At 38.6% G+C, this 526,902-nt stretch overlaps 6 protein-coding genes, 1 long non-coding RNA gene and 1 other non-coding gene across 17 annotated transcripts; 7 read left to right on the top strand and 1 right to left on the bottom strand.

Annotated features, from left to right (window-relative positions):
* Positions 1-4,425: 4,425 nt before the first annotated feature.
* On the top strand, positions 4,426-12,454 carry LOC134514308 (uncharacterized). The gene is made up of 3 exons (XR_010070688.1): positions 4,426-4,990; positions 7,726-7,945; positions 9,296-12,454. It is a non-coding gene; the product is annotated as an uncharacterized LOC134514308 (long non-coding RNA).
* Positions 12,455-19,457: 7,003 nt separating this feature from the next.
* On the top strand, positions 19,458-60,332 carry IPO7 (importin 7). Its single transcript, XM_063332142.1, has 25 exons — positions 19,458-19,721; positions 28,904-28,985; positions 30,634-30,787; positions 31,745-31,903; positions 34,623-34,779; positions 35,412-35,501; positions 35,932-36,026; positions 36,125-36,209; positions 41,771-41,905; positions 42,436-42,535; positions 43,629-43,705; positions 44,063-44,179; positions 44,989-45,078; positions 45,605-45,770; positions 46,466-46,626; positions 47,470-47,598; positions 49,205-49,271; positions 49,350-49,475; positions 49,794-49,891; positions 51,584-51,679; positions 52,708-52,928; positions 53,035-53,240; positions 54,543-54,749; positions 55,110-55,226; positions 57,370-60,332. The coding sequence occupies exons 1-25, from the start codon at positions 19,638-19,640 to the stop codon at positions 57,465-57,467; spliced, it is 3,117 nt and encodes a 1,038-aa protein (XP_063188212.1). The 5' UTR covers positions 19,458-19,637; the 3' UTR covers positions 57,468-60,332.
* On the top strand, positions 45,275-45,456 carry LOC134515736 (small nucleolar RNA SNORA23). Its single transcript, XR_010071103.1, has one exon. It is a non-coding gene; the product is annotated as a small nucleolar RNA SNORA23 (small nucleolar RNA).
* A 2,561-nt stretch (positions 60,333-62,893) lies between the features above and the next one.
* On the top strand, positions 62,894-105,228 carry ZNF143 (zinc finger protein 143). Of its 4 annotated transcripts, none has more exons than XM_063332358.1 (17): positions 62,944-63,037; positions 65,478-65,525; positions 76,660-76,790; positions 77,598-77,690; positions 78,143-78,226; positions 78,454-78,534; positions 79,650-79,846; positions 83,635-83,709; positions 88,214-88,333; positions 89,445-89,520; positions 91,414-91,539; positions 94,559-94,738; positions 95,861-96,088; positions 97,311-97,459; positions 99,179-99,340; positions 100,159-100,305; positions 103,216-105,228. In XM_063332358.1, exons 3-17 carry the CDS (start codon positions 76,667-76,669, stop codon positions 103,297-103,299), a joined length of 1,926 nt encoding a protein of 641 aa, XP_063188428.1. In that variant the 5' UTR covers positions 62,944-63,037; positions 65,478-65,525; positions 76,660-76,666; the 3' UTR covers positions 103,300-105,228. The 4 variants fall into 4 exon arrangements, with proteins under 4 accessions (XP_063188430.1, XP_063188427.1, XP_063188428.1 ...); XM_063332359.1 differs by lacking the exon at positions 65,478-65,525 and adding an exon at positions 72,341-72,477 and having other exon boundaries at positions 62,945-63,037; XM_063332360.1 differs by lacking the exon at positions 65,478-65,525 and having other exon boundaries at positions 62,894-63,037; positions 76,660-76,778.
* Positions 105,229-113,173: 7,945 nt separating this feature from the next.
* On the top strand, positions 113,174-124,069 carry WEE1 (WEE1 G2 checkpoint kinase). Of its 2 annotated transcripts, none has more exons than XM_063333897.1 (11): positions 113,174-113,874; positions 116,058-116,266; positions 116,755-116,821; positions 116,905-117,077; positions 117,943-118,064; positions 118,728-118,874; positions 119,273-119,368; positions 119,458-119,543; positions 119,783-119,953; positions 120,044-120,189; positions 122,651-124,069. In XM_063333897.1, the coding sequence occupies exons 1-11, from the start codon at positions 113,320-113,322 to the stop codon at positions 122,799-122,801; spliced, it is 1,923 nt and encodes a 640-aa protein (XP_063189967.1). In that variant the 5' UTR covers positions 113,174-113,319; the 3' UTR covers positions 122,802-124,069. The 2 variants fall into 2 exon arrangements, with proteins under 2 accessions (XP_063189967.1, XP_063189968.1); XM_063333898.1 differs by having other exon boundaries at positions 122,641-122,823.
* Positions 124,070-133,761: 9,692 nt separating this feature from the next.
* On the top strand, positions 133,762-176,136 carry SWAP70 (switching B cell complex subunit SWAP70). The gene is made up of 12 exons (XM_063332675.1): positions 133,762-133,959; positions 142,001-142,141; positions 148,453-148,626; positions 159,304-159,531; positions 162,963-163,109; positions 163,391-163,499; positions 164,823-165,004; positions 168,801-168,908; positions 170,462-170,628; positions 171,423-171,621; positions 173,190-173,286; positions 174,047-176,136. Exons 1-12 carry the CDS (start codon positions 133,861-133,863, stop codon positions 174,154-174,156), a joined length of 1,761 nt encoding a protein of 586 aa, XP_063188745.1. The 5' UTR covers positions 133,762-133,860; the 3' UTR covers positions 174,157-176,136.
* A 59,999-nt stretch (positions 176,137-236,135) lies between these two features.
* SBF2 (SET binding factor 2) lies at positions 236,136-506,009 on the bottom strand. 5 transcript variants are annotated; one of them, XM_063332267.1, is made up of 42 exons: positions 505,828-506,009; positions 454,484-454,572; positions 393,304-393,441; positions 379,946-380,059; positions 378,164-378,274; positions 375,819-375,924; positions 354,373-354,505; positions 352,680-352,788; positions 351,873-351,986; positions 350,970-351,047; positions 348,546-348,659; positions 347,893-348,021; positions 347,053-347,151; positions 341,817-342,021; positions 339,455-339,564; positions 337,811-337,960; positions 312,779-312,847; positions 296,154-296,324; positions 294,440-294,702; positions 292,978-293,150; positions 292,646-292,719; positions 292,060-292,255; positions 291,125-291,252; positions 288,657-288,832; positions 287,629-287,774; positions 283,695-283,893; positions 281,448-281,644; positions 276,137-276,274; positions 274,904-274,999; positions 271,299-271,370; positions 268,429-268,613; positions 263,963-264,139; positions 260,831-260,932; positions 259,420-259,605; positions 253,812-253,938; positions 252,347-252,474; positions 250,155-250,388; positions 243,605-243,709; positions 241,995-242,188; positions 241,472-241,559; positions 239,010-239,141; positions 236,136-238,714 (listed from the first exon to the last, which is right to left on the bottom strand). In XM_063332267.1, the coding sequence occupies exons 1-42, from the start codon at positions 505,880-505,882 to the stop codon at positions 238,616-238,618; spliced, it is 5,709 nt and encodes a 1,902-aa protein (XP_063188337.1). In that variant the 5' UTR covers positions 505,883-506,009; the 3' UTR covers positions 236,136-238,615. The 5 variants fall into 5 exon arrangements, with proteins under 5 accessions (XP_063188337.1, XP_063188338.1, XP_063188340.1 ...); XM_063332268.1 differs by lacking the exon at positions 271,299-271,370; XM_063332270.1 differs by lacking the exon at positions 274,904-274,999.
* Positions 506,010-512,061: 6,052 nt separating this feature from the next.
* On the top strand, positions 512,062-514,108 carry ADM (adrenomedullin). Of its 2 annotated transcripts, none has more exons than XM_063334198.1 (4): positions 512,062-512,174; positions 512,761-512,871; positions 513,159-513,299; positions 513,818-514,108. In XM_063334198.1, the coding sequence occupies exons 2-4, from the start codon at positions 512,774-512,776 to the stop codon at positions 514,104-514,106; spliced, it is 528 nt and encodes a 175-aa protein (XP_063190268.1). In that variant the 5' UTR covers positions 512,062-512,174; positions 512,761-512,773; the 3' UTR covers positions 514,107-514,108. The 2 variants fall into 2 exon arrangements, with proteins under 2 accessions (XP_063190268.1, XP_063190267.1); XM_063334197.1 differs by having other exon boundaries at positions 513,815-514,108.
* The last annotated feature ends 12,794 nt before the right edge of the window (positions 514,109-526,902 follow it).

Here is a 526,902-nt window from a genome sequence, read left to right as displayed (position 1 = left end):
TCCCTCAGAAAAGCTAGTGCGTCATGTCCCAATGTTCACAGATTCCTTGGCATTCAAGCCGAATCTGACCTCGAAGCACCTATTTCCTCATGCAGTCTTTTAGCAATGAGACACCCCTTAACCTTTCAACTCTCCCCGCCTGCAAGAAGTATTTCAGTGAAGTATTCTCCAGAGAGAACACTCTGAAACTGTGCAGACAACATGCATTGCATAAGCTTTTGGGCCTGCTTGTTGGCTGAGGGAGATAGTGTGTCACCCTCTCTCCCCTTTTCCAGCTGTATCTACTAAAAAATCTTTAGCCCTTCCTCAGGGTCTTTTTGCTAGAAAGGAAGGTCTCATGAGAGAGCTGGGCACTGTTTCTAAGATTTAACTTCAGCCTCGTTTATCTGAATACTCTGGCTGCAACTAACTTTAAATGCGTGTTTAGTCATGGTATAAAATTGCTTGTACAGGATATAACAGATAAGTAATTTTATAGCAGTAGAATTTTAGAGCTTGTATTTCCTGAGATCATAGATCTTTATAAAACAGTGAGGAAGATGCAGTTCAGCACACAACAGGCTTAAAAGCTTTTGCTTTATTGCTACACTGCACAAAAAACACTTGTGTTACAGTGTAAGTGTCTACAGGAAGTTGATGATTCATTTAAGATCTAAATAGTCTAATATGCTATTACACAAATACAGTCCCTGCCAAATCCAGTGGGAGGAAATAATCCAAACTATAAATTATGATCAGATTCCAAATAAAGCTTCGACTCGTGAGCAGATTCTACATGAAGCTTTAATTTGCTTGGAATTTCTTATGTTTAGAATCGGATAATTTCAAATTATTAAACCATGTAATTCACTATTATAATATTTTTAATTGTATTTCAGAAATGCTAGTGCTGTGAGGAGTCAGTCAGGTCTATGAACTTGTTGCTGTGGGCACTGGTGCCAGATGACAGAATCCTTTGTTTTTTCAAACCCTTTCAGTAGAAAATTGTACATACTAGCAAGATGGGAATTGCTGACACCGTACCAGATAGCATTTTTTTTTTCACCTATTGTAAATGCATATCATGTTTGTCATCTCTCTTTGATTATCCCATTGTTTCTGGTACTCCAGGTAAAACGATTCAAATAGTGGGACTTCTTTCTTGTCTGGATAACTCTGACAAAACATCAAATAGATACTAAACTGAAGAATGTTGGAAGCAAAGTTATAAATCAGATTATCACACAGAAGAACATTTACCAAATAATCCTGAAACCGAGGAGGAAAAGCGCATACTGAAAGATGTAAATAAAGTATGCACCACAATTCAAAAGGTGCAGAGTAGATGTTAAGTGTTGGAAGGGCTATCTCTTACTTTGGTGTAGTGGTTTGTACAGTGAGGAATGAATCACAGTTTGGTACGTTTGTTGTTCACTAATCACTCAGAGCCAAGGGGTCAGGCAGAGCCTGCTTCAGTGAATGTCTGACTTCAAATTAACCTGCTTTGCATTGTGTAGCCTCTCTGTGTTACCCCAATGCACGTAACTTGACAACACAGGTTAGGCTGATGTCTGACTCTTGCTAAATTCTCCACAGTTCCCACTGTAAGATGTACAACAGACAATTACAACAAAACAAACTTGCTCCATGTTTCGCATTCTGTTAGTACAAGCGCCTGGCCGGCAGATTGTTCCCAGGACGCTGATTCTGCAGTAAGCTCCCTGTGTTAGTATATATCTCATTAAAAATAGAAAAGATAACTCTAATCAACTCAGTGTTATGGAGCTTTCTGAATTTCTGCCAGAGTGAAATTTAAGGATTCATTAACTAGATCACTTTGAAGTTGAAATATACTGCGTAAGTGATATTTGTTAGACTAGACTATCAGAAGACTTTTAGACTGTTTTATGCTGTTCTTGGTTCCCCTCGGGGGGGATAATGCTGTTGTGAATGTATTGGCTATTTTACTAAACTTTGAAACTGTCAGTGGTGTTTAGTATCTGCTGACAATTTAAATAGTCACCTCCAAAGATGTCTACACCTAACAGATATAAGCAGAACCTCTGCATTCACTCAAGAAAAAAAAAAGGGACATGTCTGGGGAATGTTCCTTAAGACTCACTCTGTGAATAAAATAACGCAAGAACCTCTCTTGAAAACATTAAATTAGATTCATTTACTGGAAAGAAAGCAAAGAATGGAAAATACCACCATAAGCCACATCCCTTATGTGTTTAGAGGAGAAAGAGTTTTGGTAACTGGAACTCCGTGAGTGATCATGGAAACTTTCAAAACATGGTTAAGATCAGCACTGCTGGAAGCAGCTTCGCTCCACAGCGTACTGAGAATGATAGCTGTGGACTGAAAATAGATTTACTCTCTAAATGGATAATGTATCCCCTATATCTGATGTATAACTTCATAAACAACATAGAATCTCCTCTGTTTTTGGAGTGTCTTTCTAAGCTCTTCCTGATACGGAACACGTGCTGCACAGTACTTCATTCAGGAGAGAAAGAATGACAGAAGTGCTGTGGTTTCCAGTTGGAGTTTGCTCAGTGGCTTTGCCAGTGGGAACAGCGTTCTGTACTTAAAGGCTATAGACTGAATGAGGCAAGTAGCCACAAGCTTTATATGAGTCAGGTTTTCAAAAATATACCTTAAACTCAGAATATGAGTTCTTTCAAGTTGTATGTGAACCAAAAGGAAAAATACTTTTTTGACCTGCTGGAAAGAAACAAAATATATTGACAATTACTAGGGCGGCAGCTAAGTGGTCAGCTTTGTGAAGTCACTTCCTTCTGTGGGTGGTTGGATGGAACATTTTATTTTTATACAACTGAAAGATGTCTTCCCAAAGCACAAAAAAAATGTATTTGCTTCTTTTTTAAATAATGCCTAGATGGACTGATGGAGCACGTGTCACATGGCTGAGTCATTAATACTGCCAATGCTTTGTAGACTGAGTCATGCTAATTGTTGGCAAGAGGAAGGAGGAAGAGAGACTGAGAGTGATCCTACTCCTGAGAGCTTCTAGCTGAAAATTATCAAAAACGAGAGCATTAACAAGTAAATTGTAGGTGTAATTTCTTGAGGAGAAGTGCAGATTTAGAACCCTTTTCTCCTGCTTTCCCCTATTACTGTCTTCTTTCTGACCACCACAAAGGAAACTGCATTGTTTTAACATTTTTATTATGTGTAAATATGGCAAGAAATTACTCTATTCCAACTAACAGTTTAAACTTCACAATAAAGGAGCTAATTTTGCTCTACACAGAACAGGAAGGTACTTTGCTGGCATCTCAAGAGAGGCAGTGGCTTGCAAAAAAGAAGTAAAAACCTGAAAGGCAGGTGACGCCAGAGATGACCTCCCTGCCTGAGACCATTCCCAGGAGAGCCCAGCTGTAACATTAGCTGGACAATCTACCAGGTTCAGAGTGCCTGCTCTTGCCCGTGCCCCCGATGTGTTTTGATGAGCTCATACTTCATATTTTCATTAGTTATGATAAAGAGTTTGAGGATATAACTAGTGAATTAGCATCTGCACAGAGTACAAGTTAGGATGGAATGCACTGATTAAAATGAACAGAAAAATGTCATCAAGAAGTGAGATAAATAGAAATAAGCACATACTTGTAGCTGTATATCTCTGTTTGTGTGAATGAAGGATTAGAAATATCTTGGGGCCAGAAGGAGAGGTAATGAGAGACTTTATAAAAGTCGGTGCTCAAGGACAGAAGCTGAAAACTGAATTAAACACCAAGCGAGAGCAAAACTTGTAAGCATTAAAATGAGTTGAATCTGAACTCCAGAATCATAAATGTTCAGATTAGTTTCTCTCCTTATATTTTTTTTATTAGAAGGTATGTCTTTTAACTCCTATTGTCAATTTTATGTACAATTGTACATTTTATGTACATACTGTACATGTGTGCATACGGTATGTATATACTGTGCATATGTACATATAGCATGCTGTACACAGATTTATGTACAAATGTACAAAATGCACATTTTTAATAGTATGTACCTGTTTTCATTACTGCTTAATTAGAAACACAGTAAAATAGATAGCTATGATGTTTCTATCCCAAGAGGTAAAAATACAAGCTGCATTCTCAGTTCTGATGTAGCTCTTGTTCATAATTAATAGTTCATAGATCACCTTAAACAGCCAGCTACATTTTTTTTCTATTGCATGTGCCAGTGGTGTGCATGAAATGGGGAAAGAAACTTTTCTGGTTAGTCTGCTCATATCCTATATTTGAATGCAAGAAGACAGGAATTAAAGGTTATTTTGTCTTGCTGCAAATTAAGGGTGAAACATACCCTGTAATAAGCTTATGCCATCCCAACTAAGGGTCGTGAAGCTCTGTCAGGTTCCTTAAATGTAGTACCAACTTTCAGAGGCCTTACTTCTCATTCTTTTTGTTTTTTTTTTCCAGACTCGGAAAGAACTTTCTCTAAGAAGTCAAAGCTCTTATTAAAAACACCAGGAAAAGAGGGAATTGTCATCACAGTGCAGGGAATCTCAAGTGTCCTCCTGACAGAAATAACTAGCTTACTGTTTGTAACAGGAAGAGGCTGAACAGCTCCACCTCACTCTGTCAATTACCTCATCCCAACCCTTAGTCTAGCCTACAGCATCTCAGTTCTGGGAACGGGCTCAGGCAGAAAATATGTTAAAGAGTTCAGCCAGTGTCAGCTTTTTAAGATAGGTAGCAAGGGAAATACAAATATTTCCAAAGCGAGAAAATCTTCCTGGCACCTTATTCGTGCTCCATGTCTCCTTCTTCAAAGTTCTCTGCAGACACCTGTGAACCAGGGCACAACCCACACATAATGGAGCACAGCGCTGTAGTGGGGGGGCAACATGAGCCATATCCAAATCGTGGGCAGAGAAAAGGGAGGCAGCGCAAGAGGAGAGTCAGTATGTGGAGCTGCAAGGCGAGTCCTTGCTTGACTCAAAAACAGCTGTGCAAGACTTCAGCCATGCAGCGCTTGTCCGCAGGTGAGGTATTTATAATCTGGCATTTATTACTTGTGATAACTAGAGAATGTATATGCCCTTATTCGGGAATACACCCATTAGTTGCGATTCATATTTAATACTAGGTTAGGATCAAATGTAATGATTGAATTTATATCCTGTCTGCATCTGAGTTTATACTGACATACCTGAAAATTCAGATACTGCGTCTAAGGAGGGATATGTGCCTTCAAGGATTCCTTCTTATTTATAGCAATAAGGTAGCTGGACATAGCTGTATGCAGGGCAAAAGTTCCCAAATCTAAGTTACTCCATGGTAAAAACACTGTCTTTAATCTGATCAAAGACTCATTTTAATTTCTCTTTAAATGCCATTACTGATTTTTTCAGACTGTTTTTACAGATTCTGCTTCCAGAAATGTGCAATTGGGAGTTTCAGCTCAGTTAAACTGAGGCTTAGGATATATATATTGGGGTGTTGGCAGAAGCTTCTGTCTTTTGATTCTTGTTCTTGGGCACATAAGAGGGAGGGGGTGAATAGTGAACCTGAGCAGGGACCTTTGATCTCACTAAATAATAGTCTGTGTTTCTTTTTGCTGGTTTATTCTTTGTTGGACTAGTCCTGAACTGCCTCACTGTACGGCCACAGAGTTGTTCAAAAGGAATGATGTATTGGCAGAAAAAAAAAGTCAAAAGTGGAGATTTCCAGTGCCCATTTAAACAGCCCGAGTCTGTGGCTTGTTCTCTCCAGTCTAAACCCATCATTTACTGTCACCTTTCTGTGGGCCAGGTCACCAATCCTGATGTAACCGCATTGCACTGCCCAGCCATACAGGCCCAAAACATGCCTTATCTGGAAAGCCTGGGGTTCATGTGAAGGTAACACACAAAGATCATTAGTCTGGACAGCCAGCTTCAGGACACCTCCCAGTATTGAGCACATACTGGGGTGTGTAGCTTTGACAGTGTCTAAACTGCTGGAGTAATGACAGAAATTAATGCTGCAGAGTACAGTCAGGTGTTTTTAAGCTGCTTTTTCCACTGTCCTCACAAAGGCCCAAGTGGAACCACCCGCTGGAACTCACCAGGACCTGAGTGTCTCCTTTTACTGCCATGTTCTTAAAAGGTAGACAAAGAGTCAGATAATTGTAACTATCTATTGACATGTCCTTTCTGCATTTTGCTTTCTCACTGTAAGTAGGCTAAGCAGATTACACTATCATAAAGCAAGCTTCATTTTACTCTAATTTGCCCTGAATTGAAGTCCAAGCTCTGTCCCCTAATGCTAAGAAAGAAGCTAGAGCAGAAAATGTGTTTATTAAAAAAAGAAATGAAAATAGTAAGATACAAAGCAGAGAGTAAACACTGTGAAAGATGAAAAATGAGAACTTGTTGAGATCTGAAGAGAAACCAGTTCAGCTTCCTCATTTATTCTACAGCTCTCTTAGAATGCGGTCTTTAAACAACATGCCACTTGGTTACCTGAACTGGGGTTACCAGCAGAAAGGGCATGTCAACAGCCAATTGCCTAATGGCATTGCAGAGTCAAATGGTTAAATTATTAGCGATCATCTTCCACGTTGTGCTCTGAGTGCAGTTTTAATCATCCTTTGGTGTTAAGTGATAAACGCATTTGGCTTGGAACAGAAGGAGAAAATCAGGAGTACAGGCACATAGTTTTGAAAAGTAAACCAATAAAGCATAAAATTAACATTTGCCTCAGTGTTAGGAAAGATTTGCATGTCTTCTCATTAATTACCTAAATAACAGAATGACCTTAAGCAATGGCACCCAGATTATGGTAAGCACGCCTGGCAAAGGAGAAATTAAAAAGAGGAGAGCTTTTAAAAAATGCTGAGGATCTGACTTCTGACCTCAGCTTCTCTGAAATTCAGGCTCAGAATGTCTCAATGTAGCCCTGTGTCATATGACACTATGTTCCCAGGGTTTTACGTTCTGGGAATACATTTCTCTCTTACCTACATAACTTGGTAAACAATGTTATATCACACAGGGGGAACACGGTTCTGGTCTGATGGCAGAAGCAGCCTGTTCTATGTGACACAAGGCCTTACACGCCATTCTGGGTCGTGCTATGGGTGACAGGGGCAGTAGCTTACTCATCCATCTTGCAACCCTCATGAAACCATCAGCTTGAAGATCTGCTGCTGTAGTGTTGCTCCTGAATCTATTGTCATCACCACTGTACCCACAAGTCATAGCACGTTGGATGATCAAAGCCATTCACTGCTCCTGCTCGGAGAGAGAGTTGTTTTCATTGCTGAAGAGGATCGTTGCAGAGACATTAACCTGGAAAGTAAGCATGTACCTGTGTGGAGTAAGAAGGGAAGAGAATATGTAGTTCATCACACAGTCATACAAATGCAGAGGCTTTTCCTCCTGCTCACAACGGGCCATTTCTCACAGCATTGATGCACAACATACAGAGTGATCAAAAATGGCTGAAACTAGAGGCAGTGCCCCTGCTCCTGAGAGAACGCGGGTGATCTCAGTGTCTGTCAGAAAGCACCTGCTGTACAGAAATACTGCAGGAGAACAGTATGGTCAGGTAGCTGAAGGTTCATTTCTGCAGTTTTTCCCAATTTGCACTGGAAACCTGAATGAAGATTTTAAAAATTAAATGCACCTTACTTTTCAGAATTAGTAATTTTCAGATTTAAATAGCCTGACCAGCAGTTATTTACAGTCATCAGTGAACTGTTGGCTCATTGGTTGATCCTTTGCTTTATTTCCAGGTGTTGCTGAAGTGTCTCTGAAGATCTGAAGAGAAAGGTCAGAGTTTCTACTTTGATTGGAAATTTCTTCTATCTTAGAGGAGGAAGAGAGGAAAAATCAGGGATCTTTGGAAGTGGAGACCAGACAGGCAAAGATTTGGAAAAAAATGACATGGTGGTTAGACACATGATTCAGGAAGAATATGTGGAACAACAATTCTGATGGGGAAGGTGTGTTCAGGTAATATGGGAGTGTAAAACACATTGTAGAAGAAAGAAGGATAAGAAAAAAGGAAAAGCAGGAAAAGGCAGTATTACCTTTTCCACAAAAAAGCAAAACTTCTGGTGAAGTAGTTTAGAACTTCTAAGTGTTTCCCATATTGTAAGGAGTCCCTGCAACCTTCAGATAAATTGATGAATTGCATTTGAGATAAGGAGGGGAAAAGTTAATAGGATGGGTTTTTTTCCTGTAACTGTGTTTCACAATTCACAATTTAAGAATGCATGGTCTAATCAGAATATGTGCAAATGTCATGCCAGATTTTCTTCTGTTTTCCTTTTTCTGTGACATAAAAAATGTCTGCAGTGAGAGCACCCAATATTTCTCCTGATCTGGCCTTTAAGGTCTAAGTTTTTCCAGAAACTAGCCATAATTCATAATGAGTGGGACGATAACCAATCCACAAAGAACAAACCTTTCACCCTTGCTATATGCAACCACACACGCAGTTAGTTTTTAAGAAATGTATTCAGGTCATCATTAAACCAGTATTCTGCAATGGAAGATAATTAAAATTCAGAGCAACATCAAAGGGGTCAGAACGTGTTTAATTGAAACATTTTAGAAAAGCTGCCAACATTCTGAGAAATTAATTGCTGTATGTGTATTCCTATGGGAAATTATTAAATTAATGGAAAAAGCTATAATATGACTGATAGCACTTACTATCGTAATAAATGAGCATCACGGAGTCAGTTGTTAATCAGGATTAGAGATTAAATGGGGATGGTGTGATAAGTGTAGACTGTTTTCATCTAAGGCAGTTCTATGAAGAAAAACTGTTCATTTCAATCTTCAACATTATGTTCCTAGTTCTAGACAAGTTTCCTGTGGAACAGCTTCGCTGAATGCAGAAATGCAGATCTACAAATATCTGTGATAAGCAAATTCACATACTTTTTCTACTGCACGCAACACTAGTTCCTTTTTGCCTGTGGACAGATTACAGGATCAGCTTTTGGCTTGCTTCTTGCAACAAAATAGGCTACAGCCAATGACTGCAGAAAAGAAACGTCAGATTCTTGTATAAAACATTATTAATTAATATGATGTAATAATTTCTGAATAGGCAAGGCTAGTACAGAAAAAATAAAAGGAATCCACAGGAAGACTGGTAAATGGTTTTATAAGAACTAAAAAAAGCTGGTATCCCATTATTCAGTAGAAATCCTTATTGTAGCTGAACCAGCATGTTTGCTTTTCTATGCGGAACTACTTGCTGTACTGGTGATACAATTTCATGCAAATACTTTACTAAACTTTCAGCTTGATTTAACTGTAGCAATTCATTTTTTTATCTTGTCAATCCAGCAGAAACATGAATGAAAATTCATTTCACATGCTGAAGCGAGGAATCCTGCTCAGGAAAGGCCAGGAGTAGAACAGCAGAACGCTGGCAAGCAGGAACCAACGTGTTCAAGAAGCACACAGGGAGGAAGCTGACGCAGCTCTTTGTTACCCTGAGAACACGATGTTGCCCTGCATGCATCACTGAAGTGCCTTCAAAAGGTGAAATGAGGGGCAAGTGTTTTCCACTTTGTTACTTCACAAAACACATGGAAAAGTCAGAGAGTCCTGTTCAGCCAAAGACATGGGCCTTGGCGATATGATTCTTGTGTTTCCATACACATTCCCTGCTTTGCTGTTGCAGCTACTGGAATTAGCATGCAGCAATCGTGAGGTGTGTTTATCCCACAGGCCAGGCTAACGGAGCTAATTTTAATGTAGCTGTTGGCTACCAAGAGCCTGGGAGCCACAGGAGTATGAGTGTCTGGGCCAGCTCTGTACTAACTCAGCTAGCCTCAGTCAAAGATAACCTTAATACCTCTGGGCTGCTGCTCATGCAGAAGCTAAGATAAAGCTATGTGTCCTCTATGCTTTTATGTCCCAGGCAGATACCCAGCACGTACACACCCCAGCTCACCCACCTCTTATTCCACAGAAATAGTGGTGCACAGAAATAGTGGTGCACCAACGGTCATCACGAAACCCACACGTGTGCTCACAAGTAGTGTGTAATGTTGAATAATAACAATTTCATCACTTATTTTAATATCTGTATTTCTTTAGCAGTTTACATACAGGTCAGAATGGGTCTTATGTTTACCGTTCCTCAGCATTATAACCCCTTTTGTTAAATAAGAAAACGCTCGTATTTAAAACAATATAACCCAATAGAAAACATACTCATCCCATTTGGACAGCAATACTGAGTTGTAAAAACTTGCAAAGAATAAACAGTATGAGACACCTAATAAAAGTGCTAATCAGATAACATCTAAAATGTAAGTAAAAGAAGAAAATTAAAAGAATGTGGTCTTATAACAAAAAATCTATTTTTAATACACTGAAATTCTGATATTTATCTGTATCTATGAAATACAGATCTCTACGCTTTTCAGCTCTAATTTTGTTATTTTTGACTCTCTTAACATAAGCAGCTAACTAAGGTTTATGATTGATAGAGCTATTACTAATAGAAAAGTAATTTGGTGAAGGAGTTAAGGTACCTTTATGAAATCCTGTTTATTTAGAAAATACGTATGAAAAGTTGTGCTTCAATTAGCATAGCAGGAATCGAACAGAAAGGGGTCATATGTTTCTTTCAGTACTCATAAGTAAACTTTCCAGCTTATTTTCTGCTCATAAACTCTGTATCTAATCTTAGATTTTCTCCCAGTCAGCTGTAAGCAATTCCCTGCCTGCCTCTGGGTATTTCTTTGATGCCTTTATTATGCTTCCTCTCAGGCAGACAGAGAGTTCACCAAGCAACACGCAGTCCCCTTCCTTTGCAGTAAGACCCAAAGAAACAGACCTGGCCACGTAGGTCCGATCCGTCAGCTGCCCTGGGTGGGGCCTCTGCTTTTAACACAGTTCTGATTATTTCAGCTCTATATTCCATAAAGGAACAGAAGTGGTTTTACATTTTTCCTGCATAAAAGGCTTCTTTTCTATCTACCTGCTTCCCCTGTATCACACAGAAATGTGGTAACTGTACTCTCCATTTACTTTACTTTTCTAAAAGAAAAAATGTTTACATATCAAATGGGGAAGGGAATAGAGAGAATATACCTACTTGTCTGGCATAAATTTTAATCTTGAAATTTTGGCATAGAATGGATTTTAAGGGTATGTTTGGCATTGGACTACTGTCATCTTGAACTTGCTATTTATGAAAATTAAACAGGAAAGCTTTAAAAGGTTCAATTTAGTCTTTTATTTAAAGATAAACTATTATTCATTATATTGACTTAGCAGTATGCATAATTGTCTCCTCAAGTTTAGAAAGGACAGAGGGACGTCTGACAAGCTGGAAAAGTAAGAAAAAAGAATATTGTACCATGCCAGCAAAAACAAAATATGTTTTCATTTTTATAATAAATATATAATAAATCCCAAATGTGCAATTAAGACTGCAGTCATCACTAGAGGTCAGTCATATTTACTGATTTCTCTTCCTTGGATGAATGTTTCCATAGTATTTTGATGTCATTCATATTGCACAATAGTCATAAAACTTAATCCCTTTCACCTCTGCCTCTTTTCTTATACCTTCTTTCCCTGTATCACTCACTTTTTTTCCACCTCTGACATTCTTTCCCTCTCTTTTCTTTTTGCTGCCTCCATATTATTCTGCTCTCTCATATACGTACTCCTTGCTACCGATGACATCCATGCTGCTTAGCAGCTGTTAAAAACTGCATAGTCTAAATACCCACAGGCAAATTAAGGTGTTTGAAGGAAACCGAGCTTCCCAACGTACTGCCTTGTGGTGTCACCTCACAGTAGCATTAGGAATTGATGGCCAAGCGTGTGGGCAGCCCTGAGCACACCAGAGGCTCCTCACCACGGCCCTGTCCATCCCTGTCTGCCTCGCAGCCTTCCTGGTTGCCGGGACTCTAGAAACGCTTCATAGGCAGTTACATCTGCTGCCGAGGAGCCACGCTGGTACGCCTTCTAAACACAGATGTGTTACGGGGAGAAATGCGTAGAATTGTACAGACTGGAATGAGTTAATAAACTGAATACTATGTTACTAGATTACTGAAATTCTTAATGCATGTATGTAGTGCCTTGCAAATGAAAAGCTTTTCCTAAGTGATGAAAATTTATTCTAGTGAATTTTTAATATAATAAAACCCTAGTCCTGTCCTACTGTACTCATTGTTATTTAATCAATTTAAATGGAATCAGGATATGATTATAAAGACTAAAATTATTCTAAACAGAACTAACTTGAACTCTCTGTCTTATTAAACAGAAAGAAATATTATACTTCGATAAATGTACATATAGCTTACATAAGCCTTGCATAGCCTCACTTGAACACATATTTAATAATACGGCTAAAGTTATAGCTTAAATAGCGTTTTTACTCCTATGAAGTTTCAGAAATTTTTGCTTGGTCCCCAGCTTGAACATTTTCACAGCTATTTCTGAACAGTTTCAGTTTATTGCTGTGTCTTGCCTGTAAAAACTGCATTAGAAAGCTTGTGTTTAAAAATAAGCATCCACTCGAACACTAATAAATCATAGATGCACATCCCTTATACTTAGATTTTCTATAAATTTGCTTCCTCAATATTTAAAGTATGCATTACATTTGATCCACAGGTGGCCATTTTAGGAACAATCATAAAAAATAAGATGCCCTTGGGGTCCTACTTAAGGAATGGTAAGGAAAGGACATACTTGTTTTCTTGCAAAAATAAAATAAACCCATGCCCATAATGCATGTAAAGAGAAAACATTCTTGGAGAACACAGTGGTAACAGTCATTATTCTGAAGACATGCTGTCTTGGATATGCTGCTGACATGCTGTATTCACTTGCAGCAATTCTGTGATCTTCAGCATGAGTTTTCATTTCACAATAACACAACAGATTCTCATCAATGCATTTTTTAACTTATGTGGTTGTGCAACTGAATTAAAAACATGAAAAGCGCATAAACTCTTAGTGCCATCTTAGTGCCGCAAGTACTGGTTACTGTCTCCTGCTTGGCTCTCCAGGGTGTCGCAGATCCACCGTTCTGCGGCTTTATAAGTTTGGCGTTTTCCTTTCCCTAAGGGCCATGAATACAATGTTTTTGCACACAGAACTCACCATTTTCTAGTGTCCGACATTGATTGTGTCTATGTGCCACTGAGGCTAATTTGAAACTGTCTTTTTCTGTTTCATTTTCCCTGCGTGAAGTATATTTTTTGCACAGTTTGGCAGGGGGTAGAGTTACAGAGCTGGAGAGGACTCCGTATTGTGATAAGGGAAAGCTAAAAGCATAGATGCATCTGCAAATACAAGTATACAGGCTGGAAAAACAGTGCATGAGGTAGGAGGAGACAAGACTGCTGTAGCCACAGACACTCTTGCTCCGCTGCATCTCACGGAACCTGATGCAGGTTCTGGGCTGGATTAGTTGGACTTCCACATTGTGGGAACAGCCTTCAGGAGCAGATACATCTGACTTGAAAGCAAACAGCAGAACCCAAACCATTGTGCAGTTTATGATCACATCATCTTGTCCAACATCCTGTATAGTACCAGCAATTCAAGTTTTATGCACATATTTTTTATTAAAGCCCTAATCTTGTTGGTTTGACTGAAGCACAGCTTGTGTTTTTACTAAAACATACCTTCCAGAACAGCATCCAGTCTCAGTCAGAAGACATTGAGAAATAGAGCACTCACTACAGCCACTGGGAATTTGTTTCAGTGATTCTTCAGTTTCATCTGTTAGATATTTGGTCCTGTTACATCTTTCTTCACTAAAGAGCTTTTCAGTACCCAGTAATTTCTTCTTGAGGAGATACTGTCACCCTTTTTTCTCAGCTTGCTGCCAGCGTTAACTGCTAAAAGTAAGAATTGATGAGGGAGTCCCGTACCTTTGAAGAGATGTTTATTTTACAAAAAATCACAAGTTCTTCTGAACTCAGAATTACCATGCACGGGAGCTTTTTCTTTTTTTTCACACTGCTCAAGGTGGGTTTTTTTGTGTTTTTTTTTTTAAATAAGCCATTGGTCTAAAAGCTCTATAAAAGCTCTATCTCCTTGGCATTTACTCAGGACCTTAATATCACTGGCTGTAGTACAGAGATGGTTTCTTTACTGCTTCCTCTCAGCATTTCTACTCCTGCTGTTCCACTTGCATATGCTCCCACCAGCTAATGGCCGAATCTTGTTTTCAGCCTCTGTCCCCTGGGAAACCTGGTTGAATATGGGGTTTAGCATCTGCTCAAGCCCTGCCATCTGGCTGGAGGGGGTGGGGGTGACTTGTGCTTTTTTTTGGTGGGGTGGAGCGACTATTGAGCTCATGGCTATATAAAGGACCTTAGCAGCTTCTTTACATCCATCCTGAACAAAATTTCAGCAAAGTTTACCGGAGAAGTGAAGGCAACTCCCAGCTGCCTGGGGGGGATTAAGGGGAGCTGTGCAACCACAGGATGGGCACGCTGTGGCATCCTGCTCTCCCAGCTGGAGCCAGCCTCAGAGCAGGGACTCTGTAAGGAACCTCCCTTACGCTGCCCGCTAAATTTATGCTTTATCTCATCATTATAGTAGTGACATACAGTAATCAAGACTCCTCACAACTTTTGTCTTAAACCTAAGTTGGACATTTCAAATAGGTCTCACACAGATGAAGAGAATAAACTCTTCAAATAATTATTGTGGCTATTTTATACAATCCTGTTTGTAAATACTTAAAAAACCATAAATGCTAGAGCTATTTTCTGGCAGTGTAGCATCTGTCCCTCCAGCACCAGAGGAAGAGACAAATGACTTCCCCACACCCCCTTTTCACATCTCTGTTTTCAACTCGAAGATTGTGCTAAGTCTTTTGCCACCCCGTCCTGCTGGGAGCTCATGTCAGCCTGCATGCCCACGGTGTCCCTGCAGTCTACAGAAACCTGCCTGCACTTTTCCGTTCTTAAATGTCTAGCTTTACATTTGGCTGCACTGAAATGCATTTCTGCTTGTTGTTCAGGTCACCAGCTTGTCCCATCCATATAGGATTGTTTTGCTAATCTTATGTCATCCTCACAGTGATCTACAGCGATTTTTATATTTATTTCAAAACTGCTTACAGTATCAAATAGCAAACAGTTAGCCAGTGGTATCAGCAGAAATCCAACAGAAACCAGTCCCTTAAATAAACGCTTTTATCAACTTTTTATCAAGAACTGTAATTTAGCCAGTTCTCAATCCCTTCAATGTGTGCTCAGGTTTATAGCCTACTATGATATTTTAAAGCAAAGAAATCTATTTATACTGTACCATTTTCCCAGTCAAACAAGAGAACTCCTAAAACAATCACCTTTGTTTCATGATTTTGCACCAGATCATGTTGACTATCATCAGTTTAGTTTTATGGCTTCATACCTGAATCCTATTTGAGCTTTTTCTTTTAAGACTAATCTAAATAGTTATTTGCAAACTTTGCATATTGGCACAATATTTCTGTGCATCCTTTTCCCTTCCTATTGCCCTCTCTGATTTAGCACAAGTAGCTCCAGAATAGCTTTGGGTGTTGGTGATTCATCCACTCACTCCATGTCCAAACTCCCTTTGAATTTGTAGGATTGGCAGGTACCTTCACAGGCAAGTATTTTTTTCCAAATCCTGGGTTGATACTTTGAATGCAGCTGATGCAGGAATACACTGCCTTCACATAGCTGGAGTCAATTTGGCTGCTGTCAAATATGTTCCGGCACAGAACAGCTGATAGCAGCATTTATCAGTTACTAACTTTTTGGGAATATGTAGATGGCGTAAAAATTTCTGCAAAATTTTTTGGAGAGATGTGGTGAAAGCACCCAAACCTGACAAGGCTCAAGAAAGATCTTGATAGCTGTGCTCCCCTTACAGGCAATTTCTGGCTTCTAGCTTTTCATTTACTGTAAAGAGAATGGTACCCCAGAAAGGCATACATGCTAAGCAGTGCTCTGCAGTCAGCTCCAAGGGAGTATACTGCTTTATTAAAGCTGACAAATACTGTCTTTGTTATTGTTCCAACTTTCCAGGGAAAATACACATGACTGCTAAACCCAAGACAGTCTAGGAGAGTATGTTTTTTATCTTCGGGAGTAATTGCGACTGATTTGTATCCAATGTTTGAGGCCTGCACAATACCACATCTGCCTTTTATGAGATAATTTGAGAAGCTCAGTTCTCCCACAGTGGCCTGAGGTTGTCTAGAACAGTTCATGCACAACAGAGAACATTATCGGGCAGCTAATCTCTGCAGCACATACACACTTTTTTCTGTTCTGAGACCAAGAATTTGATGAGGCTTTTCTGGCTAAGGGACACATTTCTCTCCAACGTTAACTCTCGTGATTTGAAATTTGGCTTAAAAATTAAATTGTTATATCAACTCATCTCTTGCATCTAGCAAGATACTTATTTATGCTTTGGTAGGATATTTTCCCCCTCTTTTATTTGCTAAACAGCTTTGGCACAAGTCCTTGCCAATTGCTGTGCTGCAATGGCTAGGCTTAAAGTCTCTTTTGTCCTGCTAATACTGTTGAAAGAAAGTATCTGACAGAAGCAGGTACATTTATTTAATCCTGACAAAATTTCAGTGTTCAAGATGCCACAGCTCACCAGTCCCTTGTACTGCGGTGTACTGCTAGTATGTCTGCTTTCTTTGATCTTTACTATTTCATCTCCCTCTTCAACACTGAACCACCTGTGGCAAATGGAATCCATCAACAAATTGTTCAGATTTGTGATAAATTCTTTTTAAACCTTATGGATGTTTCTTCTTAAAGCTCGTGTGCAGTCTGCATGAAACGTCCATCTTGACTGAATCTTGCATTTATTAATTTCTGTGAATCATTTATGCAGTTAATCCTGCTGTCAGGTTAGTTGTTACTACTTCTGAGCAAGCAAAGATGTGAATGCAAACATCCTCATGAATGCAAACATTCCTTGACATAGAATGTCTTCTGTTTCAGAGTACTCAGACTCTGGACAATTGCTTACACATTCTTTTGCATATTTTTTTTTTGTCCTCCTCACTTTTGTATACAAATGGTAACAGGTCTGGCGATAAGCTTCTCCAGCCACAGCACCTCTGCTGACAATGGTTTACACCCCATTGTGCTTTGGTCTGCACCCCATTGTGCTTTTCTTTGCAGCATTTCGCATGTGTGGATCTGACAAAGAGTAAGAGGTATAACCAGCACATCATGAGCCCTTTGTCCTTTGAAGTACTTACTTCTCTTTTTAAAGAAGATATATTCTGTTTCATAAGTTGTTGATCAGCTTAGCTTCTGCGTTCTCTCTGGTTAGAGGCATTATTGCTTACTCCTTTGATACAAAGAGCATTGAGATTTCATCTTGCATCTGCTGTGACACAAAAGCACGGAAAATACTTTGTTGTAGCATTTTTTAATGGTATTGAATCTACAGTATTTCATCTTTCTTTACATTTTGGGCAACATCTAGAATTGGAGTGTGACTGCAGATCTGGGCAACTTATAGAAGAACATCCTATGACATCGTGTCCTGAAATTATGCTGCATTGCCACATGGGTCTTCTGGGTCCATATGTCTCCTGGGCTTATTTAGAAAGCCAGCCATTCATTGCTGCTTTGCCATTTAGTTTTATGAGGCATTCATTTTCATACTTGCAATAAAACAAAAAAACACCACCTGTGTAGTGTAAATCATAGGTTTTAGCATGTAAAAAAAAAACCAACAAACCACCAAAAAAACCCACCAAAAAAACAGTATCAAGAGAAACTGAGAAATCCAGTTTTTAGTCCAGCAACAATCATGGACAAGTTACTCAATTGGAAAATGTATATACAGAAGCAAGTCTGTTAAGCTGTTTCATGTATGAAATGACACTCTAGATAAACCTGACTAGCGCAGATTTTGCCAGCTGAGACAGTACTGGTTAGCCAGCCTTAGGCCATTCTCTGGGATGGTGGCCAACTGAGAGAGGATGGCCTTCAAAACCAAGCTGGCTCCATCCAGGCTATGTGATGGGACTGGCCTGTGGCCCACGCTAAGTCCATGTATGGGAAACGTTTGCAAGGCCACCAGCACAGTAGGGTGGTAAAGGGAATCAAATTTTAATGTGGTATTTCCTGAAACTGTTTGATTGATATGCAGCTTCTTTGGTAATGTGCCTTCATTTCAGAGTTGTTCCAGGGTGGGCTGTTCTTTATTGTATTAGATATCTGAGTGTTCAATAAACTCCTTCCACAAATATAACTCAAAATTCCAAGTATATCCCCCATGTCATCCTCCAAACAGAGACATGATAGTGAATGACTCTGTATACTAATGATTACATTTTACAAATCACTATGCTCCTAACTTATAAATAGCGTTGCTTATTTTGTTGTGACTACTCATGTAAGTGAAATTACTTCAGTGCCCAAATGCGTAGGATAAAGCCTGCAGAAGTGACTTACAGAGGACCAACTCGAGCAGCCCAATCCTGATTTTGTGGCTGAGTCAACCCCTCCAGGAATCATCGAATCATAGAATTGCTGAGGTTGGAAGGGACCTTTAAGATCATCAAGTCCAACCTTTAGCCTACCCTGACAAAAGCCACTTCTAAACCATGTCCCTAAGTGCCCCATCTACCCTTTTTTTAAACACCTCCAGGGATGGTGAATCCACCACCTCCCTGGGCAGCCTATTCCAATGTTTAATAACCCTTTCAGTGAAAAAATGTTTCCTAATATCCAATCTAAACCTCCCCTGACATAACTTGAACCCGTTTCCCCTTGTCCTATCACTTGTCACCAGGGAGAAGAGGTCAGTCCCCATCTCGCTACAACCTCCAATGAGACAGCTCCGCTTATATTGATTTTCTGACAAATTTCTGATACATCTTTGAGGATTTTTTTTTCCTTTTTTTGGGGGGAAAACTAGCAGAACAAAACGCTGGATTTTCCCAAATGCTTAAGAACCGTTTGCGCCCTGTGCCCATCATAAAGCAAGCGCTTTTAAAGGAACCCCATGCCTCCATGCATCCCTCCTTCCTCACCAGCCATCAGAGCCGCTCTGAAAAGGGAAGGCGTACGTGATAAAACGAGGGACTTTCGATAAAACAACGGATTCTACTTAAATCTTCACGCGGCCTACGAGTTCTGGGCAGGCCGTGTGCCTGCCTTCCCCTCAGAGGCGGGCACCCCACCACAGCAACCCCCCCGAGCCTACCGCAAGGCCGAGGTCGCCTTCAGGCTCTCTCCACTGGCCCCCGCCGCTCCCCGGGCTGCCCCGCACACAACCCGCCCCCCCGAACCCTCACACCGAGAGGGGAAACCAGGCGGCGGACCCTTCTCCGTCCGTCCCTCCCCTCCCCTCAGCGTGCGGGGGCGGCGGCGCTGCCTCCCTACAAGCGCGCCCACCGCCCGCCGCCTCGGTTTGGCGGTTAGGCGCGCGGCGGCGGCGGTTGGGGCCGGCCCTTAGACTACAGGTCCCGTGGCGCCCCGCGGCGCGGAGGCGGGACGCGGGCGGCGGAAGGGGCGCCGCTCCCTGGCGGCGGCGGGGGGCAGCTCTATCCGGGCCTTTGGCGCTCTCCCTTCCTTTCGCGCCGGCGGCCGCTGCGAGGCGGCGGGTCCATGTGCGTACGGCGCGGCGCGGCCCCGGCCCCTGCCCTCCGCCTCCTCCTCTTCCCCCCGCCGCCGCCGCCATGGACCCCAACACCATCATCGAGGCCCTGCGGGGTACCATGGATCCGGCGTTGCGGGAAGCCGCCGAGAGGCAGCTTAACGAGGTGAGGGAGACGACGGGGCCTGGGCCGGGGCTGCGGCCGCCGCGATACTGGAAGGCGGAGCGGGGGGGGACACACAGCGGGGCGGGCGGCGGGGTCGGGGCAGGCCTGTGTGAGGGGGAAGCGGGGCAAGGGCGGCGGGAAGGGGGCCGGGGGCGCGGGGAGACGGGGCTGAGGGAGCGGGAGGGGGGGGGGGGGGGGCGGCTCCCTCAGCCCCATCTCCCCGCGCCCCCGGCCCCCTTCCCGCCGCCGAGCCCCGCCTGGTGTCACGGCGGCTGCAGGCCGGGCCCGACCGCCCGACTCGCATTGTCCCCGGCACATGGCAGCAGGGCCTCCGGCCGGGGCCAGGCCAGGCCATGCCGTACCGGGCGGGGCTGCTCAAGGAGGGAGATTTAGCGGCCAGAAAGCGGTCCGGCGTTGAGGGAGGAGGCCCCCGTTGGCTTTCCTGCCGGTAGCAAATTACCTCCATTGTCTTCTTGCTCAACCCGGGGAAGGATCATCTGTAAGGAGGGGTGTTTAAAATCGTCGGTGGCGCAGGCCCCCGGTGGCTCAGAGGCTGGAGCCAGTCCTGCCTAGGACTGTCTAAGGGCAATCTTTGGATGTGGAAGGGAGTAATCTGTGAACGGGAAAAGGGGTATCAAGATCCCCATCACTTTATAACTAGTGCAGCCTGTTAGTGTAAGAGTGACCTGGTCTGAGTTCAGAAATAAATCTGGTAGCCTGGCGTTGTGTGGTGTTCGTACAAATCCTTTGGACTCCGGGTTCAGCGGCACTCTGGAGGTAGGTGTGCTTTCTGGGTGTAGTATCGACACGTGCCCAAGAGACGGGGGAAGACAGAGTTCCCAACCCAGGTATGTCATCCACTTAGACTACATTTGTATGTCATATTGGGATAGAGCAAAACCAGCAGGTCCTAGTTCCACAGGTTTCAATTTTAGAAGAAGGTTGTATTTTTGTTCCACTTAACTACACCCGGTAGCTGAAAACTTTTCTTTATTGATGAGACACAGCCGCAGGACTTTTAGACATTCTGAAAAACAGGTGTTCTAGTGTTTGACTCAGAGAAAAGGTGATAGCTTGATGGAGTAGGTAAAGGATAAGCCTGTGTGGCAGCTCTTGTGGTGCCTTTAGTTGGCCTTTTCCACAAACGTTTTTCTTTGTTGCTCTTAAGCAGACTTTAGACCTGAGAAAATACATTTAATGCAACAGCTGTTCAGCAGAGCTTAGATAAAGGTGGGCCAAATGCTCTGTTGGCGGTAGAGAAACTTTCAAAAACTAAAGGTACAGCTGCTCATATTATAAAAAAGTGTAATTAGGCTGAATTCCTGCATGTCTTTTAATAAATGAATGGCAAATAAGTATTAGGTACATTTGAAATAGATAGCTGTAAAATTACTCAATGTTTAATTGAGGTTTGTGTAAAGTAATTGGCTATCTTTTCTATATACTTCAGTAAAAAGTATTTTAGTCTTTCTTATTTAAACCAAAAGTGAAAATAATGTAATTGCCTGTAAAGACAGTAATATGTATGAAGTCTTAAGCTGGCTCCAAAATGCAATTTTTTTGTGTTCTATGCATGTCAATATCTATATATAGTAACTTGCTTGAAATCTATTTTAGCTGTTTCTGCAGGTGTTGAGTTGCTGAACATGCAGGAAATGACGTTCTCTGCCAGTCGGGGTCTTCAGCAAATGGCTAACTCTTGCATGAAGGATCATGCTCACTGGCAACTGCCTTTTGTTCACACTTTTGAATCAAAACATGATAGTCTATCATGTACTATACAAGTATTAAATTGGTATAAAATCAAAATATCTGTTCCCCTTTAAAAACACCGGATATTATTGAACCTGTGCGTAAGCATTCTTTATGATTGGAAATGTAGCCTCACTGATCTTTCACAGATCTTCTGTGATAAAAATACTTGCTAAACCCTAAATCTGCAGGCACTCGTACATTTATGTAGTTTTAGTCACATGCATGGTCTTGGTGTTGCGCAGGTTTATTGAAGTCAGTTATGCATTTGCTTGCAGGATATAGGTCTAAATCTGTTAACTGTTAGGGCAATTGTGTTACCAGTTGATATTTTATGGGGTCTCTTTCTCTGAAAAAGATGAAATCATCCAGCAGTGAATGCTGTTCTTGCACGTGGCCAGGCACACAGAAGTGTTCTTATAATTTAAGTTTAATAGTTGTCCTTGGTTAACCTTTTAGTTTACCTTTAATTTGTCTGAAGTGTCTCTATTGAGCTGATGAGTCTGGTTTTCAGTAGAATGGTCATTTTACTGTATCAGAAAAGAACGTGCCTCAGTCAGTAATTGATATTCCTAATTAATGGAAGAGTTAAGTGTCTTATCTGTCTTCATCATAATCAAGAAAGTTTCCACTGACTGGAGAAGGGAACCGGGATGGGTGTATGATTCTTGGTTTGTCCAGGCTTTGTTATTTTTCATCTGACCTTGGCTAAGTCGTGAATTGTTCTGTGCTTTATTTCTTCTTTCAGTAAGTCTTATCAGGTTATATTGCCTGCACATAAAATCCTGTGAGAACTTTTAGAGTTGAGATACCTGCATTTTTTTTTTTTTAGTGTATTTCAGTCTCTTTGGCTTTACTTTCCTCACTGTGAAAATAAGTTGTAGGGAATGATACCACTAACTCTTGTGTGTGACAGTGTCTCACGTAATTTCCAGCTGATGGTGTAACGCTGAGGTGTTTGCCCATCTCTGTCCCCGTCTTACAGGGGAAGGCTGTGTTTTACAAGGACTTAGAACCAGACTCTTCAAGTAAGCTACTGGAAAGCAGCAAGAAGATGCTGTTGCCTTTTGAAACAGTCTTTGTACTGCGTGTACAAAGTGTTTCCCAGAAATGGTGATGAAAATAGATATTTTTAACTATGCAGCTATGGAATGACACTCTGAAAGTAATACACAGTGTTTCATCTTTTAATATCAACGTATTTATAAAGACAAAGTGCTAGATAATACTTTTCTTACAGGTTTCTTATTTGTAATTCTGGATAATTTATAACTTAACTGTTATGTACGTCTTGTAAATATCTGAGCTTAACCTAAGTATGTATGAGCTATTAAATATCTTTTTAGACTAACAACCCAATTTTTGTGTCCAAGAATGTTGTGTTTTGTTTTGTTTTTTTTTTAAAAAGGAGACCAATCACCAATAACTCATTTTTTTAAGTCAAAGCTTAACAGAGTTTGTTTAGGAAAGTGTTATGCTGTTGCTCTACTGAAAAAGTGCCTTTCAGAAGTTATGTTTAAGCTGTTTCACATTCTAATATAAGCAACAGGGGAAGGAAAAATGCTTTAGCTTGTTGACTAGTCACTGTAGCATGCCATCAGTTTAACAGGATACAGTAGGGCCTAGTTCAGTGTCTTGCATTGCCTGCTTAATAGATACAAATGTCAGAACGATGTAATGATTAAATTAAATGATTGGACCGTAACTACTGGGAGCTTTGGAGTGAAAGGTTGTCAAAAGGGAAGAAGCAAGCTGGTTATTATGTGGTGCCTTTCACACAGGTATTTCCAAATGCTGAAATGCTATGTTTTGGATACTTTGGGGTAGGTATTTATAGTGTTACCCCGATCTTCAATTTTTTTTTAACCTTTTCTAGCATGGTCTGTATGTATAATACCTACGGCTATATATTGTAGTGTGAGGAAGAACAAGAACAGAGCATGAGGTTCCTGGCTCTGATTATCAGATCATGGGCTCTCTTTTAAAGTTGTTAGTATGACACTTCACCAAAAGTACTTGATCGTTTTCACTTCCCTTCTGTCTATGTATTTTGGTGTGTGCTAGATGAGAGGTGCTTTGGGAAAGGATGATTTTAAATTGTACGTATGAAGGCTGGTCCAACGCCAGAAATCCCCTTGGGGGCAGTAAGGAACCAAGGGAGCTTTGTGTTCCTTCGGAAGAAGTTACATTCTTCATGCACATTAACCCAGTACAAGTTAAAATCTTAGTATACAGGGTGCCTTGCTACTTTCTCATGACTTAGCAAATAGTTACTGTGTGTGCTTAGCCAGCCTTTGCTAAGAGCACATTCCTTTTTTCTCTGCGAACATAAGAGCAAATAGGCTTCAGAACTTGCAGACAGTATTGCGATGAAATGAGCCTCAAGGATGTTTGCAAGATCTGATGAGCATGTATGTATTTTTTGTGGACCTTCAACTGGATTTACATGTACGTTGTAGCTGCATAAGAGGTGGCAGAACTAGCTTGCAAAAACCTGAGGTCAGAATGACTTCCACACCTGCTGAGTTCTTAAAAAAGAATTGAAAGAGTGCTACAGGGCAGTTTGCTGATTCAGCATGGCCTTACAGTTCCTGGCCTTACCTTTCTATAAAAAAAACCCCAAACTGTTTTCATCTCAGTGTAATAGTTGTGTTCAACTAGTTCTGTTATGGTCTAGATAAAAAATTGCATGCACATTTTTTCAAAATTGGGACAGCAGAGATGCATTGAATTTGTATTTTTTCAACTCCTTTATAAAGAAATCGTAGCTTTTACTTAAATGTGTGCTACTTTGAATAACTATTTAAATAACCTAGGGTTGTAGTTGAGCAACATATAGTAAATACCACCCTTCTGATTTGATTTTTTGGTAATGGTAAAGGAGGTGCTTATTGTAGTGTGTCTGTTATGGTATTTTAAATTCTCAATGTCTAAGCAGAACGCACGGAGGTCTTTTTGCCTGAGCTGAAGCCTCTTGTTTTTATCATTTAGTGGCATGCAGGTTTTGTGTAAGATATGAATAATTCTAGTATTAAAGGTGAATGTAACTGACTTCAGAGGTTATTATTACTGGGGAAAAAGTGTTTTTCCGTATCATGATTAACTGTTGATAGTTTATATGTGATGAACTGGTTTCTTTAATGTTAACTTCAAACTTCATTTATATTTCAGATTATGGAGCTGGCATGACACTTTTCTCAAAAGTGTGTTTTAGTACATGGCCAGCAAGCCAACCCTGCCAGGAAAAACTGCAATGAAATATGCAAAAAAGATTGTATGTTCTGAAACTGATTGATATTAACAGACAGTGGTGCAACGTTTGTGGTCTGATAGAATACATTCCTTAGCTCGCGAGGCTGCATAGCAAAGACTGCTCTTGGGAAAAGTCCCTGAATTCTTTGGCTCTTAGACAACGAAGTCATACCAGTGACATGGCATGTTGGAACATTTGTAAGGGGGAAGGACTAGAGATGGGTTTTGGTTTTGTTTTTTAAAAATACTGAGTTGATGTTGGAAAACAGACTTTGACTGTGACAGAAACATTTTTTTTTCAGTTATCGTTGTAGTTTTCTAAATTAATATGTATTTTTAAAGGATATTTATAGACAAGGAGCCAAGAGAATAAAAGACAAAATTTTACCAATGTCAAAACTTAAGTCATATAAATTGTTCCTATTCTCCACACAGTTTAGATTATACGATAGCAACCATTGTGAAATCTTGATTTTAATTCTTGCATGCTGGAGCCATGGCACTCCTGTGTAGAATGACGCTGCTTCCCAGTAGCTTTCACTGAAGTGGCATCAGTGCACCCAATTCTTCTGGAGACTGGGGCGCGCATGGGCCAGCAGAGTCCTCTACATTCAGATAGTTCCTGATAGACTTTAATGAATCTTCATTTGTAGCTCATCAATTGTGGAAGTATTCCGGCTAATTGCCTGCACTAAAACCAAAAGCTAGTACTTGTATAAAATTTTTACCTAAAATAGGTGTGTTTTTTTGTTTGGTTGGGTTTTTTTTAGCAGTGCTGTCAGTGAAGAGGAACTTGATGTCCTCAGAGGCAGCCATCTTTGGAGAGTAAAAATACTAAAGATTAAAGTAGCTGAAATGGATGTGTGTTCTGTATTTTTTTAATGCTGTAGGCACAAAATCAGCATCTATGTGGTGTCTTAAGTTCAGTTGTTTTTCCATGTGCCAATAAAACGTTGGATGTTCTTTTTAATACTCGAGCAAAGCAAGGGAGGAAGTCACAAGTTATTGTAGTATCTGGGGTTTTATTTGATCCTTCAGTACACATATACCTGTCCATACTCCTCCCCACATTTCAGTTTCTGTGGAATCACCTTCCCTTCAGTGTCATGGGAAGAGCTTCATTATAAAGAGTTTGGAAGTACTTTATATTCTGTATAGAATGCATAGAAGTGTTAATGTAGCTCTGTGAATTCAGTTGTGAACTGAATGGATTGAGAGGAGGCTTTGTTTGGAAAGTACAAGGTATTTTACTTATGCTACTTTGTATTAAAAGCACACAAATTATTTCTAGTCTGAATTTCTGCTTTGAACCACTAAAGGTGATGAAGTAGCTCATCCTCGTGGTTGGTGAGTGTCTGATGCTTGAGACGTTAATAAGGATGATACTTGTAAGACTTTAAAAAAACGAGATAATGGTGTAGATGTTTTGGTCCCATCCTGTAAAACTTGTTATAGTTCAAAGAATCCAGTGAAAATATATTAATCCTACATACTAATATAATTGACATTTCTAGGGAGCTTCTATAGCTTGCTACAGTCCTGATTTTTCTAATGAAGAAAAGATTATTCTTTGGTATTTTATTAAATTTCAACGTGTGGCAGTTTTGTACACTGCTATTTCTTTGTCGCTTTTTGCTTTTAAGACACATCATTTTTGTATTCAATTTCTTTTGTTATTCCCATTAGTCCCTTGATAGTTCTTAGGCAATTTCTCTATTTTTTATTGAAATGTCCCTGTTACAGTTGCTTTACTTAAAAGGGTAGTTGTCATTTATCATGAAAGAAGGGAAAGTAATCCTTCATTTTTAAAATTCTAGGATTAAATGTGTTTCAATTTCCAAACATGAAATGCATTGCAAATTTTCACTATTGAAAAGGTAACTAATAAGTTTATCATAGTCGCTGCGGAAAGACATGGGTTTGCACTTCTAAGTCCATTTTATGCAGACAGTAATCTGACTTTATGCGTAGGTGAGTTAAAGGTTATTGAAACTGAAAGCTTTCTTCGTAATAACACACTTAAGTATAGGAGCGCTTCCGTTGACATTAATGTTAGGCATATAATTGAATACTGTGCAGAATTAGGGTCTAATGTCATTTGGTATGTGTTGCAGGAAAAGTGTGTCTTACTAATGTTACTTAAGAAAAGAAGGAACTTAACAGACCTGTAGCTGTAGTAGAAATTAATACCAACACGTAATTTTTATTTTAAATGTATTTGTTCAACCATTACCTGACAGTTGAAAACAAATACTTTTTTTCCATTTGAAAGTGTATTTGCTTCTTCAGGACTTTGAGGATATCAGAGGGACCCGGGTCAGAAAGTTGCGTGCTCATATTGCACTGTCAGTTACTCACAATTCATCAAAACACACTCTACAAATAAACATTTCAGTTGGACCAGATGCGAGTGTTGCTTCTGTGCATTTTCTGTGGCCTGTAGATTTTTAGTGCATAGAATGAATACGTACAACAATGTTTTAACATTTTGGGGAGATTATTAAGTCAAGTTAATTTTTCATTTAAAATCAGTTTTAAATAACAGGAGATAGAAAACAAGCTACAGTAATCAAATCTTAGTACAAATGCATGAAAATGTCATGTCTTAGGCTATCCCTTTTGTTTATACTAGAGCATATAGGAGATATTTGCTAGGGAAAGTTAAGTTTGGAGAGAAGAACCTGGTGCTGTAAGAGTGAGCTGGGCAGCCTTACACTCTTGTACTGTCAAAAGAGCTTTTGGTGCTACTAAAAGAATAGAAAGATAATTTCTGATTGTTTTTCTTTATGATGTTAATTTGCTCTGCTGCAGTAACTGAGACAATAGTTTATTTTTTATGAATGTATAGTGTAATTTAAATTGTTTTCAAAGTATTAATTTATTTGCTTTATGTAGGGAGTAAGAAACTGAGTAACAAGTAACTAAGAGGTGTTTTCCTGTGAGTTTAACAGGTTGAGTTATGTAGCTCTGTGCAGTTGTCTTTGGTAGAAGTGCTGCAAAGAACATAGGAAATTATTGACATGTAAGTGAAGATAAAGCAGCAATATATCTTGGCAATTTGAATCATGGATTAATGAGGTTAGAAGGGACCTCTGCGGATCATCTCATCCAGCCCCCTGATGCAAAGTTGTTTTGAAGATAGATGAGGTAGATCAGGACTTGTCCAATTGAGTTCTGAGTATCTCAAAGGATGAGGTCCCACAGCTTCTGCGGACAGACTGTTCTAGACCTTGGCTGCCTTTGTGATTTATTTTTTTTTCCTTTTATAAAATAGGAATTTCCCCCACTGCAGCTCATGTCCATTGACTCTTGACCTTGAGGAGAATTATGCTGTTTTCCAGTTATAAAAAGTAGAGTTAGTTTTTAAGGATTACAGTTCACTTTTCCCAGCAAAATTAATTTAATTTTTCGAGTTTTTGATGCTTAGGAAAGGTGGGTAAAGGATGCTGTAATAATGTTAAGGTTAGTTTCCTTGTACTGAAAATGTAATACAGCATTTAGTGTTATCAATGACATTTCTCATTATTGTAAGAAAAAATATGTTTTGTTTTCTTTGCAAGTAAACTCTTGCAAACCCTTGCGAAGTTGTTAGTCTGCGGATATCACCACATTTAGGTCTCCGTACTGCTGGTTTGCTGTTGTATGGGTATGCTGAGAGTTGCTGCAGTAATGCATAAGTGGTCACCTGAAGCTGTTTTTTCCGAAAGATGAGCTATGAGTTGGGCAGGCTTGCCTAAGGCTGGACTTAGTTTTGTAACATAGTTGCTGTCTGTTTCTTAGATTACTACATACTGAATTCATACCTTGTTAAAAGGTCACTGTAAACTTGCTGCACTTGGGTTTTTCTGGCTATTTAGATATTCTTCTTTCAAGTAAGTATTTGTTATGAATGAAGAACATGTTCGGTGACTGTAAAAGGCTGATTCCTGAAGACTGTTTAATGATTTCAACTCTATTACCTTAAACGGTAGGGTTTTTCCTCCCCCATGCTGTCTTCAGAATACAGTGAGCATGAAACTTTGGAATGCTTTGGTTGATTAGCCGAGTACTGTGAAACTGTCTGAATTGCTGGTATTCTATTGATTGCATTACATCATTACAAAGATATTGTAAAACCTAATGGGAGTATTCTAAAACTTAACTGTGACTAAATAATACTTACTTTTTTTCCTCTGCAGGCTCATAAGTCAGTGAACTTTGTTTCAACTCTGCTTCAGATCACTATGTCCGAGCAACTGGATTTACCAGTGAGACAGGCAGGCAAGTTTTCAAATCTTTTTTTCATTGTATCTACTTTAATGGTGCATACACACAAGTACATATGCAGATACTGTTAAAGAATTCTAATCAATTTAATCTCAAATACTCAAAAGGTGAGAGTCGCTTAAATTACAGTTGTCATGAACTATATCTGGCACCATACACTGAATAGGGAAAACAGAAAGAAAAAGCAGCTGGCTCTTCAGTGATTGCTACCCTTTATTTCTAGTGAATAATGGTCTTTGGGGAAACAGAATGGTTTATGATGCTAGTACACTTGGTTCGAGGAAGTAATTTAACCTTGTCCTACTAATGCTAATGTTTCTAAACATTTTAAATGCAAGAAAACAAATTATGTCTTTTAGAACCCTGTTGGTTTGCACATGAGCCATCAGTAAAATTGGTTATCGAATACTAGCAACTCCATACATCATCTTAAAGCTGCTATGATTACTTGATAGAGGTTTCCAACACGATACTTTAATGGTTTTTCTGACAGTTCAGGAAGTGTGATCTTAATCACTTTATGTGGCTCTTACATGTAGTAGACTATTCTCAGTTGTAGCATAAGCCTAACTTGCATTTTATCTTATTGATTGGAGGTACCATTCAGATGTTGACTCAAAAAAGTTACTGCTTCACATGTATAACATGCAAAAAAAGGGGGTGCTTTGAAAACAACCTCTGAATATTCGCCCTCAGTGTAAGCCAATTAAAAACCAAAGCAGTTTGTAGAGAATGGAGACAAGTCATACATTGCATAGCTTGCAAACAGTGCATGTTTTGCAAACAAATTGATGGCATGATAAATCCCTCAGAGGACAGATTGAAGTCTGCATCACTTCAGTTTTGTAATAGCTCCTATCTACTGAGTGTTGCTTACCTTTGCAGACCCTTTCAGAAACCCTTTGGTTTCAGAACCTTCAGAAGGTGCATATGGAATTTGGGAAGAGAAGTTGCCTTGTGGATTTGTACATAGAATTAGATTAATAGCAACTTTGTTGTTTGTTTGTAATTTGAGATTTCCTGTTGCATTTTATAAGTCCTTTTCTTTCCAACTGCTGTAATCTATATTCTGCCACATAAGCAGTTTGGATTTGATTGTCAAATCATAAATGCAGGCGTTTGTGCCAGCAGCCTGATGGCTGCAAACTGCTGTGGGTCATAACTTTGGTATAAAGGAGCTCTGTTTCTCTTTAGCATTCACTCCTGTTTCACAAATTTAATTAGATTTTTTTTTTGCTTACAAGGGATGTTTTAGATAGTCATTAGTATTGATTAGCTTTATTTTAATGAAAATACTAAGAAAATAATTATAAAGTATTTTTCAGAAGTGTGTTGCTAAAATATTCCACAACTATTTATCTGTAGCATGGGTAAAGGCAATACGTTTAGTATTTTTATATGAAAACACATTCTTTACATAACTGAAATACAGACATCACAATAAATGGTTAAAGTGTATCAACTTAGTAAATTATTAGGCTAATAATTTGCATGGTTTATGTATTTTGATTCTCCTATTCAGAAATGGTCAATGGATTAGTCATTTCATTCACTTTCTTTCTAAAATAGATTTCTTCGCAAAATGCGTTTTTGTTTTGTATTTTGAATGACTGTCAGCTGATTTTCCACTTCTGTTTCACAGGAGTTATCTACTTGAAAAATATGATAACCCAGTATTGGCCAGATCGTGAAGCTGCACCAGGAGAGATTCCACCTTACTCCATCCCAGAAGAAGACAGACACTGTATTCGTGAAAATATTGTAGAAGCCATTATTCACTCTCCTGAGCTCATTAGGTAAGCAGTTTTGATTTGCTTATGAATTGGCTGTGGTTGTTATGGGTTTATGAATTGGGGTTGTTATGGGGTTTTTGCACAACAAAGATCACCTGCATGCTAAGATCATTGTCATATGCTGTGTATCCTAAGCATAGAATTAATGTAGATGGAAAAACAGTTTTCAGCTTGTGCAGCATGTAGAAATTTAAAATTCCTCACATAGAATCATAGAATTGTTAGGGTTGGAAGGGACCTTAAAGATCATCTAGTTCCAACCCCCCTGCCATGGGCAGGGACATCTCCCACTAGATCAGGTTGCTCAGAGCTCCGTGCAGCCTCGCCTTAAAAACTTCCAGGGATGGGGCTTCCACCACCTCTCTGGGCAACCTGTTCCAGTGTCTCACCACCCTCATGACGAAGATGCTAAACAAGACCGGTCCCAGTACTGATCCTTGAGGGACTCCACTTGTCACTGGCCTCCACTTGGACATGGACCCATTGACAGCCACTCTTTGGGTGCAGCTGTCAATCCAGTTCTTTATCCACTGAATTGTCAGTCCATCAAACCCATATTTTATCAGCTTGGAGACCAGGATGTCACGCGGGACAGTGTCAAAGGCTTTGCTCAGGTCCAGGTAAATGACATCAGTTGCTCTCCCCTTGTCTATTGATGTTGTGACCTTCTCATAGAAGGCCACCAGGTTTGTCAGGCACAATTTGCCCTTGGTGAAGCCGTGTTGATTGTGCCCGATCACCTCTTTGTTATTCTTCTGTCTCAGCAGCGCCTCCAGGAGGATCTGCTCCATAATCTTACCAGGCATGGAGAATATTAAGCAGAAAGTACAGGACCTAAGCTTTCTAAACAAAACTTGAAATAAGTCTAAGTTTGGGCAATATTATCTGTTTTCAACACCACAAGAATATTTTTAAAATAATGGCAGTACCTTATTTAATCATTGTGTATTTGATTTCTAGGGTACAGCTTACTACTTGCATTCACCATATTATTAAGCATGATTATCCTAGTCGCTGGACTGCAGTTGTGGAGAAAATTGGATTTTATCTTCAGTCTGACAACAGTGCTTGTTGGCTTGGAATTCTTCTTTGTCTTTATCAACTTGTGAAAAACTATGAGTAAGTTTTTTCTACCATCTAAACCAACAGAATTAATAGATTTGTGTTTATTTTTTGTATCCTATATGTATGCTGTAACCATGTAGAATTGGGTGTGGGATTGCGCAAAGACGATAGAAATCTAATTTTAGAAAATATTCTTGAATACTTACTATGCAGATGTTGGCTCGTGTATCTTCTCCACTAAGAAATTACAGGAAAAGTGCCTTCATTAAAGATTTGAGATCAGAAAAAAGAGGGTGGTTTAAAGCCTTAATTTGGTAGTTGTTTTTTAAGGATTGATAGCAGTAAGAAAGTCTGCTCAAAATCATGACTTTTGCAGAAAATGATTATTTATTTAAACCAGGTTTAGGCTCTTATACAATTTGTACTATAGGTAGCAGTGACACTAAACATATAAAGGTTTCAAAATGTGAAATCTTGAATGTTAGAAAGTTCAGAATTAGTTGACTGACTTTGGTATGTTCCTTTTGAAAATTTTGATAGCCTCATCCAACCCATCATAGGAAATCTTCATCAAAGCCCGCCATTCTCCTATATGCAAGGCATTGGGCTAGGATACATACGGATGAATGTTCTTTGCTCTGTGTCTGGTATTATGCTCAGAGCTTTAAAGCTGAGGTTGTACTTTAGGAAGTTATGTGGAGCTTAGCTGCTGCTGCTGGCATGTAGGAAGCTCATTTGAGCACAGACAAGTGCAATCCTGGAGTCAGGGAATTGTAGTAGTGGAACTGATGGAATCCACAGTTAACTCTTTCAAAGCACTGTCATGCGTAACTCTTGTTTCGTGTACTTGATTTAAAATGTTGCATTGAAAAATTTCACTGTCTAATTCCACAAATTTTTTGTAAATTAGTGTAAAACAGGTGAATATCAGTTTCTTAAAAATCCTTTTTTTACAAAAAAAGATAAAATCCTTTTATAAAGACTTTTTTAATCTCATGTTGTTTTTTTTTCTATGGCTGAAAATTGCAGGTCCTGCTAGGAAAGGAAAATAAACTAATTTCTCACTTGATTTTCAAATTAAACATCTTTAACCAAATATAGAGGAGAGATCTGAGACACATAAAACATGAAGTGTTCACTGGTAGTGTATTATGATTAAAGCAATCCTTGTTTAGGGAAGAATTTTGATATGAGCCACAGTCATTGTGTGATTAGTGTAGGTAACAGGTGTGTTCATAATCTTAGTTGATCAAACACTAGCTCAGGCCAGCCACTGCTCATACTTGTTTAGCTTTCTGGGTGAAGTCAACAAGGGTCTGTTTCACAAATCATGTAGGATTTTGCATATTGCATTGCGTAACAATTCGTCTGGAAGCAGGTTTCTGTAAAATTTGTTAAATTACTTACGTCAGTTCTGGGGGGATTTTATTTTTTTCATAATATGGAAGGTAAATATCTTAGGCTTTTCAACTTTATTTCTTTTTCTCCAAAATCAGCCAGAAAGATCAAATGGCTGCTTTTTGCGTAGTAATTTTTTCTGGTCTTTTTCTATTGTGTCTTTTGTGGAAATTAGAAACTGAATTTTCCTGATCAACATTTCTATTCCTGAGCAAGATTTCTATTTCAGAAAATACATGGAAACTATATTATTGAATAGGATTTTGGAGCTCTGTGTTCTGTAGTAGTTTTTACAGAACATGCCATCTGGCAGCAGATGGAGTAGACTTTATCTTGTATTTCTAGAAATTGGCACAGTTTAAGAGTCTGAGCATTGATATTTAATATTAGTGAAAAGTCTACCAAAAATGTATTTAAAAAACCAAAATCTAATTCCCCAACCTAAAAATCTCCCATAAGAGTCCAAGAGTATTATAGTATTAATCGGTTAATCAAAATATAAAACTGTACAGTCTTACGGTGATATTTTACTTTGTTCTTACTGTCATCACCAGTATGGACAAGATCCTATTCTGCTGTGATAACTCTTGAGTCAATAAGGACTTTCTTCTTCAGAAGTTAAAAGTTGGGGGGAAAATTTCAAAATGTGGCTTCATTTCCTTTCAGGAATTTTGAAATGTTTTAAGAAAGGAAATGGAGCCTTGTTTTCAGCATAGGCAAGCTTCCCATGTCACCAGCATGGGAAGGTCTGAGACACAATTTCAAGGTGGGGTTGCAATCAAAGCCTGCTTAGTGTCCACCATGTAGCCTTGAATTGTTAGATTTGGGCAAATTATATGGTAAGATGAGAGATACATCAATGGTAAACTGTGAGAGATCTCAATTTACTTTCTTCAATGTCCGTGAAGTAATCCAGCTTCTGGAAATATTTTGATAAATTGTGAACTCTGATAAATGTCTTTCTGTGGTTTTACTGACTAGCCTGGCATCTGCCATTCTTGGCAATAAACGCGTACCTTTTGCTTGCAGTTTTTGTAGTGCTCTGGTTGCTTTTCACTATAGTAATGGTGTGGCTGAACATGATGTAGTATTCAAAGCGAGTGAGTTGGCAGGAGTGCATTACCAGCAGAAAACTAATGTGAATATATAGTGGAATAATGGATACTCAGCAGCTTTCTAACTTGCCTTTTAACTGTAATGTTGTCTGGCTATAGCTTTATTTCAAATTCTGTAACAAATGATTAGGTTTTTTTAGAATTGGATGCTGTTATGAACTGTAATATAACCTACTTGTGTCTACATCGTGGAAAGATGGACTTTTAAAACTCAAAAGCTACCTGAAAGATCCGCAAAACCAGTTTGTTCTTATCTAAAGGTACAAGAAACCAGAGGAGCGGAGTCCTTTGATAGCTGCAATGCAGCATTTTCTACCAGTTCTGAAGGATAGTTTCATTCAGCTCTTGAGTGATCCATCTGATCAGTCTGTCCTCATCCAGAAACAGATCTTCAAAATATTTTATGCCCTTGTCCAGGTAAAAAATAAACTTTGTATATACTTGATTGGTAATTTAGTTTAAAGCATTATGCTTTTCCTTAAAATAGTAAATGACAGAAATATTAACAATATTAGATTACATCTGAATCATTTCCCCTACTACTCAAACTGTGGTATGAATCATAGGTTTTTGCTATGCTTGATTGTGGTGTACTTTTACTTTTGTACAGTGCTATTCCTGGTTGGCATTAGATAGAATTTAGGCACAAGGTAGAGTGTTTGCTAGAAAACTGATCAGAAAATTGGTTTTCGAATAACAGATTGTAGAGCTCAGCCTACATAGAATAACCAGTGTAAATGCAGCAGTTTGGAATGAGTCTTTTCATATGCTGTCAATGGCTTCAGAAGTTAGTGTAACATCCATTTAAGTAGTGTCTTACTTAGCATTGCATAAGCATAATGAATTGGAGTAGAGACCTCTAACACCTTTGAGGATATTGAGAATATGATTAGATTGTGTTAAGTTCTTCAACCTGGTTTTTAGCATCATTTGCTAATCTAGTTAAGTGTAGACAAAGATTTGAAAGAGCTAACATTCATACTGTGAAAGTAACATTTATTTTCAAATTGCTTTACAATGAATTTATTTTGGCTTTTTTTTTTTATAAGTATACGTTACCTTTGGAGTTGATAAATCAGCAAAACTTGACTGAATGGATAGAAATCCTGAAGACTGTTGTCGATAGGGATGTACCAGCTGTAAGTGGCTTTTGGCTATTTATGTCTTTAAGCTTAAATATTTTTCATTCATTAGAATGTTAAAAAAAATATTTCTTTTATTTCTGCATTCTTTTTTCTCAATAGACGCCCAGAAAATAAATTTTTAAACTAAAGAGGGTGTTTTAAGCAGACTAGACAAATTTTGGAAATATGTAGCTTTTATGGGAATTCTGTCATTTTCAAATTATAGCAAAACTTACTTTGGCTTCTTGTTTCAAGAATTTGTTGACCATTTATGCAGTATATATAATGGGATGTATTTTTAGATAATGCTTTGCTTTGTAATTCTATTAAGCTAGAAGTGCAAAGAGCAGGCTAAAAACAAAATATGCTATGTAGTTGTTCAAAATACATCTAACTCTTTCTAAATAGGTGGTAAATAATATTTCCTGACCCCCCCCTCCTTTAGGAAACCCTTCAAGTTGATGAAGATGATAGACCTGAGTTGCCTTGGTGGAAATGCAAGAAGTGGGCTTTGCATATCTTAGCTAGGCTTTTTGAGAGGTATTTTCTCTTCCATTATATTTTTTAAAAAACAAACAAATATTCAAATCAGTAATATTGCTGCACTCTTGAATTTGCATACTTGCTTCTAATTCTAGGTATGGAAGCCCTGGTAATGTTTCAAAGGAGTACAATGAGTTTGCTGAAGTGTTCCTGAAGGCGTTCGCTGTTGGTGTTCAGCAAGTAAGAAAAATGAACGTGGGGGATATTAGGATGAGTTTGGTAGTGATTTACTGTTTTCTGAAAAGGCTTCTTGCTCTTCTTCACAATTGTTGTGGGTTTCTTTAAGCACATTGGTATGGAAAGCACTGATATCTGTGGGTTAAAAGAAAAGAATGATTTAAAAAATTTTGAATTTGCCACATAGGACAATCCACTGAAAATAGCCTATGCAGCACTGATAATCTGTAAATAGAGTAAATGCTCTCATATAACAGGCCTTCAGATGTGCTTCAGGTAAATGCTATCATTTTTTCTCTTTCTGGAAGAGATAGGTATAATGTTTATGTTGTGTAGTTGACCATTTCACCTACCCTTTTAACTCTGATAGTATAGTTCTTTTTTGACTCAAAGTCAGTAAATACTAAGCTTCCTAGCCTTTTGCAAAACCCTGATAAAGCAGAGGCTAGCTTACAAACAGGTAAGTCTGATGGTCACTTTCTACTCAGCTCCCTGTCTGGTGATCGCCACTTCTACAGGGTTGTTATACACAAAGCATCTTCTGGACTATAGCAATTTCTAACCTGATGTATTAATGTTATGCCAAGCTATCCTTGACTAACCTTTATTGGGAGTAACTTTCCAATTCAGATAGCAATCTACAGGTTTTCCTGAAGGGACAGAATGGATTGGTGGGGCAGGAATTGTCATCTGCCACTCTTATAGTGTATGTGTTTAAAGTCAGTAATTTGAGCATTTTGAACTAGCAAGAAAACTCCCATGAATATTGGGAATTTTCTTGGTTCTGATTCTCAGTGCCTGGCTGTACTGCTGACTTCCATTCTTTTGAAACAAGTTTATTTATAAAAAAAACTTAAGAGTAGTTTTTGTAAAATTTCCTTGTATCGGCTCATAAATCTGTTTATATTAAGGTGATTAGGTTGTAAACGTAAATAGACTATTAATTTGTAAAAATCTCAGGGAGCGCATTGTCTTCTTCAAAGCTTTTATTTTAATCAGGCTCAGACAATTACCCGTTACTGCTCTTCCATGTGGGTGGCGATGAAGTTGCAATGTGTAGTCCAGGGGCAATCAAAAGAGACTTTCAGGGCCTTGGGACAGTTGGTAAGGGAATCTGGAGTACAGGTTTTCTTTTCCTCTCTCCTTCCAGTTGGAGGCAGCAACATTTCAAGAAATAGACGGGCCCAGTCTATTAATACATAGCTCCATGACTGGTGTCATTGCCACAATTTTGAGTTTTTCGATAATGGGATGGCCTACACAGCACCACGCATGCTGGCATCAGATGGGGTTCACCTTTCTCAAAGTGGGCAGGAGGATCTTTGCTCACAAGCTAGTGGGGCTCATTGACAGAGCTTTAAACTAGGCTTGAAGGGGGAGGGGGATAATATCAGACTTGTCCATGACAAGCTGTGGGATGACATGCCAAGGTTAGAGGGACAGGATGCTAGTGAGGGCCCTCAGACTGTTACTCTGAGACTGCAGCACACTGGAAGTCCTACAGAGATGAGCCAGGGGCTCCTGAGGTAACAGCAGCCAACAGGGAAACACCAGTGAAATGCCTCAAAGGAGCCAGCATGGCTTCACCAAGGGCAAGTCCTGCCTGATCTAGTGGCCTTCTAAGATGGAATGACTACAGCAGTGGACAAGGGAAGAGCTATGGATGTTGTCTATCTGGACTTCTGTAAGGCCTTTGACATGGTCCCCCACGGCATCCTTCTCTCTAAATTGGCGAGAGATGGATTTGATGGGTGGACTGTTCAGTGGATGAGGAATTGGTTGGCTGGTTGCATCCAGAGGATAGTGGTCAACAACTCAATGTCCAGATGGAGTTCGCTGATAAGTGGTGTCCCTCAGGGGTCCTTACTGGGACCAGTACTGTTCAATATCTTCATCAGTGACATAGACAGTGGGATCGAGTGCACCCTCAGCAAGTTTGTGGATGACACCAAGTTAAGTGGTGTGGTTGACATGCCTGAGGGATGGGATGCCATCCAGAGGGACGTGAACAAGCTTGAGAGGTGGTCCCATGTGAACCTCAGGATGTTCAACAAGGCAAAGTGGTGTCGTGCATCTGGCTTGGGGCAGTCCCCGGCTAGGGGATGAAGGGATTGAGAACAGCCCTGCCGAGAAGGACTTAAGGGTACTGGAGGATGAAAAGCTGGACATGAGCCAACAATGTGTGCTCAGAGCCCAGAAAGCCAACCATATGCTGGGCAGTATCAAAAGAGGCATGGCCAGCAGGTCAAGGGAGGTCATTCTCCCTCTCTGCTCTGCTCTGCTCTGGTGAGACCCCACCTGGAGTACTACATCAAGCTCTGGAGCCCTCAGCACAGGAAGGACATGGACCTGTTGGAGCAGGCCCAGAGGAGGGCCACGAAAATGATGAGAAGGCTGGAACACCTGTCCTGTGATGACAGGGTGAGAGAGTTGGGGTTATTTAGCCTGGAGAAGAGAAGGCTCTGGGAGACTTTATTGAGGCCTATTGCAACTTAAAGATGGCTTATGAGAAAGATGGGGACAAACTTTTTAGCAGGGCCTGTTGTGATAGGACAGTTTAAAACGATGGTTTTAAACTAAAAGAGGTTTGATTTAGACTAGATACAAGGGAGAAAATTTTTACAATGAGAGTGGTGAAACACTGGCACAGGTTGCCCCGAGAGGTGGTAGGTGGAAACATTCAAGTTCAGGTTGGACGGGGCTCTGAGCAACCAGATCTAGCTGTAGATGTGCCTGCTTATTGCAGGGGGGTTGGACAAGATGCCTTTAAAGTTCCGTTCCAACCCAATCTATTCCACGATTCTATGAATTGGGAGAAGAACAGTTCTTAGTTCAGTTTTCATTCCTAAGGAAATTATAATGAATTACAGGACTTTAAAAGAGGAAAACTAGGGAAAGCATCTCCTAAATACATGTTTTTTGAAGGTCATCCAAAGTATTGAAAGGGTAGAGAACATTTGTTACGTTGAGCGTTAAAAAATATATCTCAACATATTCTACTCAGACAAGTGGGGTCAACATCACGTTCTGAGGTGCTTATACCTGTAGATGGCATCAGGCAGATAACTATTACACGTTCTTTAAGACCTTACTGGTTGCTTTGTACTTCAAAGGTAAAATGAAGTTCTGACTGAAGACTGTATGGGCAAAAGAAGTCTTTGAAAAGATAAATTTAAACAGTTCAACAAAATACTTCTTGTTTTTTCTTTTTTCTTTGAATCAAATTTGTTCCTTTTATTGCATCTAGGAAACACCGAGAATTCAGGTCTTTAAAGAAAATTGCTAAAGGGCAAGACTTTAAAATGCTTACAGTTTCTTCCTATACAATAATGTAGTTTGTATAGAAATACAGATTATTTTTAAGACGCTGTCCACTGTTTCTATGCAGAAGATAAATCTTGTATGTATGCTCAAGAAATTTGAACTCTTCAGATAAATGTTATAGAAGATTTTTAAATGGGATGGATCATCCTTACAAAAATTGGAAATCTGTACCAAAGAATACAAATGCTGATAATATGCTTGACTTGAGTTCTCTTGACTCTCCAAAGTGTACGCACCCTTTTACTAAAGGAGTAATAGATAAATATGCGGTATGGGATTACAAGTTGTTCAAGTGTAAACTTGAAACATACTGCTAATATTTTTCTGATAGTTACTTCTCATTGATTATTCTTTTTATGTAGTCTAAATTTTTGTCATGTGCATGTCACCAACCAAAAAAAAAAAAAAAAAAAAAAAAAAGAAAAACCAGTACATTCAGCATTAGTTTTAGCTAAACTTTCTTAACCTTGTCCAAAACAGTCTGAGCTGTCTGGCTGGAACACCTTGATTCTTACCCCTTGTTTTAGCAGCTGTTTTGCTCAAGACATTTCTCATTTTGAAGGACCTGATGAGCCAGAGCTAAGCCCTGGTCAAACACTGCTGCCTGGTTGTTCCTTGACACAGTTGCAGAATTTTATTTGCCCTGAAGCCTCAGTCCGACATCCTGCTTTTACTGGCTGCAATTCTTAAACATTTTCCTAATCTTTTCAATTTCTTTCCGTATTGCATCTGAATCCTAGGAGGTAGCTGTTTAGATCTGTGAAAAGAAAGGACCAAACCACTTGTTCTAAGTAATGTGGCTGCACAGACCATTTGTTAGGCCTCAGTTTTGTCCTCATTTCTGGATAGTATTCCCCATCTTTTCACTGACTGTTGATGAATTAAGGCTTTTCTGTGTGCTATCCTGGTGCGTTGGAGAATATCTCTCTCTCTCAAAACAAAAACAAAAAAGAAACTTCAGATCCTTGTAAAATTCAAATACACCAGCAAACTGGACCTTCTTGTATAAGCTTTTCCACAGAGAAGATTGTATTCCTATATGTTAAGTTCTAGTTTGCTCAAGACCCAGGATTACTACTTTTGCCTAGAACAAAGAACCCCCAATTTGTATCTTTTTAATCTCTCCTGAGCTGCCACCATGGTGAGACTTAGGCCGTGCAGCCTGTCTCAGATCCGTGCGTTATGAAGGTTCAGTATATGATGTTAATAGTGATGGTCATTTCTTTGTTGCTTGTGTTGAAATTTATAAAGGAAGAGAATCTTGTACTCTGTAAAATGGCGTGAAATCCCAGTCTTTGTTAGTTTCCCAATTACTGCTGGAAAGACTGTGTTAAAGGTATACCATCAAGGAAGTAAAATATGTTACAGAGTTGTTTACGTGTTTAATTAATTTTGTCACTAGCTTTTTAGACTCTTTTTAATGATTAACATTCTTGATTGTTCTAAATTCAAGTTAGAAGCCTTTCCAGTTCCTTCAGTTTTGGATTTTTTTAAACGTTGTTATATGTGAAGAATTAAATTAAACCCTGGAAATGGAATTTATCATTTCCCTCCCATTGGTGCTGCTGCTCTTAAAGGTGCAGTGTTGCCACTGACCCGGACTGGGCTACAAGGAAACCCCCTTGCATTACCAGTACCAAACTTTCTAGTGAGCTGGAATTTAAGTACTAGTAACGGACCCATGTCCATTTCATGTCCTTATTTGTGGAGAGCCGTGGACTTTAACAAGAGTAAATCCCTGTGAATACTTCTGAACACCACCTCAGGAGAAGAATTGAGGCCAGGAAGCAAAGGGGAGAGGCTAGTTCATCATTCTTCATACACAGACATTGGTCATACAGCGTCATTGCTGTAAGGCTGCACATAGGCAAGAATCAGTAGACTGCCCAAGTGTAGAGTGTTTTACCAATCCAGTGATTAGGCATGAATTTCCACCCCCAAAGAGCGGCAAGATGGAATAATAAACCTCAGAGGGAAGAGTCCCCTGGGCTATGTTGGTGATGAATTAGCATGTATGTTTTGTCTTATTAAAGGATTGTATTTTTAAAAGATAAGCAGCACCTGATATGAGCTGCAAATTGCCTTACAAAATTAACAATGACATTTAGTAGAAGGATTAGTCAGTACTTGTTGCATTTAGAGGGGCTCTTATGTAGGATTGTGAGAGAGGGTGGAATTCTTCAGGTTAAAATGGTCTGTGCTCAGTATAAGCTATTGATGAGATCTGATTTTTTTTCTAGGTGTTGCTGAAGGTGTTGTATCAATACAAAGAAAAGCAGTACATGGCTCCTAGAGTTCTGCAGCAAACACTGAATTACATCAATCAAGGAGTGTCACACGCAGTCACCTGGAAGAACCTGAAGCCTCATATTCAAGTAAACCATTTTCGGGGTTTAATACTTACATGACTCAATAGTACATTAGTCGGTCTGTTGTGCAGTGTTTCTAGCCTTGCTAGAATTCAAGTTTTAGGGACCTCTGTTATAAATTGGTGGTGGAAATGGTTTAAGCCTGTTTGGTGAAGGTTACCTCGATACATGAGCAAAGCTAGCTAATTGCTTTTTTTCCTGTCACTCTTTCGTGCCTTAATAAGGATTACAGTGTAACAGAGCAACACAACAAATTTGGAGATGATGTTAACTACTGAATTTATGGCATTGAATCATCTCCACATACCATTATCCAAAGCATATCTAATAGCTTGCACTGTATTGTGGCTCTACCTTAAGTTAAAAGATCTCTTCTTTGTAAGGTACCACATAAAATCCACCACGTCCAAGTAGTTTTAGAATGTTACCGTTTTGTATGAGAAGTGACAGGATGGACAAAATCCATGAAATACGGGGCAGAATATAGAGATTGATTTAGTAGTGCTAGCCTGTTTTCAACTTTTTTTTTCTTTCAGGGAATTATCCAAGATGTTATTTTTCCATTGATGTGCTATACAGATGCTGATGAAGAGCTTTGGCAAGAAGATCCATATGAATATATTCGCATGAAATTTGGTGAGAATTTTAAAATCTATTCATACTAAAATATGAATTCACACAAAGATGGAATTTTTGTAGGCTTTTTTTGAAAATAGAGATGGCTTTAGTCTTTAAAAGAAGAAAAATAAAAAGAGAAAAAACAGTCTGTGTTATCCAAATAATATAACTTCATATAGTTAATTTTTGGATATAGTGGTGGAAATGACAGGTAACGTGTGACAGTCAACGACACAGGTGTTTTTTGCACTTGAAAAAAGTAGCTAATTTTGACAGTTACAAAGTTTTTGTTAAGTCAAACAGTCCATGTCTTGGTGGCAATAATTACATTGTTTAATGTTATTAAAAGTTTATGCTTTACAACAGCTGCTATTTCAGGCCTTGGACTTTGTATGATCTTAAGGAATTTCACATGTGGCATTGTTCAGAACAGATTTACTGTAGTGGTAAATGAAACATTATGAAGTTAACCTAGCATTCCAGACTTGTCTAATTTCACCTCCTGTGGCTTGCTACTTTGTTGTTGGGGTTTACTGTAAGTCTATGCAGCCCTTTCGAGCTGGGGAAGAAAGAAGATACATTAGACTTCCTGAACAAATTCTTCCTTCCACTAGGACTTTTATATGGCTAGAACAAGTAATCTTGATGGGATTGGGAGTTTCTTATCCCTCAAGTCAGAGGCAGACCTATAAACGGTACAGGTATTATACAAGGGTCTGATAATCTTATGCAGAGAAATAAGAAACTAAGCATTTTTAACTCAATTACGTGTGCTTGCCTGTACAGCAAATAACATATATGTCAAAAATAGACATCTGTGTGTGCTTCTACTGTTACAAAAATTTTATCTTAAAAATAAGGAAGACGTACAATTTCAAATTAGACATGTAGAGCTGGTGATCATGAAAAAGGTGAAACATGTATCGGCATCCTCCAACCATTTGTTACTGTTATTTGGTCTTGGAATATTTGTAGTAAGAAAGCATGATTAACCACCTGAAAAGAAGGACGATTGTTGGTCTCCTGTTTCATATTAAATAATAAGATTACATTAGGATCATGAATGTAGTAAAGGAACAAAATCTACAGCTGATGTATGTTTACTTAATAGATGTATTTGAAGACTTCATTTCTCCAACAACTGCTGCTCAGACGTTATTGTTTACATCATGTAGTAAAAGAAAAGAGGTAAGCTATTCAAGGATTTTAATTAAATATGTTAGCTAGATTTACCTTATAGTCTCCATTTGCTGAAATAATTACTAATAAAAGTTTTACTTTTCTGTTCTCTGTTGTATTGTAGTACAGTAAAATTTATCATTCCTCTCAAATTTACGTTGTACTGGTCTACTTGTGATTTTTGTATCTGCCAATTCCCTAAGACCTCTATATCATAAATGTTGTGTGTTTATAACAAAGACAAAAAACACTATTCAAATTCCAGATGTAGAGAAGATTATTAGAGATTTAAGCATTTCAGAGCACTGAGAATGGTACCTGAGATGATTGACTGAAATACTTTGACTAACCCTACATGTAATCTAGGTCTTGCAGAAGACAATGGGCTTTTGCTATCAGATCCTTACGGAGCCAAATGCTGACCCTCGTAAGAAAGATGGTGCTTTACATATGATCGGGTCTTTGGCTGAAATTCTCCTAAAAGTAAGCATAACAAATCTGGTGGTTCTTTTATGTATTTTTTTTCCTCCTTTCCTTTCTTTCACATATGGTGTCTTAGAAGAAAAGAGAAAATAGCTCTTTGAGTTTACAAGTTTTGGAATCATTGCCAGATTTTTTAAAGCTGTTGAACTTAAATTGTTTTGGTTTTGTTTTCAGCTTGCTTACACAAGTTTTATTAGGTCGCGTTCAATTTCAGATGATTGTTTTAAGTTCCTTTAAGTTCTCTGCTTCTACTAAGAATTGCTACACCTACACCATTTCCTGTGCTACACTTAACTACATTCCTTTTTTTTTTTTTTTTTTTTTGGAAGCAAGGAAAAAAAATCCATTCAGTGAGAGGCCATTGATTATTTAATGAGGTCTTTTCTGTGTATAGAAGAGAAGAAATAAAGTGAAATTAGCAACCTTGTTCAATTAGAATGGTAGCAAAAAAGATGCAGGGCATGGACTTGGTAATTGGATCATGTCTCTGCAAAGTTTCCCTGACCACTTTTTCTTTTGGTACCAGACTAATGTACTGCCAAGTAAAAGGTGTCTCTAGGAGTCAAAAAATGACAGAAAGAAAGTGTCACTGTTTTGACCGAAAATTATAAAAGTCCATGTTGGATCCAAGTTTAATTACTAATATGGGATTTCATTGTTGCTTAACGGACTTTAATAAAGGGGGAAGTTAAAAGTCTGAGGGCTTTGTTATGCTGTTCACACTTCTGTATGTGACATTTTTTACTGGGTTAGAAATGCATTTTTACATGAAGTTTTAAACTAGTGTGTTTCTGTTCATATTCTGACAGAAAAAGATTTATAAAGATCAGATGGAATATATGCTGCAGAATCATGTGTTCCCTCTCTTCAGCAGTGAGCTGGGTTACATGAGGGCACGGGTAAGAAATTGTGAGATTTACTGTTAAGATACACTGTCTGTTCGACTGAAGACTTCAGGAATATTCTTTAAATTTTTCCCTCTAACAAATGCACACCTCTTTGCACCTGTTCTGCAATAAATTGTATGCTTATTTCAGAGACTAGTATCAATCTTTGTGTGACTGTAGATAGTTACTGTGTAGTTTTAAAATGGCTGCAGAATTGTGTGCATAGTTTTCCATCTGTGTCTGGTGGTACCGTCTATTTGTGTTCTGCATTTAGACTGTACTGCTCACACAAAACCTGTGGCCAAAGATGAACCTGAGATCATAGTACTGGTCTAGTGATGTCTGAAAGACAAACGTCCCACTGGCCAGCCTCCACACTCTCAGACATCTTCATCTGTTAAAAAGTTTTACGGTATCTTTATTCAACAGTAGTTATACTTCAGATTTCCTAATTTGTGTAGGTTAGGGGTATGCGAGTAGTCGATAATCCTGTTTGCAGGTTTTGTAACTCTGAATTTGTTCAATGTCTTTTTTTCAGGCTTGTTGGGTTCTTCATTATTTTTGTGAAGTCAAATTTAAGAGTGACCAGAATCTCCAGACAGCCTTAGAACTCACAAGACGGTGTCTGATAGATGATAGGGAAATGCCTGTAAAAGTGGAAGCTGCAATAGCACTTCAAGTTCTGATCAGTAATCAAGAGAAAGGTAGCCTTCTTTTCTTAAAGCTACAGCAAGCTTTAATGGAATAGGCATTAATATTGCAGTGTTCAGGGAGACTTGTTCTCTTCTTTCCTGATGTTAATTTACTTCTTGGCAATTTTAATTTGTAGTCACTTATTGTAAATTTTTTTAATAATATTTTAATTTTTATATTGTAAATTTTTTTAGATAAAAAACATCACAATTTCATGATACTATAAATCCAGTTTTACAACACCTCATCATCAAATCAAAAATACGGTGGCAATATAAGCATATCTGTCTCAGCATACATTCATTCATGTTCAAATGTATCTTTTTAAAAAAGTTGTCTTTATCCTGGCAGGCTTTACATTTCTTAGTAAAGCAAACAAATTCTGTATCAACTACTTTGGCTAATTTGACAAAAATATATATGTACCCGTTCCTGTTCAACTAAAATTTGCATTGATAAGTAATTTTGCATTCCATAAAGACTGTAGAGCTCTGGTTTTCATACTTCAGTTGTGATCCCTCTTGGTATACATTTTTACAAAAAAATTGTTCAGAATGTTAGTGTTGTTATAATGATTTATACTACCCATGGTTTTGGCATGTTAATGCCAAAGCACTAAATACTAATAAAGTATGTATTGATTTTCTTATGCTGATACTGTAGTTTTGTAAATATGTCAATGCAAATATTTCCACTTGTTTTACAGCTAAAGAATATATTACTCCATTCATTAGACCTGTCATGCAAGCTTTACTTCATATTATAAGAGAAACTGAAAATGATGATCTTACTAATGTGATTCAGAAGATGATCTGTGAATATAGTGAAGAAGTTACCCCAATTGCAGTAGAAATGACACAGCATTTGGTAAGACTTTCTGGTGACTTAAAAAGATGTTTAATATGTGAAAGATGGGTATTTAAAATGAAGATAGTTGTCCGTAAGTCAATAGCTGTTGGTACTCCAGTCTGCTTAAGTGCACTCATACAGGTAATTTTCTTCTATATTTAGTTTTTTTTTCTCAAAAGTGGCTTTGTAGCTTGAACTAAATGGAAATTTCTAAGAACAAATGTAGAAATGTTTGCGAAATCTTGATACTTAGTTTCTCCTGATACTGTTCATAATGAATTTTCTGTTTAAAAATGGAAACTTAAAGAGCAGATTTTTAATAAAAAGTTTGGTGTGAAAATGTTACATTGTATGTAATGTGAAAATGAAACTGAATCTGCAGGAGAAATTCAGACCTTGAATGGCCGTATCTAGCAAGTTGTTATAATGGCTTCAAAAGCAGAGGTCAGCTCAGTGCTTCCCTATTAAAGGCTCTTGCCTTGGATTTAAAACTAAATTGTTTTCATGTCCTCTGTGGGAATGCCTGCAAAGTGGCCCAGTCTAGTGCAGCTACCAGTTAAACCTTATGTCAGAAAAACTTACTCATAGAAAATGTGTTCTTTTGCAAGGAAAGTAATGTAATTTGTATCTTATTCATGAATGGATAAAGGATGACAGCTCAAATGGCTTAACGTTTAAATTTTATCAATCTTGAATACAAACTCTGGAATAGAGCAGTCACTCTCTAGTATTCATACACATTTTCTTAGCAGAAGTCTTCCTTAAATTGTGTATAATACCAGACTTGCACAATTGCTCTTCATCTCCGAACATGTTCTCATTAAATGACATATTTATGGGTTGTTTTGCTGTTACTTGCAGGCAATGACATTTAACCAGGTGATCCAGACTGGCCCAGATGAAGAGGGCAGTGATGACAAAGCAGTGACAGCAATGGGAATCTTGAATACTATTGATACACTTCTCAGTGTAGTTGAAGATCACAAGGAAGTAAGTAAAAATTACTTTAAAGCTAATACGTATTGTCTCTAGACATTGAAAGTCTTTTTGTACTTCCCGTATTCCTGACGTTATCTGAAAAACTGTCCTTTCAGGCAAAAATATCTTAAAACAGAAAGCAGTGAAATACTTACCATGCAACAAAGTTGTAACAGTGGGTCACATTTATGACACAACATGTGTAGTAATAGAGCATAAATGTTACCACAGTATTTCCCATAAGAATCCAGATTCTTGTTCAAATAGGTGAAAGAAACTTGTCTCTAACTAATGGAACTCTGTCGGCTCAGCTGGAAAAACCCATTTGATTTGATGAGGTCTGCCCTTCGGAGAAAACAGATAAAACTTCAGTTAGCTTTGAACATTGACTCTGCTGACTTAGTTTGCTCTCTGCAACAGAATCAATGTCTGTAAATACAGCTGTTGTGGCTATGCCAAGTGATAGCTTTGTTTACCTGCCTAATCTGCACTGTAGAATTCTCCAATGTGATGAAAACTTTTGTTAGTTAGCTTTGTTCGACTGAATGGACTAACTTTGGTCCAGAGTACAGCTTGTTCAAAAGATGCTGTTGCTGATTGAAATCCTTCTTGACAAAGTCAGCTACTGTTGTTTGATAAATACATTATAGTTTTTTAGTGACTAAACAATTCAGTAATAAATTGTACTCTCAGGGCTCTGAAGACTTTACTAAGGAAGCAACATAAACGAATTCTGAATGCCCATGGTCGGAATCCACTGCTGCCATGCAATAAGCCAAGGACCAGTTTGGCTCATTTACTTGTTGCTAAAGCTGCTCAGCAAGCTTTTCATGTACTTGTTTTTGTCAGCAAATTCTTGCTATCTAAATGAAAAGTTTGTGTAACAATATGCTAGTCCTGAGGAACTCAATTGTAAAACGTTGATCAGTAAACATTTATATTTAGAGACATCTCACAGAGGATGACCAGTGTTCCAAGAGATAAGGTATTTAGCTGGTTAGTTTCAAATCCTGTTCTGCATAGCTAAGACCAGAAACTCAACCCTTATTTGTCCCTATGTAAGGTAAGTGCCCTAAACAGGTTAATGACTGTTCTGTTAGCTGTTCTAGGGACTAATAAATACTAATTGGGAAGAGTGTCTGAATCTGTAGAGCAGCATTTATACTAATTGTCCACATAGCCTATGAACATCCTAAGCTAGGTTTGGGGGGCGGTTTGGTATTTGTTATGTTTTTCGAATTTACACTTTTCCAGAAAAGCAAATAGTTCCTGCAACTTCCATTGCTTACCCCTTTGATATATAAATACTTACTGTGTTTTGATGGGACTGAATGCTGCATAGGGTTACTGTCAGGCCTTTCTTTTTAAAGGATACCCTATAATGAGTTTCTTACAATATTCAAAGAATATCCCAAAGCCACCTCGTATTAAAAGCTCTTACAAATCCTTAGCTAAGAGTGCTGCTCTTACACATTTAGTGTTCTAAAATGTGAGACATTTTGAATTTTTTTAGAAGACTATATGGTCTAAATAGAAACTGTTTAGAGTACTTTTATTTAAAATGTGTTTAATTTAAACTCCAAAGTATTGAAAACAGTCATAAATTTCCTTTTTCCAGATTACCCAGCAGCTGGAAGGGATCTGTTTACAAGTTATTGGAACAGTTTTGCAGCAGCATGTATTAGGTATCTGTACTTTTGTTGGCTTATTTTTTTAACTGTATGCAATTGGCATTAAATTTACCTAGATTCCCTTTGTTTTAGAGTTCTATGAGGAGATCTTTTCCTTGGCTCATAGTCTGACCTGTCAACAAGTTTCTGCACAAATGTGGCAGCTTCTTCCTCTTGTATTTGAAGTCTTTCAGCAGGATGGCTTTGACTATTTTACTGGTAAGTAATAAAAATAAATCAGAAAGCCAAACGGTTTCATACATGTAATTTCAGCCATACAATGAACTGCATCTTGATTGAAGTGTTAGGAGAACGCTGACTGAAGTGAGATTATGCTTGAAGTATTTTATTCTGCTGTTGCTGCAACCAGCCTTGTTTTGCCAAGGCATCTATGACTAGATGCACGCTTATCCGGACAAACATTAAGCAAGAACTGTAATTAATTTATTAATACATAGATTTCAAACTGATTTTAACAGCTTGTCTAATAAAATGTGCAAACAATATCTAACTGTGATCATTCTTCTTTTAATGCAGACATGATGCCTCTCTTGCATAATTATGTTACTGTTGATACAGATACGCTTCTGTCAGACACAAAATATCTTGAAATGATCTACAGTATGTGCAAGAAGGTAAGTAGATTCCTCTGCGATAACAAAACCTGTGATCTCTGAAGTAATACGCTGTTAAACTGGGTACTTTTTTCCACAACAGCAGACTGTAAAACTGAAGAATTTTGATGTCTGCTCTTAAGGCATTATGCTATTTAACATTCCCTGGGATTCCACAAATCAGTGAGCTACTGCAGAGAAATTTAAAGAGGTTGCATCAAGTTTCAGATACATGCTTTTGCTAAAAGGGAAAAATAAATTGTGCACAACAAAAGCAGATAAAACAAACCATGGTTTTGTGCGTGTGTGTTTTGAGTAATATACTTTGTGCATGTGGGTATGCAAAACACACGTATGCATATTGCAAAAGGTAGGTGGTTTCTTTTATCTGCGATTTGTAGCCTCACTGTGGCTGGGATACCGCATACCATATGTATGCTAGAGGTCTTAAATCTATTAGCTAAAACAAGTGGAGCAGGGATGGAAAATAGATGGATAGGAATAGGAAGTTATTTTCCCAAGTTCATGCCAAGTCAGTGATAAAAGCTGGGAGCAGAATACAATTGTTCTGACTCAGACCAGTGACTTTTGGGGCAGTGTTTCTGTATTTAACTTAGCTTCTCAGCTCCTGCGTATTGTAGGTGGCTATCAATTGGGCTTTCGTTATCCAATGCATGTGTAGAATACAAAGCTTTCCAGAATGTTAGCCCTATGTGAGGAAATTAATACTTTTTTATAAAATGGTGTTAATATTTTATAATCTCTAATAGTAACCTGTGCAGATTGCAGTTTCCCATTTCTGGATATCATATGTTTTGTCTATATAAGAACTATGGTGAACTGTCAGCTGCCCTGACCATGGTGTTTCCTGAGTAATTCTTTTGAAGATGTTTAAATATTATAATGAATAATTCTTGTCAGCCTTTATTTGAAAACAAGTTGCAACCAGGCTGACTGTAAATATTTGAACATTTTATATATATAAAAAAGAAAATTAGCCTGTTAATTCTTAGATATGAGGAAGAATTACTTTACTGAAAGAGTGGTCAGGCACTGGAACAGCCTGCCCAGGGAGGGGGTTGAGTCACCATCCCTAGAGGTAGTTAAGAAATGTCTAGATGTGGCACTTAAGGGCATGCTCTAGTGGCAGAGATTGTAGGTTGGTTGGGTTTTTTTTGTGTGTGTGGTGTACGGTTGGACTTGACGATCTCAAAGGTCCGTTCCAACCATGAAGATTCTATTGATTCTATGATTCTACTGTGCCTCTTCGTGATTAGTTTTATTAGCTGAGCACAGTGAATCTTTAACACTGAAGTTTTAGGTATTGTGTGGTCTCCCACTAGATATCTCAAATTTGTAAATATAATTTTTACAAAATTCAGTACATGAATGCATAAGAAAAATTTTTGGTTTGTGTATGAAATAAACCTTTGCAAAGTGGCAGCTGATGCTTATCCAGTTACTGTTGTAAGCTCTGTGTCCATAGAGTTACTGAATACTTGTACGTGTAGCTCAGTTTTACCCACTTTGAGCAATGTTTCAGTCTCTAGTTCTAATACTGAACCATTGCTGTAGACTTGGCTGCTTCACTAATGGATATTTACGCTAGCATTATAATAGAGTGTGTAAATTCTTATCAGCTTTCCAAAGCAAAGCAGTACATAGAAAATACTTCTTGAAGGGATATCATCAACAGTAATTGTTATTTTTCAGGTCCTTACAGGAGTTGCCGGAGAAGATGCAGAATGTCATGCAGCAAAGTTGTTAGAAGTAATTATTCTTCAGTGTAAAGGGCGTGGCATTGATCAGGTTAGTAACAACTTTGGTTTCTGTAACTAATATTTTAAAAATATTTTTATTCTCAAATATTAATTGCTTATGTATTAACATGAGTTCTGTACCAAGAAGTTTGTGTAGCATCACTAATAATCCTGTCTTCTACTTCAATGTCACATGTCCTTCTGCTCAGTTAACAGCACTACAGAGAGAGTTATTGCGCACTTTGTCTCTAGAACTTAAGACGCTACAAAACTCAATGTTAAGTGTTTTCATGAATCTGGAAGAGGGCTGGTTTAGGAGCATCTTGGTTCTAAAAGTCGATTAATTATATTCTAAGTTAATTCTAGTGAATATTTCATGAACGTTATTCAGTCTGTCAAGTTAATAGCCTTGAAATAAATAAGAATGGAAGTGGAGTTCTTAGAATCCAAATTAATGTCCTAGAGGAACCAGGGACTTCATTATGCACATAGGAAAGTTGGAATTTGAGAGATGAGTCTTGTGTGCTTCTGCGCTGTACGTAACAAGCACTGTATAATAGCTGTTTAAACATTTTTTGCATGCTTTTTAATACTTGTGAATATGGTCCCTGGAAACTTTAACTTTTAATTTATTTGAAGGATAATCTTCTATAGGGATTTTTTTTTTCAGTGTGGCATCTCTGACAAGACTGCTCCTTTGAATAGCTGTTTTCTTGGAATGTTACTAATATCTCTTGACTCTGTTGTGGATGTTAAAAAAGACTGAGTTGATTTTACTGTACTTCCTAGTGTACGCATTTCCTCTATTTTTCATTTTTAAAACACAAGATTATAGAACCAGGAGTTGCATCTACTGTGCATGATGTCACAAAATCCATGTGCTTGGAGTAGATTAAATCTTCTCATATTTTCATTTCATCTTTATACATGAATTCTGCTGGCAATTAAAAATTACTCCCATTTGATGCCCTCTATATTTACACACTAGACTGGTTTTATGCTATTTCTGAACTTTTGTGTAAAATACAGAAATACAAAATTTAATTTTTATCATAAATTTGTAATGCTTCTCTTCAGTGCATACCCTTATTTGTGGAAGCTGCATTAGAGAGATTAACCAGAGAAGTGAAAACAAGTGAACTGCGAACAATGTGCCTCCAGGTTGCCATAGCTGCTTTGTATTACAATCCTCATTTACTATTAAATACATTGGAAAATCTTCGTTTTCCCAATAATGTGGAGCCTGTCACTAATCACTTCATAACACAGTGGCTTAATGATGTGGACTGTTTCTTGGGGTAAGCGTTTCTAATTTTGAAGCTTATTCTCTGTGATACACCTCTATATTACCTGCTTGTAAATCATAACAGGATTTGTAACTTATTTTACTCTTATATTTTGTAGACTTCATGATAGAAAGATGTGTGTGCTTGGCTTGTGTGCTCTCATTGATCTGGAGCAAATACCACAGGTTTTAAATCAAGTTGCAGGCCAGATCCTGCCAGCTTTTATCCTTTTATTTAATGGATTGAAAAGAGCATATGCCTGTCATGCAGAGCATGAAAATGACAGTGATGATGATGATGAAGCTGAAGAAGATGAGGAAACAGGTATGGAAACTGAAACATTGCTGTTACTTTGTATTTTTCATTTCTTCTGTTGGAGATGCCGAGTTCCTTTGTGGAATTCTTCAGAGTTCCGTAATTGCAAAAATGAAATGCTGACATAGAACACTGCACATTTTTAACTACTTCCACGTACATCTGACTTACTTTCCAGTCCCTCTTAAAGACTAACTTCCTAGGCAGAGTCTCCTCAGAGTCACATCAAGTTAGCTTTTGTGTGGGGATGCTGTCACTACTGAAAAGAATTATTACTGGGGCATGTTTCCCATTTGAGTGAGGGGCAAGAGTCAGTAGAAGAGTTTCCAGGAATCCTTCTAATCCATTGTACAGTTCAACCTGTATATTACAAACTGTCCCGTGAGCTGCTGGTGTTGTAGTTGTGTGTTGAAAATGACAGTTCTTGTGATACTTTTTTTTTTTCCCCTGAACTAAAGTGATCTCAACTGTATCAGCTTTTATAGACATTCTTCTTCATACAGTCATTTCACGAACTTTCACATCTTTTACCGTCATCTTTATGTGAAGTTCAAAATTGCCTGCAGCTTCCCCGTACTTCTTTCTTCCATCGTTCCCTATACTCTGCTTAAGCTTTCAGTTCTTGTTCCCTATTTTTATCTTCCCATCATTAGCCTGGTGTCTTTGTGAGTAATTGTTTGGAACAGTTGAACACACTCAAAGGAGTATCTGTTGGTTTCCGTCTATCTACTTAGAGCCCAGGTTTTTTTTGGTACCTGCTGTTGAATTCTGGACTCTCCAGACTGTTGTCATTATACATCATTCACACTATTACATTTTGTATTTTTCAAGCATTCTTTCCAATAGCCCTTTTGAATGTGCCTTTAAAAGTGTTTTCATCAAATTATTTCAAACTTTTTTTGGAGCACGAATACTACTTTGCCTAAAGTTTTATCGAGTGCTGTTCCAAACTATCTGTATATACATTTTTCTGTATATGTTTTTGTGACAGTAAAATTTTAGTTTCCCACTTACACAGTTGGTGCAAGTCATTTAACCCCTCTCCTAGCACCATGGTCTTCCCCAACCCCGACGCACTTTCCTCGCTTACACCAACTGTGTAACTGGGCACAGTTGGTGTAAGCGAGGAAAGTGTGTCAGGGTAGGGGAAGACCATGGTGCTAGGAGAGGAGTTAAATGAGCTTCCTGCTCTCTAGTCTGCGTTGTACTGTTAGCAGTTCTATTGACTGTTTTGTACAATGGGCCATCTTCCTAAACAGTTGTTCTTGCTATTCCTGAGATAAACTTCTTTGTGTGTGATATTTAACTCAGAGGAATTGGGGAGTGATGAAGATGACATTGATGAAGATGGTCAAGAATATCTAGAAATCCTAGCAAAACAGGCAGGTGAAGATGGAGATGATGAAGATTGGGAAGAAGATGATGCTGAAGAGACTGCTTTGGAAGGGTATTCCACAATTATTGATGATGAAGACAACCCTATTGATGAATATCAGATATTTAAAACAATTTTTCAGAGTAAGTAACTTTATTCCCTTTCCTGGCCAACAAGTTATATTTTAACTTAATTTTAGTGCATACCATTTGTAAACTAGAACCTGTTTAAAGCTTCCAAACAGGCTTTCCAATATGTGCTCTGAACAAGCTCTTTGGAAAGGGGAAGCCATCATTAAACTTTCAGAGCAGGGGGAGATGCTTGAATGAATTTATGGTGAGAGGGAAGAGGTCAGAGTTTGTGTTAGTGTTTTTAAATATCTTGAATTATGTAACCATAACAGAATATTATTCTGATGGAAATGGCAGCGAGTTAGCAAGCTTTGAGTTACAGAACATTTTAATGAACACTTTCCTCTTGCTTATGTTTTCTTTCTCTTGCAGCAATTCAGAATCGTAACCCTGTGTGGTACCAAGCTTTGACACAGGGTCTTAATGAAGAACAAAGAAAACAATTGCAGGACATAGCAACTCTGGCAGATCAGAGGCGGGCAGCACACGGTATTTTCCCCCCTTTATACTATTAATTGCTTCTTTTGCTGTTTGAATGCTGTTTATGTGCTCAAGAAGCATAACACAGAAAATGCCTATAATTCAAGGCTGGTAATGTCTCTATCAAAGCAGGGTTGTTTTACACTCCAAAGATGTTTGAAATCTCTTAAGATTGTCAGGTCACAAAGCCTCAATGCATGAATTGTATGGCATACCACAGGTGTAAGGGATGATAGAAACATTTTAATGAAGTGGACAAGTAAATAAAAGCTTATTTGTCATAATAGCTTGGATTTGAAAACAATTGATTTGATTATCTGAAGTAGATGAACTCTAGATATGGTAACAAACACATTAAGTGGCTGATAAATTATTTCCTGATGTGACCTAGTCCAGCTGGGATAGACGGATTCTATGGGTGGGAAAATACTAAATTAAGGAAGTCGTATCCCTCTGTAAAGCTACATCATTAAGCCTATTAAATATTGAAGATTGTTATTCTTCAATACAGATTTTAAAATATAGGAAGTGGGGAGATCTTCGGTTGGTTGGGTTTTTTTCTTTGCAAGTTTTCCCAGGTGTTTGGGAGTAAGCCAATACAGATCACTCTCTAAAGTCAAGGCTGAATTTTGAGTTATCAGTCCAGTCTCATATCCTGCATCTTATTGAGCAATTACTACAAGATGTTTCAAAATAGAAGTTCAGAAATCTTTCAATAAAAAGATCGGTAGTAAGAATGCACGTTTTATAAGTAATTTTTGACAGAAAACAGCCCAAATTACCTCACAAAGCTTGTTAAGTGTCCAGAATGATCCACTTTTAATGGTTATAACATACAGTTTCAATGTGACCCTTGTCAAGCACTAGATAGAATACTGATGAGATTACATACTACTTGTGCATTTTATGAAAAAAAAATGTTCCTGTGTTTTTTTTCAGCTGTCTATTCATAGAGCAAGTTAGGTTCAGATTGTCAAGTTTAACTTAAGCAACTAGATCCTTACAGGAGATTCTTGCCTACTATCAGAAAATACTGACAGTCCATTTAGGCTGCCTACCGCACGTGGGGACATCCTGTTAGAAGGATTTGTAATATAATTGTGTCATTAATGTAGTTAAGCAGAATTTCCATAAGCTAAGAGATTTGTCTTCTGTGCACTATGGAGCCAGGAGGGAACAGAGTGATGCTCCCCAGGTCATGTTCTCCCCCGTCCTTCATCAGCCATGGCAAGATTTTTATGGCCTGTTTCCAAAGAAACAGAGACAAAATACAGATCCTCTAGATAACACGAGCTGTCCTGTATTCCCAGAGAGAGAGAGATTGCAACTATTGAGGTAGGAGAAAGCTCTTAGACTGGAAATAAGACATTAATAAGCATTCTCTTGAGCTGGAAATAACATAAACCTTCTGCACTATCTAGATTCTAGAAAAGGTAGATAGAAATACACATTTCTATATAAATGTGTAGATAGAAACGTATAGGTAAAAATACACATTTCTATCTGCTCTTCACCAACCTAATTTTCAGATGTGCCTGTATTAGAGCTTGTAAAAAGTAGTCTTACAGTAATCTTCGAAGGACAGAATATGCAGCTATTAAAACCAGACAGCTTAACCATCACTGTTAGTTACAGTGATGGATATGTGGACCTCAGATGCCTAAAGATCTTAAGGTTTGGTTGAAAACGAAAAGTGATAAACTTGGTAGTTTTCTCTCAGAATTATGTTATATGGCCTAGTAACCTAAACTCCAAATTATCTGCTTGGGTATGGGGGGGAAACGCAGGTATACTAAAAAGTCTGTTTCTGGTATTTCAGTGGCTATTTCTACTTACGTTGTTGAATTGAGATACAAAACCTGAAAATGTAGCTAATATCTGTGTACTGCTTTTTTTGTGCTCTGTTATTGATTTGACTGAAAAGTCTATAAATGTTAATCAGAAAGAACTGGGCGCCTGTAGCAAGTTCAGAAGTCCAACATTCATTCAGGTCCTGTTTCTGAAATGTGAAAATTACATACTTGTGTCCAAAAGCTGAAGTGTGGGGTTAAACCTGTATCTCTGAGAAAATCAAAATGGTCAGCGACAAAACCTTTATCTGTCTTCCCCCTACACTAAAATATCTTCCTTCTGTTTTTTTGCTTTGTTTTAGAATCCAAAATGATTGAAAAGCATGGAGGATACAAATTCAATGCTCCAGTTGTGCCAACTTCATTTAATTTTGGAGGCCCTGCCCCAGGAATGAATTGAATTATCACTTTTCCTGCTACTGTGTGATTGTAGTGAAGAGCTTGTGTTCCTCCCAATAGTGGTTCCAGAACTGGTTCATGTTATCTACAACTCACTCTTAAACTAATTGATAAATAGATTGGACAAAAGCCCCAGAAGTGGGACCTGATCATGCAACCTAATACTGGAAAGCAAACCAGAGGTTTTTTTGAAGATAGGAAGAATCTGAATTTGAAGCTTCAAACGACACACTTTGGAAATCAGAAATCAAGAGGGGATGTCATGAAGGCAGCTTTTCTTTTTCTGAGGAAAAAAATAAGCATGGGCTGCAGGACTATTTAAAATGTCTCATTTACAGTACAAGCTAGAAGGCAGACTTAATTTTTACACCTGTGGCGGTATGAGTATTTGCCCAGTTTATTTCCCTTTTCTCCCTTCCTATTGGGTGTCTATTCTTTTAATGTAAATAAGATAAGGTAATCAGATAGCCTTACTTAATCTTCATCATTTCCATTTATCAAGATTGTTCATATGTAGAATATTGGACACTTAATGTAGCACTACATAACTGATAAATCTGTAAATGAATTAGCACTTTCATATTGAAACAAGCCTGCTAGCCTATGTACAAAAATAGCAAAATGTTTGCTGTTTATAAAAAATTAAAATAAATAAGGGATGTATTGGGGAAAATAATTTCAAGTTATTAATTTAAAATGAACTAGCAGTTTTGTACCTGGTGACTTTGTGGTGCAGTCACCTCTGGTTGTGACTTGAATTCGGTTATGTAAAAAAGGGGTTAGTGATACTTCATTGCTGCTAAAAAAAAAATAGCAACACCCTCCGTGTCCTTTGTTTTTCTTAAAGGTCTCACTGTACGAGGTGAAATTTGTATACAAATGTGTACTGTAAGCACTGAGGAAAAAGTTACCTTCTCTAAAGCAGGTAAATAAGATGTGAAGTTCTGCTCTTAAAAGTCAATTAAAGTGTGTGGATGAAACATCTATATATGCAATCTATTAAAACCACAACAATTTAATTTGGCTAATGTGGGCTATGATCTATGAATGCAGTTGTTGCCCCTGATTTTGCAAAATATTCTTTCCAGCACGTGGTAGTGCAGGTGCACTACTCTTGCATTTCATCGCCCCTCTTTTTGCACTCCCGGAATTAGTGCGTGCTGTTGTCTGCCTGATCCAGACAGTGTATTTGAAGTTTTGCCAATCTTTCATTTTTGAAGCCACAATTTTCTTCCTTCAAAGTTGCTATAGTAACTAGTATTTTAGCTAGAGAGGCAGAATACAGTTCCCTCTGGGACCACTATCAAAACCACTGTATGAAGAAGCCAGCAGGGAGATGCTGTGAATGGGTTGGCTTAAATGCCCCCTTTTTCTTTTCTAAAAGCAAAAATCGATAGGTTTTTGATCTTGCCTTGAGATCATTGATGTCAGGTCTTTTAAATCAAATGTTTGGGGTTTTTTTTTCTTTTGGCTGTTTTTATATAAAAATGTCACCTGCTGTTACAATTGATATTAAACAAGCTACCTTAATTTAATGTAAGCCTCCAAAATTTAAATACAGGTTAAAAATAAACTGAGTTTATATCTGTAAAAATGAAATGCACATATATATATTATGATACTCAAAATGCAGTCTTCAGAAAATTGGTTCGTGTGGTGTGTTTTTTTGCATCAGCAGAGTAGCAGGAATTCGTGGTTTGGGGTTTCCTTGGCAAGCTGAGCAGCACCATGCTCTGCCTTCCATTTGTTGCACAACCGCTAGCGCTTCTCTGGGCAGCTCTAATGGGTTTTTCCAGTCACTCCTCTCTGGTCTGCCTTTCTTCGGCAAACACAGTTCCCTGCGCACAGAGTGCTAATGTGAGAGACTGAGCCAGGACTATAATGCCACGTTGCCCTAGCCGAATACCAAAGGGATACTTTAAAAGCAAATTGTGGACTTAAACGGATGGATATTGCACCTGGTGTGAAAAAGCCTAAAAAACTAAGCCTTGAATCAGAGTATCCGTTATAGTAGTGGTATGAGAACCACGGTAGTACTTGTGAATCTTTAGCTGACTGGCCAAGTACACATAGCAGAACTGTTTTTTTGTAAATGTGTAACTCATGAGCGCGTACAGGTGTACTCCGGCCTCAAGATAATATCTAGTCAAGGTTTTATTTTTGTAGAGAAAGGTGACAGAAGTAATTACAGCATGCCTTTTCCTGTGCATTCCTTGACTTTGAAAAACGCCCAGTTTGACATAAATCATTTCTGAACATCTGCTTGTTGGGTATCTGCTTATCAAGTTATGCATCCCAAAAAATGTAAGAGAACCTTCTAGGACAGATGAGAGAGACGCTTTTGCCTCAAGGCAGAAGATACAACAGAGCAGCAGTGAGAAGGCTCTAGATACAAAGCAGATGAAAAAATGAGGGGGAAATCACCAATTTAGTGCCACTGTCATTTCTGGAACAGTTATATTTTTCAAGTCACAAGTCAAGGGAAGAATTTTATCTTGGTGTGAGGAATACAGTCTTACTTCAAGGGTGCTTTTATGTGTCGCTAGACTGGTTAGCAAGGAGCATCTTTTTTAAGAATGGATCTAGAACTTTGCTTTCCTTTGCTCCAAGAAATGTATTTATATAAATTGCAAAACAATTTTGCATTGTTGTTGGTGGTGATAGTGCATTTTGTGATGCAATATATCAATTTCAGTGATACACTTATGTCAAATTTAAAATTAATCTTCCTTCTAGAACTTGCACTTATCCATTCCATTTTCAAGGATAATGCAACTCTAGAGGAAGAGCTGGGAAATTTAAAGCCTCTGTTTTTTCTATTATGGAAGATCTCCTTGGATTAATAAACATCTAAAGCAAATCCTTATCTTCACTTATTTCAGTGTGGTGTTTTGAATGCAGCTGTATTCTTGCAGTACTTTGGAGTCCTGTTCTAGTTGCATAGCTCTAAGGTTTATATTTTCCTCTCAAAAATAATTCTTCAAGCAAATGTTAGGCACAACCACAGTTTCTTAACTGTGTTAAATACAAAAGGCTTTTGTCATACACTCTTTACTGAAATGTTGACATATTGGGTAAATGTAATACCCTTTTTTCCTAAATCACTATCTTAAAACAATTATTAATAGCTGTCAGCATAGTGCAGCAAAGCTCTGTTCAAAAATCTATTGTAGCCTAGAAGTATTACTGCAAGATTCAAGAAGTCTGCAGTGGATTAGTTACAGAATACATGCAGATGGTCTTAATTGTGCCTAATAATTGATACCTGAGAGGTTTTAAGGGTTGACTTCTATTTTTTTTCTAAAGGAAATTTCTTCCTCTTGTACTATGAGTTCTTGAACTAAGAGTAGAAACGTCATGAAGCTTCTCAGCATGTTTTACCTTTGCACATCTCTGTCAAGTTCCCTTTCAGTCCTTCCTCATACGTACTTTCCCTTGCCAACCATTTTCACTTCCTGGGCCTGAATTTGTCCCCCTGTAACTCCCCTGAGATGCTGCTCAGAAACCATAAGCACTTTGTACTAAAGCAGTTCATGCTGGGGGCAGTCATACCCTCGGGGTATTCGACACCAAGATGCATCCTCCTCTGGAGTTTCAGCAAGGGGACTGGCACTCGCCAGTGGCTCTGAGCAGCACAGCGCAGCCAAGGGGACAGGGGACCGGGGCTCCCAGGGGGAAGTTCTGGAGTCAGTTATTAGACACAGCATTATCTACATATGGGTTTTGATTTAACAGACAACGCTGGTCTAAACTTTTTATGTTGATTAAGGCTTTACCAGTCTTCCATGACTTGGGCTACCAATTAAGTTTTTATCTTTGGTAGATGATCAAAAGCGGATGAGCATTGCTTTTGAAAACCTACGCAGAAGTGGGCATTTGGTTTCTTTTAAAAAATTTAAGGGGGGGGGCAGTTTATAAAAATTTGAGAAAAGCTTGGAAGGTCTAAAGTTGTCTATATTACACTGTTACAGACTGTGAAAGTAAGAGTCGAGTTCCATGAGCTGGGTTTTTCTCTTCTCTGTGTTCTGTGGGACCTTTCACATACCCAGAACCAGGAATTTGGAAAAGCTTCATTTGTCTGTTGGCGATTATCAGTTACTTTGCCATCAATATGGGGCTTCTTAAAATGGTGTGTCGGTTTGCCTATTTCTGCTTTTTATAACCATTCTCAGATGTTAATGCTAGAAACACAAAGCACTTCAAAATGGGAAATACCAAGCTGTAGGATTTGAGAGATCTAACAAGTAATGCATTTATAATATAAAGGCATTGATAAACCCAAAAATAAAATTCTGTCTTGGGTATTTCACTGCTACTGTACCTCAAATCAAACTGATGGCTGGAATTTGTATTTTGGGTGAAAGTTTCCATTTAAGATACAGGAAGGAAAACTCAAAACTAAAAGAGGAAAACACCTCTGAATTAGGCCTGTTTAGGAATAAGCTATTTTTGTCTGTTATGACTGCAGGAATTCACAACTATTGTTCTGGATTTTCAGGCAAAAAAATCTTAAATTTTTTCTAATTGTCATGTTCAACAAAGTTCCTGTAGAGCTGGGCATATCATCCTGTAAATTGCAACAGCTCACGTCAATTACACTGCTGGGTTTTCTTTAAAAACCATCTACTGAAATAATTTTAATACCTTTTTAATTGCCTATGGAGCAGTTGCTGGGACTATTAAACCGTTTCATACCTAAAAATCACGTAAGGGTAGATATTCTCACGCATAGCTTTAAAAACAGAGTCCTGATCCGCAAGAGCTCGGATGAAATGGCAACCGAAGATAACGCGCCCGGAGGCCGGGGAGGGGCAGGGTGGTGGCTCCCCTGAGCGGCCCCACCGCAAGCGCATCGCGCCCCGGCACCCTTCCAGCGGCCGGCCTCCCTCCGGCTCCCGCACCGCCAGAGCACGGAGCCCTGCCGGCCCGCCCGCCGCGGTCCCAGCAGGCCGCGCCGGGGCCGTCTGTGGGGGCTGTGACGCCGGGGCCGAAGCCCGCGGGTGGGTCGCGGCCGATCCAGGAGTCCCTCCCCGCCGGCGCCCGGCGACCCAGCTCCAGGCGCCCGCCTCCTCGGGCCGCACCGATCTGTCCCCACTGTGGGGGGCCGGCTGCGATGCCAGAGACAGCCGCCTCAGGGCCCCCCCTCGGCCCTCGCCGAGGGACCCGCGGCGTCCTGGGGCGCCGCTGCCGCCAGGCTCCCTCCGCGGGGAAGGAAATGGCGCCCAGGTCCCCCGCTCCCCTGCTGACGCACAGGCGCCTCACTCCCCGCGGCACAAAATGGCGGCGGCGGCAGCCCCGAACCCAGCATAACCGAGACGCCATGAAGCCGCGGGGCGGGGCCCCCGGGCGTCTAGCCAATGGGCATTGGCGCGGGGCCTGGAGGCGACCAATGGCGGGTGGGGGCCGTGACGCGCGGCGCGGCGTGCCCAATGGGAGTGGCGGGGGCGCGGGGCGCGGGGCCCGCCCGTGCTGCTCGGGGCGGTGCTGAGGCGGGCGGGCGCTGAGGCGGCCGTTTCCTGTCCTGGTGCATGGTGGTCGGACGGAGGAATTGTTGGAAAATTTCTCGGCGAGGTTAGTATATAAATGTGTTTTTACCCAGTGTGCCTTATTCTAACCACCGCCATCTCCGGCTGGGGCCGCCGCCGCTCCGGGCCGCTGGGCTGGGCCCTGCCCTCCGCGCCGCCCGCAGGGAGGCGGCGAGGGGCATCGAGCGGGGGCAGCGCCGGCACCGACCGACACGAATAAAGCCGCCGCCGCTCCGCCGCCCGCCCGCTCTGCGCTGCCCGGCCCCTCCTTCCTTCCTCCCTCCCTTCTCCCGCCGGGCCTGTCCGCGCTTGCCCGCCGGCATCCCGCACCGCGGGGCGCACTGGCCACCGGCCCGTGGGGGGCCCCGGGAGCCCCCCGCCGCCCCCCTCCCCCCCCCCCGCAAGCCGCCTCCTGACGGGCCCGGGCGCGGGGGCGCCCGTTAGCCGCTGCGTCACGGGCGGGGGCTGCTGGCGCGGGGGGGGCGCGGGGGCGGTGGCGGGTAGCGCGGACCCGCTGGGGGGGATCCCGGCCCGCTCCCGCCCTGGGGTGGCCGCCGCTTACTGCTGGCACTCGCTCTGCATAAATTTAGGATTTAATTTATTTTTACCTTTCCTTCCTTTTTTTTTTTTTTTTTTTAACGTGATGTTCGCATTTTGGCGGAGGGCAAACTTGCAAGGCGGCATTAAAACAATCGCGTTCAGAGCTGTCTCGGCCCTAACGCGCGTTAGGGAAGGAATAATTCGCTATTCTTGCACGAAGTTGCTTATTTTTAAGGTTGCGGTGCTGCGGCGCCGCGAGCGCGGCTCGGCCGCTGCCGTGCTGACACGGAGCTTGTGAAATCATCTATTTTGGTTCATCTCTTTCAACTCGCCAAAATACCGTGCAAAATTATTTTAAGCATTTTACGGCCTGCTCTCTCTTGGTTTCCTTCAGCTTTTCTTGTCTAGGCCTTCTAGTAGAACAGGATAACGAGAAGCTACTGGTCTAAAAAAATTACCTGCAGTAATGCAACGATTTTTTTTTTATTACTATTTATTTTCTAATAAGGTCTTACTTGTGCTGCTTGTTCATCAAGAAACAATGACATGACTTTTCGTGCAAGTTAAATTTTCTGTTAAGCCTAGTGTTGAGCAGCTCCAGTTATGTATAAAATCTCTCAAGGGTTTGTTTTGAACTATCAAAGAATTACACTTGACGTTATATGCAGAGTGATACCAGTACTTTTAAGGACAGTTATTCCTGTTTCCAGCGATACAGAAAATCCAGCCTTGCAGTTTTTCAAAGAAAATGTTTTCTCCTGTCATAGTTTTCTCAAGATTCTGCTTTAGGTGTTGTAAATCTGTTATACCTTAGAGAACTGTATACCAGATATTTCTGCTGTAGCTGCAAGGTGATCACACCTGAAAAAATGGAATTCGTTTGTTCTTCAACTTGTAGCTTTTTAAGAGAAATAGTATGGGCATAGTATATTTTAGCTTCTTTGTATAAGTGTATTTGCCATATAGCTTTAGAGTAGCAGAATACAACATGGAACCATGTTTTCATGGCTTGTTTCTTTGTATTTCATGCATTAAAGTCTTGAGCTTTCAAGCTGTATATATGTCAGAAGCTAATCATCTGCTTGAATCACTGCAGAAAATGAAACTTGGGAATACGTAGTGAAATAATATATGATTGTTTGGGTAGTAGATTGCAGCTTAAATGAGATGTAAAAACAAATGTTTTAAACAGTTTTGAGAAATGTATTTTAAATTGGTTGCACAATTTACATTCTCATTGTAATGAAATAGTATTTAATTTCTAGTATCCTATCTGAGAAAGAGTTATTTTTATTTTGCCTTATATTAAAGACTTAATTAAAGAAAATGCTTAAGCATTGTAGAAGTTTCTTTGGCTAGAAAGTCATATGGGCTTCACTCTGTCTTCATGCCTGTGTAGCATTTGATGTTTAAACATCAAAATACTTCTATCATGAGCTGGCAGTCCCTTTTCTCAGAGGAGATGGGCACAGCGGTGATAAAGCGATGAATATTCCTTCGTAATGGGTGCCAAAATTAGGCTGTAAATTTGGTTTTGTCTCTAGAATATCTCAAAGTATGTACTGCTTCAGCTCAGCAGACTGGTGCTGGCCTAAGTTCTGCTGTCCTGTGCTATCCAGGAGAAGGGAATCGGTGGGAGTTTGAGCGGTGAACAGGGTCTAAGCGTCAGGCGGCTGCTGGTGCTGTGCCTGCTCACGGCTGAGCTGCTGGGGCACCATCTGCCTTCTCGCTTACAGGTCTGCTGGGTGTGCTGAGGGTTCCTCAGCTTTCGTTTGGAGGTGGTAAGGGTCTCTCCCTGGACATCATCTTTTCTGGACGTTCCTTAAAACGCCATTTGTGTGTGTATTCTTGCGGACTTCTGTATTGACTTTAATGAAATGTATGGGTTTTGTTTAACAATAAAGCTGAAAATCTGACAATGTTGAACTGGGTTACTTCTCTTACAGTCTAACTGGGCTTCATTGGGAGTGCAGGATGTTGATCTTTCCTTGCACGTAAGTCTTGGCCTTAAGAGTTTTGGGTTAAAACATGCTCAGTGTAGGTGGAGTCTTTGAGAAACACTGTTATTAAATTCTGAGCAGTCTTTAGTTGGCCCATGTGAAACTATTTGTTTTCCAAAGCATAGGGCTCAGCTGAATTTGGATGAGTTTCCACACACAAAGCGAACAGCACATTCCTGATAATCAGGGCAATTCTTCCCATTTCCAGCATTGTAATGGACAGAATGCAAATACTCACGAGGAAGATCTAACTTGCCTCAATGCCTTCATTACTCTTCTCCTGTCCGCATTTTCACTTGTACCCTTGTCCTTGATCATCCCCGCGATTTCTGCTTCCCACACTATCTTTTGTAACTCCTGCTGCCTCTGACACGTGTATGTACATACCATAGCATCCCAGGCCAACCTTTGTTTGCCTTTCCTTGCCGCTGGCTTTTTTCCTGTATTGTCACATCTCTTGCAGTTTCTACAGCTCAACAGCATGCTTGCTCTTTGTCCATTAATAGGTGGGCAGTTTTTTTTTTCATCTCTTCTGTGCTGCAACAAAATTGATGCATCTGGTAAAGAGAGCGTGAATTGGGTAGCCTGTTCCTGTGCCTTGTGCCATAAAATATCCCAAATGGCTGAAGGAAGGTTTCTGCTTAGCTTATGGATCCTTAAGATGGATTGTGATCCTAACAGATGGATCCTTTCCTGGAATCTGAGAATTCAGCTCTGAAATGCAAGTTGCTGTAAATAGAGGTGTGCATAGGTACTGTTCTGAGGATGGAGGGATGAATCTGAGGGAAGTGCCTGTGCATGGACACCGCATTTCTGGGGGAGGAGGGGAAGGAACCCTTATGACCCATCATGGCTCAGTGGACATCGTGGGTTCTGCCTGTACCTTAAGTATGTAACTTGATCTGCTCTTATTTGTATTTATTTAAGGGACTATGGTTTTGGTCTTCTCACTCTGTGCACCAGCAATTGTTAATCAGTTACTCAAAAGTGGGATTGGACTAAATTAGTGAATGCTTCCAGTGACTTTGCTAAAATTTTCTGGGTTACACTGCTTTTTTTAATTGTATAGTGGGATTATAATTTGCTCCACCAAGATTAACACTTGTTAAATAAATGAAATTCTCAGTTTTGAAGGGAATTTACAGTTCCATCAAGTTCTGTGATATTCAAAGTTGACATAAAAGTTCCATTTACAACTACTTAGTGCTTCCCTCAGTCTGTATTTTATTGTCTGCTGAATGTTTTCCTCTATACATTTCTTGAGGGGAAAATTGTGTTATCTGCTTAATGCTCTTCATTTCTGATGACAGACTTCTCTAGAATTGGAAGATGGTCTGTATTTGCAAGTTAGTTAGTGTTGGTGTTGCCCATACCTTCAGTATATTCATACTCAGCTAATATGGTATTACATAGAGTTTCTTAGAATATATTTAGATATACTGTTTTTCAGTTTATGTTTGTGATGGTTTTTTGCAATTCAGGGTAAAGGCTGGCAATTCAGTAGGCTGTCCATTTAGTTCCTGAAATACAAGCGTAGACTAAAACACTGCTGTTAATTGTCATGGCTAATACTGATACATCTGTAATGTAGTTATCAGATTACTAATTAACTCATAACCACACAAAACAACCTACTCAAAATTCCCTGTTTCATTGACAGTGGATTTGCAGGATTTGAAGGGGCACAGCCAGGATTAACTGTTTTGGTGATGTAAATTAGACACTTTTGTGATTTCTTGACAAGTAAAAGAGTTAGAAGTCTGTTGGACACAAAAGCAAAGCATTGATAGAAATAGTTGGTCTCAATTTCATTCAGATTTTAGCCCTTAAGTATTCGCCTATTCACCAAATGTTCCTTGTTTTGTTGAAAACACTCACTGGTATAACCAGAGGTTTTATGATTTAAGGATTAAGTATCCTCTTGAAGTGCTTCAGAAGTTAACTGTATCTTTTTTTTTTTTAATGCAGATAGGCATTACTGCTCATTTCTAGGAGTAATTTGAATACAATTCTGACATGCATCATCTGGATGCCTTCTTTCTTTATCCAGTATTTTGTGTATACTTGGTGGTAAAAAACAAACCCCAAAAGCCAGTAGTTTTAAAAACACATAAGTTCATTCGTTAAGTGCTTCAAGTCTGTTTCTTGCTTTGTGACTTCCAGGGGATAAATCCACTTGGAATGAAATCTAGTGCTTTATCTCACTAATGTGTGCTGAAAAATTATTTAAAGGTGGTTTTTTTTCAGCTTTGTTAACCTTCTTCTAAGTTTTTCCAGTATAAAACAGAAAATGAGACGACCTACCATATGTTCAGCTCTTTTCTGATCTCAGTTTCTGAGCATGCACGTTATTATTATTTATCCCTTCTTTTTTGACTATTAAAAATAATTTATTACCAATCAGTCTGCAATAGAGGAATGTGGTGTGGGGGTTTTTTGGTGTTTTTTTTGGTTTGTTTTTGTTTGTTTGTTTTTTTTAAAAAGAAGGTATGCATGAGCATTGATAATACAAGTTTGGCCAGGAAAGAAGAAATGTGTCTTAACTTTGAGCAAGGAGGACCATCTGAGTTCAGAGAAATTTGCTGGCTTGTTTTGGTACATGAGTTTACATTATTCCTGTCACAGTATGCCTGCAAACCATTCCATGCACACTTACAAGTATTCCAAATGATGCATAGGTGTTTTCAGTCATATTTGAATTTGATGTTTTGGTACAGATTATATGGCCCTTTCTCATGCTAAATCTAGATAGAAGTGTACTAAGAACAGCTGTTTCATTAGTGTATTGATCATTGACCACATACATTAGTATACTTTTTTGTACTTCAGTAAAGCTTTCACAATTCCAGTCTCTGTAATTCTGCAAACGGTGCTGTATGGATCTCAATTACTTGTTACCTTTCATGCAGAATTGGATCTTTCAGAAGACTCACAAGTCTTCAGATCTCTGGTTTAAGAAGCAATGCTGGTCACTGGGGTAGTTAGAAGCAGTGCTGTTGTAATAGTGCCGCCCAAGGCAAATGTGATTGTTGAACTAAGCATTTGCTGCTGAGGTGCTTGTCCCACAGCTGCAGCATGAGTTTGTTTAGCTTTCTGTCAGCTCTGCTGGCCAGTTAATACACTGATGGAACTACTCTGACCTACATTGATTAACCAGTAATTTCTTCTCTAACATGAAGGACATGGACCTGTTGGAATGGGTCCAGAAGAGGGCCATGAAGATGATCAGAGGGCTGGAGCACCTCTCCTATGAAGACAGGCTGAGAGAGTTGGGGTTGTTCAGCCTGGAGAAGAGAAGGCTCTGGGGAGACCTTATAGCAGCCTTCCAGTACCTTAAAGGGGACCTACAGGAGCAATGGGAAGGGACTCTTTATCAGGGAAGCATAGAATCACAGAATCATTTAGGTTGGAAAAGACCCTTGGGATCATCAAGTCCAACCATCAACTCCACTCTACAAAGCTCTCCCTTACACCATATCCCTTAAGAAGGAATGTAGCAATAGGACAAGGGGTAACAGTTTTAAACTGAAAGAGGGGAGATTTAAATTAAAGAAATTCTTTACCATGAGGGTGGTGAGACACTGGCACAGGTTGCCCGGAGAAGTTGTGGATGCCCCATCCCTGGAAGTGTTCACGGCCAGGCTGGATGGGGCTTTGAGCAGCCTGGTCTAGTGGGAGGTGTCCCTGCCCATGGCAGCGGGGTTGGAGCCAGATGATCTTTAAGGTCCCTTCCAACCCAAACCATTCTGTGCTCAAGAAACACATGAAGTTAGCAGTCATATTTGGGATCAACCTGAGTCTTCTCCACATGTGTAGGACTTGTTGGTGGGTGGCTTTCTGATCTGCCTGTGTTGTCTTTTTTTTTTTTTTAAGTGGCATACATTTGAAAATTATAGCATTCTCAGCACTCCTGCAGTGTGAAATTAGATATGTGCATAATCTTTTAATATTAGAGTAAGGATTTGTAAACATTCTTTATTTACACTGGTTAATCCAATTGGGTTTTTATAAAATGCAAGCATTGATATCTGACAATACTTTTAATATTCCATAGATGGGATTCACAACGTAAACTGAATGTATGGTGATAACTTTAGGGGAAAAAGACTGTTGGTACCTAAAGTAATTATGTGAGGCTAAATGTGGTTCTCACTGCTCACACTAAAGTCATAACAGTTATGCTTGGTTATGGCAGTGATAAATTTGGTCTTGCATTTATAAATTATTTCTGAAGAGGTATCAAAGTCTGTGGCAGTGAATTAGACTTGAACTTCAATCTGGATGTATCTCTGGTGGAACAGAAAGGTTGAAACACTGCAAAAAGAATAAAAAGGAGCCTTGAGTTTGACTGTAAACCTCTGCTTTGGGCAACATGAGTCTCTGCAAGTTAGCTGTGCTGCCACTCAGAGTGTATGCATCATGCTTATGCAGTGGGCAGTGCTGTCAGTCTGGATTAGGTTCTTCTCCAGGGCCACGGTTAGAGCCCGTGGTTCATAATTTGCCATGCTTCTTTGCTATGTAGAAAATAATTGAGTAATTTGCCCTCAAATTGTGTATCTCACCCCTCTATCTGAATCCAACTATTGTTACTAGACTCTTAAGCGGAGGGTTTTGTTCTGTATTTCAGCCTTGATTCCATTTTATACAGTGGATGATTAATGTGGTGGAAGTTGCTGTTTAATTATGTTCTGCTTGCCTTTATCGGACACTGGAAAAATACAGTAAAAAAAGTTAAGATTACAGGAGAAAGTGTGTAGAAATTTAGAAATGCCTAACATAAAGTAGTTTGTCATGCTTATTCACTGGAAGTCAATCTGACAAATGATGGCATGAAATCAGTGTTCCGATGCAATGGTAAAATACTGAAAAAGGTAAGGGCTGTTGACAAAGAAAGAAATCCACATCTCATCTATTGAGGCATTTGATCAAAGCATCCAGAGGATCTAGGTTTCATTTCTGACCCTGCTACAGATTTCTGGTGTCATACTGGAAAAGATCATCGTACAGGTACATATGGTAACAGAAGTAAGATTTTAGAGAGCCTTTTTTCAACTGTGTTTTTATTTCTAAGCTTACAGCTGTCAAATGTCTTAATGTAATTAGTAAGCTATACACTTGGGTCCTCTAAAAAAATTTTGTCTGGACTAGTCAGTTTTTCAGTCTATGTCAGTCATTATTTGCACTGAGACGCAGGAGGCTGTGATGCATATTAGTTATCAGTTGAAGTGTATTTAACCAAAATATTAATTGTAGGTACCAATTTTGATTTTTCACAAATATTTGTTAATCAGACTAGTTTTGGGAAATTGGTGATATTTGCATTCATATCCAGTGGTTAAGGACCCTAATGCAGCCAGTATTTAATTCAGAAAAACCTTAATTTTGTTACCATGCTGACATACTTCAACTGATTTTGGGATCCAACTTTGTCAAATATGGGAATGCAGTTTCCTAAAATTCCTTAATGGAAGTTTCTGTATTGTGGGGTTATGTGTCATTTCCCATTTTACTTTTCTGGATTGATTTTTATTTGTTGTTTATATAAGTTTTATAAAATTACAAGTTTTGTATGTTATTTAGAAATGTATTAAAAATAAGTGATGTTTATTTTCAAATGAAATAAATGGGTATTATTTCAAACTTCTCAGTGCTGTCTCTGCAAGGAGGGTGGACAATTCCAAGATTGCTGAATGTCTGGAGTAGGGTTTTTTTCCTGTCTGCCTTTCTTCCTACACGTTCTAGATTGCATTTTATAACCCTAAGTTTTCTTCCATGACTGCTATTACAAACTTTATTCCATTTCCTGTTAATCATCCTCTAAGCATCATTTTTTTTTCTCTAAGGAGTTTCTGTTAATTTCACTGCAGGTTTTCTCCTTTGTCCAGCCATCCGGTGGTGTAGTCATTCTTTAAATGGCAAATTCTTGCTATTTTGCAGCTGTTATTTGCCACATTCTCCAATATATCGGCTCTCCTCGTGCTATCCTCTCAGCTGCCAGAGTTCCCTAGCGGCCCAAACCCACTTTCTGCTCCATGGCAGCATCCCCTCTACCAGCTCCTGCTTTTCTTTTCAGCTGCCTAAATCCTGCCTGTTGTCTCTTAGTTGTTCAATTTCTGGTTTTCAGCTGAGACTCCTGTTTCCAGTTGCTAGAGTGAGTTTACATAAAAACTTCTCTTTTAACGTTGCATCTTTTTTCCAAAACAAGTGACGGCACCCAAAAGGTTCTATTTGTTTGAGTATTAGTGGACAGAAAAATACAGGAGGTGCCTTCTAGATAAGCAATGTAATGAAGCCTTTATGAAAAATCCTTTCTTTTTTTTTTTTGTTTTTAAACAGTCTCCCCTCTGGTTTCTGAGTGTTGAGAATTTAAAGCATATATGAGTTCACAGTTCTTACTTTTCAGAGAATTTGGAGGAGGGGTGGTTTGTTGGTTTGGTTTTTTTTGGTTTGTTTTTTTTTTTTTCCATAAAAAATTGCACCTATGTACCCTGCTGGATGGCATATTTTATCTGTCAGTGTTCTGCGGGGGGGTTTACATTGATGGTGTAGCTTTTGTCAAAAAGCATAATGAAGTCAGCAACACGCATTACTAACTCACTGCTTTTGCTTTGTAACAGTGCAAGAACTTGCTTCAGCATCACTTCTTGCGGCTGGCTGTTGTTTCTATCAGATGCTGTTTTCAGTTCACTCTAATCATTTTCTGTCTCAGGCTGATTTTTTTTTGTGGGAAGTATTTTGACCATCTTAAGGAATGGCAGGTTTTCTCTGCACAAGTACCACAGGAGTATTTCGATGACTAATCGTTTCAGGAATGCAGTATGAGTTACTGTCCTTGTTGAAGTCTTCGCAAATATCATCATTAACATGCCTTTGAAAACTGCAACTTGTGTATGAACTGTGAAGACTTGCAAGAGTTCACAAAGTCAAGGCTCAAGTTTTCACTTCAGTGAGTACCTCGTGACTCAGCTACTACTTGGTGTCTTTTCTGTAGGACAGCTGTTGAAATCAAGCAGAATACACGTGCATCAACCTTGTCCAGCAGCCATGCGGGCCCCACCCCAGGGTTCATGTATATTCCTAAAAATGGATGCTTTTCAGCTGCTTTTTAACTAATGAGGTGCAATATTTGAAGTGAGTAGAGGAAATCCTTCTCTTCCAGGTTCTTGCTGACAAAATTGCTGGCAGACAGGAGGTTTAAAGAAAAAGCTTAGTGATGCAAATGGACAGAAATAAAAGCAATGAGGTAGATTAGGGAAAGAAGCTTGTGAGATTTGGATTGGAAAAAGGATGAAGACAAATTTGCTGGAAGCTGAGGAGAAGCAGCATATAAGCTGGTTAGCAGAAAAAGAGGTGGAAGAGAGTGACTAAAGCTGAGGTAAGGGAAGGGCCTTGAGTTTGATGAAAACAGACTGGTTTCAAAAAACTACAGCAAATTAATAAAAATATTGTAGGAGACTAGATATGCAGGGCAGATGATAGTATGGTGATAATGTATTAAATGTATGCAATATCAAAATGATTAGATATCATAGAAAGGAAGGGACCTCCAGAGGTTACCTAGTCCAGCCCTGATCAAGGCAGGTCTGATTAGACCGGGTTGCCCAAGGCTGTGTCAAGTTGAGTCTTGAATGCCTACAAGGATGGAGAGTCCATAACGCATCTTGGCAATCTGTTCTTGTATTTGACCACTCTTAGAGAAAGAAAAAGTAACGCTGTGGCAACAATATCTCTGTGATAGCCTGACCCATTTCTCTACAACACAGGCCAACTTTTTACATCATCTTTAGTTCTTTCCCCATCCTCTTCCTCAGAGCTCGTAGTGCTGTCTGGTTAGCCTGTCTTTTCCACTGGAGAGAAAGAAGGGTGGCTGAAAGTGAGCAGCATATCTGAGGGTGAGCGTTTGGCTGAGGGTAGTCCTCTGCGCACAGCAGAGTAACAGAGCAAAACTGCTGTGTGACCAAAGAGTGCATGAAAGCTGGGGTTTTGCTGTTTGGGAGGGTCCTCCGTTATAAGGGATGTGCTTCTGAGATGGGTCTGAACATGAACCATCTTGAGACAGAGGCAGGAAGGTGATAGACAATGGTGTGACAGACACATAGAGCAGACCAGCAGTAAGAGAAGACTACTTGCAGAACAAGTCGGTGTGGACATGGGAGTATTTTAGATTATTTTGATAAGAAGGATGTGATTATACTTGGGAAGAGGGATGTGCTGGAAATTTGGTACCATGATAGGACTGGCTGAAGAATGAAACTGGTACTTCAAGGAGAGGGATGGAGCTGGGGATAAGAAGCTAGTGGAAGGACAAAGGATTGGGAAGCATATATTGGAAGGAATGATTTTAAAGGAGTCGTAATTGGGACAAGACAGCAACGCAGTCTGTGTTAAGATCGTCTAGATCATCTGGAATAAAGTAGTGAGTGTTGTTCTGCTGTGTGCAGCAGTTCATTCTGGTGATTTTTCAGTGTGTGATAACTATTAATCAGCCACACTACAATAACAAACACTGTAAAATAATTTAAACCAAACTTTTGCTCCTGTGGCCCTTGAATCTACCTTACACTAGATTTCTTTTTCTTCCAGAGCAGCCATTGACCCTTTAATCACTTGGCTCTGCTCTGACTCTTTCAGGACTTTGCAGTTATCTGTGTTGACTAGCTGCCTCTCTACTTCCCCAAAGTTGAGAGAAGAGGCATAAGCTCAGGAGGAAGGGCATTATTCTGTTTTAAAGGCAGATAGTATCTTAAATATCCTGGAGGCTTCTTAAAATATATTTTGTCTAAAAGGGGGAATACTCTGAAGCCAGACCCAAGCTGAAAGGCCTTTGAAATGCAATCCCTGTGGAATTGTTTCAGAATATAGTTCTAGTCAAAACTGGTGGTTGTATAGCCTTTCTTCTCCTGTGTGCGAACTGGTGTTGCTGCTTTGCAGCCGATCTCCATGAGGTGTCCTGAAGATTGAGTGAACGCAAAGCACTGACAATACAGATGGAACACTGTTTGTAGTTAAGAAGACAGACAACCTCTGTGCACCACTAGCATTTCACACCATAATTACTTAATTTAACTTGCTACAAGCTGGCAGTGCCTCCAGAGAAGCAGTCCTGGCAAACTGGTCTGGAATGAAACTTTTTTTTGGTGGTAGTTTGTTTTTTTAACTGCATCAGCTTTCTGGTCTTACTTGTTGCACAGCACCTGAACATGGAGGGTAGGCCCACTTCAGTGCTTGTTTAAGCTGATCTCGTAGCTACAGCATGTTGTCACATTTTTTGTTTACAAGCAAAGTGCTTTTTAAGGGTTTTGACCCCATTTTGAGGTAGGAGGGATAAATGAGTAATAGGGAAAGAATTTACTATTCCAAAGTCACTACCTTGGAGATGCCAGAGGAGGGAGTTGAACTCAGGATCTCTATATCCTCATACAGTTCCTTGCCCGTTAGATTATAGTATCCAACCAAAACTTGCTGTTCAAAGTTCAAATTCTCTATTACAAGGTCCATATGGGCCCTGATCATAATATTCTCATACATGCCAAGGTGATTTAGACTCCAGGTCCAGTTTCAGGAGGTAATGTGGGCACTTGGTATCACATCACATTAGAAGCTAGCGGGCCTTGGACTATAGCAACACATTTGCTTTGTGCACAGGGCTCAGGTTAAAGCACTTCAGGTGGCAAAAACGGCAGAGCTGCAGCAGCTGGGTGTGGGTCAACTTTTTCTCTGCTGGGACTGAAGAAACTTAGGTAGCTGCCCGCCTCTCTATGAAATAGAGTCTGGTTCAAAGTCACTTGGATGTATTTAGAAAATATTGCTCACGTATAACTTTCAACTACTAAGTTAGTATACCAAACTTTTTAAATACTGCAGGCATGCTGGAGTACCTAAATGGTCTAATTTTGCTGTTATTATTCTTTAGTTTGGACTTAAGCATGAGTTCCTCAGTGGTCTTTGAGACCGTTGTTGAGTTGCTTGTTCAAGGACAGATTTCTGGATTGTAGAGGTAAAAATAGGTTAGTTATTTAGAAATATAATCATAAGTAAATTAAAAAAAACCCCTAGATTATTCTTCTCAGCCTTGTATTACAAAGCAGTGGGTCAGAGAACCATACTAAGATTAAAAGCTTTGATCACTTTTCTGTAACCGTTTTATGAGATTACTGAACTGCTTCTTACTGTAATAAAAACTCTTTGAGTATCAAGAGGTTGGGGTGGGGCGAAAGTTGCTTTAATGCCTTGGTTGCAGTTCCATGTGAATTATTTTTTTTTCCCATTCCATCCATGTCTAAGTGTATGTTATATTAACTAAAGGGCTTGCAGAACTCAGTGATGCTTTTCTGGGTTTGTTTTGGGTTTTCTTTGTCCTATGGTGAAAGCCAACATCTGAGTTAGTAGAATGCAATATTATGTATTTCCTTTATAGCTTCTTAATCTACTAATACTTAAAATTAGTAATAGCCTTTCAGATGCAGCAGACTTCTTAATCTCCCATATTGAAACATGCCTGGATAAAAAATTAGTATCTAAAGGGATGTCTGTATCTGGTTCTATGAGATACATGCAGAGTTTTGACTGTCACTCACCAATCACTGTCCTGTTGTCTTATTAATACAATTTTATCATGAGATACTTTATTATTATTATATTATTATCCCAATGCGTGATAGATTCTAAACCTCTTACTGGCACTGGAGAGATGTTTGATTTATATAGTTAAAGTCTTGCTGTTGTCATGGGTGACTGTGGGTGAATTGTCAGCTTTATTTTAATTCTGGGGACAAAAACATATCATTACTTATACTGTCATTACCACCATTATTCTTTATACATTTTTTGAATAATTGATATTTAACCCAAATCTAAACGTAATCGATGCCCTTCCATTTAGTAACTGCAACCTGAAGTTCTTATAGCTTAGTTAATTGTAGTAATAATATTTACCTATTTCAAATAACTTGTTTTCCTCAGAAGTATTTTCCAGGTAAGTCATTCATTGCATCTTCTTTATGTGGAAGGTAGCATAAAATATTTGTAGCAGCTGTATAAAAATCTAATTAAGTTTGGATTGGTTTTAACTAGTTCTGGTTCGCTATTTAAATATTCTGTCTATGTTTTGTGAATACTTTCTTTCTAGGTAGACAATGTTATTAGCTCAGATAAATCGAGACTCTCAGGGAATGACTGAATTTTCTGGAGGAGGAATGGAGGCGCAGCATGTGACCCTTTGTCTAACAGAAGCTGTAGCTGTGCAAGGTGAACCTTCAGGTTAAAATATCTCTACATTATTGTGTCTTTTCTGCTTGGAACTTAGATAAAACTAAAACTCGCTTAGTGTATTCTAAATGAAAAATCTAACCCAAATTATTTTTCATTAACTGAAATTGATTCATTGAACTGAGATTAAGTTCACTAATTTAACTCTATAAGGAAATGATCTCTTAATTAAGGTAATGTGAGTGTAAATGTGACAAAACAGGAAATGTAAAATCTGAATTTATTCTCACTGTAGTTCTACTGGTTTATAGTTTGTAACCACTTTATATGTAAGTATGTATAAAACAAGTTGAGTTTTAAATAGATGGTGATCAAGGATTGGTCTAAATTTGATGCTTCCTGACAGCTTCATTATGATTTTACAGGATTGAAAACTTTTTCCTAAATCGGTGTTTTACTCTAAATAGATTTGTGTATATTAATGACAGGTAGTAGTGTACAAAACAAAATCTTAAATACAAGTATGTATATTATTTCACTGTTGACAATCATGACCTCATTAATATTTCTCCTAAAACCTCAGCTTTGTTTGTAGTTATTTATTCAGTGACGTTGTAACTTTTTTAGTTGAGAAAAGTAACATTCTAGCTGTCCTATTTACAGAGCAAAATCTCGAATGTATGACACTAGTATATATTCAAGGTTCAAAAACGAGAAAGCAAGCCAGAATTATTTCCTATTATTATTTCTGAAATCATTACTCTTTAAGGGGATGTAATCATTTGTGGAGGTGGTGAAGTTGTGATTTTTAGGGTTTGATGCTGGTAATAATGAATACAAACTTTTTTTCCTTTCTAGATGGTGACAACTTAGAAAACATGGAAGGTGTAAGTTTGCAAGCAGTTACCCTTGCTGATGGCTCCACTGCTTACATACAGCACAATTCTAAAGGTAGGTAAATGACTAGAAGTTGACTGGTATTGAAATTGTATTCTTTTTAACCCTGTCTTTGAATTGTAAACCCCTTTGCATTGTAAAGTCAGGCAAAAATCTGTACAATGTTTATGAAGTTCCAGTTCCAGCTGGGAATTACAGATGTTACAATAATACTATAAATACGTCTGCTACTAATAAGATGCAGAACATAAGTCAAACAAAAGTGAGATGATCTTTACACTTTTAAACCCAAATATCAATATTCCACCTACTGGATCAGGCCTCTTCCATTTTTTTAATACCAGAATTTCAAAACCTTCGTATAGTCATACTATGCTTACTCTTTACCAAACATTATTTCTCTGTGATAATTTATTGACATTTTAATCCAGAAAGTATGAACTGTATAGTTAAATTGTGATTTGTCATATAGAATGTTTTTTAAGAATTCTAATTGTGTATTTCAGATGGTAAATTAATGGATGGCCAAGTGATTCAATTAGAAGATGGTTCTGCTGCTTATGTTCAACATGTACCCATGCCTAAAAGCAGTAAGTGTAATAATACAAGAAATATATTGTAAAATAATATCGTATTGATAAATATTAATACTAAGTAATTCACGGTTATTACAATAGCTTGATTTCTTATTTTAATGGAAAACAGTCATGAAGAGATCCTAGGTGTTTTGTAATCCTAGGTATTTAGTGTTTAATCTGTCCAACTAATGGATTTTTCAAACTATTGTTGAAGCATTGTAATTCTTTCTTCCAAACAGGGGACAGCTTGCGTTTGGAAGATGGACAAGCAGTTCAGCTGGAAGATGGAACTACGGCATTTATTCATCACACCTCGAAAGGTATTTTTTTTTTTAAGTGAGATTTATTACATTAGAGTTCAACAGAACTTCAGGAGTATAAAATATGGTATTCTTTTTAGACTACAACGTCATTTAGTATGATTCCCAATGTAGATTACTTGTTGCTTTTACTTTGTCACATCTGGAAAGTGTTGAAATGAGACTGGTTCAGTTCCTTATTTGAGCCTCGTATAATGGTTATAAACAGAAGCAAACGCAGCATATTTCACTTTTTTTAGCCCAGGATCACATTAAAGTAAGTATATGTCATGTTAGTAGAGAATGTAAGCCCTTATACAGATTTCAGCAATAATTGCGTGGGAAAAACAGAAGACAGGCAGGCAAGAATCAATCAATGGATTCCTCTTGAGCTAAAGAATGTAGAGATTGACTTAAAATTTTAAGATCGTGCTATTGATGATTTTGCCATTAGGTAGTAGGGCAGAAAATGTGACAGCTGACGGTCAAGAACGCAAATGTATTTATTTTAAATGATAACTTAGATTTCTGCAGAAGGTGGTTACACTAGTCCTGGGAATAGTACTACTTCTCCACAAAAAGTGAACAAGTAGGTATTTTAAGTCTGTTTAAATTAGCGTGACAAGAATTACATTCTACAATCATCAATACTAAGAGGAGAGAATATAATAAAGAATGTTTTCCTTAAAAGTCATCTTATATTTTATATGGTTTTTTTGCATATTTGCATGATTCTGTTCTTAAAATGATCAGACTTACGAATCTGAAGTATTGTCATCAGTACATGTGTTACATTATTTTCATTTTATTATGAGTGGATACGAAACGGAAAGCATATTTGAGTTTCTGGTTTCCTTTGTTAATAAAGCTAGACTAATATAAAATTGGTTGTGCACTTTTATAAGTGTGCAGAAATCAAGCTATGCGAAGTATTGCCTTGAAAAAAATTATCAGTGCTATTCATAGTAATATTTTAAGTGTTTATATTTCTCATAAAGTAGTGGTTATCTCTCTCATACATTTTGTACATATATATGACGTTAGGAGACATTTCCTAAACAGCAGTAGTTTCCCCTGTAACATGTAGGCATTGCTATTCCTTTTCTTTCATAACACTTTGTAATATTATTTCTCAGACAGTTACGACCAGAGTGCATTACAAGCAGTCCAGCTGGAGGATGGAACTACTGCCTACATTCACCACACAGTGCAAATGCCACAGTCCGATACCATTTTAGCCATTCAGGCTGATGGCACAGTGGCAGGTCTTCATACAGGAGATGCTGCCATTGACCCAGATACCATCAGCGCTTTGGAGCAATATGCAGCCAAGGTATACTGAAAAAAATTTTCTCTATCCATAACGTTTTAATGTAGCATCACAAGATAGTTGGCAGCAAAAGCCAATTGTGATCTAAGAATTAAAATGATAATTAAGAGAGTCTTCAGACTCTTAGAAGAGAGAATACCAAATTGTCATGACAGTGCTTCACTCTCATGAGGAGCTCCAGTGTGTAGTATTGCATAAAAAGAACAAAAGATTGAACACTGAAATGGTGTGGAGTCAGACTGATTTGGAAAACTATTTAGACAACTAAATAATAATTTTTTCTAAAATACGGCATTGGAAAGGAGCCTCTTGAGAAGGCACTGTTTGAAAAGAGGACAAAGTTAAATTATTATTGTTCAGGTGCTATTGCTGGGTATTTTTAACTTTTTTTTCCCTTGCATTGGGAAGAGGAGGACAACTTCCATGAGTTTATAGTTTAGCAGTGTCCCAGTTGCTGGATGATTACCATCAGTGCGTGCATTCCTCTGAAAAAAGAGTAGAAAAAATTTGAAAAGCTGTCCTCCAGTGTCACTAAGAGTTGTCAAATTTTGGGAGAAGGCCAGTTAGGATAATTAAATGGCTTATACACTGTTCTTTCCATTATGCTTCTGTCTGTTACAATTGAGGAGATCCTAAGAGAGCCAGTCAGATTGTGTTGTTTGGCTATGCCTTAACATTTCATAAAATAAAAGGTAATTCAAGGTTAGCTGAGCTGTAGTGACAAGCTTTTACACGTTCCCTAGCTACTATTTAATTTAGGTTTCAATCAATCATAACTTCGTCCTTCTTAACAAGATCTATATTAATCATAATTTGTAGTAAGTTTGTGTTTTGACAAGGTGAAGAAGAAACAGAAGAAATGCAAAGAAATTTGCGTTTTTGTCCTATTTATCTCAACATATGTGTTTTAGTTCTGTAATGTGAATTTGTTTTCTGTGGTACTTGTGTGTGTCTAGGAAAAAATCTATTTATTTTCTTTAAGCTTTCATCTCAACCTTATTCTGAAAGGTACTGCTAGAACCTCTCAGGGAAAGTCAGAAGTGAGTTTCCAAGTGTTGCACCTGTTTTACTTACAAAAGCAAATAATAGCTTAATCATCACAACACTGCCTTTCTCTTAAAAGGAGAAATGTGGTTTTGTGATTCTCCTTCATGTCTGTATATGCTTCATAGTGAGGCAATGTGTGCTTTTCATAGCAATTGGTATAGGAACATTGAAAAAGGTACAGAAGGGCCAACAATGATGACCAAACATGAAATACATGAGGTAAGTATATGATAGAATTTTATAAAATTTTAAGTGGCACAGAGAAGAATAGTGACTTGTCTTTCTCTTTACCAGCATAAGAACTGGGAAACATCAGATGAAACTCTCAGGTGACAGGTTCAAGAAATACAAGGGAAGAATATTTTTTCAAACAGCACAAAGTTAAGCCATGGCAGTGCTTGTAGGATATTGTGGACACTACTATGTCCCTGGCTTCAAAGAGTAATTAGATAAATTCGTAGAAGAAAAATGTATCCAGGGCTATTAGGTAGAAACATGTGACTTCTAGTTCAGGAAGCTCCTAAGCCACAGATTGCTAGGAGGTTGGGAGAATATTTCTGTGAATGTATTACTATATGCTTGGTCTGTTCCTTTAGTCTTCTCTAGCATCTGCTACTGGTTGCTGTTGGAAACAAAATGGTGCACTAGACTGACTCAGTATAGGTGTTCTTGTGTTCTTAGTTGCAGGCAGACTAAATCTTTCTTTAGAATCTAAGACAGTCTTTTAGGAGGAACTTAAAAATCTTCCTTGGAATCCTTCCAGAATTCTCCCCATACTGCTAAAAGAGGTTTAAAATTGTGTGTCTTGCTTTTTTCGTTAACTTTGAAGGTTTTCTCTTCAAAACTTGAAAGGGTGAAGAAAATTTTAAAGGCGGATTTGGAGAACGGTGGTTCTTTTCTGTTCCCCTATCCTACATAACAGGCAGAAATAGTAAAGATCAGTAGGCTGCCCAAGATCAGTGTAGAAACTGTAAGAGAGTTCATGCAAAAAGATCCAAGATGACTGCAAAGTAGTTCACTGGAAGTAGTGGAATGTGTACAGTTTTCATCGTCCCTTGCTTCTCCTTAGACATAGTACTACTTTCCCACACCTTGCAGAGCACATGCAAAGACTTAACTAGAGTCCCCTTAATTTTGGGCTAAGTCAAGGCCACCTTCCTCCCAAAGCAACCAAGGAAAAAAAGAGATCGTTGCTCTCAGTGATCATAAGGTCAGAAGATATGTAATGGAATTGTGAAGAGGTTACAACACATAATCTTCTTCCATAAGCTTGTTTTCCTGCAACATCCAAGCTGCTGGAAAAGTACAGTTCCTGGGATTTGTGTATATCTACACATGTGCACACACATTCTGGTTGGATCATTTGTTGCCAGTGGCATTGAAATCTTTAATTTCATGTCAGCAGTTCCTTTCTCACCAACAAGAAGACGTTCAGGATGAAGTGATTCAAGTCTCCTTTCTGTGCAGGTTCTCTCCCCTCCCTTCAAAAATTCTGAAGGAGAAGGTCCCAAAATGGCTGTTGTTTCCTTCAAAAAAAAAAACCAAAAACCAGAACCTGAGAATTAGCTGCTTGCAGACTCTCTTTGCAGTCTGTCTGTAATGCAAACTTGCCTCTGTTTCGGCACTTTCTCTTCACTGTTTTAGCTCAAAGTTTCCAAAAGTGTATTGCTCACAATCATCTAATTTAGAAAGGTAGTACAGTCTGAAAACCAATTATGGGACAAGTTCATCCTCAGTCTCCAAGCGAAATGTTGGTAGCTGATGCTTTAAGCAAGATACTTTACACAACCATTAACGTTCTCAGGAACCTGCTGTGACCTCCTTAGTGAAAGGGCATAAGCAGACCAGCTGAAGTAGGGTTCCTGCCAAACTATTTTAGAGAAGAATAAAATCACTTAGACTAGATTTAGGTGCATCAGTCTCAGCCTTGAGTGTAATGGATGCAGAGGGTATTGTGATTGCCTGTGCTTAATACAGAGGCAATTAAGGAATGGGAAACTGCGTAAAGTATACTTTAAAGTAGTTTTTTCTACAGTGACTAATAAGATGCTTTGAGTTGATGTTGTGAGAGAGTTTGTGTGGTGGCTGCTTTTTTTTTTTTTTTTTAAACCAGGCAATTATATTTTTATTTAAATACAAATTTCAAATTTACATCTAATACTCTTTCAGATATTTTCATGAGCTCCTTGGAAAGCAGCAATACCCTTCTCCTCCTGTAGACTGGTTTTAAAAATAAACCTATGGAACAATACACAAGTCTTTGCTTAGCTGTTGTAATTTGACTATTTCAAATTGAGATGTAACATTGTCTTAGGTATTTTGATTCCAAAGGAGTTGTGCTGTTCGAAACAAGTAAATTCTGCTTAACAGGGAGTGAGAGATATACCCTATTATAAAATAAGTAAAAGTTTAGGGGTTTGGTTTGGGTTTTTTTTTCTGTCAGAACTCACCATTTTAAAATGTATTAATTTACTTTAACACTTTTGTCAATCTATTAGTTTAACATACTTGGTCTTGTAGTTTTTCCTACCTTGTCTTAAAACAACTTGGAGATGCTCACTGTACCTGTTCTATAATGCAGGTTGATTTTCATGTAAGCTGATGTACCATAGAGCACCATGTTTCAAGGGGGAGCTAAAGAGCTATGAAATAAGAAGCCCTCAGGAACTGTCTGTAACCCTCTATTTTTCATATGAATAAAAATAACCTGTAAATGTTTTTCCCGTTTCAACTTTATTTTTCAGGTCTCTATTGATGGAAATGACAGTGTTAGTGGCACAGGAATGATAGGCGAAAATGAACAAGATAAAAAAATGCAGGTATGTAGCCCAATACAAAAGAATTAAATATATCTCTTTCTTCTGTCTTCTCTGCACAGCAACATGCATGATAGGTAGTCCTGTGTAGCCATGAACCAGGGTTTGCTACTACCCTGCAGAAATTTTAGATCTCAAACCTATACAGATAGGTCATATTTCTCACTTTGTACAAGATCCTTTCACAGGATTTTAAAGAGATCTTTCTTACTGTTTTCTGGGGTTTTTTTTGTCTAAAGGTAATTAAAAATTATGTTGGATTTCTAAGATTTTTCAAGTTGATCTGAGTATGTAATCAGTAAGGGTATAAGTATTTCAGTTCTTCTCCAGAGAATGAACTGGCTTTTATAGTCCTTAAAGCAGAAGGAATGCTGACTCAATTAATGAATTATTTTCTTCTCAAGAGAAACAATTGCAGGCTTATGTCTGGAACTGTTCTCTTTTTGGTGACTTATTTTGATTCCACTTGACCTCTTAAGAGTCCCTGACTTTTACTGCGGGTTTTGTAAGTGATCAGTATATGAGAGTGTTGCTCCTAGTGAATGCTTAAAGAAGCAGAAAAATACTTCCATTTCCTTTTCTGTATTCATGCTGTTAGTACGTAGAAATATAAAAACCTTTTTGATGTCAAAATACTAAAGTTCAAAGAGCAATGTATATTACAGGTGTGACTTACTAAACCTCAAGCTTTTTTTTACCTGGGATCTGTAAAATTATGTAAGGAGAGTGGTATTTGTCATCATAAGATATTTTATTAAAGGAAAAGACAAAGCAAAACATATTCTTGGCTTCAAGGAATTATGTCCAACAACAAAAATAATAATAAACCCCCTATACCCTCACATGTTTAAATAACAAAATCAAAAATGGAAAAATCATTGCATTGAGAAAGGTTTGGTTAGAGAAGCCCTGTTTTTTTCTTTTTGTTTAATTTAATATATAATGAACTAGACAAGGAGGAAAAACATTTTCCAAGGTAAGATACAGTGTCTGTGAAAGGAACAATTATAGGCTCACCTCTGACAGTTACCTAAGAATCTTCTATTCTTAATTTTTTTGAAAGCTAGGTCCCACGATATTTAAAGCCACAGACGCTCCACTCTTGCCTGTGCGGCGTGACTGTGAAAGGAGAGAATAGCTAATACATAGCTAATATTCCATAAAATGAAATCAAGAAATTTCAAGGTTTTGCACACTTGTAGGTGTGAATGTGATACAACTCCAATAAAATGCAAAATTCAGGGAAGAGTAAGATAAGATCTTGGTTGGTTTTACCTGGAGAGCCTATTAAGCAAAATGACCTGTAACCAGTATCCAGTTACATGTTGACTTCAGCCTTAGCTCCAAAACAATGTATGGCAACATATATGCCATATGGAAATGTGCCAGTCTTATGGGGCATTATATGTTCCAAACAAACAAACAAAAAAATCTGCTATTTCAAAAGGCATTGAGGTGTAGTCTCAAATTCTGACTCCTATAAGGTAACTTCAGTTGGCCAACTGAAGGGTCCCAAAGCTATCAATTATCTATGAAAATCTTAATCATGATTATATTTTGATGTAAGTAGTTACCTACTTGTAGCTTATTGTGAAATAATCTACTACTTGGGATAAAATAGTCTTATATTTAGATATAGTATTAAATAAGTGTATATTTATAAACTTTAAGTCCACAGGTAACACAAGATCAGAACAGATGTCATGCTGCTAAATAGTCATTCAAACTTGCATGTGGTTAGGTTTTTCACCAGAGAAAAAAGCATAAAACCTCTTTGTGATTTTACACGTGAAAACAAAAGACTGTGTGACCAAATGGATATCACACAGTATTTGCTTTCAAACCCATCTGTTCATAATAAAAGCAGAATCATATGACTGAAGTCTGTACGTATACAACATAAAAATCTTATCTGAGATCTTTACCTTTGTTGTTCTCCTGTGTTACCTGTCTGAACTCAGGATGCATTAGTGGGATTTTTTTAAATTAAGTGGGATTTTTATTTTGTCTATTTAAAAGTATTTCAAAAGACACAATTCCTCTCAACAAGTTTCACATTCTTATAAATGCACTTTATTTTCTATGCTCTTCTGATTTTGTGCCTCCTAACATCTGAATATTTTCATTTCTTTAGAGTGCATTAGCTATAACGATGAGCAGAAGGCTGAGGTATTTAATGCCTTCTTTGCCTCAGTCTTTAAGAGTAAGACCAGTTGTTCTCTGGGTTCCCAGCCCTCTGAGCTGGAAGACAGAAATGGGGAGCAAAATGAACCCCCCATAATCCAAGGAGAAATGGTTAGCCACCTGCTACATCACTTAGACGCACACACAAGCCTATGAGGCCACACGGGATCCACCCAAGGGTACTGAGGCATTGGTGGAAGTGCTCACCAAGCCACTTTCCATCTTTTATCAGCAGTCCTGGCTAACCGGGGAGGTCTCAGTTTACATGAGGCTAGCAAATGTGACGCCCATCTAGAAGAAGGGCCGGAAGGAGGATCTGGGGAACTACAGGCCTGTCAGTCTCACCTTGGTGCCCAGGAACGTTATGGAGCAGATCTTCTTGAGTGCCATCACACAGTACATACAGGACAAACAGGTGATCAGGCCCAGTCAGCATGGGTTTATGAAAGGCAGGTCCTGCTTGACTAACCTGATCTCCTTCTATGACAAGGTGACCCGTTTAGTGGATGTGGGAAAGGCTGTGGATGTTGTCTGCCTAGACTTTAGTAAAACTTTCGACATTGTTTCCTACATCATTCTCCTGGATAAACTTGCTGCTCGTGGCTTGGATGGGCATACTCTTCGCTGGGGAAAAAAAACTGGCCGGATGGCCGGACCCAAAGCGTTGTGGTGAATGGAGTTAAATCCAGTTGGCGGCCAGTCACAAGTGGTATTCCCCAGGGCTTAGTACTGGGACTGGTTCTGTTTAATATCTTTATCAACAACCTGGACGAGAGGATCAAATGCACCCTCAGTAAGTTTGCAGATGACACCAAGTTGTGCGGGATTATTGATCTGCTTGAGGGTAGGATGGCTTTGCAGAGGGATCTAGACAGGCTGGATCGATGGGCTAAGGTCAATGGTATGAGGTTCAACAAGGCCAAGTGCCAGGTCCTGCACTTGGGTCAACAAGCCCACACAGTGCTACAGGCTTGGGGAAGAGTGGCTGGAGAGCTGCCTGGCAGAAAAGGACCTGGGGGTGCTGTAGACAGCCGGCAGAATATGAGCTGGCAGGTGTCCAAGAAGGCCAATAGCATCCTGGCTTTATCAGAAATGGTGTGTCCAGCAGGACTAGGGAAGTGGTTGTTCCTTTGTACTTGGCACAGGTGAGGCCACGCCTCCAACACTGTGTTCAGTTTTGGGTCCCTTACTATGGAAAGACATCGAGGTGCTGGAGCATGTCCAGAAAAGGGCAACGAAGCTGGTGAAGGGTCTAGAGCACAAGTCTTATGAGAAGCAGCTGAGGGAACTGGCGTTGTTTAGCCTGGAGAAAAGGAGGTTGAGGGGAGACCTCATTGCTCTCTACAACCACCTGAAAGGAGGCTGGAGAGAGGTGGGGGTCAGTCTCTTCGCCCAAGTAACAAGTGATAGGACGAGAGGAAATGGCCTCAAATTACGCCGGGGAGGATGGATATTAGGAAAAATTTCTTCACCAAAAGGGTTGTCAAGGACTGGAACAGGCTACCCAGGGAAGTGGTTGAGTCACCATCCCTGGAGGTATTTAAAAGATGTGTAGATGTGGTGCTTAAGGACATGGTTTCATGGTAGACTTGGCAGTGCTAGGTTAACAGTTGGGCTCGATGATTTTAAGGGTCTCTTCCAAATTAAATGACTCTATGATCTTCGAAGAACAGTAATTTTAATACTATATCTGTCCTTGTTGAATGATAATACTAACTGAATTCTTAAAAATTCTCAAGTCATACCAAGAAAGTCATGCCAGAAAGGAGAGTAGAACCTAGCTCAAATTGCTCCACTTAGTTTGATCAAAACACACGCATCACTGACAAAGTACAAAATGCTTTCCTTCATGTTCAAACAGTGCTCATTATAAGTGCATTTAATTATTGTTTGGCCTTTGTGTGAACTTATCTTTGAAGGTGGTCTGATTTATGGCTAATTTCCCTTAGGAATGGATCCAGTGCCTTAGATGTAATCTAAGCCTTTTCTGTCTGCTCATTTGGTCAACTTACCACTGGACTTAGATTTCAAATTATTTTTGTCTGTCTTGTTATTTGGCTAATTAAAGCATCCTTTTAAATTTGCTAGCTACAAGTGAGTATGTTTTACAGTTTCTCTCTTTCCTTTCATCAGAACTTATGCGTTTTAGTTATTCATTTTTAGTTTGTTCATTGAGGACTAAGAAACACATGGCATAGCAAAGAGACACAAGAGAGACTTGTCAGAATCAGCTCTTGACTTGATGGCAAAATAAAGTGTGTGACTCTTCTGATCCATTGTGGGTTTTTTTTAATATTTTGGTTGTGTTTTTTTTCAATTTAAGATTGTCTTGCAAGGACACGGAACAAGAGTGACTGCAAAATCTCAGCAGAGTGGAGAGAAAGCTTTTCGCTGTGATTATGATGGCTGTGGAAAACTGTATACAACAGCTCACCATCTTAAGGTGATGAGATGTAAAATGACCATTGTTACTTTCCAGGCCTGACTTTTTTTGACAGATTATGTGGTTAAAAGCAACAGAAATTAACAGAGAGCTAGTTGCAATGGTGTTGGTTTGTCAAGTGTTTATTGGGTTGATTTTACAAAATTTGTTGTCCCAGGTGCTCAGCTGATTATGCAGTGTTCTGAGATGAGGCTCTCTTTGAAAACTGAACGTCTTGCAGACTGTAGTCACTGACTAGCAAAATATATTCTTTGTTTGTCACATAAAATGTGTGTTCTGTAACTTGAATGATCAAGAAAAAATACTGACTCTAAATGTTACTCATTTGCCTTTCGGATCAGGATAGATGCAGGTATGGGATCATGTTAGGCTCCTATATTTGCCAGCATGTAAGAAATCTCATGTTGAGATAGTTTCTACTAGCAATGTCACAGAAATTCTGAAATCCAGTGTTCTGGATTTCTTACATGTATGCATGATCATGCAAAAATTCCAATTTTTGAAAGTTTTTACCATCATAATACAACGTCTAAATCTTCAAATCAATCCAACATTCAAGGGGAAAAGCTGGAACATCTTTTCTTTACAGGTGGCAGCTCCTTAATTCTCTCTCTTTTTAAATTAAGTAAAGGAATTACTGAAACGGTTAAGGTATAGAGCAGTTCACATTCCAGCTTAGGCTGAGGTAATCATCAGTGAGGGAAACTCCTTGCAGTGCTGCCTTGTCTCTGACAAAACACTCTGGAGTCAGTGACTAATTGACTCTGTGGATCTTGTGTTAAAATGGTGTCCTTGCTGTAGAGGTTTCATGCAATATAAGAGGATCATTAGAAGCACTCAGTGGAGTCAAAAATCAGGTAGAGAGTAAGGTCTGAGGCATATTTGCATACTGTAGTGTAGTTGCATGATGGCAGCTCTGTGTGTATTTACAGAAACGTTTTTTTTTGCAAAACTGACTGAAAGGATCAAGTTAGACCTTTGAAAGAGACATCTTTAGTTTCAGGGAAAATATCGTTACCATATTTTTTTTATTATTTTTTTTTAATCACTGATTTAAAAAGAAGACTAATGTGAATCTTAGGAAGAGAAATAAAATATTTTGTCTTAACAGGTGCATGAAAGGTCACACACAGGAGACAGACCGTATCAGTGTGAACATCCTGGATGTGGCAAAGCTTTTGCAACAGGTAATCTTTTGTAGACTATCTCTTCCTGATTGTTAGTGTTTGTATAAAATAAGTTTTTAATATTGATATTTTTTAAATTGCTAAGTAAAGAACTTGGTTGGGAGAACTGCAAAAAAGTCATCATTTCAGCTAGCGTAGCATATAGAAAGAACAGAGGATTTAAGTCTTAGTTACTGAAGGAGGAATGAGGTGAAAGACTTGACACTTTCCCTTACTCTTCACTTGTAATGCTACAGTCAGATTTTATGTTGAAAAAATAGGCCTTTCCTAATATGAAACTAATAGTATAAGTTAAATGAGGTGATAATAAGAAGCTGAACCTGTTGGCTAGAGGTAAACACCTGATCTTCTGTTCCAAATTTTAAAAGAACTCGATGGAAGATGCTATTTTAAATGTTCTTTTTTGAATTTGTATCAGAGTGACATTTCTCATGAAGTGAACTCTACATTTTGTACAGACTACTCTGTTCTTAAATGATGCTTTTTCTGAGATTTGATTGTGCAAAATGCAATTATCAAGAATGAAACATGTAAGAAAATGAAAGAGCAAAACTTGTTTCAGATTCATTATTTTACTTTTAATGTAAATTAGTATGATGCTTAGAAAAGTTAGGTTCTATTTTTTTTAAAAAAGGTGGTTTTTAAAATAACTCAATGTGATCTTATACATTTAATACTGTTTCTTTGACTAGAAACAAGCAAAAGAAATGCTGGTGAGAAAGCTCAAAAGGGAGACAGCCACACTTAAGGGGTTGCACCGAAGTTTAATTGCATAATGTTTGTAAAGGGATTTCAAAACTACATAATGAAACATTCTCTTCCATTGCAACAGACTGATGTATGGCTATAAACAGCTGTTTGACTATTAATCCTATATTTTTGGTCAGAGACATCGTACCACTGTAGTTCAGCAATCCTAGCCTTTGATAAAGCTCATGTTAAGTACTGAATGCTCTTGGTTTAAATATTACAAACTCTCTTGGGTTCAATCATGACATTGAGTATATTTTAGATGTAAAGAATGAAATAATGCTCAGCTCGGTAGACGTGCTTTGTGTTTTTAAAAACATCAAAAATAGGAATTTTGGCTGTTTTACGGAGAACACACTGTGAAACTAAAGCAGGTGCTGTCTTCTTACAAACTGTTACTTTATTTTGTAGAAATATAATATCACTTGTGGACACAAGTGATATTCAAATTCATTTTCCAAAATGGCTGTTTCAGGCTTCTCTAGTTGTGATGTTTTCAGGGAAATGCAGAAAGGAAAATCTTGGTAAAATGCTCTTTGCAAAATAATTTAGAAGAGGACCTGGTCCAAAGTTCACTTTAGACTGGTAGTTTTTGATGAGTATGAGTTCCTAAAAGTAATTTTAAGAGAAATGAGCGTCCATGACTACTATCAGTTGACGTGTATATGTGATGATGTTAATAATATGATTTAAAATAATTTGAATAACTTAGAGACCACATAGCAGTAGGGCTTTTACTGCTGACTTCATTAATGGTTCTGATTTTTGCATGAGCTAATAATTAAATGTCATTTTGATGACAGTAGTGGTAAGAGATAAAAAGTAGATGGAATACAGAGCGTACAGCTTCCTCAGAAGACAAAATAAATATTTGTCCACATTAAAATCATTACAGTTTATCCTTTTGAAGGGAAGGAGAAACATTATGCAAGTGTACTTTCTTCATAAACAAAGGATGAACTGTATCTAGAGTTCTGCTGCTCTGTATATGGTAGCATGAAGTGCTTGTGAAGAGTGAAAGAGCAAATTTTACTCATTGGGGAGCTTCCTGATCAGAATGGCAAGCACAGCTTTTCATGGTGATGGTTTATGAGTATCCTAATTTTGTGTTTATACTATTATAACATCCTTTCTGATCCTCAGGATATGGGTTAAAAAGTCATGTCCGAACACACACTGGTGAAAAGCCTTATCGGTGCACAGAAGAAAATTGCACCAAATCATTCAAGACGTCAGGAGACCTGCAGAAACATATCCGAACTCACACAGGTACTATTATCACCCCCCCTTTTTTTTTTTGTTAATTCACTAAGGTGGATTTTTTTACCCTGTTTGATCATTCTGTGACTTTATACTTATGAAATCAGCCTGTGCATATTCTCTTTCTGAAGCCCAGTGAGCTCAACAACATTTCAGCATGGTAAGCATTTACTGCAAATCCAGCATGTTTTTCTTGGAAAAAGTGCTTAAGCATTCACACTGCTATTGCAAATGCACTAACTTTTACAATGCATCACTTACATTTTCATTGAGTCACTTTGTGCCTTTACAGTTTCATTTGCAGCTGTAACAGAAGAAGGAGCTTCTCCTCAATAACATGGCTTGCCTTTTAGAAATGGCATCAGTGTTCTTAAGTTTTGCTGCGTCAAGATAACTTGCATGCCAGCTTCACAAAGGTTGATAGTTCTGAGCTTGTTGTTATCCTGATTTCCCTTCTCTTCTTGCAATAGAAAAATGAACAAAAATATCATAGAAAACCAACTGTTATTAAAACTTCTAAATGCATAAAAAACAAAATCTTACATTTTGTCTAAAAAGATTCCTTTGAATGCCAAAACACAAATAAATTCTAGACAGCATACACTACACTTCACAAAACTCTATGGGTACGCACACATATAAACAAATTTGCAAAATGTCTCCTTTGCTTCTGAAATCTCCAGGAAAAAAAAAAAAGAAAAAGAAAAAACCACCCTTAAATGTAGGAAGAATAATCCATCACTTACTAAACTATTCCACTAAGTATATATACTTGCCTGCTAGAACACCAACAAGTTTTTCCACTGAACTTTCTGAATCTTAGACAGTAAAAAAGAAAAACTTTTTCTTAGGTTGAAAAGGACGGCGGGGGGGGATAAAAGCAGGCAATAAAAATTATAAAAATTCAAGATTACATTGACATAATTCTGCTTTCCTGGACTTCCATATTCAAAGACAGTCTAGTGCTCTTGATGTTAAATTAGTCATCAGGATGAAGGCATAAAAAGTGTCATCTGTTTTCAGTTCTAGAAGAGAATTGTTTGACGTTGTTATGTAGTACATCAAGTACAGGCTGTGAATTGAAAGACTTCTGTAGTATGGTCAACTTTATTAGCTGTAGACTGTTTTCTTTACTTCTTTATGACCACAGAAGTTGTATTGTAATTTAATTGCTGTAATCTAATTTAGTAGTTGAGACAAAAGACTTGAGCCAGCCCTTTGTAACCATGTATGCATTTGAAGAATATTAATAATACAATCGTAGACTCCCAGCAGTCCACGGACCAGAGTTCAGGGGTGCCTTTTTTTAGATTTATGAGTAGCTGCAGGAAGCCAAAGAATGAGAAGAAAATTGCAACAAGTCCTTTGTGCAGATGGATGGAGTAGTGTATGCTCATACCCTGCGCAAGCTGCAACAGTGCACCCAATGGAGGCAAGTCTGGGCTCTGCCTGATCTCTCCCATGGCTCTGAAACCTTTTCGTTCCTTTATCATGTAGAGCAGGGTTAGTGCTTTCTTTATTTTCTGCCTGCTTTAGCTAAAAGTGATTTTTCCCTCTCTTTCAGTGGCAGTCCAGTCTCACTTTCTGTTGCCATCAGTGCTTGCCTTGGGTTCCTCCAAGACTTGGCTAGACATACTGTTTTGGTATCAGAAAAGCTGGTGTGGATGGCTCCTCATAGCTGCTGTGGGGTAGAGCTTGAAGGCTTCTGACTTGCTTTGCATTTCTAGTGCTAGAAATCTCAGTCACCTGGAAACAGGTCGCTTTTCTAACAAGTACATTAGAAACTTAAAGGCTGGCTTCCCCAACTGGTCTGATGACATTCTTGTGGGCATTCTTTAAGAGCAATCTGTTTTGGTTCTAATGCAGGGTCTGTTGTTGGGCGGGGTTGACTCTGCAACCCTGCTCCTTTCAGGCAGGGTTTGAGGTCCTGTGCTGAAGCCAAGGATTAGGGGAGCCATGGTAACACAACACTGAGGCGTGTAAACTTAATACACACACACTGCCTTGGCAGGAAGCTGAAAAACCTTCCCGAAACAGCTGCCCTAAGGAGTGAATTATAGTCTCCTCAGCCAAGGAGCTAACTACTTTGGAGTTTCACGGTATTAATGTCTCTATCAGGACTTTGTTTTTTATTTCTGTCTCTAAGTACTTAATGTTTTATCTGTAGTGGTAATCTGCCCTCTCCTGCTCTCAGATTCTTCTCTTTGGTAAGCAGTACAGTGGGTGGAATGTACTTAGCTCTAGGAAGTGTGAAATTACAACAGGACAGCATGTCAGGTGGCTCGGACTTCTTCAAAGTTAACCCTCTTCACTCTCCCCCTCTGTGTGCTTTGATAGATCTGAAAGGCCAGGGGTATTTGGGTATTACAGAGGGGTTGGCCTTAATCTATTGTTCATGGTGAAATATTCTGGTGCAATGATGTAAGCTATTGTCCTTAAATTTATATTACATGAATGGAATTATTTTTGAAAAAGAACCTGCATTTGTGATTGCTTTGGTTTTGGGGGTTGAAACATGAGTTTCAGGGCTGTCTCTCTTTAAAAATGAGGTTCTTCTCATGTAAGGTTAAGTGCTTTCTATAATGAATTTTACTAATCCATTTGTATCTTGGTCATATGCTAAATCATGAAGGTATTTTTTCTGTTTTATGAATTACAATTGACAAATATACAAATGGTATGATACATTTGTTTTGGATAATGTATGTATGAACTGGGGGGGTGTTAAATACATGGTAGAATATGGACAATGTGGAAGCTAATCCAAGCAACTCAAGTCTGGTTTATACATCATAAAGTACTAATCTAAATGTTTCATAATTTATCTTACAGATTGTGTGATTTTCCTTAATTTTTCCAGTTTTGTCTAAACAGTAGAACACGGTGGCATATTCACGGCATTTCTGACTGAGGGTCTCAAAGACGGAATTAGGCAGCTTTAGATTCCTACATTCATTCTAAGCATAATTTAGGATTTTTGTTCTTTTATAACTTTTGCACGTGTACCTTTTCTTTTCTTTTTTTTCAGGTGAAAGGCCCTTTAAGTGTCCATTTGAAGGATGTGGCAGGTCATTCACAACGTCTAATATTAGAAAGGTTCACATCAGGACACATACAGGCGAAAGGCCTTACTACTGTACAGAGCCAGGATGTGGGAGAGCTTTTGCCAGTGCAACTAATTATAAGAATCATGTGAGAATACACACAGGTATATGAGTGATGTTTTGTGTTTTGAAGTAGAATCTGCTTGGGAGAGGCTGTGTTATTCTCCTTGTGAACACTCTTTTGGTGTATTGTAATTGGGTATAGTTATGTTTATATGACGTGGCTTCGTACTTTTGTTTGGGCATCATCTCTCCTCAGCTGATGCAAGTTAAGCAGTTAGGTTTCCCACCTTGCTGTCAAGGCAGAATAATTTTGGTTTGGATACAAAGTTCTTTAAAATGAATGCAAAACCTTGTCTTCAGTGGACACTGGGCTAAGTTCTTAATATGGTTCTGCGGCTTGCCTCTGTTGTGAGTTGTTTCTTAAATAAATAACAGTAAAGCACAAGTCTGAGCTTGACTTTGTCTCACTGTTGCGAGTCATCCTTTCATCCCAGCTGTATTTTCCTTGCTGCTGCAGCGGTGGTCGAAACCTTCTTTTTATAGACCAGAGGTTAAAATACTTACCCAACTTGATTGTCAGGGTTAGTCAGCAGAAATAATCGGCACGAATTTGAAGGTTCTAATATGCAAGAGCCTTACATATTTTACTGAAGCACAGACAAGTTTCATAGAGGTACATTTTGTATCTCAGGTTATCTTTTTAGTCTATAATGTAATTTGGACATTAGTTTCATTGATTTTTAACTGAAAGGTGTTTTTATATGAAACCATAATTGTTTAAACATACACTGCCTACAGATTTCTTCAGAGCCTAAAGACTCAAAAGTGAAATTGTACTAGTGTATCCACATACCTTATCATTGATGAAAAGTATGGGGCTTCCAGTGATAAAAGAAAATTCACAATACAATGCCAAACTGACATCACAGCTTTCAGCCTGTATCCTTCTGTCTTCACCAGAAGGATGTTTTAGATGAATTGATAGGGAGTAAATAGGGCCCAACTTTTACTGGCAGTAGTTTGTTTGTTTTTTTTTTTTAAAAAAAAATATAGTGAGAGACTGCATTGATAAACTTTATGAGCTTGAGCTTCACTGTTGCCTTCGAAGGCAAAATTGAAGTATGCTTGGTAATGAAGGTGTGTCGCTAAATATCATTTGTTGACCGTTTTTTCTGTTCATCCTGCATAAAGTTCTCTTTAATCCCTTTTGTTTTTCCATACAGGGGAGAAGCCCTATGTCTGTACAGTTCCTGGTTGTGATAAACGCTTTACAGAGTATTCCAGTTTATACAAACATCATGTTGTACATACTCATTCCAAACCATATAACTGTAATCACTGTGGGAAAACATACAAGCAGATTTCTACACTTGCTATGCACAAGCGGACAGCACATAATGACACAGAGCCCATTGAAGAAGAACAAGAGGCTTTTTTTGAGCCACCTCCAGGTTAGAGTTTCAATCTTTGAATCTCGTAAAAAAAAAAAAAAAAAAAAAAAAAGGGCTGGATAATATTTTGTTGTTTTTTTATAACCAAGGAAATAAAAGCATAGATAAAAATTTGAAGTATTTAATAAAGTTATTTAATTTCTTTGTAGGACCTTCTTACTGTGATAGGCAACTTGTAAACAGAAACTAAGAGAGTAATTGACCAGATCATAAAACTCACTTATAGTCATTTGCAGTCCCAGCAAACCTGCTATAAATGTGAATGTGGAAACAGACCTGTGAAAGTCTAAAATGTTTGTTTGCGACCTGCTGGATTTTTCGTAAGGATTTTTGTAAGAGTATGTATAACACCATGGTCGGTGACAGTCTTTTGTGCAGGAGCAAAGCGGATTGCCTTGAGAAAAGGAAAATCTCTTTGCAGGACTCTGATACAGTGCTGGTTTTGCTCTGGTTAATACCAGTTTCTGTGAACTGTCCTAGAGGCAAAGATGAAAATAAGCTCATGTGCTGCAGTACTCCTTAGAATATATTTTTCATGGTATCATGGGTTTTGAATCCTATGACTATAAAATATCAGACTGAAGGAAGTATTCTGATAGGACAAATATCACTTGTCAAGTTATGATTTTTAGATGTGACTGAAGATAGGAAATACATGCAAACTGTTTTGGTCAGAAAAGTTGTTTTACTACGTGTATGTGGGAAACTGCACTGAATGCCCAAAACATATTTACTATAGTCTAATTCCTTCTTTTAAGGGAATGATAAGATTCATTTGCTGAGGTTAAACATTTATTAAGATAATGAACTTACTTAAATCTTCACACAAAGACATTACTGTGTTCTTCTGTATGTTTGTTAATTAATAACTCTTAAAAAGCTGCCAGTTGTGTTTGCATGGAGCCTCTTGTATGGAGAGGTTAACATTTAATGAATGAATTAGAAATGTTTGTCACCATCTTAATATTTGCTTATAAACTATAAATTTATATTTTCTTTATGTGTAATACTTACGTGTGTTAAAACTCATTGCTAAAAGATCATACCCCACGTTCCCAAAACAACAGACTTTGTTACTTGCTTTCGATATCTTTCCACTAAAATTTTTGCATTGGAGTGTTTAAAACCTTCAAACCAGCCTGGCACTTAATCCTTGTCACTTGCTTTCCTGGCACTATTTAGAATATGTAAACTACCCTCTTGCATTCTTTGTATCAAATAGGTCAAGGTGAAGATGTTCTCAAAGGCTCACAGATAACCTATGTGACAGGTGTAGAGGGAGAAGATGTAATTTCTGCACAGGTTGCTACAGTTACCCAGTCTGGATTAGGTCAACAAGTAGCACTAATATCCCAGGATGGAACCCAACATGTAAGTAACCACATTGTTAAAGAGCTGACAAAAATATGTTGAGAATCGAGGGAAGTGTTTGCAGACACTCCATGTGCTTTCTAAAATCAGTTAGGATTCTTGATAAATACATACGTGGGTTTCTTAAGGAAAGAAGCTCCTTTGGAGCTAGGTCGGATATGTTTAGCGTTGGGCCTCCCCTGTAATACCTAAATTAAACCACATATTCTGACATCTGAAGCTGTATTAATCCAAAGCTAGGGTTTTTTTCTCTATCTTTGTCACTCTTAAAGTGACAAAGGCACAGGGTATTTTAACGATTGTTATATATACAACCTAGTTTCTGAGGTTTCTCAGAACTGCTTCATTATTCCACTAATATCTGATGGTCATCTTCACTGTTGTCTTGTGCACACGCTTTTGAGGGGGTAGAGGTGGGAAATCTTTCTAGTCCAGCTGTCTGCTTTACCAGCTGTTTGGTAGTGTTCAGTTCTTACCATTTCTAACATAAACAAGAGGATAAGGAATGCTTTGATACTATCTCCATTTGAAAATTCCTGTGGATATATTTTTTTAAGGGTTCCTGTGGATATATTTTTTAAGGATTTCATATGACATTTCATTGGGAGGGGATTTCAGCGCAACTCTTTTCTTTAGCTATGGCAATATATCGAAGGCATATGGGGAAAAGTTTCTAATTTCAGCTGGAAAGGTAGCTGAAATACCAGTAGCATATGAAAGATATCTTCTAAATTCAAATTGAAAATTAAATATTAAAGGGGGCTGTTGTATTGCCAGCCCTGAACATTGCAGCAATGCTAAGTAACTGGCATTTTTACCCTCTAAAATGAAGGCCTGCAGAAGCCTTGACATGGAGTTCTTGCATTTATTTAAATTATCCTTCAGCTTGACTTTAGTTCTGGGATGTTTTATTACCTTGTAAATCAGACATCAGGTCACGTATCTGATGCCCTAATGCATTTATGCTGGAGACATCAGTAATTTATATCATTAATTTTTTATGAATTGTTTATTAGTGGTTTAAATTCTAAGCCCTCATAGGCCTCTCTAGTATTTCCGTTAAGATAAAAGTATGTCAGGTGGTACTACCTTGAGTAACATTGTCCATTGTGTAAGACACATGCGTAGATAATCTATCACGCAGTTATTTGGGATATGATCTGATTAACATGGAGTTGTAGACTCTGGGGGCAAGTATGCATCCTTTTTCTTATTACTTAGAGCTGTAATTTTATTTCTGTAAACAGATAAGTGTGTCTGAAAGGTCATGGAATATTAGATCACAATCAGTAAGATGAATGCAGTGAGGGCTCTTGGTCTAAGATGGGGACTTGGCCACAGAGTGAGGGTGATTCTCAAGGAATGCATGAGAATGCTGGTCAGGAAGTGGAATAATGGCTATTAGGTCTTTCGGCCAGTATGTTACTTGTGAACATGGCTTCAAATATTTTTTCCTGCTATTATGAACAAGTTGCCTTTTTCTTCTGGACCGCTACACATTTTGTTTCAAATGAAGAAATTGAACTAACAGGAGTAGTCCCACTAAACCAACTAGCAGGAATTTGTTTGATAAATGCTGTTACACTTCAAATGCGTATAGTCGTTTTTTTCAAACCTTACTTAAAAACATATGTTATGTTCCAAAAGCTAAGACCCAGATATAACTTGAGCAGCAATCAAACCTTCTTTTTATACTTCAGGAATTATTTTGTATTTCAGGTCAACATATCCCAGGCAGATATGCAGGCCATTGGCAATACTATCACTATGGTAACACAAGATGGCACCACCATCACAGTCCCTGCCCACGACGCCGTCATCTCTTCTGCAGGAACACATTCTGTAGCGATGGTTACTGCAGAAGGCACCGAAGGACAGCAGGTAAGATGTCAGCCTGCGTACATGTGTAATGTTCCTTTATAAGATGATGTAAAATAGGCACCTAATCCATCACACTGTCATTCACACAGATTTATCTAAATAAAGCAGTTTTCAACACCTGGCCGTAGCATTCCCCTCATAAGAGTATGAAGCGTTCTACTCCAGTGCTATACACCAACATATGGCAGAATGTTTTAAAAACAACAATTGGGCACCAAGAAAAAATCCTGAGGTACCAGTCCAGTAATTCATTTAGGTGTACGTGAAGCAAGACTTAGAAATGCTAAGTGCTTTCCCCAAAGTCACAGAGTAAATGAGTGGCAGAGCTAAGAATATAATCCAGTATGAATTGTAATTTTATCACTTAGTATTATGGGACTGTAGTTTATTTGGCAGATAGGAAACATTTGTGTAAGTAGGTATTTGCAGTTTTGTTTTTAATATACAAATACAATAGCTAAATTTTTTAGTAGAAATATAGTGACATAATTTTTGAGTTAAAATGCACTGTTCTAAAAACGTGCCACGTGAAAATGAAGATCCCACTGTGCTCTGTATGTATAAATACTCACAGGCTTATAAGCACATTTATTGAACTTATGTGCAATTCTGAGGATATTTATATTTTGGGGGCTAATGATAACTTTGAGAACAAAGTGACGGCAGCCTTTTTTAAAAAAGTATCTTTTGCACAGTAAAATTATGCTCATGAGCAATCACAGCTCTGAATATAACTAATTTTGAAGATAACCGTTGTATGAGGTCAGTAACAGTAACAGATCTGTCATCCAGCTGATTCTCTTTCTTTGGTCTTGAAGGTTGCTATTGTGGCTCAAGACTTGGCAGCATTTCATAGTGCCTCATCAGAAATGGGACATCAGCAACATGGGCACCATTTAGTTACTACAGAAACTAGACCTGTTACATTGTTGGCTACATCCAATGGAACACAAATTGCAGTACAGGTAAGATGGCGATAAGTGTTTTTTGGAGTGTTCCTTACTTCTAGAGCTAGAAGCTCCTAGTCATGTAACAATAGGATTCGAATAAATAAGCTTGGCTCCCCTGAAAAAATAGTCCATAACCATATGATCTCATATTTTAAATAATATATAGGGATAGGAAGAAGAAGAGTAAGCACTTGATTTTCCAAATCTACTTGTAGAACTTGCAGAAAAGGAGGTTAGAGGAGGGCCAAACTTCAGGTCAACTGAGTCATTCATGGGGTCACAGGTTTTCAGTGGAAGAGAGCTTTCATTCATCCTTCAGCATTACATATAAAGCTGATACGTCTAAAGCCAAACTCTCAAGGGTGAATTGCTATCAACTTATAAAGATAAAATTACTGAATTTATGTTATTTGAACCATAAGATGCTAACAGTGAAAAAGTGTAACCAATTACGTAGAAAGATTAATAATCAGAAATCTCTGGAAATAGTAACTTTCTGTTTATGTGTCAAACCAGCACAGTACAAGCAGCAGTCTCTGTAAATAGTTCCTCATATTGTCCAAACGCTGTAATGAAAGAGTAATTTCTAGGTATGAAAAAGTTTAATTTAAATTGGGTTAATTTAAAAGAAGGTGGAAATGAAGCACAAATTAAGCTTTTGTCTAGAAAGTAACCGAAAACGAAACCTAGACAGCTATTTTCGTGAATAGTTTATTTAGTGGGAAGCTAAGCTTCCCTCTAAGGTTGAGCAAAACCTCTAGGGCGAACAATGGCCAGTATGCTACCTTACTCAAACATTAACTTAATTCTGTGTATATGTTATTTGTGTTATATATGATGGTAGGTTAACAGAAGCTTTTGGAAATTTTAAATCTGGAAGAGTAAGTATTTAAAAAATTAATCTCTTTTGATGACATTGCTGTCAAGGGTCAAATAAATGACTGAAGGAGCTTAGGGAAATTGCTACTCCAATGACAGAAGCCATGACTTTCTGTGTTTGATCCTATTGTTGTTTGGGTATCACCACAGACACGCATTTTACTTTAGAGAACATGGAAAATCAGAAGAACCATACATCCTGAAACAGTATACAATTAGGAGAAGGACGTGATACACCCTATAAATTTCAAAGGGAGTTGAGTATATGCAACTGTCTTGAGTATGGTTTGCATGATGGGCCTTAGCTCTGACAAATACCAATATAAAAGAACATCAGTGTGCCTTTGCAGAGAGGAGATGGTCAAAAGAGTTTCTAAACAAGTTGATACTAAGTAGTGTAAATTAATCTGTGTTCTTGGAAGGCTCTTGGAAATAGCTTCAAATAGAAAAAAGAAATGCAGGAAATGCACTCACAGTTTTTATTTCCAGGAGTAAAATATACTTTGCATGCGGAAGTAACAGCAACTTAAGTCTGGTTCCTTCAAACTGTTCACATTTGCTGAAACTAATATGACATCAGAACCTTTGAGCGTTCGATTCTCAGGATTAATGCTGCAGTCCAGGTGTATACATGCATGCTACTCTCAATAGCTCAGATTGAAAGGAATTGTGTTAATATCTTCAAGCAAAAATGAGAGATTGTTATTTTCTGCTTTGTTAAATGGAAAATTTAACAGCGAGTCAGATGCTGATTGAAAAGCAATGAAAGTCAAGAAGCTCTCAATTCTGAACTCCTGTCTTTTGAGCTAAGTTGGCAGCAGTCAATAATGCATGTAAGAGAAAGCATATCAGGAGGCAACTGTTTGCGTGAGAGGAAGGAAAAAAAAAAAGTAACTGGCACCCTCAGCAGTGTGTTCTTGAACAAAAGGAAAACATAGGCATTCATTAATTAAACTTAAAATATGCAATACAAATAGAAGAGAGAGAAATCAAAATTAAAATATTGATTATTCCTAAATTCTTGATTGTTTCTCTTTTGTACGTTCATACTAATAAATGAATTAATTTGGTTTCTAAATACTGATAAAGCCAGTAGCCTGATAGCTAGATTGAAGTCCTAAGGAGGTGGTAACAGCTCTTCCTAATCTGAGCTGCTCTAGAATGTGATATTCCATGACTGTAAAAACAAGTTACAAGCGATATTTAGAACTGTTCCATTAGCCTATCTGTCTGTCAAATAATCTGGTTTTGCCTTTCACACTCTCACAGATCTTTCTCCTGAGCCAATAAGTAATGGCCAGCTTTACGTTTTTGTTAGGTTGAGGTTGTCTTCAGTGTTCACATCACTGTATGTAGATGCATGGGGTACATATTATAAAATTCCATGGATTCTTTCCCAAAATTGTGTCCAGGTGTCTTTATTGAGGGTTTGTTGATGTTGCTTCTAATAGTGCCAGATACATTGATGGCCTTGTAGTTGCAACTACAAAATAACTTCATCGCTAAACTACTGTAGAATTGAACAGCGTCATCGTGACTGCTTTTTTAAACACTCAGGATTCTCCAATAAGTGTAGGTTTTTTTTAATATGTATTAATGCCATATGGTGTTCCAAAGAGCTGACTTTCTGCAAGAGAGTTAAGAAAAATGAAGATGTTTGTTTGCTTTACCAGTGTTAAAATGTAATTCAACAGCCGCCATTATTTCTGAAAGCCTTATCTTAGCTTTGTTATATTTGCCAAGTTGAAATATCATCTACTTTGTGTGTCATGAAATGTGTTTACCATGCAGCAGTTCTTTGAAGAAAATTTATTTGGTAGATACACAGAAACTCAGTTTAATCTGCTATCAGAAGCTATCTTAATTGTCATGCTGATTTAGATAGCTGCTAGTATATATTACCTAGAAGAGGTGTGACAATACTGATCACACTTATTTGTGCTAAAGTATTGATCCATAGCTAGATCTTTGGTTCCATCTTTATTTATTTATTTATGGTTTTTTTACAAATTTATATCCGTATATAACATTTTGGATTTGTTTCAGCTTGGAGAACAACAGTCTCTGGAAGAAGCCATTAGAATAGCCTCCAGAATACAACAGGGTGAAACACCAGGGATTGATGATTAACTTCTAAAACTGCTACCAGAACAATAGAGTGAAAGGTATTTTATTTTCAATCAACAAAGGTCCATGCCAGCAGCAACCCGTAAAAACTTTGAAGTTCCCCGCTCATTGATACTGTGTACACATTTTATGCAAGAGCGAAGAACGTTTTGTAAGTTTTGTGTACATAACCCTTGGAATGGACTGACATCATCTACTTCCAACCGTTGTATATTCAGGAATATGGAATTAGGATTATATAGTAAATTTCCTTGTTATCCTTTCATCAGATTTCAGACTGGTCTACAAGCAAGTGAAAAAATTAAATAGACGTATTGGAATTAATTTTTAATGTCATGTACAAATAATGAAGGCATTACTGAAGATTTCAAATGTCTAAAATACTATTAAAAATCATAATTTCAGGAACCCTTACAAGTAATAAAGATGGCAAAGCCTTTTAAATTGCATTCCATAAATGGAAAAGTCTTGGATTTTGAGCCTACTGTAAATCTTCGTATTTTGATTTGTTTCGTACAGATTTGAATACTCTTTAGATTACCTACCCCATCTCATTCATTGTAAATACAGACTGTTAATGCTGGAAGTGCTAATTATATTATCTTTAAATTGGATTATGTACAAAGGAGAAACTTTGGTTGTTCAATATTAAAAGAAGTAAATCTAATGATTTTGTTTCTTTACATATTTTACTTAAGATGTTACTCTCAAATTATTATGCAATAAAATATAGCGAGATTGTACTGTCTAGATAGGATGATATTGTCGTGTGACGTACTGTTTTACTTTTTAATGAGACTGAAGTTCAAATTATTTATTTACGGCCTTGTATAAATTTTTCCAAAGTTTATTTATCATAAACTTAATTTTTTGACATATTAATTTTGGTCATAATCCACTATAGTGTATTAAGTAATTAGTGTTAATAGTTATTTTAAACATTCTAAAACACTACAAGAATTATTAAAATAGTAATTAGTCAATAGATTTTGACTAAAAAGTAAACTACCTGTTTTCAAGAGGAGTATTTTCAAATGGTGCGTTTGCAGCATAAGTACAAGTACTAATAGTCTATTTTCAACAGTTCTGAGTGCCTGCTGCTACCATTCAGCACCGAGGATATGCTGATAATCAGTGCTTTTGAAAATCAGGACACAAGTTACTAGAAAAAAGGGATTAATTAATGGTGATGTAAGTACAATGCTCTTCTCCACCTATCATTCTGTAAAGGAAAAAAACCATTGTAGATATAATACATACAGTAAAATGTAACTTTAAACTTTTTTATATGAAAAAGTGTCTTTTGTCTTGTTAGTAAGCTTGTTAAGCAAGTTAAATTTTTTTGGCTTCATGTAAGATTCAGTGCTTATTTTAGATGAGTGTCAAGAGCACTTGTGAAACTGAAGCCTCACCTCTTAGCTTCTCAAGGGAAGGATTAAACATCTTCTGGATGAAGTGTTAATCAAATAATCATTTTATAAGTATTGTGAGGTACACGTTTTACATAAAATAAGTCCATAACTACGTACCTTGAGGTATTTACCTCAAAAAGGCCAAGTTTGACTAGAACAAAGCTAATTTATTGTGAATTACCGTATCAGCATGGGTTGCAGCCTTTTATGTTTTTCATACAGATGGCCAAATGAAAAACACAGTGAAAGAATACAGTACTATGGGATAGATGTGGACAAAGCAAAGACTATTCTCTGGATCCATTACAAAGTAAAACTTGGAAACATTGAGGTTGTCTGTAACTTTTGTATAGGACTGAGGCTGCTTGCTCACCTAGGTGCCAGTTTTCCTGAAATGCTGTAAGTAATTCTTGATATCCCATGGAGATAAATGTACTATGCAAGGATGATTAATTGCCTGTCAACTAGATCAGTTTCTTAGTACTTATCACCTTTTAGAAATTAAAGATGTATCATTTGACATGAACGTTCAAGGTTTTTTTTCTTAAATTTCATTGCTAATGGTTTCTGGAAACGGTGGCTGGAATGATGGCTTTGACTTAGCAAAGAAATAACTTCAATTCTTACTACTTCTTGTTTCCCAGTACAATTCATGATCGCTGTACAAATGTGAGTACACTTTCATACTAGTTGGTTTGCTGCTAGGCTTCAGAACTAACTCAGGAAAAGCTGCAGTATTTTTAAAATTGTTTCTCTTACTGGTATCTTAACTAGTTATTCTTGCAAAACTCCGAAGTCAAGGGCTGTGCTTCCATATTGTGCTAGCTGCCCCTATAAAGGAAAATATACTTACTAAATAAATAAGCCACACTGACTTGGACTGCTTAGTGTTTAAAGAGAATCTGAACTAATTATATGCATCTTAGCTGTGAGACCTGTATTCGTAATAGACCCGTTTTCAAAGTGGAGACACCTGTGTGACTTTCTGCCCTGCTTCCATTCAGACCAGAGTGGAAGGAGTGTTTCTGATAAACTGATGCTGTGTGTTAGTGTCAGAAGGACCTGAAGTGGAGATCAGACAAGATGAAATCGGGTCAGATAGGAATATTAGGGAAAAGGATTTCCAGGAGGAGGAAACAAAGAATATGACAAAAAGGACTAGATGTTTGGCAGTAGAAATCTCTATCCTTTCCCTATAGATTTTACTCGTCTTTTTGAAAGTTTTGTCTCAAAGGAAATGCTTTGGTACACTAGAAGGAAATCATTTGTAAAGAGGAATTCTATAAAGTAAAGCAACTCAGTACATCAATTCCTCTTACAAATTGGGTCCCACATTTCCGGCATTCTCAGTCACAATTTTTCTTTCAGATTTGAATTCCAGGCCTTCACCGACTCCTTCCTTAAACGAATAAAAACAAAATCGCAGTCAACTTTTCCCTTTTAAATGTTTCTACAGTTTTTCCAACACTGTGGGCTTTGCTTTTCTTTACTGTAGTTCAGTGCCTCTCCTGATGGTAAAAAGAGAGAGGCAATTATTTTGGGTGCTCCAGGCTGATGGCCTATTGTGCCAGACACACTATGCATAACAATAGGACAGTTTTTATCCTAAAGACCTAACGCCAATGCACACGTGAATAGGCTGACACTGGAAGAGTGTGTTTTTATAAGAATAAATCCTGAAGCCTGAAACAAAGTTGTAAACAGCCATAATCCCTGATGGTATAATTAATCTCAGCAACCGATCAGCTGACCGATACCAGCGATATTCAGGCACAGTGTGGGAGAAAAGGCACGTGGTGTCTGCTTAGCACACAAGAGAAGGACAGAGCTGATAGCCCAGACAAACAAAATGTCTGAGCTTGGAAGGCAGCTCTACCTAAACTTTACTCTAGTTCCTAACCCTTATAACCCCTCAAATGCTGCTGCGAGTAATCTGTTTGACTGGGTGTTCTGGTTTCTGCGATGATCAAGCTGTAGTAAAAAAACAGAAAAATCACTCTGCATGCTGTGTACTACTTAGAGTGCGGAGTCAGAGAGCCTTCCCCCAGGGACTTCAGCCACCAGGAAAAGATGGTATGGAGCAAGGATGTGATCACGAGTGTTTCTGAATCTGGCAACTTCAGCAGTCCAGCTGCTGAGGCATGTCAGATTGCACACGTTAGGTTGACCGTAGCTTCTACTTCCCAAGATGCAAAAGTACCCTATAGCAAACCTATTCCAGTCACTCTTAGTTTGTCATCGAATGAAAACAATTAAATGTTCTGTAAAATTTTCTGTGTAATTTTCAAATATGGCACAGATGATATTGCACTAATAGTGGGGTGAGAAGCAAACTGGTTTTCTTAAGCAGCAAAGCGTTAGGAGACTGTAAATGAAGGGTAACTTGTCCTGTTCAGCTATTACTTTACAGTTTGGAAGTTTAAAAATATATTTCTTTAGCTTGCATCATTTTTGTCTTGAAAAAGATAGAAATTAACACATACCTCGTCTTAACAGATACATAAATCCAAACTCCAGATGGCTGTTGATAATAAGGTACTTCTATTTTTTTGCAAAGCAGTATATATTTGAACACCAGATCCCCAAAAGTATTTTTTTTCTCCATTGATAAAAACCTTCCAAAGTCTGGACCCCTATGACAAGAAAGCAAAACATCAAGAGCCACTCTCAGTTCTTGTGTCATAAACTACATTCCAAATAAGGCATAGAAACAAGCATTTTTCCTTGTTGTGTTATGTGTATTTGTAGCTTAGGTATTGCCAGCAGTTTGACATTCCTTTGATGCTACTTTTCATTCTGCTAGCAAAGTTCACTTGGCCAAAGGAAAATCCAACAATCTAATTAGACCATCACCATTAGCAGTTAGCAGCTGACACCTAACCCTATCAGGAATGTGATACCAGACTTTTTCAACTGAGGGTTATATTCAGAGCAGACTTTAATTATCCCAATAAACATACAAGATTATATCAACAAGCAAGCATTTTGTGCTACGCAGTCTGTGTATTTACCTCTAATGAAATTGTGACCCCCTTAAATCCCATCTGTCTCAGGTTCTGAAGCAGGAAGAGATTTTATTTGGATTATTTTTGTTCTGTTTAGATTATTTGAAGCAATTTACTCGAAGGAATGGCAAAACATTTACACTTTTCAAGGCACAAGTGATTGTTCGCAATTTTTTCTATGACAAAAAAGTGTCTTATGTTACTGTTAAAACCCCAGTATTTTACCCTTTCTTTTGTTTAAACCCCTTACCAGCCTTTAGGTTGACTGGCTGCTGTATTTTACTTATTTTTCTGGGGAGTTTTAGATTCTCCACGCTGTTAGTGCTTGATTCTGTAGTATTTGACTGAGACGCTTCTGAGCAGGTATCTTAGTGAGGCAAGACAAGGAAAAGAGGCTGACTTCCTTACATCTGGCAGGTCTGCCTGCGTAACAGAAGCTACCACATGGCTGTAGAAAGCTCCTGGAGAAATGACAATGTTCTAAACCTGCATCTCCAGGGGATGTTTTGCTTTGTGTAGAGCTAATGCAGATTTGAATATAGGCTGTAATGACTGGAGAATCAGAAGGTACAAAAGTCTGTGTGACAGACAGGATTAGCTGCTTTTTGGTTTTAAACAGATACATTCAAGACAGTAAGAGACAGATTTTTGAACATATGTAGGTTCCTGAGGATGGTGTTAGTGGAAAGAAGCTGGCTGAGCTTCTTGAAACTCTTAGCAGGCTTTTATGTTTTTATCTGCATCCCTAAAAAAGGTTTGCAAAATGTCTTACTTGAATGAATAGTAGTAAATTTGAAAAAAGGCTGAGTACCTCTTTTATGGTTTTGCATGTTGCCTAACAGAGAAAAAGGAAGAAGGTTAGTGAAACTGGTAAACTAGTGACTATTTAGTTCCTGTGCATTAGATGTTTTGAGGTTTTTAATTGCAGATACAAAATCTTGACTTCTATTCTGATCGTTTTAACTTCACTTTAGCACAGGAATGGGGCATTCTAATTGTATCTGGTTTTAGTCACGGCAATCGTTCTGTCTCTTCAACTTTTAGGATGTTTTGGAAGAAACTTCTCATCTGAATACAACTCTTGGGAATAGATTCTTTTGCCATTTTCTTTGTAAGCGGAGATTTCAAGTGTTAAGAGGCAGGGATATAGGCAAAAAAATGGAGTCACTGAAAACTGTGTGTGATCTCATAGCCACAGAGAAATATTTAATTGTGCGTGTCTGCTTGGCAACACTTGTGCTTTTTTAATGTACCTTGTACATTATAACTTCTGAGTATCTTCAGATCTTCCCTTGAATTCCCAGATTTGGGGCCCAGAAGTTTCTCTTTACTTTGGGAGGCATCCTTCATGCTGTCAAATTCCCCATTCTATTCTCCACCTTATTCTCTTGCTCTTATTATTTACACTTCCTGGGTGAATACGTCCTTGAGAAATGCTCTATCTGCATGCAGACCGTAGGCTAAAAAGAATAAAAGGACTGGGAGCATCACCTACAGGCATGTCTTTGGACACAAAGTCCACCTTTGATGGAGAACCCATTCAACTCTGGACCTTGGAATGAAGAAAAAGAGGTTGCCAGCTAACAGCAGCTGTTAGCAGCACAACCCCAGATAAAATAATCTTTAAACTGTTCACCTTTAAGCCATCAGTGGCCCAGACACAACATCTCCCAGTTGGCACACGACCACTGAGACCTGTTAGCCCCATATATGCCAAGTCTTGTGTGCACACTGGCATGCCATTGCTGGCATCTGTGACAAACACACTTGAACCCAAGAGAAAAGCTGAGATCCGTCCCTGCTCTCCGTTCTCCAGCAATAGCCTTGGTGCAGGCGGCTGTAGTGTTTCAGTTTTTCATATAAGCAACTTGACCTTCCTCCTCTTCTGCTTTTTTACTCCATTTACTCTTCTCGTAATAAGATGAACTCCTCATAGTTTCACAGCTATGCTGGCTGATGTAGAATGGGTTTCATCCAGTTTTTGGCAAAACTCTTCCAGTTTGGTTTTGGGGGACTGCAGATGAACTGGTAAGTGCAGTAAATGCTGACAAGATGTCAGTGTACCCACCTCTGTGGCAGTTTCCTCTGACAGCTAGACAAATTGGCCACTGTTCCATTCTTTTCCCATTCATCATTATTTGGGTTCCCCTGCTACCCACCAAAGAGGGAACAACAGTTTCCTTTGAGCTTGAAAACTTCTAGTTAAAAGCAGCTGTTAGTCAGTGTGTGCTGCCCCAGATAAGTATTTCTGGTAGGAAAATCTTCAGTGCACCAGGCTGATATATTTATTTCTTAATTTAAAAGCAAGTATTTAAAAAAAAAACAAAAAAAAAAAACCAAAAAACAGAAACCAATTTTGCAAACTTATCCTGAAAACCCTTATACCACTCATATTTGTAGGAATATCAGTCAGGCACTGCCTGGACATCAGGTTATGTACTGTTACATCTATTTGGAGGATCAGGGCTTTAGTTTGCAAGATCTACAGAGGCTCAAAGATGCTATTTGATCAGCTACAGAGAATTTGGAATGAATGTGGCTTGTAAAGTATGGCGCAGTGGAAGCCTGCAGAGCTCTTCTGTGCTCACCTCTCTTCCCGCTGTGATGATGCCCGTTGCTAGCGTGCTCTCTAAGGGAATTGGCTGTGCGGTGCTTTTTAGTTCGGCTGTTTATAGGCCTCCTAATGCTAGTGATAGTGGTTGTCGTGGTGGACAGCATGGCGGAAGCTGCCGCACTCCGTCTGGGGTAAAATCATCTTCTCTTCAACACAACCATTTACGGTCCTGTCAAACTACAGCAAAAGAACAACTGATGCAAATTCAGAACAGCACGTATGTAGAGCCTATGAATGCACTCCTTATAGCAACTACACATTTTGTTATAGCTACATTCAGTACTGCCCTTTCTTGTTTGCTCTCACTTTGGAAATAAACTTTCTTTTAAAACAATTGTGCTACTGCCGTTTATTTCTCTATTCCTTTTTTCCTTTCCTCTTCTATCTTTGTCTTCTCTTCAGAAATACTCCCTTCTCTGTACAAACTCTGAATTGTTCCATTTGATGTTGTCCCACTTAAACTGTTCCAGTGATTAGCAGTTAATTAGTTAAAGGCTATCCAATTGGGCTTCTGAATGTCAATTTGCCCTCACTAATCACCCTCACCTCACTAAATACCTGTGTCTGTGGACTCCAGAAAGCAACTCAGCACCAGTTATATTTAGGTTCAGATTGGGAAGGAAACTGCAACTTTGACATTTCAGGGGGAGGGATTTATTGAAAGCTTTAATTCTTTAATTTTTAAAGAAACCGAAACTTCATATGTGAGTGAAGCAAGTCGCAGCTAGTAGATGGGATGTTTTGAGTTACTAGGAATTGCTTTGCATCTCCCTCTGTGGGCTATTAATTGGGAAAGAGATGGAGGTTGTATTTTTTAATGCCATCTGTTCTGAAACTCAAATGCTTCAGTTAGTATTTGCTATACAGTGCATTTCAGTTTTAAAAATGAGAGTATTTAATGGGACATCATTGTGATTCTAAATTATTGCACCCCAAACATGTTTACAGCACTTGGTTTGATGGAGCCATATCTCTGTAAATGCTGCCCAATCCCATTTTCATAGGTTATATTGGCTACTTTCCATTTTCTGAAATTAGTTTTCAGGAGGTTTCCATAACCTCAAAAATTGTGTTCCAATGGGCCATTGAAAGTGTGAGAAATATGCAGGGATGCAATATTTAAGCAGAAATGTTTCTGTGTATGCCTTACAAAATAAAAGGGAGGTGACCCACATGTCTTGAGGCGATGGAGCTCTGAGCAAAACCATTTCACTGCGCAGGCATGGGGAGTGTGTGTGAGTACAGAGTTGTATTGATGGCTGGTCCACTCAGCCAAATTAATTTAAAATGCTCTTACGTTGGTACAGTGCTGGTGGCACACGCTGCTGGTTCAGTCCCTGCAGGGGACCAGTGAGAGCTGTTGGGGACAGTTGTGCTGCCCTGCAGGGCAACTCTCTACAAAGACACGTGTACTTTCGGGCAAGAAGAGATGAAAAAAGGAAGAATCACTTGTGGGACTGGAGTATGGGACACTAGCATCCCTGTGGTGTTTCTTACATCCCAAAAGCACATGGGCTTGGAGAGCAGCAGTTGTGTGAAAAGGGGAGAAAAAAGTATCCCGGTATTTTTGGTTTGGGCCTCAATAGAACATCTGTTGAAAAATAATGACCCGTTGGACATACAGGTGTCCGTTTCAGCAGGCAGCAGCAAAGGGCCACCAAGCCCTGCTGCTGACCTTCAGCATTGGGAAGATCTGCACCCCAGCTGCAGTTGCAGGAGCTGGAACCACATCCAGAGTTGCTTCTGAGGCTTCTGCCCATGGACCTTGGGGACCAGCGGCAGGATATCAGCAAACAACGGAAGCATGGTTAAGTACAAACTTCTGTTTTCTACTGACTGGGCCTTAGGTGTTTTGGTTCATTATCTTTGAAGCTTTCAGGCCCACGGCCAGACCTCTCTGTAGAGGTGTACCATTTGCAGCAGATGAGGTCTTTGTCCTCCAGGCCAGGAGGGCTTTGGGGAGGTGGCTGGCCGGAACACAAGCTGGCAGAAGAGGGGCTGTGGCACAGGGTCTCCCTATCCCAGGTGCCCACAGCTCTTGGGGAAGTGACGTCCTGGTGCTACCTGCACGTCCAGGGGACGGTGTGTCCGCCTGGAGAGCCGGGGGAGCAGGGAGAGACTTAACACCTGGCTTCCTCCGGGTTGTCTGGGGCTCGTGTGCATGGAAAAAAATGGGTTTTTTTCAGGACCTTTGTTACCCAAGGGGCTCATTTTAATGTGATTTAGTACAGGAGAGAGAGTGGCAGGTCTGTTTTTTGGGTTACATTCAATCAATTGGGTTACATCAAGATGAAGCCGAGAGGGGAAGTTGTGGCATCTGTAGGGAGACACTCTGTCTGGTAATTAGCATCCACTGTAAATCACATTGAAGTTTCCTGCGGGAGTTAACACCATGGGGTGCTGTATGTGAGGCTCCTGTGTTTCTGACTGCGTTTTAAATCCCAAGAATAGAGTTATTTGGAACACGTTGCTTTTTCGGTTTTGCAAAAAGAAAAAAGCTGTCTTTAACCGGCCTGAAAGGAATTATTATTGTTTTCGGGCACGCGAAATGCAGATTTTTGCCCAACCAACCAGGAATGAAACACCCGCGCCCCGAGGCGGGGAGCCGGCCGGGCGGGACGGGCCCGGCCCCTGGGCCAAGATGGCGCCTGGCCCGCGCCTCACCGGCGGACACGTCTGTGTGCCCGACCTCGCCCCCGCCCCGCCCCCTCCGCTCGCGGCGTTCGCGCCAAAGCGCCCCGTGACGCGTCCGTGCGTAGTCCCGCCCCCGCCCTCCGTGTTTTCAAACCTAGGGGGCGGGCGTGATTGGCTGGCGTGCGCGCCACGTGACTAACGGTCGCGGGAAAGCCGCGGAGTCCGAACAGCGCGAGGCGAGCTGTGCCCGGGGGTAGCGCCGTGCGGAGCCGCCGCCGCACCCAGGGGTGCCGTGCAGGCACAGCGACAGCGGGCGCGGCCGGGCTCGGCCGTCAGCGGGGCTCGCAGCTGAGCCACCATGAGCTTTCTGAGTTTGCAGCAGGCGGCGCCGCCGCGGCGGGTCTCGGCCCGGCGGGCGGCCGCCCCGATCCGTCAGAAGCTGCTGTTCCTGAGCGGCCACAGTGACTGCGAGGAGGAGGAGGAGGACGAGGAGGAGGAAGGCGGCAGCAGCGGCAACAGCACCGGCGAGGACTCGGCCTTCCAGGAGGCGGACTCGCCGCTCTCGGCGGCTCGCACCCCGGCGCGGGGCGACCCACCCCTGCTGGAGGAAGAGGAGGAGGAGATGGAGCCAGCGGCGGCGCCGCTGCCGGACGAGGGGGACTCGTGGGAGGAGGAGGGGTTCGGCTCCTCTCCGGTGAAGTCGCCCGGAGCCTATTTCATGGCCGGCTCGCCTTCGCCGCCGCCCCCTCACAAGGGCCGCCGCTACTGCGGGCGCTCCCCGCCCCACCCGGCGGCTAGCGGTTACCGGGTGCGGAGCGAGGAGCCCAGCTCGCCGCTGCCCGACTACCCCGGCACCCCGCCTCACAAGACCTTCCGCAAGCTGCGCCTCTTCGACACGCCGCACACCCCCAAGGTGAGACACCCGCCCCGGGGCCCCCCTGACCGGGCTGAGGGCGGAGGGAGGGGGTATGCTGGGCCGGGCAGGGCTCGGCGGCCGGCCCGCCCCCGGCGGGCTGGGGTGGGGGTCCGCGCTTGGCGGTTGAAGCGTGGGGGTTGGGGGCCGGCGGCGGGGCCATCGCCCGCCCGTAACGGCAAGTTGGCGTCTGCCCCGGGGACCTGCCCACAGCCCGTCCGTTACGGTTATGTAACCCGCGGCACGGCCGGCCGCTCGCCCGCCGGTGGGCCCGGCGGGGCGGGTGCGGCGTTAAAGGGCGAGGGGGCGGCGCCTCGCCCTCAGCCCGGCCGCGGGGCCTCTCGGTTCGCCCCGCGGCCAGGGCTGCCGCTAACGGCGGAGCGGAAGGAGCACCGTCCGCCCCCGAAACCTCCCGATCGTGTGTCTTGTCCCGTAGCGTGACTGCGGGCGTGGAACAATCCCCTCGGACGTATACGCTTATCTATAAAAATCATAGATGTAAAAATGTATTTATAAATAAATATATGAGTACCCTGCTTTCTCTATGCTCTGTGGAAAAGATTTTAGAAAAGGGTAAAAGTGGAATATTAAAATAAAATATGTTGCTGTCGTGTGAGCGTTTGTACCTTTATAACCAGAAAGTTAAAGCTTGAACTGGAATCGGCTCCTGCGCGTCTGTTAGTGCACTGGGATGCCTGGAGTTCTACCATTGTACCACACGCCAGCGCAAGTGCGGGTCTGCACTGACTCCTGCGCCCAATGTAAAAGGTTGTTTGAGGGATAGGTGGCTCTTAAGTCTGTCAATAACAGACTTTTTGGAAGGCATTTCAAGTCTTGAACTCGACGTTTATGTAAAACACCACATAGTGAATTTAAGTCTAGTGATAATAGGCTTGTTTTCCTCATTACTTTTCATATTGCCCTTTAGAAGTAATCCAGGGATAATCCCCAGGGATAATCTCCCAGGGGTCTATAGACTATAGATTGAAAGCAACTGACTTAAAGGTGCGAGGAAGGCAACCTTGTTAATTGGTTTTTCTACACCCTCTGCCTCAAATGGGGTTTCATTGGTAGAACTCAGTGGTACCTGTTGGGAAATAATAAAATTGGTGATGATCTTGTGCTGAATCAGGAGCAGGTGCTTCAGAAATGGAAGAGGCTTGTGGATTGTGACACTAAAACAAGGTCTTAACACTGTGGTTTAGTGGGATTCTTAAATTAGGTGTCCAAATTCCACATGAATTATCTTGGAGAGGTTACCCTTGAAATCTGGAAGAATCAGTTATGGTATCCAGTGGAAGTACTGAAATGTGTGTTGAGATGCACAGCGATTTATAGGTCTTCATCTAGTCCAGATTTGGGGAGTGCAGTTGAGGTTCCCACATATCAGCCTTCTTCCCTATGGTGGTTTAGGCTTTAGGGATGTCAGTTCTTTATTTTGTAAGGTTTTGCGAGGGTAAGGCGATGCTCCTGCTTGTGATCCAGTAGGTCAGTGGTTGGCATCCTCACCAGGGTGTAGGAGACTTGGGTGTAAACTTCCCTACTTAAGTGAGAGAGGTTTCGTCATGTCCCTGGAAAATACCTGGCCTGGCAGATTGCCACCCAAAAGGTCTGGCTTGGATATTGAACTGACAGCGCGTTAGTGATGTCAATTCTTGAGCAATTCTTTGTAGGCTCATGAAGAGGCATCTGTGCATCAGTATTAAATCTTTTATTTACTTATCTTTTTTTAGTTTGTCACCTAAATTTGTAGTCACCAAAGGCCATTTCCTACATCTGATCTAACTTTCATATTTTGTACATGAACATCATGGTGATATAGAACAGGATGGTCCATGAGTTTCATCTGTGTTCATTTCAGGGACAAAGAATTGTCCAAGAAGGTTAGGTGATGACATGATAAGAGACAGAAAAACACTGCTCTCATAATCTTTCCTGTCTTCTAAAAATTATTTTAATAGTCAGTGTTTCCTTTAACACTTTTTGTGTGGCGTGTAAAGCCTAATAGCTTCTTCGGAATTCTTTTTGATGGAAATGCAGGTATTTAAACAACTCATGATAACTTTGATAAGACAGTATTGTAATGATGGCTTTGAAGCATGACCTGACATGCTTCTAAATCAAAAATCAACGTTGAGGCTATAAATGTCTGTCTTCTGTTTTGTTTTTTTTAATAAATGTAGAGTTTGCTTTCTAAAGCACAAGGAATAGGCTCCAGCTCAGTCAAACTTCGAGGGGGCTCTCTATTTATGAATGTTGGGAAATCGGAGAAGCAAGAAGAAGATATCAGACAAACACCTCATGTGAACATTAATCCTTTCACTCCTGATTCCATGTTCCTTCACAACTCTGAAGGAAGATGTCGTAGGAGGAAGAGAACGCACTGGAATGAGTGAGTAACTTCTGTCTTTGTTAAGCTTATCTTTAGAACTACTTCTAGCTGCAAAAGTTTTGTTACAAATTGCTTCTTTTAAAGTATTTCCTTGCAAATCTGTTAGCGATGCATAATATAGGTTTTAAAGTATCTGCTCTGAGATGCATGATATTATGAAATAACCATTTAGCACTAGATCTTTTGATCAATATACAGAGAGGATAGACTAGGCTGTGTCCTACAGTCTTTTTACCTGACTGAATGAGCTATGCACAGTCTCTTTTTGAGGAGGGAAAAACACATTAAATACTAGTATGAAACATGAAGAAAGAAACAGTGTCTTTATTTTATGAGTTTGTGCTTATAAATGTAGCTAACAATTAGTTAAACTAAACTTCAGTAGAATGGGAGAACTGAATCTCAGAAGAATCAACAACTGCTAGATTTCAGTTTTAAGTTTGTTTAAGCCGTATTACTTCTGCAAAAGTAACTGGTGTGAATTTCAGCTCTTGTGGAGAGGACATGGAAGCAAGTGATGGAGAGCCTGAAGATGAAACTATCAGACCTGCAAAGGTAATTAATCTTTGGAACTTGATTCTAAGTTTGGAAGCTTGTGTATCTGCAGATCTAAGGATTTTCCTTTCTAATCTTTGCAGAGGATAACAATAACAGAAAGTAATATGAAGTCACGGTATGCAACTGAATTTCATGAGTTGGAGAAGATTGGGTCTGGTGAATTTGGTTCTGTGTTTAAATGTGTGAAGAGGCTTGATGGCTGTATTTATGCAATAAAGCGATCCAAGAAACCTTTAGCTGGCTCAGTGGATGAGTGAGTATTTACTACTATTAAAAGTTAAAAGTCACCTCTTGATGCTTTTTCCTCCCCTGTATTGGTGTCTAGAAAAGGCATTTAAGAGAAAGGTAGAGTTATACATGAATTAAATGTGAAACAGATACAATTTTGAAGTCACTAGCAGACATTTGTCCCAATATTCTGTGTGGAAACAGATTGTTCTTATCTGGAAAGTAAGAATAATACTTGCGTTAATGGCAGGAGGGACTATATGAATAAACTGTGCAGCGATGATCCTTTGAGATATGAAAGGAAAGCAGTATTCCCAACTAGGTCCTTTTCCTTGTTAACTTGAGTGACATGCAGATTGGTTAACTTAGTTTTGAGGTATTTTTTGGCATTTGTGAATGAGCCTGTGATTCTTGACATTTTCCCCACTGTTTTAAAAGTTAAAATGTAAAACTCCACAGGTTTGAGTTGATCAAAATTGCATACCAGACTTACCCACAAGAAGTTAGGCATGTTGAGTTCGGTCATACTTCTGGCTTATCGTTATCTTCAGTTTTTTCCTAAAACTTCAGTGATGCTTCTCAAAGCTTGCTGCTGGTTGGAAAGTACGTAATGGAGGTGGCAGCTCCCTCAAGAATTATCTGCAATAAAGCCTTTTTTTTTTTTTTCAGGTTCCATATACTTAGTCTTTTAATACAATGTAAATTATTTTAGCTGTTTGGATGTAAGTACAAATACATCTTAAGGTGCCATAGAACTGAATATGAAGATTTTAGAAACCTGAGCTGTCAGAGGGGCACGATATTATAATAAGTGTTTATATCAAGCTGAAATAGGACTGATTTCATCTCATAATATTCTTCTGTGCACTTATTTTTTGTGACTGTAACAGGCAAAATGCTTTAAGAGAGGTATATGCGCATGCAGTTCTGGGACAGCATTCTCATGTAGTAAGATACTACTCTGCATGGGCAGAAGATGATCATATGCTTATACAGAATGAATATTGCAATGGTAAGTAAAGTTTATCGCTCGTTCTGAACTTGCTTTCAAAAAATCTAATTTTTGAAGATATACAGATATCTCTACAAATCCCTAGGACTAGTTAGGAATTGATTGCCCTAGACATAGCTCATACCATCACTGTCTCAAATGTCTGATGTTCTTTGCTGCTGCCAAAGGCATATTAGATATATGAAGCAAAAACTGTACAAAATTGCAAAGTCTTAAGTCTTCAAGAATATTGGAAGTACAGTGAAGCATGTGTGAGCAGCAAAACTGTTCTTTCTTCTGTACAATAGTACAAGCTGGAATAGAGACAATTACCAGAGAGTTTCCTTTAGAAAGGGAGGTGGACCTGATTTATGAAGCTTTTTGCTATGTCTGATACCCTGACAGAGATTTGGAAGAGGGAGAGAGGTCTTTTCCATTCTGTTGGTATCCTGTTAATTTGCATGGCAACTACAGGAGAAAAATAATTTTATTATATTACATGGCTATAAAGAGGGGGATACTACACTAGATTTTATGCTTCTTATGTATCATCAGCAAGTTCTTGGGGATATGTTCACTGTCAATTTTGGAAGCCAGTTGTACTTACTTTTGGAAGCAAGTTGTCATTACTTTATCAATTGTTTGGTGTAAAATAATTAGTTGTTTTCTTTAATGTTGCTTTAGGTGGCAGTTTAGCAGATGCCATAAGTGAAAATTACAGGAATATGCGTTATTTTACTGAACCAGAACTGAAGGACCTGTTACTTCAGGTGGCTCGAGGCTTAAAGTACATTCATTCAATGTCACTTGTACACATGGATATCAAACCTAGTAAGTTTGTAAACCGCTTTACTCTGTATTGACAACTTCCTCAGTTAATTTAATCTGCTGTAGAAAAATGAACAGTTAGCCACACCTTACTAACTGTAAATTCTTCACTGAAGTTCTAAATAGCTGTACAAAGATGTCAGTTATAAAATTGGCTAGCAGACTTAAACTGTTGAGTTTATCTTGGGTCCTTTTTGTGTAGTTGACTCTACTTGCATAACACTTGGCTCCCATCCCAGCAGAGGGGCCAGCGCAAGCAAGTTATAGTTTCTCGCTCAAGGAACTGGGTATGTGTACATCTAAAACTTCTGTGTGGCTAAAGCAAGCTGTAGTGAAACTAGAGGAAGTAGAAATTGGATATAAACTGGATTTTTTTTTTAGACATTCTGCTCCTTTTTCAGGTAATATTTTCATATCTAGGACATCAGTCCCAACTATAACTTCAGAAGAAGGTGATGATGATGACTGGTCATCTGATAGAGTCATATTTAAAATAGGTGAGAAGCAGCACACTTGTGCTCAAAAGAATTGTATTGTCTATTTGTCTTCTGAAAAAGACCAAAAAAAAATTCATTTCTTTTTGCAGGTGACCTTGGTCATGTAACTCGAGTATCAAGTCCACAAGTGGAGGAAGGGGATAGCCGTTTTCTTGCAAATGAAGTCCTACAAGAGGTAACTGTTCTGTTTAAGGAAAATAGTGATGTTGGGTCTGCATGCTGTTTTCTTTAGAGTAATGAGTTGCTGTCTGCCACCTCCTCGCTGGAGGAGAAGCTACCTAAATGGTATACCCTTGAACACTGGTAGTACTTAGAAGGGGAATGTAATATTCTGGATGTGTTCTGTGCTGAATAGTTTAGCTGTCTTAACACTGGGTGGTACGTGTAGTAAACTTATTTTTCTTTATTTTCAAGAACTACACTCATTTGCCAAAAGCAGATATTTTTGCTCTTGCTCTGACTGTTGTGTGTGCTGCTGGGGCTGAACCACTTCCAACTAATGGGGACCAATGGCATGAAATTCGACAAGGAAAACTACCTAGAATACCACAAGTGCTTTCTCAAGAATTACTAGACTTACTGAAAGTAAGAACTCTTGTACCAGTGGCTCACTGATTAGTGTAATTTGCTGTATTACTGGCCTTAACTAGAATGCCTTATTTTCTTTTTTCCAAGGTTATGATTAATCCTGATCCAGAGAAAAGGCCTTCAGCTGTGGCACTAGTCAAGCATTCAGTGCTTCTCTCTGCTGCAAAAAAGAGTGCAGAGCAGCTCCGGATAGAACTGAATGCTGAAAAATTCAAAAACTCTCTCTTGCAGAAGTAAGTAGTTCCTTGGGGTCCTTAAATATAACTTAATTTCTAATGGGTTTTCATATGATAGTAGAGTAATGGTAAAACAGGACCATCCTTGTTTCTGCATGAGATCCGCAAATCTGTATGCACATACATCCCTGAGAGTACAAAGTGGGTCATGTAACTTTAAAAGGAGCTTTCTCCATAGAAGGAACTTCTGGAACGCTCTAAGGGAATCTCAACTACACTGTTAGTATTCAAGGCATACAAACCATTACAGTTTTTAAGAAATGTTTCAAGCATAATGCATACTTTTGTGACATGTATAGTGTAACTTACATCTGTATTATTTGAACCTGTGTGTTCCTAGGTCATCTGTACATTGAAACACATTGGAAAACATGACTTAAATGAGCTGTTTTGAACTTAAATGAAATGGCACATCAGGAATGGTTCTGGACTAATTTGACTTGTACACAGTAGTGTTATTAGGTTACCAGAGAGTCATTTGTATTGTGAGGTCTTCTTGTCCTACCCCTTGCTCAAACACACAACTCCAAATTAACGCTTTGAAGAAGAGATTCCTTTTAGGGAAGTCTGATTTTTGCTTAAGTTTCAGAGAAAGAGTTAGTAAGTCAAGAAGCAATCATCTGAACCTTTCATTGCAGTTAACTTTGCACATATTATGTGTAATAGGCAGGCTTTTATAAGGGAATATAGAACAGCGATTACTTTGACTGGCTCATTTTGAATGGAGGCGTTAACTTCTCATTTGGATTTTCTCCATTGCTATCTGCTTATCTTACCATTGCTACAGTCTGAATGTAGCCAGACTTGCCATTTTAGATGGTTATCTTTATAATCTTCTTATGAATTACACTGATTGCAGAAAGAATAATTTGACAGTTTGTGCAGGTTATTCAAGGACAGATTTGCTGAGGTAACTTGCTTGCTTGTATAAAGACAACATTTTTTTGTATCATGTGAAAGGAGAAGTTGGCAAAGCTAATATTTTATGAAGACTAATTCTGGCCTGGCAACAAGTAGGGTACGTCTTTATAAAATAACTGTAAATTCAAGAATGATTTTAAAAGAACGTTTATCCACAGTAACTTTTAATGTTGTGTGGGATAGTGTTCCATAAAATAATTCAGGTAGGTATTTCTGGTTTATTTTGGTTTTTTAACACTCCTGCATTTGACTCATTTAAGATAGCATTTGTGTATATAAATTACCATCAGTGAAAGGAATCCTTGTAAGGGAACTCAGCTTTTCTACTGTGTCATCTTATTTAGAGGAAGGAAGAATTCAGGATTCAACTTCTAAGGAAGAATGGTAGTTTACTGTGGTGCGTGGGTGTGCACACGTGTGTGCATTTGTGACTGACGTTTAATCTTTAGGGAAGATAACTAAAAATTGATTGTGTTCTCTTGCAATGAACTGACACAGGGGTGACGTGGGGCAGATTAGACAGGGAATGGGTGTTCATGAATAATACTTTGGATAAAAGTGAGAAACGGGAGTAGCTTATTAAACTAAAATATGTAATTTAAAACTAAATAACAACTACACCAATATACAGCAAACTTGTAAAATTTGATCTCGTTTTGGAGTCCAAATGTGAAGTGAGATTACAAATACTAGTTCTTAGGGTAGAGAAAAATTTTTGAGTGATAGTTTCGGATAGGAGAAGGAAAAGAGTACGGAGGGAATCCTTACAGCTAGCCGTATGTCAACATTTAAGGAAAGGAGAAAAAGGGTGTGTGGGAAAACCCTTGATAAAGATAACTTTGCTCTTTAGTCAGACTATTTCATAGTTTTATCCTTAGTTTTATTTAACTTTGTCCTCAAACTGAGTATTGGTAATTCTCTGAAACAGAATAGTTGATGGAACGTTGCATGGGCACAATGGCCTGTGCTACCCTCAGTGTCTTAGCCTTGCAGTTTTGGGCTCAAATTTTCATGTTAGGCAAAAAAGATTTAGGTGGTGATAAGCTTTTGATGTGGGTATGCAAAAGGAAAAGGATGCTTCCCTAGTTGTATGTTGCCAGTTACGTTCATCTAAGTGTGTGTCTGTTTGTGTGAAACTTCACAGAAGTTCCGTTGTGGCTGAATGCTTCATTTGGGCAAACCTCAGTAAGTAGCTCTTCAGTGATTTATCATACAGCATCCTACTGTGTTCTAGTAATTGAAGTATTGATCTGCTTATAAAAGGCTGGATTTCAAATTCTGACTGAGTTGTGTGAATTTCTCATTTCCTGTCCTTGTTGTTCGAAAGAAAGAACATTTAGACAAGTAAGGAACATCCTACTTCTGTCCTCTGGGTTGTGAACAGGTGGATGCAAATGATAATGGTCTTAGTATGACCTAACCTGATGAAAGTCTTTAGTTCTGAACTGCTGTGATTCATTTGAAATGCTCCTGCTGTGATACGCCCATAAGTCGTTACCGATACCGTTGCACAAGTGTGACTCTCAGTGTCTTGCAGGGAGCTGAAGAAGGCACAGATGGCAAAGGCCGCAGCTGAGGAGCGAGCACTGTTCACTGACAGAATGACAACTAGATCTACAACACAAAATAGACCATCTCGACTCATTGGAAAGAAAATGAACCGCTCAGTTAGTCTTACTATATACTAACTGTGAAGTCTAAAAGAACTACTGAGGATGGCGATAGCATCTCTGCCGGATTGAAGCCTAAGGAGTTGAAGGAAGCACTCAGTTCCTGGTTTCTTGTCCTGTCTCCGATCAGTGTCACTAGTTTTACAGGAATCGCTTCTGGGTTTTTACTTCTACAATATGGCTGATTAGCTGTATTAACCATTTGAGTGAATGGACTCAGTTTCTATCTTGTCTATAGAGGATCCTGGATGCTAATCCATAAGCCTTTCAGTTACACTGTTAGATGTTACATCGTCCCAGGGTTAACCACTATAGTGGTGTGCTGCTTTGTAGTGTTATGGCATTTTAATAAGAAGTAATATCCCTAATGATCTTTAAGAGGGAGGGAGGGGGCCTTGCTTTCATAGTTACTGATTTTTTTGGAGCAGAGGGGAATACATTTTGAAAAACAGGCTTTAAGGCCACCTACACTCAATGTACCTGATGTCAGGTAGACTTTTATTGTGAATTTTATTTGTATATTCAACTGGGAGCACTTTGTAGGCATTGCATAAACCACAGCTTAGAAAACTGTGGAATTAAGTGCCATGTGGAACTGCTGCTATTTTTAGTTTGTTGTCCTCGCTGTAAAACTGTAGCATTAAAACAATCATTATTGTGTTAATAGGCTTCTTGTTAAAACAATTACGTGAAACGAATCTAAGCTGCATTTTAGTGAAGGCAGCATTTTTCTCTCAAAGCTAGTGCATTGTGAAATAATGCACCAATTTAATATTTGGACTCTGTATTAGTGTAGTGCAATTGTTAATGTCTTGGCTATTGATGTTTTGTAATTCTTTCTAATAAGGTTCTCTAAATGTTGATATTCTCTTCAGTTGTTCATTCTTGAGGCTATTGTATATTTTTTTTTTTATGTTGGAGTACTTGTAAATAATTGTTTAGTGTAACTGTTCAGGTTGTTTTTCATTGTTTATGTACATAAGTTTGATTGTGCTTATAGTATACTATACTGAAACTGCAGTCTGAGATGCCAACAGACAAAGCTTAACTATTCCATTTTAAGTTCCAAAATGAACAGAATTTGGCCATCAGAACCTCTACTGGTGTTGGACCTAGGCTGACAAATGTTGCTAAAAATAGAACTGTTTTAATTACTGGCTTGTCTCTTCATTAATTTTAGTTTAAACAATGTTTCTCATTTGTGCTCTGTTCTTACTAGTGTTGAATTTGAATATTAAAGTTAAAAGTTTTGTTTAATATCGTCTAACACTTATTTAATGCTATAGTTGTGGAAATAAAATATTGAGTCAGGAATATGCTGTGGCAAGTCCTGATTAGATCTGCTTACTGCTCCTGTGTAATGCTTGTGATTCCCTCTTGTGAGAGATGAGCTGATAAAACTACTCACTGATAGTTATGCTGGGAGAGAAGCACCACAGTCTGTGCGTTAGTACCTTTAGCAGTCTGTCTCTACAGCTTTAGAAATGGTACCGTGTGGTGGAAAGATGAAGCCCCTGGAAGATCTGAAGTGGAGCCACGACTGTGAAGATGGGGGACTAGGTGAAACTATGTGAAGAAAGACCTGGATCTAAGGTAAGGAGGAAAAAGCATGAATTGCTGAGAATGGGAAGAGAACTGCTTATTTAGAAATTAGGAAGAAAATAGTGGGAGGAACTAAGACAGTAACAGTGTGTTCTGTGGCTTGGATGCAAAATATTTATGCATATGCATTCTACCTCGTGTAAAGAAGACATACAGTAAAATTAATAAAGGCTTAATACATTAGTCTGTTGGGGAAGCTTTTACACTGCTAAGTATTTCTATTTGTCAGAAGTCTCAGTGCTGTTCGTTTATGACAAATTCAGAGGCTTGGTTTAGGTAACTGTTCTCTGAATATACGGTTCTCATCAGTAAAAACCGATAGGCTGGAATACCTTTTACGTTTTTACTTTGTATGATAGTCCTGTCTTGTTTGTGAGAGAACTTAGAATATCTCATCTGGTTTTGTTGTTCATCTACGCTAAATGAGACCTCTCTTAAAGTATACTTCTAAACAGTCATAAATATCAACTGATGATGGGGGATCAACAGACTTAAGGCTTTCTCCTATAGTGTAAATAAATTTGATCTACCTATGATAATTATCTGCTCTTGCATCACTCATTTTCAGAGGCTTGTAACATCAGTACAGGTATTCCTGTGTACAGCTTGTTTGTGCTGCAGCTTGTAGAAGTGTACTCTTCGCTGGCTAAAAAAACTGGCTGGATGGCTGGGCCCAAAGAGTGGTGGTGAACGGAGTTAAATCTGTTTGGTGGCCGGTCACACGTGGTGTTCCCTGGGGCTCAGTACTGTGACTGGTTCCGTTTAATATCAACAACCTGGACGAGGGGATCAAGTGCACCCTCAGTAGATGCCAAGATGTGCAGGAGTGTTGATCTGCTTGTGGGTAGGAAGGCTTTACAAGAGGGATAGGGACAGGCTGGATCGATGGGCTGAGGCCAATGGTATGAGGTTCAACAAGGCCAAGTGCCAGGTCCTGCACTTGGGGCACAACGAGCCCACGCAATGTTACAGGCTTGGGGAAGAGCTGGAAAGCTGCCTGTCGGAAAAGGACCTGGGACTGTTGGTCAACGGCCGGCTGAAAATGAGCTGGTAGTGTGCCCAGGTGGCCAAGAAGGCCAATAGCATCCTGGCTTGTATCAGAAATAGCATGTCCAGCAGGACTAGGGAAGTGGTTGTCCCTTTGTGCTTGGCACTGGTGAGGTCACACCTCAAATACTGTGTCCAGTTTTGGGCCCCCTACTTACAGGGAAGGCATTGAGGTGCTGGAGTGGGTCCAGAGAAGGGCAATGAAGGCTGCTGAGGGGTCTGAGGAGCAGCTGAGGGAAGTGGGATTGTTTAGCCTGGAGAAAAGGAGGCTGAGGGGAAACCTTATTGCTCTCTACAACTACCTGAATGGAGCTTGTAGTGAGGTGGGGGTCAGCTCCCAAGTAACAAGCGATAGGATGAGAGATAACAGCCTCAAATTGTACCAGGGGAGGTTTAGGATAGGTATTAGGAAAAATTTCTTCACCAGAAGGGTTGTCAAGCACCAGAACAGGCTGCCCAGGGAAGTGGTTGAGTCACCATCCCTGGAGGTATTTAAAAGATGTGTAGATGTGGTGCTTCGGGACGTGGTTTCATGGTAGACTTGGCAGTGCTAGGTTAATGGTTGGGCTCGATGATCTTAAGGGCCTTTTCTGACCTAATTGATTACATGATTCTATTGTGTTGCTGGTCACAGGTTTTGTATCTGCTATGGAAGGGATGCCTGGCCTAAACCATGCAACTGAAGTAGCTTTGGATGTTTTAACCTTCTGCCATGTGCCAAGGAGCTTCAGGGTTTTTAAGTACTTTATAGGAGCAGTAAGAGTGATGAAATTTCATCTCAAATTTTCCTAAGCTTTCCTGAGGCGAATGGCGAGGCTGAGAATCCTGGCCCCAACCGTGGCCAGGCCATTTGGAAAGTGTGCGTTAAATGCTTCTCATGAATGCTACAGCATTCAGTGAGTCACGACTCAGAATCTTGTTGACTGAGAAGTGGTATCTATTTTCACTGACATGGAAGGGTTTTCCTTCTTTTTTAATAGAAACAATCTTAAAATAACTTCAGTAGCTTACAAATTTATTGCAAAAACAATACTTGGGCAAAACTTGTGTGTAGTTAAGCAAGCCACTTTTTCAGGTGGAAGAAGAAGCTACTAGCCTCTTGCAAAATGTAGAGATGTCAGTTGAAGACATTCTACCAAGCATGGTGTAACACAAGGAGCTCCAGCACTTCAGGAAGAAAGCTTTATCTCAGTTTAAAAAGCAAGCTTTAGAGTTGGGTGGCAAACAATAGCTACATTTAATGTTTAACCATTTTTCTTGTGAATGCACCTAGCTTAATTTTCCAATACAGAATCCCTGACTTTTTGAAGAAATACATAGAAAGAGAACCTAAAAATAACTGAAAACAAGTATTTTATATCCCCACCTCCTCTAGATATTTGTCTGCTTCATTGTCCTCTGTCTTTGAATATAAATTCAGTGTCTGTAATCCATCTTCTAATGACAGGTTACTGGACAACACTACCTGCCTAGTCTTGCTGCCTCTCGTGCCCGAAGAGTGGGTGGCGTGGTGGCCTAAAGCTCTTACAGAGTTAGTTCCCTGTAAAGACATGACACCACTTAACACTGACAAATGCTGCTTTCCAAAAGAATATTCTGAAATTGTTCCATCTAAATGATTTCTTTGTGGATGCATTCTCTTCTCATGTGAATGTGAACTGCAGGTGTCAAGGATACCAAGGATTAACCACTCTTTGGATAATTCATCTTGTGAATTAAACCTTTCTGTATTCAACCTGTATTGATGGTCCTTAGTTTGTCATTGTTTTTCAGGCTAAACCATTATAATCAAATCATAAATGCTATATTTTTAAAAATATTTTGAGTCACATATGGTATTCAAATACTATATGAAATTCTATTTATGCCATTACTGTTGAACCAAAATTGGATTTACTGGGAGAATAATTTTTCCAGAAAACAATATGGTGATAGTCATGCATATACTACTGGTCGATTATAGCCGTGAAGGCCAAGAAATGGACAAGGAATATGTCTGTAAAGAGAAGTCAGCACCTCCTGGTTGGAAACTGGAGCATAACTAGAAATTGTTCTGCTTCCATAGATTGCATATCAAATGCCTAGCAATTTTTGGCATGAATTACTAATATCATGTTACTCTTTTTTTTGTGTGTTGTTAACGTTAAGCTATTGCTACACAGCATTTGTCTAGGGTTTGTTTTTTTTTTTTTCCCAAGTTCCATAGAATAGCTTGGGTTAAAAGGGACCTTTAAGGTCATCTAGTCCAACCCCCTGCAATAAGCAGGGACGTCTTCAACTAGATCAGGTTGCTCAGAGGCCTTGTCCTATCGGCTCACTGATTTCCTGCTTCCCCTGTCCCGAATCCAAGCTGTTGATTAACACAGACCTAATAACACATTTTATTTTAGTTGGGATGGATCTGAATTAGTACGACCTGAAACACTTACTGACTACTTGGCCTTTTTATGAAGTTATGGACAAGCTTTACCTCCACCTAGAAATGGAGGTAGGCACTACTTGTATGTTTGAAAATAGGATTTCAATTTCGTAGATTGCATTACTTTAGACATTTTAAAGCTTCATGAATAAAAGTATACTTCGTCACCCTATTCTTCTTGAACTGGGGGGGAAAAAGAATGTGCCATGCATTGTTTGACCCTTTACCAAAAGCTGACCAGCTTGACCTTGTCTTTAATGTGTTTTGTAGTCTCCAGCAACACCTGCTGGACAAAACAGTCAACTGTACACTAAATTTTTGTCTTTAAAGTGTTTGTGTGCTAGTATGACACTCGACCCTGATTGTTAGAAATCATTATCTCATTCTGCAGCATTGATTGAGCGTTCTTGCCGGCAGTAGCTCAGGTAAGTGTTGACTTGTATTTTCTCATCCACACCTCCCCCCTCGTTTCTGTAGGCTCGCAAAAGGCATCCTCCCGATTTCATCATATATGTGGTTTGGTATATAACATGTATGTGTGCTTAATAAATCTCTGCATGTGTGCTACCTATGAATATCACTGCTGTAGCTGTGCTTGGGGACTCAGGTCTAAAGGCACGGCCAGCAAGAGTACAAAGTAGGGCTCTTCCCTGCCCGAACCTTCCCCTCTTTCAGTGAACAGTGGAAACCATCGGAGACAAGCTGTGAACGAGCTCCCTTGGTTGGAGGCTGCTGAGCTGGTGTGTAGGTTCTCGTCTCAAGAAACACTGCAGAGAGAAAGGAGGAAGAAGCAGCGACTGGGCAGGACAGCACACAGGAAATTAAGGTCCCGCTCCTGTTTAAACAGTTGGAATCGGATGAAGATGCTATCTTCCCAGAGTATAATGGCATTGGGGGAGGGGAAAGGGAGGTGCCCCAAGGAGAGAAAATTGCTATGCCTAATTAAACAGGAAGCAATTTGTTACTGCTTAACATGTTGCTCAGGGAGCTGAGGTTGTACATGCTTAAAAGTTATCTGAGATTCTGGATAGTCTTGAAAAATCTGAAGACTTGATTTCAAAGATCTTCCTTTTGCCAGTCATTTGACTCCCTTCTAATATGCAGCATCAATATTTAGCATGACATCTGAATAATCATGCTGGTCTAAATGGATTTCTCCGACTCAAGATGAAAGCAGAATAACTGGCCTAATTCTAATTCATGATCTATATATCCCTAGGGTTACTGCTGGATAGGACATAAAAACTGCTGTTACTGAATTACCATTTATACCCAGGAAAAGATTCTGTGTTCAGCCTGCATCCTGATGGAGAAGATCTTGTTCTTCTATTGATTTACAGACAATAGAATGCACCGCTAATGGAAGTATTTTAGGCAAGGTGTTCTGTAGGAATAGGGATGGGGAGAAATACTTCCTATTCCTAACATTTAGTAGTCTCGTGTGCTGCTGATCTTGGGTGATCTTCCTACCTCTGCAGATGTTTCCTCCTGCCTCTTTTCACTCTCAGCTACTTAGGTGTTAAGATATTTAGGATAGAATCTCTCCATATGTTTGTTCCGTGCCTCAGCAGATAGGATTTTGATCTCCTTTTGGTTTTGTAGACACTGAGTCAATATTGATCGACAGTCTTCTACACTAACCCTGCTTACATGGCTTTTTCCATTGACCATGTCTCTCTCCAGTTTCCATCCCAAAAGACGGTATCAGGTGGTTACTGCAGTACACACCTGGGATTTAATTTCCCCTTCCTTTCTGCAAGTAAGGTATCTCTGTGGTATTCTGTTCTACAGTGAGTTCTGCAACTTGGTGAGAAAAACCTTATCAGCTGCAAGTGTAGAGTAAGATGTGTGTTACCAGGGGGGAACTGAAAGGTAACTTAGTGCTCCGTGTTTTACCGCTTCATTATGTTTCTTTTGTCACGTTTGAATAGAAATGCATGTGTTGTGCATACGTGTATAAGAAAAGAAAACTTTGCTGGCATCACTTTAAAGACTGCTTTAGAAGTCTTAGAAATGAATGGAAAATTAACTTATTTTTTTGTGGGAGTAACTGAGCTGCCATTCTGATGCTGCATCTAATGCTGCTTCCTGTTTCACCCAAAATAATTTTCATGCTTAATTTCTACGTAGTTTCATTGAGAATGTTTGAGGCATGGGTATAAGGCCAGAGATAAAACTTTTTTAAGTGGTTTGTTTTGGTTTGGTTTTTTAATAATAGAAAAACCAAATTCCTCAAATGGCTTGAGGACTGGGTTATAGTAAAATGTGAAATATACTCACTGTTTTTTACACTGTCCCCCAATCCTTCCTTAAGATGTTTTATGGTGGGACAAGTCTGTTCAGAAACTCTCACGCACCAATCATGAACGCTGGCATTTGCTTTAGTTTTATTTTTTGATGAAACTGCTGTGAAATGGCAGATACTGGAAACACAATTTGCTACAAAGTTGGCTTAATGGTTTTCAATTTCTGTTTGCTTCAGTTTAGTTTTCCTGTGGAGGATGAAAATGACTGATTTCGTTCATCCTGACAGTTCAGGACGATTTTTCTCTGGGCTAACAATGAGCAGAAGGCTGAGTTGCTCCTGTGTCTGAATTCTTTCCTTGATGGCAGTTTAACTGACTCAGTGGCATAAAACAAAATTAGTAACAGTTTAAGTGCGTAATCTTTCCTCTGGTTAGAGCCTTTCTGACAAATACTTATTATTTGGCTAACAAGGACTAATTAAGCTTCTGCAGGGAGGAGGAAGAGAAAAGTGATTGACCTCTTAAGGCTGAGCCTCAGCAGGGTCTAACTAAAGCTTCTTCCTGAAAGTGTGAGTCACTCTCGAGACTGTGAGCCAGTTCTCCCCTCCCGGATCTCCTCACCACCCTTCAGTCGTGTTTTTAACTGTGGTGAGCAAACAAGGTTAGAATAAGCGCAGATTTAAAGTAAAGTTGCTGAGATCTCTGACAACTGTCAAGAAAAGCAAAAGTGTAAGTTGCATCAGAACTTAGTTTTTTGTACCATGCAAGCAATTTAGAGGTTCTGTAGTGCTACCAAGGACTTAATGATTAACTGTGATCACTGTTAATTAATGTTCCATGGATTACATGTCAATCTTATCTTCAAAGGTTTAGAATGTAAAGTCTTTGATAAGCAAAGATTCAGACTAGCACATTAAAACAGAAGAGCTGCTTAAAATAACTCACACGTTGGGTGTGGATGCAGTTAGTCCTGTAACTTTGTGAAAGCTATTTTGGGTGAGTACAAAAAACAAAGGTGCTGTTCAACAGCAAGTTTATGTCTCCATACGAACTTCAGTTTAACTGTGTTTGCTCAATTAGTTCAATCCTGTAAAAACCATTTTAAATATGAGTATGCCTATATAAAATCATGTACTACTTTTATGTGTAACTTGTAAGTATCCTTTTGATTCCCTACCAAAAGCTGTAGCAGCAGAGGCTTATGTAAACTACTAATTTTAATGAAACATTTAAGCATGGACTGTTAACCTACTGACCTGAATGGAAATATTTATATTCTTAACGGAAAACAAATCCTGTTATGGCAAAGGATTTTAGTGTGTCATTTAAATCGGGAATAACAGAAGCCAGCAAAAAGAATGGAGAGAAGCACACAGGTGTTTTGTGCCCTTTTTTTCTTTTTTTTTTTTACTATTCCTTTGTGGGACATTTTGTTTTAATTTCATTTTTCCACTCTATCGTTTTTATAAAAATGAGATACCAAAAATCACTGAACCCTGTTCAAAACAGAAACTAAGTCCCTGCCATGAGGAGATTCATGTGTAAACTATATTAATTGCTTTTCTTCAGTGACATGTCACAGAACCTAACTGTATTTTAATGCACCTGAATAGGGATGTTCTGTATTTACTGGTGACCTTGTGGTTGCTCAGCTACCAAATAAAATAAAATAGTTTGTTAGGTTATCTGCATATACAAAAGTTGTCTCCTTAAGTGGAATAGTTGTGTTCAAATATATTTCAAGATAGTAGATGTTTCTGGTAATACTAACATATATAATGTTAGCAAATCAGGTTCATTGGGAAATTTAATCCAATTAATCTTTGATGTTAATTGCATAGTTCACACCATAAAGGAGCATAAATAATTGTTTGTGGATTCCAAAGTCCTGAATAAACAATGGAGAAAAAAGTTAAGAAAAATGAGGCGGGGGGGAAGGCTGCTAGGATATGCCTGGTGAATAAGGCAGGTTGTGTTGGGACTACTCACTGTGTTACTGAGAGATGACGACATCTCTGCACTGCTGGAGTATTTGTGTTGCTTCCTGTAAACTAGAGAAGACTCTAAAGAAATAAAAATTACCAGAAATCTGTGGATGATTCTAATCTCCCACTTGCCACATATAGAAAACTCATTTTCTGAATTATCACGTATGTGAATTAAAAGTACTTCCTACAGTGGACTTTGCTATCTGCTCATCTGTAGTGACCCTGACCAGAAGACCATTGTACGTCGAGGATTAGTGATCCACGTAAGGTAGGCCTGTGCCTGCTCGGCTTGTGCTGCACCATGCTGCCGGTCTAGCCTGGCCTCCAGGCCCACGTGGGGCTGCGTCCCACAGCCATGGGATGAATTTCCCATGTGATGGTACCAGAGGGGCCTGCACCAGCTCCTGCTTGGTGACCGTCATGACACCCCCTGTCTGGCCTGCCCTTTGTCTGGAAATGCAGCAAGAGGTTTTCATGTGAGCATCCTTTCTGGTTGGCAGTAGAATGATGTATAGAGTTGTTTCCTTGTAAGAAAATGCTGTAATAGCTTGGATGACCAAAATGGTGTCACTTTTCCATGGGCAGGATCTGCGTGACGTGCAGATCCTTGATCAGAGGACTGGCTGATGCCGCATGGCTCAGGGTCCTCGGCACCTGGAGGACTGTAAGATTATCTACACTGTTCTCTCTGTTATAGTGTTAGCTCTAATAAATGGCATTTTAAGTGTAATTTGGAGTCTGAGTGCCTTTCTTACTGGGATGGTAATGAACCAGCACCACCTGGTGCATACCAGTCATCTTGCTGCACCTGCCAGAACCATTGCACTTAGAGAGCTATTTTTGTTCTGATGATGCAGTTGAATGAAGACTAAAGTTGGATGAAAAGTTAAAATCTTTCTTTTTACCTTGTCTGTGATATGTCTTGAATTTGGGCTCTTAATGTTTGTGCTTAAAATCTGTGAAAATGAAAGCTTAACATGACTGTGAGCCGCATACTGTGAATTATCTCAGCTGAAGTACTCAAAGCATATATGCGGGGGCATTATCTTCTTGCCCCTTCTGGTCTAACGACAGCGTGAGCAGAGGAGTACCAGGGAGGGCCGGGCTGGGAAGCACAAGGAGCGCGGGGACATCCCACGTCCCCCCACCGCAGCTGCTCTCACCAGTGCTTGGTCTCAACCCACAGCACTTACGAGGACTCAACACAAAAAAAATCCCCAAAACAAACATAAAAACCCCATCCAACAAAGAAACTTCTTCCTTGTGATGGTATTTTGTACTGCTCCCGCTCTGGAAGTAGCGCTGAAGTTGTTTTCAGCCCTTCCCCCCCCCCTTATTTTTGATGGCCCTTCATCCACTCCCGCTGTGCGCAGCCCTTCTTGCAAGCTGCTTTTCCAAATTCTTGGGCCTGAAACAGTCCAGGGGGAAAGTTACTTTTCCCTGTGTGATGGCATCCTGCTGTGAAACCAGGCGCGGGGTGCCTCCTGCGGGGACGGCGCCACACGCGGGGGGCCGCCCCTGCCCTGCCCGGCGCGGGCTCGGCCGCCCCTCGGCCGGGCTCCCGCTCCCCTCAGCGCCTGGGGCCGCCCCGGCCCTCGCCTCCGAGGCGGGACGTGGCGGCTCTGGTTCCCGGGGCGGCGCCTGCGGAGCCGGGCAGGGCGGGCACCCGCCCCCGGGGCGGTGCGGGGCGGGCGCGGCGGCAGCGGCGGCGGGGCCCGGCCGGGCGAAGGCAGAGCGGCGGCGGGAGCGGGGCGGCAGCAGGCGGCGGGCCGGCCATGGTGGGCCTCAAGGAGGAGCTGCTGAAGTCCATCTGGCACGCCTTCACTGCCCTCGACCTCGACCGCAGCGGGAAGGTCTCCAAGTCCCAGCTCAAGGCAAGTGGGGCGGCCCGGCCCGGCCGGGGGCAGCGGGGAGAGAGTGGTGGCGGAGCCCGGGGGACGCGATGTGGGGCCGGGGCCCGATGTGGGTGTGAGGGGCCATGACACGGGCCTGGGCTGTCCCCACTGGCCACCTCCAGGTGGACATGGGGGTGCTCAGCCTGGGGCCTGTTGGAGGTGGTCACGCTCAGGCCCAGGTGAGGGAATGCAGCTGCCCCTCTTCGAAGCTCGCTTGAGGGCTGTGAATTGCGTGTCCTCCACTGAGGCCGTGGTTCCTGTGGCGCCTGGGTGCCTCCGTCCCACGGGTGCTCGCATGGGCCCTGCCTTGTGCCCGAGGAGGCTGATTTTCATTCTGCCCGGGCAAGCGCTTCATCCTCCCTGAGATGTCGATGCACAAACCCTTGTTGTGCTTCTGGTCCGCTTTCAACTGCGTGTCCTTGGTACCCTTTCTGGCCAAAATCTTTTGTGGGGTAGCCACAAGGTCCCATCTATAGGGGTTGGCTGCGTCCAAGTGAAATTCATAGCTTGCCAAGGGGAGAGCGAGGTTCCACAGTGCTCTCTTATTTGGATATAAACAGGAGAATTAGTCAAGAGGCTCCAACTGTGCCATTCTTTCCTTAGCTTATACGCTGAAGTAATGTTTGTGCTCTTAAAAGAGCTCTCAGGCAGCTTGCTGAATCCGATCCCATCTTGGCCCTGCTTTATGGGACCGTCTTGGCCTGGGACTAATAGCAGGAATCTGGCTAAATAAATATTTTGAATAGGAACGCAACACCTGTTGGCATTTGAGACTGTGGGTCCTTGTACCGAGTGCTGGAGTTGTGTGTCGGCCACAAGGATGAGCTGAGGTGTGCGCCCTTTGTGGCATTGACTCCATGAGCGAAAGGGACCGTGCTGCGGGTGGTATTATTTCCAAGTCTGGTCAGTAGCTAATGGACTTTGTTTTCAGCATTATGTAATAAGTGCTGCAAGCAGCCTCTTCCTCTTCTCCTTTTTCTTCGCTCGGGGTGATCAGGCTGTGAGATAGCAGCAGCCTAACAGAAGTGGCTGCGGGGCAGGAGTCAGGCGAGAGGCCAGACCTGCCTGTGAGCTCAAGCTGAAAACCTTTGTGGGGCCCCGGGTCTTGTACAGGTGGCGTCACGAAAGCGAGTATTAGTGTTGCAGGACTAGCTGAAGTAGGTTGCAGAGAAGCGTTTTTTTATTGTCCTGCTTTTTAAAGCAATCCTGTTCTCCTGTCACACTGCCACACCTTGTGTGCGCTGCTGCGATTTGCGTGCTCAGGGCAGTCACCCGGGAGGTGTGTCTGCAGCACGTGTTAGCATGCTGGCCGGTGAAGAAGCTGTCATGGTCACACAGCTGCTGGGGTGAGTTAAATGGCTAAAGAAGCAGCCAGGATGCTGGTGGGCTTGTACGGCTTGCTCTGATGAAGGTGTCGTCACTTCATCTCGAAGATCATGCACTGACGTAGGTGGATTAGAGCAGCAGTTGTATTTCCAGACTGAAGCACAGTTACTTGTTTTGTCACGGTCTGCTGTCTTATTAGAGTCCCATGTCTACAAATGCTTGTGTCTAAAAAAGGTAAAAAAATAAAAAGGAGAGAGGAAATTAAACTTGTCCCCCCGTTGGCTGTCAAACGTCTTCCTAAACAGTTTTGATGTTTCATTCTGTCTATCTGTGAGAGAGAAGGGATCAAAAAAAAGTGGGTCTTTGTGGGCCTGTGCAGTTCTGTCTGTGGTATAAAGGCTCCTGAGGAGGGAAGTATCAAGTGTGGGTCTGGGAATGCAGAAACAAGTCTGAAATGTGGCCGCTGTCTTCTCCTGTGGCCACCAAGAGTTAGTTTTCAGGAAACATGGGAAGAGGTAGAGAGGGTTCTTCCGTAGGCTTTTTGTGGCAAATGATGAATGTGGTGTCAAACCGATAGTCCTGCTGGGGAGACAAGGTGTACATTATGGCAGTAGCCCCACATTGATGCAGCAGAAAGGGGTGGGCAAGACAGCAAAACAGAAGTCCCTGTCTGATTGATTTAGGGCTATGTTGTACTAAGAAGGTATTTCACAATGAAGTATTTCTCATCCACATTACCATGAGGAAGATGCAGCACCCCTATAAAATGGAGAGATGAGGCTTGGAGATAAACAGGTTAGTAGAGATCTGTGGCATTAGAAAAATATGTTTAATAATTTTAATAATTTAGTGAAACCCTTGTTATAAAAAAATAAATGGTAAAACCCTATTTGTTTTCTGAGAATAGCATGTAGTGTTGTAACTTGCTGAACTCTTCTCAATAAGAAAGCTTACTGACAACGGATCTTTGAGTTGTATAATCTAGTATAAGGGATTGCCATTGTGTTGCACAGAACGTCCTAAGTATAACATTTTGGTTGTTAAAGAGAGTGATTTCTAGTTTCTCTACCTAGAATTGATCTGTGAACCTCCCATAAAAATAAATAATTTTCATTAAATACTGTGGGAAAAAGTAATGTGTGTTATGTAGCTGAGGCCCTACTATGAAGGGTTTGCATCACACATTGTTTTTAGTATATCTAGAGCAAAGGGATGGAGGTGAGTGAATTGGGTCTGTTTTGTAGTCTGGAGAAACAGCAAACGCTTGGAGGAAAAACTAGGACTTGCTTGGAATAGTAAGGATTTCATGAGATGTCTTTTATCCATTTGTATCTTTTTTATATGGTCTGAGCTGCTGAGAGAAGAGACGGTCAAATCAGTCCTCTGTGCAATTTTGAGTATTATCTTCTTCCAGTATGCACTGATTATTTTTTTTTTTGTCTAATTAGTAATCTTCAGAGATTCTACTGGCTGCAGATCTTTCCCTTTTTCTACATCAGCAGAAACATTTGTGTATTCTGTTCTTAAATTACACCTTTAAATATGAGCAGTCATTATTTTGTCAGTGTGTTTCAGCCCTTTCAAACACTGTTATAGAAAGACTAAAGTACAAGTTTTGTGTATGCAGTTATAGCTGGTGTTGTGGTTCGAGCACAAGCTACATGCAAGTACTTGCTTTCCTATATTTAAATCCAATTTCGTCTTTCTTGCAATCTGCAATTTTAAAATTGACTTATTTTAAAAGTTTCTGTAATGTGACAGCATTCAATCTGCTTTTCATCTGGATCTTGAAGCACTGTGGTTTTAAATGTAGTTACACTTAGCAACCAGCAATACTCCTTGTCCTATGTGTGTATGATTGGATCTTGGGAAGAATACATACCAATTAGTTTTTACACTCTGGAGGCTCTTCCTTACATTGCTTTGTGACTTGTCTCTGCTTAGGCAGTGGGGTTATTTGGCTGTTCTTGTTTTGTTTTGTGTGCTACCACTGGGGTGGATTTTCAAAGTCTTGGATTCCTGGCATGGTATCTGCAGGACACGGCTGGTGAGCACCTCATGAAAATACGGTCTCATTTGGGCCCATAACATGCGGGTGACCAAAGTTACTAGTCAGGCTTAGAAAATGTAAACCAGTCTTTAATAGTATCTGGGATGTTATAGTATTGTTATACCTCTTATCTTTGTTTTGCCCTTTTACTAAATGGGAAGTTAGTTGCTGGTGGGAAGAGGAAGAATGGTGTAATCAGGGGCAAGAGGGATGGTCCCAACAGAGAGGAAGACCTCGAACAATGCAGCAAGGCACTGGAAGGGTTGAGAGCCTGTGACGAGTGGGCAGGACCCCAGCCGGACAATTGACTTCGTACAACATTGAAGGATGGTAGGAAATTAGTCACGATGACTCACTATGAGAGAGTTGTGCTCTGACATTATTAACGGGGCTCAGAAGCGTTTGTATTAGGGTAGCCATGAGGAAAGGTGCGAGGGGAGGGATGCCCCTCTTCCAGAAGAGCTGGCAAACCAAGGCAGCTTGTAGACCAAAATGGGGGGGCATTAGGAAACGACAGGGCCATGATACTGCACCTGAGAGGAGCGGGTGCCAATGGATCAGCGGCCCGTTTAACCTTTCTCCTTGAGGTTTTGTCAGCTGGTTTCAAGGAAGATGCAGAAGAAAGGTGCAGTAGGTGGAGGGTGTTTACTGGAAGCTCTTCCTAAGGGTCAGGAGCCGCAGGGCAGAAAGGCAATTCCCTTGGACAGATGCAGGCTGGCACCAGTATGTGATCGGGAGCCAAAGGGGATGTGCTGATAATGAAGGCAAGAGGAAGGGTAGGAAGGGTGAGGTTGTCGATGATGGTGATAAGGGGTCTGTGAGCACCCAAGGGAGAAGGGAGCAAATGAAGGAAGAGAGAGGTGATGTGAGTGAAGGGCACTAGCGTCAGGAACCTGAGCTGGTGGAGGCTGGGCTTGAAGAAGAGGTTGCTGCACTAACCCCGATGTCAAATAATGAGACTCCGAATGGAGCTACCTGAGTGAATAAGGAAGCTGTACCTTGGAGATGCTGTGATGCAAGAAACCATACCCTTAAGATATACCCTGGTCGAAAAGACCTTGTGCCTGTGATGAGGGGCATATATGATGCTGGCTTCCACACTGATCAAAAAAAGAAATGGGAAAGTACTTGTGAGTAGCCTTATTTTGGCTGGCTAGCTGCTGACATGGATGTCAGAGAGAGATGAGCCAAGAATGTCTTGGAATGAATTCACACGAAGCCACTGAATGGAGCTGTCGGGATCTGCAATGCCAACATTTTAAAATCTTAAAAAGAGACGGGGGAGCGAGAAGACCCCCCTGAAAGATGGAAAAGAAGAAGAAAAAAGTACTGAAGAATCTGACAATAGCCGCTGTAGGATTAGTCTGCCCTGTTAATGCTCCTACTATCATCTGGGCCAAATTTTTGTTGCTGAGCAATAAGTAGTCTAGCAGATCTTCCTTTTCCCTTTAGAAATGCAGATCACTTTCATGGACAAGGTTAAATGGAACTACTCAGATGGTAACAATTCAACACGTGCTTAAAGTTTTGGAAGATCAATGTTTTGGAAGATGGGAGCTCCGGGGGGAGCAGCTGTGGCAGAGTAGAGCTGGGCTGGAGATCTGCACCCCAGGTGTAGCAGCATGAGATTGGCCGTAAAGAAAGTAAACGTGAAGTCTGTAACGACCTTTAGTGTTCAACTTGCTTGTTTTATCCGGTTATTTATATTTAGAGCAGAACACCTTCAGTATTCCCTGGGCACCACTAGACATCTTGCTTATGAAACTTTTCACTGAAAATGGAAAACTTGTGCCAGGAGTGCCCTGGTTTTGCGGCCCCTCTGCAGGCTGCGTGTACTGTCTTATGGACTACAGTCTGGGGACCACCGCTGTACCCGCTTGCTGCAGCGCAGAGATGAGCCTCCAGCCTGGGGTAGGAGTTGGCTCTGGCATGAAGGTGGATGGTTAAACGTGGCATCCAGAGCATAATAAGTGCTGAAAGAAAAAGCTGCCTAGCAACCCTGTGGGCACGGGGGGAATAATCCTTACTGGTGCAAAACTTCCTCATGGTTGATGGAGCTTCTGCAAGGCCAGGCTATTTTTTGTACCCCAATTAACCTAGTATTCAGCTAGATTTTTATTTTTATTTTTAAATTGATCATTAAAATAGAGTATATCATGGCCCAGATAATGTGATTTGAGAGAACAAAACAAAATGAGACCTCAGTGCAGAATCTTTCAGGCTTTCCCTGCAACTGAAGAATTCAGCTGGCGCTTGGCCGTGCTGGAGAGTGGCAGGCCTTGGCAGGCGCCGAGGAGTTTCCTGAGTTATGAAAAGAGAGCACTGGGCACAGGAGAGATTGCAGATAAGGCAGATCTTAGAAAATGATTGGAAGTGGAATTCTTTCCTGGTAAATTGGTTGCTTGGTGTGGAAACCACCTAGGTTTCTGACAGCCCGAGCACAGCAGGAAGGTTGAAAAATGGAGGAAAGAAACAAGTAGACAGGAGATGATGAGAAAGTGTTTTATTGAGACTTTTAAGTTATTTTGGTAATAAGCTTATATAAGTTATGCTGTTAGAATATTTTTATTAGCTGTGTATTTTTTTTAGTTATAGTATTAGCAACTACAGTCTGGTTGGAAAAATGAGATCATCTTTATCTCTCAGAAATTCAAGAATCCCTCAGTCTTCTATAAATAACAACAGAAGCCTTAAATAGAAGGGGAAGCACGCATGATAGAACGCTTTTTTCCCCCCATATGTAAATCACATGGACTGAAATACTTTATTCGATGTGGTGGTTAAAAATAAGGATAGATTGAAGGGAAATATACTGTTGATGGAGGGTAGTGTGAAACATGGTAACTTCTGAATACTCTTTTGCTATGTTGGGAAATAGAGCTTTTGTTGTAATATGGCGGATGCTATTGTTGTTCTGGTTTTAAACTTTTGCACTTGGTTAGCTCCAGTGGTTTAATGTTAGCATACGGCTGTGAAACTATGTATTCCTTGTGGAAATCTGTGCATTTCTAAAAGAAAGTGTACCTTTGAAGGTATGTAGAGAGGAATTCTCCTCTGAACTGAACTTGCATTTTGGGCTATCTTTGTGGGATTTTATGCTAACTAGCGCTTAGACTCAGCATGTCTCCTGATCATACATTAGAAGAGTAAACGTATGTATTTTTTTTGGAGGGGGGGAACATACCAGGCTTTTTAAGTGTGTGGCATAGGTTTGATTTCCTAGGCTTTGGTGACTTCAGACTTTCACTTCTTGTTTTGCAGCTACCCCATCTGGACTGCTTTATGTCTGCCCATCTAAGTAGACCCACTTATAAATTTTCTGCACAGTTTTTTACTGCTTTCTCTTTGCATCATTTGGGTGTGTGTTTTTTTAATTTTGTGCTACACAGTGAAAAAGTAAAACATATGCCAAAATTCAGTTGCAGTCTGTCCTGTCTAGTTGTTGATTTAAAAAAAGAAAATACCACAAGCAGCATGCATTTTCAAAAGATGCAGTCTGTTTTACTTCTGCCTGGTTTTGTTTTATCTGTATTTTCTTCTCTTTGGTTCTTAGTTACAGTTCTTCAACGCAGACCATTCCTGGGCATGTGAAGTTAAATCCTTAACCCAGTTCCTGTAGCTGATACGTGGTCTTCAGAGGCGTAACTCTGCATCATGCCAAGGGGAGAGGGCTCCCGAGTGATGGCATGTTTTAAGACACAGTGGGCAGCGTGTTACAGGACTGACCTGACTCGAAACAGTGTGGACAACAAAAGGCATGGTGCTTTGCCTTTCTTAGGATAAGTGCTGGTGGCACAGGAGTTGCTGCTACCCAGGCTCTGCCTTCCTCTTGTTGCTACCGAGGTGTTAGCTTGTGCGTGCAAAACTCGGCCTAAGTTGAAGAAGTTGAGATGCGTTGGGTACTGGTTAGTTTTCAATAATTCTACTTCCTTAAAACGAATGAAGCGTGTAACCTCTTCTTGAAGGTAATTTCTCAAGAACAGACACGAGTGCTGGTGGGTGTTAAGCTCTTGACATAATTCATGCAAATACCTTTTTAAAATAAAAATTTGAGAAGCACGCCTAGACCCTTCCCCTTTCTATAAACATTACTTTTCCTTTGCCAACTGAAACATGGGCTGAATGTTGAAAAGCAACCCAAAAGGAAGCAGATGAGAGAAATACGTAGTTAATACTTCGAGTGGTCAGTTCTTTGTAAAGTAAAGGTACATGTTGAGTTGTTTTCTTCTTTACTTGTTTTCACTAAGTAGTAAATATTTATAATTTCAAAGGCTAGGTGTTTGTGGTTGTTTTCCATAGCTATCTAATTGCACTCTGTAAATACTACTCTGGTGTTTCAGCATGCCTCTCTTGGTTTTCAAATGCGTAAATATATGTGTACAAAGGGAAGCCGCTGTGGCTGTGTTTGCACTTCTGTGATTGCATTGCTTCTGTAAATGGGCAGCTGCCTGAAGCTCTTGAATCCTTGGGGTCAACATTTTTAGTAATGTTTTGGTTTTTGACAAAAATCCACAGGGCAGAGCTTGTGGTGACATGAAGGTGTCACTTTCTGTGCATGGTTTTGCGAATCACAGGTCTGCTCTGGCGGGAATGCAGCATGGTTAAGGCCGACAGCAGTGTCACTGATTTCTCTTGTGTCCGTAGGTCCTTTCTCACAACTTGTGCACAGTGTTAAATGTTCCCCACGATCCAGTGGCCTTGGAGGAGCACTTTAGGGACGATGATGAAGGACCAGTTTCCAATCAGGGTTACATGCCTTATCTAAACAAATTCATCTTGGAAAAGGTAAGTTTTGAATTCTTGTGTTCTGTTTCTCCCTTTAGCAGGTTTTGTAATAGACTTCTGCTTGCACGAAGCATGCTGGTGTGAAGACGCTCTGGTTGTGAGTGTGCCTGTGTGGGGTTGTGATGGCAGAAGTACTCTGGAGAGCCTGTGCCTTAAAATCGAAGGGTGCACTGTGCTCTACTTCTTTTTTTCTCTCCTTGGTTTCTATTTCCTGTTACATCTGGTCATTGTCTAAGCTGTGTTCATGCAGAACCGTGTTCATATTAATAACGCATCTCAGCTTGAAAGTGTTTTGGAGCTATAGATTGTCCCACTGGATACGCTGGCTATAACAGAATATTGTCTTAGACTCCTTTGCAAACAGGAAGGGCAAAAATATCTTTAATATCTGTTCACAAGGTATTTTAATAAATAGATCCCTTCAAATTGTTACAGTGGGTGACAGCAGGGAATGTTGTTAAGTTCTGTCTTGCAAGTTCTTTCCTTTCGTGTCTGAGCACTCTTCAGTCTTCTGTCGTGCCTTGTTTTGGGGGAGCCTCTGGAAAGTTAGCAGGGTTTCCCCTACCCTCCTCTTCATCTTGTTCTAAGATGGGTATTCATTGGGTCACAGCTGGGCTCTGGGAGCTGTGCCTTTGAGATTTAGGTTGAAATTTTTGAAAGTAAAAACCTATCTTCCTGGCTTTTTTTCTGACAACTTGAGAGACTGGCCTAGATGGTAAAAACCAGGCCACGTGATAGTGCAAACATATCAGCTTCAATACCACTGATTTCTCAAACACTTGGGGGCCGACCCCAAAAACCCTCAAACTTTGATGTTGTGGCTGCAGATACGTAGATGTTTGCTTTCATTTATAGCGTTAAGAAGTCCTGAACTGACGTGCTGCTGAAAAGTCTGATGCAGCAATTGCAGATTACGCAGACTCCTTAGCCTGATTTGCTGATTTTTGCTGCTTCTTTAGTCTACATTTAATACTGGTGGGAAATGTGATATATATATATAATGCAGTCTGGCAGCTTGGAAACAGGGGAAGCTTCATATATCTAGCTAAGACTTATCAGCCCTTCTGCTTCTCTAGTTGGTGTTTCTCTCATATCCAGAAATAGTGTCCTGTTTTATGTGTAGTTGTTGGCCATTAATACACATAAAGGTACCCGCTTCATGTCTTGGTTGTTTGATGTTGGAGAATCTAGCTTTGTCCCTAAGAAGTTTGTGATCTTATTTCCACTTTGTGTTGGCTGTCTGAGCTCCCGTGAGACTCAACACAGACCGAGCAGTTTATATATAAATTTTGTGGAAAGAGAAAAGCCCTTACTTTATGTTGACCGAAGGATTACGTAGTAGAGTCTGAACCACAGTGGTTTTTACTAATACCATTTGTAGGCAGTAGCAAGCCATTAAGTATAAAAAAAAAAAAAAAAAAAAGATAGAGGTGGAAGACTTTTTAAAATATAAACATGCTTTATTGTTAAAGAAGAACAGTTACAGAAATGAGGAGCAATTGCATTTAAATAACACTTCATTTGAAAATGAAAGACATAAGTAAGTTGGTGTGAATTTACAGTGTTTAGGTACTCTGGGGTACCTTGTCACCCCATGATAAAAACAAGGGACAAGCTACCTTGCTTTCTCATGAAAAGAAAGAGCATGACTGCATATAGTTTCTTGTGTTGTTTTATTCGTATAATGATCTGGCTTCTGACAATTGCCTCATATACCCATCCCATTAGTTCATTTTAAAAGATGATGAAAGTGTTAAGGAACTGTCCTGGTTTGAGACCATGACAGGAACAGGATTAAATTACCTGTAACTTCACGTTATTTAATCCTAACGACATGCCTGTAAACCGTTCAGATATGTACTATTAAAAATGAGTGAAATGCTTTAGATAGAATGCTATCTTTGTGGACTGGAAAAAACATGATTGTGACATCTCATCTTTTAGAGATGACTTCACATCAGTGCCAAAAGACAACATGCAACAAGATGAAGTCACTGGTTCATAGCATGTCTCCTTTGTTTAAAACAAACAAGCAAAAAAAGCAAACAAGAAACCCCTTCTTTTTTCATTCTTCCAAGGGGTAATCTGTTCTTTTAGATGAGGTGATTGTAGAACAAATGCTATTAATTTATGCTAGTAAGCAGAGCTACTAAAGAAGTGCTTTGTAACCCCAAATACAGAGGAAGTTCTCTCAATTTCCAGTCATACATCTTCTGGTGAATTAATTGATTTGAGCAGGTGCAACCTGCTCAAGAGAGATTTTTTTGATCTCAAAATATTTTGGTTTAAAACACTAGTAAAACATTTAAAGAATGAATCCTTAGATTTCTTTAAAACATATATGTAAGTCTGATTTACAATTTTATTGAGAGGACTTTATCACCTTTTGAAATAACTTCTGTTGAACTCTTAAATGCAACTGTAGCTTTTTGTATTTTTTAGTGCTGTCTTACCCTGTGTTATCATGCAATAGAGCCTCTTTGTGCAGAACCAAGGAGTTATCAAGAAAGGCACAAGTCAGGAGTTTAATGAGGCAAATTGGTTGCAACTAATTTCCTTTATCCAAATAGGGAATTTGAATAAATAGTTTGAATAATTAGTATTGCCTTATTGATGATTTCTAGTATTGTACTGCTTGTTACTTAGCGGACAGATGTATCTAGTATTTTCCTGCACCTGAAATAAACTCTGTTCTGGTTCTGTAAGTCTCTCTCAGGAGAGAGTTGTCGCTGGCCAGTATAATATCTTCATAATCTATTTTACTTGGTTTCATAACCGTATTTTAGCATGTTCCATTATTTACAATGTATGTCTTTTAATACCAATTGAAAATGTTTCCATTTCAATGATGGTGATGGGGGTATTTTACAACATGCCTTTTTTACAGCAGGGAGGAGTCATAGTGGGGTGAGACAAAGAAGGGACTTCGTTCTACACCTCAGGTTATTTTATCGTCCAGGCAACTTAGTGAATGCTATTTACACCACCAATGCTTGTCTTATTTTTGGAACTGATCTGATCGCTGGTACTTAAGCCAGATATTTTGTGTATTTCCTTATGCTTTAGAGTTATTTGTTAGGATATTGATGCTAGTTATAATTTATTATACTTTGCATATTAGTAGAAATTAAAGATCTAGAAAATTGTAGGGGTTTTGCTGCATTTTTCTTTTGATTATTTTGTGAAGCTTCTTAGAAAGGGGAAGGTAGGTATCTTTTATATATCATGTTTTTATCTCTATGAGTTTAAGCAGTTTTAAGGTTGGAGGGGTCAGTTCATTTGCATATTTCATCATTTGGACAGATTCACAAATAGAAGTGGTAGCTGCTGTAGAGTTAATAGTGTGGAGTACTGTAGAAGTTTCCAAATGAAACAGTGACTTCAAATAATTTGGACAAATTAAGTACAGTTAAAAGCCTATACTAGTGCACAGGAAAAATCTCCTGTACAAGGATTTGTTCATTAATTAAGCAATAGAATTGTGTGATATTCACACAGGTTGCAAGCAGGATGAGTATTCTGGCCAAACACGATTGAAATTCTGGTTTCTCAGCAGAGTGCATAAATTTCTTATTTTCGTTTCACATCAAGTTGATTTCAGTGTAGGATTCATAGTAGAGTCTCACTGTAATTAAAGATGTTATGGGTAATCCTTTTAAAATTTAAATTCCAGGATAGTCTTTGACCCAATCTGGTTTTATAAATATGTGTTTTGCTAATGTCATGAAAAAGCAATGTATATATTTGTTTATGACTGTTTCTTTGACATCAGTACCTCCTCTTCAAAAAGTTTCTTTTACACTTTCTCAACTAAGTTAGAAGTACTTTTGCAAATAAGTTCAAGTATAACTTTAGAAACTGTTCAAATATTTTTAATTTTTGAAATGATGCTTAGAAATGGTCTCTCATAAATTCAGAGAGATTATTCATTCAGAGTGATTATTATGTAGTTACTTAGAGTGGAGTATTGCCAGTCAAGGAAGCCACAGTAACACAGCCAAAACTTTTATAGTATGGAGTTAGCTCTAAAGCAATTTGGGTTTAGTTGTGGGATTTTCACCTTCCTTCCCCTCACACCCAATGCAAATGTACTTGTAGAGCGTAGGTATGAGGAACAGTTGGTGTTGCTACATGAAATTGCTGAGGAAAATTTTTATTCTGTATTAGAGACAACTATTTAGTTTCATCCCTGACTCCCAATATCCCTAGAACAAGAACTTTGTGATTATATCCTTTATTTAATAGGCAGCCTGATCATTTAGGAAAAAAACCACAGATGCGAAATTAGAGTTATTTTGGAGAGCTGGGACTTGTGTGCTCATCTGATTATCATTCCTGAAAAATTCCTAAGCAGTGTCTCTGCTCCAGATACCTCGTGGGTCCCATGAAGTCCATTTCTGAACCAAGTCTGGACTCTGAAAAAAGAAATATCTAAAGTTGGACCTCTGGCACAGCGTGACCTCATCCCCTGTGGCAAAATGGTCCTGAAACCTCCTGCTTGGCTGCTGCCTAATCCTGGTGGCAGTAACGTGCTGTAGGTGACTCCCTTTAGCCCGGCCAGGACCCATGCCCTTCTCCATCTGAGTCCCTGTGGTCACTGATTGCTGCTGTGCTTTAAGACATGACCTGCTCATAGAGCAACCCGCCTTATTTATAGTGCTTAGAGCACTTGCCAGCTGGTGGCTGTAAGAAAGGAGATTTCCCACCCCATCGGCATCTTCCTTGGGAGGAGCATAACCACTAGGACATTTTCAAGGTGGAACTGCTCATCATCTGGGTGGGTGAAGTTGTTTTAGAAAAGAAGTCGAGCTTCATTGGGCAGGGTGGGGAGGACAGACAGGGAGAAGCACAGGCAAAAGTAGCCAAGGCATGAGGCACTGGCGAATTGAACGAAGGAGAGGGAAACCTGGCTTCTGGACCTTTTTCCAAAGGGCGTTCATTCGCTTAGCTGGTGTTTCATTTAACACCTGTGTTTCTTGTGCAAACAACCAGGGTGCTGAGCTTGTGGCTATAGCAGCTATAGCTCTTAAAGCTCACACTTTCTTCAAAGGACGGCTGTAGCCTGTAGCCAGCCTCTTGCATCGTCGCTTGCATGGGTGGCCTGCTCTGCAAGCATGCAAAGTCTATGGCTTTCTTTCATAGTCTCACTTTTAGTCCTGGAAACTGTACTGTAAAGTACTTCTTGGCATAGGTTTGGTTTCCTGTTTACTTCTGTCTTTTTTTTTTTTTTTTTCTTTTCTATTTTCCTCCAGCCACACCAGTTCATCCACTTCCGTAGTCTATCTTTGACTTAGCCACTGTGGCTCACCCTCCACTATATTTGACCACTTACCAGCCTGGATAGAAAATCATACAGTTTGCAATGGCCTCCTTGAAGCATCTAAGATGCATGGTTTGGCCTGTCATAAGAAAATGTTACTGAACATTACATTACTGGTGTTGTTACCACAAGAGGTACAAGAACCTATTTCTTAGGCATGTTTTCCAAAGTCTCAAGAGACTTCCATTACAGTGCAGAACATGCCTTGTGTCAGTTACATGCTGGCAAAGAAATAGCATTGCTAAGCTGTAGGGGAGATAAATAGATTTAATCTCTAACATAAATGAGGGTTTTAAAAGGAAATAGAGGAAATGAAAGCTTTTGCATATGTAAATAATTCACAGATGGGTATGTGCAGTTGCTAAGTATGATAAAGGATAACAAAAATGACTTTTTTATCAATAAGGAAAAGATCTGCAAGTCCAAGAAAAAGGGAAGGTTTTAAGTGGATTAGCGTTCAAGAAAAAAATTATTACATATTTATGAATATCCTAGAAGAGACACGTTTGAGTAACACAAAGTGGAAAAACATATTAAAGGTCCCTCCCGGCTATTGTTCCAATATCACTCTTAGCATATCCACATATAGTTTTGGCTATAATGGTTTCCAGATTTGCTATATCAAATCTCAGTAGCTCAGTGCAGTAGAGGGGCAGTTGGAACTAAGACAGTTACAATGATGGTTTGGAAGCTAAAGCGCTAGAGGAAACGCAGAATGCAGTGTAGCCTCCTTCACATGAAGTCAGGGTGTATTAACTCAACCAGAAATTGGAGGTTGGATGTAGATTTTGCTGGGAGACATACCTTAGTTGACCCCATGCAGGAAGTCAGACTAGGCTGCTACAGTGCTCTTTTTGGGCCTTGACATTTCTTGCAAACTAGAATTTTCTCAGTGCTTTTTGTGTGAGTTAGCCTGTTACACTTTGTCTGTCTGTTATTCTGTGCCATTTGTGCATCTTAATTTTTCTTTTTCTCAATTTCTTCATTTTAGGTTCAAGGAAACTTTGACAAAGTTGAATTCAACAGGATGTGCTGGACTCTCTGTGCTAAAAAGAACCTCTCTAAAAGTCCTTTGCTGATTAGTGATGAAGATGCATTTAAAGTGTGGGTTATTTTTAACTTCTTATCAGAGGACAAATACCCTTTAATCATTGTACCAGAGGAGGTAAGAAGCAAAAACTTAAGCTGTTTAACTCCAGTTTGCTTAATGTCCGGTTGAACTACGTTTGCTACTCTCTAGAGATTTAAGAGAAAATAATTGTTTAATATAAAACTTTTATTCCCCTCTTTTAATAACATAAGGCTTTTGGTGCTTTTCTTTGTGTTTTCCTGGGTGCATATGCAGGGATTCCCACAGGATACTTTACATACTGATGGCTCTGTGTGTCCGTCATTTAAACAGCCTGGACTAAATGGGACATGCTGCCTGCTCCCCAGTAAATAGCTTATTTTGTTTTCTGCGTGGACTGACCAGTGCTGGGGACACTAGGTCCCATACCAGCACTCAGAGCTGTTGAGGTTCTTGCTTCACTCGTGAGTAGTGCATGTATGTGATCTTGAATCACTGCGCTTGCTTATACGTGCTTAAATTTTGCACAGTTAGTAGATTCTGAAAAAAAATTCTCCCCTCTTCTCTGTGTTACTGTGACTTGCAAGATGAGTCTTCAATCTCATGTCACCCTCCTGATGAAAAAGAGAAGTATGAACTTTTCTGATGATGTCTGTTTCTGATCAAAAACAGCCACCACCTGAACACTCGTGCTTGAAATGGTTGAAGGAATAATACCAGAGAGATCTCTTTAAGTTTACTTTAAGTTCATTAACAAGTATGGGCAACACTCAAATAGGTATTTTAACCCCAAAGCAAGATTTCAGTATCTCTACAATTCTCCCCTTGGGGAAGGGCGAGGAAAGAAGCAGAAAGATCAGAACCATGGGCATAATCTCTTGCAAAACTGTATATAGGAATCCCAGCACTGGAGTACTGATTAATTAATATTTGCAAATTGTTGAACAGTCAGTGATCAAACCAGTCTGATTTACATGCCACTACGACATAACTGTTGGACTCCAAGCTGTTGTGCCAAACCATAAAGTACAGATAACTCCCCTTCCCTATCAAAATGAACTGCTCAGTTTTGCCTTTTCACTCACGTTTTAGCAGGAGACTTTCACGGAATCACGGAATTTCAGAGTTGGAAGGGACCTCTAGAGATCATCTAGTCCAACTCCCCTGCTAAAGCAGGATTGCCTAGAGCACTTTACTCAGGGCTGCATCCAGGCGGGTCTTGAAAGTCTCCAGAGAAGGGGACTCCACAACCTCCCCGGGCAGCCTGTTCCAGTGCTCTGTCACCCTCACCGTAAAGAAGTTTTTTCTCATATTTGATCGGAACTTCCTATGTTCCAGCTTGTGCCTGTTACCCCTCATCCTGTTACTGGGAACCACTGAAAAGAGTCTGGCTCCATCCTCCTTAAACCGACCCTTTAGATACTTGTAAACATTAATAAGGTCTCCCCTCAGCCTTCTCCAGGCTAAAGAGTCCCGGCTCTCTCAGCCTTTCCTCATAAGGGAGATGCTGCAATCCCTCGGTCACCTTTGTTGCCCTACGCTGGACTCTCTCCAGTAGTTCCCTGTCTCTCTTGAACCGGGAAGCCCAGAACTGGGCACAGTATTCCAGTTGTGGCCTCACCAGTGCAGAGTAGAGGGGCAGAATGACCTCTCTTGACCTGCTGGCCACACTCTTCCCTATGCAGTCCAGAATTCCGTTGGCCACTCTGTACAATGTTTGTGTTTTTGCCAGACTGGTGATGACAGGGCCCTACCTGGCATGCTTATTACCATGAGAAATGGGACAGTCTTTTTGCTTGCTTTCCTGTTTCTTCTGTCAGTTCTGGGAGATGCGCGATCAGGGTTATAAAAGCTAAGACAGCTCCTTTCTTAATGGTGCCCGATTTGGCTTTGGTAGAAGGTCAGAGTCACTAATTAATGTCAAAACTGGGACTCAAATCCACGACTCCGGCTTGTCATTGTGTTCCCCACTGCGCAGCCTGGCTTACCTGAGGGTAGGTACTTCACATCGCCTTATTTGTTGGCAGGGTTAAAAGCTTCAGACCTGCTAGCTCTGGGGTGTTGGCATTGCTCACTGCTCCCCCTCCACCAGCAAGCCCCCAGATTCCTGCTGCCTTCTGCTGATGATGCCAGGTGATGGCAATGTGTCCATTTGTTGGGAGATGGGCTGCAGAGTCGGCTCCAAGCCCAAAAGAGGTTTTTCAGATTTCACAGCTGCTGCTGTTTGCCTTCCTTCCCATCTTTAATGTCCAGGGTTAACCTGTATTGCTCTTCTACTTGGAGTATTTTTAAAATTCTTAGCGTGGATCTGTGTCTGCATCTCCTTGATTACAGCAAGTTTTAAATTGTGCAATACTGTTTAAAGAAAGCTTGGAGAGCCTGACAAAGAAAGGCTGCTCTGTTCTTATCGTATACAATGCCTGTATTCACTCTAACCTTTTGCCTTAGACCACACAGGTAATGTAATCAGTCAGTGGAGGAATTGCCGTTTGTTTGCCTTGTCCTCCTCGGGTTCTCTGTGCTTCTGGAAAATCACACATTTACTCATTTACCCTTTTACACAAAATTCCAGAAGTAAAGACGCAAAGTCTCAATTTCGGTCAGTTTTGTTTTTTCTCTGTTTGGCCTTTTATGTCTGCCTTTTAAGTTCTTATGTCTGGGTTTTTTTAATGTTCAATCTAAACTCCAGATTTGTAACGCATTTTTTGTACAAACTTGTAGTTGTTGTCTTAGTGCCAAGAATTTCTACCTGAAAATAACTCTTTCAACACTGTTCAAAATTGATATTGGTACCTAGTAAAGGTATTTTTCTTTCCATTTACTTTTTATGCCTCTTGAGGTCTTAATAAGGCTTGATTATATATTTAGTCTTCACCACTTTATATTGCATCATGTCATTTAATTACAAAATGGCTTGCACATCATATATTAAGTAAGGGGATTTTTGCAAAGTGAAGAAGAGAGGAGAGGGTGGTGGAAGCATTGCTGTTCTGTGATGTTTATGTTTTGGTGAGACCAATATTAACCTCTTATGGCCAGGGAGGAAGCTGTCCTTCCCTCCTGTCTGTTGCTCTTATCTATGGCTGAGAATATTACAACACACAATTTACTTGCAGTTTCTGGCTTGGATTCAGTCTTTTGTGCGTGATCCAGTTGTTTCCCCTCCCTCCTCCCTCCCTCCCAACTCACAGGCTTTTGGGTTTCAGAGATTTTTTTTTTCCCCTTTGTAAGTAACTAGGAAACTTGCCAACCCTTTCAGACTGGAAGGGTGATCCCTTGAAGATTTTTGCATACCATCTTGCAGATGGGAAGATTATAAAAGGTGGGACTTAGGTCCCAGTGTTGTTGATACAACTTCATGCGGTTATGAGGATGTCTTCTCTTCCTCCTGCTCCTTGGAGGAGTTGCTCTTTGGGACCTGGTTGGGAGTCTGATTTCTGTGGTTTTTGCACTCATTTGAACAATTTAATACCTGGAAAACTTACCTGCTTGGGTGCAGTTTCACCTTCTTTGCACTGTGCTGACTAAAGATTGAGGCTGCTGTCCTTCCTTGCCCCTGTTGCATACTTTGCACTAGTGCTGCTGTGCCAGGCCTTCCATATTAGACCGCTAATTGTGGTGGGACTGTTACCCCATCTGCAAAGTCTTAAGACTTGATTCCCTGCCCAGGTGTTGAACGGGCAGCAAATTGGGAACAGCTGCAGCTCAACCAGGGAAAGGAAAACAGGCTACTTTGGAAACGTGGAGGTGCAGGCTGAGGAAAGCTTTAGAAAGAGCGAAGTAAGGAAAGCAGTTACAACGAGGGAATTTGAAAGCAGTGGAGAGCTGACAAAAAGGTCAGAAGTTGCTCATTTGGTAGAAGCCGGACTGAAAGCCAGAGGCAGCGTCTGGCCTGTACTCCTCACTTTCTGTGGAAGTTTGAGCTTGAGAGGATCCCTCTGTGTTATGGGGAGAAGTCAGGTCACAGAGAGGCAGGAGCTGGTGGCTCTGCAGGGCGCTGGGCTCAGCTGTAATGGCCTTGGCCTCCAGTGTTGCTTCTGCTGGCTACTGGTGGGCAGCTGAGAGCAGTTAGGAGAGTTGGAAAATAACCGAGTTCCATGAATGTCTGTTTTGCAAAGGTGCTCATGTCTTAGGGAAATGTGAAATGGTATCAAATCTAAAACCTCCCTCCCCTTTCAAGTGAGAAGCCTTGATGAGCATGAAGTAAAGCACTTCTGCGCACCAGGTGAATGTGGCATTTCAAAGAGATACTGATGGACTGGAGGAAAACAATGCTGTATTTTGTTTTCTCTACTTAAAATTAGTCCTGATGGACAGCTTTCAGAACCAGTACAGTTCTCAGCTACAGCAGAACTGCCTCCTGGTGCAGTGGGCAGAGCTCTACCAAGGAGCTATACCGCAAATGCGCCTGGAAAGCAGGGGCCGAGGGGGCTTCCTGCCCTCCCTGCAGCCGGTCTTTTCCACTAGATCATCTGAGACGTAGACATCCAAGTTTGTGTTTCCTTCAGCTCTCACAGGCATTATCTCTTCCACGACAAGGATAAAATGAAGGGAAGAAAGGTGGAGAGAACTGTAGCTTAAGAGGAGAAATATTTCTAGTCTGTCATGAGCTCACTTCTTAGTTGTTACAGACTCATTTGTGTGCCTTGGTATTGTGTAACCAGACGTTTTCTGTTTTATAAAAAGGTTTCCAAACACTTCCCCTTTCTGATATCTGGACGTGTGACTGCAGCCTTGGGAATGCTTTATACTGTGTACTTTATGCTGTATATTCCTTGTGTGTTGTAATCTAGTGTTCAAATAACTTGCTTTAAATAAACCAAACGTATTTGCTGTGTTTGCTTTTTAAGCCTGACTTCTTGAGGAAAGATTTGTACAGTCATTTTTCACTTGTCCTCTAGCCTTCAACTGTCTTAACATGTGGCATTTCTAATCTCCTAGTTATGACAAAGAAGGTCCAAACCTTGTGTGGCTTTCTGTGTATTTGAAAATGATGTCTTTTTAGACTGAGGAGGGGAAAGTCTGAAGCTGTCCAGTGGTGATTCTTCTGGGGGCATTTCCTGCAGAAAAAGTTTTTTTGTGACCATGTTTGCTTTCTTGTTCTTCATTCTAGTATCAGGAACTGATATGATGAATGAAATACTGGGAATTGAACCTTGGCCATTCAGAAAAAAAATCAAAACTGTTGCAACTAGAATGAAAGCTGCTTATGTGGGGTTTTAATTGACCCATGACCTCTACAAGTTGATGGTGATGGTTAGAAAGATTTTTAGTGACTTAGCAGCTTGTATCAGTTCTTCCTATTTCACTACTTTTTTCCTTGATTGATGCAAAAAATAAGACAGTTTTTAGCTTATGCAGCAGGTTGTCCTTAGGATTTACAAGTTTACATGTTACAGTGTTTTTTGAGTTGACCTTTATTATACTATTTAACGCTAACTTAATTAAAAAAAAAGAAAGAAGACAATGGTTTACACTGGATAATGAACACAGTTTTGGTGGAAAGGAAGAAACAAATATTTGACTTAAAAGTATGTGATGTTCTGATGGGATGAAAAAATGGAATTGATGATAACTGTGAAAGGGGATATGATTGCTTTCATGTCTCTTGCCCAGTAACATATGCTTCCACAGAATTTTGTACAGTATTAATATGTTGTTCCTAAGAATAGGGGTTCATCACCCGGTGTGCACAAGCCAATCAACACACTGAGTCGAGATATTTGTCTTTATTTCAGTTCTGCAGAATCGGGTGCTAGGCATCTAAGGCGGCCAGCACACCTCTTAGGAAACACATAGGGCCTTTTATACAAAAAGGGAATGAGGAAAAAATCACATTAAAAGAGCTGATTAGTCACTTGTAATCATATAACAAAAACTCATTTGCACACGTCCTAATTGCTGTCTGGCTCGTACTAGGGTGGTCTTACATGTACATACAAAATCTCATCCCAGAGGTGTGATTTTTAGTATTAAAATTATCTAAGGTAACTAGAGGCTATACCTTCATCCTATCAGCTACCACTAGGTATTCTGTTGGGGTTCCAGTTGAAGTAATGAGTAACTTCAGGATTGGATTATTTATGTTTATGGGCTTTTTGTTTTAGAAACTTCCTATTCCCATTGCCATGGTTTCAGAGCAGGCCAGCATGGTCACTCAGTTTTGTGGATTTTTAGCTCTTTTTGACATCAAATAGACCTGTTATATCTGCTCTGTTAATATCACAAACCTTATTTGAATAGTATGAACCAGAATAGCCTTGTCTGCTGTGCTCTGCTGGGCATGAAGGCCTCCTTGACATTATTTTTCATCTTCTAAGAGACCCACTTGTATATCAGAAAAATATGTGAAACATCTATGATACTTCATTCCCCATGGAGGATAGTGCCAGGAATACCCAGGAAAGAAAAACAAATAGGTGTTGAAATGTGGGAAAAGAAAGTGCCCTCTGAAAGAAGGTACCAAACAGGCTGTATAGCTCATGTTAAAGAGCCTCTGTTCTTTGTATTATTTTTTGCTTTCTCTTGGCAAAATTCTGGCTGAAAAGTTTCTCTGGGTTTGAGGTGGAAGCTGGTTTTCGTACTCTGGAGCTAGTTGGTCCGTACTGGAGTGTTAGCAACCCCCACTGTGTTTTTATGTCCATATCCAAAAGTAAGGTCCAGTCAGAATAGCAGCAAACATTGCTGCACATTTGCTTTTCGACACTCTACTCTTTAACCACAAGAGTAGATTATGTTTGAGCCAGTGGGCTTAATTTGTCAGTTATTTGCTGAGTTGACATGTCTCTTTGTGGAGGAGGGGAAATGTCGTTTTCTCTCAGAGGTTCCTCATTTGAGCACATAATGAATGGTCTCTTCTTTGCTTCCACACCGATTCAACTTATGTCTTTATATTTACCCACACTGTTCCATATTTATACCCCACCGCAACATTCACTGTTGCTGTTGAACAGATATGTTAGATAAAATTTTTCTCCATATTTTGGCTAGCCATGTACTTATGTGAATGCAAGACGAAGCTTGATTTTTTTAATTTTTTTTTATTTTAGAAATTAAACTGTCATATGCAGAGGCCCTTTTTCAGTTAAGAAGAGTTAATGTATTTTAAAATAATGAGATATTTTATGTACTTTAATGGGATTATAGGATATTTGTGGTCATGTTGGTGACTTGTAGTTGGGGGGTTTGCAGACTTAAATGTTTAAATCTGTTGTAATAATCAAAATAAGGTAAAATGTGTGCAGGTGACATTAAGGGAAAAGAGATGTTGACTTATTTTTAGTGCCTTACGTGAGAACGTGTACTAGCAAAGAGTTTTGCATTGCTTCTTTTCCAGACCATTAGTTTGATATGCATTTTGTTCATGTGACTTGAGCAAAAAAGTGAAAAAATCTGGTCAGGTATGATTTTTTTGTGTGTGCCCCTTTGTCTGCAAGTGAGTCCTGGTACTTTGAGATAATTAACCAAAGGAATTTGAGAGCTGCATGCCTCAAGCAGTGTAATAGGTTGTGAAATTTTGGAACAATACATTTTAAAGTTAAAGTTCGTTAAGTTTTAATGATTTTTTTTTTTTTTTTAAATATTGTCTAGCATTTTGGCAGGTATATTACCTACCTCCTTAAGCCTCAGTTATTTTAGCTTTCCTTTCAGCTGAAGTACAAGTCTGTAGTTCAGAGGTGCTGCTGCTCAGAGGGACTGAGCTGAGTGGCAGGTTGTGTTTTCAACGGGGGGGAAAAAGTTACTCCTGCATTGATGCCAGAGCTCATTTCAGCTCCTCAAATGCAGGTTTTAGGAGGTTTGTTTTGAAACAGCTTCGTGGTGCTACTGTTCTTGCATGCTGTGAAGGGCTTTTTTGAGTTGGTTTTTTTTTTTTTTTTTTTCCTATAAAACTTGTCTGGGGTAGGAAGTAAGCTACTTCCTGCCTTTAACTGCATGCTGAGGATTTATGGTAGTTGATGCTCAAAAGCCTTGGATTAGTTTTTTAACTTCAGGATTTTGGAGAGTGAAAATCACCAAAGTATATTTTAAAGATTTTTAAAGGAATTAGTTACTGAATTTTACAGAAATCTAGTAAAAGTTATATGTTGGCTGCTTGGGAGGGCATGCTAAAATCTCCTTGCTGTCGTGTGACTGTGTTAACTCCAGCGATCCAGAGCTGTGTGTGGAACCACCTCAGAGCACAGTTTTATGGCCTGTTCTGGTGACCCGTCTGAACGTGAGCAGCGGTGCAGATGGCACAGCAGAGCCCTGGCTCTGCCACAGCAGGGGACCTGTGCCACCCTCTCTGTCCTGGGCACGCAGCCTGCGTGGAGGGGTGAGCGGCTGTGCCGAGGTGCCCTCCCCGGGGATGCTTTACTCAAACGGCAGAGGGGCACAGCACAGGGCCCAAAGCGTCTTTGCTGATTACCTTGCACCCTGTGTTGGATGTGCTTGTCTACAGTGTGAATGCCACTTTTCCAGAGGCCTTTGTTCAGATCATGTCTTTGCTAGTAGGCATTGCATGAGGAGCTAAAAATACTTAAATGCTGTACTTGGTGAAGCTGAAATGAAAAGCAGTGCTCTCTACAACTTCTGAACTCACCCTGGAGGCACATTCTGTGACTGGCTAGCCTGTCTTCTCTTCACACAGTCTTTATGAGGAGGATATGACAGCCACATCTTGGAGGGGTATGTGCTTCCTGCTCATTCAACAGAGTGGGAACTTTCCTCCAGACGGTGCAGCAGCTTCTGCATTTTGCTGTAGCATCAATCCACGTGCTACTAGAGTAGGGGCTGTGAGACTAAGAACAGTCACTGAGCTGAAATAGTAAGAGAAGCTCACCCATCTATAGGGTGAATTGGTAACTTACTGCTTTGTCAGATGAGCGTGTTCTGGTACATGCTTGTGTGTTTCTTGATCACGGATGCGAGGGAAAGGAAGGGATTTGCTGGCACCAGTTGCAAGAGAGAGAAGCAGCAGCCGCAAAATTAGCATGTGTGCTGCATCTAAACCTTGTGGCCTGCGAGTCCATGAGGTGAAATGTGTGTGGGGAAAACACACTTCTTTATTTCTTTGTACTCCCATATCTCTTACATAGAGGCTGCTGGGTGCTCTGAAGCCTATTAGACCAGCTGAAATGTGACTGAGCTGTAGCTGGAAAGATAATTTATTCTGTGGTGAAACATCCTCTGGCTCTCTCAGTCGCCGTTTTTCTTACCTGTAGCAGAAATTATATTGTGCTTTCAAGCAGGGCTGAGGAGCAGAGGCGAGCCATCATTGTTGATCAGAAAAATGACGTCCTGAAAATCATTGTTTCCACCACTTTTCAATGAGGCATGTTCATGCTGTAAGCCGTAGTCATTTTTGTTAATGGGATCCAAGCTCCTGAGTCACTTACTGTTTCCAAAATCACACCTAAAATAGGTAAATGGAAAGTGGAGCAGACCGTCCTGAAGGACTAACTTTCAGAAAAGCAGCACTTGAGGAAATCCGTGTTGTTTCCATGTGCACAGAGAGAACCTGAAAGGATCGCGGTGCTTTCCCTCCCCACCTCCACCAGCCATCGTGCGCTCCCCACCCGGTCGCATCCCTCCTGCCTGTAGAGAAGCAGGGCAGCGGGGATGAGCCCTGGTCTGCAGCTTTGTGGGCCGACCTACCAGGAAGAGGTTGTGTGCTGGCCTTGTGGCAGCTGGAGAGAAAGACCAGCCCTTGGAGGAGCTGGTGCTGCACTGTCCCTGCTGTGGGACAGGTGGCTTTACTGTCTGCCTTGGCTGGTTGCCGAAGGCAGTTGAGTTCCCGAAGCTGGTGAGGACACGCAGTGAGCCATTGCCCAAAATAGCAGAAGACCACATTAGCTTGGTCTGTCTTCAAAACTGGTGTCCTGTGACTTCAGTCATAGAAAGTTAGAAGCCTGGCATTTACTTTGTTGTGTAGAGGTCTTTGTAGGATGGCTCTCCTACAATTATTTTGTTGAGAGAGACATTAAAAGCATTTTACATGTGCTCAAAGCTGTAGATGGGCTTAGTTTAAAATACTGCAAACTAGTTTAAAGAGCAAATAGTGCTGAGTTTAAAAACAACATAAAAAACAGACAAAAGAAGAAACCCAGCCTTCTTTCCCTCTTTTTTCATTCTTGTGTTTGTTTTGACTAGTAGCATTAGTGTTATTACCCTGTGTAAGGTAATGCATACAGAATGATGAAAGATTAGAAGAAAAGGAGTTTATTTTGGAAACAATAAAAGTGGACGTGAAAAATTTGTTCTTTTACTTCTCTTGATACATCTCCCAAGATTGTGCCTAGTGATGGAGTGCTTGAGATCTAGAGAAGAGGGGTCAAGTGAAGACTTAGATATGTAACCATACCTTGGTAGTTTTTCATTTCACTTCTTATCCAAACTGCCATCTGCTTTTTTTTTTTTTCTAATATGTTTGCTTTTCATCTGACATTGATACTTTTTGAAACTTCTCACGCTTCAGTCATCATGGTTTGGAAGCTGTTGCAGGGAAGGCCCCGTGTGTTCTGTAGGAGTCTGAAATATTAAAAGAGGCTGTCAGGTTCAATTCTTTGTTTTTTTACTATGAAGAGAGTAGCTGCAGGATGGCTTTGGCAGTCAGAAGTTAACAGAGGCAGCAGCCTAAAATCTTTGCTAATTAAACCACTTATGTTTAGGGGCCTGCATGTGAATGTAGGAATCTAGCTGTAGTGATAGTCTCCAGAGAAGCTTAGCTTACAGCTCTGAAACTCTTGATTTCTGTGCCCGCTGAAGATTATTAATTTCTGTATTTCTTTACAGATTGAATATTTACTTAAAAAACTCACCGAAGCAATGGGAGCAGGCTGGCAGCAAGAGCAGTTTGACCATTATAAGATTGCTCTCAACACCAGTCGAGAAGGTCTTTCTGCGTGGGAGCTGATTGATCTCATTGGAAGCGGGCAGTTTAGTAAAGGGATGGACCGACAGACGGTGTCCATGGCAATCAATGAGGTCTTTAATGAGCTCATATTAGATGTACTCAAACAGGTAAGAACCACAGAGAACTAGTGTTTTAAAGTAGAAAAATTTATTCTGTAATTAGGAAATGTTCGATTTGTACTGAAATTTCTTTACCTGATGGATAATGAGCAGGGGGAAATAAGGTAAAGTACTTAAAAAAGGTTCTTTAATATGAGCTTATTTTTATAAAAGAGAAATTGTACTGCTGTTCAGATTGTTGTAATTGTTGCAGTATTATGAATGAGTTACTTTTGGGGAAAGTTTGTTTTTTAGAAAGTAAAAGAAGCATGCTCTGACTTGAAATACAGCCTTTTATATACTCGTGTCAACTGCTTGTTAACTGACATGATAGCTGCAACAGCTGTCAGTGCTTCAACTGTGACAACTCTTCAGTCTTGGTGTTTTCCTAGGTGCAGTTACGTTGTAGCAAATATAAATCCTGCTGATGATCACTGCTGTATTCAGGCAAAGGGGGTCTGGACAAAGGTATTGCTCCAGCTGAAAGGTCTGCTTCTAAGTTGCCCCACTTCAACATGGCGAAGACGTGTAGAAGAGCTGCAGAGCTCTCCCTTCTTCTTCTGCTTAGCAGGCTACGTGACCAACAGCTTCCTTACCTGTACTCAAACACGGAAGTCCTGCTGGCTTTTATATTCTTAGCAAACTTCTGTCAATCTTCAGTTTCTTCAGATTCCCAGTGGCTGGATGATCAGTTTAGGAATGGCTTTAAAAACCGCATTTCTTTCATGGGAAGTATAAATATCACAGGGACCTGAGGGGTCACAGCAGAGCTTACGTAGAGAGCTATTTAAAATTGACTTTTACCTGGCAGAGAATTTTTTCCATCTTTGATTTCTTGGTGAGGGGAGAAACAAAGGCTTTCTTGGCAGGCTTTCCTAAGCTGTTCTGAAGAAATCATCAGAAGGTCTTGGCACAGGAAATTCTTTCAGAATATCCACAGAACAATGCAAAAGTCTATTTTTGTTAACTGCCGTTTGCCTGTTGGAGGTGAGGGCTGGGGACACACACGAAGTCATAGTCTTTTGAGGGCAAAATGAAGTCATTCTGCTGTTTAATACCATGAAAATAAAATAACCAGTGTCGGGTCAGTCCTTCCACTTGAAATTTGTGAGGAAATAGGATTTCTTTTCAGTTTTGATACTGCATTGTGTCTCCCCCCTCCTTTTTTTTTTTTTTTTTTTTTTTCTCTGTCTCCTTTCTTTCCTCTCTCGGTGGCTGGGCCTCTTTCTCAAGGATGTCTGAGTGCCTTTGAATGGTTCCTTGACACTTAAAAATAGTCTGTGTCAAGATTTGACCCATCACCTCCTGGGCAGTCACTGGTCTAATGGAGAATGGAGTTCCCTGGGTGTCTTACAGACGTCTGGTTCTTGTGTCCTGATACCTGTTCATTTTTTTGTCTTGTTTATTGCGGTATATGATTACTTTAAGGTATCAGTTAATGACATATGGTATCATAGCCAAGGGTCATACTGCCCTTTTTATTGTACACTTATCTTGGATCTCTGAGGCTTATGGTGGGTAGCAGTGATAATTAATTTTGTGATATTTAGTTTTCTGGAAGACATGTCCTTCTTGGTGGTGTGAAAAGTTCCCCAGGAGCTGCCAGTGGGCTCTGGGAAGATGAGAAGGAGCTGAAGCACTGAAATAATAGATAAAGACTTTGCAGAAATTTGAGGGGAAAAGATCAGTCTGACTTGCCTTTGAAAGCAAATTCAGTATTTCAGGAAGGGGAAGAACACCTGGTTATGACTTAGACTGTGCAAGGCATGAGAGAGTGAAGCTGCGGGAGTCCTTCACACGCACTTGCAACCACCCAGACCTCAGACTGAGTATGGAGGCGGCAAGCAAAGCTGCTTCTCTGCACATTCCTGTTCTGGAGCAAGGGGGTGGGATGGCACAGGGGAATAGGCACGGCCTTGGCTCTGGCCACGTTTATCTGGCTAGAAAAGCTGAGCACAGAGAAGCTGTATGTGTAGGGGGGTTGTTTCTTTTTTGTTTGGTTTCTTTTGTTTTTTTTTTTAACAAAAGAGCTTCTCCAACAGTCCTGAATTTTTCTTCCCCTCACACCTGTACACCACAGCACATTTATTTGTTTCCTTTTGCCCAAAATTGCTATAGCTAAAAGCCAGTACAGGAAAAACGTTCATTGGTCTCCTTTCTACATTTTTCATCCTCTTAGTCTGGAATACTTTGGAGTACAGTGCTTTCTGTGTGGCTTGTTCATAGCTATATTGATGTAGGTGTTTCAGTTTCATCTGTGATTTGACTTTTTTCTGAAGTTAGACAAAAGTATGTAAGTAATTAGGGAATACGGTTTCAGAAATGGCAGGTATAGCTGAAATACTGGCAGACTTTGAAACTCTGGATTAAAAACTGACTAGGTCACAGCAGTGCCCCTGATAAGATCAATAAAAATCCAACACCTGAAAGAGTGACCAATTATTATATCATTCTCTGTGCACCCTTTTCCATGAGATGTTTTTTGAGTTGCCACAGCCTATAACAGGGTTACTAGTATAACTGCACTTAGTATTGGTGCTTATATTTTATATATGTTAATATTCAATAGAGGCAAACTTGGATGATTTTCTCATGATACCAGTCATTACAGAAGATTATAATTTTTATTCTTTTATTTGTATAAAGCTCAGTGGCAAAGTATTGTCTTCTCTTCCTTCTTTTGAAATAGTCTTGTTAAGGCTTGCAAGTGTTTTCTTATATAGGAAGTTGAGTGGATCATCTTTCGAGGAAAACAAAATACTGTGAGTGAAATCGTGGCATTGTTTAAATCAAGGTACAACTCTGTTCCTTTAAGGGAAAATCCAGGCTTCGCCAGCATTCTCGTTTCCCATCCAATAAAGATGACAGAAGTATGGTTCTGTTATCAGTTTCTCATTGAAGCATCCTGTATGGGATCGCTTCTTCAATGGGGTGCAGCTAAATGAGTATGTCGGCAGGGCAGAGACACTCCCAGGACAAGAGGTGCTTCTGCTTTGTCCCTGGGAATATCCCGTAACAGGCTGGATTTACAGTGCGTGGGTGCAGGCATCCACACAGGACTGACTTTTAATAATGGCTGTCAGTAAAGTATTACAGGTGAGTTTTAGCAATGGCAAATGTCTCTGCTAGACTGAAGAACATTAAATAGTAAAGGTCATCAAAGAGGACCAAAGAGTCATAATAATGGCTTGATAATGATGTAATAATAATAAATTTTCAGTTCTTCAGGTAACACAGTTACTTAAAAACCGGACACGAGCAGAGAGTAATTTCTCATGGGCTAAACAATTAGCAGTGTGCTGGTATTGGGAACAGAAGTGTGTAGGTGAAGTATTTGGGGCCTTGAGCTCACTTCTCTGTGTGCTCTATTGAACACACAACAAAAAGACCAGGTGGTTCAACAGAGGCCGGGCATTTCAGCTATTTGTTGGTTTTTACAGGGCTATATGTTGAAAAAAGGTCACAAAAGGAAAAATTGGACGGAGCGATGGTTTGTGCTAAAACCCAATATTATTTCCTACTATGTAAGTGAAGATTTAAAGGACAAGAAGGGAGACATCATACTGGATGGCAACTGTTGTGTAGAGGTAAAAAAGAAAAAACACAAAACCAAACCAAACACCAAAACATATGAATGTCTCTAAAGATAACAATTAATTCTTTTTTTGTGTGCAGGATGGACTACTGGTATCTTTCATTAATGGAGCTCTTTTTACTTTATATAAAACCAGTTTATAAACACCCTTTTAATAAAGGTTCTTAGTGCTAGTATTTGTAGCTCAGTTACAGATAACTGCATACGTGGGGCTTGACAATATAACTTGTGTTTCAGTGTTTGCAAGGCTAATCCTTTTGTTACCCATTCTAGGCCTTGCCTGACAAAGATGGAAAGAAATGCCTTTTTCTCATAAAATGTCTTGATAAAAGCTTTGAGATCAGTGCCTCTGATAAAAAGAAGAAGCAGGAGTGGATTCAAGGTGAGGTTTCAAAAAATCTTAGTTATGTGAAAGTTAAGGCAAGCTGAAGTCTTACAGCTATGCTTTACTCAAATTTGAAATTTTTGGTCTTGTGATTTCTGATGTCTCTGTTTTGGTCACATGCAAAGGATGTTTTAAGGAGCCTGAGACTCAGAAAGAACTAATGATCCATCTAAGGGGAATCGATTTCTGTCATTTAGGTGGCTCAATTTAGGCAACCATAACCAAAATGAAATGGATATTATTGTTGTTTTCTTTTTCTGTGTTGGCTGTACTTCTAGGAATGGGGAAGGGAAGGGGGGAATACATTGTAAATTGTTGCTTTCAGGGAGAAAGGTGAAGCTTGTTCATGTCAGCATTATGAAATACTGGCTTTGCTTTTACAGTTTTGCTTGAGGTAGTGTGGTTTGGTGAGCTGAGCGCAAGGCTGGGAATTGGGGCTTCCTCTTCTGTTCCCACAGTGAAGGTACTTCTGTGAGACCTTCCCAGATAGGAGCTGAGCGATAGTTACGTGCATCTTTTGTGGAGTGAGGTAAAGCCCTTGCAAAGCCACTGTTGGCAATGCTATTGAAGTATGTACAGCATTTGAATATTTGGGGCTATGTGCTTTCATTTGCGCTTTCCTCTTTATCTGAAACATGTGTGTAATTGCACCAAAGTCAGATGTATGATGAATGATTACTTAGTTCCAAAAGGAGATTTTTTTTTTTCACAGTTGTAGTAGGTGAATAAAATATAAAAATCATCTGCCGCTCCTGAGATTTGCTCTCTGAATATTTCCTTGTTGAATGTGAGTGAATGAGAGCTGCTGTCTTACTGGGAGAAAGCTTTCCCTTGGAGTATCAGTAAGAGTAAAGGATTTAAGGTTGCTTCTAGGGAAGTAAATGAATGTATTTGTTAGATAACATGTTACTGCTTGAGTCACTGAATCTAGGTAATAAGAAATCTTGAAGTGTTGGAGTTGGGTTGTTTGTTTTTTTTTTTTTTTTTCAGCCAGGCATACAAGTGACTTGTATGTGCACAGCCTGTTAGAAGTCAATATTGAAATTGCCATAAGGCATTGGAATTGCCAGCCCTTGTCCTTGTGGCACACAGTCAATACTAAAAGCCAAACGTCTTTCACTTTTGCTTTGTTGACAGCTAGCCTGAGGAGAATTAGGAGAACTGACAACAGTTATTTCTGATTGAAAAATATGTTTAAAAAGACCTCAACAAACAACACACCACCACTAGTATTTATTCACGGAGGCTATCCAGAAAGTTTAGCATTTCCCTCCATTGGTGTTCTCTTCCTCTCCCTTTGTCTTGCACGCTCCTTTCCAGCCATACAGACCACTGTAAACCTGCTGAGAGCAGGGAGCCCTCCACCCCACAAAGAAGCGCGCCAGAAGCGAAAAGAATTGCGGCAGAAGCTGTTAGCTGAGCAAGAAGAGCTGGAGCGGCAGATGAAAGAACTGCAAACGGCCAACGAGAACAAGCAGAAGGAACTGGAGACCGTGCGAAAGGTGGGAGTGGGAGCTGCTGACCTTCAAGCTTAAAGCTCAGTCTCTGTGGTCTTGATGTATAATTAGGCATCTATTTCCTGTTCAGGTGTTCAGACACATTGAACAAACTCCTCCAGAGGAGGTGAGCTTGTGTCAGGAGCAGTAGATGTGCTGGTTGAGTCTCCAGTGTAAAGCCTTCAGCACTGACTGCAGCAGTTTCTGAGGACTGTTCAGCAGGCTCAGGGTAACTCACGTGGCCCAGCCCTGTCCCCTGTACTTATGAGGGTATTGTGAAGCTAGTGTAGAAGAAAGCCCCAGCTGTGTGGATGGTGCTAGGGGACTGGAAAGTCTACTATTTTCAGTCACTTATGAGGCTTTTGTTTTTCTTTTCTGTCAGACATGTCTGTCAAACTTGGGGCTTTCCATTAAGATTTTCTTATATAGTTTTCCAAAGTTATTTTACGTGTGGGGGAACTCTTCTATTCATACAGAGGTAGTTTCCAGAGATACAAATTTAATTTACAAAGATTCCAAAGATGCAAAGTGATTTTTGTGAGTATGTATAGGCATAATTTTATTAGAGTGGTTTGGGGGAGGTTTATAGAGTTGAGACACTTAGCAACCATTTATAAACTGTTTAATGCACGCTCCTTGTAAATGCTGGATTGATTTCTAACAGCTTGAGAAGTGGACTAGAAATCTCTTGAGTATTAGCAGAAGACTTGCTGAATACATTATTTTCCTTGTAGACAGCTTTTTAGTCTAACGGCTGGTAGGAGACACCAAGGTGCCTTTGCTGTGGCTGCACACTCTGACAGTAGATTGAACACGCTGATGGATCTTTGTACTTAGGAACAACTGGTGCCTCTGTAATAATTCTCCACAGAGACTTGGTTATTATCCAGATGTACTTTCTATCTTTCTTTTTAAAGACTTGCAAGAAGACTTACTATGGCTTTTATTGCTGTGATGATACCTTTTAATGAGGAGCGTGCCTTGGAAATAGCTTAGAACGCCGTTAGATGCCTCCCACCCCGCTGCTACCTAACATTTTGGCTGCTGAATCCCTGCTGCTAGAGCAGGCCGGATCTTTCCCCTGTGCTTAGTCTGAAGAGTCTTTTGTTCAGTGACTTCCTAAATTAATTTGATTTTTTTGCATTCCCAGTTAGGACAAGTCTGCATCGTTGCTTGAGTTTTTCATAAATAAAAACCACTAACTAATTTTAGCTTTCAGTTAGAAAAAAAACTTTAATGATCTTTGTGGCAGGGGAGAAGCTATAAATATCACGAGAGCATGTTAAAGGTGCTGAGTCTAGAAAGCAAATAAAATAATCCATAATGTATCTTTTTTTTAAAAGTCTTGTCATTAAGTCACAATTTGTGGCAAGGAGAAATTTGTCTTTTTTTTAACCAACCTTGCACTGCCTTAAATGGAGTCTGACAGTGGAAAACCGTTTTTAAATTGAATTTTAGCACCTATATTCTAGCATGTGTTTAAGATTCAGAATCAAAAATATGCTTTAAAGGATAGCCTGTGTTACCTGCAAGTTACTGGTAAGTAATATACCTGTTAACAGAAATGATTGGACTGGATAGCTGTGTTGGGTTTATGGAGAAAAAGTGAAGGGGGTAAGGTAACATGAGAGCAACTCCAGAGGAGCAGGAGGATGTTGACAGGCTCCAGGGGGTTTTGTAGAAATCATAATGGGTTAAACTAAAGAGAGTTGTGGCAAGAAGCATCTTTTGAAGTGGACTGGATTAAAATGACTTCTTGAGGAAAGTAGTTTAGTCTCTGACATGAACTACTGCACTTTGACTAAGTGGAATGAGTGGGGAGGTACTGTGTTGGAGGAACTTAAAGGGTTTGAGTAGTTAGAAAACTGTTCTTCAAGGAAAAGGCTTTGTAAATGGTTCAGGAAACTGAATTCTTCTGGAAAGCTTAGAGTTAGATTTGCTCCTGCTGGCAGCGAGCCACCACTTACGCAGCATCTGCCAAAGTGCACTGTGAGACTGGTTTGTATTTTGATAACTCTTGCAGTAGAAAATTTCAGAAGAATAAGAGTCTTTGTCTAAAATAGATTTTTTTTCATATTTTTAATGGAATTTTGAGATACAGACATTGAACAGACTGAAAGGTAAGTTTTCTCACCAAGAGAGCGAGCACAAGACTTGTGCACCTTTTCTGTTTCAGTTAGGGGTCTTGCATGGGATTCAGAGACTCTGTGCTGGCTAACCCCTGCTGGAGTGGGATGTTCCTGTTGATTCCCCCTCCTTCCCCGCCCCAAACATTTGGGACTTTTCCCTAAACTGCACAGTTGTTGCCAGTAACCTTACCTGCCAGGAATGGATGTCCTCTGACATGAATTAAGCAGGAAGTTGCTGATAGAGAGTGGACAAACAATGTATTTTCTTGTTGAGCTCTCTGGCAAAAGCCTAACACCCACCCTTGCCTGTGACTCTGCACGTTCGCCCTCTCAGCTCAGTATTGGCAATGTTTGTTTAATTTCAAAGTGGGAAAGGAAATCAAAAGAAAATTTCACTTAAATAGGCATCTTGGATTTGACTACAATTACATGCTTTCAAATGTTCTGGCAGAGGAGGAATACTGCTTCTGAAAGAGTGGCGTCATTTAAGCCTTTCAAAGGAGAGCAATTCTGTACTATCTTGTACAGCTTAAAACCAGAAACTAGGAGCCTTCTCCTTCCCTTCTTCCCATCTATTTCAGATTAGAGTGGTATCACAAGCACTTAAAGGAATGAAAGTTTTAGCTTGGCATTTTTAATCGTTTAGGTGTCTCATTGGTTCGTCTAGGTTGTGTGAGGGAAGATGGTTTAAATGTGGTAACTTCCAAAAATCCTAAGGAAGATGGGTGTCCCACTCTTCTTGAAGGCCTGTGGAAGCAGTTTCACCAGCCTAGCACGTTACAAAAGAAGGGTGCTCGCTTTATGTTTCCTCTGAAGCATCAGATAAGTTTCTTATGAAAATTCTGTGAAAGAATTATTTTGTTTTCAGTATTGGTAAAGTTTTGGCTGGTACCTGTACATTTCTGACCTGCCATGCATTCTAAAAATATATGCTATTGAAATCCTGATGAAAGAACAAACTGTGACGACTATCTTTATTTGTAAAATCAAGATGCCAAAAAAAAAGTTAAATAAGTTGCACAAAGGCGTGAAGGTACCAGCAGCTGTTTCCTAGGCCTTAGCTCTGACTAGGCTAATTTTTCCCCTAATTTCAAGTGATGATTATCAACTAGAATTTTATTTGCCTTACATGGCAATTTAGGAGATGTTAAAGGGATGTGATTCACAATAGCACAATCACTTATTATAGTCAAAGTTTGTGGCACTTCTGCTTTCCCATGGCAATTTTAGTGCTTCTCACTTCTGTTTCTGTATGAACTCTATGTGTGCTGGCAAGTTTTCACTGTTGGAACTCCTGTACAGTCCTGCCTGGGATGTGCTTTTCCATAATAGTTTTCTATCCCATATGAGATAGAGAAGGAAATAAAGTGATTTCTATCAGGTGTGTAAAGCAGGACTCAAAGGAAACTTGGAGGATATCTGATAATTGACTTTTCATTGGTAAATTTAAAGTTGTCTTGCAACTGACAAGATTAAAAATCACATTTAGAGATTAAGAATAGCCTCAGACATTAAAAAAAAAAAGCTGGTGCCTTAATGCTTTTGAAGGTTTCTTCCAATTTTGTTAAAAACAAAAATTGTTAAATAAAATTCCATTTCCTCCAAATGTTGTCATTTTGACAAATTGTTTTTCTTTCTTTTTCCCCCCCCAACACCTCACTCTTCTCTTGCAGCAACTGGAAGCAGCAGCTGCTCGTGCTGCTGAGGAAGAGAAGAAAAGACTTCAGACTCAAGTTGAATTACAAGATCGCTTCAGTTTGGAGCTGGAGAGAGAAAAAATGGTGAGTAGTGCATGTGGGTTTTTGCTACAATTACAGAGAGTGAACAATGCGTTCAGCAATGGCTTCCCTCACAGGCAGTCACTGAAAAGATTCTGCAGATTTTGCAGGAGGCCGGAGAATACAACCTGAGTTGTATTTATTAGAGATGTAGGAATAAAATATTTTTATGAGTGAATTCAAATACTAGAACAGCTTGCCTACAATTGGTATACCATTCAAAGTTTAAATATTATTGGAAAATTGGGAAAACATTGACTGTTTGAAAGATAAATGCAGACTGAAGTTATCCTTGCAGTTTTGAAAGATGGAGAACCTAAGGCCAGTACATACTATATGAATATACAAAATGAACACAGGCATAATCAAAATGCATTTTAAGAATTTTCTGACTTGAGTATATCCCTGCTTTTTTATACTGTGTGTTCTTGTACATTTACACACACACGAACATAAAAAATAAATAAATATTGTAGCTTTACAATGCTGTTACTATAATCCACACTGAGAATTTCCAGAAGAACTAATTTTCAATCTTCAAGGGCTTTGTGAACCGTAACGAGCTTTTCTGTTAGCTGGAGAAAAGAAGTAGAAATAGTCCAGTCGATGTGATGGAACGTCTCAGGACATAAATGCACACAGTGCTGCTTTATGGGCTGCGTGTGAATTCCTGAATACGATCACTTTCTGGGTCAGTGGGATTTAGGTTAGCTGAGGGAACGAGGCTGCAGAGCAGTGGAGCAGGACATGCCATCCTATCACACTTGACAGAAAGCCTTTCTTGCTGACTTTGGGAGCTGTGCTTACCTTCTGCGGAGTACACATTATGTGCTGCTAAATGCTGAGGTTTTGGTGCTTTATCCCAACTGCGTTCAAAGCCAGCTGGCTGCTGTTGTCCCCAGCACAGTGATGGGCTGAGTGGGAGGACGGTTCTGGTGCAGCAGCCCCTGGTTTCCCGCTTTGGTCAGTGAAAGGCGGGGGATGTGCATCAGAGACTGGGCGACTGTGGGTGTGCAGCATCCCCCTCACCTTCGTTTATCCCTTGCCATTGTTTTTTGGTATAGCTGCTCGTCTGTTAGCAAAGCCAACCTCCTTAGCCAGTTTCCAGCCCTTTACCCATCCTGTGCCGTTGCGGTGCCATCATCCAGATAAAAGTGTTTGAAATACACTGCTGCCAAGGGAGGACTGCCTGAGGAAAGGAGTGGAAACAGTGTAATTAAACCAGCCTGGCCTTTGTGTCTGCAAGCTTTCTCTTCCTTCCCTTTCTGTATCTGTAAACTAAGTGACAAGTTCAAACTGATTGAAGTTATGTTTAAACCCCTGTGAAAATCCTATGCTGCATGAAGTAGGGCAATGTAAGTAACCTGTATTATTACTTGTTTTTTTAAATGCTTTTAGTTACAAATCTACACTCAGTTTTATCAGTTCTGCTCTGCAGGCAGCAGGAAAAAGTTTGTCTCTGAAAACATTATCTGAGGGAAACCTGGCAATTCCTTTAAAAATTGGAAACCTGAGTTGCATGGTAGCTCATATGTATCCTCAATTTATGCTGCTAGGTAAGACAAAAAATGGAAGAGCAGGTTGCTCAGAAATCATCTGAACTGGAACAGTATTTACAGAGAGTACGTGAACTGGAAGAAATGTATAAACAGCTACAGGAAGCTTTGGAGGATGAGAAGCAGGCACGGCAAGATGAGGAGACTGTAAGGAAACTTCAGGCCAGGTATGGCTTTGACCTAGTAGAAATCTATTTCAATGCCCGACTCCCCCTTGCAATAATAAGTAACTGTGCCGTACTATTAAAGGTTGTTTGCATCTTGGACACGCTGCTGGAAAGGGGGACTGGCTGAAGTCCAAACACAGGATAGATTATTTTTTTTCCTTAAGCTATGAAGGCTAAAGCTGGTTTTTTTGATTTTTTTTTTTAATATGTTTGATTAGCCCTTAGTGGTGGGAGTGCTCAGCAATTTCAGAGAAGCAGGTGCATTTATTTTTCCATCAGATGTTGTGCGTGTCAACACTGGAAAAACTGAGACCACTCTGTGCAGACTTTTCAGTTGTGTATTTTATAAAGCAGTAACTGTAAATATTACTTTCTGCTGTATTTTATCACAGGTTTAAATTGTAATTGATAAAGGGTTAAGTCTCCTCTTACTCATATAGCCTTTGTTTAGTGTGGTTTGTTTCTTCATATATTCAGTCCTCCTAAGACAATTAAGATAACTTATGGATGCTTGTTTCTTCTGTCGTTTTTCATCGTTGCGTATTTGCATTATTGACTAAATTTTCTGAATAGCCCTTTGTAGCAGTCAGACTGCTTGCACTGCTGGCATGATTTTCAGCTTTACACTGAAGAGAAGCCAACAGGCAATAACTTTTTCCCTGCTTCCCAAGCTTGCTTTTTTTTTTTTAATAAAAAAAGGAAAGAAAATAGTTAGCTTGGCTTGCCTATGTGTACGCTACATAATGGATACAGCTTACTTTAAAGTGCAGTTAACGTCGCAATCCCCATTGCAGATTACTGGAAGAGGAGTCAGCAAAGAGAGCTGAACTGGAAAAATGGCACTTGCAGCAGCAACAGACCATTCAGATGACAGAAGCAGAGAAGCAAGAGTTAGAAAACCAGAGAATGATAAAGGAACGGGCTCTGCAAGTTGCTATGCAGCAACTGGAACAACTTGAACTGGAAAGGAAAGAGGCCCTTGAGCAATATGAGGTGAGCTGTCCTGTTCATCAGCCTCTCATACTTAGCCAGGTATTCAGTAATTTAACTGAATCTGAAGTTCATCAATATCATGCCTCTTGAAGGATTAGTATGGCACAAAAATTACAGTAACAGACCGGATAGTTATGTGTTGGGTTTTTTGGCCTAAACCAGTAGATATGTTTGAAGAAGAGGACGTGTTTCAGACACACCACCTCCTTTCTTCTTTTGTCCCAATTCACGTGCAAGCCAGCTCAGTCGTATCCTGAAATACTCCTTGTCTTCTATTGTAGGCTAACTGCTTCGGCAGTCCCATTGCTGTCATAACCAAATGCCCTATACTTTTGAATTAATACTCTTTTAATGGTTTGATGATGTCATGGGGCAATATTGTCTTCTACAGATGAAAAATCGATGTGCTATGGTAGGCCGTTACTCCTCTAAAAGGTATTTAAGCACTGAACTGATGTCAAGGAGAGCTAGGAATTAGCTCAATGTGTAGCCGTGCCTCGTGTCCCAAATATCAGGCCTGTTCTCTGCTCTGCTGAGTGTTTTTGGTGAAGGCCAGTAGCTGTATTCATGGAAGAAATACGAGTCAGAATCCAGCGAGTACAGAGTCTGAAGTGCTGCATACTTTCTAGGGCTAGGGAGGTGTTGATCCTGTGTGTATTTAGGTCAGGAAACAAAACATGACTGGATTTCTGTTTAACTAGGGAGTGTGTTTATGCTGTCTCTGCGCGGTTGAGGTTAGCTCTGTGAAGGACAAGCTAGTGAGCTGTCTCAACTGGCACAGAATACAAATGCTGCAGTGACTGCAAGCAAGGGCCCAGGTGGGGTAGTTCTGGCCACTTTACAACTTATGTGTTGGTGTTACATCTAACACCATCGTTAGATTGCTTTTGGCTAATACTTGACTTTTTTTTAGATGACATCTCAGAATTTTTGTATATGAAACAACATTTACTACTACAAAAGAATTGCTGAATCCAACAGACATTAAAAAAACCCAAACATCTCCCCCCCCACCCAGAGCGAAACCCCAACCAAACAAAAAAAATTCCACAAAACAAATGATGGAGTACGTCACTGCAATAGTTGACTCGTTATTTTAGAAATAATCACTCAATTTGGAACTGACCAAAAGACCATTTTAGACCAAAGAATACCGCTTTCTTGCTTGGGTGCAACAACAGCAGTTCTTTTCATAGCTTACATTTTATGATTTCTGATAGTGAGAGAGAACCACTAGCCAGTGTTAGTTTGGAACACAAAATGCATCCTTCTGTTTTGAAACTACAGTTTATGCTTTCAGTCCTCATGAAAACTAGCCCAACTTACACAGCTACAGAATCTTGTAAAACTTAGTTATTTTTGGATTCTGGTTTGACAACTTACTTTTTTTAGTTTGCGATGATTAAATTACTTAAGGTGGTTAGAAATGAGGTTCTTCTGTCTACACCAAATAGATTGCTGGCTGAATTAGTGTGGTTCTGTCTTTAGATTTAAAAGCATGTTTTTTCTTTTTATATGAACAGAGTAAAGTTGTTCTTGTTTTTCAAGTGGGTTGTATCTTATTTCAGGAGGTTAAGAAAAAATTGGAAACGGCGGCTAATAACACCAAGAGTTGGAAAGATAAAGTAGCTCATCATGAGGGATTAATTCGACTAATAGAGCCAGGTAAGTTATTAACAGAGAAGTTACAAAAAATAAGTATTCATTCTGTCTTACATACTTCATATAAATGACCTAGTGATCTACTGAAGTCTGCCTTTTCCTGTAGCTTATTGGTTTCATGTCAGCCTATAAATATCACATTTGTGAGAACTGCTGATGGTAATTTTCAAGTCTTTGCCTCTACTGGCCCTACTGTAATAATTAATTTTTTATTATTTGTTTATTTATTTATTTATTTAAAACAAATCAAGGATCAACCTGAACATTGCGTGATTTGGGTCTTTAAGGCAGTTCGCATAAATGCAAATTGCCAAAAAGATGAAGTAAAGATGGCTAAAATATTGTATTTTTGGGGATAAATTTAATTTCTTAGCTTAATTAATAGCATGCCAGCCCAGAGGAAAGTGGCTTTGTAATGCAGCGCTGGAGAGATTGCTTTCCTTCAATGCTGGAGAGATCGCTTTCCTTCAAGGACATCTCTAAAGGCAAGAAGGAGAGGGGTTTACTAAGATACAGCTATTTGGGGTGCCGGGGGAAGTTGGGAGATAAGGATGCAAAAGACAGCAGCCATCAACAACTTCTCACATTAAGCACCTTCACTGACGGGGTTCCTCTTTGGTCAGCTAGTCATCAGGTCACCTTAGAGTAGGTGACAGCACTTACCAAAGCATCCTGTGGCGACACTTGGCCTGTCCCACTGACACTGGGTGAGCAATGTCCCTGTCAGAAACGCCTGTTTCAAGTATTGCGCTCTGTCTTCCAGGCTCCAAGAATCCTCACTTAATCACAAACTGGGGCCCGGCCGCCTTCACTGAAGCTGAACTTGAGCAAAGACAAAAGAGCTGGAAAGGGAAAAAAGCCACTTCTGAGTAATGACGGTAGCTGACGTATCGTTTGTGAATAGACGCCCACCTTCATTCATTCTGCTTTGCACAGAGCAGCTTCCCGCTTATAAAGATCTTAGTTTGCTCAGCAGGTCGGGCCTTTCTATGAAGGAAATACTGTTGACCCCATAGGAGTGTCTACTCAGAGCGCATTAATTACAATATGTGGTGTCTGACAGTACTTGCTGTTTTCCCTCATTTTTCCAGAAATTCTGTTCTTTTATACAAAGCTTATCAACTGAAGATTTTTATTTAAATGCAGCTTGTGACAGAATTGTTTCCGTACTAGCCTGTAACAATCTGACAGCATGTAACCAATCAAGCAGCATCACTTTCATTCCAAAAAGTGAGGGAAGAAGTTGTTTTGTTGGTTCAGTTATTATAATTTAAACCCAGGATAAATCGATCCTGGAGGTTCTGTCCGACTTTGAGATAGAGCATTACCTTTCCTTCCATTGACTCGTCTTTTGTTTTTGCTCTGTCCGTCTGTTGCTCTTTGCATGGTGCTTCTTCCTTAGCGAGGGTAGACCGGCATCACTGGGTACCTGCTGGCTGGTTGGATTTTGTGTCCTGTTTTCCACTGTTTGCAGGAATCCAAACAAAAGAACTGGAAATAGGCACGTACAAAATACTGCTGTAAAACATTTGGAAAAAGTAGTCATGCGAGATTGTTCTTGTACTGTCTCATGCTTTAGAAGCGCTAACAAAAAACTTGAGAGTTCTCTTCATAGTTGTAAAGATGCACAGTTTTGACTTACAGCATTGTGGAGCAGATGAATGGAAGACGATAGCACATACAGGCCAAATGTCATCTGCATCAAGGCTATGCTTGTGCAAGAAATTTCATCATAATGTTCCACTGCTTTAGATACAACACTTTTGTCTTAATTGGAGGCCAGATTAAAAAAAAAAGCAAGAAGAAAACTAAGTTTGACCTTTTTATTTTAGATAAAAATTATAAATGTGTAGCAATACTGCTTTAGAAAAAATTAATTCCCGTCAGCAAAATAATTTCAGAATTTCTAGTAACAAGGCTTCCCAAAGAGCCTACTGCTCTGCCTCAAAATTCTCTCCAGGGACAAAGCCAGTTATTTCTGTTTCTGAAGGGAAAAGGAATATGTCTGTGATTTTGCTTTGTAGATCTCCCACACCAGACAAGAAGTCAGTCTATTGCTAAGTAAAGTAGTATTTTTCGTAATTGTACAGATATTTTGAGAACTGAGCCCCCCCTCCTGAAGAGCAGGTGCCCATTGGTGTGGCTTGTTAGTCAGCTTTGACCTTTGTATGTACACCGAACACGGACATCCATCTCTTAGAACCTGCTTTTTAGTTCAGCTAAATGTTAAATTATTTTTAGTAAATAAGAAGTGGATGTTTTAGACGGATAACCAGAGCGTTTGTGTACTGCATTGTGATACTTGGATCCCAGAAGAGCAGAAGCTGTACAGAAGTGATCTTCAGATTCAGAAGTCAACAGCATTTTTTTATTTGCCTATTAACCAAGACTCATTCAGATACTGAATCTTCCCATACATTTATTCTCTGGTTATATTTTTATACTAATTGAAATCTTTAATGTTTCAGTAAATGGAGTGTTGATTAGAATGGCAGGAAAATCCAGGATCTTCCTATTTGTATTTACTGTACAGGAAAGCAGTAGTTCCTTAAGCTTGCTAACAAGGCATTTTTAAAATTGATTATGTTTACAGAAGAAATGTGAAAAAAACTGTAATAGAAATACTAATGTATACATTGTTAAACTTTGCTGTAGGCGATGGAACAGTATTTATAACTATCAAACATCTTTTATGTGGAGAGCAGAAGGTCTATTGGGGCTAAACTTGTTTAATTTTTCTAACAGTCTTTATTTTGGACAAATGTTTTTTAAGAACACCAAATGATGCATGTTTTCATATTTTTTACTGTTCTTTAGAATTGGCTATTTAATAAAGTAATACAAAGTCATTTACATTTCTGAATTAATTGACGTCTTTTGGCGGTTTCTTTTGGGTTAGTGGTGTTCAGAATTCAGTAGCCATTGTGTGGAAGTATTAATGTGATGGAAGAAATATATTCTTAGTGGTCTGATCAACGGGATTTGGATTAAAGCCATAGTAAAGGCAGTGGTCACACAGATAATACAATATAATTTGTCTTAACAGCACCACTTCTCTTACATGTTTGTATTCAGTACACCTCGATACAGTATGATGATGGTGAGCGATTACAAACAGCATTGCTCGCTAACACAAAGCGTACCAGGTGGGAAATGAATTGATACAACAGCTACATCTACAGCAGCACATCAAGGCTTAGAGCGCCAGCCTGGGACGAGGGCAGACCTGCTCTTATCAGCGAGCTAATGGGGGAACACGGCTGTGGAGTGTGGGTACCTTGGCACATAGAAATGTGTGCTTCTGCAGGAAAAACAGCCCTTCATTAAAATGTCATCTGCATGCATCTGTCTTGAGTTATTTATTTCTTAGTCACTATTAGAAGAGGAAATGAGACAAGTCTCCTTTTAGCTTTGTTGTCCCTGCTTGCTCTGACTAAGAAAGCTTTGTGTGAAGCGCTGTACGGTAAAAGTGGGGGAAGAGGTTGGTTTAAAAATGAACCAATCACATTTTGAGCAAAAAATAGTATTTTACAGTAAGTCCATTAAAGCTACGCTAAACACAGCATGAGTCAGAGTCACCACATCTCATGAAACTCCAGCATGGAAAACTGCACTCCTGGTGCAGTAGCATTTCCAGTGAGCCCCCAGGTTACAGCACTCTTATTCCAAGAAACTTAATGGTGAGGATATCCTCAATGAACTGTGGTGCTATGGTTGTCTCTTTTCCGCCCCAAGAAGCCTTGCGACGTCATAGTGCCTTACATACATGCCAGGCTACCTACGCAGAGGCCAGTGGAAAGCTGCATCTGCTGTTCTTGAACCCTCAGTAGAATGCACTGGAAGGCTTAGTCTGATTCAGATTTACCTGCTGCTTATGGTGGAACAGTCCTGCAAACCAATAGCACAGTGCCATGTTATTTTCGCTTAAAACAGGAGTGGGTTTTTTTTAGCCCTGTGACCATTTTATGAAGCTGATTTATGAGACTTGCACGCTTACTCACACATTCCCAAACTGTAACAGGCCAGTTTCCAGCAACTCATATTACTTCTGTTTAACTGTCCCGCACGAACAGCCACAAAAGTGAAGCCTATACAGGGAAGCACAGTGTGTTAGGATAAGATCTGTATCCTGGGGTGAGGTGAGGGGGCAACAGCAGGCACACCATCCGTTTCAGTAAAAGTGAACTGAAAATAACTGCTCTGATTTTTTTTTTTTTTTTTTTTTTTTTTAATCTCAAATATGTGAAGCAGTTAAGTAAACAATTTTTGAGCAAACCAGTGCATGGCCAGGAAAGGGGATCTCCATAAGGTCTTTTAGCTGCTTTGAGGACAGAGGTCGTTATTTGTTCACAAAGTAAAGGGCACAGAAGTGAGGAATTATGACGTGCCATAACGTTGTCATCTCTAACAGAATGAAAATCTCCTGCAACACCCGCAAGATTTTAGTTCCCCCACTCATCAATTAGGGACTTTCCACCTTTGCCGCCCTGTGCTGGTTATTTGGCGATTGTGGCGTTCTTTGGCAATTGTGGCGGTCTTTTTTTTTTTTTTTTTTTTTTAATTTATTTTACTTTTATCTTTCCGCGTCACGGTGGGAGCGCCCCGCCCGGCCGCACCCGCTGGGACCTTGGCCCGGGGCTGGGACCTTGGCCCGGGGCTGGGACCTTGGGCGGCAGAGGCAGGACCCAAAGCCGGGGGCTGGGCCCGTCTCATACCTGGGCTCCAGCTGCCACCTGGTGGCGGCTCAGGCCTTCAGCGCCCCAGCTGGCGTTATTAACGCGTTCTACTGACCTGGTGAACGTGGCCCGAGAGAACGAACACCGCCCTTCAGCTTCATTCCCCTTCAACAACTGCAGCAGCCGCTTACAAGAGAGAAGTACAATGATGCACAACGGCTGGAATTAAAAAAATGTTGAAAGTGAACCAGGTGTCCTGCTGTACTACGATTACGCCACTGCTGTCATTGTAGCACATTGTCATCCTTGAGTTCAGAAGCCAGTTCGGTTCTTCTGTTGTCTCAGCTGAGTATATCTGGTCCCAGAGATGTCCCATGAGCCTAGGAAAAAGGAATTACAACATGAGTGTTACCACTGGCCTAGTATAAATTTATGCTCAGAGCCTTGAAGCTAACTAACTCAGACATACTTAAAAAAAAAACCCCACCAACCCAGTGCACCATGAAGGACAACATGTACAGTTGGATACGCCATCCACCCAGCTCAGCTACAGCGCAAAGCTTGGGCTGCCATACAGCTTTCCTAATGGGAGTAAAGCAGGGCAAGGAAAAAATGTATGTGTAAGGAAGGTTACTCACCTGTAAATAGTGTTTTCCCAGGTGTCTCGTGTACATGCCTCATTTATCCTTCACCCCCATCCTGTTCTCAGTTCTTTCTCCTCCTACTGAAAGGCGCTCATTGACTTGCAGGATAAAAAAGCCCCGAGGCTGCAGGCGTGGGGCTGGGCGTAGGATGTGCAATGTGCCAGCTCACACGTAGTCCCCTTTTGGGAGCAGGACTCAGGATCATCCCTTCAAGTTACAAGTGAGGGGGGAAAAGAAAAAAAGGAAAAAAAAAAAAAAGAAAAGAGACCAGCCTGTGGTTTGAAACACTTTAGGGCTCCCCACCTGGCAGGATGAGCAGCCACACAGGCATCATGTCTCCTCTTACAGCTAATGTGGCTGTGAATTCCAAAATGAAACACAAACAGAAAGCTTGTGACACTACATGAATTTAGAGACTGTCACGACTTTCATACATTGAGTCTCAACTGTGAACTTCAACTACTTGGAAACGCCAGGGAAGTGAAAATGCAGAAAAGCACCATTTTATGAACTGGCTTTCTGTGTATGTCCAAAGAACACTTGCTTCAGAAAGGGGCAAGGCCAGTGGTTGTTTTGACACTCATGATGAAAAGAAAAGGTTTGGAGCAAGGCAGCTGCTTCTCACCTCAAAAAGAAATTGAAATTGGAACAGTATGGTGCAAAACAAAAGATAAAAACATTCTGAAAAGTCTTGAGGGGGAGATTTAATGAGGCAGTTTAACATCTACCACCACAATCCCAGAAAGATCATTTGATGAGAACCCCTCTCCTCCCTTCTTTCTGATATTTTAGCCTAATTGACAGAGGTAATGTAAAAAGATATGAGCAGCTGGCCAGTGGAAAGCCCATGACAGAGTGAGCAGAATGTCGACAAAAAGTAAAAAAAAAATTAAAAAAAATCACCTCAGAACACGTGCACTCACTTTTCCCCATTGGCCATTGTTTTAAATTCCTCAATAAATAAAACACACACACACAAAGTAACACCTTCTACCTTAGTCAGCATGCTCATTGCTCACGTTGCTCTTCTGTCAACCAAAGGAGCTTGCTCTAGCACTAGCTTTACACACAGTTGTTAATATAATTGATAATTAATAGAGCGGCTTGTCACAGCTACAGCACACAAACAGCTTTTACAGGATCCGGGCCTAACATCTTCCTGCAAATGCTCACCTGCTGTTATTCCTGTTGTCACCTATTCTCTGAGCACATGGCAGTGATTTGCTCAGGCAGTGCAGATTTCACCACAGGGAACCTTCCAGGGTGCTTGTGAGGATGGCTGCTCTTGCCCACGGTTGCCCAAGGCGCCCGTGTCCTTTCACCTAACTTGACCAACAAGTCTAATTTGAACATGTTAGTATCTCAGATGGGATTAAAAACTCAAGCATTGACATGAGACAGTTGCAAAAGCCGCCTGGGCTTCCTCGGTGTTGACACTTACTAGCTGTTTCAATGCTTACCAGAGCATGGGGATTTCTCTTTCCACTCCAAAGAGGCTTGTGCAGCTCAGCCCTGACACTGCTGGGGAACTCCAGGTCCTCTGGGGTGTTGGTTCCTCGGTCTTGACTAAAAAAGGAAAAAAACACTTAAAAAACTATTTAAGGTCAGACTCTGCTTAGACACCTTTAGAAACTCCATCTCAGGGCATAGCTGGGACTGAAATTTTGCATGTGGAGCAGCCTGAAGTTGTGTTTTCCCAACTGCTTCCTTTGCCAGTGATGCATTGGGCCATTTTGCCCTTTCCACCACATCTGCCTGCGAGGGAGGAGCACGCCCCATTTCACAGCCAGGCTTTCTCCCCCTGCCAGAAAGCTCCTCTTGGCCCTAGGATGTTTTTCCCCAGAGAGAAGGTGGGAAACGATGCGGGGGCATACCCTGCTCACACACAGGTCCCCCCCCTTAAGCTGAGCGCTGTGCTGGCACCAGGCACTCAGTGTGGGGCGGCTCCCTTGGTGGGAACAGAGGTGGCATCTTCTGCATTTGCTGTGGCCATTGCCTCCCTGTGAGGGTTGCACAATGCCCAAGGGGGTCGCTGCTGGCCCATGGAGCATCCTGGGGAGATGGCTGGCCAGAAACAAGCATCACCCCAAGCCTGGTCTTGCAGTGTAGCTGTACATGGCCCTGCTTGCAAAATAAACTTGCCTGCCTGTGCTCCCACATGCTCCCTTCACTGTCACCATTACAGATGGCAAGAGCCAAACCCACAATTGCTCTCAGGCCACCTCCATCCAGCAAATCCTCCCTGCCAGCAGGAGAAAATCCAGAGCATATATTCCTTGAAATCATATTTCCAAGGGACGGGCAGCCAAAGGCTGGGTGCAGGCATGGAGTGTGGTGGTACAAGAACCAGCTTGGCAGAACAGCACACCAAAGGGAAAGGGAAAAAGAAAACCACACTGGGTGCCAAACACCCTTGCCGGGCTGGGCTGCTCCCTGGCATTTCTGATGTCTCTGCAAGGTGTGGACCAGTCCTGCACAGTTTCAAAGACAGCTATGTCTCTGCCTCCCCTCCTCACCCTACTCTGACCAGTCACTCACTCCTACTGGTGTCCCCACGACCCATCTGACAGAGTACCAGTTACAGGCATTAACTGCCCAGAAAATCAGACGTTGCTCAGACTCATGCAGCTATTTTAGCAGAAAGCTCCTGGGTGAGTGCTGGGCCCAGGGCAGGGTGCGCAGAGTCCACACCACCTCCGGGCGAGTGGTGCTGCACAACCACTCACTGCTTGTCAAGTTTTCTGTTCTTCTCTCATTTTCATCTTGCCCCTCCTGATGAGCCCCAACTCCCTACATGCCGACGCAGGGCGAGAAGACTGACACGATTTTTCCAAAGCCCCCGGCTAGTTCTGGGACCCGCAGCACAGGACTCTGCCAGCTCCTGCCCCGGCAGGCTGGCCAGGCAGCAGAAGCTGCTCCCCAAGAGACGGGGAGAACAATAAGAAATACCAGATCTTCCGCAGGAATGCGGGAGATACCGTGGCGGGGGGCCCTAGTGAGTCTGGGCAGGATTTGCTCACGGCTTGGATGTAGACCAGAGGTTGCCACTTCAACCGCCCTGTCGCCGGTCCAGGGTGACTTGGGGGGTGCATCGCGGGGCCCTGTCCTGCCGTGGCCCCTGACACCAGATGGCAGCCGGACACCACCGCACGGCCCTCCGAAACCGCTCACGGGAGCAAAGCTGCTCCTCAGCAGGCTTGTAATTAATCACATCTGCGGATCCTGTTTTGAAAGGCAGATTCACGCAGATGCGGTGCTACAGGGGTTTTTTACAGCTGAGTTGGTAGCACGCTTGGAGCTGCGTCACTTGTGTACGTGCAGCAACACACTGCTACTGCAGGAGGAAAAACCCACTCTTCCTTTGCAAGGAAAGCACACGTAACACCAAACCAAAATCTTTTGTTAGGTTTTGGATGACTTATCTCCCTAAAGAAAAGCAAAAAGAGCCAGGACCAGGCAGATTTCGAATGACCAGGCTGCCAGCATACCCAGTCATCACAGCTCGGTGGGCTTCCACCCGAGTGCAAAGGCTGAGCAGCAGCAATGCAGCTCAACCCCTCGTGTGCTCGGGGCACATTGGTTACCCCGATTTGTTCAGGTGACTGAAACCAGGGTCTGCACCCACAGCTGCAAAGGCCTGACACTAACTTGAGAGTCATACAGTTCCTCTGTTGGGTAACATTTTCCCTCAACGACTTACGAACTTTAATCCAATTTTGAAATGTAGGGGAGGCTAAGTTGGATTACATTAGCTTAACTGCTCATGTCATAAACTCTTCAGAAGTGGGACTGGAGGTTTTTTCCTCCAGAAACCTTTTGTTGGCCCACAAAATCCTTGGTTTTTTTCTTAGCTCAGACACCAAAAGGGGGAGTTTTCAGCTTCCAAAAATAAATCAAAGACACCATGATGCCTGCAGGGTATTTGTTTCTCCATAGGAACGTGAACCTGGTGGTTTAGTTTAAGAGAGACTAAGCTAACTCTCACATTTTCTACATTCCTCTTTTTCCTGGATATATCAAGATCGACAGGTTTGAACTGTTGTTTTAATGAAAACCTACTACTCCTGAGAGGGTTTCCTGTTTTAGAAAGATGATATTTCAGAGCTACAAAATTCCAAACAATTTGACTTGCTATCACCTTCGTCAGGTCCCTTAACCTCCTTACGCCTCAGTTGCCCATTGATGAAATGTGAATGATATTTATCCATTAAAAAAGCGTGCAGACATCTGCAAAATACTCAGCTGTGCCTAAAAAGAGAGCTCTTTAAGCAACACCATGATAAACTGAAATTGTGTCCACAAGGTGCAAATCAGAGGTTGCTGCATGAGGCCTTGGAAAACACCATGTGTACTGGGGCAACCCCTGCACAACCAGAGCTCCCATGGCACCATCCCCTGCCAGCCCCTTGCAGGGACACCTCCAGCTCCTCTACCTTTATGCATGATCCCTGGTGGCCAGAAAACCTCCTCTGAGCTCTTGGGTAACAACCGCAAATTGAAGCAGCCTTCAGCTCTCTAATTAACTGGAGCTAAATCACCACATAGCTACCCCCAAAGTGTCAGGAAAATTAAACCAGTAGTCATAAAGTCATGCTGCGTTCCAGCCAAGCCCTCTTTCATCATCTCTAATTCAGGCTGCTGAATACATCCCAGGTAGGTTTTCCCCTCCCTTGTGCATGAGGAGCTCCAGAATCATCCTGGGGTAAATATAAACATGACTGACCTGGACATTGCATCTGTGGACAGTTTTCAGAGCTTAAGCTCTGCAACTCAGAGCAACAATTTTGCAGATAGATGCAAATCACTTGTTGAAACTCAAGTATTTGTATTAAACTTGCAAGCACAACATGACTCCCTGAATATGTTTTTGGTCTTGGAAACTGATCTTCAGCTCCCAGTTTTGTTAATTCTGCAATCCAAAATGTTTTTTTTTATTGTCTACTAAAGGCAATTAGGATTTTCCAACTGTTCTAACAATTTAGAAGCTCTAACATGTAAAAACACTTTCTTGTGTTACAAAAGCTTCTCTGAATTGTAAAATGCATTACAAAGCGGAGGGAGTCAGTCCCTTATACACTGCTTGGGCTGCTCTCCTGGCAGAAAATGACCACTGGCAGCTTGCAAGGCATGGAAAAAAGACTTATCGCCCAGATCCTGGAAACAAGAGTCAAAGCTGCGTTAGCTGGGCAAATCGGCACTGACTTCTCAGCACTAGTCCCTGGAGGTAGGGACGTCTACTGACGTCAAGGCTGTCCTTGTTATTGCAGGGCTCAGAGCCCTTGAAACATTTTATCTGTAAGCCCTAGTCCAGCCCACTGCACAGAAAAGTTCTTCAAATGCCTCTGATGGGGACGGCTGGAACATGAGAATGTGGAGTGCTTTCGACGCCTCCCCACTCACCTGCTCCAACTGTGCAGCAGCATGTCTTAGGGATCTCTGAAATATGCACTTTGAGAAGCCACTTGCTCTCCTGTTTCACTCAGAAACCCTCCTGGAACATTGCTGCTTCCTCTCTGAACGCCTCTTTTAAAGCCAGGTTTTCTTCCTGCTATGCCAAAGGAGCCTATAAAAAAGGAAAAAGACAGGGATGTTAAGGAAAGCACTTACCTGATATGCAAAAGCTCACAGGTACAACATGAAGGAATGCACAATGCTCAGGATTACATGCCCATTAGGAAAATGGGAAAGCCACTAATGGTTTTCAAAGGTAGACTCTGATTTGTTATTTCTATCGGGCTATTATTTTTGGGAGACTTGAAGATTCCTTTTATTGGAGAATGTTTCCTGATAATTTCTTACGGAAAGAGCATTGCTCTTATCCCTTTGCATTTCAGGTAGATGAAGCACTTTATAAGCTGCCCTTACCACTGCTCAAGGGCAGGAGTAACTGTTTTTTTTGGGGCTGGGGGGAGGCTGAGACATCAACTTGCTGGAAGGGCTGGAGCAGAGCCAGCAGCCATGCTGACCAGCCCTGCACTGGTCAATGCTGGTGGTGGGATGGCATATCACTGCCCCAGAGCGTTGCAGATAAGTCGCTTCACCTTGTGGTGCAGCAGTGCAAAGCTGCATGTGGGCTCATTTTCTGTTTCCCCGTGTTCTGCAATGCAGACACCCCCAGGGTCCCAAAGTCACAGGATGAAAAACTCATCCTTCCTTTTGGCCCGGATCCTGAACAGACATATGCACACGCTTAGCGTTGAGCATGTGAGTAGCAACACTGATCTCCATGGGGCAATCCACATGCTTGAGCCTCTGCACATTTGGGAGCGGGGGAGAGAAGGACACTTGGTTCTTTGGTCGCCTATTTTACATGCCACTGGTGGAGATCCCACCCAAGAGAGAACTGTGAAGCAGGATGGCGCTGAACTATACAGCTATTTTTCTTTCCATCACTTGTGGCCTTGCTGAGACCTGCTACGAATTATCTGGGATATTACACCCCAGACGAGTCGAAACAACAGGTCTTGCTGCAGACTGTCTGTGTTTAGTGGGATGATTTAGTTACTGCTTTCCCCCCACCCCGTCGTCTTCCTTATTCCCATTAGTGACACGTTGGCTGCAGAGAAAAGTTATTCATGCTCTAGAAATGTAATATTTACTCAAAACAATTTTTATTTGGCTTGGCTTCTTCCCAGTGCCATAAAGTGATAGCCAACCCCAAGTGCTTACATAGACAACATGTGCATCTGAGTCATATTTATGATCCTAGTTATAAAAAGCACACAATCTTGTTGTTTGGTGCAATAGGATGGGACTGAAGGCATCAGCACGTCTTGAGCATAGCCTGTCTCTGGAATCTGCAGAAATTTGCCATGCTCCAAATTTAGAACTTGTGGGTGGAAGCTCAGGCAGGAGCCAACTTTTTATACCATTACATCACAGGAATTGAGGGCTTCGTGCCAAGGGATCCAAGGAAATTAATAAAGAGCAGAGGCTGTCCAGCTGTTTGAATTTAAAGTCACGGCAGAGAGGTAATTATTAATAAAAGTGGCTTTATTCAGAGCATAGTAATCTCATTGCTTAAATTGAACATATCCCCTCTTTACTGCAGCTTACTATTCTGTTGGAACTTGTAAAGATAATAGTAAGGAATTAACATCTGTAAGAGATAGGCCCAGTGAAGCCGAGATCATTTTTGATAGAGGACACGCTTCAGCGGTAACTTTCCAGCTCAGTAATGCTCTGTGAGCGCACACGTTTGCCAGTGGCACCACCGCTCCCCTGGCTGGAGGAGGTGGCTGGAACGTGGCGCGCATTTTTCCAGCTAAAACACACAAGGTCTCACATGGACAGCGATCAAAGCTGTATCCAGCTAATTTGAAGAGTAATTCAATTTGTTTGACCTCCCTGTGCTGGGGCAGCCAGCGTAAGCTCAAATGTCACAGCCTCCCAGGAGCCGATGGTAAAGCATCAGGGCCTGTTACCAAGAGGCACAGGGTGACCTGACTGACCTTCCAGCTGGTTTGGGAGACACTATGCATGCCCACAGCCCCAGGGGTGAAAGGTCCTGTGTGCAGAGTGTGGCTGTGCCTTGCGTAAGGGCAGTGCCAATGCTGGGGGGAGCCACAGACCGTGGAGTCCAGATCTGCTAGATGCTGCTTTCTGCACCTCAAAAGCACGGTGCACACAATAGGTACCTACCTAGCTCCAACAGTGAACCTATAGCCCCCAGCAGGAGAGGCTCCACAGAGAAAAAATACTGGGCCTGTATACAGAAAGGAGTCGTGGGGTCTAGGTACTGAGACTCTGCATGCCAAAGGCTGAACACAGGCTTGCCACAAAACATATAGCCAGGAGAATACAGCAGTGTCTTGGAAAAGGGGCTCCCCTGATGCTTAAACCACAGAAATGTTGGTATGCAGCTTCGGAGATTTGCAGCTTATACTCTCCTCAAGGGTATGCAAAAGCTATGAATAATTAAAAAATTAGCTCGGGGTTCTCTAGGAAGTTCCCTATTCCCATTTTACAGATAAACAAACTGAGGAGGGAAGCAACTAAAACCCTCTTCACTGGAGCGATACTGTCAGCAAACCAAATATCAGAGTTCCCAAAGAGTTGCTCCTGCACCCACAGAGATCACGTCATGCTTGCACATGTCTTTCTTGCAGCAGCACATACCAAACGGCTTTACACATCCATGCCTCACCAGGAGCCAGCACAGCAAAGACTGGGGCCTGCAGCTCCCAACAACCCCTGTTTTGGCCTAAGCACCCAAACATGTACAGTATATCCCTTTCTCCAGGGAGAGCAGATAAATAATATAAACATAAATCACTTCAACCATGTGCTCACAGGGTGACAATTTCCATGATGGGAAGAAGACTGTTATTGGTAGGGAAAAGTAAGGGATAAATAGCAAAAATCAAGTCATTCTCCATTTCTTAAATGTGGTCTTCCCACTCACAATGCAGGCATGTGCGTGCAGGGGGTGTTACAAGACTTTAGGCAGCCCTGAATTCAACGAGCTCTATTACTAGATAAACTTCTTATATTTTACCTAGAAAAATATGATGCCAACCATTCAGTTCCTGCCAGAGAACCCACTGAGAGATACTAGCCCTGCTCAAGTACAACATTTCATTGCTATGTATTTTGTTTCCCAGCGTATAGCTGATCATGCTGGACTGTATTGCATTTTTTGTGAATAGCCATGAACATCTAAAGATTAAAATCCCTCAGGTTTATTAAACGTCCCATTTGTGGTTAAGAGATGCCCTCCCGTGATGCATGACTCACAGGGTAAGCTGAGGCTCTGCAATGGGTGAGGACAGCTTTCGGCTGCTGCTTCGCTGTGTGATGGGAGACATCTTGCTGGGTGGGAACCTGGAGTTGGACTGGCTCCTGGGGCCGGCTCGTCCACGCGGCTGCATGCCGAAAGCATCTGACGTGACTCTGAAGCATTTCTCCACTTCAGCAAAGAATGGCATGAGGAGACTTTGAGGAGGGACAATACAGGGTTTTCCTTGGCTGCTAAGAATACCTGCAACATAGGACTTAAAAAGAGAAATGGATAGTAAGTAAATTGGAGTAATTGGATACCTTGAAGAGGAATTTATTTTAAAAAATTATTAGGGACAGAAAGCACCCCAAAAACTATCACCAGATATTTGCCATAATAAAAGGACAAAGGACTCCTTATTTCCTAATTGAGTGGCCCAAGGTAGGTTCAGTTTGAGGAGTGAAGTAGCCATTTTACCCGCAGTCTCATGCTGTTATTCCACACTTTTCAGTGCATGCTCCACCTTGCGCTAGAGAGAGCCTGCAACTACCTGCCACTGCCCCTCTGACACATGCATAGAAGGGGAAAGAAAAAAGTCATCAAAATGAGCAGTCTTAAGGATACTGTCATGCACCCCAGAAGCTGGGAATGCCTACCTGTCAGAGCCAGACAGTGGATACTCATTGTCCTCAGCCCTTTCTTTCAGACATTGCAGGATAGTAACTCGCTTCCTAGAGTACTGCACTAGAAAAATAACTCTAATAAGCAAGTGATTCTATGGAAATAGATGAAACACTTCAAGCTATAACCCAACGAGCTTCTAACCCGTGGCTGATCTCCAACTCTGTTCCCACTGAAGTCCCTCCCACCCCATCTACGGTCAGTAGAAAAGCAGCAAGCATTTAAAAATTTGGAGACCTTGCCCATTCTTACAACTGGGTAAGAGTCAAGTTTCCAAAATGCTATTTATGCTGCGTAGAAACTTCTTTCCCAGAAGTCCCTTTGTCTCCAGCAGACAATCCCTTATTGCACTACTAGTTCTAGATGCAGCCAACCATCATCCTATTTAAAAGTCATTCCCTGGGCCACCATCTTCCAACAATGGTAGCAATAAATACGTTTGATCAGCTAATTTACCTTCTGCAAACACAAAACTAGACTAACAACGGGTTTTATCTTCTGGCATGTAGCTTGTAAAACCAGCTCAAACTAGTAGCACAGGAATTCATACTAATATATAAAATATGGAAAAGGGGTTTATGAGAAGGTGGGTTTGTGGCTTCTTGTTTTGAGTTTTTTCCATGAGATTCTTAAAAGTCTCAAACCCTGAAATTAAGAAACCCTGGTGATGCCTTAGTTCCTAGCAGTTTCTTTAAAAGATGAGTCATTTGTAAAGCATGGAAAGTATTAGAGTCATTGCTTTGATGTCTTTAATAGAAATTTGGGATGGATTTGAAAGAAATGAGGAAAGTGCTGTTATTTCCTTTTGGAATGGCAATCTGACATGATTGGTGCTGTTATACAACAGAGCGACCAAACGGCAGTGCACACGCTAACCCAGCGCGGGCCGAGGAACTCGTTCTCCTAATCAAGTTTATAGCTGGATGCTAATGGGCTCAGCAAACAAACACTCATGTTTATTATAACAGAATGAACAGAATGTACCACAGAGAATATGACTCACTTTTCCATAGGACGCCTGTCTATTCTCTGGGTTTGAATAATGAAATATTGCACCTCTCGCTAGCAGTTTGTTTTACAAAGTTTTAATGAGTTCATCCCAACGAGCTGTAGCCCTGCCACATAAAAACTGATTCATTTGCCTTGTGAAAATAAGCGTGCCTTTTGACAGGACACTCTGCACTAGGCCCTACTAAATCAGCCGGAGAGGCTAGACTCACTCACAGGTGGTTTTAGTCTTGAGTGCTTTTTGAAAATGAAAATATGCAGTCAGCTTCAGCAGCATGTCGGCTGTTTTCCCTTGGGTGACAGGCTGTCCTGCTGCATCCAAAGTTCCCCTTCTCCGCTGTACATAATTTGCCTTTTAAACTGGGGCTTTAAAACCATTACTTTCTGTAAGAAAAAGGTTTGTTTTAAAGCAGAGTTTGGGAAAGGGGCATTTAAGAAATGATTACATTTTTATTTCAAAATATGCAAAACCAAAAAAAAGCTGCCTATTAACTCATAGGAAATTCTGATTAAAGTAGATGTCCTTATAAGACCCTCCTGTAAGAAATTCAAATGAAGGGCAGGGGAGGGAAAGAGATTTTTAAGTAAACAAGTGAGAAGAGCCAGGGAAAACAAGAGCAATGAGCAGAGTCTCAGGTGGCCGACTTGGCAGAGCAGGGCGTGAAGGAAGGAAGAGGCTGTGGGACAACGAACTGCTGGTGTTTACAGTAGTCAAGGAGTCTCCAGAGTTTGTGACTTTAACCACAAGTTGCTTAACAATACTGTACACTCCTTTTCTTTCACATCCAGCCCTGGTCATGTGGGTAAATCCCCTTCCGAGTCAAGAGGGTGGACACAGGTGCATGGGTGATGGTGTGGACCATGCTGTTTGAGAGAAAAGGACCGGCAGAGGGGGTGTTTCACTGCACCTTGAAATTACGGGAGTCATGATGACAAAAGACAGCTCCTGACTCAAGTCTCAGTTCCTGGACTGGAGAGGGCTGCTGCGTAACAAGCTAGGAACTGAGGGACAGTCCTGCGGTGTAGACAGGGCCAGTTGCAGATAGATTTTTATTTTTTTTTCCCCTTGAAACCAACGGAGCCCTTCAAGTGCTAGAAGAGAATGATGAGGTGGAAGAAGTGGTGTGTTTGTCACTTCCCAGCGGCAGATGCAGGAGAGCTGCAGATCCACTTGCAAAGAGGTGGATGTAAGCTGGCACTTCGGAGATTGACTTGTTGCTGTGGCTTTCTACCAAGCATTGGTAGTTACTGCGAAAGACACACTTGATTCATATTTGCGGTGGAGATTAACCTTGGCTAAGACTTTGCAAGTTAGAAAACCATTTCAAGTGAAGAAATGAAATATTCCTCAGGTTAAAGATTGCTCAGGTTATCTCTCATCCCTGTGGGAATTTTTAGCGTGGATCTGCAAATGCATTGTTTGAAAGTTTTTTAAGTACCCTTTTGCAGCCTGAAACACTAGCTGCAATAATGGAGAAACTAACTGAATGACAGAAAAGCAAACCCTAAAATAGTTACCACCATTAACACCAGGAAGGCTGGGGGTGTGTTGTCCTGTGGTTTTCTGTGCTCAGTAGCAATGTGTCATCATAAAGAGCGTACATTTAACGGCTGAACAATGCTGTGCGTGGTGTCACCTTCCCAAGGGCTAACTGTGCAACAGCTTCTCCAAACTGCTGAATTTCCACTGCTGAAGCAGTTCATTAAAAAAATCCTTATACAGCTGGGAATTATAAAACTCTGCAAGAGCCTGTGATGCCAAGGAACTTCATTTGGAGGCACACCTACGTTTCTATTGCTTTGGAAGCTGGTCTTTTCCAAAAATTTTTCTATAGACGCTAAAGCAAGGATGAATCTGGCCACAGTCCATTCACCATGAGTGATTATAACTTAAAGGGACATTCCCTCTCTTTAAAAATTCTAATTCTTCACATGTTTCTGGTTAAAAAAAACACAAAAGAACCAATCCTTGTGCCTATGTCAGTGTCTTAGCTGTATAAATTTAAACATTCCATTGTAAGCTAAGATTATCTTGCCTCTTGCCCATTGAGACATGTGGGTTTGGCTTTATAAGACTCCATAACTGGCCTGCTTGAACCCTGTCCAGCAAGTTTTCATCTAAATTGATTAGGACTTGGAACGTATTTTCTTGGACAAATTGTGTTCTAATGAATAGAACACTCCCTCACAGCTGTCCTGCCAGAAAGCCAAGATTTTTTCTGTCTAGAAATCATCCCAAAGTGACCCTTAGATAAAGTTCAGAATCCATTTTTATTTTTTAATTAAGAAAAGGTTTGCTTAATTCCATTCCATACATTTCAGTGCTAGGCAGCTGACACGATTCCCCCTAAACATTTTATTTTAAAGAATTTGTTTGTGATGTCAGATCTGCCATAGACAATACATTTCTAAACACGCTGTTTACATTAACTGTAAAGCACAGAGACGGCTTCAGCAGAAGGAGAAGTCTCTCTCATCCGAATTCCTGTAGATGGCACATACAGCAAACTCAAGGTTGGCTCTATTCTCCACACAATAAATTTAAACATTAATTAAGACAAACAGGGGACACCGCTCTAAAGCCTCACCCGGGCACCAGGGATTTCCATGATGCCCTTCCCCAGGGACATGGCTCCTCAACAGAACTCTCCTCCCACCCAATAGGTAGCTTCAAGAGCTCACCTTCGAGTCCAGGAGTGGACTGGCTGAGAAATCCTGTCATTAATTAATGCTGGCCAAATGAAGAGGGCAGTTTCCCTCAATAAGGGGCCCTGGTCACTCTGAGGTAAGAGCTTTCCCCAGTCAGGATGAACACACCTTTTCTTTTTAGCATTTTGCTCCTTCCTTGTTCTCCCAGATGTTCCAGCTCGGTAAATGTTTCTGTTATGATTAGCCCATCTGGAATTTTTATCCTATGACCATTCTCATGGTACACAAGGAGGATTTCATTCAATCCAGAATATCCAGTGGACATCCATGATTACATCATTTTGCTTATCTTTTAGCAAGAGTATTTCTAGGAACCAGGAGCACAATTTGAGGCAAGATCAGATCCTTTCTAGTCTTGGAAAAGATGGTTCTGACCCATGGAACTGTGTGGCAATAACATGCCTTCAGCATGGTTTCAGGATTTTGCTGACATGTGGCACTCAGAAATTAAAGATATTTGTTTACAGGAATTCAAAGGAACAGGTCTTTCAAGCAACATGACTTCCCAGCTCTTTAAACATCAGCTATATCTTTAAGAAGACAGGAAACTGAGGAATGGACAGGAAACTTGAATGGAATTTGACTCCTTCTATGCTTATAGAAAAAATAAGTAAATCACGACAAGTTGTTCTGCTACAGAAGTAATTAGCATTGTGGTATTGCTTGTGGAAAACAGGTCATAAGAAGACAATAAGAATGGGAAACTTCCTCTGCTCTCAACAGACTCTGCTTGCTCATACTTGCAAGACACACTGAGCTGCAGAAATTTACCTGAAATCCCACAGAGAAAGATGATAGCTGCTGCGGTTATTCTCCAATGCCTTTATTGTAAGCTGGTCCAGTCAAATCGACGTGATTAGTCAATCTGCATGATTAGATAAAAAAGGTCTTACTTAATCTTATGCCGCTTTGGCAGACAGACTCAGATGGAAAAATACCACGTATCTCGGCTAGAGGCCATGTCGTCTTTGCTTGTGGACTAAGAAAACTGGTGACATTTGCAGCCATTGCTTTGAGCTCATGTTTTGTTTTGTGTTTTTTTCCTGTGTGCTCTTAAACCAACTCATCGGAACCTAAATATAATGACAGGGAATGAACATGAACAAGATTTGCTAACACTGTATTGCACTGTATTCTGCAGCCTGCTATTGTCTGGAAATGTGGTTATAATGGGCTGATTATACAACATTAAACCCTCCTGAAAACATACACAGAAACTGTGATATAATCATGCTTGGAGCAGTTATCTTTAAACACAAGCATGGGTTCAGCACCCATTGGAGAGCGGCAAGCAAAGCTATGGGCCCAAGGCAAAACAATGACCAACTGCCAAGAAACATCCTCGTTAGTCTTTGTTAGAGTTTGTATTTTTAAAGTCATTGTGCAGTTTAATTAAGTTGGTAACATGCAGATGAGAAAGTGGAAAAAAATGTGAAGACATAGGGAGATGAAATGCTAAGGCACTGAAAGATGTCACCTCCTCTGTGAAATGCTTACATTGTGAAATAAAAAGAGAAGAAAGAACGAGTCATTTCAGGATATGTCTGGAATGAGAGATAAGACCAGAAGATTACAATCTTCTAGTAGTCTTCCACAAAAGCTCTTTATTTGCATTCTGTATCATGCGGTCTGATTCTGAACACAAATCAAATGGAGAACAGACAAGAAGATGAACTACAGTCTAAGAAATGGGATTTCAGGACATGATGGCACTTTCAAGACCCTGAGAACTTGATCCACATTTTCCCTGAAGATGCTAACATTTACTCACAAGAGCTGAAGGTTTGATCAAGCCTAAGTCATCACAGAATGAGTAGCTCAGAGACCAAGGATGTAAATGGGATAAGAAGGCAGAAGACAGAGAGAAGAGAACTCAAGTCAAACCTTGTGACCACCCCTGGTGGTCCTTGTGTGCTACCAAGTTGATCACAGGTTTTAAGTATTTTTTGGTTGTATTCCAGCTTGTTATACACCCTCAGCTCCTCTCCCTGTTTATCTGTTTTGCAGTGCTGGATGTGTGAGTAGTTTTGTGAAATTATATAAAGCTTTTAACCAGACACAGCCAAAAATGTCTAGAGAGAGACAGGCAAAACTATTTCTTAAGTTGAAGAGGAGACTTCAGGCCAGATCGCAGCTATCATGTCCAGGTTAAGTTCCCCTTGCAACATTTCCAGAAAAAGAGAGGATTTCAAGCTGTCCTTGGGAACAGCTGGGAATTTCCTTTTCCTGGAGGGACCCATGGGCCAGATGAAGCCAGATTCCTGCTGTCCAATCCCTGCTGACAAAGCGGGTGCTCCCCAGTCATCTGACATCAGGAGGGGACAACCAGCATTCAGTGTTGTGCTCCCTGGGGAGGAGCCCAGCAGGCTGAAGTTGCAAAAATCCCTTGAGCATTTCCTGCCCTCACCTCAGGTAACGGCTGCTTTGGTGGGTATTGAAACCAGAGAAAGAACTGAGCTACTACCAGGGGGCCTGCCAGGATTTTTGCCCCTCATCTGTAAAGAAACTAGAGGACCTTGCCCTAGCTTCTGCTCTTTCACACCTGTGGCTGCCCTTGTCTTGCTGCATGAGTCAAAGGCTGGCATGCAAGCGGTCCCCCTTGTGCATGGGTAGACAGGTAGGAGGCTCTAACAGCAAGACCAGATGTTACATTACCTTTAACTCTTACATACCCAGTAATTAATCGGCACCCATTTCACAGAAGTCACATGGATTGCCAACGTCCCAGAGCGGCCCTGGCTCAGCAATCTGCTTGCATGCTGAATTTCCACTGCGCTTAAATGACAGTTTTGCCTAGGGACTCCGTCTCCAAAAAAACATAAGTGCTGAACACCAAATACAAGCTCTGGGTAGTTAGTGTTTTGCAAGATCCATCCTTGTTGAGGGTCTGCAGGTTTGTACCCTCTGCCATTACATGGAGGGACAGAAGGGTTACAGGAAAGGCACACTTGAACTCTTTGTGGACAGTATATAGCATTGTAGGGAATGAGCCAAAACGTCAACGCTAAGGAAGCAAAACAGAGAACCAAAGAGAGATGGGAGTGGAGTGGAAAGCTCAGAATTATGGACACAAATTAATGAACCAGCAGGACTGGAAACGGGAACAAGCTGTCAGAACTTCATCTCTTACAAGGGACAAAGAAAAAAAAATTGTAATTTCTGATGCTTTTGATGGAAACAGAGTTGTGCAAGACTGATATTGTTCACACTGATTTAATTAAGACTCTGTCAGCACTGTCAAGCTTAATTGACCTGGTATTTAACATTTATAGAAGTCAGTTATAAAGACGTGCTCTGCACTAAAAATCAGCATTCTATAAATGGTCCCAGTCCTAGAAGGGTCGCCTTTTTGGCACAGCAGACTCTTGAGAGCATCCCACTTATGTGCTAAGATATCTCTATCTAGCTGAAAAGATTACAAGCTCATGTCGCATTCCTTGCCCACACAGTCCTCTCCTCGCAGTTTGTGGGAATCTGGGGTGTCCAAGGAATGCAGAGTCAAGCTTCCTGGCAGCATCCCATCACGGAAATTATTTCACAGAGAATTAATCCCCGATTCTGACACTTCTTGTCATGTTAGATTCAAATCTCTGCATTTGCTGAGCTTTAATGAGCATGGAAAGGCAAGGAGTAGACAATGGACTTGCACCACTTGTGAACATTTTGGTTGGGCTGGTTAGTGACAGAAGCAGTTCTCTATGTAGAGAAACGAGCTTGTCTGGATGTCAGCAACAGCCCATGGGTAGAGTATGCCACAAACCTCCGCTACTGTCATGTACAGTCCTATTTGTCAGGGCCTTGGAACCTCTAGCACTAACTCCTGCAGCTGTGGGACATGCCTTTCTTCTCGCCTTAGTGGGCAGCAAGTACACACCAGCCTGGAGTCACCAGTGAAATCAGTTAGGTCTCTAGTGGGCTGCCTCAGGGAGTGCTATAGATAAGATTCAAATAGAGGCAGCAAAATTAATATCAATGAGAACAAACAAACAACACTCCCAGAAAATCCCATGTTCTGTAATTGTTATTGCTTCATCAGTGACAGGAAAGAGCAGTGTTTTAAAATAGAAGTTCACTTAATTGAATTTCCCTTAAGGCACAGAAAATAAGCGTCCGTGAAATGGTATCAATTGTTCAACAATAACATGCTCTCCTGACTAAAAACTGGGTTAGGAATTTGTATTGTATTTTCACAAAACATAATTCCTAGCCCAGTTTCCTCCTCCTCCTCCTCCTTGAGATAATCAGGCAGATTCCACCTCAGTGATTACTGAGTTAGACTATGGGGTTCAGTCAACGTGTAACCAATGTCCAACTTCTCCACATACGTACTTGGTGGAGGCTGCTTGATCCACTACAAAGCTTTAGGCGCACAAAGGGATTAAAGGAGTTGGTTACTTAAATACCATTGAAGATATGCATCCTTATCCTCTGTGCTGGGGCTCAAGGTTCAAAACTCGCTGTCTGCCAAGGCAAGGCCAGCTGCACACAGGACCCACATCCTTGTCCCCCGTGGGTTACAGGGCATGCAGAAATATAAATCTCAGGATACTAAAAAAAGGGAAAGAAAGGAATACTCAAAAACCACAAGACAATGAGGACCCATACCTCTTTCTGATAATACGGAAAGTGTTAAGAACCAATAGTCATGTATTTACGTGTGAAATATTATCGTTCCAAAAGCTTGTCATAAATGTGGCTCACACTGCAGGGATGGCCATGCTTTCCAAGTTTGTACAGCAGGAAGAATATTTCCTAGGGAATAAGGTCAAAATATTAGTATTCAACTGATTCAGTATGGGCCAAATTAATGAAGTTACTACTCCATCATAGATTTCCATACATGAAATTTGAGAAAGCGATTGTATCAACAGCACATCAATCCATGACACTGGTCAGAGGAACAAAAAACCTAACCTTTAGTTCCCAAGTTTCATTCAGCTTTGGCACAGAAAGGTTAACTTTTGTTTAAACAATGCTTCTGAACAGATAACGTTAATTAAATGTTTGCATTCAAATCTTATTACACAGTGCAATAAGTTTGCTTTCTATACAAACATTGCGCGTCTGGTACAGAACAGAAAGCTGGAGCGGCAGACGCTAATGAGTAATAGTTCAATCCCATGGACCTTTTTAAAACTAAAAGCAAGGAGGGGGGAATGTTTGCCATCTCCAGACTCTATGTGCGTCTGCCTCTAAGTTTCTTCTAATTCTCCAGGGATTTGCAAAATTATGTGTTTAAATATTCATTTTCCTTCTGTTCTAATGCTGCTTAAAACTCCTTCTTCAAGCCCAAGAATGACATAGGCAGTGGATGCAAATTATGCTCAGTAAAAACAGAAAGCTTGTAGCAGCATTGAGTAAGTCAAATGCCAAGTTAGCCCTGATGTGAAGCAAAGCAGCTAAATCATCCATCCAGATGGGAAATGTTGATAGTCCCTTAACTGTAGCAGTTCTAGTTGCAATATAGAGGTGCGCAATTTGGCTTTGGTAAGCAGACATCATGGAACTATTTATTCTGTCCACAAGTCGAACGGGAATTTTATTAAACTTGCATATTGCTGGACGTATCACCTAGCTGCTGTGTTTCATATCGGAATGCAAAATTGGACAGTCTATTTCTGTATTGACGTAATGTACTGCCATGCGGAGGATTTCTCTTCGAGCCTAAGACCTATTTCTCTGACCCCAAGAGCGCACTGGATGTTGTGCATCCAATTCCTGACAGGAATGCTTCATTTTGCTCTTGAGCAACCACTTCTGAGCAAGCCAGGAGCAGAATCCAGCTCTTCTTGGCTGGAAAAATTGGGATGTCCCAAAATGGGGCTTTTTAACAGATGAGTGAAAAAGCAGAGAGCCCAAAGGACCAACCCTCTCCAAAGAAAATCATACAAATCAACAAGGAAAAATTCCTCTCTGTGAGTTAGACTTTCTACGACGGTAAAACAGCTGCGTGCTGTTGGGCTTAGCTCTGCTCCAGCATACCCCTGTTTGACCGTCTCAACAAGGCCCCAGGGGACAGAACGAGGCCCCTGGGTCTGTCTTTGGCAGATGTTGAACCAAGGCAACTTTAAATGTGCCCTAGATTTCTTGTGGGACACCATCTTGTTTGGAAAATTCCTCCTTGCAGTGGACCTTCCTGGCACCACAGCACACCATTGCTCTCCCTCCCTGCGGGCTGGACGCTTCCCTTCCATTGGGCTTGGCTGGGCTGTGGCTTTCTCCCCTGACAAAGTCATGGGTTGCAGCCAGCACGTCTGCTGAGAACATGCTTGCTGCTGCCACCAGTGCGCTCTCTGTGGCAGGCTGGAAAGCTGCAAATACAGTGCTGCTTCCCACACATGAGAGCTCTTACATCCCCCAGGGCGGGGAGCCCAGTGGAGTGCAGGACAATGGTTGGGATCACAGCATTATATCCACCTGAAGGTCCCATATGGAAGAAAATGGGGGAGATGACCAAGCTTTTCAGACTTCACTTGCTGAACCACCAAGTCCCCCTGCAAATGCATCAGAGAGAACAAGGGAGTCCCGAGTAATTTTTGTAGTTTCTCTTCTCTGTGCAGCTGGGCATGACCATTCCCTACTTACCAATATAAATTATGGGGCAGAATTTTTCCACAATTTGTTTGCCCTCCAGAAATAATTAACAGTTCAATATCAAGCCCAAATAATTTCTCTTCAACCCGATGTAAGTTTTCTCTTAACAGCAAATAGTGTTGTTTTCAGACTTCTCTTAACACCCCCAGAACGTGCACTTAAAATTTAGTTGAATTTAGCCAGTGAACATTCTTTCAAAGTGGACAGTTCAAAAGATCGCTTGTGTTCAGCTAAAACTGTACAAAATATACTAGGTGTTTTGTCCAAAGAATCCTTCCTAGATTTACAGCAAGCCAACTGGATTAATAAACTGTTCACAGAGAGAGTAATCGGGCAGATTTAAAATAGGAAACATTTTCTCCTCTGTTGTACTAATTTTTTTCAAAATCAGATGACAAATACAACATCAGCATGATGTATCATTTTACAAATGTATAAAGGCCCTTTCCTGACACTACACTCTTCATAGCAGCCTGTAGAAGGTAATTTAAGATGTAAGCATTTTTTGAAATATGAATAGACACACACTCATCCAAAGCACACCGATCTTTTTGGCCTGTTCTGAACAGAGAAACTTTAACTGCTATAAATATTTCAAGCAGGCTAGATCTCTCTTGGGAAGAAGAATTACATTTTTTCACTTCTAGCTTAATACAGTAGGAGTAGGCAAACCCCAGCATATGTACAGGCATGTGAACCCAACTACCATCCCTCAACACCCCTCTGTGGCCTAATGCTATTCTAATTATTAATTCTGTTTCTGCACCTTGCTTGTTTGCTTGGCTTTGCATGTTACTGAACCTCAGCATCACCTTCATGAACTACCACAAAGCACCACAAAACATGGGTCGGCAGGGACCCCTGGATGTTACTCAGCACAACCTCCTGCTTGAAGCAGGTCTATTACCAATGCCAGACCAGCAGGTTCAGCTGCTGTCCCACTTACCAGGAAGTTTCAGCATAAAAACCACAGCAATATTCAAATTGCAACCCTGCCTGAATCGGTGACCGCTCCAGGGACCACTCGAGTCTTTACAGTGGTCAGGAATTGCCTCCTGTGAAGAATACAGTGGGGAATTAAGGTCCTCAGCTAGTGTCCTACTACACAGAAGTTTGTATTGCTTCACCGAGCCTGACAACATTATGAATTTTTATGAACTGTAAAGATGACCAGATTCCAAGCTTTGAGGTGGGGAGAAAAGCTAACTGTATACTATAATTACATCATCTTCCTATGACAAGATGATCTGAGGGCTGGAGCACCTCTCCTATGAAGACAGGCTGAGAGAGTTGGGGTTGTTCAGCCTGGAGAAGAGAAGGTTCTGGGGAGACCTTATAGCGGCCTTACAGTACCTGAAGGGGGCCTATAAGAAAGCTGGGGAGGGGCTGTTTGCAAGGGCATGTAGCAATAGGACGAGGGGTAATGGCTTTAAACTAGAGCAGGGTAGGTTTAGATTAGACATTAGGAAGAAGTTCTTTACAACGAGGGTGGTGAGACACTGGCCCAGGTTGCCCAGAGAGGTGGCGGAGGCCCCACCCCTGGAGACATTCAAGCCCAGGCTTGATAAGGCTCTGAGCAATCTGATCTAGTTGAAGATGTCCCTGCTTACTGCAGGGGGGTTGGACTAGATGACCTTTAAAGGTCCCTTCCAACCCAACACATAGATTCTATGATTCTATGATTTTTTTTGGACTTACCTATCTGTACGTGAGAGCTGGGGTTGAAAACACTTAGTACAAAGCAGGGAGGAACTTAAAGCACGCTTACTTATTTAAACCAGCTTCCAGCATTCTTGTTCAAAGTAAATGCACAACAGATATAAATTCTATTCTAACAGGAATTCTCTTTTTTTCTACAATGCTTTTTAAATTGCTATCCTGTCTGTTCCCTTTCCAGAGTATTAACATTCATCTGTATGTAACCTATGCTTAAAGGACAGGTACTAGTAGGGTAAGACTGCATGGGACACTCCTGATGTGTTCACCCAGCCATTGAGATTCCCCATTGAACAGCAAGCAGAACTGGTATCTATTATATTAACGCTTCTCAACATGTTCCTCATGCAGCTGCAAGAGGCCAACCGGAGAGGATGCCCGCTGAGCAGCCTCCTGGGCAGGCCAGGTGCTAAGGAACAGACTTTGACTTTATGACACCCTCATTTTGCTCTAAAGTATTTGCCGTTAGTCATAAAGCCCTACACATTCTGTTCACTTGCATGGTGAAGAGGTTTTTACAGTAAAAATTCAGATAATTTCTGCAAGTTCATTGAAGTTCAGTAAGCTGTTTTTTCTCATTGCTAGGAACATATCTGCTTGAGCTGGAAAACTTCCTGGCAAAACGCAAGTCTTTAAAGGAGTCACTACTTGTCAGACCATGCAGAAAGCTTGAGAGCTCCCTTCTCAGCAAGCCTTACACCTTCCTCACAACTCCTGTGGCTTTGCACATGCCTGCAACTACATGCCCCAGAACCATACTATAGTTTAAAAAGGCAAAAGATTTTTTTTTCCCTGAATTTGAACTTTGGCTTTGTTTTGAAACCTTCCCCTTTTTTCCTGACTAATGCAGCTCATGAAGGAACACCTCCCTCAGGCCAAAAGCATGGAAGATGCCTGTGATGATCTACCAAGATTTTAACAAGGGCGTCCTCAGCACCTCGAAGTTGCACATCAGTGGAATGTGGCCCATATTAATAACACTTTAACTTCTCTCAACATGCTCAGAGACAGCCTTGATGCCAACCCGCAGGGTCCTGAGGGCAGAATGACAGCATCCAAACAGGCTATTAACCTGAAAGACAAACGTTTGCATTTTTTGCTAATCCCCTCAACTACTTAGTATTTCAGAATCTCTTTCTCATAGTTGCACTCACAAGATCGTGGAATTACTTATTCTAGTCTGAAAGAGGCTAGTCATGTACTGGCATTAATTGTGAAAAATGTCACTTGTTTATTACCATATTCATATACAGCAAACGCATCAGATTTACAAATAAAGGGCTTTGTTCAGGAAATTGCTCAGACACATGAAAAACATCTCTAAGAGAGAACATTTTGGGGATGTAGATGTGAATCATTCACAATATGCCCAGTGAGCATTTTTGTGCACATGCAGGAGTTAGCCCGGTAGGTATGGACCCTGCCCCTCCACCCCAATCCCTGTCCTGGGGCAAGCCAAGGAGTGGAGTACCGCTGCAGTACTTCACCCGGTGTCACAAAGGTGTCAGCCTCTTTCAAAATATTGCACTAACGTCCAAGCTGCAGGAGCGCAGACTGACCATTGCAGAAAGCCGGCCAAGTTTTACAGTCTTTTCTATGGTAGAAGCCACTATGGCAACAAGATCAAGAACATCTTGATTTAGATTAATACCTTTGAATTACTTAATCAGAAAGAATATTATGGGCAATGGGGATTTAAAACAATCACATAACCAAGCCAATTTTATACAGGTCTTATTGGAAGATGTTGCAACAAGGCACTTTGTGCAGTGTTTACTTTTCCAAAATGACAAAACCAGAGGACAGAATAAATGAAACTAAAACCACAGGCTGCTTCTTGTAGTTTCTACACCTTAGCAAATCAAAGTCAAAACAAAACCCTAAAACTTCCCCACATCATCTTCTCCCCTCTCACAAGGGGGAAAGAAGGATTCTTAAGTGCTGTTAGAAGACTAACTTTCAGCATTACTTCCTCATCTCAAGTTTGTTAAGAGGACACAGTGGTGACCCTCCTTGTGCCTGGAGAAGAAAGCTGACATAGGAAGGTAAAGAAAATACCAGCAATACTTAGAGAAAGAACAGCAAGAAAGCAAGTTTAGTATTATGGACTTGTTGCCAAGTGGAGGCAGATCTTTCCTTGCTGACACGACACAGACTTTACTTTTGGGCTAGGTGTGCTGGACAGGAAAGAGTTGGGATCCCCCCCAGCTGCTCCACTGGTCTTGGTCTGGTTAATCTCTACCAGAAACACACTTGCCAGGTCTCTCCCTTTTCCAGCCATTGTAAGTATCAAGGTTAAAGATCAAAATCTGAAAACAAAACATGTTGAAAGACTTGTCTTCTCTGAAAGTGAGAAGAAAGCATGTCTAACTATTCAGACTGCATGCTTTTCAGTATGGGCATGCTGGATTATCAGAGTTTACATGATAGCTTTCATCAGGGGATCACACAGCACAGTGCAAACGAGCCAAATGTTAACCCTGTAAGGCAGGGGTAAATCAAGATTTTCTATATTTCACTGAGCAGAACACTGAGGAACTGAGAAGTTTTGGGATTCATGCAGGGTCACATAGAAGCAGCAGAGCTGTGAAGGGAGTCTCTGACCAAAATAACATGGATGCATAGGAAAAAGTCCAAACTCCACTTCACACTTTGTCTAATTCTCATGGGATCACAAGCCCTAAGATTTCACCAGGTCAAGTAAGCCACGGCCTGCTCAAGGATATACATTCCTTTTTTATCATGTAACCACCACGTGACCCTGACAAAAAGTTCAGGGGTTTCTTTTCTCTAATATAGGCTCTTACTGCTTGTTTAAGGGGAAGAAAAATAGGAAATGAGACCCAGGTGAGCATGCAACAACAAAACAACCACTCCAGCCTCGTTTCGTTTCACTTGCAAACAGTATCAGTACTTTTCTATAACGTATGCCCTGGGCACAGCCCAAGCAGTAATGTCACATTAGAAGGTAATTATCTTGCTACAGTCACACATCGAGAAGCAGCTACTCTAGCGTAGACTGGGAGTATCCCATCTAGGAAAAGGAAAGCAGAGCTTGGACCTGAAGATGCCAAGGAGCAGGTAGCCGGTCACAGAAGGGCCTTTAGTCACGACCACCATGCACCCCCATGAATGCAGCAGCATTACACTTTCCTTTCTAGGCCATAAAGGAGGAGTGAGGGAGATGCAAGAGCAGGTCTTGTTGTTGGTTCTAGGAATATAGCAAGATAAAAAGCATGTCTGTGTAGCAGTGCAGAACAAAAATAAGCTAGGCATCTCACAAAGTCATCCAACATGTCTCTTAACACTCCGAGTAAGTGACAGCTTCTACCTTTTGCAGCCACTGGCATCAGTAAATGTTATGAATTTAGTGATTCAACATTTCAGTGAAGCGTAAACAAATTATACTCTCTGCAAGGAACAAATGGTCAAGAAATCTGAACTCAACCGAGATACTTTCCATAACTCAGAACTTGACAGGGTGTGTGTGCAGACCTAGCAGGGAACTTCCATCAAGCTTTGGAGATGCTTATGGGAACTGCAGTCCTCTCATTTGCAGCAGACATACTTCTTGGGAGATTCACTCTTCTTAAACAGAAAGTGTTTTAACCATTTAAGAAAAATGTAAGTTTAAAACTAGCAGGCATTCCGACACTGTGCAGAAGACTGGATTCTCACTCATTTCCCAGTAGGCTTGAAGACTGCAGCCAAGAGCATATGGATGCCAAAGAGATGCCTCCCACAGACTTTTAAGAACCTTTCATGCTTTTTTAAACCTGAGAAGACCTTTGGTCCAAAGTTTTGCAGTGTGGAGTTCCCAGAAATGTGACCATACAAAGAAAAGAAATAATCCCTGGAGAGCTAACCTTATTAATAACCTGCTTCTCTCCACTTAAAGTTGGTTCAGATAGAAACACTGAATCTCAACCCCAGGAAATTATGAGTATGAAATTGTAACGCCCAAATAGGCATGGCAGAGCTCCCAGTGATTTCACACAGTCAGTTCTCAAGTTACAGAAGTTGGAGCTGGATTTACAAGTGGCATCAACCAAACCTCCAAATCCAAATACTGAGGTATCTTCAAAGTCTAGACCCAAATCTTATGACTTATCCTATTTGCATGGACACGTGAACATTTAAAGGATGAAATGTTGCTCTCAGTCCATTTGGGTGACAAAACGCACACAACACAACGGAAAGGTCAGAGACTGAGAGTTCATTCTGCGGAGAGATCATACTTTAGGAGACATGGGTGGATGGAGGACTAACTGCTGCCAATAGAAACATTGTTTCTTATTCACAGGGACATGCAGCAGCAAAACCAAAATTACTCAAAACAAATAGTACTGAAATTACTCAGGTCAAGGACAGTGGAGCCAAGAACACCCAAGAAGGGTGGGACACAGGTACCTTACATCATCTTGACACTTTAAAGGGACTTTTTAGGGTTTAACTCTCCTGGTCTCATGAAAAGAGTCATCAGTGTGAGAAAATGCTCTCCTTCCTTTCCTGTTCTTGAATTCTTTGAAAGGGACCGTCAATGTCTGATTACAGACAGGGAGGCTTTTCCTGCTGAGGAGGGCTCCAGAAAACAGCCTGCTGGCAAAGTGTGCGAGGAGAGCTGCTGACAGCAGTTGCAAACGCAACCACCGCAGCAAAATAGTGGGTTTCATCCACCCATCAAAGCACTAAAATAATTGGACTCTCTGGTTTTGCAGTAGCTGTTAACTGTGTGAGCCGTGGATGTTGAACCAAGCCACGGCAGACTTCTGAATTTGCCTAAGCATAGCTTTGTCTGTTTTATCGACAGTGCAGCTCAAACGATGTAAATGCGATGTGTGGAGGGACACACAGGCAAGTTTCAAACTACCATCCCAAGCAATGACACAGAAACAATCCCAGTCAAGGTCTCCAAAATTCACTCTCATTTCTGGACAGGTTTTACAGGTTGCAGTGAACCTCTGGCTGCTAGCACGGGTACAGGAAGCAGCGTTACAGACTCCCCCTTGGGGGTTAACAGGTTATGTCTCCTGCTCTGGCAGTAAATAGTTTGCCAGACTACATAACTGCATCTGAATCCACCTCTGCTAAACCCATTCATGGGGTTATGCACCTGGTCCCACACTCCTCTCCCCCTGAGCCCCATGGCACGGTGTTTTTGCCCCCGCTGCCCCCAGGCAGGGATCATCCAGAGCTCCAAGGAGGAGTAACTGGTACCCCCTTGCTCCATCCCCATGGCATCGCCCCTGCCCTTTGCTGGGGCACTGGCAAAACAGTTTCCAGGGTGGTATTGGCACAAATAATTTTGTGTGACAACTGGCTGGGGGCCGCTAGCCCCTCTCCAGCGCTGATGTTTTGTACCCTGGTGGGCCTCCAGCCTGGCGAGTGCAGCTACCCCTCTGCTCCTGACAGTTTGCTGCAAAGCAAAGCATACACAAAGCCAGCTAGTTCACAATCCCAGATTAGAAAGTGTCACCAGTTAGTATCACCTGATGGTATTGTTTAGCTAAGGATTTTTTTTTTAAAGACATGTTTATAGCAGTCGTTTTGATAGAATAATCACAGCACTTAGCGTTGGCTTTCATCTCCCTCATGTGACTCACTTCTTCCATTTTCCAGCGCTCAGCCGTGATTGCTGTAGTGGTTCAGCTATCTGCACTAGTGCTAGACAGGCTTGTGCCACCAAGCTCAGATCTGGATCAGAAGTGCTGGGATTCTGCGGGAGTTCAGATCGGGAGGTTTTAATCACTCTGCTGCAGGGAGGCTGACTCTTTATCTCTGCAGCTGGCTTTGCTGCGTGTCTGCTGGCTGAAAAGGGACAGGGGCAATCGGGGCTTAAAAGGTAGATTTGGCTTTAGTCTCATCTCTAAATACGTATGTGTAGAGATATCTTTATTTTACAGATACATATAGCTCTAAACATACATATCAAGATATGTCTTTATTTTATATAACCACATAAGGTTTTGAAAGCTTCCCCTCTCAATCAATGGGGGAAAAAAACCACCTTGTTTTGGAAATACTAAAAACTCCCACAGGACTCCGAAAGAAACATCTCAGCCTCCCCGACCCAAAAACATTGACAGAGCTGTTGAGGAGGTATTTCCCAGGCACCAGGGGCTGGTGGCGCAGACCAGAAGCAATCACAGCCCCGCTGACCGCAGTACCCCTGTCCCAGTCCTGGCATGGAGGAACCCAGGGGTGCTGACAAAGCGGCCGTGCCTCCTGGCCCCCATACAGGGTGGCTGGCACGGCAGCTGCATTGAGCAACGTAAAGGTGGTGGGGAAATAATTTCAGTTTCCTGTAACGTTTCATCATTTTACATGTTTTTTGTATAAGCCAGCATAAAACCCCCTGGATTTTTCCAGCAGCATTAGAAGTATAGCTAAACATACAGGTTTCCAGCAACACTCCTTCAGTTCACTTTCTTGCCAGTTTTCAGGAAAAACTGCCCATACATCATTTGCCAATTTTTATGGAATTTTGGCTCAAATAATTTTTAACTACTTAATACAGATCACATTTATTATCATCATCAGTGGAAAAGATTATCTTCTCAGATTTCCTTGTATTGTAAGCAGTGGGAATATAATTAATTCATTCTGCAGTTACACAAATATGTAAATCCATTACAAATACAGTACTGAATGCATTTTCTCAAATTCCTCTGCTGTTTGCAGCTTTGTTTCTGGCAGCACCGATATCCTTCTGCTGATGATCAGATTGCCCTTTAGCCCTAGAATAATTCCTGGAATAAACCTATTGATTAATGCTCTTGTGATATACTAACTCATATGGCAATAGGGAACTATTTTTATTGCTGGAGGCTATTTGTCCTTCATATATGCATACATTTTGACTTCACATTTGATGCATCTCACAAGCTGTCCTACAGTTTGATGCTATCCATCATACCATTGCAGCTCCAACACTCGTGTTACAAAAAATTCCATTAAGCACTAGGGGTCAGTCAACTGTATTAGAAACAAAGTAATTTACTAAAATATACATTTAATGAGGCTTCAGGGAGGGAAGAGATCACATGCACAAATTACAGTTTTAGAATCAGACCTAAACCTACAGTGGATAAAGTCTAAACTGTGATCAGTCTGTGACAAATCCTCAATATAACCCAATGCCTGGCTTCTATCAGCAGACTGTATGACCTACACTATATCAGCTTTTAGAACTTATCTGTAGCTGTAATTTACCATGCATTGATCAGAAAAACGTTCCATTTAAACAACAACAAAACAAATATAACCAACAGCCCAAATCCCCAAAAGTTGCTTGTGAATTCAAATTTTGTTGCTGCTACTTGTGAGTTGTGCATGGGGGAGACAGGAGTTCAATTTTCTTCCAGAGAAGCGGGAGACTGGTCCCACTCCACATCCCCCTGGTTCTCCCAGCAGCCTGTGTAATTTTTGCCAGGCATGTCACAGTGCCACCATCATCCCGACCAGAGCTCACCTCACAGACAGTGTCAATGGGCAGCTGGGACCTTTTATTGCAGATCCAGTTATGAGGATCTCCTGATTGCTATGTTGCGTTCCCTATCCTGCCAGGACAAGCAGTCATGGCTCGTGCCCCTGCCCAGTGCAGCGCCTAGGCCTTTGGTTTCCCTGCTCTGGGGAGAGGTGAGCAGCAGCATACATCTGAGCTGCAGCCACTGTGAGGAACAAATGCACAAAAGCAGTTATCCAGATAATAGTGCCAAAAGCGGCCAACAGGATGGAACAGAGCCTGAGCTGACCCGAGTGTTCATAGAAACTCAGACCTTACTGCTCCCTGAACTGGGATATACTTCCAATAAAACACATCACAGCATTTTGTGGGTGTCATAGAAGAAAACTGTCCCTGATGCAGGTGACTGGGGAGCCAAACAGAACCAACCTAACACTGAAACCCTCAACCTCAGTATGTTCAGCCAGAGAAGAGATGGTCTGAAGACCATGGTGCTGATGAGCGAAACAAGACGCACAGCAGAGCTGGAGTTGGGAATGTTTCTGCTATGTCAGAGCTCCTCTTGTCCTTCCAGTGGTATCATTAAGGCAGCTTGGTTCTAGGTAGCCTACAGGTGTTGCTGTATTTATCGACACTATCCCCATATTCTTTTTTAACAAAAAGCAGTATCTCTCACTCAGTCCAAGTAGAGGCCATGCTGGAAGAAGTACAGGCTCTCTGGATTCCCCTTTAATGATGAACGAGAATGACCACTTTACTTGCTCAGTCCTGCCATGTACCATCTGGCTGCTTACACCACCTTCCTTTTAACACTCTCTCTTCCCCTCCACCCTACATGGCCACCTAACTGAAGTCTGCAGCACTGCACCAATTAACAGAACAGGAATACAAGCTCTAACTCTAGTGGCAAAGAAGCAGCTGAGGATTAAAAAAAAGCAGCCAGAGATTGCAAAAATACAAATGATTCAAAGCACTACTAGGGTTTCACATATGTCTTTCTGAACTGTTTGGTCACTTAAGTGTTGTGCAATTCATGCTGACTGCAGTTGTTGGGAAAGGTATGAGAACCAAAAAATAAGAGCAACCTTAAGGAAATCTAATTTAGGGACAGAACTGCACAGCAGTGCAGTTCTCTCAAAGTGACTCATAATGGATGGTACCATTCAGAGCCACTGATGTCCTTCCACTCCAGTGCAACAGCTCCGTTTGTCCAATGCCTTTTGGAAAAGGGATACCTGCTTAAGTAAGGACAGCCAGTACCAATGTGCAAACAAACACCACCTTGCCTCTGCGTGCACCATTGTTTTCCCCTTGCCACAACATGCTCTTTAAGAAGAGATGCAGACATTAGTCTGATTTGGACTGAATTTCTCTAAACTCCTCTCCTCAAGGTAGACTGATGCTCCCCATTCTTCACAGGCAAAAGATTTTGAAAAAGTCTCCAAGACTGGGAAGAACCAGAAAGCTAAAACAAAGGGGGAAGGGGGAGAAACCCAAGCTCTTTGTTCCAGTTGGCATGAAAGCACCATTCTTACAATAGCTCATTTTCTCCTTCCCCCCAACAGCTGACAACTCATGGCAACTAAGGACAGGGCTGCTATTGTCATTAAGCAAATACTTGTCCAATCTACGTAGGAAAAAGAAGAGCTCCAGAGATGACGACATGTACAAAATGCTCGCAAGGGCATCCCAGGAGGCAAATAAAGAGACAGAGCAGTGGAGGAAAGGGTTCCTGAAGCAAAAACAGGGGACAGAGAAGTGGCCTTGCTGACGCAGCTGCTGCAGAGGTCAAAGAGTCAGCCTGCTTCACCCAGCTAGGGTCTCAGACTCTAAGAGTCCTCCACAGATTGCAAACTGCAGCCTGGGCATCCTCTGCAAGCCCCTGCTTCTGCAGCCATCCTCCTCTGGGGCACACTGCCACCAGGCTCACACTGTCATGCATTGCTGCATGAAGTGATGGCAAAGAGAAATCTGGGCACTTAACTCTGACTCCTACCAGTGGGACAGTTTATCTCTAGCATTCAATGACCAGCCTGCACTGAGGACACATACTTATGATCTTTCACAAATAATTTCTTTAGGAAAAACATGAACAACCAAGCAAACAAACAACTCACCACACACCCACACAAAATGTGTTTATTATTAGAAATCTTCTCTTTCTGTACAAAGGATGAACCCTCCCCCATATAAAGCATTTCTGCATGTTCACCACTCCAGCCACACACTTAAGGGGAGGATGGAGGCTATACATCACAACATTAACATGCGGGATGAGTGCCAAACAAAGCACAACGCACATTTTTCCATGAGCAGTCCTAAGCCTCAAAGCAGGAGTGACTATAGTCCGGTTGTGGCAGCATTTGTTTAGTGTTTTGAATTGCTATAGGATAAGTCTGCCTTCAGGGTCTGCCAGCCTCCTCCCCTATCTGTTGCATAAGACTGCAGCCCTTTTTCTTCCATGAAAAGTTCTGCAGAAGAGCTCATGCAGTCACTGTAAAGTTTGGTGGTGACGTGCCTGACATGGACACAACGGGCAAAAAACCTAGTCTTTCCTCTGCAGTAGCAGTGAGGGACACAGCCAAAGGTCACAAGGCCAAGAATCACCAGCATGGTTGTGGGAAGCCTAGCAGAAGGGGCTTCTCAAGATCGCTATACCTTAACACAGGTGAACCTGCAATTGCAGGCTTTGTGGGCCCTTCTCTATGGAATTATTCCAGGGGCTCCAAGTGTAAGCAACAGAGTCATCCAAAGCAAACAAGTGCACAGACTTGTAAGTACCTATTATGGATTGTTCAGCCTCACACATCTTCATGACAGCAGCACATGGCTTCTATGCAATAGTCAGTCAGCTGCTCTTCCTGGCACAGATAGTCAGCAGCTAGCTCATGGTATGCTTAAGGATGGAGAAGAATGAGTCAAGGGGAGAACTGTATTTACATAACAAATCCCCCACTACCCCTCCAGAGGGCTTTGGTCACAGGGGATTTTACCCATTTGTAGTCCCAGATCTACAAAACTAACCTGCTAGTAGTCATCACTGGCTGCCCAGGACAGACCACGCTCCATGGAGCAAGGCCCCGATAAGGGGTAGGGGTAGTGTTCTGTGTGCTTGGTGTCTTTGTTGCCCTGGTCCTGAAAACTTTGCATGTCTTCAGACATGTTTGCAACAGCCTGTTTACATTCATCACCATGAACATCTCAGTGCTTGCCAATGTTTTTAAACTGGTGCTGGCTGGGTTGCAAAAAACAAGATGGATGTGAGATAAGAAGAATCATGGGAATTTAAATTTCACTCCAAGCTTCAAAATTCCATCATCTTGCAGTTGGATGCCACAATGCACAGTGTGTAAAGTCCCAGGATCTTACACAGCAGTGGCAACACATCTCAGGAAGCCTGGGTAAAGAGCCCAACACTTGTTTGGAAACACTGCAACACTGGACAGTTGTAGTGATACATAGCTAAAAGCACTTTGGCTGCAGAATGACAGTATTCACTGCACAATGTTTGTGGATATACAATGCAACTATATAAAACCACTGTGTGTATCTTGTTACTGGCCTCATGCAAACCCTTAAGCAAACCATTTGCTGCACATTTCTGCTTTGCCAGCAATGAAGTGGGGCATGTAGCACTGCAAGACGGCACAGCCACAGAAAATTGCTATTATTATGCTGGCCCTCAGCAAAAGGAGAAAAAAACCCTAGCTTTTTCAGTCTGATAGATTCCTTCCCAGGACATTGTGGTTCAGTTCTCTTATCACTTTGAAAACTCTACTAAGGAGTTTTGAGCTTCTTAGATTGTGAAATGGCTAAGAAGCCACAACAGACAGGCACTATGCGATAAACAATCTCAGTACAACAGCAGCTGCAGAATGGCAGTAAACATGCATTTTGGCCTTCTGCAGCTAAACATTGTAAGACAAAAACAAGAAAGCATCCATGATTAGGGCGATTTATAGCCTAAAATAAACCCGAAGATTGATGAAGAACACGAGACCAAGAGAAACTATTCCTTCCATTTCACCAGTTTTGTAATCGTTTTGGAACGAGAGAGGAGAAGAATTTAAGAGATTAGGGGAAAGTCATTCTTCATTCCCCATGGGTCTGATCCAGAGCTTATTGAAGTCAATGAAATGAATCCCACTGCAGCTCCACTGGATTTTTTCGATCGGGCCACAAGAGATGATTACCAAAGTGGCTGTGCAAGAAGAATCAAGTTTGTTTCAGAAAAATATATTTAATCATCATTTTCCTTTAAGGTAATCACAGACCCCATGAGGTAGTAAAAACTCAATGCATCTCAGCACTCAAGGGTAAATTGCTGTGAATACCATCAATTTAAGAAAACAACATTTGTTCTCAACATTTTTTTTCCACCCATTTACTGTTAGCATACCCAGCATGACTAGAGGCGACAATAGAAAATAGCGTTCTGCTCCTTCTCTCCGCCCCAGTGATACTGCACATTTGATAACACTTTGTGTACAGTCAAAGTCATTGTTTCCTCTGATTTTTGTGTAGCTCTTTTAAAACAGTGAAGAGAACCTTTAAATGTGAAAAGCTCACAGCATATGACAAAACCAGGAGAATCCACATGCAGAATTGACTTAAACTGCTCTTAGTTCATCATTTACAGTTGTTTGGCTTGCAAGTCAAGGATGACTCTAAGTTGGAGTTTCCCCTGAAATTCTGCCTTTACAAGCAAGTTTTTTCAGGCCTCTGTCCAGAAGGGGAAAATTAACGATTCTTGGAATCATTATTATCTTTTGGGTCACCTTTTTTTTTTTTCCTGATACGAACTTTCTGAAACAAAGGCCCAGTCAAGAACAGTACTGGTTTCTCAGCTTCCATTGCGGTAAAATGGAATGTTCTTTAAGAAAGCAAAACCACAAAAACATAAGCAAAAGAATCCCCAAAGCCATACCGTACGCAGTGAAGCAATATTCAGCGGTTCCATCCAGGTGACTTCACTGGGTCAGTAGTTGTCTGTGCTCTGAAGCTCCTCTACAAACATGCCTGTCTAACTTTTTGAAGACTGAACTTCCTTTTTGATTTTGTTTTATCAGAGTACTTTGCTAATCTACCTAAAAATTTAAAGAAAAAGTCAGACAGCAGAGAGGAAGTTAGAAGTTGCAGTTCTTAGCTCTTTACCATGCAGAGGAACAACTGAATGATCAAAAGAATTAGCTAATTATGTTCACAGGGCTGACACGCATCCAGAGCTGTGCCTACAGGAACACACCACCACACCAGTGCTGTGCTGAGACAGTGATTAGAGTAAAGCTGTAAGCAGAATTGCACCCCCTGCAACAGGGAGATAAGGCCTCTGGAGAGGTATTGCTTTCTCCTTTCTGTGAGCTACTTTTGGAGGCTATCTGTTCTCTGGTTTTGGATACACAGATGTAAAAATGAAGCATGTCCTGTGGCCCCTGCCACACAGATATTTTGGTAAACTGGTCAGGAAGGATGGCCACCCTTTCACTAAGGAGTTAGAGTCTTTGGATTCTCACTTCTTAACCCCAAGTTTATGAAGGCCCTCAGCAAAGTCATGGCCAATTTACAATGGTTTAAAGGAACAGTGGTATTGCATCCTTGTCTCGGCAGGTCACCATTAACAAAGAACCAGGTTATTGTAGCTTTTGCCACTACATGCTGGATGTAAATCAAATTACTGAGATGAGTTTTTGCCCTCTTCCCATCTCTTTCTCTAGCATTGAATTCATAGAATCATAGAATGGTTTGGGTTGGAAGGGACCTTAAAGATCATCTGGCTCCAACCCCCCTGCCATGGGCAGGGACACCTCCCATAAGACCAGGCTGCTCAAAGCCCCATCCAGCCTGGCCTTGAACACTTCCAGGGATGGGGCATCCACAACTTCTCTGGGCAACCTGTTCCAGTGCCTCACCACCCTCACAGTAAAGAATTTCTTCCTAATATCCAATCTAAATCTACCCTCTTTCAGTTTGAAACTGTTACCCCTCATCTATCACTACACTCCCTGATAAAGAGTCCCTCCCCATCCTTCCTGTAAGCCCCCTTTAGGTACTGGAAGGCTACTATAAGGTCTCCCCTCCAATTGTGTCATTCTCATTTCAGTATGCTCTAAGCCAAACTTCAGCCTCATTGTTGTCTCCATCATACTTCACATAGGAGTCTACCTACAGATGAATACAAGTCAACTTTTCCATTTCCTTAATGAGGAGGATATGATATTCTCTAGGAACTAGGCAGAAGCACTTTATTAATTTAGATAATTTTGGCGATTTTGTTATTTTGGAGAATAAATATTTATCCTTATTGGATGGCTGGAACAGATGCTCTTCCAGATACATCCAGCCTTACTACAGAGGTATGTTACAACTTTATTATTGCTGTACTAACAGGCACGTTCATTTCTTTATAACCTAAACTGTTCATAGGAAATATGGAACATAAATCGCCTCCCATGTCTGTACTCAAAACAGGTCTTAGAAATAGTGATGTTTATGGAAGGAAATCTTTTAATTAGGCCTATCTCAACAAGGCATCCTTCAGCTATTTAAGAAAAAAAATAATTACATGTTTTTTTCTGATTCTAAAGCTAGTAGTGACTCCTGCTGCTAAGGTTGTTCCCATGTTTCCTTTCATCTAGAAAAAGAATTAACATAGCTGCTTTCCTTATGTCCATACTTACTCCAGTGTGCCTAATCCCTATCCATGCTGCCCCAAAGTTTCTCTCTTGCACATGCTGAACGCTTCTCTCCCGATATACAGAGAGCATCCAAAACTACTGTTGCACCACAGAAAAGGATAGCAGTTCATAAGTATCTAAAAGCCAGTGATTCTTAGTGCCCAAACATTCTCTACTCTGAAGACTCAGTTGTGGCACCAAAGTGAGTGCTTGGATCCCATGTGAATTTGAGCTGCCACTTTATACTGCTGGAAGTCTGGCTTTTGTTGTTGCTTTTCTGTGGTGGGTTTCTCCCCCGCTGCCTTTCCAGCTCTTACATGGGAAAAACCTGTCTGTATCCTATGGGAAGGAGGTCCTGAGTGGGCAGTAAGCTTCAACTTCTTAAACTGGCTTTGGCATTATCTGTGCCATTCATGGCCTATTCTACTTACCCATACTCACAGCAGTCATTGCACTAAAAAGTAATATCATAGTTTTGGTACATTTCCACTCTTCTTTTATTTAAATGTGAGCTCCTGTTATGATAGAAGTAGCTTCTTTCAAATAGTGCAGCTAAGGGCAGGCAGGAGGACTTTTAAGAACCCCTAAGGAGGACAAGGAGACCAGAAACGTGTCAAGTCAGAATCCTACTTTTTATTAATTCCTGGCTTTTCTATTCTATAGAGTGTTGTACATCGTAGTGCTGAAGCAAAAGGTACATCTTATTTGTGCTCAGTGCTATCAAGTCTGGTAATCATACTGTTGAATCAGAGGGTTACTATTCAGTTCTGCATTAATAGTAGACTGGTCTGCACAGTAATTTTTAAACTGGGGCAGGAACCACAAATGATTAGGGCTGAAGTAGTTGTTATCCATGAATGATAGGTCTTTTGAGCTTGCAAGCCCATTTCAGTTGTTCAAGATTTCTGGAAGACTTTTCATCAGTTAAACTTAGAATTCAAAATAATGTACATTTATGTGTTCCATGTGTCTGTTTTTTGTCAGTCAATTTGCATGCATTTTGTTTTCCAGCACACACTGATTCTGGAGAGGCGGGACATTTAAGAAGGCTGAGCTGCAGTGCAAACTGACCAACGTATTAAAGCAGCAGAAGCTGCAGATGAGCCAAATTCCTACAGAAGTGAAGACATGAGAGAGAAATAAAAAGACAAAGACACTAAAAACCGCAGTGATGTAGCCAGTCAGTCTCACATATTTTGTGTTATTTTAATTTCATCTCCCTAATTATTTTTGCAAGAACACCTAAACTTCTTGGGCAGGAGGAAGAAGAGGAGAAAAGCAAGCATCCTGGCTTCAAAGTAGAGGCTCTGTGCAAGGATTATTCTCTGGACATGTCCCTGTACAGGATAACACACAAAGCTACTCAACTGTCCTCTTGGGAAGATGTAGCATTCTCAAAGCAGGTGATCAAGGGTGCTTCTGCTACAGATTTTATTTGCAATATTCCAGCCAGCATAGCTCCATCACTGGGCTTCCACACTGTCCCAATCTGGTCTGCCCTGCTCTGATATTTTTTACTTTGGAAAGCAATTTCTAAATCAGATATACAGTGAAGAAATAGGGACATGCCATCAGTCTCCATGGCCTATTTGAACTTTGCACTAGTCTGAGCAACACTGACTTGCCAATAGGATTCCAAGAAAGTATGGAGGCTGCTTTATTTTTAAAATTGCTTGGGAATATACTTCTCAGCTGCTACACAGGAAACAGTCAGCCCATCCATTAAAATTACTTTCTCGAGACCAGATTTGAGGTATTTTATGAAGTCTAACATTAATTATGCAAGATCAGGAAAGTATCTGTTTCTTTTTTTTTTTTGAGATCCCACAGATGGGCATTTAAAGGACAAACAAAATAAGTGCTGCAAAAGACAAACATAAACATGCCTGCAAACACAATTGTTCACTCTGCCTTGAATTACAAAACAGCATTTTTCACATGGCTGGAGCCTTAGGTCATAACAAGTGTCAGTGGAGAAGAATTCAGAGAGGCGAGGATGCAATATGCTAGCAATACGTCTGGTAGGACCTGGCTTTGGAAGTAACTTTTCTCAGAGAAAAGGCTTTAATAATAAGCAAGTGTATCAGATTTCTGCAAACACACTGCTAAGGTCGGCAGAGCAGCTGGCAGCAAGGCAAGTTCTGTGACCTGCTCCTGAACCCTTCAAACTCATTTCCTGTCAAACATCAGACCCAAGAGGACAAGCAAAAAGCTGTTAAGCTCTTTTCTAGAAGAGTCTGAGATTAGAATTCCAGTAATGGCTCAAATTCCTTTCCAGTTGTCCTGAACTGGCCACTTCCAGCGCTGAGGATTGCTATGCCGTATGGCAGCGCTGTCCTCCTCTGGGGAAAGGAGGAGAGAACGGGGGTGGAAGGAGGAGTGAGGCCATGGAAAACAGGATCCAGCTTTTCAGACAGCAAACAGGAGAGTCAGCTATGCTATTCATTTAAATAAATTAGAGCTACTTCCGGTAGATCAGAACAGTTGGTGAGAATTGCTTAGCTTGTCCTGGAGAGCAAAGGTAAGCCTGGATGGAATTTGCCTCTGCAGTCCTCTTCTGGAAGCACCCGTCAGGAGGCCAAGTGGAGGCTGGTCCCCTCCGACAGACAGCCGAGAGGCAGGAGCTGGTGCACGCAGCCAGAGCCAGCCACCCCTTCCCAGCACGCAGCAAGGGAGCGGGAGAAAGGAAGCGTCACTCTGCTCATTTCAGATCGTTGGAAGAGAGCTGCTCATTTGACATCAGCTGCTGGGAAAGCGCTAACAGCGGGCAGATCAAAAAAGATGTTAAGGGCCAGGCATTTTTCCAAAGGGAAGCACCCAACAGTCAACATGTTTATTCTGGTATATGAAACATACAACTGCACAAGTTTCGTGGAAACAAGTCATAAGATCTCAAGTAATACCGCTTTAGATTTTCCTCAGTGTCTACCCCAAACTGGATCCAACAGTTCAGAACACTTAAATAAACAAAAAAGCCTAGCAAGGAGTATCTATCTGTTTGCTTGTGCACGGAGGCTTCCTAGTTTTCCCACACCAGCTCTGCAAGAGAGTCCAAGTTCACAAGGAGTTACAGCATCAGACCAAACTTCTCAAATCTCCCCTTGGTTTATTTGGCAAGATCATTCTGGAGCCAAATGCTTCCATTGTGTACCATATCTATGGATAAAAAGGTATAGCACAACACTTGGAGAGATCCCCTTCCATTGCATTTTAGAGAAATCACAAGTATTTCTCTCTTTCCTTTTTTTTTTTTTTTTTTAAAGTTTACTCTGCCATCATCAACTTTTCTGTCAGCACCACCATCTCTACAACACGGAAAACATTATGATGAAATTTTGGGTTTCTATCTTTCATAGTTAAGAGGCACTAGTGACCTGAAAACAAAATTGATAAACCTTAATTTATTGTATCTCAGTAGCTATCTTCAACTTCATCTCTCTTTCTAATTGTATTGTTATAAGTGAAACAATGTATCTAGATATATATAGCAGACTATTTGTATTAAGATGTAAATCTAATAATAAAGAAAAATGTTAAGGAAAACAAGAGAAAAACTTGCGGCAAATTAATCAAAACATTTGCTTTCGATGTGGATGAAAATGCGAATAAATCATTATGGACAGATGCTTGTGATTTTGTTTTTGTTTCTCCCTATTATTCTATCTATTATTGGCCAGAGGCTTATATTCACCTCTGGAAATGAGTCAGCTTTTGATAAAGAGCACTTCTACAGCAGGTGTATAAACTGAACAAATTCTACCATCAACAAAAAGTTAATATTTGGCAGGATTTTTGGATTTTGGGTCTGTTTCCTCTAGTCAGTTCATTAATATAAAGTTTAACTGCCTTCCTTCCCTAATCCAGAAATAGCAAACAAACTCTCCCCTTTCCCCCCAAATCACACAGCTCCTAATCACTGGTTTGTGTCCCAGAGACTCTACTGCTGCACACAAATCACAATGGCCACCACACGATCCTTCATGTCAAAAAAGCTGGTGAATGCTTCAGTGGGATTAGATGTATTTTCCAGATTTACTGCTGGAAATCCTGGGAAGCCTAGGGATGAACAGACAAACTAACATTTTAGTTCATCTTAGTGACTCTCTGAATTGGCCAGTACAGCTGCTGGCTGAGCAATGACTGACCTGCAGCCAGCACGTAAAAATGCAGGGCTAAACACAGAACAAATAAATAAGAAAAATGCCACCCCCAGAGTACAAGGCTTGAGCTCTTCTAGACAAACCACAGCGTAACAAGATCAGCTCCCTCATCAAGGGCACAGCCAGACTATGCTTTCTGCTCACCGTGACTTGGGCCTGTTACTGCAGAAAGGCTGCACCCCATGTGCCAGAATACCCATGAGTATCAAAGGATATATAGAAAAACAGGGCTGCTTTCCCCCTGACAAGCTTCCTTTCCTGAAAGCAAATAGTCTGTTTCAAGAATAAAGGTGCGATTCATACATATTACTGCAGTCTGATGAACAACTACAGCCATTAACAGTGAACTTCAAGAGGATCCAACTGGATACCTCTCCTTTTCCATAGTATTTGTTACAGGGTTTACAACTTATGTCTGCTCTTTCCAAATATTTGGGTTTGAATTCAAACTTCACAGTTCCTTCCCCTTGAAGCCCCAGATATGTTCAGGAGTATTCCTGAACTTTGAAAAAGCTTGGATTCAACTGAAGCACATTTCTAACATTATTTGAATGAAATCAGGTAAATGCAGTTTGCATTTATCTGATTCAGGTAAATACAGTATTCAGAGAATTCAGTAAATTCTCTCTTGAATACAGAAAACATCTATAAGCAGAAGTTTTTACGTATCAGGCTAGTTTGAAAAAGTGTACAAGGACAGAGATTTACAACTAAATCCTTTAGAATATATTGAGAACTATGCTCTCAAGATACTAATCATAATACATTGAGAGACCTAGGACTCAAAACAAAAACCAAGTTTTTCTTTCACCTATATAAATCATTTTGTAGCAACCAAGTCAAAAACTATCTTGACAGTGCCAGGTCTTACTGACCTCAGTTCAGAACAGCAGTAAATACACGTCTACCATAATTAAGTTCCATTTGAGTTAACAAGTTAAGAACATACTTACTGCTGTTTTGAACAAGAACATTTGCATTTCCATCTATTCATATAATTTGGGCCCTGTGGAGAGCTATAAACAATTCCAAATTCATTATCAAAGTATAAATAACTCGGAGCAGAAAAACACACACTTCCCTCTGCTGATATGGTCAAGGCATTTATGTTCAATAAACTGCAGGATGCTATCTGAGGCTTACCCTTGAGGAAAGATACTGGAATAAAACTAAAAGCAAACTCTGTACTACAGCTGCATTTCAGGTTGCAGTGGTGAATGTTCTTGAAAATCACCACGTGAGTCATTCAGGACTTTCTGAAAGGAAGTTTGCAGGTAGCTAATATAAGTTTCTGTCCTACAAATTAAAGGCCATTTCTGCATTTGAGAAATACAACAAAATACAGGTTTCATTATGCAGCAGAGTCCCCTGGTCAGGAAAAAAGGTCGATAGTAACTTACTGCTATGCTGTTGAAAGCACAAGGAGTGAAACAGGATTGTTCCCTCTGATGACACCAGTGCTACCTGAAGAACATTAAGTCCTGCCACCGCCCTTTGCCTTTTGAAGCGTCTTCTGAGGAAGGAATAAAATGCTGCAGTCTATTGACAGTCTTTTCTTAGAGTTTTCCCATCTGAGTCATCACTTTCTAGTATTAAGGAAACCTTTAGCAATTCAACACCTCCACACTGCAGAATGAGTATAATTATCTCCTCTTTGTGACTAAGTGAGAAAACAGAGCTCTTAAGCCACGTATTTTCTTCCTCAGGATGTCTCTGTGCTTCCTTATGTGGCTCTAGATTCTCATGTTTTCATTTACAGGAGGATTAAGTATACGTGACTTTAAAATGCTCATATTGAAAATTACCTGCTATATTAGGTAAGCAGTCCTTTTCAGACTTAGCGGTGCCTATACAAGTGAGAACCAAATGAGCGGTGCAGATGAGGACAGGGGCACAAATGGCTCAGGAGATCAGGATGGAACTGTGCACTGACCAAAAGGAACCAAGATAGTACCTGAAGACTTCACACAGCTCTCCCTCTAATGCCTAGGTAGTCCTGTACCAGTGTGATTAATTTGACATCCTTTTTTTCCACTTCTTAGTAGCCTTCAGAAGTAACACTTCAGGAGGCGCAGCCAGGCATGTAAAGCTGGGTTTAATAGCAAGTGCCAGAGTATCACGCAGGAACAGTTTTGTAACTTCCTGGATGACTCTGGAAACCTCTTCTGGAATAAAGATAGATTTATTTAAAGAAACATGGTACATATTAAGGTTTTGCTTGTTCTCCCCTACAGCCATAGGAAAGAACTATACAAAGCTAAATAAAAATACGAACATATGCAGGGTGACTGGACTTTAAGCGTTTTCTCACTGCCAACTGTAGTAGAAAGTAAGTGAAGCATGGCTGTACTACTGTCCTTTCTGCTTTTGAGCACAGTAGGTGACAGCTGCCCATAGAGCTGAGAGAGGAAGCTGGGCTGCAGGTAGAGGCTGTGAACTAAGACTGTCTCTGTCATGAACACTAAGGGAGTCAGTGTGGATAACCACTGAAGAAAGGGGAAGCCACAGCTAATAACGTACCCCAGCAAGCAACATTTTTCATTAAATGATGTTACGAAAAGAGGCAAAAAGAGGGCAAGGTTAGAACACCTTAAAAGCCAATGACTATTTCCACATTGAAGAGCTTATAATAATAGTTCCTGAACAAACTGAAAACAAGAAACTGAATTAGGTTCAGAAGGCCTGCTCCCAAATAAACCACACTGTGGAAGATTTCACAAGGCACTGCTGAAGCCTAAATATCCATACCCAGCATAGCAACACATTTAACCTTTGGGGGTGGGGGATGGAGTAAGTTTCTAGGGGGAGAAAAAACCCCACATGTCTAGATCAGCATTATTTAGTACCAGTAAGAGCTAAATTCAATTTATTACCAAAGGCTGATGAAACATGGCCTCAGGTATGTCCCAGACCACATGAGTGTGTGAAGTCCTTTGAAAACAAACTAGGTTCTTGTAGTCACTCCTTCCCTCCCTCCCCCCTGCCCCAAATTTGATGGATACTCTATAATGGCACTGACATTTTGGAATCCAATTTTACAGATACCTCAAAGTTTGGCATAAAAACAAATAAGGAATTTGGAAACATTTGGAACAAGATATTTGGGAAACTTGAGCAAGTTAAAAAGGAATTGTTTTGAGTCCTCATAAAACATATTTTTTTAGGAATTATAAAGTTAGAAATTAAGATTATTTGTTTCTATGAAACAGCATGTGGTGAATTTCACTCGCTAGTTGTGTTTGAATATTTTGCAAAAATTTCTGAAGGACATTGTCTAACAATCTGAAGTGATACCTAAGAATACTCTTAAAAGCATTAAGAAACATGCTGTATAGTCCTAGGATTCATTTAGGAAGACATTCCAAAACGTTTTCAACTTTCCATCTAAACAGTGTTTGTTACACTCAAGGACAAGGTAGCAAACTAAAAACTTCCATCAGTATTAAAACAAAACAGTTCATCTTCCAAACAGTAACAGTTTGGTTGCAAACCAAATATTGCAGCACTTTCATAAATGCTCTACAGCAGAGATATTATTAACAGCAAAAGGAATTTTTAAGCCAAGACTGTCCCTCAAATAAGATTCCTAAAGACAACAGCAAAAAAAAAGATCAATGAAAACAAGCAAAAATGACACCCAAACCCCCCTCATCCAAACACTCATCTCCTACAATGAGGAGTCTATTTGCAGTCTAGAAACTGTTTCATATTAAGAAGGCAAAAAAGCATTAAAAAAGAAAATAAATCACAAATTCAAAGTGGCAGCTACTTTCATTGTAAATAAGGAGATCTCTTCTATATTTTGAAATACAGAATACAAAAAGATAACAGTGCATAGAGATGTACCTGAAAAAAAAATATACTGTGTTGTCTGATGTCTTGATTCTACTGTGCAAAGGACTAGAAGATCTAGAACAAAGGTACATAAATTATTTTGAAATACAATTTTTTTTTGGGAAATACCCACCCAGAAAAACTATACAGAGAGTAGTTTTGCTTTATTCATCTTTTATGAGCCAAGAACTTCCCTAGATAATGATGACAAGATGAGAAATTCAGGATAATCAGAATAAGTAGAATATTTGGATAACAAAGAAAAATAATTTAGGAGTAAACTATAGCATCGCAAGACTGAAAGCCTGACTATGGTGCAGCAAGATATTTTGTAGGACATTAGAGACAGCAAATGCTCTTGGGTATGACCAACAACAGTATTTTGTTATGGAATAGGCAGTTTAGGAAGATAGTGTATTTGCCCATATTGCCAAGCACCAGGCTTAGAACACTTTCTGTTGAGATTTCTCTGCATCAATGAACAACTACAGGCCTTCATGTAACGTTCCTCATTTACAAGCATTCCTCATTTACAGCTTCTTCAAATCTGATGTTGGGATATAGATGTGGTTGGTTTCAGTTTCTGAGAAAACTGACCGTTAAGATAAAAAGCAAAGGATACTCAAGTACGATTCTCTGCTGCTTGTGCCTCTTGATTCACAAGGTCTTGCCTTTGTTCCACTACAGAACACCGATTTTAGTTAGGACCTCCGGATTTAGTTCCATTTTCTATGGGTTAAATATACAAATACTTCATATTCAGCTTGAGGCTGTGTGGGCCTGAGCAAATTCCTTATAGAATTCTAACGCTGTATTATTTTGCTATGGTCTATGCTTCATTTTGGTGTTTATTTGTTTGTTTTGTTTTAAATCATGAAGGTGACCTCACCATGCCTCTGAATTTTTGTTTTTGGGAAAATGAAAGAAACTTCAAAAGCACCCGGTCTATTTCTTCTGATGTAAATGTAGCAACTTCTTACCAATTTATCTTTTTTAAAAATTTCAGCACCCAAGAAAGTATGTAATTTTTTTCTGGAAGAAGAAAGGAAAGAAAAGGTCTTTCAGATGTTAGTGACAGAAGATGATTGAACTTCATCATGCCATCTATAAAATGCACTTAAGAGCTTGCTGCTTTAACACACACTATGGTACCAATTCAGGTGTTAACTAGTAGGGCTCATATCCACTAGGAATATCCTTTTTGCTTTTTATGTCAGCAAAGGGGACATAGCTGGGCGAGAAAAAAAGACAGTCCACAACAAAACCCAAACTATCAATAATGCCACCACCCTACTCCCCCAACGTATTTGTACACCTTGTGGATCTTTGCTACCACATCACCCTTCACAGAGATGACAGCAGCTGACATAAGTCTAGCTCTTACAGTATTTATAACAAACAAGGCTTTTTTTCCTATATAAGAATTAGCTGCTCTGTGCACAAAAAAAAAATGGCAATTTTTTTTCCAATGAACAGAGGCTCAGCCCCTTCAGAAGCAATGTTTATAACTTTATCAAAGCCAGAGTTAAAAGGAGGATGTGCTACTGTTTCTACATTCTAAATAATGGATATTCAAAAGGAAAAAATGTAAATTAAATAAATAGTTCTGGCATGCAGAGCGCAGATGCCAAAGACACAGAAGCATTTTTGTGGTGTCTTGAAACAGCAGTTTTATCTGTGACACATTGTAAGGACAGACTAGAAAAATTAAGTGGGACCCTAGGACCAATACAAAGCCATGCCCAAATACAGAGCAATGCACGATATGCATTGCAAACCATATGAAACGCAATGCAAACTATTTTTCAATGCAAATCGTATGAAAAATCTCCATCTGAAGGGTCTGAGGTAGAGAAATAATGGCAAAACTGCATTTGAAAGTATTGCGTGTCTTGCTCCCATAGTAAAAATGTCATTGGCAAACCACATTGGCAACCAAGCTAGAACAGGACATATGTCACATTGCATAGCATGTCAAACTTACGTAAACACTAACTAGCTTCCTAAAATATTTGGAATGATTAATTTCTTTGCCATAAAATGGTGTAAGTTACATCACATGGCTTCACTAGAGTTTGTCTTGAACCAGAACAACCGATCTGAATTTCTCCGTGCTTTTAAAGAATTTCTTGGAATCAAACTGCTCAGCTGGTCTGTAAGTTGACTGGAGGGATCCATCAAGTCCAGTCCTGCATTGAATCATGACACAAGGGAATCCTTCTCAGTTGCATTACTTATCCAGGTGGATATCTCAGAGCACGGGAGTTCAGGAGAGCAAATATAGCCCTACTTAAGTTTGTCTTAGCTGTAAATAATTATGGTCACTCTAAGAGACTGTACTGGAAGCAAAAAATCCACCCTGTACTGAACACCACTTCAGGAACATATTCCTATCCTATGCGCTGGGCCAGCCTCCATTTTGTAATACTAGAGCTGTCTATCTTAAAATGTTCAGTGACACTGAGAGCAATATGAACACACTATGTTACATTTTCTGGGAAATCAACACACCTGGATGCCTCCTTGAAGTGCCTGTGCACTCACATACAGCTTGAGAAGCAAAGAGGAAGGGTTAGAGGCCGGCAGGCAGTTGCAGGGTTACAATCTCATTGGCGTCAGGGAGACATGGTGGGATAGATCACTGAGCTGAAGCACCATGATGGACGGACACCGGCTCTTTAAGGATGACAGGCCAGGAAGGTGAAGAGGGGGAGTTGCCCTTCATGTGAGACAGCAGCAGGAATGCATGGAGCTCTGCCTCAAACCTACAATGAGCCAGCTGACCACCTATGAGTCAGAATCAGCAGGCAGACCAACAGGGGCAACATTGTGGTGGGTGTTTGCTACAGACCATATGATCAGGCACAAGTAGATAAGGCCTTCTTCAGACAACTTGGGCCCCATGCGTCCCCACAGCCCCAGGTCTACAGACCTGCGTCCTCCCTTGGCATCTTGGCCTCAGTCAAGGCCTCTGCTGACCCAGGGGAAATTGCTCATTATACCTCATGCCATTAAATATTGACCCGACACGTAGGAATATATGTTTTACTTAAAAATAGTTGCAGAGATAACTATGAAAAATTCTGTAGGCTATATTATAAATTATGACTCTACACGAGTTTATTTTGAGCCACGACTCTGTAAGTAAGTGTTGAAGGACTGAGTCCCATTTAACGCAATAAACATAACCCACCTGAGGAAGATCTTGGGGTCACTCCTTTGGCTGTGCGCTCAGACTGCTGAATGCTTTGACGTAAAAGCTTCGTACGTATTTTTCAGATAACCAGACCATGCTGCATGTGAAGCATAAACTAGTTTCTATAGTTGCTGCATTAGTGAAGAGCTACAATCAAACTAGCTGACTCTGCAAGAAAATAATTCCTGCATCATATATTCATCTTGATTACTACTTGTAACAAACACTATCTCGTAATTTCTTTTGTGAAATCATAAATCCACAGAATTAAAAGAAATTTATGGTGTCACTTTCAAACCTAGCTGAAGTTTTCCTTCATCCCATGGTTATTAACATGTATTATTTTTGTTCTTTTTCCAAAACGCAGTCTTTTGGAAATTATGATGGTAAACCCAGAGAGGACAGAAACATGGTTCCAAAGTACACTGCTAAAAGGAAAGCAACTTTAATAATAACAGCAAGTATTGGTTTCCATGTGACCAAAGCTCAAACTCAATTTAACAGATATGATAACCTTCATGAGGGATGAAATCTCTGCTTTGCTGAACTGAGCGTGAGCTTTGCCAAAGAGTTAAGCAGGCCATAATTTCACTCACACACCCCCCCACCCCACTCCCCACCCCCACCCCCAAAAAGAAAGAAAAAAAGAAAAATTCAGGAACAAGAGTAAAAAACCAAAGGAACTAAAAATAGCCCTTTGCCTGCTCCCACATATATGACAGCTGTTCAGCTGCATGTTTTCCTGGATTTTGCTACCTATGACAGCAAAGAAACAGACCTGTCAAACAACATGCCAAGAAAATGGAGAACTCCAGATACTTTTATTGTTGACAATACTATTCAGGAAGTTAGTTACAAGTCAAACTAAGTACTGTAATATCCAATATATGCTGTTTATATTAATGTAATCACAGAGAAATGCACTGGTTGGCTACAACATCTCTTAAAAGCAGAGCAATTGATCCCTTCTGAGAGTCAGCTACATCCAAGAGTACTGTGGCAAAGCAAAGAAAGATCCATCTCATTTAAGGTGGTATGCTTCTGTCAACTTACTGCTACAACCATTAAAATACAGTAGCTGAGGGATCTTTAAAATGTGGTTTAAGATGATGTACTCATACTATTGCACAGAGAAAGAGGGCTAACTGTAGGTTTCATCCTACTTCGTGTCTCCTGAAACAGCCATCTATAGCATTCACCTGCAACCTATAGGGAATTTCTTCAGTTAGCCACATACTCAGTCATGGTTTCTAGTATGAGCTGTTTGCATGGGCAGCAACACGTAAAAAGATTCTGCCTCGATTGGCATGTCATACACATGTCAATGGCATATGTAATGCACGAAATACAAAGTATGCAAGTATACTACTCCCATGATCAGAATAGAGAGGAACATCTTATCCCTTCTGAGCACAGGAGATTTCTTGTTTGTAATGGTACCAGAATTAAAAAAAAAAAAAATAATAAAAAAAAATCTTTTCTAAGGTGACAGAAGCATAAAAATTTTCCAGATAAAACATAAGACATAGTTAACAGCAGGAAAAAGCTGAATACTTAACAGTGCTTTATAACACACTGCAATGCAAAATGAATCAGGAATCTTTGGTTGGGAGATGGAAATGTTTGCATCTGTGAACAGTCAGTCTGACTTCAGTGCCTCATGCAGCAATTACTCACACATGCTTTTTAAGCAAATTACAACATCAAAATATTCTTCCCATCACATTAACACAATGTCCAAACCTCCTTTTATTCTACACTACTTCAACACGTTCAGCATATGTGCAGATTTGGTATTTTATTTTTCTGTGAAAGAACTCCACTGACATGATTAGGCTCAGAGGTATTTCTGATCTACACTAAATCCTTTGGGGAGCTGGGATTGGATACAGAAAAGCTCTGTTGTAATGTAGAAATTAGATGCCGAAGGTGGGTTAGCTGTATGTATTTTCTCCAATTCATGTAATTTTTATCTGCTTATTCTGAAGCACTTCTTTTCCACAGAGGCACATATGGAATCAAAATGTGTAAGGTAGTAAACAACAGCTGCAGCCACCTTTTGGCTTGCTTCTATTTCTATAGCATATTAGCCCTTTTGGTAGGACTTTGCAAAGCTCTAGGTGTTATCCTTAAAGGAAGGGAAAACACCATTGAATCTACCTCAAAGTTGATAGAGATCAGCTCAAGCATGATGCGGTATCCACATGCTTCTTTAACAACTCTGCATAAAAAGTACCATGAGAGCGCAGCGCAACACATCTCAAACACTAACTGCCCAGTCTTGAAACTGGTCTTGGAACAACTATTAGAATAGTAAGTAGAAACTTCCCTTCTCAGGGCTGAGTTCATCACCTGAATCATAGCATTTGAGTCTCACACCACATACTTCAGAGCTCCGTATGAAGCAAGACGAAGGTGACATGCTAAACGGAACACAAAAAAATCACCAGGGAATTCCTCCATTTCAGGTTGTAGGTACTTTAACACAAAAGACATCTCTGAATATCTTCGCAGCACAGGCTGCAGACAAACTATCCAGAACAGAACATACCCTCAAGCACACCATATTCCCAAAACACCACGCTAAAAGACTGCTGCATACTGAACTATTACTGTCCAAAAGCCCTCCATGTTTTAGCAGTTTCTAGAGGACAATAATTATTGGAATTACACCATCATATCAAAACTTCCAACACTATCCGCCAAACTCTGTATGCCCCTCACTTACCTTCTGGAACTTCCTTGGGCAAAATCCCATTTCGAGCACCGGGTTACACCCCACACGCTCTGGCAGCTTCTGCTTTCTCCTCAGTCAAGGTGCAGAAGAGTCCTGCTGCACCCGGGGAGCTCCTGCAAGTGGAAGCCCTCCTCTGACCAACCTTAGCTCCCAGCCAACGCAGACCCTTGCTGCTGCCCATTCGGTGGCTCCTAACACCATCCATTGCCAGTCGGTGTTCAGTCACCCTCGAGGGTCGCAGTCCCCACACAGGTTTTCAGCCTCACACCCCAGCTGAGGAGATCCTGAGGACTCATTTCTCTCCTTTCTTTTTTCTCTCCCCTAATAAAACGTTCTCCTGGCCACTGAGCTCTGCCCCACTGCCTCACCTTTTCTGCAGGCACTGAGGACTGCTCATTGCCAGATTCCATCACCTTTCACCGGCCCTGGTAGGAGCAAAGGCAGAGTCATGGGCACGGCCATGGCTGCCGTTCCTCCTCTGCCCAGCACAGCCCTGCCCAGACACAGGCACAGGTGCCCCTCGTCAGGGCCTGAGGCCCATGTGGGAGGCACACCTGGGCCCAGGACCCCATGCTGGTCTGAGAGGGCACCCAGGACGAGAAGCAGTAAACCCCACCTGGCATGAGGAGTACGTTTCAGGATGCATTAGGCATGTTTCTCTTCAGTTTAAGGCCTGTCCTTTTTTAAGGACTTCAGTTTAAGACCTTTCTTTGGGGAGACTTGCGGCCCCCCTCCTCCCCCGCTGTTGCCAGGCCCATTGAGCAGCCAGCCCCTGCCCTCAGATGACCAGAGCCATTTACAGCTGCAGCCACTTTCATGCTGATTAACCATTTCCAAGCATTTGTACTGTGTTGCATGTTTTCAGTTGTACTGGGCCACCATGCCAGGGCAACTCCTCTGGTGCGCAAGCTGTCATTTCACCCATCCAGAATGTTTCTGGCCAGGGCTTTAATAACCTCTTGTCCTCATGACAATCCTCTCTTCCCTTTCAGAGTAACGAAGTATTAATTTAAATAACAGCTACTAAAATGGTAAGATGAATGCACACTACACGTTTTTCCACCTCCGAGTTCGTTCTCAGTCTTTTCCTTCAGAAGAAGAGGTTGCCATGCTGCTGCAACACAGTTCAAACACATCAACCCTAGATAAAAATGCAGTCTGCCATTTCTGTCCATCTCGGGCTTGAGATTTTTAGTCTTTCATTCTTCTAAGCTCTCTGCTAGCCTGTGCAGTACCAAGCAACATGGCGGCCTTTTTCAAGTTTTGAATGTAAAAAACAATTTCCTGTTTTCTCCATTTGCCTGGCTGCTGTCCTGTCAACTCGATCAGCCCACTCCTGTCTCCCTCTGCTCCTCATCTAATGCTACTCCGTGTAACAAGGCAAGGGATAGCACTTTCAGGATCTACTTTATAATTTCTTATTATGTATGTGTTGTATTTGTACATGCCCTCTCATAAAGAATTGGATTTTGTATTTTACATAGAAATTCAGGATAACACTCCTAATTTAAGATAAAAAGTATTTTGTACCTTATTAGCATTTATTTTTTTTAATCCAACAGTGCATAATTCAGATGTTGGCCAATATGAGGATTTGTTTCCACACGTCTCCCTTTGTAACTACTATCCATGTTTGCTCTCAAAAAAGGACTACAGGTTTCTCTTTCCTCTCCCATTCTGTTCAAGCCTTGCAAACCAGAGTTTGATAATGATCACTTCTGATTTTGCAAGAAATCCTGCATAGCGTCATCGTTTTCAAGAGCTCTATGTCTCTTTCTTCTTACGGTGTCTAGTGCACAGTGTCACTGTGCTTGTGTCTTTAAAAAGAACAGTTTTACTTAATGCAGCAAAAGCTCAGATTTGTTTTAACCATGTATTAGCAGTCTACCGAAAATTAAGTGGTTATGTTACCTACCAAGTTCCTTTAAGAGGTGCAAAGGTAATAGTTCTAAGTAGCATTACTTTCCTCAGGCATTTATTAGCACCAATGAGCGGTATTTGGGACCACTTTTACTGGTGTATCACTTCTATGTTTTTCTTCCACCCTATGCACATAAAAATGGAACAGGCATGTTTGCTGTGTGATTTCTGGTTGAAAAACATTCAGTATGTGCATCAAAGGAGATTTTGTTTTAGGTGTGCTGGTTGTGTTTCAAACCACTAGGAATTCTCTCATTACAGGAAATAACAATAATAATTACTTAATAGCTCAAAATAATATTAGCAATAATTACCCTAATAATAGGACACAGCATTGCATTAGCAATTTTTGGTCAGCCCACTGGTCATTTTGCCTTCTGTGTTGTCTCTGACAGTAGTTCATGCTCACCTACACTGAAGAAAGCGACTGAATTATTTTGGTTAAAGCAACAAACATTAAGCAAAGGCATCCATATTCTACTATGTTGATAAAATTCTATATTATTAATTATGCCACATTATAGAATATCCATATAACAGATAAGTATGTTACATCATGGAAAGAATGGCCCAAATTTGGAAATTAAAGTAGAGACTTGACAGTGCATCCTTTGTATCCATCTCCAGCAGCTGATAATAATTTGGCTAAGTCTGCATTTGATAAACAAAGCTGTGATGTTCTACTGGAAATACACTTATAGTAATATTAGCAATGGTATTTTCAATGACCAGAGTTCAGCATACTTGATGTTGGCTTCACATTAACCTCTTTCCTCAGTGCAGTTAAATCTAATTCCAAAGAGCGATAATCGCATGTCAAGTGCTGAGAGTGTTTGAAATCCAGGCTCAGATCCAGTTTTATGAACTGGCCTCTTATCCCTTACAGCAGACCAAACTGAATGACCCACCCTGTTCCCCTACCCCCCAAAATTCCAAAACAGAGATGCACAAAACTTGAATTAGCCACTATTTTCAGAGCACTTTGAAAAACAAAGACTCTTTCCCTTTTGGTTTTAATTATATCACAGCACCTGCAAGTATTCTAGGCATCTCTAGGGAACAAATTAACATTGATCACCTCTACTTCTTAAAAATTTCTCATCTAAATTTAGACATGATCAGACAAGTAAAGGTCAAAAACACAAAACAGGGAGTGAGACAAGTATAAAGGGGGATTTTGGTGAATAGATAACGCAACTGCTCAGAGGAAAGCAAAGGAGATCAGAAGTCTTCCTTTGCTGCTGGAGATGTGGGTGTGTGGGATCCAGTTCCATGGCCTCCTTACCTGCAATTCTTCCCATTTGCAGTATCAGCTTTCCTACCGCTCTATGATACCTGCTTTTTCCTTTCTAGTTCTTTGATCATCTGTCCAATAGCTAAATATGCACTAAGCTGCTTGCAAGTGCTATTTTGATCTCTGCTTTACACTGACATCAACTTATTGCTGCGTCAGGCACTAAATACCAGCCAGGGCTTGCTTTTCCTCTGCATCTCTCTGCTTTTTGATGTCCATAGCCTTCATAACCTCTGTTCATCCTGGCTTGGTGAGAAGAAAATATATACAAAGGTTAATCTAAAATCCTAACTTCTAAAATACACCAATGAGAGCAGTAATACTTGTAATTTCAAGTGTCACTGAAGGCCTCATTACACTTCCATGTACTCAGACTGATAATAAAAATTAATAGAAATCAACGGGCTGGAATCCCAAGATAAACTGAAGGATCTCTGTTTTGGTTGCATATATTCATTTTTCAAATAAAGTTATCAAGTTTTCTTGAGATACCATCATCAGATAAGGAAAGCTGTCCTTATCTCAAGTGCTATATTAATTTAATTTAAAACAATTTAAATATGAATAATGTTTCACTGTGAAATGGTGAACAGGTCTGGGAAAAGAAAAAGTGGAAAAGTTACACAAAACTCTGTTTTCAGGAAGTATTTGAGTATCATAAGGCAACATGCATGCAGTGACCTAGGACAGGGGAGAAATGTTTTTAAAGTGAGGCCCTTTCTGACAACAGCTAAAAAAATTTGTGGTAGTCCATAGCAAGTTGCTAGGGTACACATGACCTTATTGACAGCAATATTTAGTTTTGATAGCAAAAATGGAAAATCTGCTCACATGACAAAGATCTGTGTGCAGTATTCTTTGAACTAAAACATTTGGTATCACAGGAAATAGCTACATGTTTGGTTTTTATTCCTAGGCTGAGAAACGTGTCACAGATGCCACTGTGTGGTCAGCTGTTTGGTTTTAGCATCTGAAATAATAATTGATAAAAATGAGTTTATCTTAAAAATTATTTTCTCTACAGAAATTCGTGTCACTAAAGAGACAGAGTCTCAGAAAACTATTTCTGCAGGAAGAAGAGGATACAAAGCTTAGATATTTCAGGGTTAAAAACAGATGTCTGATTGCCGTAGCAACAGTATGATACTTTCTGAGATTGTGATAAGACCTATAGCCCGTCCTGGCACTGCTAATGTACAGAATATGCACAATGGTCAATGACACGATTCTACATACCATAACTAATGCTTCAATTTATTCCTGGCTCTGGTTCATTATCACTTGATGGGATATTTTCCAGGTTTTCAGGCATTGCTACATACTCATACCAGAACAGAAGACTTACTGCAAGCTTTCCTTCAGTCAGGAGCCTGAAGTGAAAGAAGCCAAGTTAACTTTGACTTGAATTTTGACTTTTGAGTTGTTTTAAGTCAAGTAAGGAAAGCAGAAGAGAGTTTTGAACTTAATTTCATTTCACTTTAAAGCAAATACATAAATTACTAACAGAAGGTGCCAGGAGCAAGCTGGATATTTTAAATACGAGTTCCTTGAAGATTTAAAAAGAATATCCTAAAGAAAAGTATCCTACAGGCATCTCAGAGAAAGAGGCTGTCCAACTTCATCAAAATTCAATGGTAATCGTATCACCAGCTTTCCAATTTTTATTTTTTTTAAATTCCAATCCTAAATCATTTGCCTGCATGAAACACTACAAAGATTTGAATGCTTTATACTAAACAATGTAAGTATTTTTGATTTAAAAATGTGAGTATAAGCATTTGCTTAAACTATTGCATTAAGATATTTGCCACCAATAATCTGAGCACAGCAGAAATAAAAATCAAAGTCTTAACTCTTGTGGTGGCACAAAACCAATCCAACATATACAAAACCTCACTATTTAAACCAGAGTGATTTTACCTGTACTATAGCTTACTATATTGAGCTTAATTCATAATTATACACAATTTTGTGAAGTTATCATTTTGAACTTACTGGAGGTCTTAATGTGAACAGAAATTTGAAGTCACTGGCACTACTAACAAAGATGGCCCGTAGCCAGCGTAACCTGGCTTTCAGTGCTGTCAGTGCGATGCTCATTTCTTGAGCTACCCGATAATTTCTCTGTATTGAGAAAGCATTTGTCCATAACACTCTTCCTGGGTGTTAAATTCAAAGCAGTCTCATCTGTCCGTCATTAAACAGGGATGCTGTACTTAGTATAAACCTTGGACAATTAATGGAGACTTTGAACACAAAGGGACACAAGTTTTGGAGGTTCTTTTTGCTGAATGGGTTTGAAATATAAGAATCCTTACAAGTTGAACAGTGAGAGCAATTCATTAAACAAGAATGTATATGCTGATATTTTGCCAATATGCATAAATAAATAAGTCATCAATAAATAAATCTTAAAATAAACCAAGACTATGCCTCAGGTTCTTCTAGGTGAGTACGAGGGGCAGAAAGATGCACCATTCAATACTTGAAACAACTGCTACCTTTGCATCTCCTTCCAGGATAATATTGTGGTCCTGTTAGCCTAACTGTTTCCGTCTGCAATTATTGCCTATTTTACAGATAAAAATATAGGCTCTCTATGAGCCTATATATAAAAGTATAGGCTCTCTTAGAGAACACATAAACAAAACATCTTTACCAAAGAGCAGGCAATGGAAAACAGCAACAGTAAACTTGCTACAATCAAGCAACATTTCATATCCATAACTGTGCTAATTCTGTCACGTAAGCAAAATTTGAAGAGAAAGGAACAATCTGGGACTATAAAGTGCAACCTGAAACTGGACAAAATGTAATTTCCCATTGGATGTTGACAACAAGCAATATTTTAGAGCAGTAGAGATTAATCAGATTAGGCCACCGTGAAAAAGCTAAGACAGACAGTATTTTGGCTAGATATGACTAGCAACGTGGAATTGTAATTCATCTGCCACTAGCACATCTCCTGGTTTGTAGGGTCTGCATAGAGATCAAGGTATACATAAATACATTATTTTTGAGAGTCTGCCTTTAAAACACAGCATTTACCTTTTATTCCAAGACTGGGTTTTGAGAACTTTCTAGGAGTAACATATGGGGTCCACATATGAAATCAAATATCTCAAGACAGACTGTCTTCTCAGGATTGACTCAGGTGAGCATTATGACAATCTCAACTCATTAAAAGCTGTATTTATTTCTCAGTTGCTCGCTCAACCAGGAATGACATCAGTGTTCAGTCCCTTCAGCTCCTGTTGGGCAGGCTTGTGATGAAGGAGAAACTTCCATAACTGTCAGTGGTAAGAAGGGAAGTTAGTATCTGGGTTTTAATAACTCAAATGTGATTGTGGATTAAGATGGTAGCCATAGTTATTACACTTAATTTATTTGCTCTTACAATCTTAAAGAGTAGTAAATTAAAGATAAGGATTGAAGAGTCCCTTTAGGTGAAAAGTCGTATCTGCTTAGACTGGAAAGGTCTACAGCAGAGAAATGAAACAACAACAACAAAAAAAGGTAAAATTAGTCTATAGAGATTTTGTATTATGCAAACAGAAACACAAAAACAATTCTTATCAATAGTATTTGTATTAGTAATCCGTTCCTTTGACAGACTAGCTGGACTAGTAAGTAAAGAGAGGAAACAACAGTGAATTTGCAGCATCCTCAATTTGACAGTCAATTAAGAAAAAGTTGTATGTGAAAAAACTCAAAGATGAAAATTTCCTAAATGAGAACATGGATGCTAATCCTGCCCTTGGCTTGCAGGGTAGCCAAAATTTGGGAAGAAACTGATCGAATACAGACAAAACCCCAGAAAGTAGGTGCAGCAGTGATACTCAGCATGAACTTTAGCATAACTGGGGAACTGGTAGATTAATTTCAGTTTTCTGACTCCCCAAAGCAACCACAGGATAATCATGAACAGACAAAATATTTGGACGATCACAAATATGAAAAATGAGAAATGCGGTGCAGCCACTTAGCCATACTCCAAGAATATTACAGGATGAAAAGGCAAAATGACAGTATTTGGACAAGATCACCACATTTTTGTTATGTCTGCTATTCACAAAATATCAGATACAAATAATGTGTGTGGGATATGATAGAAAATTTTGAACATTTGTTCCTGTGTCTGTTAGCTGTTTGTGTATTATTACATAACCAGTGACCCACACATGTGGCATGCTAAGTATTTTATTATTTAGTATACTAATTTTAAAGTTCCACCAAAAGTAAGGACTTTTATAGAAAATAATAGTACATTAGATAGGAAAGAGAAATTACTAATAGAATATACCAGTAACAACTCTTCAAAACTCAAACACAGTTCATCCCGTCACCTATTATGCAGGCATTTTCTTACTCAACACAGAGAAGGGCAAGTGATCTTCTTCCCTTATGTAAAGCCCCTGATAACGCTCTCTTCTTTTCTACAGTAAGAATGTCATGATACACAGTATGGGAACAGCAATACGACACACCCGAGGGAGTACATGCTTACCTCATGCCCAACGCCTGGATGGGTTCCTTCTTCTGGAAGATTTTTGTAGAATATGAAGATGGATCCCTTTGTACCTAGAATTTTTCCCAAGCAAATTCTCTGTTCCTAATGCTCTACTTCTGCTGCCACAACTCAAACACACTGACAAACCCTGTAGCTTACGCGATGCTAACTTCTCCACATTTTCTCTAAGTACCTGTTTGAATCTCCATTTTGTATAGAAGAGACCTTCAGGGACACTGCAAACTTTGTGTCTTCATTACCAAGAACCTATGCCTACCATTCATTTGTATATTCCTTATATAAACACCACAAATATCATATATCTCATTTCAGCTTTTATTTGGATATTTTTAAGTTAAGTTGCTCAAGTCCATTTTCCATCAATACAGACACTAAAAATTGAGATCAACATTTAAGGCAACATTAGCATCCATACCAAGCTCAATATGCAAATCTTATCATCTAAGCACCACAGCATCCAAGAATTGTCACAGGTCCCCGACCTCCATCACACATTCCCTTTCCATTTTAACTCTGCTATCCCACACTATGCTCAGTAATTCAATTTAGATGCACATTCCCAAGTAAGACCTTGTCATTGTTTCCATTTTATTTCTTATGAACTAGATAATTTTGGCATAAGATGATATAAATGAGTGAGATATGTTTCAGGGTGAAATTATGCAGTTGGTTTATGTTGTGATACCATATAAGATTTTTTTTTTTAATAAAAATTTAACATAATTATTCAACTACTTAGTATGAACATTATATGTATTTAGCCTTTTAGTAAAGGCTATACATTGAGACTTGTTAGAATGATAATTTTGCTTTAAATTCTGATTCCTTTAGTCTTTAGTGTTACTGTTGACACGTGTTTGAGTTAAGGATGCTCAAGTGCAACTTTTATGTAAGAATATTTACAAGTATACAAAAGAACACGTAGTTTTTAATACACCCACTATTCTTAATACAGAGTAAATAAGGATTTGTCTTGTGCCCGTGGAAATATTTCAACATGTGGGTCTCGCTTTTTTCTCTTTTACAGTAAAAGGAAAGGTTTTACTTTTCCTTAAGAAGTGTATTTATTACAAGATGGTTAGCATACATATATCACATAACATACAAGAGTTAAAATTAACTAGTTACAAAATAAGCAGTGGTATGTATATTTTCATATAACCTAAGAACAGGATCAGTATTTTACAAAGTACATATAAAAGTACTTCATATACAAAGAAAAATACAAATGTGCAAACACCATTGTCACAGGTGGAAATTTGTCAATTGAAAAATGCTAGAAAAATCCTTCATATTTTGTTTTGAAACTGCAAATGCATTAAAAACAGCTGTATTTCCTATTGTGTGTGGTGAGAAATTTATGTTCCTTTCTGACAAAATACATTAGTTATAAAAAAAACCACAAACAATTTAATAACTGAAAAATCTTATAAGTATAGTCAGTTTGGTTAGGCTGACATTAAATTACAAGCAGAACGTCTGGAAAAATGAGAAAATAGTGAATCATATATACAAACCTTTTGTAATATTAGTGTGCTATTTAACATATTAACATTTCAAAATAAAAACAATGGCTTAATTACCTACATATTCTACTCATGTCATCACTATTTGTAGACTGTAGAATTTCTACTAATTTGGGGCTATTAAAAATGTTTCACCGGGATTTTAAGCTGAACAAACACAATTTTATCAAATGTAAAAATCTATAAACAGTCTTCCAATTCATGTGCAAAAAATGTTTAAAAAGTATCAAATCACGACACATCAAACCTGATTATGTACATATTTAATAGATGTAAATGTTGTTAACTAGCTAGTATTGTTCTGCTATAAATAACTTACCTCTGTCCTGCAAAATGTCTGTATTTTAAAGATTTCAGTGCAAGTGCTTGCTTCATTGTTTAGTGCATTATCATGTTTGTTATCTTTTATTTTACAGTGAGCAGAACAGCATATAAATTAACATATACAACTCACACATAAGAGATCTTTCTTCTACTGAATTCCTAGTTTGTTGTTTTCTGTTTCTCCTGGGTAGTGTCGGCCACTTTTCTTTCATTTATCCCATTGTAACTGCAAACAGCATCTAAAAATAAAAGTGCTATGATCTTCAGATAATCCTTAGAATTTGAAATTCCACAACAACATTGCAGAAGCACTCAGTAGAGCACAAAGATTAGAGAATGACCTGCACACTAAGAAGACACTTCAACGTCTGGTATGGGGGAATTTCGCTTTTTGGTCTTTAAAAATATCAACTGTCTATAAACATCGGCAACCTGATATATAAGTCACTAGACTCACAAGATTCATTTATTTATTTATTTTTAGGAATTGTAGACATGTTCCCTCTTATTCATGACTAGCTCGGAAATAAGAACATTCTGCTTAAAAATATAAATAAAGTGAAAATACACTTCCTGTCAGAGGGAAAATTTCTACAGTTTCCTTTGGACAGGTTTCCTAACAGAATGAGAAAACCAGAATTATATGGTAGTGCAAATACAGCCCACTTTTATAGCTAGGAATTGTACTGAAGAAAGTATAAATTCAGGATAAATGGATTATTATTTTTCAAAGTCCTCCCTGCAGAAAAAAATAGCAGTTATAGTGGTTATAAACATTAAACAGAAAAGGAACTTTAGCATGTTATGAACTTTTATGGCTGAAACGTAAGGAAGGCTGGTTGTCTGTCAGCAACACTTCAGAACTTAGCTTCTTGCAGGAAGAGGTGCTTTAAATGTGTCTTTATTATGGAACACTTCTCCTTTCTAAGCATCTGAAATGCAGCTCTGGATCCTATCCATCCATTGTTGAGCACTCTGTGCATCTTGCGCACAAAAATTATATACACGTTTATTTGTCTTCAACTGCAAAGGAAAAATAAGAACATGAAGACAGACAAACCAACACACAAAACAGAAAAACTTGCAAACTTTAAACTGTAATACCCAATTTACTAATTGTTCCTGAATGTAACATTTTTTGAACTTCTGCTGTTGAGAGTGAGGGTCAGATGCTAGCTATGTAAAAACTTTTTGTTTTGAGTTGGCATGACAGCTCCTTCCTACCTCACGCTTTCCAGCAGGACTGAAAATAGTAGGTTAAACACACCAAGAAACGAAAGTTTCACATAAAGGTCAAGTAAAGACCAGATATACTTACATCAAAAAATGCTTTTTCACTTGCATGTTTTGGGGCTCCAATTGTTGGAGAAGCAGGAATCACAGTTTCGACTTCTGCAAGGTCTATGTGTCCCTTACAGCTTGTATCCTCACCAGAATCGTAGTATCGCAGCTTGAACACAAGAGAAAAAAAAAGATCCAAATATGCTTTTCAGATGGACCTTTCACTTCTTCCCTTTTCCTGGATACAACTTGGAGGCATGGAGGGGTAAAGGTGGGAGGGACAAATAGTATTAGGAACCATGGACATCAGACATGGGACGTTTCTAAGACACAGCTGACAGAAACCATAGGTTTGGTATATACAAAATGCTGGGACTGGTGACAGCCTTTAACTGACCAGTCCTCTATTTGACATCTCTGGGTAATAGCAAAGTCCCCACCATCCACTCCTGTGCAGAAACGGAGTTGGGGGAGGAGCATTTTGTCGTCAGAGTTTCAGAGCAGAGAAGCTTCAAATAGTCATGCATTGCCTCTGGGCAGAGGACGTGTGAAGGATGAAAGCAGAACCTGGTCTTTAGGGTTCAGCATTCCCTATCAGTTTTTGTAACAGACACGACCTCTTTATTGTTCGTTACATTGAAACTAACACAAAACCTTTACTTCACCAAGGAGTTAACAGAGCACTTATTCTCTATATTTCCAGAATTTAAAATGATCAGCAAAAATTTAAGTATAATTTTAGATAATTATAAACTACACAGAAGACTTACATTTTTCCTATACTGCACTTAGTGGTTGAATGAAGCTTGCTTTTTTTTTGCCTCCTTGCAAAGATACTTTGATATGAACGTTAACCACTCTGTAAACTGAGTTTCAATATGCAAACAAGTTCCAGAAGAGAAAATCTGATACTTGCTTTTTAAAAAAAATAATAAAAAAATCCCATAAACCAATGCAAAATAGTAAAGCAAACCTTCATAGTAAAGGTCAAACAACAGAATTCCAGCTAAGATTGACCTGTATTACTCCTACATCTATGACACTCAGGAGGATAACTGGTTATACAGAAAATGTAAAAGTATTCATTTCTTCTGCAAAATTAAACTTTGCTCCTGTATATCAGGAAGAATAATTATAATCAGCACATTTGTTGGTATTTTACCACACTAATCTAGAAATCCTCAATTAGCATTTTAAAAGATGACTGTCTTTATCTATATTACATATTTTTAAGTGTATTGATTACAATAAATTAATATTTTTAAACAAAAGCATACGTGAGTCTCAGACCCACACTGTGTGGAATATTTGGCTCAATGAAGATTACCGCCTGATGACCCAACATTATTTAAAGCACATGAGACCACAAATTCCACTGCAGAATTCCAGCATACAATGTAAATTGGGTAAAATGTTTAGACCAACAGATCTCCTCTGGTTTTAGTACTCCTTGCTGTACAATGATTTATCAGAATATTTATGAATAATTTTGCTACTAAATATACGTTACTATGACTAATCTAAAATATTCCTATATATAGCACCTGAAATTATTGTTCAATCAGGAACTTGGCATTTCAGGACTTTTAGAAATAAAGATCTGAGATGAGATTTTAACTCATTTTAAGTCATTTACAAAATTCAAACTCATTTCAGAGCGATCCGTGATCCTGTTCTCCATATTTGAAAAGACTTTAATACAGAGATTCCAGGTCAGCTTTCTCAAATACAGGTTACAGAAAAGCACTAAAAAGTCAAGTGAGGTAAATCGATTTTTCTGCTGAAGCAATTCAGATTGTGATTTTCCAGACTATATAATGCCCTTTCATTTGCAAAGAAAAATGCTCATGGCAAAGTGCTGGGGGACAAAAAGGCTGTAAAAAAACACTGAGCATACAATGGCTGCTACAGTTTCAACAGGAATGCCTGAATTAAACTTGCTATCAGTTACCATATTAGCTCTCAGCATCCCAAATTCACTCTAGGAAATACCTTCTAAGTTTTTCACACTCTAGTTCAGAAAGAATTTTCAGTTCTTTTGGAAACTAAAGAGGTCATATTAAAGGGCAAATTATGCTCACCACTTAATTGCTTAATGACATTCTAGAGTTAGCAGTGCTTTAAAAAATTGCTTGTGTTGCTTTTATACCACAATGCCCAGAAAATGTCCTCAGGCGCTACCTGGCTTTTATTCTGAGGCCCAAACAATAATGCATGACTTCCAGTCCAAGAAGTCTTTTACAATTATATGCTAGACAGTTATCACTCTTTAAAAAAACCACCCAAAACTGAAAAACCTCTGTCCATTCAGAATGCTGTATCAACTACAAGACACAGAAGATGAACATAGATATATGGTTAATAATGATGTAACACACACATTGTATCTGAAAATAATCATTATTAGTCTTATTTGTAAAATCAATCTATACAAACGCAGTAAATAAAAAAGCAGCAAACTAGTCATAAAAAAAAATCCATTATCTGAAAAGATTTTACCTGGTGTTTTGTCACATCCAGCACAAACCAGCGAGGTTTCCAACCTTTTAGTAAAGCTCCTCTTTTGTATAGCGTACCTTCAAAAGATCTGAAAGGTACAGAAAATACAAATGGGATGTGACCCCATAATATGAATACTGGTGATATATGAAAGCCCCAAATGACTACATACATATTCAAACACTTTTACTGTAGCTAAACAAATCGGTTTTAAACCAATAGTATAGTTATTGGTAACTGTGATACATTGATAAACACCATTTCAGTACTTTGGATGCATTAAATGTGCAGCTACGACTTCCTTGTGCATATAAAGGGGAAGATTGAAAGATACTGTTAGGAGATAGAGGCCCACCCATCAAGACAACTAAATATAATCAAAACCACAAAGAAGGAATAAAGTAGTAATAAAGCATTCTATGCATCTGAAAATGTCCTTTTTTTTCTCTTTTTTTTTCCTAAGGCAGAGACTTGTACCAATCTAATACACGGTTCATAAATACTCTATGACTACTCAGTTTACCTATTTTCATCATTCTTTGATGTGAAATGATTGTATAGTGTAGTGGTTCTTCTGTCTACTCCATTAGCGGGAGGGATGCTTGCACTCTGTTCCTCACCCAGCCCACTGTCAGGTATTTCCAACAAAGACCTCTTTTGATAGGAATGTAGATTAGCTGACATCATCCCTGAGGAGCCAGAAGGATGTCTCCGGAGCTAAAAAAGATGAAAATAAAAGAAAAAAGCTAACGCAATATGTCTTGCATTGTGAGACTGTCTCAACATTATACTGATAATACGTGGTACAACACATAAGTTGTGAATTATCAGCCAAAAAAAATCTTCACAATGCAAGTCAGTGCTGCCTCAGAAAAGAAGTCAGAAGGATCGCAATTCAATGTATTTCTTAAGCAGAAGGGTTCACATGGTGTGAGAAATCAGTGTTTCAGAAAAGCCTTGTATATTCCAGTGACATAATCTCGAACAATGCCTTCCTTGCTTTCTCAGAAGCATCTAGAACTAGTCAGACATTTGGATACACTAAATTTCCCTAATTTCATATGGAAAGAAGGGAAGAGAAGGAAGGGAGGGAAGGAAAAAGAGCTGCTTTTCAAGAGCTGCTTTATAGATCCAGATCATTTTAGGAGAATCTCAATAACCTGGAATAAGAGGGATCCTGAATTTGGTCTTAATCTAAATGACAGCATTCTAGAGACAGAGCTTTTGGGCTTGACCCTTAGCTATTGCATTTATCTGAGAATCCTTAAATAACAGCTCGGACAGGAGACTGCTATCAGGTATATTTATACTTGCATTTTCTTTTCTGCTTCCAATTCAACAAAAAAATCTCTGCTTTGCTAGGATAAAACTTTTTTCATCTTGAATTCGTCCAGGGTATAAAGTGAACTTGAATGACTCTGACAGACATAAAACGTATTGTTTTCTGAGAGCAAAGGACAAATAGCAAAGTAGTGCTGTGGACTAACAGTTGCATGGTGGCTGGCAAATTTCAACAAGCACATGAAGCTGACGAGTCAGGGTACAGTCTTGAGCTGGTAACTCACCATGCCAAGTTTATAGTGAAAACTCACAAAAACTACTATCTGACCTTCTTCCTAATGCATGTAGATAGCAAAGAGGCAGCCTTTGACTTAGAAAAGATATATATCGTCAGCTATTCTTTTTACTGCAGTCAAGAACTGGAAACACAAGCAAAATCTTTACTAGAATCTACAATTCCAAAATTCCATTTAGACATGGAAATATCTTTACTCATCTCTGAAACTCTGTGATATGTCCTTTTGGCTACTTTCAGGAACTGAGTTTTTTCATACTTCAAGAATCATTTAAATATGTATAGTCATATATTTGTAAATATATGTAAAATACTCATGCTCATTTTGTCTGTATGCCTTAATCCACTCTGGAAAAGCAATTAGATAAATAGCACAAGTGTAAATATATTTTTCTACATGCAGGAAGACAGAGCCAGTATCATGGGTTAGAACAACATATTCAATTTTTCAAAAGCAGTATTTTACTCCAAGAAACACAGTGATTTTGTCAGCGTCCCGGGTAGCCTATATAGCAGGAAAAGAATTATTCCATTGGATGAGCTCTTTTACTACTTACATTGTCTTGTTTGGTGTCATCCTTTAGATTCATTTTGACCCTTTCCCACAAAAGCTGCCACCTTTCTGGGCTCTGATTTAATTTACTTTCCAACCTTTCGATTTCCTGAAACAAATAACAGGGGTTTTCTTAAGGATAAACACTTCTAACTGGTCACCTTCTGACAATCATTTTTATACAACCATTTTCTAGTCAATATTTTTACACAGGGAGCATTTAGGCCACGTTGCCCAGTAAAGTACAAAACCCTCTGTCAAATCAGCTATAAACTGAAATCAACCAGACTCAGGAGTCAAAGGCAACCAAGTGCAGCATCAGCCACATCATTCTTCTTGCATGTCACAGGCCTCAGGGGCCATTGTGCTTTCAATTCTCTGCCAGTTCTCCTGAACACACAAAATTCAACACCAACTGCCATAACAGAAACACCACAACGATAAGGGTAGGCTATATTTTATAAAAATATTTGCAAAGAACAAATTCTGTGCTGTGACACCAACATTGTACATTGCCAATATTAACATTTACCCTCGTTTATAAAATGTGATACAAAGCTGTAATAAAAGAAGGAAACGAAGCAGAAAGATTTATTCAATTTGGATGCCAAACTGTAACAACATGTTCTTGTGGACCTTGGGAATATGACCTATGTTGATAACCTCCAGTTAGGGTTATTTCCCGTTAAGAAGACAGTGCATGCAAAATTAAGTAAAAAGAGGCAATTGCATTAGTTTATGTTTACTTGTGAACACTCGTTGATACATTTGTCTCTACTTTGATGTGTGGTCCATATTCCTTGCCATGCTTCCTTTCTATATTTTTACTTTCAATAACTACTTTGTTACAAAAATCTGATTCTTAATGAAATCAAATTAAAACCTAAATTTTGCAAATGCAATTAAGAATTCATGATGGAACAAAAAATTGCCATAGGACAGAGAACTCCCATAATATATAAAAGCCAACTAAACCCCAAGACATTTATTTTCGAAGTAGAGACAGTAAGTCTCTGTCTTTCTTTACTTCTACTATACCAAATGATTAAAGTAGATTTCATAATATTCTCCAACTCCTATTGGTCTTTTAGAACAACAATTTATTCAGGAAATTGTTATTGATTGAAAGACTTCAAGAAAATTACTATATTTTTAAGGTAAGAAAACATTTTGACCAGGAAATTCACTCCTGAACTAAATTTTGAACTCAGAAGTGAAAATAAAAAAGCCAGTATTTGACAGAGTAACAGGAACAATATGTTTCTACAAACTCATCCTTGCTGAAGATAAATTAGAAAACTCAAAAGTAAAACTAAATGTAAGAATCTGGCTTAACAGCAAGAATCAAAGAGGAAGTTTTAAATACTGAAGGTAGTTGAAAGTCACATATACATTAAATATTACGGGAATCTCTTCCTGCCACAAAATAAAACCAGAGTAGTTTTGTTTGGAGTATCTTCATAGGTAGATAGAAAAATAAGGAACGGTGAACACAAGCGAGACTAAAGGCTTCTCTAGATTACTTGTTCTTCTTTCGAAGTGCTGAGTGTAAAATGCTTCCTGATGGGATACATACGACTGAATCAATTTACCACAGACATTTTATGTAAAAGGCTTTCCAAATTGATGCAAAAGGATACAAACTCTTTAGTGCTAAAAGTTAGTCAGGTTTTAATCTGATCATTTTCTTTCTGCCCCAGTCTTGACTTCTGCATACGAGTTTTTCTCTGCAGAATCTGGAAGTAACTGAAACTTGTTGCTTAGCAACTGGGTCACATTCCTTCTTTTTTGGCTCCACAATGAGTAGTGCTTCCAGAACTTAAAATGAAAAACTTTCAGCAATCTTCTATATATAACTTGAAAAGTTAGGAATAAATTCTCCTTTAATAAACCCCATGTAAAAAACATACATGTCAATAAATCACTAAGATTTACTCTTGCCCCTTAAGTTTTAAATTTTACTAAAAACGTCAGATTGTTTTCCTTCCACGTGTGGAATGAACTATGAAAAGCTGCATTTCCTTGAAAGAAAAAGTCCTCAAATTTATCTTTCTGGTTCATCTCCTGTTGCCTAGGCTTATGGGAGAAGAAGTCAATATGTATAAAAAGAAAGGTTATAACAAGTACAATTGTACAAATATCCATTTTCTGAAATTAGTAATTACAAGCAATTAGCACGGCTGTGCCTTTCAAAAGATGTATCTGCTAAGTAATGTGCTTTGTAATATTTGAAGGGTACAGACAGGAGTGAACTCTGCAGGCACTCCAGAACTGTAGAGACTGATCACCTACTTTGTATCCACAATTTGTTTGTGCACACACAAAACAATGTGGACAAAGTCCTACACTAGTGAACTCTCTGGACTGTGACAGAGCATCCTGTTTTGGACGTCCTTCCTTGTCAGTATTTTCTCTTTGACTCCTGGGCTAGAAGGCTTCTGAGACTTTCACTACAAATAGAAAGATGCTGAATATGTATCCAGTGATTGAATTGCTACCTCTGGCAAGTGTTCAGACTTGTGTGTTCAGCAAGTTGTACATGATTAGTTGTTCAACATTTGGAATAAACTTTTTGGTTCACTTTGACGGATCAGTCTTTTTGGCATATAACTGAAAGTTATAAAACAGCTCACAATCAGAAGTGCTGTTTTTACTGTTTTGCTGGTTATTCATTGACCCCTTATACAGCTTTAGTTCTTTGTGGCGTGTATTTACAGCAGAGTAATTTGTGTGACTGGCATTCTGAAGTGGCATCTTTGAAGTTTGCCAACCTCTCTCTGAGCAATCACCATCAAATGTTAAGTGATGCAATTGCTTATCTGTAAGACACGTAAGTTCATCTCTCACAATTCTTAAAAATACTGGAATCTGAGCCACTCCCAGTGAATTATCGGGCCTGAATACCTTTTTAGGAACGTTGGCAAATTAGTGGGAAACACTGCAGATGTGTCTGCCCTCAAGGATTTGACTTGCATTTTCACTGCAATATTGGTAAATTACTACCTATAATACAGCCAGCAACCAGGCATGTATCACGGAACGGCTGAGGTTGGAAGTGACCTCTCGAGGTCATCTGGTCCAACCTGCTGAAGCAGGGCCATCTAGAGCCGGTTGCCCAGGACTGTCTCCAGATGGCTTTTGAGTACCTCTAAGGCTGGAGACTCCACAACTTCCCTGGGCAACCTGTGCCAGTGCTCAGTCACCCTCACAGTGAAAAAGTGTTTCCTGATGTTCAGATGGAACCTCCTGTGTTTCAGTTTGTGCCCATTACTTCTGGTCCTGCCACTGGGCACCACTGAAAAGAGTTTGTCTCCATCTTCTTTACACCTTCTCTTTAGATATCTATATACATTGATAGAATTCGCCCCTGAGCCTTCTTGTCTGCAGAACAAACAGTCCCAACTCTCTCAACCTTTTCTCATATGAGAGACGACTTAGTCCCTTAATCATCTTTGTGTCCATTTGTTAGACTCTCTCCAGTAGCCCCATTTCTCTCTTGTACCAGGGAGCCCAGAACTGGGCATAGTACTCCAGGGTTTGTCCTTAGCAGGGCTGAGAAGAGGGAAAGGATCACCTCTCTCAAGCTGCAGACAGCACTCCTAATCCAAACCAGGATACCAGTAGTCATTATTGCTGCAAGGGCACGTTGTTGGATCGCAGTGAGCTTGCTGTTCCCCAGGGACAGCCAGGGACTTTGCACTTCGCTTGTTGAATGTCACTCAGATAAGTCAGCTCGTTTATAATATATCACAACATACTCATGTCAAAGGATCATTTGAAGACACAGTCTTTATGGGAAACATTTAACCCAGAACATTAGCCTGTACTGAAGACATGACTCTTGGTATAATCTTGCTGAATTTTACAAGCAAGGAAAGCAAGTGCTTATAAATAAAAAAAATAAAATAAAAAAAAGGCAGCAGGAACGTCAAAGTTCCTGTCAAATGAGCTGGTTTTGAGTTTTGTGGAGAAATCTATTTTTTTTGAAACGGAGAAATTATTTTGAAACTATTTGCATCTAATACCTGAAAGAGAAAACAGAGACATAGGTGTGCTGTTTCACAATTACCTTTCATTTTTGTTAAAAAATGGATGGTTAGCTACTCTTACTATTGGTACGTTGTTTCTGATTTCTATCACGCAGAAAGGCCATCAGAAAATGGTCTTAAAGAGAAGCACCTCCAAAGCACCTCCATTTATGTCTCCAAAGTACACTTTTAAGAATTTAAGATTTGAACAACCTAGCTCATATTTGTTGGCTGCCTTTGATATGGTAGAAATGAACTGAGAAGCTTTATGCAGAAATCTGTATTTTAAAATGCATTTTATTATCTGCAATCTTTAAAAGGCTTCATTTAGGACTAAATGAATGAAACGTGCAGATTGGTTAGTTTTCTAAAACTCATAAACATAAGGATTTATGGAAACCATAGAGCCATCACACGCATCTGGTTAAAGATGGATTGTTATGTACCCAAATCACATTAGAATATTTACTGCTAAAAATTTACACCTTTTGCTCTGAATAGGAGAGCACCACATTCTACCAAGGAAAATTCTTAATTAAGACACTCAATAATTTCTCTGTTTCAGCTTTACATCCTGAAGAGCACTATCTAGTTTTCAATTGAAACATATCTTCAGAACAAACAAATTTGGGCTTATCATTATAAACTAAGGGAGAATCAATCCTCCTTCATAATTTACCATTGCTAAATATGGTCTCAGTTCAAACATTTTTTGGATACCAACACATTCTCAATGGATTTATGATTAAAGAGAGGTCTTTCTCCTACATCAGCAATAGCCCTAAATTAACAACTTGTTTTAAAAGAAAGTTCACTTTGCTTTTTAAACTTAGAAGAATATTTTTGTAACCTTTATACAACCTCTTCAAAGTTTTCCAAATGTTCCTCTCCATTGCTATATTTTATTACTATAATCTAATTCACAAATAACATTTAAACTCTATAAAACCTGACCCACATATCTTTGGAATATAATATGGCTAATTTCCCTGTTATATGGCAGTTTCTCACAGTTGTGGATATGGATAGTTTGGCATCTACCCCAGGAAGAAACGCAGAACAACATTGTTGCTGTATTTCTGATGTACTTCTGGCCTCTAATTACCTGATACGAAAGCTCTCTGTTTTTTTGCTAAAGAATCCCTGATATGACCCCTGCTGAGAGACTGCTCTTTCTTTGCATTTGTGAAATTAAAAGGTCTGAGAAGTTCTGGCTATCTTATTTTGAATCAAGGGGAGCTTTACAAGTGATTATTTTATTCCTTTTTTTTTTTTTTTTAACCAGTCATTGTTCCTGTGTTTGATCAATTATGATTGGAAGGAATGGACCAAAAGAAATTTGAGGAATGTGCCAGAATAAAGCTAACACTCTAGCAAAAGCAAGTCTATCCTCAAGGACTCAAATCCATTCAGAAACTTCCTGCCTTAAGACTTTGCTAAAAATCATCTTTGATTCGGGGGAGTTTGGGGACACACAGCATATCCCAATTTTCCAAGCATTACAATATTAGGCTGCAAACCCCCAGCTTTAACATAAGGTAAAGTCTGCAAATAGTTTTCAAAATAAAAAAATGTACATAGTGATATGTATCTGAATATGCATGTGGCTTGAAATAATAGCTCCAGGAAGTGAAAAATGTCCTTGTCATTTTCCTGTGCTATCAATTAACATTATAATCGAAATATTAGGACTGTTAATTAACTATAATCAAACAACAAACATTTAAGAAAATACAGATGTTAAATCATTCAAAATAACCACAGCAACTATCATGATAATGGGATCCTTTTTCATCTTCTAAGGAAGAAAGAACACAGGCTAAGCAGCCTACATGAGCCCAAAGAAGAAAAAGCCAAAATCAAGCATCTATTTCAAGTATCAAAATATTCTGAAGCATCTAAGGTTGTGAGTTTGGTCCTAGTAAACATGAATAAACTAAGAGCTATCATGGAAAGCTTTTTTGAGAAATACGGGCCAAGATGCTCAGTTTCTGTTTGTGTATCTACCTCCCACGTGTTAAAATCAACAAGTCTCTGATTCTGTTTTCTGATCTGTCTGGAAATTTGGGTCTTTGTCATTTTACCACACACCTACTTTAAACTGAGTAGAAAGAGGACGTGAAATCTAGATTCAACATTTGCCCAAATTAAAACAACAGTTCCTGCATTTCTTAGAACAGGCAACCTAAAAATTTATTATGCTATCTACCTTACTATTTAAAAAAGACTGTGAAAAAAATGAATCCATCAATAGGTTTCTCATAGTTATTAACTGCTGTTAAAGTGTACTCCCAGAAAAGCGTTTATTCAGAATAACATAAGCTTTGCAGGAAGCCTGACTGATTCCCAGACCAACCATTGCTTCTTCAAGATCAACCAGTCACTTTTACTAAATACCTGTTTTGACATCTATCATGATGCTTTTAATAGCCATACATCTATAAGACAATAAATTAAATAAAAAGTAAATATGAATTCCATGAGCATAAAAGAGAACTTACTGTTCTGTGTAACACATGTACTTACATTTAAAAGGCTGCTGATGGCATCAGGTTGTATTTTTTTAACATCATCGTAACACGGCCATACTATTTTCCTCTTGGTCTGAGAGAGTGAACCATCTGTTTGTTCAGTTTCCTCTGAAACACTGCATTTTGCAGTTACCATGGTCCAATCATAGGAAGGACCTGTAGCCAAAATCTCTTCTACATAATAATCCCACTTTTTGAGGCTGGACATATTTACATTTGGTTTCAGTGCCTATTTGAAACAAAGTTTTATTATAATAGACAGAAAGGAAGTCTTTGAGTTTCAGACTTACAATACAATACTTATATTTTCTAGATTATTCTAAATTGAACAGTATATTGCACTGGGAGAGTACTGCTGCAGCTTGATAATTTCCACAGCAAGATCTTGGCTCAGTCAGATCAAAACCTAAAACTAATACTAGCTGTGGGAATATACTGCTCATTTGTGTCCTTCTACTAAACCAGGTGCCTCAAGAACTCTAATTCAGCATATGCAGTTGGTACCCTCATGGTCTTTGTGCCTCCTGTTAAAGATACAAAAGGCACTCGATAGCAATCACCCTTCAATTTTTCTCAGCAGAAAATCCAAGACTCTCTACCATCTGAGAAAGGAGACAGGCTGTATAACATAGGTGGACGTGCCACTTGGAAAAACCCCAGTAATATGAGGTAGACAGGCAGGGATTGTGGATCTTTTAGAGTAGTTTAAAACAGATCACTTGTATTAAAAAAGTTTGGGTTTTTTTTTTTTCTTTTGAAAAATAAGGTAAGATTTTCAGTTTGCATGCACCTTACTTGAAGGGAATTACTTGAAAGCCTGAGGTGAACAGGCAATTTTAAAGTCTGAAGAGTCATAATGACTAGTTCTGCTATTATGATTAATTCTGCTACTATGACATCATTTCATATGAGGAAAAATAGTTTCTGCCAAAAAGAGAAAGAAAACACTATCGAAATATTGAAAACTACTCCCGATTGCTTACTAATCAGGCCACTGTTTACAGCTGAATGGATAAACCCTACAGTGATCAAGCAGCTTGTCAAGCTCCAAATTCATCACAGTGACGGTTCTGGAGAGAAAACAGACATTTCTCTAAAACAAAGACAGCTGAAGTACTTCCTGTCCACTGAATGTCACTCTCTCGGTTTTCTTCCTCCTCCCCCTTGCGCCACTGCTTTATTAGGTGAGTGTAAGTATGTGTGCGTGGTGCACGCGTGTGGGTTGAAGGGGGCTGCACTGTTGATTGCAATAGTGATCTGATGCAGACTCAAAATACCATAAAGAAAATAATTTTCTTTTTTTTTTTTTTAAATGAGGTCAGTTTATATAGCAGATTTGAGTGCAAGCTGCTATTGCAGCTTGTATATACAATGTGCTGAAATGACTTGAGCAAAAAAGAAAAACAAGAAACACCAAAAAAATACGAGTGGTACCATGGCCTCCAAGACAAGGGAGACTGTCCCGTCACTATCTTTTCTGGTCACCAGCAGTGGACAGACATGCAAACAAATGATTGATCAGGGTGAAGGTCACTGACAAAACAGGAAAGTGCAGCACAGGAATTAACATCTGTGGGGCAGTGGATGGCAGGAACCTCTTAAAACAGCCTTGTCTCCATGACTACAGTAAGAACAGCACCCTTTTCTTGCAGTCCCTGAGATAGCTCGACTGCTTTGTCCCCAGCTACTGCAATTCTATAATGGCGAATGTATCGTGAATTTTATATAATTATTAAAGACACAGTCCAATCTAGTGGATGTACATTATCATATAAGACAGTGATACAGATACTGTGATTCAATCAGATTGTTATGACTCTTAAGCTCATTTCCCCATAATTATGGTTTGCAGGCTGTAATATTTTTTTTAAACAATCTATATGCAAACTTTAAGATCATTTTTATAATCATTCATATAATGAAATGAAATCAAACAAAGATCTTCATTTACCTCAGTGGGATGCATAAATACATGTTCCAGAATTTGGTGCTTTAAATGATATTTCTGTAACTAAGATGATTGAGAACATAGCCTGTGAAGACACTACTCCAACCAATCAAGGTGGGTCAACTTTGTACCCCAAATGCTTAATTCAGTTGAGAACAATTAAGATATCAAAATGTACCCAAGGAATCACTCAGAATAACAAACCACCTTTTTAAAAAAAAAAAAAAAATAAATCATACCTCAATTTCAGCAGGGGCATAGAGGTAATTGAAGAAAATAGGGCTCCTTTTGTGCATCTTTTCAATACATTCCCAAATACAAATTCCTTTTTTGGCATGTTTATCTCCTTTATCTTCAAACAATGTCCCTAGGGAAAATAACAGCAGCAAAAAGATAGCTTTATGATAATACCTAACAAACACTAAAGCATAGCCAAAAGGAATTTCACAGACCAAATGTATAATAAAAATCTACTATCAAATGCCATCGCAACAAGAGACTGCATCTGATGAAACAACTGCTGTGCTTTGCAACTGCCACTCTGCCATAAATTGGTAGAATAGCAATTTTGTATGAAAAAATATTCAGTAGTGTTACATTTATAAACCTGTTCTGAAATTTACTGAAATACTTGAGTGTATTTATGAATGTCCCTTTCTGCCTGCAGCTATGCTGACTCAGCAGATCACCAAGCCCTGGTAACTGGTTCTGCCCCGCACCACCCGAGGACACCGGCCCTTCCAGTCTGCTGGACCAGCTGCACCTGAAACTACTTGCTAACTCACTTCAGGGAAAACAGATCAGGCTACTGTAAAGAAGTTACCCATGGATTTGTACTATCTGAAATGACTTTGGAAGGACGTATAGTTTATCCAAAGACTACTGGAAACAGGATTTTATGTTGCATTAAATGGTATTTGAAAGCAAACTAGCCTAAATAGACAAACACCCTTTCCCCCCCCCTATTTTAGAACCATGTAACAATCCAGGTTGGAAGGTACCACAGGTCATTGACTCCAACTCCTTGCTTTTGTTCAAATTAAGTTAAATAATGGAAATTAACCTTATTCATTGAAATAAAATGGTTGCTCAGTTCCACAGTTACTAAAGTTTTGAAGAAAAGCATTAAAATTGATTATATGCCATGAGAAACACCCCACACAAAGCAGTGAAATTCAGAGCACTTAAGTGTTTTTCTTAGAGAACAAGCTCCAAGAACAGCCTCAACTGTGGTTGTGAAGTTTATTAAGAGGGTTCCGAAGGCCTTGGAACCAGTAAAGTTGCACATGCTATATAAATATAAAAGAAGAGAAATGCTGAAGAGAATGGAAGAGAAAGAAGTGAGAGATAATAGACAGAAAGGCTTTCCTTTCCTGAAACTTCATGCACTCTCTGAAGGACTCCCAAGGACTCTGTTTCTGTTCAAATAAGATATTTAGTAGGGGGAACTTAACCATGTGGCATGGCACTAATTTCTTCCACTTTCTCTTAATCAGTGGCATGGCTCAGGAATTATTAATTCAGAAAATCCTGCATGTTCTTCACCTCCATTTTCCTGTATATTCCTGAAATGTAATTCATTACATCAACATGATGCAATTACTGGACAATCTCAAATTAGCCAAATTTTTGTAGACCAAATATTGATGAGAAAAATACTGTCAACTACAAAACCAACATGCAATAAACAAACATCACACATACCATGTTCTAGTCTTTCGTAATCTGAATCCAGAAGAAATGTTTTAAATCGATTTGATATGTGATGAAAAGCCAGAAACTTCAGATAATATTGATTGAACTCAAACTCTGTTGGGTATTGGTTATGAATCTAAAACAAAACACAACAAAAGAAGAAGGGGTATTAAGGTATAATACAAATAGATATGTAATAAATAAAAATTTGAAATATGACAGCAAAATAATTCCCCTGTGAATGCTGACAACAAATACATCCATAGGCAGCTGTCTTCTCTGTACACACAAATCCTACATTTTGTCTAAAAATATTTTAAAGTTAATTAAACTAATGTATTGTCAATGCTGCAAAAATATTTCCAAGCAGATAGGGTGTACAATATAATAAGCAGTATTCTACTCTGTACAAAACCCAGCATTCTCCAAAGTAATCAAACTGGATATAAATCTTTTATGATTACTCATGAGAAACCATGTAACTTTATAGGCAAAGACGATACTCCTGGATGTAGCTGAAACTCAAACTTTAATTGGAAAGTTTTGCAGCAGACTCCTTACTATTGCTCAGAACTCAACGTAGCAGACATGTACAGAGATAATGCTGCAAATGATACTCCATCTACCATTACTGAAACAGATAATTTCTGAAGTACTTGCTAGTCTACACATATTTCTTCCTTTTCGAAATACGCACCGAAATATTACAGTATGAAAGAAAATGAAAAACATACTGAGGAGGTGTCTTACCATTATTCTTTTAAAACAGTAAAAACACTGTAATGTCTTAAATTGTTATCCTCAGTTATGCTTGGGATCCATCTAATTCAGTGAATGTCTCCAACACGAGTCAGGAGTAGACATTTAAGAGGACAATACAAGATTATCAGAGTACAGCAATGTGGGATAGTTGGCTCTTCACAATTGCTTCCTCTCGAACATTATCAGAAAGACCCCGGTGTAAGATATGAAGCATTAAATTTAATATTCATGGCAAAATTTTTTAGCGTTAATGATTGATGATATTTATACCTGATACCCATATAAAATTTAAGATTCTAAAGTTAATCTTGATGAGATATTGCTTGCAGAAATTTCACGCGTTCACTTCAAATTTAAAATTTACTCTTCAAATAAGATTATTTCCAGAATTAAGCATGGTAATTTAACTAAAAATTCCCAATTAAAATGGATAAACGTACAGTTTGCAATCAAAAAAGAAACTGCTGATTGAATTTCACATCTGAAATATGCCCCACTGTGCTTTGTCTAACTTCACATCAAACTTGGAAAATACCTTCAGTTCTGCAATCTTCCCATGTCTTGTCTTTTGCATTCCCACCACTCTGACTTTCCCATTCCATCTTTTCCCTTTATTTATCAGTTCCTCAAGACAGAATTTTTTTTTTTTTTTTGGTACTTATGGAAACTAGTATTAGACTACGTGAGGCTCCTTGATTTTTAGATTTTCATGTGCCAGTTGAAAAAAACCCCCAACCAGCTAAATAAAGAAAACAAATGCGTTTAGCAAGGAAAGGTTATCTACTGAACGTACAACAGTGACAGGAAAATCCCTTGAAAGGCCCTATAAACACATACACAGCATTCTAGTCAGAGAATTTGTTGTTATCATATCTCAATATTAGCTCGAGGCTAGGCATTTAAAATGCTAAGATAGGTTAAGATGTCTCAGTTCGATATACGCACGCTTACTTCATCCCCACTTCTCCCTGATACAAATAACTACATTCCTGCACTGCTTTCTAAGAATAAAGCTAAGCAAATTTTTTTCTATAATAAATTCAGGATTTCAACTTCATAGACAAAGTAATATTTTAGTTCTCTTTATTAAAAAGAAAATATTTTTTTCTGGCATATATTAGATTAAAATATAATCAGAGTACACCAATTCTATTAAAAAATGAGATAATGTACTTTTAAGCTGTAATCCAAAAAGCTTTGCATATGTGTGTGCAATTAGACACATATACAAGTAGTTTAGTACACATTTTCCACCTTGGGTTAGGAAAAGTTTCCTTTAATATATTGTAAGAAGGAAAGGCTACATTCTGCTATTTGACATAATTTATACAGGGTCCTAATTTGTACTTATGGTCCAATAATTATTCTAATACATTTGAAGAGTTACAACAATAAGCTGCTACTAAAATCCTGTCATGGATCTAGGTGTTGTGAGTGATCCCAATTCTGAGATTTCTGGAACTACAAGTAACTAGAAGTTATAATAATATAATTTACTTTTTAAGTGAAAACAACTATAATCTAAAACATTTTTTGATAAAGGTGAATATTGTAGCTATTGTTGTTGGCTGTGTTAATGGCTGTGGCTGATTTCAGCACACATGAAGATGGGAAAGATAGCACAGCTAGGTGAAATGACTACTGTTATTGCCGATTTGTTTAGCTGCAGTGCAGACTGCAAAATTTAAAACTGCTGAGCTATCAGGGGAAAAAAAGCTCTTGAAAAAATACAGCTCCAACACAAGAAGTGATAAATTAGAAATTTAACATAGGAGGAAATACTTGTATTAATTTAAGCAATTAAAAATAAACATAGAAGAGATTTTTATTACTGTAGGCAACATAATCACTTATGTTGAGGTTAAATATAGCTGGTTTCTCTCTGGTAACTCTTTGGTGCCATTTCAGGTAATTCATTAATTTTAAGGCATATACTCAAAATTTGCATGTAAATTAAAAGCAATGTTTTATACTTAGCAATTTCAACACGTACCGCCTAGAAAGATAAGTCTACAGGGACAGGGTATCTTTGAAAATAACAACTGCATCATCTTTTAAAATGCATAATCTCCATAATATGTGAACATTTAAAACCTGAGTAAACCAATAGATGTTTCTAATATTATGATTAGACAAACTCAGTATTTTAGAATTCTTTTTCAAATCACCATGCTCCCAATAAACTTAAATATCTCCTAAATGTATTTAATAATCTTATACGTCTATCAGCCCTCCTTAGTTTTGCAATAAATTTTGGTTTTGTAATCCCATTATATATCAATATTTACTTAGTTTAAATAAGAATTACAATACTCCAAAATGTTCTGTGCTAGTAATCACTAAGAGGCTACTCCTGCAAACACTGGAATAATTGAATACATCTACCATGGGAGTAGCACACTCACCTCCTCTTACACAGGGTGCCGTTAACAGAGCTCCTTATTGAGCTTAAAAGGAGTCAGTTCTAGAAAATCATTCTGTTTTAATATGTTTAAATTAATAATTTAATAATTTGTAATAAATTACCAAATAGACACAGAAGAAAAATAAGAAAAGCTTCCTGCACTGACATCACTTTCATAACTCAGTCTTAGAAGCAGAGAATCTGCCAGATGCTGCTATTGTGAAAGAATGATTCCGCATTAATAATTCAGCTGACACCTGGAGATATTGGCATAAACAATGACTTTTTACAAGATGATACAGTTCTAATTTAGGAATCACTCCTTCATTTGTTTTCTCTGTATCTTCAGTTTAACCCATGACATTTAATGCACATACTGGCTTTATGGTGACTTTCCTACTGCACCTAGTATGTTGAGACTATAATGGTTAAAAATATTTTGAAAAGATCAAATGTTTATTTCCAGTGAACGGGCAATTTTTAAAAACTGATCACAATATATTACACCTCAGAGTCAAGCTGCAGTCTAATTGGATTCTCTAGTTGTCTAACAAGTTTCTCAGAAACCAACGAAGCAACATAAATGTTCAAATACAAATGTTCAGTAAATTTATTTTTCATAGTAAATTCCCATGAAACTTCAACCACTAATTTGACTTCAGAAGTCCCTAGAGGGGACTAGTCCCTAGAGTTCAAAACTTCTTAGTTTGCAAACTGCAACCATACTGTTAGAATTTGGTAAGTCGATACTATGCCATCATAAATTAGAAGATTAATCTTCGTAAGTCTCTTTCTAGAAAACTTACTCAGAGTTGCATTTGAATAGGATTGTAAGTCATTTATCCTAAAGATTTTTTCTAATAACAGACAAATCTATATTATCTATATTACACCGATTATGCAGTAAAGCTGTGTTCCCGTGTCCTTTCTTGGCTGAAGATAACACTGGCTGAAAAGATTATAACCACCAGACAGCCCCATATTTCCTCATGAGAAGTTACTGCCTCCCTCAGATTGACCTGCTGAACTGCTTCTAAACCCACACCCACCAAAATAAGATGGTCTTTTCTACCAATTTTTTTCTACCACTTTGGAAAACGCAGGCAGGTTCACATGAACCCCTTAGCTAACAGACTGGAAGGGTGCTATCTCCACCAGAGGAAAAGGGATGAATAGCTCCAGTAGGCCTGCAGGAGATAATTTTTCTGCCGATATAGCTGCAGCCAGGCATGTGGACACAGCTTAAGACCCAAAACCAGAAAACACAAACCTTCCTGTAAAACGTATCTATGAGTAACTTGTATACTTTATATTCCTTCTTAAAGATAGAGAAGAGTCAGATACCTAGTGACTTGCACCAAAGCTGCTATGTGAGATGAATTACAAAGGCAATGTTCTTCTATTTCCTTGACACGTTCATATGTATAGTAGAAATATTTCAGGCACCTTGAGGCAAAATCATACCTGACAGTTGTTAACACCAGGGATTTACCCCACTTTACATTTCACCCTAACTTTTAAAGCCAGATGATTATAATACATTATTCCATGTTCTTAGAACTGCAGATTGTGTTAAACTTAACTTAAAGAAAAACCAAGGATTTTGCCACGAAGAAAACACGGTACATTCTATTTTATGACGATAAACCCAAATCCTTGAATTTAATTTTTATATTTGTTCTGGATAACCCATTTTTTTCCAAAGTTTGTGTGATCTCTGCACTTGGGAAAAAAATACTGTACAGGTATGCGTGGATAATTTCCTTGCTTTTCTTTATGTCAACTTTCTAAGATTTATTACAGTACAAGAGGAACTATGCGAGCTCCTATCTTGTGTTTGTATACACTCTGCAAAGCATTGATACCTACTGGTTTGAGATGAGAAAAGGAAAGGCTTTAGAATTAACCTGAAATGAGTGTAATATTCTTAACCTAACTTCTTCCTACACGACATAACTGTTGGTGTTCATCTTCTTCTGAACATGCAGTGTATATAAAAATAAGAGCATTTCACATCCCCCTGGTTTATAGCTGCTGTTTCCAGAACTGATGGAGTACAAAGCCTCTCCAAATCTTGTAATCAACCGCAAGGAATTAAAAACTGTCTAGTCACTGTACTAACAATCAATCAATTTCTTATGAATAAAGGTACCCCAGACTGCCAAAAGCCAGTCTTAAGCTTAAGAAACTTCCATTTGAAATCTCTGCACAAATGACCTTAAAAGATCCATAATACCAACCACCCCGTCTGCTTCATATGGATGGGTCAGTCTCCTCTAGGCAACCATCCCACCTCTTGTTGAGGTGAAATCCACTCACCTTAATAAAACCTAGAGAAGGATGTTACTAGTCTTCTCGCAAACCATTATCTATAACATCTATAATAGTGGTATCTACGCACTTATTTATGAATTCTTCTTATAAACTAAAATCAGGTAGAGATTGACTTACCTGATGCACACAGTCTAGGAACTGTAAGAAAACAGGAGCAAATCCACTACCCTGACAATTGAGAGACAGATTACTACGCTGACTGAATTTATGACCAAAAGAAAGCCATTCTTTTTCCACCAGCATTCGGAAGCCTTCAAGCGTCCTATAGAAGGGATCACTGAGTAACTGCACCAGAGATACTACCTAGATCACAAGACAGGATATATAATGTTAGGAGAACACTTCAGTCAATGAATATAAACATTTCCTAATCTGTTTATAGTTCAAGGAAACAAAAGCCATCATATAAACACAATTACAAGCATTTTACCACATACATTAATTATTTTTATAAAACAAACTGAATAATATCTCACATGTAAAAGCTTCAATTACATTGAGACTGTATGATACCTGTAAAAGTCAAACCTAAGCAACTATAGCCTTTGGAAGTCATTATAATGCTTATCACATTTAAATTACATTTGAAATAAAACCACTTTTATTAATAAAAGAAGGATAATAAACATTTATAAAATAGTATCAGCTACTTCAGCAAAGAAAGCGTTAAAGAACTAGTCCTGAGGGTGATTTAGAGTTTCTGCAGTGTTGCCATGCTATGGTGCTCAGCAGCCAACTTCAGCCTGTTTTTTACAGACAGCATCTCGGGAGACTTTAAAATGCAGCACAGACTTCTTTCACTTACAGCTATGTATGTCCCCTTCTCAATTCTTCACCGTTTGACAATGATTCCAGTACTTACATAGCATTCTTTTGTGGATTTGTTTACCTGGTATCAGGATGGTGGCTGCACATGAAGTTTTTATTTACTAGAATTAATGATATCTGTGTTTATTTTCTGAATTATGAAGCAACTACATGGACACAATGCATCCATTAAATGAGGCAATGGGTCTTCATTCACATAATTTATACTTTGTTTCACAAATTTATCTGTTCTGGTGATCCGTCTTTGCAGCAGGTGTTACAGTCACTTTAGCACAAATTTAATTTTCTCCCTGTGTGTGGTCTCCTAAATTTATTTATGGGAAGTGAATGGCAAGAGAAAGAATTCCTCTCCTTCCCTCCTGTGTTTAAAAAGTGTGTTGTGTTTACAAAGATAAATGATCTGTTGTGGCAACTGTCAACTTTCATTCTTACATATGGCCACATGTAGGAATGCAGATTTTATATCTGAGCTTTAGAACTGTAAGTCCATCGGGACCTTTGGAACGAATTAACTCTAAGGAACTCTTTCATGGTGTAAATTGCAAATGAATGCAAGGATTCATGCATTTTAGTTTCTTCTCTGCTGCCACAGGACAAACTTATTAATATTATACCAAATTATCAGTCACTTGTGTAAGAAAGTATTGCTGGGTGTTTTTTCTTAATATTTAACTGTTTTGAGGTTTTAATAGCAGCTTACTTGCGCGGTAATATCCCAGCCATCTTCCAAACAAACCATGACAGAAGAACCATTTTCCAGGAGCTCAGAGATGATCACACCCAATTGCATTATCCTGTGAAGCTAGAAAGTATTACAAATAAGTAACATACTCAAGTATAATATACATTTCTAGACAGTATCAATATAGAATCTTTTCATACTTAAAATATGAATTCTGAAATCTACATGTAGCACAGAGAAATGCATTGATGCAACAGATCAGAAAGCTATCAAATATAACAGTCTCAGGATTTTCATCCGAACTACAACAAAACTAAGCAAAGATTTGAAGATAGGAACTTAAACTATTAAAACCAATGAGTACTGTAAAAAATAGCTGTCATAAAAAGGAGAATGAGAACAACACAGCTGACAGATTTATTGTAGAGAAATCCCATCCTTGGCTTAACACTAAAATAGTTTCCTGTGAAATGTTAAGGTTGCATAAATTTACTAAGTACTTTGATGGGAGAACCCATGTAAGATATTCACAAGATAACATTTCTAATGCTCGATCTCACGGAAGGCGGAAATTAATGAACTGAATAATAATGAAAAAAAACAAATAACAAACCTAAAAGCAAACACAGAAAAACCCTATTTCTAAAATCTGGAAGTAGTTTAGATAGATTAAACAGTGTTTCTTATACTTTGCTTTTGGGCAAACTGGCTAAAACATATGGGAAGAGGACATCAGTTATTTGCCTTCTAACATTCATTACGCAGTGATACTAAAATTCCTTGAGCAGGCAGGTTAGTTAATTTCCAAGGGTTATTGGCTTGAACGGGATTGATTCAAACATGATAGATATAACCAGGTTAAAAAACGTAGGTGAATTTGAGCAATTTTATCTTACTATGAGACTTCACATTATTATTACTAAAAGGAAAATCTATATGATGTTCTGTATCATACTAAAAGGAAAATCTATATGATGTCACATTTTTGTCATACTATGACAGCATTCTTGGTAAACAACATAACAGATAATATGTAAGCAATGCAGTTTTTTACAGTAGAATAAAACTGCTCTTTGCAGAGCACCGAGTACAATCCAACCAATAGCAGCAGTAGGAAAGGGGAAAGACAGAAAGAAGGGAGAAATGAATATAGGAAACAAATAAACAAAAGAAGTCAAGAGACACCTAAGATCATGTATGCAAGGAAAAGTTCAGAAAGTACAGAAGGCACAGGGAAGTGACTCAGGGAGAACAAAATTAAATTGGAGAAAATAAGAGGAAAAAAATCAACCAAACAACAGTTAAACCCTCGAAAATTCATCCTTGTTTAGGGCAGTCTGATTTTTTTTCTCTTAAAAAAACCCCCAATCCTATGAATATTACCATGGAAATTGTGATAGAAAACACTTAAGTCCTCCGAACATTCACATAGTTATAACTTAGAAAATAGAAAAAACTAATTTTCCTGCAATTTTTAATAGAAAAAGATTGAGAAGAGCACCACTTTTAAAACTAAGCTGTTTGTTTATTGTTCTTTACTTTCTTAGGCAGTAGAATAGAAGAAAGACCATTTTCTGTCACCCTTAATGAAGAAACTGATGTGCAATCTGGTTATACATATTCAATAAAAAAATGCAAAATATTATTTTTACTATTTGTATTCAGAAGGTAGGGCAGCACTTCAAATTTTTTCTTACGTATTCACATGAGAACTATTTAGCCCATACAGTGTTAAGATCAATACTGTGTAACTTCCATTACCCAGGAGAGGAAAGCTTACTACAATGAAAACACATTTCCAAGATGACAGATCTATGTCCTTTCACAGGAATAGTAGAAAATGTGTCCAATCAGTCATAAATTAACTACCACATAAGTCAGATATGACATGATTTAAACCACAGAAATGTGGTTTAAATGTCACACAGCTATTGTATGACATTATGATCTAGTCCTGAGCAGAGTCATACGTGATTACTTTTCCTTTCAAATGTGCCAAAAGAGAGTAACTCCAATGTTATAATCTCGCCTTGATCTCTGTGCTGCTGTACGGACATGTTTACTTCATCAAAGTGACATTCAGTTCATTTATCTACACTTACCAACATGCTCAACTACTCTGTAATGGGAAGTGTTCAAATGATGAGGGAGACGAGTCCTTGTGCTCTTTCCACATCTCCCCTTCTTGAACACTGTGGTGGCCTGACACAGCAATGACCAGGTCCTATGCTCTCTAAGGAGTGATCAAGTGATCACACCTCAAGGGAAGAAGTGAAACCACTCCTTGCACCGTAGCACATTTCAACCAGGAGTACATTTTCTGGTGGGTAATTACTCAAATGACTGTGTTACTCACATGTATTTCCTCCTTAAGAAATCAGCGTAAGAGCCTATTCTGTTTACTATGATTAATTGCAGTTGAGAAGAATTTATTCAGCAGAGGATTCCAAACATAACATGCAACTGTTAAAAAACATTCCCTATAATTAAAATGGTTTTAGATTTACAGAGGGCTGATTTTCCCACATCCTTCTTAATCTGAATCTTGCAAAGTTACTTCCAGTCTTGCCTTCAGTTGGTTCATCTTGATATAAGTGAATACAAAATAGGGTAGTAAAGGAACAGATTGAGAGAGAACAGATTAACACACACACACAGAGACCCCTCTCCCCTGCAAACACTTCCCCATATCCCAGAACAGTAGGCAGATGCTAGCTTATTTGTTACTTACGCATATGGAAATTCAGGGTGGGAACACATACGAAGAGTTTTAAAATCAGTTTTAAAATCAAAAGCCTCATTTATTGTTCTATACTTATTTTTGATTTTTAAAATATATAAAGTAAGAAGAAGCAGTTCAAACCAAACCCATAAATTTATATAGGCAGAAAAAACAGTCATCTCTACTCGTGTATGTGTTCCATGTTATAAACCATAAATTATAATGTCCCCCCATTTGTAAATATTATGATTGCATTAAAATAATAGCGCCTATGTAATGACAGAATTGATAGTATGCAAAATAATTACAATGAAAAAAGAAGAACAGCTGGTTAGAAAACAATAGCTCTCTGTCAGAAGAGCCTGAATTTTATTTTGTGCAAGCAGTACTGCATATAGATTACTAGAAGTACCTGTCATATAAATTACCTGTGGGAACCACTCTGACTCCCCAAGTGCTTTCAGGAATGTTGCCTCGGAATCAGTAGGAATAGTGCTGGGAACACAAGCTCTCATCAGCTTTTTAAAGCTTGCCTTTGTCTGTCGAATGTCACTGAATTCAACAGGAACAAATTCACAATTCAAAGCAAAATCAAGTTTGAATCCCTGTTTGAAAAGGACAACAGTAGATGTAATTTAAAAGGGAAGCATATTTTTCACTGACAGTCTCATCAAATCTCAAAGTCCTGCCTTCTTTATTGCTAAATATTTCAATTCCTAATTTAAAAAATCTGTTTAGTTAAACACCTCCCAAGAATAACAAAAATCCTTACTACACTTGAAAAATGTATGATAATAAAGTACCCATCTACTACTCACAACAGCAAAGTGTATTGCACAGCAGTCACATTATTATTATTATTATTATTAATTATATATTATTATATAATATTGATATTAACATTATTATTAACAGTAAAAAACCAAAGTTGAGCGATAAATCTGTTGAGTTCTTTGTACACAACATAATGTGCTTCCCTTTGGATTTTTAGAGCAAATTAACAATAAATAAATAAAAATTAAAATAACTGTATGGATGACATACCAACAGTACAGGACAGATTCTAGTAGTTCAATAATGCAGAAAAAAGTAACCCTTGAATCCAAAAAAGAACCCCCAAAACTGCAAAGTAGCTGACTTATCTAAGCAGTCACTGCACATTGAGACAGTTGTTTGCCTAAAGCACCTACTTCAACACAAAACAGCAGCCAGGGAATACCTGACATAATTTCCAGGAGGTTTTCCTAGCAGAATTCTTACGTGTTTTGTTTTACTTACTGCATTTAGAAAATGAGCAATAAGAGAGGAGGACTGAATTAAGAGCTGCCTTCCAGTACCTAAAGGGGGCCTGCAGGAACGATGGGACGGGACTCTATCAGGGTGTGGAGCGATAGGACGAGGGGTAATGGTTTTACACTGAAGGAGTGTAGATTTAGATTAGGTATTAGGAAGAAATTTTTACTGTGGGGGTGGTGAGACACTGGCACAGGTTGCCCAGAGAAGCTGTGGATGCCCCATCCCTGGAAGTGTTCAAGGCCAGGCTGGATGGGGCTTTGAGCAGCCTGGTCTAGTGGGAGGTGTCCCTGCCCATGGCAGGGGGGTTGGAGCTAGATGATCTTTAAGGTCCCTTCCAACCCAAACCATTCTATGATCAAGTTAGTTAACTGAAAAAAAAGAACTATAATGAAAACAGTAATATGGAGACCATTATTAGGAAAAAACAATTTTCACATATGAAGCATCACTGAAGATCATCACAGCAAACTTTATCAGTTTTCTTCAGAAATTGCACTTCCATGGAATTAAAATTGGACTGCAAATAATCTTCATTAAGCTGATTCATAGGATGGCCAAGTGAAAAGGTAGGAAAGTGAAAGCCCAGATTTAATTATGTTTATATTTTGGCACAGTTCAAAAATAAATTCAATACCTCTAACTACCAAACTTGGTTTTAGAATGCTAAGTTTTAAGAATGTATGATAAAAGCAATTGAGAAAAGTAGCACAATTTCCTTAAAATATTATATATTTCTGTTTGTACCATCAATTTATGTGACATGAGATTTAGCAGAATTAAGCAGGTCCTTATAGCAATTAACATCCGTAATACCTGCTCTGCCAAGCCTTTTATAAAGCCAGCAAATTCCAAGTTAGCAGTATGCTAACAAAAGCTAGGAAAATACTTCACAATCAAAAACCAACAAGATTCCTTTATACAACAACAAAAGTTCAATTGATCTTATGGACTAGATACAGATCAAGGAGAGCAGGCTCAAAAGAATCACTTAATCACTATGTGATTTTATTCTTACGTTTGCTAACACAATACACTTTTCCTCAGAAATGCCCAGAGATGACTCATCTTCTGCAAAATCGTATTATTAAACAAAGCCAAAAAAAAAGTGAAAAATCTGTAAACTCTAAACCAGAAAGGAAATCACCCAGCATAATGCAGGGATCCTCAAAGCATTGATTTTTAAACAATTTCCAAATTACATAAATTCTACTGAAATTCAGACTATTTTGTGTCGATTTTGTCCAATGCTTGTTGTTTGTACATCCAATGTAGTCTTTTCATATTCTGCATAATAATACACACCTGTATTGTAACACATTAAAAATGCTTTAAGCTATACCAAGCACTAACATATTATCCCTACCTAGTTTGTGACTAGCCGATACACTAAACTTCCATTTTTTCCCAAGTGGTCTAAAGGGTCACTTCAAAGTAGCAGACTAAAGATGTTTCTACTACATATCTTTAGACGCACGGTTGAACTCTTCACTTACCATTCATTAAGAAAACAAATAAATAAAAATGCAAACAATTGTTACTATTGGATTATTGCAATTTAATTCTATGTAATTGTTTCTCTTGCATTACTCTGCCTACATTCCTTCTCATCAAAGTGTCCCCTTTGCCAGAGCCTTCTGGGACTTACAGTTATAAAAGAAAACTTAACAAAATTAAAAAAATTGATGTAAATGGAGCTGTTTGAAAACTTTTGGAAGAACATTTTCTAGAAATGCAAATGAAAACACCAACTCAATAAAACTGAAAAATTTTTGGAAAATAAACAGTTTTCTTACTGTTCAAAAGACCAGTTTGTTCTAATAGTGATAAATAAAGTTTACTTTTGAAATGTCTTTTTAGTCTTTTATGTTATATTATTATGCTTTATTATATTAAATCAGAACACTGATTATAGACTTAACAGTAATTTCCATCAATTACTGTTATGCTACTTATATTAGAAAGTGATAGAATGTCAAATGAAATCTAACTAATTAAAAATTACTACTTTGTGCACTAATGTGTAATGAAGAAACCAAAAGGAAAATGAATTTGTAAACCAATTATAAAAGACAAAGTAAAAATTGATTAAGAAATAATACCTGATACACAACCATCATTTAAAAACACAACTGAAAATACAAATAAGGTATAAAAGAACATTTGAAATTACAAAGAAAAGCCAAAACAGAAACAAAATTTGTAAAGAATTTTGATTCATCATTCTGATACAGCATGATTGTTTCATCTCCTCAAATAACATAATTTATTAAAGAATTGAATAGTGATGTATTTTCCTACTACGAATAAATGCCTTTGGAAGTTATATATTTCAAAAAATACATAGTATTTCATGTATGGTCACATTTGGAATAAAAAAAAAAAAAAAAAAATCAGAAAACACCTGATTTTTCAATCTTTGAATGCAGAGATTAAAAAAAAAGTTTTCTGAAAAAAAGTAAAGCTACCAAGAATTAATGCAGAGAATACCTGTTTCTTAAACAACTGCATCTAAAATACTACAGTCTATCCACAAAGGTGTATGAAACTGTAGACATAATGGTCCTTTTCATGTAATCAAATCAGGAAGGACAGACATCTGGGTTAGCCTTATTCACATCAGTTTGCCTTCATGGGAGTTTAAGCATTGCCCATGGTAATGAAGGTTTTCCTCTCTGGTAATCACTTTCCTGACTAACAACATTCCATTTGCTTCAAAACATATTTCAACACATCAGGAAAAATAAAATTGCACTCTAAATTGACAAATAAGTCTGTTTCATGTTTCCCGAACTAGAAATCACTGAGATGACAACTCAGATGAACATCAGATGAGTCGTCAGCAGAATCAGAGTACAGCAGCGTGTACTTAGGTGCAATTAGTGTGATTCTGAAAGCATGAATTTACAGATACAGACCTCCCGCACTTCCCTTGGAATAGCTCTGAACAGCCTCTACAAGGGGCAGCAAGCTCCACCGCTGCTACACCAGCCCCACTCCCCACTACAGTCCCATCATTCATCGTTATCTCAGCAGCCAAACTCTGCCACCTGTGCTCCCTGCAAAGCCAATGCAGGGAGACAGCTGAGACAGTGAAGACATGGCAACTTCCAAATATGAAGGCTTTGTTGAATGCTCTGTTGCCTGGCAATGTATTTTGTCTTAGTCAGGTCTTTCCCAATTTGAATGCTCTTACCTTGTATAAAAGCTATTCCATTTCTTCGGCCATCTGTTACCCATCTTTGTATGCCTTAGCTCTACTACACATCAGCACTTGACCAAAACTGACAAACAGGGCTCTCTACTCACAGAACTCCTGTGAGTTTGAGCCTGATCTTTAACATAATTTTGTATGTTTTTATTTATATTAACTTTATTGTATTATATAGCCACAGAGTTTGATTTTCACCTCTCCACCCCCCACTGAGTTATACCGCATTGTTATTCTGCATATAGGAATAATCCTCATAAAAGTTTACACTTTTAGGAGAGCTATCCGCCCACCTTATATAGAATATTATTTAATGTTTTGTAAAAACAATAGGGTTATTAAACTCAAGCCAAACAAAACTTATGTTAACAAAAAAAAAATTGCCATTACCCGTAACTGAGATTTTTCTCCAAATATGTAGAGGGCTGCTTGCCGTCTCAAAAGCTGACTTTGCAGAAAAGGGCTGCTACTGTAGGAAGTGGTGTTATCTTTCCCTGCAAGTCTTGCACCAACATCAATGAATGGAGTCTGAGTGTTGATAAATCGGTTGCTTGAACGAAGACTCGCCCATACACCTTCATAAAGATGAAAAACATTTAAAAACCTCTTTGCATGAGGCAATGGAGATCATAATTATTAAGGCATAGGCTAAAACATAATTTGTAAAGTAGAGGGTTTAAACATTTGCATCGCTCATAGGACAGAATTAACAGCACGTACTGGAAAGAAATATTTTCGTAACAAAAATTGTCAGAAGCATCCTGCTGCACTGTCATTTAACCTAAGATACTAATCAAGCGCTTTCTATTGTAGAGAAAGTGGTTGCTATGATATCAGTAATAGAATGATAAAATGAATCACAACTTGCAAGCAATTAACATCCATTTAAGTATATAGAAATACAATTGCTAGTCTTGTTTTTTTCAGAAGTAGGGACAAAAATTTGATGTATTTCATTGTCAAAGGCATATTATTTTGGAAGTCTAACTAGTAAGAATATTATATAATTACCTTCTTCAAAAACAGAAACGGTATCACTTAAAATTCTCTATTACCTAGAATTCTTGTGTTCCTTTACCCCACACAATCAATAGTATCAACCATATTGTATTATAATGAAAATGTATGTAAGGATGATCAATTCAAATATCACACTTCAGGATAAAGTATTTTCCATGTTTACTCTTCAAATGCCATGATTAAAATGCAGAATGCCATGAATTTTAGGTTTTAATTGTTCATTTCTAATGGACAATTAGAAACAAAAATGAATTTAAGGAAGTTCTTTTTTAATTGTGTGTTTCATGACTCTATTCTAGCAGCTGTGACTACTGTACAGATGTATGAGTAGAGAGAAGAATGGCTAGAAGACCACAGCCTTACAGTTTTAGTCTGGCAGTTAGATTGCCATACCTCTGGCAGCAGGGCATGGTACAGAAATCCCAAAGCTAGCAACAACATGAGTTTGAATCAGTACAGTGTGATGTGGAACCACGGATTTGCCTCTGAAAGCAGCACAGCAATATTTGAATGGCATTGTACCAACCTAATATCCTCTGCCTCTCAACAGCATTTTTAGTTTGCATGTTGTACCTTGCTGATGCAGCTATATTGTCATTTCCAGAGGAGGAAATTCCTACAGCATGCAGACGTGCTGTGATCTGATCACGCTTAAGTAAGTTTTTTGATTTCAAAATACGCAAAGTAGTGATAAACTAGATTGCCAAGGTCTGTTTAGCCAGCAAAAGAAAAGACAAGCAGTAAATATTTTTCTGTTTCTTGTGCCTTAGTTAATAACAATGATGTTGTGGGAGACTGCTCCTGTGTGTCCAATGTGAGGTATGTGAAAGGTACTTGATTTTCAGAATATAAATAGCACTACTTGAAAATCAAATCCCTTAAAGTATACTAAATTTGGAGTTCAAATGGCAGTGTGAAATTCTTTAACCCAATGTGCAGTAAATCGCATTATCAGAAGAGACTGTTGTCCATAAATCTGTGAAGCAAGATATCCAAAAGAGGCACCAGAAATACCTCATAGTAGTAGAAATTTATAGATACAGTACCAAAAAGCCCTCCAGCAAAATCCAATAATATGCATAGTTAACATTTCTTGCATAGAAGAAAAAAGCTGCAGATAACAGTAAAATTCCACTGAGATAGCTCAGCGAGCAAAATAAGTTTCATTCTATTTTTTAGAAGCAGGATTATGTTTCTATTAAAGAATAGTTCTGTACAGTAATCCTCAACAGGGACTCGTCTGTACAGTTTAGCTTGTCTGCCTGTCTGGCTGCTTGCCTTAGATGTGAGCAAACGAATAGGATTAACTGAGAATGGCTGGCTAGGAACTTATGAATTGTAACTGTTTGCAACAGTCTCCACTTCAAAGGCAGCCAGTTTTGTAAAATATCTCACATAGTAAAGTAGTATGTTTAGTGTAAACTTTTGTTCCACATCTGAACTACTACAGATGAAATAATAGACTTTAGCAAGCAGAAATCACAGCAAGCATTTAATAATTCCTTTTACATTTGTTATGAAAAAATGCTAGATCCAACACAGACATCTGTCCCCAAAGACAATGTATACAAAAATACACAGTCACACCTTCTAAGATTTTACAAATGCAGGCCACCATTAGTGCCTCTAGGATGTCAAAACCAACAAAACTGGTTACAAATACATGCAGATGAACGTGTTTACCAGTGACGGATAACAGTGATTAAAAGACACTATTCTATTTCTATTCTAATTTGCCTAGTATTTTTTGCCATATTTTTTGTTAGCAGTATCTAGCCTTTATTATTTGGCATAGATCATATTATTGTGCTTTCTAATTTGGCAGATGTAAATTTTTCCCTGTTTGCTAACGTTAACAAAAATTTTGGAAAGAAAGTTCATTGACTATGTAACAGTATTTCTTAGCTATTTTACTAAAGCAGTAGGAATACTAAATGCTCTTTTGCAGAATAAATTTTCTGCTGTTTAAAATTTTCACACAGAAAATTTTCTACACATCGCTCTGTGTTAAATCATAACATTATTAAAGAACAACACGGTGAAGCGTGTGACTGTCACTGCATCATACAATCAATGGCCAAAAAACCCCAAAATGAAACAACACAACGCTGAACTAAGAAACAAAAAATTTGTTAATGAAGAATTGAGGCTGTCAGTATCACTTTAGCATGTATTAAGATATTGCAGTAGTTATGGAGATGGTAGAAAAGAATGTGCTTTCAGGACACAGAATACAGTACCTTGATGGACTCTTCCCTTAGTTGCTGATTTGGAATTTGAATGAGTGAAACATTTATCTCTGTACCCAAGCACTGGTAGATAACAGTTAAGACAGAAGGAGGAGGAATGGAATGCACATTGCAGCGAGACACATTGCAGGAGAAAAGAAAAGGGTTATTTATTAATTTCCAAAGATCTAGTATATATCGAATTTCTTTATAGTACATGATTTATCAGACAGCACAAATCTTAGTCATCACAGGACAAAACATCAATCAAGCCAGAAAACCAATATAAAATGGGAAGGAAGCATCCATTTATCAAGGAAGTATCCATTTATCAAAAGAGAGTAATTTTCATTGTCATTGCAATAGTTTCAAACATGTAGCACAGCCATCATGTATTTTTCGATAATTATAATACCAAAGGAAATGTAACGATTAAATAATTCTGCTCAAAACTTTATTGAAAGCTTTTATCCAGCAGAAAGCTAGCTTAACTAAAAATCCCAAACCTCAGTGCTTTTTTAACAAACTATTTTAGTCTATTTTGGGTACATAATTTGATGGACCTCAGAATCAAATCAGAGTGCAAGACAGATGTTACTTCTATACACCTACAAACATTTTTAAAGGACTGTGTAAAAGTATATAATTTAGAAAACATGTAATATCTATCACACAGATTTCCTCCTCTCATGCAAAAATTCTCATTTTCAGCGGGAGCCTTATATGCTTATCTGAGGGTGTATTTTTTGCTCAAAATCCACATCAACACAAGCAACATTTTAAAAACCAAATATTCTATTAAGACATACTCAAAAGCATTAATGTCTCCTGCTTTTAAAAATAAGTGTCTGAGCTGAGTCTGTATTTATTAATTATAAATATCCTAGTATTTTTCCAACAGCAGCAAATCATACTGAGAAAACATTTTATTCTACTAAATTACACAACAATGCCAGGTAAGAAGTGCTGTTCTGTAAACACTATATTTATAAAGTAATGTAGGAAGAAAAGGTATGTATTTTTAGTGCACTTACAATTCTTACGAATGATATCAACCAAAGTATTGCCAAAAAAAAAGGGTCCAAGAATGAAAATATGTTATAAAATATAAGTATTTGGCCAAATATTTCACATCAGAAAAAACTTAACTGGGCTTTAGGCAACTACTTTGTTACAATGTTCAAGATAAAGTAAAAAACTGTATCTGACACAGACACAAATATTTAGGACAATTGAGAAGTATTAAGAATTAAAACCACAAAAATACTGCTATTGTATGATACATGTATATGTATACATGCTTACTATGATAAAGTAACTAGCTAACCTCATTGGTTTTTTTTCTTCCTTTTGAATTATTCTTAGGAATATGAAGGAGAGAGAAATCACCATTTTTAGACTGCCTGCATAAAATAAATCTGTTTTTTCACCTGACCACAACCCTGTATTTTTGGTCCTGCATAGTCTTGTGACACTACTTCACATATGAAATATAACTAGCTGTGAAAAAGTAGGAAAAAAGTTTGCAAAAATAAATCACGTGAATCAATTTATTTGAGAACAAGAATTTCAGAGATTCTATACACTTTGTGTATTTTTAGAGTTTCTTCTCAAAGAATTCTGTTAGCTAATCTAAGAACCCTAGTGTTTACTTCTCTACAGGGAGATATGCCCTTTCCCTGTTCTCTCTTACCCTGTCAATTTCTCGCCTTCACTAGGGCTCCCATTGTACTTGTCAAACATTCTTATGTTTCAGCAAAGTCCTCGTGCGTCCTGCTGAACCGTGAATAGACTGCAGATACTGGGCTGTAATTACACCTTTCAGATATCTAGAGCAGGTGTGGCATCAATCCAGCAAGACGCAAGATAACTTCTCTGCCCTCTTCCTGATTACTGCTGAAATTTAGCCAAGAGACTTCAACGTCCAGCAAAACAACATGCCTGTGACCTAATACTGCCTAGAGACTCCTCTTTTCTTCACTAAGTAGCAACAAATTCATCCCATCACACTTACCACAAACTCTAACCCCAGAAACCAGCAATAGTTATTTCAGTAATCCTTTTATCTTCAAAAGACAACTTCCACACAGTCAACCAGCAAGCTTTCCCTTACTTATCTGGAGCACCTTCACTGCCCCTCAGCACCACTTTGCTGTTGGCACTTTTGTCCCAACACGAAAGGATGGAATACAACCAAGCGTCTGCTGTCAGCTATCCAGCATTTTCGCTATTTCAGTACGAAGTCAAGCTGAGCACAGCCACCAATTTATCTACCAATTTCAGACACTATTAACTCCTGTTCTCTTACATGCCTAGCCATTTTACCCATCCAATTAAAATCACTATGTTTTTTCGTCTCCATGCACTATAAACAACAAGACAGTGAGCAGAGAGCACATACAGAACATTTAGATATGAAATATGCATATACTATGATTAGTGAAAATGCACAGAATTTTCCATCCTTCCGTGATGACCATTTAACTGCCCTTCTTCTCTTCCCTTCTGCTACAATTCTGACATAACTTCTCTATACAGGTCTGAGTATTTTCCTTTCTTCTTTCCTTTCTCCCTCCCTCCTGCCTTCTTCATTCCTCCAATCTCTTTTGAAAGCTTTTCTCTACAAAATTGCTTTATTCTTCCCCACATGAAGCTACAGTTTTTCTGTCACACAACAATTTAGGTTGGAATGGACCTCAGCAGGTCAAAGTAGGTCTAACTAATTTTAGATGAGGTATTTTACAGCCTTTCTCACCCTCACCTCTGAAAATCTGAGCTGCATTTGCTGTAAGATGGTTAATGCACTGCTCACAAAGCTCGAAGGAGTCAAAAAGGAAGAAAAGCAACTTTTAGATGCTTAGAAATAATTGTAAGAGCAGCCTTTGGGGCTAAAAAGTTATAAACAAAACATAAAATGTTCCCTTTTGGAAAATAATCCCTATCCTAACAAATACATATTTAAGGAATTTGATACACTAATTTATGCACGAATTGTACAAAAATCATAACAATTTCATCAGACTAGAAGAGTAAAAGTAGTTGGAATCCACTTCACAGAATGAAAGCTTCTTGTAGAAATGACACTGATGAGCCCTTGTACCTAAGAATAACTATTTCCAAAGACCACACTTTATCTCCCTACTTATTACAGCTTGGTCACAGAACTCCCTCCTTTACCTAGAGTAAAATTATTCAGAAAGATTATCTGTAACTTTATGAAGCACCAGCTAATCTTCAGCCAAATGCCAGAATGATCTGTAATTGGAGATTCTAAAGTGCATTCAATCCTGACATAAAATACGCATTTTCAGGCCATACATTTTAGACAAACTGAAAAAAGGGATGAATCAAAAAGTATTTAGAAACGTAATTCCTAAATGAGTGCTTAATTTTCCACTAATTTCCAACAAGAAACAAGCTTTATTTCAATGGTAAGTAAGGGTCTTAGACAGAAATTAGATACTTAGATGCTGTTATGGACTGAGGCTAATCTGTAATTTCTGTTTTGTTGTTTCACAGAGTAATGAATGGGTAAGCAGTGCAATTATTTTTATTTCACTAAAATTTTGTTAGCATTTATTATTTCAAATAATAGACTTTGAACTAGTCTTACTAACCTCCTCGAGCAAAGCTATTGGACAGATTTACATCCAAATGTCCTGGCACTACCTGCTTAAACACTGTAGACATTCTTGAAGCCCTCCTTTCAGTGCCTAAAGTCAGCCAAAAAAAGAATAGAAGATTAAAAAACTACAGTGTCACTCAGACTATCACTTAATATAACTGATAAAAATGCCCTTTGTCACACAATACAGCTAATTCTTGCCAATTTTGTACTTCAGATTTATTTTTTTTAAGACACACGTATACATTGGCAACAGCATGGAGATGTTAGATACAGCTAAGCAATCAACATATTTTACAATAAATGAAGCAAAGCACGAGCACTTTGGAAAGGGTGTTAATTTACAAGAAAAGCCACTGTTTGGCTATATTAGGCCAATTACCACCAACAACACAAGACAGACACAATTTCAAGTCACATACTCCTCTTTCTAAGACATTGGAGTTACCTTCACACCTTACCAGTTTTCATCACAAAATAACTGAAATAAAGCATGGATTCATTTCTTCATGGTTCCACATATGCGTAACTCAAATAGTGTATTTTGGAAGAGTGTTCACTGCAAGTAAAGCTCTACTTGGAACTGACATTAACAGTCCTTTATGAGTATGTAACACCCATGAAAATGCCTATATACCTTCCATTGCTATTGTAGCTAAATAGTGCATCTGTTCATATAGAATCTGAGCTTGCAATCTAATATTTCATTATATGAAATAGAGTAGTATTTCGCATTCTCTTCACTTTGGCAGTGTCTTATTCAAGATACAGTTTTCAATATGCTTAATTTGTTATAAAAGACCTTAAAGTGCATCTTTGCTTTTGATTCTGTTATATTACGTTGCATTTGATATTAGAAAAGCCCTGGAAAGATTTAGCATCTTGATATTGTGGAGAACTTTATTTTATTTGTTCCAGAATTGTAATAAATTACTAATGCCTCAAGATTGGCTCATCATACTGAAGAGAATTTAATCAAAAACTATGACCACAGGGGGATAATAATTTCTGTCAGATTAAGAATACTGAAAAATACCTTGGGAAAGATTATAAACATCCTTTACATACAGAAAACACACCCACTGAAACTAAGAGCGAATAAACTATCTGGAAAGGGCAACAACAAACAACAGAATTCATATGGGACAAATTGAACTAACACCAATGCAGAGAAAACTCACTTTTCACCTTAGCCATAGAAAAACACTGTATAAACCAATTTTACCTGGAGACAGAGCAATTGTTGGTCTAACAGTGAGGGTATTACTGCCATTCATTTTGCAGTGGACGGATATCACATTCAGTAAGGCTTGTAGGTATTTTTCCTGTTCTATACTGCTTGAAGATTCTAAAGAAGCAGGAGCTAGAGTCATAAAAAGAATGGAATACATTAAAATATAAGTACATTTATAAATACAAATAATAGCAAAATAAAAAGCTTATTATGTAAAGCAGAGCATTGAAAGTGTCATGGTTTGTCTATGAAAAGTTCAAAAAGCCATTCCTTTGATGACAAAAAATGCTCAGATGTTCATTACCAGAGCAGCACTCAGCAATGTTCTCTTATGTTCCACTCCACAAAGCCGAACTTCTGAAAGAGTCTGTTACCCCATGGTTACTACTTACATTCATCACTAGGCAGAGATCAATACAAACAGAATGGAGATGATGATGTTTTCCCTTCACTCAGAACAAGAAGTAACATTTCTAAATTTGTGCTACTTGTTGGCAAATTTCAGCCTTTTTAAAAAAAGTGTAGAGAACAGATAGAACTGTTTCTTTAACAAAAGTAAGTTAAAAACCATACTCAGCCAGCTCTTCCTCATTCCAGTAAGGGAAGGTTACTTACACATAACTGGAGGTTCCTCGAGATATACTGCCCATTTACTGAAAGCATATGTATATCAAAAGACGCAAACGTTCATGCACTTTGCTGCATTTACAGACATCAATGGACACAATCTACATGTCCTTCATGTACCCAATGCCCAGAATATGACCTTTTTAATGGCATAAAGAAAAGAGGAAAGAGACTGGACAAGTGCCCGCACACCCGGATAAGACACGTCAAGGGATCTCCACTTATGAAAAGTAACGTTCCTGTTCCCTAGTGAAAGTCTACCTGCTCCTTCATCAGTAGGTAACTTCAGGAAGTGTCTTCCCACATGCTTAAGTAACTTGTAGGAGGGGGGGCTGCTCTGTTGTGGGAACCACAATTCCTTCTCTGAAAACCTCCGAATAATCCTTTACACACCTGTAGTTCAGATGACTGACTACTCTACAGATCTCAGAAACACAATAATTTTCAAGTTGTTACTGATGCTGCTTAAGTTGCTGGAGACACGGAGAAGGGCCGTATTTCAGAGAGAGAGAAGCAGCTGCAAAAGACTGGATGAAAGCAAAGCCAGAGAGGAAACAGACAGTTTAAAAACAGAGGGTGGTGAAAAAGAAACCAAGATGAGGAGGTATGATGCTCTGAGAAACTACTGCAGTTACACAGACAGTCCACTTAAGATTGTCTTAAGACTTAAAAAAGTTAAACAACCAATAACAAAAAACAGAACTCAGGAAAAAATAACCCGAAAATGAGAAAAATAAAAAAATAAAACTTAACCAGAAAAACTCAACCCATTTGTGTCCAGGTGCCTTAAAGGAAGGAGATAGGTCAGGTCCTGGGCCATACTATGATGGCAAGAAAGTGTCCAGTCTCAATGAGTCAGATATTTTTCAAATGCCAAACAATTTTTTTTGAGTTCTAGTTTATTGCAGCCACCTTTGGACTCACTATAGGACAAAAATGTCATAGCTGCTTAAAACAGGATTTGGTATCTTGACCACAAGACCCAAGATCTGGAATAGGAGAGAGAGTCAAAGAATTCAATGGAGCACATTTTGACAAACCACAATGCTAATTTGTAAGTAGTTTTCCATAGTGACAGCCCAATAAGATTCTATGCTGGAAACTAATAGACAGTAACCTAATTAGCTGGAGGTAGCAAAAGAAATTTCAAGATAGCCCTGTTAAAATTAGTATCTAAATAGCGTTGTTAAAATTAGTGCCTGAATTGGAAGTACAATTAAGAAGTGATTAGAAAATATACACACAGGAAACAACATGCTGTTTCTGTCTGACGAAGTGGAACAAGCCTGAAGAAAACCATTATTTTTTCTTCAGCTCTTTATAGCAGGGTCTACACATCCTGAAATCCACTTGAATGATCTCCTGGTCTCCTAGTCCTTGAACCAATGCCACAAAAAGTCAATTTGGGTCTTAGCAATTTAGTTAAATGAAAGGAAATGAAATGTTTAAATGAAAGGATAATGTCCTTACCATTTGCACAAAGTTTTATTTTGTAAAGAATATTGTGTGTGTTTTAGGAAAGAGACTCAGGAGACAAACAGCTTGACTTATATGAAAGTCACTTATTGAACTGGGCAGTTACCTGAATTAAAGACTGAGACTGATGTCCCTGTGAAAGATTATAAATGGAAAATTTGCCCTTCATCCTTTCCACCAATCATCCCCTCACACAGTGCGTGACAGCAGTATAAAGGGATGAAAGACTACTGGTGACTCAAAGCATGAACCTGTTACAGGTAAACAGGGATTTCTACAAAATGACCGATCTTTTAAGTGCTGTATCATACATGAAGGCCACTGCAACAGCATAGATTTACACGGAAGATAGATATGGAGATCCCAGTAGCAATTTTATAAATACTAGGAAAGAAATGCATTGCTTAGTAATGCAGTAAGGTTGCCTCAGCTGCTAATATGTGCTCTATATGTCTGGTTGCACCTTCATCTTAAAACAGGTCCTACTACAGTCAATAATCCCTGTATCAAGATAACTGTTCTCTTGGATAGTGTTACTATACACAAGAAACACAAATGGTCTTCCTACACAGCAGTTGACCAATACTTGGTAATTCAGGAGCAGAATGTCATTTTTAGAACTACGATGCTCCGCAAAAAAATTCCTAGAAAGGGTGAAGTTCTGAAATTCAGAAACCAACTTTCATTTTTCAAAGGAACTTTTGAAAAGACCTGTATATTCTCCATCTCATGTTCAAACATCTGTTCATAGTTCTTTGTAGACAGACGCTAGAAAAATACAATTCTGTTGCACATGAAGTTTGGTTCCATATAGCAATTTACTACTGGGCATAATATCTCTAAAATCTATGTTCTGTGTTTCTTATAGAACATATTGATCTCAACTATGCTTTGAAAACTTGCTTAACATATGATGTAACAGGAAATCACAAAAATGTTCATTAAGTTCCAGCAGGTCCTCTTTGATTTCGCGTATCAATCCAGAACTGCCTAATAAAAATCTACTCCTATAAACTGTCTGCTTAGGAAGGTATGCATCTGTCAACTTGAATTTAACTGAAGATTATCTTTGTCCTCTTAGTTTGCATCACAATGTGTTTTTCAATATAGACTTTCCTCCATTGTACAGAACTCCTACTGAGGCAAATACATGCACCTGTGCATAACTATCTTTATTGATCAGTTTCTTCAGAAGTTTTGTTTCACCAAGCTTCAACTTCATTATGAATAAAATAAATATCCTATAAATATTTTTAATTTTCCTTGCAGTACCTTCAAGAGTGTCCATTTTCTTCAGTTTTTAAAAGAAACAGTAACTCCAGAAGCTAGTGTCAGTTACAGCTACAGTCAATCAGATTTTCTACTGCCTAATATACTGCTGGAAGTATGACAATGGCAATATAGAAGACTGTATAAAATTAAAAAAAGAAACTACCTACAAAATCAATGGGATTACACACAGGAAACGTGCTTTAATGGGTCAGGCTTTGCAGATCTTGTTTTGGAAGGCTCTCATACTCCCACGCACATAGAAATGATAGCTACTACAGAAAACATGGAAGCGCTTGTCTTTATATTATTTGCAGACTATTCCTGCAGGATTTTTTTCAGTTTATTCCATTTATACCAGGTTAAAGATGCCTAGCCAGTATTTCGGGTAAGACAATCGATATTAAATCAGTTTATAAGATTAACATTTGAATTACCACGCTTACGATTCACACCATTAACCTGTGGAGCAACTAATGCAGCTCATAGCTTTGGCATCTGCTGTGTTAACTATTCTGTACTTCACTGATTCATTTTATGAATCTTTTCAACAAAAACGCATTATGTAAAATGCAATTCATTACCTTGCTCCTCACTCCAACTAAAAAACGCCCCCACAAAACAGTGAAAAGACACACTGAATCAGTGCTACAGCAATGAATATTCAGCAGATAATTAGTGACTCACAGATTAGTGTTAACAGCCAGTCCAGACACTGTCTGATATAAAAAATGTTTTTCTAATATCTCTGAAACGTTGAGATTTTAAAGGTGAATTTGATATACACAAAATCTCATATAGCTAAATATTATGTCTGATATAAACTGTTCTTTACAATGAAGAAATCTGTGGTTTTCATAAAGATACTCTGTGAAGGAAAAATTCAGGAGGACTACGCAGAAAATATTTCCATCATGTAATTGTTAAACTACTTTTATATGGGTCACACGTATTTATACAGTATGCTTGTCACAGGTTTTGAAAAATTCTATTCAGCAGAGTCAAACCTTTTAATTGTGTTTTAGTCATTAATGCGGTGAAACGCAAACATAAACAGGACTGAGGAATTTCTTTGCTACCTTAATGAGTTCCTTGTGTTCCAATTCTACCTTGCATTTCCTTTTTCTCAAAAAACAAAAATTATGGATTAATTCTAGAATAACCTCTAAAAAACTACCAGTTTGATTAAAGAGAATACTGACTTTTCTTTCAGCAATGTGCCAAATTCACTCTTGACATGAAATTAACTCAAAAGAAACTACCAGCATAGGAGTTGGAAATCCAGGCAGTCACAATAAGTACCCTAAACACTGCCAGTGAATAACGGAAGTCAAATTCTTTCCAAAAATCAGTATTGCCCTAATGTTACATTCGTCTGAAAAATTCACTATTCTGACAAATCTTTTGCTGGTCCAATCTTGATCAGACAAATGAAGAGATTTACTTAATGCAAAGACCCCAACTAGAATCTTTCAGGTCTGTGCTTTATAAAAGAAAGATAAAATTTAAACTAGTATTACAGTGAAAAACACGAAAAAATCCAATGGATAATGGTGTCTCTGATATTTTATATAATTCCCTATTAAAAGGGACAACATTACTCATTACGTAAAACAGTGCAAAGGAAAAAGATAATTTAAGGGAAACAGGGAAATTATGCATTGCATTTGGCAGATACCAGCTTTTACTCAAGACTTTTGGTACGTACATAATCTCCATTCAAATTATTCATTGTCAATTTTTGAACAACTTTCAAATCATTCAGGATCTGCTTCTTGACATACAGTAATTAAACTGAACTAATATAATATCACATAACCATTCATATCCAGAGACTTTGAATTAAATCGCATCAGTGATTTCCTCTAGAAAAATAAGTACATTTCTACATTTGATTACTTATATAGAAAGTCTAGCTGCATCAACTCACCTGTAGTATGGGTGTTTTGGGATTTGAAGAGGCCAACAACACCTTTTCCATGAAAGCCCCCAGATCTAAGTAGAAGAGTACTGTTTTTAGTGTTCTTCCAACAGACAACTGGTAGGCGATTGTGACGGTAACAGCGAGCAACTCTCTGTAGACTGCTGTCTTGAACAGACTGAGGTACTACCAGAAGCCCAGGATAACTGCATTGACAAAAAGGTGAAAAAAACTGAACAGTTAAAATTGCTTTCAAAATTTTAAACAAAGAAAAAAAAAAAAATCCTAAAATTACAAGCTGAATACACATTTTAATGAAAATACACCTCAACTGTTAGAATTATTTTTTATTTGGTAACTCTAATTTTTAGTCCGATCCTAGCAAATACATTAATTTGGAAAGAAAACTGCATTTTAAAAACAACTTTAATTATGAAAAAATTGTGAGACTTTCACTACTAGTCTTTTTCCATTTAAGGTTATATTTCATTTGGTAGTATTTTTCTTCTTAGTATTTCTCTTCTCTGTCACTATAATGAAGTCATATTTTTGAGCATGATAGAAAAGAGAATTTTGAGGCATGCAAATGATGCAGTAGTTTTGTTTTGACACTTGCATATGAAATATGAGAATTGAAAGGAAAGAATGTTAGATTGCCTAAAGTATCACAACTAAAACAATAGTTTCTGGTTTATGTCAAAATAGATTTAAATTTTACAGTAAGATTCCTTGGAACATTGTATTTGAAACTGCGTTTTTGTGTACTTTTTAAAACACTACAATACATTGAGGGATTAGGAAATTCACTGATACAATACCTTTAAAAATAGAAAACCCAGCAAGATGGTAGTGGTGTTCATGTTAGTGAAAAAAGGATTCAAGCAATATGAAAGATTATATCTCCTAAAAAAAAAAATTCAATTTAAATGCCAATTTCCTATGCTAAGAAGAAACTAAGAAACGGAGCAGGGAAAAGTTACTGCTTACTAAACAACTTTGTTCCCCTACAATACACACTGTTCCTGTAAATTCACTTCTTTGACACTTATTGGACTGCCTGCATACAAAATGAATGTACATAATATTTACGGTCTACCTCTTAAAACACAGTAACCAAACTAATATGGCACTAGATAAATATTTATATCCTGAGATTTGTAATCCACTCATATATTAATTATCTTTTAAAAAAAATCCTGTAGAATATTAAAAACTGGTGGGTTTAGTGGAGGAAAGACTTGTCTGCATAATGTTCAAAGCATAACAAAAATGTACAGATTTAGTGCCTTCATCTGCATTGTACTCAATGGTGACTGAAAAAAAACCAGTTAGTCTGTTATTCTAGGTAAGTCAGAAGACAAGAAAGGATCTAACATTTCTCCTGTGTGCCCTTCTTCCATGGAGAACTGGGGATTTCATTATCCACAATGAAAGCAATGACTTGCCAAAACTGGCTTCAGTGAATGCAAATACTCTCCTGGTATGACTCATGCAGATATGCTTTTGTATTAATAAGAATTTTTGTGGTTAGTGAACTACATTAGCTTTCACAACAAAAAGGGAGTTAGAAACATTCATGTGTTAAAAGACAGCACGGGACTTTCAGCACATGACAAATTTTTCAAGTAGTGTAGATACCTTCATGAATTCAACTATAAAACATTTTTTATTTGAAGAAGATAGTTATGTATAATTGTTTCTGAGGCTCAATTTTTTATTTAGGAACAGAATAGATATTATATGCAAATATATTACATAAATAATTTCCAGTACCAACACAGCAAGTTACAGAAACCATACCAAGAGAGTGAGTTCTACCAGCTAACTTTATTGGCTAAGTCAGAAAGCTGAAAAATAGCCTAATGATTTAGACATCAGTGTAGAAAGCCAAGAGAGAGAGAAACTCCTTCAAAAGGCAGTTCAGCGTATCTAGTTTAGTCTCCTCCAAAAGCCCCATGGGCCACAGGAAGAACCTAGGAAGGAAGACTTGTGTTGTCTGACAGAGCTTCTGGGGTGGTTCTGAAAGCTCACTTCCAGCTACCACTGCTGGCAGTCTTTCTGAATCTGATGAATACAGATGCAGCCACCACAAGACGAATCCCCAAGTGCAATACGAATAGCTTCATGGTCACTGCTTGAACACTCCTACTGTAGACAAAAATTTTCTCAGGGTAAGTTGCTTAAACGGATACATCATGTGGTACGTGTGCTACGTCACCTTTATTTTCAACCACTTGACTGAATTAGTAAACTCACCTCCTGCAAAGTGAATACATCCTGTTCAGCGCAGTTATTCTTAAGTATTCTGTTTTTGAGCGAGAAGAGTTACTACTGATGGTCCCCAGTCCCAAACGTTGATAGTCTCTGAAACAGGCTCTTTCTACTAATTGCTCCATTGTTGATTTTTCTGATGCTTTTAGAGTACCACTTGTGTGCAGCTCGCTGTCATCTGAAACTAAAGTTAAAAATCTGTAAGAGTTTGCTCTTGGGGAGGCCAGCCGTTATACAGAAAATGAAACACTAGTTTGTCTTACTGTCCGTGACGAATGACAAGAACTAATACATACAAATCACAGTTTATAGAAATTATAAGCAATAAAATAATATTTCAGTCAGGAAACCTGAATATATTGCATAGTTACCTACTGCCCTTGTGACTGGCACGGCTGACACATGCTAACTTGCTAAAATTGTGCAAAAGGTTCTCATATATTCATTTGAACTGAAACAAAGGCAGATAATCTTTCTTTCAACAATTTATGAAAAAATGTTAAACTCACAGCTGCTACACAAAGACGTACACAAGACAGAATAATGAAAAATGTGCACATAATTTCACTAAACATCCAAGATAAAGTGGACCTCACAATTCTTTTAAACTATCTTCAAAAGATGTAACAATCTTTTTAAGGCTCGGCTCAATTAAAAAAATATTTCTGTGTTAATAATTTCACAACTGTGAAACTGTTGATTTCTTAACGCCTCAATGTCGAACACCAGCCTTCAGCCGTGCATGTCAGCTGCATTTTCCAAAGCAGAGAAACCTTTAACCATGAGAGATAAAACCCACGTCACAAGTTCAAACTACACTGAAATTCAAGTCAAGCAAGGCCTTTGTACAAAACCTGCCACCTGCCTGTTATTGACACTTCCAACTATTTCCAAATACTGAAAGCAGATTTACTGTTCACAGAATGCATCAGTTACTTGCACCACTGAAATACGTGTGTAAGAAGGGAACTATTTCTTCATGAATGAGGCACTGAAAAGCATGTAAGGCGGGATTTCAATTCAAAACATGACTTTATAAAACTGGAAATTAAACTTGTTTTTAAAAATAAAAATTATGATACAATTAAGATTTTACTGGCAGTAGACAACATTCAGAACCCATATACCTTTTTCTTTTGTGTATCTTAGCATAAAAGCTAAATGAGTAATTTTATTGCCCCTGCAGCTCATCAAACAAACCCAAAAATTCTCTATTTGACCTAAAAATTAACTCTGTGGATATCTCCTCTTTTTTCTGTGTTTTTGAATTTGTCATGGTAAGCAAGAAGTTACAAAAAATTTGCAAGTATAAAGTGCACTAATGAGAAACAAATTAAATGAGTTTTAGAAATTATTTTATTTTTAGGCACACAGAAACTTGATATTTAACAGTTTTGAATGGAAAGCTCTAACTTACTCAGATGAGGGTGCATGTTTTGAAATATTTTTTTCTAAATGCATTTTTCTCTCGTGAAAGCAGGTATATTGGTGATCAGAATTTGCAAAACATTTTCCTCTGCATAAAAAGCTGGAGATTATAAGAGCTCATATCAATGGGCTTAACCTGAAGAGGGAGATGAAGATGTTTTGCTGTCTCAAGTTTAAAATGGATTCATTTTGATTTTGAAAATAAGAGGACTAATTCCTCTATTTTACTGTTCTAGATATGACTTTTTTAAAAGTGGGCTTTACAGTCTCCTATTTTATGAAACACACCAGTATGATCGCCAATAGGAAACAGAATTTAGTAGTGACGTGATTCTAAACTCTAAGGGAAATTAGACGTTCATCAGCAACAACTAACAACTAGAGCCCAGTTTCGGGCTCCACTGCAACTGGACCAGCTAAATAGGACTGAGAAAAGAGCAATGAAGATGATCAGAAGTCTACCGAGACTAAATTGAAGAGAAATATTACAATAGTCCATAAATACATTAAGCACTGCAATCAGAATGAAGGAAATAATCTTTTCTATATGTACATGGTGGCAGAATAAGAAGTGAAGGCTTAAAATTGCGGCAAGGAAATGTTTAGGCCTGAACATCAGAAAGTTGCTTGTTTTTCCACCAGCATTAAGGATGGTTAAAACATTAGTACAAATTGCCGAGAGTTGTGGAACCTTCATCTTTGAAAGCTTCTAAGAAAAAGTTAGGTAAACGTCTATGAGGAACAGATTAAATATGTTGATCTTGCCTTGGGGCAGAGAGATGGAGTAGATATCTCTTGAAGTTCCTTCCAACCCTATCTTTAACATTCTTTTTTAAGACAATGCATCACCTGCTGCAGATAGTTCCCATTTGCTTCATTGTTGGTATAGCTGCACAGTTTCCTATGCTTCAGTTTTTGAGACTTGCAAACAAAAAATCATTCACAGCAGTCAATATAAAAGAAATGGCAGTATTTAAAAACCAAATTTCTTATGGCTCTTTGTACTCTGTCTGAAGCTAAGAGTCACTACTGTTGTCAGCTGCCTATACGTGAGGTGCAGTCCAGTGCGGAGAGAAAAGCAAACTGTCAGACTTTGATCACCTTACACATTCCCAGTCAAAACATCTGGAAAGCAGCAGGTAGGAAGCCTCACGTTTTATATCTTTATATTTTGTTAGGGGAGGAAAAAAGTGACTGTCAGTAATGTTCATGTAACACCTGTGTTCACGGAAGAATGTAGTAGTTTCGTACATCAGCAATGTAAAAACTCTTTCTTCGTTGTCAAGAGAAGTACATCACACAGGTATGATTGTGCTTGGTGTCTCTGGGTGAAGGACACAAAGTCACCCAAAGATCACACAGGTACAGCCTGCAGAATTGCTTCTGACCTCAAAAATCTGCAACATCAGAACACATACTAACTCAGCACTAAAGGAAGATGCTGGAAATTCAATTAAGAATGTAATTTTTCAGCACTGTAAAGACATTCTATATTTTGTTATCCTTTATTTTTGCCTTTTTTCCACCATTTTATCTGCCATCAGAGAAGAGAATCAGTATTTTTTAGCTTTCCTAGAATGGCTTTCTTCCATTTCAGAGAGAACAGAGACAGTGCAGTAATACAGTCCTGCTTCAGACGACTTTTATATATCTGCTTGTAAGTCCCATAAGTTGCTTTGCTTACTGACCAACTACTCAAAAGGAAAATTTGGCTTTTTTGATGTTTTTGGAGAAATTATTAGTGTTTGATAAACACTTTGTTATCTGAAATGATTATTTTTTTTTTTAAAAAAAAGAAAGAATGGTATGACAAAACAATACCTGTTTATGTACAGGAGAATCTGGTTCCCTCTAGTGGTTTATTATAAATTAGCACTGGTCCAGATAAGGATATAGTGACAGCAGCACATGGTAGAAAAAGAAGTATTTGGAAGAAAGTCAAACTCCACACCATCACATGAACTATATAAAGTGCCCAAATCACTTTCTACTTTCTGTCCCCAAATCCTTTCAACCAAAATTCGTATTTTCAGTAATAACGACTTCTGCTGCTTTCAGAAATCATTTGTCACTTCCACATCCGCAGAAGTCTCCCATAGTATTTACTCTTTTTTGAATCTCACCAATTACTGCATTGTCATCATAGACTAATTGCAGATGTCATGATGTCTAAGGATAAATGAAAGCTACAGCATGCTTCTGTGCTGTTCTGCCTACACCATCATGGTGTAAAAAATGATAAAAAGATACTATATGTAAATAGTTTGATAATTAAAAAATAGTAATCTAGAATTTTGCTTTATCACTGAATGAAGTCAACTTCCTCTTTTGCCTTGTCATGACAAAAGAAAACACTTACTAAATGTACGTATTTGAAACCTTTCTCTTTCCTGTCTAGGAAGATTCTGCAATTTCTTCTTGAAGGCATTTCTTATTCAATACATAGGAATGAAAGCATCAACTGACATGGAAAAAAATGTTTTACTATTACCAGAGATATCATCATCTTCATTCCAGCCTGGGCGATTTCCTCTTTCTTCCACTATTGTGCCTGTCTTCTTCTTCAATAAATATTGGCGTCCAATTGTCATCTTCCCAGCACGTTTCGCTCCTTTTACAATGCTTTTTGAGAAGGTACTGCAAATTCATAGCAATAAAAAATATTTAGACGGATGCATGTGACTCTCCTCGATAGCACATACAGATTTTTATGATGAACCCACTTACCCAAATAAAATGTATTTCATAATTTTTAATTTAATATAAAAAAATTATAACCTCCAGAAAAATTACTTCCTCTATTAATTTTTAAAAAGCAATTTTATTATTTTGAGATAAATTTGTGTCTATTATGTCTACTGGTAATGAATAAGGTTTTTGTATTTTGCTGGCAATGTGATAAATCTACAAAATTGACAAAGTAAAGATAGGAAAAATAGAAATTACCTTAAAGTTTTAGGATTCCATGACTAGCTTGTGATTCTACTTTCCTGTGTCAACAATGCAATAATCAACAGAGAATCACAGGAACTACCACTCTGGAACAGACTAATGATCCATCTAGTCTAGTAAAAATTAATGTATACCATAAACTTCAAAAGAACTTCAAAAGACCCAAAGCTCAAACTCTATATTAAAAAACCGTACACACTGTACTAAGGGTAAAATTAATTCTAACACACATTAGGTTATTAACCTATAACGTAATACACAATATATCTGTTTTTTATGTTGTCATAGCTGAAGATGCTACTTGCATCGTGTATGTTTCAAAACGCGATGAGATGCTTGTTCACATTTACTGCAGCCAGCAATTTGGATAAGTAATTTATTCCTACACCAAATTAAGATGTGTATCATACTAGTCTACCTTTTATTTAGTAAATATAAAAAGATGCAGAATAGCACTCAATTACTTTGGCTTTGAATGATCTGCATTTCTGCAAAGCCGTCAGATTGTTCAATGGATTTGACTAATACTAAATACAAACATCAGTAACAAAAGAAGAATGACTATACCGGAAAGAAGTGTTCTTTTCTTTTTGTTTTGGTAAAATTATCTGTGGTGCCGTTTGCCCAGCTGCAAATGCAAAAGTGCTGAAGATAGACTGAGGATAACGGAACTTCATTAACTGTTTCTTAAATATTTCCACCACTTCGGGACTTACTTCTTCATCAAATGCTACTTTAATTAACTGCATATTAAAGACACGACATGTTAGAAACCAAAAAAAGTATTATAAAATTAAAGAAATTAAAAGATCCTAAAATACATTAGTAAAATTCCCATACTTATACAGTACTATGCCCATCAGAAAATACAAATATATGTACACATATCTTATTGATTTTGAGAGATATTACACAGCTTATTTTTTTATTTATTTAATTTTTACATTTACGTCCTAATACTAAGGTATTTTCACTAAGAAGTATCTGGAATTCTCGTAATATCGAACACTAAATATTTTGGTAAACCCAAGTAGAAGTGCTGGCACTAAGATGTCTACAACAGTTCAAATACTAGTCACATGGGACAGCTTAGCTTGCAAATATTCTGTGAGCTCTGCCCATATACTGGGAATTAAGGTTGGCAATGCACTTCCAAGACTCTCATCAAACCAACAATTTCAGCATTCATACGTCACAACCATTATACTTCCACTACTTAGTCATTCCAATTGTTGCTTCACCTTGCAGAGTATAGAAAACTGCTAATAATAAAACCATAACGGAAATCTGATCCTTAAAAAGCAACTAACCTTGTGCTATTCAACCCTGATCCATTCACCCCACTAAAACATTTTTGAAAGGTTTTGAAAAAGAAAAAATCCCATCCTGTCATCCTCAGCCAAATGGATGACCGTCAGCAATTCAGGGTGGGGGGGGAAGGAAAGAAAAAAAATTAGAGGGAAAAACAAGGACTCTATAAAAGGACTCTATAAAAGGGCCCAAGAGAACTTTAAGAATGTGCAAAAAGCAAACAAAGAAATATCCTAGAGCTTTATTTCTAAGCGCATACCTATACACCTTTTGAATGTCTTTTGTTTGCCATCTAGAAGGGGGATGTAATCATTGCTTTTTAAATTTCACTTGTTTTGTAAATACTTTCCAAATGACTAACTCTGTTGTTCTAGGACCTCCTTGAAAGGAGCTCTTGAATCTTTAGGGGTTACACAGATCTGAAGTTTTAAAGACATTAAATAGCATAACTGCAGCCAAAACATTCTGAAAGTCATAATTAATAAACAACGAGGAGGGGCTATTCCATACTGTATTGAACTCTAGCTGTTACAAAGGGAACAGAAAGTAAACTGTTTGCTGATTGTTTTTGTTCTCATAACCTAATACAAAACTATGCTAAACAAAAGCAAAGATGATGTTTGACCAGGATCCAGCATTAAAAACACTGCGCGGTGTCTGTATTTAGCACATCATTGAAGCATGCTAACTATTCTGGTAAAAAGATTTCTGGAAAATAAAAGTCCTCATGAAGTCCTCTCAAAAGTCCACAAGAAAACTTTCTTTTGGTTGTTTTACTCACTTGCGTTCCTAATCTTATACTTTTGAATATGATATTGAAGGACAATTAGCTAAATAATGTCCATTATTGTAAGGAACTAGTAAAACACTGATGATCTATTTTATTATGTTTTCAAATGTTGGAGTTATTGTTCTCAATGAAAATATACTTCTGCAGTCAGCCAACCCAACAAAATACTTCACGTATTAAGTACTGCAGTCTACTTCCAGGCCATGATATAAAATTCTTTGCCTTCAGCTTTCCCTCTCTCACAGTTTGTCCACAGTTAAGATCACTGCCACAAAGAAACATTTAGGGAAGACTTCAGAGACTTCATAATTCCTAATTCTTAGAAGTCCATCTCGGTCAATCACCCTGCAGTGCATGCTTCTGCTGAACACACTGAGGCGGATCCTACAGACAGGAAACTACCAGGATCTGTGCAGAAGTCAGGAAACTACGCGGATCTGTGCAAGTCACACGCAGGGCTCACTGGTTCTGGACAGTGGCAGCTACCCTAAAGATTCCACATGAGCCATACGGTGACTGTCTGCCATAGGTTTTTACACAAAGCTGGTAAAGTGACAAGTCTTGAGAAGAAAGCAGTATTTATAGCTTTTCCATGTTCATTCCATGTAGCTGGAGAAGAGCGAAAGCATGTTTCCACTGGCCTGCCTCGGCCTCTACTTACTCACGTTAAGAGATTTTAGACCCAAAACAGCCCTTTACTGGATCCAAAATAGAAAGGTGAGGAAAGGAGTGAAAGAGATCAAATATGAAAATGCTAACCCTCTGTAAATATCAACTAGGCCAAGAAATGCCAGGGTTTCTATGAGAGGACTGTATTCTCTATTGACTCTACAGGGCAGAAAACTGAATTCACAAATATCAGGACAAAGTGCTGCTCATAAGTATTTTGAAATGACTGTTCTGTCACACAATTTTTTACAAAACTTCCTTTTACCTGAAAGGTAGCTGAAGTTATCTGCAGTCCTTCCTGCATACTCTGCTGCAGCTGGTTCTGTATAGTGATCTTCTTCTCCTTCGTAACAGATGCAATAGGAAAGCTCCGGATTACTGTCTGCTCTCCAACTGAGGACCATAAAATTGTATTTACAATACTTGTTAGATGACAGAATCAGATCCCGTTCGGTCACATGGTACTTTGAATGAGTACAGGAAGGAGTACAGGAACGAGTAAGTACAAAGCAACATGAAAACAACGGTACAGAATTCATTCCAGGCAAAATGAAACAAATTTTTTTTTAAAATGCAAACTGCCTGAAAATGCAAAATGCCTGAAAAGTTGGTAAATTTCTAAAGTAGTATTATTATTATATAGTGTGTGTGTATGTATATATATAGAGAGAGACAGGTATCTATAGATAGATAGAGATATATAATAAATAATAATATATAATAATAATTATTATATATTATAAAGATACTAAGCATTTTGTCAATTTGAAAGTCTACGGTCTGTCTCCAACTTTAGGTAGTCCATAAAAGACCATAATACCATGTGACAGTCTAATGAAGTTTCCTCTAAGACAAGTACGTATTATGATTTTATATTAGATAAATTACTGAAGACAGCACTCTAAATATCTACCAATATGCAGGAATAAACAAACATTTAGCATCATCATCTTCAGCATCAACATTTATCGCCTCATCTGGAGAAATAAGTTCTAGTTAAGTTAAATGCAAACCAAATTCAATCATTATCTTATCTAGTGATAAAAACATATATGAAGAGATTATTCTTATCAGATAAACATAAAAAATTATACTGTAAGGTACATACATTTTGATGTTGATGCTTGAATAGGTGGATAGGTCAGCTCAAAGTCCTGCCTATCTGAAGGATCACAAGTATCACTGTTTAATTTTTCTTACCCAGTTGATCATGAGGAGTGCCTTTAAATATAATTCTGTAAGTGGTAAGGAACAAAGCTCCTTCAGCAGGGAGGATGTGAGGACCTCCAAGCAGTCCTCCTGTAGCTTCCTCTCTGCCATCAGGATCCAGTAGCACACGGAGACCTTCACAAACAAATTCTTCTCCTGGCAGTAAAGTTGGTCGTAGAATTTTGGGCTGATGCAAATAAATTAAAGTTTAAGTGTAATGGTGATACCAGTGTTATACCTCAGTCTAGTTATCATACTTGGCTTAAAAAGTTTCAAAACAAAATTGTTATGAGACTGAGTCCAGAGAAGGGAGATGAAGTTTGGACTCAACTAAGAGAATCGGGTCTCAAAAAACAGTGGGCAAGCATCAGCTTGTTTATGATCAGGAGTTTGGCTCTACTAGTTTCCTAAGTTCGTATTTCATCAGACCAAAATCAAGCACTTTATTTATCACTGGTGGAAATTTTCTTTTAATGTTTTGATGTTTTCTTCTAACATTATGAGGGGGAAAAAAAGATGACTAAATTGCATGATTCTAATACTTGTAAAGAATACAAGTATGTTTCATAATACTTGCCTTCTGTATTGGTGGAAGCCGCCTACTCTCACGATGGACAGCCTCCAGGGTCTCTATGTGCATTGCTACAATGCCTGGAAAGCAGTAATACCACAAATGAAGTCTCACATAATATGAAAGTTGCAATCTAATTAAAAGTCTGATATTCTGAAAATCTCGAATTTAAACATCAAGGTAGTAATTATTTGAAATTCAACAGCAATTATAGTCTAGAAAAGAAATCTAAGCTTCTAACTTCACTGAAAGTAACCAAAACTAAAAAGTGCATTTCTCTCACTAGAAAAAAAAGAAAAAAGAAAGACTACAAACCACTTTTTTGTCACAATTTTTACCTGGTATCATGCAATGAAGACCCTTGATGTGATCCTGTGTAACTCCGCTCTCTGTGCAAACCTTGTCAATAAATCTGGTGATGAAGCGTACAACCGCGTTTGCAACATCATTGTTCTCAGAGTCCTCAAATCCACTTTCAGTGTCATAACTCTCTGCAACGCTGCCTGCAATACTATAGACATAAATAAAAGAAATTTCAAGTGTGAAAAATTCAGTAGTGATGCACATATGAAACCTGGCAAGTCTTGTGTGTTTTTTCCTAGGTACAATACGTAAATCTTGCTAAAAGCATACGGTGGTACCACAATTACATCGTATTTTCACCGTCATTAACACCATCAGACCTGCATGGATGACGACATAGGAGAACTTTCCCTCCATGAGTCCAGCACAGACAGGCCCACAAGAGAAAAAAAACTGCTTGGAAGTGAACTCTATGTCTTCTCTTCATAGAGTCAAGTATATTATTTGCAACCCGTGGTAAACAAATACCCGGTTACATAGAGAAAGATACATTAAATGAATATTTTGGTTGCAGAGCAAAGCATTCAAAAGCTAAACAGACCATTAAGAAAAGTTTTTTGTGCATCAGATAGAAAGCCCAAGTAAGTCAGTGGGAGATGTACTTTGAATGTCTGAAAATGGCTCCCATAGTAACCTTAAGGGCCACATTCATACACTGCAACGTATACCACAACCTGTCCACGGAGCAAGTCCTAACGCCTGAGTTTAGAAGTGTTTAGTCAGCAGAAATGAGTAGCCATGAGGAGTTTGATACTGATAGCCTGCCTATCTTTTACTTGATGTCAGTGTTCTCACATAATGTTGTACGATTTTATCAGGTGGGAATTTTGATGGATCATGCATGATAATGAAGACAATAAACAGAGAGGGAGGAAAGCCGTTATGAAATGTCCTGGATTTACGTGCTAGGGAATGTAAATGGTGTTATACTCCTCCTGCCTCCTTAGTAATTTAACCTTTGCCACATTGGTTTATCCCTCTTGTTTTTTGTGACCTCAGTGCCTTTCTTCCTTGCAGCTGTTGCACAGAAATTATGATTTTATGGATGCTGCTGTACAAATGCTTTCTTCAGTTCATAGACTTTTTAAGTTCATAGACTGTTTTTTAAAGTTATATAAAAACTAACAGAGTAGTTTTTTGGGTGGCTGTTTTCTTTCTCATCACACCCTATCTTTGTCTTCAACATTTGCATTACTAGATTAAAAATTCTCACTGTGACAATAAAATTTTTATGTTCCTTTAAATGGTGGTAATGACTCCAGATTAAGTTCTGTTATTTAAGGGGAATCATGTTAGACTTCCGCTCTCCTTAATTAATGAACTTGAAGAGAAGATACTGAAATAGTCTGATGTTTAGAATAAGTCCTGAAAACTAAGAAGCTTTTGAGAACTGTAGCCCACCCTGACTGATTACCACTGCACTTGTTGTGTTCCCACCTGTTTGTGACAATGCTGTTGCTTCCACTCTCCCAGTCACCAGTAGCCGATGTTCTCAGTAACTTGTTCTTACTTGTATCCAGTGGTACTAGCAGGTAAACCATGAGGTTAGCAAAATGAATTGCCTGACTGAAAACTGTACTTTCCTCATTCTGGACTAGCTCCTGCTGCGTTTGTTTATTAAGAGTTGGCCATAGTCGCAGCTGCTCAGCAGCCAGGTCCATTGCTGTCTTATCCTGGTCTGGACCTACAGAATTCTTCTCCTAGAAGACATACAGAAAGAAATATAAAGACATAAAGCTGTAACTTAAAAAACAACGTTTAGTAAAAACTATTTATTAAATGATCTATTAAACTTCTTCAGTTATTTAAGTTGTATATTAATTTAAAAAGACAAAGCAAATAACTGCACTCAATACAGTTTAAGGAGAGTTACGATTACAGTAATTGAGCTTCGAAGGCAGTTTACTGAAATATGCAAGGAGCGCAACATGGACAGATCTAAATAACATAACTTCTTTCTAGATCTTTTTTATGCTATATGATCTTCCATGTTTCTTCAGAGTGGTTTTCTGATTTTAATATAGCTGCTCTCCTTAGCTTATCTACTTACCTCGCATGAGAACAAGCACAAATCAGATTAAGAAATAACATGCAGCTCATTGATTGATGAAGGTGATATTCTCCAAATTCTTAGGATGTTCAGGTGAAGCAAGCTTTTATATAAATACTTTCCAGACCAGCTGAAACATTCATGTTTTTACATGTTGGAGTCCAATTCTAGCATTTGCTTGAAGCAAACTAGGTAGATGGTACACAGCCAAATCATATTACATATAGCCTGAGGAAATTAGAATGAAGGAATCTGGCAGCCGATATTAGCGACCTAACGCCTGATGTTAAATTATTAAAGGACTAGGTATCTCATAAATGTTTTTTCCATACTAAGTTAAAGTTGAATTAGTTTTCCATATAAGCACATGTGAGGGTTTAAAGTAGATGCTTCCTTGTAAGTTCTACTATTCTTCACATTTTTCTTTACGTAATGTCAGATTGGAAGGGGCTCCCCATACACAGCCCCACAGTCCTTTTCTCTCTATCCCCGATATGTCTGATATGCCTTTCCAGTTCTTCATTCTGACTACATTTCTGGGAATATCCCTCTCTATTTTACTTCCTCTCTTTACAGTGCTGTATGACTTTGCGTAGCATACACTTTTTCAGTCACAGAGTTGATAATAATATTTTCATACAGGAAGAGAGATTACAAATGGCTCTTTACCGTTTGTTCTTTAAAAAAAAATATCTTACTTTAGCATGCTGCAAGGCTTCCCATTGTATTTTTATTTGTGCATTAAAGATGTACTTTGTACTGTACAGATGTACCTCCTACTGAGACAAACAATTTGTGTTCTGGAAGATCTGTCCAATTTTAATAAAGCCGACTGAGTGCCATTCAACAGAAACCACACTATGGTTTGGTAATAATCTAACACTGGACACTAGAACTGCTGCTGGCTTAGGTCGTTCATATGAAAGAACTGTTGGTAGTTTATAACATCGCTTTATGATAAGTAACTACTCAGGAAAAACACATAAAGGAAAGAAAAATACGTAACATTGCAGAAGCCGTAACTTCACTCTCTAACTTAAGCAACAATTAAAATGTGAATAGAAATATTACCTTGATATTTACTTTAATATATTCTCCTACCTTTTGTCTCAACTGTACTGCATGGTTGTCCTCTTTGGCTGTAAGGTAGAGGGAGCGAACTTGGTTTTGCACATTGCTATAAAAGGTTGTTTCCCAAAATTGTTGGTTAGTCCAGATAGGATGGTCTTGTACACAGGTGTAGGCAAACTGACTAACTCCAGGTGCTAATTTCTGAAAGCAAAAACCATGCAAAATTGAGAAATCAATCCTATTATTTCATTTCCTTTAGAGACTATGGCTTGAGTACTGAAAAATATATATATGTATAAAATCAGTTGTACAGGCTGAAATATGCAATATGTACCATCTTCTGTACTGCAATATAGGAAACGGAAATAATCTCCAGTTTTGTGCCATTAAAGAAATTAACACACAGGAAGCTTGTATATAAGTCTAACGCCAGTGCAAGGCATGGCCTTCTGGATTCACAGTAGAAAAATGAGACTCGAGAAGACTTCTGTGATGATCATACAGAACACATTTCTAATACAAAATGTTTTCCTGGACAACAAAATATAGTATTTTAATAAACTAGTTCTACAACATAGAAATCAGTATTCAAACAGATGAAAATTATTTCTTACTTTACCTAAAAGTCAGAAATACAGCAAGGAAATTTGAAATGATCGTAAGTGGCAACTGAGTCCTTCCAATAAGCTGCATTTGTTGCAACAGCAGAAGATTAGATAAACTGTTCTTTTATTGTTATCTACTGCACTGCGTGACCCAAATCAAGCTCCTGAAAGAGTACTAAATTGTGTACGTTCTTTGAAGTTACAAGGGTCTGGATCCCTGTAAGGTGGCAAAGCAAGCCAGCATTACTCACTATGAATACACCTTTTTATTCCAATTAGGTCTATTTAGGTAGTGCTAATCTCCAAGTGAGTTGTTTTAATATTCTTGATAACCATATACAATGAACGGAAATTTATTTCAATTACCTGAATCATGAAGAATTAAATCTTATATCATACGTTTTTACTTTTTGAAAAAAAGAAGGCCACAAAAAAATTGGTATTGTATACTGCATATAGCAAAGCAGCAGGTAATCTAAATACCAGCTTATGATTATTTCTGCAGTAGAACTGAAGAATGAAGTACATTACAGAGTGCCTCATTAATGACTTTCACTCAGAATACTACCCATACCTGAAATATATGCTATTTCTAGAAGTTAAATTTTACTTTAATAATTATGTTGTAAATCACTTTCTTGTAGAGCATGAATACTACTCGATTTAATATTTATAATTGTACAATTGCACATGACAACCAGTACTTATAATACTTCCTTAGTAGGCACCCGGGCATTTAAGTGGAAGGCTAGAAAATTACAACTGAAAATTTTAAAGTCTGGTTTACAGATTTATGGTTTTGCAATTCTTCGAACTATGTTTTCCACACTATGCTCTTCCAAGTACATCATGAACTAAAAGTTCTGATCATGTGCCACGCTACTAAAATTTACCCAACTGAAATACCTCCTTATGATTAACCATCAAAAAGTGAGAAATACAATTTTTATTTAATCATGCAGAATTTCATCAAAATTTCTTGGCAACCTGTTTAAGAAATCTAAATGTGTAGAAGATTCAAATTACATTAAATGTGACTTTGTTTATTCAATGCAGATTGAAACAGAAGATAGCTGGTTTAACAGATTCTCAGGTTTCAGTTGTGATGCAGTTTACGGTAGCTCACAGGAAATGATAACTGATCGCACAGTAATGGCTCCCATGCTTGATCTAGCTGTTAAATCACAGAACAGGACAGCTCAAATAGTGGCCTACTGATCTTTGTATTGACTGCTGGGCATCTCTTGAAAATATCTCAGGCATACAAAACATACACTAACTCATGACTACGTCAAACCTGTTAACTAGCAGGGCAGCTAACTGTACATGAAATGGAGTCTTTTAATTGTAAAAACACGAGAAAATGTTAAAACAAAAAATATGCAGAAGGACTACCTCTATCTTCCTGTAAAGCTACCTCCTTTACAGTAATCTGTATTCTTTAAGAGCTGGAGACATTTCATGTTTTTCACCATTGGTAGCTGTGTATACAGCTAGCTTAAAATGGCTTAATTTCCTCAGCTGTGGTAATTAAACACAGGGCCCACAGAAGGGATCTGGCCCAATCATTTCACCTAACTCAAAATTCAGATGCACAAAACTTGTGTTACAGGGGAATGGGGATGACAGGTAAATCTTGGAATATAAAAATGGACAACACATCTTGAAAGCAATAGTTACTGCTAAAGCCATGCCAGGACTTGTACTTTGATTTAGTCTTTATTTTTTTCACTGTCAGTAATTCCCAGTCACAACACAGCTGCAAAAAGGGAGTATGATGTCAGAAGGGGCAAAAGGGGGGCAAAAAGGGGGGAAAAAGGAAAAGGTAAATGTTTGTTCAAGCCTAGCTAGTTGGTATAATTAACTCATGCCAACTTGTGTAGTGAATGCCACATAAAAGAGTGATTTCACTATCATCCTGTCCAGCTGCCTTTGATGCCTGCCCCCAAATCAGGTTAATTTTGTAGACTAGGTAAAGAGGGGGTGATTGGCACAAACCCAAAAGGAAGTTTAAACTCATAACCCTGGGACCATAGTAATAGTGTTACAGAAATAAAAATGAAACAAACGATTTTCACATGGGGATAAACATGACAGTAAAGCTGGGAGGCTTTTAGATGCTCTTCCTGTGCTCATAATTTAAAACCATTAACAGCCACGTACAAAACAGAATTTTTAAATGATGGAGATTTATGTTCAAATATAACAACATAAATCAACTCTGACAGTCACTCATAAGCAAAGTAAAAATAGTTTGTTTACAAACGGATGACAGAAAAATCCATCAAAAAGCTAAGCGATCATAAACATTATCCTTCTCATCACCTGCATGTGTTGAAACAAATGGCAAAATCTGATAGTGGCCAGAGCACAGAATCAAAGTCAGGACTTGTAGTTCCAGGCTCAGCTCTGCCAGTTATTTTGAGCAAAATAATTTTGGATTCTCAGCTTGTTTTGGCTAGACTGTTTGTGGAAAAGCAATAGGAATACCAACCTTAAGAAGCACACAACTGCTCCTATGCAATCAAAATCCATGGAATAAAAATTTGGTACAAATATAAGCATTCCATGAAGCTTGCAGTGTCTTTGTTTTCTACCCTGGGAATGCTTAGTCAACCCGTTTGACTAGAATGGAAACTAACCTAATACATCAAAAGGGCCCCATTGTTTACTGTTGTATTCAAGAATTTGCTTGGGATTTCTCCAATTTAATTAAAAAAGTAGTTCAGGGTTTTTTATTAAATACTACATATATAAAACAAACCTTCACGTATCTTTCCATAGGACAGCTAAACTATACTTATATTTATGCTTTTTCTTCTTGTCCTGATAATTCATTTTTGCCAGACAGAATGAACATAGGACAGTGAAAGGATTTCGTACTTATAAGGGAGGATTTAAGGACTGATAGCTTCAAAAAAAAAAACAAAACCCTGAAGAAAGCAATAAAAATAGTTCTGAACTGATAAAGTCCTTACTCTAAAGCTGTCTGTATGATAGCTTAAATGAGCACTGAGGTGTAAGTTGTAATAACCAACACAAAATGAATTAAGTTCTGCAAAGGACACCGAGTTCTTTCAATGGACTAATGGCACTTAAAAAATCCAAACACTCTCCTCCCAAATTACATATGAAACAGACATTACCCAAGCAAAATAATGAAATACATTCTACAGTTTGTGAAAACACAAGGTAGATTTGGGACTTGCTACGTGTGACTATATGCAACTTCCTGAATTCAGGAATTATCTCTCCATTATTTCCACCTTACTGAGTGGCACTGGATAATACCCGCCTAAAACTTTTTCTCCGTTTCCCAACACTGGATACTTCTGATTCTTAAAATAATACTTGCTCAGTAAAAAATGTGCACCAACTGCAAGACCCCCAAACTTACTGTGAGGTGCATATCCCCAAAGAGCTTCTCTATGACATATTATTTAGACTGCTTGTTTATGGAAAAGAAAAGCATGCTTTGTGCTGATCACTCATCAGTCATTATCCTTTACACCACAAAAGCTTAAAGAAGAAAGTAAGTTTATCTCAGCAAAGATCTTTTCTCACAGGATTTTGGCTGCATGTCTCTTGGCTATGGAAATGAAGGGGCAAACTCAACAGTACTCTATTTTTTTGAGAAATCCAGTTTACTTCAGAAGTAAAAGGGATTTCTGTCTCCAACTTGTATCCTGGGTTATTGGTTTGGATATTTTTGGTGAGAACAGGAAGGAAAAGAGGTGAAAAGGAGGTTGCTGCTGAATGCAAAGAATAGGTTCCTCCTCATCTGCTCAAGGAGTCACTGTGCTATGGGTTATCTGCTTGACCTCTGGGAGAAAGCTATTGCAACACCTGTGAAATTACCACCGATCTTCTTTGCATACCGAAGGAGATCACAGCACTTCTGTATTGATTAAGGTTCTCCCTGGAAGTCTGCAAGAGTAAGCTTATAGATCATCCAGGACATAGTGACACTGCTACTTAAAAGGGCTACATCCCATCTAGAAGCTGTTTATAGAGACGTTCAGTCAACTACCATCTATTCCATATCATGAACACGTACCACTTGCTGTAGGTAACGCGCTGACCCTCCCCAAGGTGATGGAAACTAAGTTCTGCATATGAACATATTCTATGAGCCAGTCCTGCATTCAGATCTATGTTGTGCCCACACAGATACCTGATAAATTCAAAAAAACTTCAAAGTCCCACAGGATTAACCTACATAGATTGACCTGCAGGAGTGAGGCTTATCTATGTGTTACTTGCAGACAACACTGCATAACAACATCTATATACATCAATATTTATCACAGCACGCACATACTCAAAAGTGTAAGTGTATATGAATATGTTTTCAAGTCTGACTGAGCACTACATGGATTACCTACCACTAGTCAAAAAATTCAATTTAATAAATGTTTTTCCCATTTGGTCTAAAATATGAAATTATACCCACATGTGGGGAAAGTTCATAAAAGTATAAAGTAAGAACTATGAAGCTTCCGTTATTTTTCTTTAAATTTTGATTTTTAGTAATTTAGAAAAAAAAAGACAAAATACTAAATAAAGCTTCTTCCCCAACTTGAAAAACTCACCAACAAACAAGAAAACAATTTGCCACCTCTCTTACCTTCAGCAAGCCACCAAACAAGATTGGACTCAAGGTTGAGTTATATTTTAAAATACTTCAAAGTGTGAGTATCAGAGTGGTTCATTAGACTGTTTATCTACTATTATTTCACCATGAAAAAGAAAAGAAAGGCTAATTCACTTGCAATTCAGCGCTACCAAATCAGACAGGTACACTAAACCAGCAGAGGGCAATAGAATTCCAGAATTTTGCAAAATTGGGATGTAATTCTGGATGGAGCTTTATTTATTGTATACATTTTCTGGCAAAAGTGACTTAAACATCTAACTACTCATGATCTTTAATCCCAGATTCCTGAAGATAGTGTATAATTTACTATACATTACTTAAAGCCATACACAAAATCTCAGATTTCTATGCAGAAGTAACAAGACAGATATATGCTAATATGAAGTTGCACGTAACATTAAATAATGCAGAATAACATACTTCTCCTTTCTCCAATGAGATAACAACACGATTTACAAAGTTCTGTTATGCATGGAATAGACTAAGGAAACCAAAATCATCTAGAACGAAGGATGTTCAGAACCCACAAAAAAGAAAGAGAGAAGACATTTTCATACCAGAACTTCTCAGTTCTAAGAACAAGTTCCAAGAAGTGGATAAGGAATATGCTGATTTTTTTTCCCCCGTCTATTGTATATTAAAGTATTTTTTTAAAAAGCTAATTTCATTATAGAGATTACCACAAGTCTATTGACCAAGGTTTAAATCCATTAGTTAAGTTACAGATTTCACAAATTCTCGGTTGCAGTGTTGAATCCATCTGAAGACTTTCTAAAACTGTGACACAGCTATTTTGAAAATCCTGTAAAATGCCACTGTATTGCTTTGGCATTAGGTGGCTCAGCAGTGAGCGTGCACCTGTGTCACTGCATGGGAACGGTGGTATTGACTCTACCCCCAGCAACAAAGCTGTTAACCAGGTCTACACTCAGAAACAAATAAACTCTGTAAATCTCAAAAGTTTATGTTTTTATTTATACCCAGATAGTGGTTCGTAGAATTATTGATGACCTGATAAGAAACTTAAAGCCCAATTAATACAGCATCTAAGTAATCCCCTAAAGGGTAATAAACTAATTATTTTAAAGTTCTTTTGTGACTTCATTTTACTATTTAATTACTTTTCCTTCTCCTATGGCAGCTTTCTCTGTCTTCAGTGGTAGAATTCTCTCTGAAGATCTCTCAATATACAGTGCTCCCTTATCTGAAGAAACTATTAAAACAATAGTCTTCAAGTTGTCCTCAAGAACAGGATGAGCAAAATAGTCAGAAAGATGCAAGGGTACAATACAGAATATAAATTGCAAATTAATAAAAAAATTTATAACAGTAGTAGATCTCACCTTGGCAATACAAATTTTCTATACTACATGGTTCAGAAGATGAAAGAAAGGATGGGCAAAACCAGGAAGAGCAATATCATGAAGAATTCCGAAAGTAAGGACAAGAAACCTGAACTTATTGCACTCTGAGATAAGTCATTCAAGAGATTAAACCAAGATCCAGTCTGACCAACAGGCAAAAAAAAGGATTGTGCAGGGGCCGGATACAAGTGTATTACAGAGCAGGATATTGCGAGGAACTCTTCAGCCAAATGATAAGATCCAGATAGGGTATGAGCAGTGCACGAGGAAGAGGAGAACTACAACATCTGACTAGAAAATTCTTACTGGCAGGAGCGTTTTGAACTAACAACACAGAGCTGATGTGGTATTCACAAGTTCAGAAACCCAGTGATGAATCAGAGGAAGTGAAGAAGAGGATCCTAACAAGAATTTTAACTGTAGGAACTATTATGAAGAATAAAGAAGCAGCAAGTGAATAAAATGCAGGGATGTGGATGAAAACAATGATGTTGTCAAACATTTCTGACACACCAATTCTTTGGCAACATCCAGTTTAAAATGTTGATGAGGTATGCAGGATGGCAACATAGAAATTCCCACAAAAGCATGCAATACACACAAATATATCAGCAACTTATCTCCCTTACCATCTGTTAGCATTTGCTCTGTTCTGGAAATATAAAATAATGCTGCACGAATCACAACAGATAATAATGCTCCAATGACACTGAATTCAATAAAATGATTTGTATTTTCATGCAGAAAATTAAGTTCCATTCTACTGGAAGAAGGATGTAGTGATCAGGAGGTGAAGTTGATCTTACAGATATGGAAAGTGCATGGGACTCTTACTTCAGATTTACATTCCTTCACTTTAAGGTCCGAAGCTTTACCAGAAATTTTAATTAAACCACTAGAAATTCTTTCATGGTGAAAATTCTCAATGAAGCTGTATTTCTGTAACACTGTAATCCTTCCTAGAAATAACAACAATGTAAAGAGATGGGCTATAACTAAACTAAAATTGTTACGGTCAAACCAGAGTTCTGTATCATTGCTAGAAAATGACTTCAAGTGGAATCAGGCATAGTTACAAATTATGTAATCCAACGCTTGTGGAAATAGAATGGAAAGGTTTCTGTTTATTCTGGGAGATAGTGGATCAGTTCCTCAGTCACAGAACTAAACATTTACTACAACATTTATCTTTACTTCTTATTTTAACTGGGGGGGCCCGGGGGGTTGTCCTTTTTTTTTTTTCCTGACCAAGTACTTCCTCCCACAAACCACTAAGGAAAGGAATTGCAGATTGCAAAGTTCTCTTCAATGTTACTCATGATGTTATCATTCTGGGAAAGCAAGCTTCTTCAACAGAGCAAGTTACTGCAGTAATTCATGTCCAAAATTCCTTGTAAAGACACATGTTAAAAAATCTTCTAGTTAGTCTTTCCCACTGATGTGCTAAACTGTCATATTATACTTTGCTGGTTTATTTCTTCCAGATTTATTTTTTTCACCTAAAAATAGTTTTGGAAGTGAGACATGCTCTACCTGCAAAGACATAAAATCTTTTCTACAGACATGCATTATGTATCCATTCAAAACCAAAGTACGCTAATTAAAATCTTAAGGATCAAAGATGACATTTTGGCATCTGTCTTTGCAAGTGATACTGCAAACCCACTCAATCATTGCTAACAAGAATCTCCAGATTCCTGTTTTAACTTAAAAAGTATGTTTGTTTTTACAAAAATAATTTACTGAACTATAATCTTTATATGAAGGGAACTTTTAATGGATGCAATAAAAACCCTTGACTGGGAGAGTGTTTGGAAATACTGACAGAACTTTGACCCTCACCTTACTATTCTCTTCCATGACCCCACTCATATTCATAAGCACCTGCCAAGTAACCACATCATCCTCTCTCAAAATTCAATAAAATACTGCTTTTATGTTGTGCCTATAAAAGCTTCAGCCATAGTTAACCTACTGGTGGAGAGAATCACCAGCAATAATGATGACTAATACTGCTCCACAGCTTCCTTGCAGTGCCTCAAACTGTCTGGCTTCAACTACTATTACTTATTTCAAATTCATATTGTAAGCTCTTGAGGATAAGGATCTTCATCTTTATGTTCTTTTGTATGAAAGCAAGACCAGCAGTCCTGATACATAATTAGGGCTCCTGGATTTTCCAGTAATGCAAGTAATGCTAATAAACACACTTTACAGTATTGTAAAACACCCTTAATCAATCTTTTGCCTGTCGGCTTGTGCAAAATGCGTAAGATCTTTGAACCAAGAACTATCGAACAAGACGATGTATGGAAATGCAATTTATATATTAAATTAAGATTTAAAAATCTATCTATATTGTAAACATAATGCATGATGTTGTTTTACATTACACTAGTGTCAGAAGTCTAGGAACTGACCTCAACCTAAAGGATAAACATGTATTTTTTTCCTTACAAAATATGAATCACCTGAAAGGATCAACATCTAACCCTACCCCGGCAAAAGAGGGCTTGTCTATCATGCCCTTTTACGCTTCTTATCAACATTACCATGCACTTTTTCCTAACAAGCCAGACTGATATCTGGAGTTGAAACATTACAATCTCTGCTGATATAAAGAAGCATTAGGGCTCTCATAGTTAAAGAACAGCAAAATCCAACGATGAAAGCTAACATCTGTTCTTTTGATACTTATTACTTCATTTGAAGTACTGCAGAAAAAGCTTTCTTCTCTCCTGTGTGATGTCCTCAAATTCACTGCTGTTTGTTTTAGAATAGTTATGTAAAAAAATAGGAATCGCTTAAATTCTGCCTACATCCATTTTCTTTTGTGGTTCTGCTTCTTCCATAGTAGCCACTATATGATACAGGCATGTTCTTGCTGTTTTTTAAGGAGGCAACTTAATGAATTCCTACATTAAAGGGTTCACCATTCTGAGAATGGATAATAAAATAGCATAATAATGTTATTTAATACAATTTCAGTCACAAAAACATTTCCATAGACTAAGATAGTATCAAAACTGACAGAATAGAGATAGAAGAAGAAAATTAATGGAAGCAGACAAAACTGCTTGCCAAGACAATAAAAGAAGTCTTTCAGGATGCGAGTTTCCTAAATTAAAGCCAGCAATTCAAGAGTGGAGAATGTTAAAGTAGAAGTGATTTCATCCCAAGTACCTCAGAGTAAAACAGAAACATTTAGAAGGAAATACAGTAACTGGATGTAAGAATGAAAATAATTCAGTCTAGAAAGCTAATGCATTACAGAAAGTCTTTCTAGCTTTATAGAAGGTTAACAGCATGCTAACGTTTATAAGAATTACTCAGGCCTATTGCAGTGTGCAGAAATACTCAGGTTAAATGGAAAAAACCCACTAATTTTGCTTTTCAAAATTAATTGTATCATTCAATAACTTTATGCAACTCCCTGGTGTTTACACACATTCTAAAATAAAGACTAACATATATTATTTATCAAGTAACAGAGATAATGTTAGTACCAAATTTTCCACTGTTTTCCACAGTACGGTAGGACCAATATTCCAATTATTCCAGCTGATATTAGATGTAAAATTTGCCTGATAAAGACAAAAAATGGAATCAACTCTTCACCCATCGTCATAGATTTCTACATCAGCCTTTCATTAGGTAGCTTCTCTGTGACGCTGTAGCAGATGCTGTACAACAGAGAGCACGTTTCAAATCATGACGCTTCTGTTACATGATTAACCTTGAAATGGGCCTCTCTTGGAAAAACATTTGATGGTAATAGTTAAATTCGACAAACTACTCTGGATTTCTCTAGCATTTCCTCTTTAATCTTCAGAGAAAGCCCTTATAACTGGGAATCCCTCCCACACCTAATGGAATCTGGAGTAAAGTGGGCATTTCAAGGACTAAAGGCTTTCTTCCACTGAACATCTCTCATAACTGTTACTGAAACTTGGTAATTCAGTTCAGCTAGGGACGCATACACTCGATTTCATTTTATTATTATGCTAAGCAAAAAAGCATATATATTTCACTGTGGAAAACATTAGAATTATTTATATTGGTGTCTTAACATGGAATACTTCCCGTTTCACATTTTATCATTAACTTCAATTTTTTTTTCTTAAGTCACAATTTTGTACTCATCTTGAAGATTATTAAAAAAACTTAAACAAACTTAAACAAAACCCTTTTCCAATAAATACAGACTAAGATCTTTTTAATCTCAAAAACGCTTCTAGGATAATTCCTAAAATGACTTGAATAAATGTTCTATACTATATGCAGAAGTTTTAAGTAAAATGACTACCAAATTTTCATAATCTTTTAAAAACACTTAATAAAACTGTTCTCCTATTTTATGTAATTCTTTTTCCTTCTCAATAGAGAAAGGTATAGACATACGGAGCACAAATGACAAATGGGCAGATATGCAGACGAACAGTTAACCAATAGCATACCGTAAGGATTTCAGTTAGCCCTAGTCTGTTTCTCTGATGTTTCTTTGCAAGTTCTAGAATAAAATTAGCATCAGTATCCAACTGAAATTTTATTCAAAATTTGGTGGCTTACAATCATTAAAATAAAAGAGAAATAAAAATCAATTCTTCCCTCCATCCTTCCCAAGAATTACCTAATTAATCACATAAAAATTATGAAGCAGTCTTCAGTACATCTCACTGCATTGTGCTAAATGACAAATGTCAATTTTAATGGGATCTGTGAGACAGTTTACGGCCTTTGGGATATTTTTGCTGAAACTAGATCAGCAATACGCAAGTGTACATCAGGCCATTACAAACAACAAATGACACAGGAATCTAAATGAAAGACTTGTAATTCTGAAAAATAATACTACTTTGGCTACTGCAATTTAAAGAAATGCTCATCTGTAAAATATGGAAGTCCATTCATAATTTCTACACAGAACAAACTTTATTTTCAGAATAGTATATTTTTATTATGCCACTTCCTTTATTCAAACACAGGTGATCAGAACTGTCACTCCTGAATGCCTAATAACAAAAATTTGCAAGTACATTACTATCTACTATGTAATGTGGTAGAATATCCTTAGAAAGGTGTGGGAACACAGATGATTATACAGAGTTTAAGCATAAAATTTTAATTATAAAATTTTAAAAAAGATCCCCTGAGAGTGAGAAAATTGTATAATCTGTGCATTCAGGTTCTGCAACGGTTGAGGGATACAAGAAAGAATGTTTGCTCAGAGTGCCAAACATCACCTTAGCTGAAAAGGGAGGGAAGATGGAGAAGTGGACTCCGATCGTCACTTGGCATGGAATAGCAGTGAGGAAGAGCTTTTGCTCCCCCCTGCCTGGTGGCCAGTGGACAGGCTGAAACTGGTGCCTGCCACTGATCATCATCTCCCTGCATACTAAACCTTCAAGAAACGTAGTGTAGTCTACAGGACATCTTGCCACCTTAGCAAAGAGACGTAATTCAAACAGGCTATCCAAATCCTGTGAATTTGACAACGCCAATTATATGATCATCAAATTGTCTCCCTAGATGAGTTAATAAAATGAAAATATGATTAAAATACGTCCTTTTCATCTTGCCCTTTCCTCCCACGTGTAGATCTTTTCCCCAGCACCAGGGAATACTACATTTCTATTTTACACACACAAAAAATGACCACATACCACATAAGCATGGGTCATCTGTAGCAAAAACCCATGGAAAAATTCTTTTATCTTCATGCATAAATACATTTTATTTATACTGTTTCAATTTTAAACAAAATTCCAACAGTATTACTAATGGTAAACTAAAACCTTTTCCTAACCCAGAAGCAAAAGATGTGTTTGGGTTTGTGACATTAACAGTACACACCAAAGTCCGCTGTCACTGGTGAGTCACATTTTGCTAACAGCTCGTGTCCAATATTTAAAATTTTTAAAAAGCATTGTGACTATTTTTTCCTAGAAAAATTCAATTATTTCTCCAGGCCACAAATATGCAACCAGTACTGACTTCCTGTCTATGGATTTAATCCCACCAGCTATGAGTTAGAGTGCGATCAAATCCTGCCTGATCAAGTTTCACAACAGATGACTTACCAGACTTCAGGAGCTGGAATTCTGAAATTTCACCAGACATCCCAGCATGCTGTACACAGGGTGATTGTTTCTTGTTATTTTAATTAGATATATGTAGAAATACCCTGGACTAATCTTTATGCAAGCAAAGACATTAAGACAAGATCCATTAGACCCATTACTGTTTCCCCAAGAATATTTTAAAACACATCAAGGCTAGAGCATTGACCGTAAGAAGACCATTACAGAATCTTACCACCGTCACCTCTATGAGTATGCTTCTCTGACTACTCAGTTTCTTGGTTTCATCTGCAGGATTCACATGAAAATACATCTTTCTAATTAATTATACACCTCAAACACTTGGTGTCTGCACTCTGTGGGGCCATGGACAGTAATGCTATTTAGCAACAACAGGTAATTGTTTCATTAGTCCTTTGCTCTGTGTTAGGTAAATAAAGTGAAACTTAACATTTCATATGTACAACAGTCCTTTCACAAAGAAACTGTGATGTTGCCTAACTTCTTTTTATTATTTCATTTGAAGCAACAGGAATTACATTAAACAATAAAATATTGTGACATGAAATCCCATCATAATTTCCCATCAAAATGCTATAGCAAGCATAGATGGTAAAATATAGATTTGACTGATATAACTACAACATTTTTAGATTTACTACAGGCTTTCTTACTGATAAGTCAATTTGGAATACCACTTGCACTGTAATACCAATGCAGATGCAAATGAAAACCTCTGTCACTATTAGATTCACGACTCCTGTCTATTCCTGGCCACCAAGAAAAGTGTGCAGTTTCAACAAGGCTAGGTGACAGAATATTTAATATCCTGCTGGCATTAGACACGGTAATCTGATAATGGAAACAATAAAAAAAAGTACATACTGCAAAGACTACTTCACCATTTTTTGGGAAGCATAAGCACAATCACACTTACAGCAGAGGTATTGGTATTGCACACTTAAGCAACAGTATTGGAATACTTGTGCTCTGCCTACAGAAAAATGAAATGCAGCTTGAAGTGTGTGCGTGTATGTGTGTGTAAACTACACTGTATATGGTAATTAAATAAAATTGACAAGCAACTCAGCAGAAAAGGCCATGACATAGTTTGACAGTGCAAACATACCAGTTTTCCTGAAGGTATTTTAATAAAAAACAAGTAATTCCCCAAATGACCTTAATTTTAGTTTGTACATTCCTCTGGACTTATCAGAGACAGAATTGCAATATGCTCTGTTAAGCAACAAAACTTTAATCATTCTATCAGAGATCACAGTAAAGGGAAACCCAGAGAAAAGAGAACTTACAAACTGATAATACATAAGAAAGCAGGAAGTTCAAAGGAGAAAAGTAAAGCAGCAGGATTTGATGTTATTTCTCCCCAAACCGGGGGAAGAGGAACATTAGTTTAGTGTAACTCTAGAGCAGGAATCCTTCCAAACGGTTATAGAGATGTTAATGGGGTGGGAAAATGACATACATTTTTCTTAATTTAAAAATACTGATAGATAACATTGTTCCTACACGGGTTCATGCCAGGTAGAACATACTCACTATAGTCTAGGACATAGTTTTGAAAACCTCTAGAGAAGCTGAAAAATGCTCCAAAAAGTTTAATTATTACTCAAATTCCAAACAGAACCCTGAAGTGTTAATCTTAATTTTAACTAATCATGGCAAAGTTTGTCTACTGATCTTATGTTCTGCACAACACATCAGTTTGCGTTTTGTATGAATAGTTTTATATCAAAATAAGTACTTTTGCCAAAGAATTGTATCTAATGGGACATACCAAAGGGGGCCATCACTGAACCTGAGGATTAGATCTGGGAAAAACAAAATTCTTTTTCTATTATGCATTAACAGCTGGTTTTTGCAAGTTAACAGTCAGGTTACTTTAATTTTTAATTCAGGTCCGGAACATTAAGAAAATCCTCACGCTGCTTAGATCCAGGGACTCACAGTTTCCTGAGTGTATAGCTTTAAATAGTAAGTATGGGACCAGGTTATTACAGAAAAGATTTCAGAAAAAAATTTGTGAGAGAAATGGTGTAAGATCTCAGTTTCTTCTATACAATTCTATGGAAGAAATTATTTAAAGATATTGTATATTCACTACAGCTTTTTGCTCTTCTTCACTGTGAAATAAAACTTCTTTAAGGTTATTTCAACACTCATGATACTCCATGCAAAAAAAAGTATTTTTTGACTGCCTTTTTTTTTTCCCCTCCTCCTACTTGATGAAACTTTACCAAATGAGGAATCTAACCAAACCGCCATAAATCCCCAAAATACTCTCTGTACCTCTGAAGGTAAAGAGCTATGTGGACTATCTTGGCCATTTTTATTAGAGGAAATAAAAACCAGATAATAAAACAAAAGTCAATCTTTCTTTGTAATATAGGATTAATGGAAAATCTCTCTAACTCATTAGCTCTTTCTCCAAATTAAGTATTAGTGGCAGCAGCAAACAGCTCATGATTCTGCTACTGGAGGACTCAAAACAAAAGGAATAGAAAAAGATGAACTTGTAATTGAAGATGGAGAAAGTTTATTTGATGGGATTTCATTTAATGTCTCACCACACTAGCTTACATAAGAGAATGGAAATACTCTGTAGACTCTTTCCAGAAAGCAGTCTTGGGGTATTATGTACAGCTCTAAAATAAAGTGCATTTAAATAAAACTATTTCACAGTTCAAACAATTAGAAGAGAGAAAATCCACCACTTTATGCTCTCTATATGCAGTAAATACTGGCTTAAATAGAAGATTTCAAGAAACTTCCTATGCATATGACTTTGTCAAAACTGCTGTCATCTTCAGATGACGATTCTACGTTCTATGACTGGTAAAGTTCCACATTTTTCATTCTAAAAACTACATTACAATTAGAATGTATAGTTTAAATTAAAAAACACTGACTGATTTCTCAGCTTATTATTGCGGAAACCTTAAGTCTCTACTTGGCTAAAATAGGAATATCTTTGTATTTTATTTATGGCAACTCATAAACGCCTCATACACCATTTGAAGGATGGAAGATTCTATTTTCCTTCATTTCTATCACATATTATTAATTTCTAGATAGACCACTACAGTACTACTATTATGCAGTATCATGACGTACAAATTATCAATGACTAAACACTTATTTCCCAAACTGGTTTGTATAACAATATTCACATTAAACAAAGAGTATTTATATTGTAAGCAAGTCCATGCTCTGAATTTCTCATCTCCTCAGATACGTACGTACATTCTAAAAAGCGTCACTTGAGCTAATGAGAACTGGGGAAAACGCCACTGTATTGGGATACTGAAATAACTGAAGTCATACTACAGAAGTTCTACTTTTGAAATAATTGTTTGCAGAATTTGCATTATTTCCATTTTCATATTTACTATCGTATTATATTTTATCACTATCAAACACTATGCAAAAATAGAAGAGGAAAAAAACAACAACACAAGAAATTGAAAACAAATATATAGTTAAAACAAGCCATTCATAATATTCTGCAAAGTAAACAATTACACAGACTACAAACTTAACATGTACTTTTTGGCGAATGCTTAACATGCCAAATTAAACAAAAAAGATTTCCAATAAGCAGTTTCTACATGATAACATCAGAAATTATTCTTTTCAATTATTTTAGTGACTAGTTATAATTCAATTATAGTTCTTCAACCCATCATATAAGCCTGCATTTAGTTCTGGGTAAATTTATCGTAATCATCATCACCCAGCGTCAATAAGTGTAATTCTGGAACAATGTCCATAATAGCCTACTAAAAGACTTCCACTGACATCAATCAATTTTAGAATGAACCTTCCTACCCATCATGTATCTGCTGTCATCACTTTCTTAATTTTAACCATGTATATAATGTAAAAAAAAAAAAAAAATACAAAATAGGAGTGGGTTTCAATAAAAACTTACCCTATAAAAAGCAGTCGTCAGGGGCAGCAACGCTGCAGCAATGCTATATTCTTCCGAAGAGGAACAATCCTTCAAGAAAAACATACAAAGAAAATAAGTGAAACCATTTTCATTTCTGCCGTGTGGAGTCCCTCTGATATCCTTCCTATACACAATGTAACTTTTAATCACCTGATATCATGTAAGAATAACATACATTTACGTGTGTGCAAGTGTGCGTGTATATACATATATTCCCTCAATTTCTGCTAGATAGGTATTGTTATGATTCTTCCCATTTAAGGAATTTATTAGCAGCTTTCTCACTCCAATGTCCAAAACGCAATTTCACCAACTTATTTTACATACAAAAAGGAAAGTACTCATTGTTTAGGAAACAATAAAAAGGTAGTTTGCTTCCATTTGGGTTGACAGCAAATCTGACTAAAATGGAAGTGATGTGATGACCAAAGAATGTACTTTCAAAAAGTTTACACAAAGAATTGGACATTTATTTAATATGAAATAATCACCTCTACAGCCTCTACAAAAGTTTGGCTCAAGGTTAACTTTAAAAGAAGATGAAAACCCATTTTCTTCACAGTCTCAGAATGCCTCATTCAACAGTCAAGTGTGTCATTCGTGTCTCTCCATGCTGAAAAGGGTATGCCAAAGTAAATCAACTAGTAATTGCACTGATGAAAATAGTGATTTTATTACGGAAGTCTTTTAAAAGAAACCAGAATTGGAATGTAACTTAATATTTAAAAAATAAACTACTTGAATTTTTAAGACTTTTTTTTAAAAACACAGAACAAAAAAATACTCAACAAGAGTTAAAAAAGATACTTTATTTTTAAAGTGACCAGGTTTTTTTTCAGTAGCTCTTTTTGCTAACACTGAAGAAAACAATAACGCACGCAGTTCTACTAGACAAACGTATCACCATTGTGCCCCTGGATGATGAATGGCAAAATATTTCCCTTTCAGCAATTCATTTCAATATTTTTAACATTCATTCTTACAACAGACACCCTCCAACTCAAACCACACTCCTATTAACGATCTATAACATCTGACCAAATTCCAAAATTGAAATCTTTTGAATGTTCCTCTGCCAGACTTTTCATTTATGCCTTCATCTCGTATCAGAGTTCTTGAAAATACAGCAACTGGCAAACACTTGGCACCAGCCAACTGTGATAGTGGAAATATAAAATCTGCATTACAGGAACAATCATGTTAAGGATCATTAGGATGTTATTTTTATTCATCTCACTCTTCTTTCTTAAATGGCTGCTGCGTGTTTATGGACTGCAAGTTTAGAACAATAGACCAAAAAACTCGTCACAAACCTATTTTGCTTCTCATTACTTTTAAAGTCCATTTCATCCTTTGTGATTTTCCAGCAACAAATACTTCATCTTCTATTACTTTAATCAAGCTCACCTAAAGAGAATACCAATGTCCATACACAGCTAAATATAGCGGCATTTAGAAAACCACCTGCATGAGTATTCTGAAAAGGTGTACAACAAGTTCAGAGATGTGAAGCTTTGTTTCTGCACAGAGTTACTGAAGGTCTTAACACGTCTAACTCTGCATGAATGCATGCATGTACGCTAACTGCGCGTGGAAAACAAAAGGTGTGCAAGTGCTCACACCTCATAACACTTTCCACTCTGGTAGAGGAAAACAGTAAGAAAAGTGGACACTCGATATATGTTTTAATGATGCCTTTCAGTATATTGTGACATGGATATAAAAAATGCAAAGAAGTTTGTAAGATGTCAGAACAGTAATACTAAAGGACATAGCCTCAGCTGCTTTTCATTTTCATTTTCTGCCTTATTTCCTATTGTTATCCATATCCTTAACCCCCATTTGGAATTTAGCACATGCATTTGTAGTTTAATATAAAGATATGATAAATATTTTTTCACTTAATCAGAAAACTTCCCATTTAAAATGAGACTTTACAACCCTTAGGAATGTTCAACAGTTTTCAAAGAAATACATATCTTATTTCTGCACGTGCTTATTTATAACCAGGTACAAAATGATCCATCCTCATTGTTTCAAGTTATCTACTTAATCCCTTAGCTCAAGTTATTTGTAAGAGTTTGGGCTTTTACCCAAAATATACATAAAAATATCTTTATAAAAACTGAGCAATGCATCTTCACCTAGAGAGCATTCAATATTCCAAGAGCTAACATATGTCTCAAAGATATATATCATCACCACATAAACAACACAGTAGATTATTTTTCCACTCCTTCTTGCAAGTATGAAATTCTCCACATATTCTATGTCAGCAGTACCCCCTGGACTTGTAGTATGGAAGTATTATCTCTCTATATTTTTTCTTCTCCAGCATATGACAAGAAATGTAAAATTATCTCAGTTAGGAATAAAGTATAATAATATAATACTGCTGTTTTAAGAATAGTGAAATTAATTAACTGCTTATCTGTTTTGTAGCTGCAAGACAGAATGACATAGTTAACAGAGATACTGCACTGAAATCTTAGCTTCTCAATTTTACAGGCAAACCACAGTCCTGAAATGTCATGTATCTATTGTATGCAATTTAAACTCCTGAAACAAAGCAATCCAGCTGTCTCAAATATATAATAATATCTTTATCAATTGTGAAAAATATCTCTTACTAGTGCTACAGAAGTAGACAAATCAAATACCATAAAATAATTAAAGTTGTTCCCCCTAATTTGCACAAAAGGAAGCTGAAACACATCTGGGGAACAAAAGTTATTCTCAGCACATTAATTTCCTAAAAACAATGTCTTATGACAGTGAAATATGGACTTCCACCATGCCATGTGCAGAGTACTGCTTTGAATCCACGCCTGAGTGAAGACCTGGCACATTATTCTGGACATACCGATCATATATTCAGAGAGTTTGCTGAACTCTGCAGCAGACTGGAAGTGTTACAGGAATTCATGTATTTTTAAAGTAGTTTTGCTATACTGAATTGACAAGTGAATAATAAAATGAGAACGTTTTTCCTTACATTACTTACTTTGATAATACATGCGATTTACTTTTATGTCCTGCTCAGTTTAAATATCCAGCAAAACTGGTGGTTAGATATTGTCATTACATTGCAGAACTGACAGCTAGGAAGTTACAGATTTAACTGCCTGTATAGACGCATGGGGCTGCTAACATCTGGTGAGGCATCGATGGCTTTTGGAATCTGGTAGGTGGCTTAGGCTTCTGGCACTGTAGTAAGAGAATTCAGCAGTCCAGTTTAGAAAAAATGCTTGGTTTGTTAAAAGGACTAAGGATTCACCATGTAGAACTGCAATGAAATTCAAAACTAGAACTGAATATTAATGAGCTGATTTGAGAAAAATCATTCATTTTCATTAGATAAGCTGAATAAAGTTTATGCATCCATATATAAATAAAATACTAATGCAACTGAACTATTAAAAATGTCAGTTTTTATCAAAGAAAACCTATTCCATGTTAATTGATGTTACAACCAATGTCCTTTATATTTAATCTCAGCAGCTAAAAATCCAAGTAAACAAACCGACAATTTCACAATGTAATATAATCATATGCTGCCTTGAAGAAAGGTGAAAAAAACATAGTTCCTATCTGAAATTTCCATGTAAGTTTTAAAAGTATTTAAACTACAAGTTTTAACTCCACAGTTAAAGCCATCATCTGCAGCAACAGTCAAAATGACATATTTTGTTGGAATAAGTGAACTACGACACTAATTACTTACATTACTTATTATTAACAGCACATAATTAACTTCAAAGGAAAGTCTGGATTCCTCTTATTGAAATTATAAACAAAATTGTTTTGGTTTTTTTTTAGTGAAAATTAACTTTCCAATATTCATATACAGTTTTGCCTGGCAAAGTTAACGTCACTGATAGCTGCTGCTCTGCTTTATAATGGGATCAAAGTTTTCTTTCTTCCTTGTAACCAAAGGTGAAATCAAACCTTATTGAGGCAGCTACAATTTTGTTAAATGCAACTCTTCTGGGACTTGAGAAACAGGATGGAAGAAACGCATACCTAGGAGGCCCATATAGCTGTGTACCTGTGGACTTAGCTATCAACAGAACTACAAGAACACACTCAAAACTTGGAAGATACTGCCTTAGGTAACTCTCATTACTTTTGAAACTTCTCATTTTGATAAGGATATATACAGTCTTTCAAAATTATTAACTCACAAGTCCCTTCTTAAATGACCTTAGCACATTTTATGTGTTACTCATTAATACAAACTTTTAATTTAACTTTCGTTCTACTTAAAACTGTTGCCGCGATTCTCAGGAAATAAAACCAAAAATGTATACTCTTATTTTCTATGGTCTCTAGGTTTAACATTGACCAGAATCCCACTTTGTGCTTTTGAGGAGCAACTTCTGAGATTGCTATCTGGTTACTATCTGACAGCATTAATTCAACACAAAGTCCGTATTAAACAGACTTCACCTGTGCTCTGCATGATGCCAGATATAATACTTTCTTCCGCTATGGCCGTTACATTCATACGAGTACAAATGCAGAAGACGAATGAACCGCACCCAACCCAGAAGAATCCTCACCTATTTGTTTTGACTTTGTGGTCTTTCTGCGTGACTAGAAGCCTTCATAATGACCATTTCATTAAGGAACCTATCATGTCAGCTATAGGATGCAAGATGCTGTAGGTCTGCCATTCCAGGTAGCAGGAGATCCAATTCCGTTTTAGAAGATTTTACTTCCTGAAGAGCTTCAGATTTGTCTTTACCTGGCCCTGAATTATCATAAACTTGTCTGTCCTTGAAACATAGTGGTATAGGGGACAGAATTGATGCAATTTAGATGGAATTACACAAGCACATAACGTTCATTGATTTTTAAGTTTCATTTTGCTTTACTCCGCATGTTCACAAGTTAAAAAACACAGTACACATTCTCTACGCAGCTCCATTGTAGTTCTGCTCTCACAGCAAGCCAAAGTAAGAAACAACGTTTTACTCAAAGAAGAGCTGTTGAGCCCCTCCCCTCCCTTCTTTCTCAATAAATACATTTCCGTCTAGGGTTGAGATTAGTCATTTCCTTCTTCTCATAACGAATTATGTTTAGGAAATCAGGAACCTCAATTTTTATGTGCATAAATTACACATTCTTCACTGAATTTTTACTGTACCCCAAAAGTGTAAAAACATCTAACTTTTTTTTGCAGGATACTGATAAACACAAGAATGCCATCCCTTGTGTCTAAGCACATCTGAGTTTCTTTAACAGAAATGCCATGCATGTTTCTGAATACTGTCATGAGGCCCATGGCAATAAAGTTCAACATACTCAGGCTGTAATCTTCTCCCAAGGAAATGGTTGGGATGCCAAGATGCCTTTTGACTTTTATTTCACAGCAGGGCTTCATTCACAGTGACTCTGTCCAAACCTTAAACTACACCAGCTGTGATACAAGGTCCTGCGCAGTAATTTGTAAAAAGTTTTTGACAACATTCAAATGATAGAATACATTGCAATTCATGACAAAACAGTGATCAATATCCATTAACTACTCAGTTGGAAAGGGGTGATTAATTCATATATCACATATCAATATATCTACAGACTACAGTGTACTCCTAAAGCCTGGGTAGACTAAAGCACTTATGCAGTGCTTGCAAAACATAAACACAGGATACTTTGTAAACCACTTTACTGACGGCCTGCTTAATTGAGTTAAGGAATGGAAAAATGCTTAAAATACTAGAAGAACTATTAAAATAGATGAAATATTCTAGTATAGTCCGGTTATCTATTAGTGAATCAGCTCCAAAGTACACAGAAGTCTTAGGCATTCTAGCACTCATGTGGTGCCCAGCAGCACCTCTTCTCCTAAATAAGCAGTCACAAACTTTCAAACATGTAAGAATACATTCATCTTGCTTAATTTAATTTTACCATTCTTCTCTAAGTTTAACGTGATTTTCTAATTTCACATAGTTCTAATAAAAATGCATCACATCATCAGAGCATGTTCTACACAATTTTTACAACTTAACAGGAATTAACACCTTTTTTAAAAAATATAAAATTTCTACAGGTGGGTAAAGTGATTCACTGAAAAATCAGTTTTTCACTTTAGAAAAATATTGTTTGGATAGAAGTGGAATTTTACATCTATTTTCTGAAATGCAAAGAGTCAACACTCAGCTCAAATCAATTACCAAAAGATTCTGGGTCTACTTGACTATGGAGAAATTGAACAAACAATGGCTGATGAAATGAACTTGGAAGTAGGGCTCACTGAAAATTTTCCATGGAAAACTGCCATGTGATGGCAAAATATTTTTTTTATTTATGCTAAAAACCCTCACTGACATCATCTTAGACAAGAGCACTTCCAACCCCCAAAGCTTTTCCCTTGGGAGACTTACAGGTACCTTGTCAATTATAACTGATTTTCTGGGAAAACAGAAATAAAACCTTGGGCAACACCTCAAAGGCGGCAAGGAACAGGTACAGGGGATCTACAGGCTGGACTGCAGGGAGCAAGTCCTCACACAAGGCATTTCCAGAAACAGGAAGAACAAGGCAGTGACTGAAAACAGAAAGTACAGGTTGACCAAAGGCAAATGGATCAACCTCTACGATGAAATAACAAGCTCTGTAGCTGAGGAAAGCGCAGCACGTCTTATTTACATTGGCTTTAGCAGGGCTTTTGACACAGGCTCCTTTGGTATCCTTGTAGGTAAGCTGAGGAGACACGGTCTAGATGAAAGAGTGGAAAACTCAAAAGACAGTGGTCAACAGTTCCAAGTGCAACAGGCAGGGGGTTATGAGTCACTTGTCAGGGGTTGATACTGTGGCAAATGCCACCTAATGTTTTCATTAACAACCTGTAAAGTAGCATGAAATGCATCTTCATCGTATTTCTGGATGACACCAAATTTGGGGGAATGGTAAATACGCTGCAGGGCAGGACTGCTACTGACTGGCATTACAGCCTGTCAGAAACAGACTGACAAGAACCTCAACAAAGACAAATGCAAAGTTCTGCACAGAGGACAGGGTAACTCCATGCAAAACATAAGCTGCATATGAAGAGCACCTGGAACCGCGTGCTGTGCTATACATGTCAAAAAAAGACCATGCCCTAAAATTCAGAAAAAGGTGCAAAATGAATTATCTTGTTTTGTTGCTGTTTGCAGACATCAGCAAACTCTGTACAGTACAGACACCTCCAAGGAATCGGTAAAATAAATAATATTGCAGTTGAGTTGACCAGGCCCTCAACATGAGTGGAAATGGAAATATTATGAAGTACCCTGATGTCAGAAAAAAAGCATCAAGAATAGCAATAGGCAGAACTAGTGAACAGATTTACAGTAGTGATATTAAGTTTCTCAAAGAAATACGTGAGGTAAAGGGTAAATAATCGGAAACAATGTGCAAGATGGGACATAGAAGGGGAAAGAATATCTTGTACCAAGTCAAAAATGTTAAAAACATTAGTCTCACCAAAAGGTATACTCATAGCAGGGGCAAAAGAACAAAACAATTAGAGAACTTAAGGATCTCATCCAAGAGTTGGAAACTGTCAGTGGAGTGCAAAATGAAAGGAGCCCAGGAGAACTAAATAAGCATACAGAAGGGAAAACACTCTGCTCAACCAGCACAGACAAAAATTATTGGAGAGAAAGCTAATGCCAATTTTTCATTATTATTTTTTAAAATACACATATATATACCAAATGCATCTGCAGGGTTCTGGCAGGTGCCGTTGGGAACTGAAATACATGTTTGTGTGGATGTAACACTGCCTCTGCGAGACACATTTTTCACAAACTGCCAAAAGTGCAGTCTCTTCTCAATACATATTTGACAACTTGTTGCCGGAAAGCTTCAGTTTTTCCTACGCCAACCTTGATAGTACTGAGCAGCTTTGCTACAGTTTTGGCAGAGGCACCAGTGCACTGTGTACAGCTGCACCAAAGGACAACAAGAACGACAATGACCAGCTGCTTCTGGAAGAGGTTTTCTTGGATCAGCTTTGTCGGTGCAGCTCCATTTCTGGATTCATGAAACAAGTGTCAGCTGCTGGAAGAGGATATTTCTGGGATGACCTGCAATGGCTGCAGAATTTCAAGGATGACAAAAGGGGGTTTTGTGGTTTCTTTGAGGTAATTCTGCTTATTATAAGGTTGTGAATCTTGAATGCAGCCAGCATGGGCTTTTCCATGCTTAGGCAACAAATGACGCATTGTATTAGTTGTGCTGGTGAATTTGATGGAACCTAAAATCTCTTGTTGCCAACCCTGCTGCCAGACCTCTCAGTTCCCTTAATAAACTGGAATGTAAATTTTCTGTTATGTTTCAAAGAGTAGCTGCAGTTTCAGCAACTTTTAATACAACTTGCTGCTTAATCCAAAAATCAACCTTGTAAGAACATGAGAATAGGCCCATTCCACATCATGAAAAAATGATGCTACTAAAGCCATTATAAATATCCCACTTTTCTGGAGAAAAAAACTCGCAGCAAATTTAAGGCATCATAACCCTGGCTGATAAAGTCTTTTAAAGGATAAATGGTTCATAGAAAACAATACCTAAAGAAAATTCAGGAAACTGAAGGACGTAGGTGGTGCATGATTAGGCAGCATGTTGGAGAGCAGTGTCCATCTTGATTAACACATCAAATCTGTGTGATCAAGGAAGAATGTTGTTGCAAAGCCTGGAAAGCCCAAGAGATTCAGAGTTTTCAAGAGCTGCCTGATTTAGTGAAGTGCTCCCTCCAAGATAACATTCATCAATGGAATATATACATTCTAATACAAATATTTAAACTATGGAGAAGAAAACTTAGAAAAATATAGTATTTTTATTTAACATAATGTGAAGTATTTTAAGTGTTCAGATTATACTTTCCAGTGCACAGACAGAAGCTTCTTCAATATGGATACAGATTTTATATGAAATTTTGCACATTTTGTGGTTCAGTAAGACAAGCGTGATAAGTGCATGCGAGATTGCACTGGCAATTTTAAAACTATCCCCTGAATCTTTCAGTCTTAGAATTGAAATCAACACAACGTGTGTTGATACTTTCCTCTGGGATTTTCAAATGGCTCCAGGAAATGCGAAGGTTAGAATTCCATGAAGTAACTCCTCCGGCTTTGGGCAGGGCAAACACTATTAGAGGAAAGAAGAAATACTTGAGCTTGCTGTGTGGACCAAAGAAGCAGTCTTCCAGCAAAACTGTTTCTTTGATACAAATTGTAAGAAATCTTGGTATGATCCTTTTCTGTTCCACAGCCTTCTAAATCATTGCTAGTAGCAACATCCAGCTATCTAACCACAGAGAAAGCCTTCTTTACCAGGTTTTGGGTTGCCAGTAACTCCATTTACAGCCCTGATCTTCTCCTAGGCTATCTCATGTTCCTTCCTGAGGGTTCCTGCTAATATTGTATTTTTATAACAATAAAGGGAAAATTACGTATTTGTCACTTACAATAGCTGATTCTAAACATTTATGTTTATTTTTGAAATAAGCAAAAAGTTGAGTGATAACTACCACAATTTTATATTATAAGGTAAAATATCTTCTAAGATTTACTGTATTAAATAAAGGTATATATCCAATACTTAGATACAGTTGCTTTCTCAAGAAATAGGTTAAACTTCATAAATTTTTTAAAATTAGAAGAATGCAAAGATAAAAAGGTCTTACTTTTTTGTGATAATTTAACAAGTACCTGGTATGCAACTACAAAAATATTCCCCAAGTTTTCGAAAGAATTCACCGTTGCCTTCAAAGTACATTATTTTTTTCTGACCTTAAATATGACAGCTAAGTGTCAGCCAAAAATCACCATTGCTGTAACAATAACATGGAGGTGCTGCACATCTGATTTTGATTAAAATGTCTAGAAAATAACTTGTCATTAAATGTTGGACCCAAATCCTTTATCTTCATCCTGAATGAGTTAAGTGCAGAGATATACTATGTGCTGCATTTTTATTTTGTTAGTTTTTAACAATGGCATTACTACAGCCAGTACACAACAAAATAAGGATTATCCTATCTTATTTTGTAACAGTAATGAACTTAGCAAGATCAAGACATGAATGGAAGCTTTTGTATACCTGAAATAATATGATTACTTCATCTGGGCGCACACAGAGTTACTGATAAATACATAAAAATTAAAGATACAGTATTCTGAAAAGCATGTTACCTGCCAACTCTTACTAGCATACCAGAAATCACTGAAGTGAGATAAAGGAAATCTATGTGGTAATACCGGTAATCATTAGATGATCATAGCAGTGTCTACAATACTGCAACAATTTCTGGAATATGTAAAAGTCCCAAAACCCAATAGCGTCTCAAATCAAGACATGAAGAAATCTTAAATTGAGGAAACACCGCTCAGTTGAATTGCAGAAAGTTTCAAAACATCAGGTTTCCCGATATGTCTTTTACTGACATACGATTTCCTCAACATAGTCAACAAATTCAACTCTTTTGTAATAATGATTAGTAAAGTTGGTTGTTTGTCATGAGGAAAAAAAAAGTTCGAGAAATCACTATGGAGTGATGATAAAAATGCAAGAGATTTAATATTAGCTAAAAAATTACTGACAAAGGATGACTACCAAACCAGTGAAAAGAATACAGAAAAGAATAAAAAGGAGACCAAGAAAGCACAGAGAACATTGTTTTAGCTGCTTCCAGGGGCACCTGTTCTGAACTGAAAGCTCCATGCTGACTAAGAAAAGAAATACATCAACATTTTTTTTGTTAATAACATGGATTTTAAATGCCGCTCTCCACTATAGCTCTTGTTTACATTGCCAACCAAAATTCATTTTTAAATAAGTACTTCAGCTTTTATTTCTACAACAGTTACATATTCATACAAAACTGTGATAGAACCAAGCTGTATGGTACAAGCTAAAGGTTTCTGTACTAGATATTGAAGTTCATGATCAAATGTTGTATTTAATGTTTTCAGTAAGTTTTTGGAAGTCTTTCTCCAGGAAAACTTTTATTGGAGAATTCTGAAAGTATTTAGGTTATGACTTAAAATGACTTCACTGAAAATGAATTTGCTCATTATTTCTTTCTTATTAGACTGTTGCCTGAGTAGCCAAAGATGTTTCATCGCTAACATGGAGATTACAAGCTCCATCAGAATTTCAACTACCCCCAAGGACCTCTAAGGTCAGCTTCTTTTCACTGACCAGAAAACTGAGTTACACACTTGTTCATTTTAATTGTTTAAGTAAATAATTATGTTTCAAATTTTGAAAATTAACAGGAATAGATATAGGAGATTTTAATTTTTAATTTGAAACATGGTCCCTTTACTAAGAGGTAACAGGGAACATATGTCATTCCCTGTAATATTCCCTCTCTCTCAGCAAGCATCTTTGTTTCTCTTTGCATTCCCAAGAGCACTTATTATCAGCAACTAAAACAAAAAAAGTTCAAACTGTCATGGAAATAACGCGCACCAAGACAATATGTTGACCCAAGTAAATTTGTAAACATTATTTGGTTCAAGCTGACTTGAAATAAAAAGTCATCCCCCCTCAAAAAAAAAAAAAAAAAAAAAAGCCTAATCCCCTTCTCCAAGAGATCAATAAAACCTGAATGGACAACATGTAACTTCAAAAACGTTTGTGGAGTATTCAGAAAAAGATTGTTTCTGCAGCCAGAAATTAACATGCTCTTGTGTAAGAACATATCCAAAAATCAGCAGTTGTCCCCACAGTTTTGATTACTCCTAGGTGATCTCAGATGAGATGAATTTCAAGTAGGCTACCGAAGAAAGTGAATGTTTTTATAAAAGAGATAATCGGAACGCTCACGTATTTTAGTATACATGTTCTTACTTTTAAGCACAGAGTGCCCCCAGATTTGAGGCCAGGAATGAACACCACCAATGGCACTCTCAGGAGACTTCAGGTAGGATCTTTCACCTTTCCGTAAGTTGATTTTTCATGAATAGATAATTATGGTTTGGAATAGTTAATTATGGTTTGCTAGATTGCTTTTAAGTTAATCAGTGCTGATGCCTCCTGTTTTCATATGCATGTTGTATTTTCAATTTGAAATTAGATAAGACCGATGGAATCCAAATCTTTGTTATATGTTACTTTTATACCAAATTATCCTGAAGCAGTTCTTTGCAATGAGCATGTGCAAAATGCATGTGGCAGTCTGAGTCTCTTTGTTAAAGTTTAGCTGAAATACGGATAATCAAAGACGTGATTCTCATAATACCTCTCAGCATCCTGGTTTGGATTTTCTCTGTACTTATGGTTTTCATATTTTGATCCATGCAACACTGCTGGCCTACTGACTGTGCCTGAGATGTTGTGAAAACTAACTGAAACCCCCCAAGCCTACCATCACTTAAGTTTTCTTCCCAGAAAATTTTTTACACGCTAACTAGCTCTGTAGGGGTGAAGGCTAAATGGACAGGGGATTGGGAAGATAACAGCCATCTATCATAATCAAGTTAGGATCAAAGTCTATGACTTTCTTACACATGCGATTCAGAGGCTGAGTAACAAATTGTGTTAATGTAACTGTAGTTGTGGCCTGTGGCTTTTAAACAGAACCACATATGGTTAGTATTTCAGCTATTCCCAGATGACAAAGGCAAGGCTCCAAAATAGTCCATTAAAATAAATATTTTCCTTTAAATTGTTTTTCACAAAAGCAATTATACCTTTTAACTTCATAAATATAACAGGCTAAATTCCAATGAAATCAATAGTCTCGAATCTTGAATTTGGCCTGAAAACAATAAATTAAAGGCCGTTTTAGTCCACTGGCTTTGCTTGCATTAACATTTTTTTCTCTTCTTAGGAAGAAAAAATGTCCAAAACTACAACCTGTTTTGCCTCTGTTCTAATAAAAAAAAAAAATCAGCAAAGACTTCACTCGGTTTAAGGGTGTGTATCCCAGCTCCTAATGGCATGTAGGTAAGACGCTGATCAAGAAACATATTGTGGGTAGCATCTTATTTTGTGCCATCTGTGAATCTAGATTGTACTAATCCTAATGTTCTTGTGCAAGTGGAAAGTATCAGAGCATGCATGATATTTACAGAAGCAAATATTCCAAGTATAGGAAAATATATAAAATGTTAGCAATTACATTAAGGTATTAAAAGTGAAGAAAAATGAAAGCTTGTTGAGAATTAAAATCAGGAGTACTGTTGAAGGTACGTACAATACATGAAACTCAGATGCCTATGGTTCAGAGGTAGACAGGATAACGTAACGCAGATAAGGAAAAAGATGATGCTTCTGAAGAAGTGCTGAAAATCATGGCATCCTTGTAATCTAGGTTAATTTTAAGTGTATTATTATTACTACAGTTAAAGTATGAGATGACCTAGTAAGATATTTCATTCCATACACTTGGAAGGGATAGAGAATATTATATGCCAATTGTATGCAACTTATTTAGGATATAACAAAGGATATGCAAAGGATATGCAAAGTTTAATCAATGAACATTGAAAGCAAAGGTTTTACAAGGTGTTCCTAATAACCAGAGGAATGAATTTCATCAAAACAAGTTGCATTTGTCCTCAAAAGTCAAATAATCTAGATAGAAAATTAATTGTACTTGTACACTCACAAATATCATGAGATTTTAGACTGTTAAATATGCAATTCAAATTTTAATTCCTAGCTCCCAACTGGAGTTCTGGAGTTTAGAATTGAAGCACTGGGGAGAGGCAGGGAAGGGGGCTGGTGGGGTGATTTGTTTGGGTTTTTTTTTCTATAGACATTAGGTGAAGTTATTTTTAAATACTTTGTTGCATCACTAGAAACCAATGCCTGCCCCCTAACTGTGTACTGGGAGGGGGGAATTACTAAAAGTAATGTTCACCATAGCATGCTTACAATGGCATTTTCCCATGCATTCTAAAAGACAATTCATGTAAGTCATAAATCTGGGCTATAATATTGAAAATGAATGTCAACAGCTACAAGTATTATTTACAACATATCTAGATCGTCAAACATTCTTTTATTTACCCGTTTATTTTCTGTTTCTGTTCTATAACTTCACACGCTTTTTATTTATGTAACACTATAGGTAGGTCTATTACTGTAAAGAAATTGATTCTTATGCTTTTTTTCCTTAAAAATCATTCTAAAATGCCATATAGGTTTACTATTTTATGTTTGTCGTATTAATGCATTTGTAAAAGTTTACACAAAATATTGACAAAACCCAGAACCGGCTGCATTTTATGGTATTTATCTCAATATCACACTTCAATTTTTGAATACAAGCTGCCAAGATTTCAATTGTTTAAACCAAAGGTTATACAAACATCATAGCAACAAAATGATTAGAAGACTGAATATATTTCGATGTTTTTTCTGTTTTGGAAATTACTGTATCTGAAAAATCAATAAAAGATGATGATCCTACATTGGCACCTTTTATGCAAATTCCAGCAAAATAAAACATCTAAAAACAGACAACTTCATAAAATTCCTTATAGAAACAATAAAGGAGTTTTCTATATGGCAGTAAGTCAAGTACCATCAACGATCAAGGGAGCACACACACCTTGCTCGAAGTGGAATGCTAGAGCAACATTCCACTTCAGCTCCTCTACTACACCTCGGTTTAACAGGGACTTGGAGGGTGAAGCGCAGTGGGGCAAGACCAGAGTGAGATTACGTTAGACAGGCAAACTCTTGCCCTTCATTTCAGTAATAAAAGACTGAACTAAAACTAAATACACATGTGCATATGGGCACCCACTGAATGGGTAGAGTACATCAATACTGTATAATATTTTGTTACTTATTGTATACATAAAATAACACTCAAAACGGATTAAGTGCACGTACACATACCTAACAGTGTTATACAAAAATCTATGTGGAATTATTCACCTGTACTGAAATACACATTATATACCTACATAAAATTCAAAATGAAGACAAAATTCCACGTGTTCCTTCCATATTTTTATTAAATATAAAACTTGTAAAAACAGAAGTCACTATTTTCATGTAACTTATTCTATTAGCAAAATGCCTATTCCTTCCAACATCAAAGACTTTTTTTTTTTCTTTTTTACTACCTTTCATCAGTCCACCTCTTTCATAAGCAGGCTAGAGAGCAACTCCACAGCAGTATAACACAATTCCTAAACCAGACTTGTTTTATTTACAGCAGCGAGTAGCGTACGAGCACATGTCTGCTTTTCATCAAGGCAACCAAAAATATTTAGAACACAGAGTTATTAGGAACACTTGGCAACCGCAAGGCCACACTTAATAGTAATGAACACTTAAGAGCAGTCAGAGCCTACCACGTCAACGCTCCAAGAAGCTACATGGTTTCAGGAAGATACCTATGTGTGAGCAGACGCGCGCGAGCATGCCCTGCCCTACCAGCAAATATAGAACTGAACAAAGGCCAGTGACAGGAGACGCCCGTTCAGAGTAAAGATGGCTCCAGCAGGCGAACGTCCCGGAGACCCAACCAGGACGGGTGGGTTTGTATCACTCCCCTTCGCCTTGCCAGGAGGCTACTTGGTGTGACACCCTCCTTTGGTGCCTGATGCTCTAGGTGCTTATGTTTGCGTACAAAATGCTATCACATTTTTATTTATCTATCTTTAAGCCAGATATGACCTGACTGAAATCAATGTAATCCAGACACAGACCAGCTGTCTGCAGTTGGATACTAGAACATATATATATATTTTTTTAAAAAATGCCTACATTGCTATGTAAATGCCATGTAAAATCTGCTAAAATACGCTTAAAACTCTTAAATTTCATCACAGCTCATACCATACCTATTTTTGCTGCTGCTGTTTTGCTTCAGGGCCTTGCTGTTGACTGTGCCGTACCCCTGTGAGGCGTGACTGAGGCTGTGAGCAGCAGGGGCTGCGGGGCACCCTGGGCCCGTCACAGCTGCTCACATGTATTTCTGCTTATTAAAACCAATTTCTGTATTAAAACCAATACCCTACTACCATCTGATATTTGTAATAAAATATTAAACAGCAACTTTTATAACAAGGCTGAATCCTGCTCTGGTAACTGCATAGAAACATAATGAAGGCATAATTAACATCCCCACACCCTGAGTCTAGAAAACAAGTTACATCTATGGCAAGTTATATCAACAGAAAGGAGGGCACTACCACATTTTTATTCTGGTATTTTTGATCCCTTTTTACATTAGCAGCAAGAGCCCTGGGGCAAACTAGGGGATTCCTTGCAACTGGAGCCCTTGAGACATATATTCAAGATGTACATTCATTCACACTCCAGACACGCTGCTCCGATCATAGTGGGACCTGGGGATTATTTTAACGTCTACATTACTGTTGAGTTTATAATTATGCATATATGTATTTCTCTATACAGCAGACATATGTATTTGTATCACCCTTGTGCCTCGTGTATGCACATGGATACGTGTATCCATAGAGGGGAGGAGGAAGTGTGTGAAGACAATATGTTCTGGTGAGAAGCTGAGAGGGAAGGAGGCTGAAGGCAGACATAGGTATGGACAGCACATCATGGCACTCTCATTACTGATAATCTTTCTCTTTTCCTTTCTTTAAGTAAACAGTCTCATGCAATAGTTACAGAGCATGGGTCAAAGCAGAAGTCACAAATACTTTCAGATTACCAGAAGTAGGGTCTCAGAAGTCTGCAGGGAAACAGCAATTTAGGAAGTGCCCAGACACACACAAGCTCATTCCTGAACACCTCTGCTGGCACAGTGCCAGTGTGAAAAGCAGCCATGGTTTTCTGCTGCCTAGTCGTCAAAGAAATTCCTCACTAAAACCACAGAGGCAGTTTAACGCAGCTTGAGACAGCCATCATGGTGCCTGGACACACGTGCAGAACCAGCCAGACACCTCTCTACAGAGACCACTGCACAAACAAATCTCCCTAAGTGATGCAAAATGGAATTACTTGGACACTGCCAACTTGACAGGGAGAGTCCCAGTCCAGAGAAGAACGGCAACTGCTATGTCAAGGTGGTCATCTCCCTTGATATGTGCAGAGTAGGCAATGGTGGGCTGGTTTTCTAGCAGCAGTAATAAAACTAAAAAGTTTGCAATGTTGAGTGACATACATAAATGGGCAATCCTGCAAAGAAAGAGACTGTATTTTCTGGATTTCGTAAAAAGATACCTGTGAATGGATCTTTCCTGGACTGTGTGGCCATCCAATGGGATGGGATGAGTGTAACAGTATGTTCTTCAGAGCAAAGAAAGGAAAAGTAAAAACAGATCAGCAATACAATCTTTTACAGCGTACTTCCCTTTTTTTTTCCAAGAGAGATTGTGAGAGCACCACCAATTCAGCCAGAAGCAATGATGTCCACATCAGTGGACAAGGGAAGAGCTATAGACGTCATCTATCTGGACTTCTCTAAGGCCTTTGACACGGTCCCCCCACAATATCCTTCTCTCTGCATTGGAGAAATACAGATTTGATGGGTGGACTGTTAGGTGGATGAGGAACTGGTTGGATGGTTGCATCCAGACGGTAGCAGTCAACAGCTCAATGTCCAGATGGAGATCAGTGACAAGTGGTGTCCCTTGGGGATCTGTATTGTGACCGGTACTGTTCAATACCTTCATCAATGACATCACTGGGGTTTTTTTGGGGTTTTTTTTGGTTTTGGTTTTTTTTTGGCAATTGCTGACACCAATGACATCAACAACAATGGTATCATGTGGACCCTCAACATATTTGCAGATGACACCAAGCTGAATGGTGTGGTAGACATGCCTGAGGGATGGGATGCCATCCAGAGGGACCTGGACAAGCTCAAGAAGTGGGCCTGTGTGAACCTCATGAGGTTCAACAAGGCAAAATGTAGGGTCCTGCACCTGGGTGACGGCAACCCCTGGTATCGATACAGGCTGGGTGATGACGGGATTGAGAGCAACCCTTCCAAGAAGGACTTGGGGGGTACTGGAGGATGAAAAGCTGGACATCAGACAACAATGTATGGTCGCAACCCAGAAGGCCAACCATATGCTGGGCTGCATCAAAAGAAGTATGGCCAGCAGATCAAGGGAGGTGATCCTGCCCCTCTACTCTGCTCTCGTGAGGCTCCACCTGGAGCATTGCATCCACCTCTGGAATCCTCAGTACAAGAAATACATAGACCTGTTGGAGTGGGTCCAGAGAAGGGCCATGAAAATGATCAGGGGGACAGAACACCTATAAGGACAGGCTGAGAGAGTTGGGGTTGTTCAGCCTGGAGAAGAGAAGGCTCCGGAGAAACCTTATTGCAGCCTTTCAATACTTAAAGGGGACTTATAAGAAAGATGGGACAAACTTCTTACCAGGGTCTGTTGTGATAGGACAAGGGGTAATGGTTTTAAACTAAAACAGAGAAGATTTAGACTACATACAAGGAAGAAACTTTTTACAATGAGGTGGTGAAACACTGGAAGATGTTGCCCAGAGAGGTGGTAGGTGCCTCATCCCTGGAAACATTCAAGGTCAGGCTGGACAGGGCTCTGAGCAACCTGATCTAGTTGAAGGCGTCCCTGCTCATTGCAGGGGGGTTGGACTAGATGTCCTTTAAAGGTGCCTTGATTCTATATTCTATTGCCATTTCTTGGGAAAGAGACATCATCAGAAAGATTCAGAAATAGCAGCTATTTTATTAAGTCCAGAACATTACAGGTGTACCCCTGAAAAGTCAAAGGATGAATAAAATGGTAATAAACCACAGATCAGAAAAACTATATGATGTGCCCATTGTGACAAAAAAAAATATCTGCAATATAATATGGAATTAAATCTGGAAGTTTCAAGTCCAAGCCTTAAACTGGAATCTCCTTTCTTTCACTTAAATAATACCATGACTATGTCTAACAGGATGAAAAAGATCAAACTGTTAATAACTGATGAACTAATAGAATTAAATGTGGTCCTGTTAAACTCCCATGAGTTATCTTCATGATATATTTTCTATGTCTTAAAATACCTTAAAATATTTTCAAATACTGCTGTTGTTCAAACATTACTTCTGAGAGTCTCTACTTTCAGGAATGTGAGTCAAACTGAGTAACAAAAGACAGGCCATGAAATAAAAATCTGAAAGGAGAGAAACCTACTATAAGCCTCCAAAATAAAGACGTTTGGCAACATATTTTTCAACATAAAATATGAGAAGTGCTAGTTCATTTAACCTTTATATTGCCAAGAATTTGAATCATATGACACATACACATGGCTGATTTTCTCTCGGGAGTAATAAAACCTTTCTTGCTATTGGACAGTATTCGCAAACCTCTGAATTCTGAGAACTGACTGACAACTTTTAAACTTTATCTGATGGTAGAATATAATAGAAAAATTATTTGCATAAGAAAAATAAATGTAATATTATTTAGAGAATGTATTTGTTTTTAATTTTCCATATTAAAGTTTCTTTCATAACAGACTGTATAGTAAGTGCTAGAAAGAGGCCCTTATTACACCAAAGTTATACAGAAGAATCACAAGCGAAATTCTAGAGGCCAAATTAATCAATACTATCTTTCATCTGCTTTTGGCCATCGTCGAACAGATGCTGGCCCAGATGTACCTTTGTTGTAACTTAATATGAGGTTAAACTTTTAATTTTGCCCTGTATTTCATACAGTTTTTCATACTGTATACTGTAAGTATACTTTTAGAATACTTGGCATACTCTAGTTGAAAGATAAACATCTGCTTATGGTCACTGTGGAAAGCCCTTGTGATCTATTAGAAATTATCTAAAGCACTAAAAAGATGAATAATCTGTCTACTATCAAAGATATTCTCTCAGTTACACTGGTAGAACATGTGTGAGTAAAACAGGTCCTAAAACAGCACCGACGACTTTGTAGGTTGTCAAATTAAATCACATCATTAGAAGACCGCACTCCTTTCCTACACCTAAAGACCAGAATTTTGAAAGTACTTAACAGTTTTATGCACCTTATCCCCACTCTTACCACATTTAGATTAAGTACTCCAGATGCCTAGGACACATACGTTTTCCAACTTGAGCCACATTTGCCAAAGAAAAGTATTAATATGCAGCTAGGCACTATTACCGACCAACATCTTACAGAGGAAATGTTACATTGCAACATTGTAGTTTTGGAGTTTTTATTTTTAAACGCAAAGTTTTATCTCTTCCAACTACCAAAGGAAGCTAGTTCATAGTCCTGCACTATCTGAAGAGTATCTTTCCCCAGAAAAAATTTTTTTAGGAAGCCTTATTGTTACTGCTAAATATTTTATGCAAATTGCTTAGAATGTCTTTTTAATACAAAAATTGTTTCTGATTATCAAGTACTCTCCACCTACACAGTGTGAGAAGTTACTGCAGAAGCTTCTTTTTGTCTTTACTGATATTTTATCAAGTTAAGTGCTACTATGTTTCAAAACACAGTGTTCGCTTGCTGCTGCCAGAGACAACTGAAAACCTGACAAGTTATGTTGTTTGCAATAAATTATGGAACAGTGGTGCCCAGCGAGCAAGAGGTAATGGGCGCAAGAGGTAATGGGCACAAACTTGAGCATAGGAAGTTCCACCTAAACATGAGGAGGAACTTCTTTACTTTGAGGGTGGCAGAGCACTGGAACAGGCTGCCCAGAGAGGTGGTGGAGTCTCCATCTCTGGAGACATTCAAAACCCGCCTGGACGCGTTCCTGTGTAACCTGCTCTGGGTGACCCTGCTCTGGCAGGGGGGGTTGGACTAGATGATCTCCAGAGGTCCCTTCCAATCCTGTGATTCTATGATTCTATGAACAGTATGCAAATTGAGCCCTGAGATGGTTTTTGCCATTATTTTTAACAAGTATTAAAAATAGAATGTGTTGCTGGAAACATAATTACATGGAAGAAGCATTTCTCTGGTAAAAAATAAACTTTTTAGTTGTAAAAGTTAAGTAGTCTTTTGTGAAATGTCAGAAAAAATCATTTCATTACAGAAAATTACAAAGAAATAAAACCCCTTTTAAAATAGGAATTTATGAGTAATTGCAAATTATTCTGAGGTAACGACAGCAGCAGATAGCAAACACCACAGTAATAGTTTCTAGAGAAATAATTTCACATTTTTTCCACTACAGTGCTATCTGTATAAATCGTCAATTGATATATTAAGTTTTCACAACACTGCAGCTGATTTTTCATAGTCATTTAATTATATAACATATGGAACAGAATATAATGCTTTTCCTTCACTATCACAGATAGCAATCACCACTGTAATACAAGCTTATTTAAATGCTTGTCAGGGTATATGATTTGCCAGGGGAAAAAAAAAAAAATAAATCTTACTTCGGGGGTGACAATAAAGTTTTTAGCAACTGGCCAATGAAAACTTCTACAAGAGATAAAAGCAAATAACTGGGAATTTAATTGCCCTCATCAGAAGACATCTGCTTTAATCAATAAGCAATACAATTTCCATGTGATTTTTATCTTCCTACTACTAAGAATGAGCAGAAATACTTATTTCCTTTTCATTTCAGCAGCAATAAATTGTCAGTACTTCCTAGACACAAAAAGACACAGTAAAGCAAGTTTTTAACACTTTGGGGTTGACTTACTGCATCATGCCTTAACACCTACAGTCTACCACTAATCTTGACACGCAGCTGCCTACCTGCTAAATAGGGCAGATTAATGGGAAATTCTATCGTATTATTCCATAAATCATAGGCCTGTTAAAAATTTGCAGTGAGGTTCTGTCCAGTACCTTCAGACTGTAAATAGTCTAAAGAAGAATAGTTCAAAAAAATGCCACTCTTGGACTGAGAGATTCAAGCTGACAAACACCAGAGGTCTGGCAAGGCCAGGTTTTGCCACCTCTAGGGAAATCAGTAAAATACCACCCTCTTTTCCTCCCAGTTGCAAAGTGGCTAGAGATCAGTTACTGGGGGAAATACAGCCTAAGTAATTTTTCACAGAAATAAACCAGCTATTAGCTTGAAGCAATGGTACGAATATTTTATTCCTCTTCCTTAATCTATTCTCAAGCACTGTGGTAGCAGGCACATCACACCAGATATATTGAGACCAGCAACAAGATACATGGTGGGATTATTACTAGCACTTCGTTAAAATACTGCTCTTCATCTACAAAACAAGGATACAGAAGCTCTGAAAAAGCATCTGACCTTTATTTTTATGGACTCCAGTAAAACAGGAGAATACGTTCTATTAAAAGAAAAAACTGACAATAAACAACCAGGAAAATCTTGAATAGTAATGAAGGGATCTGCAATAAACTTGCAGAATGCAATCTTCTTGAGTTTGTAATATGTGGCACTGTTCCCAGTAAGACAAAGAATTCAGTACATGCCAATAACAGAGTTTCTTGTTCAAAAGACACTTTCCAAAACGGCCAACCTGTGCCTCTTGAAATACGTGTGGTTTGCAACAATTCACGTTATCAGTAGCAGAGGTTTGACGTCTGGGGAACATGAGATTTCCCATCTGATGGAAACACCGAGCAGAGACTGGTATTTCCCAGGGAAAACCATCAGGCTGGGCGTTGCAGTACACACAACCCAGCTCAACCCAGCGTGAAAAGCAGAGCGCCAGGGCTCCGCCCAAATATCGACTATTCCCAGGGTCTTCCCTTCTCCACAGTTGTATCAGCTGCTGTATGCCTCCTGGCCACTGCACTATTTTCGCTTGTATCTTATAGAAGCCGATGGGAACTGGCAATAACGTTAACAGAGAAGTCTGTGACAAGATGTTTGGTGGCACGACGGAGATATTTTCTACATTCCAATAGTTGGATGAGGTCTTAAAGCAATACTGCAATCTAACTCTCCCCCCAAAATTCCATCATAATTAATGTGGTATTTCCCTAAAGCTTGAATATATCTACAGTTAAGACCACATATTTTTGTATCTTTTTAACAGATACTGTTTAAATTACTTGGTCTTATGATATGCTGCTAACAGAATTCATGTCTCTACAGCTGATTTGCTGAGTCCCACAGCAGCAAGGGCAAACCTAACTCAGTTCTTGATAATGCATTTTTTTCTTGAACTGACACAAGAAAGCTCCATTTTACACATTGTTCCAAATAATACAGTTGAACAAAGTGCACAGACAAATTATAAATCATGCTTTTATCTTAATAAATAATTTTATACATCATAAAAGTAGGTGTACTAAATGTCTGCCTCTAACTAGCTGCCCAGCGTCAGGAATTCAGATATCTTCATATTGGCCAAGCTTACTCCTGAGAAATGGAAATTTCCATTTTATATTTTCAAATATATGAAAATAATGGGGGGGTGTGGTGGTGTCATAAGAACTTACTCCTTACTTGATCTATCTGTTTCCTCTGCATGATTTGAGTTACATTTGCTACCTTTATTGAGGAAAAACAACCATTTTATTTTAACTTCAGTAAGACATTAATTTCTATGAACATTAATATCCTTCTTGGGTCTTCAAATCACTGGAAAGAAAAATTATGTTTTTCTCCCAGACAAAAATGTGATTTTATTGCTTTTTAAAAAGCAGTGTCAGTATTTTTTTCCTCAGCATTTCCTCAACTCCCCATTTCCTTCTGCCGTCTGTTTTGTACTAAGATACTGCAAATAAAGGGGATTTCTATTTCGTGCCTATTGTCTAAAAATATATAGATTTTTTTATCCCAGGAACAATCAAAAAAGAAAGAAAATTTCTAACCCTGGAATACACAGCAGGTGCAGTATTCCATTGTTCATGATTTTGCGCAGAGAAATACAGTTTCCCAGATGACTTCCATTTTTCTTCCAACTCTGAGGCTAAACTTAGAGCTCGGAAAAGGCCAATTACTGTGCCAAGAAAGCACACTCTGTTAGAAGCTGTGCAATTTTAGCCAGTTGACTTCAGTTCTCATCTGCTAGCTGTAGGTAATTTTACTCCAAAGACCACTGCTCAGGCAAAGCTGAATTTTGTTCCAAACAGTAGAAATATATCTACCGTGAACAAACAAGAAATACAACAGACAAGAAAACTTACATTTGATGGTGACCTGAGGTAGCATTTGCTCGGTCAATGTTAATTTATTTCTATACTTAATCGAAAACTGTATTTAGCACTCACTTCTTAAAAAACGTGGCTCAACAAACTGTGCAAAATAATTTCAACGGTTTCTAGGTTAGAGGGAGTGGTAAAAATACCAATGTCTCAATCAAATCCCTAATTCGATAAACTAACTTAGACAGGTGCAAGAAGAGGCAAATTATAACCAAATGTGATCACATTACAGATAAAAAAAATAATGCTACTACATTCTCAGATATCAGATTGAAAACACTGATATCTATTAAAAATTTCTGGCAATGAATTGCCAATAAGTCAAGCTAAAACAGAACAATTATTCAAATGAAAGTCAAAAGAAGTCTTCCACATATTTCACTTACACAGCTGCCACTGTATGTTGATGTTTATTCACCACAAAATTATTTAACAGTAGAATAACTTAGTAGATGAACTGCAAACACCTTCAATGAGTCTCTGACCAACTAAGATGTCACCATGACAAGTACAACTACCACCATGAACCACGAAAGCAGATAGTATGCTTTCTTCTTGAACTGTGTTTGCACTTGTGATGACAAAGAGGACAAACATGTTGCTTTTTTTAACTGAGCAGTGGGCACACTTTAGGAGCTCAGAGTTGAAAATTACCTGGAAAGGCTAACACCCATTCATTTAAAAAGTACTTAAAGCCATTAAAAAAGATGATTTCAATACTTACCAAAACGATATCTAAATTATTACTAATGGGAACAGGTTTTTTTTCTGTTTTTCTTATCAGGCAGTTCTGTACAGACTTGAGCATTTCTTTCAACAACAAAATATCTTAAATGCACTGCCAAGTAATATCTGCTACATCATTATCGTAAATGGTCCTATAATTCAATTATTTTGCTTCTCCACATTACTCTAACCAATTTTTTGCTGATCATAATAACAAAGAAAGACAACCAAAGAAGAAAACCTTCATATACTGTACCTGCAAAGCACAGTTCATCATTCGCACAATGTAGTCAAACTGCTGATGGTCCAGTATTGCTCGATTTTGTTTAACGTGCAGGCCTAATTCCTGTGTCAGGCAGTGCCGAGCTGCCTTTCCTTTTAGGGCTCTCAGAGCTGCAGGCAGGGTCTGGGGACAAGAAAACCGAACTTCATGAAAATGAAATTAAATGGCACTATTCGTAGTGTACATCATTCATTCTTTATTAGTAAACTGCAAGTGACAGTATAGTAAAGAACAACTTTGGAAATGACTCATTAGCTTGAATATCAAACTTTCATATAATGGTTGGTTTAGCTTGAGTCATTAAGTATTTTTCCCAAGTTTTTTTCAAATGCATTGAACAGCATTTCTCACCTACATCTGTAAATAGAAACGATTGAATATGGACAGGCATTGAATGGCTGTGAAATCAGAAATCAATTATTGTGCGTGAAAGCGAGTGCTCTATTCTGTACCAGCCAGGCCAGGTCTCACGTTAGCATATCAAGGCCAACCAGCATGTTTTTGATAAGCAGTGAATGACAAATGGCTTTAGAAGTGGCATACCTCTCATAGCAATGAGGCCACAAGACTGTTACGCAGTTTACCTTAAAACAGTGCCAATACAGTATTCATGCCAACGTTTTAAAGATGCAGCAAGTGCTACATTCGTGATTGTCCACTGTGGCCCTTTAGACTAGATTTAATGGGTGGTAACAGATAAAAAAGAAAAGGCAGTCTAATGTCTAAGGACAAATTTACCATGCAGGGGGACAAAAAACTACTGAAATTTTCCAAATGCCTGTTAAGTCAAAAGAAGTTAAAAACTACTGTGTTACACATGCATCAAACCCCTTTAAAAAGAACTACCCATTTTATTGGGACTTCTCCCATATGCATCTCCATAACATAACTTGTAAATCAAGAAACGCTCATTTTCTACCTTGAGCTGCACAGCCTCAGAGATACACAGGTGATACTCTGAGAAATCAAAAAATTTCTTAAAATAATTTTACAGTCATTTTCATATGTAGAGTTAGATTTGAGAGTAACTTTTGGTGATTGTTCTAGAATTAACAATTGAAAACTCTATGGATAGAACCTACAAAACCTGCCAACTTCTTAATGTGAAAAAACAAGAATGTCAAGGATGACAACTCCCTAGTTCATTTTAGTGAACACAGACATGCCAAATATTCACATTCACTTCTGAGTTCTGTCAAATTATTGATTTTTAAAACCAGCAAAATTTATTGCACTGAAAATTTCAAAAGAGCATTGGTTGACAAAGACTGAAATGTGTATGTAAACCTTTTGTTTACATTCCTCCTTATCAATACCGCTAGACCAATATATACCCCTTTTGAATTAAAAAAAAAGTGTGGACAATACTATTTATAATGGCAATCTAAATTAGCAAAAAGGACATCAACACACCCATGTAGTATTACAAACAGGTTTTCAAATCCATTAGCTTCGTATTACACACAGCATCACATTTAGATGATTAGCTTTATTGCTTACTTCATTCATTTAAATGGTTAAAATAATCATTAGCATTTGAAACAAGACTTCAAAATGTACTTTGCTCATTAACAGAAGAGAGGCTTATTTGGGAAAGTTAAAATTTCATTTTATTACCTTTTCAGTCTCCAAAAATTTGTTTTCAAAAATGAATGAGATGCAGTTTCTAACAACTTCCAGCCTTTGTGCACTGTTGAAAATTGTGCTTCCTTTTTCCATTATGGAAACTAACAAAGAAAAAGAATATACATAAGTGAAACGGCTTCTGCAAGAGCCACAAAGAATAATAGAAAGTTCTTTTTTAAAAAAATTAAAATTTAAAGTGCCCTCCATTTCGTGCCTTTAAGTAAATACCATTAGTAGGCATATACAGACTTTTGTTTTCCTCCTCTATCTGAAGAAGAGAGTGCTCTGAATTTTAACTAGAGCAGTTGATTCTCTTTACTATTTGTTCTATTTGTCTCATACAGGCACAAAGAGATTCCAACCTCTAACATACTAATAAAATATATCAATAAATATAAATGAATTAAAAAAAAATTAAAAAATAATATGTGTGTGTGTTCTGCAGTGAACGATGTAGCCTTGCATATTTTGTAGCAGTAGGTAACTATTTTTCCCTAAAGAACTCATTGCCCATACCAAGAATTCTGTGATATGGAATAAACTTGACAAACCTGTTCTCTTATCTAGATTCCAATTTGCTGAGATCTAAAGGCAGTGTTTCGCTCCGAATTTTTGAGAAAATTCATAATGGAAGAACTAACATTCTTTTTTTCTTTTTATTGTCAAGTTCATAGAATACAAATGCAGAATATGCCCTTCTTGTAGATAATAAAGAGCTCCTAATATCCAAGGATTTTAACACACGGGACAGCAGGAGTACGAGTGTGAAAGCTGTTCCTTAGAAACAAAACCAACTTTGACATAAAAATTAATAAATTAAGAAAGAAAAGCTCCTCTTGCATCTATCCTTTTAAAGAAATACAACAGAACACGAGCACATACTCTAAATTTTCAGCAACGGATTCAATGATACAGTCAACAGCAAAGGCAGGTGAATAGAGTTCATCTCCCTACATAAACCCAAAGAGAAACAGGCGTGGAAGGGGCCTCAAGAGGCCATCTAGTTCATCCTGCTGTCCCTAGACAGGATCAACTGTATTTATGTTATTTCTTATGTTTGTCTAATATGTTCCCAAAGTTCTGTGATAACAGACTCCATGGCTTCACAACAAACCCATTCAACTGTCTTACAATCCTCATTTTACCAAGTTTTTCTTGACAAATAGCTACTTTTGTGCTGCAATTAAACCCATTATTTCTTATCACTCAAGATTATTCCCTTTCTTTTTTTGACAAACTCATATATAATTGAAGGTTGCTATTATGTGTTGCCTTAGTCTTCTATTTTTCAGTCTAAACAACTCTCCATCTTTCCTTATAGGTCACATTCTCCAGACCGCTGGTCATTCTTGTTGCTTTCTTCTGGACTCCCTCCAACAGAACCAACAACGGAGACAGTCTTCCAGTGTCCAAAAATGGATACAAACAGTCCAGCTGAGGTCTTACGGGGTACAACGAAAGGATTTCTCCATGGAGTTCACTGACTGCACTCCTGTTTATACATCCTACTAAGATGTTTGTCTTTTTTGCAACAGCTTGATATAGTTGGGTCATGTTTGCCCTAAGATCATTATAATCCCTAAATTAATTTACGAAGAGCTATTGCCTAGTCAGCTGATCATGCCTATGCAAGTGCAATACCTTATTTGAAGAAAAACACTAGAGAAGGACAAAATTCAACAGAGACTAGATCTCTAATTTTTCAAGATTGATTAGAATTCTAGTCCCATCCTTAAAAAAATTTGCAAGTTCTTTCAGCTTCATGTGGCCTGCAAGTTTACTAAACATACTTGTTTACGCCATCATTCATGTTGATGAATATGACTAATGGAATTTTTCTGTCATTAAAATGAAATTGACAGGCCTACAATGTCTACATCTGTTCTTTATAGTTAAATATAGGTATATTTATTTTGAGACAGATGCTACGTTTGTTCCTTGCCTTTTTCCAGTAATTTACACGTCTTCTACCAGTGTCAAAGCAGAAACCCCTAACAATTCAAAGCTTGCTTCAGCCAGTCCTGCAAGTAAACTATGGTGATATTCATCAGACCTAGATGAGTAGACAATATTTAATTTAAATAGTTCAATCTAACTCAGGTCAAATCCTTTTTTGTTGTTATTAGTTATGCCATTCACGCTCTGGATGTCTGACTTAGTAAAGGCTGATGCAAAAGGGGTCTTAAAATTGCAAAGGGAAACAAGCAAGTCTATGTACTAAAACTTTATTATTATCACTAAAAATACTGTATTAACATGAAATTGGGAGCAACATATTGCAGCCACGATAATTATATATTCAACTCATGAGAAAGGATGACAAAGAGGTAAGTTGGGGAACAAGTAAACATACCAACAGGGGGACCCGCTGGAACAACGCACTTCTTGTCCCCCCGGGTGGCAGGGGCAGCACCCTGACTCCTTGCCAGGCCTTCCTGGAGGAGCTCCTGCACCCGGCACTCATTGATCCGGGGGAAAGGGAGGATGTGAACCCGCAAGTGGGAGCCTTCCGTGGGCCGCGGCACTTTCTGGAATGCTATGTGGGGATTGGGATTCTCCTGCGGGTCAGAAGCAAAAGGTTATACGCAAATGTGATACGTAGTGTCACCTTCTGTCTCATCCAGTTTTACTGCCGTTTCCTGTATCTGTCATACCTGAAAGATTAAGAAGCCAAGTATTTAATGCAGCTGACTAATACCATGTTTCAAATTCATATCACCCTCGATTCATTATCTGTAATACTTCCAACTTTGTTAAAGGCTTTTATAAAATTATTTCCGTCAGCACGCGAAATTCAAAACGAAAGCGAGCAGAAGAAAACCACTGCTTAACTTAGGTTGATTTTATGCAGCTTAACAAATATTTAGGACTTGAATAGAAATTAGTTTGACAATCAACCTCTTCATTAGAGAAAGAGCTGAAGAATATTAAAACATACAATCTCTTCACTGAGTACTGAGAAATATTCTCATCTTGATCAAGACTACAAAGTGAAAATTCATTTTTATACTATGTTGTATAAAACTATGGCTGTCCCTCATTAGGGACCAATTTTCTATCTTCTGTATGTTGCATAAAAATATATCACACAGCACACCGTTTGCTCTAAAAAAATGAAAAAAGTTAGTATAGGTGATCAAAGAGGGTAAATAATAGGCCTAAACTACAAGGAAAGTAAAAAGAACCTATCACATAAGATTTCGGGGTGTTCTCAAAGGATAGAAAAGACTTGTATTGTTGCAAAACTATTAGAATTTCCACTGTGAAAATGTTTGCCTATATGATTTTTCACTCACTCTTTTACAGTCTTTCTTTTCTTTTTCTTTAAAAGAAAAATGTAATAAGCAGTCCCAATGAAAGCTTTTATACTTGCTTTTGGGTCTTCTTGCAGAGGTCTTCAGAACTAAAAAAATTTAAAAAATCAGTTTCTTATTGCAGAACACTGACTTACTTGTTTTACCAAAATAATTGCTGCATCTGCTACTATGTAATTATTATATTGGTATTGATCCTGACGTTATCATGCAATACTGAAGACATTAGGAAAATATGCCCTGTACCATACAACAGAGATGTGACTGTGTGGGGGATATCTGAAGACGTGCTCTATGTAGGTAAGCTCTGCTGGTGTTTGTCAATAGCAGATGCAGTATCAGTGCAATATGTGTTCCTATATGTGGAGATGCATCTTCTGCCTCTGGCGTTCAGCAACTGAAAAGACCACAAACATCACATCCACTAAATTTCACTCAACTGCTTTTGCATTGATTTCAGCTTATTTAAAACACACTTTCCAGAATGACACCCTGAAGAGAGCAAGATATGAAAATTCACCATTTCTTCCAATTTTTTTTCCTTAAATGGCTGATAATCTTTCCTGTTTGGGCTCTTTTTTTCTGGCTTCAGGTTGTACCTTTTCCAAAATACAGCTGAGATCTCCATATTCCACGAGGATTCTACCACCATTCACAAAATCACATCATTGTGACAATCAATCAAACAAACCAGGATATTTTCAACTGTTCATTCTTATAACCAGGGTTATCATTAACCATGTCTGAATTTACTGTTATCCAATTGGACTTTGTGCTGTTACTTATTACTGGCTATGTACCACTACCAAAGAGGGCTACTCAATCAATTAGATTTCTGTTGTACAAGTGCAACTAGCTTGCAATAAAACTTGTAAACAGCAGCTAGCTTGATACTTTTATTTATGGGAATAAAAGGCAACAAGGAGATCAAATGCATCAACTTGAGAAATAGCAGTCAAAACAAACCAGCTACTTAGCCATACAAATTCTTTGCAGAGGAAAGTTTAATGAAACAAGTGGAAAATCTAGCTAGGAGGAGGAGAGCAGCAGACGCCAGAAGCAGCAAGGCAAGGAAAGGGAACACAATCTCAGCAGGGGCTAATAGATGAGATATAACAGAAAAAGCCAGAAAGGGAAAATAATGATTCCACATTCCATTTCACGGAGAAGAGAGATCCAGAGGAAAGATACAGAAAGAGTTACTTTAATCTTGGCCATCACAAAGCTAACCTCAGCTGCATATGCTATTAGGAATGTAGGTCTAGTGTCTTCAACTACTGAAGCGGCATAAGCCAAAAGCTTGTCTAGATTTTCCACTTTTACCAGCTAGACTAATACAAACATTATCTCTCCCTAACAAACCTTGTTTCTCATATGTATGTAGACTGTCACAGCTACAATATGATGACTATTTAAACTGTGGAACAAGATGTCAAAATATGTCATGCAGTGAGTTTAAAATGAGGCAGCTCTAGGCATAACTTATAGAAGCAATATTACTCATCGCAGTGCTTTATTCAAAGATAGCTGTATACGCAACTACTAAAAATCTGGCTTTTAAATACGCTAAGTCATTGACCTAGTGGTAGTGAAATGGCAGGTCAATCACAAGAGAATAAACAAATTGCATCATAAGAAAAGACTAAAATTAATTCATTTTGACACGTATTTTAAGAAGTAATGTAAGTGAAAAGTTGCACATTTGCACATTCACTTATGCTTTATAGGCTCTTTCATTCTAAAAAGGCTCTATATCCACTAGAAAACAAATACAAATGTTCACCATCTCCTTTGGAGTAATTTAGTATCATAATACTGATGTGACGTGATGGTTGGAGGCCATCTTGGGCATAGCAATCACAAAATGATGTTTTTTGATTCTCAGAGGAGAGGGGTTAGCAGAACAGCCACCTTGGACTTCCAAAAGGCAGACTTTGAGCAGGAGACTGGTTAACAGAGTCCCTTGGGAGGCAGTCCTGAAGGGCAAAGAAGTCCAGGAAGGCCTGACATTCTTCAAGAAGGAAATCCTAAAGGCGCGGGAGCAGGCCATGCCCATGTGCCAAAAGACAAGCTGGCAGGGAAGACAACCAGCCAGGCTGAACAGGGAGCTTTGGCTGGAACTCACAAAAAAAAGAAAGTTTATGACCTTTGAAAGAAGGGGCAGGCAACTCAGGAGGACTAAAAGGAAGTCATGAGGTTATGTGGGGAGAACATTAGAAGGGCCAAAGCCCAGCTAGACCTTAATCTGGCTGCTGCCGAAAAAGACAATAAAATTGTTTCTGTAAACACATTAGCAACAAAAGGAGGGCTACGGAGAATCTCCATCCTTTACTAGATGTGGGGGGAAACATGGTGACAAAGGATGAGGAAAAGGATGAAGTATTTAATGCCTTCTTTGTCTCAGTTTTTAATAGTAAGACCAGTTGTTCTCTGGGTTCCCAGCCCCCTGAGCTGGAAGACAGGGACGGGGAGCAGAATGAAGCCCCCCTAATCCAAGGGGAAATGGTTAGCCACCTGCTACATCACTTAGACACACACTATTAACTTAGACAGTGTTAACCTGAAAGACCTGAATAGAGAAAATGCACTTTGCTATGTACAGCACCACAATTAAATTAGTAGAAGATAATTTCATATTTATTCAGAATAATACTTAATAATTCAGAATAATACTTAATGGTAACTTCATTTTAGATCATAATAGAAGATGATTCCATCAGGACTTCTGATTAAGACAATGCTACAGGATGAGGAGGTTCACCATGGATTAAATAATATTTTATTACAAATAAAATCTCATAGATGAAATCAATTTATGTAATAAATATTCTGATGAGTGACATTTTTCTTCATTTTCCACAACATGCATTCTCTTATCGTAAGTCTGAAGTGTCACTGTAAGGATATCAGTGTTAAGATACTCCAGTAAGTATGTTACATCAGATACAGAAAAGAGACAACATTTCATATATATTTTAAAATGTGAAATGGGTTTAGCCCACAAAGACGTATTTGCCTTCTCTTCTACTATCAACAAAGGAGATTAAAGCGTGTATCAATTATTTCTTTCAAGAACACTGTAACAGTTATTTAGAATTTCAGAGGAAAACGGAGATGGAGCAAATGTGAGTGAATGAGCGTGTCTGTCTTCAAATTCTGCAATGAAGGACAATATTAAAGCCAGACTAACCTTATTTCACACACCTTACTATTCACACATTTCATTTACATGAAATACATAGATTTATTTTTCCATCCAAAATCTACTGACACAAAAGATTGCTGAATGTACTGGTTGTAAAATCTTGATTTCCTATGGAAAAGATACTAATTTTACCCCAAACTAAGATTGCATGACACTGACAAAATGCTTAAAGGCAATTCATTTGTGGGGGGGGGGAAGGGGAGGGGGAAGACACCCACAACCCAGCCCCTCCCTGCCCCCAGACACCCTGGAATTCAGCAGTACCTAGTAATTCTTGTTATTTTTTTCTAGAAGAGTAGGTATAAATCATAGTTTTGGAGAAGTGGGATATAGAAAAGAAAAGGTGAGAAAGGTGTTAACTGACCGTGTAACAGATATTGCTCTGTAGAATCTGAAAACGACAGGAGGTGTGAGGCGGAGAGAGATTAGCTGATGCCAAAAAAAAAAAAAGAAACAAACAAATAAACAAGAACAAAAATGCCCCCAGCTAACAGAATGGTAAGAGATTTTACAAAAGCACCATGTAACATAAAGGCATGGTAGGAAGGCAAAAACGAAACTGGAAATGGTATTCTAGGAAACCTAAAGCGTTTAAGAAACAGGAAAGTCCAAGAAATGAAACAGTGCTTGCTGAGCACACAAACCACGGGGACTGGGCTGCACAGCAGCAAAGATCTGCTGAAAGTATACATTATGCCCAATTGGATGTACAGTTTTCACAAGCAAAAGTGTTGAGAGGCAAGAAAAGAGATGTATTTGGCATGGACACGTTGCAGCAGAGAAAATAACAGTTTAGATACGTTATGTGAATACACACTAAGAAAACAGACTGCTAAGTAGCAGTAGCTATACGTAAATCAGTATTACCATATTCAACTTCCTTCACATGTACAAAATTGGTGACATTTAAAGTTACAAAGTCTTTTGTCATAATGCTGACGATGCGGCATTATCATATATGACTGCACAAGCAGTCATTTCCATTTTCAGATACTGGATCAATCTCAGAAATAAGAATTTTCAATGTTACTATTTAAACTCTAAAAGTGCAGCAGGTATAGTAAACTTACATTTTTGAAGAGCTGTTCTGCAAGTTCTCTAACATGTTTTATCATTTTCGGTGGATTACCTTCCTCAGCTTTAATTCTTTCGACTTCAAAGGCTACCAACTTTAAAAGAGGAAAAAAAATATGTTGATAATTCAACTGAAATTAATTTCTCTCCTATTTAAGTTACGAAATGTTAATCGTAAATTGAAACCGAACAAAAAAAAACGACACTGAAAAATGTGCAATGTCACATTGCTCTGGAACGTGAGACATTTTCACTGTCTTATAGGGCTGCTGTTACCACATTTTATAGTTCTACCTAACACAAAGTCCTACATACCTAAAATTTCTAATACCACAATCCGTATTTCTTATCTATACTACTACTATGCAGAATTAATACCAAACTCTATTTGTACTCTACATTCAAATAAAAGCTAGCACAGTAAAAAGATGGCATTACTTTTTAAAAGAAAAAAATGCTTGTCCCAGTTTATATTGTTGGGTATGTATTTAATTTAATATTTCTCAATTACTTCTTCAATGTTTCTAAGAATATAATTAAATTATTCAAAATAATTCTGTACTAGCACATGTGGTGCATAATGCAGGTCCAAACCTGACAATAGGAACGACATTGCTATGATTTATACAACTGTCTAGCTTCATACATATGAACAGGGCATGATTTTATGGAAGTAAGTTAGAAACGTACGTGTAGGAGAAAATGAGAACTGAGAAGTTTACTATAAACTTTATATAATAAACAGTAAGAATTCAGAAGCATTTCAATGGTTTTTCACATGCTGAAATATCATAGGTACATTTTAATTTCCCTGGAAACATAGGAACTGTTTTCACCTCATCAAAAAGATCACAGGTTCTGAAGGGAGGACCCCTCTCTGACACGAACCCAGCAAATGCCATTCCATTGAGAACTTTGGTTAGAAAGTCATTCTCAATTAAACCTCGCTGCCCCAAGAAGGCTGCCTGCAATAGAGACAGAAAAAAATGCAGGTATTTTATCGGTATCAAAACTACAACCAACTATTTATGTACTAGCAGTTAAACATTTTCACCAGCTTATAGTAATATGTGGTACTTTCTAATTATACCTTTTATATTGCCTAGTATCTTTTTATATCTAAATTCAGAAGTGACATAACAGGAATTTTGATGTGCACATTTTATAAATCTCACAGGCAATAACAGAAAACTAGTACCTTCAAGCAAGTTTTCTAATTACATGCATATGTTTTCAAAATTCCTTAACGATTCCTCAAATATTTCTTTATATTAAATTTTAATGTTAACTTTGTTTCACATTTCATCACTGTCCCAGCAATTAGTCCCACTGAAATACATTGGTACACCGCTACGTCAAAATGGTATGCTTATCATGTGTAGATTATTTTATTTTTTCAAACCTGAACGCTTGTTCAAAATGCAAGCTCATGGGAATAACGTGACACAAACGAATATTAACTACATATACATAACTGCTTCTCTTTTACCTTATGGAAATGAATTACTGGTTCAGCATGAATTCTGATCAGCTGAAGACATGACCGGTATCCTTGGAAAAGTTGTGCAAATAGCCTAAGGAAGATTGCTCGCACTTCTTTATCCTGTAAGCAGTAATTCAATATGCTGTCAAAACGTTTTCATTTTCTAAATTTTTCCACATTTTGTATAAAGCTGTCTGAGAAATGCCTACGAGTTCAAACAATGCAAGAGTGTAGCATAGGAAGTGGAGATATTTGTACGCACATTAAGTTATCTTATATGAGGCTACAGTTTCATTTATGTGTCCTCAGATGGCAATGAGAGATTCAGTACATATTCACCCCTTTACTCCCACTGCTCTTTTCTACGCCTGCACAACAGCCTCTGGGCAATGCAAGTTCAACTGTTGGGGTGGTCATGTGGTGAACCACATGAAGGAACTGCCATGAGAGAAAACTGACGCTAAATAAAAGGAAGAGGGTATTTTAACCTGGATGTATTATATTATTTTAGCAGTGCCACTGAAGTGGGCAGGGGCGGCAGGGAACCTCAGGAGCCTAAACTGGCATCGCTGCTGCTGCGGGAACCAGGCTCTGAGCACCACAGGCATCACCAGTGTCATCCGCTGTGGCTTAGCCAGCTGAGGAGACCGCTCTAAGTCTGCTCAGCTACTTGTCTAGGACTCTTACAACTCATGTCTCCACTTGCCAATTTACTGCAGACAAAATAATCCAGGGTTAGTTTAAAAAGTTTAAAACAGTAGATCTTTAAAGTCCCGGTTTATTTTGATTCAGATGAGTAAGGGAGTGCTTATGTAAACACCTACGGGTTAATGGAAATGATGTGGACAGTTGGGGGCAGACTTGGGGCAGTGACTTCTTTATCTGGCCCAAATGCAACTACGGACTGATAAAATCATGTGTCGCACACGTTATTTTATCTTAGCTCAGGTACCTACTCGGACTGCTGCCACATCTAAAACCTGAGGTCCTAAAAATTATTTTAGGACCTCAGGTTTTATGGTGTCTCAAAGGACCTCTAAAACTAACTTCAAAAGTTACAAGCAACAAAGAATATTAGATTAATGAATCAGGTAATCAGCTGATCAGCTAATTAACAAGTAAATACAATCTAAGTAAGTTCAAGCTTGTAATGATTTTTTTAAAGAAATAACTTCAGGTATATACAAGATTCTATAATCTGCAGAATACTCTTCTACATGTCCAGATTCTTCTCTGGAACATGATCCTTGTTATTCTATTTTTAAATTAATTTTGTAAGGGCTCACTTTACTGAGAGATATATTCTCATTTTCTTTGTGTCCAGGCTGCCCTCTAGGATTTTAACAGCTACATTTATACCCTGACTTTTTGGACTACTTGAAAACATTTCTTTCATATTTAACAAAATTTTTATTATGATACAAAATCATATTAATTTGTAACTTCACCATTCAAAGTGAGATCTTAGCTGAATTTTGACATTAGCTTAAATGAAATCTGGATAACATGTGTGTCTTCAGCAATGAAAAAAAAAATCTTAAAGAAATAAAACCCAACAAATGTATTGTCCCTCTTCAGAGCTACATGGTTTTGACTACATCTACACAAAAAACCCAAGCTTTGTTCTTAAATTGAATTGGCTTTTGGATTTTAGTTTGGACTACCAACTCATGTTCAATTCTAGCCACTCCTACAAGCTAAAACCAGCAGCTTTAACAAGCTGTTAAGTCATCATGGCTTCACAACTACTTTTAATCTAAATGAACTAGATTTTAGTAGAAAACTTTCTACAGACTTCTTTCATTATAGACAATTACATATTGTTTCATTCAGCTTGAGGTTTATTAAAGCCAAATCCAATGTTAAAAAACATACAACTCCTTTCCCAATATGTCCAAGCATACAATGCATAATAATTACCATTCTTTTTGTGAAACTGGTGACTTATGTTTTGCTGACACAACTACCACTTCTATCTTTACTCATATTTTCTCTAAAATCTAGATATTGAATGACATTTTGAATGTTTCTGATCTTTTATTTTTCCTTGGGGGAGTAGGATGTCTACAAGAGAACTTAATTTCAACATTTACACACACACACAAAAGACCAGTTTGTCCACTTAGGTAAAATTCTGCAGCTTTACTGGCCTACAAAACAGAGAAGGCACAGATTTAACTCAACAGACAGCAGTATTAAAAGAAAATAAGGTGCTTCCATATTAATACAAATATGTTTATAAAACTTTCTAACCCATTAGAATGCTATTAGAGGGTAGATGCAAAATCCAATGTTATTTCATTGCTCCACCAATAATAATATAATGGATATGAAAAAGAAAACACAAATTAGAAATTCTTAAAAGAAAGTTAGTCTAAAATTTCAACAGTTTTCTACTTAAGAAAGTCAGACATAACACAGAAATCTTACCAGCATTTTTGAGTGTGATAAAGCTGTTCGTGGGGGAGGGAATGCATAATCTGCTGTTTCCAAATCAGGATGCAAAACCTAGAGAATTTTTTAAACAAAATTTTTTTCCCTCATTTTGCTGAGGAAAGGACAAATTAATTTTTTCTTCTTTCTCAAATTAATATTCACTGATATTAAGAACCTCAAATAACAGATTGAGTTAAATTATGAAGACTGTATGGAATACAGGTGGGAATAATTTCTCAGCTTCAGGTTTTTATAAGTGAGCTAGTTATCAAAAACTCCTATTACAGTCAATGAAGCTAATCAATATAATTAGGGATTTTAGAGTTGATTTATCTGAAACAGATTAACAGACAGAAAATTGTTCTCTTTAGATAAGAAGATTTGTTCAGAAGCCTACAAAGAAGGTGTTTCCTAACTTATGACAATAATAGTAAAAAGACAAACTGAACGAGTTTTTTTGGTGATTCCCTAATGTAGAATCAATTATTCTTGAATATTGATATAGGGGCATCATACAAATAAATTTTAAGAGTAATTGGTTATTCTCTCACTAAACTTCAAGACCCAGTACAGTTGAAATGAATTTATGAAAATAGAAAAGAAGCTAAAATGAATAGTAACGATGCTACTCAAACACTGAGGTTGAACTCTTATTAGGAAGGAAAAAATGACTAGCTTCCTCTTGACTAGTGAAAAAACATTTTAGTCGTAAATTACTGATGATATTAACTCTAACTTCAGATAATAAATTCTTCTAAAAACAAGAATCTTGGCAGGAATCGTAGTTTTAAATCTCACGTTTCCAGTGTGTTTGAAAGCAATTAAATATTGAAATTAATTTTTCATTCTTTAAAAATAGGTGAGAGGATATAAAATGGAGTTTGTATCAAAACATACTAGAGAAAGCGCCATTTGAGTCTGATGTAGCAGTGGCTCTGGCAGCTGAGAAAGATGAATACATTCAGGAATTTTAATTGTGCCTCCATCCAGGTCTGCTATGATTACATCTAACTGTAAGGAAGAAACAAAAATATTATCAGTAGTGCATACTGTAAGCATAGTTTAAAAACACAACAGTTCAAATTTCATGATCTGCACGTAAATTAAATCGGTAAAAACTTTAATGTACAGAATGCTTTTGATAAAGGTAAGACTCCAAATAATTCATATTACTGAATCTAGCTGTGAAAAATGAGTGTAAACTAAAGAAAGTGAGATTAGGCCAAACATGCAACTTCTGTTTCTGGATGTTCCAGGTCTGTGTCCAGTGACTTGAAATATCTAATAGGCTGTTTGTAAAGGTACAGTGATGATAACTCTAAGTGAAATCCCATGTTTCTATTTATTTCTATGTATCTATACAAAATGTAACCCTATTTCAGTTTCTCCAAGCACATGCTTAGAAAGTAAGGATAAGATAAAATAATTGAGTATACATTTGAAAATACATGGAAACGGATCCATTCCTTCCCATCCTCCACTAGAATCAAACAATTTCCCTCCTCTACTTTGTAGTCTCAATGAATTTACATAATAATTGACGCTTTTTGATTTTTCTCCTGATTGTCTTGCCTTGCCTTCTAGAGTAATATTTTAAAAGTATATGTATTATTTGTATAAACCTCTCTGAAGCATGGAAAATCTCTCCAACTAAACATCACAAATGACATTATGACTATGAATATGCTGGGTAGACATACTTACAAGCTCATGAATGTCATTACGAAAGACAGAATGTACGCCAATTATGAAAGGTGTTGGTGAGCTGAGAACTTCCAGTAGCTGTGCAGGAAGAATTGGAATATAGGGATAACTGTGAAAAGAATAAATAAAATAAAATAAAAGCTCCCGACTATCCCTTCACATAAGGGCAGCTTTTTTCTTAAAAAAAAAGAAAAATCTTCCTGTTACGCACTAAATTTACTATAAATACCTGCATTTTAAAAATACAAAAGATGAAATTATTTATTAAATACTTCTTTATAAAGTGTCATGCTGTTAAAAGAACATCTGTCATGTAAACTCCAGAAATTACTGTATTATAGGGTCTACAATTTATTGGAAACAAGCGTATTCTGCAAAGTGAGAAAAGACTATCTATATTTGTAACATTTGTCTTACATGGACATTATATTTGTCCACAACCGTTAGGTAACTAGGGACATGAAAGTTACGCATAATACTTCCATTTTAAAAAGATGGGTAGTTTTTTGCCTGACACCTACAATTCAGCCTTTTGTAAAATATCATTAATAAGAAATCTTTAAAGGAACTCTGCTTTGATATTGAAATGACAACTAAACATTATCTATAAAATTCTATATTTCAGATACTATTTACTTGATTTGACAACTTAAAAAAAAAAAGCGTTTTCATCAGAGCAACATGAAAATCTGGATCTAATTTGATCAATGCATTCAAACACCTAGTTTACAGTTATTAAAAATTCATTCCTGACTACTTTATCATTAGAAAACATATTCCAAAACTCAACTTTCAATTTTTTTTTCCTTCTCATTCTGTATTAAAATGAAGCTCTTCTCTGAAATATTTCAAGTAAAAATGTGCTAGTAAAATACTAGCACATTTAAAATACAAGTCAGAATTAGTTGTCTTCTTCCAAAAAAAAACCCAATAGCTTGACATTGAGTTTTTCATTTCAAAACACTGGATTCAAATGTGTCTTTTTAGAGTGTATGAATTTGTTCATTTCGATTCATTCTCTGTTGGACATTTGTCAGTGACTTGAAACTGTGCTACAAGCTAATGCAGATATTATCTTAGAACCACAGAATCTTTCAGGTTGTAGAAGGCCTCAGGAGATCGTTTAGTCCAGCCTTCTGCTCCAGCCAGGGTCAACACTGGGTCCAGGTCAAGTTGCCCTGGGGCTTTGTCCAGTTGGGTCCTGTAAACCTACAGGGATGGAAGCGCCACAGGCTCTCCATTCCACTGCTTAGTTATCCTCATAATAAAACGTGTTTTCCCTGCATCCAGTCAGAAACCTCTCTCCCCTGTTTTGGTTTATGACCCCAATCTCTTGTTCCCCTGCCATACGCCTCCCTCTTATTTACTGGCAGGCTACTATTAGATCTCTCCCATATCTTTTCCATGCATTTACTTATGGATCATCACTGTCAAGTTTTACCATCCAATTGATGTTGTGGTTAGAATTTCTATTGTATTTGTAGGTAGGATGTTTCTCCTTTGTTTCCACTGTCATGATACAATCAGATTTTTACTAATGTTGCGTACAGACTAGGACTTGTGTATATGATCATGAAAACCTTTGCTTATTTGAACAAACATAGCACACCTCCTTTTGTTAAGGACAACATAGAAGTTATAAAACTAGTTATATAATTAGTCAAAGAGTTGAAAGAATGGAAACTCAACTCACCTGTACTTGAGGGGAAACATCAAAGACTCCAGAGCCCTACAGGCATCACTGAGCCTCTGAAAACTTGCTGAGTGAAAGAGAACCTTATTTTCTGTAAGCACGGCACAGAATAAGCTGAGTACATTTTGGATTCCTTAAAAAAAAAGAAAAAAAAAAAGGAAGAAAGAACTGTAACAATGTGCCAAACGAATAATCAAAATTACATTAAAATGTATCACTTTCTGGTGGAATTTTCAAAAAGGATATGATAAATGTGTAAATTGCCAAACCCCAAATTATTCTAGCTTGCATTTAACTAGCGCAGCTTCCTTTCTATTTTTCAGGTTGCTAAAATACTATCTGAATGTATTTCTACATTTCAAATACATAGTATTATATCTCCCTTTCAATGCCACTTTCAAGGATTTCCTCTTCTCAGCACAAATCCCAGCAATGCTTAACGACTTCAAACAGTATTACGTGTATCTTCTGCATAGCGTTCTAGCCTTCTGTGTATCTAGAATTCAACTCTGGTCACTGATCCAGGCTTAACTTCCAAACATTTATGTATCTCTACGGGGGGCGGATTCTACTGCCAGGCTCAAAAGAAAATGACAAAGACTTCCTAGTAAATACATTGATACTTTATCCATGGATAGCATTCTAGGACTCACAAGGTTAAAAAAGGGCAGTAAAAGTGTACATGTCATTAGAAGGACATGTGAAAGAAGAGCTGACTGTTTAAACTACTAGATTTAGGATCAGACTCACGAATCAGATGATGAGGTGTTTTTTTTAAGACACTATGATTTACCTAGGAGACAAAGCCATGTGCTTTCAGGGAAAAACAAAAATACATTTCCTTTAAAACAAAGTCCCATCCTGAGAAACAGACACGTCTGAGATATGTGAGATATGCTGAAATTTATGAAATTTCCTGAAATATGCTGGAATGTATGATGTTTCCCTGAGGGCATAGCTTGTGTTATCAGTAAGACAGCCTGTATTACCTTCACAAATGTACTGCTTATCTTACAATAATGTTCCCAATAAGAAATGTGACTACTGAGAGCCACTACTTTCATTTGATAATTAACACTTTGTTTTGCTTAAGTAATTTTTATTACATGTTTTGACAAATCTTTTTTTGTTTTCGCTATGATGTTGTGTGAAAGTTTGCTTCGCTGGAGTGGAGCTTAGCTCATAAATATAAAGGATTTGGAGAGAGTTGTTGAGAAAAAGACTTAATTCTTAAGATGAATAACTCAAACAATAACATAAGAACTTGTGCTTTCAAACTCCATTCTCCAAGAATCCTAAGGACAGACTCATAAAATCAAAGGCAGAGACTTGAGAGGACTCAAGGACAGAAGGCTTTGTTACAATGCTGAGTGAGTTACTGTTGCAAATATTTGCTATTGTTTTCAGCGGCATAATTAATATTGTGCTAGTATAAAACAAACTGCTTTGTAATATACAATGTAAGGATAGCATTTAAAAAAATAAATCGAAGTCATTTCCTCATGTGAATGAAATAGCCCTCATCAGTGAATGGTTAGAAGCTAACTTGAAATAGTGTCCTTTCTTGTGTATGTATGTATGAGGGTAAGTACACATTTGAATACGCAGTTAGAAACTGGTGCCTGTTTAAAAAAAGTCTGTAAGAAATTAAAAGCTTGAACTGCCCTTTTTATGCAAAACTGCCCTTGTTCCTTTCACAGATTTTAAAGATTGCATTGGAGTATATTTTTTGTTTTCAACTAAGTTTTTGCTTTCAAGTTAAGAGGGCTTTTTAGGCCATTTCATTCCACACCAAATGTCTTATTAAGACACTTAGGAATATATATATATATTTTAATGTCTGTTACTTTTTTCCTATAATCAGATACAAAAAAATCTCAAATAATCCTCTATAATGTTCTGGCAGGTATTATTGAGGAAAATTATACCTAAAAATCTCACAAATATTCATAAAATTTGGTACAACTAAATTCTCTGAAACAAAAAAAACCAAACCCTCTTGTGATCAAAATATCTATCACTAAAAATTCTTGAAAGTGATGGTTTCTCATTCTGCACATCTTAAAGCTGCAACCTAGGCTGAGAGGTAACAGTTCTAAAGTATTTTCTGGATGCTATTGACTTTAAATTTTCTTTTACAAAGAACTGTAACATTCCTTTACTGAAAGTATTCCACTGAAATCAATCTGTGTAAAAAATAGGGCTTTTTTCTATCTATATGATATTCTCTTGCTGTGGATTATTATGATCCAAGAGTCTAGAAGGAATACCTTAATTCTAATACCTTTAAAGGTCCTGAAACTTATCCAGTATCAGCATTTTTCACTTGAAATCTCTTCTGAATATAGGCTTCCTCATCAGATATCAAAACAATACACAATTCTCAAAAAGTACATAATAACCGAGCACTTAAAAAATGCAAAAATTTTACTAACAAAATCACAGAAACACAGAAACTTCAGAGTTGGAAGGGACCTCTAGAGATCATCTAGTCCAACTCCCCTGCTAAAGCAGGATTGCCTAGAGCACAAATACATGAATGAAGTGGAAATCAAGATTTTGCTCATATATAGGGAGGACACCTGTCAGTAATTCATAGTATTTGAACACTGGCCTCCTAAAAAGAAGATGGGCATAAACCACTTTCTAGTGTAGATACCCATCCAACAGTAGACCCATTGATAAAGCCAAAACAACATATTATGGTTATATTGATTTTTTTTTTGTTCTATTAAAAAAAAAAATCAAGAATACATTGGCTGTAAAGCACAAGATCGTACAGTCTCCTAGGGACTACTAATGTGATACAGTATTGTATAGCTAATATAGGTAATCTTCATGCTCAAATATAGCGTTAAGCTGCACATCTGTTAGATTTTTATCTTTGCGACTGTAAGAAAGGGACTTTGGTAAGTGTCTTCAATTTACAGAAAATTTTGGATGTCTAGTCAGCATAACTTTTTTTTCTTGATGACATTTCTTGATAGTTTCTTCTAAGAACACAAGTTCACATACATTATGTTAGAACACAAGTCAAAACTCAGCACTGAAGTTCCATTAAAGTTCAACTTTTCTACCTAATAGAGTATGTTCTTGGCAGCTAGAAAAATATGGTCTGTGTTTCTTTAAAATTTGGGGGTGGAGGGGTAGTACAACAACAAGAAGTTTGTCACCTGAACTCAACTTCAATAAGCCTGGAGTTCACAAGTTCTACCTTCCTCCCAAGGTTTTACTCGGCGACAAAGAGATTATACTCAAAAGGCAACACTTAATGGAATAAAAAGGGGGGGAAAAAAGAAGAAATAAACCAATTTTTTTTTTTTTAATTTAAACTATTAAGCCATGATGATACAGTTTGTGAGGCTTTTTTTAGTCTGCTTTTGCTGCATATTAGTGGCTGCAGATAAAGCTTCATTTTGTACTCCACAAAGGCATTACCCATTGTAGCTTAATCAGCACCAATATCATTTGATCTTTACGATTACTATTTTTAGCAACTATTTCCCATGTATAAATTTGATGCAACACAAAAGAATATTTACTGCAAACATGTTTTTACTACATTCCACTAGTTACTACATTTTAACTGGCCATGGAAGATGAATTTGAAACGTTCAATGTGACATGGTTGCACCAGATGCAGCCCCAGCTTTGCTGAGTTAGACAAAAGCATTACTTTATTTGCAGAACTTATGAAAGTGACCAAAATTGAGAACATCTAAGTGCATCTCTCTCAACCAGCAGCTCTTGTAAGGAATAGCAGGAAAAAAACAGTACGGACACTGGGAAATAACCACCCTTCTCTGTGAGTCTGAAGAAGGACAAATGAAAGCCATCACCAAAGCAAGGAGACAGGCCGGTAGGGGCAAGGAAAGCTCACTCGCCAACTGCTCACGTAACAAAAGGGATAAGAAGCATTGTCTCTCCAGTCTGACAGTCCCTGTCACATCTCCAAGTTCCTTGGAAAACCAGTTAAAAGCAGCTGTGAATGCTTTTAACTACATCCATTACTGCCCTGCAATCTATCATTGGCTGCAATCCCTGCACAAGGGAACGCCTCAGCAGAGCAGCAGAGAAGCAAGTGCAGGGGACAGATCTACTGCACGTCCTGTCTGCGCATCTGGGACAAGTCCAAACACCTACAAGAAACCCGCGTTGGAAAGATGCGATGGTTACCTAATGGAACAAAAATAGATGTCCTTAACTTCAAGCTGAACCTGTGATTTTCAATGGACTGAATCTCTGTCTAAAACTTATTTCTAAATTCTCTCAGCCATTTTCTGAATGCATAAAGAGCAGAAAGTCACCTCACCAGAACAGGCCATGTTTCAGCAGAACTAGGAAAAAAAGAGACTAGGAATCTTGTGTGCTTGCACATGAAAATAAAGTTATTTTCATTTCTGCAAGGTATCTCCAATGCAAAAGAATATACCACAATGACAGTATTTGCCTTGTCCTCTGTAATCGGAGTTTATATAAAATTATGTAAATAACTTACAAAAACTAATAATACAATACTAAATAACATGACACGAAATAACCAAGGTAATTTCTTGAGGTATCTTTCACAAAAGCCAGTTTTAAATGAGAACTTCACTGGTTCTTACTCTTTCACTTTCCTGAATGAAAGCTTCACAGCCTAAGAAATATTAAATTTATACCTAAGGGGAGGTTCTGAAATTTTAGGGTGGTTTATTCTGTTGGGGCTTTTTTAGCATAATAGAAGTGCTCTTCCATTGAGAAGCTAATCACCAATATTGACCAACTTCTTGAAAACAGGCTACTCAGTTTGGAAACATTTGGAAACTCAGTTGGAAATGCGAGTTTGGAAACTCAGTTGGATAGTGAAACCCAGGCTAACCACTTCCACTCGCTGAAAAACTTGTACAGACCAGACAACTTCCCTGGTAGAAGTTGTTTTCCTTCCCTCTCTTTTTCTTCTTCTTCTTTTTTTTTTTTTTTTTTTTTTTTTTAAATACTCTGTATACAATACCGAAGGACTTTAAATAAAAAAAATCAAGTGTACAATATCTGAGATTTTCTTATTTTCAAGATGATAGCCACTAACTCAATACAACATTATCACTCTACATGTACTTTGAAACATATGTTTTCGGGAATACGATCAATATAAGGACTGTGAAGGAAATTTTCACCTGCTAAAATCAAACAAATAGTAAGACTTTTGATTACTTTCCTTTTTTAAACTATTTAAACCACTAATTAAATTATCTGACCAAGCCACGAAGGTGTTGTTTCAAGTCTTGGATGTTGTTTACAGAAAACAAACAGCTCCAAATAACAGCCAGAGCCCAGTTTCCTCATGCTACAAGACACAATCGTGTTGTCCGTAACCTTGAACTGCATACTGGTCTTCAGACTCCACACTACATCCGATGCTAATTTGTCAGGGCATAAATAGACAACATGAGAAACAACAAACAAGTTGATTTTTACAGATTACGCTTTTGCAGTCTACAGACAGACAGACATCCTGTAAAATATTATACATACGCTGGAAAATTTTGAATGAAGGCTTCCTGACCTTCACTGTTTGCAAGTATTTAAAGAATCTGTAATTTGTACTAAATTATCTAACATCCTACATCAACAAATGTATCATTCTGCCTGCTTCCTGTTGTTCTAGAATTTAAGTATTTATTTAAGCATGATTAAAAAAGACCCAAACACAACGTGTACTTGACAAATTGTTAACTGTCCTCTATATTGCATGAAATCAAAATATTATCACTAACTTCTTCAGAATTTTGTAAAGAGTTATAAACATGAGATTTGGAAACTCAACTAGTTGAATACATTATTATGCCAATATGCCATTCTTGAATTACTGGACACAAGAAAAAGCTTAATAGACAAAATAATCCATAACTTAGCCAGACTAATCCAGGAAACGGGTCAACAAAGACTGAAAAGCCTTTCTGAAAGGCCACTGGAGAGTGCATAGTACAAGTTCTGTGCCAGGCAGTATCAAGCTCTAAAGATAACTGGGAAAAAAGTAGAGGAAAACAAAACTCTTTTCATTTTTATTTTTAGATGTAAGGGCATAGCACTGCTAATGAACAAAATACGAGTGTAACAAATAAGAGACAACAATTGTACTCAATACTTATATAGCTAATCCTTGCCAAATTGCATTCATTCGTCAATCCAAAAATTACACGGTATCACCAATCAACTACACACACAAAACAAAAAATTGCTATATCCTTCAGTTCAGGCCCAACTCACATTTAGGAGAGCAAACAGTTCTGTTATTAGAGTAGGACTGCACTGCACACTACATGATTAAATCATAGCCAAACTTGCTCACAAGTGGGGAGCAATTTAGCTGTGCCAGCAGAGAGTTTTGTGAGGGTTAATTTATCCTGCTTTCTGGCTGGGTAACAGAGAACATAAGTCAGATGAGCACCCCAAAAGAATAACTTATTTGGTCTTTGTCAGAGTAAGGAGGAAGAGAAGCAGTCTCTAAAGCACAAGAATTTGTGCTTAGCACTTAGCTCTGTGCTAAGAATGAGCTAAGACTCATTTCATAGAATCATAGAATGTGTTGGGCTGGAAGGGACCTGTAAAGGTCATCTAGTCCCATTATTTCATTAATAAAGCATTTGTACTAATTTCTGGGCACATAAAAGCAAACATGGGTGTGACACACAGTACTGAAATCAAAACACATTTTTAAATAACTTTTGATTTTGGAATTGAAGTGAAGGCAATTCAGTATCTGAACCATGAATGTTGCGTGTTCTTTGTAAAAAGCAGGGCAGAACAAAGGCTTCTCTACAAACCAGCCTTTGGGGAGGGTGGGAAGAGGTAAGGAACAGGAGGACCATACAGAAAGACTAAATAAATGCCATAAAAGCCAACTGATCATTAATCAGCCTGTCAAAGAGACTGTGAAAATGAGTGTGTGTATATATATATATATATATATATATATATATATATATATATATATATAAAAGATGTCTTCTGGATAAATAGACCTACCACTATTGCTCCCCCAAAGTCTAACAATATCAGCTGTGCTCTGTCAAGAGTCAAGCAGACGGTTGTCATCCAAACCCAAAATTACACAGGCACAAAGAAACAGGGATTAAGCGCAGTATACGATCTACTTAGGAAGACACACAGTGATGTCTGTCATTTGCATGTTGATACCAATTCATTATTACTAGTTTCATTAAATCCTTCTGCCGATCTACTTAAAGGAGCAGCAAAAGCCCTCTGAGTCTTCAAACATAACTCTTCCAATACACTGAGTGAACACGAGCAGCATTTTTTTTTTCCAGAGACAATGATACAGCTAAAGACAGTTAATAATAAAATATCTAGATAATAAAGTCTTCATCCCTGAAAGACAGAAGTGCAAAACCACTTCATATGCAGTTTTAAAGCTATACATAACTGAAGTGAGATTTACTTGAGTGTGTTGAGTGAGTTTTCTAAATAAAGCTGAAAAGACGACAGTAGGTAAGACAGAGAAATAATGGTTTCCTATATAGAAAGTACTCACATGGAAGGGAGGTAAACGCCAAATTTACATGAAAGCAATAACTTTGAATTGTTCAAACATAACCTGCGTTACCAATTGAAGGTTTGCAACGGATCATATGTCTGGCTCATACAGACAGCCTTGATAGGTGCTACTAAAAATAGATGTAGTTACTTTATTTTAAATGTTGTTTTTGTATCTGTTCTTTTTTTTACTGAACACACATCACAACCAAAATCCAGTAAAGAGTAAATGCCAAGAGAATGTCAATAAAAGTAAGTTTGCATATAAAATTAAATTCAGAGATGTTAAGCAGCAGATAATCTTCACATAAATCAAATATGAGAATGATTATTTTTTTTCCTATGGGGAGGGTGGCAAGCAATATTTCTCAATATTAAGCTGTTAACTATCATAATAAAACAGAAGTTTTTGTTCTTTTACTGTCTATCCATACACATGCAGGCATTAACATTTGAGTAATAGTCTACTTGCTGAAATACGATTGATTTTCACATCTTACTTCACACATCTCATCTTCTACTCAGTTATTTAGTTATCTAGTAAGACACCGAAAATAGGAAGCTATTTGGTTTGGATGTTTATCCCATAAATATCTAGTATTCCAGCCCTGAGACATTCATAAGTAAAGATAAACAGTTCCCACATTTTTAGACATTTTTATAGGGGAGTTTCCTTCTTTAGAACTGCCCTTTTAAGAAACACGAATTTATTGTTTGTATCAAATTTTTTGTGAAACCTTCTCTCCCACATACATCAAAAGATACATTGGCAAAATAAGCACATGCTATAAAAATTATTTATAGCAGTTAAATTAGCCAAAATTATCCCTCTTTACTCTGATAGCAAATCTAAAAAAATTGTAATTTGATGTGAAGGAGAAATTATTTGCAACTGCTGATTTATTTAGGTAATCGAAACCAGATACTGCAATTTACCAGCTCTCCAAAGTGATTCATATAGATTAAACTGTCCGAAAGTAAAGGGGGATTTTTGTTCAGCCATGAACAGACATTTCAAACTTCATAAAAAGCATTAAAAAATACTTAACCCAATTTTTTTTGAAATTTCACATTAGAAATTAGGAAAATGATTACAACAAAAAAATATTAACCTTTCTGACGACAGATTCAAAGCCATGCCAGGATGAATAGAAAGCAAATTTAAAAACATGACTTTTTAGAGGCTACTGGAATTTATTCTGCATATAAGCTAATTAGCAAAGTATGTTACTTAAAAGGGAAGCAGCACATCAAAATGAAATTACTATATTTATCCCCTCCTTTTCAATCTCGACAATTCAAGAACTGCCTGCGAGTAAAGCCTAAACAACTTGTACACGTTAATGACAGCCTTTTTATGGGACTTAGCCATGTTAGCTAGGTAGCATCAAAAACCTGATATGATGATCTCCACTTACAGATAATCAGCATATCATTATCTTACCTTGAAACCTTAATCTTTATTTACTCATAGGCACAACATTGAAACCAGAATTTCTGAAAATATAAAGGTATATGCTAAAGGTATGCAATATTTCACTTTCACCAATATGAGAAGCATACGGAAACACTTAATGACTTTTTACCTTGATGATGGATATTTTTGTCATCTTTGCAGCTACAGCAAGTCTCGAGTGATTTGAATCAAACTACAATGATTAATTCCAGATAAATATATGGCTTATTTATTTACATAAAATTTTAATTGCAAGTATTTCACTCACAGCTAAGAATAAAGCCGACAGGCAAAATAGAGAATTAAAATCACAAAATTATGGGTAGCTGCAATATGAAAAAGAACAGCATAACATATGGAAAAGACTGCCATGTACAATGGACTGTAAAATATTCTTAGTAGAAATACTACAAATTAAATCCTGATGGAGCAAGTGGATACCCATAATTTGACTGGATTCATTTAAAGCAGAAAAATGTCCTTTAACAAAATGTCCTTTAAAAAAAACAATGCAGTATGACAGTAATAACCATTATGATCCTTAGAAAGAAAATATCCAAGAATGAGAAGAGTATTGTCATTCTTGAAGCGTACACAGGAAAAACGGTCAAGGATACACAAGAAATTGCAAACATATCTGTTTCCTGCCTAAGGACTACAAAGTCTTTCTCAAGGGACGTAAGTACTGAAGCATTATATTAATGGAATCAAACAAATGCAAAGACAACAAGAACAGAGGGGGCTGACCAGGATATTCTGTTAGAGCTACCTTTAGCCACTGTCAGTTGATATTCATGCAGCATAAAAATCACAGATATTCAATTAAGGAAACTGCAAAACACCATAAGCATGAAAAGTGAAAGAAGTCTCTTTACTTTCTTAAAAGATCACATTTGGATCCTCTGCAAAATATTTAGCGATCTTTAAAAATTCTTTCTTTGTGAAATCACATGAGATTTTCCTGAGCTCCCGAGGTACTGATAACTCAGCCCACATTGCACCTAAATAGCAATAATTTAAACATGATTTTACAAGAACAAACGGAATGAAGTTTCTATAGAACTGTTTTTTCTTTCCTCTTCAGCACAAGTATTAACACCGAAGTTTTGAAATTTAAAGTTTTGCAAGGTCTTATGATTTTTCTATCAAATTTCTTTTGGAATAATGAGAAAAGCTATTTCTGCATTCATACCAGCAAAAGTAGAAAGAAAAGTAATCTGTTCCAAGTAGGATCTGTTTCAGAATTTTCTATAAGCAGAGGTAAGCCTCTTTCGCCTTTTCTTAATTTGTTTATTTATTAGACATTTGGTTTTTAGAGTTTACAGTTTTCTCATCTCTGGAAATAAATAATCTGTTTTTACTCTTCTGAGAGGTGTTTTCTGAAGTCCTACTATAAATAGAATCAAATATCTCAAAAGAAATATTCACTTAAGCATTTAAAAAAAATTAACCTCATTGTTATAAGGCAACAGTAATGTGTAATTTTATTATTTACCATCTTATTTTAAAAGTTTCCTTTTAAAAAACAGCTCAAAAACAGCACTTTATCACATACACAATTTCAAGTTTCTTTACTTTAATGGTAGTATTTACTTATGAGTAATACTTCTGAGATTTATAATGTGCTTAAAATGAACTACTGCATATTTTGTATCATTAAAAGAGGCATTAGCAATATAAGTTTGGACTGGATAAAAAGTAAGCAAGCATCTCATTTCACGTGCTTTGTTGTTCTGCAAAAAAATGAACAGTACAAGGAATATTGGTCCCTGCTTCCCATCATATTTCAGAATCGTGTCTACTGGCGGCTGGCATCACCAGCGTTATACTGGTAATGGCAGAGCTCTCAGTGTATGCACATATGACAAGCAAATGTAAAAAAACTGAACAGCATGTACTGAAGGAGTAGTTTGACATTACCTGACTGGAAGCTGCTCTAATGGCTGTCATTGAAAGGGAAGGTCTTATCCCACCCACGCGCTGCTGCTGCTTTCTTTACACCTGCGTTAAAGCTCACGAGAGCCCCAGGTGAGCTAGTTCAAGCTGGAAGAGGGATGGATCTGTTCTCATGGCACCGCTTTGGTATTAGACTGACAACTGCAGCACCAAACCACAGCCTGAGACCGTTGACAGGAAACAGATGTGGCTTTCTCTCCTTCCACCCTCTGTATATTCTCTGTTAACTTGGTGAGATAAAATAGCTCAGCACGGGTAAGGCAAGCACCACTTTAGTACAGGGGATGGGGGAGAACTGTGCAACTGGAAATGGACATTCACAAATGGGATCGGCTGCCTGGCAGCTGTTGCTGGGGAAATGAAGCCTCAGTGGCTGTCCACAAAGCGCAGTTACTTGGGAGTGCAGAGGAGTCCCTGTACAAAATTCACTATCACAATATCCCTTTATTTCCAACAGCATCTAAAAGAACGCTTTCTTTTTGTTCTGCTGTTGCAGCAGTAAGGGCCCATTAGCAGTAAATGCCACATCAAATCCCTTGGTAATCTATTTGTTCTTTGACAGACTACACAAATCTACTTGGAAAGCTTGAATGGCAAATTCTCTTTTGCTGGGTTATAGAGCTAATCGCAGCTCACTGGCCACTGGGATTTAAACTGAAACTACAACATAAGCCAGCAGCATTCACTCATGCAACATGTGGTGCCAGGTTCCATAGGCTGGAGAGCATACAATTTATTAAGATCAAAGACTGAGTAGAAGTTTCTTGATTATATGCTCCAATAAAACTTAATTTAATTCATACATACTGTTAAATTCCATGAAGGGTACATTTGTTCCCATCACACAATATATAACAACTCACGGAAAGAAAAAAAAAAATATCAAGTGAGTTGGGTAAGATGTTTGTAAACAACCTGACAAAGGTAAAAAAAGTTCTGGTTCATACCACTGAGGTCTCATAACAAACAGAAGATGTGAAAAGGCCCCACACTGATGCTCTGATCTTATGCATCTCCCAGTTATAGGTATCACTGTACTGAAAATGCTGCATTTAGTCGCTTCATACATTGTGCAAATTAAATCTCACTGCTTAGCTGCCCTCACATTATTTCTGAAGTATATTTTGAAGAATGAAGTATTAAAATATAAACAATTCTTGCTCTGTGTTGAAGACACTAGGATTTTCTTAGTCAACAAGTTGAAGCCAGCTCACGTGCTGACTGTGCAGTGACCCTTTCATAATGTTTCCCAGCCATACAAATACACGTATATATTTATCAGGAATGTCTCTTCCCATTTACACAGTAATTCAATATAGTCATCTGTTGGCATGAAGTACACTGCATGAGAGGCTGAACATTCTGTCTCCCCTAAAGCAGAATTAAAATAACAAGAAACTATTACATTACAGAAAATATTCCTCAAAGTGTCAACAAATGTAGTCAAAAGCAAAAATTCTGGGTATTTTAACATATCCTGGATTTAGAAACATAGCACTGAAGGATCCAGCCTTTTACCATCGTGACTATATCAAACAAACTGATCAAGCTTCATCTCAAATGTAGTGATACTGCTTGTCATTACTACCCACAACGGAAGGTGTTTCAGAATTTTTCTCCTCCTATAGTTAGAAATCATCTTTTATCTTCAAGCCTTAATTGACTCATGACCTTTTTGAATTAGTTCGTTCTTGATGCTCACCATTTTCTGTAGCTTAAGTAGGTGTACCCACGAGCTCCTTTCTCTGAACATATTGATGTAAAATGCAGCAAATGGTAACACATATGGTCTATGATACAGAGTAAAATAAAAGGGCAAAATACAGCAGAAAAACCTAGTGTTCAAAAAAAGCTGCCTTTAAAAAAACAATATGAGCAATAATATGACCAACAACTTAAATATTCCTTTCAGATTTTGGGATTTATGTTTTCTAAAGGAGGCTACACTTTTTAAGCAGTAGAACTACTTTTACTTTCATTCAGAATAAAAATGTAAAGCAGAGCCTGTTCTACGAGTATTGTCAGTTTAAAAACTAGCTATCACTAAAGTTAGCTAATTTGAGGAAAATCATAATTAATTTTTTCCCTTTTTGGTTGGATAGGTATTTTCTAATAATCATGGTAAAATTATTTATATTTTAATGTTATAATATAACCGTATAAAACTTATATGAAAGTTATTTACAAAGATTCATTGGTTGGGTTTTTTTAAGTACAAAATGTCAAGTCTTACCTAAAAAATCTTAATCACAGAAGTAATAAGTTCTGGCTCTGCTTCCTATTGTTTTCCTGACATGGTTCCATATAAGATCCATCTGCCTTAGGAATTATTTGAGGTATACCAGATGAGAGTGCAAATCTATAAAATAATAACTGTGACTATAAAAAGTAAAGTCAAAGAGACTTTAACGGGTAGCCATGAATAGCCCTGCTCAGCAAAACACTGAAAAAAATAAATTGCTGTAGACTCAGAGGTCTTTTGATAGAGCTGAACAAGAATGGGCTGAGCTACACATCAAAATGGACTGTTAGCCATGCACCAAAATATTACATTTACAGACATTAAACTAAAAGCTTCTTGCGTATTTTTTCCCCACAGCCTGAAGAAATACTCAAACTCCCAAACATTAATATGCATCAGTTGTTCCACAATTCGTGTCTACATGACCAACCTGATCTAACTCTAAAGTGGGCCTACTTAAGAGTCTGGGGTTGGACCTTTTAACTTTCAGCCATCCATTCATAAATAACCTAAATTATTTACAGTTCTATACAAGCTCCTCCATCATGGTAAGAGACAAGGAATTCGGGCACCTAACCCCTCTGTGAAGGATCAACTGCCAGATCATTCAAGATGACCAGCTTTCCTTTCCCTGAGTGCAAACTACTGCAGATAACCTGGCACCGACCGTGACTGCCGAGTGTTACTGCTGTAAGTTCACACACCACAAATGCCCAGCCTAGCTGTGTACTGGGCCAGCAGAAGTTTCTGGGTTTAATCATTCTTAAAAAGAAAAAAGGTAAAATTTATTTTAAGTTATTAACAATAATATAAACTGAAGTAATTAGCAGCTAAACAAATATTATGAGCTGCCACTTACCTATGCTTTTATATGAATAATTATCCCCGTGTTTAACTACGGACCAAGTCCTATACCATGCCACTAGACAACATGCATCTTTTGACTTAAGCCAGCATAAAGTTATTCTATGGTGAACTCTACTGTCTTCTGAAACTGAAGAATTATTTAAGTAGTTCCATTCACAGTACTGGAAGATACCGGGCTCTTTCTTAAACAACTATGTAGTCCAGAATACAGTTCCTCTACATGACTTACACATTCTAAAAAGCTAAAAGAACCATCACCAGCAAAAATTAAAGACTATCTGTGAAGGAGCAACAAGGTAGTTTATGCTAGCTCAGCAAAAAGAAAGTCAAATTCCGGGGTCACTGAGAAGGGAGATTAAAACCAATATCCGCAAGCGTAAGACTGCACAATTGGGCTGTGCTCCTAGGAAAGGAGAAATATCTGCATCCTGCTTGCTACTGACTATCAGAAATGCAAAATGGTGTTTGGATCCAATTATTCTAGACAATTTCCACCTTGGTATTTAAGCCCTCCCTTATTATACAAGAAGAAAATAAGTTAAGTACTTATGATAGGCAGTATCTTATGATCTTGCATGAGTGTGAACTCTTTTCCTAAGCATTCAGGTTCTCTTGCTCTTAAACTACATGTGACACACAACTAAACTTTTCAGCCTTTCCCCTATATAGTTTAACCATAACAGACTTGTAAACCACTCACCTTTGACAGCACTGCTAATATTGCACTCTTTTGGTATATATGGGTCTACTAATTTGCAAACTAACTAGTGACAGTCAGTAGACTAAAAGATCTTTTTCTTCAGCAAGATACCTCACACTTGAACTTTTCGGCTGCCCAGTGGTGTTGAGCTCTGACTCAGCACAGTGGTTCTTTGTATTTAGAACCAAAACAAAAAATTAAGAGATCTCCACCAGATCATTTCTCTGCATTCTCCATAGGTCAACAGCTGCTGAACTGCGGGATGTTTATCTTTGTGATACATAAACAATCATGCTCCAGTAGCTCACATCATAATTTCTGAGGTACTGTGTTGGGAAACAATAAAGCGTTGGAAAGGTTGTTAACAGATGAAGCCAGCTTTATTGCGGAAGGCTGAAAGCCTGACCAGTGTGCATATTTTAAGACGAAGAGAGATCTCTTTTCTCAGGATCAGACTATATCAGGCAGGTAGTGGTGCACGACTACATCTCTTGTAGGACTTGCAAAGCTCGATTTTTAGTATCACAGGGATCAAAACTTATTGTGAAGAACTAATACCAAAATATCAACTTTCTCCAGACTTTTTGAAGGTAAACAGTGAAAATTGAAGAACCATCAGCTGCCAGAGACCAGCAATGGCACACTGCTCCATAACAGAAGGCAAGGCAGGTATGGAAACAAGGTGGCAAGGGGCAGTAATATCACCAACAAGTGGTGGACTGCCACACCACCCAGAGAAAGATAAGTTGGGTAGGTCTGCTGAGAGCAGCTAGGTTCAGCCAAAAGTCAAGATAGCCAGACAAAACCATAGTGATGAGAAAGGTCTGAGGTCAAGCCAGGAATTCAAGTCAGCACGGTAGGGACAGGATCAGGTCCAGCAATGGCAGCCAAGTCAGTCACAGTGATCACCAGGCAAGTTCACAGTCATGAAGAAGACCTGAGATCAAGCCAGGATGTCCGGTTCATGGGTGAGGACCTGGGTCACAGAGTCATGCTGCCTGGCACAAGCATTGCTGCAACACGGCTCAGGCAAGGACCAAGGGTATGGCCTGAGCTTAAGTACAGCATCCAAGCAAAGAGGTCAACAGGCCCCTCGTTCTTAGGTCTTTCGCATAGCTCTTTCCTCAACAGCCTGAACCAAGGCTGAACAGCTGTGCTACATCAACGCTGACCTTGAGCACAGGCAGCTCAGCCCTGCAAGGAGGGGTGCCGGGGGCTGTTGATGCGCTCAGGGCCCTGACATCAGCTTTCAAAGGAAATACTTACAAGAACCAAGGACAGAGCCTGCTGAGCCGCCAGCCTAAGCAGAGGCCCAGGCTTCTGAGAGCTAAATGTATGCTGAATGTTATTGGCGCAACTACAGAACCATTTGAAAAAAATATGTGGGTTTTAATGAGTTAATCAAAATTGTAAAGTGCAAGCCTGTCAGTTTAAAATCCCTCCGCACATACAAATATCTACATCCAAATGGAGATGGAACAGCGTACCTTCATTAAAAAAAGAATTAAAGTAATGCTGTTGTAATTAGGTAAGATCTTCCCCCCGAACAAATTTTTGAACACAGAAAACAATTTTAGTATATTCATTATCAAAACAAAAATATTAAAGAAAATCCCATCGTCCTTCATTATTTTCTAACAAATCAAATGACTGAAAAATGAGAAAAAACATAATTTATTTTACTTCTGTAAAAATTATAAACAGGTATGACAGTTAATATATGAGCCCATCATTTTGTTATAAATGGATTTATCACTATACAGTTTTGGTTCCATGACTGTTTAAACCAAGAAAAATCATCACTGTCAATGTCCCAACCATGGAAACGTGTGGAAAATCATTCACTTCTATTTGCTTGCTTAGTGTTAATTAATTAATTTTAAGCAGCTCTCTGTGGTATCAGAGAAGTATCTGCTCAGGTGCAAAAGAAAGGTGGGAATAACCAAACAGGGAGAAAGGACAGACAATACCCAGAACCTCTCAGACCCAAGTCACAGTGTTGAATTTTGGAATTGTATAGCCATATTAAAAAAAAAACATGTTGCCAGTTCTATTAATACTGGAGTGGAGCATTTTAAACTGTTTGTACTGAAGTACTTCCCTGCTCATCCACTCTGTTATCATCCCATGCTTCTGCCCTAATATTTATATTTTGTGCAACTGTAACAATCTTTAGAAGTTTAATCAACCAATCACTTGTGACATCTGGAATTACTGATAATTAATGACACTGCGGTCTTCAAATATACTATTTATAAAATATTTGTTTTAGAGGCTTTATATACTGCCTAATGGTATACGCACAATATCTAGATTAAAAGTATTTAAAGATATGGAAAAGGACTTAAGGATAATGATGCTTAACACTTTCATCTAAGTTACACCATAGGTTGGACAAATAAAAGACAAGCTTGCCAAGCAACCTGGCTCAACCAAGCACTAACATTCATCTTCTTCCTCTTCCATCTATTTAATCTCTATTCTACACAGCCCTGAATTCAAAAGCGCCCTTACCTCGTGTCTTCATCCAGAAGATTCAAAGTAGAATTTACTTCAAAGTTTCATTTTTGCCGTTTAAAAAATTACTTTCTTTGTAACACCGAAAGACAGTCTGAGTTCTACTGAAAATACTTGAGTGGTGAAGTAAAGACATGAGGCAGAAAACCAGCACAGACAAATGAAATGGAACAGAGGAAATAAGGGGATAGAAAAACAGCCCGTATAAGAGACTAAACAAGAAGGAAAGGAAGGAAAACCTCCTTTGTCTTTGATTACAAAGTTCTTGTTTTGCTGTTCAGGTCCCCAGTGTAATTTTGTGCCTTCGGTTCTTTGGAAAAAACTGCCCACTGGGAAGATGGAGATGTAGGTCTCAGACAGAAATGACTGAATATGGCAGTGCTGAAAAACCATACTGCCAGCAGAACAGAGAAGGCAAGTTGGGTTGGAGTTTGGAGAAATGAAAAGAGCTTGAGGCAGAAACACAGGAATGTACTGTTAATAAAGTGAGAGAGAAGAGAAATATAACCAAAATCTCCTTTGAGCCTGAAGAAGGCTACTGTGTTTTGAAGCTTTTATAGATACCTACTATCTTACTAACAGACAGCGAGAAACAGAAGAGTACTGAAAGTCTTCTAGCTACCACAGATTATTTTAAAAAGTAACTTTATGATTGCTGTTTTTCCAGCTAATCCTTGTTGATGAAATAATTTTTAGGTGTAGCGATCCAGCTACAGGCCTGGCTTTTATCACATTATTCCCATATACTTATTTTTTAAATAAAAAAAGAATGTATGATGTAAAATGTCAAACACTGCTGTTCCTTATTATTAAGCTTAAAACCTTTGGGGATGTTTTTCCCAACCGTAGTTTAACGCCTAAGTAAAAATAAGGTCTATTTCCAGATATGCTGCGAACTTGGTAATACAGGGAGGGTCATCCGCTGACACAGTATTATCCTGCCAAGCAGAAAAAGCATGATGAGACTACTATTGCACAATATTTCTCAAAATAAATGTTGAAATTACTTTTGTATCTATTCATAGTGGTAAATTTTGTCTTGCTGCCCATCTTCTTCAAAGAAAGAGCTATTTTTAAAAAGGTGATTTATAGAGTTCACAAATATTTTTCTAGCTACTCTTCAATTTTCTATTAATAATTTAAATAGGATTAAGTGCCTTGTACCAGAAGAGAAATAAACGAACATGTCGTTATTTGACAAACAGCCTAGTCAATATTTGTGTCCTGAACACAAGCATTTGATGATAACAGCTGTCATTAAAGTAATTATCCAACACCACATTGGACAACAGAAGTAGAATGCTTTTGCTCAGGTTCATAGAGACATATATGCATGAAGATCCTGTTCAAATGGAATGAGAGAAACAGAGCAAGTGTGAATATCATTACAAAAAGCACAAAAAACTTCTGACAAGCTCTACTATGATCTCCAGAGGAAAGGATTAGTCCTTATCTTAGAAAAATAAACTTTTTCAAAGGGATGAGCTAAGAGGTTCTACCACTCGTCCTTCCGGACTCACTGCCTTTGATTCTTCGTAAGACTACATGAAAAGTGAGAATAAATAAGAATTTATTTAAAACAGCCAGTTTATGTTTCCATGTTTCAACAACCATTGCAAATAGTCATATGTAGCTGTATTAACAACTCTTTTTTAGTAAATCTGAACAGAAATTTAGCACTAACAAACCTTATCCTTAAGAAGACGATGATAGTCCACCATCTACATGTGAAAAGAACTATGTGCTATTCTGTAAAGTGATGTACGCTATGAATATGAAAACATTTTTTAATTTGTGTCCTTAGAGATACAAAGTGATTCTACCTTTGTGCTGTATCCCCAGATACTTAGACACAAAAAATTTGAAAGGGACGTCAACTAGAAACTGAGACACACTAGGGGGTAGGGGAGGGGGGATGGGGAGAGAGAGAAGGAAAAAAAGAAGAATTAACACCAGGGAAAAAAAAGCAGTGATCAGAAATAGGAGATAGGAAAAGTCAGTCGCGTAAGTCTCTTTTGCAAAGGGTTCAAGTAGCTGCTTAAAAAAAATTTTAAAAAGCTACTGCCAACTTATTTGCTTATTGCTTAACTAATTTCAGGCCTGTTCCCAAGCAATTACTACTGTCCTCATCATGCCAAAGAATAGGAGAGAGACAGGAAGAGGACCTTCACGAGACCATTAGACAAGCTGTTGCTAATAGTTTTGATAGTCTCGTAAAAGACAAAATTATGCCACAACAGAAAAGAAGGCATATTGAGACAATTCTTTTTTTTCTGCAAACTTGTATGATCTCTTCAGGGAAACAGGATGTAAGTCTACAGCTTCTCTTTGTGAAGATTTGCCAAGTTTTACAATCACAGACTTTCTTTTGTCTCTCTCTTCTTCAGGCCACCTGAAGTGCCACTAACCAGAATTCTGAGCAATGATTAAGATTTCCTTTAATATCTCCCTTTCTCTCCCCCTCCTTCTGCTGATTTTTGTATCCTTTTGTGTACCATAACTTGAAAGGGCACCTGGTAAGCATGGGTTTAATGACTCTTGTAGTTCTTACAAGCCACCAAAAAGCAAGAAAGACTGGACCTCCAAGGCAGAAGAATAGCAAAATCATAGAAATCAGACCGTTTACAGAAAAAAGGCTAAAAAAAGCCTTTTAAAGGGAAAAGAAAAATGAGATGGTAGACAAACACAATTTCAAAATATAAAGGTAAAGGATCATTGATTGATAGCACAACAATCTAGCAGTCCTGCTTACACTCCAAATTCTTCAATACTCTGCTATAGTATCTTTAGGAAGTTACGTGACATCCACCTGTATATATTTATGCATTAATAAAACGTGGTTAATAATATTAACTTAAATCCTGTGTGTGTGAAACCAATTTTAAATTCTCGTATGAAGGTTTATAATTCAGTTTTATACACAATGAGTGGAATTAAAAAAGCTAGCTCTGCAAATATGCTCTACAATTGCCCAAACCAGACTGCCTCAACTTAGGTATCACATACCGTACTTATAGAACAAACATACCGTACCACGTGGTATCTCATACTGTACTTACAGTACCTCAGACCATATTTTATATCTTCAGAGAAGGGAAAGAGTTGTTGGGCTTATCTATGTTTAAAAATTGCCTGCAGTCTGGTCAGAGCACTTTTCATGAACCTTGACATAATAAGCCACATAAAACCTCAGGAACTATGGTAAGAATAAGTAGCATCTATACCATGTTAGCTGTGTTTTTTAATTTAAACTGCTACCAACAAAATAACAGTATTCCTTTTGGAATAATATTCTTTTTGGAAGCATACAATTAAATCTTATCAGTACTAGATGGCATTGTGCTCATCAGATCTGATACTGCTTCCTGTGACATAAGCTCTACTGCTCTTCACTATTCTTTTTTTCCAGTTTGCATCCATTCTTATTGTCCATTTATGAGAAGAACGGATGATGACACATATTCTGAAGCCATTTGATTACTTGAGACTAAACATAAGGTTTACTTGTTCAGAAAAGATTATTAACTGCGCCCTTATGCGTGGCTGCTATGAGTTTGTAATTCAAAGCTACTTCACAAACCAAGGGAAAGAAGATTAACAGAGTGTTAAAATTTAACGAGAGAAACAAGATTAGTATTGAGGTACCCAGGAAACAGTGACACAACCTTGTAATTGTAATGAACAAGTAAGCATTTGATGAGGATTGTGTTAGATCACCTTCTTGAAAGACAGAATAACAGATAACAAGAGAATAATATGAATTCCACGTAGTTACCATTATCAGTACATAGTGTCTTTTCTACTAGCCGTTTCAGTTACACTAGTTTTATTATTAACTTCCTTGGGGTTTTTTGGAGTTTACACAGTATCCAAGGGGTGGGCAATCTTTTCACTTGAACGTTTTTGTAATTAAACAGAGGCTAGGCTCACTTCTACTCGCAGTGCACTTACAGATAGTAAATATTGGAGATAACTTACTACAAGCAAGATGTACAAAAAGGTTATATGAATGTCTGATTAGGGGATAAAAGCACTATTAGTCATTCTTTCATTCAAAAGAAATTAATATTTACCGTGTAACTTTCTTGGCACATGATTTGATCTGAATGAGAACAGAAAATACCTCACTGATTTAAAAAAAGAATTTTTTTTCAAAGCAGACCTAGACATACCCAGTTGCTGAAAGAGAAGAGCCACACTGGTGCCTGTAACAGGAAGGCTATCATGTAGAGGAGTCTGTATCAATTGTCGGTCTCCAGCTCCCAAAGAAAACAATTTCTGTAGAAAGAATTTTTTTAATTAAGTTTAATTTATGTAGAATAAATGCTAATAGTTGTCACTACAATGATAATGATGGTATCACACAGATAAGTGATTCATCCTGCAAAAAGCATTTATTTTGTATACAGAAGTTTAAAGTTAGTAAGAATAATTTAATTCACCAATAGAGATCTGAAATATGATTTGAGGAAAATGATATGTTTCCTTGAATGTGTAGCATGTAGCACTACTTCCTTGCATTTCCACTGAACTAGTTAAATAGTTATGTCTTTGAGGGCATTCGATATTACATTTTCAATAATACGTTAAAAAAAACTTCCAGGAAAAAAAACCAAAACCAAACAACAACAAAAAAGTTTAAAACCCATTCAAATCATAAAAACACATATTATTTTCTAACTGAAGTTCTACTGTCTGCATGCATGTTTTAAGTATGAACATACTTGTGATATATGGCTGTTGAAGAGGCCACTTCTGCTACTCCTATATTCCTGCTCTGAATATTAAAGTAGAATTAAAACTTTGGTCACCTTTCCAGCATAAGAACATACATCCCTTGAGGGAGGCAGGAAATGGGAGTGAAAGGAATGCGTTTGTGTATCACATCCCAAGAAGCACTGTAACTGCAAAATAACCTTGCTTTCCTCTTGAGTAAATCCACATGACATTCAAGCAGCGGGTGGTTTCAAGCGGTTACCTTTCAGCACTAACTATGAAGGGGTGGGAGGCATTTCTGTACAAGCCCCTAGTGTGGTACATGGCAGGAGATGTTGAATGTATGAAGATAGCAAGCTCAGTTGCTGCACAGCAGATGTGTGAAACCAAAGTGCTGCACAGTAAAACCAAGCAAGACCCTGAGCTGTAGCAGAAATTTCTTCCCCAGCACTTTAGCAGCAGACCCGGATGCAGGTCAATGACTAATTTCGCAGTAGATTGTTTCAACAGTGGACACATGAATAACCTGGGAGGGTCCTCAAGGACTTCTCAAGACAAACATCAGAAGAGTGTCCTCATTCTAGGATATATAATGCCCTGGAAGCATGAAGCTTAAGAGAGAACCGAAAAACTTAATTTCTGGTTAAAATGGTAGCTTGACACTAGCAAATTTAAGTTCATAGGTTCAAGTGGATCACCAAAAACTGTAATATGAGTAGTTTTCCACTGGCAAAGAGGGTTTCTGATAGGGAGATACAATCTAATTACTCCCCTTCAAAACCAAAAAGTTTGGGATGCAAAACCAGACAGACGGGGTTGCCTGGAGAGCAGTAAGGTAGATCTTGACTAAGCTGAGAGGACATTTTGCCACTTATAACACTAAGAGAAATTCGAAAGCAGTCAGAGCTATGGGAAAAACAGAAAAGAATTAGGGATTTGTATGATTTCAAGAAGGTTGATAATCCATAGGGTGGGTGGGAAGTGTGAGAAAATGTGTATGAAATCAACTTTAAAATACTGCCACATTTGCTTACTTAGTTTCCAGATAAGTTTCCTGATAAGGACTACAATTTCCCAGTAGTGTCACAGCATAAAGTGAATGGCAAGCAAACCAGATTGAATTGGCTTGTCAGAAACCCACAAATGTATACGAATAATTTATTTAAAGTAAATCAACAAACAAACCTGACTTTCTGCTCACAGAAAAAACACAGATAAAAAAGCAGAAAGAAGTGTAGATGCTGGAAAACTTTTTTCTTGCTTTTGAATGCATGGACCACCTGGAATATTTAATTACCGCCGAGAAAACCATGTCCAAGTTACTTGTTTAGCATTTTTACAAAATTAATGAAAATATAAATTTAAAAGAGTTACCAAAGAAAAGACCAGTGAAATCCTAAACTGCATCAAGGAAAAGACACAGGTAAATGAACTGAAGTGAAGGACATGTTAAAAAATGGCAAGGAAAAAGAGTCTTTAAAAAAATCTGTAGCAAGCAGAACTATTCCCGAATGTACATTATTATTAAAAACTGAACTTATACAAACTGCTTGATTTGTTACTGTGCCTTGTAAAAAGCCAACTCAGTGACAAAATTAACCCTTTGACCTTATCCTGGAATGGAATTTTTGCTGTCTTTAGAAGACAGGCCACAGGGAAAGCACTCACAGGCCACAGGGAAAGCACTCAGCTGAACTATGATCTTTTTTTTTTTCTTCAAAAATATTTCAAGAATTTATTTTTTGTTTTCTTCATAAATTAAATTAACTGGAAAAATACCCTTTTTTCCCCCCCCATTTACCTGAGACCCTCCAGAAGCAGGGACAAGGCATGAACACAGATTTGCAATGAGCGTCTCCAGTGACACGTTCAGGCTGTCCACGTACACAGTATAGATCAAGCCAAGGCAAGCCTAGAAAGGTAGACAAAATACATTAAACTGCTGCACAGGGAAGGCAGATGTCAAATTACTTAAAGATCTAGGTATATAATCTTTTAAAAAATAAGTGTCTTAATAGTTATTTATGTAGTGAAGCACTTTCCTACTGAAGACAAAGTAATTTGCTATAGAAGCAATAATTCATTTAAAAAAAATAGTTTGGCTATTTAGAAGGGATGTATGTGCTGGCAGATGTAGATATATTCTTTTTAAAAAATGAATTAAATGTTTAATATTTGTGCTTTGTTCATTATACAAAAAAGTGCTTTACTACGAGTTACTTTTAAAAATTATAAAACCAACATAGCTTCAATCTGTGCTTTGAATTCTAGGGATCTAAAATGACTAGTTTCCAGAGTAAAACACTGATGAATTAATGAGCTTCTGAGGCTTGTTTTAAGACTAGTACCAAGGATCAACAATTCCATATGTTATTTAACTTACATTCCTTATTTTATTATTTCAATCTAATTATATTTTTAAAAGAACAGTACATTGACACTTCAGCATTTCCACATTTTTTCTGTGTGGATCCAGTTTTGATTGGGAAATCAAAGATAGAGTTTTATAATTTTTACTAATAATTTAATGTAAGATGATTTAACATTACCTTCTAAGAAGCCTTTGGAAAAAAAGGAAATAAATAACTGTTCCACAGCATCCATTTAGTGCCTTTTAACTACGGTAATTTTGATAATTCAGCAAATATTTTAGGAATTCTCTTCTTAGAAATAATTCCAATGGTAACTTTTCATATAACACATAGTTAAGCTGTGAAACTCCTTGCCACGGGTTTTTGTAAAATGTGAGCGTTAAGAAACTGGACAAATTACGTGAAAAAACCCACACAACTGACACCTCTGGTTCAGGATGTCATTTAACTATCATTCACACTGAACTAGCAAAGTATTTTGTGGAATTATTTCTACAGCCTGCCCTATTCTTACACCCTTTGCTTTGCATTCGCTACAAGACACTATCAGAAACAAAATACTGGGCTACGTGGAATTCTAATCTCACTCAGTACAGTCATTCTTAATGTCTAATGACAACTTAACTGTTGAATGATTTCCTCCCTTGATCTGTAAACTGAACTATATTTGTTTCTCTTACTATGTATTAGCTTAATAAAAATGTAAGCTTTTCATTTATCTCAGATCAGCCATATTTCATCAGCTGAAAGTAATCCAAGATCCTAAATCCCTGTCATGCATCTTAATTTAATCTGGAAGAGGTTCTGACATTTTGCATTACATATGAAGGAAAACTAGGATTTCACTATTAATTTACCATTATATATTGAATCAAATATGGTTAATGTGTTGTTTTTACCTGAGCAAGTCTGGGTTTGCCCTAATAATTCCCTTCATTATAGAGTAAATTGAGCCCAGAAAAAATCTCCATTCCATCTTCTATGTAGATTTAAAACTGCTTGGAGGGTAAAAAAAGAACTGCTTCAACCTATAGGGGCTACTTACTGTCACAGACATTGAATTTTATCTAGTTCGGTCTAAGCCTACTTTTGCTTTTAAATTCCCAAATCAATCCTGAGATGTTTTAAATCAAAAGTACTGTCACTGTTACTCATTAAAACCAGATCTGTCTGCTGACATATATTATAAATGGCAATTACAAGTTCTTTACCCTGAAAATTTCTGGATAATCTAGTCTGGACACCAACACCAGACTTTTAGGAGCAAATACTTCTGCAGGCGGAATTAAACCAGACTCCTCTTCACCTTCAATTTCTTTTGTTCCCTTGAAAACAGAAACACTTCAATTAATAAGCAGAAAGAAACATCAAAATAAAATGTTATCATTCTTACAAGTCAACATTTCTCAGAACTTTACAAAAGAAAGTGAATGCATTATTTGAAACTGGTAATGAAGTCAACTAATAGGAACACATTTCCATGGTTGCCTTAACTCCCTTAAAAGCTTCTAGATGTAGTTCAACTAGTTAAAACTCACCTGGGAAGTCATGCACAAATGTACTTAAAATGAAGTTCTCTGAGACCGCAGTTTAATGGGACAATATTTCATATTAAATGGTCCCCGTTTCACATTTTAGATAGTGAAGTGGATTATAGAATAGGATCCTTTCACATCAAAGTGTTAGCTGATTTACAATCAACAATACTCCAAATACAGGGGGGGAAAAAATATTTCACAAAAGATGGTTTTGTTGTCTTGCTCATATTCATATAATTCTATTTCTTACAGAATTTCCACCAATGTTACAGCTAAAGTTATCTATAAAGTCATCTCCAGCTCTGATTCATGAATTTGGAATCTAAAGGAATTTCTCCACAAGAATAATAGTTCAGATTTCTCAAAAAATCCCTCAAACTGATGAAACACTAATTTTCTAGTTAAAAAGAAGAGAAAGGTACAATGCAGATAAACTTGCAGTCTTTCATGATATTGCGCAAGTTGCTATAACCTCCTTGCCAGCGCTTACTATTAAAATATTTTATCATTACTCATGGTCAAAACTAAAGATGTCACTAAATACTTTCATTTCTAAAATTCCACACGTTCTTCAACAAATTCATTAGCTGATTAGGTTTCCAAATGACAGAAAGTCCATGCTTTCCAATTTTTGCATGTAATTCTCTCCACCCTCACACCACCCACCAAATTTTTAAGTATTTTATTTGTTCCTCTGACTGAGCATTCTTCTAAGCAAAAATCACTTCATTATCTTAATTAGGAACATGAGAAAAATTACTTCCCTTTCCATATCACAACGTGAAATATCTGCCTTCTATTTCTGTCATGTTACTAGTCATCATTTCAGTTTATTTAAAAAAAAAAAAATCCAACATCACTTTTCTATTAAACGGAAGAAAACAGATAGAAATGCTCTTAAATGCCAGGAATGCTGTGAGTTCATGAGCTTTATTTCACAACCTCAATTCAGAATCACAGAATGTACAGTTTCCTTAAGCAAACACATGCATCCAAATAAAAGAAGTTGAAATAATGGTATTAGAAGTACTTTAAAGGGTGACTTAATAAATGCTTTTAATTATGAAAAAAATTTAGTTACGATAAGCTTCATGTGGGAATTTTATTGATGGCTGCACAATCAAAAAAGTTTGGAGGCCACCACCCTACACCATAATTGTTTTTCTAGTAGGAAACTAAACAGGTTCTTTCAAAAACACTTGTTGTTTTAAGTACCCTAAAAGATTTTCTACTGAAACAAAATACATCATAACAGTCCGATCCTGTCTGCACAGTCCTGTGTGCCTTGGTCAGCGTCAAATGGTGGCAGTTGAAGACATTAGCTGTCAGGCAGCAACCATCATCATCTGTGAACCACTTAATCATTTTGGCCTCCACACCAAGACATGCATTTTGTTACATAAATGCTCTCCTCGGTTCTAGCACCAAACTGACAGGTGACTGAAAAGCTCCAGTAGCTAGGTATCAGCTAGAAGCTGCACTGACAGCTGTAGGTTAGTAAAGAGCTACTTCCTAACCTGACCCAGAGGTGGAGGTATCTACACTAGAGCCTTTGCCCACTGCCCGTCCACCCAGGAAGTCAGACTCGGCCTTTCAGGCTTGTGTCCTGAACACGGGGCACGGGAAGCTGCTCCACCACACTCAAGTTCTATGGTAACATATGCTAAAGCACTTCTCACCCACACCGCCCCGCCCCCCCCCCCCCCCCGAAAGAATAAGATATATAGGTACACGCATGTGCACATGCGCCCTGGTGCTCTATTTTCATTACTACATAGACCAAAAAAGGGCACGTAATTTTTATATGTATACCAGAGGAGATACAAATGCTACAAAATATTTTGATGCTTTTTTTAATACACAAACCAAATGAGGTTCTGGCGTTCCTGGAAAACTGCCACCGACATAAAACCTAGGTGGCATTCACTTATGCTATGCCATCACTTGTCTAAGCAAGATACACACACACACAAAAAAAGTATATGCATAGCTATACGGTGACAAGGGCCCCCTGAACAGAGGAAAGATTAGTTCCTCCAGCACATTCTCCCTGTCTCCAGCAATCTGCAGCTCAGGAACCTCCTGACCTGAGGACGGCCTCCTATCTAAAAAGCAATTCAGCATTCAAGTAAAAATGGTTTAAAAAGAGAGTACTTAACGTTTGTATTAACCAAGCTGTTTTAATAACAGATACATATAATACTTTAATACCAAAGCAAAAACAAGTGTCACAGCAATATATATATACATAAGGTGATATACTTGGCTTTGTACATTCATTCTTACCTAAACAGCAACCAAAACACACACAATGTACACGCTTAGTCTAGTTTGCATCTCATTTCTAGGTTAAAATTGTGATTCACAAATGAATAGAGAAACACAATATCTCAACAGTCCAATCACATGTCCCACACATGTTCATTTATTTCCATCCATTATAACGTTGACAGGGAGAGTTTTTCATTAATTACAGTTCCCTCTCCCTGCCCCCAAAAATGCAAGAAGAATTTTTAAATTATAGTTTAGTGGTTATACAACTCTAAACATATAATCAACAAGAGTTTATTATATCAACTGCTCTAAAGAGCAATTATGAATTCTAGGCATAAAGGCAAGAGATTCTGGTTATCTGACAAGTTGTGGACCCTGACAACATTAGTAAAAATGAAATTAAAACATATTGCACATTTCTAAAGACAAGGGAATATGGAAGCTTCTCCAGATTCTCATGGTACTGAGATAATGAAAACTCAGGGTGCGCAGACAGGGTGGAGGTTTCTATAAAAGGCCATTTTCATAAAATTCACTCACCTTCAGATCAAGTCTTGAATTAATTCTTAATTAGTTTTAATTTAAAACTTTAAGGGCACAATAGGAACACAGTATTGAATTGATAAATCAGACTATAAAGACACACTCTTACTTCATAAAAGATATGGAAAAATGTAATGTGACTAGCTGTATTTCTTCCACGGCTAAATGTTCTGACAGGCACGCAGGCACATTATTAGGAGTCACTAGACTAAGTAGATAATCATTGCAAACACATGACTTTTAACCTACTTTTCAAGCGAAGTATTAACAGCAGAAGCATTCTGTAGCAATACTAAATACGAAGCAGTAAAACCACAAACTTAATTCTTTCTAGTTACACTTTTTCTCAGACACATGCACATTTCATCTTTCTTTATCCCCTTTCTCATCTAAGGAAAAATATTCTGTAATCAAAAATAACAAAATAAGTGTTGTTTTGTTTGGTTTTTCTCCTCAATATGTTTTTATTTTATAAATATAGCATTCAGTTTACAACCACATTAAGAACAATTGGACCTTAAAGAAAACCTTACTAATGATACCTAAACTGAAAGATTAATTAAAATTGGTTAAATAAGAAGATAATACTGCTATTGCATTTTATTTTTTTTAACTTAATTATTATAGTTCTGCTTTTGCACTTCTGTTGGTTGGGAGAAGATGAAAATTATATTTGGTATACTGCCACGAGGCTTCCCTGATATCTCTCATCTAGACTGTTGGCTGACAGCCCTTCATACTACAGCAGAACAGATTAAGAATTTTCTTAATTTCAATTAAATATTGAAAGAGATTCCGTTTTTTTTTTTATTTCTCCCTTTTTGTATCTACATACAGGCAGACTTTGAAAACAGCTGAGATGAGAAAAAACGTACCACTAGAGAGCAAACTGGTGTTCCAGATGCTTAAAGATCCGTTTAGTTTAAAAGGTGATACACATTTCAAATCCAATTCAGAAACATCTGTGCATTTAGACTGCAAGTAAATGAATGTGTTTTTAACACCAGATTAACAAAGTTCTGAAAAACTCTTCAGTAGGCTAAAGAATAGCTAACAGAGACTGATCTAACTGAAAGGAACTGTATGATGATCTGTGACCATACGTTATTTCACCATGCTTAAAATATTTGGTGCCCTGTAATTACACCTGTGCTTGACTAAAGCCCATCCAGGTACCCCCACTGCCTGCCAAACCCAGAATCCTTTTTTCTTCTCCATCTTCAACTTGGTTTCTAAAGTTATAAGGAGAATATAGTGCAAAGATCTGTAAACTATGGCTGACTCAAGTCCATAGAGCAGTTTGTTTACAAAACCTACCAGATAATACTATAATTATTGTTATGTTCATTACAGAACTTCTTATCCACTAACTTATCCACTATTCCAGCTAACAAAAAGTCTTTGCAGAAATCTTCATCGTGAGGGCTCCTTGTTCACATACATATGATTGCGACAGTCTGGGCATCTGAAACACAGAAGGTACATAGGAGTCTTTTGGGTTTTTTAAAGACTGCCTGTTTGCTTCTAGCCACCATTGCACCTCTTGGAGAAACAGCACTGCCAAACTGTTAAATTCAGGTATTTCTTAAACAAATTTTAGATCGCCATATTTCAAACTGTCACAAAAACATAGGTACAGCACCACAGTAATGAGTGTTAAAACTTATGTCCCATGAGATCAAAAAAAGTATGGGAAACATCAAGATAACCAATTTTAAAATTAGATACAGAATTACATTCTTAAAATTGTAAAATAAAATTTAAAAAGCATTTATTTGTTGCGTAAGTGGAACACAGATGAGGATGTATCGTAAGTTTCCACAGAAAAATCGTATCTGGTTTTACAGCAGGGTGTTTGATTTGTTTACTTAGCTTTTCTTTTTTCCCTCTTTTCCTGCATAAATAATGTATGGTAAACAAACTCAGAAAATGGTGAAACTTCTTTTGAAGGACATATGATGCAGTTTCGTTATGTTCAACTTGTTTGCTATAGCTGTAAAGTGGCTCTTAAGAGTCTGGAGAAAAAAAAAGCGCGCTCTGTGTATTTAAAGCAGACCAATATATTCTTAAACTCAGGATTTTTTCTTGTATCTTAATGAATGTACATAGCCACCTCTACACTAAAAATATATATGTAACTCCTGACAGAATACAGTAATGAGTTTTAGAGGTTCTTACATAAATGAGAATATAGAACTAGAGAGAGCATGAGTGCATATATTTCAACTGTTTGCCTTTCTTCTTTTGTCATGAGAAGTAGCCATTTATCGTATTTCTGACCTAAAGTGATGAGGTAAACTGGAATGTACGATAACCAACTAATTGAACTAATGTCATCGCTTTATAGTTTATGAACTTAGTCAATAAAAATAGCTGAATTAATAAATGCATTTGTGCAAGCATTTGAAAAAAAACCTCACAAAATAATAAAAATTCACAAGACCAAATAAAAAAAAATAACCAGCATTAATCCCCTGACTGATAACCAATACTTTAGAGAAATCAACTGTGATCAGCATGGTTCATCATCATTCTGCTGTTTATTTGTTTGCTTGTTTTCTGAGAACAATTTGTTCCTCACAGTTTAGCCAAGGGATGTAAATGGCACCAAGCCCAAGCCAGACAAATTCAGACTAATTATTCAAGCATTTTTAAATAAGGAAGGTAACTGACAACTGGAGTTACCTATCGACTGATCAGGCATAATGTCCCAGTTCCACAGTCTAGAAAAAGGTTTAATACATTTTTAATAGATGCTGTTAAAATCAACTTGTGGTCTTGATACTCATATTATTAAACAAGGTAATGCTTTCCTTTACATTGGTGTCCTTTTGCTTCAAAACTCCCTCTATATTCATAAAAAGTGCAAGAACAACTGGGCACAGTTTGCAGACATTATAGCACACAGGAACCGTAACTAACCCTCCTCTGCCATCTTTTCACACCCATCTTCAGAACTTGGACGTGTCCATCTTAATACTTTAACCTGTGTGCCCAAGCCTGCCATTTATCAAATCTCCAACACTGAAGGCTCCTAGATAAAGCAACTCTGGACTGCCACCCAACTCTCCAAGCCTATCAGCTGTCCATCCAGTCTTCACTGACATTGGCTCTGACTGCCCCCAGTTGGATCACTACGTCCTCCCGGGTGTCTGAAGCGCCTTTGTGGGTGGCAGCTCTGCGAATTGCCTTTGTTAGAGATGCCACTCCTCTTCAGACATGATAATCCAGACATGCCAACCATACATCTCCACGCTGAGGACATATGCTACTGAAGTCAGTGCGTTTAGGTCTGATTAACACTGAGCGGAGACAAATTAGGTTTATCTTCACGTCAGAGTGAGGAAAATCAATTTAAACTGAGGTACTAATAGAAAAGTAAGAAAACACAGAGCATTAGATGTAGCTTTACCACTCTGAAAGCTGGAAGCTGGCAAGCATTATTTGAAACTCTAAGGAAATCAAATGTGAACAGAAAGTGAAATCAGAATTGTACTTTTATTTCATGCAGTCCTAGGGAGAGAAAGGACATCTCTCACTACAAAACTTTCACTCTAGTACTTCATTATAACTGTCAAAACCAGTCTGCCCTATGCAAAATTTTGCACTGAAATTGCGCCAAGTTCAGCAAGCCCAATGTTTTTCTACTAACTGCTCAGTAAAGAAGATTTAGAGACCGCGCATAATTTCTTATTTTAAGAAAGATTATTTAAAGTTTGCTTTAGTAATCTCGTGCCAATTGCTCATTTGGGATGGATCCCTTTCTCTCCATGTGACTTGGTCTCTGTTGGTCTTATTTGCAGCCAAATACACTCTTAGCTGGTTTATTAACAATCAAAGGCCAAAAAACATTCAGCATCAATTCATTTTATTTACTTTTCAGATTATACAAACGCATGTATCCAATAAATTCTAACACATGTACAAAAGTTAAAATAAACTTAGCTGACCGCTTCCAGAAGACAAATCTGCATCCTGCCCCCAATCTGCTGAATTGAACTAAAACCACAGGTGAATAGATGTACTTCGTGGCTTGTCTACATGCACAGAATCCTGCAACCGTGGCTAAACTTACACTGGAATAATTATACCAGCATAAAAGCCATTATCTTGATTTAATAATTTCAAAACAGGAAAATAAACTGTAGTAATGCACAGTGTAGAGTCTATCAACTAAAAAAGAAAAGGATCAAAGACAGAAATTATGTGAAGATTGTAAACTTATCAAAAAGAGTAACCCTAAGTCTCTGTAAGAGGTCATCTCATTCACACCCTAACTACTACTGACGCTTCAGAGTACTCATATATGACAATAAGAAGTTTGCACTGCACCTTCCAGCATTACACAATTTACACCACCATCTATTGGTGTCTATTGTGTCTATTAGATGTTTACCATTTAATACACCTCACTTTGAAAACTCCAGAAGGTGCTTATATACATTATCATCTAAACACACTGAAAGTACTTTGGAACAAAAATAACCTGGTACCCACGCGTTCCGGCTTTCAGTCCAGCGTATGCAGCCATAGTGCAGTTCCCGAGTAGGCCATCAGGCTATGCACACCCTGGAGATCTGGGAAGTCAAGGTAATGCACATGCAGTTGCCCTATAAATGCTGAAATTTCACGGGGCACTAATCAATAGCATTAAATAACTGCTTTCAACATGTAACCTTAGCACTGAAGAATGTTAAAGAACTACAGTAACGAGTCTTTAGTAAGAACTATGCATATGCAAATAGTCACATAGTAATTTCAGAGCTTAGGGTTTACTAAATCTTTCTGAATTTTCCCAAAGGCAGCAAACTTGATCCACGGATTCCACCTTTTCAAGCTTTACACACCTAATCTAGGGTGAGCAGACTGCAGAGACCTAAGCAATGTAAGCAGAACCAACACCAAAAATCAAATTAAGAAAGTTGGTAATTCATACCTTAACTCAGTCATAATGGGTTTTATATAATATAGAACATTACATATGGAAGTACACTAAGGCGAAATTTTACACACACAGATTTTTGTTTTGTTTAATTAAAATAGTCATTCAATTCCTCTAAACTGCATAAGGGGAAATGCACTGAATGAATTGCTGAATTAGTATTTACTGTTTGAAAGTCAGGTAAATTACCTGATCGCTACTGACAAAGTCTCTACTTAAAAGATACCCTGTGATACCACAGCTATCCCGTGAGCCGAGACTTGGGGCCACTGCGTAGCAACAGCACAGGAATAAAGAGGAAAAGGAGACCTTTACCCAAAACAAGCTTTTGCACCTGCAATAGCATGAGTTCAAACTGGGGATGTGTATGCACGTGTGTGAAGGCATGAGCCAGGGCATAAACAGGACAGAAGAAACTACTGCCAGAGTTATCAGGAAGACGGAAATACGCTTTCCTCTGTACAACTGTTCTCACCTTAACTTTAAATTCTGGTCTAGAGAGGACCTTAAATGTATAAAAGGACATTAAAAGTCTATTTCTTACAATATAGAATATTAGCTGCAACTTTCTCTTTACACAGGAGCAGAAAGGAAATAAGGCATTGCTTAACTCTCCATTTTTCAGCAGATTTGGAAAGATGATGGTGTAATATACTAAACGTTATTTTAAAAACTGGGGCGGGGGGTGTTCCACAAAATGTGTTTTACGGCACTGACAATGAGAGGTCAGAACAAATTTAACATTTGGGATATTCACAAAATAGTTATTAAACTTAAGAATAACATGCTAATATAATATCCAAAGAGGGATCAGATTTCATACTTCAAAAAGGGTACAACCAAACCGAGTGTTCTCATCCGCTGCTAAAAACCAAACGTCAGTGACTCACCAAGCGGCATATGCTTTGACACAGTAGGATCACAACTCTCCAGTCCAAGCATAAAAATTAAAACTTTATGAAGCATGAAGTCATTTTGTTGGCAGTTTTTCCCTTGACTCAGGAAATATTTGTGAATGTTGTGAATCTGCCATTTTATGGTTTGGGATTTTGACAATTTCTTTTTCCTCTTTTTGCAAGGGGGTCAGAGAGAGGAACAGAACATGAACGGCAGGAAATGGGAGACTTGGTGAATTATTACTTATGTGCATTTTCCAGAATGATATATTTAATCTTACCAACATTATGATCACAATGTTCTAACGTACATATGCCTAAGACAACACACAAGAATGATACAATCTTGTAGTAAGATTGTTATAAACAAATGTTTAGGGGTTTGTACTGCTCCCATTAAGCAGATTTTCTGTAATGCGAGAAATGCAGTCGCACAGGCTCAGTTACTTGCATAAATCACACTCTAATTTGTTGATGGCGGGGCTGGGGAGAGAGGATAAATTTCTTTCAAAGCCCAAAGCAACATACAATTTGACCATTAAGTTCCCAAACGATGCGAGTCAACATTTTTTTCAAAAGATTCTATCTATGGTGCTCTTCCAAGCATTGTTAGTATAATTCTAACTGCGTAATTGGTAGGAAGCATAGCTGAGGTCAGTAGAAGTATCTGCTGAGTCAAAAGTATTAAATCAAGTCTTGGTGTGCTAAGTGGTAACATCCAGAAAATGCTGTTAGAAATAAGAACCTCATTTTAGCAAAGTGTGTATACATCACACAGAGCTATACGTGTATATATATATATGCATATGTCTGTGCATGTGCATATATACATATATGCATTTTTTTGATGGCTAATAAAGTTACACACATAGAGTAACTGAGTTTTATGGGTGAATTCTGTAGATGTAAGTTATGATTCTTCTGAATACCCCTTTGGCTGCTCAACAGCTTCCGGCTTCAGCTGCCAGAAAAATAAGCTAAGCAGACTATTTCTTTGGTTGATAGGACAAGGTTTTCTTCAAATCAATGAGATTTCCAGCACATTTCAAATAAATGAAATCTGAAGTCCATAGCAACGATCAAAATACAATAATGGAAAAAAAACCAATAAACAAAAAAACCCCAAGGCACTGTGAGGGAAGAGGAAATAGGGATGTTTTGACTTATTCTCCTCATCCTAATTCCTGTAGATACATGCAAGTTAGTATGGCATCCAACTTTATATTCACTAGAGCATCTAAATGGCATCTTAAGCCAGACAAATGTGGGTCACACCGAGTACGTGCCGGAGACATAAAAAGCTGGAAGCAGAAACCAGTGCAGTATCTCAGATTTCTTTACACTTTCTACTGGTAGAAACTTGAGGCGAGAGAGAACTTGCACACTGAACTGCTCTGAAACATGCTAAGGAAGTCTTTAAATGACAGCAGTTTAACCATTGTTAATTCATTATTAGACTGCCTCCAGTAGTCTAGTCACGTTCCAAACTTTAAGACTCCTCTTAAGGCCAAACTTTCGAATGCTTTATTTTAATCTCAGATAAGGAACATATCCTTATACGGCTTTAACAAATGTTACTGGGACAATTAAGTGAGACTAGCATCATAGAACAGAACAATTAATGAAGTATTACATGGCGAAGCTGTATCATCTGCTTCCATAGCACTGAGTTCTATTCACATATTTCATAGAATATCATGTGTTCACCTTCCTCATGAGTACAGATGTGGAGTACTAATCAGAATAAATGTAACATTTATCTTTTTGAGCTATTATCACAACTTTATGAGAGCTGATCACCAATCAAACTGAACAGCATCCCTGCAGATAATAAATGCTGGGTCAGTTCAGAATGACCGTACTGCAACAATGCAGAGAGTGATTCACAGATGCCAACAAATAAAGTAGTACTTTATTTTCTGTCCAGGGGAAGGAAGTTGAAAATAGGCCATCAGCTGATTACTAGAGCCTGTGCTTTTCTCTGGAAAACTTGTTATGACATGCAACTGCCAAGAGATTAAACTGAATCCAGGGCTTTCAGAGATACCACGGAGAATACTTTTTTCCTGCAGACTGTATAGCTTTTACAGTTGCTATATTAATCTTGCACCCTAGGTTATAAATGGTACCACCTAGATACACCACGTGAGCACAATCTCCTTACTTTTCAGGTAGGATTTATTTACTAATTATCGTGTAACAAACAGCTGAAGTAGGAATGAAGGTAACTGGAATGACAGAAGTAGCCTTCTCAGACCCACCTTGAGCAATTGTATCAAAAACGTTCTTGTATTACTATGTAGGAAGCTCAAAAAAGGTTCAATAGTTCTCTTCTAGCATTCACAAGCTGAGAAGTGAGATTGTTTTCACTTTGCAGAAACTTCCAAGTGGTTGATTCCAGTTTTTTGTGAAGATGATTCTGCCAAGCCAAACATCTAATCTGCTCTACTTGAATTCCAACCAACCTCGTGTAACAGCAACGTTTACCTGGTGAAGGCTACTGGGAAAGAAGTAACCCCTCTTTTTTTTGAAATTTAATCTTACTTTTGTCTTAGCGAGTTATATCATTTGGTAAAAAAAACCTGAACTGTATTTAACTGTGAAAAGTACTGTCCAGATTTCATTTCAAGTCCTGGACGTTACGTTTCGTGGAGTGTTTGTTTAATGAGGCATGCATCTGAATGGTTAAATCAGTATTACTTTCATAGCCCAGTGCTTCATAAGCTTATGTTTCATTACAGATTGTACATGTGCCGAATTCTTGTCTAATGACCATGTAACAGGGCACGTTCAATTATTCTCTTTGGGTTTTAGAAAGAAACAGGAAGTTTGGCTATAAACAATGCAGTCATAGAATAAATTTCACCACAGCAAGTTCATCTGAAAAATATGCATTCTTTACAACGCAGCCAGCAATGGCACTATGAGAACCAACATCCTGCTGCACTCAGTTTTGGTGTTTTTTTTTTTTTAATTTGGGTTTTTTTTGTATTAATACTTAGGCAATATAAGAAAAAAACCTTTTAGTTAATACTGGATGTTTTGTGATGAGCATTACTTGAAAGATGTGGATAGTGAATCAAAAGCAGCTGCTAGAAACCACAGGATAAATAACAAGTTTGCTAAATTTAGTATATGTTATGAAAAACATAGAGTGGAGGAAGCATCAGCCGTTATAAATTTTTATCAGCTGGGAAAAAATTGCTGTAGAATATTTCACTCTTTACTTATAAAATAAAGGAAAGATGACAGACATTAAATAATGACAAAATTTTTAATGGGAAGATGTCACTTGATCTACACTAAAATTTAAGACTAAAATACATCTAATTGTTTGGATAAATTTCTGCTTTTAACTGCCTTTAATAACCTACAAAAATATCCAGCTAAACTGTAGCATTAATGAAATAAGAACTACTATTATTCTCTGGCTTCCAATTGCACCTATAAAAAGCATATTATTAGGATTATTAAAAGCATTTTCTTAAAATAATCAACAATGTTACAGTTCTTCACTAAAAGAGCAAAAAAAATACTTAGCCATCTATTTAATCTTAACTAATTTTAATATATTTAATGCCAAGGTTTTACTTATTTTTTAATTTTCATATGGGAAAAAAAAATATTTCAAAACATAACAACGATAGTCCGCAATTACAGATTGGATTAGGTTTTCCCTAGGTTCTAGCTTCTAAAGATTCCAAGTATTATGTCATAGCAGTGATTCTGTGAAGTACTTTACATTAAATGGGAATCAAAATGTCTATTTTTGAAAGACTGTGGTTGCCCAAAAATAATTAAATACATGTTTAAAAACAAACCTTGCCAAGTAGCTGACACCCAAAATCTGACCTACCTAAAAACTGAAGAATTATTCTATCAGTTTTAAAATCTTGCTATTTACACCCACAAAAATCTTGCCAATAAATGCACTTAGTGAAATACTTATATACATTACAGCATAGTTATACACATTTGGCCTGTGCTGGCCTGATAGAGGTGGCCAGCAGAGGGAGCAGAAGTTAATAAACATTTTTCCTAGAACAAAGATGAGAATCATTTATGCTATGTCAAACACGGAAGTAAATGAAAGGAACACCATCTTAGCTGTCCCATTAAACAAACATGTGGTGGAGAAAAAGAAATTTATTAAATGTTTTTGGTTCTTTTTTTTCCCAAAGCAGATAAAAGAACCACAAACGCAAACAAGTACATTGAGCTTACCTTTGCGCAAAAATACATGCATTTCTGTATGACCAAAAATACATCCTTAGCAGGAACAGCAAAATATTTTCTAAAGGTGTCCTCTGTAACATTAATCTATTGTTTCTAGACACTTTTTTGTGCATTTTTGTTACTTATTGTAAAGTTTTTACCTGCAGGTTAATCTCTGCTTCATAGAAAGTTAAGCAGGAACAGTAGTGCCTCTCTGAGTCTATGTCAGTCAAAACCACCACAAAGAACGTTGGCTGTTTTCTCTCTTTCGAAAGCTGCCATCCTCCAGGTTGGCAAAACTAAAGAAACAAAAAAAGTGAGACACACAGTTAAGCAGTGATAGCAATTGTTTTAAGGAATACGAAAGATATTTTTAAACAATATAACAGAACATTATCTGAAACAAGACGCTCATTTTATTTAAAGTGAGCACATGCAGGGTTGTAAAATTTGGAGAAAATGGCAAAAACCCAATAGGTCTTGGAGTTGGTCAGATGGATATAAATGTAGCTCTACAGACATGAAGGGAGATATAAACTCTATGAACTGAAGATGTGTTCTTTTGAATTCAGTATTCAAGATCATCTTTGCAGGATTTAACAAGCAACGACAGGAATAAATTGACATGTCATGCAGATTTCATTTGCATAACAGGTTAGAATTTGAAGCTAAAGTTGTTGTGTCTTGAAACATCTCTACATTTTTAGTTTCTCCACTTATTTCTCCACTAATTTATCTAACCAAACATAGATATTCCACTTACACCAACCTGAAAAGTTATTCAATATTTACTCCTACAAAAGACTATTTATAGAGCCATATTTTTCATCCATTTATTGATTACCTCTCTAAACTTCATTGTGAACATTTGAAATTTTTTAAGAGGTCATACCATAGGAGCAACATAACTTTTGCGACCCCTGCGAAAAATATGTTCAAGTTTCGTGACTTCATAAGTCTCAGAGACAAAGAAAATCACTTGCTTCTTGGACGCAGCCCGCAGTTCTCCAAATACTTATTATGTACTTAGGATACTACATATTTCCAAGCTCTTGCGGCGATGAGCAGAGTAAATATGTGCAATGCTTAAAACATGCGTCAAATCAGCCTAAATCCTTCACTATTTGTTCCTTCAAGCTGACTGGGACCATGGCAGTGCAAGTCACCAGAACCGAAGACAGCAATTCTGACCTCAGAACAGAGATGCACAGGCAGCATGAACAAAAAGAGAACTACAGCTCAAAAGCAAAGGGAAAAGTCTGTGGTTTTGCTTCGTTTTTAAACGACTGGAGTACAACATTGGCTAATAACTTGTTCCCAGTAATGGAAGACTGTGCTGAAATTCAGAAATCAGTTTGATGAAGATGCACAAAAAATTCACAAGGGTATTATTATTAGCAAAATTGTAAGTTTAGAATTTACATGAGGCAAAGGTAATTGCCCCGTATGTATTAGGAATAATAACAATTAAAAAAAAAAAAAAAAAACCAAACAAAAAAACCTCACCACCCAAAAAAATATTTCTAGAATTGTTAAACAATGCAGACACCAAATGAAACAGAGAAATAGGTCAAAATCTCATGTTCCAGCAATTGCTTCTTTCCCCTGGACAGCTGCTACAAAATGAAAGAGCATGAAGAGTAAGTTGTAAACTAACAATTACTACAGATTCATCTTTAGAACCTCTACAATAAAACCTGGGTAGTCTTAGGTGAACAGCAGTTAAAACTCTGCTTGTGATACGCAGTTTACTTTATGGTCTTGGGAAAATCTTCAGAACCAAAGTTTTCTCATGTTACATTCTTTATATTCTAGATAGTCAGCTTAACACTTCTGAGTCTGTATACTTAGAAGTGCTAAGCACAACCTCCTGCATCTGAGAATAACTGTTCTGAACATCAAAAAGTACTCTGAAAAAAGACATCCTAGTCATTCCAAGCTAAGCATCCAGTATTAGTCCATGATTTTGATAATGCTGGCCTAATCTCCCTTTGTTTTTCATCCTATGTCAGTTAAAAATAAGAAGATACCACTATTAATCTTACAGGACTGCTATAAAGATAGTGTAATATGGTCGATATATACAGACATTATAACAAAAGCATCATGAAAGAAGTTTGACAATAAAATCATTAGAGTTCTGTATGTATTGCAGAGTTTAGGTGGTGTGTGGTAAATGAAGCCTGGGCTCTGTAGCTCAAATAAGATAAACTCCCAAAACCCTGAAAAGTTATGTGTTCAATGAGTATGAGCCAAAATGCAAAGAATGCAGTAAGATTCTGTTAATCAATAAAACCTTTCCGTGCCATACCATTAAAACTGAATCATCCATACAGGATAGGTCAAATTAAGGTTCCTTATGCAGTCCTGGTTCTGGCACTTCTTAAGCCCGAACGCTTGAGTTGACAATCTCAACACTCTTTCAGATCTGCCAAATTTACCAGTTCTGACAGGAAAACCTTGCTGGTGCCATCGCCCTTTAATTTTACAGGTAATTTCCCATCTCACACCTGGAAGCAGCAATCTATCAGATTTCTGATTGTCTGAAAATCCTGGACAAACGACTATTCTGCACACAACAAACACCACTCGACTAAAAGCACAGAAGAGCTGGTATATCCAAATCCACAACCAATGTATTCTGCACCCAAATGACAAATACATGAGCTTGGGATGTGTGGCTAATGCATGGCTGGTTTTCACATGATACACACAGGATCTACCAATTCGGAATTTTGAGGGATCACTAGATTCATTTTGAATATGCTTTCTGTATTTATTTTATTCTAAAATAAAATGCACTTTAAAGTAATTATTTTTACCGTAATAGACCATTATTGCCAGGTCTTTATACCAACACCTGCCCTATAAAACGGGAAATACACCAGGAAAACCAACGGCTAAATTTTTAACTATCAGAAGCGACTGTTGATCTAGGCAATCTGCTTTCAGTAGCAATCTCTCAGTCTTTATGCATTCTAAACCTTACTCGTGTCAGTAAGAATTTTCCCCGATTTCAAAATATCTTGTGTATAACACATACTTTCTAGATTTAACTATTTTACTAGAAAACAACAATTAGTGATTGTTAAGGAAAACAGATGAAGTAGAGTACACTCGCTGGCAACACAGAGAATCTGTGTTTTCAAATAAACTGGAAGGAATTTATAAATACAGAGATTGAGGATAAAGACAACATGCTCCTCATTAAACAATGAATGATTCTCAGTTTCCTTAAAATAAGGTAATAAATATTAGTCTAATATTTGAAATGCAAACAACATTGAGAAAAACTTTCCAAATTAGTATAAATACAAGCTACTATCCAGTACGATTACCAGGACAGTCTGGCCACTAAGAACAGGAAAATGTTTCCTTACCAAACCAGATGCTATACCAAAACACCACTGTGAATATAATTCAAAGGTCATGTGCTTCTTCAGTAAACAAGAAAAAAAAAGTTTAAAAATGAACACACTCCCATATTGTTTCACTTATTTGCCAGAATTCTTGGAACCAGAACCATAGCTTCTATCGAAGACACTGAAAATTAGAAAGAATCAGATTGTTCATCTCACTATTTACAGAAATAAGCCTCTAGTGGTGGCAAGTGCTTCAAATCAACTCCACATTACAACTGACTGCCTTCTAAAATCTGGTGCAAATGTCAAGAAGTTGTGCTGAAGAATATGTAACAGCTCTTATATTCAAGGTGCTGAAATGACATTTCAAGCATTGTTTGAAACTGCAGGTGACCACTGAAGCAAGAATCTTTCTCTTAATTATTCTCACAAATGCTTCCAGACTAAACAAGAAACCAGACAGATTTAAAAATGAGGCACAGTGTAGCTGGGTTTGTTACCTTTAAAAATTTTGTGTGTCTTCACTACAAGCCTTCTCTATAAAGTCTAGACATGATCAATAATGTTTAAAAGGACATTTGTTTCTTCTAATTTTTATAACCCAAAAACATCATCTTTTCTTGATTTATAAATTTTTTCTTTCTTTCCCACTGAGAGCCATAGCCATACTCCTACTCCTTGCCTTGTCCTTCTCTATTAAAATAAATCATTTGCGTAAGTCAGCATATACCTGACATATACTGTATACAGCTTTGGTGTCTAGAATCACAGAATCATCAAATATCCTGAACTGGAAGGGACCAGTGAGGGTCGAGTCCAACTACTGACTCCACACACGGCAACATAAAAGTTAAGCCATGTATCTAAGGGCATTGTTCAAATGCTTCTTGAACACCAACAGGCTCGAGGCCATGACCACTTCCCTGGGGAGCACCCTGAAGCCTGTTGAAAATTTGAAGAAAATCTAAAAATAGTCACAATGTCTATTAAAGTACTGAAGGAATTAGGATGTAGGAAGAAGGCTTACTGGGTACTGTGGAAATGAAGACTAAATACTATTATGATATTGAGCAGTAATTATATAGTGTTCAAGTTTCATTAGAGAAAAATTTTAGTCCTTTGTATTCCTTACTGTGGCAGAACTATATTATTTGCCCTCCATATCTGTTCATCAGAATTACTCTTTTGCTGAATTGCATGTTAGAACTTTGTCATTTACCTCTCTGTTTGCACCCAGAGCACAACCAAGTCCATAACAAAAACTTGAACCTATACTCTAGTTGGGTCTGTATAGCTACAAACGGGAAGATTGCTCTCTCTGCACTTTACATTGTTTTCGGTGTCAGAGATCTGGTCAGCTTTCCATCAGAAATCCACTACCTCTGATGGCAGTACTAAAGCAGGAAAGGGAAAAAACTTGTTCAGAAAGTCTACGACATGATAATATCTTTATCAATGATCTGGATGAAGGGATCGAATGCACCCTCAGTAAGTTCGCAGATGACACTAAACTGGGCGGGCGTGTTGATCTGCATGAGGGTAGGTTGGCTCTGCAGAGGGATCTGGACAGGCTGGACCGATGGGCTGAAACCAATGGTATGAGGTTCAACAAGGCCAAATGCCAGGTCCTGCACTTGGGTCACAACAACCCCATGCAGCGCTACAGGATTGGGGCAGAGTGGCTCGAAAGCAGCCCGGCAGAAAAGGACCTGGGGGTGTTGGTTGACAGCCGGCTGAATATGAGCCAGCAGTGTGCCCAGGTGGCCAAGAAGGCCAACAGCATCCTAGCCTGTATCAGGAATAGTGTGGTGAGCCGGACTAGGGAAGTGATCATCCCCCTGTACTCGGCACTGGTGAGGCCCCACCTCGAGTACTGCGTTCAGTTTTGGGCCCCTCGCTACAAGAGGGACATTGAGGTGTTGGAGCGTGTCCAGAGGAGAGCTACCAGGCTGGTGAGGGGTCTGGAGGACAAACCTTATGAAGAACGACTGAGGGAGCTGGGGTTTTTTAGCCTGGAGAAGAGGAGGCTGAGGGGAGACCTCATCACCCTCTACAACTACCTGAAAGGAGGTTGTAGAGAGATGGGGGCTGACCTCTTCTCCCTGGTGACAAGTGATAGGACGAGAGGAAACGGGTTCAAGTTGCGTCAGGGGAGGTTTAGATTAGATATTAGGAGACATTTTTTCACTGAAAGGGTTATTAAACATTGGAATAGGCTGCCCAGGGAGGCGGTGGATTCACCATCCCTGGAGGTGTTTAAAAAAAGGGTAGATGGGGCACTGAGGGACATGGTTTAGAAGTGGCTCTTGTCAGGGTAGGCTAAAGGTTGGACTCGATGATCTTAAAGGTCCCTTCCAACCTCAGCAATTCTATGATTCTATGATTTTTTGCAAGTCATCTGTTGAAAGCATTTTTTGAAGAGTTTACACAGAACAGAAGACAAGGTCAGTGATATACCATTACAGAACCCTGCACTTAAATAACTAATTATATTTAAAATATATTCTCACACTATGTATTTTCTTCAAAATATTTTTGTGTACTTGTTCTTTGTTAAATAAAATCCAAAGCTACCTGAATAGACATTTGAACTCTATTGACAAGACTTGAATTAAAAGATCCCCAAATGACTTTAGAATGTAAAACATCTGACACAGACATCCTGCCTCTTTCACCAAGCATTTGATTCTCCTTTGGATCGCTCTGGGCATAAAGTTTCATTTTATTGAGTCTGCTTCTGTAGGTTTTCTTTTACTTTTCAAATAACTGTGCTTTGTTTTTAACATGTATTATCATCATCTTTTCTACAAACCTCCCTGAAAATAAAGGGCTATGTTCTGGACATCACGTGAAGGAAGTTTGTTCCATCTGGACTTGCAAGACCTAGCACCAGCTGCTGAGTATTTCACCATTTCACCATTCACTTATGTATGGAATTTTGGCAAAGGGAATTTTCTTTTTCAGATGCATACCTCTACTTAAAACAAAACAAAACAATTACAATGCTCACTGGCATAATAAAAAAGCAATGCTATGAAGCTGTAAATCTGAGGAAATGCTTGGAGCTTTGGGGATATCTCTGAATATCTGTAAACAGAATACAAAATATACACTGAATTTTATTACATCTTCCTGCCTTTCAACATCTTGTATCTAAGAAACTGCATATTTATCCTTAGCCCAGCCTAAAATAAAAATAGTGCACTTGAAGTATACTCCAAATTATTTCCAGGTAAAAGCCCGTTTCAAGTGTGGTGGAATTTTCTGACAATAAATAATTAAACTCACTCATAAAGGAAAAAAAAATAACTTTTAATCATAAAATAAATATAAAGGCCTTTTCTACCCTGGACTGTGCTGAAATACAGAGTTCCCCATGATGAACCCTTACACAGTCACCTCATGGCACCCGTGAACTGCCAGAACCTGCTGCCAGGATCTCCCACAAAGGTGCACGTGAACCAGCTGCCCAATTCTCCCGCCCAGCCGCTGAAGCCAAGAAAGAGTTTAAGAAGCCAACATTAATATATTTCACTAATTTCAGACTTTCTAACCTATGACACCAGAGACAGAGGAAAGGCCAAAGGAGTGCAAATACACAGTGTTCACTGGAAATGAAGGAACTGCTTTCTCCCCTTTGCAAATTGAAAGAACACACTTAGGTGCCCGCACACGCTGGCGTTACTGGATACTACCTGCCCAGTAGCCTCTCAGACCTGAAACTGGTTGAAATACTTCGGGGAAAACACACTAGAAGCAGCGGAAGGGTTGTTTGTGACTACAGGTGACATTCCTGTCCAAGAAGAGTTACCAGTGAATAATCTTTCGTCTCCTGGCCTGCACAGACACTCCCCACACACTGTGGACATTTCCACCTCAGTAGTCAGCTCCCCAGTCAAACGTAAAAACCGTGTCAAAAAAGACAGTACGAAACACTTCCCATCAGAGAAAAGATCCTCAACTGCATTCTTGGGCTTCCTAAGGCTGAAAGTTGCTGAAAGATCTCGCAATGGCACTAATCCTGCACAAGTGACAGACGAGGTATTCTCTAATTTGGCCTACAGATTAAAGTGATCCTCAATGATAAGATGCTCAAGCTTGCCACAGAGACCCTGCAGCAAAAGTCCAACAAAAGAAGACAAGTTAAAATATTTGGGAACATCTCAACTAAAATCAGCTAATTCATCCTCCTAAGTCATAGAGATCAAGAAGTCTTTTACTGACATTCATCAAGAACTAGGGTCATCCCCCCACATACTGATAAATATATAAGCGTGGGTGTACATCTACACAGGCACAGGAAAAAAACAATTGGTTTAAGTTCATTGCTTTACTTTTTTAAAACCTCATAACATTGTGTGATTTTAAACACATTTCCACAATAACCGCTATGCTGAAAACCCAAACATGTAAAAAGCATTTCTACAGGGACTGTATACCCAGTTTGTCTTATGAAAAAAATATTTGAACTGTCTTTTAGAAAGAAAATTACACCCACTGGCATGGGTTTCTTTTTCTGCTTTCAGAACACTTACTATCTCCACCCCAGTGGCTTATTAAAAAAAAAATAAAAACCTGCCAAATAATCTTCTGACTATTTCTGAACAAAACCAACCTAGATTACAGGTGTGGTGATTTACAAATAACTATTGTCAAATGCCTTTATTTGAGAAATAGTACAGGATTAACGATGACGTTCTGAATGGGGTTTTCTTCTCAAAATGAACTTCCAACATCTCTGTTCTAACCACGTTTAGTAAGAAAATCACATTAGCAGGTTTGCACAAATAATTAATAGTTTGGACTTTTTATTAATTTATTTAAACCATGCTGCCTCCTCTTGTTTTCAGCCAAGCGCCCATCAAGATAATCTTATGGCAATTTAAAGGTTCTGAGACCCTTGGACCCAGAATTTTTTTTTTTTTTTTTTTTTTTTTTTTTTTTTTTTTTACCACCACCTCCAACAAAACCCAAGACACCCACCATGCTCTGGGCTACGTCAAGCAAAGAGAGTGAGATAACTGTGGACAGTAACCAGAAATTCTCAGACACACATCAATATGTAAAGCTAAATACGTTAGGTGTCTGAAGCATATATTTTATGCCAGAGAATTTTTTTTTTTTAATATACATTTTAAACTTCATCAAAAAGTTAAAAAGTCATAAATTTAAACTCAGGACTTGTAACTGAAATTCCGGAACACATAGCCAGCCTACAAAATTTTTTTACCAGGAAATGCTTGTTGGTCAGAAACAACTGCTGCCAGTGACACCATTGGTCAAAAGAATAATGAGAAGTCTGAATATTGAATATTCAACACGCAAGCAGAAAAAACTATTTCAATGCATCAATAAATTTTATAGCTTACGCCTGCATGATCAGATACTAAACCACACTGTAAATACCACATCCAGCCTTGCTACCGGGTTTGAAGATAAACTCTGTTGCTCTCCAGCAATTGTGGGGAAAAAAAAAAAAAAAGAGGGGGGGGAGGGCAAAAGACTTGTGTTAACATTTTTGCATTCATGATCTTATAACTCCTTAGAATATATCTGCCAGAAAAGGGTTTGAAGACTCAACACTTCAAGAAATACACATGGGGGGTGTGCGTGTGTGCATGTAGGCATGTGGTAATGCAGTGTATACCAAAAACAACGCTGATCCGGATTGACAGAGGCCTAGCAACTAGCCTGTGACTGCTGCAGCAAAATAGACTTAAGAGATTTAAGACGGATGCCAACAGTCTCAAGATGATAAAATACAGAACAGGAAGTCCTAAAATACGCAAATGAATTAAAGAGTCAGAATTTGCTCTTAAATTAAAGAGCAGAAATTAGACTAGAACATATGCTTATAGAACAAACCACAAAAAGGGTAATGTATATCTTAAACCCCCTGAATAAAACGCACTTGGTCTAAACAAAATGATAATCAATTTCTTTTTGAAATAATCCACTTCATAATGCAACTCTCAAACTCCCTTTCAGTTCCAAAAAGCGCCCAGAGGAGTGGCAGAATGAGTGACAGGAACCCAGCTGAAGAGAAGCAGCAGGCTGCCCAATAACGCATGTAACAGCGGGAAGGGATATGTGCTTCTGCATCTGGCTCTCAGCGAGGTCGTTCCAAAGCTCCCCTGCTTTATCGAAAATCTCCATGTTTTGGGGTAGGTCACACAACCTGCACAGGATTCAGCTAACTTCTGAATCTCGCCTTGCCCGATACCTCCCCTCCATGGACTGAAACAAACGGGTTGCCTGAGACCAGATCTTCTGGTCTAACCATCCCCTAGAAAGAACACCAGCAAAATGGCAGTGCCATCTATCCCAGTGAATTATCATTACCTCTTTAAACCATTTTGGACACCAGACATCAAGTTAAAATATATTAATCTGCCTTACCTTGTCCTACTCTTTCATTTTCATATCCAAACACCATTATAACCCAGTGTCCCTCCAAGATCTGGAGCATGGACAAGACCCACCCCCCCAAGCATCTTTCTGCCAGGTTAGCCCAGAGAGAGCAGATCCCTCACAGTGTCACCACTCGCACCAAGTTAAGGAGAAATCAAGGGAAAGGAGGAGGGAATGGCTGGCATGGGGAAGGGGCTTTTGGAAAGTCAGAGGAAGTTTAAATGGGTTGGCAGTACCTAGCCCAGCATGGACCCCACTAGCCACGTGAATAGTGGAAGGCCTGAAAAACAAGCATGGCCAGGACCACATCCTACAGCCTGACACCTCGACAAAGGTGGTGGCAACCGCTCCCACCAGCCCTGGCACAACACCTGGCCCTGCCTGCTCCCCATCGCCCTCAAGCTGATCGGGGATGCAAGGGACAGAGATAACTACAACAGGTCACTGCACCAAAAGCTTGATTCAGCTAAGAGAACTGAAAAAGAAGCAAAGGAAATTACAGAAAGAGCGGTATATTTCTGGTCTGCTCATTTTGGGAATTTAATGCTATTGCTGGTATGCCTCGTCTTGCTATTTCCCACTTACGGTCACAATCGATTTTCCCTTTTGCAGGCGTGAATTTCCACAAAGAAACAGAAGAGAAAACTCATAAACATAGTAAAATGAAAAATGGCTAAAAATCCTGCAAAGAAACATCTTCTTATGTGAGTGAAAGCCTAGACTAGGACCTGAAATAAAAAAAAGATTTACTGGATTGCGAGTTGAATGTATCCCATTAATGAAGTTCTGACATTGGCTGCTGCTACTGAATTTTACATTTCCACAGCGTTAATTAAGAAAAATATGAAATGCATTTCCTGTCAGCACTCTCACTAAGATCACAGTAAAATAAGTAGCATGGACAGACAGCTGAAAAGTTTGGTGCTTTCCATTGAGTTTCTGTTTCCTGTGCAGAAAAATGGGATCAACAATACGAGACGTACTTGTCCTCTCTTCCCACAAAACTGAGGCCTGGATTATAACCCACAGTGGGCATTAGTACGGGACTACATTACAGGATGTCTTCAATGGGTGCGGTAAAAGTTTGTCTGGCAAAAGCTCCAGTATGAACAAAAAAGGCTTTGTGCCACTGCAGATGCTTTCACACGCACTGCTGGCATGCCAGTAAGCAGCTACTTTGATGAATATTCTCTATTTCCTCCAGGTACCTTTGCAGAATTCAGCAGTTCCTTAACTCAGATTATAATAACCGATTCCAAAATCTGTCAAAATGAAACTTCAGAGAGATTTGGCAATAAGAAAGTTTGTACTTGTAAGTTCCTATTTTATCATGGCAACTGCTTTTCCGCCCTTTTGGCATCTCTCCAGTGTACTCCATGTTTGGAAGACATCGTAAACTTGAGTTTTGCATAATCACCAGAAGACTGCAACTTATATGTTCTCCATTCTCCACCACATGATAATTAAAACAGAACAAAATAAAACCATTAACAGTTTTTATGGGGAGCATGCTTCTGTCATGTTACTAGAATAATAAAAAAAAAATAATTTAGAAGGGAAAACATGAGAATCTCTGATAGAATTCAACATTTTCAAACAGACTGGCTCAAGTAACTTCCAGGCAAGAGGGAAGAACAGAGGAGCTCTCCACCCTTGAAGTTAAGATTCCATGAGTTTTCCAAAGGGGGGAAATCCCAGGCAACTGGAAAATCCAGCCATTATTCCTATGCTTTAAAAGGGTAAAAAGAATGTTCATGGGAAAATATAGACTAGCTCAGCACAAGAGTCAGCTCGGGGTCTGTTGTTTTTTTTTTACTCAAAGGTAATTTGAAGCTTTATCAGAGACAAGATTCAAAGACATAAATGGAATGATGACTGGTGTACTGTAGAAAACAAGGCCTTAAAACAATTTTTTGGGGGTGGTGTAATAGAAATACAATGCAGCTAATAAATGCAACCACAACTGCATGGCATGCTTGGACATTTTTCTTTTTTTCTTATTAAAGATATTTGATTTGATGATTTGCAACTATTATATTTTAGAAGTACATTGGGTGACATTAGTATGACATATATTCCATGGATTAAAAGACTAGCTTGCTGACAGACTGGAAAAGATAACCATTGGCAGAGACACACATCAGTGAAGCCACCTCTAGTGAAGATGCATTAGCTAATTCCCCACCCTCCCCCCAGCTAAAAAGCCCCATCCCTTCCCAAGTATCATTACTGGGAAGCGACAGATCTAAGAAAATCACTTTAGAACATGGTGTAGAGAATGCAGAAGACAGTTTTCCAAATAAGACCAAAAAACCCCAACCCTTAAGGCTGGAAAACAAGTGTCATATCATGAGTTTAAAAGAGCTCAGCTTTTTTAGTTTATTGCAGAAAGAGTTAAGAAGCACTTTATAGAGTAGCTATATGTAGATAAGGTGTTTGCTAGCAAAAGGATTTCAGATAAGAGTGTTCCAGATCCAGCGTATTACAAGATCCAGAAGTCATCATCATAAAAATTAAGACCTCAAAATAAGATGTCACTCTCTAGTCAGTGAAGGGGATGGAAAACTGGAACAGTTTCTCAGGATTAGGCTCCCTTCAGCTGGAGTTGGAGTCCTTCAAGCAAAACTGAACAGCTTTTGGAAGAAATTATTCAGTCCATATGCGCTGGCGCAAGTCAGCCCAGACTCGTGCGGGACCTGGAAATCTGTATATGAAACCTCTTGTTCTTTCCTTTTCAGGACCTGAACATGCTCATAATGCTTGAAGCTCTACTTTATGATACGATTATAATTAAATCTCATACTTCAGAGCTTCAGCCTTCATAGAGGTTCAGACAGAATTTCCACCTGAATACCCAAACGGAGATCAGAGTTTTTGCAAGAGAGCCAGCAGCAGCAATCCAGCACTTCATGGGGCTGGCAGGTACTGCGGAGAAGTCTGGCTTGGCCTGTCTTGTTTATGTGACTGCAATGCAACATGCCAAACCAAGGGCTGAGAAGGAATTTTCTACCAAATCAAGCTGAGAAGGATTCAGGGATTTTTTTTGCTTGTTTACCGGTGTAGCATATGACATGTTGGTATCATCAGTGCAATCAATTCCCTTAAACTCAGGAAATGTTCTGCTCTCATCCTGATCTCAAGAACACTATCTATTTGGACAGAACAAACTAGCTGGTGTAACTAGAATTGCTGGACACCATATCACAAATCAGTGCTAATTAACAGACTCTAGTCAGACTAAATAAACTGATGTATTACACGTGGTCTTCTCTGTGAAGCCAGGAAGAGGAGGGGAAAAAAATAAATCTTTAAAAATAAAAACTGACATGTTTTAAAAAGAAAGTAAAATTTATTGTTTATGAGCAACATACCCAAAATGTTATATCATTTTATATCATAAAATTTGGTTCTTGGAAAGTATTGAGTAGGACTGGATATGAAGGAACAAATGTAGGGATTAGATAATTCTATCTCGGGTTGATAATTTAATACAAAATAATTGGCCAGATTCAATACTTGTAAAACATTTTACTGCTTAAAAATGCCAGCTATTAGTAATCAAGTAAACCAATGTATTGTTAAAAGAACTGACAAATGTAAGCTGTTAAGTTTACTGTTCGGAAAAAAACACGTTTTGCTCTCTGTCCCAAAACAGCTAACAAGTGCAGAAAAAATATCCCCTATAAGCACACTTGCACAATTCAGCTGCATGCAAGTGTCCTCTGCAGTGACAGCACGCCCAGAAAAGGCCTTCTCTTAGTTCTTTACTGGTAAGATTATTCCAGTCTCTTACATCCGAAGGCACCTGGGCTGCCCTTACAGTTCTTTCAAACTGAACATCATCAACTATAGATCATCTTATAAAATACAGGGAGTAGAAATAGAAACCACATCTTTTTCACTTAAACCAGAAACCACATCTTTTTCATGTAAACTGCACAAGAAATGAGGAAAATATATTGTTGCTATTATTATACATTTGTTAAAGTATTACCATATATTTGTTACACAACAGAAGAATCTATCAAATAGTAGAAATTAATATATGGAAAATTAAGCTGTAACGATCACATTCTCATTGAAAACACTAAATAACTAACATGTTTCTTCCCAGAATTAATCAAATGTTAGCGGTACTCCTATATATAAAAATAGAAACACTAGTCAACTGTGGGGGGTTCCCTTCTACTGTCCCATAAGCATACAGAGGAAACAGAAATATTTCAAGACATCTGTAATGTCTTACATACTTTGAATAAAATAAAGAGCCAAAACACTTAGCAGTACTGAATTTTAGTCCAAATTATACCCAAGAGGAAGCCATCTGCAGGAAAAGTAAAAAGTAAAACAAAACCAAACAAAAAAAAAACCCACAACACACTTTTGACTTGGACACCACTTGTGCAATACAGCTACCCAAAAGGACAACATGTTCTTTTGAAAGAATGACTACTTATTCTTTCATGATACAGGCAACATAAAAATCACCTGAAAACTTTCAGGCTTTTTTCACTACTAAGAATAAATTATACAGCGTTCCAGTGAAACACTGAACTACTTTTGGTTCTTTTATTTTTCCCCTCATCTAACATAAAGAAGTCTAGAAGACTGTGAAACTGTTTGAAGTTACCCACAGCCAAGCAAATCACTGCTGCTATGGTCAAGTTTGAAAGAAGACCGAAACCTAAGGTCTAAAACGCATTAGTTGTTCAGCATTGACACCTACAAGGCTGTGAAAGTTTGAAGTCACTGCTTTAGACCACAGAAAATGTCAGGTAACATTTCAATAGAGAAGTAATAACACATAGCTTAGCTAGAGACTCCGAGTATAACTAAAATTCAATATATCAGGAAGGTGCTTATAAAATGCTACTACAAGACAGAATCTATGTTGGTAAGATGACGACTGTGTCATAAGTGATGAAGATGACAACATCTCAGCATGACGGTCTCGTCTGAACAGCAAGGACTGCAAAGCTGCCTACAAATATATCAGCATATTCATCATTTTGTCTCAGGAGTAATGATACAAGACGAGCAGAAATACCCCACTGCATGCAGCATTTCCTGATGCATCAATGTTTCCTACATTCCTAAGTCTACAAAATGTGAAACAGATCACACTAAAGAAAAATAATATGAAAAATATTTGCTGTAAACTCCAAAGAAATTAAGTGAAAATTTGAAAATAAATGTGCAATACTGGAGAAACATTAGAAGAATAATATATGAGCTCTGACAATGTGTGTATGGGTTACATTAAAAAAAAGAACAGAAAAACAAGCAAAAAAAAAAACTCTTTCAACAGTTGCATACCAGGAAACATGTGTTGACCCACGACATTTGAACAGTCAATGATACTGCCCTACGCTCAATCTACAACAGCACAAAAGAAAAGCAATTTTTCAGAGTATTTGGGGATTCAAGGACCCTTTAGAACATTACATAAGTTTTCTGCTATTTCCATATTTGCTAATCAACACCATGCAATTTAACAAACAAATTCCTTTCCTTACAAAAAAGCATAACAGGCAGTAGATACTACCTAATGGATTTGGACAACACAGATAAACTCAGAGTAGATTGCCAAAATGATTTTTCAATTATGCACAGATTAGTACCAAAATAGAAACCAACAGACTATTTTTCAAGAAATAGCATCCCCCACCCCCCACAGATTTTCAGAATAATAACTATGTCCTTAAAAATTTAAGCCTCAGCAACCTGACTACACTGGTTGTGTAGAGACGTAAACACAGGCCTACACATTTCTGCAAGTAGTCAGAAAGTTACTGCACTTTATTTCATAAACCACATTTCACCCACAACAAAAAGAACGACCCATGTAAAGCCAGAACTATGTTCTAATTTCTTTTTAATTGAGCTCAAACCTTGAATACATGAACATAAAGCTTGAAGTCAAAGGTTCTAATGAATTTCATCTTTTGCAAAACTTTGCCTAGGGCTAGGAAATAAATGCATTTAAAAAGAGCCAGCTCCTCCTAGTATTATTGTGAAAAAACTCACGCTGGCACTGCCAGTTTGAAAGACTGAAGCTTATATTTTCAGAGATAGTCCATACTGAAATAATAAGAAGCTATAATATCTATAGTATATGTACACCGAAAATGCCAGCTAGATGACACCAGTTATAGTTTTATACTAATTTATTCTTTTTTAATATTTAACCTGGATCCAAACAACTTACATCCAGGAATTCTCCTAGATTCACGTGTAAAGTTCTCATCAAGTTCAGCAAAGGGAAATGGAAAGTCCTGCACCTGGGGAGGAATTTCTCAAAAGAAAACTATACAAGTACCTTGACTTAATTGTTGCTGTGCAGTAATTTTTAAAGACCTGGTTTAACTTTCTCCCCCCCTGCAAATAGAAAGCAATCGATTACAGGAAACACAGATAGGCTGACATACAAGCCTACTGAAATTGTCCGTAGCCTTCCCAAAGCAATTACCCTTAATCTAATAAAACATCAAAATTTTAAACTCTCTTTTCATAACTTAACCTCTCATAGCTATAATCTAAAAATTTTCGTTTGTATTACCATGGAACAACTGACGCATTTTAAAAACATTCCTCCATATGTCTCCTTTTTTTAAAAAAAAATGAAATAAAATAAACAAGTGAATGCAAGAGAAAAGTGACTTAAGCAGATGAGCAGCAGATACAGGAAAGAAAAACATACCACAATAGTAGGTCAAAATTAAGGAGAGGGAATGGAAAGAACAGCTCTGCCAGGATCTAGACAATGTTATCTGAAACTATAAGTTATGAGAGAGCTCACGGACTGGTGTTCTTCATTTGTAAACCACAGCTAAACGGTGCCTCCAAGACACAGAAGTTGCTATCAAATGTCCACATGTAACGGCAGAGCTGTCAAACAGCCCCCTCCACACTGCCAGTAAGAGAACTGACGTCCCATGTCCTCAATTCACCAACAGATTCAGATGTTTTATGGTTCAAAAACAGTGAGATAACCACCACACCAGGGAATGAGTGAAAGGTCAACAAAAAGACGTAATTTGTTTCATTATTGTTAAGCCAAAAGAAATTAGCAATATACAAAGATATATCAGCACTTCAGAATAAGAAATGGATATATAAACATGTTTACAGACTGAGCGGCAGACCAAAATTTGAATCATTATCCACAAAGTTTATTTCAGTTGATCTTCCCACCAGCATCCAGGAAAATGTAATTTTCTGCCATAGCTGACCACTTACTCTTCCTGTCACCCACTGACTTGCATCTTTTTTGACCCATTCTTTACTTACCTCCAACTCTAATCTTGCTTCATCTTATACTGTTTCCTTTATAACCTCTAGTAAATATTTTCCTTTTACATTCTATTGCTAAGTACATGGTTTGCGATACCACATCCCTTGATCACTATATACTGAACAACTAAAGCACTATTATTTCAACTGATTTTTAAAAATCCTGCTGAGCAACTGCTTTTTCCTTGCTCCAACTACATCACCTCCTATATGTAACCCTTTCTGGGGTTCTCTCTTACACAGCAAAGTCAAGATTTTAAAAAATAGACAAGACTTTAGCTTCCCCTTACACAAACTCTTACACGTTCTTCCCCCCTCCCCCTTTTTTTTTTTTTTTTTTTACTATTTTTCTTATTTAACCACACACTTAACAATAACAAATTTTTTGATGCAGGTATTCATTTTCTTCAACACTTCCCAAAATCAGCGTACGCTGGAAAGCCTTCAAGTGCACTTTAAATGTTCTCATCTCCACGCTGTCCTCCTGTGAAATAGTTTGGTTAAATTAAAACTTCTGGACATGATTTTCCTTAATTTTTGAAGCACTATTTACTTTTTTAAATCCTTAGTTTACTCAATCAGCATATACTTCAACCAATTGCCACCAACAGCAGTGCAACAAATCTTAAAATCAAATCTCTGTTTGTAGCGAGGCACAAGATGTGATGCTACTTTCCAATTCTCTTCTCGTTAGTCATCTTGCCTTTGAACCCATGGATAGTTGCAGCAGACAATTTCATTTGGGACTGTATGAAGACTTTTCACCTTAATCAACACTTCACAGTGTAACAGAGTCCTGCTATTTCTTTTTGTAGCCATTTGTACAGCTAAAGAAGTCTCTCTTCACTACCTTTTGCAATCCAAATCAGCTTGGCTTTCAACAGTGCTCACTTTGATCATATATACTTCAGTGGTGTCCTACTCATGAAGAGTAACATGCCCTTTTTGAAACTTTTTTCCTCCATTCAGGAAATTTCAAAACTATTTTAAAGCTGGACACAACACACTTCATCACCGGAAAGCTGCTGGAGAAACGTAGGCAGAATGTCATTACACAAGATAGAATTTTAAAGAAAACAAAGTGGATAACACTCCTACATTTGTATGGACGGATCTTTAGTGCTCACAGTGGGCAGACCTCGGTTTTGTGTCTCACCAAAAGCTGCCCATTACAAAAAATATTTCCCCAAAACCACAAAAGAGACAGCAATGCTGTAGCCGTGATTCAATCCCGAGAGAATCATCTGCTTTTGCCCGTACCACTGTGAATTTTATTTGATGTTTCTTTGCATATATTGAGTATCCTACCCCAAACAATCTCAGAGATGAACAACTCCTAGATGGAATTCACATCTTGTAAAAACTAAACTGGTAGGTTGTGAAAGAAAATCTCAGATCTTGCCTCAGAAACAAAGTAATCCATGATCTTTTTCCTAAATATGACATCACAGCAATAAGAAACAAAGTGTGTTACATATTTTAGCTCTTCAGTTGTAGATTACAAGAAAAAGACTTTCCTATGCACAACATTAATAAAAAATTATGTACAATTTAAACTGACAGAACTAAACTGCCTAACACTGTCCACTTCTGCAAACCCATCTTCATAAAACTGGCACAGCAATATGTTACTTGTTGGCCTCTTGCCTGAAGCACTGACCCCACCCTCTAACCGTAATAATAGTCATTACAATTTCTGGAATGATATGATGGGATCTGAACAATTTGGGCGTTCTTCCACTTCTGGGGTGACTATGCATTTAGTAAGATGCAGTTGTGCTTAGCTAAATGTGTTAAGACTTTTATAATTTTAAGAACACTTGTTTAATATCCTTGGATGAAATCACTCAGATTTTCACTAACATATTTAATTTCAGTTGTTGAAGGTTCTTCCTTACTTCTCGGATTTACTTGCTGGTAAAAAACATCATAAAATAATAAAGGAATCCCCCCCCTACACTGAGAATGTGGTATATTCTATCAGGTGCGTTCATAGCTACCAGTGCAACGTCAGTAGATTGCACCTTACAATATACACAAGAAAAAAAAGCAGCTCGTCTTTCTCCAAACCAAAACGGATGTATTTCTGCACGATTTAATGTAAAACCCCAGATACAACGATGCTTAGCCAATAAATGTGGTTACAATTAAAACTATGGTTATTCTTCCTATCTTAGTAATCTTTAGGTCCACTTGCTCCTCAAAACTCTCATTCTACTGTCCGTTTTCTCTTTTTGCCTCCAAGTGGTCAACAACAGCCACAAAGACAGCTTACGCAGCAAATTAAGGTATGCTTGCAGGGTAAAGTAAAACATACAGCACAGAACAAAGACCAAGAACAATGTCTTGTTTATAATACAGTAAAAGAGCAAATCGCATACGTAACTACTTTGGGTTTTTTGATTTAAATTAGCAATGAAACAAAAAAGTTGTGAATCTATACACTGACTGATACTCTTATGAGTTTCTAAAGGTTAACATTCTGTTCTCCATGAAGTAGGAACTCTATAGCTGAGAAAGAAAAAACTGTACATATTTTGATACTATCATTGATACATGCCTTAAAAAAAGTAAATGTCGATCTATGAATGATAGCTTGCAACTTGACATTTTGCAATACAAGTTACTAGAAGGGGAAGAAATGCTACAAACACAAAGCCTGGATCATATCCTTGTTTCTGTAAAACCCATGACTTGCTAACAGCTGTATAATTACCAAATATATTTCATGAGTGAAATGCAGATTTAATGATGCACTTTCTATGATTTGATGCCAATATTATTAGGATTTAAAAGTTACAAGTGACATTAAATGCACCTTCAAGATGCATTTAAAGTTGCAGCATAATATTTTCTCCTTTCTTAACATTTTCAGTAATCAACTTTGCATGCAAAGTGTCATCGACCTACTGCACTACTTAAGTGCAACGAGAATTGTTTTCAATTGCTCTAATGCCTTGTGCTTTTTCTAAACCATTACAGAATCATAAAATGCCTCATTTTTCCCTTCCCCCACACACTTCAAAACTATTGTTCAAAACACGTCTAAGTAGAGGCAAGATGATGCTCAACTACGTATTTTACATCTTTCAGCATATCAGAAAGCTGTCCAGAACTAGAGAATTATTTCAAATCCAGTATTTCCACATTGTTTTGGAAACTGTTCTAAACTCCAGAAAGTAGGGTATAAACTGATGCTACTACTTCCCAGTAGTAGAAAGCTGAGAGTGGAAAATTACTCATCTCCCCAAACAACTGACTTGAAGCCATTTGCTAATGAGTTTACTAGAAACATTTTACCGAAACGAGAAATTCAGATGAAATATAAAGATTCCTTGTCGCACAGCAAACCCATTTGACTAGCAAATTCATCACCTCTAAGCGAGCAAAAGGAACTTCAGAAAAGGGAAGGAGCAAGGAAAAGCTGTGCGTATCGTCTGTTAAAAGAAGTGAGAGGAGGTGGATAGAGAACACTGACAGTACATGCGCACTGAGCTTCCTAGACATCAGTGAAGTTCCTACTGACAGCTGATGTGGATTTTAGACAACTCCACTGTGACAGAACCATGCTGATGGGTGCCCCAGCCCACTGAAGGATATATTCATCCCACATACAAGCTACATAATAAAACTAAGACTGCCTACAGCTAAGATTATGGAACGAAGACTGCCATGAAAGCAAACAGGCAAATGGCCACTCTGCCTTACGTCACAACACACAATCAGCCTTAAAAACTGAAAACCCCAAACCAAACAAAAACAAAAGGCGAAAAGAATCCAAATACATTTCATAATAATCCTTGCTCTAAAAGCATTTGTGAGCTAATCGTAAAGAAAGGAATGCATAATTCTGTATTTGACATTGCTGAAATTTAAAGGTCGTTTCTTAATTCTAGTGCTAATCACGTAAATGTTCCAAAGAAGATTCATTGCTTTTAGAGAGGGAGACAAGAGCTGCAATATGTGGCCAATTATAAGCAGAAAAGAAATCAAGGGAAGTGTTTGTTTGGTAAAACAATACATGTTTTGATCAGTCACACAGTTGGCCAATTGCTACCTTAGGAACTAGCATATATCCCCATCCCTCCGACATTGATTTTCTGTGTGATGTTGAAAAGGCACTTTTAACAGGTGTTCCCTAATTGCTACAACTGGGCACTTTCAGAAGCACTAAGCAGACATACTGCTGAAAATGTTTTCATTTGGCAGGAAACTCAGCAATATTACCAGCCTGGGAAAAAATGGGTCATAGAAATTTGAGATTTGTCAACCAAAGTTGCTGCAGACTTAAAATTGTCAAATCTTAATAAAACATGGTGTTGTGATATAAGCCTTGAATACAGCAGCTCTGAGGAACTGCCCCTGTGTCAGGGAACAACCATTTACAGCAAAGAAAGTGACTTTAGACCCTTCCACAATGGCCTTCAACACGTCAGAGGCTACAGTAGAAAAGGACGGTCTAGATTTATCTAGGATCTTGAGTGATCTTACTTGTTCTCAATCATCTCTATGGTATTCACTACTTCAGTCTTAAGTACTGAATTATAATTTATTTTAATCAATAAGAAGTTAAGACTTTTCAATACTTATCTTAGCAAAAAAATCACAAAGAAAAAAAAAACACACAAAAAAACCCTTCTTCTAAAGAGAGAACTGCAGCATCATTCTATCAGTATCCTCCTTTTTGAGGCAATTACGGGCCTAAACAAGTTTGGAGATCTTCTTTTCCAACACAGCGTGTTAATCAAAATGAAATTAGAAACAGAATCCACTGAGCAACTGTTTGGGGCAGTTCTGTCTCTAGATTAACATATTGTAACAAAAATCTCAGGAGGGTTTTTCTGTTTCGGCAAGGCTAACCAAAGACAACAGCTTTTTAGAGAAACGTCTCCTGCAATGACTTTGTATAATGTGCATGGAGGACTCGGGATAAAGCTCCAGAAATCTTCCAGTAATTAAACCTCCTCAAGTCTTCCTTCTAAAAACATTTGGAACTGGCAGGAAAAATTTTTCTTGAACTTGGTCTTTAGATTCCTGGTCCACAGATGTTTTGCAACAAGCTGTTGACAATATTCAAGTTCCTGCTGAAACCAAAGATGTTGAAGTTTGAAAAAAACAAAATGTTGTCAGGGCTCTTCAGAACACTAACTTCCAATCTAAAGTTTTATCCTCTTCTTCAGCCAGAATAAACAACATGTCTTCAACCAATTCAAATCTCAAACATGACCGCATGATCATTTTAGGCGGCTGCTATTTGCATCACAATTATCAAAATGAGTAATTAAGTACTTCAGTAATGTCTGATCCCACTCTTACATATCCTTAACATACCAGTATTCCTTTTCATTTACAGTCAAGTAAAGACACTTTATTTTTATCAACCTGAAGGCTCAAACGGTTTGTTTTTATTATGAAATAACGTAGACAAACTGGTCTGCCTGTGTGACATAGCGCAGAGGTTCAACCACAATTTTAGTCTACTGTATAAGAAGACAGATGCATACACAGGACAACTTCTATAAAATCTTACAGTTTAGAAAAACAGATATCTAAAACATGAAGCACAGGAGAATCTAAGCTAGGCATTAGTTTGAACTAATTTTGATCACGGAAAAAAATAATTTTGCAAACAGAGAAGATCAAGAAGAGTTTAGTGTGAGATTCCAGCTTCTGCACTTCTTGGAATACAGTACATTTGTAAGAAATATACATGAATTAAGGTGGAGAGACATGCCAGAAATAAGTCAATAACGTAACGCCAAAATTGTGGCAAACTCTCAAGTTTTGCAATGTTGGACATTCAAAATTCCAGAGCAATTTACACAAAAAAGCTACATAATTTGCAATTTATGAGTTTAAATACAAAAGAGGGGATTCATAAAGTTTGAGAGGAACGACATTTTTAGCTGGCAAGCACTTTTTACGGGCTAACCATTTTTTCTTTATCTTGCTCATGAGACCTCTTTCGGACACAAATACATTTGTTAACCATTATTACAAAGAAAATAAGGCAACAGTAAGATAGCGTGTAGTGCATATTAATACTCCCATCATTTTTTTTATGATTTGCAAATTCCACTCTCATTAATAAGCAGCTTATTTTGATAAATAAGTTGATTCCAACTAACTTGGCAACATGTTTTAGATGAGAACTTTTTGTCATGAGGAACTTCAATGGATTCGTGTGTATTTCTGCAAAAAGTGAGCACATTACGAAATCCCAAGACACAACACAAAGTATAAAACAATTTTTAAAATTAGAATGTAGACAAAGAAATGCCAAAATTAGAACATGAACAAATACCTATGAGAAAACTGATTTGTCCACTGCTTGAAAACACAATACTTCAAATTCCATTCAAAATCCTGAAAACCCATAAACGCTTACTCTAATCTTCACAACGAATTTGGAGTTTCTCCATGAAGAAAATCAGCGAACCAGATGTGAATTCAATTGAATACGTTCCTTTCTAAGCCCAGAAACAAAGCAAGGGGGGAAAAAACCCCCAAACCTCCTTCAACTCTACTCAGAGACTCAAGCTTTCTGTTTTTCACTCTTTTTTGTTAGGTTACAAACTGACAACAGAAATTGTCACAGATCAATAACCCTAAACGACACACCTTGCCACGAGGGAAGAACTTTCACAATGTCTTCAGGGTGGAACTTACGAATTTCAGATTAAGAGTGATCATGACGACCCCAATTCTAGAAAGCCTGCCTGAGTCTGAACATTGGAAAGTGAATATTGTGGGAACAGTCTCACAGGGATTGAGCTCACATCTGAAGCGAACAAACCCAGTGAGACTCCAGCTAACAACGCAGAAACCATTGAGATACTTTGTGCATTGCATTCGCCACTGCCCCACATCTTGAGACACCATGCACAGACTTCCCCACAGATTCTAGGCAAAATCAGCCCCAAGCCAGCATCACTTCCCCTCCACCGAGGTAGAAAAGGGTGGTTCTGTTTCCTAAAGCAGGCCGGCATAGAAGCTAGAAAGTAAAATCCTCACGGAACTGCATCAAGGCCATAGTTAATTTGCAACTCCAACACTCAAAAGCATGGACAGCTCTGTGTAGGGAGCTGGCTGTTTCATGTCACAGTGGCTGTGCAGCCCCGAAAAAAGATTTTTACTATGCTGCCTCCCAGCCCTCCACCCCCCATTCCTTCGTACCCCCATCTCTCACCCCTACCATGGCCCAAATGACTAGACACGAGCAAGGTAAGAGAGCAGGAATTGACAGTTTGCCCCCCTAGTAAGCACAGCACAGGTCTTGCCATAGTAAGAAATTTGTACGCAGAGATATGTATCTTTTTGATAAATCTTAAGAAGCATTATTAAGTTTTATTGAATATGAATCTGTTTTTAATATTTGTAATTTTAATTACTATAAGAAACTGTCCAAACACCCTTTTTTTCTCTTCCACTTTTTTTTTTCCTCGCGAAAAGTGTATCATGTGGACCCTTCCATGTTATTTGCATGACATCCTTTTGAACTTGTGCTAAATTGCTTTTCTGCAGTCAGATGCAACAAATCTGTTCCTAAAGAAAACGCCTTGCTTCCAGTCACTGAAGGCTCCAGAGCAGTAGCTGTGGGTTAAACTTCTAAGAAATGAAATGCAAACAGAGGAACACAAAGTGAATGAATCTCAAGTTCTCTGAGTCTAGCTAGGCTAACTCCCTTTACAGTAAGCAGAATTAGAATCTCTTCTGTTGAGAATAAAAAGAAAGTGTAAGCAGGACAAAACTTCTGAAGATGCAAATCTGGCCCCTTTACTACATTTGTTTTATGGAACGCAGAATAAAACTGGCATGCCTTCTTTTTCAGGTCCCCAGCACAGTTCAAATCTACAATTTCACTACAGACCACATTTCCATTATTCAAATTACAATTTTGGAAAGCCATCTGTCTTTGGCGATGCAAATAGCTTAGTGTAGCACTAAAGCTGACAACAGGATTCACAGTGGCCCAGCAAGCACACGGCTAAGTCTCCAAGCTCACACACCAGGAGAAGGAGCAAGAATCTGGAGTCACGAACTGCAAGTGACCCCAGGAACGAACACTCTCCCTGTCACAACCCCAATCTCTGCTAGACAGCAGACGAAAGCAGACCAGCCTGAAAGAAAGATCATTCCAACAGGCTCCAATTTCCCCACATTGTCCAGCTCTGCCACCTCCCATCTTCTCAAGCAATCCTAGACATACCACTGCAAAGTCATGTAGGCACAAGGCCTGAAAACAACAGCCTTTCCCAAGAATATTCTTCTCTTTTAAAATTGAGAAAATGCCTATAGAAAAATAATCTTATGAACCATGCATAGTTTAAAGTCTGCCAGAGAGGCTAAAGCCACATTATGCCTTCCCCAATAAAATATCCACAGGGGGTAACCCACAGATGAATCCTGGAAAACTGGCAGCGATGGGAAAGTTTCCTGTTAAGATTCAGAAAACACCAAACAGCCAGAAGAGTTCAACAGACAGAGATTATCCAGTTTGCTCTGGAATTTCTCCTGAGCTGGAGGAACATGCATTCTTCAACCGGACTTGCACTCAGTGAGAGCTGGGCTTACAAGTATCTCTGAAACACACACCTACCCTGTCTGTATTGATGAAGAAAGACATTTTTATTGAACCCAGTACCTGTAAATATATAGACAAGCATTGAAAAAGGACAGCAATCTTTCCACATAAAGAGCTATTTCTTCCCAAGCAGTTATCTTGAGCAGCTAAATTTGAAACATTACTCATCTAAATAAGCCTCAAGATGGAGTATGTTTGCTAAGATTATAAAGATTGTTTGGATAAGTGTAATGAAAATTCACTTTGGATGATTCTCAATGGTCTGCTGAAGGTTTAGCAGACTTGACTAAAGCATAAAACTATCATGATGCATATTTATACTGACTAAGCACATCATAGTCTTGCTGTAATCTTTACTACATTCTGCAATATTCAAGTTCAGCAAATATAAATGAAAAATTGACTTCCTTTTTTTAGTACTAAGAGAAAGGCATTATAAATACAAAAATTATACTACCACTATAAATTCTGCATATCAGACAGTTATTTTTAGTCAGCCAAAACCAGCAGAAACAAAAATCCTTCAGTTTAATAGAAACCATTCATAGCTACAGTGAAATCTCTACTCATTAGCATTCATAGAGTCTTCAGCACATAAAAATCTTCCATGCTTCTATCAGTGATGAAGCACGTATGCAACACCAGCCATGTTGGTCAGTGGCCCTCAGGCTCCTGAAGTGAAAGAATAAACTCAAACCACCAGAAGGAAAGGAGAAATTGGGTCTCTACAACTAAGTACACAGGAAAGCATCACACCTATCACATGACAGCTTGTAAAAGTTGAGTAGAAAGCTCAGAGAAGCCAAAGAGTTTGCACTTTTAGCTTTTTGTCCTTTCTCTCGAAGTTGCTGATCAGTGAACCATGGCTGTTTTGAAAAAGGACAGCAACTCAGCAGGACACTTTTATGGGCTTCCAAACCCGAAAAGAGAGAAAAAAGAAAGAAACCAAGATGAACTGCTCTAAAAACTTCTTTAAATACATCACAGAATTGGTAACTGAACTATGTGTAAGAGTGCAAGATAGTGGGGTTTTGGACATGAGTGGTAGTTTCATTTAGCTCTATAAAACTACACAGATGGAGATGACCAGTGCAGAAGTTTTTCTGTATGTTCTTGATGAACTTCCTGAGGTTCTTGTCAGTCCATTCCTCCAGCCAGTCCAGGTTCATCTGAATGACATCTGCTCTATCAAACTGCATCCCTCAGTTTGACATCTTCTGCAAATCTGATTGTGCTGGAGTCTGCCTCCTCCAGACATATTTTCTTTTTTTACAGTTTTTAATGATGGGTACAACATATATCTCTCTCCACTCAACAGGGACCTTCCCTGACAAAGTTCAGCATCAAAAACATAGACACAGGGTATAATTCGCTAAATTATAATTTTTACTAGGTTTTACCACGTACAGTAATGTCAGTTTTTTAAAAGCATAGTTCTAATGTTTGTCTGTGTATCTTTAGTTTCTTCTCTTTCAGAAAGACAAATAATTGGGTTATACTTCTAAAACAAATAAATTGAAAACAAAAGTTTAAATTAACCACCATACATTCCTTTGACTGAAAAGCACAATGCATAAGCAGTTGCATAAGCAGTGCAGAGACAAATAGGCAATATGATACTAGAGACTACATTCCAAGCCTTGAGGTTTGTTTGTTTGTTTTATGAAGAGCTCCATGATATAAGATAAGGAACACTTAATCCTCCAAGCAATATATATGCTAAAAATTATGCTACTGGCATGAATACATTAATATGACTGCCTCAGTGCAAATCATGAGTCTGTAAAAGATAAAGTACTGTAGGCTTTTAAACAGAGATGTTATTTTTAATTAGCAGAGCACTTTTAGTAGGTGTCACTCTTGCCTGAAATCAATACAATACAGAAAGGATGAATGGGGTTTTTTTATGTAACTATAATGCTTTAAAAAAACTCTCAAGTATTAGCATTAATAAGGATTCTGGATTAAAGAGGCAGACATAAGTGAAATTACACACACAGAGACGTCCTAAATTTGTCAACTGAATCGAAACTCGCATGTGATACTCTCATTTTAACATCATTCAAAAAGCAATGTTCTTGATGACAGAACTGAAATTTGTGCATTCACAACAGCATAAAGACATTAACTGGCTATGCAGAGAAATATATATAGTCTTCTAATGAAGACTGAAAAGTTTTACTACGTAGTCCAGTACAGTGTATACAAGAATTTAGTAAGGTGCATAAATGTAAGCAGTCAGTATTCTTATGATAGATGAATATGCATCTCCTGCCTGCGTTTTTGCCAAAGAAAATGAGGCCTGAAAATATGTAACTTCAGACAATCTTAGATTTCCTCTAACTAAAACTAAGTAAAACCAGGTGGCAATTCACAAAGGCTGATCATTTCTGCATGACCTAAAATACACATAAGTATATATAGATTGAATTCAGCTTTATAAGCAAAAGAGTTTCTTTATCACACAAACAAACATAGCTCCTTGTACACTCTTAGCCAAATACATATAACTGACACCAAAATTCAGCAGACCATCCTACTGAACTAACCTGCTACCTACAGCTTACCAATGCTGTTATACTGCCCAACAGAGATGCTGTTACATATTTCACACTTATCTGCATGTTACATGTTACTGTTTTGGCACCTGCATTATATATACACCCTTAAGTTCACCTGCTGTTGCCAAGCCTAATGAGGCTTGGAAAGGTCTTGTGGATTTTTAAGGGTTTTCTGGCTGGCGATGGTAGGCTTTTCTGTTCAGTTCCATTTTTAACTTGCAGCCTCTGGGACAGTATCATGCTGCCATAAACTCCTCTCTCCCTACAGAAAATCTTCCCTTATTACAGCTATTACCAACATTAAAGAGGATTCATCATCTAGCTTTAGGCACGAAGAAGACTCAGTATCCTCTCTTCAGGAAACCAGTGATAACCTGAGCAGGGGAAGCTACCTAAGGCGGAGCAGAAGAAGCTGCTCCAAGGAGTTGCTTCCTTGAGACACGAAGTGTCAAACAGCTGAATTACAGAACGACAAGCTGAGATAACCGATAGGAGCATTCAGAGAGCTCAGAGAAAGTCCACAGCTCTTCAAAATGGAAGGTGATACACTATACTAAGTGAGCACTGTGTAAACAACTGGGAACATTAAGCCCTAACTGCAAATCTCTGCACTTGCTACTTGTGCTTTTTATCCAGGATAAGCAGGCTTTGCTTTTCAGAAAAACATGTTCTAGACATGTCAGTAAACTACATGATAATCTATGCTGCAGAATGCAGGAAAGAGATTTTGAAAAGTAACCGGACTTTGGGGATATCAAATATAGCTGTACGACCCTGAATAGAGGGATTCATCAAGCCTGAGAACTGGAATAGTCTTATTTACTAAATTTTAGCCTCCCTGGGGTAAACCACATCCTGGGTTTCTCAGAATGACATGAGGATGATGGAACTGGAAGAACAACCCGATGACCAGGACGGCAGAGCTATGACAGATAATGCCAGCTACCCACCTCTTTCCTTTCATGGACAGAATGTCTTGTATGACAACATCCTCCAACTGCCACTCACCTTCACTTGCCAAATACAGAGCTCTAGTATTTGTGTAACTATTGGAATCATCCAATGATTGACAGAAGTTTCCTTGATGTGTTCTTCTTGCTCCTTTTCTTGACTTCAGAACAGCAAGGGCTACAACACCTTGGTCTGTATTTTAGGATTATCTTTCCATTCCATCCAGTTTTATGTGAAATGGTTTCTTTGTCCGCTATCCCAAACTGCTACACTAGCTAATGGAAAAATTAAAGCAGTCACTCTGCTCCATACATACCTACTCATTATGTTACAAAACAATTTGAACAGTGAAGGCCATCCTTAATGGTAAGTGTGCAAGAGCTACACTCCCAGCAATTCCTGGAACCAAAGACTGTGAGTTCTGACAACTTTAGAAGAGACACACATAGAAGAAATGTTAGCATACTAAAAATTAAAATTAATTAGCAAAGTGAAAGAAAGAAACGAAAGTTGGCAAACATTATGTTAGCCTTGGATCAAAATCAAGCAGCAGCAGTGGCTTTTCCAAGCTTTTATTTCACTAGTTATACCTTCAAGCATAAGAACGTAACCAACAGACACACACAAAATATGAAAAATTTCCATTTACGATACAAATTTTTAGAAATCCAAAAAGTAAAATCCTGTATGAGCTAGAAACATATGAAGAACATTTGTTTTTAATAACGAGAAATTATTATCAAAAAGATGGCAATTAGTATTTATCTAATGTATCATACAGTCACACCGATTCCAAAGTAATTTCCTGCCAATTCTGTTGTAAAGCCAGGTTCTCCTCCATAACATAAAATTTCTAGAAAACAAACCAATGATTACTCCATCTATGCCATAAAAATATGTACAACAGAATCATCAGTAACAGATATATTTATCTCAGAATCACCTGCTTTATCTACAATCATTTGCATTATTTAGCAAAGCAAGACAGTATCATGTATGTCTTTGTGATGGTTTATTTTTTTGGCAATGTGGCCAAGTCACGACCTTGAATTAGAAAGGTATGCAGTAGCCATGGTATTTAGCATGTTTTTGGTTTGTTTTTTTTTTTTTTTTTTTTTTTTTTTTTTTTTTAATAACAACCATTCTGAATGTTAAGAAGGTGTCTGCAAAACAACTGTTAGCAGAAATTCAGTTGAGCCAGAAAAGTCTCTTCAAAACAGTTCTGCTACTCAGAAATGAGACTAGCGTATTTGCTGCATTTTGCTGTTTCCTAAAATTCACTGTGAAGCCCAAATTTATTTCTATGCACCTACCAAGCTTGTTTGGTATTACGGAGGAATTACTTGTAGGCACATTTTAAATCAGAAGCATCACATCCATTAATTAGCACTGTAATTCTTAATGTGACGTCTGCTTCACTTGTTCCCAGCAGGAAGAGACGCATTTATTAATCACATGAGATGCCCAGATATAATTCTTCTAATAAACTCTGGCTTATAAATCAAAAGGCCACCATCAGTCTCTGAGGCACAAAGATGAGTACTGACGAAGAAAGCGAGGAGGCAGGCTAACAGTGTACATACAGAATGTCCAACTCCAGCCTCAGTGCCACACAGGTACTACACGGCAAATATATAATCCTAGAGGCTGTTACAAAACTACAGCAAATACAGTTAATGGACACACAATGATAATTAATTTTCAGTACTACAGACATTCATCATCAAATAATTAGGATAACAAATAGTTTCCCAAGCAATTATATTAGTTATTTTTGAAGTGGCAAGACTTGATAGTTTGTACAGTTACGTACGAAAGAAATATTTCATTAAGCCACTGATGATTACCTGTTGAAATAAAGTTCTCATTTCAGAGCTCTTACAGTATTAGCAGTTCTTTTGTTTGGTTCTGGTTTTTGTTTTGAAATTAAAAAAAAAACAAACATTCCCCTACATATGTAACTTTGAAAAAAAATTACTTCTGCAGAACTAAAAGGTTGTGTGTTCGCTAACTTGCAAATCCTTCAACTACGGTGAATGCTTCCTATATAAAAATGGAAATATAAGAATCTACTGGTGAAAAGAACAAACTTGTTATTCTCCTATGCACATCACAGGATCTTACAACTACTTCACCTTGTTCAAAAAATATTTTTTTGAGCATTTAACATTGCTACAATTTTTGTCTTCAGACTTGTCAACCTATCTCTTTGTTATACAAGAGATAACAATATGTCAGGTTCCAGAAGATGAGGAAAGATATATACAGCATATTTTCTAACTTTTCAAGTAGTATTTTTCTGTAAAACATTCAAGAAACAAAAGGTGATTTGATGGACAAGATACACAATCTGTAATTTGAAACAACTTGACTACTTCTCATTCTTATTTCAAATCCAAGTAGTGGTTCAGTGCCACCTTACAAAGGAAAAGCCCAGCTAGGGTGTTGCAATGGAAGAGCGAGTCCTAATAAATGCTTCCTTCCACCCATTAGCGATTAGGTATGGGACCTCTTGCACAAGCAGAGATGTTACAACCTTTTCAAATTTTGTTAGTTAGAGCCACTGCTACAGTCTAAATTCATGTATCTATCAAGAAATTAGTTTTAAATCTAACTAAATTCTTGACCTCCATAATAAATCCCTGGGAACGGTTGTCAGAACATAGCTGTGCACCTCACAGCGCTATAGCTAATGGGGGGGGGGGGGGGGGGTGGCGGGGAGAGGTTGTGTGGATATCTGCATTCACAAGTTGTCGGTTCTACTGACTGCCCCTGCTCAACGTGAGCTGAAAGGTGTCTTCGTACCTTACCCACACTTCAAACAGCTACTCCTCAAGGCAAAATGGTCCAAATGTTCAGATTCCACCCCCCGACACCTCCATAAGCTTTTCACCTACCTCATCATTCTAGTAATCATTCCCAAATTTCTTGTTTCTGTGGTCCCAGGCAACAGTGGAGCTATTGGTTTGTGTCTTTTATTTCCATAACGGTATTCTTAACACATCTTAGCTTTCGCGTTTTTTGACCACTGTTGCTTGCCGAGCCAGAGATCTTCAACTCTGCTGTCCAAAATGTTGCTCAGATGTCTTCTAAATTTGTAAAATTAATTCATAACACAGTAAAGTTTTCGCACAGTTCAAATTACTTCCTTCAATGTGCATGCTTTTGCATTCATCAACATTGCATTTCATCTGTCATCTTGCTATTCATGTAACTAATTCGCTCCCCCAAAATTCCCCCAAGGGTTTTCTCTGATCCTAACTAAAGAATTCTAATATCTGCAATTTTGCTAATCCTATTCCTGATATTTATTGCATATAAACATTCTCATCTCTAACAAGGAACATTTCTGCTGAGGTGAACGCTTATAGTACCTTATGGTACCCTTTTGTTTTCTTTCAGCTCTTGGTCACTACCTGATTCCTGACTGCCTCTTGCCTTGTAATTTGCTCGACCTATTTTGAAGGGGTTTGGCAAAGGACTTGGAATCTGCAAATAAACAATGTCAGTGACTTCAGTTGTTCAGTTTATGCACTCAGAGAATATTAATAGATTAGCGAGGTATAGTTTTTCCTTTGTGGAACCAAGAGAATTTTGTTTTGTATTTTGTTCAGTTACAGTTTTTTAAGACCACATACTTTAATTACTAGTCTAATTACAAAATGAAAAATCTTTGAGATCGCAACTAAAATTAGTCCTCAAATTCTCAAGCACTGCAGTCCCCATCCTCCTTTTTATTTTATTTCACACGACTATTAAAAACTTAATATCCCTTGTGTTTGTCAGTCAAGGTGAAGAGAACGTCAGTTCCTGGAAAAGGAAGAGCATGTCAGCAGGATGCATCCTTCTTTCTGCATACGTTGTTTCTGGGGTTTCCCTAAATAACTTCAGAACCGACAAAAAAAAAAAAAGACGACAAAAAAAAAAAACGTGCTTAGAATGAGGTGACAGGCATGGAAGGATTTACTGAAATGGAATGCAGGAGAGAGGAATGAATCCCTTATCCGATGTGTCACACACTCCAGGTCACAAGATAAAGGGATCAGCTGCATGGCATCAGCCTCTCCATCTGCAGTACAGCTGGATCCAGTTCCAAATGTGTACTCAAACATGAACAGACTCACAAGGCAATTTCTTTTGTGGAACCATTAATTTTTTCTTCTTCAGTATCTTGCCGATCTCACTTTCAAAAAAAAAAAATCTGACGTTTCATTAGTTGTTCTGGTAAGTTCTACCATCCTTTCACTGCACACATTTGATGCTACTTTGAGTTTTATTAATAGAAAAAGAATGCACCAGATTGTATCTAAAAAAAAAAAGTGCCCATCTCACTCTCTGTACAGATTTCTAATCACCTGTGCAATTAAGGCCCGACATGTACAGTACTTATTAAATCACGCAGTGTATTTTAATGTAGTAATGATGTCTTTCCTGTAGGAGTTTGTGTTCTTAATTACTAAAAATATGTAAGCAGAAAGTGTATTACTAGAAGTATATAAGCAACTAGTATGCATGTAGCCATAAATTTTTCTGTGTCATGAAAATACTGCTACTCACTTATAAAAGACACCAGTACACTTAACTTACCATCAGCAAAGTACAGCAATGAACTGCAACAAATTCTAACTCAAATCCATCATCAGTAAAACAGTGCAAAAAACCCAACCCTCAAGGTGCAAAGAAAAATAATGGGTACCTTTCTTTCACACGGAAGGTCTTAACAGTAGTGGAGAAATTGAAATGAATTTTAAAAACTTAACTACAATGCGAGCAAATATTGTAACTATAAATAGAGTGCAGTAACTAAATCAACATGTAAAATACTGAATTTTACAACATTACATAAACAAAGCAACTCTTTGACTATAACCACACCAACCTCTTACACTAAGATGTTAAACTGTAGTTTCAGAAATGCTGGATTCTCTTATTCTGAGCTTACAAAGTAGTAACACGATGCTTCTGGTCAAAAGTTTTTTCTGGAATATGTTGTAAATGAAAGGAATCTTGGCAGGTCAGTATCTCACTAGAACGTGCAATTCTGCATGTCACTGCCTCTTGCTTATTCACTGAAACAACAGATTTCATTACAAAACAAGTAAGAGAAACAAACATAGCCTCCTGCAGTTCCTGCTTTATAAGCTGCGTTCACCTTTCCTTTCCTTTACCACAACACCCATTGCCAAGACCACGTCTCACCGCAGGACAGGAAAACAAAAGAATTAAAGAATTGCTAAGCTGAGTTCAGTTACCCTTAGTCACCAACTGATGATACTCCTATTTAGGCATTTTTTAAAGCAGTGTTCGAGTACTTCCCGGAAGCTCGTGCTGCATTCCACATTACAGCTGGGACTGCATTATAACAATGAGAAGAGTTTAAAAAGTCAAGCAGCCTCTGTCAGATAAATACCTCCGTGCATAACTATCTAGTGAAGCCCCAGTCAGGTTTGCCCTGCAAACCTCACATGAAATAAAACACAGAAACAGGACAGATTTCAAAAAAATATTTACATGAACTCTAGATTACCCATAAAGTTGCCTTTATCTATATCACATTCTTGTTTGGGGGTTTGGGGCGGGCACACGCTTAAGTTTCATTCTCATTTCCCTCACGGAACCTATTCATCGAAATTACTGGAAGGCAGATTGCACTGGAAAACACTCTCAGCCTAAAGCTCTCTGAGCAAACCCGTTCTGTGTTAAAAGAGATCTTCCAGTACTAATAAACAGAGTATAAATATTTTAGATGTTTCCAACTCCCCTTTTCAGTAACACTTTTTCAGGATGGCACATTAAAAACGCACTTATTTTCAACTGGAGGAAAATACCAGTTTATTTACTTTGCAGCTATAGGATGCAAAACCACATTTTCACAATTTGCATCTTTAAAGTCCCTAGATATCTTTCAAAGCAATTCCCACAAAGCATTTAATAGGCATTTTGTAAATACAAAAAACCACAAATTAAATATGAAAAGAGCAAGCATTTAATATTTTTACAGAGAAAAATACCCACTTCCCCAACACGATTATTTTTAAATTAAAAACCTCTTGCAATAGATGGGAGTCACTTAAATTTTCAACATTCATTTAATAGTACGAAAAATGAGTTATTAAAAATAAATCCATACAATATAGATAACTGCAAAACATTATGGCTTCATCTTTCATGTCATTTCCTGAAGTTAAAAAATATACATACAAATGTTGCATAATCAAAACAGAGTTCAAAGTTCAACCTGTGATTAAGAATCAGGATCTTAAAAAATTAAAAGGCAAAATAAAAATCCCATTGTTCTGCCCACTAGGCTTGTTAAGGAGTTTTAAAAGTTATTTAAAATTAAGAAGAAAATAAACATTTGCTTATTGACCCCAACTAGACACCTGTGATAGCAGAGGTAAGAAAATGAGTAAGTTGACACACTGACAACGAAACAAATTTCTGCTTAGCGATTTCTTTTCATGAAAATTAAATTATTATGTGATAAAGCAGATTAATTTATTTCTCCAGCTTTCACAGCTGCTGTTTCACGTATTCTAAGTATCGTAACTCCAAGCGATACATGTGTGGTGAAGAGAAAGACCACTCTGTATACGACAACCTCCCTCACCTCCCACAGAAGACATATACACCTTCGGGAACAAAATGTGAAAACATATTCAGACCAACTGCTCATTGAGTTTGCCATTTTTACCTTCATTGCATTGTCAGTAGACATCCATGCTCTCCTACAGAATTCCTAACAAACACACTGTCTACCAACTAATAACAATTATTTATAATAGTTCCCTCAAGTTAATGGGGCATATTTTCTGTTTCTAGATAGGGCTGATAGCAGGCATTTAGGAAAGAACTTCCAGGCCTCTAATAACTTTTGACCACGAGATTTGGTGAGCTAGAAGTGGTATCTTCTTCAGCCTTCTCCAGGTTTCTAGGAACACTGCACAGATGCTGTTGACTAACATCACAAACCGAGGCACAGCCATTACTAAAACCAACATATTGCTTATCTGGTTCTACATGCGATAAAGAAATAGAAACCAAGTGACTGGATGGAGTAGTGAAAACAACACTGTAATAAAATGCAAACAGCCCAGCAATACCTAAAATATTTAGAAGGAAAAATGTATTTTTAAACTAGTTGTTTTCTCCATCTTTTTCAAATGCAGATTTATGAAGAAGCCACCGGTTACCATCAAAATGTTGGCGATCTTACAGCAATTAAAAAATAGGTGTATTTCCTATGCTAGACCTCAGCATGTTGACAATGTTGTATTTTTCAAAATGCACTTATTTCCAACAAGGTCCAGAAGGTATTTCTGAAATACGCACTTTGGTTTTGTTAACAGGTCACAGCAGCAATTGCAGGAGTTGTTGGTTGCGTACAACTGAAAAAAGCCTGCTGTTACCGACAGCCAGGCTGAAGAATAGCAGCCACAACTAGGTCCACAGACTAAGTACCCTTAGGATGTTGGGCAGGGAGAACGAGGAGAGCTGGAAAACAATTCTGCACTGTTACTTATAAGAAACCAACTACAAAGTCAATCATGTGATGTGTGTGACCTATCTAGTCATTCAGTGAGCTACGTGCTGGGATTCATCTCTGCCCTTATTGCTCAGCAGTAGGCCCATTTTGCAATGTAGTGGTTGCACTTTTTTTTTTTTTTTTTTTACATAGAAAAAAAATCAAACTGCAATGACAAGCACACAGTGTACTTCTAAATTATTGTTTTCAGATTCTTAGGTATTTTCACATTATGGAGAAAAAAAATAATCAATAAAAGTAAACACAAAACTAGATGAAGACAAGTGATATCTCCTGGGAAACAGCTGTCTGAGTGACAAACTTTTCCTGTAAGATAATTGAAGGAATGAAACCAAAGACAAATACAACACATTCATTCCTGTAATGTTAAGACATATAGCAGAAAAGCATTTAAAAAAAAAATCAGCAGTTTACAATTGCAAATTGAATGTTTTACCCATAATAATTTGTAGTTCTCTAAGCTTAAGCACCTGATGATCGACTGCCCAGCCTGCCCCAAGGAGGGATCATGGACTCCTTTCCCCTGGCCAGCCCCCATTTATATCCTGAGCATGACGGCTATGGTACAAAATACTCCTTCGGCCAGCTTGTCCTGTCTCTGTTCCCTCACGCACACAAGAAAACCCTAACAGTCTAGCTAAAACTGGCTGAATTACAAGATACATTTCCAATATGCAGTTTTCCCCCAACAAACCACTAAAATTCCATGGTTAAAGATGCTACCATGAAACACGTCACCAAGTATTATGCAGAAGCAACATGATGTCCCAGGAAAGAAACTTTTGTAGATTTAAATATGTTTACATCCATATCAAGAACTATGTCATGATTTTATTTTATTCAGAATACCATCCACTGGTTCCCTAAACATCCACAATTGAAAAATATAAGGAAATATCAACAGAAACGTTTTCAAAAGCTTCAGTACAGAGAATCACTATGTCTAATTACAAAGTCCCTCCAGTTCTTGGAAAAATCCATGTCAGCCTCTGGTCTCTGAAGAATTAACAGCTGATATTTTCCTATTTCTACTCTTCTAGACTTTACACTAGAGGTAAAAATTGGAAATATGCATCAGCAACAAGATGATGGGAAAATGTTTAGCCAAAAGTTACAAACGGACTGCCAAAAAATTAAGAATTAAGGTTAATATCAAAAGAAATCCAAGATATTTGAATGCAAATAAATTAACTGTAAACTACTTTAACTCAAATCAGACAGTGATTTTATAACATTTTTTCCTTTACTTACTTATTTTTTAAATAAACTTTCCTCTGACCTGAAAGGTTTTTCCCCAAGACACATGGAAATCTAAAAATGTATTGTACTTTGCAAGAACGGGAAGTACTTGGAGTGGGAGACACGCTACCATTTTTACTCCATATTGACTCCTCAACAGAGATTCTCTTCTCTTTATGCCAAGTCTGTAACTCAGTAAAGCCACCTGTCACAAGGTGGCATGCAGCTTTAACCTAGACGTAATCTCACTGAACAGTTCTTCCTTCTCATCACCAATCTCTATACACATATGACACGTAAGATGGTGCTGATCACAGGAGGTCCTAGGGAAGGCACTTTAGGCAGCTGATAGCCTGACCTCCCACTCAAAGTATGGTAAACACTGAATTCAGACCACATTGCTTAGGGATTTACAAAGTTAATCTTTAAAACCTCCAAGGATGGAGACCCCACAAACCCACAAAAACTTTTGGGCAACTTATTACAATGTTTGACTCTCTTTATGGTGAAAGATTTTCCTTTATTTGTCTGGAACCCGTTGCCTCTTGTTCTCCCATCATGTGCCACTCAGAAGAGCCTGGGTCCATCCTCTCGATAGCCTCCACGAAGGTATTGGAAGGCTGCTGTTAGGGCCCCCAAAAACCCTTCCCCAGGCTAAACAGGCCCAGCGCCCACAGGATCTTCTTGTAGGGCAAGACCAGACCCTTACCAGACCATCTTGGTTCCCTTCCTCTACGACAGCTCTGGTTGATCAACGTCCTTCTTGTACTGGGGGGCCCAAAACTGGATGGAGCATTTCAGAGACTGGAGCGTGGCTACTGTGACACCCATCTACAAGAAGGGTCGGAAGGAGGATCCAGGGAACTACAGGCCTGTCAGCCTGACCTCGGTACCAGGAAAGATCATGGAGAGGATCATCTTGAGGGAGCTCTCATGGCAAGTGCAGGGCAGCCAAGGGATCAGGGCCAGCCAGCATGGGTTTAGGAAAGGGAGGTCCTGCTTAACCAACCTGATCTCTTTCTCTGACCATGTGACCCGCCTTCCAGATGCGGGGAAGGCTGTGGACGTTGTCTATCTGGACTTCGGTAAGGCCTTTGACACCGTCCCCCACAGCGTTCTCCTAGAGAAGCTGGCGAATCGTGGTATAGATAAGTGTACTCTGTGCTGGGTAAAAAACTGGCTGGATGGCCGTGCCCAGAGAGTTGTGATTAATGGGGTGAAATCCTCTTGGCAGCCGGTCACCAGTGGTGTTCCTCAGGGCTCAGTTTTGGGGACAGTTTTGTTTAATATCTTTATCGATGATCTGGATGAGGGGATGGAGTGCACCCTCAGTAAGTTTGCAGATGACACCAAACTAGGTGGGAGCGTTGATCTGCTTGAGGGTAGGAAGGCTCTACAGAGGGACCTGGACAGGCTGGATCGATGGGCCAAGGCCAACTGTATGAGGTTTAATAAGGCCAAGTGCCAGGTCCTGCATTTCTGTCACACCAACCCCAAGCAACGCTACAGGCTTGGGGAAGAGTGGCTGGAAAGCTGCCCGGCAGAAAAGGACCTGGGGGTGCTGGTGGATGGCCAACTTAACAGGAGCCAGCAGTGTGCCCAGGCGGCCAAGAAGGCCAACAGCATTCTGGCTTGTATGAGGAACAGCGTGGCCAGCAGGAGCAGGGAAGTGATCGTGCCTCTGTACTGGGCGATGGTGAGGCCTCACCTCGAGCACTGTGTTCAGTTCTGGGCCCCTCTGTACAAGAGGGACATTGAAGTGCTGGAGCGCGTCCAGAGGAGAGCTATGAGGCTGGTGAGGGGTCTGGAGACCAGGTCATATGAGGAGAGGCTGAGGGAGCTGGGCATGTTTAGCTTGGAGAAGAGGAGGCTGAGGGGAGACCTCATTGCCCTCTACAACTACCCGAAAGGAGGTTGGAGAGAGGTGGGTGTTGGCCTCTTCTCCCAGGTGAATAATGACAGGACCAGGGGAAATGGTCTGAAGCTGCTGCAGGGGAGGTTTAGATTAGATATTAGGAAGAATTGCTTTACTGAAAGAGTGGTCAGGCAGTGGAACAGCCTGCCCAGGGAGGGGGTTGAGTCACCATCCCTAGAGGTATTTAAGAAACGTCTAGATGTGGCACTTCAGGGCATGCTCTAGTGGCAGAGATTGTAGGTTGTTTGGTTGGACTCGATGATCTCAAAGGTCCTTTCCAACCATGAAGATTCTATGATTCAGATTCTATGATTTATCAAGCGCTGAGTAAAGGACATTAACAATCACTCAGTCTCCTGATTGTGCTCTTGTTAGTGGAGCCTGGGATGCTGTTGGTCATCTTTGCTGCCAGGGCACATTGCCAGGGCACACTGCCAGCTCACGTTTAACTTGCCGTCTACCAAGATTTCCAGGTCTTTTTCAGCAGAGATGCTCCCCAGCCAGTCTCTAACCTGAAACACTACAGGTGGTTCTTCCCTCCCAAGCCCAAGGCTTTGCATTTTTACTTGATTAATTTCATAATACTTCCATTGGCTCATTCCTCCAGCCTATACAGGTTCCTCTGGACTCTGCAGCCCTGCCTTTGAGTGCATCAACTCACGTCTTCAGTTTGGAGTCATCTGCTAACTTCATGAGCAAGTATTCCATCAGCTTCTCCAGGCAGTTGTTAGGACAGGTCCTGTAACTCACAGATTTATAATACGTTTTCTTATTAACAGTAAACATTTCTAGGACAACACAGGAAAAAAATTTTCTTTCTGAGCATTTTCAACAAACACATCAAAGAATTATAGATTAAGACCATAAAGTTCCGTGTTAAATATAAAATAAAGACAGACTGAGGTATCTGCACGCAAATTATTCAGAAATGGGATACAGTAAAATTAGTACTGTTGGAATATGCTCAACTGATCAGCTAGGAGATCAGGCACTTACATTTAAACTTATGGATTGACGTAAAAAGTTGCTAGGCAGTTTTACTATCTAATACTCCACCTCTGCAGTTTGATCTGTAGCAGCAATCACTTGCAGGGATTCAGGAAATAGATGAAAAAAAAATTCCTGCAGTGAACACAATTTTTTTAATTTTTTTTTTTTTTTTTTTTTTTTTTTAAACAGATCAGCTATTTAAAATTTTCCCTTGGGGGCAAGAGGACTTAGAGAGCTCTCTTCACTGATGAACATAGTGTATATCAGGTGATGCTGCCTCATCTTCTCAAGCAGACAGCTGAAAGGAAAACAAGTATGAGAGCCAAACTGCAAACCTTCTACTACTATACATTCATTTGGACACAAACAGATGACCTCTAATGTTGAGACAATTATTTGTTTCATGCATCTACTGAATTTTGGCTTCTTTGCTAAAGAGCCACCTTATTGAACATACATTCTTTAGCATCTCTCACTTCCCCTTCAGAGCAACCTATCTCCCTGTATAGAAGTTAAGAAAAAGCTGCATATTCAGAGTATTGAGCAGGGATTATCAAACCATTACTCCAAGAAGCAAGTATTGTTTACCAACTGCTTAATTTAAAAAATAATGGGAATAGGGAAATTGATTGGGACATAGGGTAAAAGAAAGGGAAAAAGAAAGGTCAGGCAACAGATGGAAAGAGGCTGCAACTGGATCACAGTGCCACTGCTTCTTTCCATGCCAGCATCCAATAGAGCAGGCCCCATCACTCACATAAAAGCAGTAAAAAAACCTCCTTAGACTTACAAATCGTACATTTTATAACGCACATCTTCAAATGAAGTTATTGCCTGAATTTCTCTTGTAAGTACTGAAAGCACATCCTTGTGCAACATTAAAAATCAATAAACTGACTTGACTTTAGAGTAAAGGGACAAAAAGCCCTGGAGTATTGCCTTTTTTGTGATTGCTGGTCTATTATCTGCTAGGTAGTATCTTCTCGTACCAGATTCCAGTATCTGCTGGAAGCCAGATACTTGTAGTTTCCTCATGTAACTGATGCTAACCAACTCTGCTGGTTACTCTAACAACAGAAGGGTTCTTAATTGTCAACTCATTTCAACAAAAACACAGTTTGGAGCACCAAGGGTCAGATACTTGAAATGAGATAGTGAAAATACCCTTAGGATGGTAAATACCTGACTAAATATATTCTTCTAATGACAGCACCAAAAAAAAAAAAAAAGGCACAACATGATAAAATATTACACTCATGCATGACTGCACTACACGCTATCCAAAAATGTGCAAACAGAACTCATGACTGACTCCCATAACGCCTGCTAGTCTATTTTGCAAAACTAATATTAATAATGCTATAAAGAGTAAATTATCATATCAAGAGTAATGGAGTAAATTTACTCTTCAAAATACATAAGGAGTAAATTATCAAGTGTTAATAGTTAAGCAAAAAAAAAAAAAGTGTTCATATTTATGCATAGGTCTTATGTGTCATCTAAAATAATTGTTTCCAGAAACAGTAAGTTTTTGTTTTTGTAATATAAAAATAGTATTCCTAGCAAAGGAAAACGTTAAAAAAAAAAAACAACCTAGAAGAAAATACTGCCAACTAAAAGGAAAAAAAAAAATCTAAGAAAAATATTCTGTCTGGTCATTTCCAATGAATCCACACAAAAGTATTCACAAAGACTTGTGTAAATGTACAAAAATATTTAACAACCTCTAACAAGCTTCTCCCCCTGCCCCCAAAAAAGTATTACATAAATTATCATCTTAAAAAGAATTTAAGAACAAGAATAATTTGATTCAAAATAAGACACAAAAACATAAAATATTAGCTACTGTCCTACTTAAAAGTGAATACATTACTGTATTCACTGAATACAACATATTGAGATAGCCAGCATATGTAAGAGGAAAATAGTAAACATCACTCCATGCACTTATGCTGTTTCAATTTAAAGTATGCAAGTACTTATTTACATGCATTTTAAAAGCCACAGTAAAAATGCAATAAAACTCACAAGTCACCCTCTCTTTCACGACCCAGAAATTCTAAAAAATAAGGGATATGTGAAAAAAAGGATTAGATTTTTATTTTACATATATTCATACAGTCACACTGACTAAACTCAACTCTAGTTACAACCCATGGTGTTCCCTGGATTAGGTTCACGACCTCAAGCATTTCAAATCTTCTCTAAGTGGGGTTATTAATAAAAGTTTACTGTAACAAAAACCATTGCATGTAAATTGCAGTCTTGTGCAAAATTTATGGGAGGTGGCAGTGAAATTAGAACCTGAAATCTTAAAAAAAAAAAAAAAAAAAAAAAAGAAGAAAGGGACCCGATCAGGAAAATTCAACACGTACAGCCCTTGACACTGCAGTCAACTGCAGGAAGATATAAGCACATATACATTCTTCTCCTTGAATGTGTTGGTTTTGGGATACACTTCGCCTCTTGTAGAGGTTTTAACTCGCCCCCTGCCCAGGACATGATACAGAATGCTCAAGGGCCACGTCCAATATTGTGACTCTACTAAACAATTTGTGTGCACAAAGTAAAAAAAGGTACTGTTTGAATCTTTTTCTTTATTTACTTATTTTTAAAGCTAAAACAAGGAAAATCCTAATGGCTGAAAAACATATGTTAGAACCCGCCAACCAAGAACTATGAGTTCTTCTAATATATTCCACATATCAATACTTAATGCTGAGCTAAGTAATACAGATTAAAGTATTTCATAATTTAAACTAATTCCACACTTTCATATTTGGACTGCTCTTCTTACTAGGAATAACTTAGTGATAAGATCATAGTAAGCAGAAACTATACAGTTACAGTACTGGTTCCTAACTAATATCTGATAATATCATCAGAAATTTCTCACAAAAAATAAAACTAAAGCCTATCAACATGCAAGCTTTCTGACATCTTTTGCCGGTTAATTTAAGAGTCTGACAGTACAGCTGGCCTGCAGTTCAAAGAGCTGATGAAAGAGTTACACATAGACTAGGCTGTAACCGCTTCAAATGGCACAGCTGCATCCCAAAGAGGATGTATGAACAAGTTCTAAGATAAGCACTCAAATTTTACAATACCAGGTACAGTCTAACCACTTTGGTTTTTTTAATGTCAAAAGTATTTTATGTATCAAAAAATATCTTTTTTTGTTGTTGTTGTTGAAGAGACCTTTGCTAAAACACCTGAAATACATATCTGAGCAAAAAGAATTTAACATCCAATTTTCGTCACCACAAGCATTTTAAGGAGAGGTGTATTATTTTCAATTAAACCTGAAGGAAAGGCAGACAATACGAATATGTAATATACAGTGCGAACATACACAAATTAATTCCAAAGAGGAAAGATAATCACAAACAGGAGGTTTGGTATGGGCATTTCAAAACCATTCCTACTGAGGAAAATTCAAGCAGTGACAAGCACCATAAGCTCCAGAGCTCTGTTCCAAATGAACATGAGAGGGCTTTCATGAAAGCACACTCTTGGCAACTTGGTCGGAAATTTCAGAGTCAAAACCCCTGCTGGTAGAACACGTTCTTTTAAACTTCTAAACTATTCATTATTTTTTTTAATTACATATTCCTGCATCAAATATTGATTGAAAAGTTAAGGAAAAAATGGACAGTAAGTACGTAAGAGATGAAACATCACCATCCAGAAAACCATTTTGCCTTCCCTCCTCCCCCTGTCGCATCCCAGGGTACAAGGTGGCCCACACAGTTCCCATGGTGAGCTGCACCCCAGCACTGCCCCTTTGTATGCGATGCAGCTCCTTCTCTGCTGGGAAAGCAGCAGGTCAGTCAGACCATGCTGGGCCAACATAACAGTCCCACTTCAAGCCTCTGTTGCCTTCTCAGTAAGGAGAAGTCTCACATTAGGAGAGCATTATTCTAAGACAGGACCTACACACTAGTGGCCTTGAACGTCTTTCAACAGAAGACACCTTCACAGTAGCAATGAACCCAGCTTGTTAAGGAAAAGAAGGCACTCAAGGCAGGTGAGTAGGAATGACAAACCTTATGCAGACTTGACTGTTCCTAAAGAAGTGGCAATTCTGAAGTCTGTTGAGGTCAGAGTGTATTTCGAGAGATGCACGTGGAATCCTATTCTTGGGAATCTGATACTCCGTAAGTATTTACAGGAAAACTTATTTTCCTAATACCACAAAGTAGCCATAAGTTTTTTTTGTTTTTTTTTTTAAACAGTACAATTAACCATCAAGAAACAGAAAGTTTTGTCCAAGTTGAGGAAAGCAGAAGTGAGCATACACTCCAGCAAGTTAAATGTAGCACTTCCAACAAAACTAATTAAGAAATTTGCTAAGGAATAAAAATGACTACTAAAATGTTTCAAATGCATCCTGAAGTGGAAAGCTTGTAATAACTGGCGAGGACAATGGATAAAATGAGACAACGGTAAAATGATCACTCAAGAGCTTCAAAAAAACCCTGTAAGAATTTTCTATATTATTGCTCCCCAGAGAGGTGCCTGGGGAAGTTCCCAGACCAAAACTGTATTTTGGAGGGGAAGATATAGAAGATTTTGGAAAATGAAAATGAAAGTATCAAACCACCAGGAACAGGCAGTATTATTACAAGAGTTCTGTGATGTCAGAGAGCTATAAATTGTGGCTTTTGCCTTCTACCCCTGGAGCCAATAGCAGGTTACTGGAAGATGGGCTAATGTTTCATCCGTCTTTAAAGAGCATTGAAGTAATCCAAAATTTTTGCTCCACATGTAGCAAACTCATAGAAAGTGTCAAAGTACAGGATCAGTAACCCTACAGATAAATAAATTATACTGGAAAAGAATCAGAAAGGCTTCCCGACACCAAGATCATAAGTCATCTACCTATTAACAGTTCTTCAACAGAAGCAAATGGATTTACTCAATACAACAATATAGTTCACTTTTCAAGAACAAAAATCTTTTAGCAAGAACATTCACAAACAATCTCAATTAAACTAAATTGTCACCATATAGGATAACAGTTCTTTTCTGGACTAATAACCGATTTTAAAAAGTAGGAATAAATGGTTAGTTTTCCCCAACGATTAGAAGAGTAGAAACAATATTCACAAAGATCTCTGCCGAGAACTGTGCATGTGTAGTAGGGGCTGATTGACGGGGTTTGGGGGTGTGTGTGTTGTGTTGTTTTGTTTACTGCAGTTTCTGAACATATCCAAAAAAAGTTCAACAGTGAATTGGTCAAGTCTATAGAAGATAAAGTATTCGGAACATTCAATGCCAAAGTCTTTTGTGATAGTACATGGAAGGGTCGCACAATAACAAGTAATTGGGTAACAAAGCATCACATGATTCCTAACTCAGAAGTGGAAACTAAAGCAAATGAGAAAAAAAATAATGCTAAAAATGCATACGCAATAACAGGCTACATTGTTAGAAACAAGAATCTGAAATGTGTTTCACTTTAATGTGCCGTAACCACCGGGAGAAAAATTCAAAGGCTTAAAATTATTAGGAGAGGAACTGGTAGGTACACCCAGACTGTAAGACTTGCCATTTTGGTCCCTCCGGTTCAAAAAAGATACAGTTGAACTAAAAGTCACAGTGAAAAACAACAGTATCCAGTGGCTTGAAGGAGCGTCTGTACAAGGAAACATTGTATCAGAGGGGGTTCTTCATCGTGGGAAAAATACACTCTAGGACAGGAAGAGAACAGACATCTACATACTTACGAATACAATCAATAACATAAATACAGAATAATTCGTTATTTCTCATGAAAATTAAATAGAACGCATTATATAAAATGATCATGTGTAGGTATAAAACATATAGTAGTCTTTTACAAAACATAGTGCAACTGCAGAATGCATTGCCATGGACTATTAGGAAAGAGAAAAGAATAATGGGCTTAAAAAACTTTCAGACAAAGAAACGGGGGAGAAGCTGCTGAGGATGCAGCGTACTTGTTAGCCCAAACGTATCCTACCGTTGTGGAAGCCCCTTAAACCTGGAGGAGCATACGCCCGTATATTTATCAAAAGAAGCAAGTGTGTCATCTCATGATATCTTAAACTCCTTCCCAAACTATCCAGCGCCGATTCATGGAAATAAGCTTGATCAACTTTTATTCTGATCTTGGTTATCAATATTTCCATTGCTATTCAATGTAATTATCACAAGGGCACCAGGAAACCAGGACTTTGTTTTCAATGTCTTCCCATAAACCTTGCATGACTGTGGAAAGTAGCTCAACTACATTTCCAGATGTAGCAGAATTAATAGATCTAGACCTGTTTATCTGTTACACTGCTAAAAATTATGTTTAAGACATAGCCTTCCAAAATTCATATGGTTCCCATAGCAGTAGAACAGATACTTTAGGGAAGTGGAAGGTAACACATACAGACTCGTAAGAACACAACCTTGCAGAAACTGCACAGTCAGCTTTTTGCCACCCTGTTGAAATTTAAACAAGTCATCCTAAAGCTGTCTCAGCAAAAAGCATACTGCACTCTTTCTCTTATTGGGGTCTGAAATACGTAGGTTCACTTGGCAAATCTTGTTTACACATTTCTAGATTGAAGCTTAAGTTGTTTGTTTCCTCCTCTCCCTCTGGATCAGTGCTGGCAGAGGGAAGAACCTCATCCTCCCAAACAAGAAAACATGAAGGAGGTAACTCATATTAAAACAAAACGCTAACTGACTCAGTTCGGACCACTGCACTCTTACTTTATTCAGTGCAAGACATAAAATACTGTGAAACTAAAACTGGAAAGCTATGTTCTTTTCTGCCACACTTAAAATTGATAATCTGAAGAGACAAGACTCATTAAGTTTCCTTCTTCAAACACACTTCAGAAACCACTGTTAAATTCAGCCCCTAATTTAATTAAGGTTTCCACTGTAGTATTGCTTTTGCAACCCACAAGTAAAGTATATCCATAATAGGTAAAATAATGTACATAAATATGCTGTTACCTAACTCATCACAGTAAATTCATACTTTAAAAGGAAAGCTTATAAGCACTATCATATTTAAGCAATAAGACATAAGAGGGTGTGCATATGCTGTAATAACGACACACCTTAATAATAGAAGAAGTATGTCATTATTATCCCATAATACACACCCTAAAATGCTTCAGTATAGATCACATCTATGCATTTAACAAATGAAATTAGGATACTTAGAATAGATGCCTATTTAGTGGCTGATAATCTCAAAATGTTTCATCCAAAAAAAATAATTAAAAAAATCATAAAACATGCCACCAACTATTCCTGCTCAGGTAACCACTTCTAACACATTTTCTCATCATCATCAAATCACAAATACAGACTGTTAAAAAATACTTGTGTCAGTGAATGCACTTGCAGTTCCTACAAAAAAAGCCAGTGAAAAGGATCTCTGGTTTTCTAGAGCTTTGAAGTGTTCTTGCAAGCTTAATGGTGAGTTTTGAAAGACAAGGTGCAGCTAAAATCCTCTAAAAAGGCTCTTTTTTTTTTTTTTTGGTTAAACTGCTTCTGTCTTTCCATTTTTTAACAACCCCAAAACTGTTTAATAAAACCAACCCACTTCAGTTATCTCTATTACTTCACAGACTGAACTCCGGGACAGAGCAGCTACATGGTTTTAGCCGAACTCTCCCACAACAGCACCGTACTACTTGAAGTCTAAAGCCAAAGTCAGCACAAAAATCTGACATTCAATTACATTTTCCTTAATTACATCATTATTCACCTTGGAAGTAAACTAAAACATTTTGGAAAAACATATTATTGAACACTTGACTGAACACTAACTACTTAGCCTTTGCCACACAAAACACAAACAAAATTATGTTTGTGGCAGTCAGAATAAACACAATTTAATGCTGATATGCCTTCATCTTAAACCCAACTGAAATGTACTTAAATATTTATTAATCACATATGATTCCAAAGAATTTATTACTGCAATAAGCTTCCTCAGGCATACGTAAAATAACTACTTACTTTCTTCAGCTGAGGCATACTATTACAAAAAACTAACTTCAACAATCTTTCAAGCTTGATCAAACTCGACAAAATGATTGTTATTTAATGGATTTCCATTCATTTAATATCTCTTCGGTTATATAAATTGGAAACAGTTTCCCAATTCATGTGAAGTTCTCAACTGTATTATCCAAGAACAAAGAAAATTGTAGATACTCATTTATTATATTACCACCAGTTTTCCAACTACACAGTTGGAAATGCTGCTGGTCTTTTAGATGAAAGACATTCAGATATGAAATTACAAAAAACTAATCCTTTTAAGTAACAATATTGATCAAAGTGGAACAAGAAACAAATCTTGAATCTTAAAATAGAAAACTTTGAAGATGTGCTTACATAAATAATGCAGCCATAACCAAAACCAGCAACAAGTGATTTTTCCAAGCAATTTTTGTTACTCGGTGCAAATGTGATAACTCGCTGGAGATATTCAAAAGCTTCTCACATAGAAATTGCTGCTGCTAAGACACATTGGTCATACAAGCAAAATATCTAAATTGGGGGTGGGGGGAGAATGTATTCCACACACATTTTTTGAGAGGTCTTGCCAATTCCTCTGTTATTTGGGAGAAGGAGATCAAATTCAATATACAAGACATGAAACAGATAAGAAAATGGTCTAACAACAAATCTTAAAAATTGCAAATGCCAACAAGTCTCTACGAGTATATTACTGGGCCAGAATGAAGGAAAATCATTGTGAAATAAGCTTTTCTGGTATGTGGTTATAGCGAATAATCACGAGGTGATGCCGAGAACTAGACAAATCTGGTATTCAAAGAATGTTAAAAACACTGAGGTCACAAATGCAGACTGTAACTTTAGTACCCATTTCTTATCCCACTATTTTGATATTAAATCTAATTCATTCTTCATTCTAAGCTTATAAGCCATGATTTTAATGAACATCCCTCTTTTCCACATGCTATAATGCATGTGGAAAAGGAAACAATACAGTTAAAAATGAAGTGAGGTTGATTTTGTGTACGCCATTTGCAGAAGGGGAATATTGCTTGGTTTTAAAATACTATATTATAACACAGATTTTTCAGTAAATTACAAAAGCAGATATTCTCTCTCGGACCAAAGTTTTGTACTTATTTATATTTTTCAGAATAAAAGAATGTTTCCCGCACTTTTAGCTCACCGGTAAGCATAAGATAAAGTGACAAAATCATAACTGCATTGGGTATTTTTAATACTAAAAGCATATTTGCTTGATTATAACCCTGGGTAACATACTGCCTCAATCTATACAAAGTAATTACATAATCTGACCTTACCGCACCAGTTTGCTTTAGAGACACACTAGAATGGATTTGGGTTTAACTGCCTTTACTTAGGTAAAGGGCTAAAACTTTAAGTTCTGAAGACATGGAGATGGGGGCGGTGGGGAGGGAAGCAGAAAGTTGAAGCCAGTTCTTTTATTAAATTTCCCACAATTTATTGCAGAATGACAACAGGAATATTAGCAGCTCAGTAAAACAGCAGATCATTTTATTTGGGGGTGAGGGGTGTTATTACACATTATTACATTAAAATTGCTTTATTACTGATTTTATGTATATACTGGTTGCTTTAGTTCAAGTAACTTGGCAGAGATTCAAGTCAGAATATGTATACTTTCAACAAAAAGACAAGAGACATTTTTTACTGGAGGATAACTGAAAGCCTGTTCAGTATCTGAGTGTGATCTGTTTTTCATATCTCCTGTTGTTGACATAAATAAAGCATGGTTTCTCATGAAGGTTAAGGAACCAGCCAGTGCAAGGAAAAGAAGAGCAAGTAGTTTGAGGACACCTGTGTGACAAAACCTGGACAGAGAAGTTTTTTCAAAGACATCAGTAGTGCCTTAGTTAGATACATAAATCCAAAAAGATGGGGAGGGGAAAAAAAGAAAAAAAAAAATCACCTCAGGACCATGATCAAGTTTATGCTTTTAATATCCAGGGTAGGGGGGTCAGGTGTTGTTGTTTGACATTTTGTTTGTTACTTTTTCTTTTTTTTTGTTTTTGAAGTCACACAAAATGGAGATAGGCGCTGCAATATTTTTACATTAGGGAAACATGCAGAGCTTAGGTGACATTTCAAAGTCTACCCAATTTTTCTTTATCCCCAAGGGAAAACACAGTAGCTAAAAGAAACAAACATGACAGATGCAGAAACGAAGAAATCTGGTAACAGTAAGAGTCGCATCAAAGCAAAGACAGCTGGGACGTCGTACAGAAGGTGACAGGAGACATCATGTCCTATTTTCTCAGCTTGCATTAAAACCTGCAAGATTTGTGATATCTGGTCAGGGAAGCTCTTGAGTATAAGTTCCAAAAGCCATTCAAAAGAAGATTTGGGTATCAATGTTATTCTTCTATGCCTAGGTTTACTCTGCAGCTCAGATTTAATGAGCTGCAGGCTGAGAAAGAACTACAAACCTTAAAAGGATCATCATACAAGTAGCATTATCCTCAACTAATACTGAACTGCCTTATCTCCAAATCTGTGAAAGCTGGGGCTTCAGAGATCCATGCTATAGGCCAGTTTAAATGCTCAGTTTATTACTCTATCGCTGATACAGAAATAAAACTCCTTTATAGTTTATCCCGGTGTCCATTACAGCTAAATAAAAGCACCTGTTCAAGTGACCCTGTGACAGCATATCCTTGAAAAACATAAAGACACTGCAACCAAACGTACCTGAAAGAGGTCTGTCTCAGCAACATTAAACAAGGCTGTAACACTTCATGGATCAGATTGCAGCATTAACACTCTCATCTTAGAAATTTGCCACTTCAAAAGGTTTTGGCCTGCATCAATTTATTTCTGACATTCACAGAGCAATAAAGACAGAGAAAGAAGAAAAGTTTTGCTAGGACAAGTCCAGGTAAACTGCTGACAAAATCATTAGTTACACAATACTGGTGCCATACTCAGAATTCATTATAAGAAGTCATGCTTATGGCAGATCCCCACTCAGAAGAATTTCCACACAAAACCAAAAATTCTTCATCAGTGAGTAGCCCTAAAATAAACACTTAGAAAATAGATCTGAATAGATTTATATTCTTCTTCCTCCTCTTAACACAAATTGTATTTTGCACATAAATGTAGATTACTTCTTTACTCTTTTTAACTTTTCTGTGATCAAAAACAAACTCCATAAAATTACTATTTATTGACCTTTACTTAAAATAGGGACGTTTCTTCATTAAAATTCTCACGGTCACTTACAAATCATTACTAAAATCAGGGTATCAGAACTATATCATAAATTATTAATGACTATATTATCAAAGAATAATACAGAAGGAAGAGTACCATCTAAATAGCCCAGTTCACTTTTATGTCTTCTAACTTGCAAGTTCATTCATAAACTTTTACTTTCCATCTAAAACCACCAGCTTTTGTATAAAAGAAAACAATATGCTAGATGTTACTAGGAAATAGCAAAAAGAGTCTAAAAAAGCTGTACAATAAAAACTGAAAGATCTGAAAGTGGTTTTGCCAATCCCACGCAATTAGTCAAAAGACAGCATCAACATGCTGTACTGAAACAGTATTAAGTAGTCTTTGCTTTATAAACAAACAATCCAACACCCTCAACCTCAGGATTTATAAATTCAACTCCTTTTGACACTTAAGTTAGTGATAGTGCTTGAGGCTAACATGCTGCCCTTTGAAAAAAATTGGAAATACGCCTCCAACTCCCTTCCCTAGGACTCCACATGGCACGCTCTCAGCCACACAATGAACCACTGAAATCAGCCACTTCCTCCCCAAGCCTGCGTAAGTGTTTGTGCCAGGTGTGCGTTTAAGCCACCCAGCTTCTCAGCCCTGTACGGAGTCCAGAAAGGAAAATCAGAAGTTATACAAATTGGAAACAGTCTTTTTTTTTTTTGTAAATACTGTTCTTTTTTTGTATAAAATGTACAAATGCATCTCAAAAGTTTTCAAGTGTAAGAAGCCAAGCTTTAAATCTGCTGAGATGATTTAAGCCAGCAGAAGAAACCTGCATCAAATGTGACAAAATTTATACAAAGTACAAATTAAAAAGTTGGTCAAATTGAGGGGGTTGGGGAAATATCATGATATACAAGTCCTACCTATTAGAAATTCTTAGCACAAAAAAAAAAACAGCTTTAAGAAAACACAAACTATTAACAAATTTGTTTCAGAAAAACGTATAATAGCCTTTATTTTCCATTTGACTGTTTTCTTGAACTATTAGAAAACATTCCAAACTGATTTATAGTCATAGGAATCAACTTCACAGATAGATAAATTATTTCTGGATTCCCAGAACACATTCAATGACCCAGTTCAAATTTCACAATCTTGTATTCAACCCAATAGACTGTATTTGATTAGACGCACATTATCTGCCTTTCTGCTCCTTCACACAACCCCAGAAAGGAAAGCTTTGTGACAACTGGATATATAGTTATAAATTCAATAGACAACGGGCTTGCTTTCTGGCTCTCTCCAAAACCACACAAATTTTCAGCTCCCTGCACAAACACATAGAAAAAACACCAAAACAAACAAACAAAAACCCCCAGAAATTTCAGTCAAAAAATTGGCTTAATTACAGCACTTCAAGCGTAAAAGAAGTTCCAATTTCTTACAGAAGGCTGACAAATAGTTATCTGTAATAACCAGCTGAAACAAAACGTGGGAATTTGAAACAAGAAATTGGTAAGTGGTTCTGAGGTACTTCACTTCAGTGCCTTACTGGATTGGTACGTTTGTCCAAGTTTCATTTTCTCTCCTCCTCTCTGACAAGTTACAGGAACCTGATCTGACAGTGACAAAAAACAAAACAAAACAAAACAAACCTCTTAAGAAAAGGTTGCTGTAGATACCAGCAAGGACAAACACCTGAAAATCATGCTTGAAGACCAGATCTCATCTCTCATGGTAATCCACACAGATTTCTTCATTCATCACCACTGCAGTGTCTCAGTTTGGTATCTTCCCAATGAGTTACTACCATTTCTCTCTGCAGAGGTGCAATCAAGCAGGCAGATGGAGAGCCAAAGCCTCAGCTTTTCAGATTAACAAATCTAAAAAGAACATCAGGAGACTGTCCAAGCTATTCCCCTTTTCAAGCCATACTATTAGCCTCACTCAAGTCATTCCTCATAGGTATCTAGAGTTAAAAGCAAATAATACTGCTCAATAATTTCAGTCTAGGTAGAGCGAGCTCGATCTATTTAAACGTTTCCTACTGTTTACACCAAATCTTTGCTACAGTATCCATTCCTTATTGCTCTTCTTATTCTCACAGGACAAGGAAGACAGTTTATTCCCTTCCTTTTATTTATCTGAAGTCTTCTCACGTCTAACCTCTGGCCATCTCAGAATAGCGTTTACCTTCCAAATAGGTGTCACTTCAATATTTTACCATTTTCACCAAAACTGTTGACTGCATTATGAAGTGTTCCATTTTTCTTTTTTTTTTGTTTGAAAACAACAAAAAAAAATAGATAAAACATATTAATTATACCCTTTCACAGTAGTCAAGTAAGACCAAGTTTTGCTACACAAGGACTACTTGCAAGACCTTAGATTTCAATATAAAGTTATTTTACCCCACTAGTCTACAAAATCCAGGAGCTAAAATCCATTCAGTAAAAGCAGTGGGATGCTAAAACCGGAATATAAATATTTTACAGCGCAGCAGAGACATTACTGTAAAATACACCACATTTATGGTGCTCTAAGATTTCCACTGGAGGTTAATATAGACAAGTTAAAGGAATATAAACTGAGTCCATAATACAACTCCAATAAAAAAGTTAGCTGTGCTTTTGCTATCATCTGTTTTCTACTAACTGCTAAAAGAATCTGTACTGCAATATAATGAAAATGAAAGAATACCACAAGGCATTTAAGTGCTACACTGAGGTCTGTCATGCAGTTGGTTCTTTAAATAATTACATGTGTAAAGATTCTGGATAGGTAAAAGAAGTTTGAGTGAAAAGACGAAAAAACACTCTCAAAACCAAAATCTCTGCAGCTGACCAAGTGCACTGAAGGTTAAATGGATGCTGCAGAAAACCCTTTATTCAGATCCTTAAAAGCATTAATGTTGCAGAAAAATTGGCTTACAGATCAGCTAGCTAAGACTGAAGCATTTAAAGATTAACACCCTTAAAACTTTAATCACTTCAGGCCTTAACCGGCTAATCTGCAACCCAGCTTGTCTCTTATGTCTTATTTTAAATAAGTAGTAAAATGTTCAAGTATCAGATTTTTTTCCCTAGAAAAGATGCCTTCCACCAAAGGGGTAAAACAAAAGTAACACTAAGTGATTAGCACTGGAATTTTAAAAGTATTACTTTTGACAGCACGTGTAATGATTTTCAGAGACTCAGCATTGGGAATCTCCAAAATTTCAGAAGTTCGCTATTTTAAAATCTGGCTTGCCTTAAAAATGTCTTCAATTGACTGACAGAAATTCTGTTTTTCAATGCAACTCTGAAGACAAACTAGTTGGGGGTTTTGGTGGGGTTTTTTTTAACAGTTTTTTTCTTCCCAACCCGATTGTGAAGCTCCATCAGCAGTGTAAATCCAAAGACCTCAGAAGTATAGCTGTCACTCCTAAGTTTTGTATATTATCATGCAGTGGAAATCTGTACAGGACTATGACGTTGGGTTTTGTCAAAAGACTGATGTCAGTCAAAATACAGATATACTTTGAAAATACATAAATACCACTCCTTACTCTCATTTGATTTTTTTTTTCATATCTCAGGTTAGTTGGAATTTGAAAGTTGAATTACATAAAAGATATACCTCATGTCTATTTAAGAGTTCATATCTTTAGCTGCTCAAAGGTGCAGAAATGCTAAGATCTACAGCAAAGATAAGACTCTATACAAAGGAGCAATATGCTCACTCCAACACCACCAACTCCTCCTCCGCTGGGAGGAAGCAGGCATCCTACCAGATCTCAAAGGGACACATACAGCCTTTCTTCAGAAACATTTCTCTTAGTATCATAACACATTTAAGTTATCTTCAAAAGACTGTATTAAGTAGCAGTTTTTACAATTTACAATTAAATTTTATAATTTAAGTAATTATTTGGGTAGGTGATTAGCTTGTCTAGAAATGTATGTTCATTTCTGTACTTGCACATACTTGAAATGAAAATTACTAATTCATGACACTACTACTACTAACACCACTACAGGTTACAGTGGGAAATTTTCTTCCCTGCTACTCAAACTGCACAAACGCATTATAGCTAGCTTAAACCTAAGACAACGTATCTATTTCTAGGTATGACTTTCATTGGCCTAATTAACATTAGCCTCCCAACTCTGAGTAATGCAGATGACATTTAGTTTAGCTAATTTAGCCCTGGGACAAAAATGAGTTTACAGTGTAACATTACATACCAAAGCTTCCTCCTTTGATGTATAACTAGTTATGATGTCTAGAAAGGTATACAGCAGAATTAAAACCGGATTATGAAGAAGAAAAATATGCAGAAACATAAAGCTAACTCATTCAACCAACACACTCTCTCAAGGATTCTTTCTACAAGCAACAACAAGAACTTTGATTATCCTAATTTTAAACTGCTCTCTATGTCTCAGCTGATTTTAGAGGGTTATTTTTAAACTTCAGCAGTATCTGTGTAAAGCTGATATAACTTGTCTGAGACAGACAGACTGTGGAGAAGGATACCCAAACATGTTCATTTAAAGTACCACAAAGGGGCAACTATCAGACTGGTATGTTCTAACTGCGTTCTTCTGAAAACCAGTGACTTAATGTTCTTCTGAGCCAAATACTTTATTAACTTTAAGAACAAGCATAAATCTGTCTTTTCTCCTCAAAGTCAGCTTACTTCCATGAAACTTGAGGAACCTCACTTTGACTTGTATTTCTCAGTAAACTGCAGATGGACTGCTATTTGCCAGTAAACTGAAGATGCTCAGATTCTAAGCCGAAATTACAAAAAAAAATTCCTATATTCCTCTCAAATAGCCCACTGAAGTTTCCAGCTAATGGAAGAAGAGCATTGTACTGCTTTTGTAGTAACAGTCAATATGTATGATAGATAATATTAACAAATATCATACCTTAGTCTCAGTTATATCACACAATTCGACAAATGGTAAAAAAGTATTAGGGCCCTTACAAGCTACTGCAATGATTGATAATCCATTACAAAACGTTCAGGTACGTTTCACAGCAATTTGCAGGTGGCTCACTTATCAAAGTTTCTGTATTCGGTTATAAACAGAACAAAGTTAAAAGCTGTGAAGCCATTAGAGAAATGGCAAATGCAAAGAGTGTAAGATTAAAAACAATGTCTTCAGGTAATTTGATGAGATGCAGACAAGTAGAAGCGCTAAGAAGACACACTGACCGAGAGCTACTGACAGAATCTTTCCCTCAACAGAGACTCATGGCTTTGCTCACTTACCCCTGACAACCAGAAGATACACAATTTATTTAACAAGACAAATGAAAACATTTGACTTCAATAAAATTTCATAAAGTGTATTTCTGTTAAATTTTGGACAATGTGTTTATTCCATAACTTATGTGTTTGTTAAACAAGACCAGAACGTAGCTAGTAAGCTACACACATAAAAATAGAAACAGTTTAAGTAACTCTTAATCCTTTAATACAGAAAATATATATATACACACCCCAAATATAACACTCTGCAGTAAAGTTCAAGCTGCAATTACATTTTATAATGACCCAATTCTCTACATATTTGTGTCAAATTAACAAAACTACAAACATAGTCAAGGCTAAAAGTTGAAAAAGGGTCATCATCTTTCCTAGATAAGATGTTCTCAAAATGATCCCTTCTCACTCAGCCAAGGGCAGGTCCATTAGGCACAGTTTTTCCCACATTAGCCCATTTTTCAAAACTAGGCTCAACAAAATGAAAAATACTGTTTGCAGTGTTTTTATCATTTAACTTTAAAATTACCTGCACAACTTCACTCTCTACACTGTCTTTAATTTGTTTCAGAAAACCGATCACACAAATTCAAGCCCAGAGGGGTGGGGGACATGCAGGGTTGGGGAAAGAGAAGAGCCTTCCATAGAAGTCTCAGAGGATTGTGTCTATTAGTTTTTTGGCTGGACCTTGGACTAACTGCATCTTTACAAGCTCTGAAGACCACAAGGGGTCCAAATAGGCATTTTCCACCTTAACATATTAAAGCTTAGGGGTGGGAGCAGGTATAGGTCTTTGCCACTATTTCTCCCTCACCTTCTTTCATAAAATGCCATTAACTACATGAATGGGAAACAACTCTTAGATCATATCATCCATTAGATGCCAAGACAAATTAGATAATTCAACCTATATTATTTGGTAAAAAAAACAACTTAAAATATATCCAAATGTCCAAATTCACAGGCAAATAATTCTCTTTACAACAGAGCTGGGAGTGGGGGTAGGGGAACAGGGTGGTGAGATCTGAAGATCTCCATGATTTATGGCAGGAGGACTAACTTTTACAGAAGACAAGACTCCAAAAGCAAATCTCCCCTCAATCCTATCACTAGGCATAAAAAGCTTTGTCCTTTTTTTCCTTCATGAAAACGTGAAAACACAGTGAAGAGAGCTTAACATGTTTTTCAGAAACAAACCATAGCTTTTTCCATTTCAGAGAAACCATATAATTCCTTAAAGATCTTCACTCAAAGGAGAGGAAGAACACGTAAGAGCATTTTAACTCAAATTACTAACTATTTATTATTATTCATAAATAGGTTTACCTTCATTCTCATACACATTTATGTCAATTACTCTATTTTTACCCCCCCAAGGTTTGTCTGTTACTCTCAATGATATTAAAGCTGCCCCTAAGGTGACAAGAGAACCGTAACACAGCTTAACTTCCTTCCTTTCCATGAATTAATGTTGACTCACGTTACGCTCATTCAAAACCTTGAAAAAAAAACATCCTGCCAAAATGTGTGTTTCATAAGTAATTTACTTTAGTACTTGATCTTTGCAATATCTCTGACTCCTCAATCTTAATTAATTAAAAATTAACTAACATGTTTGGACAGCAAATCAAAATTTCACTACTTCTGCCAACTGGCTGAATAGATGTCCTTAACTTTTAAGTTGTCAAATTTCATTTCGCTTGCAAATTTTAAAGCCTTAATGGCTTTGCCTAATGAGCCATTTGAGAACTGATACAGAAATAATGTTTTGTTCAATCACGAAAAAAAAAAAGTCTTCCTTTAGAAAGGTGTTTCTTGTAGTGCTAACATCCTACAGTTAAATCAGTGTAATTATTAAAATCTGTGAAAATATTTACTTCATAGCCGGCTAGGCTAAGTGAGATTCAAGATCTCAGTGGTTTTGAGCCTTGCCACGTGCAGGGACGAGGAGGAGCGATGCCTGGGCACCTGACCCAGGCTGGCCAACAGAATTATTTCATTCCATGAACGTCACATTAAATATAAATTAGAAAGTTTGCTGTGTGGTTCTCTCTCCCCCTTGATGACGGCAGTCCAGAGAGCTTATTGCCCAGTGCCGGATCCCTGAGCCCTTCCCTTCCTCCCAAAGCCGTTGCGCTCACAGTGTCCAACATTAGCTGTCCACTGCTGGGAGTGTGCAGCTTCCTACTGGTAGAATTGGCTGAGTATAATTCTTGTCTATCTTATATTAGTATCAGGATTAATACTGGTTCTTTAGTATTATTGTTAATTATTTGGTCTTATCCTATTAAATCTATTTATATTTCAACCCTTGTGTTTCCTTGTTTTCACCAGTTTCCCTTGCCAGGTGGGGAGGGGTAATGGGATGACAAAATGATTGTCTAAACGACAATAATATTGTCATGGGTTTTCTCAAACCACAACAAATTGGTAAGGAAGATCTGTATGACAAAAATGAATCTTAGTACGACTCAAACTCTTGCAGTTGTTTAAGGCAAGATCAAACCACACAGTTCAACCCCAACAGAGTGGTTAAAAAAAGAAAACACCCCTAAGCCTTGGCATCAAAGTTTATTTCTCTTCTAATGAGCTACAACTGTGCGTACTATATAAAAAAAGCCACTTTATCTGAACTCGGTCAGCAGTCATAAAGCATGTGCTGGCTAGGCATGTATTAAGTCGAGAATTACCAGCTAGAGCAAACAGCAATTGCTATACAGAGTGGTCTAATGTTGTAACAGTAGTAGAAACACTTCAGAGAAAGCAGGAGCTTCCATTGTTTCAGCACAGCACTACATTGCTAAATGTAGTATTATGCAAGTGTACCACAAACACTGTAACTATCCGTCACGTGTATCAGAAATAATGCTTACACCAGTAATTAAGGTATGACATCCCCCCAAAACATAAGGCTTATGCTTGACCATGAAGAAATGAAAACCACACTGTTGAAGAAAACGAGCAGCCAGTCGCGTACACCGGCACACAGTGAATAACATAAACCTCTGCTATAGCAGAGAGCAAGCAGTAAACACCAAGATCCCCTCCCCTCTCCTTCACTGGAGAAGACAACACACGGCCAATGACACATCATGGCTAAGCAAGTGAGCTGAGCATTGGTTGAAAGGTATCACACTGGTAAAAGCTTGCTACATGTCTGTAATAAATCCAGTGAAGAGTTCGTGTCTTTGTCCTCTGCAGCTGATTTTGTCTCACAGTACAAAGACTTCTATTGCAACATTTCCTATGGGCCATCTCCTTCTCTAGTTCCTAAATTCACAGCAGTAAGTTTCACTCCGACTTCTCAGAAATCTAATTTACATAGTATGACCTCAATATTTCATTTCTCTGCAGGATTTTTAGAGCCATAAATTTAACAAGTCCCTGATCCGGATGAGTAAGACATACCTTTTCATTGCATCTCACATCATGAGACCAAGGAAGGGAAAGAAGTGGTACTTAGTGAATTCTCGGAGAGGGTGTCTAAAAGAGATCACTGTACACTAGCCTTGTTCAGTGTACCATTTTTGTAAGCACCCATTATGCCATCTGTCAAGGACAGAATACTGAGTAAAGACTAACCATTTTAATCAAGTCAGTGTATTGGCATATTATTTTTTAATTATTTTTTTAATCTACAATATACAAACACACATTTGTATTTATTTGAACACGACAACGAAAAGTCATCTGCCATCTGAAGGATGCTTCTAAAAATAATAGTCAATGATAAAATTACTGACACAAGTAAACATTCATTTTAAATACACTACTTCTAAATTTGCAGCAGACTTCTGTATTCTAGGAATATCTATACTTAGTGGTAAAGACCAGAATAAGTTATCTTCTGTTAGCCAAAATCCGTATTCTTAAAGCTATTATCTATCCCCTCTACTCATGTAATTTCTATCCATTCCCTGTCGGGTTAGACAATACAGATTACTTCATGAAGGCAGATGTATCTTCCAATTGTATGTGAAAGAAATTCTAAAAATTACAAAATGTAGTGCAAACTTACCAACTCTATTCCCTGTGGAAAAGGAGTGTCTTCCCAGTCCTTCTGAGGAAATCTTTGTATTATTTTTCCCAAACCTTCTGTTGGGCCAGCTGAAAGATAAAATTCAATTACTTAGAGGCAAATTGGTGGAATTTAAATCACCATAGATTTAAGAATATTTTCAGAATATACCCAATATTAGGAAATTTTTTGCCACAAGAGGTAGAACAGGCTCCTCAAATGTGTCTTGCAAGTTATGTAATAAATACAGTCTTAATATTTTCCAGTAACAACACAAGGAGTCACTACACGAAATGAAGCTGCAACCTGCATCCAGCCTATGGCCATCATGTATTTTTTTCGAAGTGACAGATGATTACTGGTAATTCTAGTCTGTCTCTACAAACAGTAGTAAGTTAAAAACTAATATAACGGATAATGTGGTATTTCAAAAACAAATCAAACATTTGTCAACAAGCGATCCTAAGAGAAGAAGTCTATAAATTAAAAATCCACACAATTTATCCAGGACACTAGTTTCTTGCCAGTATTTCTAGATGGTTTCCTTGGACAAGTCAGCAGTGATTTTCTACACAGAAAGAAAGGCGTAGAGAGACTGCTGATTTCTGATAACTTCTCTGATGCAATTTTCTTCTTTTAACCTTTCCTTTTTTTCAAAGCCACAGTGCTACAGTTAGTAAGCCCTTCAGAAACACCACAAATATTCAACTGTAGCACCCTGTCATCCCGAGTGGTACAGGAATCGACATACAAATATGAATTTTCTTCTTCACCTGCTGAAGTCCTGCAGTAAATATTGAAACAAATCATAGCAGTTTTTATTGAATTTTAGCTCCGGGGTACACCACAATATAATGTGGCAAAAGTGAAAGCAATTTTTACATTAATCAATACTACCCCAGAGGAATGCTGAAAGCTAGGACAACTTTGAACTAAGCCACCACACAACATAAAGCATGCAATCAACAGCCTTCAACTTCTGCTTTCCACATTTAAAGCATGGTACAATAGTGGGAAGAATGATATGGAAGCAAGGTGCTATCACTACAAGCATGGATAAAGGTTTGATTTAAAATAAAAGCAGATGCTTCAGAAACCAGTTTTCATTAAATTATACATAAAACTTCCTAAATACCAAAGCTGAAATTTGTAACCATTTAAAGTATCTTTTATTACTTTTAATAATCTATGCTGACCCATCACATCCAACTGGATCACCCTTTCTCTACAGTCGTATTACAAAGCTTTGATATTAAACATTTTGATTTTAAAATATTTTCTTGTGAAATTCTCAAAGCTATACTTCGATATTATGAAACAGTACAAATTGGTAGTAGCAGTCCATATGTGCTGCTTCCTCTGCAGTCACCCAAGCAGCAATGAATACATTATTTTCCTGGCTTTACCATAAAAAACAATTTTCAGTCTGACACAACTCAAGTCTGCTAGCATAAAGCAATTCATAAATCAATGTTATGGTGGAAAAAAATATGTTTCCTTTAAGCTTCCAGCTAATTTACAGTTTGACTTTGCTTCTGTCTTGAAACCCACAATAAATTTCACAGAGCATTTAGGAAGAATCAATCTGACAATTTAGTAAGAAGTATTTTCTCCAGTTTATGTATTTTTACACTTAATGTTCTATGATTTTCTCTTGAAAATAATTTAGGAACAGATGTCCTTGATACAATGGGCATATGAAATACACGGGGTGAACTCCAAACAGCAATCTCTGTCCCCAAGATAGCACATACTGATTGTGATTCCCAAGGGCAGCATGCTGAAGAACTGCCATCAGACAGGCTAAGCTATGAGATGTAAGCATCAGTAAGAGATGGAATCAGCAAGTTACAAGCCAAAAGAGATATCATATTTAGAGAGAAGCTGCAGAGGTGCTGAGAAAGCAGTTAGGAGATGCCAGAAACCAAGGAACAAATACAGACATGGCTACAGAGGCAGTTTTTGTAGGGAAAGGGAGGTCCATATCTTTTACACTGTAAGAACTGAATAGGGTCACTAATTTCACTTGTTTAAGATCAAGTGTTGTCCCACATACTCTTTCTGACACAGCATCTTCTACTGAATTATCACTTCTCTCCCCCCACTCATTCATCTCAACATCCTTTCAAAATTAGGAGGCACTAATGGAAAGGCTTTACCATTCCCTCCCTAAACAGCTCTCAGAACAGTCACACGCATTCCCTCCCCCAAGGCAAGCAAAGATACTCCTGCATTCCTCCTTTCTTCTATAGATATCCAGTACCTGTTTCCTTCTTCCATGTTAAAAAAAAAAAGAACAGAACAGCTACATTTTCAACTAGATATGGCAGGAACTCATAAGTATTTGTTGCCAGCATGCAATAAACAGCCTTTAGCCTTCTCTGCTCTCCTCGTACCTTTCACATTGTGTGCCTCACTCAAAGAGCTCCTTCCTCCCATTCTTCTATGCAGTCGCCTACTTGATAGCCTCTACTACTCTCTGCTTCACTCTGAGGGTTGTCCCATCACCGACTCATTATCAGAACTTGTTCCCTTGTTGAGCTAAAATTTCAAATTACCATGTTATCTGCATTTCTTAAGTCCTATCTTCATCAAATCTCTTCTTCCTCTAGTTGTCCTAATACTGTCAGGTAAAGCAAGAAAGAGACACAAATTCAGCCAAGACAGCAGTGAGCACAAGCACCCTCTAAGCAGAGCAGACCTTGTGGTTGAGAGGCCAAGAGCAAGAAAGGGCAGAATGACCGAGGTCAAGAGAGATACCAAGAGTTCCTGTAACGGAAGTATCAGAGAATTACATCAGCAAAAAGTGTTCAGTCCCTGCTATGTATAACTCCCCTAAGTTTCTCTGTGGAAACACAGGTAACAGTTTTCTTACTCTGAACCCACACCAGTTCTCAAAAGACTGAGACCTCTGACACTACCAACTACACCTATAAATAATGAAATCCAGGAAAGAAGCTCAAAATTTCTTCTCCTTCATCACATTTTGAAGCTACCAATCGCTCTAGTTCACTTTTTATTAGACTGATAGAAAGACACTACATACATGACCATATAGGAACTTCTTTTAATTCAGAGTTAAGAGACGTACAATTTTTTAGTATTTATAATATTCACTCCTTTATGTCAAAATGTTATCAGTCTTTTTAGGTTACTTTCCTTGGAAGGCCACTAATGCTGGCCACCAGTGTTAAAAGACCTTACTGCATGTAATTCCATTTTGCTTTCAAGAAGGATTATAAACCTCAGTAGGAATTTACCTGAAAGAAATGCACCTCTGAACATTTTCTGAAAGTCAGACTGAACTTCTTACGCTACCTGAACTTGCACTTCAGTTCGTATCTAGGACCAAAGGGAAATCATTCCAAAACAACCAATAATTAACTGAAAGTTTCACATGCTGAGGAGATACCTTAGAATCATTATATATAGAATAAAATATTCCAAGTACTATTTAGAAAAAAAAATTTTGCACTTTTCTGCACATGCATTATTCTTCTCTCTCAAGGAAAGCCAAGGAGAATCCTTAGCTTTAGGTTATTAGCTTAGCTAATAGACCTTACTCGATTTTTAGCATGGACCCTTAAATCCTTCTACTTTCAAATTGTTTTACTCCTCTCTACTATCTAACAGAGTTTCTGTAAAACACTCCTACATGCTTCAGTTTTTTTCCCTCTGGAGTACTGAAGGCAAGTAGCGGATGTTTTCAAAATTGCTATCAACTGGGTGCTTTATCGTGGTCTAACTGAAGCCACAGTTTTGAATCTAATTGAGTAACACTTCTCAGGAAGTTACTAGCTTTAAAAATAAGACGTACAAATACACACAAACTGGTTTGAGTTACTATTCAGCAAGAAGTAAGTGCTTTCAAGAGAAAGAAACAAGGAGTAGCAATAAGCTCTGGCCACTTGAAGACTGGTTCAGAATGTTCCAAATAGTTTTACAAGATGACTTAAAAATATAATAGAGTACACTGTCATATTGAATTATATTCTCCTTGTAGTTATGATTAGATTACCATCAGTACAATAATAACATGTGTCAAATCGCTCTGGATACTCAACAGATTCAGAAATTTGTCTTTAGCATTACCTAGTAGATTTAGCTATTGATTCATTAGGTCTGAAACATCACCTGTTCTAACCAGCTTAAAATGTCCTCAAAGATAATTAGCAGATTCTACACAGTATATATGGACTAGTCAAAGGTTTGTTTATTAAAAACTGGCTGCTTCATAGACCACCTGTTACTATCACAGCAAAACCAGTCTTGACTCAGGGACTTGGTACTTCCATTTAATTTATTGCTAATTAAAACAAAGTTTTGACCACTGATTCGGGTACAAGGAAGACAACATTACGCAAACATCTGGGAACACATCTTTCCTCTCCTTTTCCAGGATCCACTTCAGTCCAGCACTTCTCCTCCCCACTCCTTAATCTCAGCTTCCCTTGTCAATTCATCCATCCCAATTCATTTGGTGAGGTAATGGGCAGTAGAGGAGGTTGTGGTCATGCGCGTAGCAGTTTTATTCTGCTGTTCCTTGCTCTTGTTCATTCTCTTCTGCTCCAGCACAGATCTACAGGTTATAGTCCCAGCAGGGGTGTCCCCAAACCAGCATGGGTGTCCCCAAACCAGCATGGGTCACCGGTGGCCAGCATCCCTCAGGGTGGTACTTCTTCTGGCATGGAGCACCTCCTTCCAACACTGTGTCTCTAGCTGTGTCCCCAGCAATGTCCCCTTCCACATCTCCTGCCTCCTATGGCTGTTGCTGTGTCTTAAATACATGTGAGCAGATGTGCCACCGGCTCCTCAAGCTGGCTGAGGTTTTGGCACACACTGGGGTGTTTACACCCATTTCAAAGCTGGCTGGAAGCAGCTGTGAATGGCACAGGGCGGTTCCTGACCTCCTCTCATACAACTTGACCCCTGTTCCCAAAACTTGGCAATTTATGCCCAGTACAGTTATTCCTGGTTTTTCCATCTTAGAGACCACTGTTGGGAAAGCACTCTTGAAAAAAGAAACACTTTCTATCTACCTCCAGTTCAAGTGCAACTGATTTGGTATCTGAGTTTTCAAAAACATTAGAAAAGGATCCTTTTCAGGATCCTTTTCAGACTCACAGAAGTCTCAAAAAAATTCCAGACATTAAATAGTCAAAATTAAGGCCCACAGCAGTTCAGATGAATCTTCAGAAAATCATCAACTTAAATATAAAGGAAGAGCAAAGTTAGAAAAAGAGTTTATGGAATGATGCATGAAGGACAGATCATAGAAAAGCAACACATTAAAGGAAAAAAAAAATTAAAGTTAATAGTTCTGTATCCAAGATACAAGCATCAGAAAAAATATGAAAAATAAGTATTCACATTCATCAGATGTGAATAAAAAAGAAAATTAAAAAAAAAAAAAACAAACCACAAAACAAACAGAAAAAGCACTGTTAAGCCTTCCATAGAAAAGTCCTGTGACAGAGATTTACAAATCTACTTATAATGCATAAAATCTAACTACTTCACATGGTTTCTTAAATTGTATACAATACAGGTAGGTGGGAAACACTCTTTCCATTACACCACAATTTGGTTTGTTTTTAGCAGGGTTGGAAGGGTGGGGGGAACATGGGACAGGACACACAGGATTTGTTTTTTTTTTTTTAAATTAATCTGCATTCCTTCCAGATCAGGGCAATTCTTCAGAATCTTGGAGCTATATATGTTTCAAATTACAAAGTAAAATTCATTGTAATTTTGATAAATTTGGAAAATAAATAAAATTATTATTTTCAAATACACAAGTTACTGAACTGCAAGTTACACTCTGTGAAAAGTTTAGACCCAGGAACACTTGAAAGAATCTCCATTCCACAGGCAGTGAGGACCTGGCCTGCCCTTCCCACAAGAAGCTTCTGACTTTGATTAGAAGTGCACTTCACCCAAATACAGAAATTTACACTTAATCCTTATACAGAAGCAAAAAGATAGACAGAAAAGGTCTGTCTTATGGACTCTACTCCTTTACATGAATGGATATACAAAGTAGTTTGCTTAATGCTGCTAACCAAAATTAAAACCTTTTCAAGAGAAGACTCAGAGGCTGCACTCCCATTTAATAATAAAAGCAAATCAGTACAGTACGCTCAGCATATTTTTCCAACACTTTGTATAGCGTAATCACTGTTGATTCTCTGCTGGCATTTTTAAATCTAACTAGTTAAACATCAGTAAAATCGTAGAAAGTCCCTAAACGTCATGGTTTGGGGTGATGGGGTGTCAATGATATCTGCCTTCAGCCAACTTTTATTAAGTCACTCATCTTTCAGCAGAGCAGTTACGTCTGAAGACATCAGATTATTCAAGAGGTGGCTGCAACTCAACACCTAAGTGATTTTACATTCTCAACTGTTGTAGCACAACAGGCAGAAACAGAAGAAAAAACAGATGACGGGATTTCAACAACAGCTACAATTTGTTTCAATATATGCTACTCATAACTACTGACAACTTTCCAAAAACATCAAGGCTACATACCAAATGTTAACTCATTGTTAAGTCAGATTTCATTCACATCTTTATCTTCTAGTGATTTTTCAAACACAGAGGTTGTTGGGGTTTTTTAATTCTTCTGATCGAGTATTTGAAAACATGTTTAATCAATCATACCGAATTCGACTTTATGCAAAGGAATCTATTACAAATATTTAACAAAGTTTGAAGATCTCTATTAAAGAGCAAATTAGAAAATCTGAATGGAGAGTAGGGAGAACACTTTAAATATATATATATACACACATATATGATTTTGCCCTACCAGTAATGTCTATGCCTTTGGTATGCATTTAAATGTATCCTCTGGTTTCCCATACTTCGTATAATGGGTACAGTTACTTCAAGTCTGCATGGACTGAGGCTCACTACATCAGCTGGGCTTCAAAAGTGCACACACTGGCATTGGGTCAGACTGCCATTCCCTATTCCATGATACCGTACAGCTCCCCAGGTTAAACTAAAGAAGGGAGTAACCTCTACCCCACTCTGGTCTCTACTGCTTTCACTGCAAAAGAAACAGCCTTTGTCCATTTTTTCTGATAAAAAAATAAAATAAGGTGATTAAGATTTTCCCATGAATAAGTTCTAGATCCCAACCACATTCCCTCCGCTCTGCATATATCCTTGGAAAGGGTTCTTTCAAGCTCCTTTTATTAATTAACACTAAAAGGACATTCCTTCAGTATCCAAGTGAAATTCCTATTAAATAAAGCTAATTAACCAAATGTGACACCACATTAAAAATACACACACGCTGAACAGCCAGTGAACACCAGTAGTGACCTCCTCAGTAAGTGCTTGCCAGTATCTGCTTTACAGAACCCAGATCTACAAAGATTACAGAGTTTCTTCTCTTCATTCCACTCCCTTTACTGAAAGTGACAGGAAGAGCTGTCATTCATTGACACCTTGGTTTTAAATTGGAAAAATAGGTTATTCCAGTGCTAATGGATTCAGATAGCCACAGCCAGCAAGAGGGATCTTTATATCATCAATACAAAGACTTCTGTCTGTTGGTATCCCTTCAAATAATGTGCGAACTGCCCAAAAACCTGGTGGAAACCCCATAGCTAGCACTGCTCACTGAATGCAAATCAATTACACAGAAGTTTCTGAAGGTTTCTGAAACAGCTTAAACTCAGATGCACTATGCACATCACTCAGACAACAAACTACTTAATAGAGTATATACGTGCATAAGCATAGCATGGAACATCACTGCATATTAACAATGTGTTCCACATAAAACAGTAATTGCTTTCATTATTAATTATACATGCAAAACATGCCTGGCAGGAACAAGAATTCTAAAGACATATTTCCAACAAAACTACTGCCTTTACTATTATTAAACACTCTTACTGTTATCTTCATAAAGTTATTCCTACAAAAACAGAACTATTCCTATACTCTAATGGAAGTATTTTGCAATTTTTTTTCTTTGATTTTGTAGTAAAATATTTATGTCATATAAAGTGGGGTACAAAAAACGTGAAGATATTGCAGCCATTTTTAAAAGTGTAATTTTACACTTACAGCAATGAACTGCAATTCCATTTTCGTGAAGCGTGCCAGGTAATAATCATCATCATCCAATAGTGTCTTTACCTTTAAGATGGATTAACGCTTTAATCCATTAACAATCAAAGCTGACCACACAGTAAATCAAGCTTCAAGTTTTTAGACGTTACATTCTTGTCCCTGAACAACACATACACATCGTGAATTTCTCCGAGACCAAAACCGAAATTCCAGCCTATAAGAATGCTGAATGAGCAGTCCATACCTTAAACTATTAAGCAAAAACCAACTTTTCTCCCTAGCTAACCTCTTCTGATCTGCCCTCTTTCTCTTTCCCCTTTTCCCATCTTTTTCTTTAAACAATACAAACATGCAACACATTAAAATTCTGGCATAATTTGCTGGTTCCTGAACCCTAGTCCCCTAAGCTCCCTTCTTATATAAATCTTTCCCCATGAAAGGTCACATGCCATCTCTTGCTTGCCCTTAAAATTCCAGAAGCGAGCTGTTAATGCAACTTACATTCCAAATTAATGAGGACTGTGATAAACTCTGTCTTTTCACTTATAAACCCCTGATAAAAATACATTTGAGCTCTAAGTATTGTTAATAGTCTATGTAAAGTTTTGAATGTAAGCACTTTGGTGATCTATGACAAAAGATATCACTTCCAGGTCTGCACAGAAGAACCACGCTACAGACCACGGAGAAAGAACATCAGTAATTATGCCACGCAAAATACTTTAAAACTACCATTACATGTAAAGTTAATAAATCACTTTGAGTATTCAGAAGTACAAAGTTAGAAACATACTGTCAGTGTGAAAGATATACAGATGCAGGTGGTGAAGTACAGTACCACTTATCCTTCTTTTCAAAATAGTAGCTACTGCTAAAGAAATCACTGAAGTCTGCTGTGAAGTAAAACCCTTTTCATATCAAAATTCTTAAACAATTTGAAACAGCACAAGCTTGAAAGTACCAAGGATTCCTGTCATTTTTTTACGAGTTTTGGAAAAGCTCTTCATGGAAGCATGAAGACAATTCATGTTCCATGTTATGTCTCCATTTGTAAAAGGGAACAGAAATGTACCTGAGGTCTCCCCATACCTTTAAAAACATCGCTACAGAAATCCTGATGACAGAAGACAGAAATGTCACAAAAGATATCCCCATTTTAACCCAGTCCCAATGCAGAAGTCAGAGCTGGAACCAAAATGAACAAGAGGCCAAAGGAGAACTAAAGTTAAATACCTAGAAAGAAAAATACTTCTTGGATAGGCCTAAAACACATGGCACAAAATTGGGGGGGGGGGGGGGGGGGAAACAAACAAGAAACCAAAAAAACACACCACTGTTCAACCCCTTTATAGCACATGGCAGGCTATGTGCATCTTAAAGTCTGAAGTAGCCTGGACATGGAAATTTATATAAAGAGCATTTAACTCTGATGTATTCTAGAGAAGACAGACTTTATTGCAGCCTAACAGCCACAAAAGGTTAAACAAAATGCTGGGTTTTAGGAAGACAGAGTGAAGACAGGCTTCCCCCAATGACCACAGACACTATTTGTACAACTGGCAAAATTCATAGTCAGTTCATCTTAATCAAGTCAAAAAAATGCATGCAACAATCTTGGGAATTTGAACGACAGACGTTCCGGAGGCTTGCCATATTATCAAGGATACAACAAATAATAGGATAAGATGACCCTCAGGCCCTTTTCTTTGTAAACAGGAAAAATTTGTTGAATTTATCAGGAAAAAAAAAAAAAGTAGTATTTCAGTCTTCCCCCAAATGTACTGGCACCGCTAGTCAGGACCACCTGAAATACTCAGATGGTCCAGATTCCTGAATGCCTCAGTATTTATTTGATTTTGTTACTTTTCTATTTTGCAGAGCCATTAAACCACCTTATACGCAAGGGAAGGAAGCATAGAGATTTCTCAAGTGATCTATGCCCCCAAAGGATGTATAAGAAACAGGCTCAATTGATACCCCTAAAATCTTAGATTAGCATCTTATTCACAGGATCACCCTTCCCACTACTGCAATAGATATTCCCCTATGCTGGTCAACTGTGATCTTCATTTCTCCTGGGTAACAGAAATCATTTCTATACTTTGCAAATAAAGGAAGAAAAATATTATAGCTTGTATTTCACTTAAGGGGGAGCACATATGGCAATACATGCCATATCTCATTCCACTAAACCAACCGCTGTTTCTTCCAAAAGGCTAGCAATTGCTACCCAGTTAGAAAACTTCTAGAATAGGTTTGAGAAGTCCAGGGAAAAACCACATTTAAGGATGAGCTTCATCCATTGAAGTTGTATCAATACAAAACAAAACAGAGATGGATAAATAACATAAACAAGAGGAAGGAAGTCAGAGAAAAGGGAAGCACAGGCAGAATGAAGAGGAAGAGGGAATAAACAGGGATGTTAATAATCGTCACCATAGGTTAGATGCATGTTTACCTCCTGCAATGGTGTCGCTCTAATACTGCCCAGAATCAGGCACAGCAGCACTGGCTGATGGTGCACACAATGATTTGGTCAGCCAGGACTCTGTCAGCTTCTGATCCCTCTGAAGAGCCACATATCAAACCTCACCAAGTCAGTATTATACCTGAAAAAATGTTAGTCATGTAAAGTGCTGTCTGATTTTGAAAGCTGTGCTTAAGACCAAAACCTTAGTGACCAGTGCCAATGACCTCACTGACATTTTTCAACTGTGAGTTCTGTAAAATATTATTTCTTTTTGCTGCTGTTGCATCTCCTGTTTTTAAGAGCCCACGCAGGAACTCCTGCAATAAATGAAGTGTCCTTTAAAAAAGCTTTTCTGTCCTAGGACCTATGAAGGTGTCAGTTACTGTTGAAGAACCCTTCAGTACCATTATCCTCCACCTTTCACTAGGATTCCAACTCCCCAAAAATTTTATCTGGGTAAGTTACTGATACAATTATCATAGCTTGGCTGTAACAGCTGGATCTCAGGACTCTCCCTTCCAAACAGAAGTTTGGGACATAATACGCTTCTGGACATACACTGTATTTTTGCTAGGTGGACAGTAACATGGCTTTGCAAAAGTCTTATAAGGAAATAATAAATTAGAGAAAGCAACTCTGAATCTTAAACCATTTTCAAGTTACTCCCTATCCAACAATTGGCATAATGTTCAAGAAGTTGGAAAAAAGCTTGGGGGGTTGGCAGGGAGAAAGTTTCCTGCTCACCGACAATTCCCCTTCTTGTTTGCAAACAAATCACTTTTGCCAGCTTCTGGATAGGAAGGGAAGATCAGACTTCAAAATAAACATTCTATGTTAGACAAACATTCTTTTGAACACACAGAACTGAACAAGACTTCCCAGCTGCCTTGGAAAAATCTTTTTTTATTTATTTTCAAGGAAGGTATAAAAATTAAGACCACAAAGATGTACTCAGCTTTGCACTCTGAATCAACGTCTTAGAGCTTTTCAGACTGCTCACTGAAAAAAAGAAAATTTAGGCAGCTTCTCAGTTCTAACAAAGAATGCACATTGCTTTGCTTTAGAAATAGCACCCCCCTATAGTAAATCTGTTTTCAGTAAATTACCTTCCTCACAGAATCTCTCTTTGATTTATCTTTAGTTGATATACCAAATAATTAAGCTCCACTTTGAAATTTCCTAAATATAACAGTAAAATTATAAATTTTACACTAGAACTATTTAATATTTTCAATATTATTATTTCAAAATATTAATCAACAACCATTTCAGCATACAAAATTTCAATAAATTATACAAAACTAGCTCAAGTAATTACTTCTCTTTTACCTTTTTTACGTTTTGTTTGGTTGGTTTTTTTAACCAAACACAGATTGCAAGGTTTGATTAAGTATACAGATACTTACAGTCCAGAACTGTAAGTAGCTGTTACTGTAATCACATTTTGCTGAGTATAAAGAAAATATCTACTCTACTTACTCTAAAATCCAGCAAAGAAACAACTTCACAAAAAGGCTTTCTACATTTAGTCTTAAAGAAGTCTGTTCATCTGCTGAAATTTACTTTTCTAAATCATTTTATAGTAGTATAATAGGAAAGGAAGAATGTGAACGTACAACAGTTCTTACGTATCAGTATGCATTTACAGGATTCCTGAACATGAAGATTCAGGTCTACATGCAATAATTAAAGTGTACCCTAAATACGTTGAAACACTTGTTCTACTTTTTATTTTAAGTACAAGCATGTTTTAACCTCCTTTTTTTTTTTTTTCCCCTAGGAGCAAAGTAGAAACAAAGCTGAACTCGGACTGGGGAGGGAAATCCCACATTTATCATTTTACTGACTATAGGCTATTTCTTCAGATATACAAAACAACATCTTACAGCTTCTGGAAGTGTCTAATCGTGCTTGGTAATGGTCAGAGAAAGTCATAATTATATCTATGAATGCCATCATACAGATAGCAATCCCAAACAAAATTCAGGCCCAGCAAACTGAATATGGAAATATGCTACTATGCTCTATTGAAGATGTTAAGAATATAGTTTAGGGGTTTTTTTAAATCAACATCATTCATACCTGTATGAACATCGATAAACAAGGTTACAAAGCCAACACAAAAAGAGATTTCTTCTGTGACGTTCTATGGACATATGAGAAAGTCATGAGACAAAGAAAATAAAGACAAAACTGCTCAAAGTAATTTCATTTTAAGTGCCATCTAAGGTATCATACTAAATTATTCATCTAGAAAACCGACATATGTGATCATGAAATTAAATTTTTAATAGGTCCTTTCAGACCCTACAGAATTTAGGCAAGTTGAAGACTAAATCCTATATAAAAGTCTGAAGAAGTTTCCTAATATTGCAATTCTAATTTCATTAAGTGCTAAACAACAAATTAAAGTAAGGGAAAAATCAAGTCAAAAAAACCCAAACAAACAACCAAACAAACTAAAAAAATCCACAAAACTTCACTATAAAAAAAACCATGGAAAATCTGGACGAGGAGAGGAAGAACAAGCAGCCCTGTGAGCTACTGAAGCCTGAATTCCCAAAGGGCTTAATCCCACTTCTTAGAATCTCAGTCTACTAAGGTCTGAGCTCTGATAAATTTTTCTTGTATCTGTAACACCTGCTCCACAGCAGTCTGGTGTGCAACAGCATTTTTATTGTACTATAAGATTTTTCTAACTATGAATAATTGTACAGTTCTTCTACTGGACTACCTACTTCCAACAAAACTTGTCAGAACTCAGTACTTTCAGCATTTTCTGAACTGCTGGCTCTTTGGCTTTAACAGGGTTTCTTCACCCTTCCCCATCTAGTTTCCTAAGGAAATGAGACTTATTCACTGCATATTGTGATAGCCTATCAGCTTCTCTCCACTCCCTTCACCTGTTAGCTATAAGCACACTTAGAATAAAAGTAGGAATACAAAACCTGAGATATATCAGTAAGATACAGTTACTGTTAAACTCGATGCATCATAACACTTACTATTTGTATTGCTTATTCTAAGATCCATGTAGGGAAAACATTATTTTACAGAAACAGTGTCCTGACTTCAAGAAATGCTTCCAAAACTGATGCATATGCTACCAGAATAACATTAAAACTAGTCTGTTTGACAGCATAAGATTCGTAATAGCTGGATATACAAAATGGAATAAGCATACACAAAGTTTGAGGTTGGGTCTTCTTTTGTAGATGATGTGTAAACTCTTGGACAAAGGCATCTTTCTAAGGCAAACAATGAGACTTCCCTTGAAGCACACATTTCTATCCAATGGTCTGAACAACTGGTTTCGTTTGAGGGAGGGAATCACAGAGCTCAAATTCAGTGAAAAAGGAAAGAGCTCTGAAACAAGTTCTCATAAAAATAGCGATTCAAAAGAGCATTCCAAAATGAAAGACAAAGATTTCATGCCTATTGCATCTCTAAATAAAAAGGGGAAACAATCAAAGCAATGAGGTTTCACAAAATGTATATAAAATTGCATGCTTTCCCTTTTAAAGAGATTCATAAATAAACACTAAGAGGAACACAAAACTTATTTCTGTTCCAAAAGTTACAATGGTTTGTGTAACATCATTTAAGACCTCCTGTCAGAAGGACTTCAGGCAAATATTCAGATTGCATGAGGAATCTTATCCCTACCGCAGTCTATCTTTGAAAAAGATAAAATTAGATTACCAGTGTGAATTATCACCTGAAAATTTTGCTGATGAGGAAAACTGTCACCGTACAAGACCAAATGTGTCTTCTCAAACGTTGACTTGTTTCAAAGGCACCAGGGAGTCGGATATATCTAATTAGCAGGGAATGCAATGTTGCAAAAGAGTAAGCAAAACACTTCCCAGAGCTGGTTGATAACTTTAGTTCAGTGTAGGGCTCACCAACAGACAGACCCATGATAAGTGAGCAGAGAGTACATTTTTTGAGAAAAATGAAAGAAGATTCTGCACAGATTTTCCATCCCATGAAGAAGAGCAAATACAGCATTAGAATATAGCTCTGGCTATACCAAGTTCACATATTTGAAGTAGAAGGTTTGGACTCTAATGAAAGATCAATCTTCACTACAACAGACACTTTTTTTTTTTCCTTACATGCTACCTTTTCCTAAGTCTTCACATGCCTTTTAAAGTAAACTGACCTGTGTAAAGAACACAGATGCAGTAAGAACAGAAACACACAGTAATAGGCTTACATAGCTTCATTTACCTGACCTCCAAGAAAAAAAATACTGAGATAAATGTCCATAGCATTTAAAGTTATTTTTGTGAACTTTTTTTAAAAATATTTCGACAGCCAACATGTTGCAGCCACCTGTAACATACAAAAAGCTAATAAGAAAAGGGGTTTTCCTTTTAAAGAAAAAAAAAATCAACAAAACACGCAAATCAATGTTTTAAAGCCAAGCCATTGGGCAACTGTACTGCCCTGCTTTCCATAGGAATAATCTTGTGCATCACATACAAATTCCTTAAGAGGAACCAGGGGAAGAAATGCAAGAGCACACTGTTTTAAACATAGAAAGTAAAAATGTAAGGTTCAGATTTAATATGCAATGCTTAAGATACTCATAAATAAAGAAGAACTACAAGTTAATGTCCTTCAGCTCTTATTTTCCCCAGGTTAGCCTGATCTTACAGAATTTAATAGGTAGGATCCTGTCAGTTAAAATGCAACTGCATTTTTTGCAGTAATTACCCCACAGAAGCACATCTGCTTCAGATTTGAAGTTTTTAAATTTTGTTAATTGTCTCAGGAACTACTATTTTATAAAGCAGTAGCATCCATATCACCTACTACTACAGTTTCTAAAAAAGAACGTTTTATTTCAGAATCTTATGACTGCTGCTGTGTTGATTAAGCTGCTTCGTTAGTGTGATATAAAATACTTATCCTCCACCAACTGCAGATGCAGCTCTGAAACTCAGTGCAGAAAACTGGGTATAACCCAGCAGTAGCCACATAATGTTGTGATGTGAAAACATGTGTGGCATGAGGCTACGTTATCATGGGTGAGTCGCAGAGAGAGAAGATAATAGCCCATCTCCTCCTTTTTTTATTTTTTTTTGCCTACTAAGTACTTCATTATCCTGCACCATTATATTTAAGGAGAGACTGTTTAGTTTGCCTACTATTTTCTCTTCAGCCTAACAGCTGTATTCAAAAGGCATTTTTCTTGTGCCAGATGCCAGAACACAAACTTAATGCTTCAACTTATAAAATACTTTCCATCATAATACTGCAACACTTTTTAACAAAGGAGGTCACTAACTTGGTTACCATGGTGACAAATGACCTGTCAAAACAGGGACATCCCCATTTTCTACTCAGTGAAAGATTAATTGCTTAAAACCACAAGTAAGTGACAAAGCTATAGATAAAACACCAGTACAGCTACTTTATGTCTGAGTAAAATGTTTCCACCAAAGGGTTTAAGTTCCTGTGCCCCCACAGAGATAAACTCTTACAAAAGCCATTTTTATTAAGTAGTACTATTACCACAAAAAAACAATTCCTACCATAACCTGCTCTCAGCTGTAGCCTAACAACAGACATTCTTTAAACTTTAATAAATCATTCTCGTTAGTTTTGTGGTATTCACAGAATCACAGGGTTGGAAGGGACCTCTGGAGATCATCTAGTCCAACCCCCTGCCAGAGCAGGGTCACCCAGAGCAGGTTACACAGGGACGCGTCCAGGTGGGTTTTGAATGTCTCCAGAGATGGAGACTCCACCACCTCTCTGGGCAGCCTGTTCCAGTGCTCTGCCACCCTCAAAGTAATGAAGTTCCTCCTCATGTTTAGGTGGAACTTCCTATGTTCAAGTTTGTGCCCATTACCTCTTGTCCTGTCCCTGGGCACCACTGAAAAGAGCCTGGCCCCATCCTCCTGACACCCACCCTTTAAGTATTTATAAGCGTTGATAAGGACCCCCTCAGTCGTCTTTTTTACAGGCTGAAAAGACCCAAATCCCTCAGTCTTTCTTCATAAAAGAGGTGTTTGAGTCCCCTAATCATCTTGGTAGCTCACTGCTGCACCCTCTCCAGCAGTTCCCTGATTCTTATGTAGTCCACATATAGAACATTTTCTTAATATAAGAGTGAGAAGAATTTGGTGGTATGAAAAGCACTAGATGGTGATGTAAGAAAGGCAGGTATTGCTTTTGCAGAGGAGAAAAGCCGTTTCCATCAGAGGTGACATGATAAGGGAATGACTAAGACAAAGAGGCTCCAGCAAAGGCTTGTAGAACATCTCTTATCACACAGACAAAAGGACAAACTGATTCATACCGGATTAGTGACTAGAAGGGTAGCCAAACATTTAACCAGGGCTAATGACATTGAGCAATTTTTTTACCAAAAAGGAAAGAAATAAACTAGTCAGATAATCCCTTCAGGTGTAGCATAAAGAGAAGTAAACAGAGGCAAGACATCCGGGAAGGGTTTTAGGTGCTCCAGACAGACTGCGAACCCTGGAGTACCTAACCAATGGGAAACAGGGGAAGGAAAAATTCAGCCGGGATTAGGAAATAAAAAGGTGTGTTTCAAGAACTGAAAGTGTGCCTACTTGCTAGGTCACCCGCTCTTGCAAGAATGTGAATAAAAGTGTGCTTCACAGAGGATTCTGCCTGAGCCTGTTTCATTCAGACTGGAACTTATTTCTCACAGTGATTCCCCAAGAGCATTTTTGGTTATATAGTAGTTTTGAAGAAAACATCAGCTAACAACACTTTTTTTACACGCTTCTGAAGCCCTGCCAGAATGTAAATTAAATGACCTAATATGAATTCTAACTCGCAGAAAGCTTCACAATTCAGTCACCCAAGACAGAAAAAGGCAAATTACTGGGACCAAAACAGATTACCACACTCCACCCGTAATAACAGGAAACACCAGAGATGGAATAATGCTACAGAAGTTTACTTATCAAGAACCAGAGCCTGAGCAATGTGGTGCTCAGGCAGTGCTGAATACTTTGTCACCTGAGACTGGAGAACATTCTAATGGAGAATAAGAAAGGCCTTGAATTTTCTCTACCCTTTCACACAAAATAAAAATCGCAGAAGGTCCAAGTATCAAAATTTTCTCACCTATGTTAAAAAAATTGGATTATCACTGACATACCTTGTCTTTCCTTGGGCTAGAAAGATTTTGAACAATGGAACCAGAAAAACAGAAAGTATGGCCAGACACCCTGATGTAATCAGGAGTGTATCCAAGAAAGTTTGGCTACAAACTCATTTAGGAGCAGAAGAGCTTCCAGTTGCTGTAGAAAAGAAAACAGATCGATACCCCACTTCCAACATCATAATTAGAATACCATGTCTGTTGCACGTGGTTCAAAAGCAAGATACCTCAAATTTGCACATCAGAGTTTAATGCCTTACCTGGGTGAACTGCTGACAGGTGAATGCACCTATCCCAAAAAACAGTTTGTATATTAAAAGAGAAATGACTCTGCATCATGTTACCTATCAAGCTAGTAACAGGCAGTGAGGTTACCCATCATATCTAAGCTTTCACTCATTTCTAAGAGTCCAGAGCCCTACAGCATTGATGTAAAACTTCTTTTCTAACCAACACCACAGTCCTTGCACAACACAACAGTGAAAATGAGCTTCCCAACTGTCATGAAACACATCTGATGTCACTTTTTTTGGAGGATTCGGGGAAGTGCAAGTGCTGAACAATACTGTCACAGCAAATCTGAGCAATGTTGACCCACTCACCAAAGCAATGCTTGCCAGGAGAACTCAGAACAATTCCAGATACTTGAGGTCACCTGAGGTAACATTTGGTGCAGTGAGTCACAAAAGATAAATAGGTCATCTGTCTTAGAAAGAATCACAGAATCTTAGTGGTTGGAAGGGACCTCTGAGATCATCGAGTCCAACCACATTAAAAAAAAAAAAGCACCCACCTACTAAACTCCACACCCACAACCCCACACACAACACCCCACCACAAACCAATAATCTTGGGCACTAGAGCATGCCCTGAAGAGCCATGTCTACACATTTCTTAAATACCTCCAGGGATGGTGACTCCACCACCTCCCTGGGCAGGCTGTTCCAGTGCCTGACTACTCTTTCAGTAAACTAATTCTTCCTAATATCTAATCTAAACCTCCCTTGCCGCAGCTTCATACCATTTCCTCTGGTCCTGTCGTTATTCCCTTGGGAGAAGAGGCCAAGAAAGAAGACATACTGATTTACCATTGTGGTCAGCCAAGTATGTAATCACAGAACCAAACCTAAAGACTGGAATCACTTTTATAGAAAGTGGACCTCTCCTCACTTAGGACTCAATAATAACCCCAGTTACTCCGCAACTTGCACCGGTACAGTGTTCAGCTTTTGCACAATGGCTAACTCTACAGAGTATCGTCTAAGTCTCTTTTAATAACTCCTGAAGAAACGTCCTGAAGACAACTTGGAGTAAGAAGGAATTCTGTCTGGTTTCAGTGGGCAGGAAGTCAAAGAAGAACAGCTTGTTCACTTCAGGAAAGCAGTGAGAAATAACCTGACAGCCTGACTGCACTGAGGCAAAGGAACAAATGCCTGTGCTGAAATCAGCCTCATGCTTCAAATGCTTGCTTTTGAATATGGAAGGGTTAGCTAAGAAGGATTCAAGCAAGTGTTCACTTCCTATAAACCTCGTATTTCCCATTTACCCTGTGAGCACTGAAATGAGAATTTGGAGACTTTCAGGGACAGAGTGTACCAGTTAATTTCCTTCATAGCAGCCCATATGGTGCTGTGTTTTAGATACATGACTAAAACAGTGCTGATAACAAACCAACATTTTAGCTGTCACTCAGCTGTGCTTGCACAGCATCAAGGCCTTCTCTGTTTCTCACTGCACCCCACAGCAAGTAGGGCTCAGGGTGGGCAAGAGATTGAGAGGGGACACAGCTGGGACAGTTGACCCAAACTGACCAAAGAGATATTCCAATGCCATATAATGTCATGCTTAGTAATAAAACTGGAGGAGTTTTTCCAGACAAAGTAAATGTTACTTGGAGACAGGCTGGGCATTAGTCTGCTGGTGGGACATGGAGACCAGTTACTTTTGCATTACTTTTTTTTTTTTTTCCTCCTTCCTTCCACCTTCACTTGCTAAACTGTCTTTATTCTCAACCCACAGGTTTTTCTCACTTTTGCCTTTCTGATTCTCTCCCCTGTCCTGCTGTAGGGGAGCAAGCAAACTACTAGGCGAGGGCTTAGCCACTGGCCAGGGTCAACCCACCACACAGAAGATTCAGAAGGTTAATCAGGTTTCCTTAACAGGCAATGAGATCCAGGCTGCAGGCAGATGATAAAATACGACCACAAAACATGGTTCCACTTTCACACTGAAGGACATCCTCTACTTATTTCAGCAGGTTTAATCACTGCAGTGCAGCTGCCACAAGAACAAAATAATGATTCCAAAAGAGACAACCTTCTGGAAAGGTTCTGAGGTACTACTTCCATGAAGATGAGGAATTTTCATTGTAAAAGTAAAGATGAAACTGCTTAGAATAAAATAAATTTACATTATTTTTTCTGTGATATCATATTGTAACTGATACACATTGGCTGAATGCTTCAACTGTAGCCACAGAAAAGGAATGTGGGTCTTGCGGAGGCAAATCTAGAACCTGCAGATAAGGAGGATGACTGCTACTGTCAAAATTCTGACTTAATTTCATTTCCCTTGCACAAGTAGCCATACTCTCCAACGCACAAGGCCTTGAAAACATAAAACTTCAAGCATATATTAACTTTGTCTTACTGGATTTTACTGAATGACCTGATGCTGAACAGGTTGCCAAATTTATCATATGCTAAATGGTCTGACTTTAGGTGATGTCAACTTGTGACAGCCACAGGCCCACAGATCCAGAGAAACGTTCAGTCCCTTTTCACCCTTTTTACAGTGAGGGTGACAGAGCACTGGAACAGGCTGCCCGGGGAGGTTGTGGAGTCCCCTTCTCCGGAGACTTTCAAGACCCACCTGGATGCAGTCCTGAGTAGTGTGCTCTAGGCAATCCTGCTTTAGTAGGGGAGTTGGAAGGGACCTCTAGAGATCATCTAGTCCAACTCTGAAAATTACGTGATTCCATGAAAAAGAAAATCTTCCAAGGTAAAGATCTTGGTCATTTATTTGTTTTGATAAAGGATGATTGGTGGAGCATCTTAACATTTCCATCTCTATGGCAATAGGGATACAACATATGTGGAGTACAAGATGGAGTCAGTTCTCAAGTTACAAAAGAAGAATTTGGGAAGCCAGAATATCTTGGACAAAGAACAAATACAGAAAAACTTTTTCTACCACTTCGAAAAGAAAACAACTCACAGCTATGGAACTCTCCATCTCCCCAAGGAAGAGATGTGCCAGACGCATTCCAGCTAATGCTTCCATGTGTTTTCTCATTCTCCATGCATGGAGCATGAATGTTTCATCTACAGAGTCTGTACAAAGAAAATATTCCCTATTCTCAAGTTTTCAAGTGTAAATGGTGTGTTCATATTCATGTGTGCTACATTCAAATACAGAACCACAAATTCTGTAGCACTTCAAATGAAAAATGCATTACAGAAGAAATATTGTCAAAGGGTACAGGAAGCCTTCCTTTTCTTTATACTCTAATTCTGTAGAAAAATCAAATCAACCATACCCAAAAGGATTTTTTTATCCTTCTGGAATGAAGGACAAAAAGAGGTACAACCAGGGACAACTGTTCTGTAGTGTTCTCTGTTACCTTATGTTCTTATTTTTGAACCCTACAAGAATTTCAATAGTGAACAGAACCAGATGTATCAGATAAGTTGTTTCATTCTGGCACAGTTAGGCAAAATCTGCTTTACATGACTAAACTTTAAATATTTAATTTGGGAGAGCTGCTTACCTACCAGTGACAAGCTGCAGTCACTTTTAAATAAAGAACACTTTATTTAAAACAAAAAAAAAAAAACCTGAGGAAAAAAATAACTAGTCTAGGAAAGAAACCAAGGCCAACACTCCACTCTTATCTCCCAAAAGAAACTAAATGAAAACTGCATCTGAAGTTCCAAAGGAAAAATCATTGAACAGAAGTTCAACTGTGGAAAGACTATGCTAAAACTCTTCCAGAAATAAGTATCACCTGTATATAAAGCACATCAGCTTAGATTAGAATCATCTTTGCATTAACCTCTAAGCTGTTAGTTCAAACATGATGAAAAAACCCACCAGAGTGATATAAATTATTAATGACTGGGAAAACCAAGGACTTGCTTCACTTTTGCATATAATCCATATGTACATATTGCAAAACAGTGAAGAACAGTGGCACACCAGATTTGTCACTATTAAAACTATGCTATCTACAAACGAAAAAAGCATTCACATATACATACAAAGCTACCGCATTCTAATCTCAGCCACTGGCTATGACTCTAGCATGCCTTCTATCGGTTCTATATGCCATTTATTAGTGTCTAAATGTATAAGTCAACAATAATTGTAATGAATTGGATTCAGCATATACAGCAATCATAACACTCAACAGAAATGTTAAGAAAGTATTCAGAATCATTACCCAGAACCACAGACATTAGGGTTTATTCATCTGCTTTTATTCAGACGTCTATCACAAAACTGAAACTCCACCATAAATCCTTAATTAGAAATGGCACTTCTAGTTCTAAAACACAAAAATCAAAATAAGAGCAAAACACTACGGCATTCTTTCCCAGATTCCAGACTTAGATTATCATTGAAGAGCCCCTGGGGACTACAGGCACCACCATCTTTAATATGCAACTTCCAAATGAAAGTACACTATTATCCAGCCCTGACACTACATGTAAAAGGACATTAAAGTGCAAAAGCCCTACAAACTTTGAAATCCTAAGGGACTTGCATTTGTAATACAGTCTGAGTGTCAAATTGCCAAATTACTTCCAACTGTTCTTAAATGTATCCTTCCAGATCACCACAACTACAAAGAAAGAATTTCTCTGCATGCTGAAAGTGACACATCAACAAGATACCCCATCAAACTATTCCAAGATATCCTTCCTTATGCATGTTGTCACCTTAATTCAATACAGATTTTTTCAGCTTCAGGGTTATCTGAACCCAATAAAATGCTCTCTCAAACAGTACAGCCTAGCATGCTGAGTTTAAATAAAATGCTACCTAGCTTTACTTTTAAAACACCAAAACTCTTATCTTCTAGGATGAGTTCTGACCCACATTATACCCAGAAAATAAGAGTCAATCAGTGTGCACTGCCACCCAACTAATTACTCAATGCCTATTGTAGAATACACAGCCTTTCCAAATCCTTTCACAAAGTTCCTCATCACCTGCAGCACAGAGGAAAAGGAACTTGTCTCAGCTGTCGGAAGAATATGATCTTGTGATCCAGCTAAAGCCTGCTCAGTCTAACACTTGCCAGCAGCCACTGATAATATCATAAATGCACCTACAATGTTCCCCAGAGGAGAGATAACAACTTACATGGTATTTTTATTTTCAGGATTGTCAGACCAATTTCCACCCGAGACACATGCCTACTGAATTAGCGAACTGCTGCCGCCTTTTGTACCAGAACTTTAAAGCCAAAAGCACGTTGGATAAATAAAACATATTTTGTAAGACAGCTAGCTAGAGCAAATGCGTAAAAACAACAGAATAGATACTCGCCATTTCAGATTAATATATTCAGAAAGGTTTCACTATGCAACTAGATTATAGCAATGTCTTTACACAAGCAGATTTTTATAATGGAAATTTATGCCAGCTAAGGTTTATTTGTCAAACTGATAGATGATACTTTCTGAAGTAAACATTACTTTTCCCACGGAGGTCGGCACTTCAAGTACTCTTTGTCCTGTACAATGTCATCCAAGTCCTAGTTGTTTTCATTGCATATTTATATAACACTCAATTAAATGTATTTTCAAACACTCTCTCTAAACTGTGTCACTATTTGTTATCCAAAACAGGAGCCCTTGAAGATACCGTTATACCATTTAACGGGATACATGCAAAACCCCATATGACACTTTTTCCAGGACACACTTCTAATCCCTTCCTTAGTGCTCCCATGAACTATCCTGAGAGCAATTAATTCCTAGAGAAAGAATTATCGAAGTAGTTCTCATACCCTACTACGTATCTTTACACAGAATTTTCACTTTCAAACCCTTCAATACCTTTCCTCATTTTAACTATATGTGCAAAGATTTTATGAATGAGAGATTATGCCCTTTTTAAAAGGAAAGCAAACTGGTATTCTAGCCTGCATCTGGTCAAACATTGCCTAGATCATCCAAAGTACGCAAGAAATGTTAACTTCCATACTCAGTATCTATTTTTCCTGTACCACTAATAATACAACTGAAGGTGTTTTTCCTATGGTCTGTGACCTAGGAACATGAAAAAGTATATTAGGAGTTCCTGAATGTGCAAGATTAGCCTACCACTTCAAATGTAAGAAACCATGCTACCATCACAACTAGCATGACAATTTCACAGGGTTTTTATTCATGTTCATGTTAACCTAAGTAGTGTGTTTGAGGTCTTTCTCCCCAGCCCATAACTAACACTGATATGCTTTAGGAGGTAGGGGAACCTGTATTAAGCTCTAAATATCGCAGTTTTATAGAAGAGCATCAGGGCGCATGGAACCCTCCACCTTACCAGTTTCCAAAGCTGGAAGGACCCATTTTGTCCCGGCTCCATCCTGAAAGTCACTCACTTTTCCAAGAACAGAGGCCAGAAAGCACAGCAGGAGAGGGCAGCAGAAGCTGCTGAAAGTCTTGATGTTGCCTAGCAAGAGCAAACTTAAATATCACACCTATTAAGAAACAGCTCTATATCGCAATGGCTAGAGATGTGTGTAGATGATCATCTCCTGTATATCCTGACAAGTGGATGGAGAAACAAAAGGAAGGGTATGAACATGGAAAAAAAGTACACATCTTGATGGCACATTGTTTAGCTCATAGGTCTTCAGGGAAAAAAATGCTCATACAGAAACAAACACACAGTGTCAAAACACACAGTAACCTAAAACTTATGCCTGTTAATATAATGCGCATACATTTGCCTTTTTTGTTCAGCCATAAATTCTACATTGTATTGACACTTTTCTGTTATTCTGTTTCACTTTTTCATGTTTTTCCTCTTCCAAAGAGAAAAAAAACCACACAACTAAACAACAATCACACAAAAAAATCCAGAACAAATTCGAGCAAAGACTAAAGCCAATAAACATTTTCAGTTTTCCTAAGACCAAATGTGTTGTTAGCACTAAATCCCCACTACTCCACAATGAACATCCTCTAGCCAACTAGCCAGAGCATTGTGAACCATACCAAATGAAGAAGGATAAATTCAAATCTCAACACATTATGAACTTGCCAGTTGTTACTTCAGAGCAGTTTACGTTTACACAGTTTTCTCCTACCAAGAATCAAGTATGTTCAGAAACAGGCAGAGATGCTAAGCTATCTAAGCCTACCCTACCATAAAAGAAAACACTTTTGGGGGGGGTTTATTGACTGGATCAACATGTTCGGAAACCATTTTTCTCAGAGATGTCAAGTGTCGTTAATGCTACCTAAGATGACATCAATAATATTGTTAGGACAGGGACATAATACTACAACAGTTTGAAAAACTGAATAAAGCTCTTTAAGATAACATAGAATTTATTGACAACCAAAATCTGACTCACATGAAAGCTGACTGTATGATACAAAGAAGTGTAAGATTAGAAACTACTGATATTTTAACTCCTAAACTGGAACGATACACCTCCACAGTGTAGATCACCACCAGGCACTAGTAGTTCATCTTTTCTTTAACATGACCTAGAAACTAGTATCTACATTCTCGGCTAATTTTACGCAGTAAAATTTTGCTTTTAATAAAATTCTGAACATCTACCCAGGTAATTTCAGTGTAATCAAAACATTTTTACATCTAATCTTACTTGTAAGAAATAGTGTGAGTTAGTAAATGGTGCATTTTATAGCTAGAGCAGATTCTTATCTACAAAAATATGGGCTTAGCAAATTACCACACTAAAGCAACAGAACAGAAAGTGCAACAGCTATCAAAGGTAGCAAGCTTGAATTCAAGCTGTCCTCTTCGAGAATGAGACAAAACAAGGCAGGGAAGGGAGAAAGAAGAAGCAGAGAAGAAGAACAGGATCAGTAACTCAATGAAACCCAATGAAATATACGTAGGAATGCAGCATTTGTGATGCAAATTTGATAACAATACACTCCTCAATAAGCTTCATTCAAACCTGCTTTGTGATTCATTGTCAAACAAATAATTCTAGTGATTCATTAACAAAAGAATGAATGATCTAATAGGGCTTTGAGATAGACAATATACAATCTAGTGGAAGGTTGCCATAGGTTTAAAAGTAAACATTACCTTAATAAGTAAAAACTTTTTTCTTTTCTTTTCAGTTCACAAAAAGAGGAATGGACCCAACTCTAAATAATTTTAAGTTTTAAATTTTTTTTTTTTTTTAAAAAATCCTTACCTATATCACACAACCATTAGTTTCAGAGGTGATGTGATTACTCCACATTAGCTTAAGCACAGCATATTTATTTTAGCAACTTTGTGGATTCTGATGGACTACCTCAAAGACTTCTTTATTGGATCAATTTGAGTTTGAAAGTGATATACACATACTACTGCACTGCAACAAATGCATTCACCTTTGGCAGCCCCTCTGCAGTTGTTCTTCATGATTAAAAGCATCAGAACACTTTACATCACACAGCATTTTACAAAACAAGCAAGAAAACCAACCCATAAGAGTTGGGCATATAAATAAATATGCTATATATTTTAAACCCATGCATACCAGCACTGAGTTTTATTGTTTTCAGTAGGAGTAAAAAAATCCTTCAAAATGTAAGTCAGGTCTGAAGAGAGAAACACAGAAATATCTATAAATATCTTCATACATACCAACATGTTTCATGATAAGAGCTTAGGCACTTGACCTAGACATTTAATAAAGAACATTTCAGGGCTATTTATCCTATTTGGCTTGAATTGTAATAATGTTTCATTTCTGGATGAACAGGAGATGCTTTCTCTCCCTGAGTAGTAATAACTTCCAATCATTTAATTATGTTCTGGAGAACAGCTAATGCTGTAGCTCAACATGCCAAAAGACAGAACGCACTTAAAAACTGGCTTCAAATGACACAAATTAATAATCCTCAATAAAGGCAAAACTAGGGCTCGATACACTGAAAACAACGTTCAACTGGTGGCTGTGTTAGTCCTGCACAGAAAAGGGAGCGGAAAAAACACTGACCCGTGAACATTCATAGTAGAATGACTTTAGCTTCATCTGTACTACTAAGAAAGGCGTACTATGAGAGAATAACAACATTAAAGGTTGGGGGGTTGGGTTTTTTTTGCTTTTTAGGGGTGAATGGTTTTCGTTTGGGGTTTTTGTTTTGGAAGAGCACATTTTATATCTAGGAATAGTAGAGATATACAAGCTAAAAACTGAAACTAGTGGGAACATGTTCTACGTAAGATGCATAGAGCAATTAGAATGATGCAACCTGAGTTAACTACAAATAATACTGAAGTATTATTTTGTTCTTCAGACAAGTTTAAATATTTAAACAGTGGAAGTAAATACTTTCTCTCAGTACAAAAGAATTTACTTTAAGAAATACCTTTCACATTCTTTAGAACGTACAATGTCTTTGGGATGTGGAGAGTACAGAGGAGCTACTACTTTCTAGTAGGGAAAAACATCAGCAAGAATTCTACTCCTGATGAATGAAGAATCTGTCACGTGATACTAACATGTCTGAAAGTATTTTCACTTTTTAAAAAAAAAAAATACTACTGAGATGCAAACTGCACATTAATACATTATTATAAAATATTCATTGTTAAGCAAGTCCATAACATAACTGCTTCTTTGCTACTTGCTAAATACAATCTTTTCCATAATGTGTACGAATTGTTGCAAATTGCATATATTCTCTATCTTCAAATAATGTGGTTTAGTAGCAAGGCTTTCACATTATGTATACTTGGCCAGGTGCCCCAGAGCAGCCGCACAGGACCAGAGGGCAAGTGGAAGCTGGTTATAAGCCACCTTTCCACTTCTCTTACCCTTTGCCTGGTAGGAATAAGACAGTGTTATGCACAAAAAGCCTACAGGCTGTTCTTAAACATGACCTTCAAGCAGCTGTTACACAAGCTGAAAACTGCCAAGGCAGCATGGCAACAAAAGTTTCTTTCAGTGACGATTCATCAGCTATAAAATAACTGTGCATCAACACAGTTCTAGCCCTCTGCGTTCCCTAACCTCACAAATTAAGTACTAAATTCTCCCACCATTATACTACCACCAAACACATCATTATTAATGGCCAGTACGAAATCTCTCCTTTTTAAGTTAATGAGTGTACTGAAAACCAGAGTATTCTATGTCACAATTATTTCCAATGTAATGTAAAAGCTTCTAGCTTTATCATTTCAAAATAATAACAGTCAACCCTGAAGTTCTCTTCACTGGACCTGCAAGATCTTATTTAACTGATTTATCCATTAAGGAAATTGTTTTTTACAGCCTAAGGAAAAAGGCCTACACTTTTCAGGTTTAACTTTTCCTCATTTTTCCAACCTCCTCTACATAACCACTAGCTACTGAGGGGTAGTTGAAAAAAAAAATAAAAACAAAAATCCCTCCACAACACAGATGAATTACACAAACTACGCCTCTCCCATTGGAACAAAAAAAAAAATTATAAAATTACTATAGCCTATTAGCTTGTTCAGGATGACAGTATTTTCAGATGTTACCCAAAAAAACCATACATACACAACCAGAGCATATATAGTATATATTGTAGAAATAAATCTCCTAGTGTATCTTAGAATCTTTAGTACCTTTAGAAATAAGAAAGAAATTGTTGTAAACTTCAGACTCAAAATTCAGGAAATACACTGTATGATATATTGAAAATGGTTTTTGCTAGCCCTTCTATGAAGGGCATTTTAACCCATAAGCCTGGTCCACAAGAACAAAGGATTAACAGGCATTCTATTTGATAAATATTGTAAGCAAACCCAAAATCCCCATCTTGCAAACAATCTATTTGCCAAAGTAGAAAGTTTTATCACTATTATTAGCAAAAGTACCGGTACTTTGAAATCTACTTATCTGATTTTCTGGTTTCATATGCCAAATAATCAAAATAGATATACAGATGAGAGCTGTACTCTAATTTATAAGCTGCAGGCTTCTTTACTAATCTAACCAGTGTTTGGTATCAGTCAGAACCTTGACACCGAAAGAAGAGCATGGCAGAAAAACACTGTCCAAGCCAAACAGCCTTCTCCTTTCTAACATCTCTTACACACAGCATTACAATCTAGTAATCTTACCATCACACTTAACAAATGCTTGGGATTAGTTTAGAAAACTGAGAAGTTATGGATGACAAGACAATGTTGTGTGTACATAGTGTCTGCTAAATTTTAACTCCAAAAAGTCTCTGTGGAGATTTAAGAGGAAAAACAGAACCTCTCTCTCAGAGTGAAAAAAATCTGAGGAGCATCAATACTAATAAAACAGAAAAAGCTACCAGTCAGATGCATAAGAATCTTCCTACAGACCATGCCAGCTTCCTGAAGGTACAACATCTATTTTATATCAACTGTTATTAAGGTGACAGCACAGCTTCTATCCACCTTGCTTCGCCAGGCACACGTTCTACCTACATACTTCTATTTTTCACTTCTCTCTGCATCTCAGTTACCCCAGTGTCAATTTTATGCAAAGAATCTTCCACAATCCATCTTATTACTCATCTTTTACTTTCTTGCTGTCATGAAGACAAGAGTAACTATTATTGCTCTGCAACAGAGAAGTCCAAATTATCATTTCAGTCCTGGCATTGTTTTTTTTTTTTTCCTTGATAGATTAATTTCCTCATTTATCTGTTACTTTCTCATGTGCTGTGAAAAAAGAGGGGAAAAAAAATCCACCAGTGACTTTTGAAGTTTTTTCTTTAAATCACGAAGGTACTATGCATAGGTAGTGAGGTGGCCCTCTACAGACTTACTATATTATGTCGAGGCAATTACTGTAACAAGAGCACACTTAACACTGCAACATAAATGTTATGAGGTGCAAATTATTAATAAGTCATTTGTCTTTAAATCGAAGTAGTTTTCCATATACTCCAGCCAGGTTTCAGGTTATGTCCTACTCAGGTACAATACAATTACAACATATATTAACTTGAAATTAACAGAAGCGGGAAGATTTAAATGCAGAGGTACAATGAAATAAAACAGGAACATATCCAAAACAATCCTTAAAAGGCACCCACGCACACACAGACACACACACACCCCCGCCCCCTGAAAAAAAAAAAAAAAAAAATCAAGATATTGTCTGTACTGCTTTCTTCCTTCTCCCATCCTGGAAGCTAGAAATGCAGAAGTATTTTCATTTACATGCCTAGTATATAGAACCAAGCGGGGCACATACTTTTATTATGCTTCAGTTAGACCACCACAAGTTTGCAGAAGAGAAGTTGAACAAGAGTCAACGAGTCAACGTTCTGCACCTCCCTGTCCTAGCACTGAACAAAATCTCAACCATACAGAGGTTGACATAATTTATCAAAAAGGTCATCCTGACACAGTGGTAAAAAAAGCCTCTTGCGTGGCAGAAGTAGGTCTTACTTTTTCATCCTTATGCTTTCTATGTATTACCTCCCTCAAGTGGCTGACCACATACATTATAAAACCTACTGCTAACCATTACTTAAATAAATTAAATTACAGAATCCACCTGTGGATCTGAAGGCCGCAAACTTCTATAGAAAACATGGGAGGAAAATGAAACAAGGGATTTCTGTGGGCTTTTTTAATTTAATTTTTTTGGTAGTCGTGGTGGTTTTGGGGGTTTTGTTTGGTTGGTTTTTTTATGGCGGTGTTTGTTTATTTGTTTGCCCTCCAGGTCTCCCTTGTTTTTGTGTAACTTACCAGGGTTGGCTTTTGGGTTTGATTTTTGTTCAAGTGGCAGCTGAAGTAAGTTACTTAATGCTTTCTAACAAGAATAAAAATATTTTGACAATTATTGAGAAGAGCTGCAGACAGAGAAGATACAGACTTTCTACTGCCTAACGTTTGTAACTTGTTGCCGTTCTTTTGTTTTAACAAAACAGTCATATAGAAATAATTGATTATCAGCCGGTAAAGACTTCAATTCTTTCAACAGCAGTTGTTTTTCAAAAAGTCTCAATGGATAAAACATTGAAAACTCAGCAATCGTAAAACAGTATCCCTGACTTTATAGCGCATTCTGTGTCCAGTTATACAGTGAATGCAGTTTTAAATTTTTGTAGGAATTTCCAATATTGTTTGGCATCACCACGACCTTCAGGTGTTGTATACACAACTCACACACTAGGCCTCTGAGAACTTGCATTACTTAATAGCTACATATTTTAATAAAAATTTACAAAAAGGAGTTACAGGGTTTGCACACATCATCCTATTACCCTTATCCCGTGTCTGTACCTGTCATCATTCATTTAGACTCATGGACATTTTTTTTTAAGTTTATTGTCAATAGAAAACCAAAAGAGAAAAGAATTTACTGGAGATTGAGTACTCAGACTTCAGAACTTTCAAAGTTAAAAATCTACTTTCAAAACTAAAACAAATCCAAGGCTTTGCATTAACAGAAAATAAATTGAATTTTTAGGCATTTATCTGGAAACAACAAATCTTATTACAGGTAAATAAAATGGCAAAAATCCAATTTTTCTGATGCAGGTACAGAATTGCTATATGAAACTGAAAAGGGAATTATGAACCTAACAGGATAACTACGCTTAATTTAAAAGGGAAAAAGAACAACATTGTGCTAAGTGCCTGGATCCCGCCTTTATTTTTATAAGCATCTTTCCTCCCTTCCCACATCCCCCCCCAAGGAGTATGGAATAGGAAAATAAGGAATCCCATTCCTTATTTCTTACGTATCTCTGACAAGAAATCTTCTTCCCTTACCATCCTCCCAGACCCCAACTCCGTTGTGTCAATCAGAGTAAATAAAAAAAAAGGCAACCTGGCAACTCCTTCCTTCATGACTCAAACCAGAACAACACCAAACAGAACAATTATTGAAAAAAGTTTAATTATGGCCTCCAATTTAAACTGAAGAGGCCAAAGGCACTCCTCTTATGTTCCCCACTAGGGCAGAACATCAGTTCAGTGTTGCAAGATCTAACAAGGCAGCCCTACAGACAGAAATCAAACAACAGACCTAGAATATACCCATAATCATACGATCTGTATTTTTGCAGCATAAATAACCAATATCACAATATCTTACTTGGAGGATCAGAGATATAGAGCAGAACCTACCACAGCAACTCTGAATAGTCACAGCAACCTCCCAACACACCCCAATATCCTCATGTACAGCAGCACACTTGCAATGTAGACCTGGAATTTCTACACAATCTCTTTGGCTCTGCGTATACATTCCACGTACATTTGCTACCTCAGAGTTGCGTGTTTACAGGTAGAATATGAACAGATCATAACTTTAATCAAGATATTCCAGGTCTTTCTGGAAAGCTTATCTCTTGGGAGAGATACAGGGATTATCTATTCTTAATACCATGCAAAGAGGCTGGGAGAGGGAGTCAACATGACAATGCTGAACTCATAAACGTACAGCTACGGGCACAGTACCTCAGTTTCCCCTCAGAGCTTTCTTCTTCTAAATAAGGTAATTTATTTGGACTACGTGACAAGCCATCTGATAAAACAGCTCAGGAAAACATTTTTCCTTACACCGGTAACGAAAAACACATCTACTGAAAAACGCGAGAAGCACACTGCCCTTGTGTGAACAGGCAGAGAAGCTACAATTATTTGCTATCCATGTATGACGAACTTGGATTGTACAGGGAACAAAGGTGTCTACACTTGTGCATCCGCACTAGGCTAAGAATCACCTTGAAGCACAAAGACATGAACACAACTGCTGCAGTGGCATTAAAACACACCAGTGCCTGCAGCGTACTCTTCTCTTGGTGGAGATCACAGAGCCACCATCTAAAGACATTGCTACTGTCCCATTCAGAGAAAAAGTTATCAGGCAATAGATAACAAAGCTCAACACAACCACTGCATTAAGTATCCAGAAGGACCCCAAAAAAGACATCAGTTTATGTTTTCTGATGGACATTGCCTAACTGTGGGGAAGATACCTGCAGCACTGTAAGCTAGTAGCAAATAAGTAACTATCCAACCTGCTACTTTATCTCTCCTTAAGTAATGTATCTGGAAAGAATAACTACTGTATCCTCAGGCTGCCCATGAAGAATGTCCAACAAGTGGATACTGAGAATCAAGTTTAGCTTGAGTTCACAATTCTAAAGGTGTTTAAAGAGAACTGCCACAAACACTATAATGCATGAAGTCTGAGGGAAGTCTCAGACAAAGAAATAGTCACTGAGTTCACTAGCATATAAATCTTAAACAAAAGGCGGGGCTGGGGGGGGGGGGGGGGGAGCGGGGAAGAGAAGAAATCTCAAATCTAAGATTAGTTCAGGTGCTATGAAACAGACCTGTGCAATCTAGACGTCATGTCTAGACTATATGAGGAGCTGTGACTATCCACATACAAAATCATTTGCTTGCAATTTGAAAACTGAAGTTAGATTTCACAAGTTCAAGCAAGAAAAGCTAAGCGAGGTACACCCATGGAAAGTTTGAGGTCTGTTGGTGGGGGGACAAGGCCAAAGGAAACAAGAAGCTAAAAAGAATAGCTGGTTTTGGTGGAAAGCATTTTGGTTTTGTTTTTCCACTGACCTTTTAAACTGTAGATCTCCAGTCAAAACTAAATTTGTTGACACCACTGTAGTAATCTACTAAGATGAAGGCACTTAATATAGCTATTATTTCAGAATTATCCAACAGGGATAACTGGTATTTCTTAAAGAATTATTACTTTAGAATATGCTATGGGTACTATTACACAAATATCTTCTTACACTTTTTCAAAAAGGGAATTTTTAGTTAAGGATAAGACACTCTTACCTACGCAGACCGTAACTCCCACATGGCAACTCATACAGTGGAAACTTTATGCAGACAAATCCTCCAAGACAGGTTCCTTCAATTATTTCACTGTACCATCCCACTGATAGAGCAGGATTTGCCTTGGGCTGTGCTGACAAGCTCTACAGACCTCTCCATATCAGAATGACAAGTTCTGTTGTGACAGAGTAGTATTTTTTTCCCTGAACTTGAGGATTTGATCTTCATAACTGGTTAGTGACTGAAAAAGTAAAGGCTTGTATTCTGGTTTTAAAAAAATCATGCATCTTTTCCCACAGAAATAAGGAAAGATTGCCATGAAGAATAAAATAAATTTTATCCTTGAATAATCTGCAGTATTTTGTGATTTTTTCTTTAGAAGTTCTTTATGTTTTCCTACCAAATAATACAAAGTTTAAGTAAGTAATCATCAACACTGGAGTAAAATAGAACATGGAGCATTATGACAGTGTTTACATTAAATAAAAAGCCCTTTCCATCTTCACACATATAGTAATTACATATTTCATGTTCCAAAAGACTATCTCACACAGAGTAGCTGAAAATGCAGAATGTTTATTCTCAAGCTCAATTCTGACATGTTTGAATCTCAGCTGTTTCATTATATTCATTCTTCCCCAGAATTCAAAGTGATGATTTGGTACACAGTAAAGTATCCAAATGCTTTGTAAAGGATGTTCTGCTATTTCTTTGTCATCAAATGTGCACATGAAGGATTACAGTAAAATTAAGCAAGAAATAAAATGCACATCTGTGTAAAAGATAAAGCAGCAAAAAAGCGTTCCCTTCTTCAAGCCAAGAAACCAGAAGCCAAAATAAGCACGCTTTACAATGTGCATCTTGCTTTACAATAAATAGAAGAATACTTCATAAATAACAGTCTTACTCAGAAAGTACATTACAGAAGGTAATGTACTTTCTGAAATTTTCAAGGTGAAGCTTAACAAAGCTTATGTCTATTTTAAGTTTAGGTGTAGTGTGGTTTGTTGTTTTCAATACCAGAAAGATACTCCACAGGAACAGCGAAGTGCATCTTTTTAAAGTTGATATGACGCACATTTAAGCAAAACCATCATCACTTCTAAAAGCATTTCCAGGTTGAGTAGTTGACCAATATGAGAAATATTTCCGTAACATCAAAAACCACATTGATCTTTAGTATAAAGCACTTACTTGGAATCAAAGGAAATACATACTTGACCCAAAATTTATTTGAAAGATCCACATTTCCTGCTAAATTGCAACATCGGCGTAGCTTAATGCTGCTTTACACTGGACACACTGTCACTCTAGAGCTAGGGAATTATCATGACCTCCAAAAATTTAAAATTACTTTTGAATAGTATTTGCCAACTATGTTAAAAATTAACATCTCTGTAAGTTCAAGACATTCAAGATATACATGATCAAGCCAGCTCACTTGAAATTTTCAACACAGTGCCTATGAACTACAACACAGTTCAGGCAGTAGAGACAGATAAATCCCTTCTGTCTTCACTTCCTTCTTTCGAAAGAAGTATCTTCAGACACATCTTTTTCATCTGTCCCAAATCAAAACAATGCTCCCTAAGTCTAAAATCCATAAAGACAGAATCCTCCTCATACGGGCCTTTTTGGTAGCCCACACTGTGACAGTGCTGCAGAGTTATCATGCAACTCACTTCTCCAACTGCCTCACATTAGCCTTAAATCAAGCCTTTATTTGTAGTTCTATATCACACATCACTGCAAATTCCTGTTTTGTAGCTTACTCAAGCTGCCCACATCTAAACTCCAATCTGTAAATACAATTTAGCACACCTCAACACGCAAGATGTTTGCCCTGAAATGCACTTCCTCCTGATATACTTTTCAATCCTCTGTAACAAGAAGTTGCCTCAACTTCCAAGTCCTTCAGTTGTCTCCCCACTATCTTCACAAGATTCTTCCTCTGTACACTGCAAACTTGCTCTCTAAAAGACAATGTTTATAGTCTCTCAGCTCCTCTTCCAGTGTCCTTTTTCATGCCTTATTTTTATTATAAATACCATTTTTCTATAATGCTTCCTGCCTCTAAGCATGCACAGAGCCACGTTCCTGGAACATGGAGCTGTACACACTCACACCCCAGCAGATGTCGTTCATACATATCACACATCAAACTTCCTAATATCATACTTAATTTAAACTTGTTCAAAATTTACAGAATTTTGTGCCTGGAAGATCATCTCAACTGTCTACTAGAACATCATTTTTTCCTCAGCTTCGTAGCAACTGCCACATTCCTTCAGGTACTGAGATGCACACTGAAAATCCATGTAGAATTTTAGACAGTGTCCTCCTCGTGTGTATATGCCCTTAGTATAATTTAAAACCAGACTACAAAGAAAAAAAAAATTAAAACAAGTCAATCTGTTCACTCAGCCCTTAACATCATTTTTGCACAGTACATATATTTTTGTATTGATAAAGGAAATTTTAAAGCATGTTTTCTATTCAAAGCATAAGTATCAGCAACGCATAAAGGATGAAGGAGCAACTTCTCTTATCTTTTCTTTTTCACAGAACTAACCAGCTGCTAAGATTTAGGTTTTGTGAATATTTTTAAGTCTGCATGCCATTGCTCACCTACAGGTGATGAAGCATGACAAGTCATTTGGGAGTTTCCCACCCTGTGTATTTCCTGTGGTTCCATTAGGCTAAAACAATTAAATAATATTTACCAAAGCAGGATTTTTACCTAACAGCTGTAAAAACGCACGTTAACAATAAAATTTCTGAGGACATTCAATGTTTCCCCCCTACAAAACATTTTCAGAACACAGATGATAAATGAAACCTTACAAAGAAGAATGATTCACATATCCTGGTAGGCCAAATATTTTGTCTGGACTGACTATAGACTAAAAACACAGCAAAAACAAAGAGTTCCCAGTAAGTGTGAGCATATCTTATGGCCCACATGTATTTAGCAAAAATTAGCTCTTTATCCACCTGCCAGAATGGCATTAATGCCAACGTTCAGGCTGGTCATCATTTCTACCAGCTAAACCCCACGTAAGTACATGCAAGCCAGTACTGTAAAACAATATAAGATGATCTAAAGAGAGCCTGGCCACGAGTGCTTAGACACTGTTTGTTCTGCATTCTCCAGTACTCCACAAGCCGTGGATGTGGTGGGATATGAGCAATGCTCTGCAGTTACCAGCCTTCTGTCATGCTGGAATTTCAAAGAACTGGTGTGTCACCATTCAGACATCCCTGAGTTATCCACCGACAGCCCAACACAGCCTTACAGGAATGCTCTGCCATCTAGAGATAAGAGGACTTACCTGGAGCTCCTTTTAGGTGGAATAAACTGCAAAGTGATTGAGTAGAATGATTTTTCATGTCAAAATAACAATAGCCCAGAACAACGGAATCAAGTAACTAGCCACAGAATGCAAATCCATCAATGCTTACTTGATTTAAATCAAATGGAAACAAATACATGCCAGTGATCACGCTTACACAGGGGCAAACGCAAGCAGATTGCCACAGCAGTCAAAATCATCTCATGATGTAATCTTACTGAACTACTGCATGACAAACTTTGTTCTTCACAGCTGCAGAAAAGTTCCTAACAATATGTTTAGCTTCCCAACCAAGAACAAAAAGAATGGGTCCACTTCAAAAAGGCAATCAAAATTAACACCATTGTTTGAAACATCCACAAGTTAAACAGTATTTGTTTGTGTTCTGGCTTTCAAAGGTTAACAGTTTATTTCATTCCCTCCTCCCCTAAGAACGCAGCTGCCAGTGACTTTAATTAAGTGGGGATCAACACGAAGAATGTAGTCCTTTATCAGAGATGTTGAAAAACAGTATGTTGTATTCAAATTTATTTTAAATCTACACTCATGAACTCTGAAACATGAGAAGTGTTACTGTGTATTTATATTTCTTCTAACACTAGTAGTCTTCACTAAAGCTGAACTTTGTAGAACATTAATTATATTTTGTCCATGTAGCATAACATTATTTCACCTGATCTCTAAGCATAAACAAGTACTACAAATGCTGTTAAATACTTATGTGACTAAAATGAAAAAACATCAACAAATAAAAAGGCCTAAAATAAATATCAATTTGTGATTTTAAACGAGTATGTTCTTTCACTTTTTAGATAATTCTTTTAAAACTGTAATGCAAGAATAAAGTATGATTCTCTGCTTACGTGCTAAATCGCCTATTTCCTTACTGACATCTCTCGCCCCACAAATAAGCTACACTGCCAAGATTTTACACGTCAAAATGCATTTCCAGTGCATGCACCATTAGCAGTAAAAATAACAATTAAAAAAATCCTCAATCTCTACTTTGCAGCTGTAAGAAACTGAAGGAACTGTTTGTCTGAAATTAGAGCATAATTGAAGAAAACAGATCTGCATGCACGTCTTAGCAAACAACTAAATGCCACTTGACTATGAGCCCGTAATAAATTAATAGAACATAACCTCTCCCTTCAGAGGTTGTGGATATTAACTAGCGCATACTATAATGTGTCTATTACAAAGGAAAACAGATATTCTTTTAAGTGACAGAAGATCATGTTCTTGCAAGTAACTACTTGCAAGATGCTACTTTCAGATAGGTTTCCTACCGAAGTTAAGGTTTATGTGATCAACTGCCTTTAACCCAACGAAATACTGTCCACTGACCCTGATTTGGAAAAAAGTTAATATTTATGATACCCTGTTGCTTGTCCAGTAGCAGCACTACTAGGGACATTCAAGACAACACCTGCAGAAAGACATCACTAGTTCTGTTGTTTATGAAACAAATTGCTAACTTGTTTCTCTGAGTACCTTGACTCTTAAAATATACCCCTATTTAAATATACCACAAAGCATCTCAAATTCAATATGCCTAGGAACGTCAACTGAATATACCTTCTGCAAATTTACTCACTACACACATTCAAACATATTTACAGCAGCATTAATTCTATCTCCCAGCTATGATATGTCAGTCATTATATGGTTCAATGCTCAGTTTTTGGTGTGAGGTGGTTGGGGTTTGGTTTTGATTAAAGTCACTGCAGGCTGAAACACAAAACGTAACCAAAGCTGTTCTTTTATATATATATAAAAGTGTATATATATATATACACACTCTCAAATATTTTTATATATATAACACACAAATTATGCATGACTTTCAGAAAATGGAAGTAATAAGCACAACAGAGGAAAAGATAAGAATTCAAAGCCATCTTGAAAGACTGGAAAAAGTTATGAAACAATGTTAAAGTATGACTAAAGCGAACTGGAAAGCTGCAGAGTTAGGTCAGAACAACTGATTGCACATATATGGGATGGTGAAATAGTTATCACTTTGGTTAGATGGGATGTAGAGGTTAAAGTAGACGACAAAGTGACCCTCGGTGTTGTGATGTTGAAATTTAAAAAAAAAAAAAAAATCAGACTGACATCTACACATGTGGAACTGCCCGCAAAACCAGCAAATAACAGTCTCACTCTTAGTTTTGGTAAGATTTTATGCAAGTTACCAAATCCAGTTTGGTCACTATGCTTCAAGAAGAATCGCAATAACAGGCTTAAAACTGTACCAAAAACCACTTGAGTCAAACACTATGAAAACCCTTCTTAAAGTCAGACAGAGAAGCACCAGAATAGACTGACAAAGCCAGTTGTGAAAGTGCTGTTATTGAGGCGTTTTAAGAATGAGTTAAACAAACATTCACCCCGACCAGCAAAGGCTACAGCTAACTGCGCCTTGGGGGAGAAGAATGGACCAGGTGATTCCCTGCTCAGTCATTCCTAAGATCCAGGACTACAGAAACCAGGGTCAAACTGGACCTCTGGGGTTCACCTAATCCATTCTTGTCCCCTAGGCTGCAGTCCCAACACTACAATGTCTTTTTCCACAATTCCATACTGTCTATTTCTGAGTTTACTGTTACCATTAATACAATACCTTAATACTAAGACAATATTTACAGAGAACTGTCCTAACAAATTCCAAGAACTTTTTCATTAAGTGACAATAGCAAAATTAGAGATAATTGTTGTGAATGTATGTTAGGACCACCTTTTCTCACCACTGCTTGTACTTTGGCTTGTATTTACCAATACTGCATTTCATCCAAAATTTTAACAGCTAGTCAACTCAGTACCACAAGCTCTTTCTGGAGCCCTTCACCACAAGCTTTAGATTCAGCTATCCCGAATAAATTTTTTTTTTTTTTTTAAGTCATCTGCAAGTCTCATCCACTAACTATCCCACCTCTCTTTTTACCAGATATTTACAAGTCAAACAAAAAAGGTCTGCAAAGTTAACTGTGGGAGTCCAGTGCTACCAACTTTGCCTATGAATAATAATCGCTTGCTTCCAACCTTTAATTTACTCATAATTCTTCGGACTCTTACCATTTAACTGGCAACAGCTTAGATTCTTTAAAAAGCCCCATATATGAAAATCTGCTGAAAATGAAGATTAGCAAGACGATGTTGACAAAATCTTTGCTCATCTGTCGTAAAAACTGTAAAAAGCATACGACGCTTTGTACTTATATATTAAGATTACTATAGTCCAAATCTCTTCTTGGTAACTGTCAAATACATAAGAATAACAAAGATTCAGAGCCTTCATAAACCCACAAATCAGATAAATCTAATAAAACATAGAAGTTTATGTTTTGGTTTCTGCAAATCTATTTTCAAACCTTTAGAAAGCCCAGTTAATACTAGGTAGTCAGCACATACCAGATTTGGGCAGTAAGTAAGTAGGGAATCCTACTGCTCAGTAACTACTGCTCATTTCTAGACATCATAGGATGATTTTTTTTTTTTTTTTAAAGTTAGAAACCTCTATATCAGATTTTTCATAGAAGCCATATGCTTGTTAACAAGAAACAATCCTCATTTTTGTTAGAATTAAGTATGGATGTAAATGTTACCTTATGTCTTCTACTACGCTACTAACAAGAGCAGCAGCTGTGACTATTAATGAGTACATCTAGAGTCTATGTCTATGACTAGACTAGTGAAGCCACATGTTCTTGAACTGCAGGTTTCTAAAAATTTGCCATTTACTAAAGAATTGGACCGTATTTTCTTAAAAGATGGAAAAAAAAGAAAAAGAAACCCATAAGCATACACATAAGCAAACAAATCTTTTAAAAATGCAAAAACATCTCACAAGGTCAGAAAGGTAGAAAGTGTGTTTTCTAGATACTTCTCCAGACCATTCTCCCACAAAAAATAAAATGCTTCAGTGACAGCCTTGCCTCTTCCAAAAAGAAGCCATGTGGCAAAAGAGAACAAAATAATAAAAACAGCCTCCACAAGGATATTTTGTTAAATACGTATGATCTCATCTCTCTTCATAATAAACACTATAAACAAAATATTTGGAAAACACAGTACTGAAACAACAACCTTACAAAAGTATCACTACTTAAATGAACACTGTTTACTCAGTGGCAAACCTGGTATCATTATTTATGCAGATTAATCAAACAGGAAAGCGAATCTTTTGAAAGAAGAGTTTCGAATTCCAAATCAAAAACATGTGGCCTCTATGGTTTTGTTTTCTTTTCAGTTGCCTGTAACTGAAAAAACATGACACTTGCTTTGGCTGTCCTGCTGAATTATAATGCCCTCACAGCTGACACCCCACAGCTTTGCCACTCTAGTCCTAGCACAACCTACTGAGATGGTTTGGGATGCTCTAGTTCTTTTTGCTGCTTCTCTGCTGGAAATGATCAGCCCCTGGGAGCTGGAAAAAGGCATCATGTGCCCCATGGCTCACTCATGTCTATACAAATTCAGGTGAAGAATATTTTCTGGCAGTTTGAGTGAAAACCTCGACTCATCAGTGCAACTAGCAAGGAACCAGCACAAGTATTGAAAGTTGTTGTAGGGGCAGTTGCCTCCAGCAAAAGGACAAATCTGAGACTTCCACAGGCATTATCTTCACTCACTTCAGCAAAGTGTACCAGAATTGGTTACTTCAAATAAGCATTTAATTTTTAGCAACTATAAAACATCTAGAGAAGAAACTTAACTCTCTGCAGCACTTTGAACACTTAGAACTCGCATAAATTTCTGAACACAAACTCTAAACTCTGATTATTTATTACCACAGAAAACATCACTTTGTTCTGTGCACACGCCTTGTTAACTTATCTGTTTTGGAAATACTAATAAAAGCATCCATGCCAAACCTTGGGCTTTCTGCCGATGATGAAACTTGCTGATCACAAGAAACACACACTAATTAGTTTTGCAAAAGCAAGTAGCTCCTCAAAAGCATAAAATAATTCATTAATTATATTTCTAAGAAAGATGGGATGAATCCCAAAGTCCAAGGCAATGCTCAGGCAGCAGCTCTTCCCTCTCTTAACAGGGAATTCCAACTAGTTCCTCAGCTGCAGTCAGGCACAATCTAGCACTCAGGCAGAGGCCCCAGGCTAAGCCACTTTACAAAAGGCAAGTTCTGCCTAGAAGCCCACCACCAACCATGCCAGTCACAGCACCAGGAATTTCCAGAAGGACCCACCGCTTTACCAAATGAGCTTCCGAACTTCACAAAAGCCACCTCCGGAGTGTACTATCAGTTTTCAAAGCTGAGAAAGAAGAGGATATCAAGGGCAAACCCAGACCTTTCTACAGATACAGTAACAACTTTCAATCAACCACATCAGAACCCACTACCAGCTGTTACAGGATCAGTACCGAGAGCTGCGTCCATCACTGAACAAAAAAAAAAACAGTGAAGAAAAAAAATTCTCACAAACTGAAGGTTCAAAGAACTTACCATCTGAAAGAGACTAGAAATAGATTAAATTATCAATATAATAAAGGAAAAAAAACCAGTGGTTTTAAATCTGTGGTTTAGGAAGGAAAAGTATAATCAATTTTCCTTTTAAATTCTCTTTTAGAAATTCTAAGTTCTTCAAAAATATGACACCTACTCATCTCTTCACAAGTTGCCAATCAAGAAAAAAAAATGAAATCTGTAACTTTTACTGGAATTATTTGTATTAATCTTATTTTTAAAATAGCATATAATAAAAATATAGAACAGTAACAGCTTAGTCATTCCACGAGCTCCGTAAAACTACTATCTATTTTTCTTGGAAATGAGACTAATTATGAAGAAACTGCTCTGCAGGAACAAAGCGTGTGGCTTTCTTCATTTTTTTTTAAATGCAATTCAATTTGCATTTTTTATGAAAAGCAGCCTGTGTAACAGCATTCAAAATCACAGATTTCCTAATTTACTGTTTTTTAAAAAGTACAATACACCCATTCAACCACATTTCAAGAATTAAAAGTCCATTACAGTTGTACTTATGACATCTTGTCCTTTTGAAAAAGTCTTGAGTATTTTGTTAGTCATACAGTCAGCTAACGTTTACTGCCACTTAGGAATTATATTTATAGTTCATAGAATAATAGTCAACAAAAAGGATGAGTGTCTGTATTTCTTTGTCCAAAACACAAATACATATGTTAAACGTACAAATTTAAAATATGAAGGAGTTTAATAATGCAGCAATCAAGCTAAACGGTTTATTGTGCTACAAGTGGTACAGTTATAAGAAACTAAGAAGAAACATGAGTATGATGCTTTTTAGACATGCAAATAGCTAACAGTCATAAGCATTACTAAGAGTGCTCTAACCTCTTATTCTATAACTATTTTCAATTATTTCTTCCTTAGCCAAACTAAATGTACCGTCTCAATTCTTAATATCTGTCTCTAGATCAATTATTTCAGAAAACTTCACACCAAATACTTTTTCTGTTTCTAAAAAAATAAGACTGGAGAAAAGGACGTTTTTGCCTAAACTATATTTCTAGCAAACACCCTTTTAGGCCCAAAATTCATAGCAGGAATGAAACCTGGCCTCTGTAATTACGTGATGAACTGATATTTATTTAAAGATGAAAGACACAAGAAATCAGACTGACTGGACAAGAGGACTTCATCTCAGAAAATAACAGAGTAGATAAAAATGGCTAAACAGAGATTAAGAGAGAGAGAAGGGGGGGAAGGAGGGGAAAAAAAGACAGACAGACACCAAGGTGAGAGATTCTTCTGGTGTAAACCTAGAAAACCAAACTAGAAGACAGAAAGAGTTTTAAAATACCAGAATGTATCAAACAGAGTAAGCAGGAAGAGTGGCCCCTGTCTTACAGAGCAAGGGTTCCCAAACCACAATGAAGAAATACGCCGCTCACTACAGAGCCTGAAGGGGACGCTGCCAACCGACAGCACTCAATACTCCTGGCATTAATATTTACAGCATCTGGCAAAAGTAGGTCAACAAGGCCCATTTTCCAAAGCACAATTTTCCACAACTGAAGTCAAGATTCTAGAAAGAGTCATCATTCCTTCACATCCACAAGTATCTGAGAAATCCTCTGCCAGAATGCCTCATCTTCCTTCCAGTTGCTATTCCATTAGACCCAACATATAAGTCTACCATTTAAAAAGACGTTTCCAGTCTTTCTGAAGACCTATCCAAGTGTCAGATAGTGACTTTTCTGGGGCTTGCATTTTTAAATCCCAGTAAACAACATAAGAACCACATTAAAAGGACATTATTTATACCTTTTTTTTTTTTTTGTTTTGCCCCTCCTCCAATTTCTGAGTAATTGATTTTGTAACCCCAGTAACATTCCTTTGTCTCTTTTTATCCATGGAGGTCTCCCAAGGTCCAATGTGGTTTTGTATGCAGCTGTCCTGAATTTGTCTCCAGAACTATGATGATTTTGTATTTTCTGTATGTTAGTGTTCCTCTACTACAGCTACACAAAACCTCAGACTGTACTGTCACCAACTACTGGTTTTGGCTGCAGTACTAACAGTCTGTTACCTATGCCCATTTTAGTGGAAATTTTGTGATTAGTTACATTGTTGTTACTTTGAGCACAAGACTACTACAAAGCAAAGAAAGAATTCAAATGTGTTCAACAATTCCATTTTTTTTTTTTGTATTACACAATTTGTAAAAGGCTGCAAATTGAGAATTGTAAACATTAGAGACACAGAATCATGATGTTATCTAGTCACTAACAGATAAGCAATAACAAGCATGTTCTTGGCTCACTGAGCAGGGATTTAGCTGCCAAATCCCAATCAACACTAATTGGATTGCCCTTGACTTCAGAATATACCATTGACACCAAAGGAATAATTTATTTCAACAAATACATATAACTGGAATACAATTAACAAGACACCAAGCAGAAGAAAATTAATCTCATCAATAAGGATAGTGTTCGAAATATATTTTTTTTCCCCACTGTATAAGCAAGAAGGCCGAAAATCTCATGTTACTGCAAAGGAGGAGTAAAAGAAGAGATGAATCAAAGGAAGACTTCTTAACTACCACTATATATTTGTATGATACAACTTTCATTGAGGTTTATCAAGGTTGAACAGTGAATCTACTGTTCCACATTTTGAAATGATTCCACAGTGACTGTGGTTTTCCTTTGTTTTTCACTTTGTAAGTACCAGTAGCTGGGAAGGTATTTTAAATTCATGTCAATGAACTACCATAGCAGTATAATTATCTTCCTCAGTGCTATAAGGCAAGACTATTACGTTTTGTGATATTGGAGGAGTTAAATGTCATTCTTGTTGTCCCCCCACTGAAAAATATGCTTGCGGTTATAGAAGGCCAGTGCTTAAATAGTATTAGGCTTGCATAACAAACTGTTTGCCATGAACATGCCGCAGTAAAAGTGTCTTTTTGTTAGATAATCGACAAAGTTAATCCAGGACAGAAAAGGGGAGAGAGAGTTTCTTTACTGCAATTTAGTCTTAAAATATCCCCAACGATACGAAATACTACTTCCCTCAACAGAATTTGGGTCCTCCTATTTTAGGACAAAGGAAGATATCTTACAGAATAAACATTCAGCCTCCGTAAACATCTTGATTTAAACTCAAAGGCTGAGAAAAAATATTTTTATTGCTGTTGTTATTATGACAACAAGACAAGTGAGCAAAGAGTTTCAAATCCCAGTTCTTTAGAGATATTCACGAGCAGACATTTGAGGGAATGAAGAGTTATAGTGATCTGTATTGATTTCAAGATTTACCCAAAATTAGCGAAAAACAGTGATCTGTAAATCAAAATAACAATAACTTTTTAGCCAACATTATATATTAGAAGAAACTGGCAGAAAACATTTTAGGAAGACATACTAAAAATAAAAAAAACCCAGTGGTGTTGGGTTTTTTCCCTCCAAGCAGACTTTCAAGATAGCCTTATCTCACAAAACCAAAAAAAACCCCAACAACAAAACAACAAAACAAACCCACACACCACAAAAGCACACCACCTCCACATGCAATGGAAATACTCTTTTCTCATTCTGTTTCAGCATGGTATTGTGGAGACTGTTGTATTTGAAAATGAAACTGAGCAAAGATAAGGTCTGTAGAAAAAGATAATTTCTTATACTAGAGCAACTAATTTGTTTGGAAAAGTTTTTGGGCACCCGTGGCCTTCTCCAATCATAACCAACTACAGTAATCTCTTACCAATACACAGTAACTTATATATCTGTATTCTGCTTCTGTTCTGATAGTATACTTGATTTTTCATTAAATTACAGCTACAAGAATTCTTCTGCCACAAAAAGGATTTAGGTTTTGTTGGGGGTTTTCTTCCCCTTTGAAATTTCCCTAGATTGCACTTGAATCAAATTAAGCCACAGCTCAGATAAGAAAGCCACTGAAATAGCTTCATTCCCTTCTTTTTCTACATTTTCTGTTTTGCAGAAATTGCATACCAAGACACCAAGAAATCATCCACTCCTTATATACACACTAGCCAAGAGGAATGCCCAACTATGAACATACAAGTACACCAAAAAAATCCTCATGATATTATATGCTATTTACCCCCCAAAATGAAAATAATATTCTTCACAGGCAAAATCTGCCCACTGAAAAAATAAAAGATTCAGACAGCTGCATTTAGGAACTTCTCCCACTCTATCATCAATCATTTGTCTGGTTTCAAAATCCACCAAGATATGAAGCTATGTTAGACAAGAAAGGCTTCCCTGAAAAGTTGATAAAAATCAGAACAGAAACAACCACAACAGAGCCTACACATGTTATATCAGCATTTATCAGTTATGACAACAGCCAAATAAAACTGCTATACTGTTTTAAGCCTTCTGTCATACACATTGCAACTGCATACATAAGCAAGAACAAAAAAACATTAGCCTGTCTTCTTACAGCGAAGAAGCGTCGCAGAAAACATTCGCCCCACCTCACAGGTTTTCCAGAGTTAACTGCTGGGTACACAACAGCATCCTATAGGAAAGCCATTACGGGTCTACGGACAAATCAATCAAATCGAGTATTTAGTTCTTTTTCTTTAACCTCACCTTTCAGCTGCTGAGCTATGGAAGACACAAAGCGTTCCCCTCTCTTACCTTTTTCAAGTATGTAAATTCCACAGATACATTTATGATTATGGCTTATACCAGCAAAAACCAAACCAAACCAAACAAAAAGTCACTTTCTCACGCCCTTCTGTAATCTTTGCAAACACCTTTGTTCTTCCTAAATCCCATCCACATTCCATTATGCAAACATATTAAATGGGAATTTTTGGTGAAGCACATCAAACACACTTCAAAAATCCATGGAAAAAGAAAATGGATATACAGTAAGGTCTTCCGGGATTTTCTCTAGCTTTTAACCCAGAGTGCATAGCACCTTTGTTCCCTTCAGAGACTTCTGTAAATGCTTTTTGTAGCAAGTTACCTAACAGCTTCATACTGTGCTGATAAGTTTGAGAAAAATGTGGTTATCGACCTTAGCAAAGGTTCAGTTGAACGCCAAATAAACATGGTAAAGCAATCAACCTTGGTGTATCACTGAAATCCTTCACATTTCCACCATTAGAACTAAAACAAGGCTTTTTATTACATCGGAGGGATTTATTAAATCTGATTTCTCCAACTCTCTGAAGACACTAAACATGAACTTCCGATAGGAGCTACTGCTATCACAGTTCTTTACAGTGGCTCAGAACAAGTCTTCAAAACACACAACAGCAGTTAGAACTATGATATATTTAAGCTTACTTTTATGGTGAAAGACATAGACTAAGCACATTTTAAGCAGGAACACGTACAACTGTACCTGAAATACACAAAAAGCTAAGTGAACCAGATCATCCTTTACAACACAAAGACTTTTCCTTAACTTCCTATGTGCCTGAAAGCCTACTAACACCTGAAGTTGTCAAGAGCAAAGCTCATTCTGGACTCAGGCTAAATCTCCGTGCATCTTGCCAAGCACGAATAAACTGCCTATTATGCAGACTATTCAAAGGCACCCATTACTTTCCTCGGAGCACATAGGCGACAAAGGCACTTGACTAACATCTTTGTGCCCAAGGTTCTAGGGCCATTTAAGTCTATATAAATTCAGGCTGCAGTGATCTGTCCTCCTTCTGCATGCTCCTGCTCCTCCTTTATGCCGATACCAGCACTCATCTGGTATCTTGGTGAGCCAACTCTGTTTGAAAGATTAGCAGGAAAGTAACCCAGAAAAAGAATAATACAGCAACACGGGCAAAATACTCAGGAAGAAGCGTCTTTCTGACAGGTCAGCATCCAAAAGCAAGCTGAAAATGAATGGAAGATTTAACGCAACAGGGATGACAGCACCAGGACTGCAGTAACATCAATTTACATAGGCCTAGACTGGAACAGGAATGAACTTTAAAATGTTTGACCCCTAAAGGATATTCTCTTCTGTTTATTTGAGGACAACAAAAACATTCGCTTCCCCTTAAGACCAACTATGTTGGATAAAAACTTGTTACACCAATAATAAAGTTTTCCTGCAACAAGAAAAACCTAGAAATCTGCTCCTAAATTGCACAAGTGCACCAAACATGGCATTTCACATATTTATAGTGAATGTTTTTGAATAAAGCTAGATAATCTGCACAGGCAAGCATTATCTTTACCACATTTTCAGTATATTGCAGATATTGGCACACGTAAACAAATCCATATAACACACATGAAGTCAGCAGATGATGGCTGCCATAAAAAGATAGCAGAGGCAGCAGGGCTTTTCTGGGAGAATGGTCATTATTATAAACATCCTTTCTTATTAACCGCAAGTGCATATTATCCAAACTGCTGCTGACGTACAGGTTGGGGAAGAGGGGGAAGGTTACAGGATTTTTGTTTGCTTGTTTACACAAAGATATTCCACAGATTGTTCCTGAAAAAACAAAAAACTATAAAATGCAATTACACTCAACACTAAAATCAAACATATTAAAAGCAAGCCAGAACCTTGCTGAAGATGGGAAAAAAAATAAAAATTAAAAGCTTCACGGGTAATAAGTCTACAATCTCAGAAATATTTGCCCCTGCTCTTTCATATAGAAGGAAGCATAATAAATGCATCAAAAAATTACGACTTTTACAAGAAAAAGAAAGGTCAGTACTCCATGTATTATGGGATCGCACGTGGGGGTAAAGGAATTTAGAAAACAATGCATGCCTAGTCTTCAACAGAATGTTGTTCCTTCAAGCATTTTCAGTATGAAGCATTAAAGTAGCAACGAGTAATTTAAATAATGAAGTCCAAATAGTTACTTTCTGGGCATGACCTTTTCAAATTAAGGTTCTGGTTCTGGAGTTATTTCTGAATCTGCTCAACTTCATCCATGCAAGCAATTCTACTAAACTTAATGAGACAATTTATGTACAGGAAGTTAAACACATACTTAAATGCTACAGATGAAGACCTTTTACAAACATAAAGCTTTCCAATGTCATCTGTGATTTTATTTCACATAGTGGCTATGTTAGATTGATTGTACTCTTTAAGAAGGCAGCCTACTTGCTTTGTCTCCTCCTAAAAAGCACCCCTGCATTTTTTGGTTGCTTCTTTGATTTGGGCTCTCTACTATTGTTGGGAAAAGCGTTCTAAACAGGAGAGAGGTGAAAGGAGAGGTCTTTATTTTTAACATAAAGTACTCTCCGTTTCACACGTCTTATAATTATGCCACTACTGTTAGGACAAATCTATTTCCAAATGGGGTCGGAGAGGGAACCACGCCATAATGGAATAATAGTACTGGTATAGTAAAATCCATGAGACCCTTGGCAGACTTCTGTAAGCCACTGTATCTTTAAACACACAGATATAGTGATTTCTCCGAAAATTATATTTCTTTAAAAAAATGAAAGGATCTTACTCTAAGGGTTTATTAACTACACTTTCAGAATGAACAAATACAGATTACACGCAATTGCTACTTCAAAGAATTACTCAGAGTAACAAAGTTGAGTGTTGTTTGGTTTATGCATAGTCAAATAAATTAGGGGACATTCAACTGTTTAAAATATTGTTTATTAATAACATACATTCAAAGGATCGTTTTGAAATACCCAGCACACACACCAGTTGACAATCACTTCATTTCCAAATCAGTTTATATACTGATTTAAGGTCTCTCCAGCAACAAATGTGATGTTATCATAACAGAAAGTTACATAACAGAAACCACTCTCTCTACTCACAAAGCGATAGCAGATAAAACCACTTCCCTTTCACCCGAGCAAACGGAAGACATCTCGATTCTCTAAGAAAAGCAGCCGTTCCTGAAGGGCCCACCAAGTGCCACCGCGCTTCCCCCGGTGTTACAGCGGCTAACACCTTTCCACCAGGCGGTAAAGCCGTAACCCCCCGCCCCGCCAAAACGGGCAAAGAGCCCCACTGCCTTCCAAGACCCCTCGGTCTTTGTTTTCCTTTCAGGGTGTACGTGCCTCAGCGAACACCACACAGGTGGGGGAACGGCAGCCAGCACCGCCTCTCCCTGCGGAGGCGCCTCGGGAAACGCGGGCGCCCAGCCGGCCTCCCCTCGGGCACCGGCCTCCCCTCGGGCACCGGCCTCCCCTCGGGCACCGGCCTCCCCTCGGGCACCGGCCTCCCCTCGGGCACCGGCCTCCCCTCGGGCACCGGCCTCCCCTCGGGCACCGGCCTCCCCTCGGGCACCGGCCTCCCCTCGGGCACCGGCCTCCCCTCGGGCACCGGCCGACAGCCGGTGCCCTGCACGCCCGTGGGCGACATTTTAAGCTGCCCCCGCTTTCTCGAAGGAACCGCTGCCCGTTTCCAACGCCCGAGGCGGCAGGGCAAGGCCGCGGGGTACGGCCCTGTCCGAGCACCGCCCGCCCGGCCCCGCACCATGCCCCGCTCACGGCGGGCCGGGTTAGCGGGGCTGCCAGGTGGGCCGAGACAGCCAGCCGCGAGGCGAAGCCTCTCGGCCTGGCCGGAGGTGCCAGGGCCCGGCGGTAGAGGAGCCCCTCCGCTTTCCCGCCGGCCCGCTCCGCCTCAGGAAAGGGGGATTAACCCTTCCCTCGCCCCCGCCGACCGCTACGCCCCTTGGCGGGGGTGAGGCCGGCCCCGCCGCCCTCAGCCGCCCTCCTCCCCGCGGCCGGTCTGCGCGGCAGTCTCCTCCTCCTGCGGCCCGACCGGAGGCGGGAGGGGGCCGGGGCCGGGCAGGAACGAGGGGAGGGGGGAAGAGGCCAGGCACCGCGGGGCAGCCCTGCGCGCAGCCACACCTACCTGTCTTCTCGTGGTCATAGCCCACCACGATGAAATAGTCGGCCAGCCTGGCCATGGCTGAGAGGAACCCGCCTCAGGCCCGACCACCCCTGCTGCGGCGGCGGCGGCGGCTCTCGGGAGGTTCAGCATCCTCCCCTCCGCGCCCGCCGCAAGAGAAGCGGCACCACCTCAGCCATGTTGGAGGCGCGGGCGCGCTGTGCGCCTGCGCGCCGCCCAGACCGCTGCGCCGTGACCCCGCCGGGCTGGGCGTGGGCTGAGGGCTCGCCGGCGGCTGAGGCGGCGCGGTCCGGATTGCCCCGGGGGTCGCCGGTGCAAAACCGGTCGCCTCGTTACGAAGCCCACCGCGTGGGGGTGGGGGATTCTGCCCCTCTACTCCACTCTCCTGAGACCCCACCCGGAGTACTGACTGGGTCCAGCTCTCGGGCCCTCCAACATAAGAAGGACATGGACCTGTTGGAGCAGGTCCAGAAGAGGACCATGAAGATGATGAGAGGGCTGGAGCACCTCTCCTGTCAAGACAGGCTGAGGGTTGGGGTTATTCAGCCTGGAGAAGAGAAGGCTCCAGGGAGACGTTATAGCAGCCTTCCAGTACCTAAAGGGGGCTACAGGAAAGATGGGGAGGGACTCTTGGTCAGGGAGTGTAGTGATAGGACGAGGGCTAATGGTTTTAAACTGAAAGAGGGTAGATTTAGATTAGATATTAGGAAGAAATTTTTTACTGTGATGGTGGTGAGGCACTGGCACAGGTTGCCCAGAGAAGTTGTGGATGCCCCATCCCTGGAAGTGTTCAAAGACAGGTTGGATGGGGCTTTGAGCAACCCAGTCTAGTGGGAGGTGGATGTTGGAACTAGATGATCTTTAAGGTCCCTTACAATTGTAACCATTCTGTGATTCTATGACATAACCCTCCTGGCCTCCGACATGCTGGTCTGGGCACAGATGGTGGCTGCCAGGACACTCTGCAAGGCAGCGGGGAGACTTTGTGTTGCTGTTTATGATGTACAGATGAGGCCAACACCTTTTGGACTCAAAGCCCAGTGGGTTCGCCAGGAGTCGCAGAGATGCTGGTGATAAACAGGGCTTCTGACAGTACAGCGCTTGGTTAACTAGCGGGGTCCACCAAAACAGTCTGATAAGCTTCCGTGTACATCCTGTTTGACAGCACAGAGAGAACAAACAACACAAAGGACATCAGTCGCACTACAGTGAGGAGCCACAGCAGCTGTGGGTACGGGAGTGCGTATGGAAATGCAGGAGATTCACTAGATTTGCTCCTGACAGTCCACCATCATGGAGCCAACAGTCACCAGTGATTTCAGGGAGACATTTCTGTTTCAAACATGCAATTCTTACACCTCCTGTTTGGCTGGGACACACCCATTAAGTGTCTTGCTGATAGTCCGGAGGCAAATTGGTCAGGAAGCTTCAAAAATCGATTACAGTGTTCTTGCTTGTGCCTTCTCAGCAGAGGGCAGCCATTGAAATCTCATTGGAGTAATCAACTTCGTGGCTTAACTGTTTCAAAGTCAGATGCCGTGTAGAAAGATCTAAACTTAATGAAATTTCTTGTTAACTTTAGGAGTAAAGAAAAATGCGTAATATATACATCAAAAAGATTGAATATACTTTTCAAGAAAGAGATGCGCTCTCTGAGGTCAGTCACTTCCTATACTAGGTAGGAGCTAGGAGAAGAAATACCTTTTTTGAGTTACACATAGGCATTTTAGTTCATGATCCTGTAGACTTTAATGACTGAAACCCACAAAGCTGTTTTCAAAACACTGGGCTTTTTGATTAAAAGCATTTCTGAAGTAGCAACAAAGGAATGCAAATCTTAATGAAGCCACACATTACCCCGGTGAGGTGGACAAGGATAAAGCTCATCACCATAACTCCTGCGGGGGGACACTGCAGTTGTTAAATCAAAGCACAAAGCCAAGACATGCAACAGTTTACAAAAGCAAGTGATAATGTTCTGTACAGCTAAACCTTGAGCGAAAGTTTAGAGACACTAAGAAATTACCTAATTTGGAGCTGAAATGAGGCTTCTGCAGTTATCGTATCTGCAGTCATAAAAAGATTCAATATGTAGTAACAAATCTCAGTACTTAAATCTCACTGCTCTTCTAAGCCAGTACCCCTAACAGGAAAATATCACCTAACACTTTTCCCAGGGCGTTAACAAATACTGGATCAAGAGGAAGATGTTAGTTATTGATTCCCCAATAGTACTGGTGACCACTTTACAGCCTTGCTCCTTCTTTCATCTGGACCAATATAAGCATGGCATAAAAAGTGGCACGTCTTACGTACTCATGTAACAGGAGGGGCACTGTTCATCTGGGTTTGAACACAGTTGTGTACCTGCATGGACAGCAAAAGGAGTCAGTCGTCCATAACTTACTTCCTTAACTTCCCTTGAGTATAGAGCAATCTTACGTTCTTATAGGATAAATGAGGAAGTGGAGCAGACTGCTTGTTTGCTCACCTAAAATCTAATGCAAAGTAAACTGGACTTTCATCCAGACCACCAAAACCATAATTTCTTCTATTGCAGCAGAATAGCCTGGTTCCTCATGGGAGATGAAGAGGCTCACAGAGCAGCAGAGGACACCAAGGCCTAGGTCTCCAGAAGGACCAAGTAAGCAGACATGTGTTTGTCCCAGGGGAAGAACTGTGGGGCTGCAGCCACTCCAGGAGACTGAAAACACACAAGGGACAATGTTGCCACACTCAGACAAGACGTGAAAGTTCACAATACCTTCTACAGTCAACTCCTCCTTCAGGAAATATAAAGCTCACACTCTACCTGTAGTCCCTTAATCCAGTGTCACCCCACCCCATGCCAGAACAGGGAAGCAGCCATGACCCCGACCAAGATTTCCCATACCAATATGCATGCCACCCTCATTTAGGAGGCTTTGTTTGGTGTACTCAAACCCATCAGATGTAAGGCTCACCGAAATCGCCTCCAATGGGACTACCAGAAATGGAATCACACGTTGTCACTGTGCCCTTGGCACAGACAAAGCAGGCTGAATGCATGCACTAACATAACAGCAAGGCTTTTCTGTGTGGAGCTTGACTGAGTTTTTATATCCCTCATGGGGTGTCATTCTTCTGTTAGTATCATCTTTCTGCTGATTTCATTCAGCCTGAAATATAACCAAGTCTACTCATACTCATGGCATACGAATTCAGTACAATTTGTTTAAACACAAAATGAAACATGCAAAGACACTTCCACTGGCTTCAAACAACAGCTTTGTTACATAATCAGCACAGAATATTTGCCTCAGACTGACTCCCCATTGATGCCTACAGATTTTAGACCTTTGCTTTTGGAATAAAACTCAGCCAGAATAAAATGCTGTACAAACAGCAACTAATCTTCACAATCTCCTTGCCAGAGCAGATACATATTGTAACGTCTTTTGTACATATGGCAACACCAAGAGGTTGAATGACAAGCCCAAGATATAATCAGTAAGGAAATACAAGAGCTGGATGTTCCTCCAGGCCAGCTTCCCTGCAATGGAAGAGGCAGCATCCAGAGGAGACCCTACACTTCAGAGGACAGCCCGGTCTTGCTGAACTGAGTGGCATTGCCTCAGAATAATAGTTTGTGACTAATATTTTCATGGAACATTCTGTGTAACTTTTTTTGAAATGGAAATAATTCGCTATTTATGAAATATTTTTTTTAAAGGGGTTGCTGTTACGTCACAGTACAAATTCAGTGAGTATTGCTCATTTCTAAGCTACAAAGGAATGCAAGTGCTTAGGAAGAACAGAATGAGCATCTGAACAAAGAACATGATGTTTTCTGTTACATTTGGACCAGCTTTACCTGCTGAAGCCCTTTCACAAATCACATCGGCAACAAACTGATAATTTATGTGCCAAAGTTTGCCACCTCATGAATTAGAATGAGCTGATTTTGTATCGCTGACAGTTATAGTCAGTATGGAAATCACATGCGAGTTGTGTTACTACTATTGTTACTATTCCTAAACCAAAATAGGATTCTTTCTGCATTGTTTGCCTAAGAGTGGACAAAATGCACTTCCCGTTTAGCCAAGGATTTTAATGAGGGATTTTCCAGCATTTGGGGAAATGTGTGATTTTTTTTACTGGAACAGGAGACTTAATCAAAGCCATGCTAATCACACAAAATCCTCCCTTCTCATTCGGAAAAGTTAGATTCAGTTTCAACTTCTGCTGATCAAGGAAATGCTTGAACTCGCTCGAGCCTGAGCTGCCTCATGAGGTCTCTCAAATCCGGTCATCCTGGCCTGATGCAGTTGTGCAGCTCTGGTCATGATACAGTCCCGTTCTAGACCACTCGTTTTCCCATTTCTTCCTCACCGAGTTTACACCCCAAGCCCCTCGCTCTGTGCATTTCTGCTCCGGAGCATGGTCTGTGGGGAGGGCAGCGGGACTGCTGCTCGTCGGAGCTGCCCGAGCTGGCGGGCGGAAGGGACGAGGAAGAGCCCGGGGCTGGCCGGCTCCTACGGCTCTCCCGGCCCGGGGCAGCCGCCGCGCTGCCCCTGTGGCTCTCGTCGCCCCCGGAGCCGCCCTCGTCGCCGCCGCCTCCCGCCCCGCGCTCCGGCCGGGCAGGTGCGGCGGAGGAGCGGGTCTGGGCTTGCCCCGACGGCCAGCTCACGAACGGGAAAACTGGCTCGCCCCGCGGGAGCCGCGCCGGCGGCTCGGGGCAGAAAGGCTTCCCCGAGGATGCGAAGGGGAACAGCTACAGTGATGCTGACTCTCCCTGCCGGCGGGTGCCTTGAGGGACGGAGGGGCGGCAGCCGGACGGGGTGGCGGCTCCCCGGCCAGCCTGCCCCCGTACAGGTAGATGCCGGAGGCAGAAGCCTCCAGATGCCTGGACGCTGCTGGCCAGGGAGGGAGGGAGCACCTTAGACCGAGTCAGCCGTGCACAGGAAAGTTTCCGTCATCCTCTTGCACATACCTCTCCGGGGTGTTGTTATATACCGCGGTTATCTCGAAAGGCAGAGTCACAAGTACATACTCACCTGATTTTTGAAACACTTTGCTTGGGGCAAGATGCGAAAGAAACATCTCGCACACACCAGCCTATTCCTTCGTCCCTCACTAGCATCTCGCTGGAAAGGGGACCCGGACGCCCCAGGGCACAGGTCTCCTGGGGCATTTCCCTCAGTTCCGCTGAATTGGCATTGCGACGAGCAAGAAAAGAAACAGTCCATCTGGTGCTGGCTTCCAGAACCCCCTCCGAAGCCGGACCTCTGCAATTCTGAAGCGTCACAGAGCAAAGATGTTTAAGACTGTAAAAAAAAAAAAGCAAAAAGGTGGGCAGACTAAGGGTTTGCTGATGGCCAGCCGGGAGAATGCTGTTATAGAGACCTTGATCCTGCAGCGGTTTAGCTTTGTAACCGGGGAAGTAAGTGCCCTCACGTATGTAAAGGTTTGTGGATTGGCGCTAAAACGACGCACAGCAAGTCTTCCCTAACCTCAAGCGTTTCAGTGACCCTGTGTTTGCCCCAAAGCAATGCCGCTTCCTTTGTTCAAAGGTACGCAAGTGCGCTCTAACCTGCGTCTTCCAAAATCATTTAAATTGTGATTTATTTGAATCGATCAACTAAATCAAATACATTTTATAAGATAAAAAATGCACACAGGTTGAGTCATAAATATTAATGATGTCTGATTTGTCACCTCCTTACTTATGTAAAGAAAGCTGGCCTTCATTACAATTACTCATTATAATTCACGTTGTCCAAATATGGGTTTATTTTTGGAACTTTGGTATTTGATGGTTTTGCACGGATTTTCAAATTGCTCGGGTCTAGTTCCTACTCCCCTGCTCCCACCCACCTGAAGTTAAGATCCCTGGTATGAAAAATTATACTACAGACCGTGTAAACATAATTACATATCGGCAGTTAAAAAGTCTGTCCCCAGTAAAACAGACTGAGGGGTTTATCAGATTTTGCAAGTTACGCCGTTACACGGAATCCACACTTAAAAGCTGTCGTTGTAATTATCAAAATGCCAAGGGGGTTGCTTAAGATAATTTTCAATAATCCTCTTATTTTTTACCCTAGTATGGGTTGCCCCCAGTCCACGCTAGAATGATTAAGAAGTGCTTGGGATGTGGGGGTGGGGGTAAGTGTCAAAGAAAAATCGCCCAGCCACGCCAAGGTCCACCCACTTCCCCCGCGCTGCTCTATAAAAGGGAGCGGTGGAGCGCAGCTCGGCAGTGGTTACTTCAGACACACAAAGAAGGAGTTCTCGCTCCTTAGGAAACCCTGCAAGTTCGGATCGCTACTATAAGAACATTTGTGTCAGTGGATTATCCTCACTGTCAGGTAAGAACTATTTTTTTTTTCCAACAACAACAACAAAAAAGATACAGGGGAGGTGGAGAGGAAGTAAAAATCTACTAAATCTGGACTGTTTTGAAGAGCTTGGCGTTATGCTGCAGAGCCTTGCACTGGCTCTTGGCATCAGCTTCAGTTTACAACATAAGATCCAGAACGAGCTGGTTCTGCGTGTGAAGTGGGAAGATGAGCTAGCAGGGGATAAACTTCCAGGCAGCAAAACACTTGCTGGAGTTTGGAAACGATGCGTCTGATAGCCAGCTCTCTCTGATCTCATGGGTTTGCTAAATCCTAGTGCAAGCCGCTGGGGGTATTCTGGAAATCCTGCTGGTTTTCAGCTGCCTCTGCAAAGTAAAACTCTCGACAAACGTAAACTTTGGGGGCTCTGTTATTTACTTTGTGATAAGTTGTTAAGCAAATATTAGCTTCTGGTTCATATCGCACACAAAGTCCCCGGTAGCCTGGGGGCTCTCCGAGGGCAGGAGCTCTCTGGAATCACCAGAAATAAAGGACAGACCTTACTTGACTTTTATTAACAACCATGCTTACAATTCTTCTCTTTTCCCTCCACCAGGAGTCCAGCCAGAATGAAACTAGTTCACGTAGCCCTGCTCTGTCTCGGCTCTGTGACCTTCTTCGGGGTGGATGCTGCAAGGGTGGACGTAGCGACAGAGTTCAAACGAAAGTGAGTATCGGAGCGCGTCCTCCTGCCAGCGCCCAGCCCCGCTCGTGGAGCTGCGGAGCCTCCGCGCCCCCGCTCCGGGCTCCGGCCGTGATCAGAGGGACTGGATTCCCTGCGGGAATTGCACCGCTCCTTAAAGGCCTCATGCCCTTTCAGGAAACATCCAAAAAATAAAATAAAAAAAATCTCGGCGCTGGCAAGGATTATCGCCCCCTCGATTCTATTTGGTTTGGCTCCCGCCCTGCAGACTTGCTCTAACAGGCTGTCCTCTTCCCTTGCGCTCCTTTCAGATGGACGAAATGGGCACTGAGCCGAGCGAAGCGGGACGTGAAGCTTTCGGGAGCGCTCCGAGGGCTGGGGGCAGCCGCCGACGTGCAGCTGCTCATACGGACCCAGGACGTAAAGGAGGATCCCCGAGTCTCGCATCCCAGGTAAATTCCAGCCCTTTCTGGGCTCGGGCACTTACTCGAGGCGGTGGAAAGTTTCAGGGTCCCCTCGTTTCTGTGTGGCTAGGCTTACTCTCGCAATAGACCCCCCAAGTCCCGAAGACAGGTCCTGCCCAGGCTGCACATCGCGCTGAAAGCAGCCTCCCGCCCCTCTTTCCCCGCGCTCTTCAGCTGGCGGGAGATAGCAGCGCCTTTGCTGTGAAAGTCAAATATAAATAGTAACTTGAGCTCTGGATCCATAGATAAAGTAACAGCCATAAAACGGCGGGGCCTCTCCTGCCATCGGCAGCAAGCTCTGCTCTGCGACCAGATCGCCGCTCTCCCGCCGCCCGGCGGAGGGCAGAGCCGGGGGGTGGTGGTGGGGAGTTTTGCACCGCCGGGACGGGCCCGCCTCCAGCCTGGGGGCTCCCTGCCCTCCCCGCCCCGGGCCCACCGGGTCCCCTCCTCCGGGGCCCCACTACGCTTTTCTCATGCCCGCTCTCTCTCTTCCTTCCTCGCAGCAGCCGGGAGGATGCTCACATCCGCGTCAAGCGCTACCGCCAGAGCATTAACAGCTTCCCCCACTTCCAAGCCATCCGCACGGGGTGCCGGTTCGGGACGTGCACGGTGCAGACGCTGGCCCACCAGATCTACCAGCTAACCGACAAGGACAAGGACGACGCCGCCCCCGCCAGCAAGATCAGCCCCCAGGGCTACGGCCGCAGGCGGCGCTCCCTGCCCGAACGTCGCAGCCGGCCGCGGCGCCCCCGGACGCGGCGGGCACAGCCCTTCGCCCCCGTCCTCGGGGTCTGAGCGCCGGGCTACCCGGCCGAGGCCGTCTCGGACGGATGGACTGAGACACAGACGCTCCGGAGTTCCGCCGCCGCTCGGGAGCCGCCGCCAGGATTCGTGGAGAAGCGCCTGCCCGGGCGGGACCCCGGCGCGCCCTCCCTGGGCCGGGGGCGGTGGAGCGGCGGGCCGCGCCGCCGGGGCCCGGCAAGGGTAAGGGGCGGCCGGTCCCGCGGCCCGCGCCCGCGCGGGGAAGCTGTGAAGGCCGCGTCCTGCTGGGACTGCTCCCCCCCGTCCGCCCCAGCGGCGGCGCGGCCACTGACTCTTTACCCTCCCCGGGCGAAGCACCGCCGGCTCCCGCGCCCGCCGCCGCCTGGGACTGGAAGGCGCCCGGCCAGCGGCCGCCCGGCCCGCGGCCGCCCGAACCGCCGCTGCTCCGCCGGCCGCCATGTCGCCCCCGGCCCCGCCGCTGCACCCGAGGCAGGGGCCGGGCTTTCCTTGCCGGCGGGCTGCGCTCAGAGCTGCCCCGGCCCCGTCTGCCCCGAGGAGGGGCTGCTCAGGGGAGCCTCGCGGCCCGGGGGACCCGCCAGCGGGCGCCGGCCGCTGCGCGGCACCCCTCGGGCCCGGGGTCCGCGGCCCCGGCCTCGGCCTCTGCCCCGAGTATTTGAGGGTTTGCGTTCAGCCCTCGGCAAGGACAGGTCGCCCACATCTGCTCTACCCTCTGCGTTATCTGCACCCGGCAGGGAATCGGACACTCACTAGTCCCTGCGGGGACTGCGATATACTTGAACGTCACAGAGAGGAAAAGTGCAATTGTACGTGGTTTTTGTTAATTATAAGTGCGGTGTGTGTGGATCATGAGATACGTATCGATATTTAAGATTGTCCTGTGTCATGTCCTGTTTGTATCTTTTTTTTTTTGGAAAATATATTTTATTTTTATACGTTTTATATATATATATTGCATAAGGGCATTTTAAAACATTGTATCCCCTCTATTTTTCATATCGTGAATGTCAAATGTTACACTCTTTTTCCATACCTTTTTTAATCTTGCATTCCAGACTGGTGAAAGATGTAGAGAATGTATCGGCTGTTCTCCATGGGTAATATGTGAAATAAAATAAACACTATTACATAAACCAGTTCTGTTATGTTGTCTTTAGTGGGGGCAGGTGGTCAAGATGAATGATTTCTTACTTTGTTCAGTCTTACCCTTACTGACCTAGCATGGCAGTTCTGTGACAGACTAAAACTCTTCAGTTACAGACTTTGTTAGTAGCCACCTTATCTAGGCAAATCAAGTAAACTCACAAGCAAGCATGTGTCTTAAAATCCCAGGGCAGATCTGTTGGGAAGGCTCTAAGGCCTTTTCTGCCCACATGTTCCAGCCAGGGCTGAATCGTGTCACAGCTTGGATTGATCGTGCAAGTTTATTTTTTGCCCTAATTAATCAGAGAAACAACTGCACACTTCAACATTGCACAACAAAGTAACAGATTTATTGAGGGAGCATGTTCCAAAAATGGTCATGGCAGCTTCCAAGGTTATTTATGTTGAAGGATTTCCTGGGCCACAGTTCAGGTTAAAGTTAAACGGTGACCGGTTCAGTGCGGGCAGAACATCTTGGATAAAAGCTTAGCATTAGGGATTTTGTTGTTTTGTTGGTTTGTTTTTTTTTTTGTTCAAAAAACCCCCAACAAATTCCAACCGCAGACCAGAAAACAAATGTGAAACTGGACCTTATTAATGTACCAACAGCACCATCTATTGGTGTCTACTCTGCAAGCCAAGAAAACAAACCTAAAATCTAAACAAGTGTATTTGGATAAAACATACAATTTCTCCTATTTTACAGTGTCTCTGAACATAGTTAACATACACAGGAGAGGCCTGGGGAACAGCAGCACTAAATGCTGCTACAATAAATGAAGTGGGCATATTTTTTTGCCTAATACTAAATGCTTAGTGAACATACATTTACAAGAAAAATTCAAAAGAACTGGCAATTACGCCTTTCCAGGAATACTGCTGCAAAAATCTTGGGTAGGAATCCAGCTGACTAGATACCTGGCATACATTCAGAATTATTTTTCTCCCCGAAGTTTTGAAGTTCTGCTCAGAATTGTCTATTTTTAGTTACTTTCCTAAACATTTTCAACTAAGAATTTTAGTATCTGGAGAGGTAGGTTTTCCACTTGAAAAGTTCTTTTTTTAAAAAATGCTTATATAGTGACACTTTCCAGTTTTAATTACCATCTCTTTCTTAACAGCTGGAAGAGAATTTACCTCTCTACTGCTGATGGCCTTTCTGATCCAGATTTTGTACTATGTAAGGGGTGACAGCAAATGCATGATCTTCAGCACAGACTACAGCTGCCAGCTGAGAAACAAGCAGGTGGCCATTCTCAAATCATGAAAGATCTTGAAATTAGAATAGTTGCTGCTTATAAGTTTTGGGGTGCTTGTGGTGGGAAATAAAAATGTATAGGTGAAAGCATGATCCTACTTAAAGTATATAGCTCAACCAAAATGACTTCAACAGAACCATACAATTAAAATATCTAAAATATTTTACTTATGGGTTACACAGCTACGATCTCTGTCATCTAAACTTGTGGCATAAGGCTGGATTGGGCTATAAGCATGGTTAAGCATGTACTTGCCAACTAGCTACTTCTGTTTCTATTGATCTTTTCTTCATTTACTGCCAAAACCCAGTACCCACTTAAAATAGCTTTTCTTCTCTCTGTTCCCTTGCACTGTCAGAAAACACTTCACCCAAAGCTGAAAGATCCTTGGACTAACCCGACAACGCTAAAACCAGCAAGCTGGTGCTGGATGGCATAATGCCGACACTACTGGAGACTGGTAGTTCAAAGTTCCAAATTTCTGTCTGGAAGGATCAAGAGCACCACCTGCCGTGCTTGTAGGGAGAATCAAAGCTCCGTAATTGCAATAAACAGCAACTAAAGAAAAGAATTTTATTTTTTTTTAATTCCCTCTATCCCCCCAAAAAATCTTTGAAACAATGTCTTTTAAAGTGTAAAGACCAAGCTCTTTCTCTTGCCCATGCAGGAGACATCATTGAAGAACTTTGGCTAAGCATCTTTTCACTATGAACATCCCTCAAAGCAAAACGCTGGGCACTAACCTTTAAACAGTAGTTGAAATCTATACTGAACTAGACTAACATCTCTGAGGAGTGCAAGGATTTTGAAACCCCTGAGGTTTCAGGGAGAACAAGACTGTGAAACAGTATCAGCCCATGAAAGCAAGCTTCCTCTTAAAGTCCTACAAGTTCAAGAAGAGCTGTGTGCTTAGGTCAAGACCAGATTATGCTCTAATTTGACAGATGGGAAGTGGAAGATGTTGTCAAATGCCTCCAAAACCAGGAGCATCCGTTTACACACCTTAGTTAAAGTATTTGTTTCTAAGAACAGGCTGGTGCCTCAAAGGCCAACATTTCAAAGGCTGCTTAAAATATGACTGTAAGTTCATTTCAAACAAGGTTCTACATTAAAGTTAAGTTTTGCAGTGGTAAAAATGTATCAGAGCAGGAATTCATCCTTGTCTACCAGTCTGTTCAGGAGCAGATGCCAAAGGAGTGGTCACCATTCTCAGCAGAGCCTCCACAGGGAAGTGTCAGGAGAGTTCATGGAATATTTTTTATGAGTTATTATTTTGTTTTGTACCTACCCTAGAGACACCCTATGGCAAAGAAAAAGTGCTTTACTATAGACAATTTTTTATTACCCAAATAGATCCCAAAGGCTATTTTTAATCTCAGAAAGATTTTTGTGGCTCCATTATTAGTGCTATACGGAATGGTGGCAAGGGGCCTAAAATGCTGATATACAAGCACTTTCCCATAAAGTCCTAGTGCAGGTCCCCTAACCTGGAAGAGGGAAACAATTCGTTTTCTTTCTCCAATTTGTACCACAAAACTTACTTTTAAGCAGCCACATCACATGGAAGACTGCAAAAAATGCTTGTTCTCCAGTTACATCAGAAAGTGGTCAAAGAGTTCTGCCACTGTTACCTAGGAACAACTTTTACTGTATCCAAAAAGTAGAGACACTGGTGTACTTTCAGATGATTATCAAAATCTGCAAAGCATCTTGGCCCGTGCTAATAAGAACTGCAGTCAGGTGCCAGATATAAACTTTTTCTGCAAGTACAATGACAGAAAGGGGAATACTAATGAATACTTTGGCACATATGAAGACTTTTCTGGCTCATTTAGTACCCAAAGGACAGCAAGTCATAATTAAAGCCAATAATGGCAACTCCAGACAGCCATCCAAATATTTTCCTTGTGCCGTCAATACACCGTTTTATATTATCTCACATCATACTTAAGTAGTGTAGAGCACACAGGCATCAGGAGAAAAAATTCCAGCATGACTGAGTACAACCAATAACTAAATCCAATTACGCCTAACTAAAATTTGTGTATTGTGTTCACAAGGATTTGCTTTTATCATCCAAATATTTCTTAAAGAACAGTGTTTTTTCACCAAATAATTTGTTTCAGCTCTGAAATATTTTTAATTTTTAAATACTTAATTCTTTGCAGCAGGGCCATGTAGGAGAAGGACCATAATTTGTTCATGAGGTAAAGAACTTTGCTATGTAAAAGCCTTTTTACTACATGCTATATACACTGGTCAAAATGCTCTATAACTATAATGTCTCCAAATGAAAAACAAATGGTACCATTAAGACTAGAATCAATGTTAATGATTGGATAAGACTGGAGTGTTTTGCTTGCAAAATTCCCAGCAACAGCAACAGCAATGAGGAGGCCAAATGAAATCTTTTCACTGTTTGATTCTGTGATAACTTTTACCAAACATTTAACTAGACCTCCTTGAGTCTCCCGTCCACTTACAAAAGCCTGGGTTTTTCCAAAGTCAGGAAAGATCAGGCCAACCTAGCTGAAGGCAAATGTTTTGTAATAAATTCTGACTCGCAGAATAGGTTTGCAAAATAAGTATTCCTCCAATATTTTCAGTCAACTATCACTTCCCAGATCTGTCAGTTTGCGAATTACATGTAACTTTTCCAGCAATTATAAAATGGTTTATATTTTCTTCATACTTTGCTAACATGGTGTTAAAATAAACAAACAAATGTCTGGGTCTAAATCTCTGGCATCCAGTAGTATTGGCAGAAACAGGAGAACAAACATAACGGATCTTATCTGTTAGTTCAGGAGCAAACTAAGCAGTTCATCAAACAAACATGATTATTGTCCTTTTAATAGGTGGTTACTGTCACAGGAGTTACATGAAACTGAAACACTCAAAGACTAAAAGGCCACCATGCAATTCACCCCACTGCTGTTACAGGAGAGGACAAAAGGGTGTGTGGGTTCCTCATTTCCCCTTACATGACCTGACTCTACTGTGGCTCTCTGCTAGAAAGCAGTAAACTCTCAGAGGCCACCACACTTCCCTGCCTGTATATAAGGACTCAGGAGCAGATCTGAGTCTGCACGCTGGAAGAAGACAGCTGCACCCTGTAAAGTAAATTTGTTCTCTTTAAACACAAGGAAAAAGTGATGGATTTCTAAGTCACTTTTTCTAAGACATTTTTTTCCTGGGGCAGTGCAGCTCTGCATCTCATTCTGCATAAGGAATGAATTCATAGTCTGGCCCTTTATTGATAAACAACATGAAAAATATGCAACTGGCATATATCATTAGTCTCTTTCCTGCCTACAGACATCAGACGTTCTGGTGGTGATGAACTGGTGAGCCAGATAGGAATCTCAACACCAAATCCCAGGCCTGAGACTGATCCCATCTAATCGAAACAAAATTTCTACTGAGTTCATCAGGAAAAAAAATTTAAGCCCCAGCTTTCTTTCAAAAACATGTCTATTTTTATACTGAAAGATTGTATTGTAAGTTTTGCTTTATGCTTCATTTATTCACAAGTTCTGAAGACTGAAGGAACTACTAAAAGGTAGAAGTAAGGGACTGGAACTCTATCAAAAAGAGGTAACTCAAATCCAGACTCTCAGTTCAGTCTGAAACGAGTTCAGCAATTATGATCATTGCTGCTCCTCTTAACTGGATGTGGTGCTGCTGGCAATGACAGCTTCAACAAACATACATGTGTCAAGTGCAGCACTAAATGTGTTCATGAGTGGGGATTGAATCCCAGAAACTTCCAGTGTTCTCGTCCAAAACCCAGACTTCATTTTTTATTTAATGTCATAGGATTTTGTAGTGGTTTAAACACTATGACTTTATGTAGTAGCATTTCCTTCCTCCTCTCTCTCTTCTCTCTACTTTAAAAAAAATAATCTCATCACCTATTTTGAGGTCTCAGAAAAGGTTGTATCCAGACAACTAATTCAAATGAGAGAGTAAGTGGTGAACATAGTTCACAGCAGAAATTGTCAGTCAAAGCTCCTGTATCAGTCAGAGTGTACACGCAGACAGCCTATCACTTTGTGGTAATATTTGCACAAGGCAATCAGTATCTATTTAATGAAGGATATAAAAAGATCTGCAAAAAGAAGTGATTGCTAGAGACAAAGATGATTTACTGGGTGATAATTCACATAATCTCATCCCAATGTGATTTCATTAACTCCTGGTAATGGGGGAAAAAAACCCCTCACATTACAAGTGCACGAGGGCTATTAAACCTGATTTATTGTTTTAACCACACTGCAAGACAGTCAGAAACAAATGATACGTTTTTTCCATGGAATGTTGTTAGAGTACGTGTACTAAGATATTTTTCTTCTTCTACTAATCTGGCGCATCTGTACAACTTTGCTGCCATCTGCTGCCTTCTAAAGAAAAATAAATCACTCTCATATAAAATTATTGCTGGATGTCAAAGTGGCACAGTGCTGCTGCCTGCAGGGAGGCCTGTGTTTAAAAGAATTTTATATTTGGCCTGGGCTGGTTGCTCACTATGCTGAGTAAGGCAGAGACTCACATTTTTCATTCCTCCTGGACTTTACTCAGAAAAAGCAGGAACAGCACAATACCTTTAGGTATTCTGAGGAGATGGAGAAAGGAAACTATTCTATTCTTTCTGTTGTTCTGAGCAGGCTCAGGGGTTACTCTTTGCCAAACAGATGCCTGGATACTTCTGTCCCAATACCACTTTTGCCACTGTGGGCTACCAAGAGAACAGTGAACATAGCGTTTTTTGAGAAAATGATGTTTTCAAGGTGTGACATGAAGGGACCAAAGGAGAACACTGACTCTTGTGTGCTACAGGAATTACCTACTTACCTATTTACTGACAAATAAAGAAGGCTGAAGTTAGAAAGACCAGTACTGCCTTTTCAGGACCACTCATAATTGGAGAGATGTACATATGCTCTTCATTTCTAGACAGAGAGCTTTTTAAAAGGCAGGAATCAGAACAGTGTGATTGACCTGTTTCTCCCATCTATCTAAATAAGACATATAAGTCATAAACAATGCACCACCTCAGTAGTAGTTAGGTGTGAGCTGTTAGCTTCTACTATCAGAGAACTGAAGTTGTTCCTCTAACTGTTACAAACAATGCAATGACATTTTTATATTGGATTGAAATCACAGTTATATTTACTCTGATATAATTATGTAAGCTACGTACTTAGTATAATACAAGTATTCTTATTTTAATAAATAAGCTGCTGCAAAGTGTTTTATTATAACACATAATCCAACAACATTTACCCAAGAAGGAAGTAATATATCGGGTATGAAAGGCTTCTTCAAATTCTACCTGACGAAGCTAAAGACAGTAGAGATGACTTGTAAAGATTGTAAAGATCTTGTCTTATGTCAAGGATTTTTTAAATTTTATTTTTAATCCTGCTGAGTAACTCAAACAGGCATTGAAAAATGAGCCTTCCATCAAAATATTTCTTTTCATCTCTGTGATTGTAGAGTTTCTTCAAAAAATCGTATACTATATGATGCCTATATACAACATTCAGCTCTTTATTCACAGAATCTTCATGGTTGGAAAGGACCCTTAAGATCATCGAGTCCAACCAAACAACCTACAATCTCTGCCCTTCAGAGCATGCCCTGAAGTGCCACATCTAGACATTTCTTAAATACCTCTAGGGATGGTGACTCAACCCCCTCCCTGGGCAGGCTGTTCCACTGCCTGACCACTCTTTCAGTAAAGTAATTCTTCCTAATATCTAATCTAAACCTCCCCTGCAGCAGCTTCACACCATTTCCCCTGGTCCTGTCATTATTCACCTGGGAGAAGAGGCCAACACCCACCTCTCTCCAACCTCCTTTCAGGTAGTTGTAGAGGGCAATGAGGTCTCCCCTCAGCCTCCTCTTCTTCAAGCTAAACATGCCCAGCTCCCTCAGCCTCTCCTCATATGACCTGGCCTCCAGACCCCTCACCAGCCTGGTAGCTCTCCTCTGGACACGCTCCAGCACCTCAATGTCCCTCTTGTACAGAGGGGCCCAGAACTGAACACAGTACTCAAGGTGAGGCCTCACCAGTGCCCAGTACAGAGGCACGATCACTTCCTTGCTCCTGCTGGCCACGTTATTCCTGATAGAAGCCAGAATGCTGTTGGCCTTCTTGGCCACCTGGGCACACTGCTGGCTCCTGTTAAGCTGGCCATCCACCAGCACCCCCAGGTCCTTTTCCGCTGGGCAGCTTTCCAGCCACTCTTCCCTGAGCCTGTAGCGTTGCTTGGGGTTGTTGTGACCAAAATTCAGGACCTGGCACTTGGCCTTATTAAACCTCATACAGTTGGCCTTGGCCCATCAATCCAGCCTGTCCAGGTCCCTCTGTAGAGCCTTCCTACCCTCAAACAGATCAATGCTCCCAAACAGATCAATGCTCCCACCTAGCTTGGTGTCATCTGCAAACTTACTGAGGGTGCACTCAATCCCCTCATCCAGATCATCGATAAAGTTATGAAACAAAACTGTCCCCAAAACTGAGCCCTGAGGAACACCACTGGTGACCAGCCGCCAAGAGGATTTCACCCCATTAATCACAACTCTCTGGGCACGGCCATCCAACCAGTTTTTAACCCAGCATGGAGTACTCTTGTCTATGCCATGATTCGCCAGCTTCTCCAGGAGAATGCTGTGGGGGACGGTGTCAAAGGCCTTACCAAAGTCCAGATAGACAACGTCCACAGCCTTCCCCGCATCCAGAAGGCAGGTCACATGGTCATAGAAAGCGATCAGATTGGTTAAGCAGGACCTCCCTTTCCTAAACCCATGCTGGCTGGCCCTGATCCCTTGGCTGCCCTGCACTTGCCGTGAGAGCTCACTCAAGACGATCCTCTCCATGATCTTTCCTGGTATTGAGGTCAGGCTGACAGGCCTGTAGTTCCCTGGATCCTCCTTCCTTCATAATGGGTTTAGAACAAGTAGTTGAAATGGTACATTTTTTATTTACCTCTGTTTTGGAATCAGTGCTGGTTAAATTTTCTCTATACTGGATATACAGTGATTCACTAGTTGGTTCATTTAGCCCACCCAGCTTACATATTACATACTCTATCAACTGTGAATGGTTACAAACACAGGAGTGGAAATGCTGTATGAATGGGGCACACTTGGAGCATGGACCTTCAGCCAGGAAGTTACTTTTGCCTGCATCTTTGCTTCCTTGCCTCAGGACAGGCATCAGTTATGTTCCCAGGCCAGAAAAGCAACTTCCCTCTGCCTAAATCTGTAAGGCCCCAGGTATGGCTGCAAATAAGCTGAGGCACTACAGTTAACTACTGGCAGTTCAGGCAGAGGAGTGGGAGACAAGACTAATGAACAGGGTGAACCACCATTACCCAATAGGTGAATGCGTACACACAAATATAGATCATGGAAGCAAAGAAACACGTATGTGTAAACATACCTACCCAGTAAGGCATGCCGTAGGACTGGTGGAAAAAGGCTTGAGAAACTTAGGCCTACTGTCACCTACAGGACACATCATTAGTAACAACCACACAATTGACAGATGTAGAAGGGCAAGAATCAAAGCTATTGCCAGCTCTCTTCCATTAAAGGCTGTTTACTGGAGATCACGGGAGGCAGGCCCCTCTGTGAACAAGCCCAACAAGACTCTAAAGAACGGCATAGAGCAGCCAGGGCATCCTTGCTACAGTCTTAAAACAAAGGCTTGTACAAAAACTAGTCTAAACAGTTCTTGTCCTGCACAAATATCTGCTAGGGGATGCCAGATCTCAGTCCAATTACTATTTTGAAATAGTAACTTTTATATATATGTATGTTTGAAAAGGGCTTCAAAATGATATTCCAAATTCTGTTCCAGATCCAGTTTTGGTTTCCAGTTAGGATTATGTTCTGCTCTCTGGTTAAAAACACAGCACTTTGAAGCTACCAGTCACTGAATTAGTCCAGACCTTAACTCTAGCAGCTTTCATGTATTCAAAGTAAATGTGACTGGAGAAAAAAAACACCAGAACCCTCGATGGAGAAAGGGACTGGAAAAGCCCAGTGCTTTAAGAAAGAGAATCAGCCAAATCAGAGATGCTGGGGGCAAAAAAGTGATCTTTCGTCTCAGTGTTCAGCAGCAGTCAGAAGTCAATATCATAGAATGATAGAATTGTTAGGGTTGGAAGGGACCTTAAAGGTCATCAAGCTCCAATGCCCCTGCCATGGGCAGGGACACCTCCCACTAGATCAGGCTGCTCAAAGCCTCATCCAGCCTGACCTTGAACACTTCCAGGGATGGGGCTTCCACCACCTCTCTGGGCAACCTGTTCCACTGTCTCATCACCCTCATGGTGAAGAACTTCTTCCTAACGTCCAGTCTGAATCATCCCATCTCTAGTTTTAATCCATTCCCTCTAGTCCTACCATTACCTGACATCCTAAAAAGTCCCTCACCAGCTTTCTTGTAGGCCCCCTTAAGATACTGGTAGGCCACTATAAGGTCTCCTCAGAGCCTTCTTTTCTCCAGGCTGAACAACCCCAACTCCCTCAGTCTGTCCTCATGGGAGAGGTGCTCCAGCCCTCTGATCATCCTCGTGGCCCTTCTCTGGACATGTTCCAGCACATTCATATCTCTCTTGTAGTAGGGGCTCCAGAATTGGACGCAGTACTCCAGGTGGGGTCTCACGAGAGTGGAGTAGAGGGGAAGAGTCACCTCACTCGACCTGCTGGCCATGATTCTCCTGATGCAGCCCAGGATACGATTGGCTTTCTGGGCTGCTAGTGCACACTGATGGCTCATGTTGAGCCTCTCGTCTACCAGCACCCCCAAGTCCTTTTCTTCAGGGCTGCTCTCAAGCCAGTCACTGCCCAGCCTGTATCGGTGCTTGGGATTGCCCCGACCCAGATGGAGGACCTTGCACTTGGTCTTGTTGAACTTCATGAGGTTGGCATGGACCCACCTCTCCAGCCTGTCAAGGTCCCTCTGGATGGCGTCCCTTCCCTCCAGCGTGTCAGCCGCCCCACACAGCTTGGTGTTGTTGGCAAACTTGCTGAGGGTACACTCTATGCCACTGTCCATGTCGGTGACGAAGATGTTAAACAAGGCCAGTCCCAGTACTGATCCTTGAGAGACTCCACTTGTCACTGGCCTCCACTTGGACATGGACCCATTGACAGCCACTCTTTGGGTGTGGTCGTCAAGCCAGTTCTTTATCCATCAAACCCATATTGTATCAGCTTGGAGACCAGGATGTCATGCGGGACAGTGTCAAAGGCTTTGCTCAGGTCCAGGTAAATGACGTCAGTTGCTCTCCCCTTGTCTGTTGATGTTGTGACCTTCTCATAGAAGGCCACCAGGTTTGTCAGGCATGATTTGTCCTTGGTGAAGCCGTGTTGATTGTGCCCAATCACCTCTTTGTTATTCTTCTGTCTCAGCAGCGCCTCCAGGAGGATCTGCTCCATAATCTTACCAGGCACGGAGGTGAGACTGACTGGCCTATAGTTCCCTGGTTCATCCCTCTTTGAAAATGGGGATTATGTTTCCCCTTTTCTGGCCAGTGGGGACCTCACCAGACTGCCATGACTTTTGGAATATAACAGAGAGTGGTTTCGCAACCTCATCCACAAGTTCCTTCAGTACCTGTGGATGTACCCCATCAGGTTCCATGGACTGGTACACTTTCAGGTTCATCAGGTGGTCACAAACCTGATTTTCACTTACGATGGGCAGTTCTGTCCAACCCCTGCCATTGTCTTCTGTGACTCTGGGAGTGTGGCTGGAGCCCTTGCCAGTGAAGACTGAGGAAAAGAAGTCGTTGAGGACGTTGGCCTTCTCCATATCACTTGTCACCAGCTCCCCCGTTTCCTTTCTGAGGGGGCCCATGCCCTCCCTAGTCTTCTTCTTACCATTAACGTACCTATAGAAATTTTTGCTGTTTCCCTTGATCTCGTTGGCTAGATTTAATTCTAACTGAGCTTCATCTTTTCTCACCAGGTCTCTTGCTGTTCAGACAGCTTCCTTATATGCCCCCCATTCTAGCTGTCCTTTCTTCCACTCCTTATAAAGTTTCTTTTTGTGTGATAGTATGTCCAGGAGCTCCCTGTTCATCCAGGCTGGTCTCCTAGCATTCTTTCCTGCCTTCCTCTTTTTCAGTATAGTTTGATCCTGGACACGGAGAAGGTGATCCTTGAATGCTGACCAGCTGTCCTGGGCCCCCCTCCCTCTAGAGCTTTGTCCCATGGCAATTTGGCCAGCAGATCCTTGAAGTGATCAAAGTCTGCTTGCCTAAAGTCCAGGGTCGTAAGCTTGGAATATATCCTCCTAGTTGCCCTGAGGATCTTAAATTCTATCACTTTGTGGTCACTGCAGCCAAGGTTATCCCTGAGGGTCACGCTGGTCACCAGCCCTTCCCTGT

The sequence above is a fragment of the Chroicocephalus ridibundus genome, chromosome 4, assembly GCF_963924245.1.
Source record: "Chroicocephalus ridibundus chromosome 4, bChrRid1.1, whole genome shotgun sequence".
Classification (NCBI taxonomy): domain Eukaryota; kingdom Metazoa; phylum Chordata; class Aves; order Charadriiformes; family Laridae; genus Chroicocephalus; species Chroicocephalus ridibundus.
Note: the sequence above shows the minus strand (reverse complement) of the source record. Positions and strands in the feature narration are given on the sequence as shown.

Excerpts from the sequence above, each read along its gene's own strand:
- IPO7 (XM_063332142.1), top strand. The coding sequence starts at position 19,638 with ATGGACCCCAACACCATCATCGAGGCCCTGCGGGGTACCATGGATCCG. Across the intron at positions 45,079-45,604 it reads TGGGTTACATGAGGGCACGG|GCTTGTTGGGTTCTTCATTA; the intron begins GTAAGAAATTGT and ends TCTTTTTTTCAG. Across the intron at positions 46,627-47,469 it reads TAGAAATGACACAGCATTTG|GCAATGACATTTAACCAGGT; the intron begins GTAAGACTTTCT and ends TGTTACTTGCAG.
- ZNF143 (XM_063332357.1), top strand. The coding sequence starts at position 76,667 with ATGTTATTAGCTCAGATAAATCGAGACTCTCAGGGAATGACTGAATTT. Across the intron at positions 88,334-89,444 it reads CAACAGCTCACCATCTTAAG|GTGCATGAAAGGTCACACAC; the intron begins GTGATGAGATGT and ends TTGTCTTAACAG. Across the intron at positions 89,521-91,413 it reads TGGCAAAGCTTTTGCAACAG|GATATGGGTTAAAAAGTCAT; the intron begins GTAATCTTTTGT and ends TCTGATCCTCAG.
- WEE1 (XM_063333897.1), top strand. The coding sequence starts at position 113,320 with ATGAGCTTTCTGAGTTTGCAGCAGGCGGCGCCGCCGCGGCGGGTCTCG. Across the intron at positions 118,065-118,727 it reads ACAGAATGAATATTGCAATG|GTGGCAGTTTAGCAGATGCC; the intron begins GTAAGTAAAGTT and ends ATGTTGCTTTAG. Across the intron at positions 120,190-122,650 it reads AAAAACTCTCTCTTGCAGAA|GGAGCTGAAGAAGGCACAGA; the intron begins GTAAGTAGTTCC and ends AGTGTCTTGCAG.
- SWAP70 (XM_063332675.1), top strand. The coding sequence starts at position 133,861 with ATGGTGGGCCTCAAGGAGGAGCTGCTGAAGTCCATCTGGCACGCCTTC. Across the intron at positions 163,500-164,822 it reads GAAGCAGGAGTGGATTCAAG|CCATACAGACCACTGTAAAC; the intron begins GTGAGGTTTCAA and ends GCTCCTTTCCAG. Across the intron at positions 171,622-173,189 it reads AGGCCCTTGAGCAATATGAG|GAGGTTAAGAAAAAATTGGA; the intron begins GTGAGCTGTCCT and ends ATCTTATTTCAG.
- SBF2 (XM_063332267.1), bottom strand. The coding sequence starts at position 505,882 with ATGGCCAGGCTGGCCGACTATTTCATCGTGGTGGGCTATGACCACGAG. Across the intron at positions 351,048-351,872 it reads CTCAAATGGCGCTTTCTCTA|GTTTTGCATCCTGATTTGGA; the intron begins GTATGTTTTGAT and ends AAAATTCTCTAG. Across the intron at positions 292,256-292,645 it reads GGCTTCCACCAATACAGAAG|CCCAAAATTCTACGACCAAC; the intron begins GCAAGTATTATG and ends TATTTGCATCAG.
- ADM (XM_063334197.1), top strand. The coding sequence starts at position 512,774 with ATGAAACTAGTTCACGTAGCCCTGCTCTGTCTCGGCTCTGTGACCTTC. Across the intron at positions 512,872-513,158 it reads GCGACAGAGTTCAAACGAAA|ATGGACGAAATGGGCACTGA; the intron begins GTGAGTATCGGA and ends CGCTCCTTTCAG. Across the intron at positions 513,300-513,814 it reads CCCCGAGTCTCGCATCCCAG|CAGCCGGGAGGATGCTCACA; the intron begins GTAAATTCCAGC and ends CCTTCCTCGCAG.